This window comes from Leptidea sinapis, chromosome 24, assembly GCF_905404315.1.
Source record: "Leptidea sinapis chromosome 24, ilLepSina1.1, whole genome shotgun sequence".
In the NCBI taxonomy this organism is placed as follows: domain Eukaryota; kingdom Metazoa; phylum Arthropoda; class Insecta; order Lepidoptera; family Pieridae; genus Leptidea; species Leptidea sinapis.
In genome coordinates, this window is record NC_066288.1 from 9998638 (window position 1) to 10575353 (window position 576716).

The 576716-nt window shown below is 35.8% G+C and overlaps 22 protein-coding genes and 1 long non-coding RNA gene across 35 annotated transcripts in view; 12 read left to right on the top strand and 11 right to left on the bottom strand.

The window, feature by feature from the left end:
- The first annotated feature begins 5704 nt into the window (after positions 1-5704).
- Positions 5705-155146, top strand: LOC126971752 (visual system homeobox 2-like). Of its 2 annotated transcripts, XM_050818141.1 has the most exons (9): positions 5705-6192; positions 47834-47887; positions 65821-65841; positions 78165-78255; positions 80552-80678; positions 127810-127984; positions 150647-150777; positions 152209-152388; positions 152822-155146. In XM_050818141.1, the coding sequence occupies exons 1-9, from the start codon at positions 5892-5894 to the stop codon at positions 152912-152914; spliced, it is 1173 nt and encodes a 390-aa protein (XP_050674098.1). In that variant the 5' UTR covers positions 5705-5891; the 3' UTR covers positions 152915-155146. The 2 variants fall into 2 exon arrangements, with proteins under 2 accessions (XP_050674098.1, XP_050674099.1); XM_050818142.1 differs by lacking the exons at positions 152209-152388; positions 152822-155146 and adding an exon at positions 134263-134319 and having other exon boundaries at positions 150647-150778.
- Positions 70999-73132, top strand: LOC126971753 (uncharacterized). Its single transcript, XM_050818143.1, has 2 exons — positions 70999-71325; positions 72406-73132. The coding sequence occupies exons 1-2, from the start codon at positions 70999-71001 to the stop codon at positions 73012-73014; spliced, it is 936 nt and encodes a 311-aa protein (XP_050674100.1). The 3' UTR covers positions 73015-73132.
- Positions 71118-73775, bottom strand: LOC126971750 (putative nuclease HARBI1). Its single transcript, XM_050818140.1, has 2 exons — positions 73148-73775; positions 71118-72157 (listed from the first exon to the last, which is right to left on the bottom strand). Exons 1-2 carry the CDS (start codon positions 73553-73555, stop codon positions 71348-71350), a joined length of 1218 nt encoding a protein of 405 aa, XP_050674097.1. The 5' UTR covers positions 73556-73775; the 3' UTR covers positions 71118-71347.
- Positions 155147-160632: 5486 nt separating the features above from the next.
- Positions 160633-441159, bottom strand: LOC126971740 (uncharacterized). 2 transcript variants are annotated; one of them, XM_050818125.1, is made up of 5 exons: positions 441136-441159; positions 176468-176566; positions 175969-176154; positions 170382-170532; positions 160633-167803 (listed from the first exon to the last, which is right to left on the bottom strand). In XM_050818125.1, the coding sequence occupies exons 2-5, from the start codon at positions 176546-176548 to the stop codon at positions 167709-167711; spliced, it is 513 nt and encodes a 170-aa protein (XP_050674082.1). In that variant the 5' UTR covers positions 176549-176566; positions 441136-441159; the 3' UTR covers positions 160633-167708. The 2 variants fall into 2 exon arrangements, with proteins under 2 accessions (XP_050674082.1, XP_050674081.1); XM_050818124.1 differs by lacking the exon at positions 441136-441159 and adding an exon at positions 197218-197449.
- LOC126971739 (uncharacterized) lies at positions 200394-205992 on the bottom strand. Its single transcript, XM_050818123.1, has 4 exons — positions 205702-205992; positions 201911-202084; positions 201430-201589; positions 200394-200654 (listed from the first exon to the last, which is right to left on the bottom strand). The coding sequence occupies exons 1-4, from the start codon at positions 205780-205782 to the stop codon at positions 200500-200502; spliced, it is 570 nt and encodes a 189-aa protein (XP_050674080.1). The 5' UTR covers positions 205783-205992; the 3' UTR covers positions 200394-200499.
- LOC126971741 (uncharacterized) lies at positions 217512-226772 on the top strand. Its single transcript, XR_007730983.1, has 4 exons — positions 217512-217652; positions 224729-224884; positions 225774-225942; positions 226425-226772. It is a non-coding gene; the product is annotated as an uncharacterized LOC126971741 (long non-coding RNA).
- LOC126971731 (choline transporter-like 2) lies at positions 283715-320292 on the top strand. Of its 3 annotated transcripts, none has more exons than XM_050818111.1 (13): positions 283715-284093; positions 300107-300229; positions 301302-301465; positions 302610-302805; positions 302899-303110; positions 308160-308325; positions 309714-309939; positions 310899-311079; positions 311593-311731; positions 313974-314127; positions 316665-316956; positions 317556-317781; positions 319017-320292. In XM_050818111.1, exons 1-13 carry the CDS (start codon positions 284078-284080, stop codon positions 319115-319117), a joined length of 2196 nt encoding a protein of 731 aa, XP_050674068.1. In that variant the 5' UTR covers positions 283715-284077; the 3' UTR covers positions 319118-320292. The 3 variants fall into 3 exon arrangements, with proteins under 3 accessions (XP_050674068.1, XP_050674067.1, XP_050674069.1); XM_050818110.1 differs by lacking the exon at positions 283715-284093 and adding an exon at positions 296540-296692; XM_050818112.1 differs by lacking the exons at positions 283715-284093; positions 302899-303110 and adding exons at positions 296541-296692; positions 303526-303653.
- Positions 324545-331855, bottom strand: LOC126971733 (exosome complex component RRP4). Its single transcript, XM_050818116.1, has 5 exons — positions 331609-331855; positions 331290-331527; positions 330389-330523; positions 329616-329801; positions 324545-324785 (listed from the first exon to the last, which is right to left on the bottom strand). Exons 1-5 carry the CDS (start codon positions 331728-331730, stop codon positions 324564-324566), a joined length of 903 nt encoding a protein of 300 aa, XP_050674073.1. The 5' UTR covers positions 331731-331855; the 3' UTR covers positions 324545-324563.
- Positions 332705-337839, top strand: LOC126971737 (mediator of RNA polymerase II transcription subunit 18). Its single transcript, XM_050818122.1, has 5 exons — positions 332705-332947; positions 333187-333318; positions 334758-334962; positions 335498-335610; positions 337116-337839. The coding sequence occupies exons 1-5, from the start codon at positions 332852-332854 to the stop codon at positions 337236-337238; spliced, it is 669 nt and encodes a 222-aa protein (XP_050674079.1). The 5' UTR covers positions 332705-332851; the 3' UTR covers positions 337239-337839.
- LOC126971735 (uncharacterized) lies at positions 381428-382729 on the bottom strand. The gene has a single exon (XM_050818120.1). The coding sequence runs from the start codon at positions 382667-382669 to the stop codon at positions 381941-381943; it is 729 nt and encodes a 242-aa protein (XP_050674077.1). The 5' UTR covers positions 382670-382729; the 3' UTR covers positions 381428-381940.
- LOC126971736 (ribosomal RNA small subunit methyltransferase NEP1) lies at positions 406567-408404 on the bottom strand. The gene is made up of 3 exons (XM_050818121.1): positions 408063-408404; positions 407747-407990; positions 406567-407114 (listed from the first exon to the last, which is right to left on the bottom strand). The coding sequence occupies exons 1-3, from the start codon at positions 408204-408206 to the stop codon at positions 406792-406794; spliced, it is 711 nt and encodes a 236-aa protein (XP_050674078.1). The 5' UTR covers positions 408207-408404; the 3' UTR covers positions 406567-406791.
- On the top strand, positions 408607-418672 carry LOC126971734 (autophagy protein 5). 3 transcript variants are annotated; one of them, XM_050818119.1, is made up of 5 exons: positions 408607-408732; positions 409221-409426; positions 409918-410042; positions 411805-412005; positions 413170-418672. In XM_050818119.1, the coding sequence occupies exons 2-5, from the start codon at positions 409221-409223 to the stop codon at positions 413277-413279; spliced, it is 642 nt and encodes a 213-aa protein (XP_050674076.1). In that variant the 5' UTR covers positions 408607-408732; the 3' UTR covers positions 413280-418672. The 3 variants fall into 3 exon arrangements, with proteins under 3 accessions (XP_050674076.1, XP_050674074.1, XP_050674075.1); XM_050818117.1 differs by lacking the exon at positions 408607-408732 and adding an exon at positions 408827-409135; XM_050818118.1 differs by lacking the exon at positions 408607-408732 and adding an exon at positions 409001-409135 and having other exon boundaries at positions 409211-409426.
- Positions 422026-431950, bottom strand: LOC126971732 (torsin-1B). 2 transcript variants are annotated; one of them, XM_050818113.1, is made up of 6 exons: positions 431619-431950; positions 431151-431425; positions 429305-429456; positions 426726-426871; positions 423136-423283; positions 422026-422545 (listed from the first exon to the last, which is right to left on the bottom strand). In XM_050818113.1, exons 1-6 carry the CDS (start codon positions 431833-431835, stop codon positions 422416-422418), a joined length of 1068 nt encoding a protein of 355 aa, XP_050674070.1. In that variant the 5' UTR covers positions 431836-431950; the 3' UTR covers positions 422026-422415. The 2 variants fall into 2 exon arrangements, with proteins under 2 accessions (XP_050674070.1, XP_050674072.1); XM_050818115.1 differs by having other exon boundaries at positions 431758-431907.
- An 11976-nt stretch (positions 441160-453135) lies between the features above and the next one.
- On the top strand, positions 453136-459291 carry LOC126971745 (protein-serine O-palmitoleoyltransferase porcupine). Of its 2 annotated transcripts, XR_007730984.1 has the most exons (3): positions 453136-453272; positions 453347-457629; positions 458405-459291. XR_007730984.1 is itself a non-coding variant. In XM_050818134.1 (2 exons), the coding sequence occupies exon 2, from the start codon at positions 453467-453469 to the stop codon at positions 454793-454795; it is 1329 nt and encodes a 442-aa protein (XP_050674091.1). In that variant the 5' UTR covers positions 453136-453272; positions 453347-453466; the 3' UTR covers positions 454796-459291. The 2 variants fall into 2 exon arrangements, 1 of the variants encoding a protein (XP_050674091.1); XM_050818134.1 differs by having other exon boundaries at positions 453347-459291.
- Positions 459292-460676: 1385 nt separating this feature from the next.
- Positions 460677-468945, top strand: LOC126971743 (protein-associating with the carboxyl-terminal domain of ezrin). 2 transcript variants are annotated; one of them, XM_050818131.1, is made up of 7 exons: positions 460683-461098; positions 461450-461635; positions 462898-463037; positions 464241-464350; positions 464981-465310; positions 466645-466832; positions 468066-468945. In XM_050818131.1, exons 1-7 carry the CDS (start codon positions 460886-460888, stop codon positions 468831-468833), a joined length of 1935 nt encoding a protein of 644 aa, XP_050674088.1. In that variant the 5' UTR covers positions 460683-460885; the 3' UTR covers positions 468834-468945. The 2 variants fall into 2 exon arrangements, with proteins under 2 accessions (XP_050674089.1, XP_050674088.1); XM_050818132.1 differs by lacking the exon at positions 468066-468945 and having other exon boundaries at positions 460677-461098; positions 466649-466826.
- Positions 468946-469033: 88 nt separating this feature from the next.
- Positions 469034-476289, bottom strand: LOC126971748 (1-acyl-sn-glycerol-3-phosphate acyltransferase alpha-like). Its single transcript, XM_050818138.1, has 5 exons — positions 476099-476289; positions 475898-476031; positions 475632-475813; positions 473979-474144; positions 469034-473019 (listed from the first exon to the last, which is right to left on the bottom strand). The coding sequence occupies exons 1-5, from the start codon at positions 476287-476289 to the stop codon at positions 472865-472867; spliced, it is 828 nt and encodes a 275-aa protein (XP_050674095.1). The 3' UTR covers positions 469034-472864.
- An 863-nt stretch (positions 476290-477152) lies between these two features.
- Positions 477153-480053, top strand: LOC126971746 (60S ribosomal protein L5). The gene is made up of 7 exons (XM_050818136.1): positions 477153-477294; positions 477746-477859; positions 477937-478086; positions 478490-478650; positions 478872-479030; positions 479287-479404; positions 479824-480053. The coding sequence occupies exons 1-7, from the start codon at positions 477292-477294 to the stop codon at positions 480016-480018; spliced, it is 900 nt and encodes a 299-aa protein (XP_050674093.1). The 5' UTR covers positions 477153-477291; the 3' UTR covers positions 480019-480053.
- Positions 480054-486902: 6849 nt separating this feature from the next.
- LOC126971747 (zinc finger protein 37 homolog) lies at positions 486903-489803 on the top strand. The gene is made up of 4 exons (XM_050818137.1): positions 486903-486924; positions 487049-487177; positions 487290-487839; positions 489552-489803. The coding sequence occupies exons 2-4, from the start codon at positions 487129-487131 to the stop codon at positions 489784-489786; spliced, it is 834 nt and encodes a 277-aa protein (XP_050674094.1). The 5' UTR covers positions 486903-486924; positions 487049-487128; the 3' UTR covers positions 489787-489803.
- Positions 489790-538095, bottom strand: LOC126971742 (ATP-dependent helicase brm). 4 transcript variants are annotated; one of them, XM_050818127.1, is made up of 29 exons: positions 537418-538095; positions 528333-528838; positions 527742-528021; positions 526517-526609; positions 522652-522669; positions 521646-521746; positions 520383-520524; positions 519888-520077; positions 518592-518730; positions 517746-517920; positions 517174-517281; positions 514732-514849; positions 513913-514051; positions 513098-513179; positions 511889-512046; positions 510270-510447; positions 509402-509644; positions 508596-508762; positions 507011-507199; positions 505605-505763; positions 504318-504489; positions 502410-502519; positions 501599-501719; positions 500032-500217; positions 497964-498157; positions 495973-496101; positions 495459-495591; positions 492197-492377; positions 489790-490847 (listed from the first exon to the last, which is right to left on the bottom strand). In XM_050818127.1, exons 1-29 carry the CDS (start codon positions 537829-537831, stop codon positions 490711-490713), a joined length of 4962 nt encoding a protein of 1653 aa, XP_050674084.1. In that variant the 5' UTR covers positions 537832-538095; the 3' UTR covers positions 489790-490710. The 4 variants fall into 4 exon arrangements, with proteins under 4 accessions (XP_050674084.1, XP_050674085.1, XP_050674087.1 ...); XM_050818128.1 differs by having other exon boundaries at positions 495459-495585; positions 537418-538094; XM_050818130.1 differs by lacking the exon at positions 522652-522669 and having other exon boundaries at positions 495459-495585; positions 537418-538094.
- On the top strand, positions 531443-536971 carry LOC126971744 (zinc carboxypeptidase-like). Its single transcript, XM_050818133.1, has 6 exons — positions 531443-531481; positions 531945-532501; positions 532590-532974; positions 534212-534329; positions 535707-535897; positions 536595-536971. Exons 2-6 carry the CDS (start codon positions 532218-532220, stop codon positions 536637-536639), a joined length of 1023 nt encoding a protein of 340 aa, XP_050674090.1. The 5' UTR covers positions 531443-531481; positions 531945-532217; the 3' UTR covers positions 536640-536971.
- A 16125-nt stretch (positions 538096-554220) lies between the features above and the next one.
- On the top strand, positions 554221-557629 carry LOC126971754 (mediator of RNA polymerase II transcription subunit 22). The gene is made up of 3 exons (XM_050818145.1): positions 554221-554549; positions 556837-556938; positions 557373-557629. Exons 1-3 carry the CDS (start codon positions 554453-554455, stop codon positions 557588-557590), a joined length of 417 nt encoding a protein of 138 aa, XP_050674102.1. The 5' UTR covers positions 554221-554452; the 3' UTR covers positions 557591-557629.
- A 3318-nt stretch (positions 557630-560947) lies between these two features.
- Positions 560948-564219, bottom strand: LOC126971905 (NADH dehydrogenase [ubiquinone] 1 beta subcomplex subunit 8, mitochondrial). Its single transcript, XM_050818418.1, has 3 exons — positions 564051-564219; positions 563745-563962; positions 560948-561234 (listed from the first exon to the last, which is right to left on the bottom strand). Exons 1-3 carry the CDS (start codon positions 564139-564141, stop codon positions 561022-561024), a joined length of 522 nt encoding a protein of 173 aa, XP_050674375.1. The 5' UTR covers positions 564142-564219; the 3' UTR covers positions 560948-561021.
- A 3554-nt stretch (positions 564220-567773) lies between these two features.
- LOC126971757 (argininosuccinate synthase) overlaps positions 567774-576716 on the bottom strand; it is a 15677-nt gene continuing 6734 nt past the window's right edge. Inside the window, exons 7-10 of the mRNA XM_050818148.1 lie at positions 576600-576716; positions 575066-575157; positions 568310-568458; positions 567774-567958 (exon numbers count right to left, since the gene is read on the bottom strand). The exon at positions 576600-576716 is cut by the window's right edge and continues 35 nt beyond it. Of these exons, the coding sequence (XP_050674105.1) occupies positions 567798-567958; positions 568310-568458; positions 575066-575157; positions 576600-576716 (519 nt within the window). The 3' untranslated portion in view covers positions 567774-567797. The remainder of the gene's footprint in view (positions 567959-568309; positions 568459-575065; positions 575158-576599) is intronic.

Genomic DNA, 576716 nt, shown 5'->3' on the forward strand with positions numbered 1-576716 from the left:
GGAGTGTTCCCTGATTCACCTGATTCCTCCACGGTGCGGTTTTCAAGGAACTTTCTTCCACGTACTACAAAGCTGTGGAATGAGCTTCCTTATGCGGTGTTTCCGGGACGATACTTTAAAAAAAGTGCGTAGGTACACTTTCCTTAAATACCGTTAACGCTCCTGTGATCCCTCTGGAAGAGATTGTGGGCGGCGGTGATCACTTAACACCAGGTAACCCGTACGTTCGTTTGTCCTCTTTTTCCATAAAAAAAACATTAATAGCGCTTACTTGCTGTCCGAAAGAATTAGAATTATAGGTTGTGGTAGCTATCTCCCAGAATTGCTAGGATATCAACCGGGCAGAATGGCCATTGCCATATCTTTCACCTCAGAAGTTTTCCCCTGCTGTGTTGTGTTATATGGACTAAAGATACTCAGCTGGAATCGGAGCTCAGCCAGTGCCGTACCAGAGAACTTTTAAACGTTTTATCTCTGAAAGCGTTTACTTGTGAGTGTTGTACGTCAATTTGACACGAAATGTTTTTGCTTAGATTTTATTGAACTGTCAATCGCAGTGTTTTGATCTCGAGTTATTGTCAGTTAGTTGACAAAACAATGGTGTCAGAGACACGAACGTCCTGCTTGTGTTTGGCGCGTCATCAAATATCGACGACAACACGCGGTGTCACCGGCCGCAGCTCGAGTTACTCCGCGACGCACAATGCTCAATACCCGGCGCGTATTGTGTGGACCCCGCGCCGCCCCCGCACCCCTTACCGCACCCCCTCCGGCCCCCGCACGCTGTTCACACGTTCCTGCGCCTTTTGTTTGTCTGTTTGCGCTTTTCGTGGTCCTTATGTGGCACAGTCGTGTATATAGTACTGTTTAGATATTTGGGTCTTGCTTTTTTATGCCTACTAAAGACGATTTCTCATAAAATATTTTTTATAATTCTATCTAGTACCTATCTACATTTAAAATATTCGATCTGGATGATGCTTCAAGTTAAAATTTTAACAAAAACAACCAGGACTTTGAAAGTATATTTTCTAAAATTTAATTTATTTCTTAAGCTATTTGCCAGTGAAATTCCTGCTGCATGTGTAGGTGTAACAATCACACATTTTTGTTAAATTAGTGTACCTACCCTTTTTTTTTCGGTTAAACATTATATTTTATTTAGTAGATAGCTGCTATTTGACATTGAAAACAGACTTCAGTTTTATTTAGGTATGATTATGTACAAGCTTAATCATATATATATATATATATATATATAATATATAATAACACATATATATATAATAATGTTATTTTTATTTATTTATCTTGATTAAAACGGTTACAAGACCAATTACTTTAATCAGTTACATTGCTCAGATACTATTACGGGAGGACTCACAAAGTTGGAGCAGCAACTGCACCAACACCTCAATTCTGTCAGTAAAAAGGTCATAATCAGGGCGGTCTACTACGAGGCGTTGAAGCCCGGAAGTCAAGACCCGGGGCATAGGCGGCGCAGTACTTGCTACCGTGCGACACGCGGGTACCGCCAGAAGACGGTGATTTCTGCTACGTCAGGTGTATACAATCAGCTCATTATGAATATCAAGGGCATCTGTTAAGCCCCGGCTATAAGTTAGATCGCTTGGTCGAGAGCCCTGGTTTCTAGAGTTAAATAGGAAACTCTAAAATGCTTTTCACACTTTCTATAGCCAAAGGGAATAGGTTTAGTAGTAAGGATTCCATACACACGAGCTATGCTACTACTGAATGACTCTTGAGTGACTGTTATTAAATACGTGGAAGGTAAGCTATTGGTCAAATGTCACACACAGATCCGTCATTGATATTCGTCTATTTATGAGCTTACCATTAATACGGTATTCTTAAGTAAATTGCTGTCGCATTCGACAATGAGTTTCTATATAGCATCTTGTAGGATTAAATTCCATTTTATTATGCATACCCATTGATAATCAGCATCTATGTCAGCCTAAATAACATCACATTGTACCTCATTTTGGATTATTTTATTAATTTGAAGTCATCCGCGCAGATGAGAATCTCGTGGATATCATTAACCAATAATAAATAGTGAAGGTCCTAGGATTGAACCTTGTGTCGCTCCAGAGCGGGTAAAGTAAGGGCTCAATTCATAAATTCCAAGTCTATCAAACTGTTGTCGATCACAGAGATAGTCAGACAAGGGATTAAGAAGCTTTGGACAGATGCCTATAGTATAAAGTTTATCAAGCAAGATGTCGTTTTTGCCCTGTAGATGGCCTTACGGAAATCCAAGTAAAGCAGATCTACTTGTAATCGCATATCTAATTGTAATGATAAATTATTTTAATGTTAACAAATTTGAACTTACTAACCTATTTGCACCTAAAACCATGCTGAGCAATTATTAAGAAATTTATCTATTTGTAAAGAAATTAGTCCGTGGAGAACATTTTCAAATATTTTAGCTGTTGATGATAGGATGGCTATGGGTCGATAACTTTCAACGTCGGATTTATCAGAACTCTTTAGGAAAGGCGTTACATGCGTTGTTTTGCATTGGAATAGCAACTTGTTTGCAAAGATAAATTAAATATATGTCATAAAGGGGGAGCAATGCATGTTTTTAAGTCCTTAAAGAATAGGGTACTCTGTCAGGTGTGAACTGGAAGATTTGAATTTATTAATTCCAGATGAAATAATCTGATACATACCTATGTGAATTTAAATTGTGGGATTAATGAAGTAGTTGGATTAATTTTATACTTTAATATTGAAGAAAAGTAGCAAAAATATTAAGAAAATAAAAATCATCGTTGAAAATAGCACATTTTTATTTTAGCAGATACAACAAAATCAAATCAACGACATCACAAAAACATGAAAAACTTACTCCTAGTACTATTAATGTTGTATTTGGCAGTAACAATCAACCACCCACCGAGTAGTCTATTATTTATTTCATTTGAAATAACTGTGAAATGTTTGAAATATAACGTCATTTCAATAGTATTGAATAAAGAATAACTGAGTGAGTACTGACGGATGGGTTCCAAAAAAAATCTAAATCAGTTTAGCTATCGCTAGAAGTATGAGTTACCTCAATAAGAAATGTAATAAAATAACATCAACTTTCATTTTATACCTAAATCTATGCAGATATTATTGAGCTAACAACATGAAGATACCATGCAGAAAGTAGAGTCAATCTCCTATTTCTGTTCAGTAAGTGAGGTAAAGAACTTGTTAAAGTACCTATAGCAGGTATAACTGACCTTCTTAACAGACCTCAAATCTACCTTACACCAAAATAAATGGGGTACTTATTTGTGAAAACTTGTACATAGCATTTAATAAACAAAATATAAATTTTTTAAAAGATTATTATTGTTTGTGACATAATATGACAATCGTTACCTCACCCAACATAACAACTCACTTTTACTTAAGCTTAAAATACTTGAATCGATCTTTGATGATATTAACAACGCTTTGTCCAAATTTGTTCACTGGGAAATAATTTTCTTACAAATAGTAAGAAAGTTTAAGTTCAATTCTTAACACCATATGTCAATATGGTGGAATCCTCGGTAGGTACTCTCTTGTGAATTTCACTTGGATCTTGTAGACACCATACTTTGTTGGGTATTCACCTACTTTACATACGTTTTTAGGTGGATGAAAACGTGGACACTTCCTCACCATCTGGATGTGTGGCGTCACAGTGCGGTTTTCAAGGAGCTTTCTTCCACATAGTACAAAGCTGTGAAATGATCTTGTGTCGTGTTTCCGGGACGATACGACATGGGTACCTTCAAAGCGCGTACACCTTCTTTATAGGCCGGCATCGCTCCTGTGATTGCTCTGGTGTTGCAAGAGAATGTGTGAGGCGGTGATAACTTAACACCAGGTGAGCCGTACGCTCGTTTGTTCTCCTTTTCAATTAAAAAAAGACACAACACATGTCGACACAGCAATAAGGTTTCCATAGTGCTATATCGGTATATTACTGTGGACTTTGGATTTACATCACTGATATAGAAATAGATTTTGTCCTGCAGAAAAGGGTTTTTCTAGTAATAATAATTTATCCTTAATAATTTAAGGAGATCAAAATATGAATTGCGCCTCGTCAATATATGTATTATATTAAATAACCTTATAATATTTGTTAATATAAATACTATACGAAAAAAACAGTGAATTTCAGAATTATTGTAATAGTACAAATAAACGTAGATAATCTAGTACACAAGCTAACGAAAGTAGAAAAATCACTTGGCGACTAGGTGACCATTTCTATAGTAGAATCCCCGAATAAATATTATGTGATTTATAATTAAAAAAGTTAAAATACTTTTAAAACGGAAACTTGTTAAAAAACATATCACAAATTATTTTGCACATAAAATGCATGGTGTTAGACAATAAATTGTGAATCATTTTTTAGTTTCCCGGTTTGTTATTTTTATATAACAACCCGTTTTTATTATATAACAGCAGTAGTTTCTCTTTTGTGGTTTTTCTTTAGATTTTATTTGTTCAATAGAAAAAACTTCCAAAAATTGGCATAAAATTAAGTCTTTAGTAATGCTAATCATACTCATAATTTTTAGTGTTTCTGAATATCACATAATATCAACTTGATGTTAAGGTAGGTAATTTTTAAATAGAAAATTAAAACACGGATATTTCACGTTAGCCATGGCACTTAAATGCGGGTGTAGATGTACGTCTCCTACATTAGTATACTAACTATCAGTACATACTAGCACATATGTAGCGTGTGTCACGCTGTAGGGGCTAGGACCTGAAGGAGGAAGTATGTCTTAAATTCAAAATGGGAATACTTTTCACATTCAGTACCTTTAGTACCTAAAATCCAGAAAATTATGTTCACAAACTAAACATTTTTATTTATTTTTGTTGTAACAAAAATACGTTTAATATAGAGAGGACAGATTATTGAAATAAAGTAGAGTGGGGCAGGTTTCAGACTGACGCGTGAAATAGAATACTCCGCGATGAAAACGAATATGGCCCTAAAAAGTGTGCTTTGTTTGGGTAGAGGACAGGCCTACAGTCTGATGAGTGATGCTGGGTGCCGTGAGCTGGGCTGGCCGGACATCATACACTCGTGTGAACCCCACGTGTAAACTAATACTCCCTCCGCCATTGAGACTGACTAATGAGCTGCGATACACGGCCTCGGAAGTGCGCCTATCCACCTGCCCAGCTGCGGCCCGATCGCAATCCGCTCACGTTCCGTTCTCTTCCCGCTCCCGTCCCGCGATCTATTCATTTCTTACAATTAATCAAATTAAATGACATTGTTCAGCAGCAACCAAATTTAGTCTCTATCAATAACAACATAGAGTACCGTTCATCGCGACCCAAGTTGGAGTGGGCGTAAACATCGCGAACAAATCTGGCCAATACAGTGCGGTAACAAAATATCCGTATTGGCTATTAGTAGACTCCGCCCGGCCGGCGCGGGGAGCCTCGCGCCCTATCTACAACGTCGTAACTCTACGTGGCGCCGCGCAGACTTGAACCTTGCGAGGCGATGCTCCAAGGTTCATATTTGGGGGATAGTCGTCGGCGTGTGGCCGGGGAGGGTGGAGAATAAAGGTTTTTTGTAGGAGAAATATGAGCGCAGGTCGTAGGGAGGGGGCCGTGTTCTGTGCTCGACTCCCGACACACAGAAGCGCTCAGTTGGTCGCGGCGGGCGCTCGTTTCTCTGCTCGGCTGACACTCGCGAGTCCATATTTCGTCTGCCATCACAGCCGACAGCGCGCGAAGTGTTGTCCCAGCCCTTGCAAGTGGTAGTCGTTGAACCCGGCGCCCTGTGTCGTTTCTGCTCGTAGCTGTAGAATGTGAGGTGGTCTGAACGGCCAGGGACCATGCAGGCCATGAGCGCCAACCCCGGTGCGCCGCGGGCCCCGCAACGCTCTCCATTCGCCATCCAGGAGCTGCTGGGGCTATCGGATCGAGACGGACGGGACGCTCGCGAGCGCTACTTCGAGAGCCGAGATGCGGAGCGCGTGCTCAACCTGTCCGAAGGTCGTGACCGCGGCTTCGGGCCTCAGTTCCCCCTGCCAGTGTCGGTGGCCTCCCGGGTGGCCTACGCGGCTGCCTTCAACGCGCAGGCTGCTGTCGCCGCAGCCTTCCTCCCCGGGCCGCCGCTGTTACACCCACCGCACGGTCAGTACCACTCTCCCGGGTCAGCCCGGACACACGCTCTATCTATTGTATCAATCATTAACTTATTCTGAAATACTCAGAGTACTATTCGATTATATTTTGAAATTCAAATTAAAATATTTTTATTCAAAATAGGAATCAAAATCACTTACCTATTGAATGTCAAAAGCTCCAAAAACCCATTCAAATAGACTGCCTCAAACCTGAGAAAAACGGGCGCAACAAACTCAGCGGCCTTTTTTTAAATAAAAATATGGATTGTAATATCGTACAATCAATTTATAATTAAATAGCCTAAGGGTGTCCGCTTAGTTCGCAGTCTGTGGTATCACTAAGAAAATCGTTTATGCTATAGTAACCTTTACCACACAAACGTTTTTTGACAATTATTTTAAAGTTCGTAACACATTTGTTTTGCAAAATTTCTGGGATCATATTGTAGAAGCATATACATCGCCCAATAAAAGACTTACTAACTCGACTTAACCGAGTAGTAAGTATAGCAAGTTTATGTTTGTTCCTCAAATGGAAATCAATGCCTACTAAGATTAGAGTAGACAATTATTTTAAGTAATATCAACAATTTTCGCTCTACCAAAACATGAGAATTGAGAGGGATAGATAACCTTCTTAAAGTAAAAACACGTAAATAGGTATCGTTAGATATAGAGCACCATCGGAGTCCATAGATTGTCCAACTAGCAGATAGACTCACTTCTGTTGTAGAGATAACAGTAGTATTTGTACGGATTGATCACGGTCACTTACGGTAATTTTCATAACATTCTTTCGATATTTCTGTGGGGTCACTAACATTGGCTATGTACCTACAGACACTCTGCAAAAAAAAATTAAAGAAATAAATATAATGACTATAGATATTTATGAAAATAATGTTGGCTATGTACCTACAGAAATTTAAAAAAATACTATGGAAATAAATATGAATTGCTCATATTTATGAAAATCTAATAATATAACCTACATCCACAAAAAATTATCACCTACTAGCATTATATAATGATTTAAATTTTGAATAGGTGTGGCTTTTTATTAATAATTGAAATAAGCTTCATAAGATACAAAATAGCTTCATACTTCAGAAATTATCCCTAAATAAATGTAAAAGTTTCGTTCAAAATGGCTTTGCAGCAAATATAATTTACTCAGCTCCAGACGATCTGATCGATGAGGCAGCCTGGGCTAATTTTTATGAATGTTTTCGCCAATAACTAATGAAATGTAATGGTAAAATATTATTGTAAGAGCACAGAAAAGCGAAGAAAGTTTCTTTTCTCTCAGAAGGCAAGTTTTCAAAGTGGTAGTAATGATTAAATCATGATTCCAAAAAAGCAAAACTTTTAAAGTTCCATTAATGACATTCAAATATTACTCATCTACTTTGATATTTACATTTTTCTCTCCAAGATTAGGAAAGCTATACAAAATTAAGAATATATAATAAAATTACATACTTATTATATCTACTCATGATCTAACAAAAAAGAAAATAAAATTGATTAACTTTAACAAATCAAAGAAACGTAATATTTATTAAAAATTTATATCAGGGCAACCAATTTGTAAGGTTTTTAAAGCAAAATCCTCTGGGTAGTACTATTAGAAGATACCTACTGCAATAGTCGATCGCAAAATTCATTTAAGCGTGTTATTCTTGTAATTGTGTGATAAATGTAAAGATTTTAATACCGTTTGTAACACCAAACACGAACGATGTCGATTACATACGAAACGAGATAGTTCGTACGGCGAGGCATCTATTGAACGAGGCCCGGAACACCGCGATTCTTTTATGACGGTGTTCTCTGTCTGTCTGTGTGTTGTGTGCGAGCTGCGATTAATTAGCGTTTTATTATGTTGTTTTATAATTAGCGGCTTTATGTCGGTCGTCACAATGGACCGTCTCTCCTCTTACATCTCGACCAGACTTCGCATTCAGATCTGTTGGACGAAATACTAATATCGAGAGAAACATTGGTAGCCGTTATTACTTAAAAACGTTCTAGACTGTTATTTCGTTTTCAAGATCAAATTTATTTTCAAATATGATCAATATCTCTCTGCGTTTGTTCTTTTTGATATTTTTGTTAATGTTAACTTTAGCACTTCAAAAAGTGCTTAAAACGGCTTAAACATATGCACTGCAAATGGAAGCCTCGTATACAAATCCGATAACAGCAATTCGGCAAAGAATATTGATTTCATATTCAGTTTTTTAACGAAAAATTTGTTACAATTGGTTAATTTTAGAGCAGGAAATAGCCGGCAAAGAAAATCTGTTTTGGAGTTTTGACTCAGGATTTTTAGTCGGAGCTGAAGTTGTTTTTATCGCACTGATGATTGTCTCGTCTACGTTAGCGCTACGGAATGTTGTTTTAGAATTCTTAAATCTGAATACGTCTTATAAGTCTTAACACTTTCTTGTGTTTTGTTTAGAGTAATGTTAATATTGTAAGCAGAAGCTGCACATCTACATGGTAGCTTTCTAGGCCTCTTTCCAATTGATACCACGGGAAGAGGCTGTGTTTATCTTAGTTATTACCACATCAGTCGAAGCTCGTTAAATAAATAAATATCTAGAACTGATAATAATCATTTATTTTCTGAAGAACATCTTATTTAAAAATATTGAAACTGTTTGAAATAATGAATACCACAAATACAAAATAACATACCCAGGTTAGCTTAATAACTAACCTACTCTATCTTAATTCATTATCTACTGTCTAAGTCAGTATCAACTTTTCAATAACAAAATAATCAAAAAACCTTATGTTTCTTATAAAACTATTGAGATAATTCAAAAAACGACAAAGGAAGGTTTGTTGTTTTTATTAGTTGCTAGCAAATTAAATAAAATACTTAAATTTTTCCGAAGCGGTAGTAGTATGTAGTAAATTAGAAATGACATCAAAAAGAATTCTAATCTAAGGAATCAATTTTGAGAAAGTAAATGACAATTAGGACATACCTAATTCTCAAATGAATCAAGCTAATATCCAAAATTAAATGTTGTTGGACCTAACCACCTTTCATTTTACTAATAGTTGGTGATACAATAAGTATTTGTTGTAGATCCGTCATAGATGTTTGTTCTATAAAGTTGAGATAACATCTATAAACATTTTAATTAACATTTAATAATTATTGAGAGTAACAAATAGAATCGTGACGAGTTCGTGTTTCGGTATTCAGCGGCCGCTGATTTCCGTCGGCTATGTAGGACCGTGTTTCGACAACGTCTGATAGCCTTCCTGTTGCTCATCATAATATAATATTGTGATATTGCTTAGATAAGTCACTGAGGACTCGTTTCAAATAATGTGTGACGTAAAATTTATAAATATTTTATGATATTTTCGTTGCAACACAAAAGTATTACGGAGGACAGAATGCCGCTGCACTTTGGTTACTACGGATACATTGCTGTCACCGTTTAATGACAAGATCTTATCTATCCATAATTATGTCCAATATAGTTATAGTCCAACGCTTTATGTCGATAGGTTATTGAAATGTAAGTAAGCGTAAAAGGATAGATTTGTCTACCTCTACTAAGTTAAACTAAGAATAGATAGGTTATTGAAAACGGCCGTTTGTCGATGGTCGTCACATTAATCAACAGCTGGAAGTTATTATTCTAATCCAGAAGTTAATTTCTTGATCAGAATATTAAATTATCAATTTATTTTATGTTTTTTTTTCTGTGAAATGAAATTGAATGAAATGAAATTAATTCATTTGTATAAATCGTGGTAACACAGTTCTTAACAATTGGTAGATGCACATCACAATTCGCCAGTATGGCGGCATAGAAATATTTCAGTGTCAATTTTGGAATTTTTATATTTATTAATAATTAATACATATTACATAGCTAGAATTCAATGATATAATATAAAACAAACATTAGTTTGTAGGTACCTCTCAAATAATAACTTTTAAATAGTATTAGTATTTTTGGCTAAATAACTTTTTTAAACTAAAACGAAGCATTTATCTTTTAGCCATAATTTTATTTTTTTATTAGTGTTTTAGGCATCTCTCTAATATTTTTCGGTGGTTAAAGACCCTAATACACATAACATTTGCGTTATTTTGATGAAGAGCTGTTCTATTGTAATAATAAAATCACTAATTCTATCTGTTAGTATTAAGTTTTGCAGTTCCAATGGGAATTTTAATCACCAACAAGCGCATCAGCAACGGCGATTTACAATTATTTTTGTTTTCTTTCACTAAAAGGTAATTGATTCATTAAAATGTATTCTGTTCCTGTGATAACTGTCTTATATCGTGCTATTAATGTCACATATCATTTTAATCGAAAATAAAAATAGTAATATAAGAAACTTATGCTATAAAAGATTAAAATCTGTGAGTCTTATAAAATAGTCGAATAGTTTTGATCGTTATAACCTTTATTGTTGGATATGCATTTACCTTCATAAAACGTAGCCTATATTGTTATTGCCGTAAAGGATTTGAGCTTTAAATTACCTACTGTTAATAAAAATATATTATTAATTATTTACGAATTTTTACGAAGTTTCGGTAAACGTAACAAGAAAAGTAAACCTTTTGATATTCATAAATGTTATCTCTATGACTTAAATGAATAAACTGATTTGATTTGATTTAATTAAATTTTATACCATTTTTAAACAATTATTACATATTTTTGGATAGAAAGGACATACTAGAGTTATACTCGAATTAAAATCTGAAAGAAATAGCAATCTCTGCAAAATATTAAATTTTTGAAGCGTAAATTATGAATTAGAGAAATTTACGTTATTTATATACGGTATGTAACCGGTGATAAATATATAATATTTATATATGACAATGCACCACTTAGTTATAAGGTCATTTTGTAAGCCTAATAGAGAAATATGCAGTTAAAGATTCAAGAATCTGCAATTTTCATTAGTTATGATGGTACACTATAAAATAAATTTATTTCAGGTTTGTTAGTATAACATCCACTGATAAGAAAAATACAATAAAACAGATATTTTACTTATGATCAGAATCATTTTTAGACATTTTATTGTTTCATTAGAAACGAAAAGCACACATGAACTAATAGCTCAAAAGTATAATAATGATGTGATACACTTAATTTTTATGATAATAGGGAACGAAACGAGCAGGACGTTCTTTTCCGCGCTGATGGTAATTGATACGCCCTGCCCATTACAATGCAGTGCCACTGAGTATTCTTGAAAAACTAATTAATTCTTGCTCTCGTAACCTTGAAACATAAGTTCTTAAGTCTCATTTGCCCAGTAATTTCACTAGCTACGGCGCCCTTCAGACCATAACACAATAATGCTTACACATTAACTACTGCTACACGACAGAATTAGGCGTCGTTTTGGTACCCATAATCTAGCCGGCATCTCGTCCAAAAGAGCCTCAGATTGGTAAGAATTTAGAACATGCTTATTATTATTATATGTCTGTAAATAATCTATATATATAAAAATTAATTGCTGTTCGTTAGTCTCGCTAAAACTCGAGAACGGCTGTACCGATTTGGCTAATTTTGGTCTTGAATTATTTGTGGAAGTCGAGAAAAGGTTCTAAGTTGAATAAATATGAAAATGTTCAAAATGTAAAAAAAAACAACAATTTTGGTTTTCCTTTGATGTGTCCCCCGTCGTTCAGAAATCAAATTGAAAGAATAGTTTAAATGAATAACTAATTAGAATCTTTGTATCTGTCTAACTTTCTCAGGAGGTATAAAACAAACTTAATTTCAGCTACCTATAGTTGGTAGATTAACTGCAGTTGTTAACTATGATGGCAATACAAAGTTTGCTGGGTCAGCTATTGTTATATAAATATACTACGGACGAGCGGAGTTTCCCAAAACAGGCGCTATAATGCATAAAAGAAGGCTTTGATCATAAATATTGATGTATATACTTTGTAACGAGACTAAACGTTTTGTAGTGGCCATACAGTTACTATCCTATTATAAGAATATTCCGAGACCTGATTATTCCGTTAAAATGCATAATTATTTAAACATTTCTGGCATCAGATATAAGGAATTTTGATAGCATTATTAACTTACACGTCAGATTAAGTTTGACTTTATTGTCTGTTGTTGATTATATGGGAAAATAACGCCAAGATAGAAGAATGTATTTATCACTACTATAAAACAAAGTCATCCGCCACGTCTGTCTGTCTGTTCGCGAAATACTTAAAAACTACAGCGACGATTTTCACTCACTTATACAGAATTCAGAAGAACTTTTTACACAGACATATTACTATACACACACAAACAATACACATAATATAATAGATTCACTCATATACTGACAAATACACACTGACTCACACACACCTCACACCTTACTTATCACTAACACACACCCAAAAAACATAGGTACCTACCTACATCATATTTCTTATTTACTACACATACTTTTAGTATTTTCTTTTATATTTTTTTTTATGACAAATAGGGACGAGACGAGCAGGACGTTCAGCTGATGGTAATTGATACGCCCTGCCCATTAAAGAAAAAGATTATTGAAAAACCCAAAATTCTGAGCAGCACTACAACTGCGCCAAGTTACTAGATTTTTTTTTACATTCATAAAGCTGTTTTGATTAGATAAATATTTTCTTATTTACCATGTTTTTATAGCAGGCGAAAAGCGCCAAAATAGTCCTTTGGTAGTAAAATAAGTTTAAGTTTCAAATCAAAAATCACTTTAATCATGTAGGCCACGGAAATCACACTCATGAATGTCAAGAAAAAAAAAATCTTATAAAATCTACTGCTACTTCGTAACGGGTCAAGCTAATGAGAAGAAGTAGCAAGAAACTCATTGCCACTCTTGTTTTCTCTCATGTGAATTGAAATCTATATTGCTTGCAATACTCTCCATAGATGTATGAGCTTCACAATGAACATCACCTAAGCTCCAAGTAATATTTTGGTGATAGCGGCTAGATATAGTATTTGTTGTAAGGCAACATTATCACTAGGACACCAGGACGTCAGCAGACACACGCGCCCGTCATACAAAACACCTAGGCACTGAAATCATATCCGCGTTCTGTTGTTCGCAAGGAAGATCTATAGATTGTTTAACCAAGCTGTCTATTGTCTGCTTGCTTTTTTCCGAAGATGTTATTTGATAAGGTGGCTTCACCAAAATATTATATCGGCCCCTACTTGTCACGAGCAATAATAATTCAAAAAACATCCCATAGTCGCTGACGAGCAGCGCCACCTCGCCCGCGAAAAACAAAGCGTTCTTTGTAAGGAACCGGTTGGGACGGGAGATAACTGGCTCACACCTCTCCTTTGTGCTTCACAAAACACCTGCATAAAGCCTTAGTTTCGATAATAGGTTAGCTGATACCTCGCCATAGCGGTGCCCGGTCACGGCCAGCTTATATCCGCACAATGGGATCCGCGCAACTTGATTCGGGTTACGAGATCTTTCGTACAATTATTATAGATAAGGACTGTGAGCAAACTACCGACCACTCTCGGTGTCTTCTTCCGAGTCTTCTATAAGTGTTAAGTGGACGCCTTCGATTAGCTCTGGTCTGCATCTGATTGTTTTACTTTAAGATGTTTAATAATATTTAATATTAAGTTTTTTAATAACCTGTAATATGAGAACAGTCTTCAAAACGGATTAAGTTTGTTAATTTATATAAAATAGGATTTGCTTTGAAATTAATGTCAGTGTTCTATATTCCAATGTGGGTCTGTCCTAAATCTCTGATCTAAAGATATTTTGCAGCTTTTTTCATTCGAATACCATCAGATTCTGAATGTCCAGGTATGATTCCACCAGCTGTATCACAACATTGTTTAAATCGTTTTTATAAATCGGTATTTTAAGTGAACGCCGCCAGTGCTCATTTGTGACTCCTCAACTGGATACTGGCTATTTCTAACTACACTCACACTAAGTCTATTAGTTTTGACACAAATAAAAAATTGTGCAAAATATAATCTCCAAAGTGAAAGTAATTGTTTTAAAGTTAAGGTAACTCTCACACACTAACATTACCGAAGTAAGATCTAGATACTGTACTTGGGTCTGACGTTGACCAGAGCACATCAATAGCGCTATGTTAGCAGAACCAGGAGCTGGAGCCAGGCAGCATATCCGTTACTTTATTCAAATCTCACTCTAATCTCAATCAACTCGAATCTAGAATAGTTCGACAATTTCACCTATCTGGGGTCTAGTATCAGCAACAACAGGTCATGCGTGCTGGAAAACCGGCGTTGCATTGAAATGGCCAAAACTGCAATGTCTCAACTCCGAAAAATATGACGTGACCATAACATCTCACGAAAAACGAAAATGAGGCTAGGCAACACTCTAATTTCTTCCATCTTTAGCTATGGGGCTGAGATATGGACACTAAAGAAGGCCCACAGAGATCGGATTGATAACTTGGAAGGAAAATTTTGCTGAAGAAAGATGCTTCAAATCCTTTGGACAGCATTTCGCGCTAACCAATCCATCCCTCACAGTCTAGGTGTAAGAACCAGACTCTTATCCATCTGCCTCCGTAGAATTTAGAGTTATTTGGACATTAAAGATGGCCACAACCTCAAACAACGTCCCAGAGGTCGCAGCCCTATAAGATGGTCTGACTAAATCCGCACATCTCTGGATAGGGGACTTCATGACGCATTGCACGTAGCCAAAGACACACAGAGGGTGAACTATTGTCAAAAAGTTGAATCCCCAGAGAAATCATGAGATGACGACGCGAGGATGAGGAAGAGGAATTAAAGTATGATATGCTGTGTCATCACTCTGTTTATATTATAATTGCAACACAGCTGGTGACGTGGGTACAGTGGGCTGTCAGCCGGGCTGTGGCTCCAGGTGGTCCAGGCTGTCGGCCGGTTGTGAGTGCTCCACCACCCAGAGGAATACACCCTCTTCTAACTCTCTTCGTGTGCACTTATGGACTATTATTCAATCAATTGACGATTATTCAATCTATTGGGAGGATAAAGTGTCCACATATAATTTTATGTACATGAAAGGGTAGTTTTAAATATCAACATTTCGTTTCTTTAATCATTTCCGCATTACATTTTCTCTTAGGTACAAGAAAGTGGGTCTAAATTGTCCTCAATCCATCCGTTACCAAATTGTGTGCATGTCACCTAGATGGTAGTTTCTCGAGTCAAGTACAATGTCCTAACCTATGTCTTGCCCAGTATATTTAGGCGTGATTAAAAATCAAATCAAACACTGATAGGGTTCCTATGTCGAATAACGGCTGTGATAAAACAAGCGATATATCTAGTTCAGTTCATAGAACAGCTTCGAATATGGAGTCAGCAGCAGCAGATTCGATCTGACGTGTCCTCGGTGCTGGACGGGCGCAGCACACACTGACAAATACCCTCGCTTTTAAAACGGGTCTGTTGCCGTGTGCCTGTGTTCTGGAGGTCCCACGCAATAGGAGTTAGCGGGATTTACTTCTTTTTACTGAGATTCAATGGCAAACTTCTTAATAAATTATTTATTAGAATCAATATCTGTGCAACGATTTATGTGATAAATTGTAACATATAAGTAGTTAGTACGAGTAGGTACTTGTATATTGTAGGAAAATTTTAATTTTGCTCACTTATTTGATATAATTTCGTAGTGTCGTACGTTCTGAGTGGCCGTTGAGTTTCTTGTATGTTCTTCTCATGAGCTTAACTGTTTATGAACATAAAACGGTAATTTCAGTAATTTAAATGAAATATTTGTAGTGACGATTCGAAAGCGCTTAGTTTAAGCCTAATTAAATAAAGTTTATTTGACTTTGACATTGACTTTAGTATTAGTAAAATAATAAAATTGTAGCAGCGACGACTCTTGCTTAAATTATCATGGACTGGTGAATGAATCGTTTTATATAGTGTAGGCAGTAACTTTTTGATGAAGGTACAACACTATACTTCAGTTGGTATATTTTCCAACACATCCTACAATCATTTAATTATTTTTATAAGGTAATATTTTATTCTTAAATAAATACTTGCAGTTTTCTTAACGTATCACATTTTTTCCATTTGATAGTAGTATATTAATATATATTTAATTAAATAACATAAATAACTATAGATAAATACATGAGTTTCATTGATCATTTTATACAATTCGAAAATTTCTCAAAAAAAAAAAAATATTTTATATCCGCTTCTGCCCGTAGATTGCGCCGGTTGTATTAGTGAGTAAGATTCGCGAAGGTGTGAAACAAGAGCGGCCTGTATTAGCCTCGTCCCCCGCTCACCGCACCGCGTCCCCCGCAGCCCTCACCCCCGCCACCGTACACAAACGAACGCAGATAATGCAGTGTCTCGACAGGCTCGCTACAAACTCCGGCCCATGCCATGCCATGGACTGACGTGCCGTGTCGATTAACATTACTATCTCTATGTAGATACTAATCTAGTCTACTTCAGATGTTAATAACTAGGTACTAAATTTGATTCAGTTAAACGCCAAGAAAAATATTTGTGCGATCACTGCTGAATAGTATTTATTTACTTTTGCTTATTACATCTATTTGAGTATAACTGTGGGAGGGTCCTTTGCACAGGATTCCGGCTAGAATCCCATAATCTACCACAACGGCGTCTATATATACCGTGAAGCAGTAATGTGTAAATATTTCCTACTGTGATTCGGTCTGAAGGGCGCCGTAGCTAATGAAATTACTGGGCAAATGAGACTTAGCATCTTATGTCTCCAGGTGAAGAGCGCAATTGTAGTGCCGTTCTATATTTTTGGGTTTTTGTAGAATCCTGAGCGGCACTGCATTGTAATGGGCAGGGCGTATCAATTACCTTCAGCTGAATGTCTTGCTCGTCTCGTACCTTATTATCACAAAAAAAACACCACCACAGCCACATATTAAGTTTCGAGCGACGCACAGTTCCGTGGTTGGTTAGTTCACTGGAAGGGCACAAACTTGGTCATCCATGGAGTAGCTATCGGGTTGACACTTTAAATAGATATATGAAGTCTCTCTCTGCACCTTCTTTAACATAATTACATTAAGGGGAGAGTTTGGAGGAATTTTTCGGTTAATTATCCAGTATTCACCTCCACACGATGCCTTAGATACTTCTTGCCTAGCACAGTCTCGTAGTAGTATCAGCTACACCAGCTGCTCAGACTCACCTCAAATTTTAGATAACCATGTGCGGTGCTTCTAACTTTTCAAATCAGGCCCTTGTTGCCTCTTTTTCCCGTACTTAACTACTACTATAACTCCACACTATAACATATATGTAATAAAAACGAGTTTCTTCGTGCCCGATGCCGGCTAGATAATAGGTATCACAACGGTTTTCTGCCGTGAAGCAGTAATGTGTAAGCATTACTATGTTTTGGTCTGAAGGGCACCGTAGCTAGTGAAATTACTGGGCAAATGAGTCTTAACAGCTTATGTTTCAAAGTGACGAGCGCAGTTGTAGTGCCGCTCAGAATTTTTTTTTCAAGAAGTCTTACCGGCACTGAACTGTAATGGACAGGGCGTATCAATAACCATCAGCTAAACGTTCTGCTTGTCTCGTCCCTTATTGTCACATATGAGTTTTGAATCGTGTAATTGCGTTGAACTTAAGTTTTAACAGCAAATATAATGTCTTAAATGATGTCACACCGTGGTCATGGTAAGTTTTCTTTATTTTATGGAAACTGACCATGAGGTCATAGGTTGAGAGTGCATCCACGATAGTTTGTGTCGAGCCTTACGTGCGACTGTGCGAGCCAGTAAGACAAGGGGAGCTGCCGCACCGCACGGTACAACGCAGCTGCGGCCCGCCTTGTGGCGCGCCGCTGTTTGCTCGGGCCCGTGCCGCGTGTGTGATCGATACACAATGACACCACAATATGCTGATCACCGTCTACCACCACGTCTGTATCGCTACCGCTCCCCGCGCCTTTCCCGCCGCCCGTGTTGACGGCCTCCTCTCGTTAAGTACTTGAACAATCAAAGGCTTCAGCGGACAGACAGAGCGAGCCTCATTGCTATCGGTGCGACATACAGACATACATACGTACACTACGTGATACTGGATGCAGACTGTATCAAACCCCACAACCTTGTTGGCTTCTGTGGTATGATGCTGGCACTAGATATTCAGTAGTGACTAGAGAAAATTTGTAAATTCTTTGTAAAACATTCTTTATCAAAATTGGAACACTTGTTAAAAAAAAAGCTCAAGAAAACAACACCAATAAGTAGGTAGGAGTTGCAACGTCAGAAATGAAAACATCCAAATGACAGTGCGGTGCGGCGCGGCGCGGGACATCGCAAACAAATCGCCAATTACTGTGGTGTCGGTGCGGGCCCACCGGGAGGAACGGGGGGGGAGGGGGGGTGTAGGGTGATAAGGGGGCGGGCGGTAGGTGCAGGTGTAAGAGGCGCTCTGTAATAACGGCCAGGTGAGAAGAGCGCGCGCCTCGACACCTCCGCACAAAGCCTTCCGACTCTAACAGCTACTTACACGCGACGCATCATGTCACCCAGCTTGCCTCGTCAACATTTATTCAACCCTATTTTAAAATTTAGTTATTTTGAGGTGAATAAAATGAGTTGCACCAAGAATCACCTTCGTTCCAGGTGGGTAGGAGCTACACACTAAGTTTCACTGCGCGTTCTATGCATTCGAGAACTAATTAATTTAATTTAATTATTATACCAGCAATTTTATTGCTAGATTACTATAAGGGAAAACTAAGTCCAGTGTGTATTGTATTTATTTGTAATATCACTAGTAATTTATATTTCGCGCCTATTTCTGCCGTGAAGCAGTAATGTGTAAACATTACTGTGTTTTGGTCTGAACGGCGCCGTAGCTAGTGAAAGTACTGGGAAATGAGACTTAACAAATTATGTCTCAAGGTGACGAGCACAATTTTAGTACCGCTCAGAATTTTTGGGTTTTTCAAGAATCCTGAGCGGAACTGTTTTGTAATGGGTAGGGCGTATCAATTACCATCAGCTGAACGTCCTGCTCGTCTCGTCCCTTATTTTCATAAAAAAAATATGCTGAAAGTAGCAATTATTTATGGCAAATACATTTTTACAAGTAAAGGAGTTGGTAAATACATAAACTTAACAGAGGTTCTAAAATATCAAATATGAAAGTATCTAATAGTGACCACCAGTACCTACCAATATAAATTGCGATAACAGTTATCGTTGGTATTCTGTACGTATTGATAAGTAAATATTTAAAAGCTGCAACAGACATACAACAACTCCATTTGGATATTAGTTGTAAAACAAACACTTTACAGGGGCACCGAAGCCTGCGATGTTACCGTAAAGGGCGCGCAGTAGAGTTCAAATTCGCGTGTCAGATCTGTGCCTCCCCCTCCCACCCCCCAGCTCCTCGCACTTCTAATTAGCCTCAAAACGAAAGTACTAGTACCGCATTCCAATATATACTCTATCAAGTAAATACTAAGATATATTTTATCGGTACACGCGAGAACAATAATATAAAACACTCGACCTCTCTCAGCGCACACGGTTCCCGGCGTTTCGCTTTTTAGGGTTCCGTTGGAAAGAGAAGCTTTGTGATGCCGCTACAACCCCAGCTACAAGTATCCAAAAAAAATTGTCTCCGAAATATAATTAGTAATTGTGTTAATAGGTATCTAGAACCAATTTGTCGAATACCTCTTCGACAACACTTTCCTTAAAGCCTCGCCTAGTAGAAAACTGGGTCTCGAAATCTCAAGCGATTGCCATTCCGTGGTCTGATATCGAATTCCACCTTTGCACGACACGTCACTAATTGGATATCATTCCCACCAACTGGATGTGTGGCAATCCTCCTGAGCTTCCTTGTGCGGTAATTCCGGGACGATACGACAATTGGTGCCTTCAAAAAAAGCGCGTACACCTTCCTTACCAGCAGGCAAGCCTCCTGTGATTCCTCTGGTGATCACTTAAAACCAGGTGACCCGTGAGCTCGTTTTTCCTCCTTTTCCATAAAACAAATATATTCGAATGATGTGTTTAAACTTACTTCATTTTCTTTTTGTGATAAAATTTAGATTTGATCATTTTTATTACGATCAAGCCTCAGGCTAGTAAACAATTTATTTATAACTTAATTTGCTACAAAAGTGTCCATTACTCCGCTTTTCTAATCGTCTCTATTGAGAAGAAAACAGTTTGTTTTGTTCTTCAGTTAGTACATATTACTGTTTGCTGCACTATATCATTATATGACCATTAAACTAATTAACGGTTTAGTTCTTTTGAGTCTTATATGTAGTCAAATAGTTTAATAATTTTATCTACACTCATGCGTTAAATCCGTTACAAAAGTTTCTAAAACAGTTAGCTTATTGCCAACATTAAAACACTCTTGTCCTAATAACCATTAGATCATCCAAACGAGTGTTGCAACGAAATTCCAGCACTCGTTTGGATGATATTACGGTTACTAGGACTGGTTTATTTAATATTAGCAGTAAGCTAACTGTTTCAGAATCTTTTATCGAGGATTCATATTGTGGGTGTAGATAAAGAATGCAACAGTTGATAATTAGGTATTAAAACACTCATGTGATACCCACATTCATCAAAGTATTGTCTATTCTTAAAATACTTAATATATATAGTCAGACTACGGAACCCCTCTCGGGCGAGTGGCTTCGACCTCCACTTGATCTCGTTTGTTGATGTCGAGATAGGTGTGAACTGGGAACTAACTGAGCTAGGGCTACGTCGTCCCGACAGACTTGCACCACCCTTAGTTCTAAGTAACGCGATGTCGCGACTCTCACGTTTATTATGTTTGGAAGCCATAGACAATAACTGTCGTCCTATACCACCTTTTTACCAGTGGGAGGCTCCATTGCACAGGAAGCCGGCTAGATTATGGCTACCACAACGGCGCCTATTTCTGCCGTGTTTAAATATTACTGTGTTTCGGTCTGAAGGGCGTCGTAGCTAGTGAAATTACTGGGCAAATGAGTCTTAACATCTTATGTCTCAAGGCGCAACTGTAGTGCCGCTTCGAATTTTTGTGTTTTCTAAAAATCCTGAGTATTACTGCATTGTAATGGGCGTATACGTAGGTATTAAATACCATCAGCTGAACGTCCTGCTCGTCTCGTCCCTTATTTTCATAGAAAAAAACCACCTGGACGGACTGTCTGCTCTTCGAGGACCGATTTTTTATGACAGTAAGGGACGAGACGAGCAGGACGTTCAGCTGATGGTAATTGATACGCCCATAACAATGCAATGCCGCTCAGGATTCCTGAAAAACACAAAAATTCTCAACGGCACTACAATTGCGCTTATCACCTTGAGAAATAAGATGATAAGTCTCATTTGCCCAGTAATTTCACTAGTTACGGCGTCCTTCTGACCGAAACAATAATGCTTACACATTACTGCTTCACCGGTTACTTCCTGCTTGCATCCTACACGTCTTGCGTCCATTATTACGGCGAACAATGAATGTACATAGATAAAATTAATCATAATGTCGAATAAATATTAATATTGAATACAAAACAATAGAAATCTTCAAATTAAGTCTTGATAATATGTGACGCGAGGCATTTGTAGTCTTACTACAATACAGTTAGGTTGATAATCCTGCGAAAGTGGTTCGATCTCCCCAAATTTCCATTAATCTGTAGAATACAACCTCATTACATAATAAGAGCTCCAATAAATTTTTATCATCGTCAGCAGTTTAGAGATCACCCATCCTTGTCGCACCCGCGGCAGGTCGCGGCCTGTCGATGCTGCGTCCTGCTCGTTCACAGATTATGATAATGTCACCCGCGCTGAATACAAATTGGGTCCTTATTTGCAACGAGTTATTAACAGCGGCCCGCGCTGTATCATAACGATTATATTAATATTTATATATAGTTGTGTACTTATTGTTGTACATACGATAAGATAAGATAAGATAAGATAAGATAAGATAAGATAAGATAAGATAAACTTTATTTGCATTGAATAGGTTTCATTACAAGATGGTATAGTACAAATGTTTACAGTTTGCTATTCAGCTCTATACAAAGCATGCAAATGTCAGAGATTTACAATTATTTATATAAATAAGAAATTTAAATATCCATGTGACAATTCAAGAATTCACTTACATTATAATATACTGATGTCAATAGAATTTTTTTAAGAGTTAATCTAAATTTATATTCGGGTAAATTTTGTACACATTCGGGTATTTTATTAAATAATTTAACACACATTCCGTATGCGTTACGTTGAAGCAATGAAGTACGTTGTGGTCTATCCAAAACCAGTGTATGACCATTTCTGGTGCAGCGTGTATGAACCTGTCTAACAGTTTTAAACAAATTTTTATGTATTTTAACGAACATGCATGCTTCCAATATATACATGCCAATTAGGGTTAATATATTCAGCTTATGAAATAGTGGCTTACAAGATTCGTACGGGGGGATACCTAATATAGCCCGAACACATTGTTTTTGTGCTACGAAAGCTCTTTGAAAATGAGTTGATGAGCCCCATAATAATAAACCATATTTAAGATTCGAGGCTACGTAACCATGATAATGATGCTAAAAGAGCTACCTCCACAGATGCAGTTTGGTGTAATCTTGAAAGAACGTTATACTCGACGCCTATTTGCATTTAAAATTATTCCAATGAAAAGCCATTATTTCGAAGACACACTTGATATCATAATAATAATAATAAAAAAAAAATGTTTTAGTCCAGAGCACATAGGTAAGAAAGTGATACTTCTTTATCACATATCATTTTTCTACTATTTACAACTTCACAGAAATTGGGTTGATAAGGCTTAAGAATTTTTTACAATTTTCAAATACAAATTTATTATTATAGACATGCAGACAAATAAGTATTTTTATTTTATCATTTTCAAACTAATATAATATTATTCTTTACGTCTCTATTCTGAACTTTGATAAAAAAACAAAATGGTGCGTAACCAAAAATCGTGACGACATTGCTATAGAATTTCTTTCATACGTCGATTAAGAAGTATCACTTCAATAATTAAAAGGTATATTTGGTTCAAAATTTTTACAGAAATCTTATAATTAATGACAATATGGACATTAAGGAACTAAAATTGTGTCTATTCAGCATTATGTTGGGAATTTTACTTCTCGATACCAGTTCTCTAGAGACACAGATTTCGAGAATTAAATATTTTTTAATTAAAATAGATATCTAATCCCCCAAGTCTACTGCTACCATTAACATTGGTAATGAAAATCGGGAAAGTATCAGTAGGGTAGCTCACATCTTTTACTTTCAGCTAAGTTTTTTCATTAATGAACTGAATTATGATAGTTTATAAGAAAAATCTTATCACAAATAAACATAGCCGAAATTAAACATGGATACAATTAAAACACAGTAATTGAGTTACCAGTGGGAGGTTCCATGGCACAGGATGCCGGCTCGATTATGAGTACCACAACGGCGCCTTTTTCTGCCGTGAAGCAGTAATGTGTAAGCATTAGGTACTGGGTTTCGGTCTGAAGCGCGCCGTAGCTAGTAAAATTACTGGGCAAATGAGAGTTAACATCTTATGTCTCAAGGTGACGAGCGCAGTTGTAGTGCTGCTCAGAATTTTTGGTGTTTTTCAAGAATCCTGAGCCGTACTGCAATGTTATGGGCAGGGCGTATCAATTACCATCAGTTGAACGTACTTCATTCGCTCTGATATGCTTTAACACTAATAACTATAACATTTGAGGAACTTCCTCAATTACTTTCAGATTCCCGAGAAAAAACAATGTCAGTTAGGACATTGTTTTTTTACAATTAGAGTATAGATGGTATAATTATATCCTTTTAATTTAAGCGAAGAGATAAACGGTGTTTTAAAAGGCATAAAAGGCATTTATTTTCTCAAAATTGATTCCTTTACAATTCTTTTTGATGTCATTTCTAACGCCACCGCTTCGGAAACAAATGGCGCTCTGAGAGAATCTCCCAGCATTCTTTTTTTTGCGCTCTTTTTAATGAAATATACAATATTGTACTGTCATTTCTATTGCTATAAAATAATCATAATCTTGTGCCAGGCTGTCGGATTACTTAGATATTCAGCTGTGGAGTAGTAGGATTTACGACAAAGCCATTTTTTAATAAAACATTTTTTTTAAAGACAATGCCTGAACAGTGGCTGGGATCTTATTATAAAAGTGTATACATTTATCCTTAAAGCTGTTATATATCTTATGAAGCCTACTAGAATTAGTTACAAGCAATCCCTTATCTCTACTGTTATTCAATATCAGTGTTAATCAATAGCCACACAACAAAGTGCTCCGGAGGCCTTAAGAAGTTTTCAGTAAAAATCTTCTTCAAATAAATTAATAAACAACCGAGATAAAATTATGATGTCGCAGGTATGAAAAGTATATGTTATTTTAAAATATCCTTCTTTTTTGAAGTCGGTTAAAAATTTACCTACGTTGGCCAATGAACGCTGAGTACAAGCGGTACGGGACGGACTTCTTGGGCCAGGATGGTGTCGTGTAGACCTTTTAAAACTCCATTAGCGACGAGAGGGGATTAGCATTTAGGTCGAACAATACGGTGAGAGAGCGGGTGGAGTAAGGAGCGGGAGGGGAGAGGGGACTGTCCACCTCCGCACTTGATCGTTTCTAAAACATAATTACTGCTCCCATTCAATGTCTTACTGGAGGGATTGTAGGACACACAGCTACACACTTTTTTGATGGAAGAGAGGACAAATGAGCGTAAGGTCCACCTGATATTAAGTAATCACCACCGTCCACATTCTCCTGCAATACCAGAGGAATCACAAGAGCGTTGCCGGCCCTCCAAAAACGTTTAAGTATGTGTTTTTTTTAAAGGTACCCATGTCGTATTGTCGAAATGATGGAAGTTTTGAGGGAAGCGCCTTGTGCCATACACGACCAAAGGCCTTCGCTATGTCTAGGCTAACTGCCAGGCCTTACCCCATGCTTTCGATAGTCACCACCCATCTATGTCCAAGATCGCCCGCTGACCGACCATGGCGAAAGCCGTACTGTACGTAGGTCATATAATATGGTCCCGATTTAATATAATATTGTTCTATACATAGCGATGTCTGGTCCACGCATTATGCTCATGACGTTGCGCTACTTGCGGAGGCTGGATGTCCTTGTATCCTCCTTTTTTTTATTTAATGTTTGCATCCACTGTTGCCTGCTCTTGAGCTTCTTTTTTAAACGATTTAATTCCATTAATCAGGAATATTTGAGTATTTTGATGACGTAAATTTGCAAAGATTGTACGTTTTTTTTAAATTATGAAGCTATCAATATCGTTTGATAAAAGAACAACAATCACTTTTTGCTACTTCGTCTCACTAAGCTTATCTTTTTCGAGAGGTGGTAAATGGTAAAATGTATTATTTTGACAATACTTGGTTGTTACACGGGAAACTAGTCAAGGGCCATCACTTCACCTGGTCTTCTGGTGGTAAGTGGTGGCCCCTGCTCTGTCACACCCAGTGAGCTAGCTCTGTCATACTGAACCATAAAGAGTCAAAGCGATTCCTCATTCAGGTGATTTTGATGACAAGGTTAATGGGCAACGTTTAGTCGAACATTAGGTACAATAAAATGAACCTTCATTATCTATTCGGGTCTAGTTCAGTTGGGCCGTTGCAGGGGGGGGGGGGGTCGCATGGGGGAGGAGGAATTGCCGCGAGGCTCGCGACGCCGACTTCATTGTTAATTTACTTTCGTTCCAAACCTCGCAGTGACAATCGTTGTTAAGCTGGTGACACAACGAGTGCAGCCATCCCAACCCATTCTACCAACACGCATGTGGTCTTCTTCACATTTCAACTTCACATGATGTCACTTTCTCTGTACAAATGCCTCATTTGTTGTCGAAAAAACCAAAAACAATGCTGTAATGATATACAAATTATGTATAAAAGTTTAGGAGTTCACTCAATTAGTCGTAGATTTCATTATTTAACTTTTATAACATTAACAAGCCCAAAATAAGTTTAAGTATCAAATAAAATAAAAAAACTTTTCATTTTCAGTAAAATAAATTCTAAGAATTGATACCCTGCCCCTTTTTCAAGTTGATGTTCAAGTTAGTCTGTATATATTACAGTAATAATATAATAAATAGTTAATAATTATTCTCATAAAATATAATAATAATATGTCATAATAGTAAAATAAATAAACTTTAAACTAAATAATAAGCAACGTGTACCTAATAATTATCTTTGTGTTTATCGTTTGTACAATATAAATAAAAATATTATTATTTTTGTTAACAAAACACAGTCCTGGTGTGGCAGCAGCTTTATCGAAATCGCTTAATTCTGTCACCGTATGAATTCGCTATTTTCTTATTAAGCGCTACTGTGAGGCAATCCAGTGTTTAATGAGCGTGCTCGGGGTGCCGCGGGGTGAGGGCTGAGACGTTACTACATCACTAGCAGGCAATAAACGTGTGTTCCGTCCGGATCGTACCTACACGCTATCTATCGCCGAGCTGCGAATACTGATAAGACGCAGGTTCTATCCGGATACTAGACTCGCAGGACCGCAAGCCCAACGGTCACGACATTAAAACATGTACGTTACTAGCTACATGACTTTATAATCACATTTAACTATGAACAAATCGCACATCTCTATAAATATTGATAAGTTTGTCTCAGTAAGCACAATCGTGTATTTAGACTTATATTACCTACATTTTTTTTGTACAAAAAACATATATATTATTGTATTAGAATTGATACCCTCTTATGTACACACCTTTAATTGGCTTGCATATCAGTCAATATTTTTTTTATTATATAGAATATTTACACTGTACTTTTTTGTATGTTAAGCTGCTGGTGGGTCAATAAATAAATAAATAAAAATAAACTATGAAGATACAAAACAACCAAATTTCTAATAGTGTTAAAATAAACATTATCTATATTTTATTTGTATTAGTTAATAGTCATTACATTGAAGATATTGTTTACTTATATACTTAAACTGTAGATCAATTTACACCTCTTCACTTTATTAGATTCTTCTTTTTTGGGATTATCTAGTTTCAATATCAGCTCTATGCCTGAAACACAGGGTTACCTAGCTAGATATTAAGCAAGACTTTTGTATTATTATTTTATTTGCTAATTTAATATCATTTTATAAACGAATTGAATTAAAATTAAAAATTGATTGATTGAACGTTTTGATAACATGAACACCGAGTCATGAACAGCTATTACTTACCACACGGTGAATCCTACTCCCATTTGCCAACGGTGGCACTGCGTTATATGAGTCTTCTACACACATAAAAGTAACACCTACCGTAACTTTAAATTACACTTAACTTACCGAATGATATCTTAATCAATGATATGTATCTACCTAGTATTATTTAATTACTTAGATAATTTGTCTAGATAGAGCCTCTTGCTGTTAGACAACCGATAAAAACAGGCCAGGAATATTAGTTTAGTGTTCGTAACAAGCTACGCTTAAGTACTAAGCTAACTAATTGCTCTAAATAGAGGTTAAATCTAAACATAATATTTTTCGAGGTTTTCACAGCTGTCCATGTAGACGTGTAAATAGTCTGAGGTTAATTGTCAAAATTTGTAATATTACTTACTCTGTAAATCAAGAGCTGGTAAATGTTGCTGCAACAGTCTCTTACCGATGGAGGAGACCACGTTCTTGCATATCACTATCACACAAAATATAACTTTCAAGGAGATTACTTTTTTTATATCTTTTCTACTCCTACACTTTTGTCTGTTTTTTTATCAGCCACGATGTCTTATATAAGTTCATACTTTATTGAGACTTTGCAAGATAACATTGTTTACTATACTTTAATGTCGTCATAAAAACACAGTTTTCTTGGTGCCACAGACAGATGTGTCTTCTACCGTATTTATCACGGGGAGCGTTCCGAAGAGCTGTTTCACCTGATTCCTACCGTCGAATTTCACCTTTGCACGACGCGCCACAAATTAGGATATCACCCCCACCATCTGGATGTGTGGCGGACCTCCACAGTGCGGTTTTCAAGGAGCTTTCTTCCACGTACTATAAAGCTGTGGAATGTGCTTCCTTGTGCGGAGTTTCCGGGACGATACAACATGGGTACCTTCAAAAAAGCGCCTACACCTTCCTTTAAAGATGTCAACGCTCCTGTGATTCCTCTGATGTTGTAAGAGAATTTTGGTGGTGGTGATCACGTGGTGGTACCGGGTGAACCGTACGCTTTTTTTTCCTCCTTTTCCATAGAAAAAAACAACTAAATCTAGGTTAGGTTTGGTAGGTCCATAGAATGTTAGGAAATACGTAGTACATACTGTAATACATAAATATTATTTCCATGTTCAAATCATTCAAGTAAACATTTTAATGTAAACCTTAGAAAAAAACACTTTAAAAATTTATTATTAGAAATGAAATCAAAAAGAATTCTAAATTTAGAATGCCTTATGCCTTTTTATTGCTTTTTAAATATATAATTTGCCAAGATGTTGATATACTCGTATTATACTCTGTAATTTTCACATTTCTCGTGATAGCTGTATGGGTGTACCTTTGTATTTTACCATGCTTGCAGCATTCCTTGAAGTAAAACTATAACCAGAGATAAGTTAGGATATTTCCCGGCAACTTAAGCAGCAACTCAAAAACTTGTGGTTTTTGTTTGATTTAAAATTACCAACTCGTACAAAAATTATTGTCTGCAACACGTTGTATTACTAGTTTTCATAACAAGAACAAGAACCTATCTGGAACAATTTTTTTTTTTATTTTCCACATCAATGTCTGAGAGTCAGATGGAAGTAAGTGCTGCACTAACAATACGTCAGAGTCAAACTATTTTTTTATGAAAATAAGGACCACGACGAGCAGGACGTTCAGCTGATGGTAATTGATACGCCCTGCCCATTACAATGCAGTGCTGGTTAGGATTCTTGAAAAACTCAAAAATTCTGAGCGGCACTACAACTGCGCTCGTCACCTTGAGGCATAAAATGATAAGTCTCATTTGCCCAGTAATTTTACTAGCTACGGCGCCCTTCAGACCGAAACACAGTAATGTTTACACATTACTGCTTTACGGCAGAAATATGCGCCATTGTGGTACCCATAATCTAGCCGGCATTCTGTACAAAGGAGCCTCCCACTGGTAAAACATGATCAGAAAACGTTAAACTCAAACTTAAGCTGCGCTCCTTCTAGTATAATATCTAAATTTCTCAGTAAACCATAAATTATTTTTCCCTTAGAAGTGCCAAATAGCTTCGAGATATTCTTGGTTGCCCGCTATCGCTCCCGCTGCCTCCTCCACTTGAGCCACTCACAGAACTGTTGAGCTATTCTGAACAACGACACTTTATTTCATTCTTCTGTCAAAACATCTTCACCGTGAAACAAAAATAATTGCTCCCGACTCAAATGTTCAAGCAAAATTCGACCTTAAGCGGCCCGAATAGAGCATATTGTGAAGTCTCGAGTTTAATTGTAACCAAATAGCACAGTTCTCATAAAGACATATATAGTGCCAATTGGGTGGCTCTTCTCGCCGGTCCAAAATGCCCCGGGTGTTCTTACCTACTGTTTTTTAATCTTATATTAAATAGATACATAAAAACATATTATATTAAAATTGTAATTCAGTTATGGTTAACAATAGACAATAACATACCTGAGATTCCGACGCGAGATGGTCTGCAGCAGGTCTCCACTCATCCTCTAGGAACTCCTGGTGCTAAAGTGCGTGTTACTTCCTCTCGGCGTGTGTAGGTAAAAGATTTATAATTATTTTAATGCGAGGCGATTAGATCAATTTACTATAATATTATGCGTATATTGCGTACTGCGATTTGCGTGCGATCTGTATTGCTCGGTGACAATTTGGGTTATTAAGCGGCGCAAGAGACAACTTGCCTTAGATTAGCCACTCAGATGACAATGCGTCTGTTGTCTATGGTATCTCTCTATTCTTTTTTCTAAAATTACAAGAAAAGAGAATAGATATTTACGGCACATCAACATCTAATATAAATGTGATAAAATAATATACAATATGTCGATAACTTACTAAATTACTTATCGACCTAATATCTCATTTAAAATCTGATCCCACAGTAATGGTTATAGAAGCACTCTTAGTTATACATAATGGGATGTATCTGTTCTTACAAATATTTTAATTGAATTTAATAACACTTTTAAAGGATTAAAACGCGTGTTATTTTAAATGTGTTTTTACATTACATTTTTGCGTAAAGTTAACATTTTTATTTTTATTATTATTTTATTTAACTCGACATTTGATGATTGTGATGAGTCAAAGATAGTATTTGTCAGAGTTGTCACAATGAAGTTTAGCGCCATTTATTCCCTCGGAGGTGGTATTTGCTGTAGACAGATGGTTTTTGGCAAAATTTACTGACAGTGTCCTCTTCTTTTTTTGGAATGTGTAGTTGTTGGTTTTAATTTAGAGAATATTGGATCCCAGGTGTAAGATATTTTTTTGAATTAATTATTGAAACTTACATAAACTTGCGTTTAATGTGACGAACGGACCCTACTACTACCGGATGCCGTGGCATTGCTTGAGTGTTTCATATCAGACAGCTATACATTCGTTACAGATCCACAACCTTGAGAGATGGTAATCTGCAGTCGGTAGTTGGTATTGAGAGTCCGCTGTTGTCGCGTCACTCGGGCCTCTCATTAGAGGCTTCAGAGTAACAATGCCCGCTTGCGAGTCTCTTGTCGCTCGACACTCGGCCCGAGCTGAACAAATGTCTGTTTGTCTTTCAAACGAGCCTCTTTATCGTAACGTAAAAAGAAAGCTTATTATGTGTGCGAGGTACGTGGCCATTAGGACTGGCTTGACTTATGTCGCCGGAGTGTGAATAATTCAGAACGCCCTCGGCTTTTGTTGACTCGCACTCTCCCGTACCCCAGAAAGTGGCTCAGACCAGAAATATTGAGATATCGTATTTAGTGAGGGAGAGTAGTTACAAACTCAAATTCAAATATTTTTACTTATTGAACGTCAAAAACTACCACCCATTCAAAATAGACTACCTCAGACCTAAAAAGAACGGGCCCAAGAAACTCTGCTGCTGAAAACTTTTTTTATTATACTAATATGGATTACAATGGTATATCGAACAATAAACATTTATATATTATGGAGCCTGAGGGTATTCCCAGTCTATGGTATCATTAATTAAATATTTTATGTCATAGTAACCTTTCCCACACAAATGTTTTTTAACATTTCTTTTAAATTTCGTATCACATTTGTTTTGTACATTTTCTGGGATCATATTGTAGAAGCATAGGTATACATCGCCCAATGAAAGACTTACTAGCTCGACCTAACCGACTAGTAGGCATAACAAATTTATGTTTGTTCCTCGTGATAACATTATCACAGTTTATTAGTCACAGTTTCTAGCAAATTCCTATGTCTATTCCAGTACATGAACTGAGACGTGATTGAGTGACGTCGTTCGTGTAAGAAGGTATACTATTCCTGTCAGTAATCAGCCCGTTTCCAATTACTTTGATTTTATTGTTAGTAGTTTTAGTATTAATTACGATGGGTACTTACAAGAAAAATACATTTGTTATCGTTCATCTCATGGGTGTTTATTCGTAAATATTATACCGAGAAATGGATTAAAACACTGACAATATCAGTGACAAGTAGTCAACATTATATTTGACAATTTAGAAAATCAACTTTGAAATTTTCAATTAAATATTTTTTTCTTTATTTAACAGTTAATTCATAATAATAACATAAAAAGCAAAATAATTTCATTTAATACACCTCTAATGCAAATCTTAATTAATAAAATACTATTAATTCTACGTTCTACCTTTTATTGTTATGCATTAAATAGTATTCTTTGTGTGCCGTGTGCCTTAAACAATATAGATCCCTTATTTCACGTTAGCTATAAACGACAGGTAGCCTAAGACCTAAGATAATAATAATAAATAATCAATCTAAATGAAAACTCCTAAAAAAAGCAGAACACAAACTATAATAACATCATCCACGTAAACAAAAATTTTCATAGAATGAAAACTACTGTGCCAAACTATGTGAATTTTTTATGGGACCAAATGGCAAACATTTCGCATCAAACTAAAGAAGATTCACGAAAATCGGATCATAAATTTCAGAGTAATCATACATAAAAAAATACCGATTGAATGGAGTAGCTCCTCCTTTTCGAAGTCGGATACCTGTAACGAATAATGATATGAGAAAAATGTTTTAAGAAGTACTTACTGATGGTTATGTCAAATCCGTTTCCGAGACTGCTGTACCTATATATAAAGTTAACTTCGTCTACAAGTGTCCTGGTACAACCAGGAATAGTCTGTCGCTAGACTCTCACCTCACAACCTACACAATATAATATAAGGCGCTGATACTACCTTTAAATAAAATAATAATTACTTACAACTACTTAGTTAATAAATCATTGTATTTGATGGATGCAATTACTAATTGTGACAGTAATCACGACCATCATGAGTTCAAGCTCTAAAGGTTGATACATCCAATATACGATAATATAATTTATACAGTTTATTCTTTATTACTTTTTATGAAATTATTTATATTATTTTAACACGACTCATATATTGGATGCAGCACCTTACAAACTAATTTGTTATGTATATTACAGCCATTGTAAAATACCCTATTTCATTGAAAAGAGTGGCCGTTGAGTTTCTTGTATGTTTTTTTCACAACTGTTTACGAACATAATATGGTAAATTCAGTTATTTGAAAGAAAGATTTGTATCGAAATCAAAAGCGCTTAGTTTAAGCCTAATTGAATAAAGTTTATTTTGACTTTGACTAACGTGTTACAAATTGTCTAATAATACCTCATGTTCATTGTGTGCGCTGTAATTCTTAAAAATATTTTGAACATGATATCGTATCAAGTCGCAACTGTACCAATGGGAGGCACCTTTGCACAGGATGCCGGCTAAGATTATGTGTACCACAACGGCGCCTATTTCTGCCGTGAAGCAGTAATGTGTTGTTATTGTGTTATATCGGTATGAAGGGCGCCGCAGCTAGTGAAATTGTTGGGCAAATGAGACTTAACTTATGTCTCAAGGTGACGAGCGCAACTATAGTGCAGTTCAGAATTTTTGGGTTTCTCAAGAATTCTGAGCGGCACTGCATTGTAATGGGCAGGGCCTATCAATTACCATCAGCTGAACGTCCTGCTCGTCTCGTCCCTTACAATCATAAAAAAAGGTGTGAGCTAGTTTGTTTTTGAATAGGAAAAGTTAAGTTAGTACCATCCTAAGCATAAGTTTGTAGAATTTAAAGATGAAATTATTGTTAAAAATAGTGTCAATAGAAAATTGGTGTAGATGGATAGTCCATTTAGCAGAGGTTCCAGGACATTATGTAATCTTTCTTCTAAGATACGACTTGTCCCGCGGCATGAACCGTCTCCAGCCTCCTGCTGCAATGCAAAACCACAAATACAAACTTTCGAATCCGTACATAAAATAATAAAAATGGTTGGCTAGTATTGAACAATGCCTTCATGAGATATGTGATCTCTAGTGAAGAAAATTTGTACACGGTACAAAATTAAAATAAAAAACTTTTTAAAGGATTTAAACTTGTTATTACATTAGATTTTTGCGTAAAAGTTATTTTAGTTAACCCTACGTCTCAAGACATTTCCAGACCTCGTTAAAAAAATTGTATCAATTACATTCTAGCATAATTCATCAATACCTCTAATCAATGCTACTTACTATTGCGAAAATATAAAAAAAAATTGTAACATACAGTGTCTTATTCGCTTGTTTAATGCATAGTTAATCTATATCGATATCGTGTTATCGTATCGTTAAACAAATATGTATGAGAAACTCTTAAATATAACTTAATTTTCATTAAATAAAAGATAATTGAACTATTTGCGTGATTTTTATCCACAAATTGGATTCCCCCATAACATACCAACAAATTGTGCATCGAAACAATTTTGATAGCTGTTAAAATTTGAGACGACTTAGTAATTTGCAATAAAATAATAATATTCCTGTGCTACCGTCATCATCATAATGTAATACCGATACCCATTTGCGTTCATTTCCACATAAACAAACACCCGATAGTAACCGCACTTTCTTGACCCAAAGCTGAGATTTACATAGAGTAGTTATTAAGTAATATTTCTCCAATGGGGCACTCGGATAACACAAAGTTCAAACAGCGCTGCACTCGGCGCTTGGCACTCGACACCCTCCCGGAATCGCCCGCGGAGATTCGAACGCCTCACCTTGAATCACCTATGAAATAACTCTATGCTACGACCAGCAAAAGTATCGTCGTTCGCGCCGAGATCGTTGCCTCACAAATATCGTCTCTGTTGCAAATTAACTCAATATAAATTCGCGTACGTCGCGAAAGCGGTAATAACACGCGCTGAGACACGGCAGGAAACGTGGTAGCTTGTAATAAACACGTTTTATACTTGAACCGGCCGGCGAGGTGTGAGCTCCCGGTCTGTAGGCGTGACGCCGCGTGGTGGGTCACGCCGCGCTGGCCGCGAGTCGGGAGCCGTGTGCCCTAGTGCTCACTTCACACGTAGGACAAAGAGCCCTAACTGCCTGCTATTAACCCTGCCCCGCCGTCCCGCTGCCGCACACACCCGCGACATTCGCGCCCAACTAGTGATGACCTTGCACAAACATTTATTATCGATAGTTCGATTGCTTCGAATCGATCAATTCTGGCAATTGTGTCTGTTTAATAATATTGACACAGTTCGACTATAATATACGTGCTTCCAATGGCGAAAAATTATGGTGGTGGGTTTCGTACCATTTAAATAGTAATTTCCCCTTTTTAAGCACTGCTATGCAAACTGACAATAATAGTTAAAATTACTATATATATTACTTAACAATGTATCTATGCTACCTTTTCTATTATTAAATAAATTTATATTAAATACTTTTATAGAAATACATTTTACATTTTTATCGTAGACGTACCTAGTACCTCGTTCAACATCCTCAAGTAGGAAGCAATCTGACAGCTTTGGGTTTTAAAAATACCTAAAGTGTTAATAAAGTTACAAAATATATATGCAATATAACATTTTGCTATAATCGCCTCACTAGAAAGTACTTTTTGTGGCTGTTCTTTCTAATTGGAACTTTAACTCAACTTTAAAGGGTTGAAATTCTTGTGTAATGCATTCTATATTTGAGCATAAGTATCAATTATAATCTCTATAAATAAGACTCTAAGAGCTATATTGCATTGCATCGTGTCAGACAATGCTTCGGTCAAAAGTATGGCCGCAAGGGCTTAGAGCCACGAAGAAAGCGAGGAAACTGAAACTTCAACAGTTTTCAAAATATTTATTTTCCTTTAGATGAGATTCGCGACAGGCGCAAACTGTTACTCACTCACTCACTTTATACAACTTGACTTAGTTTTTTTTTTTTTCATAAAAATACATTCCATATGTCTTTTCGTTTACATTTCGTTTGGGAGCTTTATTATTTTATTTGTATTGTCTCGTTCTGCCCTCTCACATACTATGTACATATTAATATTTTTGTGCCACTAAGCTTGAGCATCTCAGCTCAGAAATTTCTTACATTTTAATGAAAATAAGGGACGAGACGATTAGGACGTTCAGTTGATGGTAATTGATACGCCCTACCCATTACAACGAAGTGCCGCTCAGGATGATTGAAAAACCCAAAAACTCTGAGCACTACAACTGCGCTCGTCACATTGAGACATAAGATGTTTAGTCTAATTTGCCCAGTAATTTCATTAGCTACGGCGTCCTTCAGACCGAAACACAGCTTTCACATTACTGCTTCACGGCGGATATTGCCGCCGTTGTGGTACCAAATCTAGCCGGCATCCTGCGCAAAGGAGCCAACCACTGGTAAACATCTAGTACCATCAATATTCTACATTGACATTAATATAATAAGTGATTTAATTAAGATTTAAATTTGTTTAAAATTTTCTTACAAGCACAGAAGTTCTGAACAAAAAATAGCTCACAGTTTCCACAGTCATGTTGAGATATTAAATATACCTGGCTTGCGCGTGACTGTTACTCTATTTAGAACTGATAGGGCCATTACCCTTATTAGACTGTTCATTAACAAGCCCATTGGTGTTAGTTGGGTTCGATTTACTTGTTCTGTTGACCCACAAGCAGTTCTACCACAATCCATCTAAAATCATCAAGATGGAGAAGACATTGCTCAGCCGGCAGCCATTATACTTTTTCAGTAACCCCTCCTACAGCTTCAAGTACGACTCAGGTCGTTTGAAGGCTCCTGGATTTTATAGCGTCACTTATGACAAATTTAATTACAATGAGTATCTGGATCGATTGGTGCCATAAAATTAGGTAGTCACGGTTTATTGTGTGTGTCGATTCCATTCCCAGATATGCCGAGCAGTTCAAAAATATCTAAACTTACTTACTCACTAAGCATAATATTATTAATCTGTATTTAGATTGTAAGTATTATGTAATAAGACCTTTTTTTTTGACCTACGTCAACATCAAAGTCGCCAAAATAAAAGATATAAATATAGTAGGTATACATAAAATTAGTGATTTTTTTGAAGGTACCCATGTCGTATCGTCCTGGAAACACCGCACAAGGAAGCTCATTCCACTGCTTGGTGTTGGCACTGTGGAAGGAACGCCACACATCCAGGTATCCAGATGGTGGGGATAATATCCTAATTTGTGACATGTCGTCCGAAGGTGGATTTCGGCGGTAGGAATCAGGTCCAACAGCTTCGGAACACTCCCCGTGATAAATTATAATAAATGTGGTAGATGGACACATAATCAAGACATCTCTACAAAACGACATGTTATCTAACCGTTCACAGAATACTGGATCCCCTACTATTCGAGCAGCTCTCTTGGTGAAAGTGTTCAATCTGAAACTGGGGTGCGCCAGACCAGAGGCACAAAACTCGATATGTGGCCGGACTTGCGCTTTGTAGAGCGCTAGAATGTGGGCCGGCTTAAAGTATTACCGTACTCTATTTATGACTCCCTGCTTCTTCCAGATGACTGCGGAATTGGCAATTGCTCAAGACCCAGTATTCCGATACTGGGCGAGGCTTTAACCGGATTGTTCTATAAGAGCGGTGATACCACAAATGGGATTTTTTTTTGGTACTATTACATATTCTTTGGTGCCTATGTCTGCCGTATTGCTATAGTGCTATTTCATCCCCATGTAGTTAAAAAAAGTAGCCTATGTCCTTTTCCAAGTATAGTCTATCTCTGTACTAAATTACATCAAAATCGGTTCGGTAAGACGTGAAAGCGTAACAAACAAACTGACATTAACATTTCTAATATTAGTAGGGATAAAGCTAACACGAATATATTTTTTTGTGAATTATTTTCAATAAAAAAAATAAAACGATTTCATAAGATTTATTAACAGTGAAGGTCTTGGAAAAGTCGAATAACATAAGGAGGAAAACTAATCAAATTATCAATGCTTTAACTAAACAATACATTGTATAATAGTACACGTCATATACTTATATGCAACAAAAACTCTGCATGCTGGATGCAATATCCATATGTGCTGCAGCTCACAGGCTCCGCTAGAGCCGGTTGCTACATCGTAATTATATCGGGGCTGCGCATTCACAATATTTAGACAGGGCTCCGCCCCCGGGCCGGATTAGGAAGTGTGTCCTGTTGTATGCATTGTACAGCGGCCGTGTTGACACCGTCGATAACTGTAAGCACTACTTAACGTCAATGGGGACAAAAAATGCGTCTTTCGAAGCTTTGTGTGATCCCATTGACGTTCTATTATGTGGGACAAAGTGTTTAGCTGTCTGTGATGGAATTATGTCGCTCAATAGATTTAATCCTATTACGTTTTGTTATATTGAAAGATAATCTGAAGTGGTGCAGTGTTCAAACAGGTGCAGTTTAACCAGTCACATCAGAAGTCACCACTACCGTGTTCCGTGGCTCACGTTCACCATCGAGATTTTCTGGTCCAATCTTTGCTAGAAAACTTATTGATATTATTGTTATATCGTTTGCTTAATTGCCTGGTTACTCTTGTACACTAACTGTATACATCGGCATTGCCACATGGCGAACTCTGTTCATACAACTAACACTAAGTCCCACAGTTAGTTTATCGTCCCGTGTATCACGTACCCAATCCACTAAATACGTGATCATATAAAAGCTTTCGAAATAAGTACTTTTGCCACATGATGAACTCTGTTCATACAATAATTAACATAAAGTCCCACAGTTAGTTTATCGTTCCGTGTGTCACGTACCCAATCCACTAAATACGTGATCATATATAAGTAAATCCTTTTTACATTTAGGTCTTATGATATAAAAGCCTACTATATCTGATTTAGAAACCTTAATATTAATATGATAATATTGACACACTTTTACAAAAATTTTCTTACTAGGCATAGCCTGTACTATGGGTACGACAATGACATATTTAATACAGTATACATACGTACATATAAACATCCATGACTTGGAAACAAACACCTTTATTTTTTTTATGAAAGTAAGTGACGAGATGAGCAGGACGTTCAGTTGATGGTAATTGATACGACCTACCCATTACAAGTGCTGCTCAGGTTTCTTGAAAAACCCAAAAGTTCTGCTAATTTCACTAGCTACAGCGCCCTTCAGACCGAAACACAGTAATGCTTACACATTACTGCTTCATGGCAGAAATAGGCGCCGTTGTGGTACCCATAATCTAGCCGGAATGCTGTGTAAAGGAGCCTCCCACTGGTTTGAAGGAGCATCACTCATTAACTGTATTTCCCCAGTGCAGTGGGACAGATAATAGTAGATAGATATAATGTTAACACCGTGTCATAAAAGTCATTGGGGTGCTTGTTATTTTAATATTTAATGTTTCTTGGAACTCGCAGATAGGCCAAAATATAATTGAGAAATAAATAAACATAAAAATTGTTCGTAATGGCGAAACATTCCACGAAAGTTGTGTAGTGGCGCTCCAATTGTTTTGACAAGTTTTTATGTTCACGGTTGACACAACTACTGTCTGTTGTTTTTGGAGCTACTAAATTGTGTCAAATTAGCGAATGTTTGTTTAGGATTGTGTTAGAACACTCGACACTATTGCTGCTTATAAAGGTGATGTTACCGTGCCAGGTTAAAAAACTGAAATGTTCATGACCATATTAATGTGTTCTACCTTCCAACGTGCACCATTAGGAGGCTCCTTTGCACAGGATGCCGGCTAGATTATGGGGACAAAAACGGTGCCTATTTCTGCGGTGAACCAGTAATGTGTAAGCATTATTGTGTTTCGGTCTGCAGGGCGCCGTAGCTAGTGAATTTACTCGGCAAATGAGACTTAACATCGTATATAGTGTAGTAGTAGTGGTGAGCGCTATTGTATGGCCGCTCAGAATTTTTGTGTTTTCAAGAATCCTCAGCGGCACTGCATTGTAATGGGCAGGGCGTATCAAATACCATCATCTGAACGTTCTGCTCGTCTCGTCCCTTAATTTCATTAAAAGAAACATAATGATTGTGTTATTGATTGATGTAAGATTGCGTTTGTGCCCGGCAATAATGCAAGAAGTAGGAAGATGTGGGTGATTACTCCCCCCCCTCTAAGAATCTTGAAAAGAGATTGATTAACAATATTTATAATAATTAAATTAAGTTGTCCTTAAGTTGGCACCTAAATGTAGGTATTAACTGAATATGTACGTGTAATGACATTATTAGATAAAAGTTACGATTTCTTTGCTAACTTAACATTTCGAAAAATAAGTTTAAATATTATGAAAATTTAATTTAGAATCCATAAGGATTGTTGGTATCTACACATAGTAACAAGATACTACTACTAAAATATCGGAATAAGAGTCCACAAAATTGATTAATTAATTGGACTAATTCCAGAAATTGTTCCCAACTACAATCTTGTCGAAATTGAGTTAAAAACACAAAACTGGTCAACTGATTCATATTAACGGACTGACAAAAAATGGCAGCACTACTGTCACTCTTTAAATGACATCATGACTTAGTAGCCCAACCCACATGTATGGAATACACTAATATTTATTAAACTTTAAACACGAATTCCTTAAGATGTGATGTTTGTGGCTTGGAACGTTTTTCAGGAACTACGTCCAATTATGGTCTTAATAAATCATTTTAACTGTTTTTCAATAGGGGGCGCCTCTAATGGAAATGCGCAAATGCAAATAAACTATAAGAATGATCGCAATAAAATTTGAAACAGATTAAAGCGTCTCAAATTATTTATAAGCAGCTTTTGTGATCAGATTAGCCGAATACGGGGACGCGCGGCGCAACCGCGATAATTGAAATAGCTTCGAGTATTATCTAGCGCTGAGTCCCCAGTGTAACGCGACCTGCCTCCCGCTCACTCGTACAGGGCGCGCTAGGTGGAGCCGAGGGTCACACTACGTCGGTCTTCATGTGAGCGAACGCATTCTTGTTGGATTATTAGTTGACAGAAGTTTCAATTAAGTCGCCCCTGCACTGAGTTCGATATTCACTTATTGCTTTTATATATCACGATGAAACGACCGAGGGACTTCACTTGTGGGCAACAAAATATTAATTATCTCCTTATTTTATAACAATTAAGTGTAATATTACGGGAAGTGAATATTATATAGAGACGGGAAACGAAGGAAAGGTAGACAGATTAGAAGGTGGGAGGACGATTTCAAAAGGATAGCAGGACCGGACTGGATGAGAGTAGCTAGAGACCGAATAAGGTGGAAGTCTTTAGAGGAGGCCTTTGTCGAGAGACAAATTACTAGCTAAGATAATTTAAGTTTTATTAATAAGAAAAATTAAGTCGCTAGTAATAATAAAGGCTATTTTATTTATTTATTTTATTTATAAGTGTAATATTACTAAGTAGGTACCTAAGGCTTACACCAGACGGGAGAAATAAGGACTGTTATATTATATTCTATCAAGACTGGCCTGTTATACCTAAATAATATGTAATATAATAATATTATTTCTTTAACTAAAAATATTTATGTTTTAATTACACAAATAAAATTTTAAAACAAAATTTTATGAACGATGCGGTGCTCAAACCCGCGATCTCTCGCGTTCAGTGCGAGCGCTCTTTCCAACTGTCGCCAGTCGTTCGAGTGACGTATCGTTGATAAAATCTTGTATGCTTTGTTCAACTCTCAGGTTGTGGATTCAAAATTTTGTTTGCAAATTTTATTTGTGTAATTAACTGTAAAGTAGATCCTGTAGATGAAGCCACAACCTGAGAGTTGAACAAAGCATACAAGATTTATAAACGATACGTCACTCGAAAGGTTGGCTCAGTTGGTAAGAACGCTCGCACGGAACGTGAGAAGTCGCGGATTCCCAAATTCAAATTCAAATATTTTTATTCAAAATAGGATGTGACATCACTTATTGAAAGTTAAAAACTACCACCCATTCTAAAATGAATGCCTCAGACCTGAGAAGAACGGGAGCAACAAACTGAGCGGGCCCATTGTTATTAAAGTTTTTTTTCAAATTTTATTTGTGTAATTAATCCCAGAAGTGAGGGTTATCACTTTAAAACATAACAAATTGTTGATAAGTCTTAAGTACATATTTTCGTAAGAAATTTATTTATACAGAAAGGCAAGGCATTTACTATAATAAACCTGTGTGTATATAAATAGATTATTTTCGTTCTTAAGGCACGAACTAATGGTTGTTACAAATTAAAAAAGCTGTTCTTTATAAAAATGCTAAGTAAACAGATTAAAGTATCACTTAGAGAGGAGCGTGTTTGAGTGCGATAATAGGTGGGTGTTGAGGTGACAGGTGATGCGTGACGTCACATTAATAAGTCTCCGACAAGATGGCGGCCACGGCGTGCCTTACGCGAGCTGCCGGGAACAACATTTACCACTGGTAGGCTCCTTTGCACAGGAAGCCGTCTAGATTATGCGTACCAGAACGGCACCGATTTCTGCCGTGAAGCAGTAATTTGTAAACATTACTGTGTTTCGGTCTGATGGGCGCCGTAGCTAGTGAAATTACTGTGCAAATGAGACTTAACATCTTATGTCTCAAAGTGACGAGTGCAATTGTATACTAAATAATTGCTACACGGGAAGCACCAGCTTTCAAATAAAAAAAAAGAATTATTAAAATCAGTTCATCCAGTCGAAAGTTCCGAGGTAACAACCAAAAAAAACAACCTCCACCTTCTTTTAAAAGGTCGGTTAAAAAAAGCATTGTCGTTATCTGATGACTGTAGTCAGTGTGACCTAAGCTCTAGGAATGGCCTAATATTGTTTCATAATACTTAGCTGTTAGGGACACATAATCCTCTATTTGAAAACGAACCAAACATATATATTGATTGAACCGGCCCAAATTCCGTTGTTCATTATTACGCCAATACTCGATAACTAGTAGTTCGGTACTCAACACACAGAGTGCTTCTGAGAGAGGGAGCTTTCTTTTAATGAATGAAGTGCTTTTAAGCGGAAACTTGATACAAATTAACAAAAGAGTGATCGTTAAGACGCGACGGATGCTTTGGGAACAAAAAGATCGATAAAATCTACCTCTAGATGATTAACTGTGTTGAATGATATTGTTGAAGTTAAGTCTTATTAAATTTATCAGATAATGGCGACCACGTACCGGAAGACGCAGTGTTGGTAGGCCTCCACAAGCGGAACCGACGATCTGGTCAAGATCGCCGGAATATGATGTGGGCAGCGTAGGACCGACCGTCGTGGAAATCTTTGGGGGAGGCCTTTGTCCAGCAGTGGACGTCTTCCGGCTGATGATTATGAAGTTGAACCTTGTTATGGAATAAATAAGTAAATCATTGTGTTTGTTGGATCCATGTACTAATTATTACAGTAATCACGACCATCATGCTTACAAAGAATCCTTACACAAACAATAATTCAATCTCTAAAGGTTGATGCATTCAATATAGGATAATTTATATTAATATAATTTGCTCTTTATTAGTTTTTTATGAAATATTAAATATTTAAAACGCGTTAACTTTGAACAAGATTCATATATTGGATGCAGCACCTTACAAACTAATATGTTTCGTATATTATAGAACTTTTCACGTGCTCTACATTTTCCGAACATAATATGATAGATTCAGTTATTTAATACAAATATTTATAGTGGCGATTCAAAAGCGCTTATTTTAAGCCTAATTGAATAAACATTATTTGACTTGACTTGAATAATCCATATCCCTTCGCCTTAGTTAATATAAACTTTTTTATGAACCCATCCAATTAATGCGAACAGTCAGAGCTGGTGTAGAAACCGATATTACCAATTATATTATTCAGTCACACAATATATAAAAAAATTACAATTTAGGCCTTATATGTAGGTATCAAAAAACTTATCAGACTTTATTAGACTTAAAAGCTTTTACAATATTATGGTTTTAGGGGAAAGAGTCCAGGAATACTAGAGAAAACTTGACTATTCGTTGTTAAGTCATATAAAAGATTATTATCAAGTAATTATAAACCAGTTTTTCTGAGATCGTATCTCGAGTCAGAAATAGAATAGTCGAATAGAAAAGATAAACTTGATCTTAAACATGCAGAGAGAGAAATACAAAAACAGGAATTTAAAAACTAATTTGTGGTGTAGTTCAGAAGCAAAATTAAGAACATTGCATGGACAAGAAATTATTTCGTGATTACTTAAAATGCCTCTGTAGATCACTACAAACAAAGAAAATCAAAATTAAAGTAGATTTATTCATTGGGGTTAAGTCGTAGCATACGTAGTACGTCATGTGCTATGAAGTAAAAAAATTAAAATAAACAGTAAGGTTTATTTTAATTGAAATCCACAAAAAAAAATTAAGGATTTACTAGATATGCATCCACCCATGCGAGCATTTTATTCATATGTAATCTACCAACGATTGGTGATACATATAATTAAACTTAAGCACTTTACACAACCTTAATACAGCTTCCCAAGGAGTAACTTTGCTAAAATTCGTATATAATTAAAAAATATTATATTTGTACTCATCAATTTTAGAAATATGTATAAACGCATTTATTTTATATTTTTCCTTATTTCTCTTGAATCGAAACACTTCACTTTTGCTTGGTTTTCAGTTCCTTTCATAAAAAGTGCAAAACTACTTAAATAATAGTATTATTAAGTAATAATATTGTTATTGCTACCCCAAACATGTTTAATATGCAGTAAAACAAAGACAGTAAAGTGGTGTGTCGTGGTAGAGTTAGGTGATGGCCCTTGATGTAGAGAGACATTCGATAAGTCAGGGGCTCTTCACCGAGCAGGGTCAAAGTGTGCAGGTGCTGACGTCACATGCCCCATGCCACGTTCTAGTCGAGATTAAGTCTTCCTTTATTTCTCGTTTTATATCTTAGACACTATTCTATCACTTCTTTGGTCCATTTCTCACTTACTTCTTATCATGTGTCCAGCCTATATCAAAATTCAAATTCAAATATTTTTGTACAAATTAGGATGTGACATCACTTATTGAAAGTCAAAAACTACCACCCATTCAAAACAGACCGCCTCAGACCAGAGAAGAACGGGCGCAAGAAACTCAGTGACATTTTGTTATTTTATAAAAATATGGATTATAATGTAATATCGTACAATAAACATTTATAAATAAGAGCCTGAGGGTGTTCGCTTCATTCCCAGTCTGTGGTATAATTAAGAAAATCGTTTATGCTATAGTAAACCTTTCCCACACAAACGTTTTTTAACATTTGATTTAAATTTCGTAACACATTTGTTTTGTACATTTTCTGGGATTATATTATAGATGCATATACATCGACCAATAAAAGACTTACTAACTCGACTTAACCGAGTAGTAGGCATTATGATAGTTTCTAGCAAATTCCTCAATGTGCTGATGATCACATATACATTATCAAAGAACTTAAGGTAACGGGTAAGTAAAAAGTTAAAACTAACGAAAACCGTCTTCAAGCATTTATTCAAAACAAGCTAATTTGGTAATTACAAAATTATTATGTAAACAAATATAACTTTAATTAATAAAATTCTAAAATTGGTGTTAATTAGATATAAATTCTCGTACAATTTAATTAATTATGCCCATGTTGCTAGAAATCGAGTAACATAACAAATGAAAAAACTCCTCATTTTTAGAAGTCGGTAATTTTACAAAAAATATTTGTTTGTTTCTATAGTTCTACCGTATCTATTGTAATTGAAATGATGTGTAAAAAGATGAAAATGTAAATGTAAGCTTAAAAGTGTGACAGTTTCTTGCAACTTCATCTCATTAGCTCAAGCTCTCCCTTTACGAAGTGGCGGTAAATTCAATAATGAAAAATATTTATTCTTGACATTCATAAGTGTCATTTCCATGACCTACATGAATAAAGTTATTTTTATTTGATTTGATTACATCTATATTTTCTATCGTATTTAATCGTATAACTGACAACAACACATTTGTCGCGTCTACGGAAAAGTAGCCACACAATGAGAGTAGGGGTCACCAGGCAGAAGTGGGTAAACTCGAACAATACTCGACACGAACAATTTATTTTCTACATAATTGAGGAAACGTTTAGCCTCTTTGTGCGCTATCGTGAAATTGTGAAAAAAAAAAAACCGCACAAATACGAGCGTCTTGGCTTTCTATTGTTTCGTTTGTGAATCCAATTACATTTTGTGAGTTTTTGTCTTCACTGAAATCTGAGATCATCTAGCGTTGCCATTGTTTGTGGTTGTTGGCCGCTCCACCACCCCGCAACCCCGCACCCCTACTACCGTATACCATTTTTACCCAATAACCGTTTATAACAATTGTGACACGTATGAGCATAAAACACATTTTATTCTATAGAAGAGTTTTTTGACCACAAAGAGTAAAGGACTTTGACATTGCATTCTAAGTGGATTATTCTAATCTTGACTTTAATCTATATATCATAAAAATATAATGTTGTGTTGATATTAAAATAAATTAATTTATAATATTGTAATAAACTTTTTTGACCAAGACCATGTTTGCATGTTATTGGTAATGGCTTATAGGAGATACTTTAAGCTGTTGTAAGACCAAATTTATATTTAATAGCAAATAAATAAATATGGATGGTTGAGTGTGAGTGTTAAGTTATTCGATTCCAATTTGTTTTCTTCTAATTAATTTCAAATATGTTAGCCATGTTTTGTCTTAAAATAAACACACTTGGAGTTGTTGGTAGAGTAAAAATGCCACCGGTATTTAAAATATAATTCGTATAATAACGAGATGGACTGCTTACTTTAACCATAACATCGTTTATAGAAGGCTGTCTCTCTGTCTGTCTTTATAAATCAGTCGTTAGAGACAAATAGACAGACTCGATACAGCTCTATATTAATACGACATTAAATTACAATCATATGGCAAGCTGCTTTTAATGTTTAATTTTCAAAATATTTTTTATCTAATCGTTATATTATAAAATGTATAAGATAGCTTATCAATAGCTAAATTTATTGTTAAGTCAAGAACTTAATTACTCAGTGTGAGGCTCCTTTACACAGGATGCCAGCTAGATTATAGGTACCACAACGGCGCCTATTTCTGCCGTGAAGCAGTAATGTTGTAAGCATAACTGTGTTTCGGTCTGAAGGGCGCCGTCGCTAGTGAAATTACTGGGCAAGTCAGCCTTAACATCTTATGTCCCAAGCGCAATTGTAGTTCCACTCAGACTTTTAGGGTTTTTCAAGAATCCTGAGCGGCATTGCCTTATGATGGCCAGGCGTATTACTATCAGCTGTACGTCCAGCTCGTCTAGTCCGTTACAAACAAATTCAGGACTGTCAAGTTACACGTTCGATTTAAAACTCATTGATCAAGACTATGTTTGATATAAACGAAATGTGGTTCGAGTCCCGCCGTAGGGTGCTGCTTAAGTCAGTATTCTTCAATAGATAGTTAGCAGATATCAACTATATATACAACATACGTAATTTTATGAAAGGTAATATATTTCCTTAATTTCTTAAGAGTAAATGTCAAATGCAATACGTAGCTGGTAATTGACCACCTTCTGACATTATTCAATTGATTTGAGTTTTCTTTAGTGTTAATTCCGCCAATATTTGTCTTTAAACAATTCGACATGTGTTTCTGGCATGAGTCGGTGTCAGGCAAATATTGGCGGAATTAACATTAAAGAAATCTGAAATCATTTGGATAATTATAGATTTCCGCAAAGTAACGGCTACTTCAACAAATTTTCTTTCACCTTCAAACATTATTATAATTACATTCAGGCCTTTCCAAATTAGTATGTGAGATGGACGGTGCAGGAGCGGCCCGACCCCCGGCTGCTCTCCGGTTCCGTAAATTGGAATTCCTCGCGGAAATGTTAATTGTTTGTCACTTAATTAATGTAATTCTTTCCGCAGGCTTCCCGCAAATCAAGTCGCCCTACAGCCCGACAGCGCAGAATCATCTCTCCGGTGAGTCCCATATAACTTACTATCTCGTAGCTCCCTCCTTCCTCTGCTATATAATTGTGTATTCATTTTTTTTATTTTAATGAGTATAAGGAACGAGACAAGCAAGATGTTCAGTTGATCGTATCTGATACGCCTTTCCCATTACAATGCAGTACCACTCAGGATTCTTGTAAAACCCAAATGTTCTGAGCGGCATTAGAAATGCGCTCGTCACCTTGAGACAAGATTTTAAGTCTCATTTGCTCAGTAATTTCAGACCGTAACACAGTAATGCTTACACATTTCTGCATCACGGCAGAAATAGGCGCCGTTGTGGTAGGTACCCATAATCTAGCCGGTGTCCGGTGCAAAGGAGCCTCCCGCTGGTATTTATTGAAAATAAAACATAGCCTGTGTTCCTCGCTGATACTTAAGTGTTGAATTATTTAAATCGATTTAGTTATAAATATTTGACCCTTACAAACAAAATATATATTATGACAATCAAATGTCTTCAAGTAAACTTAGCGTGGAAAATTTTGCAAATGTTTTGAGTTTTCTCGGCACGAGACTCAACTTGTGTCTCGTGTCAGAGTTTGGCGAGTCAACATCTCCTGAGGATGCCTCGTGTAGAGGCAAAACACTTGCCGAATTATTTGAAGACAAATATTGGCGGAATTAACACTCAAGAATACTCAAAACATTTTGTGGAAATTTTGATTTAGTCACCTCTACTCTCGCTCACTATCTCTCTCTGTTATGTAGCTGTTTGCCTTTTATGAAATGGCAACTATTTGGATATATTTATAATACTATGAATAGGAGGTCGTTGACATTAATTTGATAAAAAAAAAATACCGACGGCGAGTTTGATCGTGATTCACCGTCACAAGTATTACCAACTCATATTGTATATTAATTGAAGAAACTATATATAGTTAGCACTGTTGATAATAACTCATTAAGATCACTTGTATATAAGTGGTAGCACTTTTTTTTTATGAAAATAAGGAACGAGACGAACAGGACGTTCAGCTGATGGTAACTGATACACCCTGCCTATTACAATGCAGTGCCGCTCAAGGATTCTTGAAAAACCCAAAAATTCTGAGCGGCACCACAATTGCGCTCGACACCTTGAGACTTAAGATGTTAAGTCTCATTTGTACAGTAATTTCACAGCTACGGCGCTCTTCAAACCGAAACACACTAATGCTTACACACTACTGCACACTACAACGGCGCCTATTTCTGCTGTGAAAGTAGAAATAGGCGCCGTTGTGGTACCCATAATCTAGCCGGCATCCTGTGCAAAGGACCCTCCCACTGGTTGCAAAGGAGCCTCCCACTGGTAACAATGAGATATTGATTCGAAGTTAAGAGATGATCATCTTATATTAATGAAACGTTACACGTTTTAGATTTTGGCTCTTATTCTACAATTGACGTTAGAATGTAAACTTTGAATTAATTGCTCAATTGGAATCAATGGATTTGTATTACATAATACTTATTTATTAAAAAATAAGTCAAATTGATTCAATATTTAATTATTACATAAATAAATATTGAAACAATTTTACACAAATTATCTTGCCCCAAACTAGGCATAGCCTGTACTTATAGGTGCAGGAAAACGGTATATTTAATACAAAATACTTACTTAAACACATCCATGACTCGGAAACAAACATCCATATTCATCATATAAATGTTTGCACCTCCCGTGATTCGAACCCGGGAACTCTAGCTCAGTAGGCAGGGTCACTAACCACTGGGCTATATAGGTCGTCATATTGCCCAGTGGTTAGTATATATTACTAAGATTCGAACTTCCTGGATTCACTCATGCGTGCGCCGCAGGTCTTTGATATTTGATTTAAGATTACTTTGAAGCCTAATGTTATGTCATCCGTCACTAGATAATAAATCTGCTTTTCAGTACTTTAAATTTGTTATAGAAAATACTTATTTGTCACATTCATACAATACCAGTTAATACTTATATGCATTGGAACAAGAGATCAATATAGTCATAGATCGGGTGTTGAAATGCCAAAGGTAGAAATAGATTCGCCAATTTAGAAATGCGATTGAAGCGTCCACAAGTCATTGGTGACCTTTAACAAGACATAAATGTTTCTCAGCACAGACTCTACTACATACTATCCATATTAGTTTGACAACCGAATATAGCCGAATGGTTAGTGACCCTGAGTTAAGTTATAGAGGTCCCTGGTTCGAATCTCGGTAGGTGCAATCATTTATATGATGAATATGGATGTTTGTTTCCGAATCATGGATGTTTATTTGTATGTATGTATGTTTAAGTAAGTATATTGTATTGAATATATCATTGCCTTGCACCCATAGTACAGGCTATGCCTAGTTTGGGGCAAGATAATTTGTGTAAGAGTGTGTCAATATTATTATTATTATCATTAGTGGTGATATAAGTACCTAATATGTTACGCCCAACTAACGATACTGCTGATTGATATTAATTGTGTTGTTGTGTGTTGTGAGCTTTTTTATAATGTAAATAATATATGTATAATATGATATTAATAATGCGTTGGATTGAATTGCATTTTCAGCTCTGATTTGTGATAATGTTATGTTCATTTGAGTTCTAATAAAAGTTATGTTCTTAACACGAAGTTGTAACTCTATTACTTATCTGTAAAATTATGTATTTATATATTATATCGCACAAGTGTTCAGTGGAATGAAGTGGCAGAGCCATTGGTATTCAGGAACTAATAACGAATAATACACACCGCTGATTTAGGAAAGTGGCTCGAGGTGGCTACAGCCCCGGGCGGGTGGGGAAATACGGGCGACGCGGGGGGGGAGCATGGAAGTGTTCCCTCGTGTGTACGTAACCGACCCCCCCCCCCCCCAGGCCGACCCGTCCCCGCGCCTCGTCTCACCCCCTCACATACCCTAGCCTTTGTCTCAGTAATGAATCCGGCAAACAGCAAACGTCACCGCGCAAACTCCGACCAGCTAATGCCATAAATCATAAACCGATCTCCGCACCAGCCAATATTCAGCCTTGAAATAACAGAGTTAGGGTGCTGTTTCACGTGCCGCCCCCGCTTGTTTATCACATTATTTTGAAGGGGGAGAAAGAATTTGCTTAGGCAGGACGTGAGGTTTTAGAAAATATCCTGTTTGATGCAAATTAGTGAGGTCGAGAGCGGTACGACACCCTGGCAATGCGCGCTCGGGCCCGTGGTGCCAGTTCCGGCACTCGAATTACTTCATTACCGAAGTTTCTCTATTGATTTTATCTTACAACTGCAACTTAGGTGCTTATCGCTCTATAAATACACTTCAATTGCATTACTTCCCCATTCTGATTTGACTGAATGCAACTGGAGGCTATTAATGAGGCACAATAATTAATGACAACTTATTTTTAAACTTGCAAGAAAACTTGCAACAGTTGGTGACATCAAAAGATTACCGTTTCCTGTTTTATTAAATTTTGAAATGAAATTCTTAAATATAATATGAAAATGTAATAAAATGTAAGTGGTGTTATAAAGACGGATAGATTCATTTGTATTACGTACGAACGACCCTAAATTGCACAGCAAGCACTCCGCCGTACCATCTGACTGGAAACCAGAGCCGGCAGCCATTTTTAAAAAATTGCCTTCGCCCCGCCATTTATAAGCGGGAATTTCATATTTGGAACACCGCGGGGTGGAATTCGCGATTTGAATTGACATTTCCAGCATCATGGCCGCATTTTTTATTGTTTATAAAACAATAAGAGCCGATGCTCGCTTCGCTTTTGATTATAAGAAAGCCGCCATTTTTAATTTCAAATTAGGGTCCCACGTGGGGACGTCTTTATTTGCTTATATTATATACTTACATTACATATATTGATTTGACAAAGATTTTTCCAATTGGTGACATAGTATGACATTAGTATCTATTGTAACATTTCATGTATCTATTAATGTAATAAGTACTTTGGTAATATAAGTTAACCACAGTCCTCGTTGTCATGTGAACTAAGATAATTTTATTATTATTACCAATAATATTCAATGAACGCAATCAATTAGTTGTGAAACATGATATTTGGAAGTGATTAACCGCCATGCCGACGTGTTCTATGTTTGTGTAACGTTTGCTTGTGAAGTGTCACAATAAGGTGACATTTTCCACGCGAGTTGCCAGTTAATAAAACATTATTAACCCGCCTCGACACAACGTTATCTATTACGGGCACACTCGACGGAAACGTAGCTTTTTCTGTCGCCAAATATGTAACAACATTGCTAGTGTGCCGAGCGATCTCAGTCACTATGTTACTGTTGATAGAGCGAGTTGTCGCTTGGGACCGATACTCGGTGTTGGGTTTCACAAGCGCCGCGCTAAGTGGAGACTTATAATAACAAATGTAGCATTACTCAGCTCGTCAGTTGTGGCGACTGGCGACTGGCGAATGGCAACCGGCGACCGATCTGTGAAGCGAATTGAATTATCTATTTAACATTTTATTGAATAACAACGATACATACAGGGGAGTGTTATCGGAAACTATAAGCAGAGTTATGTTGATGTAGTATGACGGGACCGTAGAAGATAACCGTACATGAGCATTGCAGCATTGCTCTATCAAAAAGATGCTCTGTTGAGCTGCTTACGAGAAGGCTTTCTAGTAAAGACCTTGAGTAATGTGACTCGTCTTTTGATACGTCACTTTCTTAGAACACCTACTGTTTTCTGTGATTAATGAACTATATGATTGTAAATGAAGCGTGAGTTGTCTCACTAAATTATATTTAAGAACAACTATCTAAGTTTGCTTTGAACGTACTGTGTGTTGCTAATGTGATTGGATAGGGAGGTAGACTGCCTGTTGTCCAAATAAATAATTATATTATACATAAAAATATGTATGTAAAATATGTATTATACTGAGAGGTTAAGACTGAATATTAGCCTACTGGTCGTGTTAAAACTTAAGGCAGAAATAAGTAACAAAATTGTCGCTTACATTGTCACTAAAGGATTAACACACAAATATATATAAAGTTTTTATTTTTAAATGACAATAAGGGATGAGACGAGCAGGACGTTCAGATGATGGTAATTGATACGCCCTGCCCATTACGACGCAGTGCCGCTCAGTATTCTTAAAAAATCCAAAAATTCTGAGTGGCTCTACAACTGCGCTCGTCACCTTGAGACATAAGATGTTATTTCTTATTTGCCCAGTAATTTAAATAGCTACGGCGCCCTTTAGACCCAAACACAGCAACACTTACACATTACTGCTTTGAGGCAGAAATAGGCGCCGTTGTGTTACCCATGATCTAGCCGTCACCCTGTGCAAAGGTGCCTCCCACTGGTAATACTTACATAGTAGTACATATATAAAGTGCACTTAATTATATTATAATTGAAATTATGAGAATAATTAAGCTTGATTGCTAAAATCCAACCCTATATTAGCTGTTCCAGCCTACGAACTGTAGAGTTGTTGGCGACACTTCTAGTCAAACAATAAAGTTTTCGATGACAAAAGAAATTCAGCCTCGACCATCTCTATTTGCCTTTAAATCGAAAACTATAAAATCAAGCAAATTTTCTAATTGTCTGATTTAAATATTCAATATTGATAGATGTGGAAGCATTGTGCCCGCTCTCTGGGATATGTTTGCATCGTGCTCAGGGTAGAGACAAGCATTCATTGGAAAATGATTAATAAGCAGAACAGTGTGTAAACAAAGGTCTCCCTAGCCCTATCTGGAGTGATATACTTAGCGATGCCACGAACAAGTGTCACGCAAATACAGTAAAATGATCACCCGAGATGTATTCCGTTTCAACACCGGCCGCCGGCTGCCGATGCCAACTGGCGGCTCCCAGGCTCAAGCCACTCTCAATGAAGTTATTTATCTTCATAAAAGTAATAATTAATTAAACTACATTGTCTCAAGTTTCCAATGAGTAGTTAAAGCACACACTGAGGTGACCCGCACCTATAGCCTTATCAATCGGAGAGATGAATTATTGTCTCTATTCGTGACCGTCTTCGAAGTGTAGAAAACAGTCAAATTATATATTATTATTACTATTATTATTAATTACGGTCCTTATTATTTAGTATATGAAATGTATTTCGATATTCGTTTGAGTGTTTTTATGACAATAATCTACTACTGTGGGTTTGTATGAATTTCGTAGAGATGGAACTTAATATACCTTCCTTGATAATGCTTTAGTTATCGAATACAGTTGGCACGCCTAAACTATGAATAGTTTTAATTTTTTTAATATTATAAAGCTGATAAGCAAGAAGCTTCTACCACACTTCAATATTGCCAAAGGTACTTCAAAAATGATTGCTATTTAATCAAGATAAAATACAAATTACTTGTTAATTGAGAGGTAAAGTTCATTATAGGTATTATATTCAATATAGAATGAAAAATAATTGAAAAACTCATTCCAGCATAAAATATATTTTGTGATAAGTATTCAGTCGAAATATTTTAGCGTAGTTTGTTCCCGTTACGTAGACTTGCACGATACTTGATAATAATATGATAACATAAGCATTAGGCACAGTACTCTACCTGAATATGTCTTCAGACTTAGTTAATCTTATCTAATGTTTAAATAAAGGAGTAATTACTTACTAAATAGCCTTTACTAATTAATAGTTTGGAAATAATTACAATAAAGTAAAATCTTTTACACCGTAAATCTTTCGTTGAAATGGAATTAATGTATCAAATAAGTATTTTTCATTATATTATTCTCTACACATAATAATAAAAGTGTTTTATGCTGTGCTACGGTGCTACAAGACTACATAGCTACGATGCTACGAAGTTGGTAGTAGCCATAGATCAAAATACTCTGAACCAAAATTATCTAATTTCACGACGTATTTAAAACCTATTAGTGGAAATTTTTGTTTTATGACATTAAGGACACCATTTAGATAATAGCTGAACCCTTACTTTGTATGTCTACATAAATAACGCGTATCCATGCTTATAATAAAGAATCATTAAGATACTTTTTAAGAAATAAACTTATTAAGTGTTGCCTCTCAATATATTCTCGATAATGTTATGTATGTACATAGGCACATATGTGATTTTTCTAGAATCCGTCATAAACATAATGTAAACACTAGGAATAAACATAAACTTAACTCGGCGTCGAGTTAAGTCAAGTTAGCACGTCTTTTGTGGGGCTATGTACTCGTATATGCTTTTACAACAAGATCCCCGAAAATGTTAAAAACAAATGTATTACGAAATTCAAAAGAATTGTTAATAGAAGTTTATGGGGTAATCTTTACTATGAGTTATTTATTTGCGCCCGTTTTTCTTAGGTCTGAGGCATTCATTTCCGTATGGGTAGTAGGTTGTGACTAAAAGTATTACATACATAAATACATACTTTTCTTGTAATTATTGTATAAACTGTTTTTTTGGTAGAGGAGGAACAAGCGTACGGGTCACCTTGTATTAAGTGATCATCGCTACCCACATTCATCTGCAACACCAGAGAAATCACCAGGGGCATTGCCTTTTAGGAAGTTGAAGCGTGCTTCTTCTGAGAGTGCCAGTTGTCATATCTTTACTGGAAACACCACGCTAATCTCATTCCAGATTGACTGCGCCTGACTTGAAGTTCCTTGAAAACACGATCCAGCACAAAATAAAGTGATCGAGCCGTTCACATACCACTGACTTGCCAGCAATTCAAGCAGCTCTAAGCTGCAGCAGGTGGTTCAAGTTAATAGTGGGCTGATGTACCAGAGATGAGTGCAGCACTCCTTATGTGGCTGGACCCATGTTTTGTATACTATCGCTTGAAAGTGGGCCTGCTTGAAATATTTTACCCCAGTTCCTTCGGAGCCAATTTGGCTTCGCATTCCATTTTTATGGCCGAGAAGTTGGCAATAACTCGTGATTTCGAGACTCAGTATTCCTATACTAGGAAATTAACAGTAAGAGAAATGTTCTCAAATAGCGGTGATAGGAACAATGGATTTTTGAGTGTTTGAGTCTTCTAAAATTTATGTTATTACGATGTTCTCAAGAAAAGACTCGATAGAAGATACAAGTTAATTCCAGCACTCTATGACGAAACTCGAGAGAGACATGCCTGGCCAGTGTATACGGCTTCAGCAGCGGATAACACCGCATAACAATGCATGTTAGACGCTTCTAACTTATCATATGCGTGCAGACGAAACAGTGTTGGAAATAGCACACAACAGAAATGAGGATCTAAGCAGCAACCATTGACAAGTTCCCAGATTAGCGCCATACACGAAGATAGAAAGACTTCGCTAAATTCAAACAAACTGGCGAGCCTTCACTCTTACTTTCAACCGCCGCTGCCCATCTATGTGGGTCTATCTCAAGCCCGAGGTATCAGCCAGAGAGGATATATATCTGTGTCTCGGTGTAAAAGAGCAGGGACGGCTTCGCCAGGTGGAAATGGACGGCATTTAAATTTAGACGCAGCCTTCTAATGTTTCAAAATGCACAGCGAATGTGTAGGAGGGTGGTTTTGACCTCTTGCTCTTTTTGCTCCGAGCTTTTTGTTCAACACAGATTTGCCCCATCCAGAATACGCAGGGCAGCCCGGGTATGGATTCCCGGGCTATTAGGTAGATATCCTACTTGTAGAGGCTCAGGGATGGATTCTCCAAGACTACATACACTGCTACCGTCCTGGGGTAGTCTATTTTTATTCGGTGCTGTCATTTGTATCTAGAGCTGGGGAGTTGGTCTGCTATTTCATTTAAGTGCGAGAGTGTTATTTCTCCGGGCGTGACGGCCTAAATTTTGGCATAAAAGTAGGCATTAGCAATAATAACGATTAGTGACCGGAGTATCTATCTTCTGTTGATCCGAGTTACTATGCTGCTTAGATATTGCGATTATCAGAGTTATACATTTTCTACGAAAAGGTTGACCATTGATGAGAAGAAAAATGGCCGCTCATTCATTTAATCAATTCTTACAGATTTATCACTTTACAAATTATTTTTAAATAACCTTTCGTACCTTTGAGGAATAACGTACTACTAACTGGTGTAACTTAACTATCATATTAAATGTATAACTACGAATTATGATTATTTTTTACATTCAACATTCTCATTTACAACATTCGAGTATATTAATTGTATCACTTGATAGAATCCATGCAAAGTAATTAATTAAAATACTCGAATCACATTTGACGTCAACAACAAATTTGTCTGACACGTCAACAAGCTTCTTTGGCATAGATATGGTGACTCTGTCCTTTACTTTAGAGTGCTCAGTGGAGTTGTTGCGTTAAAAATGGTTTATTTTAAATATGAGTGAGGTATCATCAGGACACAATACAACCTCATAGACATCAATAGCAAGATAAGTAAGTCATTAATTTAAATAAAATATTAATAGGTGCCTAAGTCATCTTATTCAATGTTATATTCGTAGCCCCGTATTGGTGCAGTATTCTGAATCAATATATCTTTGCGTACGATGTAATCAAAAGACGATAATCACGTTGAGACTTATTCTAAGCGTGAAATATATTATGAATTAAGCAAACACCAGCGTTGGTAGCAGAACGCAACTGTGTGAAGCCAAACTATTTGGTGTGTTTTAATTATTATTGTAAAAATGCTGACTCAATTCGATTCTATATTCGTTTTTCAAATTTTCTTGTAATATTGGTCTATAGTCCGGTCACTTGTAGAACCCGATTTAAGCAGGAAATCTAGTTTACTGTGAACACAATAAACATTCAAATTCAAATATTTTTATACAAAATAGGATGTGACATCACTTATTGAAAGTCAAAAACTACCACCCATTCCAAAATGAATGCCTCAGACCTGAGAAGAACGGGCGCAACAAACTCAGCGGGCTTTTTTTTTCATCGAAAAAATATGTTTACAAAGTAGGTAATATTTTACAATTAAAATTATGCTTTAATAGCCTGAGGGCGGTCACTCCATTCCCAATCTGTGGTATCATTAAGAAAGTAATTTATGTTATAGAAACCTTTACCACACAAACGTTTTATAACCGACTTCAAAAAAGAAGGTGGTTCTCAATTCGTCGGTATGTTTTTTAAGAATTATTTTGAATAACGTAATACTTTTGTTTTAAACATTTTCTGGGATCTTGTTGTAAAAGCATATACATCGCCCCACAAAAGACTTAATTCGACTCAGCCTGGCATTATAAGTTTATGTCTGTTCCTGGTGTTAACATTATGGTTATGACAGTTTCTAGCAAATTCATTTATGTGCCTATGAACATACATTACATTATCAAGAATATATTGAGAAGCATCAGTCCAGATGTTAATTTCTTTGCTAGGCTATAAATAGCGCGAATATCCTTTTCTGCAGCACAAATATTGTATTAATATCGGCCGCGTTGCCCCATAGCAATATACCATAGGACATAATACTATGGAAATAACTAAAGTATACTAGTCGCGCCGTATCTATGTCAGTTAATTGTCTAATCTTTTTAACCACGTATGCTGCAGAACTAAGTCTGTTCGTCAATCCTTCAATTTAGGGGCCCCATTGTGGCTTATTAAAAATAACGACTTCACAGATTTACACATATATCATTTGATTCCTAATTATTAATAGAATTATATTTACCTGGATAAAATTTAGTAGTCTTATGGGCTACCAGTACTGATTCTACGTCTCTAATTTTTCAAGTAGATTTCAAGTTTTTAGAAAATGATTAAGCTTTCTTTTTGAACTCATCACTTGAGTTATATTTACTCTCCTCAAATAGTGCATATATTTGGTGCATATTTTTAAGTAATTCAGTAATTCACTCAAACTGATAATCAAGGAAGCAGTAATCAATTAATTTTTTTTGTCAATGTAGAAATAGAAGAATAATAACGCTGTTAAGAGTTTTTATCGACTATTATTTACTTAATTAACTTATAACTATTATTTTACTTTATAATATTAAACTGAATTAGCTTATCAGTTAGTCAGTAAACTGAGTGAGCTTATTAGTGGTTCTAATTTACTAATTTTGGTTTTACTAGTAGGCTTTACGTTTACAAATTGTAGGTTTAAACTGCATTAGAATTGTTATTCTCCGAGAACAAATTCACTTTATCTGTTGAACCTGACTTGCTGATTGTTTAAATAATCACTAAAATTAAAACGAGACAATATGTATTTCATGAGTTGTTTTCGTTTTATTATTCCTTTTTATAATTATCCTATCTTTAATTGCTAGAATTATTATGAAGAAATTTAATTAAACAAACCCAATTGTGGCTTCAAATGATAATATCCGTATGCACTCTATCTACACGACAACGGATCTATGGTTACTAATTGTACTTGTGAGGTGCTAGGCGCAGGTACCTCGAGACAGACATGTGTCATGAATTATTAATAGTAAAGTATGCGATGTAGTTATGACAGCAGCGTGTTGTGTAGGGATGTTTTACATTATTGATTTACTGCGCCTGTGTCACCCCGGGGCTCGCGTAACAATTTATAACGAATAGCCTTCAGCTTATCAACGTTTACAAGAATCCGTTTGGCAGAAGTCTTGCTCATTTATTTATTTATCTACACCCATGCCTTAAATCCTCTATTAAAGATTCTAAACCAGTTAGCTTATTGCCAACATTAAAATACCCTATGTCATATTAACCATTACATCATCCAAACGAGTGTTGTAGTGAAATCCAGTACATCATTACATCATCTATTTTCATTACAACACTCGTTTGCACGATGTAATGGTTACTAGGACTGGCTCTTTTAATGTTAGCAGTAAGCTAACTGTTTCAGAATCTTTTGTGAAACATTCATATTATGGTTGTAGATAAAGTCTTGTATGCAACTGTTGATAATAAGGTATTAAAACACTCATGTGATACTATTATCAACCCACATACGTGTTTTAATACCCCTTATTACACAACAGTTGCATAAATAACTATTACTTTATTAGGGCCAATAAACAGTAACACAATAACATTTAACTATAACTAATACATATAAACCTTAATTATTAATTGTGAAACCAACCACATCAGCGACAGATAAATTATATGAGAGAGATAAACACATACATCTATATAAACAAAAAATAATATTTATGTGGCTTAGTAACAATTACAAGAGAAAAGAAAAAAAAAACGGTCAAAGCATAATACAGATTATGACGGCTGTGTTAATAAATATTAATGTTTATTACATAAGCATCAGTTATTCGCTTTCCTTTTTGCTATATATAATTAAAATAAATTATTCTGTAACTTAGGGTTTAATAATTAATTTAAACTTTTAAATCTTACTAATTATCTTTTAATCATACTACCTAATTTATTTTTATAACATCAATAACTTCAACTCTAAAAGAGGAAACATGATTACTGAAAATATCTTTATTTGTAAATTACTCATTCCCTAGCAACGAATGTTTTATTCTGCAAGAATTTCTTCTAGTACATTCCATAGTGCTGCATCAGCTTAGGTATGAGATAGCGGTTCTCTGATGTGTTATAATATCTCCATAGTACCTTTGACGAATAACGTACTACTAACTGCTTTAACCTAACTATCAGACACAATTAGTGTAACAACCAATTATATTTATTTTTTAAATTAAAGATTTTTTGTTTGATTATAAATTCATTCACTTACACATCAATATCATGTAATAAATAATGAGGTCTTATGAGTTTACGATGGTTTTGTTGCCAGTCATTATTAACTGCAAAAAATGATCTGTGACTATCTTATGTAGGCAAATATAGCAACAATCTGCACCGTTGCACTTTTATGAAACGGAGACCAAATCATTCAGCACAGCAGCACTGGACTGGACGGAGAAGGTAATGGGCCTCTGATGTTTCATCATCATCATCATCAGCCGGAAGACGTCCACCGCTGGACAAAGGCCTCCCCCATAGACTTCCACGACGATCAGTTCAGATCGGTCCATCTTGTGGGGGGCCTACAAACACTGCGTCTTCCAGTACGTGGTCGCCATTAGAGGATTTTGCTGCCCCAACGGCCATCTGTTCTTCGAACTATGTGCCCTGCCCACTGCCTCTTAATTTTTGCAATCATTTGGGCTATGTCGATGAAGACTCGCTGTAACGACTGAGTCTCTAGAAAGACCTCTAGTGCCAATTAAGATTTAATATTGAACGCCTTTTGTGCTATGCATAGTATTCGATACGTCACAGTTTCCTTAGAGCCGCCCATACTAACGCCGAGCCCGCCCGACCCCCTACTGCCGGGGGAGTGAGGGGTTGGGGGGAAGTGAATCAGGTTTCTAAGAAAGCTATAATGTTATTACCAGGCCATTATATTTTTCCGTGCGGGCGCGCGCGACCCCGCTCGCGTTAAATTCCCTCTTCTGCCCTCGGCCGGCCGCGGCCTCTTGTTTGTTGTATACTTTTCCGAAATTAGATTTTGTTAAAAGATATTTTCCTTTGTTGTTGAATCGTTCCTGATTATATAATTGGAGTGCAGACGCGGTGTTTTCATCTCAGTTTTTTGCTGCACAAACTGCATGCTAAGTGTTTCTCTTGTCTATTTTTCCTATTATTACCTGTATCTATTTTAAATCCCAGTCACACATTATACAATTATCTTTCTAAAAGAACAAGTAGTAATAATTGTTGCTCAGGACTTCCAATCTGGAAAAAAAGGTAATTTAAACTAAAAACCAGTACGTCTCATGACAATATTTTATAAGAAGCCCAATCACGGTTAGGATACACACACATCCTATTAAGTCCAATTAAGGAGTTCGAATGTATCTTTCGGCTTCGGGAACTCTACTTCATGTTCTTAATATTATAAACTCATATAATGTTTTGTGTGACTTCGCATGTAGTATTTTCTGTGTGGTCTTATGTCGTATTTTGAAGACTATGAAGGCCATGAAGGCGCATGAAGGCCAATTTGCTTTCGTATTGCGAATATACGCTTCTACTATGTAAGTCTTTTTTCCAAATGCAAAACAAGATACTTTACATGATAGGTCTGTTGGATTTCTATGATGTCGAGTGTCACGGGATGGCAAGTTATTCTCATGAACGGGTGCTACTTTGTAGTGTCTGGATTATCCTCTTACCAGAAACTTTGCTTCGTATTTTTAATCGCTAGTAAAATGCTTGCATAATTTATTTACTTATTTACGGTGTGTGTGGTTTATGCGTCTTCTATTCTCAATATATATATTACAATACTCAATATATATATACACTGAGCATGTACCACACACATAACTTCCCGTCATCACTGTCGTTACTTCAGAACCCCTGTATTGCGCAAGGGCGGCCTATATCACCTAACTGTCACCGGAGAAGTCACCCGAGGGTCTCGGCCATATCGTGGAACTAGCAGAGTGCAGGTAATGACTCCCCAGGGACGGCTAAGTGATAGCCCTGCGCCCCATGGCTCGTTATCCATGTATTCATTTATTTAATAGAAACCCGTACTCTAACCTGGGTTGTATTAATTCACCACTCACATATTCTCCGTAATGGTACATAAACATGGTGTCAGAATATTTGTCTTGTATTTTATTTGTGAGACAATAATTAGCGATTAATTAGGTAAATTATTTACAAAAAATACAGACTCAAATATGTATCTTAAAATAAGGTACCTGATAATTAAGAAAAATATTTTTAAGTTGACGCTAAACATAAAAATTCTATCCTTACATGTGACGTAATAAAAATGTGAAAAATATTGGTGTCACAAGCTTCACAAATTTGTCAAGTTGAGCTTCATGAGAAGTTATTAGCTTCATCACTATTTATATTGTAACTCTGAAACAGCTTTCACACACAAAAGCCTTAACAATTAATAATAATTAATAAATCATAAAGACAAAGTAATTAACAATACAAGGGAATTGCGATGTCAAAATCGACAAGTCACCCCCAGCATCGCTTCACGAGGATTACGCAGAGACTAATCGTCACTACCATTGGATGCAAAAGACAGCATGACAAATAATGCTACAAACACTTTTATGCAGAATTAAAAAATACAATTCTCACGAAGTGCCAGAACAGAATAATTTGTTATTATAGTTCTGGAGCCCGCCATATTAGATGTTGATTACATTCATTGTGTATCAGAAATGAAGAGATCCTAGGAGAACCAAAGCTACCGACATAGCCCAAATGATTGCGAAACTGAAGTGGCAGTGGGCAAGGCACATAGTTCGATGGAGAGATGGCCGTTGGGGCATTTCCCTTCCCATGGACTTACCAACCTTTCGGTTATCAAGATCTACATCCCATTTGCGCCAAGCCACTACGACCCCGCCACCAATGGAGGGGCACTGATAACTAGTGAGCACCCCTCCCCCATAGCCCCCGTGTCGGTAAAGCTACCTCCACCACGTTTGACGGGTAACCGCCGAGGAACCTTTCCGAACCATCTACTTCAGGTCAATTGAAGGCCACCGCACCCGTTGCTCGGTGGCCGTTGGGGCAGTAATGTCCTCGAATGTACGTACGTACCGAAAGACACAGTGTTTATAGGCCCTCCACAAGATGGACCGACGATCTGGTCAAGATCGCCGGAATACGTTGGATGAGGGCAGTGCAGTACTAACCGTCGTGCAAATCTTTGGGGGAGGCCTTTGTCCAGCAGTGGACGTCTTCCGGCTGATGATGATGATGATATATCAGCACCAATGGTACCGATCACAGCCACTATCCGTGACCTCGTTCCTCGTATCTCGTCCTCGCTCCAACAAACACGCTTCTCAATATTTAGTCAGACACAACTCTGCTTAATTAACAATTGTCTTTAATTATCATTATAGTCACATTATTATATATCATTTAAATTATTATCAGGAAATTATTACAATTAACAGATTATAATAGTCATTCTTACACGCTTTTTATTAGTTTCACCTGTATGTATGTTTGATTGTAACCGACTCATTTGGGCGTGATTTGAGCCACTTTAAACGGCCAGATTTCGTTCAATCTTAGAAGAGTTATCGAGAACCGATGACAATACATTAATTTGATAAAGTTATTAAATTAAAAAAAAAAAAAAAAACAAAAACAAAATAAGATTTAACTTAATTTATATAATTTTCATCCATCATCAATAATGCAGGAATCGATGTTAATTTTAAATTTCAACCATTATCTTTAAGCGATTTATCTAATATTAGGAAATTTTCGAATACCAAAGAGAATTTTATGTACTTCTTAGCGTGTTTTTTAGTTTTTTTTATAAACTATTATATTATATTATTTAAAATCCATATGAATTTTTCTATAATAATAAGAAGGTGCGTTAAATTATTATTGAAAATTAGCTGCAAGCTCTTTGGAACCGAACCCAGTACTGTCTGGTGAAAATGACATTTTAAAATAAATATGAGTGAGAAAAGCATCCCGAATCCCAAAGAAATTTAAGTCCCTATTAAATATATATAGAGGGATAGTATAGTCATGATTAAATGCTGGCTCTCTATATGGCACAACGAATAATGAACTGCGTAACAAAATTCATAAGAAATCGCGAAGCTTACTATAACATGATTATGCTTCGGCTCATAGATCCGCCGTTGCTATGACTTCAATTCGAGATACTGATTTTGAAGTACTTGAGCATCCTCTATACTTACCCAATGTATAGTATAAAAACTAGATTTAATAAAGGTTTAGCGACAGATTCACTCTTTATTGAACACCCTAAATGTAATATATTTCTTGTCAGGATGAGTATCGTCTGGTAGAGGACAGTTCTCAATTAGTTCATGATAATATTTCAACTCAACGGTTACTTAACAAGAAAAGCATACAACTTCTTAAAAGATTTACTTGTGGCTAAAAATAGAAGCTAATAATTATATTAGCTTAGACTGACATAAACTAAACTAAATAACATAACATTATGTCACATTATATTATAAATTAAAATTAATGTGCCTCTGACGTTATTAATTAAATGATCGACATTAATTTAGTTTCGTTTTGAGGTGAATATCTGTTGTCTATTTGAATTAAAAAAAACATATAACATATTATTGAAGTGCAGGTTATGAATATATTGTCGAATGACAAAATCCGCATCCTAAATAATCTTAAAGTAGATACCGTTTAACTATACAAGAAATCATCCGTTTATCACGGCCCTACATATTTTATATTTACGTTTATAGTAGTTTTTAAGTGAGTGTAACTATTTAAAATGCTGGAGCTGCTAATAATAAACAGGCAGGAGGTTCTCAGTCTCCAGACGGCCGCTCCAGACTTAGCCACCTCGGGGTAATTTGAAAGGTGTGCCCAACAAAGAGGCGAGATCACAATATCACACAAAACCAAGCTCAGCTCTCCGTTTTGCTCTATTTTTGTTAACACCCGCCTGTACAGCGTAATGCGATCCGGCCGACGACAGCGACGACCTCCTCACAAAGGCCTCGCTGTCCGCACTCTGTATAGCTGGCGCGGGACTCCCGGACAACCTTCACCTTGTCAGCTCCCAGTTCTATTTACTAAAGTGCTTTATCTACACCCATGCTTTAAATCCTCTATTAAAGATTCTAAGACAGCTTATTGCCAACATTAAAACGTGTAGTCATTGATACATTGACAGATGACGGCTATAATCTTGTAAAAAAACGGAGATAGCCGAAATCCACTACGTTTGAAGCAACTGTTCGCTTTCAAACATAACCGGATTATACTTCATCGCCAATCGCCATACTGTAATTACTACTATTTCAAACTTATCTCAAACCACTGCACGGTTCATACTAAACTAAATTTCAATTTTTACGTAGGCAGTCCGCCTCTTATTACGAAGTATTAACATCCTCTTTGATAATAACAAAATATCTACCTACCTACCTACACAATTTAATTTGTTTTTTTTGTTTGTTTCATGTACGTAGCGGTCCGACAACTGTACTCAGGTAATTTGATTTTATTTGTTAATTTTATGTACTTAGATTTACACAAAATGTCAATAACATTGCACGTAATAACAGAATTGTTATCAATAAATATGAATTAAAAACACACCATTGAGGTTAAGTAGAGCGCGACATTCAGTTTCACGTAAGTACTTCGTATCTACATATATCTTTGTTTTCATAATAATATGTTCAGGTTAGATTTGTTTTTCCGCTGAATAATTTAAAATAACATCATAAGAAATTTATGCCATGTTACAAGGTTCTAGTTGTTATATTGACTGACTTAGTACCTAACCGGCGTGTGTCATGGATTTTTTTTATGAAAATAAGGAACGAGACGAGCAGGAAGTTCAGCTGATGATAATTGATACCCTACCCATTACAATGCAGTGCTGAGGATTCTTGAAAAACCCAAAAATTCTAAGCGGCACTACAATTGCGCTCGTCACCTTGAGACATAAGATGTTAAGTCTCATTTGCTCAGTAATTTCACTAGCTACGGCGCCCTTCAGACCGAAACACAGTAATGTTAACACATTACCGCTTCACGGCAGAAATAGGCGCCGTTGTGGTACCCATAATCTAGCTGGCTTCCTGTGCAAAGGAGCCTCCCACTGGTGTATCGAAAGTAGATTTATATTATTATGTGTAAAGTGAAGGTTCTCTTATTCGTTGAGTTTCCACTTCTTACTGCCGTATCTGGTGATTAAAAATTATTTGATGAGTTTCTTGGGCCCATTAGTCTCAGGTCCGAAGCTTACATTACATAATTGGGCGGTAGTTTTGTCGTTCAATAAGTGATTTTAAATCTAATTTGAATAAAAATATTTGAATTTGAATTCACAGCAATATTACACACATTTATTATTCAATACATTTATACATATTGAAATAATTATATATATACCGAATGATTACCTAATCAAAGTAAGTTTAGTATTTTGCTAGATAGATAAATTAAATATTAATAAGACAGTCATAACTATAAAGAAGTATGCTATCGGTACCTACTTTATGTCTAACAAGACGTAAGTCTTAATCGCAATGAGGTACAAAATCGTTATTTAAAGTTTTACTGAACGAATTACATAAATGGACTTACCTATCAGCTGTCAGATAATTCGCGAGAAAAGTCTAATTAAAAACATGAGTCCGACGAGGTGGGACTTTGACACAAGTTGAATGCATTGAAGGCGCAAAGAAAAACGAATAAAAAGTTTCCGAAATTTTGCCGAGTTTCCCAGCCGTCTGAATGAATGCTTGAGAGGCTGTTAAGGATTTTGTTAATTAAGAGAGTTTGGGAGATGCCGTGCGTGCGGGGGATCGGGGCCGTAATTAATATCTAATCTGGTCTCCTTGAACTTGCCGCTAATGTTATTGAAGTTATTGCTTTTCATATTAGTCGTGTACTAGTTATTTATGCAATTGTTGTACAATAAGGAGTATTTAAAAAAATATCATAATATGAATCCTCTGCAAAAGATTCTGAAACAGTTAGCTTACTGGTAACATTAAAAAAGCCAGTCCTAGTAACCATTACCTCATCCAAACGAGTGTTGTAATGTTGTTATAGAATCTTTAATAGAAGATTTAAACATGGGTGTGGATAAAAGAAATAATAGCGAGTGTAGAATAACATAATTCGTATTTAATATTTTAGTATGTTTCTAATCTTGCTGAGTGAGTTTTTCTGACTTCCATCAATTTCCCCCTATTTTCAATAGATCCTCGATTCATCGAACACACTTTCTATCAGGTTGTTCTAGCTTTAAGTCTCCGCTCAATCATCCGTGCTAACTAGGGTGTTGTAACACCGAACCATTATTTAATAACAGCCTTCAGTTTTTCATTTCATAAGTATTATAATGTATAAGTAATTAATAACTTTGTTGACTCTCCACTCCTACTTAGTCGTATTTGCTTCAAATGTCCAACAATAGGTCATCGCTACCCAAATCCAATATTTTTTGTGCCATCCTTCCTATTAATGTTATAAATGTGAAAGTTTGTATGTCTGGATGTATAATATAGGTAATGTAATGTAATAACATATAGGCTATAATTTATAAAAATATTGTGTGAATTATCTATACATTGAAATAAAATTGGAGTGTCTGTTTGTAATATTGAAATAACCGTTTTTTACTAAATGTATATTATGAATACATATATACGTACCGTATATGACCTAAAATAACATTTTTTACAATTTTTCTCTGTCTACCTGTCTGTCTGTCTGTTTGTTCCGTCTAATCCGGCGACTTTTATTGGCAGGTAGCTGATGTAATAAGGAGTAACTTAGGCTACGTTTATTTTAGAAAAATAAAGCAATGTCCAATAACGGTCTAACTCTAAAAATAATTTAAATGGCAAAACAACGTTTGCCGGGTCAGCTAGTTCTTTATATTTATTGTAAGAATAGATTTCTGATCAGAGCTTGCAGAACAAACAATGAATGTTGTAACCAAATAGACATATTTCAATGTACTATGTACGATTTTGTCTTTCGTTAAAAAATTTGGTACCTAAAGGTTATTTTTGTATCGGTATGTTAATTTGTTCTTTAAAGTTTTGTTTTTTTTGTAATTTTTTTTTGAATAAGTAAGTCTTAAAACTTCACTATGTAATAAGCATCGTAAGGAACTTTATTTATGAAAATAAGAGACGAGCAGGGCGTTCAGCTGATGGTAATTGGTACGCCCTGCTCATTACAATGCAGTTCCGCTCAAGATTCTTGAAAATCCCCAAACATTCTGGGCGGCACTACAACTGCGCTCGTCACCTTGACACATAAGATGTTAAGTCTCATTTGCCCAGTAATTTCACTAGCTACGGCGCCCTTCAGACCGAAACACACTAATGCTTACACATTACTGCTTCACGGCAGAAATAGGCGCCGTTGTGGTACCCATTATCTAGCCGGCATCCTGTGCAAAGGAGCCTCCCACATTGTTTTGGTTAGTGTAATATTTATTGTTTATCATACCTTTATGTAATATAAATAGCTGTAAGTTTCCTTATAAATATAAATAAATAAAAATTCTAAGTTTACTTACAAGTAGTACCTAGTTTCCAAACTCACACATTGGCCGCCTCCAGCCACCGACCGTTACTACAGCGAGCCTTTATTTATTACTCCGGCTGAGTAAGCCCAACTCGTCATATAAGACGTTCCAGAAATTCATTTTATTTTGGGTTCGTCAATAAAGAATCACATTAAATTTCAATCTGTCGGATGTCGTGTCGTTTCTCAGCGCGTGTTGAACATTACCAATTAGCGTCGCGGTTGGCAGAGATTGGCAATTTGAACGTACTCAGCCAATCTCTGGAACCAACTTCACAGATATTTCATTTTACAACGCAACTCATACACTATATAACTCATACGTTCAGTTGTGTCGCATCGGGGCACAGAGTAACGATATCAGCTATAAGTCACTAATTCTAAACAACTAGTTCCGCAACTTATCGGTAAGGCGAGTAATGTTCCAAACAATTGATATTAAATAAAATAAAATTGTTACTTCAGGGTTCTTATAAATTTAGTGGCCGTTAAGTTTGTTATCGAATTTGTGACACTTCTGATAAGTAACCACCGAGTGGTCCCGCAAGCTCATTCAACTCTTTCTAGTGAATCTTCCGTGATAGTGGTGGTCTTAGAAATAACAGCTTTTTAAAGCTGCAGTTAGTTAATAACGTGAAGTTAACCGAAACTCTAAAGAATGACTAGCCATTCAACTAACCTTCAGCTTAATTTAAGATAATGTTATGTTCCTAGTCACACAGTCAGTAAACACTAAAACAACGCCTCGCACCATCCTTACCCCTTACCATCCCAACTTACAGAAGACCTATGGTTCCGGAGTTAAAGACTGAAATATTTGTACTATGTGATATCAAAAATGTGAATTTGCGAGGAGAACGCCACTCGCAAATAAATGTAATAACATGCTGGTTGGCGAAGATTGCCGACGATTGCCGATGATTGTCGAAGATTGGCCGCTGATTGGCTCGTCACTGAGACGCCGAGCTTCTCACCCGACACCTCGCTCCGGTTTATTCAATTTCAAGTTATCGATGACGACGTTATCTATTCTGTATTCAGTTATATTCTGTTTGAGGAACTGAGTTTCCTATCGTCTCGAATAAGTGCCTCTGGATGATATTGACCGTGGGTACCTACTAAGTAATTTCAATTGGAAACAGTCCTTCAGAACACAAATACACGGGTCCATTTTGAGTCCAATTTTAAGACAAAGTAATCATTATAGGATTCTGTAATCGATCCTTATTATATCACCGAACTGGTCACAATCGCTCCAGCCGCTTCTAAAAAGAGCAAAAATAAAGAAAAATAACAAAAACATAAAATAGTTTTTATGGTAGACTGGAGTGTGTTCATTGATTTTCATTCACTAATCTGTTATTTAAGTTTGAGCTTCTTAATGTTAAATAATAATAATAGCCTTTAATAACAATCTTTTCATAGTTTTCGATTTACATTTAGTTTGCAGTAGACATCGGCACAGATTGTTTTGCTTTCGCATAGGCCTCCCCCAGGCTCTTCCACTGTTCTCGGTCATGACATGATCTGCTCCACGTCACACCAGCGGCATCTTTTAAATCGTCGCTCCATCTACGACTCGGTCTCCCTCTCTGTTTTTTCCTTCTCTAGGATACCATTCTATGTTACTATTTTGGCCCATTTTTCTTGTTTGCCTCTTATTAGGTGTCCTGCCCATTGCCATTTGAGTTTACTAACAGTTTGTGATATGTCTGCAATGTTTGTCCTTTTTCTTATTTCTTTTAAGTTTATTCTATCGCTTTTCTTAATCCTTAGTATACTTCTTTTTATGTTATGGTGCTCCCACATTGCCGTTAGAAAATGTTTAATAACGTTAGTAAACATTTGTTAGCAAACATTTAATCACAAATAAATTTTCATGTTAGAAAATGTTTAGTAATGTTAGTAAAATGTGTTATCTTTTGTTTGTAAACATTTTATAAGGGTGATGGCGGGATAGGCGGTGCGGTGCGGTGGGGGTTAGAGTACGCAGGTCGCTGCGCGTGGTGTCTCGCTTGTCAGTTCCTTTGTGTCAGCGTGCATCGCTGTGCGTGTGTATTAGTGGTTGCGCGTGCGCCAAGCAATAAAATATGTCCGGTAATTGGAATAACGATGATGTTTACAAACTGATTGAAATGTTTCAAGCAAGAGAAGTACTATGGAACACGATGTCAGAGAGCTACAAAGACCGAAATAAAAAACACGATGCTTGGATGGAAATTGCCAGTGAATTTAATATGGATAAAAAAGTAATTGAAAAAAAGATTCGATCACTCGTAGGTCAATTTAACCGAGAATGTAAATCTAATAAATCTGGTGCAGGAGCTAATGAGTCAAGTAAATGGTTTGCATTTAAAAAACTCATGTTCCTTAAAGGCAAAAATATTCCAAGTTTAACTGTCGATGGAGGGTTGCAGGTGAGTTTTATTTTAACGTCTTTTAATAATATTTAGATGCCCAGTCCAAAAACCCTTCATTTGAAAAATATTCTGCGAATTCTTTTCTTATTTCTTTCCCATCATCTGTCAGGGATTCACATGCTTCAAGTGGTGTTAATTGCTGCTGTTCTAATCTCCATTGTCCATCGATACGTGTACCAGTTACTATGTCATCTCCATCATAGTATTGAGATGGAGCGTAAATCATGCTCGATTCAGTTTTTCTTATAAAATTATGCAGTAGCACGCATGTCATAATTAAAGTAGTAGTTTTTTCTGGATCTAATAATATTGTAGTTCGTAAAACTCTAAATCTGGCTGACAAAATCCCAAATGCGTTCTCTACTGTTCTCCTCGCACGACTCAGTCTATAACTGAAGATTCTTTCCTTAGAATTGCTATCCTGTGGTCCTGGAAAAGGTTTTAATAAGTGTTTTTGTAAAGGGAACGCATCATCTGTTACGAACACATAAGGAAGAGGTTTGTTTCTGCCTGGTAGTGAGCTGTCACTGGGTATTTTTAAACTATTGTCGTTAATTTTATTTCGAAATTTTGTGTTTGCGAAAACTCCGCCATCACTTATGCGTCCTTGGCAGCCAATATTCACGTACAGAAAGTTGTATTCTGCGTCCACTATCGCTAAAAGTACAACGCTGTAAAATCCTTTATAGTTGTAATATTCACTGCCGCTATCAATTGGCTTTTGTATGGCTACGTGCTTTCCATCGATACTTCCTAAGCAATTTGGGAAATTCCATTTTTCTTCAAATGAATTTGCCACGTGTAGCCACTCTTGAGGTGTTGTTGGTATCTGGAACAAAAATAGAAGATTAAGAAATAGGCGCGAAAAATAAATTTATAACTCGTTATTCTAACAAATTTTATTGGATATTTTTATTAAGTATGAAATATTAATAGAATACACTATAAAAAAATATGATTTCAGTTAAGGGTTGTTAAGTAATAGAAAAAGAAAATCGCGGTTATAGATTTTTTTACAATTTTAGCTAATTTGACGCGCCTATAACTTGAAATTATCGTTTAGTTCTATTCTTTCAGGGTAACGAAGAAAACAGAATTGCTTCAGAAAACACTCTCAGTTTGAACGAAACAGGAAATACTGTCACTGATGAAACTACGGGCACGCCTTTCGCCACCCCAAAACCATTTCGGAAAAGAAGACGGCCTGAAGTAGAACAAGATCCAACACAACAAGAAGCTGTAAATATTTTACAAAGAATGTACGAATCTAGAAAAAGCAGGGATGAAAATGACGCATTTGGAGAGTATGTCTCGATGAAACTGAAACAAATAAAAAACAGTCATGCTAAGAATACTGCTCAACATCACATTAACAATATTTTGTACAATGCGACAATGGGACAATATGATTTTCCAACAACCTTTACAGACCCAACCGCTAGTAGTTCCTGGGGATACAACTCTGAACCAAATCTATCCACTTTTTCGGAAAATAATGCTGACTGTAGCTCGAGAGGATACTACACCGCACCGAGTCCCTCGGCTTCATTTGAAACCAGTTCTTCGGATAACTCCAGGACACATACTCGTACCAGCGCAAGAACACAGAGTCCGTCTAATTTATCGGAATCAAGCCAAGATTCGACCCAATCATTAAACGATTTGTTGGAATCAATCAAAAATTAAAAAATACATGTTTGGTTTGTTAAGTATTAAAAAAATTATTAGTAAGGTAAGATAGGTACCTACCTAAAGTATGATTAGATTAGATCATATTAAAAGTAAATAAAAAAATAATTAAAAATGTTGTTTGACTTACCTGTATGTATTCCTTTAAAACCTCATTGAGAGCCTCGCACACTTCTGGTACGATAATAGATATCACTTGGTCTGACAACTTGAACACATTTCCAAGACTTTTATAACTGCTACCAGTTGCCAAAAATCTTAACGTTACCGCAAGTCTTTCCGTCACACTTACAGATTTTCTAAATGTAGTGTCTCGTTTGCCTATTTTTGCCCCAATTAAATTTTGTAGATATTCAAATTCGGAACTGTTCATTCTTATAAAATCTTTTAAGCAACCATCAATACCTAAATCCTTGAGATAGTCTGTGGCACTATATTTTCCTCTAGCTTTTAGCGTTTGGCGCATCCAATAAGAGCGCTTTTTCTTCTTTTTTAAACAAAAAATAAAAGCTATTCCAATGAGCAAATCTTCTTCCATTTTCGTGTAGACGTCCTCAGCCCTCAGAAGGCGAAACCAAACTGCGAGCCAATACTAGATGTTATAAAATGTTTAAACATTTTCCATCAATGTAGGAGCACTTATAACATGTAACAGTTTCTAACAAAGTGCAACAATTGTTAACATTTGTTAGTAAATGTTTTGGTGTTATAAAATGTTTACAAACATTTTATAACGGCAATGTGGGAGCACCATTATGTTGACATGTTTTTAGTTTGTTGAGATTATCGTTGGTTAGTGCCCATGTTTGACATCAATACGTCATGGCTGTTGTTAATGTTAAATAATTAATTGTAATATGTATTGAAGGAAGAATAGATATCTAATTATTAGAAAAAACTGAACAACTACGAGATGGAATCGCCGAACAAAGGTTCCGTACATATTATACGTTCCGTACCGATTAGATAAATATATAATAGAAAAGAAAAAAGTTTTTTTTTTTTTCATTATTCGTCATAAATTGAAAACTTTAAATGTAATAATAAATATGTTTAAGGTTTTGCCAATGAAACTTTTTCATACGATATATGACATATGACATGGTTAACTTTTTCATACGATATATGACATATGACATGGTTAACTTTTTCATACGATATATGACATATGACATGGTTAACTTTTTCATACGATATATTACTTTGACATGGTTAACTTTTTCATACGATATATGGTTAATTTTATTCAAAATTTAGACTGCCCTTCCTTGTATAAAGACTTTGCTTTTCTTATAATTTAATTATAAATGTATAGTTTTCTGACTTTTCTCTATGCTTGAAGTATAAGATGATATTACTTGCCAAATTTGATAGTTTTAGGTCAACGGCAAGTATCCTAAATTAATTTGATAAGATTAATTTTGATTTTCTTGAGCGTGTCAAAATAATATAGGTTTTTAGTGGCATAAACTACTATATCATTTTTTAACTGTAACTTAGAAGTTTAATTTTTTGAAATCCTCCACGTGTTCCTGAGATAAAGCTTTTTAAAATACATAGTGTAGTAAAGTAATTTACTCAGTAATTTTATTTTATTTCTTTGGGATAACAAACAGTTCACACAGTACATTTAACAATTTCAAACTACGGTATTAAATTAAATTCTAGTGAGAACCCACACCGTTGTCCACAGGTTGATTTTATAGTTACTAGTATCTAATACATAATGCATAAAAAAGTTTAACAATAATTAAAGTGATGTGTACATACAAAAAGAGGAAAGAAATACAAAACTAGACGTCTTAAAACTAAATTATTTGCAAAATTACATTAGCAAAAGAGTTAATGAGATTTAACATAAAAGAAAAATATTAAACCTGTTCACTTAAGATGTCATTCACTAGCTTTTTAATTTTTTTTTATGGAATAGCAGGACTAACGAGCGTACGGGTCACCTGGTGTTAAGTGATCACCGCCGCCCACATTCTCTTGCAACACCAGAGGAATCACAAGAGCGTTGCCGGCCTTTAAGGAAGGTGTACGAGCTTTTTTTGAAGGTAACCATGTCGTATCGTCCCGGAAACACCGCACAAGGGCTTCCTTGGAATGAGCTTTCATTCCACAACTTTGTAGTACGTGGAAGAAAGCTCCTTGAAAACCGCACTGTGGAGGACCGCCACACATCCAGATGGTGGGGATGATATCTGACTTGTGGCGTGTCGTGCGAAGGTGGAATTCGGCGGCAGGAATCAGGTTAAACAGCTCTTCGGAACACTCCCCGTGATAAATGCGGTAGAAGACACACAATGAAGCGACGTCTCTACGCAACGCCAAGTGATAAATATTGTTTTTGTTGTAAAAAAATAATACGTAATAATAAAATGTAAGTATCCATGCCTACTCTGTGGTAATATTACGGTTTTGAATGTCCAGAAATTGATTTCTGACAGGAGCGCCACGCAGCACTTGCCTGCCCGTTGATTCGCCAATAATTGATGATTTTTATGTTTTTAAACATAGATTTTTACAGTCGTTTCAGGCAATGGGATGAGTTTAAGTAACCATTATGTTGTTTATTGTAAAGTTTTACAATCTAGGTGAAGTGGCCGGAGCTAACTCTCGCCGCGGGGCTAGCGCGACCCACCCCAGTCCACCCTTCACGTTATAAGTCACAGATCACAAAACCAGTCCGTATGTCGTCCGCGTAGAGCCTGTTGTCGTGTACACGGGGCTCCGCGAGCCACACGCGATACGTTCGATCACAATTTGTGTAATCGTCTCTGATCAGCCGACTGATATATGTAATCTGTTTTGATACTTATCGCAATCCTTTCTTAAGATTTTAAGTGGCGAAATTTTTTTTTAATGAAAATTAGGAGCTAGATGCAGAGATGCATCGATTACAATGCAGTACCGCTCAGGATTATTGAACAACCCAAAAATTCTTAGCGGCACTACAATTTCGCTCGTCATCTTGAGACATAAGATGTTAAGTCTCATTTGCCCAGTAATTTCACTAGCTACGGCGCCCTTTAGAGCGAAACACAGTAATGCTTACACATTACTGCTTCACGGCAGAAATAGGCGCCGTTCTGGTACCCATAATCTAGCTGGCATCGGATGCAAAGGAGCCTCTCACTGGTAAAACTGATGTGGGGAGTGAACACAGCGCACTTATAGCGCCAACAATGTGTTAGTCGTGAAAGTGTCTTCCGGTGTCACATCTCCATATACTGTTATAATGTTTCATTACTACTTACATAATACACGTTTCAATTCATTTAAATTAAATATTCCTTCGTGTTATATAACCAGGGTGGAACCTTCGTAGTAACTATCACCGTACTTGTCACACACTTTGTCACCCGCAATTGAATTAGATCGATTTTTTTTTTTCTATCTGAAATATCTTGATGAAACTTGTTTAATATTCAACATCGTTAAGTCAGCACGACCGCTATGATGTTTTCCTCAACTTTCACTAGATGGCGCTCTTTCGACGCCATACAAATCGTTGTTAACTTTTCTCTCGTTGTGAAAAACATCAAATAAGATATCAACAGACTTGTAGTATTGTATAATGGCTGGAGAGACTTCAATATAGTTACTGGCGCGGGAAATTCTACATTCGGACCGTATTAGATTACATCGTTTGTGATACCTAAGATCATTTTATTTTGCGTCACCACTCACTTGTTATGGCCTACTATTAGCAGATAATTTAAATTAAAATAGAAAAGAAAATAAAATTTGTATTAGCCATGTCGTGATATTCTCCATTAGTAACTGTTAACTCAGATGGGCTAGCCCAAGACCCCGAGACTCCACCAATATTACGAACAGCAATTCAACACAGCAGAATGTTTAATAAAACAGTAAAAACACGTGTACTGACCTCACATTCACCCTTCCCGACGTTGCGATTGGTCACACCGCGATACATATCACCACATCCCGGTACACTGACCGCTTCGTACAACACTACACCCTTGCGCAAAGTAAGTGCAGCAATGTACTCGCCAGAGGATTCTCTCTGGACCTAACGGGACCGCTATAAATTTAATAATTCATTGTTGTATTCATTGGCGCCAAATTCAATTACGTAAAGTCTCCGGGGAGCCCCCGAGCGGAGGGTTAGCGATTCTATTAACCCGTGTTCGGCTGTTTACTAATTCATTTGGCAATCACATTCGGTAATTATGTGACACGCTAGGGCACGGGCGGTGCAGCGACTCTCCCAGTTAACGGATTATCATACAAGCTAACACCACAATAGTAGATGTCATTACTGATTCAGATACCTTGGCATAACATATTCTTATTTGCTAAATGAATTCCAAATTAAAAGTACAAAAACAAACGTCGTCAAATCATCTGAGTATCTCGAACATTCCGGTTAGTATCAGCTTCTTAGAGTCAGCCATTACCAGTGAGAGACTCCTTTTACACAGGATGCTGGCTAGATAATCTAGCCAGCATCCTGTGTAACACGGCAGATATAGGGTACCACAACGGCGCCTATATCTGCCGTGAAGCAAATAATGAGCAAGCATTATCGAGTTTCGGTCTGAAGGGCGCCGTAGCTAGTGAAATTACTGGGCAAATGAGACTAAATATCTTGTCTCAAGGCAACGATCGCAATTGTCTTGCCGTTTTTCTAGAATCCTGAGCGGCACTAATTGAAATGGGCATGGCGTATCATTTACCATCAGCTAAACGTCCTGCTCGCCTCGTCCCATATTTTCATAAATAAATAAAAATACCGGTTGTTAATAACTATTCGATTAACAACATTGTACTTCAGTAACACTTGTGATTTGATATGACTCGCATTATGTAGATTTTAGACAAATTGTAGGTACATCACCTATATAACATTAAATATAATTTTCTAAAATATAATACCAAACTGAAGAAATTTAAAAAATTCAAAATATAACCAATCCGTAGGAACATTGTCTTAATATTAATAAACTGCTCCTCGTGATCCTCGAACTAAAAGTTCATCACCTTCCTTAACTTGGCAATTATGATGTAGGAATAATCAAATATACCGGCATTATCATCACCAGCAGGTGTCGTTGGTCGTGTCGGTAACTTAAGGACATAATTTAATTCTCTTATCTGACAGATAATGATGTTCTCAGGTGTATCATCTCTGGAGGCCGCGAAAGACTTCACCGTCGACGGACTCACAGGATTCAATGGGAAGAAGAAGAAGAAAAAAAGGAGACACAGGTACTTAAACTAATTTACTGAGTATTTGTGTAAGCAGCACACAGTAGTAGGATGGTGTGCTAATTTAATTACTCTGTTCATGTGTACCTCGCTTACTTAAGCTACGTGTTCCGTAAGTTCACACTTTTTTTTGGCTAGATATCTTCACCAATGTACTTAGTTTGGTATCTCGAATTTCTAGTGTAATTAGTTTGTTACACTAGTATTGGCCCGTTGCATTCGCAACTAGAGGTTTTATCTCAATAAGATATTTAAATAGGGATAACAGAGGGAGTTGTCATACTGAAACATGCTTGGCAAGCCTGTCAGCCATTAAGTTGGCATAGTGATATCCCATTCTGCACGGACGCACGCCAAGAAAGGAAAGATATTAGTACTATTTACGTTAATGGAAATGCAAAGAAAACAGTTAAATAAAATACTTTTTATAGGATAAAAACGCGTGTAATTGTAAGTTTTTTGTTACATTGGGGTTTAAGTTTATTATTATTTATTTGACGTGACCTTTGCAGGATCACTTTTTCGTCAGTTATGTCTCGGACGTGGTATTTGCTGTAGACGTAGATTAGCTGGGTTTTGGTGAAATTTACTGACAGTGTGCTCTTCTTTTTTGTATGTGTAATTTTGGGTCTTTATTTAGAAACTATTGGATCCCAGGTGCTAGATAATTTATGGTCTTCGTCTCTAGTCACAGTCCAGTTTATAGACACCCGCGTCTTTTTGGGTAAGTGCGACTTGAAAATAGTTTTTATTGAAGCTTCTATTGGGTCCTGCTAATTCTGTCTAAGACCCTGTTAACTCTGATCCCATGCGGACGAGGAAGCTGCAGTTTATTCTTGTGGAGTACTTGCTTGACACGCTCCTCATTGAGATGGACAGCATCGCATAGGCGATGGGCTCTCTAAAACAAATATTTTTCTATCAGTTTAGGTTGCGTTTCTGTAGATAATGTGGCTTCTTGAACCGTCTGCTTGAAGTATAACTATGATGTCTGAAAAGTGTTTTTTGGTGGTCCCATCAGCCGTCTACAGAAAATACCACCTCGGAGACAAAAAATGGCTTTGAAATTCAGTAATAAATATCACAAGTACTTTATTGGCTCCTGTCCACCACAGCCCCCTGAAAACGTGAGCCTACAAAGTTCACGAAACGTAGGGTTAAATAAATAGTAATAAAAATTTAACTTTTACACAAAAAACTAATGTTAAAATACAGTTACAATTACACACATATTAATCTTTTACGCGTATTAATCCTTTAAAAAGTATTTAATTGAAATGAAGCTTAGTGATCTTCGTAGGTCACTTCTTTAAACTCACTTTTATTAGCGTAGTGTGTAAGGGAATAGTTCCTTATTGTCATAAATCTATGTCGCTATGTAAGAGAATATTGGAACGTGATTTTGCACCAAAATAAACATCTGATTGAAGTGAAACTTCACACTTATCAAGACATCAAATCAAGTCATCTATATATATACATATCATGTCTGTCTTAGGTTCCTTACCGCGATCTTCCGACACCCCGTGGTGTCTATGTGCCGAAGACCATGGTGCGAGTGGAAACATCCGCACACCAAAAACTCTATTATTCGTTGCATTGCAGTCGTTAAATTATCATCGTTTTAAGATTTAAAAGTAAATAGTAGTAGTAATAGTAGCAATTTACATCAAACATTTTTAAGATAAAGTACTGTCTTTTTTAATAACACTATTTTAAAAACCGAAAATATCTTCTGATTTTTAGTTTGAGTGTTTTTTAATATGTTTGGCATTGCCAGCCTGTTAAAAACGTATTTATAAGAACCACCAATGATAACCGGATAATGGCTAGATTATCGGTGCCTATTTCTGCCGTGAAGCATTCATGTGTAAGCTGTTATAACTGTTTTTCGGTCTGAAGGGCACCGTAGCTAGTGAAATTACTGGGCAAATGAGACTTGATATCTTATGTCTCAAAGTGACGAGCGCAGTCGTACTACCGCTCAGAATTTTTGAGTTTTTCACGAACCTTGAGCGGCCCTGCATTGTAATGGGCAGGTCGTATCAATTACCATCAGCTGAACGTCCTGCTCGTCTCGTCCCTTATTTTCATAAAAAAAAATCTGTCATGTAGTAGGTACTACGAAACTGTGGTATGAACTTCCAAGTGCGTTGTATCGAGATGTGAGTATGGGACGCGGTGATAACTTATCACTTATAAAGAAGTACAGTAGTCTCACTAGACTGTATTCGTAACACCAACTGTTTCATGCACAGTGGTGCATATTGTATCTCACTGATCCGTGTCTGTGCAGCCGGACGATCTTCACGTCCTACCAGCTGGATGAACTGGAGAAGGCTTTCAAGGACGCGCACTATCCGGACGTGTACGCCCGAGAGATGCTGTCCCTCAAAACAGACCTCCCGGAAGACAGGATACAGGTTAGTAGTTAGGTCTTCGTGTGCTGAGTGATATCTGTGTCTGTGGATCGTACCTATTCATAAGAACATCAATAAATATATATATAATAGCCGTTCCAGCCCGGTCCGCTGGGCGAATTTTAAAAGGAAATAAATTAAATTTTATTCATCCTATTACAAATACAATAAAAAAATAAGTAGCCATTAACCGTAGTTTCATGTCGATACGATCAGTGGTTTAGGCGTGAGAGAGCCACTCAGAATTTTCGGATTTTTCAAAAATCCTGAGCGGCACTGCATTGTTATGGGAAGGACGTATCAATTACCATCAGCTAACGTCCTGCTCGTCTTTTCTCTTATTGTCATAAAAAAAGAAAAACTCAATTCAAATACTAATTGCTACGGTTACGCTGTATTTCATCAAATAATGCCTTTAAACTGAGTCTTAGATTTCTACCTGCATTAAATATTAGCTGAAGTATTGTCTCGCACAAGTCTGGCCACTCAAGGAAAAACAAATTAAAAAACGCAAACAAAACGAAACCCAACTGAATACCGAATTGAGACGATTCAAATTTTAATCATTCAATGATTTAGATTAAAAATTCCATATATGAATATTTTTTTTACTTTATCATTTATGTACCACCACATCGGAAAAGTAGAGTGGCAAGATACACATTGCCTCTTTTACAAAACAATAAATAGTATTTTATAAAATACTAGCCGAGACGACAAACGTCAACACTAACATCAAGAATTCTTTCGTATTTCGAAAAGTATGCTGTTATAATGAAATTGATTTACAGCAGATCCGTCAAACCGTGCGTCAACAAATTCTCATATAGAAAATATTTTGTCCATCCAAAACAAATATTGGAAATAAACAGAATTATGAGTCCCAAATCGAAATAAAAACTATCCATGTCTCAAGTTGGACTAAACTGCACTCCAGGAGGTAATCCCCATTAAAATCCGCTTATTTCTTAGGAGTTTACTGGAAACAAACATGACACTGGATTCGTATAGTAGGTACATAAAGATTTAAACAATCTGTGTAAAGTGTTGGTGGCAATAATATTTCGACATACTTGCGTAAGTAATTTATATAAACCTCAAGATACGAGTAGTAACGAGTACTGTGATGGACCAATCTTCCGCACACCTTGATAGGTGTTGTCAAACTGCTGGTGTTTGGTGAACATTTTATCAGTATGTGAATATTGATAAATAATATTAATATCAACTTAATATCGACGTATAACTTAACTAAACTGAACTAGTTTTGTTCCAACTGGATTATCATTTCCCGTCTAGAGAACAATATAAGAAAACTGATCAACTATCTGCATACATGTCAGTTATACAAATACAATGTATGCATACTAGTTAGGAAAATACTCTTAGAGTCCGTACATACCCAAATGACTTTTAAGACAAAATCACATGAACATGGTACCCGATTCAAACATAAACTAGAATTAATTAAAGCTAGAACAAATAATGGTACGAAAACTATACAGTTTGAGGGATTGCTACTATAAAATGACTTGAAGAAAGATATATTTGAGGGAAAATCTTTTCCAAACTTTAAAGCTAAATTATAAAAGCACTCTCAAACACAATAGTTTGTTTGTTGAATTTATTATTGTATTGTCAAGTTTACTTTAAAATTTATGTTTTCTTTTATAGTTATTTAAAATTATTGTTCTCATGTAAGTGAATTTTTGTTATTTTTGAGAAATAAACTCTTTAAACTGAACGTCAGAACAAGCTTTTTTTGCACAAGTCTGCCGAAGTACTGCAATATCGATTTTAGAAGCAACCACAACCTTTGTGATTTAATGCGTTCACATTGAGCTTCATATAATAATTGAATTAAGGATATCGGATCTCCGGAACTGATTACCATCCCTACGTCTATTGAGCGTGACGTAACCGTGCAACGGTCTACGTGTAACGTGTAACGTGACACTGCGGCGCACCACGTCTCGTGTTACGTAAACGTACAACCCACTTAAGTAAGCAATTACCTTCGCAATACGATGACTATACTTTTCAATATAATCGTCCTGTACTTTTACCTACCTTGGATCAAACAAGTACGCAGTTGTAACCGTTTGTGAAATTATCTTAAACTTTATTAACATTTACCTACTTGAAGTGTTGTCGAGGGACAACACTTCAAGTAGTACAAAATAATCACGTTTCAAAGAAACCAGTTACATCTTGTAACTTCAGTGATAAAATAAATCCACACTTAAACCTATAGTCTGAATAGAAAAAGACCGGAGTTCTAACCAAAAATCATCGAAACTGTTCGGCATTTTGTTTAATTAAGTAAACTTGTTCTTTAATAATGTTTGTTAAATAATTTCTAAGAATATCATTGTTTATAAATAAATTTTAACGAAACATTACAAGTAGTCCTCGTTGTAACGCCTCACTCTAATCACCTTAACGTAGGTAAACTTTATTTCCACTTAATTATTTTCAATTAAGCTGTGTTATACTTCGGTAAAGTATTTTCAATATTTGTTATTGTTTATTCCACAAAATTGGAATATAGTGGTAACACTAGTGCAATAGAAAACGATTTAAGACGAAAGCAATCCGATACTTTGCACTAATAATTCGCGGAAGGAAGCTGCCAGTACACGGAGCATGCATCTCGGAGACGGCCCTGCGGTTCCACATTCAATTGTTCCATTTTTTGCATCATCGGATTTCTGGCCCCGACCGTAGCCTTAACAATCCTAATTGTTGTCAAACGTCAGATTGACGTTAATTAATCTGTGGTTCTTTTTTAATTTGATGTAATTGAATTGATCTGTCAATTAGTATTTGATTGTTTTATTGTTAAATATTTTTAGATGGGCTTTATGAGGGCTTTGTGTTCGAATGTTGTATATTACAAACGATTAGGACCTACGTTATATGTTGCAAAACTGTACAACTTGCGTAGGTAAAATAAAATATTCTTTTATTATCAATTTCTGTAATACACCTATACCTAAAGCTATTTAAGATAGACAAAAACTATTTCTTAAGAACTCTGTGACGATGTGTAACCTTCCTTAAGAAACAAAAGTGACATTGATCAATTAAACTTGTCAAAAGCATTTTATGGAAATAATCTTATTCTAATTTGCCGGACAATCATCACTTTTAAGACAACTTTCAATTCGGTTCTACCTTATCCCATTGATACCAGGTATATTCTTGAATTTTAAAACCTATTCTTATTAAAGAAAATCATGCTATTAAAGGTATATCTATAGGTAGATACTCTTTATTGCACGCGAGAGAACCTATTTCAGAAATAAAGATTGTTATAAGAAATTATATTAATAGCATAAAAAAAATATTATATAATGATCCATAATGTAGGTAGATTTCTTTTTTGGTCTGAGGCTTATTTTAGAATACGAGTTTCGACGTGGAGCTTACGCAGCAGAAACTGCTCTCAATATTAAATCTGCGCTAAGAGAGGAAACGGCTGATTAATGCAACGTGCTATGAAATAATTCTGTAAAGGAAACTTTGACTTGAATAATGAAACCCGAGGAAGAACGGCCACTGAGGCAAATAATGATCAATTAGATGCGATGGCAGAAGCTGATCCGCATCAAAATACCCACGAGTTAGCTCTCGATTAAGTGACCTAAAGAGAGAAAGCAGGCGTTGATGTTTGCTTTACTATTTTTTACGGAACAGGAATGAAGAGACTTTAGGGTGAGTTGTAACGTTTAATGAAATTCTAAACGATAATCGTATGGAAGCGATGCCAGAACACACCCAAAGCGACCCATTGAAAAGTGATGGCAACTGTTTGGTGGTCTCTCTTGGTGTAACTTACGACAGCTTCCTCAGATCTGGTCAAGCAATAATAGCAGATGTTACTAGAACTTCGAACAATGATGGCAGCGAGACAGCCCCGACTCATCAAACGATCTTACCAATATTGCTACATGACTCACACGGCTCGATAAACTATTTCAACCATTGGTATAGGACCTTCATTGAGAAATTCTCAGAAATTCTTCATAATCACCAGAACAAGCCCCAACTCACTAATTAACTCAAGGACATAAATGACCTTCCCGTGAGATAGAAGAAATGGTTATGTAACTAGAGTATATACCTACTTTAATTTAATTCATATTTTTCTCCTTACAAGAAAAGAACTGCTTAATTAGGAAACCGAATAAAAGATAATTTAAGGTGATAGATATTGTAGATATAGAGTAGGTACTTGTCGAGTGAGGAATAACTTAAAGGGCTTCAGATTGGTGACTAGGCGTACCTACTGTGCTGTGTGCTACTCCACATCTGGTTATTAATAATAATATTTCTGTTGACGGGAGTAGCACACAACAGCTCAAGTGCTGCTTTCCCTCGGGAGACGGCTGCCGGAAACACAGGAATAGCCTCCCGTCCGCCCTCGCCCCACAAACCCCCCCTCTTCCCCTCTCCACTCACACATTTATGAAAATTTCATTTCCGCCGAGAAAGCTGCAGCCCAAATCATACTCTATCGAAAACGTGTAGAGTTCATTGCTAGTTAATTTGACGTGTGAGGGAAATCTATGAATGTTACTGGAAAATGTATCGTATTTTATCGTTTTTAAATTGTATTTCACAACGTTGTACGGCAGTGATTGTGGATCGCTCAAATTTGTGTATAATATCTTTCTGGAGATTAGGTTTTCCGAGCGGCGAAGCGGGGCGCAATCAAACCGAACTCTGCAATACATCGTACGTATTCATTAGAAGAAATTCTCGAGTCCCCTTCTGGAATGTTCCACATCAGTGTGAGCGCTTGGAGCGATAATTATACTATTGAGTAAGGCTTAGTTCTTATTTTAATATGTTGAAGCTATAATTAAAAGCTCTTTACGAGTTAGAGCGCCCGAGACGTGATTTACAGATTAGACGATAAGTGAAGTTAAGTTGTTGCTTGAAAAGTAGGACGAGATTGACGCTCGGCCGGGGCGTCTTTTCTGCGCACATCTGTGACTCAGTTCAAATTGTTTTGATGACCTAATGAGATTATATTATGATATCCATAGCCAACCTCAACTTAATAACATTAAAATAATAATATAATATAATGTCATTATTTATTTCTTAAGTGATTACGTAAATTTCAACTTTGAATACATTTACGCTTTAAAATGCATTCTGGACATACTCAAAGGCCTAATTTTTAAATTATCACGTTAGTACCTTTCTTACTACGAATAAAAATGAATGCCTATCCAATAAAATGATTTATCCTAACATCCCTCAAAATTACTACAGTGAGCGGTCTAGATATGTACGTATCTGAGTTCTAAAATTGATTTAGTTCGACTTTAACCTCATATACTGTAATATTACTAACGACATCTAGCGGGCTAGCTGCAAACTAAAGGTATCCATGGAAACCGTACGCTGATTGGCCACTTCTCTATCATAAATCAGTTCCAAAGTGATGTAACGAACGTCAACATCCACTTAAATGTGAATCTTATCGCGTTTGCATAGTTTATATATTAGTGTGGCGTGACATTGAGTTGTGTGCGGTTATGTCGAAGTAGTTGCTATGATTAGCTCCGCCCTTCGTAGTGGTATGGCGGCCGTTTTTGTCTCTACTTGATTTGTCTTTTTGCGTCTGTTCATTCGGCCTACCTCTACTCTACTCCACCTCTACACCGGTATACACACTTCGAACAGGATAATTTGAAAACTTAATTAAGCTTACTTAATTAATGCAAGTCGTTTCTTAATTTAAATTATAATACTATAAAACATTCCCAATTAAATTTCCCTTTTTCGCCTACTAAAGTTGCATAGTACGTAACATACGAAGTTTAATAATTCAGATGAAAATTGTGTTTATAAAGAAAGATTAAAGTGCGAGATATGGCTAAGCACGAATAGCGCCGGTGGTAGTTAACAGTAGATTCTAATATAGGTAACTGAGTGGTACAACATAATGCTACGCTGTCTTTGAATAGGTAACATAACTCTGGAAGTACGTAATTAGAAAACTTGAAATGGTTAATAATAAAGGTCAGACAAAATAGTTACTTAAACAGCGATAGTCAGCAAAGTACCCACAAGTTGAAACGGAATAATTCAGCCGCCACGGACGCTACAGATGACGTCACAGGCCTGGATCCCTATTACCAAAATAGAAAAACGAAATTTCGGTTGACGGATCGTACATTTTCCTATAACGAAAGTGTTTCGGATCCGAAGATCGCAACGAAGTTCGCGATTAGACATTTTGTCTTTCGTTTACCTTATTCCCAAATTCACTTGACATTTACGTATTTGTTATTTGGTCTTAACAGCTTCTCTTTTTATGGTTATGTCTATGGTTCCGAAACGAAATCTGTCCGCACTATTCGGATCCTAAGTACTTTGGATTTAATTTGAAGTTCGTCGTTCTTTCGTTTCGGACCGAAACTTTGGTTGTCGCTTTTGGTACCTAATAGACCCCCAGAGCGGATTTTATTTGACAGTATCAGATACTGCTAGTTGATCTTATAACACACGATGTTAAGATGAACCATTTGATGATTATAGGACCATTTGATATTGACCTGGAGGTACTCCTCTTCATATTCGTAGAGGAGGTTTTATAGTTTTAGGACCACGTCTTTATATTGTTTGCAAAGCAGATGTTACTAACTGCATAAAATATTGCAAATATCAAAAGTATGCCGACGATCGCGAGTTGTACATTTCATTTAAAGTTGGAGATTTGAATTGCTAATATTGATTGATATTAGTAAGTACCCATCAAGAAACAATAAACATCTGAAGCGTTTTAGCATTAGCATGCTATTTGAGCAATCCTTGAGTTGTAAAAACTACTTCTTATCGCCCGTACTACTTTTAATGAGTTGGTTCAAGTAACTTTACCGCATTAGTAATTCGCCAAGCATTTGCTTTATGTGAATGACTGATTTTATCTCAATTTAACTCCGCACATACAGTGATTGGCCCTAAGCTGTTAGGGACATAATATAAGAAATTTTAAAATATTTTTTACCGCAGACATAACACCATTTTAACACACCAACGACACAATCAAAATAGAGTTTCATAGACAATTACATTATTAGGCGTCTATAGGCCGATTAACTATGTTAAAGAGAAATCTTTAACCTAGTTAAATAAAGAATACTATTTTGCCTAGGTACACACCACCAACGAAATTTCTAAAACGCTACTATAAATATTTATTTATATCTTATCAAGTGCCTAAATACAGTTTCATAGTGTCATCTCCGATAATGTCGAACTTCCATCCCCTATTACAATCCCTCATTTTAGGTTTTTTCGCAAAAAAAGTAGCCTATGTCCATTCCCAAACTCTACAGTCTAGTGTATCTATGTACAGTACCTACTGAATTTTATCAAAATTTGTTCTTTGTTGTAGGCGTGAAAGCGTAACAAAGAAACTCACATTCATATTTATAATGTCATTATTATAAGTAGGGATTCATATCAATTACTTCCAATGAGTCCTGAACCTAAGTTATAAAATGAAACTGTAGTTTTTGCAATATAACCAAAGGAATAAAACCGGCTATCCATTTATTATTATAACATATTTTGTTGACATAGACTATGATGTCACATGTTTTGATCAATTAGTGTTTGATAACTTTTACGATGTAAAAAATCAAATTTAAGTACTTTTAAACATCATGCATATACCCAATAGGGTATAATAATAAGGGGTACGTACCCACACAACTAAATGTCACCAATATTTGTTTTTTTATCTAATTATTGCTTGTTATTAAATCTAGTGGACTCCATAATATGATATTTCTACAATAGCTATAAATAAATCTATAAACTTTTATAATTTAGTCAATAAAGTACAGGTATTATTGACAAAAGGCGCTGGTGTATAACTCTTTCTACTCAACTGTACAATTTCTACAGGTTTTTTAAAGCGCACTAAAGAATATTTTAAGAGCTACTTACGCCGTTTCCTCTGTCTCAGAGCGCCAGGTATTTCCGTAATGGAATAAATTTTGTTAAGAACCTAAGTTAAATCCTTTTTAGAATAGAATAGATTTTTTTTTATTAATTAAGAACTATGTTTATAGATTTTTAGACCTATTTACCACAGTATTATTTACTTTATACGTGATTTAAGTTGCGAATTAATTTCTGTGAAATATTTAAATATTGTTAGTACAGGAAATATAGTTCCCATTGATTCCGAATGAAAGTTCACTTATATTTAAAGTTAGTTACTTATTTTGCCCTTAGTTAATGAAATTAATGGGCAAATGAGAATTAGCATATTATGTCTCAAGGTGACGAGCGCAATTGTAGTGCCGCTCAAAGTTTTTGGGTTTTTCAAGAATCCTGAGCGGCACTGTATTGTAATGGGCAGGGCGTATCAATTACCAGCTAAACGTCCTGCTCGTATTGTCCTTTGTTGTCATAAAAAACCGAAAAAAGAAACGAAATAACGTATAACGAAATAAACTAAGTGTACCAAATAATCAACGTTTCTAATCGATTTATTGCCAATATGTATGAATGAATAGATACATAAATAAAGCCTTTATCGAAAACTAACAAAGTATATAGCTTTACAACGAGGAGTCACAGGAGCGTTGGCAGTCTGTCAGGAAGGCAGTACCGTCCTGCAAACCGCACACGAAAATATTAGTTTGGTTATTCATGTTCTTCATGGAAGACAATTCCTTGTAGAGCGCATTGTGGAACAACTTCACACATCCAGATGGTGGGGACTTACTTTGTATCTGACACCCCACCCCATCAATGAGTATTTACTGAGAGTTGCGAAACCTACCATGGAATACAAATAATACCAAAATACTACAAAATAAAAAAATTATTAATTAGTGTCGAATAGATTTGCTTGAATATCAAGCCTAACCTAAACAAGGCTCAGAAAATCGGCAGTCAATTAGTTAGTTTTTAAATTTCTGCTAAGAAAAATGAAAAATGTCAAAAATTCGGGACGTTATTGGTGTTACTCTATTTTCAAAAAATCGGGTTTTCACCAAATCTCAACGTTTTAAGGTTCTAGGAAGCTTCTATTCCCGCAATGGTGTCCGCACATCTGTATGTATGTATGTGTGTGGATGTATATAAATTTCTTATAACTTTTGAACACCCCGACCGATTTTGTCGCGGTTGGTGCCATTGGAAAGGGCTTGACCCAACTTAGATTTTGAATATAATTTCGTCCGATTCGATTTTACCGATCAATTCCAAAAATCAGTCAGCTCTTAACACCAAACCGGTCAAAACCGGATGATTCGTTCGTGAGTCATCGTTGAAGAAAGAAAATCGAAAAAAAGTGTTTTTTTTTACATTTTAAACCGGTTCAAAGACACGACATTGTTAAAGACATTATCTCTATTAAGATTAATGTTATGGAAAACACAAAACAAGTCGCTAAGTAATCGCACGCTTTCGACAAGTGTCTATTATCTGTTAATATAATGGCGCCACGCATTGTGGGCCTTATTGTTATTGCATTAAGGTATGTTTCATGTATTATAAGATATCTGTTAGGGTTGCCACAACCCCATTATTATAATGAAGTGGAATTTGCTATTTTTTATCGTAGTTGTTCTTGTTATTGTCTAATAGGGTGTTTGAGATATAGATCACAAATTATGTAAATGCAGACCGTCTTTCAATGTTAAACTCTTCATCTTCAATATTTCCAGTAGCCGTGGTTACTTGTTTAGTTTTATTACTTATAACTGATGAAGGGAGTCTCCTTCATATATTCTATATATTATATACTACCTGATGTCAATCTGTATATATGTATAATATTGACAATACATTGCGAGTCATTACTCATCAAAGAACATATGTGACGATATATATATATATATAACTAATATTCTCGTACAAATAATGCTAGAAATAATAATAATATAGACATAGTTTTACACAAATTATCTAAACTAGGCATAGCTTGTACTATGAGTACAAAACAACGATATATTTAATACGATATACTTACCTACTTAAAAATACGTATAAACATCCATGACTCGGAAACAAACATTCATATTCATCATGTAAATGATTGCACCTACCGGGACTCGAACCCGGGACGTCTAGCTCAGTCTGAAGGGTCACTAACCACTGGGCTATATGTAGGTAAATCGTTCATGAAGTTATTACAATAACACTCTTTGTGACGTAAATATATTTTATTTAACCTTAATTAAATATAAAAAAGGAAAATTATATTTTAATTTAAAAATAAACTAGGTTGTTATTATATGTTTAATTGTCTAAACACTTTCTTTGCCATAAACTGAGTATAGTAGGTCTTTAGGTACTCTTTAAGCTTACATTTTTGTATAATAATTGATAGGACTATTTTGGTATTTTAAATTTAATTATTTGTATATTATTTTTGTATATGACTGTATGTTCCTTTAAAATTAATAAATAAAAAAATAAAAGTAACGTACTATCATCCGACCGCCAACACACGACAGTGCTCCTGACGTGGAGATAGAATATCTTTTGTATCTGTAACTCTTCTAGAAATGCAGCTCTTAGATAGTGGTTGGATAATTACTTAAGGCTGATAGCTTGGGATATCCCAAGAAATCGCCAAATAAGCGCATAATTGAAACCATTGCCTGACGGTTTATATTAGGCTTATATTTTTACATAAAAATATTATACATCTACAGAATATTTTCATTTTTTCTTTACATTTGTATTTTTTATAGAAAGTGCGAAAGAAAATCACCAAAATACCTCTAACTTTTAGAGTTGGAGCCATGCTAATCATTCAATCTATAGATAAACATAGTACGAATTTTTTTTAAAGGTACACCAATACTATTTAACATAACATTGTTTTGTAAAGAAAACTGTATTATGTTTGTAATAAATTATAAATGCGTCTACTTCTGAATTAAAACTAAGGCAATCTTGTGCGAGAGAGGTAACTTAGCTCCGCTCGATTCCTCAAGGCCATTGGCTCGGTCCCCAGCCTTAAGTCTTCCGAAAGACACATTTAAATGGTATTAGCGTACTAATATCTGGCTCAGAAGACCATCTATCATCTGACAACTACAGTAACTCAATAAGAAATAATTCACAATTTCATTATATAAATAAATCAAAGTCAATAATTTGATTACATGAAACTGGTGTCAGTCACTATTTATCACTTAAAGTTTTAAAAACGTTTAAAAGTTAAAATTCAATTTGTAACACGTTAAAATTCGTAAACAGTCAACACAAAATATATCTTATGAGAATTAAAATACAGTTGATATTGTGTTATCGTTTTTCGGGTAGGGTGCACACACATCTAATAAATATAAATGTAGTGTTTAAAGTGACAAGTGTTAAGGGTGGCGGCGGGGTAGTTGGTAATGTGTTGTGTTGTCTGTGTGTATAGATCAATAACGAAGAGCAACTTACTGTGAGGTCAACGATTCGGGGCACGAATACATTTTGCACAACAATAACTGTCGATTGAAATAATTTTATTCATAATATCAAAAATTATAACTTAATCCCTCTCATGTCGTTCTGAAAATATAAAGGTACCTAAAAACTGTCACCTGGTGCTATGTGATCACCACCGCCACATTCTCTTGCAACACCAGAGGAATCACAGGAGCGTTACCGGAAGCCCTTAAGGAAGGTGCACATGTCGTATCATCCCGGAAACACCGCACAGGGATGGTCATTCCATGGATGAAAGCTCTTTGAAAACCGCATTGTGGAGGACCGTCACACATCTAGATGGTGGGGATGATATCCTAATTTGTGGCGTGTTGTTGTCGAAGGTGGAATTCGGCTGCCGGAATCAGGTGAAACAGCTCTTCGGAACATTCATCGTGATGAATGCGGTAGAAATCACACAATGAAGCCACGTCTCTACGCAACGCCAAGTGATCCAGCCACACAGTTCACAGAGCACTAAGTCCCCGACAATTCGAGTTGCTAAAATGGATCCAGCTGATACTGGAGTGCGCCAGACTAGAGATGACAGCAATAATAAATATGTGGCCGGACCGCCGGGTTTTTTTCTCAGAGTTTTTCATTAGTCAGACCCTCGCAAAAACTTACTGAGATTCACATTCATACATCCGCTTCCTTCCATCTTGCCCACTGTTAACACCAACCCTGGACCAGAGATTTGAAACTCAAGACGTGGTTGAGTAATTTGTGTTTAGTGTTACACTGCAATGTCCCAAGGTCGCTTTGTAGGTTCCTCCTTGTTTGATATGGTTGAGATAGCAACGTATACCTACGAGAAATGTACCTCAGTATAAGCAAATCGTGTTCACTAGTAATTTTTTTTTATGAAAATAAGGGATAAGACGAGCAGGATGTTCATCTGATGGTAATTGATACGCTCTCCCACTACAATGCAGCGCCGTTCAGGATTCTTGAAAAACCTAAAAATTCTGAGCGGCACTACAATTGCGCTCGACACCTTGAGACATAAGATGTTAGTTAAGTCTCATTTGACCAGTAATTTCACTAGCTACGACGCCCCTTAGACCGAAACACAGTAAACACACATTACTGCTTCACGGCAGAAAGAGGCGCCGTTGTGGTACCCATAATCTAGCTTCCTGTGCAAAGGAGCCTTCCACTGGCAATGTCCTCCCACTTGGAACATTAACCGTTGGAAATGTGGAACTGGTTAAATCCGGATTTAGCTGTAGTTGTGGAAACTTCCACTATCAAAGTGCGGTTCGGTCAAAATGTAATGTAAACAAATGACAATGGGAACAGAAAGCTAAATTCACACATGAATTAATAACAAGCATCCCCTAGGAAAAGTAATGTAATTATAACATATTATGGAAACTATAATAAATGATAATAAATTATGAACGGGAGGGTCGTCGCTTCATTTCGTGCACTTAGCGGAGGGGACACTCTCAAATGGGCCGTGTTACTGACTTACTATTGTGTTTATGTTCGATGACTTTTAACCGCCTTTTTGGACACCATATAGATAGCTAGAGCAGTGTCTGTACCTAGTTAGGTACTAACTTAGTAATTCAGTTTGTTAGGTACCGTAGGGTTAATTAGTAAAAATAATTTCCCTGAATCTGCCGATCATAAATGATCTGAAAGTTGTGTCCCAATGATTTTAATTGCTAAGATGTCATTACATGTGGCGGCGTCGTATGGTGGGTTGGTGTTGGGGGGGGGGTGTCGCATTTACGTTACGCAGTTACATTACGCATGTATATGTGTGTCCCCACATACCTATCTTTCTTTCATCTTTGTCTCGTCGATCCTGTAATCGGGAACTCTGTTGTTGTTAGACATAATGTTTAGTTATATATTTCATATTATATATTGTCTTAGAGCATTTAAATGTATGGGCAGACTGTGACAGCTGTGAAAACGTCGAAAAAAATATAGGAAGACATTTAACTTCTATTTTAAGCAATGCACTCACACTGAAACAAAGTAAAATACAAATCATGACTGTGAAACATAGCTTGACACGCACACTAAAGTAATAAACCTGGCGTGTTTTCATCCGCTGTATAGCGGCAAAAGGCTCTTTCTAGACGTATAAATTATCTAAGATTCTTCTCTCGAAAGTCTATTCTTTCCGATTATAGTGACGATTCAAAAGCGCTTAGCTGAAGCCTATTTGAATAAAGTTTATTTCGTAGAATGTTATAAAAAACAAACTATAAATATAAATTATCGTATATACTGGATGTATCAAACCTTTAAAGCTTAAATTAATTGATTGTGTTGGGATGCTAATGATGGTCGTGATTACTATGATTAGACATTGCTTATTATGAATGTGTTTATTAAAATGTACTTAATGATCAAAAATTAAAAATACCGCGATGACGGTTAAATATCAAAAACCAATGAAAAAATTACTTTTGATGAATATTTTTTTCCAAGCGAACGTTTTTTGGCAGCTTCGCACATTAATTGTAGTATTCGGTATTAGTTAGCATCAGCGCTTATCTTCAAAAGAAAACGAACAAAACAAACTCAATTACATGAACAAACAAATCGACTAATCACCATAATCTGCCGCCATTTCACACGCAAACGCACAGAATAAAAACCCAATGGAGAGATAATGAGAGATGACGTCACGTGTCGCAGCCACAGACTAGAATAACAAGTACGTTTCCCGGCCACCCGCGGCGCTGGTGTGCGCCGAGCTTGTGTTATAATCTGTAATCACGTTGTTAAAATATAATGATGGGGTACAGTATCTCCTTGTTATCTTATATATCAATAACCATATCTGCTATTATGAGTAAGTTACACTATCTGTCTTTACGTAGGCATCTTTTTATAGCCAATTATGTACACTTTTAATTTACACTTAATTACCAATAAATATTATATTTGTAATATGACTGCATATAAATAATTGTTTTGTATTGCATTTTAATCTGTATTATTAGTGATGAGTTCTATACTGGACCCTATGGTCCAAACTTATTTTGCTATTTAAAAACTAGTATAAGTATCTATATTTTTATACGATAGTCTACTATATTTTTTGTATTGGTAACGCATTTAAAATATGAGAACCCAGCAATCCAGGCTATTGAAATAAAATCAAATTTCAAATTTCTGTAATAACTATTAAAAATGTGTGGAAAACTACTTCTAATCTAAAATTAGAGCAATTTACAATTAAGCCTTATATGTGTAGGTCTCAGAAACTTATTTCTACTAGTACTATCTTTGTTTTGAGAGATAAACTTTATTATTCTTAAAACTAATACATCTAGTTTGTGGGTAAAACTCCAGAAAACTGGTTATTTGCTATCGATCCAGGCTATTGAATATTTCTACTCTACAATGTCGTATCTAAGTAATATCTAATAAGTGCGTTCTAAGTAAAGGAAGTTAAGTTAAAGTTCTGTTAAGCATAATTCGTGAAAATGTTGTCCTGGAAATAAATGGAAATAATAAAATAAAATGTAAATTTTATCACGTTAGAATACTGTTATAATTACACTCTTTTTAACCCTTAACTATTTTAATTAGTTATTACATAGGTGGCAACATCAGCAACATCTTAATGTTACTCCTGCATTTTAATCACACCTAAAACTGTACTATTTAATTACTAACATTTATTCCACAGAAAATTATATTGTTTAGAAATGAAAATAAAAAAGCATTAAAATAAAATCCAATTAACAATAAAATTTAAACAATGTCAAAAGTAATAAGAAAAATTTAAAATATCTATATACAATAATGTTGAGATAATAGACAAATCATACACGAATCAATGTCGTCTCAACCATTGTCAATCGCTGTCTTAAGAAATTACATAGTAATTGATCAGTTAAATAAAACAATATTGATTCTTAATAATAATAATAATATGATTTGCACGATACATGTTTATTAAGAGGCTTGATTGTATCAAATTATTGGTCTCGATATGATTGACATTATAGGTTCACGATATAATATGATTGCTTTTTGCTTAAACGCTTCAAACATATCTGTTGGCTAGGAATTAGATCAGCTCCTATCCAGTACCGACGTAGTAGCAGAGCCTCCTGGACCCTGGTCTCATGGAAAGTCAGCCCTTGAAGCCAGTTTTTGGTTGTTTTCTTGCATTTTAATAATGTCTGTGGGTATAAGGATATTTAGTCGCGTGTTACCTGAATTATATATTTGGTTACAGTAAACGTATAATTGTCGTCTAGCCAATTTTATATATTTTACTTTGTTTCATATTAGAATAGGTTCATATCGTTAGATATTTATGTTTCTTTAGGAAAGTCGTTTGCAAATAGAGTTGGCGGACCGTAAGTATATCCGATTCTGAATAGACGCAATTAGTGCTATACCTACTATAGAGGTTTTCTGAGTAAGATGTATACGTAAGCGAATGGGTTTTGACCTATTAAAACTCAACCGTTTTGAAGCCGTTTCAAAAAAAGAATACAGTCAAGTAAGATTAACTTTGGGAGCAGCATAAAGATAAATTCTTAGTAAATTAAATAAAAGTAGTTGGGAGTTTGATTGTATTATCGTGTGTCGCTCACTCCCCGACTCGCTTGTGGTAGCCTCCATTTGAACGAAATTATATAGAAACCAATATATTTACGACGTTCAAGACTCGGACTTAATTGTGGTGCAAGTCACAAGCGAGTGCGATATTTTGGAGTATACTTTTTTTTTATTTAAATTGGCGAAACTAGTCCGTACCAACACCGGTGAATCGTGAGTTTAGCTGATTGAAATACATTTTGTAGTATCGTCTCGTTTTATTGATGATCACCAGATTAAGGACTAGATACTTAATAACCATCGCTGTCGTTGATGTGCAACATGAATTATGAGAGCTTTGCTGAACTTTTCAAATACCTTGCAAATTCAGAAAAAAATTATCAAAATTTATTTAGAGAGAACAACTGTCGGGTCCATTTGTGTTATTTATCCATTAGCGTCCATGGATAAGGAACACCGACAAATATATTGATTAAAGCAATATTTAAGTTTTTTTAATGTAACTAAGGGACGAAACGAGCAGGACGTTCAGCGATGGTAATTGATACGCCATTCCCATTACATTGCAGTGCTGCTCAAGATTATTGAAAAACCCAAAATTTTCTGAGCAGCACTACAATTGCGCTCGTCACCTTGAGATATAAGATGTGAGGTCTCATTTGCCCAGGTTAGGTTATAAAAGTTTAACCGTAGTTACTAGTTTTTATCAATAATACGATTTTTATAGAGTAAAATATTTAATATAAGCCCGTCCTACAACTAGGTTTAAATTAAAAATGAAAAAGGTATGAATATCTTTGTTAAATTAAGTATGCAAGATCATCAGTCTATTCTGTATGTTTATTTGTATATAATAATAATAATTCAATGATATGATTGGAAAAATTTGCTTTCGAAAATACAGTATAAATCGCTTTAGGTTCTCACTTAGTACACAACTGGTACGGTCAATTTAAGTGTATCATTGTCCACTAATGTAATAGGGAGGGCCATCAGTTTGTATCGGGTTCGATTCCCGACGTTACCCGTAATTTATTGGATACATTGTTAGTGCTATTACGTACGTACTGCTTAATTTGATTGCTCTACAGTTTTCCTCGTTTCTTAAACTCACACATAGGAATAAAAAGTTTTATGTCGCTGTGGAGATAACTATAATATCATTATACTGGACCTTTGTTAGCGATCGGTGCACTATAGAGCAGCCACGTGACGACATTTTAAGAATTAACTCAAGTAGTTGGCCAATCATACTATTATAAATACCAGTGGGAGGCTCCTTTGCACCGGAAGTATCCGGTGCAGTCAGCAGACTAGATTATGGGTAGCAAAACAGTGCCTATTTCTGCCGTGAAGCAGTATTGTGTAAGCATTTCTGAGTTTCGGTCTGAAGGACTCCGTACCTAGTGAAATTACTGGGCAAATGAGACTTGACATCTTATTTCTCAAGGTGACGAGCGCAGTTGTAGTGCCAATCAGAAATTTTTGAGTTTTTCATTAATCCTGAGAAGCACTGCATTGTAATAGGCAGAGCGTATCACTTATCTTGAGCGACACTGCAATGTAATGGGAAGGGCCTGATTCTAATTGATGATTCAGCTGATGCTGAACGTCCTGCTCGTCTCGTCCCTTATTTTCATAAAAAAAAAACTTCATCACATACGCTGCTAGAATATAGTCCCTACGGACCCTCATCTCATTATACCCTAGCATACCCAGCACGAACAGCGTCGGGTGCATAAATGGCTAAAATGGGTATACTCTATATACCTTGAAATATAGGCGGCTAACGAATTTGTTTTGAAATTGTACTTATCTTGTACTTATCCTAATAAGGGGACCATATCCTCATATAAATATATCTTGGAGATTTATCTATTACATCAGTCAAATCTATCAACATACGATTAATTCTATTTAAATATAAAAATAAATATTACAAGACGACATCAATAATTCGGCAAGTGCTGTGCGTGACAGCTCCACAATGTCACGTGTACGTATCGGCGTGACGGTGGCAGCCAGCGGCGTGACACGGCCATTGTTCGCTCCTGCCTCAATTTGTTAATGTTTCAATTAACGGTATTGAATCGTTAATTAAATTATAATGTATTCATTGTTCACCTGATTAATTATTGCGTGTTTGTTGTCAGTCTCTTTTATCTGATTTTCTTTTAATTAATGACAGAATTTTAAATGCAGATTTGTTTTTAAATAAATGTAACTAACGTTATGCGAATTATATCATAATTTACTATTGCGTGTGACGATTTTCTTGAATAAACTGATATTTCATACATCGTCTTAAAGCTGATGTCCCATTATGTCGCATTAGAGCTGCGTGGGTTCACTTGTTTGAAAAACTAGGTCTACACTATACAGGAATATGAACCCACGACTATGTACAATTATAGCGTTGCTCAACACCGCGACGCACGAAGAGGCTACGCACATGCCACTGCAATCCATGGATACCTGTGTTATGCATGTATTGCAGTTGAAACGATGACCCACGTTGTTAAAGTATAGAATAACTTTAAGAACTGTTATCACAATGACGTCAAAAAACATTTTTTCTTTCTTTCTTTCTTAAACAGCAACGAGACACACAGAGTGCATGATGTTGACAGCGTTGAGCTATGTAACACGCATGTACAATGATGTCAATTGATGGTTAGCGTGTCCGTTGGCTGCAGTGGACACAATCACATACATTTTCTTGTAAAGCGAAGCTGCCGCTCCATGCGCCACGGTGGGCCAGCGCAGCGGCTTAATATAAAGCGACTTCTAGGCGTCGCACTATAGGGATGATAAACTGCACAAATTAATAAATTTGCCTTTTAAACGAATATGTATTAAAGTGCTCCAGGGCCGGACTACCTCACAACGATGAAAGGCACGCATGATTGTATCATGGTGATGATGAACGCGACTTAAAATCCTAAATTTCAACTCCCGCTAAACATGCTAGTATTCATTTAACATGATATTTCAAATGAAATGTCTCAATCATGAGACAACGTTTAAATTACACAGCTTAGGGCGCGCAACGTGTCCGGCTCGATACAGCAATAGTGTCGAATCGGATCCGTTACGCCACCAGTGCGTCACGTCGCCGCGCGCACGAGGGAACTCTCCCCGACTCAATCGTTTGTGTCAAGTTAATGATCCGACTTAGTTGCATTGTTTATTATTAAGTTACAATGATGTGTGGCATTCTGTTGGAGCTAAATCAGCAAGCCATAGGCTCGGTCACTTTATCTTCTATATAACTAGCTGTTCCCGTTACTTTGTCCGCATGGACTTAAATATAATGCATTTTAATGAAGAACGAAACGCAACACGGCGTTTTTAATCTACTAGTATGATAATTATAACACCATTGTTTTGTTATGTCGTAGGTTCTATTCTATAATATATCTAGTTTGAAAAACAAAAATCGTAGAATTCGTGTCGGTTAATCATTTCTAATCACAAAAGATGTAATGTCAGACAGTTTAGTAAGGACACTGGCTACAGAATTGTACAGTAGTATAAATAAATGCATATATTTTGTAAGTTACAATATTTATTTTTAAATTTGATTCCTTCTAAATTATAATAAATAATAATATGGCGTTCTGAGTGAGACAACAAGCAACGCAAGAAACTTTCCCAGTATTTTTTTTTGTTTAATTAATAATACAACCTACCTACCTACAACTGCATTACATAAGAAACCGCTCAAGGACAATCAAAATCTAGTCCCTGTTTCATCGTTTTAATAAACTATAATTTAATAATACGATTATTTATTGCAGCACCGTTTAAATTAATACATTAAATTTATTAAGAGATAGCACCTGGAAATTCATACTATACATAACTTAATGTATAGAAATCCGGTGTCCTGATGTTTGTTTCCAGTGACGTCGATTTTAATGGGGATTGCTTCATAGAGTGCAGTTTAGTACAACTTGAGAGATATGATAGTTTTTATTTCGATTTACGACGTATAATTGTGACAGTTCAGCTGTGAAACAATTAAATTATAACAACAGGGAGCATATTTTACGAACTAATTCTTGATGTTATGAAATATTATTTACAAATTCATAAAACAAACAGTATTTTATTTATTATGTACAGAACAACATCTGTCGGGACAGCTAGTATTTATTATTAAAGTACTTATTCTTTGCACTATTGTGTATTCTATGGAGCCTGTCACAATTGGGAGGCAGCCATTCCCTACCGGAATCATTCCATCTGCCAAGTGTCATCATGAATATTGTCGGTTGTGTCTGCATGAGATATGGTCAGGCCTGAGGAGGCAGCGTCCCATGCTTACGAAGTTAGTGGCACGACGATGCGGATAACATAACAAATATTGTGTTACCGTGAGACAGTGGAGACACAGTTGGCACCTGTGCGACTCAACTGAACTAACATTAGCACAGGCAGCGCCGTGTTTACATCATTTGTTAATTACAACCCTATTGTCTGACAGGCGGGTAACTAGCGAGCTGTGAGCAAACTGGCTCTATTGAATCATTAAACTTAATTCTCAATTGAAGCAGCAAATACCAGTAACTATAGTTTAAAATATATCGCATATTATATTTGTTTCTACACCTCTACTTTTATCTGTCATTTATACAGCCACGATCACGAATATACGTAAAATATACTTTACTGAGTATTTCACAAAGTCTATATAGTCTATGGCCTAACTGTTGTGTAATAAGGGGTATTAGAACACGAATGTGGATTTATCTCACGAGGCGAAGCCGAGTGTGATAATAGTATCACATGAGTGTTACCTAATTATCAACAGTTGCATACGACTTTATCTACTACACACAGAATATGAATCATTTAAAAGATTCTGAAACAGTTAGCTTACTGCTAACATTAAAACAGCCAGTCCTAGTAGTAACTTAATATTATACATTACTGATTTTATACAAATAAACTAAGTGTTAATGAAATACTTAATTATTTATTTTAGTAGTAATTTACATTTTCTATTGTGCAATTATTAAAATTCACTTGAATATTATGATCTTTTGCAGCGTTTAAAATATCCGGCGGTGTGCTGTCAAAACTTCAATCGCTCATTTTTTCAAGAAAAATGGCGGGGTTTCGAATAACCTACTTTTTTTTACGGCGCGCCAGGTTCTGGTAGTGTGGAACGCGCGTAAACGAAAATGTTCTTTTTTTGAAATTCATACAGATACCACGCATCGAGTAATAAGAATGTGGCTGTTTGTTGATACTCTTTGCGCATGAAGGGATCGAAAAAAAAACAAGGAGTGTTGTTATGAAATTCAGTACAACATTACAACACTCTTTTGGATGTTGTAATGGTTATTACGACATTGGGTGTTTTAATGTTGGTAATAAGCTAACTGTTTCAGAATCTTTAATAGAGGATTTAAAGCATGGGTGTAGATAAAGTAAATTTATTACACGTCATGTACTAGCACTATATGTGATATATGTAAGACTGCTGTGCGATATATTTTGAAGTGAATAATGACGCTTGATCCTTTAATTCTAAACAAAATAATACCAAAGTGATTGTTGCGTTAATATTTATAAGAAAATACAAAAAACATTTGAATTATTGATGTCGAAAGTACGTTCCTTAATGATTTATATATCACCAGGAACTTTTTAAAACAAACAATAAAACAATTTTTCTTAGATTAAGGATTGATCTCCGCTGCGCTCCAACTAGATACCGCACTACTTAGGAACAATAGCTAATTTTATTACGATTTTTTTATCTTTAAATTCAAAAAACAAAAACCTCAACCTTTGAAATATTCAAGGATTTACTTTACGTATGATACGATATCAGGTCAAATTTTTTGTGTCTCTTATATTTGCGGAGTGATTGCCTGGTTTAAGATGGCACCTTGTGTACTCTACCATTGGATATCGTATTTACATATATTAGGTAGTGACTATATTACATTAAATGTAAGAGATTTGAGTTTCGAAATAACGTGTCATAAGATTAGAGTCTGTTGAAATTCCAACAAACGATTATTTTCGCTTCTCCAATATTCAACAATACTTTCGTACTAACTTCACTTGTGTGTTTCTATTTAACATAGTAATTCCCATTCCAACATCGATAACAATGTTATATTTTGAACTTCTGTTGGTCGTTACTACTGCTGGAACAGGCCATCCTAACTTCGAGTTTAATAAAACGAACTACCCAAAAACTTTGCAGACAGATAAAATTGTCTTTATAAGGAGCTCGTACTATAGCTAGTCTCAACTAAAACAATCCAAGTCTGTGTGTCGTACAAATAAAGAAAATAATTGCGTTAAATCGTGCGCGAGTTATCCGCTGAGCAGAGCGACGTAATAATCCTCGCGATAAGTAAATAACGTTCCGACGGACGCGAGTATCCTCTCTAATTTTGTTAGTATCGGAACCTCCCGTTGGGAAATTTATGGCGCCTCCCTTCGCGAACGATCTCCAACGTTGAGACAACGCAATAGTGCCCATTGTGGCGTGCATACACTATGAATCATTTTAATGTCTTCGCATGTAAAGATTCCCTTGGCAATGTAAAAATCTTGGCAAAACACCAAAGACATTGCATTTGAAGTTTCCACTCTATTACATTAAATTACAAATATGTTTTCTTCTCTTTTCAAGTTTCGTTATCGACCATAATATATTTTTTGAATTTATAATTATTTAATTATCCGTAGATAGGTATTGTGTGAGACATGTGTCGTCCGTTTTTAATAACGTATCTCTAGTTACCGATACATTGCTGTCACTTTTAATGACAAGATCTTATTTATCTATAGATATGTACAATATAGTTATAGGCCGTTTTCAATAACGTATCTTCAGTTACGGATACATTGCTGTCACCGTTTAATGGCAAGATCTTATCTATCCATAGTTATGTCCAATATAGTTATAGTCCAATGCTTTATGTCGACAGGTTATTGAAATGTAAGTAAGCGTAAAAGGATAGATTTTTCTACCTCTAGTAAGTTAAACTAAGGCTAGATAGGTTATTGAAAACGGCTGATAGTCTAATGCTATCTATCGACAGGTTATTGTTATATGAGTAAGCGGAAAAGGATAGATTTGTCTACCTCTAGTAATTTAAACAACAGATAGATGGGTTGTTGAATTGGATTGGATTTCCCATAATATTAATATATTCATCGACAGATATTTGTTATTAGTTTTCACTTTACAAAACAGCTTTTACTTATCTGTCTGTTATTTTTTAAAATATATAAAGTCATTCAGTGGAATCATCAACACAACATTATATTTCCCATGTTGGCAGACTCTCAATAGTCAATTTCGTTTCGTCAAAAAGGTTTATAACGCTAAGGATCATCGCTGGAGTGGCCGCGGGTGCTGCTCCACAGTATTTTTCATAAAGTTTATTGTGAAAATACAAAAGGCAGTCCAATTTGCCACGTACGGATCGGTACGGAACCAAATTGGACAACCTCGAGTGTCCGTCCACAACTCCAAGTGTCCGTGAGAGCCTTTATTTTCTCAATGTTACGCCACTCTATGAAAACAACTTCCCATTTCTATTTTATTGAGGAATATATTATGTTAACCGACTCAAACAAAGAGGAGGATGATGTTATTAAGTCCTTCGTATTATCTCAGAACTCCGACGCATTTTGTAAACTAATCATTTATTGTAGTTTTTTTATTAGGCACCGACATCATGAGTACTTCAAAGCGAGTACACTTATATTGAGGACTGGTGTCACACCAGTTTATCCTCTTGTGTTAGTTCACATATAGAAGGTAAAGAACGCATTATTGGCAGAGTTTCCATTTAAAAAAAATTATATCTGATGGTAACATCCACGTGTGTAAGATTAGCAAGTGATTGGAATCCAATTTTAAAATTTTGAAATCAAAAGAACAATGAAATTCCATTAATTCTTATTTGAATTGAAGATAACTTGTAATGCTTAGTATTATAATAATATGAAATTTGTGAGCCAAGTTGCCCATTATGCACGAGGCTATGGGTTTGCAGACCGAGAAGCTTGCTTACGTGTTTCATGCGCACTTTTGGAACAAACTTGCGAGTAAAAAACATACATGTATTGCATAAATCGTATAATTAGTAAAACAATTGGTGAATGTGCATTTTTCAAAACGATATTGGATTGTTTTTGGTAGCAATTTCACAGTTTGTGTTCAGTTGTTCATCTTCTGTATTGAAACTTAACATTTTTACAATTATGTACCCTGTATATAGTAACAAATGAGATTCAAACAGTCAGGCAGTCTCGTGTCAGAGTTTGGCGAGTCAATATCTCTTGAGGATGCCTCGTGTAGAGGTGAAACATGTGTCGAATTGTTTGAAGACAAACATTGGCGGAATTAACACTAAAAAAACTCAAAACATTTGGAGGAACAAATAAACTCAGATTCAAACAAAATATGACAATTATCGGAAATGGCGCTCAATTTGTTTTGCACGCGCCAAATGTAAGTTCATTGATTACATAGCCTACTTCAAAATTATAATTTTAGTGATAAAATACAGATATATTTATATCAAATTATTGTGAATTATAAATAATTTGATAATAATAAATGCCGGACATTTATTTATTCCAAACATGTAAATGTTGTTTTCAGCGGCATAAAACCTCTTTGTTGTTCCAAAAAAAAAACTGTATTACCCGATTAAATTGAAAATACTCTGTTTACTCTCATATAATGCAGCATAATTTGCAGTCAGGTACGTTCTAACTTAACTTTGTAGGGATAATTCTGTTATGCATTAGTGTGTAATATTATTATGCACATGTGTGTTATAGTTAGGTTTATGTCCCTTAGAACGATGAAATAAGGCTCACTTTGCAAGCCTTTGTCAAGTTTGCCAATGTCTTGAAAATATATTATCATAACGCTACCAAGTCCTCAGTTCTGTTTTGATGGCTTTTTTCGGGTTCTCTCTATAGACTCTCACTTTTATGAAAACATATCAAGTCTTCCTCTTTACCTGATGGTCGTGAAACTTATATCTATGTTGTGGGTTGTGCCCGTGTACCAACAATACTATAATTTATAAAATTATTATTGATTTGCTCCGGGTTATGCTCCAGCGATAAGACAGTGAAAAATAACCGAATGAAGATGTACAATCTCTTGACTAACAAAGTACCTAGGTATTACGTTATGTATTATTTTTTTATTTATGAAAATAATGGACGAGGCGAGCAGGACGTTCAGCTGGTGGTAATTAATACGCCCTGCCGATTACAATTCAGTCCCACTCTTGAATAACCCAAAATTTCAGAGCGGCACTACGATTACGGTCGTCACGTTGAAACATAAGATGTAAGTCTCATTTGCCCAGTAATTTCATTAGCTACGACGCCCTTCAGACCGAAACACAATAACGCTTACACATTACTGCTTTACGGCAGAAATAGCCGTTGTGGTACACATAAGCTAGCTGGTATCCTGTGCAAAGAAGCCTCCCACTGGTAGTTTGCATTGAATGCAGAACGCTTCTCTGTTAATTCAAAAAAGTCTCGTATCCTAATTAAATATGTAGTTCATTATCCGTGTATCCTTTTTATTGGATATAAAATGGAACCAGAAGTCTGATGACTTTCCAAACACGACCGACAGTACCTGTCCTCAATGATTTAACGCCGTTTAATCCGAGCCTTGTCCGGCCTGAACAAACATCTCTGAGCTATCTTGGCCAATTACGAACAATACTCACAACATGTTGACTCAGCCGGCCGCGTCCCTCTGTCCACACTCCAGGCTTACACGGGTATCATCTCGGCAGGTACACTAATGTTGTATTTATTTTATTCAACCCGAGACTGTGACGAGTTGAACAATGTAAGCCCATATCGTCAGATTTGATTTGGAAACTAAACTAGACATTATATGCCTTATAAATCATAAATCCTTTATTTTGCCAGAAACCATGTAACAATGGGCGTAAATAATTTTAAGGTATCAAAGTAATCGGCCATTTCTGGCACGAAAAATTATTATTACCTAAGTGTTAATGAAATTTTCATTTCATTACAAAATTCTAGTTATTATTATTATTGTTTTAACATTAATAAACTCTATATTTTAAGCACTTAGGTCTATTTTAATTTAAATAAAATATATTAATATAGATGTCATTATTTAAAGACTAGAATTAATATATTTTTTTAAGTCAATTTAATTTAATCTAATCTGTCAACATTTCATTTATGGAATAAAAACATTTATCTATAAGCCACGTAAAAAGATCCTTCTTAAATCTTAGGAAGGGTAATACGCGTAAGCTTGGAGGGAGTTTTATATCAGACAACATTATATTATTTTGAATTCTGGTGTCTCTAAGACTCTTGTTCTTTTTAATTCAATAATATTAACTTTAATCTAAAAGAAACACGTAAAATGTGAAGACTTCTAAAATGTAGATATAGGTAGGTAGCAACAGCTATGCATATAGTAAAGCATATGTAACCCACAGGAACACAAGACGTGTTCTTGGGAACTTTGAACAGATGTTGATCTATAACACAAATACCTAATGCTGTTTTTAGGAATTTAATCCTGTTTCGGTGGAAACTATTTTATCAATATGAATAACTCTTACTTAAATTCAATCCGGGTAAAGTAGTACTTTAATTAAGCAACTCCGATGGGGCAACGATTCTGTGTCCAAAACCCACAGTGGTTGGTCGTAAAGTCCGAACTCAGTTTTTAAAAGTTTGTTGAGCTAGTAGTCGACTCTACGACTGGCATAGCGTGGGGATACCGAGTAGTATGAGTCGGAGTGATCACAAATATTCACCCAAAGATGTTTGGTTAATATTTTAATAGTTCAATTTAGTTCTATCCGCAGACCGGCGTGAAATAGTTCTGCCGCTGTTTTTCGTTCCGGCTGGAGGCCTACTGCATGTCACGGGGAGTGCTCAGAGGAGCTGTTCAGGTTGATTCCAGCGGCTTAATTCCACCACCAGACATAACGTCATCACGTTGACGTCTGGCATTCCAAAACCGCGCGTTTTACAAGTAATGTATTGCCTCACGTAGCCACTTTGTGGAATCAATCACCGTGCTGTTTTCTCGATATGACTTAGGGACCTTCAAGAAAAGAGCATACTCCCACCTTTAAGGCCGGCAACGCATCTCTTGACACACCTGTTGTTGTGGATGTCCATGGGCGGTTGCCTCACCACTCCCCATCCCGTGAGCCTCTTGCCCGTTTGCCCCCTCTCATATAAAAAAAATCTTCATGTGAGGTGCCATTGAATTTTTTTTTTATGAAAATAAGGGGCGAGACAAGCAGGACGTTCAGTTGATGGTAATTGATACACCCTGCCCATTACAATGCAGTGCCGCTCAGGATTCTTGAAAAACCCCAAAAATTCTGAGTGGCACTACAACTGCGGTCGTCACCTTCCGACTGTTGTTCACTCTGATTTGCCCAGTACAGTAATGCTTACACATTACTGCTTCACGACAGAAATAGGTGCCGTTGTGGTACCCATAATCTATTTTATATAGGTTGTTGTTAAATAAATAGTTAGTTAAATATTTTATGTATATGTTCTATGCGTATGAAACACAAAAACCCAAATGATTGGCCGTCAATATAGACATACAAAGTGATCCTCTATAATAAAAACATAATACCAAAGTGACTTTCAAATATCGAAAGTCTCTTAAAGCTAAAAGGGTCTATTGTAAACACGGACGATACAAAGCGACTTATTACCGGTTTATTATTTTAATATTGTTGCAATATTAACAATGGCCGACCTCGTATTTATTATAAGACATTAATGAGCGTGTAGGCACCTCATACAACAACCAATTTTCTTCACTCTCAACAGAAACATCCATTCAATGATGAACTCTATTACAACCATATAAGGTCTCAAATAAGATTGGAAATTGTTATTTAATGTTTGTTGAATACACAAAAGAGTGACACGGGATGCATCTCACACTGTGAAGTGGGGTTTTGAGTTAAATAAATGTGTAATTATCAGTTCTGCCGCCGCGGGCTGAGTTCTCCGAACGTTTATTGGTCATCGGTGACGTGACATCGTAAGTGTTAACTAATTAGACCCCAGCTGATCTTAAAGTTTATGAGATAAAAATTAATCAAATTCAAATATTTTTATTCAAAATAGGATTCAAAATCACTTAGATATATAATGTCAAAAACTACTTCCCATTCAAAATAGACTGCCTCAGACCTGAGAAGAACAGGCGCAAGAAACTCAGCGGGCTTTTTTTATATAAAAATATGGATTACAATGTAATATCGTACAATAAACATTTATATTTAAAGATCCTGAGGGCGTTCGCATCATTCCTAGTCTGTGGCATCATTAAGAAAATCGTTTTTTGCTATAGTAACCTTTCCCAACATTTGATTTGTACATTTTCTGGGATCATATTGTAGAAGCATATACATCGCCCAATAAAAGACATACTAACTCGACTTAACCGAGTAGTAGGCAGAACAAGTGTATGTTTGTTCCTCGTGTTAACATTATGATTGTCACAGTTTTTAGCAAATTTCTCAATGTGCTTATGAACATATAGAACATTATCAAAAATATATTGAGAAGCAATAGTCAAAACTCAAAATGTTTATTTCTTTGAATTTTTCTCTTTATGAATGTTTAATTTAATTAACACAACACACACACACACACACACACACACACACACACACACGCAACACACACACACCTTCACATAACCATCATCTACACTAACACCAATTACTTTCTGTATCTAATTAAATTTTGTTTATCTAATTAGTTTCGTTATAATATATTTATTTTTTGTTTATTCGCTCCATCATTTTAACCATGTGCTTTGGGGGCCCGGTGACTTGTAGCACAGGTATTTTGTTACCTATTTCAAGCGCCGGTCTCTCACAATTATAACAATGTATCAATATAGATTTTAATAAACTGTGTATTGTAAGTTTCTATTGTGAGAGAAAATAAATATATTTTGATTTGATTTGATTTATAGTCTTATGTGAATGAGTGGTATGTCCAATAATGTTGCATGGAAAATGTATAAATAGTAATATTAAATTTAATGTAATATAATCAAGTAAACAGTTCGTTATGATTACAGTATTATTAGAATACAATATTCCCACCAGTCGACCAACACAATACGTACAATAACAAAATGCACGGTCCGTAACTATGAAACAAGTTTCCGCGAGACACTGTAATACGTCACTTCCGCTGCACGCTGCACAATTACAGGTGACAGCTGCAACAAGATGGCGGACACAACATGAAATGGCGTCTAACAATAACAGCGGTAAAATAACAACGATCCGCTGCTTAAACACTAATTATGATGAATATAGGTACTTATCTACAAGGAAGGCTTACTATAGCCAACCTGTAGCAGAAGATAACAGTTAGTGGTTCTTGTCTGGTTCTACGAAGTCCACCAAAAATTGTATAAGTAGGTAGTATAAGTATAGAATATTAAATAGGCTAAAAAATTTTAGATATTATTTTAATAATTTAATGAATTACCCCCTCATTCATAATAGTCTGCTAACTTAAAGCATTGCTAATTCTCAATCTGTCTTCTTCTATTGACCTAAGTCAAATTGAGAAAAATCACTCCTTAGCGGCTGTTAGCGGATTATTATGAATAAGGGGGTTAATCTAAATAAGCTAAATATTAATATTTATTGAAGTATTTTGCGGAAATCCATAACTGTACAAATCCCAACTCAAGTCTTCAAGTCAGACTTCAGTCTCGTGTCAAAGTTTGGCGAGTCAATATCTTGTGGGGATGCCTCGTGTAGAGGCAAAACACGGGTCGAATTGTTTGAAGACATTGGCGGAATTAACTCTCAAGAAAATTCAAAACATTTGGATAACTTAAATGTGAATCAAACATAAAATGAAGTACCTACTTACCTTCTTACAATCTATTATTAATATAACGGTGGTACACAAAAGACGGTTAATTGGTCTCGCCGGGTTACGTCACAGAGATGTGTCCAATGAAGACGTCGCTTGCCGCCTAATTGGTCCGCGTCTTAGTTTTATTTTCCCTTTGTCTTAAATGTCTTCTAATTAGAACATTGTTCATTGTACGCTGTGAAGAACAACAACACGAAAGAAACGCTAAGAGGCTTTCATTTTTAAATTAGTAGATACTAAGATTACTTCCGCTAATTCAAATTAAATATTTCTACTTGTAACTATTACTTTCTTTAAATTTGAAGTATTATAATATATTTGTCGGTGGGACGCAATAACAACACGATCTCTATATATTAATAATAATATATAAAATTCATAAAATGCATTTATTTTCTCAAAATTGATTTCCTTAGAATTCTTTTTCATGTCATTTCCAATATACTAGATATTACTACCGCTTCGGAAACAAATGCCGCTCTGAGAGAGAAGAAGCGGCGCAAGAAACTCCCAGCATTAATTTTTTTGCACGCTTTTTAATAAAAACAAACAATATTTTTCATTCATATAACATTTCTATCGCTATAAAACAATCATAATCTAGTCTCAGGCTGTCCGATCACTTAGATATTCAGCTGTGGAGTAGTAGGATTTACGACAAAGCCATTTTTTGAGAAAACATTAAAATTTATAGATTATGCCTGAACAGTGGCTACGACTTTATTATAAAAGTGTATACATTAATTTACCCTTAAAGCTTTTATGAAGCCTACTAGAATTAGTTACAAGCAATCCCTTATTTCTAGTGTTATAATAATGAAAATCACTATTAAGAGCAAAAAGCTGACGATTTTTGTGAAAGTATATAGTTAATATGTTCATAAATGTACTGACAATAAACAGTCATAATATTTATTTCTTTAAAATTTTCTTTAAGAGACTGTCTATAACCAGACATATAGAATGTCTATATTAAATTATCTAAATTGTAAGAAGGCTCTCCATGAAGCACTTCAAAATATATCTTATGAAGATACAGAACAACCAAATTTCTAATAGTGTTAAAATAAACATTATCTATATTTTATTTGTATTAATTAATATTCATTACATTGAAGACATTGTTTACTTATATATTTAAACTGTAGATTAATTTATACTTTACAAACTTTTTTTAAAAAATTTGACCCTTAATGAGTATTTGGAATAGTTAGAGGAGGATGTTAGAGTCATTAAAACATAAAATTATGCCTACTTAAATAAAAATTGATAAATTATATTTTAAATTATTTAAAAATGAATTTAAATAATAACAAATTGTTATGATTTGAAAGAGCGACATCTCTAGTCAATTTCTGAATATGCAAATATTGGGGTTGAGTAGGTTATAAACTGTAAAGTACTTCTTGTAAATGAAGCCGCAACCTGACAGCTGAACAAGACATAATATCAAGATTTATGAACGTCACTCGAACGGTTGGCTCAGTGGAAGAGCGCTCGCACGGAACGCGTGAGGTCGCGGGTTTGAGTCCCGCATCGTTCATAAGTTTTGTTTTCAAATTAAATTTGTGTAATTAATTCCAGAAGTGACAAGTTAGTAAGTAGGTAATATTTTTAAGTTTTTCATTCAAGGGGTTAATTTATAAGAACCAAAAATAAACTAATACTAATAATAATAGTGAGACACGGTCAATGGAGCCCGGACCAGATCATGTTTTAAATTTAATTTTCATTTATGTTCCCGCCTAGGATATTTTCAACTCCTTTACTTACAAACAACTGAGAGAGAGAGAGAGAATGAGAACAAACAAGTCCGAGCTTAGTCAGGGCTCCGTTGTCAAATGGCAAAAAACCAGAACCCTTATAGATTTGTCAGTCTGTCCGTCCGTCCGTACGTCACAGGCACTTTTTTCCGAAACTATAAGAACTATAATGTGAAAACTTGATAAGTAAATGTATTATATGAGCCGTATTAAGATTTTCACACAAAAATAGAAAAAAAAAACAAAACAGTTTGGGGGCTCCCCTTACTTGAACTGAAACTCAAAAATTTTTTTTTCATCAAACCCCTACGTGTAGGCTTCTAACATAATTTGTTTCTAAACTGAGTAGTTTGCGCGAGAGACACTTCCAAAGTGGTAAAATGTGTGTAAATTATTCTAAAATAGGAGAATGATAAAACTAAAAAAATATATGATGTACATTATCATGCACACTTCCACTGAAAATTGGTTTGAACGAGATGTAGTAAGTAATATTTTCTAAATACAATATTGTTAAAACATCAATCAAAGTTACAACGAACTACAAGAACTTTTATATTATGTTACTTCCTGTACCCTTCATGGGCGAGTCCGACTGCATTTGGCCGCTTTTTTATAAAGCTTGCTTGTCCATTTTACACACTATCTTATATCTTTAAACGAGCAATTCTTATATATATGTATATATATAATCTGAATCTCCGAAACGGCTCCAACGATTTTCATAAAATTTTGTGTACAGGGGATTTCGGGGGCGATCAATCGATCTAGCTAGGTTTCAACTTAAAAAATGTGCTTTTATCTGTGTTTTAATGAGAAACAGCTGCAATAACATTAGAATACAAAGGTAAATTAATAAATAAGGCTCAGATGGGAAATTGGGTGATAAGGAAAGTAGAAGACCCCGGTTCGAATCCAGAAGTCCTATTAGTTTTTTTTTGTTCAAGTTTTGTACATTCTTAAAAATCCGTGCAAGGCTCGGTCGTCCGGATATTGCTATTTACATAAAACACAATATTGTGTGTATTCGGAACAAACATTACATATAAAGTATCAACGGTGTTACACCGCTCTGTATCATGTATGCCTAGGTGTAGTGTGGACATATCATTAACATCGGCATAATTCACCACTAAGTAGGTTCCTGTTTGTGTACATTTCGTTGTTAAACTTAACCACCAACAAACACTTCTATCGATAATAACGCATTAATGTTTAGCAAATGTTCACTCAAGTAAAGCAAAAAGAATATTTCCAACATCAGCTTGATTTTACCTGCCGTTACGGTTATGCTTTTCTTTAAATAAAAATAAGGGACGAGATGGTAATTGATACGCCCTGCAACATTACAATGCAGTGCCGCTAAGGATTCTTGAAATACACAAAAATTCTGAGCGCCACTTCAATTTCGCGTGTTCCTTGAGACATAAGATGTTAATAATCATTTGCAAAGTAATTTACTAGCTACGGCGTCCTTCAGATCGAAACACAATAATGCTTACACATAACTCCTTCACGACAGAAATAGGCGCCGTTGTGGTACCCATAATCTTGCCGGCATCCTGTGCAAAGGAACCTCCCACTGGTGGTATATTAAGTATAAGTTTACTTTACTTCCATATTATTAACTTTAACCCAGGTCTTTTACATTTTTATTTTTTTACTTTACCAATAAATTCCCTATCCTTACAGAATAATCTATTGCGATAGAGACTTGACTAAAATTTTTACTATTTTAATTATCTTTTATAAACTTAAATCTTTTATTACTATGAACAATCTGTACCTACTTTACAAGTTAATTAATACTATACTATAAAACAAACTGCCATAAATTTGAACTCATTCAATGAGCAATCAAATAAGTCAATCCTATATGAAAGTTCGTTTAAATTTCTCAAATCAAATGCAATTTTAAAGATATGGGAGTAGATTTTTAGAAAATGTAGTAAGATTAGGATAGTATGTTATTAGTACCTATGGCAGTAGTAATAATAATAGAATAGCCTTATTTTATCAAGACAAGTAACAAAATAATCAAGGTACATCGCCATCATAATAACCACAAGGTTATTTAAATCTAATTTTTGTCACCCCCTTGAGAAGTTTGATTATTGAGACACTTACGGCCATTCCCAAAATTCAGTCTATCTCCGGTTGTGGCCTACTTGAGATAAAAATCGTAACTATTGTTGACTTTTCTGTCCCAATAAACTTATCGACGGAAACTCACCTAATCCGTACACGCTGTCTGTCAATGGGACGACGTATAGCTTACCAGCGATAGAAGTTTGTATGGAAATTGCAATTTACGCGTCCCAATATAAGGCGATAAGAATGACTTATCGGGTATATTGGGACAGCTTCAGATTATTGACAGCTAATTACTGACGTAGAAGGTAGTAATTTATCTCTATCTGTAGATAGTATATTGGAAACCTCCGTTAGATCAGGTCTATAATGACAGAGATAACTTCGTATCTACCGTCCACAGTTTAGCAAATTTTAGCTTAGTTTATTAATGAGGATACTTTACCTTTTCAACTTTTAATTGCAGGCAAATTTGAACTCATTTAAAGTCGACCGTAAGCCTATCCAATATCACCTTTAAGATATCAAAGAAGTTGCTTAAGTTGATGGCTCTGTGACATGACACTATTCAATCGAAGCATGTTTAATACGACAAGAAATGTATCAACTGAAATATTAATTCCGGCCCGCAGTCGGCAGATGTGTGGAGCGTGGAATATGAACGTGGACTCGTCGAATCAATTTGCAATAACGAAAATCCGATTAAATATCATAATCGTATGAAGCCGCACTGTCCAAAGACTCGTGCTCGTGTGCAATCATTAAAATTTTCAAAGAAGTCGTCGCTGTAATCCGATTGTAAACTCTTATTTGTCGGCCATGAAATACTATTATATAATACAAAATTATTATGTGATAAGTAATGCAACAACATCGCCTAAGCTAAAACTGACAATAGTTATCAAGTAATATGAATTTTAATAATAAAGTTCAAATATTATAGTATCTATCCATTTAATGTTTTTGTTTTGAATTTGCTTCTTACAATAAATGGTTGTTTTTGTAAACCAACGGAAGTAAAAATGGACGAGACGAGCACGACGTTCAGCTGATGGTAATTCATATGCCCTGCCCATTACAATGCAGTGCCACTCAGAATTCTTGTAAAATCCAAAAATTCTGTGTGGCTCTACAATTGCGCTCGTCACCTTGAGACGTAAGATGTTAAGTCTCATTTGCCCATAATTTCACTAACTACGGCGCCCATCAGACCAAAACACAATAATGTTAACAAATTACTGCTTCATGGCAGTCAGATGACTAAGCCGAAGCCGGCTAGATAGCCGGCTTCCTGTGCAGAGGAGCCTCCCACTGGTGATATACCGCCTTTACTAAAAGTTACTCCTACACTTAAAATTCAATAAGTCTTACATATCACGTAGGTACACATGATACAAAACGAAAATCGGTCAAAGCTGAATACATTCATAACTCAATTTGAACCCCGTCTTAAGTCGCTCGGTAAAATCCGAGATGCACAAAACATCCCCTAACGTTATTCCACGAGGGTTAAACGAATTAATTTTAATCGGATTTTAAACATCTTTGTGGCATTTATATTTGTAACGTGGATATAAGCAATATATTATTATGCTGTTTATTTCAATTTGAAATGAGGATTTAGTTAATCATGGGATAATATTTAGATGACAGGCTAGCTTTTTGGTCATCGTTCCGTCCGCGATAATCACCACGCATCTTATATCGAAACTAAACCTCGCTGTTGCAAAAACTCAACCGTGAGCGTGTAAGAAATATAATCTATTTCTCTGTAACAATGCAGGATCTAATTTAGGCTATTTCTCTCCCTTGAATAGAATTACCAGGAAAAATTTAAAAATTATATAAAAACGGTTCATTCAATGGTGGGATGACCACAATCTATTTTTGTGTTAATTTATATTAAGATTATATTCGTAGATATATAATATATTTATAGTTCTTGATTTATTTGAATAGCATGCCATTTTAGCATATAATTGAGGCTTCACTTACCATATGAATGTTATTGTTTTTGTATTATACTGTGCTTATATAAGTGTTTAAGTAAGTTGGTGGAATTTATTATTTAAATAAATAAAATAAAATATCAAATAAATCTAGACTATCTAAGCAAGCCTGTCAGTCTAGTTTGACTTCTAGAGTTCGTCTTCGATGTTCGTTGCGATCAAATCAACAAGTTTGTATTTAATGATATTGCTTGACTAGAGGGGAATCTATGGTCACTTTAAACACCAGGGAATTTTCGACAAAGTTGTCGGACTTAAATATTCATACTTCATTTGCGGTTTGAAAAAAAATCTTTAGCGATTATTGTTGTAATAATATTGGTGATCATCTACGGACAATTCCTCGAACTGTTATTGATAATATTACAATATTAAATTATTTTACTTATTGACAAAGCTTTACTCACGTTTCATCTAGTTTCGGATAATTCGGAGGTCTTTCATCAGGGTGAGTGTGGTAAGTCCGCGATAACGTCCCACCTCTAACTATTATTACAATTTAATAATTATGCCATACGATAGCTATAAAATATAAGCAACAATATACAAGAGACTTGATCCTGCAGACAAACTGTTGAAACAGTTCAAACTTTCTGTAAATGATTAATCGTATAAATAAATAGATAAAGAAAATGAAATAAATAGTCATAATATTGACATAATTATTACTATATTTAAAAGGATACCGTATTATTAAAGAAGAATTAAATATATTATAATTGGCAAATAAATCATCTTTTATATTAAATATGTTTTATACACAATCCATTACCATCTGGTGTCATGGTGTGTTCTCATCATAAAAAGGCATAAAAGTTTTTTTTTCTCAAAATTTATTCCTATAGAATTCTTTTTAATGTCATTTCTAATATACTAGATAATACTACCGCTTCGGAAATAAATGGCGCTCTGAGAGAGAAGCTGCGCCAGAAACTGTCCCACAATTCTTTTTTGCGCTTTTTTTAATAAAAATATACGATATTGTACTGTCATTGATCTGATGATGATTGACTGATGCTATAAAATAATCATAATCCAGTCCCAGGCTGTCCGATCATATACATATTCATCTGTGGAGTAATAGGATTTACGAACATTATTATAAAAGTAAGTTTTAAGGAGGTTTTTTTTTACAAACCCGTCAGATTTTATTGGTTAATCTAATTAACAAAAAAACTTCATTAAGCCGTGTGTTGATGAGGGAGAATGTTCCTTCGCAACCGATGCAGTTGATGGAAACCATGCCTCTTGATGATACTTGACCGTGTGGCAAGATTGCAATTACTGGGATCAAAGAATTTGTAGGTAGAACTCTTTCATAGTGATAATGATAAAATTAATAGTTCACTTAAATAATAATATTACACAGAGCGGAAGATGTAACTGACTCGGGTTTATAACAAAACATGATTTGCAAGATATTGAGGGAATAAATAATAGAGGGTAGAAATAAAAATATAGTAGTGTTGCGTGACGTCACATCCGACAGCGCAACAGTTAAATAAACAAAGTCACAAGCAAATTATATGCTACATAGATATCGTGGGGAATCGCTCATAAGCGGTAGCGATCTGAAATAGGTATAACCTGGTACAAGAAGAGTAGGAGACACATAAGGACAAATCTATTCGGATCTATAGAGTTACGGCGTATTTTTAACTAGAGATTTTTAAAGCTTTTTTATTACATTTATTGAAATGTATCTATGCAAGTATCCAACGGAATATGATTTTCACCCACTTCAAAGTGTCCGATTTACTTGACAAACAAATTTTGGAAAACCCAGAAGTACCTACTGTAATATTGTGGCAAGCTCCACATATTATTTAACGAACTTTATATATACGGAAGTTGTATTTATTCTTTAGAATACAAGAAGCAAGATGGCTTAATATGTTGAAACTCAACATTTCCTAAATATACTTGAAAATTTGATTATTATTTTTGTAATATAATATAATATTATATTTTTACTACCTTGGTAATAATATTGACAAGTTAGTAGTAATATGTTCCATCCTAAGGGACACAACCGAATTGGCTGACATCCTCGACGAAGTTTCACTCTCCCACTTAAAACTGACGTAAATTGGCCGCTTTGCCACATACTATTTGCATACATAATATACCAAATAGAGTGGCAATAATAAAAAAAGATGTGGTGTCGTGGGACACCAGTTAGGAATGAAGTTCCTTCGGCTAATGTAGAATCGACACAATTTGTAAAAAAAAATCGTGTTCAATTTTATGTAGGTTTTCTTGATTTTTCTCTTAAATTTTGCAGATTAGTTTTTATTTAAGTACAGGAAAGTATTTAATTTTTTAATTAATTTCATTTTATTCTTAACTTAAAATGCTAACAAATGTAATAATAAAAAAGAATTAATTATTATTACAAAAAAAAATATTTCAAAACTCAGACCGGTAATAATAATTATCTATTTTCATTCAGTTCTGAATAATCCTTCCAAAAAACTTCCACAATATCCACAAAAACTTTCTCTAGAATTCCTCAAACTGTCTTTCATTTTTCCTTTAGTTTTGTATTGGACACCACACTGTTTTCCATTTTCATTTTATTATGAGAGACTTATATAATATAATTAATCATAAAAATTTTAAAAAGAGCTATTTGAATGTGAAGAATGGCTTTGGTAATGTGTTCTATCAATTGGCAAATCGCGAATCTCTCATAACCGATTCCACAGCACAACAGCTGCGCTAACTAGGCAACTATCGGCAGTGAATAAGCAATTTTGGGCAATCTCTCGACCGGTTTGTCCAATCGAAATAATTGCTATAATATCGCTCCAACAATTTGGCTTCGCGTCCACGTCGCGTCTCCGCTGACAGCACCAATTGAGGTCTAATCAATGCTACGTTTAGATGGAGCCTTATTGTGTTATAAATATCAATATTATATATACAAATTAAAGACGGCTTGCAGCTGTATTAGTTATGTATTTGTAATGGGTATTTATTTAAAGACTAGCCTTTGTTTCTTAGCATCTTCTAGTTAAATGAATTAAAAATAAACAATATACCTACATCTAGATAGGTATGTAGTTCTAGAATCAGCTGAGTCGATTTGTACGCAAGACTAATTTAAATGACACACTTGGAATACAATTTACTTATTTGAAATAAATATTGTGAGCTCGTACAAGTTACTATAGTGTTCTAAGAACAATATAAAATAACAACTGTTCATTTTTGCGCACAGGTTATTAATAGGTACATAATTTATCATTATTGCTAAGGATAAGAATAAAAAAGTTTTGAATTTGCTTTTATCAATAAAATTAAAATCAATGAAAATACATAGAAACTTGACATAGAGGTGATTTGTTAAAAGAAAATTAAACATCCATATTTTATGATTTTTTCTTACAATACGAGTTTTAAAATAGTTTTAAAATGTTTAAAAATTAACAGTTTTACTTAAATTCCTGTCATGTTCAGTAAAATATATTGAGTCGTTTCTCTTATTAACCCCCAAATATAGTCACCAATCATGCTTTCAGTATACTGGCCTCAGTAACGTCTCACAGATTCAATTAAACCTCGATGCAAGCGTTCCTATTGCTCTTCCGAATATGCTTCCCATATTATCTTTAAATTTATCCAACTGAGAATGTAACATTGCATCTTTAGAGACATTCTACATCCGATAATGGAAAAATTCGTTATCGTGTCAGTGATGGGCTACAAATATTTCAGCTATAATTTTCGTTTCTGAAAGCTTTCAAGAAAACTCTTCAGAATCGCAACAGCAAAAGATATATCATTGAGCTCCGACAGCTACCCAGTAGTTACTTCTGCACTTGGCCTCGTTTATATAATCACTTACCCGAGATAGAGATATTAGAAAGAAACGCAGGAGATCCCGATGTTGAAAAAAAGTTAAATATGTTTTTGATAGATAAGATAGAGAAATTGTTTTTTGACATTTATTTAGTTTTTTGACATATAATTATTATAATAATAATAAGAACATTAGACATTTCAGCTGATAGGATTGTGAACATTTTGGAATAGATTAATATGCTATAATAAGGCAGAGTTTGGCTGCTCATATATTTTTGTATATGTTCAACACCTGTAGGTACCTACATTACTCAAATTCGTAAAAAAGAAAATTGAATTGAATCAATATCAGGTAAACAAGATATGGATAATGAACTAGTCAGAAGTGTATTCCACGTCCACCTGCGCATAGAGTTGTTAACATTTCCCCGGATTTGTGACCTCGATCAAGTAAAGTAGGCTTGATCCGTTGCGGAAAACCAAATGTAATGTAATGGTAAAATAACTAACAAAGTGTATGGAACACGCCTCTCAATTACCGCAGAAGTGGAAGCTGTTGTATCGTCACCGCTAGCCGCATATTAACTTATAGATTAATGAAAATGTGTCCAACGCACCCCAATATTGAATAATAACCTGTTAAGGCGCGCCACAGAGGACCGAACGCCGGGCGACGGGCGACGCGACGGCATTGTGCCACAAATTGCCGCCAAATTGGGAACAGACGCAATCGCAACTCTATTTAACGGAGCTGCACCTGATTGGACGACACGCCCCGCCCCGCGACTCCATTCAACTCATGCTGAAGAAATGAAATTATGCACTTTGTAAATAGCGCTTTGCGTGTCAACATCTTGTTTAACCTATCAATGTGTCTGGAACCAGTAATGAAATGAGATTGTTGACTCTGAATTTCGAGATGTAGATCGATACTTCCGGATCCGATTACAGTTTTAAAATTTTTTCTTAATCTTAATTTTACAAAATAATAATTCATGTAAATATTTTACAAATCTAAATTATCACACTTCACAAATATTATACACTCAAATTAAATCTATTCACAAGATCCTCATCAATAAAATTCTTACAAAAAATCAGCAAACATCTGCAACAATTAACCGAAGTGATAGTGTTTAGTGGATTATTTATAAAGCGGTGGCCCCGAGAGAGGGCCCTGAGGGGTCCCGTCCCTCGAGAGTGTACTTAGCACCTTGATTGTACCGAGCTGTTGCGGAGCTTCATCCCTTTTGTGTGATAGATTAGATATTGTCGTGATCCAAGTGGCTGGAGCTCGGCGCTCTGCACACGAGATAAATCAATGTTTGCAAACTTTATGCAATTTTGTCAAAGGGTTCTTAAGGGATGATTTACCGTTTAAAATTACAAATGTTTTTTAGAACAATTATGTGTCTATTGTGATATTTTTGTTTTGAATATCTATGACTATCTTTTTCTGAGTACCAACTGTCTATGCACACAATTCCTTGATACCTAGTATTTTATTCATTATATAAATTAACAAAATCTTATTTTCCAAATTGAAAAATGGAATAATTTTATCAAATTAATGTATTGTCATCGGTCCTCGATAAATCTACGAAGTTTGAACGAAATCTGGCCATTTAAAGTGGGTCAAAAACGCGCCCAAATGAGTCGGTTACAAACAAACATACAAGTAAAGCTAATAACAAGCGTGAAAAAATGCACAACAGTGGAACGTTCAGATACACTGATAAAGTATTTAAGTAATTTAAAATCAAATCTCAATACAATTTTTTTTTACCAAGTATTTGTTTATTCTATGTTGCTCACAAATTTAGTACATTTTTACTTTAGATTAAACTGTGGTTCATCCTAGTTTTGAACACATCTCGGACGTCATAGCTAAGAGATATTAGCAAAGCTTGTTTGCTTATTTTGCAAATCAGCCGCATTTGTAGCTTTAGAATTTCAAATCTAACTCCCAACACATACTCATCCGCGCTCCAAACAAATTGTTTCTCGAGCGTAACAAATTCAACCCTTAAACTAATGCGTCCAGGCACTACTGACCCTTCAAGTACACCTTCGTGTGGAGTGTCTCCAAACAGCCAGAGGTCAACAAAAGCTGGATATTGTGACACACAAGTAATAAATTGTCGGGTGAATGTAATTCGCTCGCACGCGCCACGCATCATTAACACGCCAGAATGTGCTGCCAAATTAACAATTACACGAACCTTTGTGCCTCTATGTTAATTAGTAAATTCGGATATCGCTATCATGTCGCTTACCTCCTCGCACATATGTAGCTCCTGCTCGTATTACTGCGTGCTGCATATTACCAATTAACTCGTGTAAGCTCTACGCAGCGTAATACACATACCAATTAATAAAATTTAATAACGTCTTAAACATTGTCAAATTTCATCATCCATAATTATTAGGATCCCGTAAAGTAGATCAAGTATCCATCTATTCAATATCAACATGATCGAATAAAACTAGAATATTTACTTATATAGATTTTCAACATGTTTGAATAAACTAATTTAGCGTTGAAATATGAAAAACTTTTGTTTTTCAAAATCTTTTCATTTCAATCAATGACGTCTTAGACCATACTGAACTGCATTTTTCAAGTTCTTTCTAGTTACTGACGCCGTCATAACTAATCATGAGCTAATCCAAGTTTTATATATTTTGATTGTGCCAAAACAAACAATAAGTATGGAATATTTAATTATATTGGAAGACGTAGTACTCTTGATGTAAAGTATTTTTCTTGCTTAAATGTATTAAAATCAAAAAATCTTCCATCAAACTATAATCATACAAATCTTCATTGCTGCGGAATTATCCCTACTTATTCAAACCTCCAAGTCTTTGTAAATGGATGGCTTTGCAAAATCTTCGGTAGTACTGGCCCGACAAAAGTACAAGCCGCACCTGATGGTGGACTGCAATTAACTAAACGACGGCCAGTTGGACCTGGAGTAAAATCAAAAGTGATGCTCTAGACCGATTGGAATTTAACTAGTGGTTACAAAAACTTTTTTAATTTCAGAGTGATATGGAAGGAAATCCGATAAACAAATAAGGGACATTACAATTTATTTAATCACGGTTAGGATTATTCCTTCAGCAAAGTAGAAGAGCACAAAGAAGGGCTTGCCTCTTGCAACAATTGAATTTTGCAAATCAATAAGCCTCGGGCTATTTCCGACAAACAATTAGAGTAACCCGGTCTAATCCCGGACAGTTTCAACCTAATCCGGAGTCCACAATTAGACTGTCAACGGGACGAGGCGACCAATCAATAACCGGCGCTGTAGCCTCGGGAGGAGGCGGGCGCTGGGAGGGTAAGGGGGGGTGAGGCGAGCTTACACCGACTTAAACGGCGGTAAGTGCTCATTATGAGGGTGTACAAAGATTCTCGTTATTGAGTTACGCTATTGTTGAAGTCAATTTGTGCTACAATAAGATTAGTTCGAGTGGTTCATGTTGATGAAATTGATGTGTGGAGGGTTGCGCTTGGCTCACTGCTGCTGTTGTATGATTGACATTAACCTGCTGGAAGGTCAAACAAGAGATGGTTATAATTTAAACAATATTTTGTTTACATGAGCGTCTTACGAATTTGTACGTTTTTTTTATCTACACCCATCCATTAAATCCTCTATAAATGATTCTGAAACAGTTAGCTTACTGCTAAAATTAAAAAAAGCCAGTCGTTAACCATTAGGTACATCATCCAAACGAGTGTTGTAATGTTGTACTGAATTTCAATACAACACTCGTTTGGATGATGTAATGGTTATTGGGACAAGTCTTGTATGCAACTGTTGATGATTAGGTATTAAAACACTCATGATACTATTATCACCCACCCCACATTCGTGTTTTAATACCCCTTATAAACAACAGTTGCATAAATAACTATTACAGATTTTGACAAAATACAAAAAGCTGTTACAAACACAACTAAGCACTCACATAAAAAGTCATAATGCCTACTAGGATCGTAAGTAACCCATGGTAAGATCATATTAATTGTCTTTCGTGACTTCTATAATCACTAGATCACCAGCATTTTATAATATGTGTCTTTTTATAACTTTTGTTCTCAAAACGTTGATCAGGAATTATGTGCGTCATGTTATTTTTTCCGTCATCATATTCGCACACATCCTCCTCACACACCTTCCATGCGTCTACCAGACCTGAAACACATATAAATCCCGCAATTACACCATCCAGCTCTATCAGTCAGTATTCTTGGTCGAAAACTAAATGTCGTATCTTCACTGTAATCCTGATGATGTGCATTCTATTAATAATATTTCAACACTGTTCTAAGTACCTACCCTAGTCCAACAATTAACTTTTCCTACTTAATTACTACAGAACTAAGTAAACTATATCTAAGTAAATGGTATTCAAACTAAGACTGTGTAATCACTTATTGAACATCAAAATCTTCCGCCTACTAGAAAAGATATTCCTTAGACCTGAAAAGTGACAACTTCATCAAGGTAAGGTTAATAATACTAAATACACCTGTTATAGTAAAATACAATATATAAAGTTATAATTGTGTATGTTATATTATACTGGTAAATTTTATTTTGACTGAATCGCGCTCCCTTAGTCGAATCTAGCCGACTTTATGCAAACAAGCGTTATATAGCCAAGCGTGGCACCTGAGTCTCATTCAATGAACACAAAACAAAGTGCTCACTTATTAAAAGGTCTGAAATTAATGAAAATGTCTGTTTTTATATCTTCTGTCGATCTTATAGTAACGTTACCCTTAAATACAGCTAGTTATGTATTCAGCACAGTTATATAATAATGTATTGAGTAGATGGGGGATGGGGGATGAGGTCGGTGCTCGTGGGTTCTGCCGGAATATAATACCGACGGAGTATTAATTTGCGCGGAGAGCGCGGATCGAGTTTAATTAACAAATTTAATTAGAAATTAACTGTTTCGTAGAGCCGGCGCTGCACGCTCTATACAGGGCTGTCACTTGCTGTGTTTTCTGTTTCATCTATATAAATAACGTGTGACGCTGTTTGTCCGCGATGGACTCCTAAACTAATGAATGGATTTTAATGGGGACTACTTCAATGAGTGCAGTTTAGTCCAACTTGAGACATAGGATAGTTTTTATTTTGATTTGGGACAAATAATTATTTTTATTTTCAATATTTCTTTTGTATGGACATATTTTCTATGAGAGAATTTAGTGACACGGGGTTTGTCAGTTCTGCTGCGCAAGTATTTCATTATAACAACAGGGAGCATCTTTTACGTAATAATTCTTAATGTTTGGAAATATTATTGGCAAATTGCTACAAAAACAGTATTTTTTTATCATCTGCAGAACAACGTCTGTCGGGTCAGCTAGTGTTATATAAATGTCAAATGTTAAAATAAAGTTTCTAATTTGTAGATTAATGTTATAAAAAGAATTTAACAATAAATCTTATCACAGGTAAGAGATGTGATAAAGAAATCAGACAAAAGCTTATAATGACGTTATATTTGTAAATAATTCCAGCGGTGTGTATAAATCTGTTTGGTAACTGTGTAGTTAGATACCTCGGATGATTTTTGTTCGAAATGTTGACTTTGAGAAGAGCTGACACAAAACTATGAAGTCACTATTCATTTCTATTTGAGGCTACGGCATCAACTCACCATGACAGAATATGTGTTTATGCTACAACATAGACCCTCCCCCAATACACGGCTTCCTGGCTCTGTTTTCACTCTCGATGTTTCTTCACCATCACCTCCACAAATGATAAGCCGATCACTGTACAATAAAGTTAATTGTAGAGTACTTCGAAAGCAATTCGGTGAGCACAGCCCTAGCGCGTAGTGGTTAAGCTGAGAGCTCCGCTCGTTTGGAATTTGAAAATTTAATCTAGTCGCGTTTGTTCCCACTAATTGGTTTGTTTTGTGAGCTTAGTTAATACCGCGGCGACGCCCACTCGCCTGGATCAACACGCGAACCAATCGCTCGCTGGGTGCGAACTAGGAGGGTTTGAGTGCCGGCTCCTCGGCGGTGTCCAAGCTGTTGTTACAAGCTGAAACATAAAAATGTGTTTAACTCTTCCATAATATCTATTCTATCATATAGATACCGACGGTCATGTTGGCAAGGCGGATAAAAGTAAATTGAGCACACGATGTAAGATTAAGATGACTGTGAGACTAGCTGACCGCACGTATCACGATCAGGTCAGGACTTGTGTAGAATAATTGATGTTAGTAAAACCCACAGAAGCACGTAACGCAGATTTTGGCAATCGGTGATTTTGGCATTCTGCATTTCGGGAGGCCAACACTCAGTACTTCCGGTAGACAGTTACATCTAAATATTATGTAATGTAAAGGAAAGACGTAAGACAGCTTGAAGAACGGTTCACGTCTAACTAAGAGGTAGGCAAGATCAGTGGGAGGCTCCTTTGCACAGGATGTGGGCTAGATTATGGGTACCACAACGGTGCCCATTTCTGCCGTGAAGCAAATAATGAGCAAGCATTATCGAGTTTCGGTCTGAAGGGCGCCGTAGCTAGTGAAATTACTGGGCAAATGAGACTTAACATCTCATATCTCAAGGTGACGAGCGCTGTAGTAGTGCCCCTCAGAATTTTTTGGTTTTTTCAACAATCCTGAGCGGCACTGTATTTTAATGGGCAAGGCTTTACAACTAACATCAGCTGAACGTCGAACTCGTCTTGTGCCTTATTGTCATACAAAAAAACCTCCATCTGATATAATATAGTTAACATAAAATAATCTTTTAATATTTTTGTTTTCTTTCAAACCTCTCAACAGACTCTTATTACAAACACCAATAATATTATTAAAGTCGTATTAATAATATACACCATACATATTATATAGTTTTTCCTCGTCCAACCTACACAACATATCATACTAAGTCGTGTGCTCCTGGGTGTCGGTGAGTCTCACCAGCGGTTGTCTGCCACGCAGCAGTAGCACGGCAGCGATATTTGTATTTCGGTTTTAAGGACGTTTTGCTGTTTAAGTTACTTAATGGCCTACTGACACTTTATCTTTTCTCTAACTAGAGTTTTTTTGCCCATGCCAATTACAATGCAATGCCGCTCATGATTCTTTAAAATCCCCAAAAATTCTGAGCGGCACTACATTTGCGCTCGTTATCTAGCGACATAAGATGTTAAGTCTCGTCAGTGCCCTTCAGACCGAAACACAATAATGTTTACACATTCTGCGTCGGGGCAAAAATAGGCGCCGTTGTGGTCCCCATAGTCTAGCCGGCATCCTGTGCAAAGGAGCCTCCCACTGGTGATGTGCGGTGACGTTCAAAATCCTCGCCTTTTATGAATCTTAACGGCACGCCAGGAAGTTGGTATATATTCACCATTAGATAAACGTCTCATTTGTGTCAGCTACAAGCTACAGAGCAACATTGCGCGTGTTATTCACATCAGGGACTATTTCCAGGTGTGGTTCCAGAACCGGCGCGCTAAGTGGCGCAAGACGGAGAAGTGCTGGGGCCGCTCCACCATCATGGCGGAGTACGGCCTGTACGGCGCCATGGTGCGACACTCCCTGCCGCTGCCGGAGACCATCCTCAAGAGCGCCAAAGACAACGACAATGTCGCCCCCTGGCTACTCGGTGAGAGCATGTCATCTTAATTAATGTAGTGCTACACGACCTACTCTGTGTGTCTTCAGCGAATGAAAGGTTCAGAAAACACCTTTTTCACAACATATCGTACCATGAGTTTTATCTTACAGCTGTTGTACGCTAGAAATAATGATTTATCAACTCAACTTTTATTTGGAGACCCAGACCCATATTGTATCAATCCGAAAAAGGTCCATATAGAATTTTATCTTGTATTCTTGAAACATTGTAGATACATTTTTGCAGCATTTGAAATGTTTCTTGAAAAGACAATAAGGGACGAGACGAGCAGGAAGTTCACCTGATAGTAATTGATACGCCCTGTCCATTACAATGCAGTACCGCTCAGGATTTTTGAGAACCCCACAAACTATCAGCGGCACTACAACTGCACTCGTCACCTTGGAGACATGTGATGCTAAGCCTCATTTGCCCAGTAATGGCGCCCTTCTTGTAAGACTGCCCATGGGGCCCAGTTTATATGGATCTACTAGTACGATTTGTGGCGTGTTGGTGGCTTTATATAATTAATAACAACGAATAACTTGGGACAGCTTTGTGTTTACGGGGTTGTGGTCTGACTAAGAACCGGGGGACTTGTCACTTTGCGCGACTTGGAACAGCGCTTCACAGAAAAGACTCAAAGTGTTTGATAATGGCGACGTCTTAGCCATTCTGTCAGTCATGGGTTAACACTAGTCCTCTGGGACCAGAGCTGGCAGTGATAAATTATCACTTATACACTACACGTCTTAATTACATGCTTCATTGTTTTTTGTCTATGTTTTTGTGTTCTTAGTTTATGTTTAAAAAGTATTTACAATATACTTTCACTTACTTTTCACCGAACAATAAACTCTTCATCGAAGAGTGCTATAAAATTATATTTAGCAGATACAGTATATTTATTTATTTATTTTTATTTAATATTTTTAAGAAAGCCAACAGCTGGTTTTACATACATTAAAATAATTAACAAACATAATTCGTTCGAGCTAATAATAGGCTTCCACATGTACATAGGAACAAGTATAATATTATTAAATGTAACATATTAATTACAAACAAACAACACAAGTATAATTAAAAATTATTAAATAAAACTTCATAAAATTATTAAATAAATTCTTCTCGCACTCCTATCGCCAGTTGAGAGCATGATCAAAAAAGAGTAATTTCATTCCTAATGTTAATTTGTTAATCACTGCTAAATTGTTTTACCAAATGGGCTCTAATTGAATTAATACTGGAGTTAAAGACATCAATATTATCCGTGTCACAAAAATGATTGAATGACTGCATAGCTCTTAAAATAAATGTGTTCCTTCTATAATTTGTGCGACAGAATGGTACAGCAAAGATATGCTGTTGTCTTAACATTCTACTAGGGGCTGCCAGACAGACTTTGGTCAGTAATATAGAGCAGTCAATCATACTTCTTAGTATTTTGATTAAAGTGATTATATCAGAAATATCTCTACGAGCTTTGAGTGGTAGAAGGTGGAAGCGCTTGCAGCGTTCTTCATAGCTTACATTAGGTATTTTAAACTTAAAGCCTAGATATCGTGTAAACTTCCGCTGAACCCTTTCAATTGGATTAATGTGTTCACCATACATTGGGTTCCAAATTTGTGAACCATATTCAAGATGGCTGCGAACGAAAGAACAGTAGAGAATTTTTAATGTTTTCATACTTTTGAAAGGTTTGGCTGTACGTATTATGAAACCTAGTGCTTTAGACGCTTTAATGATAGCCTGATCAATATGTGGTACGAAAGTTATTTTGCTATCATGGAAAACACCTAGATCATTTGTTTCGTTTACCACAGATAGAGGTTCCTGTTTTAAAATATACGTATGAGGGAAAGGGGTAGGCTTAGTAGTGTAATGCATGTAGAAACATTTGGATACATTTAGGTCTAATTTGTACACGGTACAATAGTCATCCAGTCTATACAAATCTTCTTGAATGCGTAATGCATCTGTCTTATTATTTGCTATACCAAAAATTTTCATATCATCTGCAAACAAAAGGTAATTCGAATTTTTAATGAATCGTCCGATGTCATTTATGAAAATTATAAAAAGCAGAGGTCCTAGTAATGATCCTTGAGGGACCCCAGAGGGTATATTTTTCCAAGAAGAGCAGTAACCATTGAGAACAACAGCCTGTTTTCTATCAGAGAGATAAGATTTAAACCAATTGTATAAATCGTCACGGATACCAAGTGCTGTAAGCTTTTTGAGAAGAATACAATGGTCAATTCGGTCGAATGCTTTCGTATAGTCCATGTATATAACATCAACTTGATTACCCTGTACCATTTGTTCAGATATGTAGTCATTTAGCACTGCTAAGTTTGTGACGGTAGAGCGTGCTTTTAAAAATCCATGTTGACATTGATCAAAAGCCGAACTAAATGTTTTGTAAACTTGCGTGAACACAAGTCTCTCAAGAACTTTTGCAAATAAGCTAAGTTTGGATATTGGCCTGTAATTTTCTACATTTTCCCTTGAACCTTTTTTATGTATTGGAGAGACATAAGCAGTTTTCCATTTGAGGGGAACCAAACCTTCATTGAAGGATCGCTTAAACAATAATGATATTGGTAATGACAGCTCGAAGGCACATGCCACGATAAATTCAGCTGGTAAATGGTCAGGTCCTGAAGATTTTTTCAGATCTAATGACTTAAGGAGTTCATATACTTGTTTGCAACTGACTTCTAGGTTCCCCAATTCAAAGGCCGGATTTGATGATGGTGGAGGCATTTGAGAGCTAGGCGATGAGTTGGATAAAAAAGTAGTATAAAAATAGTCTGAGAACAGCTCACTAATATCATCTCCTTTAGTACAACTTTTGTCTTCAAATGTCATTATGGATGGAATGGTACCACGCTTACGCCTATCTAGGACGTATGAAAACATTTTTTTGGGATTAGTACATATGGATTGCTCAATGTTGTTCATATAATTATCATAACATTCCCTTTCAGTTGCATCAACACGTTCTCTGAGAACTCTGAAAGAGGCTTCGTCTGATTTGTTTCCATAGACTTTGAACTTTCTAAAGAATTTGAATTTTTCTTTAATCATTCTGATTAGAGATGAAGTATACCACGGGGGATATTTAACATTGCGCGACTTACATTTAGGGACAAACTCATCTCGCAATTTATATATTATTTTGTAAAAAGAGTCAAGTGCTTCATTAATGTCGCCTGAACAGACAATTTCCTCCCAGTCGACCTCTGACAATATTTTACGAATTTTGTCGTAGTTGGCACGCTTGAAACAGTAAAATTCGGTTTTTTGAGGTGATAAGGGCTTAAAATCCAGGGAAGGCACTACACATATAGCTTTGTGAGGCGAGTCCTCAGGTACAAGCGGAGTAGCACACTGGAATACTGATACAGAGTCATTTGAAAGTACGAGATCAAGTATACGGCCGATATTGTTTGTTACGTGATTATATTGTTTCAAACTACACATATTAATATTATCAGCAAAATCGAAGTAAATCTGTTTGGTTAGATTATGCGGAATAAGTCCATCCTCAGAAGATGAAGAAACCCACTGAATTTCACTTAGATTGAAGTCACCTAGTACTAGAAATTTGTCATCTTTGTAGGTGTTAATAAGTGTGAGTAGCTGGTTTTGAAAGTTTGCTAACTGAACATTAAAGGAATTACCTTCCGCCTGATTACAGAGGTAGACTGAACATAAGTGAATGTGGGTGGCTGTGGTTGTTCGAGTACGAGGTATAAATAACGTAACCCACAGATCTTCAGCTGATGAACTCCAGCTCGGGTTGCCCCGGGCATGTATTGTGTTCTTAACAGCAATGAGTACACCTCCTCCCTTTGTTTGACGAGTGAGATCGTAGTTACGGTCGTTTCGCCACACATTATACGTTTCATTAAAAAGTTCACTGTCACAAAACATATCGTTGAGCCAAGATTCAGTTAAGACGATAATATCATAATCGCTCATACAGACGTTGCGATAAAAAACATCCGTCTTTGTCCGCAGTCCTCGAACATTTTGGTAATATATTTTTAAGTTACCCATTTTAATAGTAAATTATAATAGCTGTATGACACAAACTCAAATAAGGTGTTAATATAACAGACTAATGCAATAATAGGAAATACAAATAATTTACTATAATAATAACAAAACTGGTCACTGACAACTAGGTAAATAGCACGATCGTTAGTCTTGAATGGTAAGTTGTTAACAAAATAAAAAGTCATCGTTAAGTGTAATTTAAGTTCACTATCTGATTTATAATCTGACCGAGTGTTTACGACACACGAAAACTCACTCAATGAATATAATAGGTATAAAAGTAAATTCAGATTTAAATTATATTTACGGATAAACATCACATACACAAAGAAGCACCCAGAAAATAAATTAAGAATTGTTTGTATTATTACGAAGTGATTAACAAATAAAGTGTCTATCGTTAGTGATTGAATAAAACTTCGATAGGAATGCGAGTAGTCATGAAGAAAAGAGTTACAATGTTGGTTATTGGTTACTATACACAGAATTAAATATACTAATTGATTTTTGATAAGTCTTTCTCTGATCTTATATGTAAAGGGGGAGAACTGTCGGTGAAACGCACCAGTATTTTGCCATGCTGTACCCAAATATACTTGTAGTTTTTTTCCTTTGCTAGTGCCTTGGTCTGTGAAAGGAGCTGTTTATTCCGAGCTGTAAGATGGTCGTTAATAAAGATGTGCTCCTTTCCTTCGAATCCTACGTCCGATATATTAAGACCCTTATAGGCACGCCCGGCTGCAACGAAGTCTTCTTTAGCATATCGGTTTATGAAAGAAATAATAATTGGTTTGTTTTTGGTGTTGTTTCCCTTGCGTACTGGTACTCTGGTTATAAAGTTAACTTTTTCTTTGGACACTGGATACAATATTTTAGTGCCAATTTTTCCTAATAAATCATAAAGATTTTCGTTCGGCTTTTGTGGGACTCCTTTAATTTCCACATTATTGGTTCTTAGCCATTGCTCTTTAGAATTGAGATCTGTTTCCAATTGGAGAACCTTCTCCTTGAGGTCTTTGATCTCGGAATGAGATTTCTTCATATCGGAGATAGATTTCTCAACGGTCATGATCCTGCACTCAAGCCTATTTACTTTCTCAGTGTTATCATAGACAGTTTTTTTAATATCAGATATGTCCCCTTTGATGCTCTGAACCTCGGACAGAAGGGTAGTGAGTGGAACTAGTTGAAGCGCTAAGCCATCGAGACGTTCCATTATCTTCTCTAGACTTGGAGAACTAGGAGACGAACACATATTGGATTTGCAATCAGGGCAGCGCCAAGTCTGTTTTCTTTCCCCCAACTTCCTATATCCCGTTTCGGTTATTCCTGAGCATTGGAAATGAAAAGTTTTCTGACAAGCGCTGCACTTAGGTCCATCCGAAACATACTCGTCGCATCTTCCACAGTTAACCATTTTTGCGCTCGTTAAGCAAAAGCAAATAAAAAAAAAGAGAAAATATATATTGGACTTTGGGTTTCAAACTACGGATCACTCGGTGATTTCAAGTGTATATTACTCGTACCCAGTTTATAACGTGATCAGCTATAGCCGTAACACGTCACTATGCAATGTTACTAAAGTGAGAGTTACCCTCAATTTTATTTTATAATAATATCAGCTGTTATACACAAGAAACTAATTAGTTGTTCTGAATGTGAGATATTTAGTAATTGTGTGTTCACTTGTTGGAAAGTTATTGATATGTGTTATATTTGGATTTACACTCAAGGTTTGTAAAAAAATTTCATATCACTTACTGCCAGCCTATTGTTCTTTTTTATGAGAGTGGCGATGATAAGACTTTGAGATCACTTTTAGAACACAAATCTAGACTTTTTTATTAGCATAACAATTTCACGAATACTTTTAACACTAATCAACTTGTTTACAATAGTATATCGTAACTTTTCTCAATATAATTTAATTAATCAATAATAGAATAACGATTATGATGTTACTATGAGCAAGTACGAAAAAATATGAAAAAACGTAAATATATATATTGATTATGTCAGAAGATTGATATGAACTAAGCTCTACTGAATCATAATAATTCTTAGATACATTCAGGTTTATCAGATGTGTAATCAGTTAACCATGTAAATATAATAGTGGCAAACAGTTAAACTGCAATTAATTTAAATATTACAATACAATACTGCAAGTGTATGATATGATGATTTTGTTGAAGAATCGAGTGGCGGGGGAAGGCTGTAGCGTCCACACGCGCCTGGGCCACCGACCGTCGGTGAGTCACCCATTATTTCATACTAACAACGCTCTAACAGAGGCCCACATATATTGGCCGATAATTAGCTTTAACAAAATCATCATATTGTATTGTTCAACAGAACAGATAATTAAATGGTTTTCCTCTAATGAACACAATAAGCTAGAGTTTGTTTTATAGCTTTCATTGATTAGCCAGCCATACAGATTTTCATGTATTTTGCCACTCTGATAGTGATTAATTGTTGATATATTTTGACAAAGCACATAGATCACTGGTAATAGCTGTAGCAAGCGTTCGAACGTAAAACGAGTTTCATTTTTTATACGCTTTCTATTAGCTTCACCTGTATGTATATTTGTTTGTAACTGACTCATATGAGCGCGATTATGACCCACTTTAAGCGGCGAGGACCGATCACAATACAATTATTTGATAAAATTATTCCATTTTTCAATTTGCAAAAAAAAAACAAAAAACAAAAAGGTTTTTTTTCTATCGTCTATTTTGATCTATCATCGATAAGGAAAGAATTGATGTTAATTTTAAATTTCATCCATTTTCTATAACCGATTTATCTCTAATACTAGGAAATTTTCGAATACCAATGAAATTTTTGTGCTTTTTTATTAAACTATTATATAATATAATCTAAATTAATAACTGTAGAGGAGACTTGGTTAATTCATTTGAATTTAAGAATACTTTATTGGTTTTTACACTCACATCAAATGAAATGTAAAACTTAAAACAACAGATTGAACAGCAGTTTATTAACTAGGATTTATGTATCAGTAATCGAGTTTTATGTGAATGGTGTTTGAGGAAAATTAAGTTTAGATGCCGGCGCAGTACAAAATTTACAGAAATTATTGTATAGTCAGTAACATTTAGGTTTCAATTCAATATTTTACCAGTGGGAGGCTCCTTTGCACAGGATGCCGGCTAGATTATGAGTACTACAACGGCGCCTATTTCTGCCGTGAAGCAGTAATGTGTAAACATTACTGTGTTTCGGTCTAAAGGGTGCCGTAGCTAGTGAAATTACTGGGCAACTTAGACTTAACATCTTATGTCTCAAGGTGAGGAGCGCAATTGTAGTGACGCTCAGAATTTTTTTGCTTTTCATGAATCCGGAGCGACACTGCATTGTAATTTGAGCTACTGCTCGTCTCGTCCCGTATTTTCATTTAAAAAAAAACTGTCTTGACTGACTTGTCTGACAGAAGTCCTGCTAGAAGGAGACAGCCAGTAGGAAAGTACCATTTTAACAGCACTATGTTTCTACTGAAGCAATAACATTCAAGCGATCAATTCGAAACAAACGTACAATCTCCATTGTTGTCCACAAAATATTCACACAGAACAAAGCATTTTGCTATCTGTACACACGACATGCTCATTTTTCACTTCTGTCTGGCGTCACAATAAAATGTTGACTCCACACATTTGTTCTAAGGCGTATTTTTGCATATCAGGTCGGTAGTGTATGTTCACTGTAAGCCACCTTAGATGACGAGCGGTGTCACGTATAAGATGGAGCCGGGTGCGCGGTATCTAACAATGCCAGCTCGTCGGCCGGAGATTTATTGTACGGAATTGCATACTTTTCTAGTTCTTTCAGTTATTATAGTGTTTGTTTGCTAACCCTCTATCTACCCATACTTATGCACAACATTCAAGTATGTATCTTAGCAGAACGTTCGCCATTGGAGTATTTCTATACAAATAGAATACAATCAGTTTATCAACTTAGATAATCAAAACAAATCTTATAGCTATATTTACAATACTACGACTACATAAAATTAAAACTATCATTACGTGGAAGCGTACCAAGAATACTGGCAGCATTACCGCGTTGGATAGCAAGGCTGATCCGTTGACCGAAATAGCTGCCAGCGCTTGGGTTTCCAGTAGCCTTATTGAGGCGCGAAGATAGTATTTTGAACATTCTCCGCGCCTCTGGGCCCCACGGGCTTAGCGTCTCGACACCAAACGGCACAAAGATGTATGACTCACTGAGACCAACATATTTGCGACGCTTGCTGTCTTATATCAGTTTATTGCAATCATTTATTCAAAATAAAACTAATCTTGTAACTATATTTACAATACTATGAGTACATAAAATAAAATACCCTCCAATGGCGAAGACGTACCGGAAGACGCAATGTTGGTAGGACTCTCACAAGATGGACTGACGATCTTCTCAAGATCGCCGGAATACGTTGGATGAGGGTAGCGCAGGACCGATCGTCGTGGAAATCTTTGGGGTGGGACTTTGTCGAGCAGTGGGCGTCTTCTAGCTAATGATGATAATGATGATAATAAAAAAAAAACTATGATTACGTGGAAGTGTACCAAGAATTCTGGCAGCATTTCCGCGTTGGATAGCTAGGCTGATCCGTTGACCGAAATAGCTGCCAGCGCTTGGGCTTACAGTAGCCTTATTGAGGCGCGAAGATAGTACTTTGTACATTCTCCGCGCCTCTGGCGTCCACGTGCCAAGTGTCTCGACACTAAACGCCACAAAGATGTATGACTCACTGAGTCCGTCATATTTGCGACGCTTGCTGTCTTCGGCAGTCGAAGCAGCAGCCCCAGCACCAACTGACGTAACTTGGACATGAGAAGGAGCCAGAGTATCGACGCAAGTCGCGTCCTACACCAGCACCCTTCCCCGTGAATTATTTTATTTTGGTAAACACACAAGCTGCACTTATTACTGTGAAGTCTTTTCTAATTCTTTTCAATGTGCAAGGTTTGGTGGCTCGTTTTCATAATAGTAGACTGAATCAATGATTGTACATTTATTAAATATCTTTGTTAATCTTCTCCGAGATTCTTAATCATATATTTCTCTTCTAATCTAAAACATGTGTTGATGTGGGGATTTTTTCAGTTTAAGTGCTAACAGTAGAGAGGCTTATTGAAATTAGGCACAAACAATTGGATTCACTTTTCGAGGAAACATTTGCAATTTAAATGAATTGTTTCTTGATAGTGTCGGTATAATTGAAGTACCAATAAAAAAAAGTAAGGCTTTAAATAAACTAAAGGACCCGAAGGACCCGGTGACCCGGTCCGGTCCATTGTTGCTACATACAACCAATCTCGTGTAATCGACTCATAAGCTCCATGTCGTATATATAAAATATTTACAATAGAATATTTATTTACTTTTATATCTTAGATTAAGAATCCTTGATCTAAGGTTTATATTTATGTTTCAAGTCAATGAAAGCTTGATGATAAAAGCTCAATATCTTAAAAACTTATTTAAAACCCTATTATATTTATATATATTATAATTTGAAACGCGTTTATTTTATGGGCTTATATTAAAACACATTGTAATGGGATGATTAATAAAATATAATTTCAATGCCTTGGACAAAGTGGGTATGGAGCCGTCGGTCATATTCAAGACACTTTTAAAGTGTCTTGAATATGACCGACGTATAGACGCAAGGTATAAGTCGTATGTTGGTATGTTGTACTATAAATACAATAAAACCAACACATCCTTTGTCGAAGACTATAAGAGATCAGGGCGGCCGCGTGCTGATAGAACTGAAAAGGCTGATATTTAATATAAAATCCTATAAGAAAAAAAAAGTATAACGATTTATATCATCATTTATATCAAAGTTAAGGAGAGAGGCCTGATCAAACTGCTTGCTTTCCTGTTATGGGGTTGAAAAATACAGAAAAATCCTTGTCACTGACGAAAAATTTTTCAGTTTAAAAGCACTAAAACAATCTCATAAGAAGCAACGTGCAAACGACAAATTGCAACGTCTTCATCATTCTGCGTCCGTCATGGATTGTAGCGAGTTGTCTTATTAAAGGAGTCGTTACACATTACATTACATTTTTGGGGAAAAGGAGTAAAGGACAAAGTGTATCAAGAGAATGAATAACATTTTTTTATGACAATAAGAGTCAAGACGAGCAGGACTTTCAGCTGATGGTAATTGATACGCCTTGCCCATTATAGTGCCGCTCAGGATTCTTGAAAAATTCAAAAATTCTGAGTGGCACTGCAATTGCGCTCTTCTCCTTGAGACGTGAGACGTAAAGTCTCATTTGGTAAAATGAACCTTAAATTGGATTTAACCACCAGAAGACTCAAGTTAACTCAAAAAAAACCGTTTGTATCACTGCTGTTCGACAGCACTTCGCTTAAAGCTTCGCCTAGTATCAGATTTCTAGGTCTCGAAATCTCGAGCGATTGTCATTTACGTGGTAATCTGGAGGGAAATTCAAATTGGCTTTGTAGAAGCCGGGCGTCATATATAGAGCACGGCAATACATCAAGCCAGCTCACATGACGCAAGTCTAGCCAAATATGGAGTATTGCTGTCAGTTCTGGTCTGGCGCACCTTAGTATCAGCTCGAATCATTGGCCACGTACAACGCATAGTTGCTCGAATCGCTGGGGACCCAGTGCTCTGTGAACGGCTCGATAACCTGGCGTTGCGTAGAGACTACGCTTTATTGTGTGTCTCCGATCGCATGTGTCAAGGGGAGTGTTGCGAAGTTCTGTGTCACCTGATTCTTGCCGCCGAATTCCACTCTCGCACGACACTCCATTAATTAGGATAACATCCCCACCATCTGGATAAGTGGAGTTCCTCCACAGTGCGGTTGTTTAGGAACTTTCGTCCACGTACAACAAAGCTATGGCATGAGCTTCCTTGTGCGGTATGATACGGGTACCTTCAAAAAAAGCGCGTAGAATGTGGGCGGCACCACCATTCATTTTTCATCGCCCACATTCTATTCTCACAACATTAGTCGACACGTACGCTCGTTTGTCCTCCTATTCCAGAAAAAAATCAAAATACCCTTATAATTCTCTCCTTTCTACCTATATCCTTGAGGAATAGGCTGTTTAAAAATGTACCTTGGACTTTCCAGCAAGTCTGAACCCAGTCACGAGGCACGAATTACCCAAGTTTGGCTGGAAGTCAACGTTCTTTATAAAGGGCTTTAATAATACATACTTTATAAGAGCTGGAGACCAGCCCTCGTCTAGCTGAGCTCTGAACCCTTTGGACTTGCTGATATAAGTTTCTTAAAAAATCTCTAGAACAAGCACTGACTACATTTTCCACTTAATTAATATTTATATAATATTATAATAAAAGTTAATTAATAATCATTAATCCAAATATTCGTGGCGAAATCGATTTAATTTTCTTAAGATTACATTGCATCTTTATTTGTACTGAACTTATTACCAGAGTTAGTATAACACAAACTTGTTCAAATTAATGTTGTTATATTGAGAATATTTAAGAAATCACAAAATATGATTTACCTAAGTACTTATTGATGAGTATGACTAAGTACTTATAGATCTGGGATTATTTCATTCATAGGAATAACTAGCCATTACCGCCCGCTTCGATGGGCGAATTTTTAAAGGAAGAAACGTTGGAATTCGAAAAACAAGTAGCCATAAAACATCTAGGATAAATTTCGCATCGAATGGTGGTAGTTTCATGGAGATCAGTGGTTCTGGCGTGAAAGAGCCTCAAACAAAGATCATTTTGACTATATACTCGTATATAGAGATTAAAACATCGTAAATCCTGATAGAGTTATTATCTTGACGAAGTGAATTACATTTGTTCACGTAGGTACCTACCTACTTAGTTTAATTTGCAATGGATACATTATAATAACATTATTTATACTCATGATTCGTTTAATCCACTCTACAATAATTAAAGCGATATTGATTGCATGTTTTAACTATATGAAATAGTTACTACGATAATAATATTATGATGAACGCTGTGCAGTGTTTCCTCAAGGTATCAATACCTGACGCACACAGCCGCAACAATGAGACGCGTGCATACAGCCTGGGGCGGGCGACTGGGGGGCGCGGGCCACTGGGGAAGGGGGGGGGGGGGGGGGGGGGGTGCGGTAATCAACATGGCCGCCCTTGTCTAAGGCTTGATTACCGCACATCCAAGGGCCGGCCGCGACCGCGCTCAGCGTTTACATATTAATTATATACTTAGCGTTTCACCTGCTTATGTATGCGCCGCATGCTGCAGGCTTTTATGTTGCTTTTACAAAATGGCGCGGGCGACCGTCGAGTGTTTAATTATCATTATATAGTATGGTCTTTAATGTTATGTCAAGTACTATGTGCCCGGACCCAAGAGCAACTCATCTATATATGTAATGTAATGAAAATGGCCTTTGTTTGAGGCTCTTTCACGCCTAAACCACTGATCGTATCGACATGAAACTACCACCATTCCATGCGAAATTTATCCTAGATGGTTTATTGATGTCTAGGTACTTATTTTTTTTATTGAATTTGTAATAAGACGAGCGGGCGGGAACGGCTAGTTATACATATATCATTATAAGTTGCTTAGAATAATCATTCACCAATGACGATTGTTACAAAATACATTTTCAATTTAAGTTCGTTGCTCTGCTTAAGTTCTACTGAACTATTTAGAAACTGAGTAACAATATTTTACTAACCAGGTAAGTTATAATTATTTGTAAACAATATTTTCAATTTCAAAAAGACCTATTTGGTCATACGTTTACTAAATATTAGAAACGTTTCAATTCTTGCGAACGGAATCAAAATAACGCAAATTTTATGTTAAACACCTTCCAAAAAATCGTAGAGACTTGTCTAAAACAAAAGGCATAAAAATAAATTATGTATAATAGATAAATGTATCTTTAGTTTAAAATAATTCTTTAGTCAAAAATATCAATATTTCAAAGTTATTATTTGAACAAACTAATGTTTATTTTATATTATATTATTTAATTATAACTATGTACTGTGTATTAATGACGTAAAAATATAATAATTATAATATTGACAATCAAATATTTGTATGTCGATTTTTTGGTGAAATGTGCTGTGCATCTACCAATTGTTAAGAACTAAGTTACCACGATTGATACAAATAAATAAATTTCATTTCATTTCAGAAAATAAGCAGTTAGAAAGTTAGATAGTTAACCAATGGGAGGCTCCTTTGCACAGGAAGCCTCCTAGATTATGGGTACCACAACGACGCCTATTTCTGCCGTGAAACAGTAATGTGTAAACATTACTGTATTTCGGCAATTACTGGGCTATACTACAATTACTGAGCAAATGAGACTTCACATCTTATGTCTCAAGGTGACGAGCGCAATTGTGCCGCTCAGAATTTTCGGGTTTTTCAAGAATCCTGAGCGGCACTGCATTGTAATGGGTAGGGCGAATCAATTACCATCAGCTGAACGTCCTGCTCGTCTCGCCCCTTATTTTAATTAAAAAAAAAGTTATATATTATTATGCGTGTCTCAGAATATATTGTCATACCTTCATGTGTCAAAAAAAAAAGAATGCTGGGAGAGTTTCTTGCGCCGCTTCTTCTCTCTCAGAGCACCATTTGTTTCCGAAGCGGTAGTAGTATAAGAAATGACATCAAAAAGAATTCTAAAGGAATCAATTTTGAGAAAATAAATGCATTTTATGCCTTTTAATGCCTTTTCGTATATCATTTTATATTATAGATATTATAATTTCAACAGACTTTAATGTACATATTAATAAGTTCTCGGTGTAACGGATATCTAGCTCTCTATATCAATAATAGCCTTAGGTACTCGGCAATTATTTAAATTCATTCACACACAAGAATCCTCCTATAACAGTTCGCAAATTGGAAAAATAACTTTATGAGTAGACTTTTAAATATAAAAAAGGGCGGCAGGTGATTAATGATCGTATTCATAATATATTCACAAAAACGTCCAAGTATTAATATGATATGAACGTTTGTATTCAGACAAAGTATTAATACTAGCTCAAAAAAGATGCATAAGAGCTGAAGCCGGTATAGGGCACTTCGATAGCTGCCGACAGATAATTTTTAAATATAAACATAAATTCGTTTTTATTTATTCAAAATAGGATTCAAAATCACCTATTGGAAGCAAAGAAACATAGCTGTAAATGTTTCCTGCAAATAAAGAACTTTGACTTTGACAAAATTTAGGTATTTATTCCTTAAATAAATTAAATTGAAAAACCTAGTTTTCCAGTTTCACAATACATTAAGTAACATAAACACATAAAATAAACCGGGCACACAAAACTTTTCTGTACAACTATGGAAATATTAAATAAAAGAGGTTTTATATGCATTTAACTAATTAGACACAGAAATTTCTACCTATTAAAAAGTACTGGCAAGTAAAATAAAATGTTATTTAAATTTCAAAGTTATTTAAAAATATTCTATTCGATTCGTGCGTTTCCTCGCAGTTTGTGTTTAGATGTACCTACAACTTCGTATTCGTAAAGTTTGATTATAAAATGAAGGTCTAAACCTAACGGGGGTTTTTCTTGTAATCGAGTAAATTGAAAAATGATTTAAATATTCTTCTTTAAGGTATTGTATTTTGGTTTGAGCTGATCGTCATGTTACTAATGCTCTAAATAAGGGGTGCTCAAACGGTCGATCGGGATCGACAGGTCGATCGCGAGTGCTTTTTGAGTCGATCTATAGAAAAAATCCGGTATAATAAACTAAAATCGGTAATTACGTACCATCTTATGAAAAGTATGCTCAGGACATGCAGTGTCACGCTTCAACATCCAAAGTCACTATTTAGTTAAGCTTAGAACTTTAGAACGCGTTTGTTTTGTAAGAACCAATAAACTCGCAATTTTGAATAATAATTATGAGTTTTTTCATTGACATTTAAGAGCAGACCTACACTTACCTTGACTAAAAAAATGCATATTTCGCGCAAAACTAATATCTATGTCATCGTGACACTCTACCTAGACGACAATCCTTCATCACACATACTTGAAGCCTCTCAGAGCCGATCGATCGTAGTCTAACAATTTTGAGGTAGATCGCCAGCAGTTCAAGCTTGAGCACGCCTTGAGCCTGCTCTTAATAAATAAAATTAACTAAAAAGATTGTGTTTAGATATTGTGCTTGTGTGTAAATACATAAAAAGGGAAGCCAAGAAGCTTTACGAAATTGGAAGTCTATCTACAATAACATAAACACAATATTAAAGATGTTAGAAATTATATTTCTAAGGTTAATATTTTCTCAAAATTGTGCGACGTGGATATATCTAGAATGGAGTTAGGTTTTATTAGAAGCCAGAATCTCTTTATTTGGTGAGGACCGACATCGTAAATTGCTAAGAAGACCAAGAGAGCGTTATTTAGAGGGATTTTTTGAATAAATTACACCGTATGGTGGAGGCACTGTCATGTTTTTGGCAGGCTTGCTTCTGAAGATCGTACAGAGTTAGTTTTCATATAAAATGGCTCTTTAAACGCAGAGAGGGTGACGTAGATGTTTACTTAAGTGAAGTCGGGATCAGCCGTTTACATTCTTCGCCAGCACGAAGTCCCAACCTCAATCCAATTGATCTATGGAACTTTCGAAAACGACGAGAGCTGTACACCAAATTTTATATTTAATTCTTTAAGTAATAAAAGGAAAAGTCAATTGAAGTTACCATATCTTTATTGTTAAAAAGAGTTATTGCCTGAAAATAAAACAAAACAAAAATATTTCTTTTATTTTGTTGCCTGTTAAATACTAAAAGTACTCGAATAAATCAAAAGTGCCCGTTTTTTTGCAATGAAATTTGAGAGTTTTTATGTTTGATATATATTAAAATTTAGGCTGGATATTAATAATAATAACTACGTGTAATTGATACAACAAAGACCGTTTAAAACGTGTCTGGATCGAGAACCTAGTAGAGCATTAGTTTCGCAACGATAAGTCCGTGTTAAGTGGCGCCATCTCCGGCGATTAGCGAGATAGACTTTAGATATTTAAGTACTTAACAAATACTAGAGACCAATTTCCACTCCAGTCGCTAAAAAGATAAAAGCAATTTCAATGATTATTCAATATGGCTCAGTGCAGCAAAGTGGCTCCTCGTCGTCCGCCTCCTCCAGATCAAAGCGCGCTGCGCTAATGGAGAGTCCGCGATGCAGCTTTACGTGTTTCTCTATTATACTCTTGCTTTGTGGCTCGGCCTCCCGCTTTTATCTTGCTGAATGACACAACACTTGGCTGACGAGCGTCTCCTGCACTCACTACACGTACGATCTAATGCGTTTTACTCTCGCAAATCATTTGCCTAATGCAACAGTTGCCTTTATGGCTTTCGTCAGTATTATGTCGTTACGTCATCTGTCATGTGTGTTACATGAAGGAGTAACGCTGACGTGTCATATATGTGGCTGCATTTTATTCCTGCTTGTTTACCGGAACATGTTATTGATGTTTTGCACGAAAAGATAAGACATCTAAAGTACAAAAAAGTAGATGAGGGTCCTTTGTCTCAAAATAATTATAGTAAATGATAGTTTTCAAAAATATGTCGATTCATTTTAATGAAACTTCTTCTGTTTTCAATAGTTGGCAATATTCAATTTGTAACTATTATTGGTTTTCCAATTCTAGCGAATTTCAAAATATTTTATAGACAACAGTGTAGATACGCCCTTATTACTACTCACAGCCTCTTATACCTTATAAGACTTAAGGGTTGACTGAATTTACTATGAAGTGATAGATATGTATATGTATGTCAGCTACTTGACCACGAAAAAGTCACCCTTTGACAAGCCTTGAAGTGATATTGCGTTTTTGAACGATCCTTTGATCCCGCCAATCATTACGATGGCTGACACTTCACCATAAATAAAGCCTCTGTGTGTTACAAAGTCAGTTGCAGTAATTTTGAACTTCATAGATCTCTGAGAGTGTCAATCAAAACAAAAGGGGTTGAGTGCTTCGAGTCCTAAATGTAATCCTCGTGGTAACTTACGGCTTACAAATGTTTATAATATTAATTAAAGAATTGGTCTTTGCATCATCCAAACTTTTTCGGACTACCTACCTGAACTTTTAGCATGAAATAGAAGTTAAAATTTGGGTCAAATTTGTGTTAACACGAGCCTGATCTCCGTGGATTTAGGAATGTCTCTGTTCCTCGAGGTTTCGCTCTTTTTGTTCATTAAAGTCTTAGTAATAGTCACACTCTTTTTATCTTTAATGCCTGATGCATCATCTTCGATATTAAAGTTTTAAGAAATATTCAAAAATTAACTACTTTGCTACTCACAATGTGATTAACTTTTGAGGAATTATTATTACCGAAGTGCGCATTTTGGTTTCTTGAAAATATCATCTTGGTTTTCTGTGATTGATATTAAACCAGTGGGAGGCTCCTTTGCCTATTTCTGCCATGAAACATTATTGTGTTTCGGTCTGAAGGGCGTTACTGGGCAAATGAGACTTAACATCTTATGTCACAAGACGACGAGCGCAATTTTAGTGCTGCTCAGAATATTTAGGTTTTTCAAGAAACCTGAGCAGCACTGTATTGTAATAGGCAGTGCGTTTCAATTACCATCAGCTGAGCGTCTCGTCCCTTATTGTCATAAAAAAGACCTGAACTCGTTGGTCACTTATGTCATTAAATAAAGAAATTGTTCGTTTAAAATGTCCATGTTTCTTTTAGAAGAATAAATCCAGCTCTAGCTAGATTTATCTTTGTATCGTAATAACAATAAATAGATATTATAGATAGATCATACATAATACTGTACTCGCAGCTTTATGAAACTAACCTAATCATTTAAACAATCGATTAATTTCTCGTGGACCATTACTCGTAGCATAGTAACGTAATGTACCGCTACTCGTAGAAGTGAGTCCAACTACTGACTGTTAGTCGTTTAAATCAACCGGATTTATACGAGGCGGGTAATGGTTAAAGTTTCTAGCAAGTATCGCTAATGTCCGGCCCGTGCCGCGACCGGTCACTGTGCCCTCGCCACAAATATGCACCAACGTTGGCTCCATATTTATGTTGGAACAGCGAGGGAGTCTCGTTGTTGACGAAATGTCGATTCATGCATTAATTTGTCAGTATATTATTTATTATATCTACACCCAGAATAATAACCTTACAGTATAATATAGCTTTCAAATTTATCTAAGACATTTGTAAACATCTACACCAAAATACATGTGGTACCTCATACACAACGGCTTTTTTTTTTGTTAAAATAATGCAGTAATCGCTACCTTTTTTTAAATCGGTTATTACATATTAAATGACAAGAGTTTCTTACAAATTACCAATGTCAATAAGCCAAATGTAGTTAGCGACTTAATAATAATGGAGCGGCCATTTTGTTTGCTACAGACGCGATTGCCACGTTTCACGTTATGGAATGACACAGTTTAGGGCGTAAATGACTATAAGCACCGGAGCTTTGCAGCAAATTCTTAACATAAAATTCATTATTTACAAGCCAAAGAATTATCTGTTATATTGTTGGACTCAGTCCACGGTTCAGAGCCTTAAGAACCGCATTGCCCCCGTGTGTCTGCCCATGCATATGTCTTTTTATTCCATAAATAAAACCACAGACATAGATCCAAGTAGATAACGCAAATCAAACCAAGCGTGCCCTTTTTTTTATACCTACTGTGACGTCGTTAAAAATGGCAGTGCATCGAGCCTAACGTTTAGCCACTCACGTCATCATTATTTGAAGTTTTCAGTACATCAATAGTCGGTATTGCTTATTACTAAAATGCGTAATGTATTATAAATCATAATAAAAAATAAATTAAATGCGTCAAAGGAAGAGCATTGCTCCTTTTTTTGACACGCAAAGTACATACTCGTACACTCGCGGCATCTATTTGGATCTAAGTCTGTGAATAGACAGGAAAATGATGGCCGTGACGCCAGAAGAGACGCTCGCAAGACGCGGCTGTAGCTGGAAGCCCTGATTAGGTATTCAAGGCCTCACTCACGACGGTTGTAAAAATCTCGTAAAATTCTTGAGGCGCTGATATTAAAGCAACGCGGACGACTCCCTGGTACCATTTGTAGGCAGCTCTACAGTCTACACTAAAATATATATTCACAATCCTTAAGTTTTCCTTGAAAGATAATATATTATAACACTTCTTGAGTTTATTTTTATGAATTATACCTATTTGTAAGAGTGATCGACGAGTCATATTTTATTCCCGATGTTCTTAGTTGGTAATGCTTTGTCTTAGATACTCGTACATGTAGATGGCTTGCTTACGCTATTATTAAGTAGATTGTAGGTGCCTACGTTCTCCATTGAATGAATTATGTATAGGATCTAAATTGTATTTATCTTACTAATTTGTTATGTAACTAAATAAAACTGAAAACAAAATTTTATGAACGATGCGAGACTCGAATTTGCGACCTCTCGCGTTCCGTGCGAGCGCTCTTTCCAACTTAGCCAACCATTCGAGTGACGTACCTATCGTTGATAAAATCTTGTATGCTTTGTTCAACTCTCAGGTTGTGGCTTCATTCAGAATTGGGGTTGAGCATGTTATCAACTGTAAAGTAGATCCTGTAGATGTATTGCTACACGTAAAATAATAGGCATTAACAGAACGCTCCGCGAGCACCAAAATCGCGCCGATTTGACAGTGGTGATGAACACATATTGAGTTTGTAATTATGTAAAAGATTTGAAAACATAAAGTAGGTAACATAAGTTAACAGCTGTGTCACGTAGCACGGTGGCACTTGTTCGAATACCACCAGCAGCACGTCTGTAGATTCTAAACGAATTAATCAATCACAAAGAGTTGATGTAAAAAGTATGAAGTGACATCAAAGATCCGCTGAGAGAATCACCGTAATGAAGCGACGCTTACATCACGCTATTAGAGCCGGGGGGGAGTGGGGAGACCGGTGGTGTCCCCCCACCCCTTCATTATCATCAGACAGTGATGGACTCGTTACTAGAATTCATCTCGATATCACGAAGCGAACCCTCGGCTCTATGCACGTATAACCTTGTTGCTCGGACAAACGCGAGGCATGTTTGCACTACAGGCTGGTATAGAAAGAGTACTGCTCAAAAATTATTGGATAAATCACAGTAAATCAAGAATTTAAGAATATTGTAATTTTTTTCAGACACAATACATGCTATATGCTAAATAACAAATAAGGTTATCATTTTTGTCTCTCTTTTTGTTTTTTGTTTATTATTATTATTATTGAACCCATCCCAATTATAAAAAAAAATAAACCGCCACTGTATGTAAAGCTAAAATACTCATAGTCTAGTAAACAAGTTCAAAAACATGTTAATTGTTGATAAAGCTCCTAAAATATGAGCGATGGTTCATTAGACTCAGAATTTTTAGAAAAAAAAAAGGAGCCAAAATATGTATTATTAATAAAAAAATGCAATCATCGTTAACAATTATTAAGATGTAAAAAGCATTAATTTTTCGCTTAAATCACAAAATCTTTTAATATTTCACGAATTTGGAAAAAGATCGTTAGAGAGAAAGAAATTTCCAATAAAAAAAATTTAACACCCAGATCTCTATTTCAAAGACGAAAACAGGCCTCCGCGAGGGCGTTACGTTTTAGGCGCAACCGCTAGAGACTGTGTACGCATTAATTATTGTTTTTACAAATATTAAAAAAAACGGAATATATTATAGTTTCATTCAGACACATGAAGAATTTTTGTAGGAATAACCTTTTTATAGGAAATTTTTCAACAAGGCTTATACATACTATTGGTTATTAAGTATTTTTTTCAATTTTGAGTGTACGGTCCGAAGTATCTCCACCCACATAGCGCTAGATCTATACTCCTAGCGCACAGCATAATGTCTCGTGACAACCTGGCGATGAGCTTCTGATTTACATCGAATCCGGGTTAATGGCGATGCAATCAACAACTCATCGTTGAAGCGAACACGAGAGTAGAAACCTCGGAAATAGGTGTAATGAGATGCATCCCGCGCGTGCCGGAGATACGGGCCGCTTTCAGATGTTTCAACATAGCACTCAATATTACCAAATGGCTTATCGTTTCTGAGGATATGTATCCTTATATCCTGAGGAGATTATGTACTGCGAGCCCATCTACATAGATAATCTATATTTTTTTATGACAATAAGGGACGAAACGAGTAGGACGTTCAGCTGATCGTAATTGATAAGATTTAAGATTCTTGAAAAACCCTAAAATTCTTAGCGGCACTACAATTGCGCTCGTCACCTTGAGACATAAAATATTAAGTCTCATTTGCCCAGTAATTTCACTAGCTACGGCACCTTTCAGACCCAAATACAATAATGCTTACACATTACTGCTTCACGGCAGAAAAAGGCGCCGTTGTGGTACCCATAATCTGGGTATCCTGTGTAAAGAAGCCTCCTACTGGTAAATGCCCTAAATCACTTTTTACGACACTGGCTTGGAACTTCCCTATTCTTTTAATGTCCCGGGGAAGCACATGGTAAAACTTGACTCTAATCACTTTGAGATTTAAAATTAGATACTAATACTAAGACAGTTACCTACTTTATATAATATTATAATATAAGCTATACATAATTAATAATATGCTTCTACGAAAAGTTCCCAGAAAATATACACATGAGTACAAATCTATATAAAATTGATGAACTAACGCAATTAACTTAGTATTGTGTAGGTAAGTACCTAGACATAAACATATCTAATAACTTCCTAGTAGTTTTAGGGAAGCAGACACCTACATCTTCCCATTATTTGACACTGAAGCATCAGGAAAAGCGGCTGTAGAGGTACTTAAGCCTTGTTTGCTGTTGCATATGTATTTATAGAAATATTTTACAATTAAAGAGCACTTCAATAAGTATTTACATATAAGTTTAAAGATTACATTGCGTCATATAATATTGATAATTATAATAATGATATATGATTTCCTCGCTAAACATCCCGAGACAGTTTGGTTTTGGTTTTACTCCAATAAATTTACAACGAGATTCCTTGATACACCGACACGGCTTACTTACTTACTTACTTGACTTAAATTCCTATATTTAACTATTCCTATATTTAACTGGGGCAGAGGGCATCCACAGTGCATCTTCATCGCGATCGGTCCTGAGCATCTCTCTTAATTTTACTCCAGGTCTTTCCGATGTGTTTCGCTTCGTCAATGACAGTCCGCCGCCAGGTCCGCTTAGGAAGGCCACGTTTGCAATTTTACTTAAGGGTTCCACTCTAGGGCTTGGCTCGGTATATGGTTGGGATCCGTCCGGAGTGTGTGTTTTATCTGTTGTATCTGGGACTTCATGACAGCGTTGCCAAAGATGATCGTTGGAAATTTTGTCGGGCCAGTGAGGATATTTCGAAGGCATCGGTTAACCGATACGGCACTATCATTGTAAGTTTTCAGTAACAGCTGAAAATCACCTACCAATTCCTTGTTCCCAGGCATGCACCGCAAGTCTCTGGAAGCCGCCCAGCACCTAAAGGAGTCAGGGTCTGAGCGCGAGGGCTCGGAGGCCGAGCAGGACAGAGCCACATCGGCGTCACCGCACCGGCTCGAGGTGCATGAGACCCAGGTGAGCACTGCACAATATTTATTTACAATGTTAATATATATATATCGTAAAGTATACATACATACCGATGTGCCCTGCCCATTACAATACAGTGCCGCTCAGGATTCTTGAAATACCCAAAAATACTGAGCGGCACTACAACTGCGCTCATCACCTTGAGACATAAGATGTCAAGTCTCATTTGCCCAGAAATTCCACTAGCTACGGCGCCCTTCGGGCCGAAACACAGTAATGCTTACATTACTGCTTCACGGAAGCAATAGGCGTCGTTGTGATACCCATAATCTAGCCGGCATCCTGTGCAAAGGAGTCTAAATCTGGTACTAGTTATTTTCACCTAAAAATAATCTTAAGTAAAGATACTTACAACTTTGTTTATTGTTATCACGGAATAGTAAAAAAGAAGGACTCTGCGCCGTGATATTAGCAAGTGAAGCACCTTTATGCTAGTGTGTGTGCAGTTACGGGGTATACCACATATACACAATTTTTTCTGCCTTAAATAATCGTATATCCACAAATACTTTTAAAGTATTGTTTTTACACTTTTTCACAACGCACGAAGGCATTTTCAAAATATTTTATTGCGACGCAAACTGATCTATCACAGACGATGACAAATCTCATAATGGCGTACGATCGGCTTGTATTAGTGTAAGTGCATGCGTGGGGCTATGTATTTACACGTTTAACGGCTTGTTTTGGTGTCTCACTGTTATGTAAGGTGACACGGAGTCCTTCTTATTTTACTCGTCCTTGATGGCTATAAATAAATTAGAAAATTGTTACTTTTCTATGTACCCACATAATAAATGAACATAAAATTACTTCGGATTTTTTATGTTTTTCTATTCAATCACAATAAGTAATAGTGTAGGCTTTTACAGCTCAAAATAACGCTGTTACATTTCTCTACAAAGGGAATAGCAGTAAAAACGTCATATTATTTTCGATACAACGAACTGTTCCTACTGATTCTCTACACCTATTTCCACAGAGTGCAATGTAATCCTCAGCGTGAAGGTGTTTTGTGTTCATGTTCAATACAGCTGTTGTCAAAGCATGCACAACCTTACTATGGTAAACATCCTTCGATATAAAGTATTGCGGATTGATTATTTAAGAACCTACTGTTATACTAAAGCAGGAGAAAGAAACAGAATTCAGAAGAACATAGGCTAGATGATATAAGTAGATGCATATACAATACAAAGATAATCTTATAAATGGATAACAAAATAAATGAAAACTATAAATGTAAGATGGTACCTTAATTATAGAAACCCATCTTATGTCGTTAACCAGATCACTGACAATTGAACCTGAAATAACACCTAGGGTGTCCTTATCACTTCCGAATAGAGACATTATAATAGGGGCCCGCTCAAGTGACCTGTGCCTACGTACTGAGCAGTAAGGTGAATGTTTCAGGCACAGAGCTCCCCTGGGAGCAGCACGACGGCGTCTTCATCAGCGAAGGGGCGTGCGTCGCCTGAAGGGAGGGAGATGTACGAGGATCCCGAGGCGTTCCGCAACAACAGCATCGCGTGCCTGCGAGCCAAGGCTCAGGAGCACCAGGCACGGCTGCTCTCAAACAACCTACTGCTGCAGGTACGACAGTCACACATACCAAGCGCACTGTACTCTCTCTCATTTTCATTCCACACCAGATATTTCCGATAGCTTTTCTTGCGGTTCCAGTCTAGGATTTGCCTCGATATATGGTTGGAATCCCTTCATCCTATTCACAAATCACACAATTTGCGGCGTTTTATACTCATGCTGAACCATCGCAACTTTATGACAGCGATCCAAAGATGATCATTGAACATATTGTCGGGCCAGTAAGTAAGGAAAATTAAAAAGATTAGAGTATAAAAGTAAATAAGACCTCTTGAGTGAGTGTTATGATGCCACGATCTTGGGTTTGGTGATACTACAACGTTTCTTCTTTTAAAAAGTGATATAATATGCAATAGCGACGTGAAGTTGTAAGTCCTTCTGTATTCCACGCAGCAACAGTTATCTATTGAGTGATCCACAGGTCCGCGGCCTCCAGCGATCGAGCGGCGCCAGCATCGACGAGGACGGGCCCACTGACATCGACGTGGGCACTGAGCAGCCTCCTCTCTACTGACCCCCTACCTATCTCGCCCCCCCACACCCCCACTACAGCGCACAGAATGCGCAGCCGAATGTCACGCTGACGTAATCAGTGGTGCACACGTGACACGACTGACAGTGACGACCAGGGGCGAAGTACCTAAAGTGATCAGACTTAAAAGTGTAATTATGTACATTGTAGATTTAATCGTATTTAAATTTTTTCCAGTTTTACGTGCAATACATTTAGTTAAGTATTTATATGTTAGCATCGTGTTAGCTTTGTATAAAGTTGAGGCACTGGGGCGTTCTTGGCAAATAAATCTGTAACTAACCTAATTTACTTGCCAAGTACTTCTCTATGAGCCAAATAGATGTAATTGTACTTAATATGTTTAAGACGAGAAGACTATGAGTTAGAATAATGAGATTGGCACTAAATATTTTTATTGTAAATGTTAAAAGCTAATTGAAAATTTAAAATTGTAACAATTGTTTGTTTGTAAGGCTTAGCGTTATGAGGGTCGAGTACCAAATGATCAGAATGATATACTTAATATAAAGTAGGTTCTTATGTAGCACAAAGTTAATTAATTATTGATAATTAATTAAAAAATATATAGTATACTTAACAACAACAATCGAAGAACCAACGAATTATATTTTGTTCTTTAGTATGTACTTAATATGTATAAAATTTTCTAGACTTGTGAAATCTAGTTTTGGTTTATAACGAGATGTTGGCTTACAAGTAAGAAGAATCACGGCCTAAATGTACTGTCGTGTTCCCGATCAATTTAGTTTTATGAGAGAACTTTTCCATTGAAACTTAGTAGCAGGTTCGTATCTATAATTAAGTAGGTAGGTACCCACAAATAATCATTGAGTTACGACGGGTTGTCTTAACCATATTGGGCACCGGGGTGCCAAAATCAGACGGTGCGGCGCCTATTTTACCAACAAAAAGAGTAAACTTTGTTCCTAAGTCAAATTTAAATAAACTTTATTCAATTAGGCTTAAGTTAAGCGCTTTTGTGTCGTCACTATACATTTTTCTTTTTAATTACTGAATTTACCATATGTTCGGAAAAAGTAGAGCTCGTGAGAAGAACATACAAGAAACTCAGCGGCCACTATTTTCAATCAATCGAGTATTAATTATTAGTAATATACAAATTACTTTTATTTGTTTCCATTTGTTTATTTAGTAGATATCTACTTACAGCTTTTCAAGGCCACAGTCTAGGCACATTTTGATACATCAAATTTTATAGCTTATAAGTGAGCAAACTTTTAGCTAATAATAATATATATAATAATAAAGTGTTAAATATACCTACATAATAAACAGACATGATAAAAATGGAGTGGCCAGGCATCATAAATCGTAAACCTTATTCATGTAAGTCTTAATCTTATTATCCCGAAAAAGTAGGTATATCTATATATAATAGGTACCTACCTAAGTATTATTTTGCAAGCTTGGCGCATTTTCTGTAAAGAATTTATTTGCATATATATCTTTAATATAATAATAATATTGACACACTTTTTACACAAATTATCTGGCCCAAAATTAGGCATATACACAGCTGTGTTATGGGTTGCAAGACAACGATATATTTAACACAATATACTTACTTAAACATACATAAATACATATAAACATCCATGACTCGCAAACAAACATCCATATTCATCATATAAATGCTTGCACCTACCGGGATTCGAACCCGGGACTAGCTTAGTAGATAGGATCGCTAACCACTCGGCTATAAAGGTCGTCAATGGATGTTTATTATGTAGGCACTTTTTAAAAATGATTTATGACCCTTATCGGCCCGGCATCCCTTGCACCCCCAGGTTAAGGCCGCCCAGTGTTACGAGATCCTGTAAAGTAAACATACATACTTACATTAGATAAAGAGTATCGATAAAAGACCTCCAAGAATTTATATTTCAAATTGATGATTAAATTACATCATAGTTCGGTACTTAATATATTCTGTCACAGTCCCGAATATATTTGAAACCGATTGTATGTTTCGTAATAATTGTTTTCGCCATTTATGTCGCAGATATGATAACTAACAGTTGATAGATTAAAATTTCTGTCGTTTTTGGCGTTGTGATAATTTGTTAAGTCTCATCATTGTACTTCATATTTCTATAGAATGTAATTATTGTAATTCTACCGACGACGCCACCGTGCATTAGCATCGCAATATAAACACAATTTCGATGAATAAATAATGTGTAAACCTTATCTTGTGTCATTGTTAACATTTACTTAAACTTTAATATTCCTAAAATAAAATATTACCTATATAAGTATTTATTCATGAAACGACTCTATCTATATATCTATATATAATAGATTTCCACTATAATATATTGATTCATCACGATATCTCTGGAAAAATGAGGCGTAGAAACTTGAAATTTGGTAGGAATATTCCTTTCGCCGAGTTAAGGTTTTTATGAAATTCCACTCGCAAGAGTTTTTTTTTTATAAAAATCAAGGACGAGACGAGCAGGACGTTCAGCACGAGATGGTAATTAATACGCCCTGACCATTACAATGCAGTGCCGCTCAGGATTATTGAAAAAACCCAAAATTCTGAGCGGCACTACAACTGCGCTCGTACCTTGAGATATAAGATGTCAAGACTCATCCGCAGTAGGTAATTTAATTTTTTATGGAATAGGAGGACAAACGAGCGTACGGGTCACCTGGTGTTAAGTGATCACCGCCGCCCACATTCTCTTACAACAACAGAGGAATCACAAGAGCGTTGCCGGCCTTTAAGGAAGGTGTACGCGCTTTTTTTTAAGGTACCCATGTCGTATCGTCCCGGAAACACCGCACAAGGAAGCTCATTGTACAGCTTCGTAGTACGAGGAAGAAAGCTCCTTGAAAACCGCACTGTGGAGGACCGCCACACATCCAGATGGTGGGGATGATATCCTAACTTGTGGCGTGTCGTGCGATGGTGAAATTCGGCGGCAGGAATCAGGTTAAACAGCTCTTCGGAACACTCCCCGTGATAAATGCGGTAGAAGACACACAATGAAGCGACGTCTCTACGCAACGCCAAGTGATCCAGCCGTTCACAGAGCACTGAGTCCCCGACAATTCGAGCTGCTCTACGTTGCACGCGGTCAAATGGATCGAGCAGATACTGGGGTGCACCAGACCAGAGATGACAGCAATACTCCATGTGTGGCCGGACCTGCGCTTTGTAGAGCGCTAGAATGTGGGCCGGCTTGAAGTATTGCCGTGGTCTATTGATGACGCCCAGCTTCTTTGAAGCCAATTTGGTTTTGCCCTCCAGATGGCCACGGAATTGGCAATCGCTCGAAATTTCGAGACCCAGTATTCTGAATGGGTTTTTTTTAGTGGTAAACGCGCAAACTTGAATCTTCTGGGGGTTCAATTGGACAAGGTTCAACTTACCCCATTCCGCGACCTTCTCGAGAGAGGACTCGATAGAAGACACAAGTTTCTCCCGGCACTGGTCGACGTTTTCCCGAGAGAGACTTACATGGCCCGTTTTTGCGGCATCACCAGTGCTGTCGTCTGCATAGCAATGTATGTTGGCGGTGTCCAACATATCATTGATATGCATAAGAAACAGCGTGAGAGATAGCACACAGCCTTGGGGCACTCCAGCGTTCACGGGCTTGGGATTCGAGCAATAACCGTCGACAACGACCTGTATGCTGCGCCCAGTGAGGAAGCTGGAGGTCCACTTGCATAAGCTCTCGGGAAGCCCAAATGATGGAAGTTTTGCGAGGAGCGCCATGCACGAACAAAGGCCTTCTCTATATCCAGGCTAACTGCCAGGCCTTCCCCCTTGCTTTCAATAGCCGCCGCCCATCTATGTGTTAGGTATACCAGAAGACCGCCAGTCGACCAACCATGGCGAAAGCCGTACTGCCGCTCGTTGATCAACTGGTGACCCTCAAGGTATACCAAGAGCTGGCAGTTAATTATGCTCTCCATGATTTTGGAGAGTAGGGAGGTAATAGCAATAGGCCTGTAGTTTGCTGGATCCGAACTGTCTCCTTTTTTTTGGATAGCATGGGACAAGGGCTGACTTCCATGAGTCAGTACTTGAGGCATGGAGCTCTGACACCGCGGGATGGTCGACGGTGTTTTTCTGTTGTCATCAAGAGCCGAGTTGGAGGCACAGGAAAGAGTGCACAGGAGATCTTTTGCAGTCAGATGCTGCTTTAACTGACGCATCGAACCAGGGCTGTGATCTGCCACCGATCGGTACTACAGAGCTTGGTATAAAAATATCCATGCCCTGCAGTATCACATCGGCTACTGCAACGGCGCAGGTACTAGGATCATCCGAAGGGAAACAAACCCTGCCCCAAGGGTAGGATGCAAAAAAGGAACGCATCCTATCCCAATCTGCTGACTTGTAGTGCCAAACGCGGCGGGTCGCTGGTGGTTGCGACGTTGGCGTCGGATAGGCACTACAATCCTGACCAGGCAATGGTCGGACGTTCTGAGAGAGACGTCGACGGAGACCTGGTAACCATCGGGATGCGTAGTCAGCAGAAGATCTAATAAGGACGGCATGTGGCTATCGACATCCGGGAGCCGCGTTGGCGACTCAAACAATTGGGACAGACCATACGCCAATGCAAAATTATGCACAGATCGCCCTGCGTAGTCTGTAGTACGTGATTCATGCCATTCGGCATTGTGCCCGTTGAAATCACACAAGACTACGTTTTCAGCGGAGGGGATCTGAGCAAGCACGTCATCGAATGCCGCTTGAACGCAGCCCATGAGGTGATCCGTTTCTGCGTTACCACTATGGGACCTGTAGACACACGCGTAGATGCGGACGCGGTCCTCTAAATCTACGCGGAGCTAGAGAGTAGATAGGTACCTTACCCCTTACCCTAAAAAATTGCCGAGACGGCGACAGCAGATATCCTCCCTAACGTACACACATGCCCCGGCATGAGGCATAAAATTATGCTCAATTTTGTACCCGGGGTACGTTAAATATGACGTATCGCTAGGTCGAGATATCTGCGTCTCCGTAAGGAAACACAAGGCCGGCTGCGCCGTCTCAAAGTGGTGGTGGACGACGTTTAAATTGGAGTGAATTCCCCTGATATTACAGAAGTCCACATTAAGCATGGAGCGGGGTGCCGTGGTGTTGCTGCCCTGTTTGTCCTTAGATATGCGCGGTACTGTGCCCTCCCCAGAATACGAGGGGCAGCCCGAGCGAGAATGCTCGAATTTGACAAGCTACGGCGCCCTTCAGACCGAAACACAGTTATGCTTACACACTACTGCTTCTCGGCAGAAATAGGCGCCGTTGTGGTACCCATAATGGGCATCCGGTTGAATTTAGCCTCCCACTGTTATGTACGTAAGTAAGAGTTACGTAAGAGTTTTTATTTATTATGAACAGAACAACGTACGTCGGGTCAGCTAGTAAGCTAGTAATAACATATTATACGTATTAAAATTAGTAAAATCAAAAGAACACATCACAAAGAGAACCAAGCATTCAGGAAATACAAATGGTATGAGCTTTACTGAGTAAAATCCGCTCAGATTTGTCTTTAATCAAAGTGTTTCGTCTCAACACGAGGCATCATCAGGATCTGTTGACTCGCCAAATTCTTGACGACTCAATTGGCACGAGACTCAGTCTAGTCGTGCCAATTGAGTCGTTAAGTCGTATCGAATTGATAAAAGACATATCTTAACGGAATTAACACTCAATAAAGCTCACAACATTTGGATACTAATTATATTAAATATTAAGGAACCCCGCAAAATAACGCCACATTCAACAAATTTTAGTAAGTATATTTAGAAATGACGAATTCAGTGATAGCGAGTAGACCTGTTGGCAACAGCCGCGCACAGCACTATCCCATTTGTATAAGGTACCTATGTAATATGTGTAAGTGACTGTATTGAGCGAAAGAAGTGTAAAATATATTGAAAATTAATTTAACTGTTAATTTTTTTTATTGCATTGAACACATTTGATTAGAAGAAGTAGGTACTTTTTATACCTGTGAACTCTTGTTTTTGAATGAGAAAATACTTATACCCTTTTTTATTAAGTTAAAAAATTTATAGTGGCGGCAAATTCATTCCAGCATTTAGATGCACCTGTATTACAAACTTGTTATTCCATGAGTATTGCTCCGATTCCTTTAGTTTTTATATGTGCAAAATGGTATTCGATATTTATGTTAAATTCAAAAATTGTAAAAATTCATCAGGCGAAATTTAATTATCTACAAAATTCCACTATAATTGTGTTATTGGCGTTTAAAAAGGGTGTGACGTGCATGCATTTAGCTCCTACCCTCCGTATAAGATTTTTTGAAGATACTAAAAACTTAGGGTCAATCACATTGCGTTTTATTCAAGCCATATAAAAATACAAGATCATACTGTAATTTTGTAAGAGCAGTATCCAAATCTCCTACTTCAAAAGAAATATACAACTCTACGTCGTCAGCGTTATCTATGCTATTTGCAATTTTTTAGGCAGTTCGAAACATCTGCTGTGTGAATAAATTATATAGAGGCCCTTAAATAGAACCTTGCGGCACACCTCTACAACCATGAGCACAACACGAAGTATAGGTGCCGAGGCAATTTCATTGCTAATAAAGACAACTCATGAACGATTACAAATAAAGCTTTTAAATCAGCATTTAGTCGCAGGGACAATCCCATAAAAAGAAAGTTCCACTAAGAGTAGGTGGTTGGTGGTTTATTGAGTCGAAAGCCCGGGAAAAGTCTTAATAATATGACTATCTCCTCTTTCCTGAACAAAGAACATTATTGAACACATATTCTAAAAATTCAAAAGAAGTGCACCTCGATTCTGAAGCCAGATTGTAACTGTAGAAATAGTTATTTTTTTCTTTGAACCCTCTTCGCCATACATAGTGAAAAGCTGATTGGCATGATATCTTTAACAGAAGAGACAATTTATTCAAAAATTTTGAAGAAGCACTTCGTACAGAATGAAGTACAATGATATAGGTAAGAGCTTCTCAATACCCGTCAGGAGACTTGGCAGCGCTCTGTATCATATCCGTTGTTGTGTTAAAAGTAGCGAGACTGTTGAGTGCCCGTCCTAGCGAGGGCAGACTGGGCAATTGTTGACACAGATATGGGAGCCCGGGCATTGAGTTCGTTTATCTTTCTATACATACAAACGCGGTGGGACAGACGCCTAAAGTGACGTTTTCAGAAGACTGTAGTGCCATCTGTTAGTTGGCCCGAAAATGAAAGCTTTGTCAGCTGTCACTCGCTTTGAAACCTTTCAACTTTTCTTTATTTGTGTCACTGCCCACTGATCATAAAACGGCGGCTACTTTATGTATGTATACGTTCTATGTTGTGACAAAATTAAATAACTAACTCTACGCGCAATTTCAACATTTATTACAACAAAAATTGCAATTCCTACATTAAAAAGTACAGTTTGTTATTTAATTGCGTCACAACATTAAAAATTAATTTTATAATTTCGAGCTTATATTTAGTTATTTTCGGGGCCAATCTCCAGATGGCGCTAGTTTTCAAATAGACAGCTCATAATGCGTAGAGAGGGCTCTCTTTCCCTATATATTATTATACTCTTTGGCTAGTGTAGAACAGTTATAATTAGATCATAAGTAGCACACAGCTAGGTGTCGTAGTGACAGAACATCAAGATGAGTCGGTGTGAAGTAAAACACAAGTTGAAAGCAGAATTTTATTAAAATCATGACATGGGACACAATCACAAGAATTAACAATAAGAGCGATACAGTATCAGGGTGTGGCCCGAGTGACAGCGATGCCAGCACGCCACCACGTTCATTGCAATCTGCAAATTGCATTGTAGTAGGCATCTATTGATAGTAGGTCATTATTGCCGCTCATTACATTACGTTTCAGAGCGCCATTCATTACCGAAGAAGTGCTTATGATTTAACTGTCAAAGCAATTCTTAAAGAATAATAACATTTGAGATAATTCATGAATTCTATATATTTAACATGAGAGGGCACAGGATTATCTGCAACATGATTTCGTTCACAAAACGGCAGCTTACTTATTTGCTGAAGTAGCGACATGTAGATTATTAATTTATAATCCTCATAGCCGCCTGCGCTACACAAACCACGTGTGACACCTTGGGTCGTGAACTATCCAACCCACACCTTCAAACTGATCTCTTAATAAAGATACCATAAAAATATAAAAAAAAAAACATTAAAATATAAAGATACATCGGAGGTATGAATTATTCGTCACACGGTCTTGTCTTTGGAATAATATGTTATTTAAAACAGACATGTGTGCTATATACAGTGTGTTTCTTTTAAGTGGGACAGTATGGGGAAATCCTAAAGTATAAGAGATACAGGGAAACTGTCTTAGGAAACATTGGGTACTTTTTTGTGGAAAAAAAAATTGGAATAGTCAAAATTTTGGTCAAGTGTGAGTTGTCCCTAAAAATGATTAATTTTGATGAAAATTATTTTTGACGTACATCTACTCAGTTTCATGAGGGGATCATTTAATTGTATGGGAAGTAAAAAATCGGGACAGCAGAAGTTAGGTAAATTTAATAAAATAATTTAACATTAAAGTAAATGTTCAAAGTGGCCTCCCTCTTGTCGAATGCAGGCACGAGCGCGTTTCAGAACACCTCTGGTAGCTTTAGACAAGGCGTTGTGATGTATGTTGTTCAAATGACAATGCAATGCGTCTTTTAACTCTTGTACCGAGTTGTAAGTATCTGCATAAATTCGACCTTTAACCCCCAAATGTAAAAATCCAACGGTGTTAAATCGGGTGAACGTGGTAGCCATTTAATAGGGCCATTTGTGCCCATCCAGCGATCAAGAAAATGTTCATTTAAAAACTGTTTAGTAGCGATACTATTGTGGGCAGGGGCGTCGTCTTGTTGGTAGATGATATTATTCAAATTATTTAATGGAATTGCCATATCTACTAAATCCACAGCCATGTTTAATATTTCCTGATATTTTTGACTATTCAATGTTCCATGGTAAATTTAAATGGCAAAGATTTTATTATCTAATATTGCACACCAACAATTAAAGGAAAAGCGGACCTGGTTATGGGTTGCCGTAGTTCGGAAGGGGTTTGTACGTACCCAAAAATGTTTATTTTTTCTATTGTACATGCCATTGTTTGAAAAATTGCATTCATCTGTCCAAATAATCCGGCTTGGAAAAGACGGGTTTCTAATCGAGCATGCTACAAACCACTGGCAAAATGCTAATCTCCGGTCAGTGTCTCCTGGAAGCAATGCTTGTACAAGATGACCTTCTATGTAACACTTATACTTGTAAGCTTTCAATACCTTTCGTACTGTAGATCTATGCACACCGATATTGTTAGCAGCTTCCCTCAATGAGGCTTTTGGGTAGGCTTCAAAATATCCTAAGATTGCGATACTTGTAAATTCATTTATTACTGTGGCTCGTCTCTTCAGTTTTAGTGTAAAACAGCCTCCCTTTCTTAAATTTTTCACCAGTTTATCAAAAATTTTGCGGTTCGGTTGATCGCGGTCCGGATAACGTTCCCGATACCACTGTAATGCATTCACAGAGCTACGATAATTTACAAAATAAGCTTCAATTAAATTTACTTTATGCGAGTTTGATAATTCCATGACGAAAACTTAATATAATGTTTAAACAATGAAATATCAAGTAAAATACTGTTTGTTTCAAGAAGTTCCAAATTTAAAATTTGTTTTTTTTTAATTAGATTTGTAAGGTAAGGTGCTCGCGTAAGAATACCTTAAAGTATTTTAAGCCTTTTTATTGCAAATAAAGTGTTCCAAATTCAAATGTAAAACTGGAATAGGCAATATTTTTTTTAATAAAAATCTTGCAGTGGGCAGTGGTAGGCAATTTACATGGGTTGTAATAATGAAAACGATTTCCTTAAATTTGACTAACTTCTGCTGTCCCGATTTTTTTTCTTCCGATACAATAAAATGATCCCCTCGTGAAACTGAGTAGATGTGCATCAAAAAAAAATTTCATCAAAATTAATCATTTTTAGGGACAACTCACACTTGACCAAAATTTTGACTATACCAATTTTTTTTCACAAAAAAGTATCTAATGTTTCCTAAGACAGTTTCCCTGTATCTCTTATACTTTAGGATTTCCCCATACTGTCCCACTTAAAAAAAACACACTGTATATTGCATCAAATGTATCGAGTTCGCAATACTTAAAGCTATGTTTTATTGTCCAGTATTGGTCTACTTGGTTTTCTTAGAATGTTTTAGAAGAGTCGGGATAGATAAGGCACACGTCGCTCTAATTCTAACAATTAAAAGATCCCAGTCAGTTAATTTTACGGAATACATCATTTGTAAAAGTTTACTAAAAATTTATTAAGTTTAATAAAAATAAATCTATAATGGTAAGTTATTATGGTAAATAATCAACTATTTGAATAACATACCTACATTTTATTACTTTTGTCTTCAATTGTAAAATTTTGTTCGAAAATAAACTCCAAAATGTCCTTAACCCTATGCTATATAAATGCGTTTCTAAAGCCTCATCTAGTAAAACTATAAATTCATTGCAGACGTAACACGTAACAGTTATTGGTATAAAGTGAGATTTTAATCTCGTGCGAGCTCGACACAGATCTTCCATCAAACAATATAATTGTCACACTATTTACCTTAATATTTAAAATATTGATAATATTAAAAGTAAGATTAAGGATTGGTCTTCGCTGCGCTCCAACTAGATTATGTTTTTTTATTACGGCAACGATTAAATGCTTGTATGCGTCATCTTGACACTCAATGGCTTCTCTTCACACTCAATCTTTCAAATATTTGTAACATACGCTTCGTGTTATTTTACATTGAAATTAATAAAATACAAAATAATTACTGATGTAATGTGATCCCAGTGTCTTTCTTATTTCTTGTAGTATTACTTTTACAAAGTTTTATTACGCAACCCGCCTTTTCTAGTTTACGAGACAGGCTCAAGTACGCCCACAGCGTAGTATTAGTTACCGCAATTTGCTACTACGCCTGCGGTATCTAGTTAGAGCTCAGCGGAGACCAATCCTTAATCTAGGTAATAAAATGAATTTATTTCCATATTCCTATACATGTCACGTATGTTAACATTTTCCAGAAATTGACAGAATTCAATAATATTATAATAAATTTGACTTTTTTAAAATTTTACTTTATATGTTCGTGTATAATTAAAAACTTAATTATTAATAAAATATAATATAAAGCGCATCACACAAGTGAATACAACACTTAACCTAAGTACAATATATAGGACAGCGTGAAGCACCGACGATAATAAAAGCGTTACTAAATATCGTATTACCAATAATTATCATAGATAGCCTGCCTAATTTTATATACTGTATGAGTTCTCCCATGTAGTGCGGCCGCTAAATATAGTTTCTAGTCAATAGAGTCCAAGGGTCGGCAACAGGCGGATAGGTCATAGGTTGAACCACGGACCGCCAAATATGTATGTATTGTATCATCACCATCATCATCACCCGGAAGACGTCCACTGATGGACAAAGGCCTCCCCAAGGATTTCCACGACGATCGGTCCTGCGGTGCCATCATCCAACGTATTGACCAGATCGTCGGTCCATCTTGTGGGGGGCCTACCAACACTGCGTCTTCCGGTACGTGGTCGCCATTCGAGGACTTTACTGCCCCAACGGCCATCTTCCGGTCGAGCTATGTGCCCTGCCCACTGCCACTTCAGTATCACATTCATTTGGGCTATATCAATAGCTTTGGTTATGTACCAGGTACAAATTAATACATAGATAAAACACATTCTATACCTTTATTTATTGGAGTAATATTTTAAAGCATATTTTTTTTAATATTTCAAGACTTATTAAAAAAAGGTATAAAAAATACAAAAAATATGAAAATTGCAAAAAACTAGCTATCAATTTAGCCACTCTGTTTGACTCGACATACGTATGTGAAACATGTTTATAAATATCAAATATCGTTCTCGTATATATTCGAGAGACACTTTGAATTATTTGCCGTTTGCCGTTCTCGAGAACTACACTATAAAAATAATAGTTTAAAAAAAACACGCTTTATATAAAATTCAACTAAAAAATAGAAAATAAATTTAAATTGAAAATAGTGTTAAAAAATATTATATATTTCATTAAAAAAAAGCGTGGGACGTAGAAGAATTATTATTTTAATAATATCTTAAAAAGCACCCCACGTATTTTTAGTTGAATTTTATATAAAACGTGTTCTTTAGTTTTTTTTTTTAAACTATTATTTTTTAAAATTTTTTAGTTAACTCTTTTAAATTGAATGAAGAGATTTTAATATTTGCGAATAAAAATATTTTAGTTATATTGAAAGATCACTTAATTCAGCTAGCCCGAGATAACCGGAACTAACTCTTATAATAATCAGCTCAGTTAAATCACGCATTAACAATTTATAATGGAAATATAAATTCACTGCCATCTATTCGCTTCTAAACGAATTACATACTTTAATTTTGTGGAACTGTCTTGACATACCGCGCGTTTCTTTTGTAGTTTACAATAAATTACTAGATGGCGCTTATTAGTGATTTATTTATTAAAAATTATATAAATTAACAAAAATCATATTTTACAAATTGAAAAATTGAATAATTTTATCAAATTAGAGTAATGTCATCGGTCCTCGATAAATCTACAAAGTTTGAACGAAATCTAGCCGTTTAAAGTGGGTCCAAATCGCGCCCAAAGAAGTCGGCTACAAACATACAAGTGAAGCTAATATAAAGCGTGTAAAAACTGGCTCAAGACTGTCGTTACAGTTTCTCTCATAAATTTTAGGCCTTGTGTTTTATTGAGCGAAGCGAAGCTAATCTGGGCGGGGCTCCCACCGGGTGACTCCAATTGATTTCTGTGTTAAATTGTTTTTCGGTCATTTCAGGACCGATTTTTAAAAAAAATTGAACTCATAGAATGCTTTCGATTTTCTAGGTTATTGTCGAGACAGAACTTTGAATTTCGACTTGATTCAATTATAATAATTAAAATCAAGTTTGATTTACAAATTATTCTAAATTAGCACGCGCTATATATATTTATTTAAAAATTGAGCAGATTGATCAAATATTCTTTTTATTGTTTTTGTTTGGAATAATTTTGTTTTGTTTTTGTACACAGACTTAGTTTACCTCTTTTCTCTCAAATATGGCAGAAGCTGTATGACGAGCGACTGCGGCGCATCCTAGTATTACTGAATTTAAAACCATACAACAAATAGGTAGCACTTAACTATTATCAGTTGGTTTTTTTTTGGACCTCATTAAAATTTTAGCACAGTGTCCAGACCCCACCTAAAACTACTTGCCGACCCCTGCCCTAGACTGTCCCACTATCTCTCTTTCTGTCCTTTTTAAAACACGTGTGAGAACGAGATAGCAACCATTGTCAACCTCTTATAATAATTAACATCCGTAGAATATCCAAAGGCAGAAGTAATATAAATACACCGAATAGCACAATATTTTTTTTTCACTCCAGCAGATCTAATTTCATGAACGCTGTCCAAAGCTTTACCGAATTCACGAGCGCATTATAAATATCATAGGAAATACTTCATTAATCTTAATGACTACGTTTTCATAATATATAATATGAACCATTTAAAGGTCTTACTGAACAAATGTATAATTTGAGAATATAATTCCTACTTAAAATTCAGCAGTAGTATTTGGCTATAAAAATCAAATATTTAATCTTAGTATATGAAGTTATTTATATAAACCCCTTTGCACAAAAAAACGGGCACTTTTGATTTATTCGAGTAGGTACTTTTTGTATAAGTTGTAAAATAGATGTGATGCAACAAAATAAATATATTTTAGGTAATAAAGTAAACACACACACAAGTAAACAAACTACTGGGCAAATCAGACTTAACATCTTATATCTCGAGGTGACGAGCCGTAATTGCCGCTCAGAATTTTTGGGTTTTTCAAGAATCCTGAGCCGCACTGCATTGTATCGGGCAGGGCGTATCAATTCCCAGCAGCTGAACGTCCTAATCATCTCGCCCCTTATTGTCATAATAAATTTATTTTACTTGCCAATACTCTCAGACAATAATTGTTTCTAATTAATTTAAAACATACAAAACCTCTTTTGGTTAAGATTTCCGTACGTACAGAAAAATTTTGGGTGCCTTTCTTTTGCAAATGGGTTTATCAATAATGTATTTTATCATAGGTTTTGTAATTTTACTTATAATTATAGAATGTGATAAAGGAAGTTATTTTTATTCAAATATTTATTATTTTAATATATACGTTAAAGATATTAATGTTATTATCTGCCTTTAACTCAGCAAACTAGAAGTTTGTCAGTTCTGTATTTCTTGTAACATTTTTTTTTATATGGAAAACATACACAAACGGTTTACTCCAAAATATGGCACAGATTAAAATCACAATGGATTTATTAACTCTAGCAATAATTACAAATGTTTTTAATGTAAGCCCAGATCTTGGCACACCGATACCCGAAGCGGTTCGGCTTTAACATCCACAGAATATATTCGGACCGCAAAAGCAGCAGCTAAATAACAAATACAATACTTATATCAAGACATCCCATAACTAACTGAAGATATCCCCACTGTCCAATAAGACTGAATATATGGAAACTTAATCAAAAATATTCCAATAAATGTACAAATTCGCAATGTGTAGAATATTTTGCGGGAAAAATCTAGCGTATTTTAATAGTCTGTCTTGGACGGACCCTCCATATCCTCGGTACTCTTCAGCATGAGGTAGTAGCTGTTGACACACAGGATGCAATACGCCAAAATACCTGGAATTGTATACAGTTTTATGAGGGCATGAATTTGGAATCTGTCACTTTTACATGATTGTTCATTGAATTTTCTCATTTTGGCGCCAATACATTAAACAATATTTTGCGATATTAAAATGGAGTGGAACCGTATCGATGTGATTGCAAAACACAAAGTAGGTATGGAGCCAAATACAATTTTTGTATTTGGAGCCAAATACAAGTAACCAAGTGTGGTCCTTCCAGCAAGACTCGGCGCCGGGTCATAAAGCTCGGTCTACGCAGTCTTGGTTGGAAACGAACGTTCCAGACTTCATCAGAGCTGAAGACTTTAACAATACCTATCACTGAATATTCTCACAATTACACAAATTCAATTTGAAAACAAGATTTATGAACGATGCGGTACTCGAACCCTCGACGTCTCGCGTTCCGTGCGAGCGCTCTGTCCACTGAGGTGAACAAACATACAAGATTTGTTTCGACGATGCGTCACTCGAACGGTTGGCTCGTCAGACATGCAAATTTTTCAGTGGTTTCGTTTTATATAATATTATAACCTAACACAATCAATAATTACTACTACATTTAATTTGACCAACATAAAGCCATACCTAAAAGACCCTACAATATACATTTACAATAATTATTAGAATGTTAAGAGATAATGTAGTAAAAATAATCACATAAAATTATAAATTTGAATATTGGTGCGAGTTCCCGGGGGAGCCTTTAACCCCTATGGGCTGGGGCTCACAGAAGAGATGGCGGCGGACGAACCCTTCGGGGTCAACGGTGGCGCTCACACTCCACAGCGAGTCTTGGCGTCAGGTGGCAACCGGCCATAAAAACAAAGCCAATCAAATACCTCCATATCATGAAAAGTACAAATAAGAAAAGGGCCGTCCGTATAGGGCATCAGTTGTGGATCTACCGTCGCCGGTAGATCCACAACTGATGCCATACATTCAGTCAGAATACTGATGGAAAAGTACAGAGACAACAAACAAGACTTGCACATGATATTCATCGACCTAGAAAAAGCTTTCGACCAGGTACCGAGAGAATTAATTTGGTATGCTCTAAGGGCCCAGAGTGTCCTTATCTTTGACAATCATTATGTTATGCTCGGCATTACATAATGATTGTCAAAGATATGTACCACCAAGTATCAACATGCGAAGTCTAGCCGGAACAAGCGATGAATTTGATGTTAAAGTTGGCGTGCACCAAGGTTCCGCACTCAGTCCTCTGTTATTTAATATTGTAATGAACCATCTCACCTCAAATTTGCAGCGAGCGCCAACATGGGATATCTTATACGCTGACGATGTCGTCATCATCAGTGAAGATGTGAGCAACCTGCAGCAGACTTTAGAAAAGTGGAGAGAAGCTCTGCAAACATCAGGTCTGCGAATAAGCAGAGAGAAGACCAAGTACATGCATTGCAACTTTAGTGGCATCAACATCAAGAACACCATCTGTCTGCAGAACACCCAGCTAAAAGAAGTGGACCATTTCAAGTACCTAGGGTCAGTCATCAGTAAAGATGGGTCAAAAGACACAGATATCACCCATCGCATAAATACCGGGTGGATAAAATGGAGAGAACTATCTGGGGTCCTATGCGATAGCCGAATGCCCGTGCGCATAAAAAGACGAGTATACAGAGCAGCCGTCCGACCGGCTATGATATACGGAGCCGAATGCTGGCCACTCAAAAAGCAGCACGAACATCAATTGCACTGCGCAGAGATGAAGATGCTCAGGTGGGCAGGTGGAGTAACTAGGCTGGATCAGGTCAGAAACATACACATAAGAGGCACCTTTAAAGTAAGACCTATCCCAGATAAACTGCAGGAAAGCCGTCTGCGGACAACCGTACCAACGGACACGTTATGAGGCGACCATACAACCACATGAGAAGAAAAGTGTTAGATATAGTAACTAAACCTCGAGAACGAGGAAGACCCCGGATCACATGGATGTCTATAGTAAATAAGAACCTGAAAGAAGCCCACATAAACAAAGAGACGACCCAGGACCGAGCCACCTGGAGACACATGATACGGAGGGCCGACCCCAAATAAAATGGGAAAAGGCCAGACCAAGAAGAGATTGGTGCCAGTTACCACTTCGTTTGATAATATTCGTTTATTAAGTAAAAACATTATTTTTAAATAGTGTTAATAATTTAAATCTATTTAACACTGTCTCCTCTCTAATCTAATTTTATTAAATATTTTTTGATACAAAGTGGTTGTTATGTCTAAGTCTAGGAGGAAACAAAGAACAGTCGCCTAACCGAGTGGATAAATTTGAAATTTTCTTAACAAATAAATTTAAAAATAGTGGTCTGCAGCTATCGAAGGTTCCTATACCGGCCACAGCTCTTCTACATCTCTTTTGAGCCCGTAATATTTTGTTAATGTTTGTTGAGTTACCCCATAGTAAGATAACATACCTAATTATAGATGCTATATAGCCATGATATGCAATGATTGCAGCTTCTTTTGACTTACTGCTCGTCTCGTCATACTGTCATAAAAAAAATATTTAAGCATATCTGCGTTGAACTATTAGCTATTCCACTCACCAAAGAATAGGACTCCCTCGACGAAGGCGATGAATATATCAGATCCGGTGACCGAGAAGCCGAACGCCATGGAGACCAGCACGTACAACACGGAAGCTACGTACAGCGCTAGCATGGCCCATACGTACCCTCGCAGCAGCCGCGAGTGTCTCTGCAAGACAGGGGTTTTATAGAATTAAAATGTGTGTACACTATATATATGTAACTATATATATATGGTCTTTGTTTTAGGCGCTTTCAAGCCTATACCACTGATCGTATCGACATGAAACTACCTCCGTTCGATGCGAAATTTATCCTAGATGGTTTATGGCTACTTATCTTTCTAATTCCAACGTTCCTTTTCCTTTTAAAATTTCCTTTTAAAACATTTGCCCAGCAAAGCGAGCGGGAACGTCTAGTCTATATATATATATAATGAAAATGGTCTTTGTTTAAGGCTCAATCACGCTTAAACCACTAATCGTATCGACATGAAACTACCACCATTCGATGAAAAATTTATGACTACTTATTTTTTTTATTGTTTGATTTATTTCCTTTTAAAATTCGCCCAGCGAAAAAGCCCAACGGCTAGTCAATCATAATTGTCTGTTAATTATAACTGTTGTTGGGTGACTCTGCGGCTGTGAGCTATAAATTTAACGGGACCAGCTGGAAAAATCTATTGAGCTACCGGCATTAAGGAGATTATCAGTCGGTTGTGGAAGTCGATTTGACATGATATGATGGGCTGTTCCATCACGGCCTGAATGCGAAATGAATTTTATAGTACCTAGTCACCCATATAATATTGACTTTGAACCACAAAATAGTTTCTACAATAGAACATAATATTTCCTGTTTCTGGCATCTTTTATAATAGTGAAGATGTCCTTTTAAAGTCAGATTAGCTTTATTATATATATTAGCTGACCTGACAGACGTAATTATAATAATGTAAAACAGGAAAAAAAAAAATTTTTTTATTCCTGTTTTACAGGAATTTGCCAATAATATTTCAAAACATCAAGAATTATTTCGTAAAAAATTATACCTGTTGTTATAATAAAATTGAATGGCAGCAGAACTGTCAATCCTTGCGTCAATATATTCTCTCATAGAAAATATGTCCATGCAAAACAAATATTGAAAATAAAAATAATTATGGTTCCCAAATCGAAATAAAAACTATCCTATCTCTCAAGTTGGACTAAACTGCACTCCATGAAGTAATCCCCATTATAATCTGTTCATTCGTTTAGGAGTCCATCGCGGACAAACAACGTGTCACGTAATATATATATATATATATATATATATTAAGATATACATTATTGTAAGCTGTTGAATGGCATGTTTGCAATAATTAATATTATAACCAAATTATCTGGTCTCTAACTATCTTTGGTGCCTTTCTGACTCAGTAATTATTCTTATCGATCAACATCCATACATTGGCTTCTTCTCTCATTATATGTTTTTTTAGTTACATAATATATCTAATTACATTTATTTACTCGCCAAACGTTACGTTTATCGGCAAGATGCTCTCATTAATTTTAAACATAACCTACTAATAGCCTAATGATATACAAACATAACACAAAATGGTTCTAAAAGTAAAGTGTACTAATGAAAGATGCAAATAACTATATTATTATGATGCTTGACGTCATGTAGTAATTTCTATACTTATTACCTAATACCTAGGTAACACTGAAAATGTTTAGAAAATAAAAAACGGCTTAATGTAGAAAGTTGCCAATACTTTTATTGTTTTTCGAAGTAATCTCGGTTCCTCTCTACACATCGTCGCATTCGATGGAACCACTGAGAAAAGCAGTGAGCCATTCCTTAGGGGTCTCTTCTATGGCATTTTCGTACGATTTCACCGCATCTTGAGGGCTCGTAAAGCGAGTACCTCGAATTTTATCTTTAGTTCTTGGGAATAACTAAAAGTCGAAACCTGCCATAGTCATATATTCAACAGTCCGTTTTGCCGAGTGCGCTGAAGCATTGTCGCGGTGAAGTGGAGGATCCTACTTCGAGGGCGCTGCTGTCGATTTTTTTTCAAGACAACAGGCAAACAGCGACTGACATACCAGTCTGCAGTAACTGTCCTGCCATCTTCTAGCACATTTGTCGCGAAATGACCTTTCCGACCAAAGAATGAGGCAATCATCTTTTTTCCTTGACTTCTTCCTTTCTTTACCTAAGTTGGCCGATCCTCGAAAGGAAACACCCACTGAGCTGATTGTCTTTTGGTTTCGGGTTCATAGCAATATCGCACTCCCCCTGTAAAAAAGCCGTAACTACACTTGCTTCAAAAATGTTTTATTACCTAAATAAAGCGAGCATCATGGTTTACACCTTCTGTCAAAATATCGTGAAGCTATCGACAAAAATGAAGGAATAAATGCAAAAATACGAAAAATTTTGCGACTTTACAAAACATAAAATTCCAGCATTAAATAGAGGTATGCATATTTACATTTATTCACTTTACAATTATCCCGCTACTAAAGTCATAATTATGTTTTCGTAAATTTTAAAAGAAGATTTACAAGAAAATGTGTAACGCAAATATACTGAAATACTTGTTCCTGTATTTTACAATCTAGGACTATTGTGTAATTCTAATTACTTATTTTTTCTACGAAACTTTTAGCTGATCGTTTATGTGTGATTATTGTTACATACTTTCCACCCAGCAAAACATCACAATGCGTAAAGGGTAGTTGCAGTTACTCCTTTATTACACGAAGCATTTCATACCTGATGTTGGGTAATTTTGAATACATGCTTTAAATAAGATTAAATTACCGTCGTCATCGAATTCCAATGACACTTTAGCACAATCCACACAGATTAACTTCATCGCATCACAGTTCACAGTGTATCTTAATGATGAAAATACGTTTTTTGAAGACAATGAATTAACAAAATTAACAAAAAGTCGGAGCCGTAAAAGAGTTAGAGATGAAAGTTCGTGGCAAGTAAATAAAAATAAGCTATTGAAAAATACTGGAAAAGGTTACCATTCGAAATAGAAAGAAAGATTATGGGTGATCCATGTACATGTAAAAAAAGTGCACCGAAAAGATAGATCACTCAGAAAGACAACTTGCATTCGAAAGCTACTGTCAGTTAGCTAATCACGAGCGTCAGTGAGATAAAATTTTAAAATACGTTAAAGGAAAACCAACACGTGCAATAGTAGGCTCGAACAGACCTCGATCGCAGACAGTGGTCTATATGTTGCCAAAAAGTAATGGACGTGATACAGTTACATACACTAAATATCGGTGAAAAGACTGTATACACAGCTTTTGATAAGCAAGAAATCCAGAAGGTCGAATCGAAGTCGATCTGCGAGGTCAACATACTAATGGACCAATCAAAATAAGTGAAAGTACCTATGTTTGAAACACTGAAAATGTTTAGAAAATGAAAAACGGCTTAATGTAAAAAGTTGCCAACACTTTTATTGGTTTTCGAAGTAATCTTCGTTCCTCTCTACACATCGTCGCGTTCGATTGAACCACTGAGAAAAGCAGTGGGCCAATTCTTCCTTCTCTTCTATGGCATTTTCGTACGCTTTCACCGCATCTTCAGGGCTCGTAAATTTATATCTAGTTCTTGGGAATAAATAAAAGTCGCAGGGTCAGACTGTATGGCGGATGACTCATTATCTCGACACCTGCCATAGTCAAATATACAACAGTCCGTTTTGCGGGGTGCACTGAAGCATTGTCGTGGTGAAGGAGGATCCTGCTTCGAGGGCGCTGCTGTCGAATTTTTTCCTAGACAACAGGCAACAGCGATTGACATACCAGTCTGCAGTAACTGTCCTTCCATCTGTTAGCACAACTGTCGCGAAATGACCTTTACGACCAAGGAAAGAGGCAATCATCTTTTTCCTTGACTTCTTCATTTCTTTACCTTAGTTGGCCGATCCTCGAAAGGAAACACCCACTGAGCTAATTGTCTTTTGGTTTCGGGTTCGTAGCAATATATCCAGCTTTCATCACCTGTGACGATGTCAAATACAGCATTTGAGTCATTGCCGTTGAACTTATCTGACATTTGGCGACACCCGTCCATGCGAAGGTGTTTCTGGTCGTCGGTTAAAGTATGGGGAATCCATCTGGTGCAAAGCTTCCTGACGCCGAAATGTTCGTGTAATATTTTTTGAATTTGACTCATACCAATGCCTAGGCTTTCCCGTATCTGCTGATAGGTCACTCTCTTATCTTCCTCTATCATGCGTCGCACAGCACTGATTTTATCTTCAGTAGTCGCTGTTAAAGGACGTCCCTCACGCGGATCATCATTGAGATTGCTACGTCCACGCTTAAACTCGTTAAACCAATTGTAAATAGTGGCACGAGATGGGGCTTCATTAAGAAATGCTAATCGCAGCCTATCAAAGCTTAGTTGTTGAGTAAGCCCACAACGAAAGTCATAATAAATCATTGACCGAAAATTTTCTCGCGTTAGGTTCATTTTCACGTGTAACAAGACTTTTAGATTTGCCGCCAATTCACAAAAATAAATGACAAAAGAATACAATATACTACATTCGGTTACCAAAGAGTTCTAAAATTGAAATTCAAAAAAAGTTTTCATTACCAATGTTTCTAACTGGCCAGTTCTAAACACTTTCAGTGTTACCCACGTATTATCAAATAATACATTTTTAAGCTTTTTAAGTAAGCCAATCTGTACCTTGGAGTCTATCTTAACATGTCTATATTATTAAATATAATATCCGAACGATCGAGTCTTGCTCGGATTTTTAAGAAGGTACAAAACTTGAATAAAAAAAAACTTATAAGACATCTGGATTCGAACCAGGGTCTTCTGCTTTCCAGATCACCCAATATCCCATCTGAGCTATTATAGTCATGTATACAGTGGCGAAATTTATCTTTGTATTCTAATGTTAATGTAGCAGTTTCTCATTAAAACATGGATAAAACTAGATTTTTTAAAATTGAAACCTAGCTAGATCGATTTCTCGCCCCCGAAACTACATGTATACTAAATTTCATTGAAATCGTTGGGGCCGTTTCCGAGATTCAGATTATATATATATACAAGAATTGCTCGTTTTAAAGATATAAAATAGGGTAGGTACCATATATCTATCTGTCCGTTTACCGTAATAATTTGTTATTTTATTATTAACTAGCTGACCCGACGGACGTTGTTCTGTAGATAATAAAAAGAACTGTTTTATAGGAATTTGCCAATAATATTTCAAAACATCAAGAATTATTTCTTAAAAAATGATCGCTGTTGTTATAATGAAATTATTTCACAGCAGAACTGTCAAACCGTGCGTCAATAAATTCTCTCACAGAAAATATGTCCATACAAAACAAATATTGGAAATAAAAATAATTATGGGTCCCAAATCGAAATAAAAACTATCCTATCTCTCAAGTTGGACAAATCTACACTCCATGAAGTGATCCCCATTCAAATCCGTTCATTAGTTTAGGAGTCCAACGCGGACAAACAACGTGACACGTTCCTAACCTACCCCTTCTAGTATTATATTTATTATGCAATGTTGCCGCTACTGCATCAGATAACTTACATTGAAAACGGCCACCAGGAGCGTGGCCGCCAGAAGCAGGTGAGCCGCGCTGAAGACGGCCACAGCCACGCTGATGATGTACCAGGTGCGGTACAGACGGTCGCCGGCATCCTCCGCAGTACCCACCAGCTCGCCGAAGCGCGCCGCGTACACAGAGCTGAAGACCATCAGCCCGAACGACAGCGCCTAGAATAATAAAAATACTCGCTACTATCATATGTACAGGATGCCGGCTAGATAGTAATTTGTAAACATTACTGTGTTTCGGTCTGAAGGGCGCTGTAGCTAGTGAAATTACTGGAAAAATGAGACATGTTTGAAGGTGACGAGCGCAATTGTATTGCCGCTCAGAATTTTTGGGTTTTTCAAGAATCCTGAGCGGCATTGATCCTGCATTGAAATGGGCGAGCGTATCAATTACCATCAGCTGAACGTCGGAACTCGGACTAGGTGAGACAAGTGTCTACAGTACCTACTTGTGAACAATTCGAGTACATACCAAATGCAAAAATCCAATAAGTTTAGTGCCAGCTTCAAGCCCCATACACCAACAGAACGAAGTGATGTGAGGAACCGCCATTTGTTACGCTTGTCTTTTCTGAAACAGTTTAAAACACTAGATAAGTAACAGCTGAGGAGATATTTTCTGCTAGGTAATTATTTTGGACCTTTACAATACCTATCATTGAGTATTCTCACAATTACACAAATTAAATTTAAAAACAAAATTTGTGAACGATGTCGTGCGTACCGTGCGAGCGCTCTTTCCACTGAGAGATGAATAAGACATACAAGATTTATCAACGATGAAAAGAGCGCTCGCACGGAACGCGAAGGATAATAATTTTAGTATTCAGAGGAGGGTTGTTTAAAAATAACAACAAATTGTTTATTGTAACTATATTTAGTATTTACCTACATACCTACCGTCATTGTCTATATATTAAAGACTAACATTTTTTAAATGCTTAATGCAACGATTAGATTTCAGAGCCACAACATTAAATTATGTTGATCCAGTTTATATGAGAGTAGCCTCCAAAATAAAAATCAATTAATCATCATTTTTTATTTTATTAAAATAAGGACTTTTTATATTGTTGGTTCTTTAAAATCGTCTGGGAACGATGCGCGCCTTATTTTACATGACGTACCGGCCACATCGTGGACGATGACGGGGAAATCCGTGACGTCATACACTCAGACCTCTGACATTATGTTTATTACTGAGAATATGAGATGCATAAACATTACGTTCATCATTATTTTATCAATGGACATTAAAAACAAGAGGAAGTTCTCAATTCGATTGAATTTAGGAGTTCGGGGAACTTCTAAAAATTTATAGGCAAACATAATATAGCATTTGTGGTTTTTCATCACCGAAACAAGCATTTCTATACAGAAAGCATCAATTGGTGAAATGGCACCGACAAATGGTCACTGAAACTTTTAATGGTAAAACTAAGTTTTGAGTAAGTATTTCAAGGATGGTAACAAGATAGTTAAGAAACTAAGTATATCCAGCTCAATTCAAAGTGCACACATTGGAACTGCCTAATCTTAATATATATAAATTACGTGACATGCTGTTTGTCCACGATGGACTCCTAAACTAATGAACGGATTTGAATGGGGATTACTTCATAGAGTGGAGTTTAGTCCAACTTGAGAGATAGGATAGTTTTTATTTCGATTTGGGACCCACAATTAGTTTAATTTCCAATATTTGTTTTGTATCGACATATTTTCTATGAGAGAATTTATTGACACACGGTTTGACAGTTCTGCTGTGAAACAATTTTGATCATAGTTAACAACAGGGAGCAATGACGTTCTATACATAATATAGAATGTCATTGACAGGGAGCATAGTTTACAAAATAATTCTTGGTATTATGAAATATTTATTTATTATATACGGGCGAACCCTTTTTACAATATTAAAACTATGAAAGTGATACAATATTTACTTAACTAACAAATAATAATATTTAACTAACTAATCAACACATCTTACTTTCTAATTATAAACAGACATGGTTTTAGTGTGTCTTGCCACAGATAGTAAACTAGTATTATATAAATCAATCCAGTTTATCTGGTTGTTACTAGCTTCGCTGAGCCTAAAAATAGGAGGGTGATGATACACACCTGTTTTCAACAATTGAGTAGAAGTCTCATTCTTTCTCAAAATTCTACTAGGAACAGAAAAATTTAATAAGGCTAAAAGTTGACTACAATCAACATTACTTGATAAAATTTTAAATGTAAAAATATAATCACATCTCAGCCGAGCCGAATAAAGAGTGGGTATATTCATGACTCGGTGCATAAAACCATAATCATGATTAGAGTATGACATAGGAGATCCAATTCGATAAGCCACATATCTCAAGTAAACATGATTCAGCCTTTCGAGTGTATCAACCTGATATTTTAAGTAAGGATGCCAAATTACTGAACCATACATTAAGTTGGGATATATAAATGAATAATCTTGTATATCTATAATGAATCTTTTAATAAAGTTTATTCTTCTTGTAGTGATGATTTTATATAGACTATGTGATCATTAAATGAAAGTTTGCTGTCAAAAATTACCCCTAAGTCTTTAGTTGTATTAACATTGGGTAAAGCAATGTTATGTATCAAATAGTGACTGGAAGAGTCTTGTTTCCTTCCGAATGAAATACAAAAACATTTCTTGATATTGCACAAAAGCCCATTAAACAGATTGAAAAGAATAAATATCAAGTTGTAAGAGTATTCGGTCATGGTCACTAGCGATCGCTTTAAATATTTTCATATCATCCGCAAATAACAAGAATTCACTAAACTTAATGCAAACATTAATGTCATTTATAAAAATCAAAAACAACAATGGACCTAGATGGGTAACTTGCGCTACACCTGAGATGACATGAATAATTGTTGATAAAAAGTTTTTAATGTGTCACATTGAATGTGATTCAATAAGAATGATTCAAACCATTTAAACAAACTTCCGGTAATACCATATCTCTCTAATTTTCTTACCAAAAGTTGAATATTAACTACATCAAAAGCTCTGCTTAAATCCGTGTAAATGGCATCTACAATCAGATTCTTATTAATATTAGAAACTAAGTACTCAAAGTAGATACATTCAATTTACTAATTGGTCTATAATTATTAACATCTGACCTATCCCCACTTTTATATAAAGGAGTAACATACGAAAGTTTCCAGGCAGTAGGAAACTTGCCAATCTTAAGAGAGCTATTCAATAGCTTAGTCAATAGATCGGCAAAAAAACTTGAGCATTTTCTAACCATTACCGGGTGAATTGAATCTGGACCTGGACTTGTATTTACGTTAAGCTTACAAATTTCCTTCATAATTTCGCCTCTGGTGAGTGTTAAGTTTCCGTAGCAATCATTGAAGTCAAATGGTAATTCAGTATTGCTAAGATTAAAATTCATATAAACACTTCCAAATTTATTGGCAAATAAATCAAATATATCTTGACCATTATCGGCAATAATATCATTAAAGTAAAAATACGAAGGTAACTCTCTCTAGCTATCAATCGAATTAACATATTTATAAAAATTTAAACCATCACTAAGAAGCGAATTTTCAGTTTCTTCAATGAAAGTATTTTCATCTCTTTCATGGAGAGATTTACACAGAGACCTTTGTGATTTAAATAAATTAAAATAACATTGAGACTGATGTTTCTTATACAGAGCATCTAACTCTTTTTTCTTAAATATAGCCATAAAGAGCATGATGAAATGAATCACAATCAAAAATAGGATCATCATAAGTGGAGAATTTAGAATCAAACAAGTTAGTGATCACCAGGTCCAAAATATTACCGCTCGAATTTGCATAGTTATTGCATTGTATAAGTTTATAGTTCATACAAAAACATGAGAATATCTTCGCAGCTGATCTTATATTATGAGCTGTTCCTACTGCCTTTGCTGTATTATTTACATTTTACCATCTATATCCTGGTATATTAAAGTCTCCTAAGAGCATAAATTTATCAATTGAACCAAGATTGGAAAAACTTGATAGTTATGTCTGTAAGCTCTCAATAAAATTTTCAAAGTAGTCTGAATCTAAATTTGGTGGGACATAAGCAAGTGAAATCAATACCTGTGAGAACCCAGTATTAATTTTGACTAATAAATGCTCATAAGAATTATTAACAGCAATTGGTATAATTGTGTATTTGAGACTTTTATTGATAGCAAGTAAGACACCACCTCCGCTTGATTTGTAACTAGTAAAAATAGATCTATCACATCTCACAATGTTATAATTATTAAGTCCAAGATGATTGTCACTGATATCACCTTTCAGACAGGTTTCTGAATGATGTCAAATTCAACCATGAGGGAAACTTTTGACCGAAAATCAGCAATTCATCCTATGATGCTTCTGATATTCTGATAATAGATCCTGAATTCGGTCGTTACATTGACTTTTAGCTATGTAGTATCATTTTTGTGACAATTTCAGGAATACTATTTCTATACTTGATGACTAGGTTCTTCTCACCTTTCTTGATTCTATCATCCATGGAAGCAACAATGGTTTTATACTGAGTTGCATTTCTGTCATATCTCCTCTAATTGCCAACTTACCATTTAAAAGGTATTTTTTATTGTTAAATACCCAGTGTACATCATCAGGTGAATGAAGAATAACCTTAAGAGGGCTAGTTTTAGTGTCAACGAAAGTTTTCCCAATTCTCATCACTTTGATACTTTCAATGGAGAAAGGATTTTGATCAAGTTCAAATCAGTATTTTTTGCATTAGTTGAGGCTTCGAAATTGAAAACAATAAAATTTCTCTCCTTGAATTGACGAGTTTTAATTTCGTTGTATATATTTTCAGTTATATTTTCATGCTTTGCCTCGAGTGTCACAACTCTATCCTCTAAAGAATCTAATCTATTGATGCATCATATCATTTTTTTGTTAATATTAGCTAGTTTGCTATCTACACCTCTATGAATATTATTGACAAATTCATAAAAACAGTATTTTATTTATTACGCACAGAACAACGTCTGTCGAGTCAGCTAGTAGAATATTTATTCACCATGTGTAAACCATGTATCCTTACTGAATTGGTCTTAATAGAATTTTCATGAGAGATACTATTTCTATATATTTGTAAGTACATAAATATACTTTTATTACATTGTAATGGTATTGTCACTCATTACTACTTTATGATGTACATGTGTGGGCAAATGTTTGTATGTGTCGACTTGAATTTCCTTAAAAAAAAAATTCTGACAATAAGGGACAAGACGAGCAGGATGTATAGATGATGGTAATTAATACATCCTGCCCATTACAATGCAGTGCCGCCCAGGATTCTTGAAAAATTCTGGAGAGAGACTTGCCCCCCTGTTAAATTGAATAATAAAATGATACCACAAGAAGACAACACAAAGTATTTAGGAATGCAGTTATACAGGAGACTGACATGGCAAAAACACATTTGGACTAAAAGGAAACAGCTTGATGGAAAACTACACAATCTTAATTGGCTAATTGGGTGTCACTCACAAGTAAATGACAACAATAAATTGCTTGTTTATACAACAATTCTCAAACCGGCAAATAGGCTTAGTTCTGCAGCATATGCGGTTAAGAAAATCAGACGGTTAACTGACATAGATACGGCGAGATTAGTATACTTTAGTTATTTTGATAGTATTATGTCCTATGGTATATTGTTATGGGGCAGTGCGGCCGATATTAATACTATATTTGTGCTGCAGAAGAGGGCTATTCGCGCGATTTATAACCTAGGTCCTAAAGAATCATTAAGAGAAAAATTTAAAGAAATAAACATTTTGACTGTTGCTTCTCAATACATTTGTGATAATGTTCTGTATGTTCATAAGCACATTGAGGAATTTTCTAGAAACTGTGACATTCATAATGTTAACATGAGGAACAAACATAAACTTGTTATGCCTACTACTCGGTTGGGTCGAGTTAGTAAGTCTTTTGTTGGGCGATGTATATGCTTCTACAATATGATCCCATAAAATGTACAAAACAAATGTGTTACGAAATTTAAAAAAATTGTTAAAAAGCATTTGTGTGGGAAAGGTTATTATAGCATAAACGATTTTCTTAATGACACCACGGACTGGGATTAAAGCGAACACCCTCAGGCTCTTTAATTATAAATGTTTATTGTACGATATTACATTGTAATCCATAGTTTATATATAAAAAAAAAGCCCGCTGAGTTTCTTGCGCCCATTCTTCTCAGGTCTGAGGCAGTCTCTTTTGAATGGGTGGTAGATTTTGAGGTTCAATAAGTGATTATAAATCCTATTTTGAATAAAAATATTTGAATTTGAATATGGACATATGGTTTACAGCTGTGGGGGACTGCCAGTAATATTGAAATACTAGAAAGATTTTAGAACAAAACATTGAGAACCATGTTTAGTATCCCACAGTGTATTAATAATAAATACATGTACTTTAAGACATTAATATATTATTATATTTAAGGCATTAAGACTGTCCGGCAAGAAATACCCCAAACTAGCCTGAAAAAGCAGGAGAAACTAACAACCCATGTCAACGAGCTAGCCAAGTCTGAGCAGAAAGGGTGGCATCCAGTTCACCAGGCTTAAGAAACATGATGTCACAAATCTGAGTAAAACATATGAATAATATTTCAAATTCAAATATTTTTATTCAAAATAGGATGTGACATCATTTATTGAAAGTCAAAAACTACCACCCATTCCAAAATGAAGTGACCTGAGAAGAATGGGCGCAACAAACTCAGCGGGCTTTTTTTTTTTCATTGAATACATATGTTTACAAAGTAATATTGTACAATTAAACTTATTATTTAATAGCCTTAGGTCACTCATTAATAGGTCACTCCATTCCCAATCTGTGGTATCATTAAGAAAGTCATTTATGTTATAGTAACCTTTACCACACAAACGTTTTTTAACAATTCTTTTGAATAACGTTATACTTTTGTTTTGAACATTTTCTGGGATCTTGTTGTAAAAGCATATACATAGCCCCACAAAAGACTTACTAACTCGACTTAGCTGAGTAGTAGGCATCATAAGTTTATGTCTGTTCCTGGTGTTAACATTATGGTTATGACAGTTTCTGGCAAATTCACTTATGTGCCTATGAACATACATTACATTATGAAGAATATATTGAGAAGCAACAGTCAAGATGTTAATTTCTTAAAATTTTGCTTTCAATGATTCTTTAGAACCTAGGTTATAAATAGCGCGAATAGTCCTCTTCTGCAGCACAAATATTGTATTAATATCGGCAGAGTTGCCCCATAGCAATATACCATAGGACATAATACTATGGAAAAATGGAGAGTTTGATGCAAAGTAATTTTACATCAATGTCAGGCTCCTGACAATGACTCTTTGAGCAGATTTATGCAGCCAAAGCAGTGGCTTATTGTTTTAAATAACAGATTGCCACTACACAGAAATAAAAAAATGAACAGCAATTATAGTGCTCATCTCCTTGAGACATAAGATGTTAAGTCTTGTTTGCCCAGTAATTGCACTAGATGTAGCACCCTTCAGACCAAAACAAAATATTGCTTAAACAATACTGCAGGAATAATTCAGGATAGAAATAGGCGCAGTTGTGGTACCCATAGTGTAACCGGGACCTGGGCAAAGGAGCTTGCCACTCCTCTCTCCAATTTCCATTAAATGCCAATAACTTATGTAAAAATATATTTACTACAAAAAAAAACACTAAAATTACAAACAATGTAAGTACTTATGAAAGGAAAGTAAAAAATGAATTTCTCAGCATTTTTTTTTTACATTTTCCTTTTCTTTAGAAATAGATACTGATTCATGTTCTGTGATATTATATTAGTTAATTAAATGGATGTACATTATTATAATATCTTATCTACTATATTGTTCTACTTAACACAATTAAAAATATAGGTGACATGTATATAATATGTTAATAATGTACATGTATATTTTTAATGTAATTCAATTTAGTAAAATTCATGACTTCTTACCATGGAGGTTTGATCCATACCCACCATATAGTTACTAATGTATTTTCAGTTTTTTATTTAAATGTATGTTTATAGAATAAATCACAGGAGTATTGCTAAAGTTTAGTGGTGTCTAGTCTTACACCACACACCTCTGTTACATACCATCAAATGAACCATTTTATGTATTTTGTCCTTAACTTCCATAAACATAATCATTATTACAAATATTTATTACTTCTGTTATTAATATGATGAGTATAAATTAAAGAAGATCATTTAAAACTGAATTGAAGCTACCACGCGTGAGTCGAGTTCGGAAATTCAGTGATCATTTTTTATGGGCTTTGTCTACCGTAGCCTATTGTTATTTTGATTACAGGAGTTTACCTTTCTCTCATTGGTGGTGGATTGTTTTTATTTTGGTAAGATTAAGTACTTAGTCATTAACAATTAACATAGTCAACCCTTTTACATTTTACTAACCGTTTAATAATGGAGATTTCTCCCCCGGAACCTCCGGACCCTCCGGATATCCCCACACTCGCCGGGTCAAAACGGCGCAAACATACAAGCAGCTCAGAAGAAAACGCTGCAAAAAAAACTATAACTGATACGGATCTGGCTTCGGCGTCCATTCAGAATGTATTTTGTGACCCAAGTTTAGTTATTGGTTTTAAACAATATACGGATTTTGATAAAGGTCCATTTATTATCCATGTTTCTCGTATCGAGGAGGGCCTCAGGCCAAACTATAAAGCCCATCAAATTCGGTCAACTACTGCATAGGCATAAAATTCCAAATATTTGCCCTGACGGCATAAAAAAAATCGGTAGGAATAAAATAGCTGTCACATTCAAATCGTCTGGCGATGCAAACAAATTTTTAGATAACCCTGTATTATCTGCCAATAAATATACAGCAACAATCCCAAACTTCAACATAACCAAGATGGGTATAGTCCGCCGGGTTCCTGTGGACTTATCTATGAACGAGTTTGTGGAGTCTGTCAGTCTTCCCACTGGTTGTGGTAAGATTTTAAAGGCTCGCAGATTCAACAGAAAGGTCATTGAGGAAGGTAAAGTTACTTGGTTACCTACTCAAACAATTGTAATAACTTTCCATGGTCAAGTGCTTCCTGAAAAAATATTCCTCTTCCATAATTCCCTCCCTGTTGAAACCTACCTTTTCCCTACAATCCAATGCCTTAACTGCTGCCGATTTGGTCACATCAAAACTGTATGCAGATCTAACCCAAGATGTTACAAATGTACTCAAGCTCATGCTGGTAGCTCATGTGATACAACTGAAAAGGATGCTATCTGTATTAACTGTTCAGGACAACACTTTGCCACAAACAAGAAATGCCCTGAACTGGGCAGACAAAAAACAATTAAAATTATTATGTCCCAAGAGAACATTTCCTATGAGGAGGCCTCAAATCGTTGCCCAAAGGTGATGAGGCCATACTCAGAAATTCTCCGTAACCCCTATGTATCCCATAACTACTCCTCAGCACACATGAGCCAGACACCCACTCCTTCTCCCACAGTCAGCTATAAGAAAACTGTATTTTCTTCTCCACGTTCCAAACCCTTATTGAGTAAACCTTATGATCGAGGTGCTCACCAAGCTATCATTGCTGATGTACCTTCAGCCTTCCCAAATGGCTCTGCCCTAAACCACCAAGTTTCTTCTTCTTCATCAACACAGGATGATAACCTCTTGGAGGCCCTCCTGTCAATCTTACTCTCTTTGATTACCAAGAACAATCTTAGCCTACCGTCCAACGTTGCCCATCAACTATCACAAATCTTATCCATTGGTAAAATTCATGGCCCCAGTGTCCATTCTTCAATGGAACACCAGAAGCCTACGTCCTAAAAAACCCAGCCTTATACACCTAATTAATAAATATCTTCCTTCTGCCATCGCCATCTCTGAGACATGGCTGGTCCCTGGAACTCACTTCAGGGTCCCCGGCTATATGTGCCTTAGGGATGATAGAGCAGGAAGTGTTGGTGCGGGTTGCGCCTTATTTATAAGACGCACCCTTCCCTTTTCCCCAATTATCCTTCCTAATCCCCATCCTGGTATAAACATTGTTGCAGCAAAGGTAATGAACTTCTCCTTAGTATCAATCTATGTGCCCCATCCGCAATCAACTATGATTGCAGATATTCTCTTTTTGTTATCGTCTATTCCCCCTCCTATTATTATTATGGGAGACTTTAATGCCCATCATCCCTCATGGGGTTCAAGTCACACTGACTATTTTGCCCTTTCCCTGTTGGATGTATTTGATGAAATCAATCTCTGCATTATCAATGATGGCTCTCCAACCCGAAGGGTTTCTCCTTCTCAAAATCCCAAAAGTGCAGTTGATCTCACCTTATGTTCTCCGTGTCTGGCTCCTCTCCTTTCTTGGAACATCTTACATAATTCCCATGGTAGTGACCATTTTCCTATAATAATTTCTATCCCTGACAAAGTAATTCCACCCCAAAATTTTTCCCCATCTCTTAAATATAGATTAATAGAAGCAAATTGGCCTAAATATTCTTCTTGTCTTGATAAAAAAATTGCTGAGTTTCCAGTCACTAACCATTTTAATGCAGTAGATAATTATAATAAATTAGCTAATGCCATGATTACATGTGCTGACAACAACTTCCCTTTAAAAAAACCTGTTTCAAATAAGATTTCAACTCCTTGGTGGGACTCTGAGTGCACTGCTGCTGCTAAAGAAAGGAAATTAGCTGAATTAAATTACAATAGAAACATGTCCATGTCAAACTTTATTTATTATAAAAAAGTGGCGGCGAAGGCTACCCATTTATTCAGAAAAAAGAAAAAACAAGGTTGGATTAATTTTTGCCAGAATTTAAAACCAAGCACTCCATCCTCAACTGTCTGGAAACAAATTAAAAAATTTAGAGGTTCATTTTGTGATCAAGTGTGTGATTTTAATGTGGATCCTTCTGTATGGCTTGATTCCTTTTCAGATAGGATGTCCCCCCCTTCAGTTCCAAATATGGACTATTTTCCATCCCCCCCAATCCCTCTTGCCTCAACTCACAGTTTAGAGTCCCCCTTCTCATTCTCTGAACTTCTTCTTGCTCTGGACTCTAGTTGACTCTGCTCCTGGGGCAGATGGAATCCCATACTCTTTCATTAAAAATTCATCATCTACAACCAAGGAATATTATCTTAGCATAATCAATAACCTTTTTGATCTTGGTTCCATCCCTCCACCTTGGAAAAATCAGGTAATTATTCCATTACTTAAACCTGGTCAGAATCCATCTGAAGCTACCAGCTATAGGCCAATTGCCCTCTCTTCTGCTCTTGCAAAAGTTTCTGAAATCATGATTAAACAAAGACTTGAGTGGTTTGTTGAAACCAATAATCTCCTTTCCACCTCCCAGTACGGTTTCAGAAAGGGCAAGAGCTCCTTAGATAGCTTAGGTATCCTTACAACTGACATTAGAATAGCACTCCTCAGAAAAGAACACCTTGTGGGAGTTTTTCTTGATATAGAATCTGCATATGATAACGTTTCACTTCCCCTACTCAGGAGTAAACTCAACCAGCTGAGTATCCCCGTGAAGTTATCCCGTTTCATATGTAACATGTTAATGGAGAGATCCATCACTATTAAAGGTCCATCCTCTTACCACCCTCCTAAGTCAGTTTGGAAAGGTTTACCTCAAGGCTCAGTCCTTAGTCCCCTTCTTTATAATCTGTATACCCATGACCTCAACAGTACCGTTACACCTTTCTGTCAGATACTGCAATATGCAGATGACATTGTCCTGTATTCTTCTGACAAGTCTATACAAGATTCATCTAATCATTTAAATAATGCTCTTGATTATCTTTCTGAATATTTAACACAACATGGACTGTCTCTATCAACATCTAAAAGTAAGGTAGTTTTATTTACAAATAAAAGAATTCTTCCACCTATTAAAATTAAAATTTATGATGTTGATCTACCAATTGTTAATAATGTTAAGTTTTTGGGTATTTGGTTGGATCACAAATTATCTGGCGTCAAGCATTTTGATTATGTCTCACAGAAATGTGAGAAAAATATTAATATTCTTCGCTCATTGTCTGGTGTCTGGTGGGGAGCTCACCCCGTCACTCAAAAATTACTATACAATGCCATAATTCGCACTCATTTAGATTATGGCACTATGTTCTTAATCCCAGCAAACAAAGCAGGTCTAAATAAATTGGACAGAATTCAGGCTAAATGTTTACGTTTAGTATTGGGAGCTATGAAATCCAGCCCAATTAATGCAATGCAAGTAGAATGTGTGGATCCTCCCCTCTCACTACGTAGACAATTCCTTGCCAATAAATTTTTCTTTAAACTAGCTGGCTGCCGAGCTCATCCCTTACTCCAAAAATCAGAACAATTAGCTGTTTTATACAATGATAATAATATTGTACCTGAAGACAAAAGACCTTGCGTTATAAATAGTTACCTTTTATTTTCTCAGCTCTCTAACCCTCTCTTTCAATATTCTAAATTGCCTTTATTTTCTATGCCTTTCAATGCTCTTACTTTCCAACCCTCAGTAATTTTAGACTTAGGTGTTGATAAGTTTTCTATAGAAGCAAATAAAACTTTTTCTCATATAATGGACTCAGATTTTCGACATTGGTATAAAATCTACACGGATGCTTCAAAAACAGACATGAGTCCGGTTGGGGCTGCAGTATGGATTCCCTCAACAAGAATTATACTGAGTTATAGCTGCCCACCCACCACTTCTGTGTTTACAGGGGAATCAATCGCCATTCTTGAAGCTATTCTATTTGTTAAGTCTCACAACATGAACAATTCTATTATCCTTTCAGACTCTAAAAGTTGCCTCCAATCAATTCTCTCAAATCCGTTTAAGACAAAAAGTCAGTTTCCCATCATTCTCAAAATAAGAGAAACTTTGAAAGAGTGCTATGAACTCAAAATTAACATAGTTTTAGCTTGGATTCCAGGTCACATGGGCATCTCTGGTAATGAAAATGCAGATGCCTGTGCTAGATCAGCTGCTCATTCAGGTTCCTTTCAGTATTCAGAAATATTCACTCATGACTTGTGCTCTACCCTGAAACCCAAGATGTATGAGAGTTGGTCAAACATTTGGCAAGTTTCCAAAACTTTAAAAGGCAAATTTTATGGAGAACTCCAACCAGAAATTCCTCAAAAACCTTGGTTCTCAAAATGTAGGATTCATAATAAAACAATAATCTCAACTATATGCCGCTTACGTTTAAACCATGCCTGCACTCCAGTCTTTCTAGCAAAACTTAGAATTAGGGATCATTCTCTATGTGATTGTGGCCTTGATGAGGGAAACATGGATCATTTATTCTTTAGTTGTCCCTTAATGCAATCTTCTCTGCACAATTATATACCCGCTGAAGTCCCCCGTCCAACCTCCGTTAAATGTCTCCTCTCCCTAGTTTACACTCCTTTTGTAACTATTTTGTGTAAATATATTAAAATAAATAAGATTAAGTTGTAAATATTATTAAGTACTTATATTAATTAATTATTTAAGTATTTCTATTTGTGTATGTCATTTATAGTCTTACAAGCATGTATATTATTTGTTTCAGATATTATTAGAAAATTAAACTTTATGTAATCTGAACACCGATTATTACCGTTAAACTTAGAAGACACATACTCAAAGCTTGGTAGTCTAATCTAACGTGATTCTGGCAAATCTGTGGTATATCTTCCACAGAAGCCACAGTAGGAAGAATAGAATAGAATAGAACAGGGAGCAATGACGTTCTATACATATTATAGAACATCATTGACAGGGAATAAAAAACATAGTTTACAAAATAATTCTTGGTACTATGAAATATTTATTTATTATATACGGGTGAACCCTTTTTACAATATTAAAACTATGAAAGTGATACAATATTTACTTAACTAACAAATAATAATATTTAACTAACTAATCAACACATCTTACTTTCTAATTATAAACAGACATGGTTTTAGTGTGTCTTGCCACAGATAGTAAACTAGTATTATATAAATCAATCCAGTTTATCTGGTTGTTACTAGCTTCGCTGAGCCTAAAAATAGGAGGGTGATGATACACACCTGTTTTCAACAATTGAGTAGAAGTCTCATTCTTTCTCAAAATTCTACTAGGAACAGAAAAATTTAATAAGGCTAAAAGTTGACTACAATCAACATTACTTGATAAAATTTTAAATGTAAAAATATAATCACATCTCAGCCGAGCCGAATAAAGAGTGGGTATATTCATGACTCTGTGTATAAAACCATAATCATGATTAGAGTATGACATAGGAGATCCAATTCGATAAGCCACATATCTCAAGTAAACATGATTCAGTCTTTCGAGTGTATCAACCTGATATTTTAAGTAAGGATGCCAAATTACTGAACCATACATTAAGTTGGGGTATATAAATGAATGATCTTGTATATCTATAATTAATCTTTTAATAAAGTTTATTCTTCTTGTAGTGATGATTTTTATATAGACTATGTGATCATTAAATGAAAGTTTGCTGTCAAAAATTACCCCTAAGTCTTTAGTTGTATTAACATTGGGTAAAGCAATGTTATGTATCAAATAGTGACTGAAAGAGTCTTGTTTCCTTCCGAATGAAATACAAAAACATTTCTTAATATTGCACAAAAGCCCATTAAACAGATTGAAAAGAATCAATATCATGTTGTAAGAGTATTCGGTCATGGTCACTAGCGATCGCTTTAAATATTTTCATATCATCCGCAAATAACAAGAATTCACTAAACTTAATGCAAACATTAATGTCATTTATAAAAATCAAAAACAACAATGGACCTAGATGGGTAACTTGCGCTACACCTGAGATGACATGAATAATTGTTGATAAAAAGTTTTTAATTTTCACACATTGAATGTGATTCAATAAGAATGATTCAAACCATTTTAACAAACTTCCGGTAATACCATATCTCTCTAATTTTCTTACCAAAAGTTGAATATTAACTACATCAAAAGCTCTGCTTAAATCCGTGTAAATGGCATCTACAATCAGATTCTTATTAATATTAGAAACTAAGTACTCAAAGTAGATACATTCAATTTACTAATTGGTTTATAATTATTAACATCTGACCTATCCCCACTTTTATATAAAGGAGTAACATACGAAAGTTTCCAGGCAGTAGGAAACTTGCCAATCTTAAGGGAGCTATTGAATAGCTTAGTCAATAGATCGGCAAAAAAACTTGAGCATTTTCTAACCATCAGTGGGTGAATTGAATCTGGACCTGGACTTGTATTTACGTTAAGCTTACAAATTTCCTTCATAATTTCACCTCTGGTGAGTGTTAAGTTTCCGTAGCAATCATTGAAATCAAATGGTAATTCAGTATTGCTAAGATTAAAATTCATATAAACATTTCCAAATTTATTGGCAAATAAATCAAATATATCTTGACCATTATCGGCAATAATATCATTAAAGTAAAAATACGAAGGTAACTCTCTCCAGCTATCAATCGAATTAACATATTTATAAAAATTTAAACCATCACTAAGAAGCGAATTTTCAGTTTCTTCAATGAAAGTATTTTCATCTCTTTCATGGAGAGATTTACACAGAGACCTTTGTGATTTAAATAAATTAAAATAACATTGAGACTGATGTTTCTTATACAGAGCATCTAACTCTTTTTTCTTAAATATAGCCATAAAGAGCATGATGAAATGAATCACAATCAAAAATAGGATCATCATAAGTGGAGAATTTAGAATCAAACAAGTTAGTGATCACCAGGTCCAAAATATTACCGCTGGAATTTGCATAGTTATTGCATTGTATAAGTTTATAGTTCATACAAAAACAGGAGAATATCTTCGCAGCAGATCTTATATTATGAGCTGTTCCAACTGCCTTTGCTCTATTATTTACATTTTACCATCTATATCCTGGTATATTAAAGTCTCCTAAGAGCATAAATTTATCAATTGAACCAAGATTGGAAAAACTTGATAGTTATGTCTGTAAGCTCTCAATAAAATTTTCAAAGTAGTCTGAATCTAAATTTGGTGGGACATAAGCAAGTGAAATCAATACCTGTGAGAACCCAGTCTTAATTTTGACTAATAAATGCTCATAAGAATTATTAACAGCAATTGGTATAATTGTGTATTTGAGACTTTTATTGATAGCAAGTAAGACACCACCTCCGCTTGATTTGTAACTAGTAAAAATAGATCTATCACATCTCACAATGTTATAATTATTAAGTCCAAGATGATTGTCACTGATATCACCTTTCAGACAGGTTTCTGAATGATGTCAAATTCAACCATGAGGGAAACTTTTGACCGAAAATCAGCAATTCATCCTATGATGCTTCTGATATTCTGATAATAGATCCTGAATTCGGTCGTTACATTGACTTTTAGCTATGTAGTATCATTTTTTGTGACAATTTCAGGAATACTATTTCTATACTTGATGACTAGGTTCTTCTCACCTTTCTTGATTCTATCATCCATGGAAGCAACAATGGTTTTATACTGAGTTGCATTTCTGTCATATCTCCTCTAATTGCCAACTTACCATTTAAAAGGTATTTTTTATTGTTAAATACCCAGTGTACATCATCAGGTGAATGAAGAATAACCTTAAGAGGGCTAGTTTTAGTGTCAACGAAAGTTTTCCCAATTCTCATCACTTTGATACTTTCAATGGAGAAAGGATTTTGATCAAGTTCAAATCAGTATTTTTTGCATTAGTTGAGGCTTCGAAATTGAAAACAATAAAATTTCTCTCCTTGAATTGACGAGTTTTAATTTCGTTGTATATATTTTCAGTTATCTTTTCATGCTTTGCCTCGAGTGTCACAACTCTATCCTCTAAAGAATCTAATCTATTGATGCATCATATCATTTTTTTGTTAATATTAGCTAGTTTGCTATCTACACCTCTATGAATATTATTGACAAATTCATAAAAACAGTATTTTATTTATTACGCACAGAACAACGTCTGTCGAGTCAGCTAGTAGAATATTTATTCACCATGTGTAAACCATGTATCCTTACTGAATTGGTCTTAATAGAATTTTCATGAGAGATACTATTTCTATATATTTGTAAGTACATAAATATACTTTTATTACATTGTAATGGTATTGTCACTCATTACTACTTTATGATGTACATGTGTGGGCAAATGTTTGTATGTGTCGACTTGAATTTCCTTAAAAAAAAATTCTGACAATAAGGGACAAGACGAGCAGGATGTATAGATGATGGTAATTAATACATCCTGCCCATTACAATGCAGTGCCGCCCAGGATTCTTGAAAAATTCTGGAGAGAGACTTGCCCCCCTGTTAAATTGAATAATAAAATGATACCACAAGAAGACAACACAAAGTATTTAGGAATGCAGTTATACAGGAGACTGACATGGCAAAAACACATTTGGACTAAAAGGAAACAGCTTGATGGAAAACTACACAATCTTAATTGGCTAATTGGGTGTCACTCACAAGTAAATGACAACAATAAATTGCTTGTTTATACAACAATTCTCAAACCGGCAAATAGGCTTAGTTCTGCAGCATATGCGGTTAAGAAAATCAGACGGTTAACTGACATAAATACGGCGAGATTAGTATACTTTAGTTATTTTGATAGTATTATGTCCTATGGTATATTGTTATGGGGCAGTGCGGCCGATATTAATACTATATTTGTGCTGCAGAAGAGGGCTATTCGCGCGATTTATAACCTAGGTCCTAAAGAATCATTAAGAGAAAAATTTAAAGAAATAAACATTTTGACTGTTGCTTCTCAATACATTTGTGATAATGTTCTGTATGTTCATAAGCACATTGAGGAATTTTCTAGAAACTGTGACATTCATAATGTTAACATGAGGAACAAACATAAACTTGTTATGCCTACTACTCGGTTGGGTCGAGTTAGTAAGTCTTTTGTTGGGCGATGTATATGCTTCTACAATATGATCCCATAAAATGTACAAAACAAATGTGTTACGAAATTTAGAAAAATTGTTAAAAAGCATTTGTGTGGGAAAGGTTATTATAGCATAAACGATTTTCTTAATGACACCACGGACTGGGATTAAAGCGAACACCCTCAGGCTCTTTAATTATAAATGTTTATTGTACGATATTACATTCTAATCCATAGTTTATATATAAAAAAAAAGCCCGCTGAGTTTCTTGCGCCCATTCTTCTCAGGTCTGAGGCAGTCTCTTTTGAATGGGTGGTAGATTATGACGTTCAATAAGTGATTATAAATCCTATTTTGAATAAAAATATTTGAATTTGAATATGGACATATGGTTTACAGCTGTGGGGGACTGCCAGTAATATTGAAATACTAGAAAGATTTTAGAACAAAACATTGAGAACCATGTTTAGTATCCCACAGTGTATTAATAATAAATACATGTACTTTAAGACATTAATATATTATTATATTTAAGGCATTAAGACTGTCCGGCAAGAAATACCCCAAACTAGCCTGAAAAAGCAGGAGAAACTAACAACCCATGTCAACGAGCTAGCCAAGTCTGAGCAGAAAGGGTGGCATCCAGTTCACCAGGCTTAAGAAACATGATGTCACAAATCTGAGTAAAACATATGAATAATATTTCAAATTCAAATATTTTTATTCAAAATAGGATGTGACATCATTTATTGAAAGTCAAAAACTACCACCCATTCCAAAATGAAGTGACCTGAGAAGAATGGGCGCAACAAACTCAGCGGGCTTTTTTTTTTTCATTGAATACATATGTTTACAAAGTAATATTGTACAATTAAACTTATTATTTAATAGCCTTAGGTCACTCATTAATAGGTCACTCCATTCCCAATCTGTGGTATCATTAAGAAAGTCATTTATGTTATAGTAACCTTTACCACACAAATGTTTTTTAACAATTCTTTTGAATAACGTTATACTTTTGTTTTGAACATTTTCTGGGATCTTGTTGTAAAAGCATATACATAGCCCCACAAAAGACTTACTAACTCGACTTAGCTGAGTAGTAGGCATCATAAGTTTATGTCTGTTCCTGGTGTTAACATTATGGTTATGACAGTTTCTGGCAAATTCACTTATGTGCCTATGAACATACATTACATTATGAAGAATATATTGAGAAGCAACAGTCAAGATGTTAATTTCTTTAAATTTTGCTCTCAATGATTCTTTAGAACCTAGGTTATATATAGCGCGAATAGTCCTCTTCTGCAGCACAAATATTGTATTAATATCGGCAGCGTTGCCCCATAGCAATATACCATAGGACATAATACTATGGAAAAATGGAGAGTTTGATGCAAAGTAATTTTACATCAATTTCAGGCTCCTGACAATGACTCTTTGAGCAGATTTATGCAGCCAAAGCAGTGGTTTATTGTTTTAAATAACAGATTGCCACTACACAGAAATAAAAAAAAAAAACAGCAATTATAGTGCTGATCTCCTTGAGACATGAGTTGTTTAGTCTTGTTTGCCCAGTAATTGCATTAGATGCAGCACCCTTCAGACCAAAATAAAATATTGCTTAAACAATACTGCTTCAGGATAGAAATAGGCGCAGTTGTGGTACCCATAGTGTAACCGGGACCTGGGCAAAGGAGCTTGCCACTCCTCTCTCCAATTTCCATTAAATGCCAATAATTTATGTAAAAATATATTTTTTACAAAAAAAAAACACTAAAATTACAAACAATGTATGTACTTATGAAAGGAAAGTAAAAAATGAATTTCTCAGCATTTTTTTTTACATTTTCCTTTTCTTTAGAAATAGATACTGATTCATGTTCTGTGATATTATATTAGTTAATTAAATGGATGTACATTATTATAATATCTTATCTACTATATTGTTCTACTTTACACAATTTAAAATATAGGTGACATGTATATAATATGTTAATAATGTACATGTTTATTTTTAATGTAATTCAATTTAGTAAAATTCATGACTTCTTACCATGGAGGTTTGATCCATACCCACCATATAGTTACTAATGTATTTTCAGTTTTTTATTTAAATGTATGTTTATAGAATAAATCACAGGAGTATTGCTAAAGTTTAGTGGTGTCTAGTCTTACAATACAGTATGGTACATACCTCTGTTACATACCATCAAATGAACCATTTTATGTATTTTGTCCTTAACTTCCATAAACATAATCATTATTACAAATATTTATTACTTCTGTTATTAATATGATGAGTATAAATTAAAGAAGATCATTTAAAACTGAATTACAGTTCTAATTAGATAATACTTTTATAATTAAAGTTCATTTACTTAATGTAGAGTCACAGTGACAGTTTTTGTATAGAGAATGTTAAATTATCACCACATTGTCCTGCAACTCTAGAGGATACACAGGAGTGTTGCAGGAACACCAGATATACAGATGGTGGGAATGCTACTGATATCATTCCCAAACTAGGCAGTTTGTGGAATGTCATGTGAGGTGCTATTTGGCTTCAGGAATCAGGTCAAACAAGCTCTTCAAAACACTCTTCATGATAAATGTGGTAGAAGACACAGAATGAAGCAACATCTCTACACAACACCCATTTATCTAGCCACAGTGCTCTGGATCCTCTACATTTCCAGCAGCTTTGCATAGCATATGTTCAAATGGATTGAACAGATACTGGGGTGTACCAGACCAAAGATGAAAACATAACACCATATGTGCGCACTATGAAGCGCTAAAATGTAAGCTGGCTAGAAGTATGGCCGTGCTCTATTTATGAACTGTAGTTTCTTTGAATGCAATTTATTATTGCCTTTCAGATGACCGCGGAATTGGCAATTGGTCGAGATTTCGAGACTCGTTATTCCGATAAACTTACAGGACGAGGCATTAAGTGTGTCGTAGATAATAGTGTACACAGTCACTTACCATTTTATGCGAATCGTTAGTAATGTATCTGTATAAAATGTATTATATTCATCTACTTACACCTTAAAAATATTAATAAATTTACTATAGTTTAGTTTATTTCTTTCACCTTTAATAATATTTTTAGGAAACTTATGTATTTTCTAATCTAGGTATATAATTATAAACCAGTTAGCTATAAAAAACATTTAAAAAGTATACATATTACCTACCTGTAGAAAAATCTCTCTGCAATGTTTACACAATACTGATCTACACTTATAATTACCACTTAACAACGCACAGAGGTCCTTTGATTTAATAATTAATAACAAATACCAACTCTTAACACATTACAGTCCTAAGTCTAACAAGTAACAACTCATTAGTTGATAGTTCTCGAAATTCGAATTCCGATCCGATTCCTATGCACAAAATAATAATTATCTAAAATTACTTTTTCAATTTACTCAAGGGATGGCGATCAGAGAACGATTAATCGAGGAATCGATCTTTCAGGTCGACTTTATCGATATGCAGTATTGAATCGATCCAGTGAATCGATATTTCAACCTTGAAAATTGCCATTCCATAATTTTGTTTTGACAAAAACGAAAAAAAAAATGATTGAGTGGACGACGACGAAAACGACAGCAGCTCACAAGTTTTCGCCATTTATTATGTGCAGAGTTCTCAGAGGTGATATAGATGCGCCGAGTTTGCATGTTGAGCTATGTAGAATCTTTGTACCGGACAATTACTGTTCGAGGCGCAGGCATAGATTGTTCGCGAGTCCGACACATCGTACTGTGGCTCGCACCAACTCATCTATACCAAGGTCTCTCTCTACTCTCAACGCTCTTCTCGAAGCCAACCCTGCTTGTGATTTATTTGCGGATGGATGGCAGACGATTTTAACAGAGTGCTTGCGTTTTTAATTATTTATTATAAATTTATAATTATTATAAAAATAGCAAATGGTAACCCCCTTATTCATAATAGTCTGCTAACTTAAAGCATTGCTAATTCTCACTCTGTCTTCTTCTATTGACCTAAGTCAGAATGAGCAAAAAACACTCCTAAATGGCTGTTTAAAGTTAGCGGACCATTAGCGAATAAGGGGGTAAGTAATTACCGACCCATATCTTAACTATCATCCATTGATAAGTTAGTGGCAAAATACACAAGCGCCTTGATTCATTCATTTTATTCCAACTATAACATAGTATGTGAGAGTCAATATGGTTTTTAGTCGAAAAAGAGCACAACATTCCTTTTATCTGATTTTTCGGATACTGTTAACCGAAACCTGGATAATAGGAAGCATGTGTTAGCACTATTTATAGATATTTCTAGAGCTTTTGGTACCTTGGATCATGATTGTTTAATAAACAAGTTAGAACTCTGTTATAAGAGGTTATATACTTTAATGGTGTCGAAATTACCTCAAAAAATCACGGCTTTCACACAACAACCATGATGTATTTGGGTATCGAGAAATAATCTGTTTCTTGCCTTTTTCAATTGTCGGCAATATTGCAAGTGATGAGTGGAGCTTGGATCCAAAAAGACAGGAGAACCCATTATTTTTAAAAATTTACGATATAAAACATCGGGTTACCTTATTATGAATTAAATACATTTTGATAAATATCTTGTTTCGTATCTGATCTGACTTTGATTACATTATAAAAATAATTATTAATATTATTGAATTCCCTGAACTGAAAAAAACTGATTTTACCAATATGAGATGATTTTATCATGACATTTTCTTTGTTTTTCGTAAAATCGATTTACTTTAAAACTTAAACTTGAAAAATCGATTATTTAGAAATCGATCTTTTTCGATTTACGTCGTAAAAAGATTTAAAAAATCGATTTTTTGATCTTGATTGTTTTGTGTATCGATTCATCAGTTTACGATTCAAATCGATTTAAAAAACGATCATTTTCGAAAAGAATCGCCGTCCCTGACATAATACTGACAATAGCTGTTTGCATAAATAAAAAATAAACTACGTTTAAAAAAACCGACTTCAAGAACTGGGAAGTATCAAATAACTAAAAATTTAATTTAATACACCTCTTATGCAAACCTTTACCTTTAATATTAATAAAATACTATTATTTGTATGTGCTACATATTGATAGATTTTAAGTCAGTGCCATATGGCAGGGACCAAATGGCATCTAAATAATTGTAAATCGGATCATAAATCTCAGAGTAATCGGTGTACATACATAAAAAAATACCGATCGAATTGATAACCTCCTCCTTTTGGAAGTCGGTTAAAATACTAATTACTTTATATCGTCATGTACTTCAAGTAATAATAGAAATTTCAATTTTGTATGAACGTCTCCAACTGTCAATAATTATTAATTATTCACAATGACAATGTAGGTAGGTATAGAACGTCATTAATTATTCAGAATAATTAGGATATGAAGTGTATGTACGTAGGTAACTACAATTACAAATTACATTTTTGTCTCGGAAATCCGGTGACGTCTAAGTAACTGAATTGACGTAGCAATAGCTTTGACGTACATAAAGAAGTACCTATTGGTTTAAACTGAGGGAAATGTCAAATGCTTCAGTCACACATTTGTATATTAATGAATTACTTATATTATATTATGTCATATGATTTAATGGAAAAAAACATAAATTTGCCGATATATCGTCGTCAACTGAGATCGTGTCCTTGTTGCGTAGTGGAAATTAATAGTTAATGGCAGGAACATAATATTAAACGTGTATCTTACCTGATGACAGTACCGGGTTCCAAATAGGTATAATATAACGATTGCAAGGATTTGGTTGTACATGGACATGTTGGTCTAATTTGTTTTAATCTTTGTGCTATTTACCTGAGGAAATGTACCAAGATTTCCACATCTTGTATCCGTGCAAGTGGTATTTATTCAGAGAACCTTCACACACTTAAAAAAATAAGCGGCTAATAAACAATTTAAATTCCAACTACATACATACATATTATCACGTGGTACCAAATACTGCAGTTGATTTCTCCCGTTGACCACATTTTGATATAGGTAACTAATCTATGATCTTCCGTAGATTAGGTATTCGTCGCCGGCATTTATACCTATAACATACTTAGTATTTTGTCGACCATGCCATTGATGTTAAAGCACAATGCTTAAGAATATATCATCCAACATTTAATGGTTTACTGTTTAAAAAATTTACAAGATTAGTACTTTCAACATCTTCGTACCATATTCCTGCTCTAATTAGTCTAAAGCTGTAAGCTGTCAAAGATAAGAATCGCTGCTCCCTCTGTACACAGCGTTAGTCCTATTACTGGGTCGGGTATATTGTCTCACCATCAATCCAACTCAAAACCTCACCAGTAATAAAAACAAAATAAAAATATAATTTATATAACATTGTAATTTAATAGCTCCAATAACTTAATTTATATATCCACTTAAAGTTAACTTAATATTATGTAAAATTAGAAGGATAGAATAATTATCGGTGACTAGGCACGGGTAAGACCAGCAGGTAGTGGAGTGGGCTCGGTCGTTTGGACCGGCCGGTACAGCCTGCCCGAGCGCTGGAACCTCACTTCGTCTTCCTCGAACATGATCTGCTTGTGACGACTATGAACCACTATAATGCAATACACTGATATACCTGTAACAATTTTGATGGAAATTAATCAGTTGCTGAACAGCGTATAGCGTTTTTAAGAAAAATCAAGAAAAAAGTAATATCTATTATTTTGTAATTGTAAGTTTCACACATACACACACACAAGCTGCACCTGTGTACAGAATAAGTGCACTCTGTGTAACAAGGGCGTTCCGAGCTGTCTCCGAAGTCGCAGTGTGTATCATTGCTGGTATGATACCACTAGAATTAGTAGCAGTAGAGCGAAGGTCTAAACTACAACACGGACCATGTATTCTTTACATGTCCTCGATGCTTACCGAAGTAAATGGGAAACGGTGATAGAAACCACCAGCAGGATTCGTCCAGAATATATTATGACCATATTACCGGAATCACAGCCTCGAATTGAAGCTTGGGATACTACAAACGGATATACTACTGAAGTGTTAAAGGAGTTACGCACTCTAGAAAGAGAAAGAACCCAAATGAGGCAAGCACCAAGTAGAAGTAGCCTCTAGCAGCCAAGTCCCTCCCCATGAAAAAATGCATGACGGCAATTCAATTCCGCATAGAACAGCGAGAGAACAGAAGAAAGATTTGGTTTATCATATTAGACGGGATACCTGCCATCCACACATGCACACACACACATAATTACTAGCTTTGACAAATCTAAACTTTTCTAACCTTATGTTTGTTTATGGTCAGTAGGGAATATTTGTGTTGGAAGAACCCATCAGTAAATAAAATCAGCAACAGGCAAAATGTTAGACCTAACTGAACAGCTTTTACTTACAAGCTCGTGCGAGATGTACCGCAATAACGACAGATTCTATCTCCAACATCTCGCCGGAGTCCTGCAGGATGAGGCTGATACCAGTGAGACACATCACGAAGAACAGCGCGGTCATGATGCCGGTCACGATCGTCCACGGGAGCGTCAGGGACGCTAGCTTCTGTAACACAATCGATACTGAGGCTCTGTCCAAAACAGAGAGGTAGTCCCGAGCTAGTCTATTGTTGTCTACTGTGGTTGAGCCCGGGGCATGCTCAATTCTAGGATGATTCTAGGATGCCAAACTTAACGTTTTTCTTCCTTCAGCGATAATATTTTTATACGGTGTGTTGTATTTTTTTTGGCACGAATTTCTCACTTCTTTGTTTATCGCAAGCATCTTTATTTCATTATAGATTTTGTCATGAACCACCTTTTTATCATGGCAGTTATATGAGGGTAGAACATTTTTAATATAACCAAGTGGAATTGTAAATGAAACCTTATATGCAGCGAAGATAAGCACGAGGGAGCACAGCAGATGTAACCCGCTGACGAGCGCGGCGGCGATGTACAGCACGCGGCGGTGGGCTGACACACGCCCGCCCTCCGGCGAGCTGATCGGTGCGAACGTTACCAGAAGGCTGTAGCCCGCCAGCTCCAGGAGCGCCCATACCTTGGAACAAGCATCTTATCAAAAAATGAAATTGGACTGCGTCTCCAACAGATCAATGCGTCACCAGGATGATTCCCGACATAATGGGATGCGTGCACGATGCCAGCTTAGGTGGGTACCATAGTGGAGCCATTTTCTGCCATGAAATAGTAATTTGTAGGCATTGGGGTAACGCTGCCGATATATATATATATACAATATTTGTGTTGCAGAAGAGGGCTATTCGTGCTATTAATAACATAGGTCCTAAAGAATAATTGAGAGCAAAATTCAAAGAAATTAACATCTTGAGTCTTGACTGCTGCTTCTCAATATATTCTTGATATTGTGATGTATTTTCATAGGCACATAAGTTTCTACTAATTTGCTAGAAACTGTCATAACCATAATGTCAACACCAGGAACAGACATAAGCTTATAATGCCTACTACTCGGCTAAGCCAAGTTAGTAAGTCTTTTGTGGGGCGATGTATGTGCATTTACAACAAGATCCCAGAAAATGTTCAAAACCAAAGTATTGCGTTATTCAAAAGAATTGTTAAAAAACGTTTGTGTGGTAAAAGTTACTATAACATAAATGACTTTCTTAATGATACCACAGATTGGTTTCAATAATAAGTTTAATTGTACAATATTACTGTGTAAATATATTTTTTAGATAAAAAAGCGGGCTGCTGAGTTTGTTGCTCCCATTCTTTTCAGGTCTGAGGCATTCGTTCTGGAATGGATGGTAGTTTTTGACTTTCATTAAGTGATGTAACATCCTATTTTGAATGAAAATATTTGAATTTGAATGAACTGCATTGATTGCACTTCATATCCAACAGATCAATGCATCACTAGGATGATTCCCGACATAATGGGATGCGTCTTTGCACACGAAGCCAGCTAGGCGGGTACAACATCGGAGCCATGTTCTGCCATGAAACAGTAATATGTACACATTATTGAACTTTGAAGTGATCCGTAGAAGTAGTGACAAAAGCTGGAGACTGTAACTTATCTCCACACCAAGTAAGTATGTAGTGGGTAAATTCCCCACGGAAAGGATGTGTAAATCCATGAATTCCTGACCACAGAGATTGCCAGAAAACCAAAGGCAATTAATTCGAATATGATTTCTTTTTATTTATTGCTGAGACTTCAATAAATAAATACATGTAGAAGTTATTAATACTACATAACGTCATACAAAATAAATGCATTTTTATTTGTGATAGAACTGATGGCCAGACTAGGTACATGAATAAAACATTAATATGATTAAGTACCAACCTATTTACATAATATACTTACCATTATTTTAAAATAGAAAAACTTTTTCATTTGATGTTCATTGTAGTAGATGTTTTTTATGAATATAAGGGACGAGACGAGCAGTACTATCAGCTGATGGTAATTGATATGACCTGCTCATTACAATGCAGTGCTCTCAGGATTCTTGAAAATCTCAAAAATTATGAGCAGCACCACAATTGCGCTCGTCACATGATGTTAAGTCTCATTTGCCCAGTAATTTCACTAGCTACGGCGCCCTTTAGACCGACACACAGTAATGTTTACACATTACTACTTCACGGCAGAAATAGGCGCCGTTGTTGTACCCATAATCTAGCCGGCATCCTCTGCAAAGAAGCCTCCCACTGGTAGATATACTATCAATTTTTTTTATCGTATTGTCTTATTGCAATTGTAGTAAGTATCTATCATCGAAATTGGACTTGTGATGCTGCGAAGTCAACAAAAGCTAAAAATTATTTTAATTTGCGTACCATATTGCATAAGATGTTTAACTAAGTGACATTACTTATCATATTGTAAACATTTCTCAAGGTTCCCAATGCATACTTTACACCTGTGATCATACCAAACGTATAAACGTTTAAACATTATCTATATATTTAAAAATGAATTGCTGTTCGTTAGTCTCGCTAAAACTCGAGAACGGCTGGATCGATTTAGCTAATTTTTGAAAATGCTCGGAATGAAATAAAAACATTGATTTTGATTTTCCTTTGATGGACCGGTTCAGAAATCAAATTAATACAAAAGTTTAAATTGAATAACTAATTAGAATTTTTATATCATTCTAACTTTATCAGGAGGTAAAAAATAAACTTAATTTAAGGTAACTATAGAAGATTAACTACAGTTGTCTACTATCTATCAGATTATATTTGTGTAGATTGATAAATCTTAAGTTTTGTCACAAATTAAATTTCTGAACGCAAATTATATGACATTTTACAACAAACTATATTGTATGGATTAATAAATCTAGTTTTGTCAAAAAATAACCGCACCACAAAACAAAACAAAAAATATAGTTTATCAAAAACTTTAAATTGATTATCCGCCTGTATCATAACTGTGTGTGTCTGTCAATATCAAATTGAAACCTTATAAAGAGCCAGTATTTTAGGAAAATTCTGTTTTGTAAGTAAGCAATAATAAAATTTCATTCATATTGAGCAGTTTGTTTGTTTTAATTTAAAAAGGATTCCATTTGTTTGTTTTAAGTTTATTTTATACAAAAGTTTAGGTCTTTTATTTATCGATTGAAGAGGTACGAAGTTTGCAGCGTCAGCTAGTTATATATTAGACTAGCTGACCAGACAGACGTTGTTCTGTATATAATAAATAAAATAATGTTTTTATATGAATTTGTCAATAATATATCATAACATCAAAAATTACTTCGTAAAATATGCACCCTGCTGTCGTAATGAAATTGTTTCACAGCAGAACTGTCAAACCGTGCTACAATAAAATCTCTCATAGAAATTATGTATGGACACATCAAAGGAAAAACAAATTTGTTGTTTTTATTTAATTTAGCAGCATTTTCCTATTTATTCACCTTTTGAACCTTCTCTGGACTTCCACAAATAATTCAAGACCAAAATTAGCCAAATCGGTCCAGCCGTTCTCGAGTTTTAGCGAGACTAACGAACAGCAATTCATTCTTATATATATAGATAACAATCTTTTCTTGTTAGCGAATTACATGTATTTTGTATTAGTGTGACTAAGACAGAGTACAGACCTAATGTTTGACACGATATTTTCATATTTTACAAGCTATATTATATTTCACCGGGAAACCATGGCGGCGCAACCAGTCGCCGCTACCAACAGAATGTATACAACTCAACAGAGAGTTACCAATTGGTGCCCGTTTGGTTGCTCAACCAATTTGGTGGCGCGACCAGCTCGGACGCGTCATGACTCTAATGTCTGTATGGTGTCTAGTTTGATAGCTTACGGACACCACGGTGGCACGACTAGTTGCGCCGGTGTCCCGATGATTTTTTTTATTACCAAAATAAGGGATGAGACGAGCAAGACTCAATCACCTATTAATGTATACGTATCTGAAACATTGAAAGAATGGAACTAGAAGTTGCAATACAATCACGTGTTATAGTTATATTTGCGCCAATTGTTTATAGCTCAACTCGCAGAATGATTTCAGTTATTCCACGATTCTATTTATACTGAGAGTCAAGAGTTTCATGACGTCAGAATACAAATATTTACAGCTGAGAGTTCTGGCTTAATACATTAAATATACGAGAAGTGCTAGCAGTAAACGTCAAGGTTATCAAATGGCCTACCGTATACACGTATCCAATAATAAGTGTACCCGTGTGTAAGCTGGCGATACAGCAACAGTTCTTCACCATCGGCACACCCATCTTGAACCAAACTCTTCTTCCGATAAATCAATCATTCGCACTGATGTTCAACGATGTTAATATAAAGTGCGATACAATCACGTCATTATTCGCACACGAACACGGTTTTCGTTCAGTTCATGTACGTCTCCTTTATCGCGTCGGTTCTCTGTCACTGATATAAACAGTTGACTATAATCATAAGTGTAGACGCGATACCATCGTAAGCGTAACCGATTATGTAACTCAATTATTTTCTAGCGGCTTATCTTTTTTTATGGAAGAGGAGCACAACCGAACGTACCGTAAGGTTTTGTTGAGTGATCACCGCCGCCCACATTCTAAACCACACCAGACGAATCCCAGGAGCGTTGTGGGGCGGGACCTTTAGGGGGAGGTTATCTGAATAATTATTTATATTTATATTCGATAAGACTCACTGCAACATATTAATATTGTATCTTTAATGAAAATGTATTTAGTAAAGCTGAAGCCAAACAATGGCTATAAACAATGTTTCAAATGAGGATGTTACTTTTGCAAGTAGATGCATGGAATTTATTGAAGTGAAACTTCTTTGGGCGCATGAGGGTAATTTTTTTACGGATGAAACGCAATAGAGCGTCACGAAAATGTGGGATGATTTTGTTTGGAAAAGGAGGAGGTTTTTGTTCAAGAGAGAGCGATTGACACTGATTGAGGCAGGGTATTTCTTACTCTCGGGCTTCCTGCTAGCCTTGTATCGTGCAGGTTTAGCGCGCGGTCGCTAGTAAGTAGAACATCTTCCCTACTAGCCTTGTATCGTGCAGGTTTTTTTTTAATCCAAGATGGCCGCCGCGTAAAATTATGATTTCAACAATATGGATACCGAATCCGAGCTTCACGAGGATGCAGAGAACGAATTTGGGATCATTTTTGAAATCCAAGATGGCCGCCGTGCTAATTTATGATTTCAACAGTAGGTATGGATATCGAATCCGAGGTTTTCGAGGTGCAGAGAACGAATTTGGGATCATTTTTGAAATCCAAGATGACAGCCGCACAAAATTATGATATCGTATCCGAGGTTCTCGAGGGTGCAGAAAAGAAATTTTGGATCATTTTTTATTCCAGTCTCTATATGTGCTAATAAAGTGTGCTAAAAGACTTTTTTATCCAAGAAAAAGGAGAGGGCGATTGAGTCCGATTGAGATAGAGTGAGAAAGAGCGAACGTAGTATGAAGCAAATGGCACCGCTAGTAAATAGAACAACTTCCCTCCTAGCGTTGTATCGTGCAGGTTTAGCGGGCGGCCGTGAAAACGTAAAACATCTTCCCCACTAGCTTTGTATCGTGCAGGTTTAGCGCGTGGATGCGAAAAAGTTGAATATCTACCCTACTACCGTTGTATCGTGAAGGTTTAGCGCACGGCCACGAGTAAGTAGAACATTTTCCCTACTAGCGTTGTATCGTGTAGGTTCAGCGCTTAGCCGCGAGTAAGTAGAACATCTAATAATAATAATAATAATAATAATTCTTTATTTGCATAATGTGTGTATACAAGTTAACAAAATAATTCTATACGAATCAACACATTAGCCAAAAAGGGCATGCAAATTACATAACCTCCATGTCATTATATAATAATAAAATTCTAAGATAACAGCACATAATATTTCATTGTTACATTATATTAGCATCTACACAATATATACATGTAATATACATATTATGTAGTCAAAGTTAAACACAAGATTATAAAAAAAGAAAACCACAAATTTAAAAGGTCGGATACAGCACAGATATTGTAACTAATTAGCCATTGATATAATTGAGTTTTAAATGGACCGATATTCAACATTTTTATAGCATCGGGAAGTTTATTAAATATTTGAATACACATGGCATTACAATTTTTAGTAAACAAAGTAGTTCTGGGTACTTTTTTGTAAACAAGTCTATTTGGATATCGTTGGTCGCGGTCATACATTTCCTTGGCAGTGGTGAAAAGATATTTATGTCTCTTTACAAAAATGCTTATTTCGTAAATGTATAGGCACGGCAAGGTTAACAATTTTAGTTTAATAAACAGCGGTCTACACGATTCGTACGGACCTACCCCACAAATCGCACGGATATATTTTTTTTGTGCAATAAATGCTTTTTGGATGTTTACGCCATTACCCCAAATTATAAGACCGTATCTCAAGATAGATACAATATAAGCATGGTAAGCTGACCGTGTGGTACCTAAATCTGTAATCTTTCGTAGGCGCCTCAGGGCATAAACAAATTTATTTACTCTACCACAGACCTTATTTATGTGTGATGTCCATTTAAGCTCATTGTCTAAAATGATACCTAAAAATGAAGTTTCCTTTTTTTCATCCATAATGACGTCATTATATTCTATTTTTAAATTATTACGTAGAACATTTGAAAATGTCATGTAGTTCGATTTAGTTAGATTTATTTTAAGATTGTTCACACCAAGCCATTTAATCATTTTGTCCATATCGACGGTGGAAAGGCAAAATTTACTAAGCGACACTTTTTGGGAAATTGAGTTATATACATCAAACGATTCAGAAAAAAAAAACTACATCGTACAGTCTCACTCTCATGCTTCTATGATGACTTTTGATGTCGCTTAGGTATTCGAATCTTAGGTGATTTTTTATAGCTTCCGGCGTATGAAGCAAAGAAATCGGCGATTAACAAAGATCATTGATCTTGCATTAATGGAAGAGGTAAAGGAATTGGAAGGGCTAATTACTAAATCTCTTCGCCATGAGGAGTCATGGCGAATCCATGCTGTTATATTATGCTCGTAAGCTAGCTGTATATAATCTTTGTTTCTACGAAAACGGTACCCGAAAAGTATTTTGTTTTTATTGGGACGAAAGCAACGGAAAAAGGGGTGACAATATCATGAACAGATATATAAAATCTATTGACGAAAGAGGCACACTTACTCTTTACTGCGACTGCTGCCCAGGAAAATCGAAATAGGATGGTTTTGGCGATGATACACTCGACTTTACAGATATAAAATAATCTTGACAGTACATGAGAGTTGACAGTGTTCATGCAGTCAGCGAAAATAGTTTAAAGAAAAATATCAACTATGCACCCTCGCAATAGTACACTTTGTGTTTGCCATTGCTAGGAAAGAGCCCTTTCCATATGAAGTTGAAAAACTCAGCAATGAAGATTTATAAATGGGTATAGATATAACTAATAAATATTTTCTAATAATCTTGTATGAAAAATAAGTAAAATTATAATTGCCACCTTCAAAAAGAATAAGCCTTCAAAGATATCTGTGAAGTACACAAAGAACAAATCTGTAAATTTGAGTTAAATCGAGATTCAGTCCAAAACCGAAGTCCCGCCTATGACATTATGTTATCGTTCTCATCTCCGAATAGCCAAAGTAAAGTATGACGATTTAATTAATCTTTGTAAAGACAATGTTATTCCCACTCATTTTCAACATGAGTATATTATTCTACCAAATTCTCTTCTCTTCTCTCTTTTCCTAAATCTGATATTGAAGATATTTCTGATAACGATAAATGTTAAAGAGAGAAAAATGATTTTTTATTTCTTTCTATTTTTTCATATATTTTTGTTACAAAAATATTTGTAACTAATCATGTCAGAGTATTTAATTAGTAATGGTAAGTTTAGTTTTATTATAATTAAGTGATATCTTTATAATTTTACTTCTTTGTATTAGAAGGCTTTAAAATACAAAGGGTCTAAAAAAGTTCAGAATTCTAATGTTTACTCTGTGTACTTTACTTACTTTACGTACGTTTTTTTTTTTAAATTTATTTCATGTTACACGTACATAGATTTCATTTTAAACCTTATAGTCTTATTGATTTATAAATCTTCTATAAAAATACATCTCAGTATAGGTAATTTTAGGAAAAAGCTGGAAAAATTTGGCTGGTTGTAAAAACGAAACTCAGTTCTGATTTTGGATTTTAGTAGTTAAGGTTTTTTCTTTTTTTAATAATATTAACAGATTGTGATTTTGCCTTATTTCCATTTGTTTCCAAGAATTTAAGAAAGGGATTTTTTATTATTAGTGCTTTGGTAAAACTTAAAACTATTACGAAGTACTTTATTCATGTTACAAAATAAAAGTGAGTCGATTTTTAAATGTTTTCTTTATTTTGTCTTAATTTAAGCTGTATGTACTCATTTTTTTTCGAGCCCCAAATAAAAATATTTTAGTGAGGATGCCTTTGTAGATACATAAAAAACATTATCAAGAATATATTGATAGGAACCGTTAAGATGTTTATTTCTTTAAATTTTGCCCTCAATGATTCTTCGACACTCGCGGGGCACTACAGAATAAATAAACTCACAATCTTAGGCCACAGAGATTGCAGGGCGTGTAGGTATATATTCTATAATAGAGCAGATGAAACCCCGTTGCAAATTATCTCTGAGTGTGGTCCTCTAATGCGTTAACATAGCATCTCTAGGGAAGTCGAATTTTTCAACCATTTGAGATACGTCAGCTATTAACAGACATAAAAGGCATTTATTTTCTCAAAATTGATTCCTTTAGAATTATATACTATACTACCGCAAGTGTGATTTTCTTTTTCTATCAAAATAATAAGCAGGATCTATATTTTATACTGACAAGACGACATTACTTCCAAACAACATAACCAATGATATTTAGACAACTGACAATCGATTTTGAAGTGCTGCATACAAATGGCGGGGTTTTAAATACCAACGGCCGGTGACTTCTCGAAAAATCGTGCATTATTAAGGAAATCGATATGGGGGTGAAACTAGTTCTATGTTTGCTTCACATGTCCTTTGTTTGGTAAAGAAGTGAGCTTTTATTTATAAGATTGTAAAGATATTGTGCGTACAATTAAACAATTTGTAATGTTATATTATGTTATGTATTTTTTTCTTTTGATGCCGGTGTTCATTACTGATTCAGTCATTAACGTTTGTTCAGTAATCGACATATTGTGTCGAAAATTAACTTGTTTGTTGCTGATTTCATATCGTTCTTTTTAATAAGACAAATCGATTTATCATTGAAAATCTGGTTTATTTCAGTAATGACAACACTTAATGTTCATGAGTGGCACTTTTTTCCTGTTTATAATTTCTTACTCTATTATCACATGCCATCGTCCACTGCTGGGCTATCCGAAGGAGTTTTTGCCAAAATTGCCATGCTTGGCATGCGGGTTAGTGAACGTAGGTCGTCTCTTATGTTCGTTCTTTATTTTGAACAAAACTACGTGCTAAGCAAAAAATATCGTTGTTGTGTCGATCATTGGGTGTTCATTACTGAATTTGTGGTGTCAAATTGACGCAAATAAAAGCAATATACCTTTTATTGATTATATATCTGTTCATATTCAACAATCATTAAAAGTCAGACAATGCTTTTTCTGTGCTGTATACTTGGTCAAACTAAGCAACTCCCTTAAAGTGTCGATAACTGCCACAACTACGGTAGATATTAGAAATGACATTAAAAAGAGATGTAATTTCAGAGAGATACTAATACCGCTTCGGAAACAAATGGCGCTTTGAGAGAGAAGAAGCGGCGCAAGAAACTTTCCCAGCATTCTTTTTTTGCGCTCTTGTGGCTATATTCACTGTGGCTGTCACAATCATGTTGGTCACAGTCAAACAGGGCTGCACTGAACAGCTGTACTAACGCCGCTATACAAATCATAACCATACCTTAAGTAGGTACGGTTATGGTTTGAAATATAAGAAAATCATCTTAAATTATTGACAGTTTTCTGTAGCTACGAAGGACGTTCAATAAAAAGGAAGAATATGTATGTTGTAACTTTTATTAAATCTAGTTATATTCTTCGATGCAGTAGTTTTAGCATTAGGTACACTTGGAATATATCTTTTCTAAACTTTAATATCGTATAACGTCTTCGTCCATTTTCAATTCCATTTTATCCATTTTCAACAACACGCTCCGACAAACTGAAAACAAAAGACTTACATTTAAAAAAAAAACAAAAGTATTATATTTTTTTATCTACTCAATTAACAAGTTTTTGAATAGAATAGAAAATACTTTATTAGCATAAAGAAACACACAACCAGTGGGAGACTCCTTTGCACAGGATGCCGGCTAGATTATGGGTACCACAACGGCGTCTATTTCTGCCGTGAAGCAGTAATGTGTGAGCATTACTGTATTTCGGTATGAAGCACGCCGTAGCTAGTGAAATTACTGGGCAAATGAGACTTAACATCTTATGTCTCAAGGTGACGAGCGCAGTTGTAGTGCCCCTTAGAATTTTTCAAGAATCCTGAGCGGCACTGCATTGTAATGGACAGGGCGTTACCATCAGCTGAGTCCTGCTCGTCTTGTCCCTTATTGTCATAAAAAACATAACACCTTTAATTTACAATATTAATTAAAATCTTAAAATACTCAACTAAATAAGGTAACAAATATTACTAAATAATAAAAAAATTACTAAAAAATAAAAATGGCTGTGCGGCGCGTGATTTCCTGCTACAAGGAGCTGACTCGGTACATTGTTGTGATAGTGCAGAAGACACCAACACAACACTGGTTTTGAGTAGACTGTTGCTGTATTGTCTTCTCATCGTAATTAATTTGTGTATCAATGGGAATGTCTGAATATTATATTATGCTGATTTTTTGGGATTTTATGTACACTTTCTGAATTTTTCTCTTTATTTATTATTTTGTGAGGCATAACTTACAAGTCTCAATCGTACTTTTCTTGCAAAACATTTTCAGTAAATGCTTTAACGGCGACTCTTTATATCATGTACATGTTATTTATGGAAATTAATAATACAACAATTCATAATAATGAAATTTATATTCTTGTACACAGGATTGCCACTGAAATAGGTACAGGCGTTATAATACTGACATGGGCCTTATTGTTAGTATCTGGACTGACCATTAAATTCAATAATTTAAGAAACAATAATGACAATATTAAAAAATGGAACACTTCGAGACTAGGTAACATTACGTTTTTACATTAGTTTTAAAAATTGTGTGGCGGCAGTGCATTATTTATTTTCGTTATTGTTTTTATGATTTTCGCTGTAGCGTTTACAAGAAAGTTTCCGGAGACTCCATGTAGATAAAATAATGACATTTCAGCAAATTTGTACTGAAATTACTGACATCCCTGATCTTGCACCTTGTGGTTTTTTTATTGCCATAAATTAACGATAAGCTAAGAGGAGAAAAATCCAATAATTCTGAGCGACACTACAATTGCGCTCGTCACCTTGAGACATAATGTTAATGTTAAATAATGTTAAGTCTCTTTTGATTAGTTTTTTTCACTAGCTACGGCACCCTTCAGACCGAAACACAACAATGCTTACACATTACTGCTGCACTGCAATTATAGGCGCCATTGTGGTAACCGTAATCTAGCCAGCATTCTGTACAAAGAAGCCCACTGGTGAAGTTCCAAGTCTGAAGAGGTGATGAATGCGTTGGAAGAAGTCATTCAAGACGTCTTTACAACGCAAAAGTGTGTAAATAGTGAAGGAATATTTGAAAAATACTAAATAATTTTCATAAAAATAATATTATGTAGTTTTATAAATGAAAATTAAGTAACTTACAGCATAACCTAATACTCAAAATAAAGGTTATGTTTGTAACTAAATATGGAAAATGTGATTGATATGTGATGCCACATAATATACTATGTTTAATGTTTAAAAAGTAACTAACTGAGTTATTTGCTGATCGATTAAAGGCTTATTATCTGACTGATAAGTTAATAAAATACGTATCTACTTATAATTTACCAACTGAAACAAACTAAAATAATTGATAATATGAATACAACTAATAAAATAGCTCTGATGTCATTGTATATATTATCACGAAATATTACACATTTCATTATTGATCTATGTATTAACTATACATTGTATTATGATAGCAGTATCTTTTTATTATATTATATAGCTAAAGGCTCACAGTTTTGCCTCTGACCTATCTTAACTTCTCGTGAGGTTGGCATTACTATCTTGTCATTTATTTTATATGTCAAAATGACTGTTCCCTTATTTGGGTGAATATTTAATTGTAAGTCAAGACATCATCAATTATTCAGAGCAACGTTATCCGAAATTCTTAAGTTTCTTCCACACTTATTAAAATCAACATTTAATTTTTTTTTTCAGCTGCATCTAACAGAAATGTTAGTACAATCTCTAAAATGCGGTGTTGCAGCAACGAAGGGAAACCTTTAAAAATATTTGAATGATGACACTTACTTTAGAGCGGGGAATTCCTTTTTATTTTTTCGTACATCTGTCCGCCTCGATCATTCCTATTAAAAATACCGCCTTCAAAAACTGTTAAGTATAAAATAACTTAATAAAATTATTATTGAATACACATTTTACCAGTGGGAGGCTCCTCTGCACAGGATGCCGCCTAGATTATGGGTACCACAACGGCGTCTATTTCTGCCATGAAGCAGTAATGTGTAAGCATTACTGTGTTTCGGTTTGAAGGGCGCCGTAGCTAGTGAAATTACTGGGTAAATGAGACTTAACATCTTATGTCTCAAGGTGTCGAGGGCAATTGTGGTGCCGCTCAGAATTTTTGGGTTTTTTTAGAATCCTGGGCGGCACTGCTTTGTAATGGGTAGGGCGTATCAGTCACCATCAGCTGGACGTCCTGCTCGCCTCGTTCCTTATTTTTATTAAAAAAAAAACATATATCAATACTAGCTGACCCGGCAGATTTCAATTTAAAAAAAATTTTTTTTTTTTTTTTTAAATTTCAATTTTAAAATACCTAAACTATAAATTCAAAGATCTATAGGGAGAACCGCGGCCTCTGACGCGCTATTGGAACCGCCGCAAACGCTACGTCCCGCAATTTTAAAATCTGTAATATCTTCGAAAATATTAATTTAAATTATATGCTGTATGCGGCCATACAGATCTATATTAAATCAACAATGTATTTAAGGTATCTAATTAGATAAGGATTAATGCTGTATTGGTTAAAATCGCTTCGAAAATTAGCTATTATTTGTCTTAAACAATAAATGACAAAAAAATGTTATTGTGGGATATCCAAAAGAGATATACCATAGCGGAGTTTTCTGTAGACCTTTTCAATGTGTACAATACTTAGTACATTATTTTGATAAATCTCGTAGGGTTCAGCCTGCGTTTGCAATGTAAGCGGAAAAAAAATAATTATTGAGGATATCACATTAGAAACCTCAAAAATAACAGTACTTTTCCACTATTGCATGGATGTATACATATAAACCTTCCTCTTCAATTACTCTATCTATTAAAAAAAACCGCATCAAAATCCGTTGCGTAGTTTTAAAGATTTAAGCATACATAGGGATATAGGGACAGAGAAAGCGACTTTTTTTATATTATGTAGTGATACAGCACATGAAAATAATAGTATTTTATTAATATTAATGGTAAAGGTTTGCATAATTCTTTTTTTTTCCTTTATTAATAATAATATATAATCAACGTGAACGAAACTCCTATAAAAATAGTTTACAAAAAACAATTACATCATCCACCTAGACAAAAATTTTCATAAAAAATGTTCATAAAATGAAAACTACTCGGTCATACTATGTAAGATTGGTAACCAAATGGCATCTTTTCTGCATCGAACTAATTTACGTAATTGTTCATTACGTAAATCGTATCGTATCGTCATAAATCTCAGAGTAATCGGTGTACATACATAAAAAAATCGATTGAATTGAGAACCTCATCCTTTTTGAAGTCGGTAAAAAAATAAGTTTAGATTTTAAACACAAAATTATTGTGGTTTTTTTATTTCAATTTATTAATCCATCAGCTAATAAATCAATGAAATATATCAAATAAAAATGTTCGCCCGCTTTGGGGGAATAACTTCTACCGTATATTCATCTCGCTTGCTTTCTGAGTCAATTCTTTTCAGAGTCAGTCAACTCAATTACTTTCAAGTCAAAAGGTTATAAGTCACTTAAAGAACGTTTCACTTATAATAATTTCATTGTATAATCATTTGTTTCCTTTACTGAAGTAGATTTACCCACAATTCATTAAAAATTTATTTGTTTTGATAAATTATTGACATCAACTTGATTATTCTGTAAATTATCATTAATTAAACGATAAACTCTTGTTATCACGTATTTAAAACGAATATAATATGTTAAACATGTACAACATTAAGGTGCAACTGCCCTGTGACTCACATAATTTACGCCGGAGCTACTGAACCGATTTTGATGAAATTTGGTACAGCGATAGACTAGAGCTTGGGAAAGGGCAAGGCTACATTTTATCCCGGAAATAACAATTGTTTCCGCGAGATTTGTGAAAAACTGAAATTCTCGTCGATGAGCTATAACTATACCAATAGTAGGTTTAGTTTGCCATAGCAATCTACCTCGAAATAAGATTCATATAATATGTTGGGAACGAGAGCGAAAACGGGAACTGGAACTGGAATAGGATATGAGGTAATCTTCAATTCCAAACTTGCGTTTCTAATATACTAGATACTAGTACCGCTTCGGAAACAAATGGCGCTCTGAGAGAGAAGAAGTGGTGCAAGAAACTCTCCCAGCATTCTTATTTTGCGATCTTTTTAATAAAAATGTACAATACTATCTACTGTCATTGTTATTACAATAAAATAATTATAATCAAGTCCCAGGCTGTCGGATCACTTAGATATTCGGCTGTGGAGTAAAATGATTAACGACAGAGCCATTTTTTTTATAAAATATTTAAACTTATTTATAGATAATGCCTGAACAGTGGCTGGAACTTTATTATAAAAGTGTATACATTTACCCTTAAAGCTATTATGTATCTTATGAAGCCTACTAGAATTAGTTACAAGCAATCCCTTATTTCTAGTGTTATAATAATGAAAATCACTATTAAGAGACTCTGATCTGGCTCTAACTTTTTTCGCTAAAGAAACTAAAATATCTTAGACATTAATTAAGGACCGACAGACATTGTCCTGTTCGAATAAAAAATTCTCATTACAATTTTATGAATTTGCCAACGGCAAGAATGGCAAAAGTTCAACAGCGTTATGAATCTTATGGTTTTGCAGAACAGCATCGGAAGCGGTGATTATTTACTATCAGGTGGTCCAAGAAGCCGTGTTAGTGATGACGTCATGTGTCACCTCGAGCTTCCAACATACGTAGCTGGAAAATTTATAAGTCAGCCAGCCATCAACATTATATATTATAGGCAATTATGAATTAAAATCAATGAATTGGTCTTCAACATAACGTTGAATTACATGAAGTTGAATGCACCAAAAATACAGACACAACAGGATGAAAGTGTCTAATGTAACTTGAATCATATCCTACATCCACACAAATCATTATTTACGGGTTATTGTTTTTTAAGTGTTTTTTGAATTTTTCTGTAACTTTTCAATCTGTTCAACCAGTATTGAACTAAAAAAATACTAAATCAAATAGTCAAGAAAAGAAAGCCGTTTCTGAGTTTTAGCGCAACGTTTATTAATTTATATAATATATCTATTGATATAGGTATTGATTGGCATCAGTCTGCAAACCTTTTTGAAGATATATAACTGATAACAGACGCAATAATTATTTCTGGAAGCAAACCTTATCACCCTCTACGATATCTTTGTAACTTTGTATCAACTGATATCAGAGACATTGTTCGCATCATTTTGACCACTCAGTTACGAATGAGTGTCAGATATCAACAGTCGTTCAGATAACACATATAACGGTTACTGTCACTGTTAAAATGTGCCTGCCCGTATCGAACTGTTGTCTATGTATCAGCTTAAGTGTAGGAGCGAAAATTGTAGCTGTTTTAAGTTTGGTAAGTGGTCATTCTAGCTTATAGATAATATGTCAATCATCTACACTATACATCTACTAAATCTGTATGAATCCACATTCCTATTATCTACCTTGAGTGATAGATATTATTTAATCATTTCATAGAATTTATAATATAACTAGCTGCCCGGACAGATTTCTTTTTGTTAAAAGTTCATAGTAAAAATTAAATGAATATTATAATGTAATTTCTGAGTAAACCCGTTATTTAATATTATGAACAATAAATGATAATAATATTTAAAAAAAAGTTTCGTAGATTGCAATACTTTATACACACGATGATACTCATTCTATTTCTTTATAAGAAAATGAGGACACACGAGCGTACGGGTCACCTGGTGTTGAGTGGTCACCGCTGCCCACATTCTCTTGCAACACCAAAGGAATCACAGGAGCGTTGTCGGCATGTCTTATCGTCCTAGAAACACCGCACAAGGAAGATCATTCCACAGCGTTTTAGGACGTGGAAGAAAGCTCCTTGAAAACCTCACTGTGGAGAACATATGCAGATGTTGGGGATGATATCCTAATTTGTGGCGTGTTGTGTGAAGGTGGAATTCGGCGGCAGGAATCAGGTGAAACAGCTCTTCGGAAGACTCCCATGATAAATGCGGTAGAAGACACACAATGAAGCGAGGTCTCTACGCAACGCCAAGTTCCAGCCATTCACAGAGCACTGGGTCTCTGACAATTCGAGCTGCTCTGCGATACAGTCAAAAGGATCGAGTTGATACTGGGGTGCCCCAGACCAGAGATGATAGCAATACTCCATGTGTGGCCGGACCTGCTGCGCTTTGTAGAGCGCTAGAATGTGGGCCGGCTTGAAGTATTGCCGTGCTCTATTAATGACGCCCAGCTTCTTTGAAGTCGATTTGGCTTTACCCTCCAGATGACCGCGGAATCGACAATCAGTCGAGATTTCGAGATACCGATATTCCGATACTAGGCGAAGCTTTAAGGGAAGTGTTATCGAAAAGCGGCGATTCAACAAATGGGGTTTCACGCCGGTATTCTGTGCGAGTGTGGTAATTAACCCAGGCGAGTCAGGCCCGATTTTGATGACGTCATAAGACGGTAGCATGTCTCTCCCACTTCTAAAAAGCCCTTAGTCGCCTCTTACGACACCCTTGGGCCTAGGACTCCCCTATTCTCTTTACGCCCCGGGGAAGCACAGGGCAGCTGTATTATGCTTTGTAATATGCTAAGCTGTAATGCTTTCCCGGCCGGTACCGCTACAAGACGTGAAGCAAGGTGAATTAAGAAGAGCTTGTTCATGAGCATCAGCAGGACTACCCTGTACCTATTTTAAAGTCCGATGTTGAACAATGTTTCATTTGACATCGTGTACTAGTTTAGCGCCAGCAACCTAAATTGTTGAGTCGCAAGAAAACCAAATACTTAAATAAAATTTATACATTTAGATAACGTAATAAAAAAAATACATTTAACCTATTTGGTGTAACCAACATTTGGAAACTGAAACATCGTAGGAAATGGAAATCATACGGTAGGCAGAATGATTATACGTCGCTGGCTGACAGCACGCGCGGTCGGTCAGAGGTTCCGAGACCTCTTGCGAGATGGATACCTTATCTTGTGACAAGTGCCGGTTGGTCGTGAATGAGTGCCTGAGTTTTTGTGTTAACACCCTAGATTCAATTGATAATGTCAGTTTAGCACTTCTTTGTAGGCAATCATTCGACGAAGAGGAAATTTTCAAGGCGAAACGCTTGCTGTTTGAGACGATTCCACAGAGACTCGTCAAAAGAAAGGGTGAGGATCGAAAACAGAAAAATATAGAGGATATCATTAGTGTTTTACGAAGTACAGAGCCCGATGATATTCCAACTTTTGTGGCTAAAGACCTACACAAGCTGCCGCCCGTTACTTTCGATCATATTGATGTGACACGCCTTTTGAAGGATATTGTTACGGGAGCACTAAAGAGTATGAAACATGGAAAGTCACCGGGACACGATGGCCTGAGCATCGAGCACTTAAGGTATGCGGGTTTGCACCTTCCCAGAGTCCTCAAATTGCTCTACAACCTATGTATTAACCACAGTTACCTGCCAGAAGCCATGATGAAGACAGTAGTAGTGCCCATTATCAAAAACAGAACAGGTGATGCGGCGGATGGATCCAACTACAGGCCGATATCGCTGGCGACGATAGTGGCTAAGGTGCTGGACAGTTTGATGGATGCACAGCTAAGTAAATCAATTAAAATACACGACGCTCAGTTCGGCTTTCAGCCTGAACTCTCTACGGAAAGCGCAATCCTGTGCCTCAAGCAAACTGTGCGGTACTATACCGACAGGAAAACTCCTGTTTATGCCTGTTTTTTGGATCTATCCAAAGCTTTTGACCTAGTAGCTTACGACGTCTTGTGGCATAAGCTCGAAAAGGAATCAGCTTTGAGACCCGAACTGATTTCATTGTTTAAATACTGGTATGGTAACCAAACTAATGTGGTTAGGTGGGGTAATGAACTTAGTGACCCATATAAAATGGAGTGTGGAGTGAGACAGGGAGGGCTGACGTCCCCTGGGCTGTTTAATTTGTATGTGAACCAGCTGATTGAGGGGCTCGGTGGAGCTGGTGTCGGGTGTTCAATAGATGGCATACGCATGAATAACCTTAGCTACGCCGACGACATGGTTCTACTGAGCCCCTCAGTTGGGGGTCTTAAAAGGTTGCTGCAACTCTGTGAGGAGTATGCCGGGATGAATGGACTCAGTTACAACGCCAAAAAAAGCGAGTTCCTTATTTTCAGGGGAAAGAACAAACTATCCAGCTTTAAACCAAAGATACAATTATGTGGTAATCCCCTGAAGCAAGTGACTGAGTTCAAGTATCTCGGTCATGTAGTAACCGACAGCCTGAGGGATGATAGTGACATGGAACGAGAGCGCCGGGCTCTGTCGGTCCGAGGCAATATGTTGGCCCGCAGATTTGCGCGCTGTACTGGGCAAGTAAAGCTGACCTTATTCAGGGCTTACTGCCAGTCATTTTACACGTGCAGTCTGTGGATGGACTACAGGCAGCGGACCTATGGTGCCTTGCGTGTTCAATATAACAATGTGCTGAGAGCGGTGTTGAGGAAGCCTCGACACTGCAGTGCGTCGGCAATGTTTGCGGATGCTCGCGTGGATGATTTCTACGCGATCATGCGCAAGCGTGCCGCGTCCATGATGCGCAGGCTAATGAGTAGTACCAACACTCTTCTCAGCGCATTGGCCAGGAAACTAGATAGTCCTCTCTGGAGGTGCTGGGGGGGTGCGCACATAGGCGCCAAGAGGCTCCCTCGGGTTTTTTAGTTATAGTTTTTAGTTATAGAATTAGTTGTTAAGCTAGAAATAAGTACCTACTAACATAGTTTTAAGTTATTTGTCATACTAACACAGTTATGGGTCTAATGGCCTGAAATAAAAGTTTATTATTATTATTATTATAACACTGATTATAACAAATTCTCAATTGCACGGTAGAAAATTATAGAAGATATTATTATGATTCAGTGTTATAATAGTTATATTAGTCATACCGAGGAAAATATTCGTTCAAACACTTAGTATTTCTGGTTATTCTTTAGAACTAATATTATGACTGTTCGTCATCAGTACAAATGCGTTCACAAAAATCGTCGCCTTATTGCTGTAAATAGTGATTTTCATTACAATAACACAAGAAATAAGGGACTGCTTGTAACTAATTCTAGTAGGCCTCATAAGATACATAATAGCTTTAATTAAATATAAAAAAAGGGTAATTTTATACACTTTTATAATAAAGTCCCATGCCTGAACAGTGGCATTATCTCAATGATATTTAAAAGTATAGATAGGTTACCTAGACAACATTCGGTGTTTGTAAATGATACACAAACGCACACATGAATAATTTAACATTGCAATAGCACACAACATTACGATTACACGTCAAAGAAGGATAGTAAATGCAATTATCGCAAGTGAAAAAGAGATAAGTCTAATTTGCTAATTACTTCGTATTTGCATAGCAAAAACACAGAATCATTCATCAGATATGATTTTTTACCTTACACCTTGATTTATCCCTAAAATACGATTAATTCATGAGTTCATGTAATAAAAGTTTTAAAGTGGTAAAACTACATTCAAATTAGGTAAATTAGGTGTTATTGTTTTAAAAAATAATAATTTAATATTGATTATAATATATAGCCATAATGATGATATAAATTATTTGTACAGTAAATAATAAAAAACATACAGACATATGAAAACAAAACCGAAATGTATTAACAATAAGGGTTCCATTTTTACAATTATACTAACGACGGCTCCCAAAAAGTTTTATGTTTACAATTATTATTTCTTGTATATTATATTATTTATGAATGTATTACTGTTGAGAGTTTATTACAATAAGATAATGGGAGAAACAGAAAATTATCCATTGATTCTTCTGCAGTTAGCAAGGGATATACCGAAAGGGCAGTGTTACTGAAAAAACTCCTACGCAAGCAGATAGCACTTACTGTCTACGTCCGCTATCTACCCTAAAACTTGTTTTTGTAGTTTGATAGTTCAGCTATACGCACTTGTTTATTATAATAATAATAAAGCCATTTAATTCCGAACTAAAAACATTTAACATTTGAATTACCAATAATCTTAAGCTAAAAAGTATAAACTATAAAATGTCTCTCAGTTCAGCGTGCCGATTGGCAAAGGCCTCCTCCAACGATTTCCACTCTTTTCTGTTTTGGGCAACTCTTCTCCAGTTAGGTCCTGCTGTCAATTTTATTTCATCTTGTGTGCTGTCTTCCTCGTTTTCTTTTGCCATCTCTTGGGTACCATTCGGAAAGTCTTTTGCTCCATCTCCCCACTTTATCTCGCATCATGTGCCTTGCCCATCTCCACTTTTGTTGGTCGATTCGTTTCAGTACGTCGGTAAGTTTCGTAATTTTTCTTAGGTCAGTGTTTCTTATCTTATCCTGCAGTTTATAACCGGCCATCCTCCTCTCCATTGATCTCTGTGTAACGGCAAGTTTCTCTCTCAATGTTTTGTTTAGGGTCCAAGTTTCGCAGCCATATGTTAGGCAAGGTAATATGCAGGTATTAAAACTTCTCGTTTTTATATACATACTTAAGTCTTTTGACTTCATAATTCCTTTTAACGACCAGTATTTTTTCCAACTTGTTGCACTCCTGAGATTTATTTCTTTCGTCATTTGAGCTTCCATGGAGATAACTTGGCCTAGGCATATGTAATCTTCTACATATTCTAGAAATTCGTCTTTGATTTTTATATTGACTTATTAAAAAATATTAAATTTCGTAATACATTCACTGCAACAATGCCTTTTTTACATCATTTCCTAAATTGTCCTAAAATATACTACCTCGATCATCCCGCAGAAAACAGGGTAGTTGCGGTATATTCGGAGTATTATCGTATCGTTCCAAATGTGTCGTTGTCGATTTTGCGAGGAGACCTCCTGGTACGTTACATACATTCCAAGATCAAGTACTAATAAAATATCAAATAGCCTGCTATTACTAATCTCATTCTATACCACGTAGTATATATAGTAGTCTGTTTAAGAATCTCCCTCAACTGGCGACGTACCCGGAGGTATACGGGATGTAATGATTATGTTATATATTATGTTTATATGTTCTCAACTTTTTTTTATTGTTGGTGTGGGCTGTTGAAAAATATCTAAAGAATCATGACGGAACAAGGGAGCTGGGCCCGTTGGTAATCATCCAATTGTTAATGTAAACAATAAGCACCTTCTCTCGCTTTTATTTTAAATATCTAATAATAATAATATTTTTTTAATAACGGTGTCTTACCCAGAATTTGGAAAAAATCTTTTATTGTCTCCTTTGTAGAGTCCCGTAGACAAATAGCAAAAAACGGAACCCCTATAGATTCATCATGTCTGCCTATCGGTATATCACCGCCACTTTTTTTCGAAACTATGAGAACTATAATGTTTTTCTTTCTATTTTTGTTTAAGTTAACAAAAATAGAAAAAAAGTTAAAATTTTGAGGGTTACCCATGCTTAGAAATGAAACTCAAAAATATGTTTTGCACTTGGCCGGTTTTTTTTAAAAAGTACAAGGGGATAAGCATAACATTACTTAATACGGTATCTCGAAGTGGTCCGTAGAGCCTAAGCTGTTTGAATAAATAGTATAAGACTCATTTTTACCAGCAATGAGATAGCTCATAATATCTAATCTGCCTAGATTTATTAGAGGTCGGTCCGCAGAATCAAAACTCTGTGAGTTTTTAGAATTGATAGAAGAGGTAATGGAGAAAACACTGCATCCACCTGAGTCCCTTACATCAGGTGGATGCGGTGTATAGGTACCCATATAAACATATATATGTATACCATAATTGAATGACCAAGGTCTGAGACTTAGCCCAAAAATAATGTTTTCAGATTTATGAAGCTAAGATGTTTTTACTTCTGACGTGCAATCCTTTCATTTATAAAATACTAGCTGACCCAGCAAACGTTGTATTGCCATGTAAAGTAATTAAAAAAAATTCAATAAAAAAAATGAGGTATAAATAATAGATGCAACCGATTCTCAGACGTACCAAATATATCGTACTACAGTATTGTATTCGTTAGCTACCTTGCAACCCTATGGCGGTTTTGTGAATGGAATAGAATAATGTAAAAATAGGGATACAAAAATAGTAAAAGTATTTTCGATTCGATTTATCGATCGTAGAAGGGCGAAAATTTGAAGTTGTATGTATTTTTCAATGCTGAATCAATTATGATTCAGCATTGTAAAAAACAAAAAATGTTGTCCAATAATAACAAAAAAATGTTAAGGGTGAACAACCCTTATCACTCAGGGGTATGAAAAATAGATAGTAGCCTTTTCTCAGACCTACTGTATATGCATAAAAAATTTGGTAAAAATCAGTAAAACCGTTTCGGAGGAGTAAGGTAACTAACATTGTGACACGAGAATTTTATATATAAGATAAGAGTAATATTTTACAATTTTGATTGAACCCGTTGTTTGGTGCAGATTGTATCCACATGCACAGTGTTGGTGTACGGAGCGGCGGCCTTGCTGCCTCCATCATCAGTGCGGGAGACGCGTCGCATCAGCTACGCGGCCATCGCGCTGGCTGCCGGCATCAAGCTCCTCATGTCTTTCTTCATGGTGTATGGGGCGTTCAAAGTGAGTACAATTTGTTACGCCATTATATTGTGTAAGCGTTATTTTAAATAAGCACCAGCAGTACTTAATTGTTAATTAAACACCAGATATTTAAATCACTCGTAATCTTTTAATATGGAGATACGTCCGCACACTTCGGCCGTCCAACCAATAATGCCTCACCAGCCTAGCGAAACTCTCTAAGTAAAAAGCGTGCAGTGATTCATGAAGCAGCATTGATACCTTGACAGATATACTATAATCTTGTAAAAAACGGAGATAGCCAAAATCCACTAGGTTTTAAGCTTTCAAACTTAGCCGGATTATACTTCGTCGCCAGTCGCCAATCTGTATTTACTACTATTTCAAACTTATCGTTAAACGTGCAGATGACTAGATAGATTCACACTAAAATGAATTTCAATTGTTCCTTAGGCAGTCCCGTCTCTTATTACGTAGTATAAGCTTATGAGAATATTGAGCGAGGCACAACGAGGACGTTGTGCCTCGCTCAATATGGCCGCTGCCCTCGCTCTACCAACTGACAGTCATGACGTTTCCGTTCGAAATTATATTACTGTCAACTTCAAGTTAAATTCTTTATTTTTTATAAATATTCTAAGGTGAAACCTTACAATTATTGTGAATAGTTAATGTAAGGAATGTCATCAGTGAGTTTGTTTGTTCATTCCGCGGACTCTATTTGTTGTGAAGATTCTTAACTCTCAGTTTGCTTCGAAGAAGTTGAATTTATTCAATGTAATATTCTTACCTTCATATTATATATTATGTGAAAAAATCATTTTAGCATGTGAGCCTAACTTAGATATTTTACTTAAATCTTTACACAAACCAGGGTTTTCATATTTTGTTTGCTTTGTATACTCACTTAATTCATATACATTTTCAGAAGCGGCCGAAGCTTCTGTTGCCCTGGCTGCTGACAGCTTGGTTCTATTCCCTCGTACTCATCGGCCTCTCACTCTTCGGCACCGTTCTGATGGCACTGCAGTACGTTAGAGACTTGGACACCTCTGCGGAAGTCAGCACGATGGTAGCTGTTTACTTCGTGTATGCCAGTAAGTAGCAGATGCAAAGTGATAACTTTGCGTGTATTAAGGGTTCCGTAGCCAAATAGCAAAAATCGGAACCCTTATAGAATCGTCATGTCTGTCTGTCTACTGAACTATACTGTTGAACCTTGGTAAGTATATGTATTCTGTGAACGGCATTAACATTCGCACACAAAAATAGAAAAAAAAAAAAACAATAAATTAAGGGGTTCCCTAACTGACACTCAAAATTGTTTTTACATCAAACGTAAAAAATTATACGTGTGGGATATATCTATGTATAGGTCTTCAAAAATGATATTGAGGTTTCTAATATCATTTTTTTCTAAACTGAATAACCTTTATAAGCGAGTCCGACTTGCACTTGGCCCTTGCGTATGCTATGTTAAGATGGAATACCACATGTTTACGACTTGGCCCTCACCGCCTTTATCAAAAAACCAACATGTATATATATATTAAGATAAAGATTGACTAATACTTTTCAGTTGTTCTGTACTACTTCGCGTCAGTGGTGAACAGCAGAAGGAATGAAATGAATCGCGACGTGTTCACCTACACCGGCCATCACTTGGTTGGACACAGAGTGTTGCCCAAGCATTACTACTCATAAATCACCGCAGGGTACATCAAGCCATCGCGCCAGAAACAGAAGCCTCTAATACCTTGTCAACTTAAAATGGCACGTTGAATACTGTTTTGAATGGACGATGGAGTTAGAGAGTTATTACAGGAGGAAATTTTATAAATAAATGGAGTCGTTTTCGTGAAAGAGAACCTATTACGTTAAGAAGTGAATTTATATTATTAATGAATAAAAACATGATTTTAATTAATGTAGTTGGTTTAATTCATTATAAATCTCCGCCACTATTGGAACACAGCAACATGAAGAGCACATCCGCGCCATATCGACCTGGCATTTGGTTGATCATGGAAGCATATTATATGGAAATTTTCTGTTGGATGAAATCTATGCACTAAGAAAACAATTCAATTCAATTTTTGTGATATGGCGTGTGGCTGCACCATTCGGGCGCAAATTATTTCGCCAATGTCGAGTGGAATTGAAGAGACACGTTATGGAAATTTTGTATGAATTTAATTTGGATAATTTATAAATGGCAGGTTTTTTTTAGTATAGTGTTATTTTATATGGTTAGTTTCTAGCCTGGAACAACACAATATTATACAAGATACACTCTACATTTACAGCTTAATATTATTATATTTGACATATTTACATAAAAAAATACAATATGGACTAAACACAGACGTTAACAAACATTCAACGTTTACTGGACGGGGAATTTTCGGTGGAAGAACGTCATAAAGGGGATGAAGAAGTTTAGGACGGGAAAATACTATATGAGATACAGTACCGTCGTCCAAGCCACAATCACACAAGGAGTGATCTCTAACTCTGATCTTGTGCAGGTGGACAGGTGTGCTGGAATGACCAAGACGTAGGCGACATATTGTGGAGGTAACCCATCTGTCTGCATATCTGTGGGAAAAAAACCATGGACGCCTTGGTATATCTGGTTGGACTGAGGCATAGAATTTACCTTTAACCAATTTTGATTAATTCCAGTATGTATTCCAGGACTTGTCGATATAAGTTTTAGAAAGCACTCTGATTTTGGGAACTATTTTTATAATGTTCATAAAAACCCATTTGTATAGCAGATTTAGCACAAGAGTCTGCTGTTTCATTGCCTGCAATGCCAGAATGACCTGGAATCCAGACAAGTGTTAAATTTATTCCATTTTGATGACAGGAAAATAGAGCCTCCCTAACCTGAAGAATAATTGGATGTCTTGACTTACTTCGGAATGGGTTTTCCTTGATGGATGATAAACAACTAAGGGAGTCAGTAAAAATAACAGTTTGATTCAGGTTATGGAAGCGGGTAAACAGGATTGCTTCTAATAAGGCAACGGCCTCTCCTGTAAACACCGAAGACTCAGGAGGACATTTGAATTGTAAAATGACTTTAAAGCTGGGGACCCAGCAGGCTGCGCCAACACAACTTTGCTGAGACATCTTTGAAGCATCAGTGTAGATAAGAAAGTGATTTGACCAATTCTGATGAACTAAGCATTGAAATTTCGAATAAGTGTCGGGGGCTCCTTTGACCAAACCAAGATCAGTAACGACGGTAGAATTGAAAACCAGGGCTTTATATGATTTGGAGAATAGAGGACTCATCGATAAAGATAACAAGGAATGAGGGAGATTGGTAAACTTACGGAAACTATCCAATAGATAAGAAGAGGTATTGCGTGGGCTAAGGACTTGAGATAGCTGGTCCAATTTGGTCCACAATGGGCGGGAGGAAAGCTGTAACATTTTGCTGATAAACCGGTCACATAGGTATTGCCGTCGGAGATGTAAAGGAGGATCAACACATTCGACTTGTAGAGCGTTAGTGGGGGAAGACTTCATTGCACCCAGAATAATTCTAAGGCAACGATATTGAATTTTATTTAGCTTCTCAGACACTGTTTTTTTATAGGGGTCTAAAAGAAACGAACAGTAATCAATATAGCTACGAACTAAAGCATTATATAAGAGTTTGAGGGAGTAGGCATGAGCACCCCACCAGACTCCCGCTTCTGCGCGTAGAACATTGATGCCCTTTTCACATTTATTAATAACATATTCGGTATGAGCCAATCCGTTCAGTCTGTAATCAAGGATAACTCCAAGGAACTTTGCCTTATCTACCAAGTTAATGAGTTGGTCCTCATAGTAAAAGCTTAAGGTAGAGATAGATCTCTTCCTTGTAAACACAACTGCCTGGCATTTAGACACTGACAAACATAGGCCGTGGTCGGAGAGCCATTCCCCTAAATAGTACAAAGCAGAGTTGAGGCATTGGGATATTTCCTCTACAGAGCCTGAGCTATGATAAAGGACAATATCATCAGCATACTGCAAGATGTTACAAAAATTATTAACGGACAGTTCTATCCTGAGTATATATGCTGTATAGCAAAGGACTGAGAACAGAGCCTTGGGGAAGACCTTTCCACACTAATCTAGGTGGGATACTGGAAGACTGGTGTTTTACTATAACTGACCTGCCAGAAAGCAGGTTACATATGAAATGTGTTATACTCGTCGGTACACTCAGCTGGTGCAGTTTTTGCCTGAGCAATGGAAGTAGTACATTATCATATGCAGAGGCTACATCGATAAAAACACCCACAAGGTATTCACCCTTACCAAAGGCAGTTCGAATGTTTGTAGTCAGTATACTGAGGCTGTCTGCAGTACTGAGGCCCTTGCGGAAACCGAACTGCGAAGGGGCCAGCAGTCCTCTGCCTTCCATGATCCACTCTAATCGGTTCTTAAGGAGGATCTCCGTAACTTTTGCTGAGGTGGACGACAGTGCAATAGGTCTGTGTGCATTGGGATCTGATACTTTTTTCCCAGGCTTGAGAAGAGGGATCACTATTTGAGACTTCCAGGAATCTGGAATTATTCCTTTTTCAAAAAAACCATTAATCAAATTTAGAAAGGAATATTTAGATTTGTTATTTAAATTTACCAAAAAAGAGTAGGGTACACCATCTTCTCCAGGGAATGAATCTTTTAGGCCTCCAAGAGCAATCTGAAGCTCTGAAAAAGAAAAGGGAGCATCCATTTCGCACATTAAGGGTGCTGGCGTAGAAATAGGGAAATCGTCCGGATGGGGAACATACGGTGGAGCAAGTTTGTCAGCGAAAGTACTAAGCCACTCAGATGGATTGTTGCAGTTTGGATCGGAGTAGTTAAGGGAGCTGCGAAATCTTCTTATGTTTAGCCAAACAATAGAAGAAGGCGATCTGGGGTTAAGTGATTCACAGAACTTAGTCCAGCCAAGCTTTTTCTTTTTTGATACCATCCTTTTAGTTTTAGCATCAATACGTTTATATTTCATGAAGTTCTCTTCTGTCATTTGGGCTGCGTACTCTTTCTCTGCTACCACTCTCTTATTGAACAAGTTCTTGCATTCCCCATCCCACCAGGGAGGGTAGGCAAATTATATGAGACACAGAGATTTTTACGGGGAATATTGGAATCGGCCGAAGAAATAAGAGATTTGACAAACTGTTCATAGTAAGTCAAGAGGTTACCATCACTCTGAAGATCAGGAAGGGAGTCCAACAAATCATCCACGGTTTGAGCATAGCGAGACCAATCTGCGTACCGCAATTTATATTTTAGTAAAGGGTTAGGATTGGGGAGAGGAATTGTCCTATTATTTAGAGTAAGGATAATAGGTAAGTGGTCGCTACCATAGGTAGTAGGAAGAGTTTGCTAGGATAGCTGAGATGCAAGGGAAGTTGAAGAAAGGGATAGATCTACTGCCGATTTATGGTTCTGATTGGCGTAAACTCTGCGGGTCGGAGAGCCATCTTTCAGGATACAAAGATTCATATCCTCAAAGATGTCAACCATCAATGGAGCAAACCCAACACAGTTGTAACTCCCCAACAAAGTGTGGTGGGCGTTAAAATCACCCATAATTACAGTGGGACTGGGGAGAGAAGTTAGAATAGTTTCAATTTCTGGAATAAGGGAGGGGCTTGGATGTGGAATATACAAAGAGAGGAAGGAAATATTTACAGCTCTCACAGCAACAGCATTAATCTGATTACTGTGAGGGGGGATAGTAATAGAAGAAAACGAAATGTTTTGCCGAATGAAAATTGCACTACCCGCATACCCGTCATCTCTGTCATCCCGCAAACAGAAGAAACCAGGGACCCGAAATCGGGTTCCAGGCCTCAGCCATGTCTCCGAGATGGCAATTATAACAGGGCTATGAAGGTTAATTAATGATATAAGATCTTGTTTCTTAGCACGGATACTTTTGCAGTTCCATTGCAGAAGAACTGTTGGGGCCATTGTTCAAGATCTTAAAAAGACGGGTTTTTTGGGTAACGTTGGACGGTAATGGAAGTTCACTGCATGGAGCAACGATGCTGAGGAGCAATGACGAAAGGTCTTCTAACATTTTTTCCTTGGAATTGAGGGAAGTCGGGTTGGCTTTTGCCAAGAGCACAGCCATTGGGTAGAGAGGAGGGTGGGAGATTGATGATAGCGTCATGGGCCTGCTTGTTGTAACGCTTTGCTAAGGGGGTACGGGGCGAGGTGAACGAACAATTGTCTCCCGATAGGATCTTTTAGGGTTGGAGCTGGGTTGAGATGAGTTGGTAGGTTGGGAAGAGTTAACGGGCAGAGGGCAGAATGTAGGAGAGGAGAAGAACTCACTTATCATCTCCGCATATGACCTGCGGGCTGGGGGGAAACGAGCCGATGCATCTAAATACGATATCTTATCCTGAGACATAATACGCTTTATGTTTTCTTGGCGTAAAAACTCTGGACAGTTCTTATCCGACGCAAAATGACTGCCTGAGCAATGTAAGCAGGAAGTTTTTTCTTTTGGAACATCGCAGGACTCACCTGTGTGGAGCTGGGCACATCTGTAACACCTGGGCTTAGACCTACACTGTGCTTTAACGTGGCCAATACGACAGCAATTCAGGCACTGAATAGTCAGGAATTTACAGATTTCTACGGAAAGGGACGTATAAAATGGAAAAATTTTGAAGGGAAGCATCTGGCCTTTAAAAGTCAAAACAACCGATTGAGTGGGCACCCACTCGACAATACCTTCAATGATGTTCTTGCGGTTTAAGCGGCGAGCTTTCAAAACCTCGCCACAGCCAATCGGTAGTTCTAGGGATTCGACAAAGTCCTCCATAGACCAGTCTACAGGGACACCTCGGACTAGGCCCATCCGAGTAATATTAAAAGTCGGAATTACTGCTTTATATTTAGCTGCTTGAGCGTTTGAAAATTCGACACTTACTTTGTTGCGGCCAACACTTTTAACACCGTCTTTAACAATGTGCGTGAATTTATTTTGGTGTAGGAACAGTCCAAACTTCAATGCAGGGATAGATGTGCCTGCAGATGGGTCCGAGACTTCTCTGGAAACGTGAACTATAAACGGACCTTTGTCATCCCCACTGTAACCTTTAGGGCCTTCAGCGAACGAAGGATGCGTGTACATAGTTTGTATGGATGCTTGGGGGGGATTTAAACCTGATTTTTTCCCGCTTTCTGTAGCGGGCTCATCGGATTCGACATGCCGCTTCCGAGAGGAGGCAGCCTGTCGAGACGAATTTCTAGACCCATCAGGGTCTGGTGGAACCGAAGGGGGTTCCACCTCCATTCCCAACACACTAAATTACACCACCACCAATAAACAATAGGTAAAAGACAAAAACCGGCCACTTTTCAACAAAAAAAAACACTCCGAAAAACACCACACGTGTGTTAACCAAAGCCAACACGACGGTACTCCCTAAGAAAACAAAATTAGATCGAGTTCGTAAAAAACCCTTCATCAGTCAAACTGTCATTTATTTTCAAGATTCATTATTATATCAGATTCGCACCGTCATAAGATTTGTACAGCCGATTAGCTATAATTTATCTTTTTCAGTAAAATGTAAGTGAAATATATTGAGTACAACAAGTTGTACTGTTATAATTTGTACCCATCCTTAATCTTATAAGTAACAGCTCAGTTGTTTTTTTTTATGAAAATAAGGGACGAGACGAGCAGGAAGTTCAGCTGATGGTAATTGATACGCCCCACCCATTACAATGCAGTGCCGCTCAGGATTCTTGAAATACCCAAAAATTCTGAGCGGCACACACTTGCCTTACAATTACGCTCGTCACCTTGAAACATAAGATGTTAAGTCTCATTTACTCAGTAATCTTACTAGCTACGGCGCCCTTCAGACCGAAACACATTAATGCTTACACATTTCTGCTTCATGACAGAAATAGGCGCAAAGGAGCCTCCCACTGATTAACTGAATACCATAATTTTTCCTCGCAATTCTAAAAAGCTCTTGTAAGAACACAAATAAGATGAATGTCCAGCAGCACAGTTTTCCGGTGAGTGTTGAGGATGCTTGAGGTCACAAGGACATTGCGGATGCATGCAGGTGTCATTTTAGTGTAGGACATATTAGTATTTAAGGGCAACGGAACAGCAATTACCGTGTACCGCCTGTATGAAGTACAGTGTACTCTAGTTAAAAATTTTTGTGAGTGGAGCGATCTAACAGCTGGCGAGAATATCGAACAAGAACGCAGGTTAGTGGTAAGGTAGTTGGTGGTAAGGAGCAATATGCTTCCCCACAGATTAGCCCTTAGACTACAGAACAGTATGTTAATAGCTTTATTTAAAGCGTCCTTATATACCGGTGGACTGTGGATGATATATGTGAACACCGGACGTAGAACGCCCTCCATGTTCAGTATTACAATATCTTTAAGATGCTGTAAAGGCTAAACGCTAAATGCTAAACGACTTTGTTGCTGTAATGCTTAAAAAAGAAGTTTTTGAATGTGCAGGAAGTATTGTGAAAATCCATTCGGGCACTTATGATTTGCAAAACTTTAGCTGGGGAAAGCTGGAATAGCCCCCTAAAATACTTCGCGAGATGTACTTATCGTACGTGTCCGTACGTGTACTTCTGGGTCTTCAAACCGTTGACCGCGTAATAAATCTTTCTAACGAATGTAAAGAAATCGTTTGGGCTCAGGTCAGGACTGTATGGAGGATGGCTCATCAGCTCAACGTTTTCCTGCTTCAAAAAATCATTTGTATTCCGAGCCGTATGGGAGCTCGCGTTTTCGTGATGTAAGATGATGCGACGTTTCGGGTTGTTTTTTCGGAGTTCGGCTTTCATTACTGGCAAACAAACCTTGATATACCACTCAGCGGTAACCGTTCTGTAATCCTGTAAAGGAATTGTAGCAACATGCCCCTTTTTCGAGACAAACGTAGACACCATTTTCCTTGACACTCTGCGGGAGCGAACCACTTTCGTTGGTTAGACCTCGTTTTCGAAGACCCAAACTTCTTACTGATGTTTTCTTTCAGGTTCGTATGAATAAATCCATGATTCGTCACTTGAGACGATATTATAAACGGCATTTGACTTCCCTCCGTTGAAGCGTTGCAGAGTATTCCGGCATCAATCTACACGAGCCGCCTTTTGCTCTTCGGACAAATTGTGGGGTACCCATCGGGAAACTAGCTTTCTTACACAAAGTTCATTATGTAATATCGACTGAATTGCACTCATTCTAATACTGATAACAGCCTGAATCTGCTCGTATGTCACATGACGGTTAACTAATACAATAGTTCGCACAGTTGCGATGTTTTCAGGGGTGACTGCTGTTCTTGGTCGACCTGCAGAAGTAACAGTGCTGAGCGACATTCGACCGCGTCGGAACTCGACATACCAGCGGTATATTGTCGTTTGACTAGGTGCTTCAACACCATAAATCGAAACAAGTTCACTGAAACATGTACCTTGAGATAAGCCGCGACGAAAATTGTGATAAATTATGGCACGAAAATGTTCACGCGTGCGCTCCATTTCTGTCAACGACGTGTCAAATTTAAACCAACATAGTTTCTGTTTATGCCCTTTTTATTAATTGTATGAATGTCATTAAGGTTCTAAGAGGCCAGTATTCAAATTCTAAAAAAGGTTTTATTGTAACTCAATCAGAAATATTCTATTCCCGATCATTTCAGTGTGCCCCTCGTATGCTATAGAATTTAGAAAGCTTGATTTGCGTTACATCAATATTAACTATATTTACAAAATCATGTAATTATTAAATAACTGAATCTGTTGGTGATGTTCAGCAAATTAAATTAGAAATGTGAAAGTATTCAAATTAACAAATTTGTGTTAGGTACTGAGAATTAGTAACCGAAGTTAAATAAGATTTTTTTTAATGGAATAGGAGGACAAACGAGCGTACGGGTCACCTGGTGTTAAGTGATCACCGCCACCCACATTCTCTTGCAACACCAGAGGAATCACAAGAGCGTTGCCGGCCTTTAAGGAAGGTGTACGCGCTTTTTTTAAAGGTACCCTCGTCCCGGAAACACCGCACAAGGAAGCTCATTCCACAGCTTTGTAGTACGAGGGAGTAAGCTTCTTGAAAACCGCACTGTGGAGGACCGCCACACATCCAGATGGTGGGGATGATATCCTAACTTGTGGCGTGTCGTGCGAAGGTAGAATTTGGCGGCAGGAATCAGGTTAAACAGCTCTTCAGAACACTCCCCGTGATAAATGCGGTAGAAGACACACAATGAAGCGACGTCTCTACGCAACGCCAAGTGATCCAGCCGTTCACAGAGACTGTCGGGGACACTGAGTCCCCGACAATTCGAACTGCTCTCGAACGTTGCACGCGGTCAAATGGACCGAGCTGATACTGGGGTGCGCCAGACCAGAGATGACAGCAATACTCCATGTGTGGCCGGACCTGCGCTTTGTACAGCGCTAGAATGAAGCTTGATTCCTTATACGAGACAACATAGACTTGCGACTAATACTTCAAACAAGCGGTACAATTTTTATAAAGCCGATTACGATTCCATTAATGAGTACTTGAAGGGAATTGATTGGAATTCGATATTGAACCGAGGTGATATAAATGAAATGGTTAAAGTATTCTACGAGATTTTACAGGTTGCTATCACAGATTATGTTCCCTTAAAAAAAGTTAAAAGCAGTAGGTACCCTTCATGGATGAATCGTAAGGTTGTAAAAAGAATTAAAGAAAAACACAAAATGCTAAAACGATTTAAAAAATATAATAATCCAATGGATGAAATAGAACTAAGAGTGCTTAGTGATCGCTGTGAGAAAATTACGCGTGAGGCCTATAAAATTTTTAATGAAGACCTGGAAAAGAAAATTCAGATAAATCCGAAAGCATTTTGGACGTTCCTAAAGAGTAAACGTAGTAATTTTAACTCATATCCAGCTGCAATGAGTAACGGAATTAAAACCTCAACTAGCGGATTGGAAATTTGCAATATGTTCTCTAGTTATTTTGCTTCGGTATATGATGAATCAAATAGTTCTTGTAATTTAGACTCATTATCTTATTTACGAAAGATTCTCTATCTGGACGTTAGTGAAAATCTTGCAGGCATAGAAATAAATCAGAATGACATCTATAAAAAGCTGAAAAGTCTCGATATTGCAAAAGGTGCGGGACCGGACAATGTACCACCGGCATTCATAAAAAATTGTGCATCAAGCTTAACTTCACCTTTATATCTTATTTTTAAAGCCTCGCTTAACTCGGGTAGTTTTCCAGCTTTATGGAAACAAGCAAAAGTTGTTCCAATATATAAGAGTGAAGACGAGAAAGACATACACAATTACAGGCCTATATCGATTCTTTCGGTTTTTGCAAAGGTCTTTGAATCTTTAGTTTGTCCGACAATTCAAATGCATTTCAAACGTGTCGTGTCTGAGCATCAACATGGATTTTTGCCAGGTAGGTCTACCACAACTAATTTGGTTAGTTTCACATCTTCATTATCAGAAGCTATTGACTCGCAGAAGCAGATGGATACCATATATACCGACTTTAAAAAGGCATTGGATAAAGTTCCACATGGAGTACTCATTGGAAAATTATCGTTATATGGGTTTTCAGGCCCAGTGATGAAGTGGCTTTCATCATACTTACAAGACCGTTCGTTTTATGTAGTCATTAATGGATTTAGCTCTTCAACTAATCTGGTAACATCAGGTATACCACAAGGTTCACATCTTGGCCCAATTTTATTTAATATATTTGTGAACGACATTGTTTCTTGTTTTGAACACTGCACACCATATTTATATGCCGATGACTTAAAAATAACGAGAACAATTTCTTCACCAAGTGATTCGATTCTATTACAGGACGATCTAAATAAACTTACCAATTGGTGTGAATCTAATGGCATGCAACTCAACTGCAGTAAATGTGTGCATATTAAATTTACTCGCAAAAATAATATTATTCCGACAAGGTATGAAGTGTATGGTAATACTCTTAAAGAAGTTGAACTCATAAGGGACTTGGGTGTTATGCTTGATAGGAAATTGACTTATCTCTATCACATAGAAATTGTAATAAACAAAGCTTCAAAATTACTAGGTTTTATTATGAGACAAGGTCGAAATTTTAAAGATGCCAAAACAAAAATCTGTCTTTACAACAGCCTTGTCCGCAGTCATTTAGAGTATTGTAGCGTTGTTTGGCGCCCACATTATTCTACACACTACTTAAGACTGGAGCGTGTGCAGAAAAGGTTCATGTGGCATCTATCATACTCAGCGAATATTTACAAAACGGTGGTGTCTTATAAAAAAAGGTTAGAACACTTTAACATGATAACTCTTGAACAAAGAAGAGAATTTTTGGACTTAAATTTTTTATATAAATTGCTAAGAAACAATTTAGACTGCCCCAGTTTACTATGTAAAATTAATTTCCGAGTACCACGCAGATATCCCCGAACTGCAATTACTCCGGTCGTGCCTCCATGCACTAGAACAGTCTTTGGCGCCAACTGCACTATCCCTCGCTTGTGTAAAGTATATAATACATTCAGTTCATTAATTGATATAAATATTGATTCCCCTAACACTATTCGTAAATTAGTTATCAGCAATCTAGCCAGCCAGTTATGAGTGTGATAGATTACTTTGCTCTGTTAGTTATAACATAGGTTATATATTTTAATTAAAGATTAGTGTATTTTATTTTATTATATAATTTCTTAGCTTAGATTTAGATTTTTGTTATACTTAGTTGTATGTAATTAAAACGCTTATTATTTGTTTCTAACTATCTGTTAAACAATTCGCAATTGATTATTGCAGACTGTCAAATTTTTCATATTTTTTTTTCACCGGTTTTAGTTTTTAACTCACTTTTAGATTTGTAATAATGTATCGATAAGCGAAATTAGCATGTAGTGTTTACCTTTAAATGATTTTGCATACCCTGCACATGTAATTTAAATTGTTAATTGTTTAAGAAATATTTTTATGTAAAATCGCTGGTAGACCAATAAATAAATAAATAAATAAATTAATTAATTAATTATATTTCGAAACTTGCTTGCAGCGCCATCTTCTTACTTCGTAATGTTTGTTCAAATTAAATGAACAAACTATTATATAAATCATTTGAAGTTATATAAATTCACTAATACATTTATTGAGCTGTATTTAGGAATTATTTTACAACACCTAATTGTATTTATGTTTTAAAAGAAGTTTTATCTACTCTGTTTCATCTATTGTACGGAAGCTATGTTTCATCTATTGTACGGAAGCTATAAAAGCGGTTGTTTTATGTAAAGAAGGTTCACATCTATACTAGCAGTTGTGCTTCAATAAACTGAGAAATTATTAGTGTTGTATTCCTTCATGGTGGACCCTGGTCAAGGAAACCCTGGCGTAACGCCGACAGCAGCGGTGGGGTCACAGCCCCATGACTTAAGGCCTCCAGATGGGATGGTTTTTGCCATGGATCAAGTGATGGGTCTCCTAATCTCCATAACGAAAAGTCAACCCTGATGAAAAATCTCATGTATCAGGGACTGGTGTGCTAATTATATTTAGCTCCATGAAGTTCGAATGAAGGGATCTTGTGACGACGTTGAGAGGCAATTGAGAGGACGAGCAAAAACGTGGGCCGACACCTGGTCACGTGGGAACGATTGAAGAAAGAGCTGACATGTTTGGCAACGAATTCTGGTCAGAGGCTTGGGCGCCCTTCAGGAGGGTTCGACTGCACTGGTAACAGGTATTTATTCTGCTTTATTTGTTGGGAAATACTCCTAATTCACTTCACGAAGAAATAAGTCATATATTTTAATTGCAATAAGAAAGACTGCAAAAATCCCTTTAAAAATATCTGTTTGATATTTTATGTTTATTTGATAGTAACAAATCAAATAATAATTCCAATTCCCGTGACAGTTTTAGTAAAGTTTATTGAGTGTGAATACTGACATCGGAAGGGCCACTAAGATAAAAATTGTTACCGCCGTCAAAATGACTAACGTAACGCCCCAAACAAAATACCTATTGTTCATCTATAAAACGGGGCGTAATTATTGGTGAATTATAACCGTCTTTTTAATACACACTGTTGGAGCGAAAATAACTCGCTTCGTTGCCCGAAAACAAACAGTTATGCCTTCAAAAACATAACTTATAAAAAACGAAACCAAGTCTCTCAACTCGAGTTATTCTAACGTAAAAGCTTGTGAGATCCATGTAGTACCAAGGCGGTCTATTGATTCAGTCCAAACTGTCTTTAGTTATTACGTAATTAGCTATCCTAGCATCATCTTATAGTGACCATATCAATTAAAAACGTGCCTTAGAGTTTTATTGATCGTTCGGTTAGTAAGTGACAAAATTAAGAAACTTTTACTAGTTATCTACTGGTTCAAGTTTTAATCATCGGTCAGTCAGTCAGTGACAAAAAAGCTACTGGTTTAAATTGAATGGAATTTGAAAGTGTTGATACAATGCGTGGTTGGTAACTGATAATTCAGGCTTCTTGTTTTACCTACAGCGAAGTTGGGTCGAAATGGCCTGAATTGCTTCGAGAACAGCATAGTACGACCGCGCCACTTTTTATTGCTCGGCTTGGCAGGGGCACTGCCGTGCCCCCAGATTTCAAAACGAGGCATTATAGCTATAGTTGAAATTGATAATGTTCGCTTAGAGCTCGAGTTGATGTAGTAAGTGATAATGAAATCTACTGCTAACCAAGCCGTGTGATATCGTCTCACGACCTTCTTGACAATGAAAATACCTCATTTGTTTTTAATCCGGACCAGATTTAAAAACATGCGCAGCATTCCACACCCTCATATTTCCATGATTTAATTCCTTTAATTATTTTGAAGGTCAGTTTCGTGATATAAAATCATAGTACGCTGTGTACAGCTTTTGATGATGACGAATAAGAGATTAGCTAAATAATGCAAAAATAATTTTCAATGTAATTACCAATATAGATTTAAACGATACTGTGTAGTATGGAATTTGTTCTCTTTCACTGGTTTTCTGTGGGTGGGCGAGTTGCTTTTTAGAAATCGTAAAGAAGAAATCAAAATTATAATATTGGAATAAAGTAATCCGCTAACAATACCGTAATGATAGTTAACTTTTATCTATTTTTGTGACCGTGCTTAAAGGTTTAGTGAAAATATACTGCTCATAAGATTTGTAACGCTCATAAAAATCGTGTTTACATATCAAGTAGTAGTTTGAGGAATTTTAAAATATTAATTTTTATGTTTCAACAGTGAGTTGCATTATTTCTCGCCACCCTCAATTGCTTACAAATTAGTTTGCGTGTAATTTAATTAATTGTTCGTGGTTTGAATTAAAATTTCATGTGTGAAAATAATTTAACAGTACTGTCAATATTAAAAAGAGTTATCCTTTGTAAGTTAATCTGTATGGTATACTTTGCTGCAAGACTATAAGTGTTGAACAATTACTTATAGCATAATGTAGGTGACATTACCACAGTACAACACATGAGAATTAAGTTGTTGTAAATATTTCAGTTTTTACGAATTATTAACGAAACAATATTACGAAATAAGATCTTAACAGCCTAATATTATCTTTTGGTTATTTTTATTTTATGATTTTTGCTTGATAGATTCTATAAGATATTACGACAAGACTATTGTTACGTTAAATCTCAAACGTAATTGTTACAGTAATTATAATAATATTACTTAATAATTGTTAATACTTTTAAATAATTTTATTTTATGCCTAGGACGCCGTGTGATGACCCGTGAAGTATCATTCTCAAGACACACGATGGTAGACTGCCCCTGAGCGGTTACTGTGTGTTAGTGATGTAGTTGATATCTTTCATATCAACCTATTGAAAATTTTATTCAGATGTGATCATTGTCCAGTGGGGTTCCTTATTTCGGTCAGGATTGACCGAACGAGCGATCAAAAGTCTGTTGATGATAAACCCGTAAAATTTGTTAAAAGATAGTGAATTAATGGAATAATCAAGACTCAAACAATTTTTATAAATTATGTTGAATCGCTTGGCGTTAAGAATGTCGTTGCATTTTACGAAATAACTTTAATGTTTTTTTTTTTGTTTTTTTCATGTTCAATGGATCCAACTGCGTGACACTGACTCCCGGTGCTACAAAGTGGCACCCGAATTTGCCGCTTTGCCTGGTGTTATGTGCAACAGATACGGAAAAGGATGGATCCAGCATTGCCATGGGCGCGATGTGTGCTGTTTTATTAAAAAGCACTTTCACCCCCAAGTGGAGGAAGGTTTCATCTTAGACATTCATATTATTGGATGCTGCCTTCGATTGCGCTTAAGCGAATCGACCGTATGGGCAGAGAAATCAGTGGAGACCGAGGGTGCTTCCACTTCCTTTGCGGATTATGTAGATTCCATATGATTGAATATGTGTTGAAAATTTGTGATTTGTGACAAGTTTTTGTAATTATTAATGTGTGTACGTGAAATTTATTCTTCCTATCCAAAGAACCTTCCTAAAACGCTGACTGGCCACCATGCGTATCCTTGAACCTGGTCTTGCGTTGGCGATGTGTTGCCTTTTGTTTTGGCTAGATCCGATGGGTGATGCCTTACCTGGTCTTGCGTTGGCGATGTGTTGCCTTTTGTTTTGGCTAGATCCGATGGGTGATGCCTTACCAGGTCTTGCGTTGGCGATGTGTTGCCTTTTGTTTTGGCTAGATCCGATGGGTGATGCCTTACCAGGTCTTGCGTTGGCGATGTGTTGCCTTTTGTTTTGGCTAGATCCGATGGGTGATGCTTTCTGTGTTGGCTAAAATCCCAATATGGGTGAAGCCTCGTCTGATATTGTTATAAAAACAGCGCAAGGGACGCGCTGGAGTCAGTATGGCCGTATGGGCGCAAATCGCCACCTATCGTCAATTGTTTGCAACTATTGATATTTATGCTTTAGTTTATTGTTAAAATGAATATATTATTATTGATATATCTGAAATATATAAGATTTAAATACAAATAGCTATTTGTTAACATAAAACTGTTATTTATTAAGGTCTAACTAATTTAATAGACACTGTTTTGACTGTTTGAATTGTTTGATTATGATATGTTTTATTTATTGTTTAAATACTTAATTGAATGTGAAAATGTTCAAATTAATTTGAATTAATATCGTTATTCTGTATCAAACTTTATTATTTTATGCAATAAGTCTTTCTTAATTATATTTCGAAAATTGCTTGCAGCGCCATCTTCTTACTTCGTAATGTTTGTTCAAATTAAATGAACAAACTATTATATAAATCATTTGAAGTTATATAAATTCACTAATACATTTATTGAGCTGTATTTAGGAATTATTTTACAACACCTAATTGTATTTGTGTTTTAAAAGAAGTTTTATCTACTCTGTTTCATCTATTGTACGGAAGCTATAAAAGCGGTTGTTTTATGTAAAGACGGTTCATATCTATACCAGCAGTTGTGCTTCAATAAACTGAGAAATTATTAGTGTTGTATTCTTCATGGTGGACCCTGGTCAAGGAAACCCTGGCGTAACGCCGACAAGTATTATACAATGGCTATATGTAATATTATTCATAATAAATTAGTTAGTAAGGTGTTTTATCCAATAATTAATTGATTTCAAAGTTAAAAGCGTTTTAAATTATATCTTTTTTATTTAAATTTTATATTTCATAAAAAGTAACAAAGAAAACTGTATAAATATAAACTATACTAAACTATCGTACATTGGATGCAACAATCTTTAGAACTTGAATCCATTGTTTTTGTGAGGACAACTGTCATAATTTTATTATATTTGATTAGTAATCGCATCGAACAAATACAATGATTTATTAACTGTAACAGGTCCTTTAACTAATTTAAGTTTGGATATGCTGTTATTTGGACAGATTTACAATGAACAATTTGTCATTACGTGGCGTTGTAGGTATTCAAAGCGCGGTCGAAACATCTGAATTAAAACTCTGCATAATTGAGACTTGAGATAAAGTTTTGCATCAGACAATTTTCGAGCGTGGTTGTGACGTTTTTTTTTTTTATTTTGTTTGTTTGTTTGTGTGTTCATCACAGTTATAGCATGTATCAGTTTTAATTACCATTTAATAATTGAAATACCAGGCTTTTACCGCCGGGCAGAAACATTGAGGCGGATTCCTACATAAATACAGCTACAAGTCAAATTTTTGTTAGGATATCCTCCGTTTTATACGTTACAGGGCGACCAGTGGGAGGTGCTGTTTTACAAGGCTCCTTTGCACAGGATGCCGCCTAGATTATGGGTACCACAACGGCGCCTATTTCTGCCGTGAAGGAGTATTGTGTAAGCATTCTTGTTTTGCTCTAAAGGTCCCCGTAGCTAGTGAAATTACTGGGCAAATGAGACTTAACATCTTATGTCTCCAGGTGACGAGCACAATTCGTACCTTGTAAAGAATAAAAGCATAAGTGGTCTTATTTCGATTTGTTGATTTTTACGTAATAGTAAAGAGCAACTCAAATTACATTAGCTCAATTTTTTTCAGAGTGTTCTTACAAGCAGCAAGCGAGTAGTGTATAATTTGTTATTTGTGTATTTTTACGTTTGACAAAATTATATTCACAAAAAAATTAGTTTTATGGATTACACAGAAAAAATTGCTAATATCCACGTAAATAGTTTGACACCTTTTTATACCTAAAGAAATGTTTTGATTAATTTAAGTAAAGTTAAAGTTAAAGCTTTTTTTGTCACAAAATTTTATTAGTTTTAGTTTAAGTAAACATTATAACAACACTTTACCTTGTTCGAAATTATTATTCCCAACAAATTATCGCGATTAATACTCAATGTGCTGTGAACTTAACTACATTATTAAGCTTAATAATATAGATTACGGCCTTGTCTTACTCGAATCGAAAACTCGAGTTACTCGAATAATCGAGTAAGCTTGCATACTTATGAATTCTTTGTAAGGAATCCGAGTTATGTTCGAATACAATTGGAGTGCAGGACCGGTGTCGTTGCAGATTTCATTGCATCTCCTTTAGTTATTTACCCAAAGAAGATCACTAATAATTGATGGTTTAATAGGATTATCAGCTGATGATAGTGATATATGGTATCAAGTATAATATTTTAAGACCATTGTTCCGTTGTCACCGTTGTCACCGTTGTCACTGTTGTCACCGTTGTCACCTTTGTCACCGTTGTCACCCTTGTCACCGTTGTCACCTTTGTCACCGTTGTCACCGATGACATCGTTGTCACCTGCCCTTGCACTTGCACTTAGTTTTTTTTTTTTGCCTAATAGCGTACCCCCCGGGCGAGGTTATCCCCGGGCCGTGGATTTCGAGCTAAAGTGAAACAACTTGTGGGGTTTTTATTGATCATAACAATTTTACTTATTCTAACTTACTTCTAAATACACCTTTGGTTTTAATCATAATAACAATATTTAAGTCTTATTTTGTAAATAATAATACAAACTTACTTCTAACACACGTTTTATTCTTATCATTATAACATTGTTAAAGGGTCTTATTTTATACAATAATTTTAACTAACTTCTTACAGGAAGTTTTAATTCTAATTACTAATTTAATACTCTAATTTTATATAAGTGGAGAACAATTGAATTCGGATTGATTACTTTATACTTATTCTAACTTTTTTCTAATACATATTTTGATTCTCAAAGGAACAATATTTTAATTATTTGAGCCGTAAGGGTGTTAGTGAATTATCGTGTTTTGTTTTTATTAATTACTTTTTTGGCTATTCTTAAACAGAATTCTAGAAATATGGGCCTAGCTTTTTTGTCCGCCATGATATCGGCTATGGTATGTATTTCTAATTGTTTATCTTTTAGTTTTTGTGTTAGCTCATGCCTCTCATAACCATATATCGGACAATTGATTAGTATGTGAGGCACGGACTCTTCATGATGCCCGCATGGGCATGTAGGAGTGCTTTTGCATTTAAACCTATACAAATATTCTGAAAAGCCCAGTGAGGATCTGCGTCAGAACGTAGTTAGGTTTAACGGTGTTTAGGATTCTATATGCTGCAATTGCATCCGGAAGGAATATTTTTGTGATTTTACCTGTAGATGTGTTATTGTATCTGGTGTGCCACTTATGCAGTGTTCCTGCTCTTATGACGCGTTTGAGGTGCGACAGTGGGCAGCGATCATAGACCGGCCTTAACTTAACATTGCTGGCAGCTTTCTTTGCCAACTCGTCCGCTCGCTCATTCCCCTCCCTTCCCGCATGTGCTTTGACCAAGAAAAGCTTAATCTCCTTGTGAGGATTGGACGTCAACATGTCACGGATCTCTGTGGCGAGGGGATTGAGGGAGCGGGTTCCAACTACCGCGTCAAGTGCAGACCTAGAGTCACTCTAAATGTTTAAGCCGGTCCCATTTCGCTTTGTTGCCAACTGCACTGCCTTGTTTAGAGCGACTAGCTCTGCTTGATAAACACTGCAGAAATGGGCAAGTGGTAATTTATGAGCTCCTAACTCGCATTGATTTCTCCAGAGCGTCACCGCCGCCCCCACACCGTCCATTGTCTTACTGCCATCTGTATATATGTGGACAGTTTCGGGAGTTTCGCTGTCTGCTTCCAGCTCTTCGTTGCCCAGGATTCGATATGAAATTTTTGGTGCGTCTGCTGGGTGCGGATCTGCATACCTTCGAATGCAGTCTTGCGTTCAACCTCCGCGCCTTTCAGATCATCCCATTCTATGTGACCCTTCCTCAGCTGGTATATTAGTGCTTCCTCCTGAACGCGCAGATCGAGCGGGAGTAAACCCGCGATAATTCTCAATGAGTTGAGGGAGGTGGTGCGGTACGATCTGCTGATCTTAGCTGCGAAGCCTCTCTAAACAGTATCGAGTCTCTGCTTAATATATGTTTATTCGCAGCTGGAAACCATGAACTTGCAGCGTATAGCATTATTGGCTCAATGACGGCAGTATGAGTGGTTCTAATAATTTTTGAGTCCAGTCCCCAAACTCACCCTGGCTGTTTTTGCAACGCGTTTATAAATTTCAATGGCTTTTTTACTTACTGAGATAGTGTGTTTATTAAACGTTAATTTGTTATCAATTATTAATCCTAATATTTTTATGCTGTCTGTGATATCGATAAGTGAGCCTCCCATCGCTAGTTTATGCGTTTCATATTTTATCCAATTTGTGATTATCGCTTCGATTCGATTATTGCTTTAGTTTTGTTTGGAGCGAAATTTAATTTGTTTTGCATACCCCAGCTTCGTACATGTTCCAGAGCTTTATTAGCTTCCAGTTCCGTTTCCAGTGCGCTATTAGTTGTAAAAACAAGGGCTATATCTTCGGCGAAGGCCTGGGAATAAATGTTCATGGAGTCCAGCTGATTTAGAAGTGAGTCGAGTAGGAGGTCCCAGAGTATAGGTCCTCCGATAGAACCTTGGACGCAGCCCTTACTCGTTGTGCTGGTAATAGCGGCACCTCCATAGAGCAACCTGATTTCTCTCTGGTGCAGATAGCTGTCGATTAGGCGTCTTAAGTTGACGGGACAGCCTTCTTCTGCCAACCTTATCCTGATGGCGGGCCACCAGGCGTTATCAAAAGCGCCTTCTATGTCCAAGGATATAAGGGTGACAATCTTTTTGTTTTTAACACCTTCCCTTGTGTGGTTTGTGAGTTTGTACAGTGCGTCCTCAGTTCCACGTTGTGGTACAAATCCATATTAGTTCACCGAGAGCCTGGGGACGAGGTAAAAGTTAAGACGTCTTACAAGCATTTTTTCTAAGATTTTACCGAAGATAGGCAGTCCGATAGGTCGGAACGATTTTGGCTGTGTATAATTATCCCTACCCGGCTTCCGCAGAATGATTACGGCTGCCTTCTTCCACTGTACGGGGAAGTAACTCAATGCAAGACATTGATTCAGAAGGGCCAAAAAGACGTCGGGGTTGGCAGCGATAGCATTTCCGCAAATGTCGGTAGTGAGCGCGTCTCCTCCCGGAGCTTTCTTTGGGTTAAAGCTTGCTACGCATTCAAATAAGTCAGTATGCGTAAAAGGCGGGTCATGAAGTTCATCTTGGTCCATTAAGTTGACATTTTGGGCTTTTCTTCTGATGTCGGCGTGTACTTCATTTTTACCTGTATGCGTGTCTTCAGGGAAGAGTGTCTCCGCCAGAAATTCGGATTCAGATTCAGCGCTTGTTAACGCTTTACCGTCCCTAATAAGCGGGTCTTCAATCCTCGTTTGGCCGGTTCTCCTAATTACCCTGTAGATGCCATCCCAAAGGCTCTTCCGATCCTGCTTCTCGCAAAAAGCCTTCCAACTATTAAGTCTTGCATTTTCAACTTCCGTTTTGTACTCTTCTTTTACTTGCAGAATCGGAGCAGCGCAGCGAATCCTTCGCTTCATTCTTGCGACGTCGCTCTTGCTTGCTGAGTGTTTCAGTCCACCAGGGTGAAAATCTCTGACCATGCAATTTATTCTTTATTTTAGGGAAAGTATAGAAATCATTAGGGCTTAGTTCGGGGCTGTACGGCGGATGGTCTAATAATTCTATGTTTTCTTGCTCTAAAAACTCTTGTGTTTTGTGCGCGGTGTGAGTACTCGCATTGTCGTGATGGAGGATGATTTACGGAGTTCAGAAACGACCTGTGCCAAACAAATGCTAGCATATCATTCTGCATTAACCGTTCTTTGTCCCTCAAGAGGAATAGTCGCAACATGGCCGTTTTTGGAGACAAACGTGGCCACCATTTTTTTTGCAACACTCCGTGAACGAACAATTTTTGTTGGCTTTAACTCATTTTCGAACACCCAAACTCGTGATTAGTTTTTTGTTTCGGGTTCGTACGTCCACGTTACGATCCAGGATTCGTCACTTCATACGATGTTGTATACAGCATTTGAGGATCTTGCGTTGAATCTTTCGAGAGTTCTGACGCACCAAGTAACGCGAGCCGCTTTTTGCTCTTCACAGAGCAAATGCGGTATCCATTGGGAAAACAACTTTTTTACACCTAATTGTTCATGCAAAATTATTTGTATTTGACTGATGCCAATGTCTAAAGTTGCTTGAATTTCGCGGTATGTCACATGTCGATCTTCCTCAATCAGCTTACGCACAGCGTCAACGTTTTCTTTGGTGACTGTAGTTTTTGGACGACCTTGACGGGGATCATCACTGAGCTTGACACGTCCTCGTTGAAATTCAGCAAACCAGCGATAAATTTTGGTTATGGATGGGGCTTCATCACGAAATGTAGAAATCATCCGGTCAACACACTGTTTTTGTGTTAAACCACTTTGAAAGTCATAATAAATCATAGCTCTAGAATTTTCTCGAGTCAATTCCATTTTCTCAACGACTAAGTTTGGCAAGACCTTGTGACAAGACCGAGAATCTTTTTTTAAATAAATAAATGGTATTCGATTTTTAAAACCAAGGAGTTTTTAATTAAAAAGATTTTAATATGACAGGAACAGTGGAAATATTCCATTCCCGAAACTTTTAGTGCAGCCTATGTATACCGCGGTTTAATAATAAAATTCAAGATTCCGTACTTGTACGGAGCGTACGTCAGCGTTACCATATAATGGTATTATATGTTGTTCCCATTTTGGGCGGTGACTTTTGCTCTTTACTCTCATGGAAGTGTTAAAATAATTTTCTTGGTTTTTTAAGGGAGGGGGGAGGTCGTGGGGGAAATCCGTCGGGGCCAAACTGTTCCTCTCAATGAGAGGGTTTGTTTGAGCCCAAACTTGGGGGGTCTGGGAGCACAAGAGCCAAAGTTATCCCTAGAGGGGGTGAGGTTGAAAATGGTGGGGGGGAGGTTTCGGGGGACGGCCTATGGAAGTGTTAAAATAAATGGGTTTCTTAGAGGGGGGGAAATCAGTCAGGGCCAAACTGTTCGTCCCGCTGAGACAGGCAGTTTGAGCCAAAACTCGGGGGGTCTGGGAGCTCAGGGATCAAAGTTGAGACTTAAGGGGGTGAGGTCAATTTTGGGGGGGAGTGTCTGGGGGGAAATCCGCCTGATCCAAACTGTTCCTCTCGAGGAAAGGATCCGTTGGAACCCAAACTCGAAGGGTCTGAGTCAACCAGGACGGGTGTTATGACTATTTGAAAGTTTTTTGTGTGTTTGTTTGTGGTAATCTATTAACTAAAAATTAATTAAATTTAATTAAATTGAAACTACTTAAGCGTGTCACCCTTAGCCGTATTTCGGAAAATATTTTTAAATGCAATTTCAGCCACTTTTATAAATTAATTTAAAAATACTTCTAATTGTTCGATTTTAATAATTCTACCGTCAGTTAATAGGTCTTAAAAAGGGCTATACATGTACTTTTTTAGTTAATTACAAATTGTTGGGGTTTGGGCACCAGAGTGTACCAAGTTAACCTTTCCGTTTCTTGAAAATTTTGGTGTTTGAACTTAAATATCTAGGAATCTACAATGAATTTTAATATTTTAAAAACTGATTGTATATAAAAAGGCGATTGTCCAGAAGGGACAACTTTTGAAATTTGGAAAAAGGGCTGGTAGGAGAGGTTGAGGGTAATTACCACGTTAATTTTGCTGTTATTTACAAACAAGGTTAACTTGGTAACTTAACTTAACTTTTATTCCTTACTGCTAAAAATCTGGAAAAATTCTGTCTTGTGTGGTGGGCTGGTATCTTGATATTGTATAAGTTTCAGAAGTATAGCTGCTAGGCTTCCTGTATCCTGGACTTTACAAATTTAGGGTTTTGCGATGCCAACCGTAGGGGGTCTCCTGGTTGTCGGAGCTGAATTTGTTATACGTCTCTAGGTTCAACTTGTCGAGCACTATCACATGGGGGCAGTTAAGTTATCTAGCACCTCGGGTCACGCCGTGCTGCACTATCTTGCGGATGGCACCTTTCCCTTTTGCTGGAAATTTCCGAGCGTGGGGTCGCAACCTTTAGCACTAGTAAAAAGGGGGGTTGTAGCTCTTATTTCGGCGGCGCACTCACTTTTCACTTTTTAAGAAGCAGTTTTTTGTCACTTTTAGTCACTTTTTTCAATCAAATCTCCACAAAAACGTATCGTTGGAATCTCCGTCGCGAGGCGAATCCGTGGATATATCACTCTGCTAACTTTAAGATAAAAATACCACCACTAATATTTTCGAACGCGGAGCGATACGATTCTGCTGTTTACTGCGCGGCTATTTGTGCGAGACTACTTGGTTAGGTTAGGTTAGGTTAAGTTAGGTTAGGTTAGGTTCCCTTCCACCTGTGGGTGTCTATTCCCACGGGGTCCAGGCCTTGTCGTGGCGGAAGGGCTCAGTACCTGGGGTGCAATCCAGCACCTTGGGGAAGTTAACTGGACTTAGGGAGGCTGCTCCCAACTAGTTCTTTCTTTAAGAACTATGCGGGATGTGGCCTGACTAGAGTGATGCTCATAGTAGAGCAACGAGGATGGGCTCGGTGTACACTGACACTGCCTCCGTGCAGGTGGGAAAAAAATGGAAATGGACCATTAATGGACCAAGTCTCCAGCCTCTTTGTCCAGACGAACCTGAACCACTGCGCCGGTGCGCAGGACCTCTTCCTGCAAGCCGTGCCGGAGTGGTTTATTGGTGTTGCCGTAGCTGCAGAGCCATACTATGTTCCTCCCTGCCCAAACTGGGTGGGCGATCGGGACGGTTCTGTGGCAATCGTCGGTTCCACGGCAGCTCATTCCCCACCCTTGTCGCTTCTTCGTCGCCCATATCGTGCAGCGCAACAAAAGCTGCGTGCCCAGCCCCCCCCCCCCCCCCCCTTACAGAGACTCTCCAGCCCAGCTTCCTGCAGGAAGTGGTTGAGGGCCTTTTCCCGCAGCGGGTGGAACACGCGCCCCCGTCGATGGCCCCTTTGGCCGGAGATGACGGGGAGGTTACAGGTGCAGAGATAGGGGCGGCTGTTCTACGAATACGTTCGAAGAAGCCCTCATCTTAGCCCTCATCCACATGTCGAACCACCTCAGGGAACTGGTTCCCTAACTACTGGAAGAGCGGGAAGCTGGCCTTACTATCAAAGCCAGCACCGCATGCTGACTCGGTCGCGGCCTACAGGCCCATCGTGCTGCTGGACGAGGCGGGTAAATTGTTTGAGAGGGTGATATTTACCCGCATCGTCCGACATCTGGGTGAGATTGGCCCCGATCTGTCGGACGCCCAATTTGGTGTCCGAGCCGGGCGTTCGACGATCGACGCTCTAATGGGCCTGAGGGCTGTGACCGAAGAGGCAGTGAGCTGCGGAGGCGTGCTGTTGTCATTGGCATTGGACATCGCCAATGCATTTAATAGTCTGCCTTTCAGCTGCATTAGGGAAGCACTCCTCTATCATGGAGTGCCACAGTAATTAAGGCGGCTGGTGGCAGCCTACTTAGTGGAGCGTGCCGTCATGTACGAGGACCGAGATGGATTCCTCCACAGGGGTCTGTTCTTGTACCACTCCTGTGGAACATGGGGTACGACTGGGTTGGCCCGGGGCTGGGGGTCATCTGTTATGCAGATGACACCTTGGTCACGGCTCGGGGGAAAAACTTTCAGGAGGCGGCGTGCCTGGCTACCAGAGGTGTCTCTCTGGTAGTCGGGCGCATCGAGGAGTTGGGCTTACGGGTGGCCTTGGATAAGACTGAGACCCTTTCATTCCACGGTCCTCGTCGTGGTCCGCCACCCGGGCCCTCAATAGGTGAACTCGGTCCTCGAACCGGTTCAGGCCCACATAAAATATCTGGGCCTGATCCTTGACGGTATCTCTTCGACGAGCACTTCCGCCAGCTTTCACCAAGGCTGGTTGATGCTGCGTCCGCCCTTGGGCGACATCTGTCCAATTTGGGCGGACCCAGCGTCCCTACGAGACGGCTTTACACAGGGGTTGTTCGGTCAATGGCACTATACGGTGCACCGGTGTGGGCGGCGGCTCTAACCGCCCAGACTAGGGCGCGCCTCTGGCGCCCTCAGCGGGTAATAGCGGTTAGAGTCATGCACGGTTACCGCACAGTGTCAACGGAGGCAGCGTGCGCGTTGGCCGGAACGCCCTCGTGGGACTTGGAAGCGGAGGTGCTCGCCGAAGTTTATAGGCGGACGGCTGAATTTCGGGCGGGTAGCGGCAGTCGGCCCCCGCCCGAAGAGATACGCGAGTGGCGAAAGGCCGCCCGCCGAGCCATCCTAGCTCGATGATCGTCCCGGCTGGAGGCTCCACGTGCTGGACTTGCTGCCGTGGAGGCGCTCCAGCCAGTCATTGTCGAGTGGGCAGGGCGTCAGCACGGGGCTCTTTCCTTCCGACTGACGCAGGTGCTTTCTGGGCATGGTTGCTTCGGAAAGTACCTGCATTCGGTCGCTAGGAGGGAACCGAGCCCCGCCTGTCACCACTGCGAATGCAGTGAGGACTCGGCTCAGCATACGCTGGCAGCATGCCCAGCTAGGGTAACGCAACGCCGGGCCCTCACTGCAGTCTCAGTAAATCTAGTGCGCCAATTACAGTTGAATATTTGGAAAATCAGAAGGATATTGCAGACCTGTTCTCTAAGCATTTCAAGGTTGAGCCACCCACACTGCTTTGTCTGTGACTGAGGCAGCCACCGACGGGGCTGTTCATATACCTCCGACTTTTTCACCAGACGACTTTGCGACTGTAGTGCCTCAAATGAAGAGGGGAAAGTCACCTGGCTTCGACTGCCTCAGTATCGAACATATACAGTGTGCGGGTGTTGAAATATTTAGAGTTCTTTCCGAACTCTTTAATGCATGCCTAAAATATGGATACCTGCCGTGCAACCTTATGAGAACCGTGGTGGTTCCAGTCCCTAAAAATAAAACAGGTGATTTATCTAAATTAAATAATTATCGCCCTATTTCACTTGGAACTATTATTGGATAGATACTCGAGAGACTACTACAAGCCGCACTGGTAAGGGAGATCGAGATAGATGATGCTCAATTTGGTTTTCGTACTGCTCTCGGGACAGATACCGCAATATTTAGCTTGAAGCATACCGTTAATTATTACGTTGCTCGAGAAACCTCTGTATATGCATGTTTCCTAGATCTTAGCTGCGATTTCGATCTTGTAAACTATGATTTACTTTGGTCGAAACTTGCTAAATCGGATGTTGATTATTGGCAGTATTGTGGATCTGTTGCGGTACTGGTACGAGAACCAAATTAACAATGTTAGATGGGCCGACACGCTCTCTAGTGATTATAGGCTAACTTGCGGTGTGCGGCTGGGGGGGTTGACCTCTCCCGACCTTTTCAATTTGTATATAAATGTCCTGATCTCTGAACTGAAGAAGACCGGAGTCGGATGTCATATCGGGGATTTGTGTGTAAATAACCTGAATTACGCTGACGATATGGTCCTCCTCAGTGCATCGATCAGAGGTCTCCGAAAACATCTTGGTGTATGTGTTAAATATGCTGAATCACATGGTCTTAGATACAACGCCAAGAAGACAGAAATGGTGATATTTAAATGGAAAAGAGGCCCGAAGAGAGTAACGCTCGTAATTTTGCGCGGCGGCCATCTTGGATTTCATAAATGATCCCAAAATCGTTCTCTGCACCCTCAAGAACCTCGGATACGATACCCATATCGTTGAAATCAAAATTTTGCGCGGCGGCCACCTTGGTATTCAAAAATGATCCCAAAATCGTATTCTGCACCCTCGATAACCTCGGATCCGATACCCATTTGTTGAAATTATAATTTTGCGCGGCGGCCATATTGGATTTCAAAAATGATCCCAAAATCTTTCTCTGCGCCCTCGATAACCTCGGATACGATACCCATATTGCTGAATTCATAATTTTGCGCGGCGGCTATCTTGGATTTAAAAAAACTGCGTTTACTGCACACGAGCGACGTTATGCGACAGAATTGCCGTCTAAAGTTCTAATATTTAAATACTAAACGAACACATCAAGCAATTATCAAAAATACATAGGTATTAAAAAAAAACAAAATTCAAACTTGCTAAATTCTCGCAATTAACTTTAAGTACATGTATGTGTTTGAGCGGTGTCAGTGTAGTGGTGCAATTCGATACCTCTCTGTTTTGAGAACGCGTCCTTAAAGAGTGGGCTCGATCAAAATGCTGTACCGATATGCTGGTGAATAGCACAGTAATGTCTTCTTTACATACACAATTATGTCGAAATTGAGTTAAGAACACTAAACTGGTCTCGTGATTCATATTAACGGACTGACAAAAAATGGCAACCATACTGTCACTCTTTAAATGACATCATGATTTAAGTAGTAGCCCAACTCACATTTATGGAATACACTAATATTTATTAAACTTTAAACACGAATTCCTTAAAATGTAATGTTTGTGGCTTGGAACGTTTTTCAGAAACTACGTTAAATTATTGAAGATCACTATTGTACGAGTAATGTGTCGTCTCGCCTCTTGGCGTCATGAATCTGCTTCAAATAAAAATATCAGATCAATGATTGTTTTGTTGGCTTTCGTCCAAAGAGGGTTCTACTCCTTATTATGAAAAGGGAAATTTAATGCATACACTCAAGTTTGTCCTTTATACTGTATACAAAAAATTGTTTGGTTTTTAAATTGATTGTCTGCGGTTATTTCAGAGTAGTGGAAATCTTAGAGTATTCACATAAAAATCCAAAGTACTGAATGATACTTATTACGATACTGATACGTAAAATACCTAGCCTCACTATAAGTTCTCAAATCAAATCAAAATCACTATTTATCAAGAATTCTAGGTCAAGGGAATGACACTTACGAATGTCAATTTTTTTTACTTACTAACAGTTACCAATACTTCGGAAAACATTGATCTTTAATGTGAAGAAGTGGCGAGATATTCATTGTCGCTATTTTCATATTTACAGCTTCATCTTTAAACAATTTATTATTTACAATATATGTATATTTACCAGTGGGAGGCTCATTTGCACCGGACGCCGGCTGGATTATGGGTACCACAATGGAGCCTATTTCTAGCGTGAAGCAGTTATGTGTTAGCATTACTGTGCAAAAATAATGGAATTATGTGTTGTTTTTGCTTTGGTAGTGATTGCTTCGGGACATGGTGCAGACTCTAGATAGAAAGTCCAAGCTGTATTTCACAATAGATACGATTTAAGACACTCTTGATACGCTTAGGTTGTAGTCTTCGACCCTATTTCAAAAAAAAAGAAAGTAATGTGACTTCTTGTTTTGCACTCATAGATATAGGAATAGATACACTCAGATACTTACTGATTTTTCATAATATATATCCGAGTCCGACTTCCGAGTAGTATTTCTGTCCTTACAATAACAATAGATTCGCCTTCCTTTTCTTTATTGTTGTATCTCCGTTAGAGATTTTCTTCTCTGTCGCATGTTTTGTTTATTTGTACGCTAATAAGTTTTAAGTATATGGCATCGAAGTAGACGGAAATTGCAGTGCTATGGGGAGTACTTTCTGTAAGGTTGCATGCGTACAAGTGATATTGAGAAGTTAGCTAGTTAACAAGTAATACATCCTGTATTTATAAATACAGAAAATAGTAGAGGAGATAATACGTCACCCTGAGGTACACCAGCAATAACCGTACAGATTTTATCTTTAACGTTTCACTGCCTGCGCCCATCCAGGTACCTAGCTAGTAATCTAGTCAGTTACAGTTAAATTGTGACCTCTCCCTGCCTCTTGTCACACTTCTTTAACAACTCCCTTCCCTTGAAGTGAGACGTAATTTATGGATGGCCCGTAAACCTACCTATACTAATTCACAATCCACGACATTAAAAGTCTTGCTAAATTACAGCAGCACAATTAATGTGGTTTGCTTCTTATTCATTCCTAGACGGATATGTATTTATTTCACAGAAACTTCTATATCTATACAAATAAATGGAGAGCTACTGAACCAAATAGATAATACTTATACATAACTAAAGGTTTTACCTCAATAAAATGTTAAGGGATAACAGAGAGAGTTGTCATACCTAATGAAACATGCAGGGCAAGCCTGTCAGCCATTAGGTTGGCATAGCGACATTCCATTCTGCACGGATGTACGCCAAGAAAGGGAAGATATTAGTAGGATGTTTGTGATTACTTATCCGGAACCTAAATTTTTGAGTTAGAAATACCTATATAATCGCAATACAAATTATTCTGTCAAACCCTTGATTTGGTGTGTAGAGGCCAGAGAGTTTTTTTTTTATTGGACCAAGTAACTAGTCTTGCTCTGAAACAGCATTTTCAGCAACAGTTCAGTGTTTATTTTCAATTTTTTTCTATGTGCTACAGCCTCTGTTGAAACCGCTTTCATGTATTAGCTTGCTAAAAACGCCTCGAAGTTGTAGAAAAGTTTTCATAAGAAAATTGTTATAATATATGATACATATTGAAACTGTTAATATAAATTAAATAGAGTAGCAATGAATTTCTTGCTACTTCTGCTCATTTAAGCTCAACTTTTCCAAAGTGAGCTCATATTTGACTTAAGTGAATAAATCATTTTTCTTTGTTTCATTCCTTCCATAAAAACATAATATGGTTGGAGGTGCATTCTATACATTATTATATTTTTTTTTTGTTGCGGTTAGTTTGCGGTCAACGTCAAGTACGAACCGTATGCGGTGATCATATTACTCATTATCATGTAAGCACCTGTTTAGTCACTCCGGTCTTATTTCTATCAAGAGGAAATTCAAAGATACTGTCCAGAAAAAATCAAGTAAATTCAAACATATATTACTCTGACTGTGACAGCTGTGAACACATCCAAAAACAACAGTTAGCCTCTGTTCTCTGCAATGCACGCACAATAAAACAAATAGACTGACGTATCGCGAGTGTAAGACGTGGCTGTCATGTACGCTAAAATAATAAACCTGGCCTGTTGTCCAAGCATGTTATATTCTTATTGTATAAAATGTGGTTCAAAGAATTGGCATACTACGCGGGAAAAGTACAATGATATTATAGTATTAAAAGAGGTAGATATGTAGTAGGTAGCGCTCCGAAAATCAATCTCCTAAATTGAGCCAATTGGTTCCTTTGATCGTAGTCGCTCTCTCGATACGAAAACGGTACACACGCGTTTGTTGTTGACAGAATTGCTTACAATTTGATATAGGTACAACATTAAAATGCCGTCTTGTGTTATGGGAAGATGCACTGATGATACGAAAGTAAAAAAAAATCATAGAATTACATATCACAGTTAAGAAATCATGAATTTACGTTACCATCTTGGTTTTTATGTGTACGTTAGCCTCCGTTAAAATTAAAGTTTTAAATTATAAATATGGTGAAATTAATGTTACCTCAGTGTTTAAAACGTTGATTAGTATCCTAATTTAAAGATAAATTGGTGTTGCACCAAAATTTCCAGTGGATCCGGCACAAATCACTGTCAACATTTTACTGTACTATCGCGTCTATTGAATAATAAGCAGAACACAACAACACAAAAACAAGAACAAGAATATTTAAAACAGTGTACAGAGAAACAATTGAATCAACACGCTGCAGTTTATTAAGTGTAACTATCCTTCACTGTGTTCAATCTAATCTAACTGTAACTGTATTGTGTATAATTGTGTTGGGTATTACAAAAATAATTTTTTTCTTTTTATGTGTGAGGGTACTTCTAAAACTACAATTAAACTTTACGTTGAGACACCTAAACTGCTTGAACTTTAAAATTTGCATATTTCAGACCATGCCTCAAAAACCGCGCAGCTCTGTATTAAGACGGTGGACCGATACAGTGACGACCCCAGTTCTAATCCCAAGTGAAATACAGATTTTTTTTTTTATCTCAATTTTTATTTATTATATATTACTTTGGAATTCTTGGTTTGCCGAAGCTAGTGCTCGTGTCCAACCAGACATTATTTGCTGTACAAAGACTTTTCCCAGGGGTTAGCACTATCACACCAGTTCGTTGAACTATGTCTCAAAACGTAACATTACGTAATCCTACTAAGAAAGTGCCTACAGATCGGTGTGAAAAATGTATAACTAGGGAAGAGATGGTGGCACTGATTCGCGACGGGATTAACTCTACCTTTGAGGCTATGTTTAAAGAATTTAAAGATGAGATTAAGGCTGATCTCAATAAATCAATAGCCTCTGAATTAAAGAAACAGATAAAATCGCTGCTAGTTGATATGGAACGAATGAAAGAATCTCAGGATGGGTTACAAAATGATTTGGAAGATGCTAAGCAGCTTATATGCAAACTTAAATCAGAAATTAAAAATAATGTGGAGCAAATTGAGGAAATAAAATCACAGATCGGAAAACAACAGCAATGGGGACGTTTAAACAATTTGGAAATTGTGGGCTTACCTGAAAAATCTAACGAATCTTTACCGGATATTATAAGAAAAATTGCGCTTCATGCGGGCGTAGCTCTTACTAGTGAACAAATTGAATTTATACACAGAGTACAACCGAGACAACATATATCGGGAAGACCTAAACCGATAGTTGTCAAACTAAGCAACCGTGACTTAAAGGATCATATCCTATCAGGGCTACGTAGAAAAAGAGGCATACAGACTTCTGATATAGGAATAAGTGGCAGCTCACAAAAATTCTTCGTTAACGAACATCTTACTCCTGTAAATAAAAATATTTTTAATGAAGCTAAGAAACTAGCCTTGGAAAGGGATATAAATTTATATGGATAAGAAACTGCAACATTTTTTTAAGTAGAAGCGAACAACAGCCTGCTATATCCATCAATTCAATGAAAGATTCAGCGAAGATTGTGTAGTTGTCATTGGTTGTTTTACTTTTTTTTTTTTTTATATTCAGCCTTACACATATTATTAACACACAATTACCTACTAATTAAGTACACATCACACTTAAAAATTTGTCACCTCACTGTACACAATTTTTATTTTATTTTGAAACAAAGGCCCTTTTTTTATAAAATTACTACCAACTTATTTCACAATTGAAGAATACTTAAAAGTCTGTACTTTACTCTGCATTTATACATTTCATAATAATGGGGACTAATATACTTAATATTTTCTATCAAAATGTTCGTGGCCTACGCACAAAATTAGACCAGTTTAAGAAAAATTTAACACTGCAAAATTTTGACACAGTTCTGGTTACAGAAACGTGGCTAAATAGTGAATTTTACAAAGGGGAACAAGGCAATAGCTACTATGATATATTTCGCTGTGACCGTTCCACCAATACATCAAACAAAAGGCATGGAGGCGGTGTTATGGTATGTATATCATCTAAATTGCAAGCGTTTGAGAGACACGACTGGGAAAGCAGCTGAGTAAAATCTTTATGGATTACAGTCCCACACACATCTTTTAGGACCAAAGGTAAGAAAAATCTTCATATAATAATTGCCTATATTCCTCCGGACTTAATGCAACCTAAACGCATTGAAGCGTTTTCAATGTCAGTCACAAAAGCCATTACATCTAACATAGATGACAATTTTTTAACAGGAGATTTCAATCTACCAAACATAGAATGGTCCACCAACTCTGGACCTTCTATATTAAGGAAAGGAAGTACAGAACTACAAAAGGTATCTGAGCTCTTTATAGAACAAATAAATGTTTCAATACTCAAACAATATAACCTTACTTGCAATCATAGTAATAATATATTAGATTTAATATTCAGTAATTTTTTCTTAAGTGTTACTAAATCTAACACATCTTTAGTGAATGTAGATAAATATCATCCATGTTTAGAAATCGACGCATCCGAACTGATGCTACACAATTTTCCGAAAACACATCCTTTTTCCGGGCTAACTATGACGAAATTAACAAAGCCTTAATCGAAATCAATTGGCATCTGGTTCTTAGAGGTGTAAATATTGATGATATTGTTAAAACATTTTATACAACATTCTTTAAAATAATAGAGGAATTTGTGCCAAAAAGTAAAAAAAGATTGCAGAAATATCCTCTTTGGTATCCAAAATCACTCATTCATATAATAAAAGATAAAAAGAAGGCTCATAAAAGATGGAAAACTTATAAAAATCCAAGAGATTATGATGAATTTTCTTTACTGCGAGCTCGTGAAAAATAAGTTATTAGAACATGTTACGATTCTCATATAGAGCACTTACAAAATAATGTCATAAAAAATCCAAAACATTTATGGACGCATATAAAGAATTCAAGACAGAACAATTTGGGATATCCTAATCCAATTAGCCTAGGAAGTCAAGTTTTTTCAGACAGTAACAGAACAGGATGCATTCGAAGGTTTCAGTAAGTCCCGCGACAAGATACAATCTCCCACTCTTACCAGAATCTGATGATATTTGCAATGGTATAAATGTAACTAAAGAAGAAGTTTACAAGATACTAAATAAATTAGACGTAAGTAAAGGCCCAGGGAGTGATGGATTGCCAAATATATTTTTACAAAAGTGTTCAAAAACTCTGACTGAACCTCTGACCTATATTTACAATTTATCTCTTAATACATTTGGAATATTCCCGGCTATTTGGAAGGAGGCCCTTATTGTACCTATCCATAAAAACGGCCCCAGAAATAAAATTGAACAGTATCGTCCTATTTCAATACTGAATTCATTTGGAAAGCTATTTGAATAATTAGTATTTAATAAAATCAGTCCAATTATTATGAAACAAATTCCCTCAGCACAACATGGATTTATACCAAAACGCTCGACAGTAACAAACTTGGCTCTTTTTTCCGATTTCATTTTAAACAGTATGGATGATGGACACCTAGTAGATGTAATTTATACAGATTTCCAAAAAGCATTTGACCGCGTGGATCATATAATACTACTTCACAAACTGCATGCTCTAGGAATTCGGGGAGATCTCTATAGATGGATAAAATCGTACATTACCAAACGAAGGCAAGCAGGTAGTTTCAAGAGTAGTTATACAGAAATTCTGTCGGGTGTACCACAAGGATCTATTTTAGGGCCTCTCTTGTATAACGCTTACCTATTCGATATTGATTAGTGGATAAAAAATTCAAAATATGTACTATTTGCCGATGACAAAAAAAAATTCATAAAAGTTGGTTGCCTTAATGACTGCGTTCGATTACAGGGAGACTTAAATAACTTGTCAGAATATTATAAACTAAATAGAATATCGATAAATGCAGATAAATGCTTGCACGTATCTTTTACACGTAAAAAACAAATATATAAGTATGAGTATAAAATAGATAATCATTTAATAAAATCAGCTACAACAGTAAGAGATTTGGGAATATACTTAGATTATAAAATGACTTTAACTCATCATATGGACATAATTAAAGATAAGGCCCTTAAGCAATTGGGCCTTGTTAAACGTACATGTAAAACTTTTTATAATATCAAATGCATAAAAATTTTATATTTCGCACTTGTTAGAAGTCTACTAGAATATGCATCCAATATCTGGTCTCCACACTATACAACTTACATACAAAAAATTTAAACCGTACAAAAAAAATTCCTAAAATATTTATGTTACAAAGCATATCATCCCTACACGTCATACGATGAAGCATGTAGATTTTTTAATATAGACCCACTGGAACTCCGCCGAAACCAACAAGATGTAATGTTTCTACATTCTTTATTGTCAGGCAATACAAACTGTTCTGAATTATTGAGAGCCCTATCGTTTAATGTACCACAATATAGAACACGTCATACGAAACTCCTGGTTGCACCACGTACCAAAACGAACTATTATAAAAACTCGATTATTTGCAGGATTCAAAATAATTACAATAATAACTATGATATTCTAGATATCTTCATGTTAGAAAAGGATAAATTGAAGCGTGAAATTATTAAATTACACCAGTCTAAAGCAGTGCCTTACTCATTTGTTTAAAATATATACATATTGTTATCTACTAACCACACACATACCCTTTCACACCCACACACAAACATACACACAGTAAATAAGAAACACAAGAGGCAGTTGTTCTGTAATATATCTTGTTGTAAAACTATTGTAAAATAATATTGTCTGAATTATGTTATATATTATTGTTTATTAACGTTTACTGTAACGCTGGTGATTACCAATAAATAAATAAATTATAACATTTTATTTGATTTCATTAATTATCTAACAAAATAAATATGTTGCCATGACAACGCCGATCGCCGCTAAGCCGATCATAGATTAACTTACAGAAATGGCAAAATATTGATGCTGTCTGTTGCGGTATGATCGAGGTAGAATATTTTAGGAAAGTATGTAAAAAATAATTTATTAATTCAGTGAATGTAATAATTTTTAATAAACAAGTGCGTATATAGGTAGCTGAACTATCAAACTATTAAAACAAGTTTTAGGGTAGGTAGCGGATATAGACAGTGAGTGCTATTTGTTTACGTAGGAGTTTTTTCAGTAACACTGTCCCGTTCAGTATATCCCTTGCTAACTGGAGAAGAATCAATGGATCATTTTCTTCTTCTCCCATTATCTTATTGTAATAAACCCTCAACAAAAAGACATTCATAAATAATATAAGATACAAAAAATAATAATTGTAATCTTAAAACTTTTTGGGAGCCGTCGTAAGTAAAATTGTAAAAATGGGACTCTTACTGTAGATACCTTTTGGTTTTGTTTTGGTGTCTGTATGTTTTTCATTATTTTATATATAAATAATTGATATCATCACGGTGTACGGTAAAAAATCATATCTGATTAATTATCTGTATTTTCTGTATACAAATACGAAGCAATTAGCAAATTAGAGATATCTCTTTTTCGCTTGCGATAATTGCATTTACTATCCTTCTTTGACGTGTAATTGTAATGTAGTGTACTATTGCAATGTTAAATTATTCATGTGTGCGTTAGTGTGTTATTTTCAAACACCGAATGTTGTCTACCTATTTTTACTTTTAAATATCATTGGAAAAGTACAAAAGATATCTTTAAGGCTGAACATATACTCTGTTATAATAAAGCCCCAGCCACTGTTCAGGCATTATCTACAAATAAATTTAAATGTTTAATTAAAAAATGGCTCTGTCGTAAATCCTACTACCCACAACTGAATGTCTAAGTAATCCGACAGCCTGGGACTAGATTATGATTATTTTATAGCAATAGCAATGATAGTACAATATTGTATATTTCATGAAAAAGAGCGCAAAAAAAAATAGCTGGGAGAGTTTCTTGCGCCGCTTCTTCACTCTCACAACGCCATTTGTTTCCGAAGCGGTATTAGTATCTAGTATATTAGAAATGACATCAAAACGAATTCTAAAGGAATCTATTTTGAGAGACCTTTAACTAGTATTAATACACAAGGGACATCATATTATAATTTTCTTTTATGGAAAAAGGAGGACAAACGAGCGTCCCGTACGCTCGTTTGACCTCCTTTTCACTTTGTCACCTGGTGTTAAGTGATCACCGCCGCCCACATTCTCTTGCAACACCAGAGGAATCGCGGAGCGTTGCCGGCCTTTAAGGAAGGTGTACGCGCTCTTTTTGAAGGTACCCATGTCGTATCATCGTACGCCATGGGTACCGTTCACCCTAGAAGCAGACTTAAATTTATTACTACTTATTAAATTCCACAACATAATAAACTCCTACTTAATCACACTCAATACACTAACACTTACATTCATAAATTAACACATACACACTTTATTATCTCTTACACAAAATATATTTCTTTTTTAACTCGCACCCAACTTCACAAATCAGACATTAAACAATATTGTTACCACACCCATTCTACTTTTAAAAGAAACATCAAAATTATTCCGTTTCGAACATCAAGCAAATGTTACCTTAAGTATCCGTACAATTTAGCTTATCTTAACTTATTTACATTACTGTCCATATTATACATATATAATTTCTCTATATTTTGGTACTTATTGCACACGCAAGGGCGCTAATACAATAGAAATACTATACCAAAATGTGCGTGGCTTACGCACTAAAACAAATGAATTTAGACAAAACATACTTAACCACGATTATGACATAATTTTAATAACAGAATCATGGCTGACTAACGGTATCTATGATAGTGAGATCTGTGACAATAGATATGACATTTTACGTTGTGACCGAAACCAGGGAACATCTACTAAAAAAATGGGAGGGGGAGTCCTACTATGTGCTTCTAAGAAGATGCATGTCCAACATCAACGCGAGTGGGCCTGTCCTGGCGTCGAATCCTTGTGGGCAACTATACCAGCTGAAACTCTCAAAATTTCGGGGAACCGCAACATCCGTATCGGATTAGTATATGCACCACCTGACTCACAGTTACCTATAAGACTCGAATCAATCTATTCTCGACTCGCAGAAGTTTTGGCAACCCATCCCAATGACTATTTCATTTTATGTGGCGATTTTAACTTACCAAATGTCACGTGGACTAACTCCGGACCTACACTGTAAAAACGTGGCCCAGTGGAATTGCAAAATGCTTTTGTAAATATTTTAGATATTTGTAACCTCTCTGGTTTGAAACAACAAAACACTATCTCGAACAGTAAGCGAAACACCTTAGATCTATTATTTAGCAACATTGACTTTGAAGTTCACCATTGCCTTACTCCCCTCGTTACAGAAGATGTATATCATCCATGTCTAGAATTTAATCTCTCGAACTCACTAATTCGTAATATTCGTCAGAAACCCGTCAATTGGCCCAATTTCTATAATGGGGACTATATCAAAATTAATGAATACTTATCACAAATCAATTGGCACGAATTACTAGTAGCTGATTCAATTAATGAAACAATTAAACTTTTTTATTCCATTCTAAACGAAACAATAAATAAATTTATACCAGTTAAAGTTAAACATAAAACTAATTTCCCTGTGTGGTATTCTAAGTCTCTAATTCATATAGTGCAAGAGAAGCTTCAAAAGCATAGACAATGGAAAAAAGACAAAAATCCTCGTGATTACGACGAGTTTGTTATGCTCAGGGCTCGCCAAAAACTCGTACAGAGCAGGTGTTACAAAAACTACACTGAGCGTATGCAATGCTTCATTCGTAAAGATCCTAAACTTCTCTTCTCTTATACTAAATCCCTTAGAAACAGCGAACAAGGATACCCCACTAAGCTTACACTTGGTAATAGTACTTACACAGGTGAAACTTCAGTTTGTAATGGATTCAGTCAATACTTTGAGAGCATCTTTGTAAAACCAGCAAACTCGTACGATGAACCAAGTTCTCTAAACTTGAATCATAATGAAACCATTTGCAAAATTACTATAAGTGTATATGAGGTTCGTAAATTGCTTAAAGCTTTAAAAACTAATAAGGGAGCTGGCAGTGATGGAATCCCACCGATTTTTTTAAATAAGTGTGCTAACAATTTAGCCTTACCGCTATCCATAATATTTAATCTCTCCATTAACGTCTTCAGTAGTTTCCCTGATGTGTGGAAAGAAGCACTTATAGTACCGTTACATAAAAGCGGATCAAGAGCCCAAATAGAGAATTACCGGCCCATATCGATTCTGAAAGCAATGAGTAAGTTATTCGAAACAGTTGTCTATAGATACATATGCCCCATTATAACTAGATCTATTCCCTACGAGCAGCACGGATTTATGAAGAACCGTTCTACCGTTACAAATTTAGCTGTTTTTACGGATTATGTAGTACAGAGCATGGACGAGAAATATCAAGTGGATGTGATCTACACGGATTTCGAAAAAGCATTTGACCGAGTAGATCACGTAATTCTACTGCAAAAACTAAGCGTGCTAGGCGTAAATGGGAGCTTACTTCGGTGGTTTACTTCATACATTAAGAACCGTATGCAAGCAGTTGTGACGGGTAGTGCTAGAAGTAACTTTGTAATAATACCCTCAGGAGTACCACAGGGGTCCATCCTAGGTCCGCTTTTATATAACGCTTACCTATTTGATATTGGAAGTTGCTTCCACCTTGCACAGTATTTAATGTTCGCTGACGACACAAAAATATTTGTCAAAATACGTTCACTTGACGATTGTCATAAACTACAACATGACCTAAATGCATTGACAGAATACTACGCATGGAACAGAATTATAGTTAATGTTAAAAAGTGCCATCATATTACTCTGACTCGTAAAAAAAATATAATTGAATTTAACTTCAAAATAAATGGCACATGTATACCCAGAGTGACTGCGGCTAGAGACCTGGGTATCCAAATCGATGCTAAGTTTTCAATGAATGAGCACGTTGATGTAGCAAATAGAGCTTTCAAACAACTAGGTTTCATAAAACGAGTGACCCGTTCCTTCAGTAATCTGGAATGTATAAAGGCACTTTACTTTGCGTACGTCCGGAGTATTCTTGAATACGCATGTAATGTCTGGACACCCCAATATATTATACACATCGAAAGGCTTGAAACCATACAGAAACAGTTTATTAAATACTTAACTTTTAAAGATTTTAAAGAATTCAACAGTTATGAGGAAGCGTGTTCTCACTATGGTATCGACACACTGGAACAAAGAAGGAATCAAAGTGACATGTTACTTCTGCAAGCAATTTTGAGTGGCTCCATCGACTGTCCTAGTCTACTGTCAGCCTTTTCATTAAACGCTCAATCTTTAAGATCGCGTCACACGCGCCTTTTACATGTTCCCAAACCTAATACAAATTATGCCCAAAATTCCATAATTCCGCGTCTGTCACGAATTTATAATAAACAGTACGCTGAGTTTGACGTATTTCACTTATAAAAAATTAAGTTAAAAACAGAAATAATAAAACATCATCGTAAAAAATAATAATAATAGGTAACGCAACACACACAAACACACACGCACACACACACACCACACACGCATACACACACCACACACGCACACACACACCACACACGCACACACACACACAGACACGCGCGCGCTATTGTAATCTTTTATTTGTTAGTATATATAGTACATTTTTAAGTCTATTCTGTTAATATATGATTTCTTTTTATAATTTAAAATTTATGTAATCCTTAGTGGCTTTATGTAAAACCTAGGTTAATTTTGTAAAAATAATTGTTGTGTACGCTGTTGATTACTTTAATAAATAAATAAATAAAAATAAATAAATTATTACTTAAAAGTATTTTTATAGCATCCACGCGGCTGACGTCGCGTGCAGTTGCTAGTGGTAGGTATATTATGTTAGCGGTCTTAGAAAATTACCGAGTAGGTTTCTCCTTAATGGCGCACTTAAATTATGTACGTCCTTACCTGTTTCCGATCATTCAGATGATACAATACGTAACCGATAATATCTAACGATATTAGTTTCAAGGGTACCGTTTTCGCGATTGTATCAAATTCAAATCAGCCTTCAAAACTATTAGACTTCAAGAAACTTCTTATAGAAATACCAACACATAATCCAAGACTCGTCTATGTCACTTATTTATGTGTTATCGTTACAAAGTAAAAACTGTCTGTCTACGATTTACGACCATTTTTGTCTATTTATCCCCTTGTCTTGTATGTCCGGGCAAAACTTCAATAGCAAAATTCTTTACGTGAATTATTAACTAGAGGTTTGGACAACATTATAGGCAACACTTATATAATTTATACGTTTAGATAGCGATTCTTGTTGCTAGACAACCGATGAAAACAGGTCAGGTTTATTACTTTAGCGACAAGCTACGTCTTACACGCTCGTTTTGTATCTCAAAATATGTATTTTTTTTCGAAACTTTCACAGCTATCTAGCTATAAATCAGTAGGGGATGGTGAATGAGTACTGGAGATGTTTTTCGGTTATTTGTAATTTTTAACCGACTTCAAAAATGGAGGAGTTTCTCAATTCATCGGTATGTCCTTTATTTTTATGTTTGCTACCTCAAAACTTTCGACTGTAGTAACGAACCTATCTTGGACTCGAAAAATAACAATAATCGCAACTAGAATAAGATCAATTAATTAGTTTGTATAAATATACGCAATTATTTTTATACTTTTTAGTGCACATTATATCTATTGTTTTGGAATGGTGTTTTTGAAGTCGGTTGTTTTTTTTTATGTTAATTTTTTTTTTATATTTTATAGTCTAATGTATTGTGTGTGTTGCATAAAATATTACAAATCATTTTTATCTGTAGTGGCATTATAAAGTCAACCATAATAACAGCATGGCAATTCAGTGGCAAATATCATTGAGCTGGGGCATTTAACTGCGGACATGCCTCATTCGTAAAAAAAAATATCTATCTACATAAAACTATTGCTAATTGACTATTAGGTAATCAAATGTGAAACTGTAGTAAAACAGGAACTACTTACTGAGTACTGATCTTGTTTCATTGCAGGGGATACAGTATCTAGTGTTAATAGGGTGAGTAAATCATGGAATTTGTGTATTATTCATTTATTTATTTAAAAATTAGATATACAATTTAATTTAGTAGATACTTTATAACTTTACATTTCTAATATTTAAGGCGCGGACTGACTAGGATTGTAAACGCTACAATCAACCCTACAATATTTGTGTTGATCATGTGGCTAAGCTGCAAATGGGCATTTATTTTACTGGTTTTCTTTTGTTTATTCAAAATTTACATATTAAATTGAAAAATTGTTCGGTTTAAGTTTTAGAAAAGTACTAATTCTATTCAATTGTTTAAAAAAAGAATATTGTTATCGCTTAAAATTCGGAGATTTTTGACTCCAAAGTTTATTTTTGGGAAGCAACTTCCAAATTTTTTATTGGATATTTCAAATTATATATAAATATTCTATTCGGTTAAAAATTATCATTAAATCCTTCTTTCTGCACTGTATTTTTTGCGTCGGAATATTTTCATTGCGTTATGTTGTAATCGACTCTCTAAGAAACTAAATTTTGTGGATATTGAGGTATGACCGTGCCTTAATACTTATATATTGTATGGTTTTGTATGAGACATGATTGAATAAAAAATATGTATTGAACTATTAAACAAATTCACAACGGTATGACTGATTACGGATCGATACGCAGCGAATAAAATAATGTGCGATAAAAATGGCGACATATCGTGCGGAATTCTGAATTGCAAACGACTGAATTAGTCTGCAAAAGAGAGCTGTTCGTGCTATATATCAGCTTGGTTATAGACAGTCTCTCAAAGAAAAATTTAAAGAAATAAATATTATGACTGTTTATTGTCAGTACATTTATGAAAATTTAATATATGTTCACAAAAATCGTCACCTTTTTGCTCTTAATAGTGATTTTCATTATTATAACACTAGAAATAAGGGATTGCTTGTAACTAATTCTAGTAGGCTTCATAAGATACATAATAGCTTTAAGGGTAAATGTATACACTTCTACAATAAAGTCCCAGCCACTGTTCAGGCATTATCTATAAATAAATTTAAATGTTTTATAAAAAAAATGGCTCTGTCGTAAGTCCTATTTCTCCACTGCTGAATATCTAAATGATCGGACAGCCTGGGACTAGATTGTGATTATTTTATAGCGACTGTACAATATTGTATATTTTTATTGAAAAGAGCGCAAAAAAAAGAATGCTGGGAGAGTTTCTTGCGCCGCTTCTTCTCTCTCAGAGCGCCATTTGTTTCCGAAGCGGTAGTAGTATCTAGTAGTATAAGAAATGACATCAAAAAGAATTCTAAAGGAATCAATTTTGAGAAAATAAATGCCTTTTATGCCTTTTTATGTGAAATATCACATATGACCGTCAATGTCAGCACAAACAATTGATATTTTATGGTTTTCTTCGTACATGCTCTTCCAAGAGAATAAGGGAAGAAAAGAAAAGAGAAAAATATAGTGTAAGTATCTATAGTTTTGGAACGAAGTTCCTTACGGCAGGCTTGGAGGAGATAGGTATTTTGCTGCGGGACCGAACTGAAAAAAATGTGATAGTAAAACCGTAAGAAAAAATCCGTGGAAAAAAGTGCGTGGAAAAGTGCGTGGAATAAAACCGTTAATGAGACGTGGGCAGGCGCGACAGTCGCATACACAAGCGAGTAGTGTATATATTATCAATATTATTATATTAATATATGATAACGATTATAGCAATATTAGAACGATTTTTTTTTGCAATTTGTGTCGATTCTACATTAACCGAAGGAACTTCGTTCCTACCTGGTGTCCCACGACACCACATCATTTTTTTTTTCGAGAGGAGGAAAAGATATTACCATGACAAGTATGTCGAGAAATCTGCACTGGAATTCTTATCAAATCAAGAACTTATCTCAATTAATATTTTAAAACATAATTAGCATAAAGCATCATTTATTTGGATTGGTTAGCGATCCTACATACTAAGCTAGAGGTCCCGGGTTCGAATCCCGGTAGCTGCAAGCATTTATATGATGAATATGGATGTTTGTTTCCGAGTCATGGATGTTTAAATGTATTCATGTATGTTTAAGTAAGTATATTGCATTAAATATATCATTATTATTAGGGCGAGTGTTAAAACCATGATTGATTTCACCCACCGGCACTATGAGCATCAAGTTCAGAACCAGTTACTTAAGGATCCGATGTCGTTCTGGAACTACGTTAAATCAAAAAAAAGTAGTAGGGATCCGCAAACAATTTTGAAGAGTGGGGTGGTATTGACTGGGCAATGCGCTGTAGAGTTTGGCAAGTATTTCCATTCAGTCTACAGTTCACAACGAGCTGAACTGAATGTTAGCGCAGCAGTAGCGGCAGCGGGTGGAGTGAACGGAGCGGCGCGGGTGCACATAGACCACTTGACCTTAGACGAGGTAAGACAGGCACTTAAAAACTTAAGCCGAAGAAGTCTGAGGGGCCGGATGGTATACCACCTTATGTATTTAAAGACTGCGGGTCTGTCCTGGCCGAGCCGTTACTTCATATATACAATCTGTGCCTGAAGGCAGCTGTGTTTCCCGAGAAGTGGAAAGTGACCCGAGTCGTCCCAGTGCCGAAAGGTGGGGGTGGAACACAGGTTGAGGGGTACAGGCCAGTTGCAGTGTTGTCAACTGCAGCGAAAGTATTAGAATCCGCCATTCATAGTAGTATTTATACTCAAGTTAGTGCGCAACTATCAGAGTCTCAGCATGGATTTAGGCCTTCGAGAAGCACTACCAGCAATCTGCTCGGCTATATGTCTCATATAGTTCCAGCAGTGGACGGTGGGGGACAGGCATACTTTGATTTTCGAAAAGCCTTTGATTTAGTCGATAACGATGTATTGCTCAAATAGTTAGCATCAGTCGGGTTCACTCCACATTTACTTAACTTTTTTGCGAGTTATATGAGAGATAGGCAGCAATATGTGGAATATAAAGGCCGAAAGTCCGAACCATATTTCACAAGGTCGGGTGTCAGTCAGGGCAGCAACCTAGGGCCCTTGCAGTTTATTTTAATGATAAACGATCTACCGCAGGTGGTCCAGGATGCTAAATGCTTGTTATTTGCGGACGACCTTAAGCTCTCTTTGACTGTGAATGCCGAAAATGACTGTGTGAAGCTGCAAGAGGATATAGATAGAGTGGTGACATGGAGTCAGGACAACCTATTACAGTTTAATAGCTCAAAATGTTCAGTCATCACTTTCTCTAAATTACGGGCCCCTATTTATTATAATTATAATATAGAGTGGATACCAATGTCGAGAGTTTTAGAAGTCAGAGACTTAGGAGTCAGGTTTAACACTGAGCTTTCGTTTCGTGATCATATTATACATTGTTGTAAGAAAGCTAACAGAAATTTGGGTTTCTTGCTTCGTACCGTTAGTGGTTTCACTAACATAAGTGCTATTACAGCATTATACAACGCGTTGGTAAGGAGTCAACTAGAAAGTAACGCAGTCATTTGGGCTCCACATGACTAAATACAGTCTTATGTTGGAGCGGGTGCAAAACAAATTTGTTAGATTCCTGTACATGAGGCTTTATGGGGTTTACCCATTTTACCCATTAATGTACTCTACACTATTTGTTTTGGGTATGGTTGGATACAATGAGATAAGGTCTAGAAGGCAATTAGCGCTTGTTCTATATATTTTTAAAATTATAAGAGGCAAGTTATTTAATGCGGACGTATTAGGGCAGGTTTATCTTCGAGTGCCGGACCGGTACGTGTGGCGCAGGCGCAGGCCGTCACTGCTGGCGTTGCCACGAGGGCGCACCAACCTGGTCGAGAAGGCGCCGCTGGCGCGCGCACTTGGAACTCTCAACATTGTGTCCGAGCGGATCGACCTGTTTTGTTGTACTCTCAGTGAATTCACAAGGATTGCAATGTGGGCTATATGTTATGATAGTTATGCATAATAATTATTAGATAAGGTTCTTTAGTATTAATTTAATAATATAAGATTAAGTGTATATAATTAGATAAGGTACCGTGTGTTATTTTTTAGTTTATGCTCATTTTAAATGTTAATTTATTTTTATAAGATGAATGTTACACGAGCGCATTAGGAATAATCCTGTAAATCTAGATGTAAGTGTTGAAAACAAATAAATAAAATAAAATAAAAATTATCTTGTAACCCATAACACAGGTTATATATGCTTAACTTGGGCAAGATAATTTGTGTAAAAAGTGTGTCAATCTTCGTTCTATGAGAACTACTTAAAAGTCCACCATTTCTCTTTATTTCATCATTCTTTGGGTTCATCTTTAGGTTTCTTAAACTGTTTAAGGGTACCATTAGAACTGTTGTGGATCTAACTGCAACGTTATAGAAAAAGGGTAACGTGAGACCCGGATGTATGTATAAATACCTTCAGATAAACGGCCAAATAGACAGAAATGCTATCTAAAGTGCTTATTTGGTTTCGGTTTTGTTTATAGAATACAGAGAAAGTATTCTTTAAAATAAATATTAAATGTACAGCTTTTATTATGTGCTTAAAAATTTACTTATTTATTTTAATTTAATCTTTATGTATTTTTTTACAAATTAATGCTATAAACTGTATACATGTATTTCCTTTTACAGAGTTTGACAGATTAAATTAAAATAAAATAATAACGTAACGCTAAAACTAATATTCTATAGTTTGTAACAATTATGGTAATTATATAAAAAAAGAAGAAGTCCTGAATAATGTGTGCTTGTTATACATAATTATTAAATGGATATGCGAATAGCGTGTATATGTGTGTAATATAGGTACATAGAAATCACAATATAACAATATTAACACAATAATAATTGAGTCATATCTGCGTTAAAACTGAGGTACTTTAAAAGAAAAATCGCTTACACCATCCTTAAAGGCCGGCAACGTTCCTGTGATTCTTCTGCTGTTACAAAAGAACAAAAGGCTGGTACATTCGTTAGTCCTCCTTTTCCATTCTAAAAATAATAGCTAGGCTCTATTGATATCTACTGTTGGTTTACATAAAAGGGAAATCCTAAACCAACTTATTTTGATAGGTCGGTAAACGCTCTAAGGACCTTTAATTATTGCGTCTAGACATCGAAATTAAATCCGAGTGTTTATTACTTACCTACCCTAAAAAGGTTTTACAATTACTTAGGTACTTAATTTTAAATGAACTGAAACTTTTGAATATATTGGTGCATTAACTTGTATTACTCATGCGGGAACAGTAGCATCCTGGCGCTCGCTGTTGCGGCTGAAAAAGAGCCGTTTGCCCGTTTTAAAATGTGAGTGCGAAAAGTTTACTTGTCGCACGCAAATTATCCTTGTCGCACGCAAACTTAGATAATCAAAACTGAATTGAATTGAGGTTGACGCGTCTGACAGTTTAATTTAATAATTAAAATTATAATTCAAGTTACAAAAATTTAAAAACAAATATGGAGTCGGAAATAATACATATATAGTCGCATTTGTAATACAAAATACTGATAATTTTCGTGGACTTTCGACAACTGGTCGCACTTGTTGCACAATATACTATGTAGTATGTGGCGGTCAGTTTATAATTTGCTTCTGTGTCATAATTTAAGCTGTCTGATGTATAGACTTACATATAGCCTGACGACCTGTAGAGCCGAGTGGTTAGCGATCTTACCTACTAAGCCAGAGGTCCCGGGTTCGAATCCCGGTAGGTAGTAGGCATTTATATGATGAATATGGGTGTTTGTTTCCGAGTCATGGATGTTTAAATGTATTTATGTATGTTTAAGTAAGTATATTGTATTAAATATATTATTGTCTTGTAACCCATAACACAGGCTATATATGCTTAACTTGGGGCAAGATAATTTGTGTAAAAAGTGTGTCAATATTATTATTATTATATAGACATACCGTGCGAGATAGAAGAACATCTCTAATAGAGACAGAACAAGATAGAAAAGAAGAGCGGAACTCTACGTTAGTGTACAAGTCAAGTTAAGTCGTAAATAGACAGCCCCTCCATACATTCAAGTGATCTTGAGTACTGAATATAACCGGTTTTCGCCAATTCTCTTTGGATAAAGAGAGCGGAGTACGTCCATTGTCTACTGCCACAATTTCTCGATGTATTGCCATACAGCTCACGATTATGCAGGTTTTTGGCACTTAGAAACCTGCGGCCTCCACATTTCCGAGGGATGTAAAATCTCATCAAATATGAGCGTGGATGGTGCATCCGGTATGTCGTCAGTAGTTTACGGACCTTTCTATCTAGGGCGTCAAGCTCGGTCTGAGTCCACTTTAGTATGCCGAAAGTGTATATTAATAGGGGCATTACCCAGCTGTTAAAAACACGTACCTTGTTTCCACCAGACAGGAGACTTTTTAAAACTTTAGTTAGTCGGTTAAAGAAATGTACCGTCACCAGCAGTTTAATGTGCCTATCTAAAAATCCGAGACTTTCTGATATACCAAGGTATTTGTAGGTTTCAGTCGCACTAAGTGATTTGAGAAATAATGACTCTGAGAGTTGTATATGTTCGCTATTTACAACCCTGCCTCTGAGTACATGTATGGTCACACATTTATCCACACCGAATTCCATTCCGATGTCATGACTAAATGTTTGCGTGACATTTAATAATGATATCAAGTCTTGTTTATTCCGTGCATATAACTTTAGATCATCCATATATAAGAGGTGAGAAATTGTTTCTACTCGCTTACGAAACTGAAACCCTAACCTATTATTTCTCAGTAGAACACGTAAGGGATTCAGAGCTAGACAAAACCACAAAGGACTTAGACTATCACCCTGATAGATACCCCGCTCAATCCTTATAGGTTCCAAAATGTTAAGATTCCCCGCCGCATTATGGAGACATAGAGCTGTGGTCCACTGCCTCATACATGAGCCAAGAAAGGTACATAGAGCATTATCAACTTTGTACAGTTCACGTAGTCGTCTCAACCACGTATAAGGCACCGAATCATCGGCTTTCTTATAATCAATCCAAGCGACAGATAGGTTCTTCTTATTTCGACGAACCTGTTGGTTAGCAGCCATGTCAATGAGGAGGAGCTCCTTTGTACCACGGGACCCAACCTTACATCCATTTTGAACAGCGTCTAAAATTTTATTTTCACAAAAATGTTTATTTAATTTTGAAGTCAATATGGATGTAAGGAGCTTATAGATTGTGGGTAGCATGTTATTGGTCGAAAGATTTTAGGTTCCATGGAACTATTACCCGATTTATGGAGCAGAAAGGTAGAAACCTGTAGTCATAAAAGAAGGAAGGGAAGGGATTCCGACTTGATGGCTTCCTGATATTGTTTAGCTAAGCAGCCGAGTCAAGACCACAACCATTTCAACCAAAAATTTTGTGACCCACCTGCCCTGGGCTTTTCCAGTTGTGGGTTAAACTAATTGCGTTTGTGACATCAAGTGGGCTAATATATGTAACAACAGGCGCCATAGGTTGCAACTGTTCACACGAGCGCTTAACGGCATTTATAAATATTATTATTAGTATTGTGAGTACTAAACCATTAGCTAACACATGCATTGACAAAATATCAAAACTGTTGACGCATTGTCGGCCTGTCAGTTTGTCTGTACTCTAGTAGATTCTAGGACTATGATCTCTTGCAATTTATGGTACCTATACAATACACTGGGAGACAGATTGAAGTAATGATGACCTCAAGGAATAATTAACAGATATAATTTAAATATTAAATTATATTTATTATTATCATTATTCATTAAATATATACCTACATCGGTTTATGACTCATTATATTATTTTTAATTAAAGCCGTGTTACCAACTAAATACTCACGTATTGCTGGAGGGCTTGGTGCATTGTTAGTTTTGTTAGTATTTTTTTTTTCGCAAACGCTGACTATAACTAACTAACTAAACAGTTGTGGAATGAGGTTCCTTGTGCGGTCCAGGACGATACGACATGGGTACCTTCAAAAAGAGCGCGTACACCATCCTTAAAGGCCGGCAACGCTCCTGTGATTCCTCTGGTGTTGCAAGAGAATGTGGGCGGCGGTGATCACTTTACACCAGGTGACCCTTACGCTCGTTTGTCCTCCTATTAATACTATAAAAAGAAATTAAATGAGTGCTACTTACGTCTGAAAAAAATCTTAGCTACCCTCAAGTCGCTCCTAAAGAAGTCTTGCTTTAAAATTCAAAAGAACTAAAAATTAATACACAAGAACATTCGCCAACGCCTATGCGAAATAATCCTAAAATTACTAATGCACAGGATGCCGGCTAGATTATGGGTACCATGTGGGCGCCGATTTCTGCCGTGAAGCAGTAATGTGTAAGCATTACTCTGTTTTGCTCTGAAGGGCGTCGTAGCTAGTGAAATTACTGGGCAAATGAGACTTAACATCTTATGTGTCAAAGTGAGGAGCGTAATCTTATAGCCGCTCAGAATTTTTGGGTTATCAAGAATCCTGAACGGCACTGCATTATAATTTGCGTAGGGCAGCAAAGGGGTATCAATAACCATCAGCTCAACGTCCTGCTCGTCTCGTCCCTTTTTATCATAAAAAAAATAACATTTCCATGCAATGTTAATAATTCTAAACATGTTTTAATTCAAAAAGCCCTTTCTATCGCTTATTCATCGGAGTCACTCCTTTTCTCTTTTACTTTCTCAGCAGCTGCAATGATTGCATTGTGTCTGTAGTAAGTATACAAGCCACAGGAAATTAAATAGTCGGAAACCTGAGTAAGTCCTAGGTCAATACCCAGACGAGATGCAGGAACTTCCTTTGTTCAAATCTAGTCAATATTGTCGGGACGTTGCCCTCTATTGCGTATTAACTTCGACTTAAAACAAATCCTGTTTACTGTTCTGTACAAAATTACTGTATTAAGAAGCATAATGTATTATCAATGTACGTAGAAATTCAATTTGATGTTGTTTTAGAGTTTTAGTAGAGATTTTAAGGAAACAAATTTATGATCGTTGAAATCTGTAACAAAGAAGGGCAGTGACCGGCGTCATTCGAGTGAACATTCAATTACCTCAGTCTCCGAAGGTGAACTGCAGTATAATAGCCATTATTTATAATTTCTAGATGAAATGTGAGTGTACAAACTTGTTCATGCTAACTAGAGTGTAAAGTCTTAACGCCAATGAGATCTACATTATATATGACATACACCGCATCCAAAATGGCATGTTACACTACTGTAAATCGTTATTCTGTGGTTACGTCAGAATATATGATTAGTATTACGTTCTTAATGTGTCTGTGTTATTTGTATTGAAACTTTGAAGCTGTTAGACTCATGCTGTGTCATTAATAAACGTGAAGTATAAAGTTAATCCAAATTTAAAATAGTCTTTATCTTACTTACCTTTGTCACAGAATTACACGACAGGGTGAGGTAATTTTAAAGTTGGAGTAACTTTACATCGCGTTTATTAGGGTTCCGTAGCCAAATGGCTAAAAACGGAACCCTTACGGATTCGTCATGTCTGTCTGTCTGTCCGTATGTCACAGCTACTTTTTTCCGAAACTATAAAAACTATACTGTTGAAACTTGGTAAGTAGATGTATTCTGTGAACCGCATTAAGATTTTCATACAAAAAAAGAAAAAAAAACTAATTTATTAGGGGTAACTTACAACTAAAACTCAAATTTTATATTTTTTTTCTAAACTGAATAGTTTGCGCTTTCAAAACGGTAAAATGTGTTATGCCCCCCCCCCCCCCCGCCTCCTCTCCTGTAACTTCTAAAATAAGAGAATGATAAAACTAAATAAATTTTCATAATCATATCATCTGTGGTATTGAAGCTGTAGTTGCGATATCCCCAAATTAATATTATTATTAACAATCGATCCATATTCACATTACAATTCACACAATAGATAGTTGTTTTCTATGTAAAATATTTCCAAAACGTAGAAAAAGAACTCGTTTGGACTTTATACATTTTAACGAGCCATCCTTTACTCTAGCATGAATTTGATGTTTAAGTATAATTAACTGTTTCTACAGCAGACCCCCACTACACTGTTGTGTGCATGCTATACTTACCATGAGACATTATGCCCTGGGAGACAATTTATAACAGATATTTATACACTATTATCTCCGAAAGGTATAGAGTAACATTATTAGACCGTATTCTTGTTCGCAGCGTCGTTATTACGAAAATTTGCGCAGCAACAGAAAATTGGCACTCGGAGTTCGAATGCTGAATAAACCTTTTCTTTATGACAATAAGGGATGAGACGAGCAGGATGTTCAGTTGATGGTAATTGATACACATTACCCAATACAATGCAGTGCCGCCCTGGATGCTTCAGTCTGAAACACAGTAATTCTAACACATTACCGCTTCACGGCTGAAAAAGGCACCGTTGCGGTACCCATAATCTAGCCGGCATCCCGTGAAAAGGAGCCTCCCAATAGTAAATGCCCTTAGTCGACTCTTACGACACATTTGGGCCTGGGACTTCCCTATTCTTTTTATGCCCCGGGAAAGCACAGGGTCAGTATACCAGACACCTACGCAAACTCCTGTTTGTACACCTGCGCATGGCAACTTCAGGAGAGCTAACTAGATGTTTGGCGATGTATGTATACGTGTATACCCAAAATTGTGAGTCAAATGCAAAAAGCAGCTATTTCGTCTTCGAGTTAGCCCGTTGGTCTTGTGGGAGGTATACGTTCGGATAATACGAGCAATGGGTTACTGGTTCGATCTCTGTCTAATTACCACGTCGCAATGATATTCTATTTTATTAAACATGGGTGCATAAAATGACCATGGCAAGTCTTGGACTTCGTCTGAAGCTTATTTACATTCATCTACTTGTTTGGTAATATGAATTTCCGTAAGCACAATTTCGATTTTATTCATTTGCATACGTATTACAAAACAGCCTACAGGATAACATTACCATAAAACAAGACAAGTATAACTACGACACTATGTAGGTTAAAAAGTGAGATAGAAACATTTTCAATTTACATGGCAGCCATTTTGAATCCGCCATCTTGATTTTAATTTGAATAGCAATAGTAGATAAATAATACACATTCTGTCCACATCAACAGGCCACGAAATCCCTTAAAATGTATAAGATGTGTTTTAGTTTTGCACTTTAATCTAATAAGCATTTTACTGGCAAGCCGACGTTATAAACTTATCGCCATATTAATAAATAACTGATAAGCCGGGGAATTACGCGGGTTGGCTAAATTGCTGATATCGAAAGCAATGTAATTGGATTTCCTGATTGATAAGTAGTGTATCAAACAGTGCACCGGCTGATTTTTTCCTGAAACACTATGTGCTGCCCGCGACGTCGTCCGCGTGTACCTATGCTAAAAGCAGCAATATTACTGCCTACATCTAGGGTGATAAAATGCAACCCATAGTCATTGATAATTTATACTTCTACATAGACTGAACAGCTGTGAAAACATCGAAAAAATGGAGGTTAACAGTTAACCTATATTTTGAGCAAAGCACACACACGTACACAAAGTGACATACAAATCGTGAGTGTAAGACGTAGTTTGCCAAGCAAACTAAAGTAATAAACCTGGCTTGTGTAGAAGCTCAATCGAGACGCATAAATTATCTAGACTTTATTTTATGTATGCTACTAGCTGACCCAGCAAACGTTGTATTGCCATATAAAGTAATAAAACAATTTTTGGGGTGTAAAAAGTAGATGCAGATCACGATTCTCAGACCTACCAAATTTATCGTACTACAATTATTGTAAGTATTGATCCATTGCCATCTTGCAAGTCTATAGCGGATTTGTGGATGGAACAGAATAATATAAAAATCGCGATACAATAATAGGGGTTGATCGTAGAGGGTTGAAAATTTAGGGTTGTATGTTTTTTTAATGCTGTATCATAAAAAAATAAAAACAATAAATTACGTCCAAAAATAATAAAAACAATTTTTGGGGTGGACCGCACTTAACATTTAGGGGTATGAAAAATAGATAGTAGGCGATTTTCAGACCTACTGAATATGCATATAAAATTTGGTAAATATCAGTAGAGCCGTTTCGGAGGAGTAAGGTAACTAACATTGTGACACGAGAATTTTATATATAAGACTAGCTGACCCAGCAAACGTTGTATTGCCGATATTAAAATTTGAAGTTGTATGTATTTTTTAATGGTGACACATAATCAAAGAAGTTTAAAAAAAGTGGCAAAAAAATTATAAAAAAAATTTGGCGTGGACCACCCTTAACATTTACGGGGATAAAAAATAGATGTTGTCCGATTTTCAGACCTACCCAATATGCACTCAAAATTTAATGAGAATCGGTCAAGCCGTTTCGAAGGAGTTTAACTACAAATACCGCGACATGATGCCAGGCGCTTGGGTTTCGAGTCCAGTAGACTTATTGAGGCGCGAAGATTAAAATTAAATGCAAAATTTTAATTAAATCGACTCAGTAGTATACCTTCAGACAAACATTCGACAAAGTAGGTACCTACTTTCTTAAATATCCAACGTACAATTTATAGATATAGTATACCTCTTAAGGATAACATACTATATTCATTTTAATACTTTATCTACACCCATGCTTTAAATCCTCTATTAAAGATTCTGAAACAGTTAGCTTATTACCAACATTAAAACACCCAATGTTCTAATAACCATTACATCACCCAAAAGAGTGTTGTAATGTTGTACTGAATTTCATAACAACACTCCTATGTTTTTTTTATCCCTTCACGCGCAAAGAGTTTCAACATACAGCCACATTCTTATTGCTTGATGCGTGGTATCTGTATGAATTTCAAAAAAAGAACATTTTCGTTTACGCGCGCTCCACACTCCCAGAACGTCGCGCGCTTCGATATTTTTATTGTTTTGTTTACAAAAAATGAGCGATTCATTTTAAACGCTGCAAAAGAACATTATATTCGAGTGAATTTTAATTATTGCACTATACAAAATGTAAATTACTACTAAAATAAATAATTGTTTCATTAATACTTATTTTATTTGTATATAATCAGTAACGAATGATATTAGGTTACTACTAGGACTGGTGTTTTAATGTTAGCAGTAAGCTAACTGTTTCAGAATCTTTTAGAGGATTCATATTCTGGGTGTAGATAAAGTCTTGTATGCAACTGTTGATAATTAGGTATTAAAACACTCATGTGATACTATTATCACACTCGGCTTCGCCTCGTGAGCTAAATCCACATTCGTGTTTTAATACCCCTTATTACACAACAGTTGCATAAATAACTATTAAAAAATTTGCAATATTAAAGCGGTAATTTAGAAGCTGTTTACACAAATACATACGATATTAATCCTTGTAAGTAAGCAATGACGATAATTTGGAATAACTTGCGTGAGCGCAGCACGTTCCGTGGAGCGGTGGATTTGACAACTGAACGCGGGGGGTTGGGGGAGGATAGAGGTAAATACATAATATTTAATAGAATAATGGACTGCGTGTATGTATATATATTGATTTATTACTTTATTAATTATTATTATTACGCAACTAAGTAAATGAAATTTAATATGATGTGTTTAGCGGCGTATCCATAGGGTTATAGAGTGAAGTGTCAGATGTTGACAGCTTGTTTATTTTTATTCGTCTTCTAGGCTCTAACAGGTGACATGTGACATCTATGCTCTGACAACTGTTAATCTCAGTTTAAACTTTAACCTTAAATACCAAAATCATCCGTGTAAATATTTGCTCGCGTACTTATAGATAAATTATTATTTTTCGGTTAGTGGTTGGTCAAATGCAAAGATTTATCGACCACTAACCGAATAACTTTAATTTTAGAATGTTAGTAGCTACTCGCGAGTAAAAACTTACTCCAGTTTGGTCGAACCCGTCGTAAGTATTGTAAATATAGTTACTTATATGTTTAGATAATTTATAGGTCTAGTAGATCATAGATAATTAATACGTCTAGATAGTCTCTTGCTGTTAGACAACCGATAAAAATAGGCCAGGAATTATACTTTAGTTTCCGTTAACACTCGCCATTTGTTTGACACTTTGTGCTAGTGTGCCTGAATGGCTCTAACTATGAACACCTCGTAAAGTAACGCACGTACGAGACGCATAAGTGAGTATTGAGTAGTGACAAGAGGCACTATCTTGATTCTAGACGTTATAAATATAACTTTATTGTTAACCGATCCGAATGAAACAAACACTAAATATTACGGGAAGCTTGCCACAATATATCACGGAAAACAGCTGTTATAGATTATAGTCTTCCGGTTTAACAGTATCTGAGATTGGCGTTCACAAACAAAAAGACAAAAAATTTAAATCTTATACAACGCCATGGAAAAAAAGCGCCCAAGAGCGAGTCGGTCTCGCCCATGAAGGGTTCCGTAGCAGCAAGTAACATAATATAAAAGTTATATAGAAAGGAAAATGATATTAAATTATTGAAATGAAAAAGGCAAAAAATGCTCAAAATCATATAGTGCAAATGAGGTCTCATCATTTATACGTATTTAAAAAAAACTACTTGCTAGATCTCATTCAAACCAATTTTCGGTGGAAATTTGCATGGTAATGTACATCATATATTTTTTTTAGATTTATCATTCTCTTGTTTTAGAAGATACAGGGGGAGGAGACACATTTTACCACTTTGGAAGTGTCTCTCGCGCAAACTATTCAGTTTAGAAAAAAATATTAGTTATAGGTTATTAGAAACCTCAATATCATTTTTGAAGACCACCCACACGTATGGGTTTGATGAAAAAAGAATGTTGAGTTTCAGTTCTAAGTTTGGGAAACCCCCAAAATTTACTGTTTTTTTATACTATATTTTATTGTATTATTCTTCGGTTCACAGCTGAATACATCTACTTAACAAGTTTCAACAGTATAGATCTTATAGTTTTGGAAAAAAGTGGCTGTGACATACCTACACTGTGACAGACAGACATGACGAATCAGCAAGGGTTTCGTTTTTTGCCCTTTGGCTACGGAACCCTAACAAAAATTAATAAATAACATTTTTGTTAAAATAAATAAGCAAATGTTATAAATGTTTAAGTAAACAATACTTATCCAAATATTTACTTATGTATGCATATATATTAATATATATTTTGTACAATCCACATACCTACTCCAACATAAGTTCCTTCATGAAACAAAACATTAACTGAGCAGGAAATAGAGACTTATGACTCGACTGTGTCTTTGTCACTTATGAATTCCTACAATGCCGCGTCATGAGGGATTAATTGATCATAATCATACGATGCTCTAGATAAAGAACTCCAAGTATTATTATTAGTGTCCAGTTGTCCACTGTATAGAATAAATAATATTGCTCCTTTTGTATGACTCGACCGTACGCAGTCAGTACACAAACATTAAATACCTACATAAAATAGCTAGGTAGGTATTTTGTTTGATGTTTCTACTTCACTGCTTCAGTTCAATTCAGTCACGGTCGTTCTCCGCTGTGAGATGGACGTAGTCGCGCATTAGCCAACAAAACTTTCTCTTTCCAGTCGCGATCGCTTGTAAACAAAGACAACATTGCGTTGAATGATTCAATTCAATGATTTATGTTTTTACTTGTAATGTAAACGATTGTTACGTTTTTATAAATGTGTTTGGTGTAAGTTTTCCTGACTGTTGAATTGTTTTAATATATCTCTGCTGACTTTTAATGGGTTGAGTCAACATTATCTGATTACAATCGTGTGACAAGTGCATTTCGTTAATTAAAGGAAGTTATTGTGATACGTGATTTATTCACCGAGAAAAACCCACTTATGCAGTGATTTTGAAATAAACACAATGGGAAAAGATTACGGTAAGTTTTTAGTTTTTACACTATTGTTGCGTTACGCGTCACTATTGTATGTCACTATTTTGTATTTCCTATTGTAAAAGTACAATTTTTATTTTGTAATGTTTGATTATTAATTACTTATTATATGTTTAACACATATAAAATAACAATAATGCTAATAACTTAACGTTTTTAGTAATATTTTCCCACTTTTATATAAGTACCTATCTTTCACTGTCTCTGAGTCTGTCTATAGTCTATACAAGGTCTCACGGACAATTAAAAAAGACTACTCTTCTTTTTTTACTCGTCCGTGACAAGGTCTATACTTTGTTTGCCTTCTACAATCTCCGAAACGTAGGGACGGATTTTAAAGAGGCTTTCACTGACGGTTAACTCATGTAATAGAAATGATAGCTACCATTACGAATTAGGATTCCGTGCAATAGCGTTTGTTCTCACTCATAATTATTATTTAAAAACATACCTAGTAGATATGTCACAAATAAAATTACCATTTCTGTCCACTTAATATTTATATATTAGAAGAGAAATAGTGCTTAGATCTGTGTCTGTTTTTCCAAGCTAATCTCACAAACGTTCTAACCGATTTCATACGATATTTCTACGTGTTATGTAGGTAGCTGATGTGGCAAGCTCTCCGTAACAATTAGGTAGTGTTTGTTTCATTCCAGTCGGCTAACAAACACTACTAAGTAAGTTAATTGATGGGATTTATCACTAATGTTAAATGCTTATGTTATAACGAAGAACTTATAAAAATGAAGTTGGGTTCCGTTCAAAATTAAATTCTATAAAATTTCCCATAAAACTATAAACGAATTCAATTTAGGTGTGAAACAAAATTCTACTCTGCTAAAGAAGGTACAATAGTATCAGCTCTTAGCTCTGTATAAATAGTATTATAATGACCCCATAGGTAAATACAGTATTTTGGAATGGTATTTTTAGATACCTACATAGTTGGCAAAAATCAGACTTATTTTAGTTCTGCGTATTGCACGTGCACCTAAACATCGGGTGCATGTTCGTGTTACTTTTACTGAAAATTTCTTTTCTACTTAAAAATTTGATGACACTAAAATGCACTAATGCAGATAAAACCCGGTTACACATCCTCTCTGAATATGGTCAAACGTGCGTTGCTACGTTGCGAGAGATGTTTCTCTTTGGGAAGACCAATTCTTCAACCACGTCAGATACAGATACGTCAGGTCACTGCAAAAGATATAATAAGATACACGAAAAGAATAAATCTCAGCAGTGAGCTATAGCTAACAGTGGCTATCACAATTAGGTTTACCATCCGCCTGAATTAATCCGGACATGCTTTTAGACTAGCCCGGATTTCGCCCAGGTCTCCAACTAGTCCGGATTTTATTTATAATGAGATTGAATATAGTATTTAATCTTTACTAATACGATTAAATTTAACCGCGATCAACTAATAAATCCGGACTATTATATACTTATCAAATTACTAAATGGTAACCCTAATCACAATAGATCTATAGGTCGCAGTGAAATGGGCTACCATGCATACTAAAGCATCTTTATCAACCATAACCATCATAATTACCTACTAACCTACCTGTTATAATATTTAAATTGAATGTTACCCAAAATTCATTACGTTATAGGTAATTATATATGTATATAATTTTATAAAAGCGTTCCCAGTTCAATTTTCGTCTCCCACGCAGATACCAACGTATTTTCGGACATTTACCGGATCACTTATCCTCTTTCGGTTTCGCTGCCTATAAGAAACGTATAACGACTGTAGGCTAGCCTGTTTCTTCTATTAAAAAAAACTTTGGGAATTGGGATATACATGTGTAAATTGTAAATAAGTTGCAGTGTGGACTATCCTTTACATATTATTATGAATGAGTGCGGTAAGTCGTTAACTCGATGACGCTCACGTCGCTTGCTATATTTACATTTAACATTGCGTAAGTAGTTACTGAGGCAACGAGATGACACGCCTACTGGGCCAGCGGTGTTATTGTCAATGCGTAGGAGTAATATTTGATCAGTGCTTTAACAGAGTACCCTCTCAGAACCACCTACTTTCGCTCTTGGTTTTCTGCCACTTCATCTTCCAAAGCAGAAGCCCGCTGAGTTCCATAATTGATTTTTCTGCTACAATTCGGCACCTCATGAAACTGTTTCGGTCGTACGGGAGGTCCTTCTACATCTTTCCTTACTTGTGAGTCTTTTGTTTCATACCTTTTGTCTATTGGCAAGTATCCAAGCGTGAGCAAGACCTATTAAGACGAGGACCCACTGAGCTCAAATTTAAGAAATATACATATTAAACCTTAATCCTTCTTTGACAATGAAGGCTTATTACAGTATAGTTGATTATAATACATAGGATTGTCTGGTCCTGCGCAGGCCACCTAAAATTGTATTCAGTAGGCTAACCGCCACTTGCAGAAAGCATCCTTAAAGTTAATGCTTTATTCAGAATAATACCGTCACTTTCTTTTTCATAGTCAAAGGTAGCATGTGATATAACGAAACCAATAACTTTAAATTTGCTTTCTGCAACTGGCAGAATGTTGTTAGTGATGACTTAAAAGATCGGCTGGAAATTCTTATCAGCTCTTCTCACCTTTACGATCTGATATAGCTTCATGAAGTTTTCCAAGTGTTGTTGCATTATGTTATGTTATTATCACTTCCTATGTTAATTTATTTCTATTTCTATTGGAGTCGCCTGTATAGAACGTATAAAGAGGTCCCGAACTGAATGTAAAAATAAATTTCTTAGAACGGAAGTTGTGATGCTATTTCGAGCATAATAATGGTGGTATATAGAGCAAACGTGTAAACACAATGCTACTGCGTGCTGTTTGCAATTCAATGTTGTCACTGTGATTTGCACCTTCATAGTACAATCTTTAAGTTTTTATTTGAATGCACACTCTTTATAAAATGGGCAGGCAGGACGTTTTGAGTGTGCTACGACATTATTTTATGGAAGATAGGTTATGTTAGTGATGTACCACCAAGTCACCCATTTCATTAGCAGTTCGGCAACTGTCTTATAATCTATAAGTGAGCAAGTCTTATAAAAAGGGCCACTTCTCTATTGATGAAAAAAATTGTGTGTGTCAGCTCCGACGAGTGTCTGGAGTTTACTCCTTAAAAACGATTATCACTACATATCATAAACAAAGTGCTTCGCCGGGTCTGTCTGTTCGCGATAAACTCCAAAACAAATGCCCCGATTTTCATGCTGTTTTCACCAATGGATAGCGTGGTTCTCGGGGAACGCTTTAGTATATATTTAGTTGATTAGTATGTAATCAAATCATTATCGCTTAGTTGTCACAATGTTGACACCGGGAATACAGTTAAACTTGTTACGCCCACTACTCGGCTAAGCCGAGTTAGTATTTTGTGGGGCGATTGTATATGCTTTTACCACACTTAAAACAAATGCGTTACAGATTTTAAAAGAAGTTTATGTGGTAAAGGTAAATGTGATCTGAAACATAAATGACTTTCTTAATGATAGCAGAGATTGGAAATGGAGCGTGCGCTTTTTAAATTAGAAATTTGATTTTATGGAAATTTTATTAAATAATAGGTGAAGCCTGAGTTTCTTGCGCCCGTTCTTCTCAGGTCTGAGGCATTCTTTTTTTTTTAATCAAATCATCTTTATTTGCAAGATAAGGTAATTACAAGATAATGGAACGTAGTTTTTGACGTTGAAATCCTATTTGGAGTAACAATATTGGAATTTTAATTACTTTTAATTAATCTGCGCTACTGACACAGGTGCGCGGCAACTTCAGAGCCTTAGATCACTTAATCCGTCTAGATAGACGAAGAGTAGAAGTTTTACAAAGAGTAAAAGAAATAAAAAAATACACTTTCATGTTCTACCATATTATATATCATACCAGTGGGCTCCTTTGCACAGGATGCCGGCTAGATTATGGGTACCTACCACAACGGCGCCTATTTCTGCCGAGTAGCACGAATGTGTAAGCATTACTGTGTTTCGGTCTGAAGGGCGCTGTAGCTAGTGAAATTACTGAGCAAATGAGACTTAACATCTTATGTCTCAAGGTGATGAGCGTAGTTGTAGTGCCGCTCAGAATATTTGGAGGTTTTCAAGAATCTTGAGCGGCACTGCATTGTAATGGGCAGGCCGTATCAATTACCATCAGCTGAACGTCCTGCTCGTCTCGTCCCTTATTTTCATAAAAAAATGTATTTGCATTGTGTTAGGTTTGTTCTTATGTTAATTAGATTTATTTACTTAATCCAATTTCCGGGTATTAAATAAGTTTTTTTACTTGAAGTAAGTAATTCTATGAACAACGACTAAGTAAGCTTCACTAATCTTGTTAGAATTATCGGTGGATATATGTCACTCGCTTGCTCTAGAAGGAGCTTAAACTATGGTAATATCCTGTAGTAGCTATAGGTTTCTGCCTTGTATACGGCTTTTTGCAGAATACTAGCTGACCCAGCAAACTTTGTATTGCCGATATTAAAATCGCGATACAAAAGTAACTGTTGATCGTAGATGGGTGAAAATTTGAAGTTGTGTGTATTTTCTAATGCTGACTCATAATCAAACAAATTAAAAATAAATGTCAAAAAAATTAAAAAAAAAAATTGTGTGGACCAGCCTTAACATTTAGGGGAATGAAAAATAGATGTTGGCCGATTCTCAGACCTACTCAATATGCTCACAAAATTTCATGAGAATCGGTCTAGCCGTTTCGGAGGAGTACGGGAACGAACATTGTGACACGATAATTTTATATATAAGATATAAACACAACAACTCTCGGAGACTACTAAATGATACTTTATTGAAGTTATACTTCTTTAGGCGCGTAATGAAAAAATTATGAGAGTGAAATAGTAAGATGCGCGCGCATCACTGTTACACAAAAGTAACAGGTTGAAGTTGGTTCCTAAAATTTTCTGACGTTTGCGTCATTCATTTGTTTTTTTTTTTTTGGTTTCTTCGTCCATTATTAGGACAGGCAAAGGGTTCAAGTCCATACAGCCACATTCATTATTTAATAATTAATTATTGCCAAAGCCATCTTTGCAAGATTTTTCGGAAAACGTAGATTAGCACGAGGAATAAATCATTTTAATGATATTTGCTTCGTTAGGCATACATAAGTACGCACACACTTTTTTTATTGTACTTACGTATGTAATATTATAGCCACTATCCAATGTCTCTCGGGACGAAATTATCTTATAACACTAACGACTTCTTGAATTGGCGAAGGTCAGATTTATCATAGTCTTATCATGTACATTGTACACAATTATAATTCTACGTATGCCCATTAGAAGGTGATAGGGGTGACTATTTATGATAATTTTAACCCCTATATGCATTAAGCAAAAGTGAACTATTTTTGAGTTATCAGGTTTAATAGCTTTCTTCAAAATAAGCAATGACGTTCATTCAATTTATAGAACGTACGAGTAAACTTGGAAAATAAGTCAAGAATGCAACATCAAAAATTAATTTAAAATAAAGTATCAAAACTAAATCTCATTTTTTTCTTCTTATTTATGAAAACGATTAAACACTGTCTATTTATCGATAGTATTATAAAGAACAATTTTCATTCCAAATTTAAAAATGCAAGACGAACAACGATATTTAAAATAAATTGAATTTTTTTCCATTAAAACTCCTTAGTAACAAAAAAAAAAGTTATGAAACTTGACTTGCAGATTATTTTTAAAATATGACCGTTTTCTTAGCTCTTCTACAATGCATAACAACTAGGAACTTATTTCAAAGAAATTGAAAAATATGCTAACTGATTTTCACGAAACTTTCTTGCAGAGATTTTTCCTTGGTTCTTCTTGTAAGTCCCGAATGAAAATCCTTCGCTAGACCCAGTATTAACCTTCCAAAATTGGGAAGTGCCCTTTGGCACTATATCTTTCATATACACCAAAATCGAAAATGCCGTACGGCACACTACGCCCTGACCAAGTTCTGATCCTCATTTTGTTTGTAAGATATATTTTGCATGGTCTTATAGCTTGTTAGAAATCTCTCGGAATATCACCACAAATTTAGTTTCTGTCTCTTTAATATTACTCTTCGTACAATATTTAGGGTATTTTCCGTTGAATTATATACCGTTAGTAATTTGGTAAGTAATACCGTCTTATACTACATAGGTAAAACTTAAAAGCTTGAAAAATATACATTTGTAATTAAATCATAAAAAACTGGGTCTTTATTCAAGGATCGGCGGTCCAATTTTTTTTTAATTGAGTTCACCGTGTCATGTGGGGTATCGTATGAAATGATCTTATATTGCCATTTTTGATTGTCAATGTCGATACCTCCAATCTCATGGATTTGCCACTTTTCATTATCTAAGGCAAAATGACATGAAATAATGAGGATTCTAAGAATAATTATTATTGTTATCGTACTTCGTAGAAACTTATCTTCTGCTGATTGGTATAATTTTGTGTTTAAATTTGACTTGTTATTTGATAAGAAAGTAAAACTTAGTAGGTATAGTTACTTGCGCCGAAGGCTGCCAACATATTCTCGTTGAGTGGGTGTAAAGGCGCCAACTTTTGATAGCACTTGCCATGGCACTCTAGTACCTTTTTTGTCAGAAGGTTCTGTTGGATATTTTGAAAATGTTCATTGTTCGGCAGCAAAAAGTGTTATTTCTAAGAAAATTTGTTGCAATTATGTTATTATTTTTTATTGCGATCAAAGATATGTTATTTAAGGTTATAGCGACATATTTCAAATAGACATAAATAACCAACATTAACCACAATCACCAAAAATGGAGGAAATCTGCTTTTTCTTGTCTAATCCCTATAACTTCTAAAGAACATGGGATGGATTTTTTTGATGATGTCTGTCCATCTGTCCTATTGTCCCGTTTCGCCTTAACGTTGAATTTTGGGACAACCTGTATAATATTATTTTAGAGAGAGTAAATAAAGAGTACCTATGTACCTACTTTACTTACTTTTATTAATCTCTAGAGATTAATAAAAAAGGTGTGTATGTTCTTATGTAAGTTATTTATTCATTGACGTAAGAAATTTCAATATTCTTCGTGCTATTTTACGTTTGTTGAAAAAACAATATTGTAATTAAAAAAGGTATTAAATACAACTAATCAAAATATTATTATAACGATTTTTTTTTTTTATAATAACTTGTTTAAATAAATTGAAATCATATAATGAAATTTATTTAATCCACGGTTTAATCCATCTCGTCCATGGGTTCAGTAGAGATTTGAGTTTCAAGACGCTTGTTATCTGAAGTATGATACTAATGGTCTAGTTGACCAGATAACGTCAGGGTGTCGAATTCGGGTGACGGTATGCGCGCGCATCGCCGGAAACGCCGCACAAGGAAGCTCATTCCACAGCTTGGTTGTGGAAGAAAGTTCCTTGAAAACCGCACTGTAGAGGAACGCCACACATCCAAATGGTGGAGATGGTGTTCTATTTTATGGCGTGTGAAGATGAATTCCGTCGGCAGGAATCAGGTGAAATAGCTCTTCGGAACACGGACGGGATAAATGCGACAGAAGACACACAATGAAGCGACGCGGACGTCTCTACGCAACGCCAAGTGATCTAGAAAGTTTGAAAGATAATTGGACGTATTTCCTGAAAATAATAAGTAATTGATACGCCCTGCCCTTATGTCATGTAGATGCCGCCCAGGATTCTTGAAAAGCCCAAAAATTCTGAGTGGCACTACAATTGCGCTCGTAAACTTGAGACATAAGATGTTAAGTCTCATTTGCCCAGTAATTTCACTACCTACGGCGCCCTTCAGACCGAAACACAGTAAAGTTTACACATTACTGCTTCACGGCAGAAATAGGAGTAGGAATTCGTATTTAAAGTTTTATAAATATTAGTGTATTCCATACATGTGGGATGGGCTACTAAGTCATGATAAAGAGTGACAGTAGGGCTGCCATTTTTTGTCAGTCCGTTAATATGAATCACGTGGTCAGTTTTGTGTTCTTAACTCAATTTCGCCATGATTGTGGTTTGGAACGTTTCTCTCGAATTACGTCCAATTATGATAACGAACATTAGAATTTATTAGTAATTATCATTTGCAACTAAATGTAGCTAAATCAATGTTGTTTGTATTATTCTAGCTAAATGATGTTTACATTGTATCGAGTTATGTCTTACACCGGCTGTATAGTCAGTTCCTTCAATTACTTCTCGGCGGAGCGTGATGCAGAGTTTGATTAATTACTGCAACTTGCAGTTAGAGTAGTAAGTTCAGCTTTATACTTTAATAAACTCTAATTACGTCGAGACTTTTCCATTGTTATTTCAATTCTGGCCATTCCAACAATAATAAAATGAATCAGAATCGAAATATCTTTATTCAATAAAATCTCGAGGATCACATTAAATCTTCACATAATAAACTATTCTAATATACAAAAATACAAAGTTGTATCCATATTTATACTATTTTACTATATTTTAAAAAATAGCTCTACACCGGTTTACAAGAACTTAAGGTATTGTGAAGCTGTTATTGCGAGATGGAGCGACATCTAGCCAAGCTATCTTGGCATTTATAAAATCATCTATCATATAATTCCTTATTTTTTTTTTTTATTAAAAAATAAGATTTGAAATGACAAATTGATAGCTCTGTCACTTTTGATGGGAGTTTGTTGTAGAAACATCACAGCACAGCACACAGTTTCCCATGAAATAATCGTTAAGATTTTGTAATCGGTATCTAGGAATCAACAATTTATTCTTGTATCTTGTATTAATGTTATGTATATCATTTCTTTTATTTATTTATTTATTTATTTATCTATTTATTTGGAAACAAATACAGATACATCCTTAAACATAAATTAGATAAATTAAAAATAGAAATATGGACACAAGGATGTCTCCTTAAACAGTTTCACTAAGCAAAAAAAAAAATTAAATTAAACTTTTGAGCAGATTATCTTTATTTCTATGTGTGTACAGTAAATTTTCATAAATATATTGAGAATTTACGCTTAAAATATTTATATCTTTGAAACAGTCACGCAATGAGTCGCGAGGTTTCATTTTATAATTATATGCCATGAATTGCCCTTTTCTGTAAAACAAAGATTGTTTGGATATCTGCCGAGTTACCCCATAGCAGAATGCAATACGTCATAACTCTATGAAAGCAGCTAAAGTACACAAGTCTAGCCGTCGATTCGTTAGTTAGTTGTCTGATTGTTCGAACCGCATACGCTGCTGAGGCAAGTCTATCTGCAAGTGATTCTATTTGGGGGCACCATTTTATGATGGATGATGTGGCGTGCAGGTAGATGCTCCTGGGCGTCACGGGCTATCCTGCCTAAAGTTCCCAAGCAATAATGAGGGATTTTTCGATATTAATATAAAAATGGCCAAATAACCTGTCTTGATGGGAAGCGTCCTGATGGAATCACCCTAGTGGCTTTGGGCGCGGGGATCCTTCCCCGCTAGTGTGGGACGCGACTTGTGTCGACACTCTGGCTCCTTTTCATGTCCAACTACTTCAGTCGCTGGGGCCGATGCTTTAACTGCCGAAGACAGCAAATGTCTGGCAAATGGCAATTTTTTTTCTGCCGTTTGGTGATGACTCTTGGCCCGTGGGGCTCAAAGGCGCGAGAATGTACAAAGTACAATCTAAGCGCCTCAGGGCTACTGGAAACCCAAGCGCTGGCAACTATTTCAGTCAACGGATCAGCCTAGCTATCCATCGCATATGCTGCCAGTATTTTTGGTACACTTCCGTGATTACATTAGTACCACTTTTTTTAACTTCATCTTATCATATTTACTATAATTAATAGTTATAAGTTTTTTTCAACTAAAAAAAAATACTATTATGAACCATTAACCGTAGATTTATATTTTTTTATGAAAATAAGGGACGAGACGAGCAGGACGTTCAGCTGATGCTAATTGATACGCCCTGCCCATTACAATGCAGTGCCGCTCAGGATTCTTGAAAAACCCGAAAATTCTGAGTGGCACTACAATTGCGCTCAACACCTTGAGACGTAAGATTACGATAAGTCTCGTTTGACCAGTAATTTCACTAGCTACAGCGCCCGTCAGACCGCAACACAGTAATGTTTACACATTACTGCTTCACGGCAGAAATAGGCTCCGTTGTGGTACCCATAATCTAGCAGACATCCTGTGCAATGGAGCCTCCCACTGGTAGTATGGCTTCTATAGTTTACCACAACGTAATAGTGATTTCAATACGGTGTCATTGGATTGCCAAAAATACGATGATAACCGACACAAACGACGCACAGTTACGTCAGTACGTAAATATATTTTTTTTCCCACAACTTCCCAAACACAAGGTTATAAATAACACTGTATTACAAGCGACATTAACTGTGTCAGCATGCGTTTTTGTAATATTTAACTAGTTGTGTTTACGTCAAAGATTAAAATTATCATTGAGGTAATATGTACTATGTACTAGAGATCTCGTGTTACCTTGATTGTTTAATGATAAATTGTACGATTATTATTATTATTATTATTATTATCAGTCCGGGAGTGCTGGCAGAAGTGAAAATTTCTTTAGCGGCGTTGAACACTGCTTGGGATGGGTATAAAATGTTAAACTCGCGTCAGGACACGTGACCTGATCGAAAATTCGTAAGACAATCGCTGAACTTATAGATGAAAGATTTATGCTTCTAATTATAGTTCGGCTATTTCGACTCAATCATTCTAATTGTGAAGCCGAAACTAAACCAGGGATCGAATCTCATCCGTGCAGAACTTTTACTGTTAAATACGGTTGAAAGTTGATTTTTCTGAGAGATAAACATTTTGTTGTAAAATAATTGTAATAAGGGTTAATTTTTTTATCTTTCTAGCGAACCGAATATAAGTCGAACTTCGGCCGAATGCCGTGTATGCACGCACACTAGAGTAATAAACCTGGCCCGTTTTTATCGGTTCTCTAGCAGCAGAGGCTCTATCTAGATATAAAATATTATAGTTATAGAAGTATTATAGTTCAAAATAGTTAATTAAGTGTTACATAGTTAGGAAAAGAAGGACAAATGAGGGAACCGGTCACCTGGTATTAAGTGATCACCACCGCCCACATTCTCTTGTAACACCAGAGGAATCACAGGAGCGTTGCCAGCCTTTGAGGAAGGTATTCGCGCTTTTTTTGAAGGTACCCATGTCGTATCGTCCCGGAAACACCGCACAAGGAAGCTCATTCCACAGCTTTGTAGGACGTGGAAGACAGCTCTTTTAAAACCGCACTGTGGAGGACACATCCAGATGGTGGGGATAATATCCTTATTTGTGCCGTGATGTTCCAAGGTGGAATACGGTGGCAAGGTGAAACAGCTCTTTGGAACACTCCCCGTGATAAATGCGGTAGAACAAACAACAACCAAAACGTCCAAGTGATCCAGCCGTTCAAATAGCACTGGATCCCCGACAATTCGAGCTGCTCTGCGTTGCAATTCGTTTCTTGCCGTGTCTTGTAGTTGAATGCATGTGTAAACTCGTATATTGAAATACGGTCGCCACTAAAACCGAATCCTACTAAAATCCGATTCGGTATAGAAACACACGATGCCGTGTTGTTTTTGCTTTTACTGCCATCTAGCGGTAAGCAGACATACTGCTATCCACAAAATATCAATGTCGTCGTTATGTGCTATATTCATAACTTACATCACTATTACAATGAAAGGGCTAACCAAAGAAATTTTAAATTTTGTAATACATACATGTTCATACCGTAATTAATATTTTAAGGGCCTTGCAAATAAATAAACTTGGTATAAAGTTATACCTGCGAAAAAACAAAGAATATGTAAAATGTTGACTATATCGTTGACAACACTGTCAATACAATGATAATTCTGAAGTTTTGCGAATGTCAAGCAGCCTTGCAAATAAATAAACGCGGGAAACGTTTTACGCCCGAATAAACAAAATTTCTATTTGTAGACATTTTGCATATTATTCTTGGTTCAATCCCCGATATAACTTTATACCAAGTAAATTTGTAATGCCGTAAAACTTTAAGAAGTTCTCATTCTGTTTTTAAAATTTTAATATAATATTATCTTAATATTTTAATATTACTAAAGTATTTTATGATACAAACTGGCGGAGTTGGTACTCACAACTGATAGCAATAATTATTTTTGACAATCCTTTGTTTCACAACATCTGTTAAAATGTAGGTTATCTGTTCCAATTTAGTTAAATCACATGGGCTATGCAATGCAATTTGGTTAAACACTTAAAAAACACGAATAGTATCTTAGACAACAATTTACATAGATTCTACTGAAGGTACTGTTATCGTAAAGGAAGGTTGATAAGGCAGTCGGATCGCGTACTGATAGTTGATAATAAATGCATAATCAAGCAACATACCCAACGAGTGAGCTTGTATTATAACTAGAAATAAAACAGCAAAGTTTAATATTCTTGAAAATGTGATCGAAATCTTTAAAGTACTACTTACTTTTACACGAAGATGGGTTGTGGGGATTCCTGTATGTCGCCCAAAGATTCGAGTAAGTTTTTCCTACATCTAGATACGTATTCCAAACCATTTATGAAGCTGATTTTAAAAGTCTATTATATTCCAAACGATTATAATATTGTAAATTGTACAGATGTGTGAGTCATTTAGTTTCTTGTCGATTCCTCTCATTATAGCGTTCATATTCAGGCGTCCTTTTCGTATTTAAATTTAATAAAGAAATATCATATCATATAAGTATATTATATAAAAATTTATCATCCACTTTGCTATACGTATGTATGGCAAAATTTAAGACTTATGGTTTTCTCATGGATTCCATTGTCAGATCTGGGCCAAATTACAATGGGATCACTCGGGAAGCACCAGCTTTCACATAAAAATATAAGAATTATCAAAATCGGTTCACCCAGTCGAAAGTTTTGAGGTAACCAACATAAAAAATACCGACGAATTGAGAACCTCCTCCTTTTTTGAAGTCCATTAAAAATAAATTTGTGCGTCTCGGGACACCCGACAGAAGTGATAACTCAAACCAATCTATTTTTTCTTGTTATGATAATAAGTGATGAAACGAGTAGGACGTTTAGCATATGGTAATTTATACGCCCTGTCCATTACAATGCATTGCCGATCAGGATTCTTGAAAACCCAAAAATTCTGAATGGCACTACAATTGCGCTCGTCACCTTGAGACATAAGATGTTAAGAAGAAGTCTCATTTGCTCAGTAATTTCACTGGTTACGGCGCCGCGCCTTTCAGACCTGAACACAGTACATAATATAATAACGGCAGAAAAATGTGCTGATGTGGTACCCATAATCTAGCCGGCATCCTGTGCAAATAAGCCTCCCACTGGTAAAAGTTATTATCTAAGTTTAAATAATTAAAAATTGAAATAACTTAACTTGAGAAAATCTTAGGTTATTACATAAATTTTATGTAAATTAATATGATAATGAAAGTAAGGTTTTTTTTATTAATAACATCATATAATGATTATAAAATATATTTTATTCTTAGTTACAAACTTGTTACTTTTTAATTGTGCATCTAAAATTATTTATTCAAATTATTTACATATGACTTAATAATTAATAACGCTATTCATATAAATAATATTAAAATAAAACTTAAATAATCTAACAAAATTAATTAATTACAAATTGAAAATATCATTAAGATCGCTGTCGGCAGGTAAGGTGCCCATGAAGCTGGAGACGTTACCTCTTTGTATAGCCAAACTTATCCTTTGACAGAGGTACGTACCAGATCTTGGGTCACCTGTTAAACCGGTTACTTGTTACTTGAATATGTACATTAGAATTTTGTGCATGTACATTATTAGTATTTAATCCTATAAAAGTAACAATGGATTAGAGTGAGAAAGGAAGAGCCTGCCTACCGCTGCCGTATGTTTGAGAGAAAGGGAAGCCTGACAGACTGGCGCTGTAACGTGTTACGTTACGAAGTGGTTTACTGTCCCATAAGAAGTTATCACTTCAATAAAGTGTATTACATATAATATAAATAAAAGATTTATTTCTGATAATGCAATGATTATTTGCTACACGTATAATTACTATATCGACTCAAATAGCATAGGGGTTAGTAAGCCGACTGTAGCTGAGCTAGGTGCCCCGGGTTCGAATCCCGGTAGATGCAAACGTTTGTATTATTCATATTTCAATGTTTGTTCATTTGTTTTTTTTTTTCACCTTGAAAGTTGTTTAAAATATTCCTTTTAAAATTTCCGGCTGATTAGAATTCCTCTTATACCAAGGCCAAATATATTGTATTCGACATTGATGCGGGAAATTGACTCATTAAAAATGAGATTTTTCCTTAAACAGTTTAATAAATGAATCAACTTACATTGAATATAAGGTTACTTACAGCTTTTCTCTATTTAGTTCTATGATTTTCTAAACCTTTCTAAAAAAAAGTTAGATTGAATGAATTATTGAAATTCTCTGAAATCTTTTTATCTACTTTATTTAAAGTCTGTTATTTAACAGAAACGATAAATGTGTTTATTTTGATACAACAATCAAATTGAAACTACCATAGGTGCGTTAAAATAAATTATAAATTTTTATTGTATTATGTATTATGGTTCACTATTTTGGCGATAATCGCTTATATGTTTTTAAACTTTCATCATGGCGGAACTTCAACATATTGCAATATTTTGATGGGTTCTCACGATATATATTTTATGCTAGTTGACCCGACAGACGTTGTTCTGTATATAATAAATAAAATAATGCTTTTTATGAATTTGTCAATAATATAATATCATAACATCAAGAATTACTTCGTAAAATATGCACCCTGGTGTCGTAATGAAATTGTTTCACAGCAGAACTGTCAAACCGTGCGTCAATAAATTCTCTCATAGAAATTATGTATGGAAACAAACATCACACACAAAACGTCGAAGGAAAAACAAATTTGTTGTTTTTATTTAATTCCGAGCATTTTCTTATTTATTCACCTTTAAAACCTTCTCTGGACTTCCACAAATAATTCAAGACCTAAATTTGCCAAATCGGTCCAGCCGTTCTCGAGTTTTAGCGAGACTTACGAACAGCAATTCATTTTTACATATATTTATAGATATTTGATGTCGATATTTCGATCCAATTGCATTAATTGTGGTCACGGCGAAACTACGGAGGCGCGGGCGTCGAGAAACTCTTGACACATTGACACTAATAGTACATCAATCTGTCCACGTGACGTCTAATTCGTTTGTAAGAAATATAATTGTAAAGTTTCATCAAAATTCATTCAGTAGTTTTTGCGTGAAAAGTAACAAACATACATCCATAGTTTAAAATTTTAGATTTTTTTTTACGAATAACTCTACCTGTTAGCCTCTATTTTCAGCAGCGCACGCACGCTAAAACAAAAACATGCGTTGGCTAACAGCTACAAAGCCTATAAGTAACTGCATCAAACCAAACATGCTTTAGATAAATAGAAGGATTGTGCTTGGCTGTACTTCTATAACGATAACAGTATCATCCAATATGTTATCATCAACCAAATAATCATCCAAAACAAAACAAAAAAGAATTGTTCAAAAACGTTTGTGTGGGAAAGGTTACTATAGCATAAACGATTTTCTTAATGACGCCACGGACTGGGAATGAAGCGAACACCGTCAGGCTCTTTAATTATAAATGTTTATTGTACGATATCACATTGTAGTAGGTACATATTTTATATTAAAAAAAAAAGCCCGCTGAGTTTCTTGCGCCCATTCTTCTCAGGTCTGAGGCAGTCTCTTTTGAATGGATGGTAGTTTTTGACGTTCAATAAGTGATTTTAAATCCTATTTTGAATAAAAATATTTGAATTTAAATATTAACATAGTAAAGCCGACTTAGAATAAAAAGAATTAACATCTTAATAAGTATATTATCATTCTATTTGCAGGAGAGCCGATACGATACGACCCAGATTTCAACGGACCAGTCCACAATCGCTCATGTACGGATATACTATGGTTAATAGTGTTTATCCTATTCCTCGGCGCGTGGGGATACGTCGGCTATTACAGTAAGTAATCATCCTCCATCCATCCATTACCAGTAAGAGGCATCTTTGCACAGGATGCCGGCTAGATTGTGGGTACCACAACGGCGTCTATTTCGGCCGTCAAGCAGTAATATATAATCATTATTGTGTTTCGGTCTGAGGAGCGCCGTAGCTAGTGAAATTACTGGGCAAATAGACTTAACATCTTATGTCTCAAGGTGACGAGCCTTATTGTAGGGCCGCTCAGAATTTTTGGATTTTCCAATAATCCTGAGCGGCACTGCATTGTAATGGGCAGGGCGCATCAGTTTCAATAAAATCCTCATGTTCCTTACCATTGTTAATACGAACTTCGATTAAATATTATGTACTAGATTCAGTGTGTAATATCTAAAACAGCAAAAGTCAGTCACTTTTGAAATTTGAATAACAGTTGCCATCGGCTGTTTTATCCTTTTTGCTGATTATAAATAAATCGTGTTAATTTTCTCTCGTGTTTTTATTTCATTATTTTTTATCACTTAGTTCCTACGCTTTACACTATAAAGCTTCACAGATTCCACTCCTTTCAGATACCTTCTTAGATGTAACGTTCCCTGAATATTGGCCAAACGGCGAATAATTGATTTTAAAATGTTTAAAAATTATTTCTAGTTATGCTTATTAATAATTGGAATAGCAGTAATGGTGCGTACATATTGGTGAAACGTAACATGAAATGTATCATGCAATGAAAAAATTCGCCGTACACATCGCTGCAATGTATCATGAAAAACACACAATTTCTCATAGTTTGGACGTCATTTGCGCCCAAAACGAGCATTTCACGCGCACGATACGAGCTTGAATAGCCGCGCGCGGAGCGTTCCATGATTTGTCGGTTTTTCGAACGAACACAAAGGGGCGCGTTCGTGGTTGAATGGCGGAATGAGACGAACGCGGCAGGTACGCGTAGTGAATGAGTGGTATGAGCACGCTATGCGTCCACGGTTGCAGCGAACATGCAAAGAAAGGTAGAATGTTTCGTTTCACCAGTCTGTACGCACCTTAAGGATTGTAATTGTTGATGTACATTTTTATTACATCATTTTAGGCGCAACACGAGGTAGCGTGGAGAAGCTTCTGGCACCGATCGATTCAAGAGGTCGCCGCTGTGGCCTCGACTCAGGTTTGGAGGACAAGAAATATTTGATGTTCTTCAACATAGCGAAATGTCTGTCACCCGGTACTCCTATTACTGGATGTCCCACCACTCAGGTATAATTTAAACTTAGTCGCTTTTAACGGTTCCCAACTCCAAACGATCAAATCTTGTATACTAATCTGTAATTAATAATAATGCAAATGCCTATCAGACACCAAAATAGTACTCAGCTACTTTCAACGTATTTAAATCAATCCACAAGCAATGATATTTAATCGCAGCCTGCCACAAGAACTCAACAAAATCCTAGAAAGGCCACCGAGACGAGATAAAGAATGTAAGCAAAGTTTCAGAGCTTCAAAACATTTTTATTTGAATAGATCTTATATATAAAATTCTCGTGTCACAATTTTAGTTACCTTACTCCTCCGAAACGGCTTTACTGATTTTTACCAAATTTTATATGCATAGTAGGTCTGGGTGGGTCTACCCCTAAATTTTTATTTTATTATTTTGGACGTAATTTTTTGTTTTTATTTTTTTATGATACAGCATTAAAAAATACATACAATCCTAAATTTTCAACCCTCTACGATCAACCCCTATTTTTGTATCGCGATTTTTATATTATTCTGTTCCATCCACAAATCCGCTATAGGGTTTGCAAGATGGCAATGGTTCAATACTTACAATAATTGTAGTACGATAAATTTGGTAGGTCTGAGAATCGGTTACATCTACTTTATACACCCAAAAAATTTTTGTATTACTCTAATGGCAATACAACGTTGGCTGGGTCAGCGAGTTATATAGATTTTGGATTCCCTATTCTAATAGCTGTCGTCTGTATTAGACAAAGATGCTTCGTCGGAAATGTCCGAATCAGCCATATTATTATGACAATGTAACTCAGTATAATGTAACTGAGTAACGGGCCGTTGTATACATTATTTATCTCAACTCGTTGGCCTTAATGTTAATTTTATTCAATGCTTACGAAATCCTTTTGTAACGTCACTTACAACAACTCTTCGGACCACTGAAGCATTAGTCCTCTAGTTCTTCAGTGGTTCGGTAACAAACGGAATGGTCACATTTGTTTATGACTTTTGCTACAAACTGTTTACTTTACTAGTTCCCTATTGCTTTATTGAACAAACAGCTTTAACGGTTCTATTCTTCTAAATAATCGTACTCCTGCCGTGTAAGAACGAGAATTTGATTTGATACTTAATGCAATTCAATTTCAAATTCCAGGTTTGCGTTGAAAACTGTCCAAAAACTACAACTCTGATTGCGAAGGAACTGGCTCAGAATCCGAACAACTTCGAAAGTCTGAGAGCTAGCATGGTGTGCGTTGACGAGGTCAATACCCAATCTATGAGCAGCTCCCAAGCGCTGCAGTACATGCAAGAAGAGAAATGTGCCGGTTTTTTGCTGGCCAGCCAACCAGGTATTTATAATGCCTTTATTTTCGTTGTTGTTGATTTTGTGGCATGGCTGCCGTTTTACCTAACCGGAATTAGCGTTAATAATGCCGCTTCAGTGTTGTTCCGCTGCATCGGGGACCTTTCAACTCTGCAGTGCAAGAGTTCGAACGCGAACACGGTGGCACGAGATGATGAAGCGTGTGTTCGCAATCCGGAAGCGGCGCAGAAGACTTTGCTCAACAGCGCAACAGCTCTCGATTCTTACGTGGGCTGGATAGCTGCGAGCTGGGTGACATTCTTGACGAGGAACGAACGTGATACCCACATTGTATGTAGCATGCGATTCAGAACCGCTCTGCACGACTCGCATGATCTCTCTAAGTCTTCACTTCGCACATAACAGACTAACAATTCTCACGCAATGTAGCTCGTTTGTCATGAACTAACTGATTAGTCCCGTTGTCATTGTGAAATTTTGTTGGTAAAATGATTTAAAACAAATAATGCCGCTTCAAGCCCACGGTTAGAGCAAAACTATTTGATAATGCAATGCTTGTGCAGTTACAAAAGAACAAGTTTTATTGTTTTAACTCAAAATGCCTCAAAGTTCTTTTTTTAAACTAGAATATGATTTGTTGATATTCTGATGCATAATGCTACCAGTGTTCTTGCTGTATACCAGGGCTGGTATAGTTTAATAACAATGATCTATGTAACTAATGCACCATTGGTCTATGGAACAGTGCTGGGTCGGTGCTTTGTAGACGTATCTTCGACCATGGAAGTCCTGAACGATATCATGAACGGTACTCTGCAGCTTGAAGAAGGACAGGTGCTTGAAAAGCTCACGAATTTAATAAAGTTTGATCAGGTAGAGTATTTTATCACATTGTAATAAAAGATGGCTTTAATAATAAAAATATGTTTATACAGTGTGGCGCTACAATGGCGACACTAAATTAATATACGGGTAGAATACTTAACCGCAATCATAAAAAAAAACAACTTAATTAATAAATTTTTCATAATATAATTTCGGAACACCTGTAAGTACTCTAGTAGCCGCGCGCTTGCGTAGGCACTGAAACCTACTTAGGGAGCACACGTAAGGGTGAATAAAATTTTGTTTTTTTAAATATATTCTGATTTGTTTGTTTGAAAATTTTAACTATTTACTTTAAGAGTGCATATAAGATTTTGCGTAGGTACATCGAATGAGTCGTTAACGCTATCGATGCTTACAAGCGAGCAGTGGGAAAAAATAATACGTCCTGTCGTATAGCTGGCCCGGACGAACTGATCGGCAAAAAAAGTTACAAATTTCTTTATTCACTATTAAATGTAAATATTTAAGGTTAAGGGTAAGAGCACTGGTACGGAACGCCAGAGGTCGTGGGTTCGAGTCCCGCATCGTTCATAAAATTTTGTTTTCAAAATTTTATTTGCATATTTATGTTCTCGTGGTGTCTATGTACTAATACATCGCGCATGCGCATGACGTGAGAATATATTAAGGTATACTCGCGTCTTCATAAGACTATGATCGCCTGGTACCATAACACTGTATAATGCGTCCTATTTCATTTTCTCCCACGTTAAATCTTATGAATTTATATGTCTGTCTCAGTCTCTCGCTGGCTGAACCCTGTTTGTGTCTCTATCGTCTCGCTTTTTCGTTTCATCGAGTTTCAATTCATAACGATTCTACAGAAGTCTCACTTCAAAAACTTCTCATTATTATATTAACAGACATCGAATAATCTGCTCGCATCTTTCCAATACAGCTCTGGAAAAACCTCAAAAACAACTGAAAGTTTCGTCGCGGATCGAATAAGAGTTTTGAATTTACTGATATATTTGTTGTGATTGTTGTTTAAATTAGTTCTACCCGTGTATTCAGTATTTTATGTCGCTATTTTAGCACCAAGCAGTATACCAGAAATAGATATATATACGTATTGTATCAAGCAGGTTATTTCGAGTGTGTGTATTAGACAGAGCCATGTAGTAACTGGTAAATATCCGTGTATTGTAATAGCCTAAACACTGAGATAATTTATGCGTCTAGATAGAGTCTCTTGCTGTTAGACAACCGATAAAAACAGTGCAGGAATATTAGGTTAGTGTGCGTGAGATGCTACGTCTTGCACTCGCGATTTGTATGACACTTTGTGTTAGTGTGCGTGAATTGCTCAAAATAGATGTTAGTTCTTAACTTTTTTCGACGTTTTCACAGCTGTCGTAGTCTATCAAGACGTATAAATGATCTATGCCTAAACAAATAGTCGGATTTGGTACGGCCGGACTATCCGAACAAATACAAGCTTCTGTAGAGCCCGAATGTTGTTCAAAGACTTTAATGTAATACTTAACTTACTCAATAGCATACTTAAAAGTGCTTGAACAGGCATGCTGTACATTAGCTGTACAAGATTAAATATAATCCCTTAGGAGGTATAAAGTCATGTCATAGAGTTATTGTATGGTCATTTCATGTAAAGGAGATTTGTAAATACCATTTGTAACAGTGTGTGGTTTTGTAGTGGACTTTTGCAGCTAAAAGTGTTTAAATGGATTAAAAAAGTAATCTATCTAGTTGATTTTCCCAAATATGGCTACTGAAAATTTATACAGAGCCGGAAACTCTAACTTAGAGATGCAGACGCGTCTTAGGCTTATCGCAGACGACAGACTATCCGTGACGCACTTTGTAGTCTGTGATAATAAAACCGATAGAGTTATATCCAGTACCGCAAACGACCAAAAAGTCTGACACACAAAATATCCTCGTAGATCTGACAGACCGCGCCGCACCGCGCCGTACAAAAAATGCGCCAAAAAAATATAACGTTCGCGTCAACACGCGCTAAGTGCTAACGCAGACGACGCTCACTTTAGTCTGTCGTCTGCACTCGCTAGTGATTGACGTGTATCATGGCGCTAGACATCGATGTATCGATGTTGATTCAAGAAATAGAAAACAGACCAGCACTGTATAATACATCTTTGGCAGAGTATCATGACAGAATCTTAAAAAGAAAATTGTGGGATGAAGTGTGCAAATTTATTTGGATATAGTCTTAAAACTGAATGTTAGATATGAAACAGTCCCTTTAATAATCTTTCTGAAAGAATAGGATGGACCCAATATTCTCTATTTGTTCTTCTTCTTTTATATCTCAAGTACGAAATAATACACCGTAATCTCTGTACTTCCATTGCGTGTACATCCCTACATATCTGCCGACAAAATGACCTAAAGTGTACGTCGTGTGCGTTGAGTCTGTGTAGTATCTGCCAAAGACATTTTGCGCGCAATGCAGATTTTTTTGTGCCGCAGACTCGATAGCACAAAAAGTGTGTCATCTGTGATAGGCCTTAATACTACAAGATCTTATTGTGGAATCCATACCCATATAAATCGGATCTTCTTTCTTCTTCTTTCATGGGTATAACAGCGATGTATCCGCTTTTGCAACTACTATAAGACTTGTTTACAGAGCCAATGTCGTTATTATGAACTTTTGTCCGGCGAGTGCGTTTTGTGCTTGTTAGAAAACTTGTGTACTAGTTGGGATCAGACAATGCGACATACCATCGAATATGGCCTGCTACCGGACTGCGTCCGATGGTGTGGAAGTACCAAATCCGATCATTTGTTTAGGCTTTAACTGTTGCATATACTAATTACTGACAGCTCGATCAAACATAGGCATAAAGCATGCATGACATAGTAGATTGCTTGTATCACAATAATCAGCCAGAAGACGTCCACTGCTGGACAATGGCCTCCCCCAAAGATTTCCACGACGATCGGTCCTGCGCTGCCCTCATCCAACGTATTCCGGCGATCTTGACCAGATCGTCGGTCCATCTTGTGGGGGGCCTACCAACACTGCGTCTTCCGGTCCGGTCTTGTATCACATTATTAACTAGCTAATTATAATAAAGAAGAAACAAAGCATTTATTTTTTATCTTGCATGTTTTCTTTGCCTCTTGAAGCTGTAACTCAACTATGTGTAAGACATTTCATATTTTATCTTATCAGTGTACACAGTGTTAGTGGACTTATTAATAAATAAATGAATAGATTGGCTAGGTTGCATCATAATAGCTGTTATAATTAACGTTGAAGTCAAATTTAACGTTGACAGTAACGCTGACTTTAATATAGACTGCGGAATACGTTGGACCATCGTATTCCTCTGTGTGTAGTTAAAGTTAAAAACTGATATATCAAGTCAATGTCGAACATTTATTTGAAACTTTTGACAGGTCGCTATTCAGATATTTAACATTAACAATAGCTTTGACCGGCAAATTCGAACGGTTAGGGTTAACAGTTAAAGTTATGACGTCAGCTAAAAATTTGTCAAATAGTGCAACACATTTTTTGCTTAACAAATATATATAGATAGGAGATGCAACCCAGCCTGAGTATTTTTTTTAATGAAAATAAGGGACGAGACGAGCAGGATGTTCAGCTGATGGTAATTGATACGGCCTGCCCATTACAATGCAGTGCCGCTCAGGATTCTTGAAAAAGTCCAAAAATTCTGAGCGGCACTACAATTGCGCTCGTCACCTTCAGACATAAGATTTTAAGTCTCATTTGCCCGGTAATCTCACTAGTTACGGCGCCCTTCAGACCGAAACACATCACTGTCTACACACTACTGCTTCACGGCAGAATAGGCGCTGTTGTGGTAGTCATAATCTAACCGGCATCCAAAGGAGCCTCCCACTGGTATGCTATATTAGCAGTATCTGTATATTGCACGTATGCTTATAACTAATAATCTTATTAAATAACTAATATCCTTATATGAATTAACCACCTAAATATATAACATTAACAATGAATTACCGGATCGTCTTCTTTCCTCAAAAATGTTCGACGGAAACGATGCCTAGTCGTTGCGTTAAAGAGTGCTGCTTGTGGTGCCTGGTCATAGTTAAAATCATCGTAATTATTAGATGCGATTACTAATTATAACAGTAATCACGACCATCATGTCCACGCAGCATCCTTACACAAACAATGAATTCAAGCTCTAAAAGTTGATGCCTAATATGGAATTTATATTTATACAGTTTATTTTTTATTACTTATCATGAAATATTAAATATTTAAAACGCTTTTTAACTTCGATCATGATTTATATATTGGATGCTGCACAATATTAAAAATATGCAAAATATTTGAATTTGAATATAAATCCGGATCAATTAAATGTATAAAGCTGTTAATCTATGTCTTCCTTTCAATAATGCCTAATTTTTCATTTATTCCATTTCCGTAATGCCCGTCCTACCTTTATCATTTTCTCAATATAAATTATCCAGCGCCTTTCACTTTTAAACCTTGTTTTCTAGCTATCTTCACAAATAGTTCAGGATTTGGTCCAGTCACGCTGGTATATGGCCGGTGCTTTAGTCGCTGTTGTCATTCTCTGCTTCATATACATTCTCCTTCTTCGGTGGGTGGTTGGACCAGTAGTATGGCTCTCCATAGCTGGCTTCTTGGCTCTTCTAGGTTTTGGTAAGTTCATGTTATCGAAATCTAAATTTTTGCTACGTATTTTAAAATATCTGCAAGCACTGTATTTACACCGCAATTACATACCGCGTCGTCAGTAAATGAGCATTTGAGTTCAACGCGGTGACTAATAACGGGGCAACCATAAAATGCATGAGACAATTTTAGCAACAAATTGGAATAATCGAACTTCCCCCAAATCTCTGGCGACTTTTTTTCAAAATGTGTAGGTATTTTTAATGTTAATTTGTTTATATGTGCTGTGGATTATCTGTTTTTAATTAACATAACCCAGATTTCTCATACGCTGTGTCTATGGGTAAAAAGACGTGATATTTGCTAAGATCCCCTCTTCCCACGTGAGATTCGGCTCGACCCCTTCGCCCCTCTAAATACTGTACGTTATTTGTGAACGCCCCCTTAACAAGAACTAAACTTATGTAAATTCGTAGTTAATGATGTATTTTTCTGTGTCTCTGGCAACTGAAAATTTTATAATCAAGTGAAATCTCATATCATGGGTTTTCTTCAAGACAGTCAATGTAATTACTACTTTAACTACTAAACTTTAGGTGTGTGGTGTCTGATGACGTGGTCAAAAAAGCGGCAAATACAATAATTTATGATTTGCCACTTGAATGGTGATTCAAGCATACAAACTTAAAACTACCACAATTACGAAAAAATATATATCTGATTTAGAAACCTACTACAAAAATCGTATTCTTTTTTGTCGTTTTGTTTGTGTGAAAATCGTCTACGTATTAGTACGAGAGCCGGCTGCTAAATTACTAGGTTAATCGAATATTTATTAAAAATCAATAATATTTACTTTTAATTATAAATAAATGGAGGAGAATAATTTTGCTGGGGTTCCTATCAAAATGTCGTCGCTAGCTCGTTTACAGGCGTTAGTTCAAAATGTTCTAATTACGTTCTACTTCAATGTTGGAATCAGCCCTTAACATCTCACGTCACGGAATGTTAGATTATTCAAGAATCGTGAGTGACACTGCATTGTGATAGACAAAAAGTGTCACTTACCTCGTGATCGTCTCATCACTTTTTGTCATAAAACTAATTTTGGGTTTCACACTCAAGAAGTATCGAACTCTGCTTTCCGTTTGTCAATCTGGCAGCGGGCTGTGTCTATATCTGGAAACTGAAATAGGTAGAAGACTAAACCTTTGACAAAGTGTAGCCGCTATCACAACAAATAGTAAAACAAACTATGCAAATAAAAAAAACGTTTCATTTACAAGAGTAATTAAATTTATTAAAGTTTTTTTTTTCGAGATTTCAATTTGATTGCTATACATCAAAGTGGTGCTGTTGAAATTTTGACGACGCGGACGTAGTGAAATTAAATCTCATTTAATTTTTATTTCCAGCCATGTACCTTTGTTACAAGAACTTCGAATACTACAAAGCGAATCCTGTAGGGCTTTACCAGACCACAAATCTGAAAGGATACGCTCAGTCCATATTTGCTAAATATGAAACGTGGCTGGTTTTACTGATCGCATTGGCGATAATATTTGTGATACTTCTGTTGGTGGTGATCTTCCTACGGAGCAGAATTACAATAGCGATAGCTCTTATACGCGAGGGAAGCAAGTAAGTTCCATTAATTAAATTATTACAATATAGTAAGTGTTTGCAATTATTAACGAAATAGGTACCTACTACAAGCGGGCGTTGCTTGAGGTGACTGGTAATCCCGTATTGGATCTGTTTTCGTTTTAAAAACATTGAAGTTATTTACTATACATATAGCTATTAGGTACTTAAATTTTTAATATTTTTAAAAATTTAAACTTCTAGACAGACTGTGACAGCTGTGAAAACGTAAGAAAAAATAATTTAGGTTGACTGTTAACCTCTATTTTGAGCAATACAGCCTAACACAAAGTGACAAACAAACCGCGAGTATTAGACGTAGCCTGTCACGCACTCCAAAGTAATAAACCTAGTCTGTTTTCATCGGTTGTGTAACAGCAAAAGGCTCTATCTAGTATAAATTATCTAATACATAAAAAATATTTCAGATAGTAATAACATGTTTTCATAATATCTTGTCTTAATTGTTTACAGTCTGTGTATATGCTACTCAATACTATTTTGACTGAATTAGTGTGTTTTTTCTTATATGTATGTGTGATTTTTATAAAGTGTATTTAGGCCTCCGATAGAGCAAACCAAATCACCAAAATGTAAGCCATTATTAATATATTAGCCCACATGATTAAATGCTTTATTTCTACAAACTATACCAACCAATTAAAAAAGATGAGAAGCAGGTAGGTAGGTACTAAGTTGATCTAGGTTCTAGACCTTATTTATACTTTACTTCTTATATTACCTATATTATGTAAAATAGAAAAATTTACAAATGTAATTTGGATACTAAAATTCATTTTATGATGCTCAACTCAAGAGTTGAATAAACATACTAAGATTTAGTAAATGCGTCATTCGAACGTTTTGCTAAAAAAAGTATTTGTCAAATAGTCATTTGTCAATAAGTTTTGGTCAAAGTATATGGATCCCGCATGTATGTTAAAAATTACTTTCAGAGCAGTGACGGCAATCAAAACAACAGTACTATTTCCAATATTCCCATGGATACTACAATGCGGTGTCATAGCATATGGAGTGCTTGTCCTCATGTTTCTAATGTCTATTGGGGATTCGGCTTTCCGTGTCGTCAACTTTAAAAATGATACAACTTGTGATTGTGCTGGAATTTACACAGAGGTAAGCAATACTCTAGTTAATAATACGTATACTATTTAAAGCGTACCTCGTTTTAGTTTAGTTAGTAAAAAGAAAGTTTTAAAAAGTTACGCGTGAAAAGTAAGTTACATTTTTATATTTAGTTATTTAACACGAAGTTTCAAAGCCTTTGCAGGTCAACCTTTTAAGGGGGACCTATGTTCGAAGCCTCGTTGGTTCAATAGGTAAAGCCACACCACCATGTGACCCGTATATAGCTATTTTGTCCTTCCTCCATAATAAAAACACGCTTTTTAATAAAACGCCTAATTTAAATATGTTATATTCGCGTTGTCGAATAAATTACTACATACTACCATTCTTCCTCAGGCAAATTAGTGTAAAAATTAAGTAAAGTGTAATTTATAGGATTATTATTTAAAACATTCCGTCAGACGGATCAGCAAACCACTGGTCACAGATGTCTTGTGAGAATTGCGTTTCGTTAAAAATTAAGTTAATATAATGTTATTGTAAGTAATTTTATATTTTCAGGAAGGACAGGAATGTAATCCGGCAAAGTTCGTATCGTCCTGTCGGGATACCGCTTCTGTTGGAGGGGCGCTGCCATGTTCATTGGCGTCTTGCCACTTTACTGGTGTCAATAATCCTAACAATATCATTTACTTACATTGTAAGTATATCAGTAGAAACGTAGTAAACCTTTTTATATACAATGTTTTAATTTCGTTTCTTTTATTTTATTATATAGGTTAGTTTTTTGTTATCATATTTAACTTTTATTATTCGTTTTCCTAAATATCTTTCAAACAATTCTCAATTGCTTAGTCTCAATTGATAAGGTATTGCAAACTTTTTAATTACTTTTGTATATTTTTTGTTTTTATTCGGATTTGGTTCATTCCATAAGCGAAATAAGCATGTAGTGCCATGTTACCAATAAATCATTTGTATGTTATGTAAAATTTTAAACAGTTTAAGAAATATTAATTACCCAAAATCGCTGGTAGACCCAATAAATAAATAAATATGTGAAACCATCGCTGCCTCCTATACTATAAATCACCGGAACGCTAGCGTATCGCTATATCCTAGTAGTTGAAAGTAAATACTATTAACAAAAACCTGTGTAAATTAGATCTTTTTTTTATGGAATTGGAGGACAAACGAGCGTACGGGTCACCTGGTGTTAAGGGATCACCGCCGCCCACACTCTCTTGCAACACCAGAGGAATTACAACAGCGTTGCCGGCCTTTAAGGAAGGTGTACGCGCTTTTCTTGAAGGTACCCATGTCGTATCGTCCCGGAAACACCGCACAAGGAAGCTCATTCCACCTTGAAAGCTCCTTGAAACCGCACTGTGGAGGACCGCCACACATCCAGATGGTGGGGTGGAACAGCTCTTCGGAACACTCCCCGTGATAGATGCGGTAGAAGACACACAGTGAAGCGACGTCTCTACGCAACGCCAAGTGATCCAACCGTTCACAGAGCGCTAGGTCCCCGGCAATTCGAGCTGCTCTGCGTTGCACGCGGTCAAATGGATCGAGCTGATACTGGGGTGCGCCAGACCAGAGATGACAGCAATACTCCATGTGTGGCCGGACCTGCGCTTTATAGAGCGATAGAATGTGGGCCGGCTTGAAGTATTGCTGCTGTATTATGTAGTGCTCTATTTATGACGCCCAGTTTCTTCGAAGCCAATTTGGCTTTGCCCTCCAGATGGCCACGGAATTGGCAATCGCTCGAGATTTCGAGACCCAGTATTCCGATAATAGGCGAGGCTTTAAGGGAAGTGTTCTCGAAGAGCGGTGATACGGCAAATAGGGTTTTTTAAGTGGTAAACGCGCAAACTTGAGTCTTCTGGGGGTTATATTGGACAAGGTTCAACTTACCCCATTCCGCGACCTTCTCGAGAGAGAACTCGATAGAAGACACAAGTTTCTCCCGGCACTGGTCGACGTTTTCCCGAGAGAGACCTGTATGGCCCTTGTATACGGAATCACCAGTGCTGTCGTCTGCATAGCAATGTATGTTAGCGGTGTCCAACATATCATTGATATGCAGAAGAAACAGCGTGGGATATAGCACACAGCCTTGGGGCACTCCAACGTTCACGGGCTTGGGATTCGAGCAATAACCGTCGACAACGACCTGTATGCTGCGCCCAGTGAGGAAGCTGGAGGTCCACTTGCATAAGCTCTCGGGAAGCCCAAATGATGGAAGTTTTGCGAGGAGCGCCTTGTGCCATACACGATCAAAGGCCTTCGCTAGATCCAGGCTAACTGCCAGGCCTTCCCCCTTGCTTTCAATAGCCGCCGCCCATCTATGTGTTAGGTATATCAGACGATCGCCAGTCGACCGACCATGGCGAAAGCCGTACTGCCGGTCGTTGATCAACTGGTGACCCTCAAGGTATACCAAGAGCTGGCGGTTAATTATGCTCTCCATGATTTTGGAGAGTAGGGAGGTAATACCAATAGGCCTGTAGATTGCCGGATCCGAACTGTCTCCTTTTTTTTGGGATCGGATGGACATGGGCTGACTTCCATGAATCAGGTACTACGCCTTTTGAATAAGAGTGCCGGAATAAACGCGTTAGCACCGGCGTCAACTCAGGGGCACAGATTGGAGATATGCCATCCGGCCCGCTCGACGCAAGATCGTAGCAATAAAACAACATAAATGATAATTTGTTTCATAAGGCCCATTACAGGACATTAAACATTTTAATTTAGGTAAATTAGATATAAACATGAGTAGAATATGAAATAATTATGATGAGATTTCTATAGACGAATTTAGCTGAAAAAATAGATATAGTTATAAAATAAAATATTATAGAGTGATTTTTCGAATATATTATTTAGTATGAAATGATTCATCTACTGTGTTCAATTTCATATGGTTACAGTGGTCAACTTGCTGGGTTTCTTTTGGATGATGTCTTTCATCAGCGGAGTCACGGACATGATGTTAGCAAGCACATTCTCCACTTGGTACTGGACGTTCCGCAAGAAAGATTTGCCTTTCTTTACTCTCACGTCAGGGATTTACAGGACTCTTCGGTTAGTATGCTATTGATTCTTAAGTGCCTATAGTTAGGCCAACGAGACGAAGGAAATAAAGAATGTAAACTTTATGTACACTATTGTGTTTCGGTCTGAAGGGTGCCATAGCTAGTGAAATTACTGGGCAAATGAGACTTAACAATTAACATGTTATGTCTAAGGTTGACGAGCGCAATTGTAGTGCCGCTCAGAATTTTTGGGTTTTTCAAGAATACTGAGCCGCACTGGATTGTTATTATGGGCAGAGCGAATCAATTACCATCAGGTGAACGTCGTGCTCGTCTCTTCCCTTATTGTCATAAAAAAATGTTTATTAAGATTACATTACGTAATAAAAACATTGCATTTTTATTTGTAACAGAACTCTGGTTAAACTAGGTATGTACGTATAAGCCGCACGCGTTAGAACACGAATGCAGGTTTTTTATATTATGACTTGTTTGCAAACAATTACTCTTGATTGGTGCTTTTAGTCTGCCTTGATCTGACGTCACAAAAATGGCGGCAGGTGCGATACTCAATGTGCGGGGATTGTACGTCCAGATAATGAAAATAAAGGACCTGTATTAGTAAACTAAATCATATACATTGTTAACTAAGGGTACAAACGTAGTGATTACTACGAATTTGTAGGCACGAGACGATAAATGGGAACCGCACCTTCTCCAAGTGATGCATAGTGCTGCTTTATACTATACAATTAACAACTAGACTCACAATTATGCTCAAAAATTGCCTCTCGTGTCTATTAGGCATAGTTTTCGTTCAGTTGTGTTTCGACCGCGCTTTGAATACAACGCCACGCAATGTCAAAGTATTCAGTTGTACAGATAACAGCATATCCAAACTTCAAAAGGATGGAATGTCGTATTCAATTAAATTATCAAAATTATGTAACTAACTTGACGTTTTTATCATCACACGCTTTATATTAGCTTCACTTGTATGTTTGTAACCGACTTCTTTGGGCGCGATTTTGGCCCACTTTAAACGGCTAGATGTCGTTCAAACTTTGTAGATTTATCGAGGACCGATGACATTACACTAATTTGATAAAATTATTCAATTTTTCAATTTGCAAAACATGATTTTTGTTAATTTATATAATTTTTAAATAAATAAATCACTAATAAGCGCCATCAAGTAATTTATTGGAAACTAAGGAAACGCGCGACATGTCAAGACAGTTCCACAAAATTAAAGTACCTAATTCGTTTAGAAGCGAATAGATGGCGGTGAATTTATATTTCCATTATAAATTATTAATGCGTGATTTAACTGAGCTAATTATTATAAGAGCTAGTTCGGGGATCTCGGGTTAGCTAAATTAAGTGATCTTTCAATATCACTAAAATATTTTTATTCGCAAATATTAAAATCCCTTCATTAAATCTAAAAAAATTAACTAAAAAATGAAAAATAAATAATAGTTTAAAAAAAAAACTAAAGAACACGCTTTATATAAAATTCGACTAAAAAATAGAAAATATATTTAAATTGAAAATAGTGTAAAAAAATATTATAAATTTCATTATAAAAAAAGCGTGGGGTGTGTTTTAAGATATTATTAAAATAATAATTCTTCTACATCCCATGCTTTTTTTATAATGAAATATATAATATTTTTTTACACTATTTTCGATTTAAATTTATTTTCTATTTTTTAGTTGAATTTTATATAAAGCGTGTTCTTTAGTTTTTTTTTAACTATTATTTTTTGCTAAATTATTACATTTGCTAAAACAAAATGTTCTTGCCTCTTCTAATCGTCTTCGCGTGCCTCTCCAACTAGCGAAGTTTGGCAGTCAGCTTTGTAATCTCATCTCCTTGTTCTTCGCGAGGCGAAATAGTTCTGCCGCACTCGCTTTTCTTGTCCACTCTCGGATGTTGCGCAGCCAAGACGTTTATCTGCGACCTACGCTTCTTCCGGCAACTTTCCTCATCTTGATGGTTTCAGAACTTCCAAATTCGTGACCTGGTGATTCCAATTCCAACATACGTCTATATTCCTACATTTCGAAAGCTTCTATACGTTTCCTGAGTTCTTCTTTAATAGGACACGCCTCACATCCGTATAAAAGTATGGGCCAGATTTAACAGCGCAGTAAACGAGTGCGCAAGGAACTCTTTAGAACGCGGTTGCAAAGTACTTGTTTCATTTTACTAAAGGTGCTTCGAGCCACTTTAATTCTGGTCTTGATTTCCTGGTCGCTATTTTAGTTCTCATTTAACCACGTGCCAAAATATTTATATTTGAGCACTCTTTCTTCTAATGCTATACACTCTGAACATTACTGCCTCGAATTAAGGTGTTAATTTGGATTAATGTTTTAATGTTATCTGTATAAGTTATACAACGCTCCTGTGACATTTTTAATAGGTGATAGGGAGTCTAATTGTTTATTGTACCTACGACAAGAAAACAGAAACTTATTGGCTTATTTGTCCGTAATAAACGACGTACTTTCGGCCCAGTAGTCACATCATCACGAATCTTTTTTCCGATAAGTTGTAACATTATTATCTTGTTTCAGGTACCATTTAGGTACAGTGGCTTTTGGCGCTCTGATCATTGCAATAGTTCAAGTAATCCGAGTAATTCTCGAATACATTGATCGGAAAGTAAAGAAGTTCGATAACCCGTTAACACGATGCATAATGTGTTGCTGCAAATGTGCTTTCTGGTGTTTGGAAAGTTTCCTGAAGTTTGTGAACAAGAACGCATACATAATGTGTGCGGTTCACGGAAAGAACTTCTGTAGGAGTGCCAGCGACGCTTTCTCCTTACTCATGAGGAATATCGTGAGGGTTGTTGTGTTAGACAAGGTAAGACCTATTCTATTCTTTGTATATTATATATTAGGCTAGATTTCACCAACTACAATATAATCGTTGATTACGTAATCGATCTGTTAACTACCCGAGCGTTTTTGAATGAATGAGTTACAAACAGAGAAAGATGACACTATATTCAGTTATACTTGCTTTTAACCAAATGACATCCAAAAATGGAAGGGTAACATCATTCTGCAAAATTTAATGCTCATTTCGTCAAAGTTATTTCCATAGCGTTAACGGCTTTTTAATTTAGCAATTTTCCTGCTGTCAATTTAATTGACATTGTTATTGTTGCCAAAGAAACATTATTCGAGTGCGCATTATTATTTAAATATTTTCAAAATAATCTAATACAACGACTTCTTCATAAATCACAAAGCGTCTTGCATTTTTATTTTACAATTTACCACGTCATAGAGGAAAACAATGGTTAACCTACCTGTGCTACTTAGTTTGAGTTAATCAATCGGTTAAAGTATCTAATCAATGATTAGTGCATGATAAACTTTAAAATATTAATAAACGGCCGTTTAAATCTTAAACAATCGTTCATTATTTAAAATTTAAAGTCCTAACATTAAATACAGGTTGCGGACTTCATATTCTTCCTGTCGAAGCTCCTGATTTCGGTAGGGGTTGGGTTTGCCGTGTTCTATCTGCTAGAGTGGAACTATGTGTACGAAGTGACCAAAGGACAGCGTCTGCACTACAACTACGTGCCAGCCATCATCCTCAGTGTTGCCACCTACCTCGTCAGCACTGTATTCTTCAATGTTTACTCCATGGCTGTGGATACTCTCTTCTTATGCTTTCGTAAGTTACATTTTGACGTGAATACATTTTGTTTTTATTTAATGAACAGAATTATCTTAATATAGACATTAATAAATTGATAGTCCAACCTTGTTATCTACACTATTCCGTACCAACATTCTAGAAAAAAGAATCTCCATATTGCACTCATGTGCACAAACTATAGATCACACTCCTTTTTACCACGTACTTCGAATCATTTTAACAAAATAAAATCATCCGAAATAGATCTTTTTGTTCCAGTTTAGGTAGTGTTAAGAAACATATTATACGAGATTATTTGCAGGTCACAGAAAACTAATATAATGTATATACTTTTGTCAATTTAAATTGAAAAAATGCGTAAGATAAGTTTAAGCTATAAATCATTTGTAAAAACATAAAAAAAACTATTTAATACCTAAGTATTTGTGGAGGCTTCTAATTGGCCCATATTTAAACATGTAGATTATTAGTATTTGTATTGACGGCTGTTAGCCACCCTATGAAAATAAAATAAAAATTAAGACACACTCGCAAAACCTCTAATAATTATTTTCATTACTTAAGGCTTCATAACAAATAGTGGTAATATTAAAGATGCTTAATAGGTATTCCTGGTTATTAGCTTCTATATAGTATTTTTTAGCTTTACTTTGAAGTTTTTTCTTTCTAGATATAGTAATATTCAAGGTAATAAATAGTTACAGGTTCTTTTACCATATACGTTGTTATATTCAGGTATACAAAACTTATTAAGGTAGGCTAGTTTCCTCATATTTTGTTTTCTTTCATATTTCTTAAGATTTCAATATGTGTTATTAAATTCTACAACTAAAATAGCGAATGCATGCTTCAATAGTTGAATCATTAAATATTCATATGAGCAAAATCGAGAGATAGTTTGGGGCAATCTATAAATCCTTTATCTGACTGATTGGAGTGCATCAGGTTCCGTTCCAAAAGAAACGAGTTTTTATTCATCACCAAGCACGAAAAGTCGTGAAAAATGTTTTGACATGTGTGTTGAAGAAATACACAACAAAAATTGGGATGTAATTATTAGGTTAAATTGAAGAAAAAATTAATTTTTTTCAAGTTTAAAATTTTATTCTGGGCTTAAATGGTTAACTCGAAGCATTGTTTAAATTTATCGACACAGTCATGATTATGGTCATCAGTTATAATAAGATCCCAACACTATCGCATTCCTGAACTCTGCATTCATACCTAAAGCACCATATTTTTTTTTTCAGTGGAAGATTGTGAAAGAAACGACGGCTCGCCGGAGAAACCGTATTTTATGTCGAAAAATCTTATGAAAATACTCGGTAAGAGGAACAAGAAAATGACGTGAGATTACCAATGCATAAATTGTTATATATATTTAAAACGGCTTCGAGTATAACTGTAAAAACGTGAGTACGTTCAATCGATGTAGGTATCGAGCAGTTTGCACCAATGCTAGAGTGGGCGCGAACGCGACTTATCACACTCGCCCCGTGAAGGGCCGGCGCTTGGACTGAAACTACTTACACTGGTTGAACGAGAGTGAAGCCGTTTAAATATATACATATAGTTGATAATATCTCACGAAATTTTAAGAGTTGTAAAAATTTATAATTGAAATCAGAATATGCAAATTCGTATACAACGGTAGACTTGCATAGTGTAAGTCCACCGTTATATACAAGTGTGGTAATAATTAGTTTATGAAGTAATATAATAATTAAAATAATAATTATTGTAATGCAACCGTATTGGTAAAACAATTTTTCAAAATGTAAAAACAATAATCATTTGGCTCAATCACTGTCCCAATAATCAAGGTGCGAAATCAATTTAAGTATATAATTTAAAACTTTTACCTTCTTTTAGATATATATACCTATTTCAATGTAATTTTCAAGACTGTAGGTATTAAAATGAGAGCCAATATTGTATAGTGTATAGATATTGTACGATTAAAAAATTTCCAAAATGAAAAAAATATATATTTGGCCTACTGTACAATCTATAATTATAGAATTCTAATTATATAATTTTATAAAACTTTTATCTTCTTTAGATATATATACCTATTTCAATGTAATCTTCATAAATAGTAGGTATTAAAATGAAGCCAAATATTACATAGTGTGTAGGTATTGTACGATTTAGAATTAAAAAAAAAATATTTGGACCAATCACTCACTTGTCCCAATAATCTAGTTCAGTAAACTTTTTATATAATTTTTTAATACCATCTTTTAGATATATATACCTATTTCAATGTAATTTTCAAAAACCGTAGGTATTAAAATGAAAGCCAAATAATTTACAGTGTGTATTGTATATAAATACTACTTTTATAAAAGGTGGTTTCCAGAATTTTTTATTGTTGTAATAATAATTATGTTCGGTGATATTTGTACCTTTAATTATTATGAATCCTGTTGTGTGCAAAGATTGAATGATTACATTTATATTGAATTTATTGTAAAATGCAATTTATATTTAATAAATCTTTTACATTTCCTACTGTCTACATAACTGTTTTGTTTATTACACCCAAAAGTAAGTATATATTTCACTAAATAGGTACCTTATGTTCTAGTTAGAAAGGAATTAGTTAAAATTATTAGAATTCACGTGCTTAGTTACCTATATTTTAGGTAAGTTGTAGGTACCTCCTAATCACGTACCTAAATGTTTACCAACATAACATTGAGCGGTCTTTGGGAATATTTTCACACAAATACAGTGGCGCTTCGTGAATAGGAAGCTTACCGCCTTAATAAAGAAATAGTATCTGACAATTTATCTAAATAATTAACAATATTATCACAAAACTGCAACATATTTTTTATGGAAACAAAGGCGTAACTTATCCTTTTTTCCGTGGAAACGTCATTATTTCCATCGAACATCAGGTTAGGGTAGTTACTAACATTCTATCTTCTGTATTTAACGAAAGACCTGAGACTTGGGGCATACTTATACTTAGTCTCTTAAGTTTAAAATTTTTCTTTGGCTGTTAAAAAAATACTGTACTAATCTAATCCTAGTATATTTTTTCCAATTATAATGACTATATGAAACGGGTTATTTACTCGAAGTAAACATAGTTACAATTTGTAGGTAAAAAATTTTTGGATGCCATTGTTGAGTGCTGTGCAGAAGTTGTTGACGGCATCTTAACTACAGGTTATAATTAGCAGTGAAGACCAGTCAGTTGATGATAAAAACACATAACATTAAACATTCATTCAAATTAACACCTTATTTCGCGGCAATAATGTTCAAAGTATATTGTATACACTCAGAAGTTGTAAATAGGTAACACTAAGTCACATGCTAGACGGACGCGAACACGAGACAAGAACATTTCGATTTAGCGATTGAAATGTAGTTATTTAGCAAAATTATTTAAAACTTAAAGTTAGTTTCACAATTTTGTTAATTAAAAAGGGCACTTACCGGAAATACGACACTCCATCATTTTTAAGTTTGAATATGCTGTTAATTGGACAGTTTTTTCTAAACACTTTGTCATTGCGTGGTTTTGTATTCAAAGCGCGGTTGAAACTCAAAACAAAATCTCTGCCTAAAGACGCGTAGCCAGAGTATGGCTTCAGACAATTTTTACTATCGACAAAATTGAATCGTGACCCACCTTAAGGTCATTTTCCTTCGGTCATAATAAATAAGTAGGTCGATATTCCTATATAACTGTTATCACTTTATTAGTCCACTAATTGTCATACAACATTTTTCGTACCAATATAAACCTTTTTCTATGATTTTAAAAGATTTATCAGCAAACTGGGTCATGAATCAATTTTGTCTATGGTACTGTAGTTAGGCTGCGTTTCGTGCTCGACCGACGGTCAGCGCATCTCCTTACGCGCTGACAATGTTGCGTTTAGTGTTCAGCTCACAGCAAACTTGATTTGCACGTCAATCGCACCATATTATCGCGATAGCGCTTCAGCCTAGCGAAATTCTCTAAGAAAAAAGCATTCAATCGATTGTATGAAACGTGCAGTCATTGATAGATGACGGCTATAATCCTGTAAAAAACGATAGCCGAAATACACTACGTTTTATGCAACTCTACGCTTTCGAACTTAGTCGGATTATACTTCGTCGCCAAACGCCATACTCAATACTGTAATTACCTACTACTATTTCAAACTTATGTCAAATGACTGCACGTTTCATACTAAACTAAATTTAAATATTTACTTCTGCAGTCCCGCCTCTACGTAGAATTTATATCCTATTTGAAGCGCTTCAGCGCACCGACGCGGACGTACGCCGGACCGACGCGGACGATTCTGGATAGCGCGACGTAGCTGTACGCGTGAAGCGATTGATAGCGCGCATAGCGCCAGCACTGTACTGAGCGCGTTCATATTATGTTTTCGTTGTACATGGGGCACACTAAAAGTTTTGCACTTCTAGATAATCGGAACTATTTGAATTTCGAATATTATATTTTTTGTAACGTTGCAACCTTCTTAGTAATAAAAAACAATTGGCGGAAAAGCATTTGTCAATTGTTTTTATCATATATCAAAGTTTTACGTACGCAACGAAAATGTAATTAAGCCGAAAAGATTTTAGAGCGATGATTGTTTATGATTTTAAAAGTTCTCTCTCTCCGCAAGACTGTGCCGCTCGTCTTCAAAATGCTTTTTCATTTCTCATACTCGGTAAGTAATGTTGTTTTAATCTGATTATTGGGTGGAAAATGCTGCTTCCCTCGATAGAGAGGCTCATACAAATTACTTCCCACCTAAGGGCCAGAATGAACTTTAAAAATAGAACTGCTGTCAGCTATGAATAGTTTTAAGTAAAGAAAAAACATAATAACTTTCCAAACAGCCAGTGTGAACTTAGCGCAAACTTCTTTGAGCGGAATAAGCCGTAACAATTACGCGGTGAGTTCCATATTTAAAATTTAAAAAGTCGACATTATTTGGCGGGATACTGATTTATGTTCAGTTATGTATCTGTGGCGGAATTAAATTAATTGACGGAGTATCCGCCATGGAACCTATCGTCTGATGATATTTACCAGAGTATTACAGATATCCAGAACAGCCAAATTTGTCATAATATATCAAAGAGCATAAACATTCCGAACAAAAATGTAACTTTTAATTTCACGAATTGTCCTAATTTGACAATTAATTTTAAATAGGTACTACTAATATGGCGATGGTTTGCTGAATTTGAGAGAGGTCTGGTTTCTTTACATGACGAATTTCGTGAAGGGCGGCCTTCAACTGCCGTCAACGAAAATAATTTGGCTACTGTTAAGCGGCTACTTGAAGAAAACCCGCGGATTAGCTATGAGACAATTCAAGGACTATTGGGGATTGGTATGAGCCAAATTCAGAAAATTTTACACGAATAATTAAAAGTTCGGTAACTTTGTTGTCGTTAGATCCCTCATGAACTAATGAATAAGATGCTAATGAAGTACGACCACGGATATTATAATGCTGTTTATGACATTGTTACAGGAGACGAAATGTAGTTTTATTGTTTTGAACCCGAAAAATACAGCAATCAAGTGAATGGGTGTTTGAAAATGAGAACAGGCGAACGAAAGTGAGGCAGGCGAGAAACTTTGGTAAAAAAATGATCGCATTTTTATTCTCAGCTACGGGTCTCATCTGCAAAATTGTGTAGTGGAATTCCACTTGAAGATCAAAAGTGTTAATGCCGAGTGGTATTCTACCATTTGTTTACCCATGGTGTTAAAAAAAGTTCGCGTAAGACGACCAAAAAGCCGCGTTCTCCTACATCATGAAAACGCTTCTTCACACACGGCTAACAAACCTGTCATTTTTAACTTCCAAAAAAAGTACAACTCTTCACCCATCCTGCACATAGCCTCGACCTAGCACCCTGTGATTTCTGTATTTTCCCCAAAATCAAAGATTTGATGAGAGGTTTGACTTTTACCAATTCCCAAGAGGATAGCGTTCAATCAACACGTAGAAATAGATCAGATCTGTGATCCTCCTGTTTTAAAAAATGGTTCGAACGCATGAAAAAATGTTTAAAATGTAAAGGAGAGTATTTCGAAAGTAATAAACATAATAATATTTTGGTTACAACATGTTGTTTTTTTAAGTTACGCAAAACTTTTAGTGTAACCTACATAATAGCCACTGTCGGTAGAGCACTAAAGGCAGCTTTACACTTGCATTTTGTTAGGAGTATCAATATATGTCTGCTATTTATAATCGCGGCATATGTAATAATAACGATCATAACAAACCATAAAGAGATTAGGAAAGATGTAAACTCTTATCTGTAGCCTGTACAAGAGGAAAAAAAATAAGAGGGACATACCATAATTTCGGTCGATGCGTCACACGGACGGTTGGCTCAGTTGGTAAGAGCGCTCGGACGGAACCTGAGAGGCGCGGGTTCGAGTCCCGCATCGTCCATGAATTTTGGTACAAAATTAAATTTGTATATTAAATCCTAGAAGTGAAAAGATATCGCTTAAAAAAAATAGCAAACTGTTTAGATTTGCAAGAGCGACGTCATCTCAAGTCAATTGATAATAAGGGGTTGAGCAGGTTATCAACTGTAAAGTAGATCCAGTAGATGGAGCCACAACCTGAGAGTTGAACAAGACATACCAAGATTTGCGGTCATTGCGTCACTTGGGCGATAGGCTCAGTTGGTAAGAGCACTCGAACGGAACCCGCGCGGATTCGAGTCCTGCATCCTCTATGAATTTTGGTACAATTTAAATTTGTAGAAAGAAAACTTCGTGTTATAAACAAGAGGACACTTTATTCTTCTAAAATAGCATTCAATCTGTGCTGTGTTGATACCGCGACATCCACCATTGCCTCTGGTTCTAAGATATCCTTAATTTTATCATATTTAAAGCTTTCTTCATAGGCAAATATTATACTTGTGTCATCCAGCATCATTTTAGAGGCAGTGAGAGCTGAGATACAGTTCTTTATCCGTGCAATAGATTGTCGGTCTGATTTGCTTATTGACTGAAACTAAAGAAGGTTGGACTTAACATTGTGCATGACATTCACAATAATAATATAAAACGCATTTATTTTCTCAAAATTTATTCCTTTAGAATTCTAATTTATGTCAGTTCCAACACTACCACTGATTCGTAAAGGAATGGCGCTTTGAGAGAAGATTTGGCGCAAAAAAAACTCTCCCAGCATTCCTTTTTGCGCTCTTTTTCATTGTTATTGCTATAAAATAATCATAATCTAGTCCCAGGCTGTCCGATCGCTTAGATATTCAGCTGTGGAGTAGTAGACTTACGACGCAGCCATTTTTTAATAAAACATTAATTTTATTTGTAGATAATGCCTGAACAGCGACTGGGACTTTATTATAAAAGTGTATACATTTACCCTAAAAACTATTATGTATCTTATGAAGTCTACTACTAACTCTATAACTCATGTTTTTAATCTTTTCGATGACTGATCGATCACCTTCAGAGATGCAAAATATATTAAAAATGTATGCGTAAAGTATTCCGTAAGATGTAAAGCGAATTGTAATTGAAGAGATAATTCTCATAGTCTTTAGAGAAAATAAATCAGTGCATTTAGTCAATAAGTTTTCACCGCGGATGAGATGAGATGTTAAGTCTCATTTGCCCAGTAATTTCACTAGGTAGGGCACCCTTCAGACTGAAACACAGTAATGCTTACACATTACTGCATCACGTTGCAAAAAGCGCCGTTGTGGTACCCATAATCTAGCCGGCATCCTGTGCAAAGAAGCCACCCACCGTTGTCTTCTTATAACAATTCTAAAAAAAGCAACTGTGTGGTTTTATGAAACCACGATGTAAGTGAAACATTTTTTTTTCACATAATACTTTACATATTCATAAGATAAAAACAGTTTTGCGGGACTATGTTAGCTTTTAAGATTCTTTCTGTAAATGATTAATAGTATAAATAAATAAAAAATAGTAATAAAATAAACAAAATAGCGTGGAGCACTGGCACAAATGATCTATACACTACACGGTAAGCTGCTGCGAAGTATAGGCGCCGCCCGACCGTCACGCGACATGCAACACACAGACGAAGAAGTTTGAGACGATGTAATTAAAGTTTCACTTTAAAAAGGCTGACATTTGACTTGGGTAACATTACTATATGTACCCTCCAAGGTATTACGAAAGTTGTAAAGGCACCAGTCATTGAGCAATCAGGTTTCCGACCCAATTGAATGCGTTCGGACCATATCAATACTTTATGAATCATACTGGAACAGGCATCAGAATGACAAAGGGAAACGTACCTTCCGTTTATACATTTCGAAATAGCCTTCAATACTTTGAATATAAAATAATAAATATGATTAAAGCTCTAACTAACTAATAAATGAAAACTATTCATGTAAAGTGACACATAACGGGCTCAGGACAATATAACAGTTCATGCTGGTCATAGCTCTTCTTTTGCTTGAAGTTCTTGATGGCATTCTGACAAACGGAACAAGCGTCAAAATTTTGAATAGGGCTTAACAACTACTAATGGGAAATAGTCATACTAATAGGATTTAGATTATGCCAATTTATATGCCTCTTAACCCACACGATATTCAGTTCAAATTAAGCGACTTCGTGAGGAAGCAGCGAAGGCGGAACTTAAAAGGCTTCGATCCGTATCTATCTGTATCACGGAAAATTACATGAAGAGTTAATCTCAAAAAAATCCTTTCCAAGGTAAAGTTTTGCCCTGCACTTTTCCCGGGGCGTAAAAAGAATTTTTAGAAGTGGGAGAGTCACGCTGCCGTCTTTTGACGTCAGCACAATCGGGCCAGACTCGTCCGGATTAATTACCACACTCGCACAGAATACCGGCGTGAAGTAGCGGCCTTGTGCCGCTATGTTTCGCATAGGTTAGTGTCGAGGACAGGTGGAACGTCGCAGACCACCAGCGACCCGCCGCGTTTGGCACTACAAGTCAGCAGATTGGGATAGGATGCGTTCCTTTTGCATCCTAACCTTGGGGCAGGGTTTGTTTCCCTTCGGATGATCCTAGTGCCTGCGCCGTTGCAGTAGCCGATGTGATACTACAGGGTATGGATATTTTTATACCAAACTCTGTAGTACCCATCGGTGGCAGATCACAGCCCTGGTTCGATGCGTCTGTTAAAGAAGCATCTGACTGCAAAAAACAGGCGTATCGAACTTGGGTTGCGGCGCTGGGCACAAAGGATCCGAACTGCACAGTTCTTAAGAGGAAATACAACCGTGCCTCCAGATTTTTTAAGCGGCAAATCGCCCGTGCAAAGTCAAAACACGTCGTCAAAATCGGCGAGCTTCCAGTTACCCGACCGGAACACGCAAGTTCTGGTCATTGTCGAAAGCTGCTCTTGGTAACTTCAGCCAGCCGTCCATGTCGCCGCTGCACATGAGGAATGACACCCTGGCCCATACGGGAATAGAGAAAGCCGATCTCTTGTGCACTCTTTTCGCCTCCAACTCGACTCTTGACGACAACGGAAAAACACCGCCAACCATCCCGAGGTGTCTGAGCTCTATGCCTGAAGTACAGTTCAGACAGAAAACTGTTAGGCGAGCTCTGTTTTCGTTGGACGTCAGAAAGTCGAGCGGGCCGGATGGCATTTCTCCAATCGTGCATAGAACGTGTGCCTCTGAGTTGACGCCGGTGCCTACGCGTTTATTCCGGCACTCTTATTCTAAAGGCGTAGTCCCTGACTCATGGAAGTCAGCCCTTGTCCATCCGATCCAAAAAAAAGGAGACAGTCCGGATCCGGCAAACTACAGGCCTATTGCTATTACCTCCCTGCTCTCCAAAATCATGGAGAGCATAATTAGCCGTCAGCTCTTGGTATATCTAGAGGGTCACCAGTTGATCAACGACCGACAATACGGGTTTCGCCATGGTCGGTCGGCAAGTGATCTTCTGGTATACCTAACACATAGATGGGCAGCGGCTATTGAAAGCAAGGGGGAAGGCCTGGCAGTTAGCCTGGATATAGCGAAGGCCTTTGATCGTGTATGGCACAAGGCGCTCCTCTCCAAACTTCCATCATTTGGGCTTCCCGAGAGCTTGTGCAAGTGGACCTCCAGCTTCCTCACTGGGCGCAGCATACAGGTCGTTGTCGACGGATATTGCTCGAACCCGAAGCCCGTGAATGCTGGAGTGCCCCAAGGCTGTGTGCTTCTGCATATCAATGATATGTTGGACACCTCCAACATTCATTGCTATGCAGACGATAGCACTGGTGATGCCGTATACACTGGCCATGCAGGTCTCTCTCGGGAAATCGTCGACCAGTGCCGGGAGAAACTTGTGTCTTCTATCGAGTCCTCTCTTGAGAAGGTCGCGGAATGGGGTAAATTGAACCTTGTCCAATTTAACCCCCAGAAGACTCAAGTTTGCGCGTTTACCACTAAAAAAACCCCATTTGTCGTATCACCGCTCTTCGAGAACACTTCTCTTAAAGCCGCGCCTAGTATCGGAATACTGGGTGTCGAAATCTCGAGCGATTGCCAATTTCGTGGTCATCTGGAAGGCAAAGCCAAATTGGCTTGAAAGAAACTGGGCGTCATTAATAGAGCACGGCAATACTTCAAGCCGGCCCACATACTAGCGCTCTACAAAGCGCAGGTCCGGCCACACATGGAGTATTGCTGTCATCTCTGGTCTGGCGCACCCCAGTATCAGCTCGATCCATTTGACCGCGTGCAACGCAGAGCAAGTCAAATTGTCGGGGACCCCGTGCTCTGTAAATGGCTGGATCACTTGGCGTTGCGTAGAGACGTCGCTTCATTGTGTGTCTTCTACCGCATTTATCACGGGGAGTGTTCCGAAGAGCTGTTTAACCTGATTACTGCCGCCTTGATTTGATCAAGAGAAATGTTCAGGACCGATTGAGATGGAGGAAGCTAGGGCTACAGGATCATTAGTCAAGTAACTCTTATGAGAATCTAGGGCTAAGATTTATGTACTTAGAAAAAAGTCTAAGAGCAATGGCTCATACTAATCTAAAGAGTTAAGTCAAAGTCACTTTGTGTGCGAGCTAAGCTAAGGCTCAAGTCCACCATAACAGCAACTTAGGAAAAACTTAAACTATAATCCGAACAAAAAGGATATCAACAAATCCTTGGGTCATCACAACAGAGGTTGTTCGAGGTCAACCATAGCTGTCGCGTATATAAAAATGTGTTCCGTTTCTCGTACTAAATAAGTTAACAAGCCCGCATTTCGCATAAATCATTCAACGAACTCCACTTATTTCAATAAAACTTTAAAATTTAGTTTTTTTTTATGAAAATAAGCGACGAAACAAGCAGGACGATTCAGCTGATGGTAATTGATACGCCCTGCCCATTACAATACAGTTCGCTCAGGATTCTTGAAATACCCATAAATTCTGAGTGGCACTACTACTGCACCCTTCAGACCGAAACACAGTAATGTTTACACATTACTGCTTCATGGCAGAAATAAGCGCCGTTGTGGTTCCCATACTCTAGCCGGCATCCTGTGCAAAGAAGCCTCTACTAGTAAAAGTAGTATGGTAGTTAGTATGATTTCTATTGTAATAATAATCTTCAATGCACTGTGTATAATGAAAGGTACTATAGACCTTTCTATTGGGCTGTCTTAGCTTTTAAGCTCAGTTGAAACTCAGCTGTCAAATGACTATACCAAATCAAGGCTTGAATTCAGCCGAGTTTTCCATAAGTGAAGTCTGAACATACTCTATAGATCTCAGTCTAAGTATATGAATTACTTTATTTATCATTTTAAATATAACTTATTCATACTTTGTATAGAAATAGGAACAAAAGAATGAGTTTATAATGTTACCTCCATCTCAGGATTATTATCTTTTTCAACCTCTTTAAAAGCAATAGGCTCTTCTTTTGTGGGGTAAATCCAAATATAACCATTGTTTCCTAGTATGAGTGATACTCCACATGGCAAATTATGGAAATGGTTTTTTCTCCTCCTTATCAATGACGGAAAAACTTTTACTAAAATACCCTGTGATAGCTGTAATAAAATATCAAAATTACTTTAGCATGTTACTCTACTGTTTTACATACATAAATGATAAGATGCATCATTATTATTTTTATGAGTACAATGATGTATTTGGCGATCTTTGAGATGAGATTATGCTCAGAGATGGAAGGTTCTCAAGTCATATTGTTAACAGAAAACTGTGTGACTAGGCATTTCCAATTGATAATTCGGATGTGCAAAATAGCATTCTATTTTGCTTCTCCCGTTTTCCCCACATATATAGATCTGTAAGTTGTGTGTGGTGTGTCGCAAAAACAACTGAATTATCCCTACTTACTACTTAATGATTTTAAAAGAGCAATAATTGTTGATGTTTTTGCCAGTATTGTTTACATAAATCAATTATATCAGTGGTAGCAAAAAAAGTTTGTTTTTATAAATCTATTTGAATAAAAATATTTAAAATGATGAAAGTATGGCATCCATTGTACATTCTACTCTTTAACCAAATATTATAAAAAATGTTAATTGGTACCATAGATAGTATTAACTTGTCAGTCAGTTGATAGAAATATGAATAAAAATATCTATAGGGAACAACAAGAACTTGGTACCTTTCCATATTTTAAACTCCTAGTGTGCAGAGAGAGTGAACCATCAGAGAAAATACTTTGCACTTCTGCACTAATGAGATCACCTTCCTGTAAGAGCTGCCTCATCATTTGTTCATCTTCAGCTGACCTCCTGCGCTACATATAAAATAATTAATAAATTCTTATTGAATGAGATATAATTATGGTTTATATTAATAGGTAAGTAATAAGACCAATATCACAATATGGTCTTATTCATAATGCCTTATCATTGGTTCAGAACATTGTTAATAATCTTGTAATAAATGGTATTCATAATCACATAATATTATCTAGTTTAGCTTCATAGCTCATAATCTCTCTGATAAAGTTGATGTGACTTGTAGATGCCAGGGTCTCATTCATTAACCTCTTTAATCCCTCAATAGCAAAAAAAGGGTAGATGTTGGATTTTGCTTTCAGTTTATAATATTAAGTTGGGTTTCACAAGGGTTAACACCTAACAATTTTTTTTAATTCCTATTAATAAAGGCGAATTATGTGAACCATATGAAAAGAACCACATAACATGTTTGAAGATAATAACCTTATGTAGCCCCAGCATTAAATAATTGAGGATTTCCTAGAAGATAATTGATATTTGAAATTCATTGCTTTATTTTTTTTTGACTATTTATCTGTTTGACTATATTTTGATAATCTATTCTTCCTACTGTGGCTTCTGTGGAATATACACCACAATTTAGTCAATGTCATGTTTAAGAAGACCATCAACTTTATATGTATATATTTCCTAATTTTAAAGGATTGAGACCACCATATACCAGAAAAAGGAATACATCCCCTGATAAATAAGCATGTTGTTTAAATACGGATGTAACACAGACATCTCCACAGAACATACTATATTGAGTTCACTAACCAATTCTCCACCAGGCAAGTTTACAGATGATAATTGAAGAATAGAATCTAATCTCGAATTTGTATCCACTTTCCACCTCTTTTGTTGTACTTCCAAAACTCTGCTGACAACAACATCGCCGATTTCACCAACATATCTGCTTTTTAGCGGTCGTACGCATATCAATTTATTTACTTTTTGCATCACCCCCGCTACTGATGATTTGATACAATCGTCTTCTACATATGTTCCATGACCTCTATAACGCAATAAACTCAATACAATGAAAACATTAACTATCATTAGTTAATTTAATAAGTTAAGGTTCACAGAAATATACCTCATGAAATCCTGTAATCCACATATAACCTCTCCTGGAGTATAAAATCGAGGTGTTTCGCTAGCCGCAACACTATGATTAACTCTCTCAGATGCTAACTTGATAGAAACGTGTCCCGTCATATTATCTTTTTGTATTTACCGTTCTCAAACAATTAGAAATAGGTGAAAATACATGTAAAAATAACAAAACAAACTTGTGAGATTTAAAAGAGCTCGCAAGTCACAACAAAATTTGACACTAACTATTAAATACAATACAATTTTTTTAAATGTATATATGTATGGCTTTGGACACCAACCTAACCTTACCCAACATACAAAATTCAAAGTTCAAATCTAAGATAAAATAACTTAGAAAATGCAGTATCATTTGAACCTGTGCAAACACTCCTTAGTTAGTTAGTTCTGGCTCTCCTACCAAAGTAGGAGAGCCAGAACTAACGAAAAAGAAGAGATCTCTCTTCTCTCTAAAATGGAATCAGTTGCAATATATATTACAGAGATTCCCATACATTTTTATGATAAGTTTGTACTTAGGTGACGAAGTGCGCGCAGATCAAAGATTATAATATTTACTCTACGTGGCTTACTGACTGACGTTCTTACTTGGTATAGAATAAGTGGCAGTAACTTCGCAACCAACTTTGCCACATACACATCATTCCCTTCATTTTCGAACCTGTTAATAATTATTAGTTACAACATATTTTAAGAATACTACGATCTATGGAAATAAATAAATGAAATTTCATCTACTTTATATAAATAAAATGTTGTATTAGCTAATATTACTAAAAGTGTAACCGTATCTTTATTTCCACTTCAACTTAGGCTTGTCTTTTACCAAGTGATGGTATACGCTAAGAAATATATCTTTGACATTCATAAGACGTGTCAAATTTTACCGCAGTGCGTGCTTAGTCCTCGGATTTTAACCCGCAAGAAAAATCTCTTGATCAAGTAGCCGAGCCAAAAAAAATATGTTCTCTCTATCGTATACACAGACTAATATGATGCTTACACATATCGTATAGTGCACTAAATCACAGTAGACATATTTAAACTAATGTCTAAATGATTTGTTTTAGTGTTTAAATTCTCTTTGGTTTGTTTACAAAATGCAAATTCTAGGGAGGGCAGTTGTCAGTTGAGCACCGATTCTACTGTTAATTAATAATAAAATTAGACAGATATCTGGAATTTGCTTGCATTTGTTTTCGATTGTAAATATAAATTACGACATGTCGGCGGCTAATGCGGCGCCCATAACTGCCACAGATAGTTTATCGCAAGCGCTTAAAGCCAACATTATACCGAATCAGGAATACTTACTTCAGGTATGATGATCTTTACACCTTATTTTTAAATAAAAAATGTTATATATCATGTTTTGCCATACATAGAAATATGACCCATTATAGTTTAACAAGCTTTTTGAAAATAATGTTAAGTATTCATAGTAATTAATTTGCTTAATTATTAATACTAATAATTTTCATTTGTATATCATGACTTATAAGTGTCATTGATCTTATATTTTCATGTTCCTCAATTAATATTCTAAGTAAATCTTCAGGGCTCTGTTCTTGATTCAGCAGTTGAAGTTCTGTTGCATCGCCTTAGGGGGCTCTGTGATAATGTTGATGCGGGACCGGAGACATTTGATGATCAAGAAGTATGCTTCAGTTTGCGGGATCCAAACCAACAAGTAGGTGTGATCAATTTAATATTGATTTCTGTGAATATTACCAAAATATTGACCAATGGGATTAGCATATTCACATAAATGTATTTTTTTAATACTAGTGATAGACAATTTGTTATTTTAAGGTGATATCTATCATTTCTTTCTGGGATCTATTAATTATACTAATTAAAATTTATGAATGTTGGGGGCTCTTGGGTTCCATCTGAGAGCTCTTACCTCAACTCGATGGTTAGCTCAGTTGGTAAGACCTCTCAAACTGATTGCGATTGATTGATTGAGGTTGCGGGTTTGGGTCCAGCATCATATATTAATTTTGGCCAATTAATTAATTTTTTTTTCAAGGAAGTTTCTCCCATGTACAATAAAGCTGTGGAATTAGCTTCATTTTGTTGTGTTTCCGATACAATTTTTTTTTTTATGGAATAGGAGGACGAACGAGCATACGGGTCACCTGTTGTTAAGTGATCACCGCCGCCCACAATCTCTTGCAATACCAGAGGAATCACAGGAGCGTTGCCGGCCTTTAAGGAAGGTGTACGCGCTTTTTTGAAGGTACCCATGTCGTATCAATACAATATAACATGGGTACCTTAAAAAAAGCATATATACCTTTCTTAATAGCCTGCACCACTCCTGTGGGTTCTCTGGTGTTACTAGAGAATGTGGTGGGCAGTGATCACTTAACATTAGTTGACCCCAACAATTGTTTGTCCACTATCCTCCTCTTCCATTAAAAAGTAATATTTTTTTGACAGTTTTGGTTATAAATTAAATTCTAAAAGGAGACAAAGCTCATCATTCTTATTATACATGTCTTTGTATTTTTATAACTGGTCTTCACCTTCCTAAAATATGGTTTTGGGAGGCGAGGCACACCCATGTGTCATGCTCAGGAATGGGTGCAACTTGTGGTAGCAGGATGACCTGTTACCCGAAGCTATGCTTTAGATTCTTTAAGGCTATTACATAAAAAAAAATCGCTTAGTAAATGCTCAGAAAATACCTTTATTTATTTAAGGTGCGTGTGAATGAAGCAGCTACTGTACTCAATAACTTTTGTTTTGTGTTAATTTACATTTATTTTTTTGACTAACTTGTGTAAGGCATTAACTATTTGTCATTTGAGTATGTTTTGTTGCATTATTTTACATATTATATTGTAATTGAAATGATTTGTAAAATGATGAAAAAGTAAGTCTTGATTCAAGAGAGTGGCAATGAGTTTCTTGCTACTTCTTCTCATTAGCTCAACCCTGTATGAAGTAGGGGATGATTCAATAAAAAAAAAATCTTTTGACTTCTATATGATTTATATTTGACTTGTGTCATTTCCGTGACCTACATGAATAAAGTGATGTTGATTTGATATAAACAGCATACTTTATTCACTACACAAAACTTATATTTTTCTTCTTAATTAGATAATCATTCTATCTTAGGCAGCACCCCTTATGCTTCGAGTGAGAAAGGCTCTGGATGCTAGAGATATGCCCTACCAGTTAAGATACATAGGTCAGCCAGACTTGGGTGATAAAAATAGACCCACTGTTGTACGCTCCAGCTTAGATATAGCGTGCAGTGGGATGCTGTTGGATTTCCTGAATGAGCTTGGATGTAGAATTGAATTTGAATACAGTGTTAAAGGTATAATTATTAGTATATTAAAGGTTAATCTAATGAAATCACAATATTTTTTTTTTATGAAAATAAGGGACGAGACAATCAAGGCGTTCAGCTGATGGTAACTGAAACACCTTGCCCATTACAATGCAGTGCCGATCTTGATATACTCAAAATTCTGAGCAGTACTACAATTGCGCTCGTCACATAAGATGTTAAATCTCATTTGCCCAGTAATTACACTAGCTACGGTGCCCTTCAGACCGAAACACAGTAAGCTTTACACAATATGACACCCTTGGGCCTGGGCCTTACCTATTCTTTTTATGCCCCGGGGAAGCACTGAGGAAAATTTAACGATTTAATATTTACCCTGAAAAAAATGCTGGGAAATTATCGAACTTTCCAAATTTGATTTAATTTTTTTTATTCAAATTAGAAGTAACAAAATATTTTATGGCCAGATTAGCTATAATTTACGATTTTCGGATAGTGCAATATTAAACTTAGATCTAAAATATAGTTGAAAAATGAATGCGCATATATATTAATTTTACAGGTTATATGTTCAGGAAAGGACGTATGAAGATCACAGTAGCAAAAGTGTTCAAGATCTCACAGAGCTCACTTCCGCCAGAACCAATATCTCAGAGCTATCTTGTTGAATTATCTGTAAGTATATTTTTTTATGGAAGAGGATTTAAATTTGTAACCAAAATTTATGAACGATGCGGGACTCTTTCCCCGCGACGGTTCCGTGCGAGCGCTCTCTCCAACCGTTCAAATTCGGTCGTGGCTTCATCTACAGGATCTACTTTACAGTTGATAACCGTCTCAATCCCAATAATTTCATATTAGGAAATCGACTTGAGATGTCGCTCTTACAAATCTAAACAATTTTCTTGAGTCCCAATTATAAATTTAGGCTTCAAATATAATTTGTATAATTAATCCCAGAAATGATAGATATCTCCTTAAAAATAACAAATTGTTTATGGAAGAGGACGAGAAACGATCGTACGGGCGCCTGATGTTAAATGATCCCCACCGCCTATATTAGCTTGCAACATCAGAGAAATCACAAGTGGCTATACGATTAGGTGGTAGTATGCTATTTTCTTGAAAGTCAGTCGTGTCGGTCCGGGAAAACTGCAGCCGGTAATTGATTCCACAAAGTTACGACACACACACACGCAAGTACGCACACAAACACACCCCCACACCCACACACACACACATACACGAAGCAAGAAATGTGTTGAAACCGCGCGGTTGTGGGATGCCAGAAGTCAAAGTGATGCGGGTGGTATTTAACATTTGACGTAATATCCGTAAGTTATAATAGACTATTTTAAAATTGCGTTCTAGGTGAAATTCTTCTCATGGCTCTGTTTGTAAACTTAGAGGGAGACACATATTGACGTTTTACTTTTCATCGTAATACATACCTGTGTACGACGTTGTGCAAGAACAGTCGCATTGAAGGGTTGCTGGTTATATTAAAGTCGCTTGATGGCTAACATAACAGTTTGGAAAGTGGACTTAAATCAATCCACAGAGTTAAAAAAGAGTGCATCAATCACAATCATACATAACACATATAGAAATATGTTCACTACTGATGAAATATTTATCATGATTGAAGAGCAGTACAATTTTTTTGCCCGACGTAATTAATATGAAATTTTTGACTAATACTTCAACAAAGCTTCGTTGTGTGTCTTCTACCGTATCTATAACTGTTCCGAAGAGCCGTTTGCCCAGATTCCTGCCGCCGAATTCTACTTTCGCACGACACGCCACAACTAAGAATATCATCCCTGCCATCTGGATGTGTGGCGTTCCTAAGCAGTGCGGTTTCAAGGAACGTACAACCACACCGTGGAATGAGCTTCCTTATGTGGTGATTCCGGGACAATTTACCTTCAATAAAAGCGCTCTCACCTTCCTTAAAGGCTGGCAACACTCCTGTGATTACGCTGGTGTTGCAAGAGAATGTGGGCGGCGGTGATCACCTAACACCAGTTGAACCGTACACTCGTTTGCTTTCCTCTTCCATAAAAAAAGCAGTTTTCACTTTCAAAACCCCCAACAATATTTCCCTTCCCACCATTTTGCTTCCAAAAATAGCATTTCAAATTTCAATAATTATAGTTTTTTTTTATTGTCCTATTTAGGTGTTAGCACCCCAAGGTCAGGATGCGATAGGTGAAGATATGCGCGCCTTCGCTGATCAGCTCAGACCTCTCGTTCAACTGGACAAAATTGACTACAAGAGACTTGGACACTTACAGGCGTAGCCAATGCTTCGGCAGGAGAAATATGTACAATATATTTTTTTAATACTCATAACATTCTTGAGTATTAAGTAGATACCGTATAAATAAAGACGGACATTTTAACCGTTATTTCAAAATCTTATAAAACCAAAAAATAATTGGTTTATCGGTTACCATTACTGAACAAATTTTGGAGAGAAAACATATAAAATTATCCCACGACAGTAAAAGCAAATCCATTGACAATTTCAATTTTTAATTTAATTACATCATTTTAATTATACTGGTACCGAGTAGTTTCGGACCAATCGGAGGTCATGAGTTCGCGGTCGCGCCCATTCTTGCACTGTGTGCTTCAGCTCGAAATGCGCGGCCTGACTTATGCGCCGGCGGTGAGTTATACATTGTTGATAATGTCTCACGAAAGTTTTAATAATTTATTTCATATTTGAACTTGAAATAGATCAATGGAATCCAATAAATATCTTATACTTACTTCGGATTTTTTCGATTTTCTTATAAGTGAGATTTTGGCATAAACAAAGATTACGTGAAGTGAAAGCTATGAATGAATAAAGTGTTTTTTAATAATGCATTAAATAAAATAAAAATTTGTAAATCATTCTTTATTTAATTTCTTAGTACCTACGTTCCTTCATACTTTCAACAAAGAGAATGTAACGACTTATTTTGTATGTCAGATTATTGTTGACAGTGTTTTTTAAAATATTTTTTTTTTGGAATTTTATGAAGTGGTAACTAAGCCCTTTACGTCAAAGTATTTTGAAATATCACTTGACGGAAGACATAAATAAAAATTTGTTAATCGTCACATATTTGTTTAATTTCTACGTAATTACGTCCAACAAGGAGAATATAATATATTATTTGATTGTTGGCAAAGTAGTAGTTTGAAATGTTACATGACGGAATTCCTCTGGATTACCATCAGCTGTATTCTTTCATAATTTTAAAAGTATTGATAAATTAATGTTGATGTCATATTTTGTCTCAGCGTTAAAATTATTAAAAAATGCATTAGAATTTAAGGTCAGCGAAGTCGGGATTTTTCTTCGAGTTGATGATTGCATATTCCCGTTCCTCGTAATCCAAATCTTCTCGTTTTATTCCGTACACGTAACCGAAGTTTCCAAAGTGTAGACAGTTTTCATAGTTCAGCGGGATATATTCTGTTTAAATAATAAAAATAAACACATTTTATTGTTGCTTTCCCTCAATAGAATTTTAATTGCTAGACCTTAGATAATTTATACGTCTAGACAGAGCCTTTTGCTAGACAACCGATGAAAGCAGACCAGATTTATTACTTTAGTGTGCGTGACAAGCTACGTCTCGCTACACTCGCGATTCGTATGTCATTTTGTGTTAGCATTCCTCAAAATAGAGGTTAACTGTCAACTTCATTTTTTTGACGTTTTCACAGCTGTCGCAATCTGTCTAGACGTTTAAATGATCTAAGTGCTGGACATTTAAAGCAAGATGTACCGAGAAAAGATGGATCTCTGCGGCAACTAGACCTTACATGGGAAGGAAAAACAGGAAAAAGGTGGATAGAAGATAAGAGCTTGACAGTTCTGCTGTGACATTATTTCACTATAATAACTGGGAAAAACGAAATTATTACTGTAATAATTGAACTTCTACTAATTATGTATTTAAAAAAAAGTGTTTAAATTATGATGTGAAATTTTGTACATATTTTTCATAATATATGATATACGCCTAAGGTGCGATTAATAAGCCTGTCACACGAAATCAGTCATGATGTTTTGGCACCCATCTTTATCACAAGTGGTCTTATGTGTGACTCCTCCTTCCCTAGTGTGACTTTACAATTTCAAATGTGGAATTATAGCAGAAGTTCCGCAGTTGAAGCTTATTTACATACAAATTATTGCTTCAATATTGTGTTGTTTCGACAACGACGTTTCGACTACGACGATCTCACTTGTAATGTAACATTAATATGGATGGCCCCTATTAAAAGAAATTAAATAAAATGTACGATGTACACTTTGCTATCAATTTTATTGCAGGCGGTATAATTGGTATCTCCAACTACTTGTAGTGTGAAAAGTAGGTTTAGTAGGTAGTATCAGTTATATATACCTGAAGGCATCTCAATACCTGAGGGCCTACCATTAACTTTTAATAAGCGATGCGAATCCAATGCAGTTCAGTTTAGGTACCCAAACTGAATCACTAAAATTTGTACCATGAAGTGCCTTTTACTGAATGGCGTTTGGATCGCTTATGAAGAATGAACGAAATAAAATTGCGTTTCAAAACCTTAAATGATATGATTTAAGCGGTTTTTTTGCGTAAAAAATACTAAAATTACATTTTAAAATTGCGCAATTGTGTCAAATTATAAACCATTAAGCCCTTTTTTATACTTATTAAATAATAGTAATATAAATAAATATAGTTCTTTGAATTATAAATTAAATGTTTGCTTATGTGTTTTCGTTATGAGTTATGAACGAGTTATGAACGCACCTCCATTGATGTTTGATTTGACAGGACCACAGAGTACATTTTTTTTATTCGTTCTTGCGAACAGGCTAAAGCCCGGGCCCTTACTGCCTCGTCTTTAGTATTTTCATTTTTGGTATTCATTTTCAGTATTTTGTTTTACAAAAAACTCCAATAAAGTATTCTCATCTCATCTTTAATCAATAAAATTTTTCTTTTCTATGTTTTCACTATTCTTAAAAATTTATTAACAACACGAATCACTTTCCTCTAAGGAATTACCAACTTTTTTCGAATCGGTCACTTTGACAAATAAGCTATCCAGCTTAGGTTAAAATAACACCTCATGGTACGAATGAATGAACGAACTAAATCAGTTTGCGATTCAGTTGATATCATTTTTGACATTCAATTGACATCATTGCGATTTAATCAGTTGATACGAAATTGGTGAAGATGGTCGTGGTACGAAATAGCAAAGCAGTTCATTTTAGGTTGTCAATTTAATCGCAATAAGAGTTCATGGTAGGCCCGCTGATCAGTGTATTTTGTCACTGTTTTATTTATTTTATTATTTTATTTTACAACTTTAGAATAATAAAATATTGATCACGGCTTACATATTATGGGATATAGGATGGGATACAGGCGTAATAATTAAATGGCCTTAACCTTGTATTGGTAAATTTATTTCTACTGATTGAACGAATCCTCACCTAGAACTGCAGGCGTGACAATTTCATGTTAGATTTAGCTTGATACAAGAAAGTGCTGCTGAAACAACTATTTTACAGCCGACTATTTGACACTGTTACAAATGATTCAAGTGACATAATTTGTAATAAAGTTAATATTAATGCACTTGGGCGGAGTCACCTTTAGAATTATTATTTTTGGGAGCGTATTCTTAACAAAATATGAACTCTATCTCTCTCTACTTTAACTTAACCTAAAGATCGTTGGCCGTTTCATTATTATTATAATGACGAAAAATAAATGAAAGAATCTGGGTTAAGTAAAAAAATATTTTATTTTTCTGGTAGAACTATAACTACTTATATATAAATAAGTATCGAACAACAGAAATTGCAGAACTATTAACAATAAAAGTCAAAACGTAACAAAGAAAACTTTAAAAAAACTGCTGTGACAGTACGAATATATCACGACATGTACGGTCTAACGGTAATGAAACGTTCCATCGAGGTCCAGAGATAATGTGGCCATGTAGTAGAAATAATCAATGACGTTCTATACATATGGACATATCATTCGCAGTCTGATAACGGAACGGCAAAAGTGTGCTTAAAGACAATGCAAGCACACTTTTCTTCTTCGTCGTGTGACAACTGTGTGTCAATCAACAAGTCTAAGTGTGCTATAAAAAGTGCTTAAATAATACATTAACGACTCAAAAAAAAGATGGTGTGACTTATCATTGGTAAGGTTATTTTATTTATATAAGATTGATATGCAAAAATCGTAGTAATTTAATAAAAACGAATATTTTTTAATTAAATATGGTGCAATTATTGACAAGACCCGCTTGTCAGAATGGGACAGATGAAAGGACACAGTCAGAAATCAAAACAATAGAGTCTCTCTTTTTAACCAACTTCAAAAAAGGATTAAGCTCTCAATTCGTCGGTACGTTTTTTTATGTTTGTTACCTCAGAACTTTCGACTGGGTGAACCGATTTTGATAACTTTTTTTTATTGGAAAGGATATACTTCAAAGGTAGTTTGGCTAGGTTGTGCTTATGGGATCCGTGACAAAGTAACGGAACTCTTCAATTCTTAGGATCAATGATTCTTAGGACAAAAAATTCGGCCTAGAGGCCGAATTTTTTTTATGCTTTGCGGATATTAGAGTCACCACCGTAACACCATTATGGTGAAGTAATTGTCGTAGTAAAATATGATAATCAATGGAAATCCTTAACGACTTACAGTAAGGGTTCGATCTGTGGCAGAATTTCTAACTATCTGTAATAATATTGAAATGCGCTTACGTTCATTGCTGTATTGAAAAAATTAGTAGATCTACACAAATTGTAGACAAGTTGTTAGCGTAGTTCAAATTCACTAAATATCTAAAAAAATAAATAATTTTAACAAAAAAACTACTGTCTCCAAAAACACTACTCCAAAACAATAGATATAATATGCACTAAAAAGTATAAAAATAATTGCGTATTTTTATATAATCTAATTAATAAATCTAATTCTAGTAACGATAATTGTTATTTTTCACGGAAGTATCGTTACCTAGTGATAATCGATACGTATTTACATCGCAAATTATGTAAAAGCTAATATTTTTCAGCTTTCCCGTACACGAGATAATGAATGAGAATGGCGCCAGTTGGTAGCAAGAGAGATGTAAAGAAATTTACAAACTAAATAAGCATATTTATGTTTCACCACTAAAGCATTTAAGTTTTTTGATTTAGCAACATTTAAAATTTGATTAAACCTGTCATAAAAATATATGTTAATGTCCGCTTACACTATATATACCAAAAAGATACACTGGTATAGATGTCTAAGTCTAAAGAACAAATTTAATTTAATTCAAGGAACCTAACATTTCAATAACCAGTTTAACTTATTATCTTATGTGAAGTAAAATATTACATTTGAGTATTATTTTCTCTCATTAAAGGTTACCTTAACTTATTAAATCCAAATCCCTTTAGAACGTAAAGAAGTAACAAATATAAACACATGCCATTAAATAAACATACAAACTTTCCGTTTCTATAACATGAAAATGATTTTTGATTAAAAACGTAAAAAACCTCCTTCTTAACAGATCTTGATCGGAAAATAGGGACAGAGTGACGAACGTAAAACTTATAGCAACCCTCTTTTTCGTCTGGGATTAAAAAAAATCCACTCATGTCACTGTCCAAATCGGGTTCTAAATACAAAATACGAAACTGAAATTGTTTACATTGCTGCCTATTGACCAATAACATTTTAAACAACTGGAGTAAACGCAGAAATGTATAGACATGGCAATCGAAGATTTTTATGATGTCATTTGTGGCATGTGTCATATTTCGGCTTTGATTTTTTATGAGGTGCATTCTCTTTATGTATGAAATAAAAATGGACGTCATTGGAAATAATAATCTAAAGGTTTTTGGTCCCTAATGAGAATTGACATTTTGTGTCTCGAGAGCGATCGAGGTTCTGTCCCGCGTTGTAATTCAGAAGGCGTATCAAATTTCCAAAAGCTTTTCAGTCCTTTCAGTGTTATATTATACACAAATATAAATATAGACAAGTACGTATTCTCGAAATTGTCTCAAGTTACTTACTTATAAGTAAGAGCGTACAGGTCACCTAATGTTAAATGATCACCGCCACCCACATTCTCCTGCAACCCCAGAGGCATCTTTTGAAGGAACGCATGTGGTATCGTCTTGTAAACACCACAAAAGGAAGCTCATTCTACAGCTTGGTTATACGTGAAAAAAAGTTCCTTAAAAACTGCACTTTGGAGGAAAGCTACGCATCCAGATGGTGGGGATGATAACGGTATAATAAAGTAGGATGCGGCGGCAGGAATCAGGTGAAACAGCTTTTCGGAATTCCCCGTGACAAATGCGGTAGAAGACACACTATGAAGAGATGTCTCAACGTAACGCCAAGTTGTTTAGCCGATCAAATCCAGTTCTTCTACTTCCGTGGCTTCTGGAATACTCCTAACTTTACTTACGTAAAACTTAGCCGAGTGTAAGCTTTGATTTCGTTTTTATAGTCATTTGACAGCTGAAATTATGGTGAATTTAAACTACGACAGCCCAATGCAAAAGTCAATTTCGCGGTTTTATCTCTTAATCAGGAAAGTTTTAAGTAAGTAAAATCTTAGTAAAGCCTAAAGGCATAAAAGGGCATTTATTTTCACAAAATTGATATCGTTAGAATTATTTTTGATACTATCTATCAAATCGATATAAGTACGTTTTATGGATCTTATAGACCAGTGTTGATAATTTTTAAAACAAAAAAAAATAATCTTAGGATGAAACACAAACAAAAATGAAAATATTAGCCTAAAACTCGCACAAATTCATGGTTCTAAAACTACGATTAACTCGAAAGTTTTACCTGTCCCATGGAGGCAATTAAATAGGTCCATCACGCAGTGGTTATCAAAAATATAGGTGGAGTTTGACCCGAAGTTAAAAGCGCAAATCTTTTCGAAGTATGTCGGGCAGATGCCACACCTACAAATCATTAATGCTATTATAATTGGTTAGTTGGAACTGGTTTTGTGTGAAATGTTCCCATGCTTCTAAACTACTAATAGCTTATATTAATCTTAGACTCAGCTTTTGCTAGTTTTACATAGATGCTTGTCGTCTTTGTATCTTTCACCGTTTTGACAAAGAACTAAGATAATTTATACGCCTAGAGGTTCTCAACGTGGGCGAAATACTCTAGAAAAAAACATATTCTCAAAGTGGGCGGTGAGCAAAATAAGGTTGAGAAACTATGGTCTACTTCGTGTATTTTTTTGCCTTTTTAGACTATATTTTTTAATCTACCCACGCCCCATCTGCGCCATCTCAATGCCTTCTAATTTTCTCTGGGTCTTCTATTGCCCTCCCGAAAGTCTCAAACACCCACAAGGGGTCATTATCGCCCACGTTGAGAACCTATGGTCTAGAGTATAGACAGAGGCTCTCGATGCTAGGCGATGTAACACAATAGGACAGGTTTATCACTTTAGTGTGAGCTACTCCTACTATGTCTTACACTCGCGATACGTCAGTCACTTTGTTTAAGTGTGCGTTCGTTGCTGAAAATAGAGGCTTTTAGTTCGCCGCTATTTTTAAGAAAATTGAATATTTTCGAAAATGGGAAAGTTATGGGTTTTCCCCGTTTTAGATATTGGAGTTTTCATCAGATCTCGACGTTTTAAGGGCCTAGGAAGCTTAGCTTACTATTGAACTAACTATATGAGTATGTATGGATGTATGTAAACCTTTTATAACTTTTGAACGGCTCGACTGATTTGATCTTGGTTGGTGCTATTCGGAAGGGCTTGACTAAACTTAGAATTTGAATAGAATTCGGACCGGTAGATTTTAAGAAATCTCAAAAATACTACGAAAATATAATTTTTCATATGTGTTTTCTTTGGAATAACTTTTAAACAGCTTTTCTGATCGATTACAAAACTAATCAGTTCATAACATCAAAAAAACCACGTCGATCGCCACCAAGCGGACCAAAATCGGTTGTTTCGTTCGTGAGTACCTAATCGTAGACGAAAGGAAACCGAAAAACTGTTTTTTCGGAATTACTTCGAAATTTAGAGTTGGTCATTTGAAACTCAAAAATTCTTAATAAGGTTCCTAAACGCGTGCAAAACGGTTCATACATTCAAAAGTTTTTGCTCTATTGAGTTCGAAGAGCTCAAGAACATAGAACAGCTTACCCTTTGAGCTCGAAGGGTTCACAATTACACAAACTATAATATTACGCAAAGTAAAATATTACAAAATTACGCAATTTGAAGCATTTAGGTATGTAATTAGCGGGAAGTTGCAGAGATGTCCTTTAGGGTTAAACGTTTTCCTAATTTTTTTCGACGTGTTCACAGCTGTGACTGATTTTGTACATTAAAAAAACACAATTTGGACAGTGTATCGTGGTCCCATGCGGAATGTGTGGACATAATATGATAAGAATTTCGCGTGCTGTATAAGTCTGAGTAGGAATAACACTAAATAGTCAGATATCAAAAGAAAGATTTGCATAATATATTACTCTATAGATTTGTTTTCTGAACATAAATATTTTTTGGGCATTTTAAATACAGAAGTTTATATGTGTTATTAATACAAATACGTAATTTAGTAGCGGAACATGTTAAATTTTATTCAATACGAACCCCTTTGTCATGATATTTTCGACCCCAAAAGTGTTACTTTAGGCATGCCTACGTCAAACAAATTTAACGTTAACAGTAACGCTGACTTTAACATAGACTATTTACATATCCAATATTTATTTAAAACTTTTGACAGGTCGCTATTTAATATTAACAATAGCTTAAACTGGCGAAGATTGGACGATAACTGTCCACAGTTAAAGTTGGATGGAATGACGTCATCAAAAAATTGTCAAATGGTGCAGCACTATTTTTACTTAACCGGTACTTTAACATGTTTGTTTTTGATAAATGTTGTTGGTGCAACCCAGCCCTAGAGTTCTTTTGCCCATAAACCTGACGGGCATATTCTTGCATATTGAAAAAAATCATTCACGACTCGTGGTCACACCAGCTTGTCACACCAGTATGACTACTAATTTTTTTTCCTCGTCGTCACACCAAGGGTTTTACTACACCTTTTATATCTTAACGTTAGTGGTGTGTAATGTACAATCTGCCAAAATAGGCAAGATGTATAACTTTTGTACATAGGTATATTAATTTATCTACACCCATGCTTTAAATCCTCTATTAAAGATTCTGAAACAGCTTATTACCAACATTAAACCACCCAATGTCGTTATAACCATTACATCATCCAAATGAGTGTTGTAATGTTTTACTGAATTTCATAACAACACTCCTTTGTTTTTTTTTTTCGATCCCTTCATGCGCAAAGAGTTTCAACAAACAGCCATATTCTTATTTCTCGATGCGTGGTATCTGTATGAATTTCAAAAAAAGAACATTTTCGTTTACGCGCATTCCACACTACCAGAACGTGGCGCGCCGTAAAAAAAAAAGTAGGTTATTCGAAACCCCGCCATTTTTCTTGAAACAATGAGTGATTCAAGTTTTGACAGCACACTGCCGGATATTTAAAACGCTGCAAAAGAACCTAATATTCAAGTGAATTTTAATAATTGCACTATATTGCAAATTGCAAAATGTAAATTACTACTAAAATAAATAATTCTTTTAATTAATACTTAGTTTATTTGTATATAATCAGTAATGGATGATATTAGGTTACTATTAGTAAGCTAACTGTTTCAGAGTCTTTAAGAGGATTCATATTCTGGGTGTAGATAAAGTCTTGTATGTAACTGTTGATAATTAGGTATTAAAACACTCATGTGATACTATCACATGAGTGTATACACTCGGCTTCGCCTCGTGTGATAATAGTAACCCACATTCATGTTTTAATGCCCCTTTTTACACAACAGTTGCATAAATAACTATAACATCACTTATATCAATTACCATCAGGGTGTAGTAAAAACCTTGGTGTGACGACGAGTAAAAAAATTACTCGTAGTCACTCTGGTGTGACCACGAGTCGGGAATGAAAAAAATATTGTAGTATTTTGGTTGGAGCTGATGGTGTTGTTAGCAATACTCTAAATAAATAAAATAATACTCTACCTGTGTCCATCCGGTGCGGGATTTCTTTTATAAATTAATTGTGAATATTGATAACTGTCACATCGGTAGCCTAAAACAAAATAAATTCTAGTTAACTTATAGAAATATAGGAATTTATAAAAATCTTAGGAGCAGTTACGAACAAAAGTTTATGAAAAATAATGCCAGTAATAGTTTACTACTCAGAACAATCATTTTACTAAATTGAATTTAACTTTAAAATTTCCTTATCATTTAATTAAAAAGAAACATTACAACTGTGCCTCCGTCAATTTTAAGCGTAAATAAAATAAAATTACTTGAACAAAAAGCCATCTAAAAAGATATGATACTTTTATAGCAATAACAATGAAAGTATAATTTTGTACATTTTATTAAAAAGAGCGTAAAAAAATTTATGCTGGGAGAGTTTCTTGCGCCGCTTCTTCTCTCTCAGAGCGTCATTTGTTTATATGTGTTAGTTCACTAGTGTTTTTATCTTAGATAATTTATATAATGTCTAGAAACTAGATAGACCGTGACAGCTGTGAACATATCGACAAAAATAACGGCGAACTGTTAACCTCTACTTTCAGCAACGCAAGCACACTAAAACAAAGTGCTATACGTATCTCGAGTGTAAGGCGTAGCTTGTCGTGCACACCAAAGTAATAAACCTGGCCTATTGTCATGTGTTGCCTTACGGCAAGAGGCTAAATTATTTAATGCCAAGCGTGGCTGACTGTTTACGAGTTGTCAATCAAAATCGGTTACAGTAACAATAGATTCGCTTCTTCTTCTTCTACCTTCTCTATCTTGCTGCCGGGAGGGCTACTAACTGTCCCAGGGTGGTGTCGGGTCTCTCGTCAGCAACGTAACTGAGGTGGGGAGCGTGTTGACAAGGGTAGCGTACCATTAGGTATACTCAGAATTACTGAACGGTATTCGCTAAAGCTCATTCAGGTTTACGCCCCAACTTCGACACACTCAGGCGGGGAGATGGAGGCCATGTATGAGGACATCTCAACAGACATTCACACTCCTAAGACCCTCTTCAACGTAGTCATGGGAGACTTAAATGCAAAACTGGGCAAACGTAGCGGCGATGAGTCAAGAAAGGGGCAATTTGGTAAAGGAAATCGGAACGCGCGAGGCCAGATGCCGGCTGACTTCATGGAGAAGGAGAATCCCTGTATGATGAACTCCTTCTTCATGAAGCCAGAATAACTCAAATGGACTTGGATCAGCCCCGGTGGTGCCACCAAAAATAAGATTAATTTAATTATGTCGACCAAACGAGATATTCAATGATGTCTCTGTGATCAATTCAGTGAAAACTGGGATCACTCACAGTCCTTTCCTACAAATTCGGTTCCTTGTATTCGGTTTCTATCCTTACTACGAAAATGTAACATTCTTAATTACCTATTTCGCTCACATACTGTAAGAATGAGCCGGGGGGGAACCTGGTTAGGTTGCTAGTTTTATATTATATGTGGGTAACACTGAAAATATTTAGAACTGGCGAGTAAGAGACATTGCTGATGAAAACTTTTTTGAATTTCAATTGTAGCTCTTTGGTAACCTAATGTAGTAAATTGCATTCATTTGTCATTTATTTTTGTGAATTGGCGGCAAATCTAAAACTCTTGTTATACGTGAAAATGAACCTTACGCGAGAAAATTTTTGGTCAATGATTTATTAGGACTTTCGTTGTGGGCTTACTCGACAACAAAGCTATGATAGGCTGCGATTAGCATTTCTTAATGAAGCCCCATCTCGTGCCACTATTTACAATTGGTTTAACGAGTTTAAGCGCGAACGTAGCAATCTCAATGATCCGCGTGAGGGACGTCCTTTAACAGCGACTACTGCAGATAACATCAGTCCTGTGCGACGCATGATAGAGGAAGATAAAAGAGAGGCAAGCCTAGGCATTGGTATGAGTCAAGTTCAAAAAATTTTACACGAACATTTAGGCGTCAGGCAGCTTTGTACCAGATGGATTCCCCATACTTTAACCGACGACCAGAAACACTTTTGCATGGACTGGTTTCGCCAAATGTTAGATAAGTTCAACGGCAGTGACTCAAATGCTGTATTTGACATCGTCATAGGTGATGAAAGCTGGACCCATACCAAAAGACAATCAGCTGAGTGGGTGTTTCCTTTCGAGGATCGGCCAACTAAGGTAAAGAAAGGAAGAAGTCAAGGAAAAAGATGATTGCCTCATTCTTTGGTGGGAAAGGTCATTTTGCGACTTGGAAAATTCGACAGCAGCGCCCTCGAAGCAGGATCCTCCTTCACCACGACAATGCTTCAGCGCATTCCGCAATATTTGACTATGGCAGGTGTAGAGATAATGAGTCATCCGCCATACAGTCCTGACCTGGCGCCCTGCGACTTTTATTTATTCACAAGAACTAAAGATAAAATTCGAGGTATTCGCATTACGAGCCCTGAAGATGCGGTGAAGCGTATGTAAATGCCATAGAAAAGACCCTAAGGAAGAATGGGCCCACTGCTTTCTCAGTGGTTCCATGGAATGCGACGATGTGTAGAGAGGAACGGAGATTACTAAGTGTAATTTCGTAAAATCCTTAGCTAAATCTCTTAACTGACCTCTACTCGGCGAAAGGAATATTACTACTAAATTTCAAGTCTCCACGCCTTATAGTTCCAAAGATATCGTGATGGGTCAATACATAGGAGGAAATCTCTCTATATATATATATATATATATATATATTTAGATATAGAGTTTTCGGTAAGGAAACATATATGTAGACTGGATTGGATTTGGTTTGATGTGGCTTATTATTACAGTAACTATAACAGCGTTCATGCAACAAAATATGTTGTTATTCGCTTCAAACAAAAATTCCATCAAACTCAGCTCCACCGTGTTGGATTCCTAGGTAACGTAGCCAACAGACATCGATAATTAAACATAATAGATTATTAAAAACTTCTTTTATAGATATCGCCATAAGGCCGTATAAAGCACTGGTCAGGTAATTCATAAAAGGAAGACGCGACCGTTTATAAAGCGGATCGTGTACGTGCGAAGCATCACGAATTACTTACACAGGCGCGATGAGCGATGACTAACAACCGCTATAAAATAAATGATATTATTTGATCTTTAATAAAATACGCTATAATGTTCTCGCTTGAATCCTAGTTTTGGAGAAAGTTATATAGACTAAAGTAAAATTGAAACGAAGACATCCGTTTCCATTCTGGGGCCTACTCCTAAAATCGATATTCGATATGTCGTGGCATTAGTCGTGTCGAATCCTACTCTTAGTTAAATCGTATTCAATGTCGAAACGATGATTGAACGAACGAAACATTTTTCAATATTATGGGTCATCCCCTTCTCTTGATTGAAAATGTCAGAGACGAATATTCGAATTTCACAAATAATCAAACGTCACTTTTACAATAATCTCAGCGACGCATTCTAGGCTCTCGCTGCTATTATCGTTTCAAGTTGTATAGATATATTTGCCTTACAATTTACATACTTAATAAATATTATTAAAATAATTATATGTAATTTACTATTCAACAGGATTTTTTACTACTATTTTAGTCATTTTGTTGATCGTTTTATTCGTAGAAAGTAATGCAAATGGCTGCCTGACAAATAGGAAATTGACGAGAAGGGCTGAGTTACCTTTTTTTACATTTAATTATCCGCAAGTTTTGTTTTATTATTCAATTTTAAATAGACATATTATATTCGTTACAAAATTTTTCAATATTTACATTTTGTGTAAATGATGCAAATTGGTGGTGCAGAGTCTGGTATGGTACATAGCGACATAGCACAGATAATAATTTAGTTTTTTAAGGTTTGCGCAAAATTCATTCACTCAAACATCGTAAAAAAATCAAAATATTAATCTATGGCTACGATGTTTTTACGATAAACGATATGGAATACGAACATTTGTTAGAGTAGGGTGCGATATATTCGGGGTATTATCGTATTATTCCGAATATAACGTTGTCGATTATGCGAGTAGACCTCCTGACTTGTACCTTGCACAGATAATCATAGAAAAAAATATCCAAATTTCAACGTGCAATGGAGAGAAGTATGTTATGATTAAAACATTTATAATTACAAACATCTATAGGTTTCTTTTTTTCGAAAAATAAGGGACGAAACGAGCAGGACGTTCAGCTGATCGTAATTGATACGCCCTACCTATTACAATCCGCCCAGGATTCTTGAAAAACCCAAAAAAAGTGAGCGGCGCGACTTAGTCGCCACCATGAAAACAGTACACTTTTTTGGTGATTTTCAAGTGTCCACCTGGATGGACTTCACTGTTACGTTACTAATATGGCATCCTGACCAATTCTCCGCGAGATTACAAAGTAGAAATGTATTTATTTACCATAGGAAGTGACATACCATAACATATTGCAACAACACTTGGTCAACGTCATGAAGCGACATCAGTTCATAAAGGGGCTTTGACATGCGAAAAACTGAAAAGAAACTCCCAGCCCATCTTTTGAATCATAATAATATCGCCATTAAAGAAATGGACATTTTTGATTGTTAGTTTTGTTAGTATTATTTGTTTAATCTAGGTTAGTACAATCGTTATTTTTTTAAGGTTTTTGAAATATGGATGCCGGGTAAAATCCTCCTCCACCTTTATCCACAACTTTCTGTCAAAACCTTTCTTGCTCCATTGTTTTCTAGCTGATTGTGCGGTGACATCAGCCCACTGTTTTATTAGTCTTCCTTTTTGTTTTCCTGATGATGGCCCCTTCCTACGTGTTATTTCTGTAGTCCACCTCCTGTCGGTATACCGTGCAATATGTCCAGCCCATTTGCATTTTAGTGCCAGTGCATGTGTGAACCCTGGTGATAGCCCGCTTGCTCTATTGGCTGAAATAGTACAATATTTTTTTGTTATTCATCTTAACATTATACAAGAGAATAATTTATAAACGCTATTTAATGGGCTGATTGTTTTGTAATTTCCTATGTCCAATGGGTCGCCTTTCTTGAATAGCAGTATGATGTCGGATTTACACCATTGTGCTGGTACAGTCTCTGTTTTTAATATCATATTGAATAATTTTGTGAATAGATGTACTAGAATTGGTGCCCCTAGGTTAATAACTTCATTGCTGAGTCCGTCTGGCCCGATACTTTTTTCATTCTTCCAGAAAAAGTTATCAAACATATCAATTGTTTGATATATTTGAAAACTTCTTCTTTTTCTATTGGTTTAAGCTTTCCGGTTAGTACTAATAGGTACAGGTATTTGGTCATTGTCTCTTTTCTTTCACAAATCTTCACAGAAATTAGTTGCATGATTAATTACATCTTTCCTTGTTTTTGTTACTTCTGATTGTTCTTTAAGTTTAGGTATCCAAGAATTATTAATGCTCATCTCCTTAAAACCTCTCTTTGTACTCCTATATTTATTTAGGTTACTTGTAACTTGTAATTGTTTGTCATTATGAAATCTATTTCGTTCTTAGTTTTCCCGTCGGGCAACATGCCCATATCCGGATATTGAATTATACAATAACAAAATTATTTAGCCTACTAATAATACAATTTAGGTGGCCTGCGCAGGATCAGTCAAGAACCATGCATTATTAATTATTATCTTCAATATAATCTGCTATAGGTACTATAGTAAGCCTTCCTTGTCAAAGAAGCTTTAATACATTTCGTATATTCTTGCTCAGTGGGTCCTAGTATACTGTCTGGTATTTATAACTGAAAATATTATATATCAGTAAAATTGAATAGCAAGACATATAATGAAGGATCTCTTAATCCTGAGTAACATATTACACGGTTGTTATAGTTGCATTAGTATAAGAAGAATCATCAATAAATAATCATTGAGCTACAAAGCAATGATGACTTTGTCCTTCGTAGTTAAGCTTGTGTCAGACTATCTGACTCCGCTCTGAGTTAGTCATATTACTAGATATTAACCTTGACTTCGATTACCGAGTTCCTAACTAAAGCAATCACTGCTTTATAATATTGTACCACATTTTTATCATAATTCGTTGACTTCTTATGATTAAACGTTTCTTAACCTAATGGTATGATGACTATAGATTATCTTTTTTTTATGGAATAGGAGGACAAACGAGCGTTCGGGTCACCTGGTGTTAAGTGATCACCGCCGCCCACATTCACTTGCAACACCAGAGGAATCACAAGAGCGTTGCCGGCCTTTAAGGAAGGTGTACGCGCTTTTTTTAAGGTACCCATGTCGTATCGTCCCGGAAACACCGCACAAGGAAGCTCATTCCACAGCATTGTAGTACGTGAAAGAAAGCTTCTTATCGTTGCAGATTTTAGAAATATTAATTTCACCATCAGCGCACCAATGCTTCTTTCGCAGCTTCGTATTTGAACCCGCCTCTCTACAATCTGTCAGCAGATAATCTTCACGTATTTTGGTCACATGATCGTTGGGAACACTGAAAGCAAACGAGGCCGCAGACGGTCCCCTAGCTGATGGAGCGATCAAGTTAAAGGGTTCACCCTCGACTAAGTTCTACTCGGTTGTAAGAGGCGCAATGGACAGGCACCGATTGAGGCAGATCGTCGGGTGTATCACAACATCAGAATCCTCATTCGACGATGACCACGATCCTTAGTCATGAGGAAACAACCGCAGAGAGATCATTACCACTTTTCGCGTCCTCCAGTATAGTAGTAATATCTCACCAATCATGCTGTTGAACTGTTAATACTTATTAGCTTTGATTTGTCAAAGAGAAGTCTTAAGGTACGGTCTACTAATCTGGGAAAATGGGACAGGGGTATATCAAGCATTTGTTGCTCAAAACAAATGTACGTGCTATATCTGAAGTTGGTCCGACATTTTCATGTAAAGACTTATTTTAAGATTTCCCGATACCTGGAAATAGTAGTTTATGGTCACTGTCCCAGAACAACATTGTACTTAAATAGTAGCCAAGCAATCTACATAAAATTATTCAATCGTCTACCGCTAGAATTAAAACACTTACTACTGAAACGATTTTCTGCTATAAGTGTTAAGGATTTTTTAAATTTCAAGTAAGGAAACTTTATTGCATGCTAATTTAAATGAATCTAATAGAATAGACTACTATTTTAAGTTCTAGAATGTACGCTGCATTCGACGCAACAGATTTCATTTCATTTCAATCAAAACGCAATGAACTTGAAGTTGAAAACAACTAAATATTAACTCACAAGATACCTATTTGAAATAAAACATTATATTATCCTTATTATGAAAAACATCATAATTGGTACTAACTAGGTTTAATAATAAAAAAATACTCACAAGAGACAATGTATTCGCGTTTGTAATGGGTGAAATAATAATAAATAATAATGTCTTGGTACTCATTTAAACCTGCCAAGTGCCAACACAGACTTCGTGGCGCTAGTGGCGCTATACCGCATGCCTATACCTACCTACTTACAATAATGTATTATGTAGTCTCCTACTTGTTTACCTTGTACAGGTAAAGGTACTCTGGCAATCGCCAATTGTACCCATAGAGTTATAGTACTTATACAAGCGTTATTGTACCAATGTGTTTTCGATTTTTCGAATTCATACAATTGTTAAAAAACGTTTGTTTGTTAAGGGTTACTAATTACTATAACCAAAGAAAACCTACACGCTATAACATAAATGACGATACATTTGGAATGAAGCGGCCGCCCTCAGGCTATTTTAAAAATAAATTTTACTGTACGATATTATATTGTAACAAAATTTTATTTAAAAAAATATGAAGCCCGGTGAGTTTCTTGCGCCCGTTGTTCTCAGGTCTGAGGCACACTTTTTCGAATTGGTGCCAGTTTTTGAAGTCCAATAAGTAATTTAAATTCTATTTTGAATAAAAATAATCGAATTTCAATAAATGTACTTTTACTCGACGCTTTATTAGGTCGTCAAAGCTCTTGTGGTTCCTTTGGTGTTAATAGAGGGCCGCAGTGATTACCTACTACCTATCTTTGGTGGTGGTGCTAAAAGCACTCAATTTGACCCTTTTGTGGTGTCCCACGGAGTCTTGTTAAATCAACCCTTGATACATCATGTTCAACTACGAGTGTAATAAACTCTGGAGCAACACGCCAGCCGTTCCCAAGCCCTAATCCAAGCCTTCAAAAAAAGGCATTTCAATTTAAATTCAATAAAGTCACAAAAAGACTGCATTCAATATTTGTAATTAATTTAGTAAAATTACAATACCAATTTGCTTTCCCCTCTTAGGGTACTATGTGTGTCGTGGCTAGCTATCACTCGCCAGAAACTTCTACCCGAGTGATCGAGGCACTTGGCGTTGCCTTATGTCTATAAACAGCGCCCTTGTATAAATAGCTGATGTTCTTCCCTTAGTGAACAATGTATTACGAAACAAAGATAATTCTCGCATGAAATTCCAATTAATCGCGAGGAATTTATCGCATACATAATAATATACATATAGACTACATAGATACATAGGTCTTGCTCCATATAAAGGCGAGGTCACAACTTTACATTGCAGATTACATGTGAACGCAGAATGAGCAAGTATCATTTAACAAAGAAAACATGACGATTAAGATTTTTATATGGCATTGATAGCTTAGAGCACATCTCATCATCATCATCACTTTAGCCTGAATATGTCCACTGCTGAACAAAGGCCTTCCCCAAAGATCTCCACGATTAAGGTCCTTTGCTGCCCTCATCCAACCTTCTCCGGCGATCTTGACCAGATTATCGGTCCATCTTGTTGAGGGCCTACCAGCATTTCGTCTTCCGGTACGTAGTCGCCGACTTTTCGAAGACTTTACTGCCCCACCAGCCATCTGCCCGACGAACTATGTGCCCTGCCCACTGCTACTTTAGTTTCGCAATCATCTGCGCTATGTCGTTGACTTTGATTCTCCTACGGATCTCCTCGTTTGTGATTCGATCTCACAGGGAAATCCAAGTATAACCCTCTCTATTGTTCTCTGAGCGGCCAAGAGCTTCCTCAAAAGGCCCATATCATCAACCACATCGGTGTTCCGTATGTCATCACACACTGGCAACACACGCTGGTGAAAAACCTTCGCCTTCAGACACTTGGTATTTGGGACGAGAAGATTTTAGACTGGATTGGATTATTTGTACTCGTTAACAATTTTGAAAGTACAGCTCCCAACTGTTTCGGGAGAAGGTCTGACTTGGACATTAGACAATCTTCGTCTTGTCCATGTTCATTTTTTGACCTACTCCTTGAGAAGCTGTATTGAGGCCATGGAGCATATGGCTTAAGACTTCCATGATCCCAGCCATGATAACGATATCGTCTGCGAATCGAAGTAGAGTGATGTATTCGCTTTTGATAGTGATGCCCAGCCCGTTCCAGTCCATGAGCTTAACGACATCTCCCAATGCAGCGGTGAACAGCTTGGGTGATATGACTTCGTCTTGTCTGACACCCCGCTGCAGTCGGATAGGCTTCGAAAACTTTGGATCTCTTACAGATCTCCTCATTTCTGATTCGATCTCACAGGGACACTCCAAGCATTGCCCTCTGAGTTACCATGAGCTTTCTAAGTTATCCAAAATGACGAAGAGTATGTAACACTAAGTTATTTAAATGCATTTTTCTAATGCCGGCTCTACACTCCACTGTGAATTGTGTTTTATTCGTTCGCTACAGTGCCAAGTCCTTCGTGGAACAGGGGAGCGTCGCAAAGGACCAAAATGACGCCGTGAAGCCACGCACACTCTAATAATAAGTTTTTACTGAGCTTCCCGAACGCTGCCTTCTTTCGCGAAATTGGACCTGCCTAACTGGATCGTTCGTCTAAGGAAGACGTACTCGACAACAATTTGGAGAGTATAGTTCCAAATTGTTTCGGGAGACATTTTACATGATCTTCGTCTTGTGCATGTTCATTTTAAGACCTTCAAGGCCATCCATAAATTTCGTCACACGAGTCCTTGTCACTTGTCGCATGTTCACAATAGTAATTTACCAGTGGGAGGCTCCTTTGTGTGCAAATCCTGTGGGATGCCGGCTAGAGTATGGGTACAACAATGGTGCCTATTTCTGCCGTGAAGCAGTAATATGTGAGCATTACTGTGTTTCGGTCTGAAGGGCGCCGTAGCTAGTGAAATTACTGGGCAAATGAGACTTAACATCTTATGTCTCAAGATGGCGAGCGCCGTTCTAGTGCTGCTAAGAATTTTTGGGGTTTTTTAAAAATCCTGAGTGGCACTGCATTGTAATGGGCAGGGCGTATCAATTACCATCAACTGAACGTCATGCTCGTCTCGTCCCTTATTTCATTAAATAAAATTTAAGAGGTACCTTCTAGTGTAAAGGTAGCTCTACCTGACATACCAAGCTAATCGAGAACATTCAAGCATACTCCTTACATGGATTAATAGACTCGAATTTGATTGATGTCAGGTCATTCAGTAACTGAACGATAGAGTGAACATTCTGAACAATATCTATCACGAGCAATAGTAGTCGTATGTCATAGGTACTTATAATAATTATCAGTTTGAGTGTGTTACGAGTTACTGGTACATACCTAGTAATGCGTAGGTATATTTCTGACTGCGGCAACGAGTAATCTAAAATAATTAATGTCTTTTGCTGCTAGACAAAACCGATGAAAACAGGCCAGGTTTATTACTTTAGTGTGCGTGACAAGCTACGTCTTACACTTGGGATTTGTATGTTACTATGTGTTAGTGTGAGTGCAATGCTCAAAATAAAGGTTAACTGTCAACCTCAATAAGACACGTATTCGCAGCTGTCGCAGTCTATCTAAAGTCTTAACATATAATTTATGATCTGAGCATGTAATAAATAATTTGCGGTGGTGTTCAAATAGTAATTTTTCCACACTTTTTTTTGCTTCGCCTGTATATATGTTTGTTTGTAACCGACTCATTTGGGCGCGATTTTGACCCACTTTTAACAGATTTCGTTCAATCTTTGTAGATGTATCGAGTACCGATACATTAATTTTATAAAATTTTTCCATTTTTCAATTTTTATAATAAGGTTTTTGTTAATTTATATAATTTTCATCTATTGGCATCTAAAAGGCAGGAATTGATGTTAATTATAAATTTCAAAATAATTTTTTTGTTCTATTTTCTATGAAAAAGCATATTTTTCTTAACTACTATTTATTTTACTATATAATATATACTTGTAATTTAAAAAAAAATGTTGCTATTTACAGAAATTTAGTAAATTTTTGTCTCTGTAATCGGATCACTAACGCGTAGGAAGTCATAAAAACTTATTTCCAAACTATTACACGAATCAAGTTTCCATTTAAATATGATTATGTTGCATAACTAGTTTAATGTAAATGCAGCACACGGTATCGTGCTAAATTCTCTATCATTAGTAATCCGAGAGAAACTAAAGATTAATTATTTATGCAGTAAAATAGACGGGCCTCCATATAAAGTGCGGCCTACCTCGCAGACACCCAGAGTACCTACTCAACACAGGTCGCAACTCGCACCTACCATAGATTCATTTAATTGTAGATAGGGTTTCCAGGTCGCCAAACATAATAGCCGGACAGACCAGCCATTTGGGTAAAAGGCTGGACACCTTACATTATTGAGGATTTTGTCTCTTTTTTATAGAAAAGAAGGACAAACTAGCGTACCTAGTGTTAAATGATCAGCGCCGCCCATATTCTCTTGATTCTTGCACCACCAGAGGAATCATTCAGAGCGTTGTCAGCCTTTAAGGAAGGTGTACGCACTTTTTGAAGGTACCATATATATATCGACCCCGAAACACTGCGCAAGGAAGCTAATAACTAAAGCATGTGGAATGCCACAAGCTTTGTTTTAAGTGAAAGATTATTGTAGCGTATCTCAGTATTAATTGGTACTACAAAAATATGTATCAAAAATCAAGCTTTTCTTATTATTATCATAAATCCTTTTAAATTTTAATGAAATATAAATAAAATCGAATGCCATATCAGTCGAAGTACTTTATTATTAATCAGTTTAATAAAGTCATCAAATTTGAATACTAGGTAATAATTTAAATTTTTCGAAGTGATAACTTCTTATGGGAGGTCAAACCGCTTCGTAACTTAACACACTACGGCGCCAGTCTGTCTGCTCTCCATTCTCTCAGGCATACGGCAGCGGTAGGCAGGCTCCTGACTCTTACTCTAACCATCGGTTACTTTTAAGGGATTAAATAAGGATACATTTTTTTAAAATTTAAGTAAAAACCCTAACATTGGCCGGACACACAATTAAAAAGCCTATGAGCGCTTTCGCACTACGTCCGATCCGAATCCGACCCGTACCCGTGAAAATACGGTCCGGTTTAGTCGGTGTAACTATTTCTATCGGTTGATGGAAAGAAATCGGATGACGGAAGCATATGAAGACATATATACGACTACTTCGGACTGTGTTTTCGCTGATACGGATCTGATTCGGATCGGACGTAGTGCGAAAGTGCTCACGTTTGGCTTTATCCGGATGCCTGGCTGGTATCACCATCTATTTTTTTTATGCATTTTAAGTATAAATGCGATCACACCTCGTTATCCTCCTGCATCCTTCGACATGCCTACCAGTAATATACTGAGACCCACCGCAAATGAATGTCAAATCAAGCCCGCTAATTATTGCGTACACGCATTGTAATCGCTTACTTTAACACTTGATTATTAAGCCAAGTGAACCACCAGTGAGTGATAGTGATTGTGAAAGCTTGTGATTAACACTGTTTCGTCACCACATCGAGCCAGAGCAGCAGGCGGCCATATTATCCTCAACCACGCTTGCACGTCGGTATAGGTAGGCATGTTTTTCTAATTGCCCGAATCCACTATCGCATCTCTCTGTTTAGTTCTTCAGGTAAATTACCAGCCTCCTTCTATATACAGTCCACTTAAGTTCAAATATATCATAACCGCTTTTCGCGTATATCATCCACTGGCAGCAATATTGGCTGACAAACAGGTAGGTACCTAGTCTTTTTAATTTGAGTACACACGAAAACAAGAAAACAAAAAACATAACATATAAAAAAAAGTGAAAATGTTCGTGTTAGTCCATACAATCTTCAATTTTAACATTATTTAAATACAGTATTCTAGAAGACTTATCGGCATATAATGCCTCTAAGTCTATGCTATATCCGAGGTTCTCGGGTGTGCAGAGAACGATTTTGTGATCATTTTTTAAATCCAAGATGGCCGCCGCTCAAAAGTATGATAACTACATTATGGGTATCGTATCCGAGGTTCTCGAGAGTGCACAGAACTATTTTGTGAACATTTTTGAAATCCAAGATAGCTGCCGCTCAGAATTATGATAACTACATTATGGATATCGTATCCGAGGTTCTCGAAGGTGCAGAGAACAAAATTGTGATCATTTTTCAAATCCAAGATGGCCGCCGCTCAAAAGTATGAAAACTACATTATTGGTATCGTATCCGAGGTTCTCCAGGGTGCTGAGAAAATATTATTTACTTTTGTTTCTTTATCTTAATGACACAACACGTCAATAATTTTGTAGCAAGAAACAATTGACAATTTGGTGTGCGCATGTATTAGCACTACCGGGTATCGGACAAAAAAAACGCTAATCCTCTCAAGATCTTGGTTAGCAAGTGGGACAGACAATATAATTAACTGAAATGTCATGGGTCGCTGATAAATTTTTAGAAAAAAATTGATGTTTCCTTTCTTGCTCTAGCAGAAGGACGACCAGTCCAACTGGTTTGCGTGTCGCATCCATGTCCGACATGGATGCTATTACAATAGCTAATCCACATCGTTAGATTTAGGGGGTTTTAGAGGTCCTTAGATTTCCTTTAATAAAAAGGGGAAGCACGTGCTTTGTTTTCCTAACCACCCTGTGCTTTCCCGAGGCATAAAAAGAAGCAGAAGTAGTTAACACAAAAAACCTTGCTTGCCATTGCTTGTCGGCTAGATGAAATTTCGAAAAAGATATTAAAGAAGTCCGGAATTGCGATGTTAACTTAACTAGTCGACAGAAAACTGTTCGGCGAGCTCTGTTTGGCCGGATGACAGTTCTCCTATCGTGCCTAAAACGCGTGCCCCTGAGTTGACGCCGGTTTAGCCATGCTCGGTCGGCAGGCGAACATCTGGTATACCGAATCAAAAGCAAGGGGGAAGGCCTGGTTATATCGAAGGCCTTTGATCGTGTATGGCACAAGTCAATTCTCTCAAAACCTGTCATTTGGGCTTCCCTAGAGCTTATGCAAGTGGACCTCCAGCTTCCTCACTGGGCGCAGCATATAAGTCGTTCTCGATGGTTATTGCTCGAACCCGATGCCCGTGGATGCTGGAGTGCCCCATGCTGTGTGGTATCTCCAACACTATTTCTTCTGCATATCAATTCTATGTTGGACACCTCCGACATACATTGCTATACAGACGAGAGTACTGGTGATGCCTTATACACGGACCAAGCAGGTCTCTCTGGGGAAATCGTCGACCAGTGCCGGGAGAAACTTGTGTCTTCTATCGAGTCCTTTCTCGAGAAGGTCGCGGAATGGAGTTAATTGAACCATGTCCAATTAAACCTTCAGAAGTCTCATGTTTGCGCGTTTACCACTAAAAAAACCATTTGTCGCATCAACGCCCTTCCACACTGCCACACTTCCCTTAAAGCCTCGCCTAGTATCGGAATACTGGGTCTTGTAATCTCGAGCGATTGTCAATTTCGTGGCCATCTGGAGGTAAATGCCAAATTGGCTTCGAAGAAGCTTAATTAGAGCGTTATAATTAGAGCATGGCAATTCATGAATCCCGCCTACATTCTAGCGCTCTTCAAAGCGCAGGTCCGGCCACATATGCCTGCCTGTTTTAGTAAAATTTTTGAAAAACTTTTGCTTCAACAGCTACAAATGCATTTTTGTAAATTAATGAACAAAAATCAGTTTGGTTTCACGAGGGGCTTAACAACAATTAATGCGGGTACTAGACTCATTGAACACATCTTTGACGCCTGGGAAGAGTCACAGGATACATTGGGCATTTTTTGTGATTTGTCAAAAGCATTTGACTGCGTCCACCATGAAACTTTACTCCTAAAACTAAAACATTATGGAGTAAAAATTAGGGCCCTAAATCTGTTAAAATCATATTTAAGCGAAAGAGTTCAGATAGTCGATGTAAATGGCAAACGGTCTTCGGGTAAACCTGTGGGAATAGGTGTTCCACAGGGTTCTATTCTCGGTCCTTTCTTGTTTCTTATATATATTAACGATCTACCGTTTGTGGTAGATGATAGCCATGAGATTGTATTGTTTGCTGATGATACTTCACTTATTTTTAAAGTGAAGCGACGTGCGGATATTGATGACGAGGTAAGCAATGCACTCTCAAAGATAGTGCGTTAGTTTGAGACGAATAATCTGCACTTAAACAGTAAAAAAACAAAGTGTTTACGGTTCATTACACCAAACACAGCGAAGGTACAAACCAACGTACTTATAAATGACCAGAGATTGGAACTTGTGGACACTACGGTCTTCTTGGGTATCACGTTAGATCAAAATCTTCAGTGGGGTCCACATATTGCCCATCTAGCAGATAGACTCAGCTTTGCGGCATATGCAGTTAGAAAGATTAGAGAGTACACGAATGTTGCGACAGCTAGATTAGTGTACTTCGGTTATTTTCACAGCATCATGACGTACGGTATTTTACTATGGGGTCATGCTGCTGACATTGATATAGGATTTTCTCTGCAAAAGAGAGCTGTTCGTGCTATATATCAGCTTGGTTATAGACAGTCTCTCAAAGAAAAATTTAAAGAAATAAATATTATGACTGTTCATTGTCAGTACATTTATGAAAATTTAATATACTTCAGAAAAATCGTCACCTTTTTGCTCTTAATAGTGATTATCATTATTATAACACTAGAAATAAGGGATTGCTTGTAACTAATTCTAGTAGGCTTCATAAGATACATAATAGCTCTAAGGGTAAATGTATACACTTCTACAATAAAGTCCCAGCCACTGTTCAGGCATTATCTATAAATAAATTTAAATGTTTTATAAAAAAAATGGCTCTGTCGTAAATCCTATTATTCCACTGCTGAATATCTAAATGATCGGACAGCCTGGGACTAGATTGTGATTATTTTATAGCGATAGAAATGACTGTACAATATTGTATATTTTTATTGAAAAAAGCGCAAAAAAAAAAGAATGCTGGGAGAGTTTCTTGCGCCGCTTCTTCTCTCTCAGAGCGCCATTTGTTTCCGAAGCGGTAGTAGTATCTAGTAGTATAAGAAATGACATCAAAAAGAATTCTAAAGGAAACAAAAGCGCGTACACCTTCCTCAAAGGCCGGCAGCGCTCCTGTGATTAATCTTGCAACAGCAAGAGAATTTAAGCGGCGGTGATCACTTAACGTTTATCCTCCTTTATTCATAAATAAAAGTCAATTTAACTTTCGGAACAGGTAGGTACTTACCCTGATGTGTTAAAAGCGTCACGCACACTACCACTTTAAAAAAGGAATAAATAAATCAGATATATTTAATAACCGTCCAATAACTCTTATTTCTTAATTGCTAAAGTTTTCAAGAAATGTATGATACTCAAGACTTATAAATCACTGTTTAAAATTGAATACTATTTCATAAAATCAATGTGGATTTCGAAAACGCTATTATTCCGCAAGATAACGCTCGTCCACACACCGCTCGGATAGTGTTTGACTACCTTGAGGAATTATTGAAGAGACTGGCTATCACATGCATGGAGTGGCCAGCATGCAGCCCAGACTTAAACTACATCGATCATTCCTGGCACGAACTTGGAAGGTTCTATGGTTTAGGTAGGTATTATGGCCGCCAACGAAATCCTCCTCGTGAACTGGAAGAAAAAGGGGGAAAATATTCCTCTGCATCGGCTCAGAAAACTGATGAAAAGCATGCCAAACAACTGTATTAGCAAGAAAGCTTCTTGTTTATTTGTTAGATGCTATAAACAACAAATATATTTTGCCTGCATATGCGTAACCATACGTCCCGATTTGGGCGGGACAGTCTGTCTGTCCCGGTGTCCTCAGCGAGGCCAACATAGTCCAGTTTCTGCAAACAGACAACACGGTAATTTAAAATGTTATTTCATGTTCGAAATGCGTGATACGGCGCGGGCGTCACGGGAAGGTAGATTCGCACGGGAAGAAGACCCGATATTTTGAAACAAAATCGTGTTTAAATAATATCAAATATTTCATAAAAAGTAATAAAGAATACACTATAAATATAAATTATCATTTGGATGCATCAACCTTTAGAGCTTGAATTCATTGTTTGTTCTCTGACAGTGTTACAATTCCATTCGCTGTTATTATAGGTTAAGAGCCTAGTATCAGTGTCCAGATTACATCAGTGGACTTAAATAAGTAAGTAAATGTTTTACTTTGAAGTTCTATAAAATGATTATATATTATATAAGTATTTACGAGATATTAGCATATAGATTTAATTTACCTAGACCATACCTAAATAATAACGTTTATTTACAACGATGATGTCATTTACTAATCAATGTTATAGATAGTGCTGTGTGCCGTGCGTCAACAGAGAACTTATCCGGTAGATTTTAATATTGTGTCGGCTTCACTATGTGGTTATGTGGACGCTTCGGTATCATATTCTTGAGAACCGTCGAGAGCACAGGCGATAGCGGGGCGCGGAACGGGGCAAGGGAGGAATGGCGCGGGCGGCGTCAACCTTATAAAATCTTGGTTGTCGAGGATCATTGAGGCCGACGTGCGGGGTGGGACGCGGGGCAGAGGTGACCAGGCGCCGCGGCCGTAGCGTTGCTAGACAACTTGTCGGCTGACTTCGAGTTTGGTTCACAGTCCGTTATAACTTTTGAATTTACAATGACAACATGTCGATCTTTGATACTATGATAATAAATGCGCATTTTAAACTGGATGTTAAGCAATATAGTTTTCATATTGATAATGATGTATTCAAGCAAAATTTAGGTATGTATCTACCTACTTATTATAAACTTATTTGCCTACCTGATAAGTAGATCCGTTTCGTAGCACATGGAAATGATAATTAGCTCTCAAATTAGGTACCTTATTAATGGACTGTTATATTAAATATGTAACTGAGTAACTACATAGGTAGGCACATAGATTTGTATAATAGGTATCTACCAAATACCACATACAAGTCTTTGATACCAGAGTAGGTACAAACTACCTACCTACTTCAGAAAAAATGCATTATAGAGTAAGTACATACATATAGTTGTACATAGTTTATTGATTAAGTCATACCTAGGTACGAAATAGAATATAATACACACTACTTCTGCACGGGCGTTTAATAGTTGTGTCTTACGACGGACCAAAGATTTCTGACCTTGCTTTAAATAACTACATTTCTATAATCTCACAGGGGCGAAAAATGTACGAATACCATTTGTTATCTAGGTATTTACTAAGTATTACTATAATCTATATAAATTAAACCATAATTATTATGAATCATTTGTTCACGCATCATGGAAAAGCTACTGGATAGATTTCAATTAACATTTCTAAGTTTTATTTCTAAGACCTTGGCCCATAACTAAAAAAAATATTGCGATATCTTCATTTAAATTACTTAAATACAAAGTTATTGAAATTTTAACCCCCTTAATCATAATAGTCTGCTAACTTAAAGCATTGCTAATCCTCACTCTGGTCTTCTTCTATTTACCTAAGTCAGAATGAGAATAAACACTCCTTAGCGGCTGTTTAAAGTTAGCGGACCATTATGAATAAGGGGGTAAGAAACAACGATTTTTATAAGCTACTACGTGCTCATTTTGTGTGTACGCGGACGAAGTCGCGGGTATCAGATAGTAAATAGCTATATTGCGGTTTGTTGAAATGGTGATTAGTAAAGTTGATAGATTGCAGTGGTGTTAACGAGCCACAGAGTATATACCTACAGAGTGTCGCGCTTATCAGGCTGAAGTCGCTGCGTGACACGGTTGGATTGTAGATGATCCCAGTTGCGCCACAGATAATTTACGACATCGATTACACGGCTCGGGTGGTCCAATCTCCCGGTATTCGGGTGGCCGGTATTGTGAAAAGCTTATCATGCGCCCGACCGCCAAAACCGCACCGAAACTTGATAGCTGAAATATCGGGTATTATTAGATGTTACAACATCTTTTCATTTATAATATACTTGTGACTTGGCATTTGGCAAGTACAATAATTAGGCAGGTGTCTATATGCTAACGTATTATAACGTCACAACTCACAGGGAACTGGTCGAGACACTTGTCGAGTTGGCAAATGAATCGTTTTGTGACATAACTACATATAGATACTGATTTAGCATTTAGAAATTTTCTATCTATTATTAAATTGGTTCAATGCCTTGTAATATAACATAAGGTAGCGCCGCATATTAGTAAGTTTTAAAAGAATAGCTATAATAAATATTTTAACTACCTAGATATTCTCACCATTAGCTAAACAATTCAGTCTGATCTAAGCAGTAGGTATCTACCTAAGTTACAATCTTTTATAATGAAAATTTTGTGATACAGATACAATAAGTACAGCCAAAGAGATTTTATTACTAGTTTATGGAAACTATACGTAAAAAAACTTTTTCCTATCCTGCGATAGTGTGAGATAATTCATTTTGGCAGGTTTAGAAGTTGGAAGTTTAAAATAGGCGTGACTTGCGGTCGACAAAAATATTTTGAGACACTTTCCGTGAAAATGAATAACGTTAAATGACACAAATGTCTTCCGACGAGCTCCGCGCGTCAGGGTCGGTCGATGTTCGTGAAAAACCAACATATTATCTGTTATGATGTCATACATTGGCGATTTACTTATAGAAAGACAATGTAGAATATAAATACACTATTAAACTTTATTACAATGATTAGAATGAACGAGAAATCATTTATTATTCATTTATGGCTAAATGACACTTATGAATGTCAAAGATTTTACCACCCTTTCGGAATAGTTTGGCTTTTGAGAAGAAAAGGCAAGAAAATAATAATTACAGCTCTTTTAAATCGTTTTTTACAGTTTCAGTATTTAACATTATATTTTATACAATGTAAGTAAAGTAATATGCCAAAATTACTCAAGCGTTTTGTGTAAGTTAAAAAAGAAAAGAAGTGATTAATCATGAACAAACTCAAAAGAGTAAATAGATGTATCAATTCGCATACACTGTAAATAAGTAAAGGTGCTATGAGAGCAGTTATATATTTAAACTCATATAACTTAAAATGTTATATTATATACTAATAAATACTAAATATAATACTAATAAATGTAAAGCAGTTTTTTTTCGGTTTTTACTGCGAAAATTACTGTCGGAATTATACTTATACCATAAGATACAGCGTCTTTCGGAGATGGTTTTATATATAATATCTTGGTGATTACTTATACGGAATCTATTATTTTTGACTAAGAAATAACTGTAGATTCACAATACAAATAGTTCATACAATAAGCGGGCGCGGGTACTTAATTTATTTGGCAAAACAACTTTGCCGGGTCAGCACTTATATTAATATATCAAAAAATAAAAACCTCCAAGGACAGGATCGAGCAGGCTCTACAAACTGTATCTACACATAGACACGTTATATCAGTCAGCTACGGAGGAATTGGGCTTTCGAGTTTCGATGATAGGTAATCCCTGCACGTTAGTTACCAATACTCCATCGAAAGAGTTTAACTTTGACTCTTTTTTGCGTTCAGCTTTAATGTATATATTGGTTTATTTTAAGCTGAAATTCATAACAATTTTAAACCGTATAATATCAAACAATTATAAGTAGCACCTAGATACGAAAGTCATTAATTAAAATAATACAACCATCTTAAAATAACAACCTACTTTTAATTAATAGCAATTGAGTAAGTGCCTACCTACCCTACATCATTAATCACATTATCAAACTTATACAAGACTCTATATTAAAACTTTCAATTTCTGTATTGTGTAACATATTATTAGTTTAATATTGTTCTAGAAAAGTAATTAAATGCGTAGAATATAATATCGCAATACAAAGAAACGTACAATGAACATTGGAGTTCGATATCGCGCGGCCATGTCAGAGCTCAGAGGGCAGGCTGATTGTGTTAGCAGTTAGCGCACTCCTGTTTACAGAACCGCCTAATATAACGGCGCCGCCAGTCTTATGATCTCGCCGAACAAGTTATCAATTAAAAGAATCGAGGAGGTGTTTATTTATGATAACATCATCTCGTCGACTGTGGGAGATAATAGCCGGCCGTTTCTAAGAACGTTTAAAATTCCAACAAGAGTGCTATCGTTTTGTTTGGCCGTTCCCGAGGGCTGATCTGTGCGCGGTCAGTGACGGGCTCGCGGCTAGCTGCATATTAAAATTAGTCGAAGCAAGACGCGTGAGTAATGCCGTCGGAAATAACACGCGTTGACGCTTGGCGCCCCGCGCTTCGTGATCGCTGCCCGGGCTGCGGCCACGCTCACAAGCCGCGCCATCTAGTGCGGAGTGCATCATTATGACAAACACATTGATAAACTAAGGGCAGCACTGCATAAATAATAATACGCGCTGTTCTTCCCGCAGAACTGCAACATGTGGACTTAATACTTATTGTGTACAGCACAGCTACAAAGTTGTGGCGTAACTGAGCTGGGTTCACGGGTTCTATCGATTATTTCCTGCCCAATCGTTTTTCTGCATTGTATTAGCTCTTCAATGAATAAATTTTATTTCGAATATTGAAATTTGTTTATTTTTCCTTCTAATTATAAGACGTGTGTCGAATATAACAAGTCTTGATCGTAATGCAATGAATTACCTACGCTCGTTGACAATTATGAAGTTAGTTGACAGTTGATGCACGACGCACGGCGACTCCACGACCAACTTCACGTCGGTCATGGACAACAGCTAGAGGGCGCTAACACTAATCGTTCGCATTAGAATTCACTTTCACGGCGCGTCTTAATTCGCGAGATTATATTTTATTGGTGGGTAGGATCTGACAAAATGTATGTGTCAGTTTAGATTCTAATCAAAAAGTGCATAATATAGCTAATTGAGAGCAAGAAAAACTGGGCGCTGTGCGATCTCGCAGTGCGCGTTTGCCCTAAACGACCGCCTTTGTGTGCGTTCGCGTTCCGCAGCCACAAAGTCTGTCTTATGACTTGTTTCACTAGAGCTATTTATGATTCTGCCAACTGACATCAGTCTGATTTATTTAGCATTGCCCTCTCGCATTTGTTAAGGCTATTAATACATGGCTTCTGAACTGCACACTTATAACATAATAGATACTGAAGAATGGCTAAATATTTCTGATTATTGACCAAGTTATGGGTACCACAACGGCGCCTATTCTGTCGTGAAGCAGTAATGTGTAAGCATTATTGTGTTTAGAGTCTGAAGGGCGCCATAGCTTGTAAAATTACTGGGCAAATGAGACTTGACATCGTAAGGTGACGAGCGCAATTGTATTGCCGCTCTGAATTTTTGGGGTTTTTAAGAAAGCTGAAAGGCACTGCATTGTAAAATTCAGTGGTAATGTTTCGTTTAAATAAGCTCATTGTTCCCTCTATGTTTTGAACTATTAATTGGAAGTATATACTTTAAATAAAACTATTATTAGAATAAGTGCAACGAGTAATAGATGCTCCTGTTATCGAAGATCCAATACTCTGTTAACAGCTGAATGAAGGTACCTTGGCGTTCCGTACCTTCTAGAGACGAGGCATCTCTGCCAATGATATTAATCTATGTCGCAGGTATATTGTCGAAGCCGTGATATTACAATTTTTAATAGTGATATTATAGTTTAATGGTAGATTGTCAATCGAATTCATTTATTCCATTTTAACGGCCTGGTTTTAGTGATATTGTAATGTCATAGGTACACTTTAGTGATATTACTTATAAGAAATCTAAGACAAGGTATATTACAAATTATGTAGAAGACATTCGAGTGTTCTGATTGGTAATTTATATATATATATAAGGGTGTAGAAGATGAGGGGGTTGAAACAAGTGATTTAAAAAATGTGTTATAATCATTAATCTAAAATGATTTGGATTGATCTATAAAATTGAAAAAATCTAATCAAATGAAAATGTTTTATAAAACTTTCGAATGATCTAGAAATGTTTTATATGAAAAAATTGTGAAGTAATTTGTGATGGATTATTAACATTACCTAACAATTAAAAAAGACCCAGGGAAGCGGGAAAGTATTCACAGCTAGTACATTATATTCCACTCGTATGACATGCTACCATTAGCTAAAGTAATAATTTAATTGACAGTTTTATCAGAGTTGATAGTTTTTTATAAACATTTAAGTATACTTCGTAATTACCTGTTAACGGGTCTAGAATATTCGTTAATGCGATAATTAATAATTGTAAAACTTATTAGCATTGTTGTTGTTTTTTCTCATTAATTACTAAATTAAACTTAATCATTTTTAAATCATGTGCTATAAGCTCGATATTGTTAAGGTTTCGCAACTCTGTTTTACACAAGAAAAGAAAAAAATAAGTTTGTCTGTGGCATGCCTCCTCCGTGTTCAGCTAACATGTAAGGTTTCCTCGTGGGATAAAGCCTCTTTGCTATTACAATGAATGTGTTTATGAAGTTTTATTATTATATTATGGGAAAATTAGCGGTGGTATTCTCCTTTACAGCCAGACAGGTATTATTAGTGTTTTAGATTGAAGGCCGACGTAGCTCGTGAAATAATTTGGCGACTGACAGTTATTTAATTGTGTCCCAAGCATTGATATACAAAAAACCCGTCCCAAGGCTATGGGCGCCTTCGCACATATGGAGTATTGCTGTTATCTCTGATCTGGCGCACCCCAGTATCAGCTCGAACCATTTCACCGCGTGCAACGCAGAGCTGCTCGAATTATCGGGGACCCAGTGCTCAGTGAACGGCTGGATCACCTGGCGTTGCGTGGAGACGTCGCTTCATTGTGAGTCTCATACCGCATTTATCCGGGGAGTGTTCCGAAGAGCTGTTTCACCTGATTCCTGCCGCCGAATTCCACCTTCGCATGACGCGCCACAAAGTACGATATCATCCCCACCATATGGATGTGTGGCGTTCTTTCACAGTGCAGTTTTCAAAGATTTTCTTCAATTGACAACCTAGCTGTGGAATGAGCTTTCATGTGCAGTGTTTCCAAGGAGATACAATATTGGTACCTTCAAAAATAAGCGCGTACACCTTCCTTAAAGGCCGGCAACTCTCCCCTAATTGCTCTGGTGTTGCAATAGAATGTGTGCGGTGGTGATCACTGCGGCACCTCCGAACTGTTGTGACTGTAATTCGGACCATAGATTTAATAATTTGCAGACAGACTATAGGTAGCTTTTTTAATTTGAAAATCCGACGAAAACAAGAAAATATCATAGAATATCAAATTATTTTACCACTACTTACTACACTACTATATAACTATAAAATGACATCCTTGAAGAATCGTAGGCAGAAATCGTACCCATGAACAGATATTTTTCTATAAAATCATTAATGGGATGTTGGATTGAGCAAGATAAATATTCGCAGCTATTGAGCAAGATAAATATTCACCACATGCCAACCTCAACTGGCAAAATATAAACCGTTTGTACCTGATGGAGCAAACTCTAATCTCGGATATAACTCCCCACTGAATAGGCTGTTGCGTCAATACAACAAGATGGAGATACAGTAGCACAAATTAAGAGAAACCTGACACTCTGATTATAAAAATGTAATGACCTAATTTATAATAAAAAACGCATTGACAAAATATATTGTATATTGTATTTTAGTGATTATATTGAAGTGGAATTTATTTATCTTTAATTTAACATGTTAGCGTTATAGGACTTCAATTTACTTTTATATAATTATGAACTAAAGTGTTTGTATGTTTATGTGCATGATTTTTGGACTTTATGTTACAATTTTATGAATTGACATGTGTATTCTGTGTTGGTGGACCTTGAATAAATAAATGAATACTTAAATATAATTTTATCATTGGGAGGCTTCTTTGCATAGAATATGGGATAGATACCATAGCATAGGTGGGATGAGGGTAGCGCAGGACCGATCGACGTGGAGATCTTTGGGGAAAGCCTTTGTCCAGCATTGAATAACTTTCGTCTGAAATGAGTCCAGCATTGAACAACTTTCGTCTGAAATGAGTCCAGCATTGAACAACTTTCGTCTGAAATGAGTCCAGCATTGAACAACTTTCGTCTGAAATGAGTCCAGCATTGAACAACTTTCGTCTGAAATGAGTCCAGCATTGAACAAATTTCGTCTGAAATGAGTCCAGCATTGAACAACTTTCGTCTGAAATGAGTCCAGCATTGAACAACTTTCGTCTGAAATGAGTCCAGCATTGAACAAATTTCGTCTGAAATGAGTCCAGCATTGAACAACTTTCGTCTCAAATGAGTCCAGCATTGAACAACTTTCGTCTGAAATGATGATTTTTTTAAAGATGGCTGAATAAATGGCTATTTTACAATAGTAGATTAACATTATGAAATGTACTTAGTAGGTATGTAGAATAATAGCTAGCGCCTTGCCGTAAGCCGTTTGTAATACACCGAACCACTGCATAAGGTATAATTATTCGAACGAGTGACGTGTCGTTATGTGAGATGTTTCTGCAGTCTTCATTAGTATGCCCCTGCGTGTTGGCACATAACAATACACAAGTAAATAGGTATTGAATAACGTTTCAGTGATTGTATTCAATTAATACGTTATTAGATATACTTATGAGCAGATAATTTCTTTTGCGCAATAAACTGGAGTCAATAGTCGCTAGATAGATATCTAAAAATGGATTATTATTGGGTAGATTAGGTTTAGTTTAAATTAATTCTTTAGCTACATTCTTCATGTACCTACCATACACCGCTTTCTGCCCTGTGCTTCCCGGGGGCTTAAAAACAATAGGGAAGTCCCAGGCCAATGGGTTGCGTAAGGGCGACGTAGGACATTTACCAGTAGAAGGCTTCTTTGTACAGGATGCCAGCTAGATTGTGGGTAGGTACCACAACGGCACCTTTTTCCGCCGTGAAGCAGTGATACGTAAGCATTATTGTGTCTCGGTCTGAAGGGCGCCGTAGCTAAGTAGCCGCCGACGTATCTTATGTCTCAAAATGACGAGCGCAATTGTAGTGCCGCTCAGAATTTTTGGGTTTTTCAATAATCCTGAGCGGTACTGAATTGTAATGGGTAGGGCGTATCAATTACCATCATTTCAACGTCCTGCTCGTCTCGTTCCTTATTTTCATAAAAAAAAGTTTTATCACAATCTGATCAATGGTTTCGGAAAACATAGGGAACAATTAACATACAAACATTGATTTTAATTTATATAGATAGATACCTACGTCTCTAGCAAAGTTTAATCACAATCTGATCAATGGTTTCGGTAGCATAGGGAACAAACATATAAAGATTGATTGATATTTATAAAGATAGACACGACTCTATAAAAGATTCATCACAAACTGATCAAAGTCTATCTAGACGTATAAGTTATCTTTACTTTTTCAATGAACTTTCTGCCACGTACAACTAATTGCGGTACAAATTTTACAATTTTTTTTTAATGGGCAGGGTGTATCAATTGTCATCAGCTGTACGTCCTGCTCATCTCGTCCCTTATTGCCATAAAAAAATACATTCGATCAATATCAATTAGTTACTTATAAGTAACCAGATAATTAACAATAAAATTAATCAGTAAATATACGTAATAAAACGGCGTATTTAACTAAAAATCCTGGGCTAATGACTCATCAAAAGGAAAGAACAAAATTATTACTAGGTCGACGACTGAATAAAACTCTCACCACAGACCCGGCCACAGAGTAGCCACAGACAACATAGATGAGATTCTAGTTTCTACATCCGTGCCAGCCGCGTTCCCCCGTGTCGGCTTAACTCAAACGAAAGGAATTTCGTAGGACACAAACAAAAAGCGCCGCGGTTAATTATTTTCTGTTTGCGCTTAGACAACAATAATTTATTTGAAGCACCCATCTAACTTACCTTTTGTCCTTCAGCTCAGGTAACTCAATGTATGTTAAAGCCATAAAGGAGTTACTTTTCCTGGAGGGCCATTGTTGCAGATGAATGAACACGTTTGTTGTTTTTGTTTACTTCAAAGATAACGGTGACATTTTTTTTTTACATTTAACTTCTCTCTGATGATAGAATTTCCTTTAAATTTTGAATTTTCGATTTAAAATTAAAATCGATAGACGATAGTGTAGTTATATAGAGATCTTTAGCGCGTACTTAGACTTTGCTCAGACTTTACTTATGTAAAACTTAGCTGAGTGTGATAAAACGCGAACTTGACTTTTGCATTCGGCTGTCTCAGCTTAAGCTCACCATAATTTAAGCTGTCGTATGACTATAAAAAACGAAATCAATGATTATGCTAAGCCTACACTCAGCAAAGTCTTACGTAAGTTAACTTTGAGCAAAGTCTAAGTATGCGCTATAGATCTCAGACATAAGTCTCCGCGTAATGAACACAGAATGATGGATACAGGGGGTCAAATCCCTCTAAAAATCTACCAAACATAAATGCTCTCATAAAAATCAACTTCAGAGTCTACCTTTTTAATAAAAAACAACTGATCTATGCTTCACCTGAGTGTTGTTTTTTATTGAGCATTATCTTCTCATTAAATATGGATTTATTGCACGCTCAGTTTTGTTTTCTCGTCTGACTAGCGCTAAATATCGGAATATTTAATTTAATGGCTTGTAACAAACTACGTCGTCCGTGTTTGTGCCAAAAATATATCTGACATCATCGTTAGAATTGTGCTTAAAGTTTAAGTTTTATGGGCCGTCACGTTCATCCGGTAGAAGCTCATAAAATATCATGAACACCATCCACAAGCGCCTTAGAACATATAAACGTCTAGATAGACTATGACAGCTGTGAAAACGTCGAAAAGAATTGAGTTTAGAGTAGCTAACCTCTATTTTGAGCAATTCACGGACACTAACACAAGGTATCATTCAAATCGCGAGTGTAAGACGTAGCTTGTCACGCACACTAAACTAATATTCCTGGCCTTTATTTATCAGTTGCCGAAAAGCAAAAGACTATCTAGCCGTACTTAAGATATACGCATAGATCATAGAGCACTCGGTGTCTCTGCCTCACAATTTATAATAATATCAAATCATCGAAAGACGCACTGCAGAATTCTTATAGCTACAATGCGTCTCAGAGTAGTAAAAATATGAGATGTTTTCCTCATTAGACTTGTAATTATCTCATATCGATATTCCTTAAAAGGGTTGCAACGATTGAAATCATCATGAATTCATGAATGATAAATGTGTCTGTAATCCTTTCAAGGTCTCAGGCGTTTGTGCGGTTTTTTTACTGATGTTCTCGTTAAAAACGTTTTTCCGTTTATAGATGTAACTACCACATTGCTGACATAACATAATAACTGAGTACCTATAGAGTATAGACTATAGAGTTGTTTACGACTTGATGTGCGATCGTGGATCTGCGTGTTTCCCGCCCGTCAGCGATTACTAATACAAATGAGGCCTCGTTTTTCAGTCATATTAGTTTACAAACATCTGCACATTCTGCCTACCTACATTTAGTGTTATAAAAAGAAAAAGAAATAGTTAATTTGACTATAGGTACTACGCAATCTATGTGTGATATTTAAAAACAAAAAAGTTATCTTATCTTATATTTATTACACAATATTGCGCAAAATTTAATTTCGTAGGTTTCAGATCAGATGTTTATAATATACATATACAAAGAAAAAAATTAATGTAGAATAGAGACGCCATTTTGTCATGTTTTAATAAATTAAGACATTCGATCTGAAGGAAATCTACATGATTTTGGCCCACGTTAAAATATAATTTAACATCAAAGTCATTTTAACTTTTTTGATTCCAATATCACACATATTTCAAACCATATAGATTCGTAGATTGGTATACCTGACAACCTATTGAAGTATTGAATAAATTGTACTATTGAACTTAAATATTTTTTTACAAACAAGCGTATATACTCGTCCCCCAATGTTAAGCGATTACTGCCGCCTCTCCTACTATTTGACGTATCTCCTGGTAGTAGTGATTGATCTCTGTCTGTGCTAACAAGAACAAGAGGAAGTCAAACTATTGCTGGTCTTCAAATATTACGTATTTATATAAATATTTATACATGTCATGTAGGTAGTAGGTACAGCTCGTCATAAGAGGCAAATAGGGCTAAGTATGATCTTCCTTTGACATGGTATGAACTTAGATCATTTATGCATCTAGATAGACTATGACAGCTGTGAAAACGTCAAAAAAGTAGATTTTAGAACTAACCTCTATTTCGGGCAATTCACGCACATTTACACAAAATCTCATACAAATTGCGAGTGTAAGACGTAGCTTATCACGCACACTAATACTCTTGGCCTGTTTTTATCGGTTGTCTAACAGCAAGAGTCTATCTAGACGTATAAATTATCTAATGATATGAATAATTTTCTTGAAAAGGCTTGACCCGATTACCCTTGACGAGTCGAATCGAAAAAAGAACTAACTAACTAGGTAGGTATTATTGTGTACGCTTAACTGGTGGAATGGTTTATAAGTTACCTAGCATGAACAGAATAGGCGCTCCTTCTAATAACTCACAATTCAATACACTTTTTAGTAGGTACATAATAAGTTGTACTTAAGTATATTAATTTTTGTTACCTGATACCAGTTTTATTGTGTTAGCTGGTACATAATTGAACATAATTGACCAAAAATAATAATCCTAGCTAAGCTAGTTAGAAATATTTTGGGTGCGATCGTTGATCTATGACAGCATGGAATGTAGATATACCTAATGTAGATAGATAGTAGTTGTAAGTGTTACTACAAAAAAAAATACAGATGACTAAATCGCTACCTACCTACCCTAAAGCCGCTTTTTGACCTTTGCTATTTATTACATGTCTCCATCAATCAAAAAATTTGTGACTATATGTATAAATAGTAATTATAATACCATAATGTGATAGCAGTCGCACATTGTAAGTAGAAACTGTTTGAAGTTGAACTTCGTTGCGACAGCAAATAAAACAACGAAAACGCCAGTACGCTATACAGCCGGCAAGAAGCAACAAGAGACTTCAAGGCGCGGGCGCGTCTCGGTCGCCCGTCGCTGCGCGCTTGGCCTCGCCAGACTGCACGTCGCCGCGCAACATACTCTATAGTCTATACTCACTTATTGCCTTTATTATCTGTGGCTGCAATATGGCCTACATATTTTCTAATCTATCGAATTGCAGTTATCTATAATAACCTGACTGCACTATTCGAAATAGGTAAATATGACTGTGTATAATATGTAGATATTTAATAAATATTGAAACTCTAAATATTATACTAGGGTTAAATAATTTAATATCCCGAACTAGTTGCCAATCATTTTAACAGCATCCGTACATTGAATCTAAATCATTTTATTATGTTGAAACAACTTTGTTTTAACTTTTGACGTTCCCCTTGCATATTTTAAAACGCTAGGTGTATGTGTGGATAGCACAAATGACTTGTATATAATTTATTCAATTAATTAATTAACTATTTAGAGTTACATTAAGGATTGGTCTCCGCTGCGCTCCAATTAAATACCGCAGGCGTAGTGAGAGAACTCGAGCCAGTCTCGAACAATGTGAGACGTTGGCGTGCCCTATGTTCTTTTAAACTTTACTAATAATTGAAACTAAAATGCCGGGTTGCGTAGTAAAATTTTGTAAAAATAATACTACAGGAAATAAGAAAGACACTGGGATCACATATCTGATATCATCAGTATTTTGTATTTTGTTAATTTTAAATGTAAAATAACACGAAGCGTATCTTACATAATTTGAAAGATGACATTCAGTGCCAAATTGCTATTGTTCTTAGGTAGTGCGGTATCTAGTTGTAGCGCAGCGGAGACCAATCCTTAATCTAAGTATTTAAATAAAATTTTCAATAGTCGTTTGTTAGGCATTATGAAGAATATTTCATACTGCAAGTAATTTATTATGTCAGCACATTGAAATCGTGATGATATTAATAATAATTATGTTATTTACACTTGCGAGACTGTAACAGTGTATAAAGAAGTTAATAATATGTAGAAATATGTAGGTAGGTCACCAACGTCATCATCGTACCACCTATGAATCATGACTCGCCAGTCACCAGTCACCACAATCTGACCACTAACTATAGACTTACGGCCGTTTTCAATAACCTATCAATCCGTAGCTTAACTTACTAGAGGTAGACAAATCTATCATTTTACGCTTACTTACATTTCAATAACCTATTGATAGATAGCATTGGACTATAATTATATTGGACATAACTATGGATAGATAAGATCTTGTCATTAAACGGTGACAGCAATGTGTCCGTAAGTTAAAGTAAGTATAGATAGGTTATTGAAAACGGCCGTCAGTAAATATTAGGGTATAGGTCCACCTGACAGCCCGATAATGCGAGAGCAATTTTGTTTTGTCATTATGCGTTAGCTTACTAGCTAAACTACTGTTTAATATTAAAAAAAACTCTGGGTTGCATTTTATTAGCACATAACACATTGAATAACATTGCTGCATTTTATTACATTTTATATTCATACTAGCTGACCCGGCAAACGTTGTTTTGCCATATAAAGTATAATTCACGCGATAGTTTTATAAGTAATAAAATATTGCCTATATTATAGCCTGTACATCATTTTGTTCTATTGTCAATAGTTTTTGCAGCGCACGCAAAAATAGGTTTTCGATTTTACACCTTGTGTTACAAAATAGCAATTTTACTACGGATCCCTAATTTTGAAAAAAAAAGCCTATAGCCTTCCTCGATAAATGGACTACCCAACACTGAAAGAATCATTCAAATCGGACCAGTAGTACCAGAGATTAGCGCGTTCAAACAAACAAACAAACAAACACTGCAGCTTTATAATATTATAGTATAGATTATTTACATTTTCTAATAATGACGTACTTATAAATTATTATTTTGTAATTATTTGAAGTGAAAAAGTGTATTTTGAAATACCTACTTTCAATAAATTGTTTTGATTGATTGATTAGCTGTTGTAGTTAAGGTTTAAGTCAAATTTAACGTAGTAACGCTGACTTTAACATAGACTGCGGAATGTGTTGCACCATCTTGCCTGCATCGTGCCTTGGCACGGTTAAAGTTAAAAAGTGAAATATAAATCAATATCGAATATTTATGTGAAACTTTTGACAGGTCGCTATTTAACATTACCATGAGCTTTAACCGGCGAATATTAGCGGCCGTTTTCAACAACGTGTCCCTAGTTACAGATACATTGCTGTCACCGTGTTTAATGACAAGATCTTATCTATCCATAGTTATGTCCAATATCGTTATAGTATGCTTTATATCGATAGGTTATTGAAATGTGAGTAAGCGTAAAAGGATAGATTTGTAATAAGTTAAACTCTGATCATTCTCAGATCTGTAGTAAGTTAAACTAAGGATAGAAAGGTTATTGAAAACGGCCGTAGATTTTTATGGTTAGTAGTTAAAGTTATGACGTCATGTAAATGGTGCAATTCATGTTTTGCTTAACCGTCACTTTAACATGTTTGTTATTGCTTAAGTTAGTTGGTGCTACCCAGACTAAGTAGCTAATGCTAAGCGTGGCAGATTTCCTACGACTTGTAAATCAAAATCGGTTACAGTAACAAAAGATTCAATAGATGTTCTTCTCTCTCGCACGCTGTGTTTGTCTGTACCCTAGTATACTGTTCGTCTATTACCTGCAGTACTTATGTATAGCAGTTTCAACTTTCACCTCTGTAGAACAATCAACAATAAATTTCCTTGCGCGATGTGTCCAGTCTCGATGTTACCTACTATGACATATTGTGTTTTGAAATTATTTATTTATTAGGTAGCCAACGTGCACATAACTATCTTAATCTATGGACACATTTAAAAATATTTTATAATTTTGTACACTCCACTTATATATCTCAACATGTCTAATGGTTATAATAGTCCTTGGATAGTTTATACGTCTAGACAGAGCCTCTTGCTGCTAGACAACCGATGAAAACTGGCCAGGTTTATGACTTTAGTGTCTTTGCCAAAACACGTCATATACTAGCTGTTTAAATGTTTGTGTTAGTGTGCGATTAAATAGAGGTCAGCTGTCAATTTTTATCGACGTATTCACAGCTGTCACCGTCTATCTAGAAGTATAAATAATCTGAGTAATACACATTCTTTGTTTAAAACTTAAAAAAAGGAAGATAATTTTGAAAAATATAAATAAAATAAGCCACGAGCAAAAGGATAATAAAGAAAATAATTAGATACTTAGATAATAAACAAGGAAACAAAAGAAAAAAAAAAACAATAACTAGGAACAATGACTAACAACATAAGCACGAACATTCATCTAGTGTCTATTCCCGCGGTGCTGGACTGGAAGATAGTGTGGTCGGTATATTCAGAGTGGCCGTGGAAAGAAAACGTTGTGTGAAAAAAAACACAATTTTTTTCGCCAGGAACCGTCACGGGCGTCCCCAGAAAATTATCAAAGTCTCACCACAATCTGATCAATGGTTTCTAAAACATAAGTAACAGATAACACGAAAATTGATTTTTTATTTAGATATATATGACTCTATCAAAGTTTTATCACAATCTGATTAATAAATCCGGAAAGCATATTGAACGGACATACAAATATTTATTTTTATTTATATAGATAGATACGACTCTAGCAAAGTTTTATCCCAAGTTTATCTAGGCGTATAAAATTATTATCTTAACTTTTTCAATGAACTTTCTGCCACGTAACTTACTGCGGTACAAGTTTCCTTGCCCAATGTTTCTAGGAGGATAGGACTAGGTTTACTTCCCCAAAGGCCCTCAAAGCACTCTTGTGATTCCTCTAGGATTGAAAGAAAATATGGCGGAGGTGATCAGGTTAGGGATGTTGCAGTTACTGAGTCAAAACATTGCTAATAATATTACGAGATTTAGCAATATTATGTGAATGAATACTTTATCAATGGACAACAGTTATTGCGAGGACGAGTGGAGTGAGTGCCAACTGTCCCTGCAGCAGGTAGCCCGAGGCGCCGGCGCTACCTGCCCCGTTATCACAATGGGGGAAACCTTAACCTATTTATGAAATAATACCAGCGCATTGTATTAAACAACATCATTTATTATAATATAATAATAATCATAACTCTCAATATTGTAGGTAAGTCATAAATCCCACATATAAAAATACATTTAATATATTCATCTTATATTACAAATCTAAATCTATTCACAAAATATACCATCGTAATGTAATGCACTATGGCGTAATAAGGCACAATGATGGACTTGAGGTAGGCTTGCCAGATGGCCGGGAATTCCGGGATTGTCCCGGAATTTTACGTCTCGTCCCCTGTCTAATTACTAGAGTTTATTGTCCTGCATTCCGAAAACCTACCAGTTTTGTAACAAAATAAACTGACACCAAATGACACGACTGGCTGCCTGTGTGTGTGGGCGGCGGGCGGGAGGTATACTACAAGATAGTTCTTACTATGACCGCGACCCGACACCGTTGTCCTAGAAATGTCCCGGGTTTGATAAGTTTCTATCTGGCAACCCTAACTGGAGGCCGGCGACTAGATCACAGTAGAAGGCGGGCTCCGCGGCCGCTTCACCTGAGCGGCGCGGCGTACGCGGGCAGCGGGCACGGCGGGCACGGCGAGCACGCGGGCATTGAGCACGGCGAGCACGCGGGCAGTGAGCACGGTGAGCACGCGGGCAGCGAGCACGCCGCCGCACTCTGCACGGGCACGAACGCGGATACATGTCCGCCGCGCCCGCACGCCAGCGACGCGCGCTTGTCGTCCTCGTCCTCCATCAGGTATGGTCTGAACAACTTGAACGGCTTCTTGGGTGGCACGGGTGTTGCGGGGGCGTAGGACGGAATCGGCGCGGGCGGCGGAGACAACCGCCGCACGGACAGGTCGATGGGCTCCGCGATGAACGACTGAGCTCGCGGCACCGGCGCCGCGACTCCCGTGAGCACCTGGACCGGAGAGGTCGTGGTGACCACCGGCAGCGGCGGCGGAGGTGACGGCAACCGGGCGCTCTCCGGAGAACCCACCGAGTACGGGGGAGGAGACGGTGCGGGCTGCGGCGCTCGCCTCAGAAGTGCCGCTCGCAGCGCCGGCTCGGCTTGCAGCCATTTCTGGATCTGTCGTCGATGGATTCCGAATTTTCTCGCCGTCGCCCGTTGGTTCCCGCGGCACTGTGCGTCTCGCCTGTACGCATCCAGCACTTGCAATTTGAACTGCGGCGGGAATATACGTCGCGAGCCAGCGCGGCCCTCGGGGCGACGCTCGGCGGGTGCAGGAACCGAAAGTGTGTGGGCAGCGGCCATGTTGAATGTTTACGTGTGCGCGTGATGGCTGTCGGCGCCGGACTGACTGTCGGGTGTCGCGGTTGGTGCCGCGTCGCTGGCGGACGTCAGCGGGGCGGGGCGGCGCGGGGCGAGCGGCCGAGCCTAGAGCCGACTCACCACACGGTGTAGGCCGAGCATACACTGTTGAATTATTTTTATTTATTTTATAAATGATTAAGGTTAATAATGACCGAATTCCTTTACGGACTTTTTGGATAGCTTCATTTTCAAATTCTACTTGAAATTGTGATTATCCTGCTCTTCCTACACAGGATTTAAAATATAAGAAATTAATTGAACGAAAACGAAATAATTTATTGCTGTTTTAAATTTAAATGATATATCGGTACAGTGACTTAGCAATAAACGATTATTACACGGTCCAATAACTGATTATAAACTTCATATTAATTTCGTTTAATTCTTTTAATTTAATTCACTTTATCCTAGTATTTAGATCTGATGACCTCATTTTATATACTGAAGTGATGTTGCAAGTTATTGATTTTTTACCATGTTTATTAATTATATTTCCGCCTGCTTTCTTAATACTCGTTTGCTGTGTTTTGCTGATAATATGAAGTTATTTAATACCACTGAAACACTTAATGATGTTGAGAACCTTCAAGCTGACCTAGCTCGACTTGACAACTAATCATAATAAGCCAAGCCAATAAGCTTGATCTTAATCCTTTCAAATGCTCTTTGGTTACTTTCACTTGTAAATATAAAATTATATCATCAGCTTATAAATTAAATGACTCATGGAAATCAGCCCTTGTCCATCCGATCCATAAAAAAGGAGACAGTTCGGATCCGGCAAACTACAGGCCTATTGCCATTACCTCCCTGCTCTCCAAAATCATGGAGAGCATAATTAGTCGACAGCTTTTATTATACCTAGAGGGTCACCAGTTGATCAACGACCGACAGTACGGCTTTCGCCATGGACGGTCAGCAGGTGATCTTCTGGTATACCTAACACATAGATGGGCGGCGGCTATTGAAAGCAAGGGGAAGGCCTGGCAGTTAGCCTGGATATAGCGAAGGCCTTTGATCGTGAATGGCACAAGGCGCTCCTCTCAAAACTTCGATCATTTGGGCTTCCCGAGAGCTTATGCAAGTAGACCTTCAGCTTCCTCACTGGGCGCAGCATACAAGTTGTTGTCGACGGTTTTTGCTCGAAACCTAAGCCCTTGAACGCTGGAGTGCCCCAAGGCTGTGTTCTATCTCCCACGCTGTTTCTTCTGCATATCAATGATATGTTGGACACCTCCAACAATGACATACATGCGAAATTGGCTTCGAAGAAGCTGGGCGTCATCTATTGATTGGCCGGCTTGAAGTAGCCCGGCAATACTTCAAGCCGGCCCACATTCTAGCGCTCTACAAAGCGCAGGTCCGGCCACACATGGAGTATTGCTGTCATCTCTGGTCTGGCGCACCTCAGTATCAGCTCGATCCATTTGACCACGTGCAACGCAGAGCAGCTCGAATTGTCTCGGACCCAGTGCTCTGTGAACGGCTGAATCACTTGGCGTTGCGTAGAGACGTCGCTTCAGTGTGTGTCTTCTACCTCGTTTATCACGAGAAGTGTTCCGAAGAGCTGTTTAACCTGATTCCTGCCGCCGAATTCCACCTTCGCACGACACACTACAAGTTAGGATTTCATCCCCACCATCTGGATGTGTGGCGGTCCTCCACAGTACGGTTTTCAAGGAGCTTCTTCCACGTACTACAAAGCTGTGGAATGAGCTTCCTTTTGCGGTGTTTCCGGGACGATACGACATGGGTACCTCCAAAAAAGCGCGTACACCTTTCTTAAAGGCCGGCAACGCTCTTGTGATTCCTCTGGTATCCCGTACGCTCGTTTGTCCTCCTATTCCATATAAAAAATACGCCTGTAAGTCTGTTGCGTTTTAATTAATATTATACATACATCGCTAGACAAATCCAAGTACAGGTAAAATTCATACTTGTGGCGAGTGAGCAGAAATATTAATAAAATTGATAAGCAAGTAGGCTTAGACCTATTTTACACAAGCGTAGCATCGGCTCATCTCAGCTTATATCTACTACTGTCGTTCGCAGTAACATAAGTGTTCGTTACTAAACTTAAACTAATAATTTGCAATACGTGAGGACCTTAAATTGGCTTTTTGCTACTATTTTTACTTTTATTGATAATTATTGAACACAAGACCAACAGTCTTTCTATATAAAATAAAGAAATAATTTATGCTCTTCTATATAAATCAGATATTCTATCTTGTATAAATGCAGTATATTAAAATATTACAATTATATAATAATATAATCTAATTTGAAGACAGTACTGAAGTGTATACATAGCTTAAAGCATTAATCTCGCCTCATTCTCGGTGTGAAAAAATGCCGCAAGTGGGAGCCGATAGCATGTAGCGCCACCATCGCTTGCCTTCTCTAACTCACAGAAGTAAACTAGTATGAAAGAGACCGATAAAAACGCCAAGCCCCGCTTCGTTCACCGCCACATCCGTTTACGAAACAAGTTTATATGCGACGTTGCCGAACGGTGTGAGCGCGCGGGCGGTACGTGGATTGTGGGAGGTGAGGCGGGAGGCGCGGGCGGGCAAGAATGCGCTCGGAGCGGCAACGCCGCCGTCCGTGGCAGACAGGGTGTCGCCGGCTCGGCGGCTCAGCGGCTCGGCATCGTAGACAGACCGTCGCTCAGCGGCGCTTACCCCGCGGCGCCCGCGCGCCTCGCCCCTCGGGTTGCTGCAACTCGAATCAACAAGTGACTCCAAGGTGTGCAGTATAAAAAGAGCTTAAGCGCTATACATATTTTTGGCTTATACTGCCTTTAACGTTGCAATAGTTAGTTAGCGCCATCACCATTTCGAGGAAAGTTGTTTTTATGGGCGATACGACCGCTTGCCGTGCGCTCGCGTCCGGCCGCAGCGGTCCAAAGTTTCTACCTACGCAGTTTCTACGTATAATATATCTACTGAGTGTTATAATAATATAATTATTTCGTTGGCCATAGGTAATTAATGCATTTGGTTGATAACAGAGGCTAAATACTTACAAATATGTTATCCTAGGCAGACTTTTCGAAATCTAAATACCTTTGGTACCTACCTACCTCCTTTCCTTTACTTACCCTTATCCACCATAACCATAAGTACCATTAGTATAAAAACGCAAAACGATAGTTTAACAGATAAATTTATACGTAAGTACATAGGAAGGTAGGTACTTATTGTTTCGCTGTAACTAGTACCTACTTACCTAAGTTAAATTAACATTAACACAGTCTGTAACATAGAGAACTTCCTAATAACGTAGGTATTTCATGTAGGTATGTATTTATTAGGAGGTATCTCAAAATACTTGCTCGCTAGAAAGGTCAAAGCAACTACAAACTGTAATTTAATACATCATAAGCATGACATCACAGATCGTTATAAAATATTCCACGAATAGATCGTAGGTATCTCTGCTACAAGGCGTAGATGTATTTTTTACGTTGTTATACCTAATGACATTGTTTTAGATGGACTGCTAGGCGTTTATATGTACTTAGTGTGTAGGTAAGTTTAAAAAAGTGTGTGTACTTAATGTAGGTACCTATGCAAGAAGTTAAAAAAATCCGGACAAGACTCGGACTAGAGTCTTAAAGTCTGGACATATCCAGATTAAGCCGGCGGACGGCGGGTAACCGTATACCTACCCAATGGATGCGTTTAATTAATCTACATATCACAACGAACGAAACGAAAAGGGATTCCTATCGTGTCGCTTTCATTCACTTATCTACCAACTGCAGGTGATCATGAGCTCTTTGTTTCCTGTTCTACATTCAGAAGTGGTGAGCTGTTCACTAGGTTGACAAAACGAAGTTGAAATGGTCAAAGTATACATATTTGTAGTGTTACATTGTGATTTACATTCCAGCATCGCTGACTAACTAAAACCTAACATTGCTTTTCAATTACATTACATATTGTATTAACTTTAATCTAGAACAATGAAACCAACGAATCCAAGATAACATCAAGCAATAACGCAATTATATACCTATTTATTGTTTCTTGAAATACTCAGTCTCTTCAATTCGGAATACCTAATCATTTTTCAAACATAAGAACCATTGCCTAATCACTAGAATAGCACGCCATTAGGCTTAAGGCTATGAAAATCTATCATACCTATTTCTTTTTTTTAATAAATAAAAGCTTTTTTTTTTTAATAATCTCTTGTACAGTCTATTACGGTAACTATTAGATGCTTGTGTGCGTGGCATCTTGACACTCAATGGCATCTTTCAAATTTTGTAACATACACTTCGTGTTATTTTACATTGAAATTAATAAAATACAAAATACAGTTTACTTACTGATGATATGTGATCCCAGTGCCTTTCTTATTTCTTGTAGGTAGTAAGTATTATTTTTACAAAGTTTTACTACGCAACCCGGCATTTTAGTTTCAATTATTAGCAAAGTTCAACAGAAAATGTGGCAAGTCAACGTCACACATTGTTAGAGTACGCCCACTTGGGCGAAGTATTAGTCGCGACTAAGCCTGTGGTATCTAGTTGGAGCGCAGCAGAGAACAATCATTAGTCTAAGATTTCACTTTATTACACTTTCTTATTATTTGTCTGTGTTGTATTTTCAGCTAGAGAACTTATTAATAATGCTATGTATGTACTGTACCTATAAAAATTTAAATGGGATAAAATTTACAATTTGTCGGATTCAAGAAGTTTCAATGTTTTAAACATGACGATCAATTCAAAATGTATTTCAGATGCAACACAACAAATTTACAAAATTATACCGACATACATATTGCATAATGAGAAGAGCTTTGTCCAAATCTATTTAATTAAACATTATTTGAGTTCGACTTTGCATGAGCCATATTAACTATTTATGTCGCATCTGAGATTACTTTATCCAGGGTGATATAATTATTACTTTACAATAATAATGCCCTAATGATATTGTGACAATAACCCCATTAAAATAAAAAGGGCTTATCAAGTTTCATTCAAGTGAAATAGGAACGTCGAATAAACAGTAGACACATCGACACCAATGCTTGATCGTCATACCAATGACTTACGAACGGAGCTAATAATTACAGTGGTGTCAAAGTAAATAATACCTAAATATAATAATGTATTAGAGTTTATTTTACTATGACTCGTACTGCATAGATGTATTTAGTATAGGTATGTCGGCCGCGTGAAGCCATAATTTTATGCCAATATAATGTCGTGGGTGCCTTATTTGAAACTGATTTATGTCTTACGCTTATGTGATACAGAATAAAATCGCTTGACAGGGGCCAATAAAGGCTAGTGTGAACCACACGTGCGTTTCAAACGTCATCCAAATGGGGATCAGTTTGAACTCATTGGTACATTATCTTTACATCGTAGCCACGAAAGGGTCCTTTCCACGTCTAATGAACGTATTTTTGCTTCGCATTCCTTTTATTTAGGGGTCTACCTGGAGTAAACATTTGATGGAATAATAATAATAATTATTTCTCAGATCATTAATAACCTCTATTTTGAGCAATTCACGCTCACTTACACAAAGTGTCATACAAATTGCGAGTGTAAGACGTAGCTTGTCACACACACTGGCCTGTTTTTATCGGTTGTCTTACAGCAAGAGACTATGTAGACGTAAATTTTATCTAAGAAAAAAATTTTTCACAAAAAGTTACATAATATTCTCATAAATATACAAATAAATGCAATGCACAAAGTTTAGTATATTAGTACTTACATAAAAAGTTTTAACAGTTGGAGCAGAACTATCAGGAATCTGTATTACGGCTTACAGAGCCACTCTCCTCGATTCACATTAAATAAAATATTTTATTTATTTATTTAAATTGCCGGGGCACGTTTATGATTTTGCTGTAAAGATATACCCAGATGCTAGCATTTTCAAATAATTAAATATTATTTATACTAATATTGCGTGATAGTGGTCTGTGGACTCTGATTCTCTCTTTTGGTTCTTTTTATGTAAATAAAAATAAGGGATGAGACGAGCAGGACGCTCAGTTGATGGTGCATGAAACGCCCTGCCCATTACAATGCAATGCCGCTCAAGATTCTTGAAAAGCCCCAAAAAGTTCTGAGCGGCACTACAATAATTGCGCTCGTCACCTTGAGACATAAGATATTAAGTCTCAATTGCTCAGTAATTTCACTAGCTACAGCGCCCTGTGGTACCCATACTCTAGCCGGCGACCTGAGCAAAGGACTCCCACTGGTAAATCGGGTGGTGGGAATATTTTGGTCTGACAATAACGAGTTTTGAACTCAGCAATTAAAGAACAAAAATCCATCCAAACGGAGTCAACAGTACAAATACATTATTGTTATCTAATTATAATAATAAATCTGGTTTTTATAGTTTCAAAGAAATTAATGAGGAAAGATTTGCTAATTTATTAAGGACACGTTAATTGATTAAACTATTTTCCTCGAGCACGGCTTCAACTAGAAATGCGTCATCACTCATCAAGGACACAGAAAAAAAAATGAGAAATCGTTGACTTTTGTGTTCAAACTTTTGTTTGTTTTTGAAGTGTACAACAAACATAGAAGAAATTATCAGTATCCAAATGGACGATATCGTCTTACCACGGTTGGTAACTTAGGCTGAGATCTATAATAGCGTACTTAGACTTTAGTCAAAGTCAAAATCAAATAATTCAATGACGATATCGTCTAACTGAGCTGCGGTTGGTAACTTAGACTGAGATCTATAATAGCGTACTTAGACTTTAGTCAAAGTCAAAATCAAATAATTCAATGACGATATCGTCTAACTGAGCTGCGGTTGGTAACTTAGACTGAGATCTATAATAGCGTACTTAGACTTTAGTCAAAGTCAAAATAAAATAATTCAAAGACGATATCGTCTAACTGAGCTGCGGTTGGTAACTTAGGCTGAGATCTATAATAGCGTACTTAGACTTTAGTCAAAGTCAAACTCAAATAATTCAAAGGCGCTATCGTCTAACTGAGCTGCGGTTGGTAACTTAGGCTGAGATCTATAATAGCGTACTTAGACCTTAGTCAAAGTCAAATAATATTCAATGGTAAAGCGGTTTTGAATCTTCACTATAATTGTTTCTCTTAAATTGAATTTACCATATTATGTTCGGAAAAAGTTGAGCTCGTTAGGAGAACATACCACAATACTATAAAGAAACTCAACGGCCACTCTTTTCAATCAAATTTAGTATTTTACAATGGCTCTTATATATATAACAAAATATTAATTAGCTAGGTGCTTCCAATATATGAATCGTGTTTAAATAAATTATTTCATAAAAAGAAATAAAGAATAAACTATATATACATATATAAATGATCGCATAACATCTACACCTTCAGAACTTGAATTCATTGTTTGTGTAGGGATGTTTCGTGAAAATAATAGTCATGATTAGTAATTGCATCCAACAAATACAACGATTTTTTAACTATAACAGGTTGACCTGGCACCGCAAGCAGCACCACGAGTTGACTCATGGACCAGCAATTGTTCCCTTCGCACATATTCGAGAGAAGGAGACGAAGATTTTCATATCCCCGGTTGAAAAGGGAAGGATTTTTAATTGATCTGAGTAGGTACATGGATGCTGTTCTATTCACGCATGATGTTACTCGTAAGTACCTATTTGATGTTGTTTCATTGATGGCATGAGTACTGATCAATCAATAAGGATCATGAAACAAGGAAATATAAGAAACTTTGCGTGATTGATGTCTTCCAAGTACTCCCTCTGTCACTCCAGATATATGACGTGTTAAGCGTACAAAACAACTTCCTAAGCTGTCATAGTTTTGAAAACTATTGACAGTAAAGTGATTGTATACAAACCTATAACTTCTCATGTCACTGTCATGATTATAACCACTATTACCAGTTAAGTGGGTGTAAACTGTAAACGTACCTACTTATCTTCTTAAGCCGTGGGAGAAGAAATGGTGAAGAACATGGAAAAGTCTGCAAAAACCGAACATCTTTTGGAGTCAGTTGCAAATCACTGGCTTAAGCTACACAACCCAGAAGCAATTTCAACTGAGAGGCAATATACCTATAACATCTTAGATTAACTTAAAAGGGGTTCTTATGTGTTAAGTTTTTAAGTTTATCTTAGTTATACCATAACTAGCTGACCCGGCAAACGTTGTTTTGCCATATAAAGTATGATTCACGCGATAGTTTTATAAGTAATAAAATATTGCCTACATTATAGCCTGTACATCATTTTGTTCTATTGTCAATAGTTTTTGCAGCGCACGCAAAAATAGGTTTTCGATTTAACACCTTGTGTTACAAAATAGCAATTTTATTACGGATCCCTTATTTTAAAAAAAAAACCCTATAGCCTTCCTCGATAAATGGACTACCCAACACTGAAAGAATCATTCAAATCGGACCACTAGTACCAGAGATTAGCGCGTTCAAACAAACAAACAAACACTGCAGCTTTATAATATTAGTATAGATAATATAGGAGGCCATTGAGATTATCAAACAGAAATTACTACATTGGGAAGACGATTTTAAACTATCTGAAACTTTGATTGATATTTCTTGTTATAGTGGCAATATGACTACGATTAGAAAATTTAAAAAAAAAATACAGATCCAAAACAAAACATGGTACTAATAAGTACAAAATAAAATGTACTCTCAAAGATTTTGAAGTTTTGGTACCTATACGAAAATACTTTTCGCTGGCGCCATAGAAGCTAGTGAGTTTACTCGGATAAATTCGAGGCCATCTAAATTGCGTCACACTAGTTTCATGATGTTTTGATCCCTCCCAGGCCCTTGTCACAGCTGGTCACATTTATATAACCTGCGTACCTACATTACGAATTTGCAGTGCTGCAGAATAAATAACAAAACATAATTTTTTTTCCTTATATTTGCAAGCAAGTATGTAGTTTTTTTTTTAATTTAGTGTTGTTATTCGATACTTCAATACAAAATACATAAGTATTATATTTTGAAAAAAATATGTCACAGAATTTGTGATCCTTCCCCGGCCCTTGTCACACAATGTCACACTTCGTCAACCTCCTTCCCCCTTACGTGTGAAGTAACTTATGGATGGCCCCTAATGCAATGTCACTCTGAATTTTGGTTTTTTCAAGAATCCTGCCTATAACTTAGATAACATCAGGTGATCTTACACGGCTCGTAATTTTTTCTCATAAAAAAAATGATTGTAAGATAGTTCTGTTAGTATTAGACTCGTTAAAATATTCCATAATACGGCAATTCTAAGCCACACAGCACGTGTTTCGTGAATAGTCCGCGTGAATAAGCACACGTATAAATTGAATAAGTAATGAGCGATGTTATTGCACGCATTCACAGAGTATAACAACAGCCTCGATAAATGCAAAATCGACACAACACTACATCTAGCACGATTGCAAAATGATTCATGATAATATTATATTATAATTTATGTGTGTGAGTGAGGCGCCTACGTGAGCCTTAGCGCGTCAACAATCGTTTCATAAATAATTTGAGATTGGATCTAATGTGTTTTAAATGTATAGGATTTTTAGGGCTTCCAATAGACTTTTTTTAAGCGAAGACAGCGCTTAGGACTTTTGCGAGGATAAAAATAGTCAGTCATGTTAATTTAAATTTTATTAGAGAATTATATGACCTACGTACCTACTCAAATACAGTATAAACCAGAACGAATGTTCAAACACATTTCAATGCAACCCATTGTGTCCAAACTCCAAGTAACTCCCTTCCCCCGCCCTTACCCCCGCTCAGTGCTATAAACGCTCCATACATTACCGCTTTTAAAGCTTATTTAATAAATTCAATATTTTAATAAAGCGAATTGAAAATGTGCTTCTTGCAGATTTAATGTAATCCCATTCGATTTCTTCGCAGTTTTGCATTTTAGTTTTTTTTTTTATATTTTATTTGTAGGCTGTAGCATTTTTGTAAGTGAGTACGACACAACGACGTAATTATATAAAAACTAACAACTGCAACTAGTTGAAAACAATACGCGGGTCGTCCCTTGCTAATTTACAATTTATGAATTTAACATAGTTTACACCGCCTCACTATTGGACGCGTTGACGGTTTCCGGTTTGTTCTGTATTTTGAGATTACCTACATATCATCAACATGATCATTTCAGCCGGAAGAGGTCCACTGCTGGACAAAGGCCTCCCCCAAAGATCGCCATGACGATCGGTCTTTCGCTGCCCTTATCCAACAACGCAATCTTGAACATATCGTCTGTCCATCCTGTTGGGGCCAACGCTACGCCTTCCGGTACGTGGTCGCCATTCGAGGACCTTACTACCCCAACGGCCATCTGTCCGCCGAGCTACGTGCACTGCCCACTGCCACTTCAGTTTCGCAATCATTTGGGCTATGTCAGTGACTTTGGTTCTCATATGGATCTCCTCATTCTGATTCGATGTCGCAGGGAAACTACAAGCATAGCCCTCGCCATTGCCCGCTGAGCAACAGTGAGCTTCCTCATATGGCCCATTGTAAGCGCCCATAGTAAACTACATATAATAATTATTGCGTGACTACAGTTAGTTTGACAGTTCAAGAGATGGTAAGCTAGGACGGTATCAATTCAAACAGGACTAAAACGGAACTACCAGGACCAGATTGGCCAGTGACTGAAAATAATGGAAGGTTACATAGGTTTTATCATGCTTCTTATGTGTGCCTATTTTGTGTAAAAAAGGAAAAGAGAAATATATGGATGAGGCATTTGCCAGGAAACGGCAAACATACGAAGACTTCGCTATCGACTTGCTACATATTTAGTAATGGATATATATTTTTAAATAATTTATGTGTAACATGTAATTTCTCAGAATAAAAGGCTTAAAATTTAAGTAAAGTACAGATAGTCAATAATTTTCAGATTTATTGTTTTGAGTATTTCACGCTTTTCAGACGAATGTCTACTTGTTTTGAGTATTTAACCCGATACAATATACTGCCATCTCCAGTTGCACAGCGTAAGATAAACAGCCACTAAATAAATAATTATTTATAATCTATATATTTTAAGCTATTGCATAGCTTCTATCGCGGGCCTTGAGCGTGGGGACCGAATCCAGAAATTCCGTAACGAAAGTAAGCTAACACTTACTTACTTGATGTATATAGATATTTCGGCACTTTTTTTACAGTTGCCGTGGAACAGCGGTTATAACATATGCAGAAGGTCCCAGGTTCGAGCCTGGGGACATCTTGATTTTTTTTAAGTTCTTTATTTTTTTTATCACGTTTTTTTAATTTTTATTATTATGACAAGCATTTTTATTTAGTTTCACCTGTCCCGTTGCCTGTCTGTAATGAAATCTTGCAAGTTAAATTTTACTCAGTTCCCGTTTGCTTTTATTAAAATTAATTTTATTAAAAAAAATACTGCATAAATAAAATAAATAAATAATAATTATAATTGCATAAGTTGATAAAAAATGCTATGCAATAGCTTCACCGCGGCAGTCCCCGAGTGCTACACGTCTTTTTTATTTTAAATGTGGGTATATTCCTTATGGGCTCCTAAAAAGCTGGACATAGGTCCAGCTACTTTGAAATAGTTCAATGAAACTTGCAGACAATATATCAATTGCGCAATCACAATATTTTATTACTATGCAACAATATAAAATTTTCAATGAGTAATGACAGATTGATTGCTTGTACATAGTTGACACACGTTTAATTCCTTGGAGAAAATAAAAGTAAAAGGTTATCATAAAAGTTATAATAAAAATAAGTACTAAGAATAAAAACTTAATTTAATATAAATAATACATATGTAATTATGACCGTAAATATTTTTAAGACTTTAATGTTATGCTTATTACTAGAATTGTGAACGCGGAACGTGCGTACAAACGATTAAATACTACTTTATATAATTAAAAAATCTACAAGAAACCATACAACGAATAACAAAATACTTATATTTTTTATTGTTGAGCCGAGGTCGTTTGTACAAAACAATAGCAAGACTCAACAATTTTATAGATTATTATTGCTTTCATGGTGAACTAAACAGCCAATTTTGGCCTACAGAGTATTAGATGGGGTAAGTACCTACATCTTATCCTGATAAAATTTAAAAGTCCCCGTGGATGTGCGATAAGAACTATTGGAGACAAAATCGCGGGCAGAATAATTATATAGTTTTTCATTAGACAATCTCGTATTTTTTCTACACACCAATTTTCATAATGCCGAAAAGCGAATATTTAATAATAAGCGTTAAAACAATGGTTTTTAGGTGAATTACGTATTTTTGAATTTATTTTTTTATAATTTTGATTAAGGTTAAGTAGTTTGTGTCCATTTAATGTTGCCATTGTACCGCCACGCTGTATATAGACCATTTCTATCTGAGACAATATTTTATGAAAAAGCTTTCTTCTACTTCGTTACACTCTTGGCAGAGCGGTCGTGATCATCACGAAGTGACATCTTTTGGGGCAGATGTGATTCGCCCTACGAGCTGTCGCCACTTTTCGCTGCTGGCCGACAGTCTGGTAGAGTCATTCAATGGACCACCTTAATTTGGTCGGTCCATCGCATGGGCGAATAAGCTTTGCAATTAAATAAATGCGTATAATAAAATAGAAGTAACAAAGTTTAACTTGCAAATAGCTGTCCTAACGAATACTCGAACTGAATGCAAAATGTAAGAGGTCTGAATTCCAACATTAGAAGATCCTGCAATCTTCCAAGAAGTAGAAAAACAATGTATGAATGCTAAGAACTAACTGGCTTACATTGAACATCCTTTTAAAAATACCAACCTAGAGAAAACGATGCATGACCAATAATTGTGATTTGTCAATGTGTGCATTAGCTAGTTGAATTATATTCAAAATACTCAGGAGCTAATTGAATGCGTGAATAACGTTTTACGACTTGAAAAATGCTTACTTACTTTAACACTCATAAGTTATTGCATATAAAATAATTTGGCTTTATTAGGGGACGTTCAACTGGAGGAATTACAGAATGCACTTGGTATCTGCTGTGATTAATCTAAGGGTTTCGATTGTGTTCAACATACAACGCTGGTCAGGAAGCTATGTCACTGTAGTATAAAAGGAATTGCGCTCGATATTTGATTTCGTATTTAAATAATAGTATTCAGAAGGCGAAGTGAAAGACAGGATATCTCCTGGTACTCCTCTTGGTGTGGGAGTACCCAAGGCTCTATTCTTGGACCATTCCTCTGTCTTATTTACATACGTGATTTACCTATGAATCTGCTAAATTTCTTAGCATTACTCTAGATAGAAGGATTGGCTAATAGACTCAGTCTTGCAGCATGTTCGGTTAGAAAGATTAGACAATTAGCTGACATACTATTTACGGTGCGACTGTTTACTTTCGTTATTTTCATTGTATTTGTGCTACAAAAGATACATATAGCCAATATGCACTTTTGATAACCTAGGACCTAAAGAAACCATAAGAGAAATATTTAAAGAAATAAACATTTTAGGTATTGCATCTCAATAATATATTCTTCATAATGTTATATATGTACATAAGCACATTAGCGAACTTGCTAGAAACTGTAATAATCTCAATCTTAACACTAGGAACGAACATAAGCTTGTTATGCCTACTACTTGGCGAAGTCGAGCTAGTACGTTTTTTGTTGGGTGATGTATATAGTTTTACAACATGATCCTAGAAAATGTACAAAACTATTGTGTTACGAAATTCAAAAGAATTGTTAAAAAACTTTAGTGTTGTAAGGGTTACTATAATATAAATGACTTTCTTAATGATACCGACAGGCAGACTGGGATTGGTGCACCGAGGCAATAATATCAAAATTTATTGTACGATATTACATTGTAACGATATTTTACTAAATAAAAAAAGAAGTTGTTAAAAAGAAGTTTCTTGCACCCTTTCTTCTCAGGACTGAGGCTTACTTTTTCGAAAGGGTGGTAGTTTTTGATTTTCCATAGTGACTTTAAATCCTATTTAAAAAAAAATTGAATTTGTCAATGAAAATCGATAACAGAAACTATAAATTCGTTATGCTTTCCTATTTTACTGTAACTTTGGAAATGTTCTGTTTTGGACGCTGTGTTTATTTATTTATACTATTAATCATTTACAGAAAGAAATCTTAAAAGCTAACATAGTCCCGCAAAACTGTTTGGACAGTTTGTCTGCAGGATCAAGTCTCTTGTAATACATGAATGCTTATTAGAACATTGATTTTATACAAGTGTAATTAACAAATATTAATTTGTTAAATCTATTACTACTAAGGAAGTATTCAGCAAAGTTATATATAATTATACGGCTGTATTTAAAGGCTTACATGTTAGGAGTGTTGATGATGGAGTAACGGGCCAGGGTAACATTCAATAATTGTACTTATACATTATAATATAATATATACCACCAGAGCAAAAACCAACAGATTTGACATTATTAGGTACTGAATTAAAAAAATATATCTAACATCTCTTAACTAGAATGAAATTCAAATTATCCACGGAATACCAAAGTCTTCAAATATTAGTGTTATACATAAGTTGGGTTGCCATTTAGTAATTTGAAAAGTCTTGACAAAAAGCCTGACAGTCCGGACTTTTTAGTTGAACTCGTTTAGATTTCGTTTCTCAAAAAGATTAATTATTTATTTGAAATTAGTTAATATGTCGTTTTATTACTATATAACGAAGAGCAAAAGAACCGAACAAAATCCAGACTAGAGTCTAAAAATCTGGACATGTGCAGTTTACTCCGGACGGATGGTAACCCTTAACACATAGATTTCTGAGTGGTCTGTGCAGTGAATAATATTATCTGTCCTACTAATAAACGTAATAAAAAGTTACTCCAAGCTTAAAATTATTTGTCCCTATCATGTGATTCTGTAGAAGGAGCGTGCATATCATACCTATAGGCAATTGGGCAGTGCCTACCTCGTTATGAACTAAATAAATGTAGCACTAGTGTTAAAGTTAATTTACTACTTACGGTAGGATGTCTAGTGTCTGCAGATTGCATATACGAAGTAAGCAGTGTTTCAAACAAGTTATGTCGTACTGTCGGACTAAAGCGCTATTACTTCTAGTTGGATCTGCAGTGCCTACCTTGCTGGGAAACTTAAGCACGCCCGTTCTGTAGTGACAAAGGTAAGATAAAAACAAAAAGTTTAAAAGGTGGAGTAACTTTTACTTCGCGTTTATTAATAAGTAAGTGAATAATATTATTATCATTATCATATAGTTAGCAGCTGTTGAGAGTTGCACAGTGCCACGCTAGTCGCTGGCGCCAACTGGCAACTATTATTCCACCGACCATGCTCGACCACTCGAACTGGGCCGCGCATTTGCAATTCTATAAACATTGCATCATACACCGCTATCATACTCACAGTGAACATCCGCTCACAATCTTATCTGATTCGTAACTTCGTTCGCAATGCAGCTGTGGCCAAACACTCTGTTTTTATTAAAAGACATTCAGTTTATCTATATTTTTATATAATTAGTTCAATAGTATCAGGAAATATCCATTGTTATGAATATATGACGCCGTCCGCCATCTTGATAATGTCGTAATAAGATATATTATTGTGTTATGAATTATCACTACTACAAACATTGAGCAGTACCATAGTACCTTTAAGTAACAAATGTGAATCGTATTATAGGAATGATTGTATTATATTTTGCAATCTGTCAATTGATTGATAGACAATAGGTAGGAACACAGGAATGCTGGTACAAACAAGATAGAAGTAAAAAAAGAAGCCCGCTGAATTTCTTCCCGTTTTTCTCAGGTTTGTGGCATACTTTTTCGAATGAGTGGTAGTTTTTGATATTCAATTAGTGATATCGTATCCCGTTTTGAAAAAAATATTTAAACTTGAATATCGAAATTTACTACCAACCCAAAAATCCTCTATGCTGGTAGCTAAACAAGTCAGAACGCCGAAAGCGCCACCGCCCATCATGTTTGCGTCATATTTCATATTAGGTTAAAACATTCACAGAAACAATTTGTATATTTGTATCTGATAAAGTTTCACTTAGCTTGAATCTTTTATCTTATTAGTTATTGCATCTTTTTCTATATGTATAATTTGCGGTGAGGGGTGTCCATGCGTCAAACGGATAGCGGATGTAGATTATCATTTATAATATTACGTCGCCTTGACATCACGACTCGAGGCATACGAGCGTAGCCATCGTCGAAATTTGATAAAATGACGCAAGTTAAGACGTGGGAAATACCAATATCTTTATGAACAATAAATATTTCAAGCTTTGATATCAATACAAATACTCTATATAGTTTTGTTAAAAAATTACAATACAACATAAGGTATTACCTTAAGGATCCGGTCCGGATTTTACGGCTCTTTAACTTGTCTGGATTTTATTTTAAATTAGATGGAAAACAGTAATAAAACTATATATTAACTAATATCATTATAAGTATTTACCCCCTTATTCATAATAGTCTACTAACTTAAAGCATTGCTAATTCTCACTCTGTCTTCTTCTATTGACCTAAGTCAGAATGAGAACAAACAATCCTTAGCGACTGTTTTAAGTTAAGTTAAGTTAGCCGACCATTATGAATATAGGTAAATGTTTACGAGAAACGAAATCTAAACGAGAACAATCAAAAAGTCCGGACTTTTATCGAAATGTAACTCTAAAATAATCTATGGTTTTATTGTGATAAGGAAAAACATACGACCAATCTTGTGGTTTACCTGGTGGTATTAAATCACCGCTAATCAAACCCTCATGCAACAATACAGAAATGTAATTGGAGGGTAATTCCTAGAGTATCGGACGGTGGATGAACGCCACACATTTGGATGGTATGAATGTTAGACTTAAAAAGTTTATTGGTTAAACAATTTGTTATTATTTTATTTAGTGATATCCATCATTTCTGGTACTAAGTACAAACATTAAATTTGTATCCAAAACATTTGGACAATGCGGGACTCGAACCCGCTCCTCTCGGATTAGCGCGGGGCAGCGCTCTCCTAACTAAGTCAACCATCGACGCATTATTCGTAAATCTTGGTATGTCTCTTCTTAATTGAATTAGACATTATTTTATGCCTAATCAATCCCTAATCATCCAAATGTTATGAGTTTTTCTTGAATCTTAATTCTGCTAAGATTTTTCTTTCACCAATTCGACGCATGTCTACAATCTACACGAGGCATCTTCAGATAACGTTGACTCGCCGTACTCTGAAATGAGATGGAATTTGCCTGTAAGAATTTGAGTTGATGTTTTAGAAAAAATTACGACCACGATGGATATTTGTTTTTTTGAGTTATAGTTAACCACTTATTAATTCTTCGCTTATTTTTTTTTAATTTCACACTAATAATATTGTATAATTTTATATAAGAATTAGCACGATAACAGTCCGGTGTACCGCACACGGGGAGCGGTTCTGCCGAGTTCGTGTACCTACCCTTTGATTTTCAGGTACAAGAGCCCTGTGTTAGTCTTTGGGCTCTGAGGCAATGGCCTTACCAAAACTAATAGTGTTTTAGTTTTGGACTTGTGGATAAGGATCTAATACTACAGTTATTTATATATTTAAGTACCTACATACTAGTGGTTGGCTATACTAAATCGGTACATACAACATTTAAAAAAATAATACACTGGCCTTCAAAAGTAAGTATCACACTTTTAAAATTGGGATAACGTTTTAAGTTCACAAGATATACTTTCGTAATAAAAAGGTCTCCAAAGAGAATTTAATTTTGTACATAAAAACTTTATAGTCGGTAAACTTCTTTTAAGAATTGGCTGAAAAAAAACTTCAAAAACAAAACCATTCCTTTTCCAAAGTGGACGTTTCCGAATTACAATTTTACCATTCACATTTTTCTTTCTGTTTTAAATTTTTTTCAAGATCGATGGGTCTTGTTTTAAAAATTTATGCTAAAAAGCACATAACATTTACTTATCATGCCTCTTTCAGTTGAAGAATGTGCTAGGATCATGGCTTTTCTGGAACTAGGCATCAGTATGCGACGCACTGCAAGAATGGTGGGTGTGACGGCTCGAACGGTCCAGAAGGTAAAGCGAAGGTACGAAGAGACTGGACATCATCTGAGGAGACCTTGTAATGGCAGACCCAGGTGTACCAGTGCCCGAGAAGATCGTTATATTATTTCCACTGTGTTAAGAAATCGCCACCAAAATGCAGTTGAAGTCCAGCAATAGCTACTTCAGACCCGTAAGGACTACATTAGTGACAGTACAGTGAGAAGAAGACTTGTTGAAGCAAATTTGAAACCCCGAAGACCAGCGAGTGGCCCAAAACTCGAGAGACAGCATCGAGCAGCGAGACTGCGATACGCCCGTGAACACAAGCAGTGGGATGAAGAAGAATGGTCAAGAATTTTGTTTGCAGATGAGTCTCGATTCTCCCTTTAGACTTCTGATGGAAGGCGAAGTGTTTACAGCCGACCTGGTGAGCGATATCTTCAAGCCTGCATCTCAGAAAGAGTCCAATACGGTGGAGGCAGTGTACATGTATGGGCTGGCATATCTTCAGAAGGTCGCACAGAGCTAGTAGCCATAGAAAATGGCACCCTCACTGGGCAAAGATATGCTCAAGAGATTAGCAAATATGGGTGATGGATCGATGCTGATGCATGATAATGCCCGGCCACACACGGCTCATGTCCTACAAGAGTATATTCAGGAGGTCGGTATCAGCATGATGGCTTGGCCATCAAGAAGTCCTGATCTCAACCCGATTGAACACGCCTGGGATGAGCTTGGGAGGCTAGTCAGAAATCGCAGACCACCACCTACTACCCTCAGGGCACTAAAGCAGGCCCTGGTAGAAGAATGGGAGAATATTCCCCAACATCGGCTCCGAAACTTAGTGTTCAGTATGCCAAACCGGCTCGAAGCTGTAATCAGAGCTCAAGGAGGCAATACCAGTTATTAAAAATTAAATAACATGTAATACATTTTAGTTGAATTTTTTTACACTAAACTAAAAATGTCTATTTTCATTGTTTTATCTTTTTTAAGTTAAAAATGTTACTAATGGTTAATTTTAGTTTCTAAGAATTAAAGCCTATAAAATTTGCAACAAAACATTTTTAATCTTAAATCTCTACCTTCTATAGTTAAGAAAAAAAAATTCATTTGAAAAGTGTGATACTTACTTTTGCAGGCCAGTGTAGTTTAAGTAACTTGAATCTTAACTGCACGTTAACAGTCGACATACATGCGTTCCAAAACACGCCATAAGTCCATATCAGTTATCATAATATTTGGCCTTTATTCAATGTCCACATTACAACTGATGGCAAATAAAAATAAAACTACATTAAAAAAAAACCGACTTCAAAAACTGAAAAGTATCAAATAACTAAAAATTTAATTTAATACACCTCTGCAAACCTTTACCTTTAATATTAATAAAATACTATTATGTATATGTGCTACCTATTGATAGGTTTTAAGTCGGTGCCTATTTTTTTTTATTACTTTAGTGACAAGCGTCTTACACACGTAATTTGTATACAATCACTTTGTGTTCGTGTGCATTGCTCAAAATAAAGGTTAAGCGTCAAACTCATTTCGACGTTTTCACAACTGTTACAGTCTATCTAAAATGATCTAAGACTAAAACTTATAAGCTTAATCGACATATCCACCATCAAAACGCTCATAATATTAAAACCAGTTAACAAGTTCATTTTAAAGTCAATAAATGGAAAGCCAAATATTTCGTAAAAGTTTATAGATAGCATCTCGTTTTGAGGTGGTGTTACGCACACTGTCTACGTGTACGGGCGACGGGTCAGACAAGGTCTGTTGGTGGTGGTGTTGGTGACTGTATAGGCTGGTGAGAGGGAACCAGTTCTGTGGGTAACCGGTAACCGGCTCAGAGCCGTGGGCGTTTGCCACACCTAACGCACACGCATTTCACATTTCGATATCTGTTGTTTATTTACCATTCTACATAATAAAATCAATGACTCTTATCAATGACGTTCTATACATCGTCATTGGTTATAATAGTAATACCAGTGGGAGGCTCCTGTGCACAGGATGCCGTCTAGATTTTAAGACAACGGCGCCTATTTCTGCCGTGAAGCAGTAATGTGTAAGCATTACTGTATTTCGGCCTGAAGGGCGCCGTAGCTAGTGAAATTACTGGGCAAATGAGACTTGACATCTTATGTCTCAAGGTGACGAGCGCAGTTAGTAGTGCCGCTCAGAATTTTTGGGACTTTTCAAGAATCCTGAGCGGCACTGCATTGTAATGGGCAGGGCGTATCAATTACCATCAGCTAAACGTCTTGCTCGTCTCGTTTCTTATTTTCATAAAAAACCTATTTAATAAAGTTACAGCTGTCTTGCGCCGTTTATCGCTCAGACGCTATTCCCTTTTCAAAATCAAAAAAGTTAATTATTTAAGTACTAGCTGTTAAAATACGACTTCGTCTGTATTTACCAGTGTAACCATATTAGTTGGTGATCCAATACTGACACATGTATAAATACAAAACAATCATATTTTATCTCTCATCGTTATGGCAGCGTTCGTAAAAAACATTTGCGTTTGACCGTTTTTTCTCCGACTTACTTTGCAAATAAACCCGACTACCACGAAAAAGTCTACTAATTTTTCGGGTTAATATAATATATTTTGCCTTTGACACTCACAAATAATGTGGCTTTCTATTTGGAACAGAAATTTCAAAATCGGTTCTCACAAACTTTTCCTCTAATATTATTCGATTTATGCATTTATTTTGATACGTAAGTATAGGTACATTATTAATTATATAGATGTATACGGTTTCATTTTATTTATAATCAATCCTTACAAAACTGAGCATTTAACTATTAAAAGATTAACTGCATCGTTGGAAAACAGGTTCTTCCTATTATTATAAAAACCTGGGTAAGTCCGTCCACAAAAATATTAAGGTGCTAATAAAGGAACGGAAACCTTTTGTTTGATGTCATTCTGAACTCGAGAAGTAAAAAAATAAGGTCCATTCTGAAGAATACAATGGGCCCTTTGTAATGTTAGGCGCCGAATCGTCTGACAGAGCGGCGCGAAACGGGGCGCGCAAGCGCATTCCCTCGCCGGCCGCCGCCATTATGATAATGTGCCATAGAGTATAGACGCCTGTAGGTCTAGCATTATTGTGTTCGTACTTCGTTGTATTTTATGTTATTATTGCTTTTATAATTATTATTTATTACACATCACATTAAATTTAAGTATCATTGGCTTATTAAACCTACTTACTAAAGTAATAAAACATTTTTTAGTTTTTATGATGGAAAATTAGACTCGAACGACTAATGTGTAAATTAGAGAGCTATATGAGATAATATTATTCAGTACCTACACACAAGGGAGGACAATTATTTTGATTTGGTCAAAGAATATAATATATCTAAGAGTATAGGTCAGGGTATTATAAGTAATTTAATAGTAGGTATGCCCATTTTCATGATTCTAAAATCTAATTAGATTAGAGGATAATTCTTGAATCAATGGGAAATGTTAAAAGAATATAAGAAAAGAAACTCTGCTTTATGTTTTTAAAAATAAAGTTATTTTATATGATAGTTTGATATACACACACATAATATTATAAGCATTAGACTTGTACTTTAACATATTTTTGGGCATTAGGATAGATATGATGAAGACAACAGTAATCTAAATAAATAGTTTCGTAAACTCAAATCATGATGTGACTTAAAACATATCTAAATCTCCAAGACTGTTAATGTTTTACGGTTTACTAAACTAGAAATTTGCCTTATGAATCAATATCTACGACTAACGCCATCTATGAGTCTGTTGAAGTTAACGAAAGTTACTTAGGCATGAGGCTCAACAGGCTTAAGGTAAGAAAACATCATGGGGAAGACAAGCAGGGGAAATAACGATATGGAACACAATATTGGAGGAAGGGATCCATGAAGGATGTAATCCTTATCAGTCAGAACCTTCTCTTACCATGCATGCCGCCAACATGAGTGGGTACCACAGCGGCAACGGGTGCCAGTAGGTAATTGTGATACACTAGTGAATCTCGTCACGAAGCGACAAGTGCATTTGCAGAGCAGTTCAGAATTATGTGTTTTTCGGAATCGCAAGTGGCACTCTACTGCTCCGCTCGCCAACCGCGCTATGCTGCCACTGTGGCGACAAAGTCATGGCCGGTTAGGCAGGGCGTAATGCGAAAAATTATTATAACTAATTTGAGAATTAAAGAAAAACGAAGTATTCAAACGGGTAGGTAATTTGTGCCACACACCGCTGTGTATACACAGTAGGTAGCAACATCATTCCCAGTTCTTAATATTAAGGGTACTTTCATCCTACTACTTAATAATAATATTATAAATGTGAATGTAAGTTTGTTTGTTACGCTTTCACGCCTAAACCACTGAACCGATTTTGATGAAATTTTATACAGAGATAAACTAGAGCGTGGAAAAGGACATAGGCCAACTTTAGTTGCAAAAAATAAATGGAGGGGTTGAAAAAGGGGATGGAAGTATGTATTTTTCGTCATTTTGGAAATAAAACCATAAACTTTGAATTTAGGCACTTGATAAGTAGTAATTTATAAACATTTGTTCGAGCATTTTTGAAACTGATCAATACATCCTACATGGGGATGAAATAGGATCTTCGTAGGGAAATACTATTAAAGAAACTGTCCACAATGAAAAGGGACTTCCGCTGTATCATATAGAGCGCCAATCCTAAGTAAAAGAAACGAAAAATAGTTTTGCGGGACACCCCTAATACCCAGAAAATATAAGAAAAGGATTTTCTCTTTCTGATATGATGGAAATTAATGTTCAATGAACTTAAAAAAAGAAATTTGATGAATTTCCATTTTTTGATAGGTAGGAAACTACTTTGGATGAATTTTTATTTAAGTAGGTACTCCATAGGTAGGTAGCTACATATTTTGGTTTGGTCAACTCTTATTAATGTTGTTTACTTAATAGACCAGATTCAATAATTGTTTAAACCAAAATAAATAACAGTAGGATGAAACCTATTGGAAAATAACAAAAATGAAAGGAAAAATAATTTAGGGGCGATCTGGCATCTTAAATAATTTGTGTTAAATTTTTGCATGCTTTTAATTTAGTTGGATAGAGGACACATTGTAATATTTAAGATCTGGACATACCCTATTTCAAGGCAAAATAAATAATTTCATTTCAAAGGATAAGGCTAAGCCAGTTTTTTGTTTTTGCCTTTCATGATACAAGCAGGTGGCAGAAGTGACTTCAGCATTGCATCAAGCTATAATGATTATCCTCTCCCCTTTTGCAGTGGAAGTAATTCTGGAAACCACCTTACCCTTTGGAGTTGCACGCACACTTGCTCCCACTCGCATTTCAACGATGTTACTAGTGCCATCTAGCTAACCATTCTGGAATTATTTCGACGTGCCATCTACCCAGCATTATTTCATTTTTTTTTAATTTTTTAATTTTCATTACCATTTTATAAACAATTAGCTTATTGATTAAATTCAAGTCGAGTTTTGTGGCAAATAGACGATTTTTTAACAGCTTTACTGATATTTTAACCTGACATGTTAATTTATTTGGAAAAGCTTATTGGGAAAAACAAAACATATAAAAGCAAAAATTCTCCATACATTTATGTGATTTAGCGCCATATAGCATTTCTCTGATGTTTCAGTGAGGTATTGGCAACCACAGTTTACTGTTACTGGGCTCAGAACTTTAAATAAGACACAAACATAAAATGTTTTAGCTTGTATTGTTGATACATTATTTCACAATAAAAAACAAACAGTTTAATTTAACTTGGTCACTTAGTATATCTAATGTGTTAGTAGTTGACTTTCAGTTTCATCAATCTAACAATCATTCATTTATCAGTCAGTCATAAATAATTACAACAGTCCGTGATATCTTGAAATACATTGACATTTCCATTAGGCCAACTATTTATCAATCACTACTTTAAACAACATTCCAGACTTCTTCAAATGCCGAACACAGTTTAGCACAGGTCAATGCGGCAGACAGGGGGTAGTTGCTGATTGATATTGTGTCTTCAGAATAATCTACCTCAATTTTACCATGGGCCATTGCTCCAACTATCATCACAATTGGTTCATCTTTGGGTACAAGTTCACGGCAATTCTGTACAACCTTTGAACTAAATGACATTGTTATTTTCTTAACACCAACTGGTAAGTGTGAAGTCACAGGATTCTTGATAACTTTGAGTAGCTTCATTGGTCCATCTGATGCTCTTATTGAAAATTTGTGTAGGAGTTGAACTAAAATAGAATTAATAACAGTTTAAAAATTGAAATTTTAATGGATGATATTCAAATACTTTTATTCCATGCTCGATACTTGTGGCACCATCTTGTGCAGAATTTGTTTATAGTAATAGGTAAAATGACTCAAAGGAATTGTGTGTTCCTTTAATAAATTTAAAAAAAAGTACATGTTATTATTACTTTCTTTTTAATAGACAGGAATAGTCTAGGGTAGCATTTTATCATCAATAATAGACCATCACTTGATTTATTATACTTCTAAATTCTGTTTCTGCTACCTGTTTGTGTGTATTAGTTTTTTATGATAATTTTATTTATACTAGCAATGTTGCATGTGTTGCATGAACATACAATGACTAATGTAAAAATAAATATTGTGCTTATGATTTAGTTTTACCTCACCATAATTATTATTTAAATAACAACTGAAAGCTATATTATGTAAATTGCAAGTATTATGTGATTCAGTTTTCACTAGTCATTTGTACCACTGCACATGCCCACTGTGTACCATCTTTTGCAATTTCTTATGATAGTTAAAAATTTTGCAAACTAAACTGAACTATTAACTAATTTGGTTCAAATATTCGCCCATACAAAAACTTATTTTTTTTTAAAAACCTTACCCATAAGACCAGCAAATCTTTTAAATGTCCTTGGTATCCTTGTTTGTGGATTAATTTCAATTAAAACATTCTTTTCTGTATGAATATAAACTTGCAATAGTCCTGCTCTGTTTAACGGAGAGTCCATTAACATTAATAATGATTGGTGTGTTATATCTGGCCTACATGATCCAAGGTCTCGGTCGTTCTTCTTAAGAATATGCCCATGATCATCACAGTTTAATAGCTCAAAATTATTTCCATTCTAAAATCAAATACAAGAATCAAAATAATATGGAATCCAAATAAACAACGGCTACAAACTAACCTGTATTACCTTAACAGTTTCTAACTGTGCTTTTTCCAATATAACAACTAAACGTTTCTCTTGTTTTTTAATATGAGATGTAACTAAATGCCGAGGGATAGGATCGTATTCAAAGTCATTCGAACTCTCTCCCAATTTTCTTTTCTTACCCATTTTAAATCTATCTCAAGATCTAAAATATTTCTCTTATCACAATAAATAACAATTTATGAATAACACAATATCCTGTTAAATTAGTGAAGTTTAACATTTAATTTGTAATTATCTAAGCCGTAAACTCCTCTTTCAAAAGGTTAATTTATTGACTCCTAAAATCACCAATACAGTGAAATATTTATTTGATAAGACTCAATACCACATGGCACATAATGTGACATCTGACATGCAGAATGGGGACCAGACAAAGAACATATGATGACTTAAGTTGTCAACTCGACCAAACGCCAATATTTTGCAGAATCTGTATCTCTCTACAATTGACATCCGATCTTGTTATGAGAATTCGCATCATATGATATATCCCTAAATCGGAACGTAACTTATTCTCAATCGGAACTGAACTGTCAATTTGTTATTTGAAATTAACTATAAGGTCACTTTGATTCGATTAACGATTCTGGTTTTGTTACGAGAATAGGACTACAGAGTGTGTGACTCTATGTAGAAAAGAATAGAATCGGTAGGTGTGCGGCCGCAATTATCCTATGCCAGGAGACAGCATTCTTTGTTCTATACCATTTTTTTTAAATTTATATGTCAGGCGGTATGGTCTATAGACATTCTCTTTGCGTTAGAGTAAAAGTATTCTGTGTCTTGTATTTATAAATTTAGTAGCTTTTTGTTATTTATTAAATTATTACACTAAGCGGTTATAATTTATATTTTATAAATCATAAAACACTTTTGTAATAAATATAAGTTAAGTAATGGCTAACGATAGGGAGGTTTTACGCGAAATATGGGATGGGAAACTTCCTGTATGTTTTCAATTGTACCAAGACGAAATTATGGAGATTCAGCAACCAGATCCTTTCTATGTAATGATTCCTCGCCTTAGTTATTTTCCTCTAGTAACCGATAAAGTAAGTTGACTTCTATGGATAGTTTTGGGCACAGAATAATTATGATTTGATAAAATGTCACTGTAACTTTACCAGTGTTTTGCAGATGAAAAGGCATTTCTTGCGATATATCTCACAAGAAAACGCTGATAACGAAATGTGGCTGGATTATAATGGACAACCCCTGAAGTGGCACTTTCCTATAGGTTTTTTATTTGACTTATATTGTGGGAATGATGCTCAACTGCCTTGGAATCTTACTGTTCATTTTAGCAAATTTCCTGAAAATATCCTTCTTCGCTGCCCTAACAAGTAAGCATATAAAAAAAATATAATTATAAATTTTCAGGTTGTATATTTTTAATGTGCTGATCATGACTGTAGCAAATGATAGCTGAATGTAGCAAACACCCTCAGGCTTTTTAGTTGTAAATGTTTATTGTACAATATAACATTGTATTCCATATTTTTATTCAAAAAAAAAAAGCCTGCTGAGTTCTTGCGCCCATTCTTCATTCAGGTCTGAGGCAGTCTCTTGAATGAGTGGTAGTTTTTAACGTTCAATAAGTGATTTTGAATATTTGAATATACCAAGTAATACCAACCTAATACTAAAATTCATATACATCTTAATAAAATTTGATAACCTTCTCAACAAATTTACCTTAAATTAGATTACTTGTTGAGAAGCTATCAGAGTCAAAGGTAAATGAGAGTTTGATAAAATTTACTATTAGACAAAATATAAAGCATGCTATGTAAACATAACGATAGAAATTAAACATTGTAAATATTAATTTCAGAGATGTTGTAGAGGCCCACTATATATCAACTGTTAAAGAAGCAGATGTTCTAAAACATAGAAGTCAGGTGATGTCCACAATGCAAAAGAAAGATCATAATCAACTGTGGCTTGGCCTTCAAAATGGTAAGTTTCCTAATAACTTACCATTCTATCATGTGACCCATACATGTATTCTTCGTTCTTATATTACTCATGCCAGGTCTACAGATAGCAAAGATGGTGCAAGAAATTGAATGAGAAAGAGTGTAATGTATGGTGCATTAAAAGCGAATGAATAACCAAAGAGACCTTTCTTCTGCTTTTGTTGTTCTTTGTATGTGGCCGAGGCTAAAGACACAATAATAAGACTTTATTTTCTCAACAAAATTACAAAATGGTACATTATAATGCAAGTATCACTTGTAATGACTTCATTACAAGATCTTAAGACTCCAGGTTCTCTCAAGTCTTTCAATTTGCCAAGGTTTTTCAAATTTATAAACAAAACTGTAGTTCCCATTAATTGAAAAAAAGTATAAATATTTGTGTGTGCATGTGCATTTAAGATGAGGAATGATGACATGAAATAAATAGTGCTTCTGTATGATTGTAGGTACGTTTTTTTATCCACTCAGTAATAATAGAATTACATTCAAAGAGATAATATATTATACCTATTATTCATTTCACACTATATGTAAAGTTTTGTTGTGGTTTGTGCAAGTTTATTGACTTTGTATTATAGTGGTGCTAATTTTTGCTAAGTTAGAGTCAGGGTATTACATAAAGCAGCAAAATACCAATGAAGGTGACTGGAACACTTTAGTTTCCCAACACAGTAGGGATGGATACTGGATATTAACAGAGAAACAGCTCCCAAACTATGAACGAAACTGTATTTCAAAACATTGAAGAATGTGCTAATAGGAGTTTCATGGGTTTTTGGGTTGAGTTATTACTCGTTTCTATTGTCAAGTGTATATGTATTTATGAAAGCATTGGCTATCTATTACAATTAACTAAAGTTCTAAGACTTAAGTAGTATCTTACTTCTTACATAGTACTATTATACAAATATTGTTTGAATCAATCTTCTGTTTTATTTATCTTTGGAGGTTGCTTAATTATTATAATTTTATGTATTGTTACTATATTTTTCTAGAATGTTACCGAATGTTCTTAGATTTATATTATATTTTAAGGTAAAACAACAAAACAGACTTATGGATCCTTTTATATAGTTAAACGACAAAATTGTATTGTTCTGACAATTAAAAATAATAAGATTTAGGGCCTCGTTCACCAAGTCCAAGTAAAGTGTGATTAGTAACTTCTCAATCTACATTAATTGGAAGCTACATGTTATGAGTATCTTTTGCCAATTTCACAAGCGAAAATTATGTCTTGAGTAACTACTGATTGGTTAACTCAGTGGTTACTTGTGTGAATATCATTATTATGGAAAAAGTTAAAAGAGAGAGAAGTGCATACTTTACATGAGAGGGATATTTTGGTATTATTAAATAGAAATATGGTGATATCTTGTAATTTAAATGTAACACAAACTTGGTATTTGTATTTCAAATCAAATAAATCCATATCTAATAATTTATTGTTATGCTACCTCTGAAAAGATGCACAAAACAACAGCTGATAATAATAGTAGGCATATAATATAATGCAACTGTCAAGTAACCATGCTAAATGGCAGTAGATGTGGCAAGTTAGTTACGGGACAGTTAATCTTAAGATTAGTGTTACTTTAAGGTCGTGAAATTCGCAGCTGTATTACTATTGACATTACTCAGTGATTAGTTTACTTGATAGTTAACTTGAAGGTGGGGAAAGAGGGCCTTATAATTAGAGCTAACCATAAAATTATTTAATTTTCTAAAAAATATTCCAGACAAATTTGACCAATTTTGGGCAATCAACAGAAGGTTAATGGAATCTCACGGAGACAATGAAGGATTCAAACACATTCCAATAAGAATATATTCGGAAGACGGCACATGCAATCAGTGCCTCATAAGCCCCAGAAACTTGGATGGAAGCCGTAAACTTGTTCAGCAAATAATTTCAGAGTTATATCCGGATAAAAATGATGGTAATTATATCTAACTTGGTGTAGCATATATGGTTGCGAAACTGAAGTGGCAGTGGGCAAGGCACATAGCTCGACGGACAGATGGCCTTTGGGGCAGTAAAGTCCTCGAATGGCGACCACGTACCGGAAGACGCAGTGTTGGTACGCTCTTCACAAGATGGACTGACGAACTGGTCTAGATCGCCGAAAGTAGGTTGGATGAGGGCAGCACAGTACCGATCGTCATGGCGATCTTGAATTCATAATTAAATTTACAAATTGTAAACTAAAAAACTGAGGTATTAATATAATATAGTGGTTAACCTTATGTCTGATGGTATTGATCTTCCATTCTCTCTAGTTACACCAGAGAAATCACAAGAACGTTTTAGACTTTAAGGTCTTTAATAACCTTAAAGAGCATTAAATAAACATGCATATTATTTGAATTAGATAAAACACAATATACCAACTTTTATACTTAGTAAGTAATTACTGCCGCGTTCAAAAGGTTTTACCTGCAATATATTTAAATATTTAGTTATGTACCATGTTCTAAAGTATGTTTGTAGTGTGTATTTTTATGTAAATAATTTTATTTTTCAGTCAAATAAACTTTATTCAATTATTCAATAAGGCCTTAACTAAGCGCTTTTGAATCGTTACTATATTTCTTTAAAATTACTGAATCTACCATTTGTTTCGAAAAAGTAGACCTTGTGAGAAGAACATACAAGAAACTGAACGGTCACTCTTTTCAATCAATAGAGTATTTTACAATAACTGTAATATCCATGACAGATTAGTTTGTAAGGTGCAAAAATATTTAAATATCTATGTCATAAATAGTAATAAAGAATAAACTAAACAAAACTAACTAAACAAATTATTTAAGTTTTCTTTAGTGTTAATTCCGCCAAAATTTGTTTTTAAAACAATTCGACACGTGTCAGTCTCGTGCCAGATTTTGGCGAGACAACACGTCCTGAGCATGCCTCGTGTAGAGGCGAAACACGTGTCGAATTGTTTTAAAAACAAATATTGGCGGAATTAACACTAAAGAAAACTTAAATAATTTGTATAATTATGGATTTCCGCAAAGTAACGCCTAATTCAATAAATTTTCTTAAAACTTACTAAATAAAACTATATATAGTTAGATCATATTTAAATTTTGTTTTTCAGTGAAACTGCGTACTCATGGTGTTATAATACCACCGGATACACCACTTCAATGGATGTCTGAACACCTGAGCTATCCAGATAATTTTTTACATGTGTGTGTAGTGTGTTAGAGTACATAATAATATTGTATTGTATCTAGTCTCGCCATATTGTTACACGGAAAATATATTTTTTTCTCTATTGCATAAAACATTCACTACCGTTGTGTCTGTTAGTTTATAAATTAATAAAATAGCATTCAAATATACAGTATTGATTGCATTATGCAATCAATACTGCAATACAATTTCAATGTTATTTTATTAATTATGAAATAAATGAAAATACAAGTCATACTGGTCCACAGAACTAAAGTAAACTTAAGTATTTAATTATTGTATAAGCAAGCTCTTAACAATTACGGAAGAAATGAAAATTGATTTAAATATTTCAATTGAATTTTTAGAAAGTTCAATCACTTGAAACAATTCCGAAAGACATTGACACATATTCCGAAAGCTCGCGTTAAACTGAATCAACGAACACTCAAAATGGCGAACAAAATAAAGTTGTAAATAGGGCATACCCCACAATTATAGTTTATCGATACTTTTTTACACGCCCTTACCAACAACCTTAACAGGGCATTAGAAACTGGTATTTTGGTGTTATTCGAATTTTTTAATATTTTTAACAATTAATAAATTATTGAATGGATAAGCTTCTCTGGGAGTTTTCAATGGGAACAATATATTATTTAATATGTGAGGAGTTCGATAAATTAGATCTCATCGTAACCTGTTGATTTTGTATCTCTTAATGATTTTAGTGCAGCTGCTTCGTGATCGTGAGTGCATGGCGTCAGATAAATAGAATCATTTACTGATTTAACTTTTTTATAGCAAATATCAGTGTGTATTGTTATAATTGGGAGTCAGCAATTTGTTGAGGCTTATTTATTATACTTGTTTGTTTATTCATTTATCGATGTCAGCGGAGGGAAATTTATTGTCACTTTTGTTTTAGATGAGGTCCCAAACAGCCATAAACTTATTTGATGGTTTTCTTATGTGTAATTCACTATCGTGGGGTTTTGCTCGCAATATCCATATTCTAAGAAGTTTACCGTATTTTTTAAGTAACCGTTTTAGGTCAGGCCACTAAATATAATAATTTCGCATTAGCTTCCTTTTTGTTACACACGATACCATTAGATATTTTGTAATCCATTTGGGGTTTTCTTATAATATTAATTTTTATAACACAAAAGGAAAACATAGGTTGAAGAATAATAGGTAGGTTTCATGGATTGAATTGAACACTTCATTGCATTCAGTCTTGGTGAACGCTTCAAGATAATCTTGAAATGCAGTCTATAAATTTATGTATATTTTCTCTGGAAAAGTTATTTCCGTTGTAGACTTATTTATAATTTTCTATCATATTTTCTCCATTGGAAGGCGTGAGATTTGGCATGTAATATGATATGAAAGGTACAAGTGTTCTAACTTTTGACTTAGCTTCTTTAATATTACTCATATTAAAAATGCTTAATTTAAAAATATTAATAATTTAAACAATTTTGTCTGGTCGGTTTATCATAATGGAGTATCAAATTATGGCAGTCCTTAATTTGTTTGTACATCTTAGTGTATTTTGTTGCCTTTATTAAATCAATATTTATATCTCCACAAACAACAGTTTTATTTTTCTTATTGGTGAATTTGTATAATAATTACAATTACATCAAACAATTACAATTTGTCAAAAAATTCATTTATATCCAGAATCAGGGAGTCATCTAAAGGCAAATAATATAACATTTTGCTTTTAAAAGTTCAACTCACAGCATTCAAAAACTTTTTCTGGAGCTAACTCGTTGCAAGCAGGCAGTGGTTTAAATTCAACAATTTTTTTTAATAAGATGGAATCTTCACCTATTTTCTCTTTTTGTCTGGAAAGGGAAGATGCAAGCCTGAAACTTTTTAAAAGTATATTTGTTTCATCTCCTAACTTTACAAAATATTCAGAAAGGCATAGAACATCCATGTGCAGTCCTCGAACTCGTTGAGGGAAATTTCTAATTTATTCAAAAGACCTGCTATATTCTATTGGAATAGAGAGTAGGCTATCGGTGACTTAAGATTCACAGCAGAGGAAAACCCCTGACTCTCAAGGCCTGTTGCTTTAAATTATGAAAAATAATATGGTATTGTTTTAACCTTGTCAATTATATTTTTGTACAGGTGTATGCCGATGTTTTGATATCTTTTTCACAAAATATGGCGATCACTCCTTGATTAGGATATTCAATTTTCCTGATCTATATATATATATATAGCCCTGGAAGAACATCGTCAATGTCGTATAATATCAGCTTTGTAATCTTCATTCTAATTAAGAAGCTTATATAGAGCCTAGATCACAAAACAATCTCGTCTTTAAATAAAAAATTTCTGTAGGTATTATTTTATTTATATTATACTATTTATTTCAATTTAATCATAGTATCCTTGTTATATTATAAATGTGAAAGTTTGTATGTATGTTTGACTTTAACGCAAAATCTACTGAATAGATTTTGATGAAACTTTACAATAATATAGCTTACACATCAGAATAACAAATAGGCTATAATTTATAAAACTATAGTGCGAATTACACAAAATATAAAAGAAGTGTGATTGTTACTAATGAATACAACTAGCGCCATCTCTTATCAACTAGCAAGCAAAAGATCAATACAATTTATATGGCAAAACGTTTGCAGGGTCATCTAGTTGTATATATACACTGGCCTGCAATTAAATTTTTTTCTTAACTATAGAAGGTAGAGATTTAAGATTAAAAACGTTTTGTTGCAAATTGTATAGGCTTTAATTCTTAGAAACTAAAATTATACATTAGTAACATTTTTAACTTAAAAAAGATAAAACAATGAAAATGGACATTTTTAGTTTAGTGTAAAAAAATTCAACTAAAATGTATTACATGTTATTTAATTTTTAATAATTGGTATTGCCTCCTCGAGCTCTGATTACAGCTTCGAGCCGGTTTGACATACTGAACACTAGGTTTCGGAGCCGATGTTAATATTCTTCCATTCTTCTACCAGGGCCTGCTTTAGTGCCCTGAGAGTAGTAGGTGGTGGTCTGCGATTTCTGACTAGCCTCCCAAGCTCATCCCAGGCGTGTTCAATCGGGTTGAGATCAGGACTTTTTGATGGCCAAGCCATCACGCTGATACCGACCTCCTGAATATACCCTTGTACGATATGAGCCGTGTGTGGCCGGGCATTATCATGCATCAGCATCGATCCATCACCCATATTTGCTAAATACGGCCCTGCATACTCATTGAGAATCTCTTTGAGCGTATCTTTGCCCAGTGTGGGTGCCATTTTCTATGGCTACTAGCTCTGTGCGACCTTCTGAAGATATGCCAGCCCATACATATACACTGCCTCCACCGTATTGGACTCTTTCTGAGATGCAGGCTTGAAGGTATCGCTCACCAGGTCGCCTGTAAACACTTCGCCTTCCATCAGAAGTGTAAATGGAGAATCGAGACTCATCTGCAAACAAAATTCTTGACCATTCTTCTTCATCCCACTGCATGTGTTCACGGGCGTATCGCAGCCTCGCTACTCGATGCTGTCTCTCGAGTTTTGGGCCACTCGCTGGTCTTCGGGGTTTCAAATTTGCTTCAGCAAGTCTTCTTCTCACTGTACTGCCACTAATGTAGTCCCTCCGGGTCTGAAGTAGCTGTTGCTGGACTTCAACTGCATTTTGGTGGAGATTTCTTAACACAGTGGAAATAATATAACGATCTTCTCGGGCACTGGTACACCTGGGTCTGCTATTACAAGGTCTCCTCAGATGGTGTCCAGTCTCTTCGTACCTTCGCTTTACCTTCTGGACCGTTCGTACCGTCACACCCACCATTCTTGCAGTGCGACGCATACTGATGCCTAGTTCCAGAAAAGCCATGATCCTAGCACATTCTTCAACTGAAAGAGGAATGATAAATAAATGTTATGTGCTTTTTAGCATAAATTTTTAAAACAAGACCCATCGATCTTGAAAAAAATTTAAAACAGAAAGAAAAATGTGAATGGTAAAATTGTAATTCGGAAACGTCCACTTTGAAAAAGGAATGGTTTTGTTTTTGAAGTTTTATTTCAGCCAATTCCTAAAAGAAGGTTACCGACTATAAAGTTCTTATGTACAAAATTAAATTCTCTCTGGAGTCCTTTTTATTTCGAAAGTATATCTTGTGAACTTAAAACGTTAACCCAATTTTAAGTGTGATACTTACTTTTGAAGGCCAGTGTAGTTATAAGATTTTTTTTGTTTGAATAAATATTTACGGTTTTTCTGTATTCCCCCTTTTCTGAAGCTAGCAGTGAATGTGTTAAGAATTTGTTTTGAATATACCTTACTATTTATTTTTAAATTATCGGCCAAATAATGGCCAGTCTCTATTAAGACCAAATCCTAAGTCATATTTTAAAAAACGTGACATGGTTTTAGAGTGTAGATTTAATATTCATTTCCTCAAAGCATTTGCTTCCTGGCAGGAATTTCGAATTCTTTCCTTCACTGCTTTGATAGGCTGTTTCATAGATTCACTTTAGGTTTTAGTGATAGACGTGCCACTGATGTTTTTATTTTGTAAAATCAGTGTACCCAGGCTAAGAGATGGCGGTGTGTTATTTTTACGCCCGTAGCGTACCGCCGCTAGATGGTGCTCATTATGGTCATACTATTGTTGTAGACCTTATTGATTGCATATTGATTAATATTATAGTTAGTTATTTATTTGTGGATGGAAATTCAAATTCGTGAGTTATTGTTGGAAGGTTACCTTTACAATAAGACTAGGCATACACACATACAAGATAGTCAACTATTGTTTTAATAAGTATCTTAAGTAAGTTTTTTGCTATTACTAGTACTATCAATCCAGCATGTATGTAAAATGATTGCCATCGTGATGAAGTTGCAGCGTACCTAAAAATATAGATGGCAGCATTTTCAATGCAATTTTTTTTCATGTGCCAATGCAGGGAAATTGCAACTCCCTTGGCTGTTTAGTACAAATCCCTAATACGTGGAGAACCAGAGTTTTTTCTGTCAAAAATAAATGCTGTTTCAATGTACCTATGTATCACTAACCCAGAACATAAACATTAGAATAATACCAAACATGTATGTAGTTTCATAGTTGTACAGTTTTTAGTTTTTGCTATCACAAAAATATTTAATGGCGCGCAAATGAAATAACATTTTTTTAAATATTATTTATTTTATTATATTTTCTCCTTTAGTGGGAAAGGCAAAGGCTGAGCCATGCAGCCATCGTCAAAAAATACATAGTGAATATTAATGTTAGAATGAGAGGTTCCAAATCCAAACGTAATATATTTTTTAATTATTAAGCATTTATGGCCAGACTAGTAAGTATACTAATATTTATTCACCATTTTATATTGTAAATTATTAAATACAACATTGATCTCGTTTCTGCATATTTTATTAACACAATTCCCAACGAGATTGAGGTAATCCCTTCTGTACTGAAATACCTTGATTTTGTATAATGAATCGCGTATCAGCTTGACAATGTTACGAGCCATTAAAAACATAAATAATATTATGAACGCTGATATACCTACCAATAAAACTACTAACTTCGGCCGCATCTGCGCCTGTCATCCCGAAGTAATAAACCAATGTAGTAGGCAAAAACAAATTTTTAATCTGTAACTTTCCATAATTTACAAGTGCGATTTTTTTTTGCAAAACAACTAATAGAGTAGGTAGGTACTAACGGTGAGTAAAAAAAATTAACAGATCCGAGTGTCGCTTTAGGCAAAAAGAAGGTATTTGTAAGAGACCTCTAAATCTGTGAAAAGATTCAAATTCTTTGCACCATGTCATTGTATCTAGCTATTCGATAACTGAACATAATATGTTATTATCTGTTTCATCATCTGACAACATGGGTCAAAACCATTGACGTACAATAAACAACGAGACGCACAATCTCGCACAAAAATTGTCTGAAACAAAACTCTGCCTGCGCGTCTATTAGGCAGAGTTTTCGTTCAGTTGTATTTTGACAGGGCTTTGAATACGACGCCACCCAAAGTGTCCAGTGAAAAACTGTACAAATAATGGCTAATAACTAGAGTGTTTATTATGCATATTTCAAGTAAGTGCCTCATAAATTAATAAAATTATGCAACTAACTTGACGTTCGGCTCTTTCGCACCAAAATCAATGAGCTTCTTATAAGCGTATACAATAAGACTTTGAACATTACTGCCATCAAGTAAGGTGTTCATTTGAATGAATGTTATCTGTATAAATTAATGTACACGTAGGAATGTACAACGCCGTGTAGTTGTTTATAGTACGTAAATGGTCAAAACAGATGAAAAATAATATTGAATAGAATAGAAATACACTTTATTAGCAATAAAAAACCCTCACACAAAAAACAATAATTTGCAATATTAATTAAATTAAATAACGTAAGAAATATTATAATAAATTAAAAATAAATAAATAAAAATATTAGTGTGAGCGTGATTCCCTGCTAAAACGAGCTGACTCAGTATATTGTTGTGTCAGTGCAGAAGACACTAACACAACACTGGTTTTCAGCAGCCCCTCGTGACATTTGAAGTAGAAAGTTCTTTTAGTCTTCCCATTGCAAATTAATTTGCGTAGGTATCAAAGTAAGTAGTGTAATAAAATATAAATAAATAATTGTAATAATAGTAAATATTAAATCATAGTATAATCTGTACGTAACTGTTTATAATATAATAAAGGTGGTATTAAGTGCTATAAATGAGATATAAATATATTGGTGAACATTAAATAATGATAAAAATACAGAATTGTGTTAATTTATCAGATACATTGCACGTCAAGAATAATTATTATATAATGATTCTAAAATAGTTTTTTTATATTTCAATTTAAAATTTTAGACATTTTTAAATAGTCTTAATGGTGGCGGTAAATTATTCCAGCAGTTAGTAGCACTGTATCGATAACTACCCCTGAACGCTGTTGAATGATGCCGGGGCACCGCTAATATCTGCGAGGCAGATCTGGTGATTGCTAGCGGAAAAAATATAGAAGTGCTTTATAATCACTGCAATGTATTGAAAAAACGGAAATAAACTTTCAGTTGTTTTATAATAAATTGATCAATAATTTTTATTTACGACTGAAAGTTGAAGTGTCCAACATTAATGTATATGCCTGGACACTTACGCTAAAGGAGGCGACCAATCTAATTGTAGCAGAGCGAAAGATTCTACGTAAGATCCTGGGCCCCATCTGAAAATAGGGAATGGGGAGTCCGCAAGAATGCCGAGATAAAAAACCTCGTGGCTGAGCCCCACATTAATGTGGAAGTTGAACGCTGAGTGTGCGAGATCAAAATCATAAATTGGCGTGATATTGTATATAATAAGTGGTGGGAGTCTCTTGTCGGGGGCCAGGTCCCACTTTGGGTCGCTGCGACGGAGGAGTAAGTATCTGAGTACATTTAAATTCTCATTACTTCATAAATATTATCCTCTACTATATTACTAGCTGTGAATACCCGCTTCATTGCGTCACTTTTGATTGTATAGTTATTTTAATCTATCACAACTTGGTGCTTCACAATTTTTTCATATAAAAAATTTGTAGATCATTCTAAAATACTCTAAAACATTTTCATTTCATTAGAATAAAGGCTTAATTACATTTTAAAACTTTCCAAATAATTCTTGAAATCTAAGAAAAATATTTTTTTAGAACAATGAAAATTATTTCAGATTAATGATAATCACATGTTTCAACCTCCATATCTTCTACACCCTTATAGGTAGCACTAGCTTCGGCAGTACATATACTAAAATTGGAACGATACCCTTATAGGTATCAACTTGCAACTACCATAGTGCACGATGGGAGCCTTATACCTATTGCGACATACAGACACTGCGTCTGTGACGTGCAATATTATAAAAACAACAACATAGTATAGAAACAATATGTCCCAAAACTATCGTTTCGGTACCATATAAGAAAGAAAATTTTTCAGATCAAGAAAAAGACAAAAACCAAACGGTTTTTGTAAACTGTATCAACCATTTGAATTAAATAATATTTAGTAGCTATAATGACTACCATAATTACAGTATAGAGTAGCAAAAAGTACCTATAATTGTCCCGTTGTTTGATCCACCTGTGGAGCTAAGCATTATTCTTTGAAGGAATTGCCCCTCATGTACTCAAAGGACTCCCTAGTGATAACTTAATGGTCATTGTGATGAGGTAGTTGGGTAACGTTTGGATAAATTATTCCCCTGCACAATCGGAGTTCTTACTTGTATCTAAATCACATCCTAAAGGCCTGTGATTTTTAAGAGGCACATTATCCTCTGGATGTACAAATGGGGTAGGTCCTCAATCGAGAGTATGAGGGCTTTGAAGCACCCTGCTCCGACTGTGGCGATGGCCTTATACTCCAGTAGGATGTGTTTAGGATCTCGTAGACTTGGCAGAATCTTCATGGCTGGATTCACTGAGGTAAATTTTTGCTAAGTTTAGTGACTAGAAAGTAAACCTTTAAGGATTCCTAATGGACTCCTGGGAAGTAAGTATACTTAGTCAGCCACCCGCACGTATGTATTAATCAAAAACAATCGGTGAAATGCGTCTTAACTCTGATCACGCAACACGATAGATTCCCGCACTACAACCGCCTTCCACGCGATAACGCACACGAATTACGAATGTTCGTAGTACGGCCCCATCATTAAGTTTACACTATTTTTAGATTAGGAAAATAATAAAAAAAAATAAACAATGTTTAACATTTATTGAGTATGCTCTAGTTACAAAATACGAGTTAAAATTAAAAACATTAATTTAAGTTTGTTTTTAAAACATTCAGGTACTTATGAGCTACACAAAAGACATCACAAACATCATCACTAGAGAAGAGCATTAAAAACACAATTTAAAATACAATAAATAAAACTTTAGTATTATCATGATCCAAGTTTTTTAATACAAACATTAACTTTTATTAAAACAATATAAATACTTTCATTGATGATTTTAATATCTGTACACATTTTTTCTGATGCAACACTTAAGTCACATTACATTTTTCTGTAAGTTTATTTTCTTTCTAAAAGTACCTAATGATTTCCGACATACATTGAAAAATTTATCTTTCTTCATGTTATTGTTAAAGTTCGCTTTTTAATTTATATTTACTTATCACATAGGGCACTTGTTTTGTAAATCGTTTACAACCATTATTTGCAAATATTGGTTGTTCCTCCGTTGGACCATAGGTGATGACTGATAACGCCTCACTGTAATATAAAACTTGTTTTATTATACAACTCTTATATTCAGGACGGAGACTAGGACTCACCGAGCACAAATTCAAGAAATATATTAAAGTCGTAAATATTAAACCACTGACAAATAAAAATTGGTCACAAATTTTCGGGTATGGCGTATAGAAACGCCAGAAAGTGTAGGCTTGGAAATAGCCTTTAGCAAAAAAAATATTGCATGCGTACAAAGTACATGTCAGAAATGAAACCTGCATATGAAGTCCTGGTACATGTTGCTAGGATGACACATGATTTGAACGGCTATGAAAGACATTACTATCACCGCTACCATATTTATGTTTTCCTTGAGTCTATGTAGTGATGCGTCGTGTGCATGACGTCAGAATATAGATATACTCATGTCATACATATGACAATCTCTTCTTCAACTATGATCGCCTGGTACCAAAACACTGTATAATGCTTCCTATCTCATTTTCTCCAACGTTTTATCTCATGAATTTATGTGTCTGTATCTTTTTACTGTCTTGCTTTTTCATTTCATTGACTTTCAAATCACAACGACGCTAAAGAAGTTATCACTTCAAAAAAATAATACTTACGCTATCATTTCCTCACTGGGGTTTAAAACCCCATGGTAGCGGAACTCTGCTTGTGCACACATTTCAACATGATGTTGTTCCAATGGCAAAAATGGGACATAATGGTCTATTAAATGTTGAGCTATTGTAGCTGATCTCTCAAAACCACCTGTCAAAAATATTCATTTTCGTATAGAATAAGTCATTAATAACAACCAAGCATTAACAATACTTAATGAGAAAAAGTGGCAAGACATTCACCTTCTGGTACACTTACCATAAGGTGAATGTTGTCCAGGGCGTATCACTATACGCCCTGCCCATTACAATGCAGTGCCGCTGAGGAACAGCTAAACTCACAATCACGCTCAAAAATTGTCTGAAGAAATAAAATTAGTAACAAGTAATTCCCTTATTTCTATTGTAATAATAATGAAAATCGCTGGTAAGAACAAAAAGGTGACAATTTTTGAGAACGTATATTAAATTATCATTAATGTACTGACAATGAACAGCCCTAATATTTATTTCTCTAAATTTTTCTTTGAGTGAATGTCTGATGTGATAATCTTGTCGATTTACAAAATTGTTGAAGACACGTTGCTTTGCGAAGAGCAAGTACAGTGCTCCCAAATTAATAATGCGCATACAGATCTTCGCTTATGGGCGTATTCGCGGAAACACCCGAATCATTCAATCGTAAGAGCCCTAAACAATGCACTTGCATTTTGCACCTTGTACGAAAGAAATAGGAGTCAAATCATGTGTTCACAATACGAAAACAAATCGGGCGGTCGGTTGTGGTAGCCGGTCAGTCAGTCGTCTTTAAGTATTGGTGCCGACTGCACGTGTTCAGTCCATGTGGAATTATATAGATCTCCAATTACGCACCCCTCTTGTTATTATTATTGTAATATAATTCTACTAAATTATGCTAACGTAATGCATTTTAACACTCTATATAGATATCGTCTCCCGACGGTTGGGAAATACGACCGTTGCCGAAAAGTAGCGAAGATCTGTATCCGCATTATTAGTTTGGGAGCACTGTAGTACCAGATTAAACAGTAGACGCAGAAGAGACACTATGCCTCAACATGCAGGCATAACTATTTTAAAAAATATGATAAAGCAGCAGTGGACATAAAAAATTGGTTATAGTCGAGTGATACATACTACACGGCCACATTATCGCTGGAACGCGAGCTCTTCGAGCTCAAATTGCAATTTATGTGTAGCTTTTCTATGCTTAATTTTCAAATCGCAATTACTTTTGACTGAATTATCAGATTTTCACTCGGTAGGCGGCATTCGACGCAGTTTTTGCCTTATAAAGAATCTTTGAGTTTGAATAGATCAAAGTAAGAATTTCGGAGTAATTCCGAAAAAACACTTTTTTGTCTTTGGTTCACGAGCTCTCTCGAACATAGCTCTCAAAAAGCTGATTAGTTTTTGGAACTGATTGGCAAAGCCGTTTTAAACTTGTACCAAAAAACACCACACTTGAAAAAAAATTTAAGTATTAATTTTAGGTTTCTCAAATTCTACTGTTCCGAATTTGTACAAATTGTATTCCAAATATAAGTTTCGCCAAGCCCTTTCTAATGAAACTGAAAGGTGCCAACCGCGATGAAATCGATCAAACCGTTCAAAGGTTATAGGAGGTCTATACTTTTACACACAGGCAGGAGTAGTAGTATAGTGTGCGCGGAAGCACTAGTCACCGCCTGAGGTATGTGAGCGGCAGGATGGGGCAGATAGACAAACGTCAAGCTAACTCATTCTGCCGTCGACCATATACATCGTGTGCCTCCTGTCAATCGTGCCCTCCCCCGTCTCACCGCCTCACATACCTCAGAAGGTGACTAGCGCTTCCGCGTGCACTATAGTACAGAGAGAGTAGTAGTAAAGCTAGAAAAAAAGCACAACGCGCACGAAAGAAGACTACCGCGTACTTCGACACGATGGTGCAAAAATATAAAGAAGCTCGACGAACGCTTAAGAATGCATCCGAGACAGCAAGAAGAAATGCTGGAATGATCTTCTGGAGGAAATTGAGCAAGTACCCTAAGGAAAACCCTACAAAATTGTCATGTTGATGCGACTAAAGAGGGAACCACCATGTTCGCCAACCGAACCTGAATTGTTGCTTGTTGAATTATTGAATCGTAACAGTGCTGTGCCAGCAGAATGACCTAAACTACTTTATGGAGAGGCAGGAACCCAAAACTATACCATTTATTACACAAGATAAACTAAGACCGCCCACACAGGTGAATAATAATGAATTGAAAGAGATGGTGGAAGCCGATCTGAGCCAAGCTACCCAAGAATTAGCGGCATGGTTTGACGTTACCTTACCAAAAATATTGACTCATTTGGGTCAAATCAATAAAATCATGAAAAATGGGTGCCTCATGATTTGACTGATCTACAGAAAGAAACGCTTGTTGAAACTTGTGTTACCTTGTTGAATCGATACAAAAATAAAAAATTATTGGATCAAATTGTGACATGCGATGAAAAGTGGATTCTTTACGATAACCGTAAGCGAAAAATGCAATGTCTGCCCCCAGGTCAAACGCCGCAAGTGTACTCAAGCCAAGCTTACCAATAAAAAGGTAATGGTAACTGTTTGGTCGTCTCAGCATGGTGTTATTCACTATTGCTTTCTCCGATCTGGTGCTTGACCAGAATAAGGGCAGATGTCTACTGTGCCGAACTCTGAACAATGATAATGAAACAGCCCCGACTCATCAATCGATCTTCAACATTATTGCTCCATGATAAAGCGAGACCTAATACAGCACGAGAAACCAATTTAACTCTACAAGAACTGCAATTAGAAGCCATTCGACACTCTCCATATTCGGCAGATCTTGCTCCAACGGACTAGCAATTTTTCGTGATTTGGACAATTTTCTACGTGATAAAAAGATTTCTTCTGAGGAGGCAGTACAAAATGCTTTCACACAGTTTGTCGAATCTAGATCCCCACAGTTCTATCACAAAGGCATAAATGACCTTTATGGCAGCAATGTATAGATAATAATCGTAATTATTTACATTAAATAACTATTAAGTTAAATTGAAAAAAAAAAACTTAAATTCAATTTTTCACTACAAATCGGCAATTTCATATTTTAACCCCTAATATTATTCTATGTAAAATGTAAAATTAGTGTATTATTTATTATATTATATTGAGTATAGTATACCTTATTAATAAATTTGGCAAAAAATTTTAAACAAAAGTTGAGCGGATGTTGTGCGATTATGGATTGATCATAGACAATTACAGACTAGCGAAACTCTCTAAGAAAAAAGCCATTCATGGATTGTATGAAACATGCAGTGATTAATAGATAGACAGATGACGGCTATAATACGACGGAGATAGCCGAAATCCACTACGTTTTAAGCAACTGTCCGCTTTCAAACTTAGGCAGATTATACGTCGTCGCCATATTGTAATTACTTTTTCAAACTTATGTCAAATCTCATTGCACGTTTCATACTAAACTAAATTTAAATTTTGGCCTCTTATTACGTAGTTTTTACATCGTCTTTGATAGAAAATTGCTGGCAATATGTATTGAAATTAAGTTTACCTGTATTATATGCAGTCCTTCTTATCATAGGTTCAAAATTATGAAATTCGACCTCACTCCTCTTCACACCTTCGCTATACAATTCCAAAAGTTTGTCGCCTATTTCTTTGCCTCCTATATTTGAAATAAATATAAATATGGCATCCCTGAAACATTAATATAAATACATACTTCAGAATTCAGAAGGTATACCTACACATCTATAATTAGGTATGGTATCTTGCTATGGGGTAACTCCACAAACATAAACAAAATAATATTACTGGCTCAAAAGAGATGGATAAGAGTTGTGGTTGGTATAGGGCCCTTCAATAGCTGTACACCACTATTTTTAAATTTAAATATACTGACTGTTATCGAAATTTATGTACTAGAGGCTAGTTTATTTTGGCTGGGGGACTGTTTTTTGTTTCCATCGCGTGATCGTACAAGACTTCGAATACCCCACATTACAACAACTTTGTACCAAAAAAACTGTCGTGCTATGTGTGTAAAAATATTTAATAAATTAACAAAATAAATAAGAGAGGAGACAGTGTTAAATAGATTTAAATTTAAATTATTAACACTATTAAATAAATATTGTTTTTACTCAATAAACGAACATTATCAAACAAAGTGGCACCAATACTATTTTTACCAATAATATTATATTTTTTTGAGATTATTTTTACTAGATCATCTCTTAGCTTTAATTATTGTAATTGTGTATTGTAGGGTCTTTTAGTAGGCTTTACGTTGGTCAAATTAAATGTAGCAGTAATTATTGATTGTGTTAGGTTTATAATACTGTGAAGCGTAACCACAAAAATATTTGCATGTCTGTCAAGACGAAACATGTGCCTGCTCTTAAATTTGTAACAACTTTACTTGTGAATGTTTCTGGCAAATAAAGAACGTTGACATATTACTAGATTTATAATTATTTGCATAAAATACATGAAAGTCAACCAATCCACTTTGTCATTTTAATTGTGTATATGTTTATTTTCACTTCGAGGTATATGGTTTGAAAAATGTATATAATTTCCACTACTTTCATTTACAATAGAATAAAAATTTATTTACTAAACCACCACCACCAATGCAGCACTGTTTTTCAGTAGTCCCAACAATTGACTAATGGAGTGCCTGACAGTAATTTATTTATACATAGATATAAAGAAGCTGAGTAAGAATGTCAGGGATAGTCATTGTTTAGACTGTTATGACTTATGTATATGTTATCTGTGGAGAATGAGAAAGAAAAAACTAGCAATTAAATACCTAGATCCCAATAAGTAACAAATGTGTTTTTATTACACAACAAATATTTATTGCAATCTTTTCCAATTTCATTATCCTAATGGACCACAAATTCAAGTGTATTTTGTCTCTTGCAGTTATATGAAGACATTAAAGAAAGACACACTAAGTGTGTCTTTCTGATCAAGTCTTGATCACAAATTTATACTGGGTGTAACTGTACAACCTCCTAACACCGAAGGGTTCCGTAGGGCTCCCTTTAACTGAATCAAGGCTTTTTTTATGGAAAAAGGAGGGCAAACGAGCGTACGGGTCACCTGTAGGACGTGTTTTGTTTAGCTTTTGGCATTTTAGCAAGAAAATTCTGTAGTTGCACAAAAAAAAAATTTAACAGTAGTACCTACGCAATAAGAGTCATTGACACTTGTACAACATTTCTAAGCTGTTGAGGCGTAAATGTATTTACATTTCTGCTTTTTGGTTTTTATTAATTTTATGGACTATTAATAAAGATAATTAGATTGTTACGATTAAAACTTGATTGTGTTGTACTTTTATTCTAAAAAGAACAAAAGATATTGGATATTTTTTTTTTAATTTTTCAGGGTTATTATATTCAGAATCTTGGTCTAATTGCAACACCCCACTTTTGTGGTGTAGATGTCTATTCTTACAGGATAATAAATATTTTCTGAGGATATCTACAAAAAAAACTTTTGAAACTATCTGCATAGCATAAAGCACTGTAGTTGTAATATAATATGATTCACTATAATGCATGACTTCATTGCCACAATCGATTAGGGTCATATAACAGCAATAACACAAATTTTGCTATGTGGTTTTACAGTCAGCACCAATAAAAATGATAGTGATAGCATAAGCATTTTCATAGGAGCCATAACACGAATTTAGTAATGTGGCTATTTTACAGACATGTTGTAAGCTTTTTTGATAGCTCTACAAAAATGGCTCTGTCGTAAATCCTATTACTCCACTGCTGAATATCTAAATGATCGGACAGCCTGGGACTTGATTGTGATTATTTTATAGTGATAGAAATGTCTGTGCAATATTGTATATTTTTATTGAAAAGAGCGCAAAAAAAGAATGCTGGGAGAGTTTCTTGCGCCACTTCTTCTCTCTCAGAGCGCCATTTGTTGCCGAAGCGGTAGTAGTATCTAGTAGTTATTAGAAATGACATCAAAAAGAATTCTAAAGGAATCAATTTTGAGAAAATAAATGCCTTTTATGCCTTTTCCAAGTTTTCGGTCTTTTAAAATAACATTATATAATAATATATGGATTGCATTTATGAAATTGTTATAACATACCTGAAATCAATTCCATCTACTTTGTGGTGATGATCAAGCATTGGTTTTATCGCATCTAATATCGAATGACACATTTCATGAATTTCATCAAAAATAATTAATGACGTGGGACACTCTTTAACAATTTTCTTCACAGTGTCAATTAGTTCTTTCTGAAATGTGATTACAAATATAAATACAATACCTCTAGTTTAAGCAATACTTCGATTGCAAAGCACATTTTTATGTCATAATATACGTAGTCTTGCCATTAATATAAATACTGAAACAAAGACAAAAAAAAATCTATTGCAAATAACATTTATTACTTCTACAGTTTAATACAAGTGTTTTTATTAAACTAAAAAGTTTAATACATAAATATAAAACAATTTATAATATAAAAAGCTTATTTTTGCAGCTGCAATACAGTCCTTTAAACATCGAGGCCAGTTATCAATAGAAACAAGTACAGATTGTTTTAGGGACTCTAAATTATGATGGCGTTAAGAGTAAACCATACTCTCTAAACCAGACCATAAATCATAACCCAGGGGATTAAGATCGGGACTAGACAATGGACAGTTTTCAGCTCTGATGAAGTCCAAAATGTTCTTTTCCAACCAAGACAGAGTAGACCAAGCTTTATTTACCCAGCGTCTTGCTGGAGGTACCACTCTTGGTTATTGAGGGTGGTGTTGTTAAGGGGCTTCACTACCTTCCCAAGAATGGTATATTTATACACCTGTGTCCATGTTTTGATACCTTTTTCACAAAAGTATGGCTCAGTCACTCCTTCATAGCTAATACACCACTAAACCATCACTGCAGTCAGTGCCCACATTGCACTCTGTTGACTAATTGGGAAGCTTCCTTAGAGGTTTGAGCATAAATACGGTACTTTTTTTGTTAAACTGTTGCTCGATTGTTAAAAATTTCTCATCCGTACACAAACTTTTTCTGTGACCTCCCATTGCCACTTTAACCACTTCAGTAGTTGTTTAGATTTTTACCACCCTGTTCTTATTTAAAATATCAGTTAAGAAATGAACAGTACATCTCTTATAGGCTGCAAGTCCTAAGTCCTCTTTTAAAATATTTGACAAGGTTCTGGTTAGGTATCTTCATCTCCCGTGATAAAATCTTTTGCTTTCAGAAAAGATTTCTTCAAATTATTTCCCTTACTGCTTCAGCCACCTTTTTCGTACGAACACTACATGGAGGGCCAGATCTTTTTCTGTCACAAACAGAGGAGGACTCATTGTTCCTATTAATGGCCCGGTACATAAACATTTTACTAATACCAAATGCGTGGAGAGTTTTAATAGTTGCATTTGGCTCCATACCTACTTGGTGCAATGCAATCACAGCTTTATCACACCAATCCATTTTAATATCTCAAAATATTGGTGCCAAAATGAGAAAACTCAATGAACAAAATATAGGGCATATTCCAAATTCAAATGTAATATTTTGTTTATTTTTAATTCTAACAGTACTTATGACCAGACTAAATAGTATTAAAATTAGAAATATACAGCTATCCCAAAAAGTGTCCTGGAGTTATCCAAAGGAACAAAATCACTGACTAAATCAGCCGCAAGTATGTTCCATTATTTATAAGTTTTGATTTAATATGGTTTATATCATAGTTTAGTCTCAGAAGTGTCAATTATTAAGGTATGTGCTTTAATTTTTATATTTAAGTGAATAGCATGATTCATACACAAACATGTATATATGCACAACAAAATTCATACACTTAAATTTATAGCATCTGATCTTGGCACTTCACACTATTTTTGGGACAACTGTATATTGTAATTATTAATAGATTATTATCAGATTTATTACTATCTGCACATACCTGTGTCTTTTCTATATCTGAACAATCAAAGTCTTTTTTTCCCATAAAAATTTTCACAAACTTGCTTTGCACCCCATTTAGATATATTGCCTCTGCTACTAAATTTGTTACATAATTTTTCCCAACTCCAGACCATCCATGTAAACTTATAACTAAAGCTTTTCTATTTTTCTTATCTTCATCATGTATAGCTCCTTTGTGGGCACTTAAAATACTAAGTAATTCTGTCACCAAAGGTTGACCAAAGATTCGTTGGGAAAGTGAAATTCTAAGTTCTAAAATGAATAGATATTGTTACTATAAACTATTATATTACATATAGATAAATATAAAACTGTTAAATGGTGTTTCACATCAAAAATGTTTAGTAATTAAGTAAATTTAACATTGTTACTTAAGGTTTTCAAACAAAGTAAAAATAAATACATGAGATTTTGTAGTTTGATTAAGTTTATATCAATAACTCACTATTAATATCATAAGGTATGTATTGCTTGTTACAACACTCTTTAAACCGACATACAGTATGAGTTGATATTGTATCAAACCAACTGCCAGTTGCAAATGAAGTCCCTAAAATTGCAGCTGTTGTAAAAACTGTAACAACCTCAGATCCAACATCACGTAAACAACAACAAAGTAGTAGGAATATAATTATCTTGTTGTAATAAAACTTCATGGCCATTTCATTCCTCGCAATTTCTGATTATAATTATTATAAAAAATACACAAAATATCCAAATTTGTGAATCATAACATACAACACCATACTACAGGTACAGGCTGAGGCTACAATACAAACAAAGAGATTTTTTTTTTTTTTGCGCCATTTATTGGCCTGCACGGTTTGTGCGTCAGCCATACAAAAAGGTGAGGAAGTGTGTCATTGGATTGAGAATTGGAACGGAATTTGGAAAAGGATCGGGTAAATTTAGTATATAAGTACATAAATGGTTATAATTTTATATCGTTAAGAAAAATAAAACTAGCTAAAATTCTATATACATCAATATTTATATTAGATAAAAGGACAGAAATTGAAGTAGGAAAAGGAATTTTAATGTACAAAAGCGAGGAAATAAAAGCGGAACGGTCATGTCGAGGACAGGCAAAGAATATATGATTAAAATCCCCAACGTCATTACCACACTCACATATATCACTAGGCAAAAGGTTAAGCCTTGCCAGATGCAAGGGAATGCATGCATGGCCCAGCCTCATACGAATAAGAGTCGAAGTGGTAGCTTTACCAAACGTCAGATTTGAAAACCACGGTTTAGGAGGTATATCCACCTGGATCGTGCTGTAATATCGACCTGTAGTCTGACTTGAAGAAAGCCACATATGTGTCCAAGAGTTGAATAACTGGGATTTAGGAAGGAGGGCCAAATCACAACAAAAGTTTTGGTACGGAACCAGATCTCCGTCATTGACCGCAGCTTTGGCAAGGCTATCAGCCTTGGTATTGCCAAAGATTCCTGAGTGCCCCGGAATCCAAGCAAAGGAAACTGTGTAATTTTTGCTACAACATTGATACAATAAATCACGACATGCAATAATAATAATAATAATAATATATTTATTTGCAAAAAACATAGTATACAATGGTGTTTAAATTTAAATAAATAATAAGAGCTTACATGTTTTGCCAGCACTATTCCTAGCATGCAAATATTTAAACACAATGTATATAATCAGAATTTCATTTCCATAAATTCCTTAATACTATAAAAATTATAATCATTTAGCCAACTATATAGCTTATTCTTGAATAATCTAGAATTTAAATTTTTTATGCTACTCGGTAACTTATTATAAATACGAACACAATTACATACACAACTTTTATTATATTTGGTAATTTTTGGAACATCATGAAGAACGAGTCTTTGTGGATCACGTCGTTTCCGCGGATTTAGATCATTAGCTGATTTAAACAATTCTTTATTTTTTTTTACAAACATACATATCTCGAAGATGTAAAGCGACGGCAAAGGTAACAATCCTAGTTTTTTAAACATGGGTTGACACGATTGCTCAGGATGCATCCCGTACATTGCCCTAATACACTTTTTTTGAGCAATAAATGCTCTTTTGATATCTGTGCTGTGTCCCCATAATATAAGCCCGTAGCGCAGTACCGATTCTACATGTGCGTGATAAGTCATTATAGCAGTTTTTAAGCTTGTTACTCTTTTGACTTGCTTAAGCGCATATACGAACTTATTTATTCTCTTACATATATTATCTACTTGCTCTTTCCAATTGAAGTTCTCATCTATTATTACTCCTAGAAACTTTGTATGTGCTTCTTCTTTAATTGTCGTTATTTTTAGTTGTATATTGTATTTAGGATTATAACATTTATTGAAATTGATATATACGGATTTATTAAGATTTATTTTCAAATTATTTATATCAAGCCATTGTATTAATTTATTTATAGTGTTATTAATTTCAATCTCATGATTATTGATACAGTTATTATTTTTTTCCGACGCTACAACGATTGTGATATCATCAGCAAATAACACACATTGATGTTTGGTTATGTTAATAATATCATTTATATATAATAAGAATAGGATAGGGCCCAGCACACTTCCTTGTGGAACGCCACATTTATTGTGCTTGTATTCGGACAAGAAAGGGACCATATCTCCATTGTCATCTATCTTATCAATAACGACACATTGTTGCCTGTTGCTAAGATATGATGCTATCCACTGAAGTGTAGGACCCCTGATACCGATTAATTCAAGCTTATCTAGTAGCAGATTGTGGGAGACTAAGTCGAAGGCTTTCGAGATATCAAAAAATAGTGCAGTAGTTAGATTGCTATTGTTGATACTTGTAACTATAGACTTTACAAGAGTGAATACCGCTAATGAAGTGGACTTATTTTTTTGAAAGCCAAACTGTTCGTTGCTAATTATATGAAATTTTTCGCAATAGTCGCTTAATCTTCTGTACATGCACTTTTCATATATCTTAGACAATATGGGTATCAAAGTTATTGGACGATAGTTATTAATATTACATTTTTCACCTTTTTTAAATAATGGCTTAACCAATGAATATTTCAGGGCATCAGGAAAAGTGCCCGTCTCAAACGATGTATTTATTAAATGTGTTAAAATGGCAGTTAATTGATTAGCACACTCTTTAATAATTTTGGTGTTGATTTCATCATAACCTACAGAATTGGAGTTAGTTAAAGACATTATTTCTCGTCTAACCTCATTTTCTGTCATGGGTTTTAGGAACATTGAGTTTACATGGGCACTAATATTATATGATTTTTTAATACTTTTTTGTGTTGTTTTATGTGTTAAGTTAATGTAGTGATTGTTGAAGGCAGTAGCAATATCAACGGGTTTTGTTATTGTCGTGTTGTTAACTATAATTTTTTCTATGTTTCCTTTGCAGTTTGTGTCTCGTATTTCATTTTTAATTACTGCCCATGTGGCTCTACATTTATTATCATGTTTGTTTATATACTTAATGTTTTCATTTTTTTTTGAATTCACAATACATTTTTTTAGAATATTAGAATATGTCTTATATCTATTTTTATTACTAGTATTTTTATTTTTATAGTATTTACATCTTAGTTTACGTTTATTCAAACAACTTTTTTTTAAGCCTTGACTTATCCAGTTTTGTTTATTTTTATTTTTGTTATTTATTTTTGCTTTCACTTTTGGGAAGCAAAGATTGTAAAATAGACATAATAGTTCATGAAACTCACTGAATGCATTTGCGTCATTTTGCATATATATATGCGCCCAGGATAAATTGTTTAAGCATTCCCTGAACTTGCGAATATTGTCCAAATTATAATCTCTTTTATAAATAAAATATGTAGTACTTCTTTGCGGCTTTTCATTAACAGAAAAGCTTAACATTTGGCCTGTATCATGGTCAGAGAGATAAAGCGGCATGACTGTTGCGTTAGCATTTGGAATATTGCTAAGAATATGATCTATGCAAGATGACTTGCGAGTAGGTACGTCTATGTGAATTTTCATGTTAAAATTGTAGGTTATGTCTCGTAAATGATTAGTAATATTGCCTTTTTTTAACGTGTTTATATTAAGGTCCCCTGCTATAACTATACACATTTTAAATTTATATTTATTAGTTGAGTAGCTCAAAAGGTCGTTTAATTTACATAAGAATTGGGTGGGATCTGAGTTAGGTGTTCTGTATAGGCAAATAACTAGCAGTTTATAACACTCAATCTCTATGCCACAGGCTTCAAATGTGTTTTGAGTAGCATATTTTTTTATGTATGGTAAATCTTTGAAAGGAATGTCGTTTTTTACTAAGATACAAGTACCTCCTCTTTGCTGTTCTCTGCTGAAGTTGGCAGCAATTTGATAATTATATATTTTGATAAAATGCTCATATCCTTTTTTTATAAAAGTTTCTGACAGGCATATTACATCTGGATCTTTCTGTGACGCTTTTAACTGCTGGACTGTTATTTCTAATAGTTCCCGTTTTGATAAAATACTAGCAATATTTTGGTGCATAATATGAAATGTACGGGTGTTAGGCTCGAAAAAGATTTTTTTTATTTTTTTGTACAGGGAAGTAGTAAGGTATCGTACCTTTGCTTACATTTTCGATAGATGCCGTGGGCTTAACATTTTGTTTATTTTTATCACAGTTTTGTACATCGAAATAGAAAGGAATTGTGCCTTTTTTAGGCTCCTTTCTACACGTATGCACGGTGTATTGCAATTTTAAAGCATTATTTGTACACTTGATGTATTACACTTATCACACTAATTATGTATTTTATTTCGGTATCAGTTTTTTATATCAGTGTTTGTATAGTTAAATGATCCGTGAGTTCAACAATTAGTGCAAATTAAATGTTAAGTAATTATGCCTAAGAGGTATGGAACTTACTGTTTACTGCTTTAACACTTTCACTTTGTTGTTTGATTGCTATACGCCCCTAGTACTTTTTCCACTCTTTCTAGATTTATTTTTGAATCACTAAACACTGCACATTACAAACATTTACACAATTCAAAGAAGCTAAATTAAATTAAATATTTCGAAGCACTTGTCAACCGCTTAGCCTTTTCTAGGTCTTAACAACTTTTTAAATTGTAATCACTTACGTTTTACTTTGAAAATAGTATACTTATTATGAGTCACACACTTCGTCAAACTTATAAAACTACTTAATTTATCTGAGCCAACTTTAATACAATTTTATAACGTTTTTAATTGCGGAGCCGACGTGAACCGTGACACAACCGTGGTGTCTTCCTTCGTGGTGGTGAATAATGACTGGATGATTGTTACTGCTAAAAGGAAATCTGTCCAAGGCTTGTAGGGCACTTTTAGCGTCGGTAAAAATTATTGTGTTTTTTAATTTCATGATTAAAATGTATTCCAGAGACTTCAGCAGACCAAAACATTCTCCAGTAAATACTGAAGTCTCTGGAGGCAATTTTATTTTCTGTACAATGCCAAACTGTTGATGAAAAATGCCAACTCCCACACACTTCTCAGGACCGGGTTTGGAAGAATCACTAAAAACTAAATGGCAATGTTTCCATCGGCTGTCACTGTCAATAATATCCATAAATTTGGCATTGGCAGAAGGATCTTGTTTACAAACACCAAAGGCAAACAAAATAGATGGATTTAAAATTAATGCATCATAGTTAACACAAAATATAGGAAGAAATTGTGATCTATGTGTTGGAGCTTGAAGAGCTAAGTATTTTTGGAGACTAACAATAAGGCATGGCGGCGATTTATGAGCCCAGTACGAATAATCCATACATTCCAACAGAGACCGTAACTTATAGTAAAGAGGATGAGTATAAACTTGAAATGCTCTAAACAGGAACCTGTCACAAAGAAATTGACGTCTGAGGTGCAGGGGGGCTTCAGAACATTCCACCTGCAAAGCGTTAATAGGGCTCGACCGCATAGCTCCCGCAATTATTCTCAGAGCCTTAGACTGGATAATGTCTAACTTATGGAGAGCTACTGCATTACAGGGTTCAAGTATAAATGTTCCATAGTCTAAAATGCTTCTTATTAGAGCATTATATAGAAGCTTTAGAGAGAAAGGATGGGCTCCCCACCAAACTCCAGAGAGACAACGCAGTATGTTTATAATCTTCTCACATTTGGCACTTATATAGTAGCAATGAGGGCTTCCTGTAAGTCTTGAGTCTAAAATTACCCCAAGAAATGTTGCTTCACTTTTAGTGGGAATTCTAATGTTATTATAAAATACAGATACTGCTGGAGGAAGTCTCATACGTGAGAATAAGACTATAATACTTTTAGGAACCGAAAGGCTTAAAGTGTTATTGTCAAGCCAGACTTTTAATAACTTAAGGGAATGTGTCATAGTATCAGACATGTTGTCTACAGAATCACCAGACACATAGAGGAGTAAATCATCTGCATATTGGAGTGTGTTAACTTTACCCTTAAGGGAGGCTTCCAGATCATGAGAATATATATTGTAAAGTAAAGGACTTAAAACTGAGCCCTGAGGTAAACCTTTCCAGGCAATACGGGATTGGTAGGAGTCTCCTGATATTACTTTAAGCATTCTACCAGAGAGAAGATTGATTGTCAAGCTTATAAAAATTTGTGGGATATTCAAATTAGTCATTTTTTGTTTCAGAATTGAAAGGTTGACATTATCATAGGCTGCCGACACATCTAAGAATGCCGCTAACACAGACTTATTGTAAGAAAATGCCAATCTTAAGTCTGTCATAAAAATACTGAGACTATCCTGCCTTACTCCTGCCTTTCCTAAATCCAAACTGGTTTGGTGATAGTAACCCCTTACTCTCAATAAACCATTCTAGTCTAGTTTTAATTAAATGTTCAGAAATTTTGGACATAACTGGAGCTAATGCAATTGGTCTGTATGATGATGGATCATTAATCGGTTTGTTGGGCTTGTGTATTGGGATAACTTCATGGATTTTCCATGATGGAGGAATATTACCTGATGTTAAGATTGAATTAATTAAACTGAGAAAATAAGAAAGGCAGGAATCATTCAGGTTTTGAAAAAAGGAATATGGAATTCCATCACAACCAGGGGCTGAGTCCCTTAGTTTTGAAAGAACCCCTTTGAGTTCTGAAAGGCTAAAGGAAATGAATGAATTGCTACTATCATGCTGGGGGAGGAGAGAAAGCTGTGAGTTAGAAGACATATTATCTATAGATGGGACAAATGGTGGAGCTAATCTGTCAAGAAACAAATCAACTGTACTGCTATCCATAAGAGGAGACCTTGGAGGTTTAAAAGAGGATCTGAATCTACGAATATTTTGCCAAACTTCAGATGGAGAAATGTCTGGTGAAATTGAGGCACAAAAAGATTTCCAGCCATTGAATCTTTTTTGTTTTAATAATTTACGTGTTTTAGTTATAATATTACAAAGAACATTAAAATTTTGTGATGTAGAATTTTCTCTGTAATTTTTTTCAGCTATCTTTCTCTCAGCTATCGCAGCAGAACACTCACTGTCCCACCAAGGAGGTGATGGAATATACCCATTGCCATTATTATTTTTAATAGGAAAAACTTCCTCAGCAGCCTGTAGTAGGGCCTGTGTAAAAGCTTCATTACAAAGATGATTATTGCTATCATTTAGTGGAGGTATGGTTGATAAATTTTGTTGAACTTTATCTCTATATAATGACCAGTTAGCATCCTTAAGTTTATATTTTAACCGGGAAGGAGACTTTGACAACTTTTCGCTAATTTTTTGAGGAAATGATACAATTAGTGGAAAGTGATCACTTCCATATGAAGACGATAGAGGCCACCAGTTTAATGTAGGGGCAAGGGAGGGACTACACAGGGTTAGGTCTGGTACACTAATACCCTCATGGGGCTGTGACCTTCTAGTAGAACAGCCAGAGTTTAGAAGGCATAAATTATTATCATCTAAGATGTCTAAGATTCTAGCCCCATAATGATCAGACTTAGAACTTCCCCACATAGAATGTTGTGCATTGAAATCTCCCATGACTAAAATAGGGCGCGGGAGTGAAGATAGAATGCTACAAATATCATCAAAGACTTCAGTGGAAGGGTGAGGTATATACATATTTACAAAACAAATATTATTTACACTAGCAGCAATAATGGAAAATTTATCACTGTGATTAGGGATGGGTATGTGGACAAAGGGCACACCTCCTCTAAGAATTAGTGCAACTCCACCATACCCATCTGTTCTGTCTTCTCTAAGACAGATATGTCCTGGAATTCTAAAATTGAATCCGGGACGAAGCCAAGTCTCTTGAAGAGAGACTGCAAATGGTTTGTAACTATTCAATAAATAAATTAGGTCACTTTTTTAACTATTAATACTCCGGCAATTCCACTGAATCACTAGAGACTGGTTTTGTGGATGGTCCTGACTGGCCATGATTTAAAAAAATTTTTCAAAGTAGCAGCATCGTTGGACGGTATTTTAATTATATTAGATTGTGAAAGGTACTGAATGATAGAAATGATGAGATCCTTTGTTATTATTTCTGACAAATCATTGTAATTTTTGAGACAACCTGTAGAAAAGGAAGAAATGTTGCTGTAATCTTGGATAAGCTCTGCATGCGCTTTTTGATCATATCCCTTACTAGAATTTCTGGGACGAACTTTGGGTTTCAAGAATACTGTTTTCCTATATGACTGTGTGGGACTCTTAGAAAGGCTTGTTAAATTATTGGGGTTGGAATAAGTAATAGTTGGACCAGTAGGGGCCGATGAAGCAGAAGCAAGAACGTCAGCATAAGATTTCGAAACTGGTGGATGGACTTTACTGGCTTCTGAATAAGATATAGAGTTTCTAGCCATTGTTTCCTTAATAGCTTTTTGTCTAGCATACTCCGGGCACTTTTTGTCGGTTGAGAAATGGGAACCAGAACATAAGATACAGACAGCATCATTCCTTTCAGTCTCACAGCTTATACCTGAGTGGTTGTCACCACATTTGTAACACCTTGGAGTGCCTCTGCATTGCATTTTGGTGTGACCAAAACGGCAACAATTAAAACATTGCAGCGTGGGGAAAATATAAAGCTCTACAGATAAGGAATTGAAACATATAAAGACCCTGGGAGGTAACACCTTCCCGTCAAAGGTTAAAACTACGGTCTCAGTTGGAATGAACTTGGGTGTCTCTCCATCATATACCTTTCGGTTAAATCTCCGAACTTTCAAAATGCTTCCACAGTTCTGCGGAAGCTCAATATTTTCTATAATATCTTTCTCATCCCAGTCACATGGCACACCTCTCACAATTCCCATGCGGGTGATAGTGAAGGCCGGAATAAATGCTTTGTATTTATTAACATCAAGAGATTTGTGATCTAGAAATGTGTTAGCATCCTGAAATGTTTTAAATTGTAAAGACAACCTATTCCTTCCAATCTTTTTGATGCTTCCCTCTACAATGTTTTTTATCAAACTTTTTTTAAGGAAAAATCCAAATTGTACTGGGTGAATAGATCCGGTTTGATTTGGTAGTAAGATTTTTTGAACATGGACAACATAAGGTGCAGGGTCTGACGCGTGGTAAAGTGACCGAGCAGAACGAGGGTTACTTGTGATATTATTAGACTGAACAGCCTCATTATGGTGGATTTCGGTGTTTTTATCATTAGACTCAAGCATGTTAGGAATAACATTATCCTTCAAATCATTGGGAGAGTATTGGGAATCTGATGGACCCTTATATCTGTGATTTTTTCTCTTCCTTTGATTTCTATCTGAGATTCTCTTTCTTTTAATTGATTTCGTGTTTTCCGAACAGTCCGTATCTATAATTGAACTTTCCGTTTCCATTCCCGACGCATCTATTGTGACTACATGAGACACCTGGAGGGATGCCCCTCCAGGGTCTTCGGGCTCCAACATGGACGCCAAGAGAAAAATTCTATTTACATATAATACAATAAAATGACTTACCAGGTGAAGAGAAAAAAACTAAAACTATAAATAATAAACACTAACTACTTATATATACACCTTACAAATTAACTGATCCTATAATATCAAATTAATTTAACTTTCAAAAGTTTTGCCAAAAAAGGACGTCCGCCTACTTCTAAACTTCCCGCCTTTTTTTTCAACAAAGAGAATTTAAAGTTTAAACACTACGTTCAATATACGGGAGTGCCATACAAAATAATGAGAAATGTCGCTTGTAAGTTGCATTGTACCTATAGCACCAAATCTTGATACCAACATAATCAGCTAATGAGTAATGACGTAATATCAGAGCTGCCAATATCATAAATATATAGGGTTGGAATCAATACATAATTTTATCGATAATTAATATATATAAATATATATATATATTTAAAAATTAATATAAATAATGTCTAATTTTAAGGTTCTCTTTTGTTAATTTGAATATTGTCCTAAGCAAAGTCTAACTAGTTACTAAGGGATACGTTTTAGTTATCTCAAAGAAAAAAACAATTAACATAATTAATATTTTATTACTAGATTTGTTTTGCGTTGTAGTTTTAGTTTAGACACCTTTGGTATTCGTTTTTCAGATGTTGCAATAAAGTCGTAGGCGAGGGTCCTGAATCTGAAATTATAACAAAATACATATTAGCAGAAGGGATTTTAAAGGAAATAAACTTATTAATCAAAAATATAGATACCATAAAAATGGAATAAATAAAAATAAATTGAATAATAATTTAAAATAAAATATCGACAGTCGATAAGAAAGTGTCAAACACTACAGATAGATTATAAAATTATCATTTTTATATGAATTAAATCAATACTCTATCACTTTTAATCACTCTAAGCATTCTTTATTAGCTTATTAATTGTTCACAAGTGCTTACCTTTCTTTATCCAAAAAGAATTTAGCCATTAATTAATAAAGATCTTCTTAGTATTATGATGCTTTACAGCTTACCTCAATCTTTTGAAAATTTTAGAATTGCAATAGAATCCAGGGATGATCTACCAGATCCAGACAACTTGAAAATAAAGATAATTGAAGAAGCTGAGGCAAGAAAAAATATAGCTAGTACAAGTGAACAAAACTCTGAACAAGAGGCGCTGTATAGTAGACAACGTGGCAAAAATAAAAACTTTATTGTTAAATGTTTTAAATGCAAAAAGAAAGGACACAAATCTCATGAATGCTGGTCAAAAGTGGACCGAGTTAATAAAAATAATGCAAGTCTATGTTGCTTAGAAGAAACATGCCTAAATACGTCTGATAATAAAGAAAAAATTAAGAAATGGTGTCTTGACAGCGGATGTACGTCACATAATAGTCATGAATTGAAAAGATTCATTAACATGGACAAAGCTGATAACAAAACGTTAAGGTTAGCATCAGAACACTATCTTGCACAAATCGAAGGACGAGGTCCAGCAAAACTTTACACCTATAAAATACCAAATCTGAAACTAACTGAAGCCATGTACGTACCGTCGCTGACTACAAATCTAATGTCAGTTGGAAAAATAACAGACAAAGGTAGAACAGTTTTATTTAAACAAAAAAATGCTATCGTGATGCGAAACAATAAAATTCTGTTAAAAGCAGAGAGACATTCAGACGGTTTGTACTACGTTAAAGAAAACATAGAAGAGAAAGCTAATTACTGAGAAGCAAGCAAAATGCAGCAATGGCATAGAAAGTTAGCACATCTAAATGAAGGACAAATGAGAATAGCACTTGATAAGAAAATTATGGTGGCAGACCTTTTTACAAAGGCATTACCACAACCAAGATTGTTAAAGCTTATAAAGATGGTAGGCGTCACTCAGACCTGAAGGTCATCGTGAGGGGTTTTATCATAGAGGTCTTACTCATAGAAGAAGAAATTAGTGACTTTTGGTTACTATGACTACAAAGCAGTTATTACGTTGTCATGCTTATAAAAGTGGTAATTAATTTATAAAGTTGTTTTCTTATATTAAATAATCATGAATGCACTGATTTGCTCATAGTCTACTGCTGATACTCTGCTCTATCTCATATAACACTCCCTCATACAACTTGTTAAATTTTACGGTAATGCTGATATTTTTTTATATTTGAACGTAAAGTTTGTAATAAGATCTTTTGTTATCGGGACGGACGAACGCATTTAAATTAATCTATATTTGGAAGCATCGGTTGTACATAAATTTGCTTACCATAATTTTTGTTATATTTGATATGTAAAGGTAAATTTTCAATTATAATTACATCAGTGTGATATATTTACTATTAATATATTTTTTTAACAATAATTAAAATATACATTTTGAATAAGCATGATCCATGCGGATTGCCGATGACGAATAATCACAATCAGATGAATCATCGTAACTGTTTTCAGATTCTGTATCAGACTCAGTATTCAATTCTATTATGAATATGTCCATAGCAGTATCCATAAACCCATCTCTTTCACATAACTTGTCTTCAATGTGGCACACATGTTCGCATTGTTTTTGCCAGTCTTCTGCAGTGAGAGACTGAAAATAATTTCCAGTTAATTTAACAATGTTGTTTGTTTCTTGCCCTACATTTTCAATAGCTACTCGCCTTTTAACGAGAATCCACTTTTAAAGAGATTCAATTGCGTTTAGCTCGCAGTGGTATGGCGGTAATCTCGCCACCTTGTGGCCATGAGCTTGAAGCATTTGATCGGCTTCATATGTTGGAGCTTCTTTATGCTCTTTAATAATTTATTATAGTTGAGGTTTTATCATGGTAGGCCGATAAGATAACCCCTCATTTGTTATCCAGTTTTGCATTTCTGCTTTGGTAGAGCTTAATATCGGTGCTTTGTTTAACTTTACCGTGTGATAAGGGGCATATTCTATAACTTCTAAATTATAAGTTGGCAAGTTAGGAATTAGTTTTTCCTGAAGCAATTTTATAAAATTTGTTTTATTTGTGTCATCGTGGTAGTCACCCGATTTCGACTGGGATTTAAATATTAATAAGGCAGATGGTATAAATCCCATTTCACCACCTCCATGAACATCGCACGCCAGTAAAACCGTTTTTAGGACACCTTACTCCTCCATGTACCTCGTACCTCCGCTACAGTGTCAAGCCTTTCCATAAGAAGTTTCCAGTAAAATTGGGAAAATATTTAAAGATGGGTAACCCTAATTTACATATCTTTCACAGCAGCCATTCGTTGACGAATCTTTGCAAATGGAATTAAAGGAGCATTATTTTGTTTTTCTCTATCACAGAAATTACGCACCGATAGTATAATATTTCTTCCGCTACCTTGAATTCTTTTCGGGATGTTAACAGATGAAATTTCACAAATATTAAAGAAAAACGCTAGGAACTTTACAAAACGACTCGACAGGAACACCAACATAAAGAAAACACATTATGACTTCTGTCAGAGGTAAAATAACTGTGAACGGACTGTACGTTGTATTTGGTATTTACATCCTCTTTGTGAAATTTCATGTCGACCAAGATACCTCTCGACTAGTCGACTCTCAGCAATGAATAAGCTACTGCCTTGACCATCAGTCTAGAGTAAAAGTGTTCTGTGGTTCTAAGCTTTCTGCAAAATTATATCTATGGCTCCCATTAGTCTGTGGAATATTTAAATTTATTAGAGTTGAGACGTACTAGGCAAAATGCAATACTAGGTATGACGGTGACTGTGACTCAAAAGTAACAGCGAGAAATACCTGTTACAAAATACTAGCTGTTATTTTTAATACTATCTGTGATAATATACTAGGTACTGTTACTTGTTAGCGCCGTTTATACGTATTACATAGTACTTTCTCTTGTGGTAACTTCGAATTTCAAAAGTTCTGTTTAGGTAAAGCTGTACAGACCTATTAATTATTTTTATAGAACTTTGATGCAATAAAAATAATCATTATACTTTGTATTCATTATCTTTTATCTTTCTGCAAAATTATATCTATGGCTCCCATTAGTCTGTGGAATATTTAAATTTATTAGAGTTGAGACGTACTAGGCAAAATGCAATACTAGGTATGACGGTGACTGTGACTCAAAAGTAACAGCGACAAATACCTGTTACAAAATACTAGCTGTTATTTTAATACTATCTGTGATAATATACTAGCTACTGTTACTTGTTAGCGCCATCTATACGTATTACATAGTACTTTCTCTTGTGGTAACTTCGAATTTCAAAAGTTCTGTTTAGGTAAAGCTGTACAGACCTATTAATTATTTTTATAGAACTTTGATGCAATAAAAATAATCATTATACTTTGTATTCATTATGTTTCAATACTACCTATGCTTAAACAGTGATCCTTACCTAGTACATAATTAAAATGTGCCCTTATCATACGAATAATTCAACAATAAAGTAGAAATAAACATCATAAAAATATATTATTCAGTAGGTACTATCAAATTCCCAATATAGGTTTTTTCTTTCGAAGAGGTGAGCCGTATTTTTCTGCTCGTAGGCACAATATAACTGTGAATAAATACGATTACGAAAAATGATATCAGAGACAGGGTCTTCCATTTGAAATTTACTTCAATATTTTAATTAGGTACCTACCTATCTTAACAATAGTATGTTAAATAAATGTATGAAAGTGATGTATCTATTATTTACAAATGTGTCTAAAAGAAAAATATTCAGTAAACAATAAAAGTAAACAGGGTTTTTCTTATCCCACATATTTTAAAAGAATAGTTGAACCATAACTATTTTATTACCTATTGAATTAAAAATAATATAAGAGACCTACAAATCACACAATTATAGCTGTATCAAAATACTGTTAAAAAATACCTACTAAATACTCATAATTATTTGTTCAATAACAGGTATTACTCAAATATCAGTTGCTACTAAAATACTAGCTGTTATTAAATACTTGTTCAGTAACAGTTGTTACTAAAATACTAGTTGTTATCAAATACGTGTTCAGTAACAGGTGTTACTCAAATAACAGTCGTTACTAAAATACTAGGTGTTATAAAATACTAGGTGTTTATAAAATACTAGTTGTTACAAAATACTCCTAATACTTGTCACTGTTATTTTTGATATCTTGTCACAGTGACAACCGGTGATATTTTAATACCTGTTACAAATACCTGTGGAAAAAAGGCGGGTAGTTTAGAAGTAGGCGGACGTCCTTTTTGGCAAAACTTTTGAAAGTTAAATTAATTTGATATTATAGGATCAGTTAAGTTGTAAGGTGTATATATAAGTAGTTAGTGTTTATTATTTATAGTTTTAGTTTTTTTCTCTTCACCTGGTAAGTCATTTTATTGTATTATATGTAAATAGAATTTTTCTCTTGGCGTCCATGTTGGAGCCCGAAGACCCTGGAGGGGCATCCCTCCAGGTGTCTCATGTAGTCACAATAGATGCGTCGGGAAGGGAAACGGAAAGTTCAATTATAGATACGGACTGTTCGGAAAACACGAAATCAATTAAAAGAAAGAGAATCTCAGATAGAAATCAAAGGAAGAGAAAAAATCACAGATATAAGGGTCCATCAGATTCCCAATACTCTCCCAATGATTTGAAGGATAATGTTATTCCTAACATGCTTGAGTCTAATGATAAAAACACCGAAATCCACCATAATGAGGCTGTTCAGTCTAATAATATCACAAGTAACCCTCGTTCTGCTCGGTCACTTTACCACGCGTCAGACCCTGCGCCTTATGTTGTCCATGTTCAAAAAATCTTACTACCAAATCAAACCGGATCTATTCACCCAGTACAATTTGGATTTTTCCTTAAAAAAAGTTTGATAAAAAACATTGTAGAGGGAAGCATCAAAAAGATTGGAAGGAATAGGTTGTCTTTACAATTTAAAACATTTCAGGATGCTAACACATTTCTAGATCACAAATCTCTTGATGTTAATAAATACAAAGCATTTATTCCGGCCTTCACTATCACCCGCATGGGAATTGTGAGAGGTGTGCCATGTGACTGGGATGAGAAAGATATTATAGAAAATATTGAGCTTCCGCAGAACTGTGGAAGCATTTTGAAAGTTCGGAGATTAAACCGAAAGGTATATGATGGAGAGACACCCAAGTTCATTCCAACTGAGACCGTAGTTTTAACCTTTGACGGGAAGGTGTTACCTCCCAGGGTCTTTATATGTTTCAATTCCTTATCTGTAGAGCTTTATATTTTCCCCACGCTGCAATGTTTTAATTGTTGCCGTTTTGGTCACACCAAAATGCAATGCAGAGGCACTCCAAGGTGTTACAAATGTGGTGACAACCACTCAGGTATAAGCTGTGAGACTGAAAGGAATGATGCTGTCTGTATCTTATGTTCTGGTTCCCATTTCGCAACCGACAAAAAGTGCCCGGAGTATGCTAGACAAAAAGCTATTAAGGAAACAATGGTTAGAAACTCTATATCTTATTCAGAAGCCAGTAAAGTCCATCCACCAGTTTCGAAATCTTATGCTGACGTTCTTGCTTCTGCTTCATCGGCCCCTACTGGTCCAACTATTACGTATTCCAACCCCAATAATTTAACAAGCCTTTCTAAGAGTCCCACACAGTCATATAGGAAAACAGTATTCTTGAAACCCAAAGTTCGTCCCAGAAATTCTAGTAAGGGATATGATCAAAAAGCGCATGCAGAGCTTATCCAAGATTACAGCAACATTTCTTCCTTTTCTACAGGTTGTCTCAAAAATTACAATGATTTGTCAGAAATAATAACAAAGGATCTCATCATTTCTATCATTCAGTACCTTTCACAATCTAATATAATTAAAATACCGTCCAACGATGCTGCTACTTTGAAAAATTTTTTTAAATCATGGCCAGTCAGGACCATCCACAAAACCAGTCTCTAGTGATTCAGTGGAATTGCCGGAGTATTAATAGTTAAAAAAGTGACCTAATTTATTTATTGAATAGTTACAAACCATTTGCAGTCTCTCTTCAAGAGACTTGGCTTCGTCCCGGATTCAATTTTAGAATTCCAGGACATATCTGTCTTAGAGAAGACAGAACAGATGGGTATGGTGGAGTTGCACTCATTCTTAGAGGAGGTGTGCCCTTTGTCCACATACCCATCCCTAATCACAGTGATAAATTTTCCATTATTGCTGCTAGTGTAAATAATATTTGTTTTGTAAATATGTATATACCTCACCCTTCCACTGAAGTCTTTGATGATATTTGTAGCATTCTATCTTCACTCCCGCGCCCTATTTTAGTCATGGGAGATTTCAATGCACAACATTCTATGTGGGGAAGTTCTAAGTCTGATCATTATGGGGCTAGAATCTTAGACATCTTAGATGATAATAATTTATGCCTTCTAAGCTCTGGCTGTTCTACTAGAAGGTCACACCCCCATGAGGGTATTAGTGCACCAGACCTAACCCTGTGTAGTCCCTCCCTTGCCCCTACATTAAACTGGTGGCCTCTATCGTCTTCATATGGAAGTCATCACTTTCCACTAATTGTATCATTTCCTCAAAAAATTAGCGAAAAGTTGTCAAAGTCTCCTTCCCGGTTAAAATATAAACTTAAGGATGCTAACTGGTCATTATATAGAGATAAAGTTCAACAAAATTTATCAACCATACCTCCACTAAATGATAGCAATAATCATCTTTGTAATGAAGCTTTTACACAGGCCCTACTACAGGCTGCTGAGGAAGTTTTTCCTATTAAAAATAATAATGGCAATGGGTATATTCCATCACCTCCTTGGTGGGACAGTGAGTGTTCTGCTGCGATAGCTGAGAGAAAGATAGCTGAAAAAAATTACAGAGAAAATTCTACATCACAAAATTTTAATGTTCTTTGTAATATTATAACTAAAACACGTAAATTATTAAAACAAAAAAGATTCAATGGCTGGAAATCTTTTTGTGCCTCAATTTCACCAGACATTTCTCCATCTGAAGTTTGGCAAAATATTCGTAGATTCAGATCCTCTTTTAAACCTCCAAGGTCTCCTCTTATGGATAGCAGTACAGTTGATTTGTTTCTTGACAGATTAGCTCCACCATTTGTCCCATCTATAGATAATATGTCTTCTAACTCACAGCTTTCTCTCCTCCCCCAGCATGATAGTAGCAATTCATTCATTTCCTTTAGCCTTTCAGAACTCAAAGGGGTTCTTTCAAAACTAAGGGACTCAGCCCCTGGTTGTGATGGAATTCCATATTCCTTTTTTCAAAACCTGAATGATTCCTGCCTTTCTTATTTTCTCAGTTTAATTAATTCAATCTTAACATCAGGTAATATTCCTCCATCATGGAAAATCCATGAAGTTATCCCAATACACAAGCCCAACAAACCGATTAATGATCCATCATCATACAGACCAATTGCATTAGCTCCAGTTATGTCCAAAATTTCTGAACATTTAATTAAAACTAGACTAGAATGGTTTATTGAGAGTAAGGGGTTACTATCACCAAACCAGTTTGGATTTAGGAAAGGCAGGAGTAAGGCAGGATAGTCTCAGTATTTTTATGACAGACTTAAGATTGGCATTTTCTTACAATAAGTCAGTGTTAGCGGCATTCTTAGATGTGTCGGCAGCCTATGATAATGTCAACCTTTCAATTCTGAAACAAAAAATGACTAATTTGAATATCCCACAAATTTTTATAAGCTTGACAATCAATCTTCTCTCTGGTAGAATGCTTAAAGTAATATCAGGAGACTCCTACCAATCCCGTATTGCCTGGAAAGGTTTACCTCAGGGCTCAGTTTTAAGTCCTTTACTTTACAATATATATTCTCATGATCTGGAAGCCTCCCTTAAGGGTAAAGTTAACACACTCCAATATGCAGATGATTTACTCCTCTATGTGTCTGGTGATTCTGTAGACAACATGTCTGATACTATGACACATTCCCTTAAGTTATTAAAAGTCTGGCTTGACAATAACACTTTAAGCCTTTCGGTTCCTAAAAGTATTATAGTCTTATTCTCACGTATGAGACTTCCTCCAGCAGTATCTGTATTTTATAATAACATTAGAATTCCCACTAAAAGTGAAGCAACATTTCTTGGGGTAATTTTAGACTCAAGACTTACAGGAAGCCCTCATTGCTACTATATAAGTGCCAAATGTGAGAAGATTATAAACATACTGCGTTGTCTCTCTGGAGTTTGGTGGGGAGCCCATCCTTTCTCTCTAAAGCTTCTATATAATGCTCTAATAAGAAGCATTTTAGACTATGGAACATTTATACTTGAACCCTGTAATGCAGTAGCTCTCCATAAGTTAGACATTATCCAGTCTAAGGCTCTGAGAATAATTGCGGGAGCTATGCGGTCGAGCCCTATTAACGCTTTGCAGGTGGAATGTTCTGAAGCCCCCCTGCACCTCAGACGTCAATTTCTTTGTGACAGGTTCCTGTTTAGAGCATTTCAAGTTTATACTCATCCTCTTTACTATAAGTTACGGTCTCTGTTGGAATGTATGGATTATTCGTACTGGGCTCATAAATCGCCGCCATGCCTTATTGTTAGTCTCCAAAAATACTTAGCTCTTCAAGCTCCAACACATAGATCACAATTTCTTCCTATATTTTGTGTTAACTATGATGCATTAATTTTAAATCCATCTATTTTGTTTGCCTTTGGTGTTTGTAAACAAGATCCTTCTGCCAATGCCAAATTTATGGATATTATTGACAGTGACAGCCGATGGAAACATTGCCATTTAGTTTTTAGTGATTCTTCCAAACCCGGTCCTGAGAAGTGTGTGGGAGTTGGCATTTTTCATCAACAGTTTGGCATTGTACAGAAAATAAAATTGCCTCCAGAGACTTCAGTATTTACTGGAGAATGTTTTGGTCTGCTGAAGTCTCTGGAATACATTTTAATCATGAAATTAAAAAACACAATAATTTTTACCGACGCTAAAAGTGCCCTACAAGCCTTGGACAGATTTCCTTTTAGCAGTAACAATCATCCAGTCATTATTCACCACCACGAAGGAAGACACCACGGTTGTGTCACGGTTCACGTCGGCTCCGCAATTAAAAACGTTATAAAATTGTATTAAAGTTGGCTCAGATAAATTAAGTAGTTTTATAAGTTTGACGAAGTGTGTGACTCATAATAAGTATACTATTTTCAAAGTAAAACGTAAGTGATTACAATTTAAAAAGTTGTTAAGACCTAGAAAAGGCTAAGCGGTTGACAAGTGCTTCGAAATATTTAATTTAATTTAGCTTCTTTGAATTGTGTAAATGTTTGTAATGTGCAGTGTTTAGTGATTCAAAAATAAATCTAGAAAGAGTGGAAAAAGTACTAGGGGCGTATAGCAATCAAACAACAAAGTGAAAGTGTTAAAGCAGTAAACAGTAAGTTCCATACCTCTTAGGCATAATTACTTAACATTTAATTTGCACTAATTGTTGAACTCACGGATCATTTAACTATACAAACACTGATATAAAAAACTGATACCGAAATAAAATACGCGGAAAGGTTAACCTTTCCGCATCGGCCGTGCCCGCGGGCACTGGTAATTCAAAAAACAATGAGAGCGGCTGTGCCGCGGGGCACTCTTTTACCTCATCCAGTTTTCACCCTTATTAGGTGTACAAGATGGTTTATTTGCCTACGCAGTTATGAACGAGTGAATTCCCAAACACATTTCGATCCGTTACGATTCAAGGCCACCAATATTCGACGTCATAGCTTTACGGACAAAGCACTTATGTGTCCACTTGTTCCTGGCCGGCGCAGCGAGCGGTCGTTATCAAGACTTTACACGAAGATCGTTCTTTGTGGAGATTTAAGCTTTATTTTATAATTAACATATACTATTCATTACAAAAACATAAAAGGAAATAAATAAAACAAGTAATTAACAATAATAACAATATTTATTTTAAAATATACCTATTTTTACACTTTTTTTCGAATGAAAAGTCTGTGTGAAATAAAAAAGAAAGACAATATGAATAATTTATACATGGTCTTATAGCTTGTTTCAATAGCTTTCAGTGACAGTCACTCAAATCACCCTAGTTATAAGCATTTTATAACTACACGTAAAATAATACACACGGGGAAAATGCCGCGAAAATGCCGGAAGCTTGCCGATCTACAGTGTACAGCGAGATCCGGAGCGCGCCGATCCGGAAAGGTTCATGAAATTAAAAAACACAATAATTTTTACCGACGCTAAAAGTGCCCTACAAGCCTTGGACAGATTTCCTTTTAGCAGTAACAATCATCCAGTCATTATTGCATGTCGTGATTTATTGTATCAATGTTGTAGCGAAAATTACACAGTTTCCTTTGCTTGGATTCCGGGGCACTCAGGAATCTTTGGCAATACCAAGGCTGATAGCCTTGCCAAAGCTGCGGTCAATGACGGAGATCTGGTTCCGTACCAAAACTTTTGTTGTGATTTGGCCCTCCTTCCTAAATCCCAGTTATTCAACTCTTGGACACATATGTGGCTTTCTTCAAGTCAGACTAAAGGTCGATATTACAGCACGATCCAGGTGGATATACCTCCTAAACCGTGGTTTTCAAATCTGACGTTTGGTAAAGCTACCACTTCGACTCTTATTCGTATGAGGCTGGGCCATGCATGCATTCCCTTGCATCTGGCAAGGCTTAACCTTTTGCCTAGTGATATATGTGAGTGTGGCAATGACGTTGGGGATTTTAATCATATATTCTTTGCCTGTCCTCGACATGACCGTTCCGCTTTTATTTCCTCGCTTTTGTACATTAAAATTCCTTTTCCTACTTCAATTTCTGTCCTTTTATCTAATATAAATATTGATGTATATAGAATTTTAGCTAGTTTTATTTTTCTTAACGATATAAAATTATAACCATTTATGTACTTATATACTAAATTTACCTGATCCTTTTCCAAATTCTGTTCCAATTCTCAATCCAATGACACACTTCCTCACCTTTTTGTATGGCTGACGCACAAACCGTGCAGGCCAATAAATGGCGCAAAAAAAAAAATACCTGTGACGATAAATACGTCTCACCCCTAAAATTTATTTATTTCTATCCATTTCTGTTACACCAACATGTCAATAATATTATTTAATGTTTATTAAAATATTTAGCATTTGTCTGAAACAAATTATTATAATAGTGGGTAATTTTATTAATAAGTAGTTGATGTTTATGATTGTTATTTGAGAAGTATAGTTTAAATATTGTTGCAGGACACTATATCGAATACATGAATTTCACCGGTGTTACACCGGCGTAGTACTTGGTCAGAAAGAATCTCTTTGTTTACCTTACAGGAGTCTAGCGTCTTTTTATAATCAGTCAATGAAGTGATGGATGATGAAGACGATTACACTGAGGACACATGGTCCTATCTAACTTTATGTATTGAGCCGACAGTTTATGAAGGTTTACGTTTCGCTAAGGATTTGATACTCGCAAATTTTTGTTTTCGTTTTATTTTACAATATAGTTCACTACCACAATTTAGTCGACATAGTATAAGTTTATTAATAGGTAGTTTTCTATTATATTTAAATATTGGATCTGCAATTACATGGGTCATTGGACTAACATTTAGTGCATATACACTCATTTTTACTCTTACAAAACTGCCCAACAAAAAGTATTTAGGTGCCATAACATGTGTTACTATATTAATATTCTTACTAACATGTGAATTGTATTTGATTAACCCAAAAAAATGGCAACAAATTCGAGGAATTCAAATGATTGTTTCTATGAAAATAATTTCTGTCGCAATTGAAATGGATAGAAATCTTTTCAAAACAATGTTGAACCCTATTGAATTTTTTGGATATATTCTTTGTCCTGCCAATTGTATGCTTGGTCCCTGGATCTCTTATCATAATTATGAACAAGCATTAGGTGTAAGATTTTTGTCAAAACGGTGGATTAAAATTATTGCTTTAAACTTATTGATTTCTGTAATATTTCTTGTTTTATCAAACTGTGTTGTTCCTTGGTATATTAGTGATAATGTTTCAAAGTGGTTAATGGCTTATAGGGACGCCCAGGCTTTCAGAATGTCTCATTACTTTATTTCGAGCTTATCTGTAGTATCAATGGTTAGTGCTGGTTTTGGCTTGTCTAACAGCTGTCACCAAGATATTCAAATAACAAATCCATTTAATATTGAAATCCCGAGATCTTTGGTACAAGTTGTAATTTTTTGGAATATACCAATGCACCAGTGGTTAAAGAATTATGTGTTCAGAACATGTCAACCACTGGGACAATTTTTTGCAATATTATTTACATATATTGTGTCATCATTACTTCATGGTTGCAATTTTCAGTTATCTGCGGTTCTGTTAAGCATTGGAACCTTTTCTTATGTAGAATATAACTTAAGATATAAGATTTCAAGTGCTTTAGAAGCTTGTTGTCTAGCAAACCCATGCATAAAACAGTGTGAACATAAACATAATAAGAATAGTTTGCTAGCTATAATTGTAAATTCAATATTTTCTTTTATCACAGTTATGCATCTCGCTTACTTAGGAGTAATGTTTGAAGCATCATTCACAGTACAAGAATCTGGATATTCCTTTTCTCATACAATGGGCAAATGGGAAAATTTAAATTTTTTTAATCACGGATTTACCCTATTTATGTATATAATTTATGTGATGATGTAAAATACTGTACTGATTAGATCATACAGTAGAGACTCTAAATTCCTGATCTCAGTTATATTGATTAACCGCTATCTAGACTACCACCAATGATTAAATAATTTGGTATTTTTAAATGACACTATCTAGATTTTCAGATAAAGTTGGTGATGAATTTGTTGAGAACATTTTGCATTCAACCACAACAAAGTAAGAAAGTTAAGTATACTGGACCATGTCATGCGGAGCATTTTAGGGAGTAAGCTGTTTTGAAATTGTTTGTAAAACAATCAGAGTGTGATACACATATAACAACTAAAACAAATATGTGAACAAAATAATTTGTACCATTGAAAATGATATGGGATAGCAAATATTTTATACTGAAAATAAAAAACAGTGCACTCTAACGGTTATTTTTAAGATAAGTCAATTTATGATAAAGTTTTTCTATATGGTATTACTAATTTAAGGTTTTAAGATATTTGATCGTATGAAAGGCTCATAACAGCAGTTCTCTCCTGTAAAATATTTTAATATAACTAGCTCAATCAATGGCTTTTTTTTCGATCTAAATAGAAATAAATCCAGTCTTCTGATGTTTGTTTCCAGTGAACTCCTAAACTAATGAACAGATTTTAATGGGGATTACTTTATGTAGTGCAGTTTAGTCCAACCTGAGAGATTGGATAGTATTTATTTTGATTTAGGACCAATTATTATTTTTATTTCCAATACTTTGTACAGACATATTTTTTATTTATTTTGAGAATTTATTAACACACAGTTTGACAGTTCTGCTGTGACACAATTTCATTATAAGAACAGGGAGAATATTTTATGAAATAATTCTTGATGTTCTGAAATATTGATAAAGTTATAAAAAACAGTATTTCATTTGTTATGTACAGAACAACATCTGTTGGGTCAGCTTGTGTTTTAATATTTACCACATATTATTATATAGTGTATACCAACACAGTATTTTACAGTCCAAGTAAAGCATTTATACAATATATACAACTATTGTTAACAATGTAGAAGAAAACTTCTTATTTTTTACTCTTTGTCTGTCTGTATGTTTCTGTTAATCCATGAATAGGCTGGACTAGTACTGCCACCTGATTGACATGTATTTATAGAGCTTCTTATATTTCAAAAAATGTTTTCTGTTTAGAAAAGGATTCTGCAAAGGAATTGAAAGATCTGAATTAATGGTTAGATTACCACATTAATGTAAATGTATTATTATTTTATAGCAAGTTTACCACAATATAAATCACATAAGTTGCATGCAGTATTATTTTGGAGTAAGTGTAAATTAGTAACAAATATGTGCTTGTTTTAGCAATTTTATTTATATGGGCATTTAAAAGTTTGTTAGGCACATCATTTAAATAATCAGACTTATACAATGGTTTCCTAATACCTGGAGGAAATCCTACTAAATGATATCATCAGAAATATGTATTGATGTATGAAAATAATATTGTAAACTATTTATTACAAGATAACTATTTCACAGTTACATTTTTACAGTTAAATGTTTTTCTACTTAACACATTCATAAAGTTAATTTACTTCTCATTGCAATTTGATGAAATAATAATTATACTGTCATAGTATTCTCAAAATAAATATAATGTAATCATAAGTCAGTTTAAATGGTTTTTTGCTTAGATAAGTAATAGGTCTAGATAGTCTCTTGCTGTTAGACAAATAACAAAAACAGGCCCGGAATAATACTTTAATGTGTGTGACAAGCTACATCTTATGCTTGCAATTTGTATTACAAGAACACTTTTTGTTCTTGTGTGTGAATTGCTTAAAATAGAGGTTAGTTCTAAACTCAATTGTTTTGGATGTTTTCACAACTGTCATAGTTTAACTAGACATATATAAATGATTAATGTTTTTGTAGTACATTTAATCCCAAATTATAACACCATTGCCGATTCTGAAAGATTTTCTTTTTACCCCATTGATTGATTGAATATTTATGTAATTATTGTTTGAATCACTATAAATAATTTGGATTCGGTAATTGACTTTTTCTTCTGTTTGGATTTCACAGCATGGTTCTAGATTTTCAATTGCGACCTTGTTACTGCAGAAGTATTCTGGTCTTACATACAATATCACAGTTTTATGATCTTTTACAACCTTTTTTATTGTTTTGATAAGATTTTTTAAATAACTGTCCATTTTACTCACTTTAAAATCCTGCTCGCTCCAATAATATGCAGTAAGAGTATTGAATATTATAAATGAAACATGTGGATGTTTTAATAAAATGTTCCCCAAATTCTGGATAGTTACTTCAAACTCTGTGTTGTTGCATGTCTCCAATATGAATAAGTTACTTAAAGAGGATCTAAGCATAACTTCAAGTTTTTCATTAATTTGAACTTCATTTATGTCTTCTAGACATTTTAAGGACTTCAGTAACTTATGCTTAAGTACTTTCGATAAATTTTTAATATCAAAATTTCCATCTGTTATAAACATAATTAGACTGGCCCCAACCCCATTTAATTCTTCAGGTATAAGTGCTTCAGACACTAATTCATAGAGTAAACAATTAGCACTGTTTTCGCTAAATAATTCAATAATACTGCCAGGCTTGAGTCCACAATCAAATATTGCTGGATAATAATTTTCAATACCAGGTTTTTTACAGAGTCTAGCTAGTAACTGTAATCCCGATTCAAGTTTAAATTTGAGCGCCATTTTCAAACAATTTAGTACCAAATAATAATAGTCTACCAATCAAATGTATATAAAAAGTAGGTACTTAGGAGGTAAAGAGAAAAGAATTCAACTCAAGTCAGCCTGGCGCAACTAATAAACTCGAATAGGTATGGTATTGCGCTAAAAATAATGGCGGCAAACGCTGTCTCGCTCTAACATATATTCCACTCTCTTTTGTTTGTTTTGGTTTGAGTGTCATGTGACATCTCATTCATTCAAATTAAAAGTGACTGCTAACAATAATTTTTGTTACGAATTTTCGTTTTCTTTTACTTTATTCGTGTATTATTCAGGGTAATGTGCTTAATTATTTATATACTAAATGCGTAAGACTTTCTAAGCTATACAATGTAATAATAAATGTGTAAAATATGTGGTAAAAAGTACGTTAATAATCAGCGAATATATCCCTCGTGTTTCGAGACCTTACACCAGGTCGAATTGTAGTCTTACTACATCTAGAGCTGTTTCGAACAATGTGTCTTCGTATCTGTATCCATCTCTTAACCTGACGTAATTGTGAAGAACACAACAAGCTTTAATAATGTTTTGCGCAAATTCAATATGTACATTGAGTGGTTCACAAACCACTCAATGTACATATTGAATATATATATATATATATATTCGCCATTTTTCTACCAGAATTCCAAAACAACACTCAATATAACGTCTTGCTCTAGAGAGGCGGTAATTAAATATTCGTTTTTCTTTGGTTAAATTCTTGCCGCAATATGGTCGCATAATATTTTCTGATAAGTTTAATGCCTCATCTCCAACTATAACATGAGGTAAACGTGTTGTACGAATTTCTGATACTGGTTTTGGTCCCGGAATGTTTAAAGATTTTTCGAAAAATTATTGTTAAATTGTTAATTTCAGGTAATACTCTTCAAAAAAATTGGAAAGGCCTTCGCTACACATTAGTTCGTGGAATGAAAAAAACAAAGAATGCACCATCAGGCTCTGGAGCTTCGAAGATTTGATATTTATATTTTCAACGTCTTATGTTCCTCGAAAGGTCAGTACGTAATAAAAAAACAGAAAGCAATATTCAAGACACCTCTGAAAACTCAGAGACAGGTAACGAGTGTAGACTCGGTAGCAGATGCAAGTGAAGACATAATGAGGCCGCCGAATCAAAATATTAAAAGAAAGAAAATGACTGCCGCTGATGCTGAATTCCTGAACATAATTAAAAACAACTGGTTTCCAGCTTAACGGAAGGGGATGATGACAAACTTTTCTGTTTATCTTTACACAAAGAATTACTTAAGGTACCTGAGGCCAATCGTATAGTAGTAAAATTTGAATAAAAGAAAATTTTGCAAGCGGCTCTACAATCTTTGCAATCAACTGTGTATTCAAACAATTCGTATTCGTACTTTTCTAACAGTTCGGCTCCATCTTCAACTTCAATTCAGGTTCGACCTGGATACCATGCACATCCTTCAAGACCAAATGAATTTACTTTTCAAGAATATGACCCAGAAACGCCATCCATAACAGCATGGCAAGGCCGAAATTCTATTTCAGTGCCAAGATCTTCACAGGCAGCATTATATGTAAATTCTCTATCAACATCATCAAGAGATTCTCAGGATAGTGAATGTCTTGACCTCTTCCAAAACCATGACATTGTTTAATTATTATATTTAATCTGATACTACATTTAATTCGTTTTGATTAGTAAACTTGATTTTGTATCCTAAAAGACTGTATTAGTATTATAAGAGATTATGAATAAAACAATACTTACCTTAAAGTTATCACGAGTTTTTGTTCCACTGAAACAACATCCTCGCGCGGAACATACTTTGCACATGGCGATAAATCTTCGTCAATTAATAAAAGTAAATCATCAAATGATTTCAGGGACATACGGAAGTAGTTAAAAAAATTCTTCTCATGTTGTCTTAATTTCGGATACAAAGTTTCAAACATACTATGTGTCATTCTATCATTAAGAATTGGATGTACTAAATACATTATATTTTCCCTCCGTTTCTGTCTCTTCCACCGACGGTAAGCTAACCACAACGATTGCTTCGTTCAACTCCATGTTTTTGACTGGCTCCGTTCCCAAATGCTCGTGCGTTAGTACGCTCCTTCTGGACGCAACGTACGCGTGAGAGATTCGCCCTTTCTGGACAAGCCTTAGCACGCACTGCGATTAAAGGCGAGCGGTTTAGAAATAGCTGATAAACGCAAAACCGCATACAACCTCGCACTGCGGTTGGCGTTTTCCTTAATTTTATTCCAGTGTCACCATGGATTTCTGGCGAGCAGCATGTGTTGCGGCTTTGGTTTTCCAAATAGAAAAAAGAAAACGAGAACATTGCCGCAATACGTACTGGGTACACCCATTAACAGATCAAAGACATTTGAAAGGAAATTTTCGCAAAATGTACAATGACGTACGGCAGCATCCCGACGAGGTTATTTACTACAGAATGTCCATTGGTACTTTTGACAAATTATCACAATCTGTGGGCTAGTATGTACAATATAAAGACACTGCATTTCGTAAGGTAATATCACCTAAAGATCTATCCTCTGCGCTCGCCCAGTAGGGACTGAATAGAAAACCGAATGCGGTAACCGCCGTGCATGCACCAGCATACTAATAACTAACTAATAAAACGCGCTCTTAAAAAACCGCGATCAAAATGAAGCAAGTTGCGTTTTTAAAATCAGTCACTGAAAAAGTCGCTAATGCGTGCGCTTGTATAGAAATTTAGATTGCCCGGAACACGTCGGCTTAAAAGTTATAGGAAATAGTAGATTTTATAACGAGTGCACAAAACGAACCATTTTCATCAGAGACTTAGCAGGAGAATGTTATACTACTGTTTTATTTCCTCGCAATCGAAATGAAAAGCAGAGTTTATAACTCGTCCACAAAACATTTTATCCTCGACATTACTATCAGGCCACGACTTCGGCTCGGGCTGCAAAGTCTCGGATAAAAATGGTTCGTTTTGTGCACTCGTTGTAAAATCTTCTATTTATCTTACGGTACCAAAGAGGATGTAAATACTGTGTACAGTAACCAAGACTGTACCTACCTAACCAAGTAAAATAGGTATCTGTCGACTACTGTCAGTGCCACTCGTTTGTCATTGACAAGCCACATGTTGTCATGCACACATGCTTGATGTTTTATGTACTTTTTGTCTTCGCTTGAATTGAATTGAATTTACGAATTCCGATTCCGAATCACTTGTGTGTTGAATTAGATTGTTGCATCGTATTTGTTGAAGGAAAATGTTTTATTTATTCCAAAGAGTTGTTATTTATAAAAATTATAATAAATAGTTACAAAGTGCAATTATGAAATAGTAATTTTCATATTATCATAATATGGGAAACGAAGCTTCCAATCTCAGTGGTTTAGAGGTTTACGAGAAGGCTTGTGATTGTACTGATTTCTGGTCTCACTATCAAGCCAGTGTTAAAGATAGTTGTAGATATTTTAGTGTAAATGGAAATGGTTTAATTTCTGTCTTTAAAGGAGAAATCGGGTCTCTAGGACCTTTGTGGACTGTGTCAACACCATTAGAAAAATTTTGTAATGTAAGATTGAATTTGACTTTAACTCTTTACTACCTAATAAACATTTAATTTTTATTATAAATTTAATTGGGTCTCAGAATACTTAGATCATCACAATGTGCAGTAGTTTCTTACTTTATATTTGATAGAAATAAATATTAAATTTTCTTATCACTATTCAATTTTCTACTATGTTTAAACATTGTACAATTTGTAAAATAATGTACTTATGCGAAGTATTGTTCTATTATGAACTTCAGTCCTCATCTACTTTATCTTTGCAGTCTGTGTAAGAAATTTGATGTGCACTTTACACTGTAGACTATATTTTTATAAAACTTTCTCATTTATAACTTACTTTGACAATTTCAGAATATATTGAAATATCGGCATCCATTTATTGTTCGGTATATATCATCCTGGCTACAAAGATCTACATTTCATTTGGCAACTGAATATGTTCAGCCTCTGGCACACAAGTTAACATCCCAGACTCCATTGCAAAAGTGTATAGGTCTGAATAACATCTTGCAAGCATTAGTATTTTTACATGAACATGTAAGTTTTTTTTAATTACTCCAAATGTTACTTTGCTTAACTTCTTCCTAACATTCATTATGTCAAGACTTGATATATTGAAGTGATTCAACAGCATATTTTTAACACTAACTGCTAAACCTCAACATATTATGTTTTTTTTAACATACAATTTAATTATAGATATACAGGTGTCCCAAAACTCAATGATAACCTGGTACCGGGCGAGAGGCCAAGGTATACCAGTTATGAAAAAAATCTATGTCACTTAGTCAAGCGATGATAGACATTTTTCGAAAATGTTAAAAATTTGACACCCTTTGTTGCATTTTTAGGTACTGTGATCGCAATTTTCACAATTTTACAGTGATTTTTTTAATAATGTTATCTCAAATAACAGTGCTATTAATGGTAACCACAAATGAAAGTAATAGTCATTGTTAACTAAGTAAAATAAATTAAATTTTGACAAGTTATGGTTTATAAATTTATGTCAGTCAACTTTGACACTCTACGTTGGAAAAAAAATGTACTACACTACCTATGGCAAGTTTTTTTAAAAGATGGCCCATGTAGTCTAACTCAAAAAAACTTGCCATAGGTAGTGTAGTACATTTTTTTTCCAACGTAGAGTGTCAAAGTTGACTGACATAAATTTTATAAACCATAACTTGTCAAAATTTAATTTATTTTACTTAGTTAACAATGATTATTACTTTCATTTGTGGTTACCATTAATAGCACTGTTATTTGAGATAACATTATTAAAAAAATCACTGTAAAATTGTGAAAATTGGGATCACAGTACCTAAAAATGCGACAAAGGTGTCAAAATTTTAACATTTTCGAAAAATGTCTGTCATCGCTTGACTTAGTGACATAGATTTTTTTTCTTATTTTTTTTTTCATAACTGGTATACCGTGGCCTCTCGCCCGGTACCAGGTTATCGTTGAGTTTTGGGACACTCTGTATATAGTCTAGATGTCTATGTGTGATTGAAGCCACACAACTATATTGGACTGTAGGGGTAACAGTAAAAGTTAATGAGCACAAGGGAGTGTTTCAACTTAGCATGGCGTCCTCAAGATAAAGTGACGGTGAAACTAAGTGTACATTCCAAAGGGAAATCTTGAAATGTATTGAAAAAATGTAAGATCAATTGTAATAAGAATTGAATGCCTGTTTTCTTTTATGGTAACGGATAAATGCGTGTTCAGGTCACCATGTGTTAAGTATGTTACATTGTTGATTGTAATTATCTAAATCTGTTTATTTCCCGCAGGGTCAAGTGTCTCATAACAATGTATGTATATCATCAATATATATATGTGGTGATGATCAATGGAAGCTAGGTGGCTTACAATATTTATGCAGCTTCTCAGAATTAACATCTACATATCTTAAGCAAGCAAGATTACACAGGTTAGTTATTAACTTATGTTAGTTTATTGTTATGTTGAACCTAGCTCATGAAAGCATTTTAAATGAGTTTTAATAATGAAGCCAGTGACACAATATTTCATACTTATATTATGCTTAACTTGATTTTTGTTAGGCTGCTTAGGAAATAACTATCTGTGCCAGCATCTTTATCCCTGTGAACTTTATCTGGTAGTATGACATTTTAAACTATTATTTTGGTATTTGTTAATTGGGCATGTTATACTTTTGATATTATTGATAATATACATGTGTGATTGAATCTTCTCTCAATTTTTAAATTTAAATTACTAATATGAGAAAGTGCAATGTTAAAGAACATGAAAAGCAGCCCAAAATCATATTGTCCACTGCTGCCAGTTCTTTCTTGGGGTTGTTAATAGTCATTGTTTTATAAGGTACATTTAAAAGACTTATTTTTTGTATAAATGCATTGTTATAATATTACAAGTCTTCTCAGGAAGAGTCCCAACAACTGTAGTTCATTGTACACTTTGGCAACAATTGAATGGACAAATTAATGTTTCAAGAATGGATAAATCTTAGGAAAACATCAGACAGAAAGTTTTGTACTAAACCAAAACGTTTTTGTTATTTTACATCTGATATTGAGTTATATTACTAAGCTATTTTTTCTAAAATTACTTATTGAAATTCAATTAGAAATTGAAAATCACTTTAAATTGATTGGAAGTGAAATAAAAATTTAAAATAAATAAACCACACTTTTATCCGTTCCATACAATAATCAATAGTTTCTCATCACTTGACATTTTCTATTCATTTCCATGGCATGCCATATTGAGCCCAATACAGGCTCCAAACTATGTATGTAAATTGATGCAGCTTATTTTGTAGTTGGGAAATTAATCCATTGTTTGTTTGAGGAAAAAAAGAATAGAATTTTTTAAGGTATATTAGATATTGCTACACTTAAAAGTAATATGATTTTTGTTTAAATTATGTGATTTGTTGATTTTGCTTGTATAATTGCTAACTCACAATCAGATCTTCTTGCAGTTTTGAAATTCTATTTGAATCTAGTTAACGATTTCTCTAGACAACTTCACAAATAGACAGAAAATATATTTTACCTTCATTTTTATTAGTCCTTATAGTTTCATTACATGTGTATAAAAATACAATTGTGTAAATATATACAAACAAAAATGTGCTTATTTTAAGGTATGATAAAGCAATAGATCCAAATGAAGAGTCAAGTGAATATACCGCAACAATAGACCAGTATGCCTTTGCAGTTTTGGTTGATGAAGTTCTAAATGGATGCAAAGATGGTAAACATGCAAACTATTAAACCAATTAGTAATTTATATATAAGTAAAAAGTAACTTAATATAGGTACTTTAGAATGACTGAGACCCTCAGTGAATCAAACCTGTGCAGATTCTGCTGAGAAGTCGCTGAAAACCCCAAACACATCCTACTGGAATGCAAAGCTATTGTCAGAATTAGGCTGGGGTGTCTTAAAGTTCCTTCACTCAAAGCAGAAGACTTGCCCTGCCTATTCCCTCTGAGGATCCTACACCTCTTAAAAGTCTTGAGGATATAATTTAAACTTCCACACAGTAAAGGCACACATTTTCTATCTAGTAGCCTGGATTTTTCCACATATCATTTTAGGCATAGGAAGTTGGGGGCAGGTGCGCTAGTGCAAGCAGGTGGCACAATAGATCCAAGGATTTAACTGCATTTTAATCAACAAATCATAATAATACTAGATTAAGGGTCAGATGTAGAAGGTAACTCTTTTGAGCGCCACACATCATGCGGAAGTTCCTCAGTCTGTCCTCTAACCACTGGCGGAATTGTAGTGAACCTCTACAGGATGGGCTCTATAGGAAATAAGATATCAGCTGTAATAAAGTGTATAATAATAATAACTTAATGTTTCTTTGATGTTTTAGATGACATTCCTCATTTAAAGGATTTTAAAACATATTGTAGAGAGTGTCTACAAAATTCTGAGAGTACAAAAAGGCCTAAGCTCTCCGCTGTTTTGCAGCATAACTTTTTTAACCATGAGTTTATATTGTTACATAAGTTTTTAAGTTTTCTTGCTCTTAAGACGGAAGATGAAAAAGGAGAGTTCTTTTCTAATATTTTGGACCATCTTAAATGTTATGATGAAGAAACAGTGGCTAAGCAATTCGGAGGATTGTTGTTATCAAGACTAGTTTTGCTGGACCATACTGCCAGGGTTAATGTCATACCATATATTCTTAAGCCTAGAAACGGTAAGTCTAGTGGAATAACCATACAAACTAAATTAAATTTGTAACCAAAATTTTTGAAGGATGCGGGATGCGAACCCTCGAATTTAATTTAATTACCCACTTAAAATTTGCTTAGATATTATGAAAGAGTGACATCTCAAGTCAATTTCCTTACACAATTTTTTGGGTTGAGTAGGTTTTCAACTGTAAAGTAGATCCTGTAGATGGAGCCACAACCTGAGAGTTGAACAACACTTACAAAGATTTACGGACCTTATGTCACTCGAACGGATGGCTCAGTTGGAAAAGCGCTAGGACGGAACCCTCATTGTTCATAAATTTTGATTAAAAATTTAATTTAATTAACCCCAGAAGTAAGGAATATATCTTTAAAAATAACAAATTGTATGGTACAAACTGCAAAATAAAAGGTTGGGGGAAAAGTTGACACCCTGACACTGGTTAGAATTCTTAAGAGATCTAAACATAGATGTCTAGGTCAGGGCTATATGACACATCCCAGGCACTTTTAATTTTAGCTGAGATGTTTCTTTCTACTAGAGATGTTGTCTAGCAGTTAGCACTATCGTGATTGACGACCATACCCTTTCTACTGATCAAAATTTTAAATGTATCCAATTTCTTCATTAGATTCACTCATTTTGACAGAAAGGAAAACCTGTGCGAGGCTCCTTTGCACAGGATGCCGGCTAGATTATGGCTACCACAACGGCGCCTCTTTCTGCCGTGAAGCAGTAATGTGTAAACATTACTGTGTTTCGGTCTGAACGGTGCCAGCTAGTGAAATTACTGGGCAAATGAGACTTAACATCTTATGTCTCGAGGTGACGAGCGCAATTGTAGTGCCGCTCAGAATTTTGCGTTTCTCAAGAATCCTGAGGCACTCCATTGTAATGGGAAGGGCTTCTCAATTACCATCAGCTAAACGTTCTTCTCGTCTCGTCCCGTATTTTCATAATAAAGAAGTTAATAATAGCTGGTATCAACATTTTAATAATTTTCTTTTTTTTTTGTTATGTAACCTATTTAGTGTAATCTAAGCCAGCCAAATACAAATAACACAGCCAAGGAGATTTTATTACAAGATTACACATACTATATTTATGCCAACGAGACAAGATAAATAATGTAAGCAAACAGACCGTTACTTTGAAACATATCAATTCTTTTCAATATTCAAGGATATGGATGAAAATGTTTTGAACCCCTGAAACTGTATTTACATTCTTTATGTCGTCTTGTTGGCTTTACTATATACCTGTGCGAAAAACCGAAAAGACGTTTTTATCGACCTAATTATAAGCACATGACTAATAAATATTTATTTTTTGCAGATAGACAAAAAAATTGTGAGCAAAATGGCTTTTTTAGCCTGAGTATTTTTAAAGATCACCTGAAACCAAGATTACTTCAGTTGTTTTCAGTTAGAGATAGTCAAATTAGAATGATTTTATTGACACACTTTTCAAAGTATGTGAATGTATTTTCTCATGAGGAACTCTCGCAACAAATTTTACCAGAGGTAAATATGTAGTATGAAATTTGCTGTATAGCTTTTACCATTGCATAGACTTTGAATATACTAGCTTATAGACAAGATAACCAACATGTGACCAATTTTGATTTGTCAATGTGTGCTAATGCCAAGGGTGGGTGACTGTTTACGACTTGTCAATCAAAAGCGGTTACAGTAACATTCGATCCGCATTTCTTTTCTTGGAAAAGCTATCTTAAACAAACAAAGAGATTTTTGAACTAAATTGAAGCAATGTTGTGAGAAGATAATATATTAGTATTCTGATTCATACATTAAAGTGTCGTATGAAACTATTTTGAAAATTAGCTCAAACTACACTCATCTGAGCTATATCAGTGGCGAAATGGCAATCATCAATGGTATCAAATGGAATCAGTTTAACTAACAGTGATAGCCCATGCAACTAAGAGATCATAATCATTTTAAAATCCATAATTTTAATTTGTATAAATAATCCCAGAAGTGAGGGACTTCAAAGATAACAAATAGCTTAAGACTATTCTTGCTATGGAAAATGATGTTATGACTTTATCGAGAATTGGTGCATATAAGCATAGGCTAACACCCCATCAAACCATCACTGAACTCCGATGAGGCTCTCGTAATTTGCTGACTAATTAAAAGCTGAGCATAAATTCTGTCATTCTCCTCAAATGTTGCTTGATAGTAAAATAAAGTTTGGTCAGTAGATAGATAGATAGTTATTGTTTTTTCTGTTAAGGAGTTTTTGTTTTAAACCCTCTTAATATTTAAATAATCGGTTAAATTATTACCAGTACTTCTCTTTTAAGCTACAAGTCTTAAGTCATCTTTTAAAATATTCATATCAAGAGATAATATCCTTTGCTATCGGACAGGATTTCTTCTAATTATTTCCTTCTTTGATTTACTTTATAGCACCTATGTACACTATAATCTATTTTCTGATACGAACAAAGATTTAATTTATAAACATTTTTCAATTTACACGATTACAAGAATATGGAAGTAGTTTAATACTCCATTTTACACAGGTTCCAAATTCAAACAAAATACCTTTTTTACTGTTACAAGGGCTGATTTTGGATTTTTTAAAGTAATCAAGGTGCTAAAGTAGATTTAGAGTAGTTTTTGTCTTTTAATGTTAATAAAATAATGAATATATTGTTCTACTTTTACTATTACAAATACTATTCTTGTGTGTTATAAGAAATGTTTATACCAAAAATAACATTTTAGCTCTTACTTGGCATCAAAGATATTGATGACAATCTTGTGTCGTCTACACTGCAGTGTTTGAGTGAACTGGTACCAATATTAGGCGCTGAAACTGTTATTGGTGGTAAGAGATCTAGAATTTTTACTGATGGAAGGCCTAACTCAAATTCAGTTGTTAAAAAGGAAGGTAATCATGTGAATTATAATGGTTGTAATAATTTGAATGAGTTCAGTTGTTCAGAGAATGTATACAAAAATGTTATCAATCAAACAATATATGATGCAGCACTCTCTCTGAATGAAAGACCTTCTCCTGTTGGTGGTGAGTCTATTGATGTTGAGAATATCTCAATACTAGAAAATAGCAAAAAAACAGGGGAAGCAGAAAATTGGGATGAGTGGGACAATGACAGTCGAGAAACTACTTCGGAAGTATTTAATGAATTTAAAATGAATGAAAACTTTATTGATATCCCTTTAACTAATAACGAAAAGGCAATCGACACCTGTAGTTACCAGTATGAAAAATCGAAAACACATTTACTGCAACGGGCAGCAATTGAAGCTAAAAAGAATATTATTGATATCTCGGAGTTGGATATAAAAAATACAAAAGAACAAATGAAAAAAAATGTAGACGACGTTGATTATTTTGCTGACATGACTCCTGTGATTGAGAAACAAAACATTATTGTTTTGAGTGATAACAACATCAGTAGTAAATTTAATTTTGTACCAAGCATTGAAAATGATGACAACGAGGGTTGGGGCGAAACTTGGAATGATTGATAGAAATAATACAAAAGTCACATTGCATGGTTAAGAATTATATTATAATAAGTATAGGATGTAAATAATATTGATATTTATTATGTAATAAATCATAAATTATGTACCCACATGTTTTTGTTTTTAATTTCAACTATATATTTGGATGAAATAAACACTTGCATTACATAATATGATTTCCTTAGACATAAACGAGAATATAAAATCAATTTTAATTAATAATATCTACTTTTATTTCGCCTGTTATTTTGGCCTAAGTATAATTTATTCCTATCGACAATAATTATTCTCTATTATTACAATATTGCATCTTTTCATTTAGTTTGTCTCTACCTTTATGCTGGCCATGTGAGGTGCGAGGTGCCATATATCGATAAATATGCCGGTAGTAAGAAAAAATACATGCAGACTAAATAATTAGATCAGTATATAGTCAGTTGGAATAAGATCTGTATTTATAAACTATATGAGAATTCGACTGCTTATACAAATAAAATTTGTAACCAAAATGTATGGTCGATGCGGGACGTTAGGGTTAGCCCGCGCTTCTCTGGTACCGTCCGAGCGCTCTTACCATCTAAGCTAACCGTCCGAGTAGCGCATCGAACATAAATCTCTGAACAAGACATACCTACAGGAATGTTTTGTAATTGCATATTAGGAAACTAACTTGAGATATCGCTCTTTCAAATCTAAACAATTTGTTATTTTAAAGTGTAACCAAAATTAATAACCAAAGCGCGACTCGACCCCACGCTTCTCGGATTCCGTCCGAGTGACGCATCAAACGTAAATCTTAGTATTTATTATGTTGGTCAAAATAGTCAAGTGGCACTATTATGCCATCTTTAAGTTGCTGCAAGCTACCTACCCTCTCATAAAATTACCCTTATCTAGCCTAATGAAGACACAGCAATGAAATCTTTTTTAACGAATTTGCATGATATTTACATAGTCACAGCCGTATTTACATAACAAATTTCACATAATATATAATATTTTTATATGAATAACAAATATTGATAATATAATAATAAATATATAACTGAGTGCGTGTCGAATTTGAACATGTGCTCTTACACTTGCTTCGTATAGTCGACAATAATAAATACAATCTTTAAGTGTAAATTTACAACAAAATAACAAAAATATCTACCAATTCTTATGAGCTAAGTGTAATAAAAAATTGCTTTGCTAATATAAACTTTTGTAGAAATTAATAAAACAACTGCTTAAAAATAAAATGAGAAACATTTGTAGGTAGTTCAAAATTTTAAATCGCCGCTATTTTGTGGTTTTATCGACGTTTTCACAGCTGTCATAGTCTGTCTAGACGCATAAATGATCTAAGAACTTTCATTATTATTATTACCTACTGTATGTTTTCTTATAATTTACTTGAAATTAGTATAAAACAGTCCTTGTTTATTGCTATATGTACTAATAATTAAACGAAAAGCGTATGCGTATTCTAGTATGGAAATAAGTCAAAATTCACTATATATTTACAACCTTTGCAGCATATATTATAACTGTAAAGTGATTTGATGTAGAAACATTTTTTACAATTTCTGCATTACCTTTTGCATATCAGACTGGTAGCGGTATAATCAGGGACCCAACCCCTACCAGCTTCAATACCTTTTACTTCCAAATTCTGGCAAACGATAGTAGATTTTTATCCGAAATACACACATCAAAGAAGTCTAAGCAACATGCATGATATTACAAATTTACCATTTATATTAATTAATTTCTAAGTCTTTATTCACTCAAAGTGCATAGGTATGTAAACTTTTTTGTTGTTACTGGTTGTAAAAAAATTCGATTGTTTTGTTTTTTTTTTTTTTCATAAAATTAAATGAAATGGAATTTCAGTGCGTTTTTATTGCTACGTTTAGTCTTGATTTTATAATTTTACCAACCATTTAAATACAGTAAGCGACAAAATTGAATTGTTAGATTAAATGCAAAGAGCTGTAGGGATGTTGCAAGCGGGAATTAATCAATTTCAGGTATCTCGGCATTTTGGCATTCATAAAAGTGTTATTTGTCGTCTTTGGCAGCGCTACAATAATACAAGGGAACCCGCTGAACAGCATTCAGGTCGTAAAAGGAGTACAGCCTCTCGGCAGGACCGGTGCATACAAATGACTGCAAGACGCCAGCCGATGTTAACCGCTCGTGAGATAAGTTTGAGGCTACAAAATTCAAGTGGTGTTGATGTAAGTCCCTAAACTGCGAACTCGACTGCATGAGTACGGCCTACGAGCTCGACGCCCAATTAGGTGGCTTCCGATACGTCACGGGAATCGCGCTCGTCGAAATGAATGGTGTAGAGAACGCATAACATGGAATCAGGAACAATGGGATAAAATTTATGTTTTCCGATGAGTTGAGATGAAGCGAACTGAGCTCGTTTTTGTAAATGGAAACATGAACGCTGAAAATTACGTTGAGGATATTCTCAGACCTTATGTCCATCCATTTACACAAACCTTTGGCTCCGATTTTACGTTAATACATGACAATGCGCGTTCACATACAGCTCGGCGAACCAGTCAATACTTGGCAACGGAGAACGTCCGGGTATTGCCCTGGCCTGCACAATCGCCAGACCTCAACCCCATCGAGCACCAATGGGACATGCTCCAGAGACGTGTTTTGAAGGACTTGGACGCAGTGACAACAACCCAACAGCTGAAGGATTTGCTACAATTCCATTGGGAGCGAATACCGCAAGATGACATAAACAGTCTAATTAATTAAATGAATAATCGTTGCCGACAAGTTCTGAATAGCAGAGGAGGCCATACTTTGTTACAAATTATCCTATTCTTTCACAAATTCATTTTCTTTAGAAATTTCATTTCGTTAAAAAAATTGTATATACCTTATGTACCTTAGTTTCTGCAGTATATTCTAATATTGTTAATTTATGTTATTAAAAGAACTTATAAAGACAACAACTATTATTTTTACATCATAGGACCCTTAAAATATTATTTTAAAAATAAAATACAACGTTATAATGTGAAAAACCACTCGACAACACCATCCTAAAATTTAAATTAGTACATGTTGCTTAGACATTTTTGATGTGTGGACAACCAACAAGAATATTTTTAAAAACATTTTTTCAATTTAAGCACTTACAATAACCAACGCCCTTCAGGACTGTGGGAAAAAAATCACGCAATGTTGGTTAGTACTCCATTTTTCTTGATAAACGATAAAGGCCGGACCGCATGAGAGCGGTCTGCATTACAACTGCAATTAAGCGGCAGCTCGCGTCATTTCTATACCAGTTCACGTGCTAGCAGCGTTACAAGATGAGCGAAAGTGGCGAGGAAACAAATTGTGATATTCGCCTTCTCAATAGCGTGACTGTGGTACGTCAGTAATCTATTTTTTCTCGCCCATAATTCGTTCTTCTACACACAAGGTAACGTCGAGCGACGTGAAGCGACGCGCCGCGCAGCGCCGCTCTCTCTCTAATGCGGTCCGGCCTTAAATGTCAAATTATTCATTAGCTGCTGCCCGCAACGTCGTCCATATATGTCGAAAATATGCCTGATAATGACGATATAGCGTTATAATATGGAGCCCATGTGTTGTCCCTACCTCTAGTTAATCAGAATTAAATCTATTCAGTAGGTTTACAGACGAAGGTCTTATAAAGTAAGTACCTACCTAAATATTTCATTCGGTATTGTTTGTACAAACTACAAGTATTTTTTGTTGAATAATGTACTTAGTTTTATTTAGTTGCGATTTTATTACATACATCTTTAGATTTATTTCTATATAAAGGTATATACCATTTTCTATGCATTAAAGCTGCTCATGATTTTATATATCCACAAGAATTAGTTATCATTACAGTGCGGAATTTATTATGTATGATTTCACTAAAAATAAACCTGAAAAGATTGATTGACTAGATCTTATAATATAGAAAACAAACGATTCAATAAAAAATAAAAATTGATATCAATAAATATAAGAAGAAGCAGATATGCATTAAATGGTTAAACTGCTATTTTCTTTTCTCCAACAAGATATTTAGAGCTCTCATTAAAAACTTCAATCATTTGTTGCCTTGCTTTCTCTGAGAGAAATTCAAGGTCGTCTCGAGTTAAGCCTTTCGTAGGTATTGGAGGCAGAGTTGTTATCACTACTTTTCCTGAAAAAAAAAGCAAATAATTGGGTTATTTCACTTAAAATAATACTTAGCTGTCTCTTTTTAATTACCTACCTAAAAAGTCTGGAAATGAATCTAGAATAGGAGAAGGTCGTAAATATGCATGCAGTCAATTTTTTTCGTATGTGGCATCAAAATAAATATAACGTCATGTTAGTTTTTTTTGCATGGAAGAATACGACAAACGAACACACTAATACGGATAATCTGATGGTATGTGATCACCGTGGCCTATACTCTCTTGCAACACCAGAAGATGAGAGGAATAACAAGAGCGTTGCCGATCATATTGGTGCATAGCGGGTGAGGATCCAGTCGGGGGCACTTGGGTTAAAAAACAATAAGCGAAGGTACCTACGTAGGTACCTAACACTATGGTGCGTACAAATTACGCGCGTCAGCCGCGAGCCATGTTCCACCCAAGTTAACCTTCATTTGCCGCGCGAGCCAATGTGTTGATTTCAGCCAATTTAGTACTCCAGCTGAGTAAAAATATTCCTTGATCCAGCTTGAACAACCCGCGCCAACTAAGCAGACCAGTTAATCTTGTAAGACAAAATACTTTACAAATTTCTGGCATCTGGAGACTCATATACTAGCCTGCAATAAATTTTTCGAGTATGAAAACAATCAACTGTCCATTTTTACGTATTCGCAGCGTGAGCCAAAACTACAACCATCCCAACTGAGTGCGAGCGAATGACAGAAGCACTTTTGATGCGATCTCAAAAACCGATAGCGAGCGGATTGCCGTGCGTGACTATATTCGATGGTTTGCCGCGTGTAATTTTTACGCACCTTTATCTACTCAAATACATCGACCACATAAAAATCACGGGGCAGAGGCGCAAAGATCGGCCTTGCCTAGCCATTTTTAAATAAAATTAGTAAATTGTATTAGAGAAAATAGAAAAAATTAAGTATCCATACATATATCATACCTGGTTCAAATGTTTTGGTACCGCTGTCTAAAAAGTAATATTGGCTAAATACAACAGGCATGACCGGTATTTGAGCATCTATAGCTGAATAAAAAGCTCCTTTTTTAAAAGGTTGTATTGAACCCTTATTGTATCTTGCTCCCTCAGGAAACACCCATAATTTAGTCTGAAATGAAGGTATATATTATAACTTACGAAATAATTTTTAGACGAGGTGAAATTTCTAAAACCATTGCGACCACTGAATACTTAAAACAAATGCACTTTGACTTCCTTAGTATGGCATAATTGGCTTTGGATAATTATAAATTCGACTCTTACTACAAAACTCACACATTTGCAATACATAGAGTATAACCCCCTTATTCATAATAGTCTGCTAACTTAAAGAATTGCTAATTCTCACTCTGTCTTCTTCTATTGACCTGAGTCAGAATGAGAAAAAACACTCCTAAGCGGCTGTATAAAGTTAGCGGACCATTATGAATAAGGGGGTAAATCCCTACAAATAAATCTTATGTAGTCGAAACTCTCTTTTTTATTGTTGTTCAAAATTATGTCTTAATACACCACATTGATAGACTATTATTTAAAATTTCAAAAGCAATTCCCTCTAACAATCAAATTCGAGAACTAAGCATCAAGTTTGGTCACTCAGCGTTAGAGAACGCAGTGACCAAATTCCTAAATTGAGTGCTCTAATAGCTTTGAAATAGATGTTACATTCGTGAGCAACTATTATCATTAAAATACTTTTCTGGAAAAATGAACAATTTGGCTATTTAACGTTAGAGGGTGCGCGGGCTACTCTACATATCTATAAGATGTTAAGAGCGGCAATTCTTTCTTTTTCTTGCATACAAATGCTCGTACGTGATTATGTCGTTTTAATGAAGTTTTAGTTAAAAAAATTACTAATACGTATCTTGTGCTTTGTATCTAGGTTTCTATCGAAGCAGAAAATACAAATTAACTTCGTGAAACAAATATAGTATAACCCTCGAAATATCTGCTTTTTTGCACAAACTTTACCTCAACTTTGGTCGTGAATAATGTACTTACTCATAAGTTATAAAAGTAAAGAAAACTTTCTATACGAAAATTACTCAAAAAACGAACTTTCGGGAAGAAGTTTTATGGAATTTCTACACACACTTTTTCGTTCAATGTTATGGCTTTCTCTTGCTTGTCGTCAACACGCGATATGCATTGGAGTAAACAACATGCTTGTCGATCATGTTCGCGTTGCGATGTTTCATAGTCCTATCCAACCTGTTACCTATTTTTCTGACAAAAAGTCCTCTTTTGCAACACCGGAGGTGGCTCAGAAGCTTTGCCGGCTGTTAAGCTCAGTGAAAGGGATTTTTTAAGGGAGGTCTCATCGTTTGTTACTTGGAAACACCGCTGAAGGAAGTTGAAGTAACAGTGCTGGAACACCACAATATTGTTGATTGTGCGTGTGTGTGGTGCATGCTGGATTTCGACGGGAGGAATCGGGTAAAATATCTCCAAATTATAGAGTCTCAAAAATTTTTCTAAATAATGCTTATTACTTAAGTCACGTATCTAGGGAACGCCAAGAGATCGAACCGTTCCCAGATTAGTGGATAGTTTTGGATTCAGTTTGGTAAATACCTTAAAGTACCTACGTACCTTTTCTCTAATTACACGATCTGTAGCTTTTTTCATTAATTTTCGAGCTCTATCAGTCTTTAGTCGGTCAATAAATACTAAACCCGACAACCAGGCTCCGAAACCAAAGGCACCAGCAAACATTAAAGGTCTCTTAGCAACAACGGTACAGCGCTTCATCCTTGGCCACATCTCAAACATACCTAAAAAGAAAATATACGGTCCATATTGCCTTATTGTTCTTCGTTGTCCCTATTATTACTAATATTAATTATGAGTTTATTTACCAAGAATATCAAGCGAGCTTTGATGATTTGATATGACTATGCAGCATTCATCTGTATCCCAATGCTCCAAGCCTCTTAATTCCCACTCTACACCGACTATATGAGAAGCGTAGCGACAAAATCTTGAAGCAACTCTGTTGAACAAATATTTTAAATAGTTGCGAGCAAAATTTGATCAAATCAATAATTATTCCAACTCACATTAAATTCGTTACATCGCGAGGGTATAGTAGCACTACTGGTAATAGAACTGTACAAGTAATCAATACGTATGTGTAATATAATAAGAATTTCAAGTAATATCGAAAAACATTGCTTTTTTCGTAAAGAAAGGGCAAGGTAAATATAAAACCCGCCAAAAATAATTCAGGATATGAATAGGAGGAAGCCATAACGAACCATAGACATTTGTATTATTTTTAATATAAAGGTTTAATATTTTAGGATGGTGTTATTATAATGTTATATGAAAATATTTTTAGAGAAAGTAAAATGTGGAGATAAAAATGCTTCACCATCGAGATAGGTATAGTTTTAATATAAAGTAGATTAACGCTAACATAAGTTTTTGTTACATTTTTTTTTAAATTTATTTAGTGGCATGGTTTAAAAAAAGATAGATATTTTTTGTAAGAGGTACCTTATTTTTTTATTGGTTTTTAGTAATGCACTTGCACATCAACTACATAAATAATTCAGCTGTTGTGTCATAAATTTTATAAAAATATTTAAGGAAATAAAAAAAACGTCAACCATTGTTACCAAGTAATAAAGATGAAGAGCTAGTGAATATCGAATTGTAATATTCACGTACAATGAAGGATTACTCCATTATTAATTAGCTCTTTCAGATATTTTTTATTATATATTATCATATATATATATTTTCTTGATCTATGTGAACTTTTTTCTTGCGTTATTTCTTTCTTATCGAAACAAAAAAATTGTTAAGTGTTATTTTTAAAATTATCATCCATAATTTCATGACACTGTCCCTCTTGATTATTGATGATAAAATGTACTTCCATCTTAGTTTTTTATTCAATTAAAAATAAGTTGGAAAGAAAACCGATGGAGACAGCTCGTTGATCAATTGATTGTGAGTCATAATCCTTAGCAGTGAGGGAATGACTAAGAAGAGAGAAACATATCTGAAACGTTCAAGTTCCAAGTAACTTAACCATATTAAGTTCTGACTACTGGCAACAATGAATTTAAAAAAAACCGAGATATTTGAGTTTTGACAGCAGACAGGAATAGAATGACATATGGTAAATGGCAAATTTGACAACCTGATTCGGCGTCAATAGCAGTCGTAAATTCACAGATCTTTTAATTTTTTGTTTCAGCCGGGAACGTGTCGTTAGTGTTGTATTGCTATAAAATTTAGTGAAATGGTAAGGATTACTAAAATATTTATCTCAGCAGCGGTTGCTTTTTAATTATTTCATTGTTTTTAATATATTTTTACGGAATCATGTGGTGATTACTCAGATAACTTATGATTTAATTATTGAGGTTTCAATCATGGACTTAAAATATTGTGTGAAATAATATTTAATTATCATCAATTTCTTTAGAATATACGAGCCAACCTAATACAGTTTATTTTAACCAGTCAATTATATGTTTTTCTATTCTAAATGATGAACTTCTGACACATGCGCGTCATCTGATATTGTGGACTACACGGTGAGAGAATGTGAGGCATGTTTTATGCTTCTCATTATTTGAACTGTGTTTGAAAGCAATAACTTTGATTATAAAGTGTCTCTGATACTACCTACATTAATATTTTTTTTCGCTTTAAATTATGTTCAGTGGGTTAAATAATTGCTTTATTGACAGGCTTTCGTGAAAGTTGTGAAGAATAAGCAATACTTCAAGAGGTACCAAGTTAAGTTTAAGAGGCGTCGCGAAGGTAAAACCGACTACTATGCACGCAAACGATTAACTGTCCAGGTATAAAATTCTGCAATTTAAAAAAAATAGGAAACTTTTTATCTTTATAAAATTGAATTTATGTTATTGTTTGACAGGATAAGAACAAATACAACACACCCAAGTACCGTCTGATTGTTCGTCTCTCAAATAAGGATGTTACATGCCAAGTGGCATACTCACGTATTGAAGGAGACCATATGGTCTGTGCAGCTTATTCCCATGAGTTACCGAATTATGGTATCAAGGTATGTGTTTTTTTATGCTTGTAAAAAATAGCCTTTACTCTTACATGATTTATGTGTCTTGATAGAGTCTGTTGCTGTTAAGCAACACATGAAAACAGGAAAGGTTTTATTAAGTGTGTGCAAGCTACATCTTTCACTCCTGTTAATTATGTTGCCTTGTTTGTGTGTGTGTGCTTTGCTGGAAATAGAAGTGCAATTATTTCCGACATGATCACAGTCTATCCAGATGTATAAATTATCTAAGCCTTTTCGTATTTAATGATGAATTTGAACGGGCGGTCTGAAGCAATGTACAAATGCAATCAAAACTGTTGTTATATGTTCAATACTGAAACTTTATTAATTTATTTATTTTCACATTTGGTTTCCCCGTAGGCTGGAACTAATATGGTATATGTTTTAGGTTGGTTTGACCAATTATGCTGCTGCTTATTGCACAGGTCTTCTATTAGCCAGACGTCTACTCCAAAAACTGGGATTAGATACACTTTACACTGGTACCACTGATGTTACTGGTGATGAGTACAATGTAGAGCCAGTTGACAATGGACCAGGTGCCTTCAGGTTGGTATTAATTCAAAAAAAATTTTACATTAAGACTCAACTCGTGGCTAATCTATTTCTGTTGAATTTCTTTTCATATTTTTTGTCATATCAATTTGGGTTGCCTGTACATATTTAAAGTTATTGGTCCAAGTGTGTATTTAAAAGATTTCTTTTCAAAATTGTATGAACAAAAATACGAAAAAATCATAGGGGTATTTTATTATCTACTAACCTTGCAGATGTTACTTGGATGTAGGTTTGGCAAGAACAACTACTGGCGCCCGTGTATTTGGAGCCATGAAGGGAGCAGTTGATGGTGGTCTTAATGTTCCCCACTCACTCAAACGATTCCCAGGATATGATGCAGAAGCAAAGAAATTCAATGCTGAAGTCCACAGGTACACCATATGTTATAGTAATATGCCGTTTCCCTTAACATAAGCAGGATTATTAAAAAATTTGCTCTTATCATCCTTTGAGAAGTAGATTATCTATTTATCAAACAGCTGTATAGAGCAATATTATACCCAATGACTTTTGGTTGTCAGAAAATTCATATGAATTTTTCAAACCGGTTATTGGAACATTATCACATTGAATTATATTAGAAGTTTATTTGTTAGTGTCTATTATTAATGTAATTCAATTTTGTAGAGCTCACATATTCGGATTACATGTTGCTGAATACATGCGTAACTTAGAACAAGAAGATGATGATACCTTCAAGAGACAATTTGGCAAATATATCAAAGTTGGTGTCACTGCTGACTCAGTAAGTACCTTATAATATTGTTATTCTTACGTCCAACCAAATTACTGCTTAATTTATTTGTTACTGCAGTGTCGAATTTGGACAAAATAATAAGCACTAAATAATCTCAAGTGCATCTCTTTTTTTTTTTGGGATTGTTAATATTTATGCAACAATGACTTAATTTTATAGAATATAACACATTATAGTATAGATGACTACTGCTAAAAAGTTTGGTTCCTGTATAGTCATGAATTATACAAAAAATTGCCAAAACCACAAAATAAAAAACATTTTTTGTGTATAGATTCACTATAATGAAGAATATAGAAGCAATGCATTTCTAAATTAATTGAAAGATACATCAAATAAATTTCTTATTTGGGGGTTGTCTATTAATAACTTTCTGAGAGGTGATTAAAACAAATACTCCATTGCAGGTTGAAAGTCTTTACAAGAAAGCTCATGAAGCCATCAGAGCGGATCCAGCACACAAAAAGAAGGAGGCCAAGAAGGATCCCGCCAAACAGAAACGCTGGAACAAACGTAAACTTACCCTGGCAGAAACAAAGAACAGAATCAAACAGAAGAAGGCATCCTTCATTAAAAGACTGCAAGCTCAAGCAGAAGCTTAGTGGCTTACTTTACATCAATAAAGCCATTAAAACAGTTCATGTGTATAATTTAAATTAGGTTGATATCCATAATATAATATAGTGTATCAAGAAACAAAAATATGTCTCCAAAAAGTTCATAAACTGCCAAAAGCCGTAGTAAAGGTGTTTGTAAATCAAATTGCCACAACTGCTTAGGAAGGGGTTTCACTATTCAAATGCATGGGGATGACTGCTAGTAGTATCATGGTCATATTATTTTATGTAGGTATATGTCATATTATCACTTGACAGAGCCTTCAGACAATGGGATCATTTGAGTACACCCATACAGTGACTTATGTATGTTGCTTAAATATGTACATACCTGACGACCTGCATAGCCGAGTGGTTAGCGATCCTACCTACAAAGCTAGAGGTCCCGGGTTCGAAACCCGGTAGGTGCAAGCATTTATATGATGAATATGGATGTTTGTTTCCGAGTCATGCATGTTTAAATGTATTTATGTATGTATATTGTATTAAATATATCATTGTCTTGCAACCCATAACACAGGCTATATATGCTCAACTTGGGCAAGATAATTTGTGTAAAAAGTGTGTTAATATTATTATTGTACCTATGTATATGAATTATTCATTCGCCGTAATCTTTGTATATGTAAAACGAAAGGTTCTACTTTGATCTATAAAGAAAAAAAATTGAAGAGGGCAAACACGCGTACGTGTCACCGCCGCCCACATTCTCCTACAACACCAGAGGTTCACATGAGAGTAAAGGTGTTCTGTGCATGAGCGTTTCCGGCCTATCAGGAATGTGTACACGCTTTTTTTGAGGGTACCCATGTCGTATCGTCCCGGAAACACTGCACAAGGAAGCACATTCCACAGCCTTGTTGGGTGTGGAAAAAAGTTCCTCGAAAACCGCACACTGGACGAACGCCACATCCAGATGGTGGGCATGATATCTTAATTTGTGGCGTGTTGTGCGTAAGTGGATTTCGACGGCAGTAATCAAGTGAAACATCTTTCCTAAATACTCCCCGTGATTTTAATTAGAAATTACTAATTAAATGCGTTAGAAGACAATAAATCCACGTCTCTACGCAACGCCAAGTGATCCAGCCATTTACAGAGCACGGGGTCCCCGTCAATTCGACTTGCTCTGCGTTGAGCGAGGTCAAATGGATCGAACTGATACTGGGGTGGGCCAGACCAGAGGTGACAGCAATACTCCATATGTGGCCGGACCTGCGCTTTGTAAAGCGCTTAAATGTGGGCCGGCTTGGAGTATTCCCGTGTTCTATTAATGACGCCCAGCTTCTCGTTAGAGTAAAAGTGTTCTGTGCCCAGCTTCTTCGAAGTCTCGCAGAACTGGCAATCGCTTGAGATTTCGAGACTCAGAATTCCGATACTAGGCGAGGCTTTAAGGGAAGTGTTGTCAAAGAGGGGTGATAAACGACAAATTTTTTTAGTGGTAAACGCGCAAACTTGGGTCTTCTGGAGGTTAAATTGGACAAGGTTAATTTTACCCCATTCCGCGACCCTCTCAAGACATGGACTCTATAGTAGACACAAGTTTCTCCCGGCACTGGTCGACGATTTCAGTGAGTGACCTGCACGGCAAGTCATCCCGCGTCATGGCATCCCCATTACTGTCGGTAGTTGTTCTTTCTGTCAAAGTAAGAAATAAATTTTCTGTACAACAATGTGATGTTGGTGCCAAGTTAGACTACATTGACATTCAACTACCTACCTATGTACCCTTAGAATATTGACACTACAGAAGTAGCGTCGGTTACTTCATTACAATTAGAAATAACAAGCGTTAAACAACTTAGGCTGAGATCTTGCATCTCTACCGCGTAACCCATTTTATTGTTTGCCCCAATGTCAACTTTGAGGCAAACAAACAAGATCTATACTTCCGAATAGTATTTTTGTGATTTTATTGTTTTCAAACGTATTTGCAGAACTTATTAAAGTTAACGCCATGGTTGGGTGTTGTGTGTCTGGCTGCCAGAGCAGTAGTGAATGTAAAAATCCAGGAGTTAGCTTCAATTTTTCACCTATAATTTTCAATATAATTTGTAACAGCTCGTATCAAATAAATATATGAACTATTCTTTCCAAAACTATTCATTTATGATCCATGTAATCAAAATAAACTTAACATAAAACAGTGACAACCAAAATGTTTTACCCAAGTTATAGGGTAATAATTTTATTTTAAAACCACGGACGAGTTATAAAAGAAGGACTCCGCGCCGTGATATTAGCAAGTGAAGCACCGTTGTGCTAGTGTGTGTGCGGTTACGGGGGATACTAGTTACAGAATATTTTATCCCTTAAATAATCATATATGGCCACAAATACTTATAAATCATCGTTTTTACACTTTTTCACAACGCACGACGACATTTTAAAATATTTTATTGAGACGCAAACTAATCTGTCACAGACTATGATAATTCTCATAATGGCCGCCTATCGGCCTGTAGTAGTGTAAGTGTGTGCGTGGGGCTATGTATTTACACGTTAATTGGCATGTTTTGGTGCTACACTGTTATGTAAGCTGACACGAAGTCCTTATTTTATTACTAGTCCGTGCTTAAAACAAATTTTATTAAAATAACACACAGGAGTTATTATTAGTATTAATAATTTACAACTGTATTTTTGTATGGAGTAAGGAAATTAGGACATTTGTTTATACAATATTCTTTTTAATGTTGCATCTAGTAGTGATCCTATCCATTCAGCTGAGTATCGTTAATTTGCCTCTAAGAATTGACGATTTCTGTTACTTTGTGTTGGATCCCATTATTAGAACTTATTCAAACTCTACGTCAAACTACCATTTAAGTATATCTTTTCCAATAAAAAAAATCATCAAAATCGGTTGGCTTGGTATAGAATTATTTGTCAATTTGTCGGGCACATACTGCAAATTAAAGACTTATATGGTTTTCTCGTAGATGCCACTGTCAGAACTGGACCAAATTAAGACCCAGCACCAGCTTACAAATAAAAAGGATCATCAAATTTGATTCACCCAGGTGAACGTTAGGAGGTAACAAATATAAAAAATACCGTTGAATTGAGAACCTCCTCCTTTTTGAAGTCGGTTAAAAATGTAGTTAGTAATAGTAATAATTCGTTCTATAAATACGAACTAGCGCCAGTTCTTGGGAATGGTCTATCATCACGGGCAGGATTAATGTCGCCTATACAGGGTGTCCCGTAATCAGTGGACCAACGGGATACCCGTGATAGGGGTGGTCATCATCTCTCGAAAACACCAAATTTTACTGTTCTAGGGCCAGTAGTTCAAAAGATATGATTTTTTAAGCATTATTTTGAAAATTCTACCCTTATCAACACAAAAGTTGAAAAAAAATATTTTTTATTTTTATTTTGCCCTGTTTCTTAACTTAAGGTGGCTGAGGAAACATGTGTCTTCACAATTAAATCCATTTTTGTGAATAAATATTGCCAAATTAAAAATTAAAAACCAAAACATGCGCAAATATCAAATAACTAAATTTGCAACGTGATGTTTGAAGCAAGCTAGTGCAAAAAAAATGTATGACAGCCTTGCGGACCATTATTTAAAAAACATCTGCAGTTCATACTGATTCCAAAAAGGTATAACAATATTACATTTTACAAAAAAAATAACTTAATAACCAATTTTAGACTCCAATTGCGAGAAACATTTAAGCGCTATCTATTCTGAGAATTATTTTGTTATCGAGAGAGAGATAACACAATATGCTATCTCTTTCTCGCTCAGGTACCTTTTTCGTTTACGGGGTCCTATTGGCCGACGCCTATGATCCCCACACCCTAATTTTTCAAATTATTCTTAGTTTCATCAGAGACTTGCTCATAGCTCGTAGCTGCACACGTGTTTTTTACTTCGCTACCATTACGACTCTTTTTTTTGGTGACTGACGCTTGAATTGGACCTTGTTTGTCTTTGTGATTTGGATACTGTTTGCCCGGATTTTATAAAATGCCTAATACCTATACTCCTCGTGAATATGCTGAGATGTATTTTATTTACGGTCTGTGTAATGCAAACGCTCGGCAAGCAGCCCGTACGTATCGTGAGCGCTATCCTAATCGCGACCGCTATCCGGATCATCGAATTTTTCTCCGTGTAAATAACGCGTATTTAGAAGGCAGAATTCCCGGAGCTGCAAACAACGTGGGAAGACCTAGAAGAGTCGATGAACTTCAAATACTGGCCGAAGTGACAGAAGAACCTTCTACGAGTGTTCGTCGTATTTCAAGACGTACTGGTATAGCAAAAACAACAGTACATCGCATTTTAAAAAGAAACAGTTTATACCCTTATCATATTCAACGAGTGCAGGCACTATTACCTGCTGATTATCAACGGAGGATAGATTTTTGTGCAGAGATGCTTCGCCGATGCCGACAAGATCCACTATTTTTCAATTCAATATTATGGAGCGATGAATCGTGTTTTAAAAGAGTTGGAGTGTTTAACATTCATAATTTACATGAATGGGCTGTTGTGAATCCACGTATTGTACGAGAAGATAGATTCCAGCACCAGTTTGGAGTCAATTTGTGGGCTGGAATCTTAGATGGTAAACTTATTGGTCCATTTGAGCTCCCACCGAGGCTTAATGGTGCTCGGTACTTGCAATTTTTAAGAAATGACTTAAGTAATTTATTAGCAAATGTACCACAGGAGGTATGTGAGAGGATGTGGTTACAGCATGATGGCGCACCCGCTCATTATTGCAGACAAGTGAGGGAATATTTAAACGAGTCTTACCCAAGTAGGTGGATTGGACGAGGAGGTACAATCCCATGGCCAGCTCGATCACCTGATCTTAATCCATTGGATTATTTTTTATGGGGATATTTTAAAGAATCCGTATATGAAACCGTTAACGATAACGAAAGACAGCTAAGACAAAAACTGAATGTGGTGAGTGAAAAAGTCAAAAATAATGAAAGGGCGTTAAAAAGTTTAAAAAGAAATTTTATAAGAAGATGCCGGCTATGCCTTAGAGTAAGAGGAAGACATTTCGAACATTTATTATAAGAAATAAATAAAAAAATTCTAACTATTTACTTTTGTTTTATTGTAAATTCCGCCAAGAAATTGCTATCTAATGTTGATTTAAAATAATTATTGTCTTTTATTGTTTCACAATAATGATTAATTATACCTTTTTGGAATCAGTATGAACTGCAGATGTTTTTTAAATAATGGTCCGCAAGGCTGTCATACATTTTTTTTGCACTAGCTTGCTTCAAACATCACGTTGCAAATTTAGTTATTTGATATTTGCGCATGTTTTGGTTTTTAATTTTTAATTTGGCAATATTTATTCACAAAAATGGATTTAATTGTGAAGACACATGTTTCCTCAGCCACCTTAAGTTAAGAAACAGGGCAAAATAAAAATAAAAAATATTTTTTTTCAACTTTTGTGTTGATAAGGGTAGAATTTTCAAAATAATGCTTAAAAAATCATATCTTTTGAACTACTGGCCCTAGAACAGTAAAATTTGGTGTTTTCGATAGATGATGACCACCCCTATCACGGGTATCCCGTTGGTCCACTGATTACGGGACACCCTGTATAAGCGTGCTATTGTGTTGGTTATCCGATCCCGGTGCCAGGCTGTCCTCGTCGAAATCACTATCCCATATGAAGACTTCCTCATGAAAGCTGAGAAGGACTAGTTCAGCAAGTACTCTGACTTGGCTAATGAGATTACCGACATATGAGACGTTGACATGACCATAATAGCCCGGATGCCTCTGTCTGCGGCCCTGCCACCGATAGCTTAGCCCATGGGCATGGTTCTGCTGCCGGCGGCACTCCAAGGTTGATATTTTGTATTTGTATGTAACTATCTAATAATATAATAACTATTATTATACATATTTAAAAAACTAAGATATATGAAAGTAAATAGATACATGTGAATAGAAATAAAAAATAACACGATATATTTGATAACCTGATCATTATTAGAGGTCTGACTGCAGTATTCACACAAAATTTTAATAGGTAAATTATTTTAGTTATGTTACGGTCCTATAACAAATAAATAATTAATAGTAAATGCTTTTCATTAATATGTATATATATATATATATTAATTCATTTACATTCCCAATCATCTGTTGAGTATCTGAAATTGTGTCGTACGATTTAATTCCGTTAGGGGTAATTTTTGTCATAATAATAATTTGACAACACCTAAGACTACTCCTGTCAGAACTATTGCTACCGTAAAGTGGCACGCGGAGACTACTTCTTTAATTTTCTACCTAATGTCAATGCAATATATAATTGTCTTGGGTATGTAGGTAGTCAGAATTATTACCTATTACCACTTAGAGAAAAAAGAAAGAATATGCGTATAGAATTGTAAAATGATCTATCTGGAGAAATATTTTCTTAACAGCTCATTGATCTTGGTAATAGCAAAATCCATGTTGATGATTCGACTGGCTGCATAACATTTCCTGTCGATTTTTCGATGTTTAGAGCTTCATCATATTATTGCCAGTGTCAAAGCATAGTTTGCACAATATTTTTATATTTTAATTTTCGGATGTACTGCTATATTACAAAGAGAAAAAGAAAAGAAAACTTTGTGCAATATTTGTTTTTATGTATTTATAGAACACTTAATATAATTATACAATGATATTTTAGTATATTTCAACACACACAATGAAAATTGTTTACATTATAAGTTGTTTATCTAAATCTTAGTACTCTGTGATTAATCAATAAAGCGCCACGCGCTTTGCGGCAGCTTAGCCACTGACGGGTCACGGGATAAATATCAATAGGCCTATGGACTTGCATCCCGTGCCACTAAATAAATTAAAAAAAAAAAAAAATCAATAATAGCCGATAGGTAAATACTAAATTGACATATAAGTTGCCGCGGGAGTAGGTACTAATATTCTTTTCAATTATTCATTGTTTTCGCAGATTATTAAATAAATTTTCCGTTATAATTTATGTACGACTTTTTTAAGATTTGGAATTAGAATATATAATATATAAACGTAACATTTTATTTGTGTATAAACGTAACATTTTACAAGATTACTTAAACATGGAGCAACCACATAATATAAACAAACAAGCAATTGAGAGCTTCAGAAGTAGGTAAAAAAAGTAGTTTACTCATTACTGCATTTTTTTTATCTATTTGCAATTGTTTTTATTGCATTCATAAAAGAATAACTTATATAATTTCACATCAATCATTTTCAGGTTCCTACCACCGGGAAGTAAAGACAACACAACACTTGAGCAAAGATCTTGGATGTGGGGGTAGTCGACGTTACCATTGTACTAAATGTAAATACAGCACACCCCACAGCCAGACACTAAAAAACCATATGCGCCGACACAATGGTGAAAGACCATACCAATGTGATTGTGGGAAATCATTTACCCAGTCTTCAAGTCTCTCTGCACATTTTAAGACACACAGCAATGAGACATTCTATACATGTTCAATATGTGGAAAACAATTTAAGCATGCCTTCACTTTAAAAAAACATTCAAATGTTCATGAAAATGCAAAATTTTCATGCAATATTTGTAAAAAATTACTTAAATCTGTGAAAAGTTTACAGGATCATTTGTATAGACATAATAATGTTAGAAATTTTAGTTGTGAAGATTGTGGAGATACCTTTGTAACATCCTCTGAATTAGCAAATCATAGGAAAAAGCATAATTTAATTAAAAAAGTAGAGTGCTATTTTTGTGGCTATAAAACTCACACAAAGAAAAATTTAGTAATTCATTTAAAACGGTAAGTAACATTTTTATATTAAGTACTTGGAAATAACTTTACCACTTTCTTATTATGGTGTCAGTATGTAATCTTTTTTATTTATGAAAATCAGTTTACAATACTGTCTGCCTTTAAGAGAGGTTTAGTGGTGTGTTTCCAACCTGCATAGTTGATGATATCTAAGTAGAAAATTACGAAAAACTAATGAGGTGGCATTAAAATTATCATTAACACCTACCAATAAATAGTTTTTAGTCATGTATTTAGCACAATACCAAACTTATGTTATTTTCATGTTTTCTGCCTTTTTTGTCAGAATTTCTGCATAAAATAGCATTCTTGATTTTACTCAGTTTGTAGCTGATTTGAAGTGACAATTAACTAAGCTATGTGACATCCTTCCAAAGAAATTTAAGTGTTTAAATTAAGAAGAGTAAGATATAACAACCCACAGCACACAATTGCCCTTCATCTCCATAAATATCATCATTGAGCCTGGTGGAAATATGAGATACTGCTTAAACATTTTATAACATTCTTGTGTTTTCATTGTTTTGATGAAAAGTGTGCATAATTATTCCATATACTTTTATATCATAACTATTGCAACGTCCGATTAATGACAGCTGGCAGGTAGCGAAACATCCGATGACACGATTAAGATTATCCGACGGCAAGCGCGAGATTCATCATTATTAAAAGCGATATAATTACATAACGACTCCATCTATGCCTATATAAAAAATACATTCACATAGTTAAAAGTATAGAAAATCAATGTGTAAAATCATAAATTATGTTTTTGAACCCAAGTTATAAATAAATAAAAGGTTAAAGCTCAAGATTATAGGTAGAAATGTGATAACATTTTCATTATATTAAGTTTTTATGTAAAATATTAGCGCGCACATTAATAAAACTTGATTATTATTGAAATAGACTATATAACCTATTTTTTGATATTAATATGTCATTACTTCGACTTACGGGATTGTTGCATTAAACTAAAGTAAAGCACCCATTCTTAGTATATACCTACAATTTATCTGCGGAATGCACAAGTAAAACGTGAAATACTTGGTTGTCTCAATACATCCAGATTGTTGAATATTATAAACATTATATTTATGATATTTTGTCCCTATTACAAGCAATGATTTACTGTTAATTAATTGGATTACAATAAAAATTTGATATTTAAACCAAATCGATAAAGTAGTATTGATCATACTGTTATAACTTGTCGATTTAATGTCGTAAGAAGAATTTTATATGTAATTTGTAGATAAAATCGGAAACTAGATATCATGAGGATTAATTTCATATAAAACAAATATAATACGTAATTAAAATATTACACTTACATGATACACAAAACAATAACAAAACACTTGACACTACAAAAACAAACAAATGACAATTCCCCCCGCAAAGCGATTTTCAATAAATTATTTCTTTTAATTTTTGCTCGGATACTTGATATTTAAAGATAAGCCTATTACAATTACTTACCATAGAGTCTTAAAAAATCGTATTTGACAAGCTAATTCACTCATACTACAGATTATAACACAAAATAAATACGCAAGTCGACTGGGCCACTCTGGTTGCCTGGACGTTTGACTGTCTAAAGAAAAAAGCCGCTCTAGTTGCCCAGACGTTTCACTAGATAAATGAATAATTAAAATGGTTGTAAATGTTGAGGATAATGGAAAATGTTTAATTTTCAGCCACACCGGTGATAAATGTCATAAATGTACTGAATGTGAAGTGACATTCTATTCAAGTGGAGACTTACAAAGACACAAACGTGTTCATACTTGTGAGAAGCCCTACTCATGTATAATCTGTTCTCAAAAGTTTTCATACAGTCCTAGTGTTAACAAACACATGCTGACAGTACATAATATTATTAAGTTCAAATGGAAGGATATAAGGAAAAGTTTAATAACTAAAAGTAAATAAAAGTTGTTTCAAAGATATCTATGGTTTTATTAATATTTCAGAGTCAATTCATAAAATATCATAATGAAAATTTAACTAAGCTTACTCTAAATATATTATGGATAGTTGTAATGGTTCATATTTTCGAATCAGATCAGAAGTTACACATGAAAAATCCAAGTCAATTTATAAAAATATTTAAAAATGAGCTTAAAACATTAATACAAAAGCATTAAATCTAAACCTTATATTATACTGAAATTGAATTACAAGTAAATCTTATTACTTTTCTATTATAATTACTGTTATTAACAGCTATTTTATTCTGTGAACAGTATATGTCTTGATCCATCACTATTGCGGAACAGTTAATACAAGTGGAAGAAATTGGGGGCCATAAATAGAGCATGGTACTTGAAGCCTACATTCTAGAGCTCGACAAAGCGCAGGTCTGGTGTCATATGGAGTATTGTTGTCTCTGATCTGGTGCATCCCAGTATCAGCTCGAACCAATTAATATGAAGGGCTACAAATTATAAATTATGTAACTCAGCTGAAAGCTAGTATAGCTACAGCTGAACAACTAGCCTTACTAAAACTAGTGAATGAAGATATTGTTTTTAATCTCAAAATCATTAAAAATATTTCTGCAATTAGTTTTATGATAGATGTGATATTTACATGCATTAATTTGCGTTGTCATAAATATCTATAGGCCAGAGGATACTAACCAAATCACTTGATATAGATCAAATATTTGCAAGCAACTGATTTCAATTTTTCTAAGATATAAAGGATATTTTTTTTTCCTCTGCATAATTGTGTAACACTCACAATAGCTACCTGGCACTTCCACTTGTATTTTCTACTCCGTTATTATAATTGAATGCAAAACATAGTATTCTTAGCATTATAAATTCTAATATTATATTTAAATACTAATGTTTAATCCTCATCATAATCTTCATCGTCGGAGATGTATTTGCGTTGTTTACGTTTGCGGGGAGTACTTTTACTCTTTCCTTTCAATTTTATTTTCATTTTCATGGAACGGTTGGATTCACCATCCGAATCATCTTCATCTGAAATTACCAATATTATTCGTTATTTTGTTGTTCTATCTCAATGTACACACGGTTAACATTTAGATCCTGCTAGCCTGTAAATATTTGTACCTACTTAATTATATTATATGAATAAGATGATAATCATTTAACTTTAATTATATAAAGTAAAAGGTATGGAAAATTCGGAATTGCAAAATGGGCGGGCGCTCCCCAGTACCAGCTTCTTCCAATGGACCGCATAAAACAGAGGGCGGCCCGAATGCAACTTCAACAAACCTGGTGGGGCAGAATAAAGTTCACTTTTCCTTGGCAAATATATAGCTGTACACATGGTGTGAGCAGGTGCAGAGTCTTACATTATTGTGCTGCATATGTTCAACGTAAATTTCAATTTTAGGATGCAGCAGTGTCTTTCTAGCAGAGCTTTCAGTTATTTAAACAATAGCTGAAGAGGTTCTAAGAAACTGGTTCCACCCTACCAATGAGACGTCAAGGTCGCTCCCGTACTTTATCTATGGAAGGAAATGCGGAACTCTCTTACTATTTCGCGAAGCCATAAAAGGCGAATTTTGAGATTTGATATGACGCTAATATGGTCCAGTTTATTTATACAAGCAAAAACTTTTCCATGATGAACAACAAAACAAAAAACACACAAAAAGGGCGTCATTTTCCATCTTTATGTTAAGAGTCTCAGATGAAGCCTACTTTTACCTGAACGGATTTGTCAACACGCAGAATTTCCGTTTTTGGAGTGCTGATATGCCTTCACAGTATCAAAAGCCACTCTACTGCCAAAAAGTGACGATTTGGTCTGTCATTTCAGGCAAAGGGCTCATGAAAATTCTCAAGGTCACACAGTAACATTGAATACAGGCCGTTACGTTTTTTTTTATATGAGAGGGAGAAATCGCGAAAGAGGCACACGTGATTGGGACTGGTGAGGAAACTGCCCATGGACATCCGCAACAGCAGGAGTTAAGAGATGCGTTGCCGGCCTCTGAGGGGTTGTGATCTTTTATTGAAGGTCCCTAAGTCATATCGGTTCGGGAGAATAGCAGCCGGTAATTGATTCCACAAAGTGGGTAGCGAGGTAAGAAATTTCTTGCAAAACGAGCGACTTGAAATTAAGCATAGTTATAAGTCCAAAATAAAAATTATTTATAGTGAAAGCGTGGCCAACTTTTCAGCCATGCCCGGATGGGCATGTAGCACACTTGAGGTGGATACCTCAAGTGGGCTACATGGTAAAGAGAGATCCAACTTAAATAAATATAAAATAAAATAATAAGTTCTGTACAACTATGATAACCTCTGTACTCTTACTATAAATGCAAAAGGTACATAAGATTTAATATTTATACCTTTTTCATTATCGTCGGACGCGTCAGAGTTCTGCCCGCTCTCATAACGCCGCCGTATCTCTATAAACACGTTCCGCAGTCGCACCGAGTCCGCATATATCAGCGACACCTCTTCGTTGTAGGTCTGGGCATTCGCGCACAGTGTGAAGAAATCGCGCTCCAAATCCGTAATGTCCATATACTAAAACAATATGAAATATTCTTAAGTAACGGTTTGTTTTTTTTTAATTAAAAAGTTTTCCTGACTAGGTAGGTATACAGAGGCGGAAATGCAATAAATTAGTGACCGTGTTGAGTGAGAACGTATGCGCATGAATGTCTCAAAGACGAAATCAATGGTATACAAGGTGTTAAAACGGGTGTATAAATATAAGTATTTGAGCACATAGGTGGAAAAAAAATGGGACAGTGACTTTGAACAAAAAAACCGCATTGAAAACGTATAGAGCTCCTTTGGTAACATGAAAAAGCTTATATGCAGTCGCAGTCCAGTATATATGGCCTATATATAAATTCTATATAGGCCTCTGTTAAAGAGCAACTCCGGAAATCTATAGAAGCATTTGAAATGTGTGCATATAGCCACTTGAAACCCATAAACTTGACACATCGAGTGATCAATGTTAAAGAGCCAACCCTACGTCGAGCTGGGAGTAAATGCGAACTGATATAGACCATCAAAATATTTTTGATGTGTGGCTAATGTAGTTAGTTTCACAATTATTTATATTTCGACAGACGTTGTTCTGTTACCTCTACTCGTCGAAAAGAATATTCCTACCAAATTTCAAGTCTCTACGCCTTATGGTTCCAGAGATATCGTGATGAGTGATATACGTGGAAATCTCTTATATATATATATATATATATATATATATATATATATATATATATATAGATTGACCATGGGAAATGGATTTTCTAGATTCAGACCACAAACTTTCAAGAATAGTTAATGGTCATGGCGAATGCAAGACGGATCGGAAATTAAAGATTTGCGGGCTAACTCGACATGCAAAATGTTCATGAAGTGAACGAAATGAAGCTGCAGATCATGAAGAATTGCTATTATCATTGCTGTATTGATCTCTTCATGTCGTTGTTCCTCCATGGTGCCCATGAAATATAATTGTTAAAATTCTAAATCTTCGAGAGATTGCAATGATCCAATTCGATGGTGAATCTATCCTTGTATCTACAAAAGCAAAGTCGAATTATTGATTTGTAAACACTTATTTTTAGAATTAGCATACATAATACGTAGGAATAAGTATTGCAGGTATGTTATTCTTCTACTGTATTGTGTGTAAGAATATAAATAAATTAATACCCTGAATGTCGGATTAAATCGTCGTTCTTAGATAATGTCTGCCCCAAATGAGGACATTTGGGGCAGACATTGTATTTTTGAATGTTTGCTAGAAAATGTCGTGATTCGGTAGTTTCCCGGCAGCACAATACTGGCGTTTCTCCGGAAAATACTTGCAAACAACGTCCATTGACCCAATGTGAACGCTAGTATGCAAGCGGTAATCAGTACTGCAATAGTATCGAAACGCTGCTCGATTCAAATCAGTACTTCATACATTTCTTCTTGTGCGTCGAAAATTATCTAGTTGTTGATCTCTGAGGTTTACTGGCTGCCTCGCTTTGCTCTTGTGATTCAGAAACACAACGTCGAGCCCTTACTAACGCGTTGCTTTTTATCTGCAATTTCTTGTTCTTCGTCAGTCCAATTCGCAATGTTTTGAATCCTAGTTGCATTACGTCTATGTCGGGAAAGATGGCACAATAAGCTAATAGAAACTTGAAACAAGCACACCCACCCAATGACATTCTATACATAAGAACGTCATTTGCAGCCACCAGTCAACTTGAATAACATGACGTGCACTGTCAGTTGTATTTTATTACTCATGTAGCGTGAAACTAACAAAAAACTTCATTGAAATCTTTCTATTCTCCAGATATCATGAAAATGTCAATCCATACAAAATGTATGAGAAAATAAATGAGTTTATAATTATATTTTTTTGCGATTTTTTAGATATTTTATTACTTATTATCCTATTCCGGACTAAGAGAAACCCAAAAAATCAAACAACAGAAAAAATGGTCTAGCCGTTCTTGAGTTATAAATGGTGTAACTAACACGACTGTTATTATGTTACTGTTTGTTTGTCCTAATAAAGTAAATAAATAAATCAAAAGAAAGGTTGCGTATTAAGGTCACGTGATTAAGTACTCTAGATACGAGCTTCTTTAGTTGATCATGTTGAGCAAGCATTTTGTTTAAAATTATAAATACTGAGGGTGCCTCCGTAAATCATCGTCGTTCGAAGACATTTAGCCCAAAGAAAATATAATCTGATTTAACCAACGACACTGGAGGAGGCAGCTAGTCAAGGTAAATTTTACTCAAATTGTTGGCGATATGTTTCAGTGTCGTGCAATGGAAGAAAACGTTGGTAATTGTTCAGAGAGTTGCAAACAGGACAAACGAGCCGAGTTACCTGAAGCTGGCCACCAAAGAAAGATTGCACCCTTTTGTGTGGTCACGTGCTAACAATAAAAATTGTAAACAGTTCTCAGGAACCGTGTTTCTATTTTAGCCGGTAAGTTAGTATGGCGATCGGACGGAACCCTAGAGGTGCAAGTTCGAGTCCCGCATCCTTCATAAATTTTGGTACAAACCAATTTAGCATAAATTAGTATTTCACATGCCAACACACCGTGTACTCTTTTGGGGCTTGGTAGTTATCCAATATTTATGCTGCTTGCGTTGACAAATTGAAAATTTGAAAAAATAAATACGCGTATGCTGCATAATATAATCGTCGTTCGAATTTGCTAACAATACTTGTGAATAGGCAGTCTTGTCAAATGAAATGTTTCCCATTTTTTTTGGCCATTAGTGATCACTGCTTCTGATGCATTCTCGCAACATAAGATAACTCACGGGAGTAGTACAGTAACGTTGAGTTTTCGTGAATCGTGAAATCGATAGCTACTAATCGGCCGCAGCGTAAAGGCCCCTTTACCACGCGTACATCATTTAAATTCAGTCTTCTAATTTTATCCACAATGAAGTTATAGGCGGTCGAAAATGGCCTAAACTGCTACGAGAAATGGTACGGCCGTGTTTGTTTTAGCAAAAATTATTTACGGAACTATACTGGTGTTTTCCGACCCCCGTATCAGAAACACGTAACCTTATTATCTTCGGTAGATGCCATTATAAATACTCAAAAGACTGACTTACTTTCCCCTCTTCAATTCTATACATAATCTTTTTTATATCGAGAGGTTTCTTTATGATGTCGTAGTAGTCGGGCAGTTCTCGGCGTGAAGGCAGCTTCATGAAGGGCTCCGACAGTTGGCGGCCGTTGCTGTGTCAATAATTGAAAAAATATTATTAAATTTAGTTATTTACATGTTGGTAGACGAGACGCCGTTAATAGAATAACGAGTTAACAGTTTTTTTTCTGCCAGTAAGCAGATATATTTTTAGTAGTTACTAAAGACATATCTGATGATACCACCATTTTAAAAACCTACTAGATTTATACACACAGTATGCAGGTATTATATTTGTCAAGTTTCATATCATTTAAATACAACGGTCAATAGACGACAATAAACTGCATCATAAAACAGTTAATTTTTCTTCTTCTTCTTACTTTCCATTGGTAAGTCAATAATTGTTTTATTTTTTTTAATTTAATAGTTAATTAACACTTAATTCGCGATGCCAACTCGATGAGGTGGATACTTACTCATCAGTGTAGTCAATAACCTTCTTCATAATACTTTTAAGGCGCTTCTTCAATTGATTGACTTCCGTCTTGCTCTTTTTCTTTGAGGAACTGGGGGTTTCTTCTTCTTCAGAGTCTTCTTGGTTGCGCCTGTTATTTGAAAAATAAAATATTATACACTTATATTATTTGACAAAGTTGACATAATATAGTCAATATTTACTGTAAATTATATAATGCGTTTCATCTTAACCCATTTATTGCTCACAGACAGATCCGGACACATGCCTTTGAATAAGTTTAAATTTTTGATGAAAATTACAGAGTCACCTCTATGTGATTCATGTGGAATAATAATTGAGGATGTTGAACACTTATTAAATGAATGTGTCCGATTTCAGTCTAGTAGACACGAAATTGTAGGACTTATGGGTTTGAACAGATTTGATATGGGCATGTTTGTAAATATACTTGCCCGTCCTGCATCTAAGGATGCCATAAGTCTGTTTGAATCCATAAGTCTTATTTGTTGAAGACTGTATAACTTGCTTTGCCTTTTATTAATTTGTTTTTAGTTTGTTAAGCTAAGAATTTTGTTTTTCTTTTGTTTTAGTGTTAATGTACTTAGATTATAATGGGGCTGACGTGTACATACATATAAAAGCCCCTAAATAATAAAGAAAAAAAAAACTTAACACATAACACAATTTCCATGCCAGCATCGCACCCGTGTGCATTTTATGTATGTTTGTCTGTGTGCCTACAAAGTATGGGATGTTTGGTCAATGTTTTACAATAGGATAATTTCTTTACGGTGTGCTCTATTAAATGTTGAGATTTTTTAATATACCTTAATTCAGATAACATAATATTTATTGTTAATATTCTGTACATTAATGCCGGTGTGGCGTGCCAGTAGATAGATGTTATCTCTAACGTATCGTTCGCCATTTTGACATTAATGAAAGTCATCCGCAAGGAAATTTGTCACAATATACCAGCTATTTTAGAGCCATATGATATTACTCGCCGCGAGGCCAAGCGTCCTGACGAAATGAACCTGATTGTTCGAGCAATCGGATCAAAGTTGTATGGAGGGCATAAGGCGGAATAATACACTGACAGAAGAAATATTTACCTACGTACTTTGCCTACTTAATAATTTCTGATAATGTTAAGGTATATGTGTATGTATTTTTTATTTTCTCAAAATTAATTCCTTTACAATAATTTTTGATTGTCACTAGAATACTCAAATACTATCACCGCTTTGGAAACAAATGGCGCTCTGAGAGAAAAGAAACAAGTTATACTATATTAGCAGTGTGGTATTGCGGTGCTACTCACGTAATTTCAAAATCGTTGCTGTTAAGTTTCGATCCTATCAACATTTTGCTATAGATTCGTATTCATATCATTTCCCTACAACCTTAACTGTATTAGAGACGCACGTCAACGACATTTGAACGACAAGCCCACACGAAGTTTAGTAATAGTCTTCAAATAAGAAGTTACCAATATTGTTGTACCAAATCTAAAATATTTCTACGACTATTAAAAGGGTTATCTATTATCTATGCACTATTATAATATAATGTTGTTGTCAACTCAACCAAACCGTCAGTTCTTGTTACGAGAATACGCATCAATATCTAAATAAGGATTGTGTGGTTTTTCTGAAACCACGGTAAAATTGACATTTTTTTTTCACATTATAGACATATAACTAATAACAACATTTACATTAAACACTGACAAAAATAAACAAAATAACGTGGAGCACTGGCACAAATGATTAATAGTCTATACACTACACGGACAGCTGTTGCGAACTATAGGACCGTCACGCGCCATGCAACACACAGACGAAAAAGTTTGAGACGATGTAATAAAAGTTCCACTTTAATAAGAATAAGCAATCGGAACTGAACCGTCAATTTGTATTACAAGAACACGAGATTAAAAATTTTGCCATAAGGTCGCTTCGATCCTATTTTGGTTTTGACACTGACCGTCGTTTCCGGCCCTTCTTCCTCTTCTTGTCGAGCACCTCGTCATCATCGTCTTCCTCCTCTTCCTCGAACTCGTCGTCGATCGCCTTCAGCCACTCCTTCTCCGTCAGCGAGTCCGTGTAGTCCACCTCCTTGCGCTGCCTCGATCCTCGACCCAGCGTTTCATCTTCGTCCAGGTAGTTCCAACCTTGAGCCTGAATCATATTTATGAACTCAGCTTTATAAATGACAACACTCTAAAATAACTCATTAAGCAATTTTTAAAATAAAAGATGGGACTTTTGTCGTATCAGTTATGACACGCTCGAACCTGAATTAGTTATTTATGCAACTGTTGTGTAATAAGGGGTATTAAAACACGAATGTGGATTTATTTTTTGAGTGATAATAGTATCACATGAGTGTTTTTAATACCTAATTATCAACAGTTGCATACAAGACTTTATCTACACCCAGAATATGAATCCTCTAAAAGATTCTGGAACAGTTAGCTTACTGCTAACATTAAAACACCAGTCCTAGTAGTAACCTAATATCATTCATTACTGATTATATACAAATAAAATAAGTATTAATGAAACAATTATTTATTTTAGTAGTAATTTACATTTTGTATAGTGCAATAATTAAAATTCACTCGTATATAATGTTCTTTTGCAGCGTTTAAAATGAATCGCTTATTTTTTGTAAACAATACAATAAAAATATCGAAAAAAATGGCGGGGATTCGAATAACCTACTTTTTTTACGGCGCGCGGCGTTCTGGGAGTGTGGAGCGCGCGTAAACGAAAATGTTCTTTTTTTGAAATTCATACAGATACCACGTATCGAGCAATAAGAATGTGGCTGTATGTTGAAACTCTTTGCGCATGAAGGGATAAAAAAAAACAGAGGAGTGTTGTTATGAAATTCAGTACAACATTACAAAACTCTTTTGGGTGATGTAATGGTTATTAGAACATTGGGTGTTTTAATGTTGGCAATAAACTAACTGTTTCAGAATCTTTAATAGAGGATTTAAAGCATGGATGTAGATAAAAAATTAATATACACAGTGCCTGTCCAAACAGGTAAAGTACTGAGAACCCGCTCGGACATGACTGTAGCATCGAGCGGGCAGCCTAATACCGAGCGGACGTGTCTGTTCGATCCACAAATTTAATATGAATTAAATGCATTATAATCTGATTTGTAAACTATTCATAATTGTTAATTTGTTTGTGCGTGAATAAAAGTGTTGAGAATCAAGTCGCCCACGATGTTCAATTCTGAGGAGGTGGCCAACCCAGTCCTATTATCCAGCCTAAGCTGACAAATAAACCACAAAATTTGATACACGTCAAGCAAAAGTGAACCTAATGAACACAAACACTGCCCAAAAAGTGAAACTATGAAAAGACGTTAATACCTCACTTGCTTAATTTGAATCTTTAAGACAGGATTGAATACACAGCACACAGTGAAGACGTATCCGCTGCCCAGTAAAAGTCCAAGATTAAGATCATTTATACGCCAAGATAGACTGACAATTGAGATTGACACTTAACCTCTAGTTTGAGCAATGTACACACACTAACAGAGTGACATACAAATCGCGACTGTAATACGTAGCTTGTCACGCACACTAAAGTAATAAACGTGGCCCCTATTCATCGGTTGTCTAGCAGCAAGAGGCTCTAACTAGACGTATATATATAAAATATTTTAGTCCAAGACTTGCAAATTTTTTATTTATAACAATGAGTGACGAGAGGAGCAGGATGTTCAGCTGATGCAAATAGATACGCCCTGCCCATTACAACATATTGCCGCTCAGGATTATCGAAAAACCCAAAAACTCTGAGCAACACTACAATTGCGCTCGTCACCTTGAAACATATAAGATGTCAAGTCTCATTTGCCCAGCAATTTCACTAGCTACGGCGCCCTTCAGACCGAAACACAATAATGCTAACAAATAACTGCTTCACTGCAGAAAAAGGCGTCGTTCTGGCACCCATAATCTAGGCGGCATACTGTGCAAAGGAGCCTCCCACAGGAAAATATAGACATGAATTGACCAGCATACCTTATTGCAGACAACTTCGTCATCATGCTTGACCAGCCAGTCGGGTAGCTCCGACTCCTCGATGAGTCTGCTCTGTGTCTCGTTCTTCTTTCGCTCTATGTCAATCTGCTTGAATATTTCCAGCTCTTCCTCGGAGCGAGCTATCATCTCATTGATCAGATCATCGTCTGGCACTTCATTCTCTTCCTGTGGGTGTGATAAATAAATTAGAAAAATCATTATTTTTTAGAAAACTCCATTAAGGCTGGGCTGCATCATATTAGCTGTTATAATTAAGGTTTAAGTCAAGGGAGAATGGCGAGAATGCATGCATGTATTTTGGGACCCACCGAAAGAAATGGCGTACATCATGGGAATTTATTAAAAATTGTAGAACGTAACAAAACTAAGAAAAAAGATGTAGCTAGAAGTGAAATATAACCTAAAATTATTAATCAATATCTATTGTTCAATCAATAATTTGTATCTTTTGTCTATGCCTAATTTTTGTCTGCTAAAAGATAATATAATATTATATACTATAATATATAATACATATGTGCAGAGTTGGCCAGCAGCTCATAATTGGAAATTCACGAGTCATTCTTTTTTCAAGCAGGTATCGAATCTTTTAAAGTGAATGATTTCAGTATCAAAAAATCGATAGTAATCTTATTGAATCATATTTAGAATTACTACTGAATTACTGATTTGAGTAGGTGTCAGAACATAAAAAATGACTGTCATGTATAAACATCATATAAACTTCAGTTTATCTATCTATATATATATAAATGAATTGCTGTTCGTTAGTCTCGCTAAAACTCGAGAACGGCTGGACCGATTAGGCTAATTTTGGTCTTGAATTATTTGTGGAAGTCCAGAGAAGGTTTAAAAGATGAATAAATAGGAAAATGCTGTTAAATTAAATAAAAACAACAAATTTGTTTTTCCTTTGATGTGTCCATACATAATTTCTATGAGAGAATTTATTGACGCACGGTTTGACAGTTCTGCTGTGAAACAATTTCATTGATTGTGAAAATTGGACAGCAGGGTGCATATTTTACGAAGTAATTTTTGATGTTATGATATATTATGGACAAATTCATATAAAAACATTATTTTTTTTATTATATACAGAACAACGTCTGTCGGGTCAGCTAGTAATTAATATAAACTTGTACTTGTACAATGCTTCCTTAATTTTAAAACTATGTGGGTCCATCTCATTCCGATCATTCTCGCCATCCTCCTTTAACGTTAACAGAAACATTGACTTTAACATAGACTGCGGAATGTATTGCACCATCGTCTTCCATGGCATAGTTAAAGTTCAAAAGTGTCATAATAAGATCAAGTCAATATCTACTTAACATTAACAATAGCTTTAACCGGCGAAGATTGGACGGTTACGGTTAACAGTTAAAATTATGACGTCATCTAAAAAATTGTCGAATGGTGCAACTCATTTTTCGTATAAACAGTACTTTAACATGTTTGTTATTGCTAAAGTTAGTTGGTGGGTACAGCGTTAAAATAGTAAAATTTTATGTTACACAAACCCTTTTCACTAAAAAAATTATACCTCTTCATCATCTCCATCTTGGTGGAGGATACTCTGCAAGAACTGCTGCCTCTCGGATCCCGTAGACTTTTGATCGAACATTCCCGCTTGAATTACTTTTTCGTCCATGTTTAATTTGTACCTTGATAAATAGAGGAGAATGGTATTGATTGCGAATTATAAAGAATATCATCATATTTAGATTTTTTATGTACAGTAGGCTCAATTAAAAAAAAAAAAATATGTAAAAAAATTTTTGAGATACAACCTATAGTTTCCGAAATATTAAAGTAGTTAAGCTAGGCGCTACGAAGCGGGGTCGCTGACCGCTATGACGCCACTACACTACACGCACTCATTATCGGGTTCTCTCTGCGGTTCCCGTAGTTCGCGCGAATATTTCATAAAATTGAAATAAAATACTACCGAAACGAAAATTATCGTAACAAAACTATTCGCTTGATCTAATTGAAACAAAAACAAGTGTAATTCTAGATATTTTATTTTTTCATTCTCGATTTTCATACGAGAAATTCATTACATAAAATCGTACTGGATTTTTAAATGCTAGATAATATTATAAACGCGACTATGACCACGATAAGAATTTAACTGTGACAAAATTACCTATAGAAGCTAGTCGAAAATAATATTAACCTCTACTGGTTCTTCTGTGATAATATAACTATTCACTTGTCGTGATATAATAAATGCGTATATGAGCGCAATGTGCTTCCCACTCCTGTGATTATAATTACAAATGATTTCGATAATAATATTGTTTGACATAATACACTATGTCGCTTTATAACTGTGTGAAGATAATATTCACCGCGCCGCAGCCAGTATCCTCTCTTCCACAGAGTTGACGGTCATGAGCCGAAGCACGCGCACTTCGTTGCGTTGTCCGATACGATGGGCGCGGTCTTGAGCTTGCAGATCCTGCAAAGATTATATTTAAGCACAGGTTAATTTATGCTCAATGACCTTCTAGACAGTAAATTTCATTTTCTCAAGCATGCATGGAAATATTGTCATTATTTTCGAAGAAAGAACACGCGAAGTATCGTATTTTCGGACAAAGACAATCCAATCCATTGCAGGAGCGTTTTTTGAATTTGGAATGTATGTATTTGTATCAAACGGCGTTGTGGGGTTATTAAATACTCTTTGATCGGATCTCTTTTGTCATTCTTAGGATAACTTAGTCTCTTTGCGTTCGCCTGTCGGCACAGGTGATAAAAAAATTAGCGGCAAAGCTGAAAATTCCTCCTCCATTCCTTTTCCAGAATTTGTTATTTACAATAAATATAAATTTATAATAATTAAATGAGTTTCAACGGTTTAGAGAGTGAAATGGAGATTGATTGTACCTCACCAGATTTAAGATCAGAAGTCAAATTGGTAATGAAAAACCTGCTTCCAGCGAAGTCAAAAGAAAAATACATGAAAGAATATGAATATTTTATGAGTTGGAAAAACGAGAAATAAGTTAATATTTTCTCCGAAACAATATTTTTGGCGTATTTTAATGCCAGCACGCCAGAGGCATCTCATTCAACGCGGGTGTCAAGTTATCTAACACACAAAAAATTATCTGAAATAATCTTTATTCAAGTAAGCCTAGACTAAGCGCCTTTGAATAATATTTTTATAACAAAAAGTATATCACTGATACGCCCGCCCACCTTGAACAAAATAGTGAATGACAAAGCAATTGCGCTCTTCACTTTGAAACATAAGATTAAGTAATAGTCAATTAAGGGCCATTTCACTAGCCCTTCTAGGTAACCAAATGGAACACGCATCTTCTGGGCATTGTCAAAAGCTGCTTTTGATATCTTCAACCAGACGCCGGTGCACATCGAAATCATGGGAGAAGGCTTGGCAGTTAGCCTGGATATAGCGAACACATTTGATCGTGTATGGCACAACGCGCATCTCTCGAAACCTTCAAAAAAAGCGCGTACACCTACTTAAAGGCTGTAAGCACAAGAGAATGTGGGCGGAGGTGATCACTTAACATCAGGTGACGCTCGTTTGTCCTCCTTTTCCATGAAAAAAATGTACTGCTGATAAATGTGCTGCGATAAGTAAAGTGCCACAATGGCATCCTGTGCAAAAACGCCTCCATGGTAAAAAGTCATTACGCTTTTTAGATTCGGTTCGGTAAAAGTAGAGCCCACATGAAGAGCATAATATGACTAACTCACTGTCCACTGTTTTTAAATCACCAAGATTTCGTAACAGTTTGGGGGCTTTTGCTGTAATATGTTGCAGTATTATTAGATCCTACTAGCCTCGCGGAGCAAAATTGGTGTTACAAATGAAACCGTGAAGTAAGTATAAACATAACTAAAAATGTATGCCCTGTGCTTCCCCGGGGCATAAAAATAAAAGGGGATGTCCTAGGCCCAAAAGTGTCGTAAGAGATGACTAAGTGCATTTATCAGTGGGAGGCTCCTTTGCACAGGATGCCGGCTATGGGAGTTTACATCTTATGTCTCAAGGTGACGACGAGCGCAATTGTAGTGCCGCTGAGAATTTTTGGGTTTTTCAAGAATCCTGAGCGGCACGGCATTGTAATAGGCAGGGCGTATTAATTACCAACAGCTGAACGACCTGCTCGTATCCTCCCTTTATGTCTTAAAGAAATATTATAACATCCGTATCGATGGCGGTACAGGCTCAATGTTCCACCGTTTTAGTCCCGTTCCTTATCGGAACGAGAATAATATACCTGATGCGGGTTCCAGTCCGAGTCGAATATAATAACGGTGTCGGCGCTCTGCAGGTTGAGACCGAGCCCCCCGGCGCGCGTGGACAGAAGGAAGAGGAAGTACTCGGAGCCCACATCGTTGAACTTCTTCAGCAGCTCGCCGCGATCTTCTGCCTTCGTCATACCGTCCAACCTACCCCATTCATATGAATATAACATTTTGTAAACAAAACTTAAGATTCAAAATCGAGTGCAGCCTTAATAACCATGTTGCTTATATATAGATATAGACTGGTATAGACCAGACCTGGAAATTATTTCCACTAATAATTAATTTTATTTGAAGACATTAAAACAAAATCACAATGATTGCACGTGTGAAATTTCACTATAAAAAATAGCAAAGAGTTTTCGCAAAGTTATAACTGAATGAAAAGGTAAATAAAATGTTATCGAGTACTTTTTTTTCCCGAATTTGACATGTACATGTGCAAAATTCCACCCGCATAAGCACCGCGCGTTTTGTGGAGAACTTTTTGTCTTGCACAGCCACTTTATGGAATCAATTACCAGCTGCATTTGTCCCGAACCGATACGATTTAGGGACTTTCAAGGTTAGAGAATATTCCCAAGTTAAAAGCTAGAAACGCATCTTTTGACCATGATGTCCATGGGCGATTTGCTTCCCCACTACTCATCACATGAGAGAGCCCGTTTGCCTCGTCTTATAATATATTTATGGACAGTCAATCAAAGAAAATTTTAAATAAATGAATATTATGAGTTATGACTCTTCACTGTTAGTATCTTTATGAAAACGTTATATACATTTAAAAAAAAATCGTCACCATTTTGCTCTAAATAGTAAAGAATTGCTTGTAACTAATTCTAGTAGGCGTCATAAGATACATAATAGCTTTAAAGGCTTTAATGTATACACTTTTATAATAAAGTCCCAGTCGCGGTTTAGGCATTATCTATAAATAAATTTAAATGTTTTACTAAAAAATTGCTCTGTCGTAAATCCTACCACTCCACAGCTGAAAATATAAGCGATCGGACAGCCTGGGATTAGATTATGATTATTTTATAGAAATAACAATGACAGTACTATATTGATTATTTTATTAAAAAGAGCGCAAAAATGAATCAGATCGCCATTTGTTTCCGAAGCCGTGTTTGAAGTGACATCAAAAAGAATTCTAAAGTAATCAAAATTGAGAAAATAAATGCCTTTTATGTATTTAATTTACTGTAGACAGATGAATGCACATTAGTCAAATTTTAAACTAAAATTAGTCTGTTTACCTGAGATACTGGAAGCCTCTCCATCCAAGATAGTCCTCCATGATAGTCATGCATTGCGTCATCTGACAGAACACTAGCACGCGATGTCCCGTCTGCTTAAGCTTGGGCAATATGCGGTCCAGAAGCTCAAACTTGCCGGAGACACGGTAGAGATCCGGTCTGCAAGTGCATTCATTGAAAATTTATTGAAGTAGGCGTTACTTTGCGGAAATCCATAATTATTCAATGTTTTGAGTTTTCCTTAGTGTTAATACCGCCAATATTAGTCTTAAAACAATTCGACACGTGTTTCGCCTCGACACTAGGCATCCTCAGGACATGTAGACTCGCCAAACCCTGGCACGAGAGAGTTTACACAAATATTGGCGGAATTAAGACTAAGGATAGAAAACATTTTGAGTGCATTCATTGTTTATTTACAATATCAGTTGAAACAGAACTTGAATGACAGAGTGAGATAAAGAAAGCTATGGATTAAGAGATTATACCAGCCACTTAGATAATATACTCTATCTTGCTGCTAGACAACCGATGAAAACAGGCCAGGTTAATTACTCTAGTGTGTGTGCAAAATAAAATTTAAAGTTATATAATAGTACCTTGGCCTTGCATTGAGATGTAGGTGCTATCTGCATCTTCTACCACATGTATCAAGGGGGGAACTGTTCAGGTTAATACCAGTAATTAATAATTAATACCAGCAAGCGAATTTTACCACTGGGTATCACGTCAGTATGCGATTTGCTAGAAACTTCTTCATTGGTGGCATCTTCAACGCTGGTAGCAGTTATCCAGAAGTGATACGGTTAAAGACTTGAAACGTTTAAAGATTCCAGATATAAACAGATACAGGTTTTCTCTTTCCATCAGGTGAGCTGCTATCTTTGCCCCATTTTATATACAAAATATTTTTGTACATGATCATCATCATCATTTCAGCCAGAATACGTCCACTGCTGGACAAAGGCCTCCCCCAAAGATCGCCATGACTATCGGTCCTGCGCTGTCCTCATCCAACCTATGCGATCGGCGATCTAGACCAGATCGTCGGTCCATTCTGTGGGGGGCCTACCAACACTGCGTCTTCTGGTAGGTGGTATATTAGAGGACTTTACTGCCCCAACTTATTATTATCACGCTTAAACATATTAATGTTGACAAATGAGTTCAATGTATAGCAAATTAAGGTTTTCACAGCATGCAAAATTACAAAATCAAGAAAGCAATAACAGTAGAAACATAAATTATTGTTGTTCAAGAAAATAAAATAACAAGTTTTCATGATTTTTTCGCATCCAATTCCGTTAATTTTGTTTCTCCTACTGATCTCCTCTTTTCTGATTCTATCTCTATTTCTTCTATTTTGGTACATCGCAGAGTAATGAACAGAGTAAGCAATCACATACCCAGTCACGATGCTGCCTCCAGAGTCCACATGGTCGCAGAACTTCTCCTCGATGTGGGGGAACATGAAGGGATGATTGCACAGTTTGCGGAGCTGCACGATCGTGTTCATCAATGCCTTGGCGCCGCCCTTGCCCTTTGTGCCTTTCTCCGAACCGTCTGTTAGCAGCACACCTTTTGACTGCATGTGTCTGTGCACGAAAGTTAATAATTATATTAATTTTAGAGAACCTGTTAACCACATCTAATCAACTGCAATTAATTAACGGATAAAGTACATGTGCCGTTTATCTATGAAGTGTGTTTTTTTTAATTTTGCGGTCACTTAACAAAAGCAAACTGCGATGCCCTATGAAACATTAAATTAAGTAATTTAAAATAGCTACTTCAACAATTTTTAACATCTGCGTTTTTGTTAAATTAAATATCAAAGTTTTTTATAACTTTACTACCATTGTATTTAATACAGCAACATTACAAAGCAAAAATGTTTGTTTACGTTTAGCAAAAATTCCAAGAATAGGAAAGCCTGCCCGACTTGGATTATATTAAAAGTATCAATTACTTTTGGTTGGCACGATGTACATGTTGATATTTTTATTATATCACTTCTATATATGTCTCCTGGCTTGCTATATTTGCTTGTCGCGTATCTACAGCAGTGTTATTAAAATAAATTAAAATAACCATAAAAAATTAGATTTTTAGATATTAGTGATATTATATTTTTTTTTGTGAAAACGAAGGTGTAAAACATTATTTTAATCATCAAATAAATAATAAATATAACAATAATAATAATAAAAAAAATCAATTATAAAGTATAAAAAATAAAAATCTTAAAAGACTACTTACAGACAAGACTTTTAATGCAACTCTTTCGGATGATTTTTTTATATTTATAGAGTTTATTCTTTATTAATTTATGAAAAGTTTCATATTATTTAAACACGATTCATATATTGGATGCAGTAGCTTACAAACTAATTTGTTATATATATCACAGCCATTGTAAAATATCTATTTGATTGAAAAATGTGGCCGATGAGTTTCTTGTATGTTATTCTTGCGAGCTACTTTTTCCGAACATATGGTAGATTCAGAATTTCAAGAGAAATATTTATATTGACGTTTCAAAAGCGCTTAGTTAAAGCCTAATTGAATAAAGTTTATTTGAATAACTTTGACATTATTATGAAGACCACTGTCACCTGAGCAATACAGCCGTAGGTCAATGGACTTGTTGAAGAAAGTGGACTGTATGGAATGGAACTAGGAACTGAACTGATGAAGCTTTCGCTGTGGGCGACACTCGATCCAGTTGATTCTGGCGGTTTTCCTCACTACTTCACAATTCGTTTCACGGCGCGTTAATTTGCGAGTTGCGATCGGAGCGGATGGCACGTGCGTGAAGGCTTTATCGAACGACTGCTGATACTGGCTGTCGTCGTGTCGCGCGATGAAAGTAGGAAAAAGAGGCCATAACAGGATTAGGAAGGGACAAGGATAGATATTATGGCGTTAACAATATAACTGCCACCCATTTTGCTTAGATTTAGCTTTCTTATTATCATGAAGGGTACGAACTTGTAGAGCACTCGCTGCAGGCCGCTCATGTCGCACTTGATGATGTACTCCACTTTGTCGGGCAGCTGACTCTCCACCTCCTTCTTGAGCCTCCGCAGCAGGAACGGCCGCAGTACTTTATGCAGACGTCGGATTATAAGTATCGTCTCCTCCTCGTTCAGTTCAACCTGATTTTAATACAGGTTAGTTTAAGGTTTGAGCAGGTTATCAACTGTAAAGCAGATCCTGTAGATGGAGCCACAACCTGGGAGTTGAACAAGATATACCAATATTTATGATCCATGCGTACCCGAACAGTTGGCTCAATAGGTCAGAGCGCTCGGACGGAACGGAGTTATTTGTCAAAGCAATGATTATACAAAATTAATTTGTAACCAGAATTTATGAACGATGCGGGGCTTGCCCGCACCTCTCGGGTTTCATTCCGAGCGCTCTAACCAACTAACACGGCCACAGCCATAGTTGAACAAGAAATTCCAAGATTTACGTTTTATGCGTCACTCGGACTGTTGGCTCAGTTGGTTATCTAATATAAATCATCATTTCAAACACGTTCACTGCCGGACAAAGGCTTCCCCCAAAGATCGCCATGACGATCTGTTCTGCACTGCCCTTATCCAACGTATTCCGGCGATCTTGTCCAGATCGTCGGTCCATCTTGTGGGCCTACCAAAACAACATCTTCCGGGTCCTTTGCGTGGCCATCTGTCCGGAAAGCTATGTGCCCTGCCCACTGCTACTTCAGTTTCGCAACCATCTAGGTTACGTCGGTAAGTCTGGCTCTATCTACTATTATTATATGATACCTTTTCACCGGTAGTGGCGAATGGCGCGTTGAACCACTGCTCGAAGGTGGAGCAGCTCTTGAATATGGAGGGCAGCAGGAAGTTGAGCAGCGCCCACAGCTCGGGCAACTTGTTCTGGAGCGGCGTGCCCGTGAGCAGCAGGCGGTGCGGCGCGATGTAGTGCGTGTTGAGCACCTGCGTCAGCTTGCAGTGGTGGTTCTTCATGCGGTGACCTTCGTCGATTATCATGTACTTCCACGGCACCTGATGATATATTTCATAAAATCTGATTACTTTGCAATGAAAAAATTTTAACAATGATAAGACATTGGATTTTATTTTATGAAAATAAGGGACGACACGAGCAAAACGTTCAGCTAATGGTATTAAAGAACGGGACTAAAACGGTGGAACATTGAGCCTGTACCGGACCGGACCTATACGGATGTTATAATATTTCTTTAAGACATAAAGGGAGGATACGAGCAGGTCGTTCAGCTATTGGTAATTAATACGCCCTGCCTATTACAATGCAGTGCCACTCAGGATTCTTGAAACCCAAAAATTCTGAGCGGCACTACAATTCCTCTTGTCACCTTAAGAGATGAGATGTTAAGTCTCACTAGTAATTTCACTAGCTACGGCGCCCTTCAGAAATAGACCCCGTTGTGGTACCCATAATCTAGCCGGCTTCCTATGCAAAGGAGTCTCCCACTGGTCTACAACTGGCAATATTATACAGTATTCTATCTTCAACAAACGGCTGGAACGCAAGTTACCTCCACCTCCAGACAAACGCAACATTTTCATTACTTAACTAAATAAACCTAATAAATATCGCCATAATGTTTATAATCTAGTTGTAAGGAAGGGATATGGTGCTTGTTACCTTGGCGAGGACCGCCTTATCCTTGATGACGTACTCGTAGGTGGTGAGCAGTACATTGAACTTGGTAGAACGCATCTGGCTCTGCACGAGGCGCCGCGACTGCGGGGAGCCCTTGTACGACACCACCACCACGGTGGGGGCCCACTTCTCAAACTCCAACACCCAGTTCGACAGAGTACTGTAATGTACAATACATTCATTATTTTTAACTAATTCTAGTAGGCTTCATAAGATACATAATAGCTTTAAGAGTAAATGGTTAGATTTTTTATACGTCTAGATAGACTGTGACAGTGCTGAAAACGTAGAAAGAAATTGAGGTTGACAGTTAACCTCTATTTGGAGCAATGCACACACACTTACACAAAGTGACATACAAATCTCGAGTGTAACACGTAGCTAGTCACGCACACTAAAGTAATTAATCTGGTCTGTTTTCATCTGTTGTCTAGCAGCAAGAGGCTCAATCTAGATATATAAATAATCTAAGCATAGAAGAAGCGTCATAAGCTATCGCTCACATAGACATCTATCTTTGAGGTTAGAATTTTCTAGATTAGATAATATTGATTGTAAAAGGGAAATTGTGAATGTTACATAATGTAATCCCGTAAGTAAGTAATAAACAATCCCGAAATAAAAGCTTTAAATATTATATCTCATATTTCCAGGTTAAAATATCTGATAATCAATTGATAATGCTATTTAATTATAATATGTTCTAAGTGTTTAATTTAAATGAACATTGAGCTTTCAGAGAAACGTAATTACGACTTTTCTTCATTATTCAAAGCGAATAATACCATTGCAATAAAAATCACTATTTATTGTCCGTTAAACAGAATTCATAATTAATGTTAAGAAATTCATAATAATATAACATAATATTGACACAATTTTACTCAAATTATCTTGCCCCAAACTGCGGCAAACTATGTCCACAAGACAATTATATATTTAATATAATATATTTACTCAAACATATATAAATACTTGACTCGGAAACAAACATACATACATATTAAACATAAATACATCTTATAAGTATAATATAAAATTCTTGTGTAAAACAAACACCTGGGGTGTTACTAAACTCCTCCGAAACAGCTAAACCAATTTGTTTGAAAATTTGTGTGTTTATCGGGTAGGTCTAAGAATTGGCCATTGGCATCTTTTTCATACCTCTAAATATTTTTTTTTGACAATTTTTTTATTTTTATTTTATTATGATTCAGCATTAAAAACTACATACAACTTCAAATTTTCACCTATCTGCGAGCAACACCTATTGTATCGCGATTTTATAATTATTCTATATCATCCACAGATACGCAATAGAGTTGCAAGATGGCAATCGAATATAACGATTATTGTATTACGATAAATTTTACGTACGATAAATTTGGTAGGTCTGAGAATCGGTTGTCATCTATTTTTTATACCCCAAAAATTTTAAGTATTGATTTTTTTTATTACTTTATATGGCAATACAACGTTTGCTGGGTCAGCTAGTATTGTATAAATGTTAGCTCCTAGCAGGATTTGAACTCTGGACCTCTAGGTCGCAGAAGTAGGCAGGGTTACTAACTACTATATGGGTTGTCGTAATTCCTACTAACCTGAGTGGGACGATAATTAAAAATGGTCCATTAACTTTCTTCTTCTCCATCAGGTATGTGACCAGAGCAATTGTTTGGATAGTCTTCCCCAGTCCCATCTCGTCAGCCAGGATACCATTCAGATTGTTGTTGAACAATGACACCAGCCATTCCAGACCCTATTGCGAACATTTTATTAGAATACAATTAACTCAAAATTTAAATATTCAAATAATTTTACTCATTACCATCAATATGTTCTAACTTCACACAGGGTTTTAGAATTTTACAAAAACTGTCCGACTAATACTAATTAGTAAGTTACTTATTTGTGCCAGAGTTTGGCGAGTCAACATCTCCTGGGGATGCCACGTGTAGAGGCGAAACACGTGTCGAATTGATTAAAGACAAATCTTGGCGGAATTTACAACCAAGAAAACTCACAAAAATTGGATAAGTGACTTATTGTTCTACCCAAATTAAAAATTAATTAATTAGAGCATTAAGCAAGAAAAAATTTGCATTTGATATATTATTAATTTCAATTCCAAAGATGTGTCATAGAAATAGATAAGAACAGTGGCAACATATATGGACCAGAACTGCTGGGGTTAGACATTTATGCAGGACCAAGCAGACACACAATGATTTCAAGAGAATGATAGAATGAATTTTATTTATTTAACCATATTTGAATCCATTTAATTTTATCTGAATAAAGGCTTATATTATTAATGTGCAAACAGTGTCTTAACCCGAAAGTTTCTAATCAGTGTGTGTTGCCAGTGATGACTTATGGAAGACATACTTGGTCGCTAACTATGGGCCTTATGAAGTAGCTCATGGTCACTCAGAGGGTACTGGAGAGGGCTTTGCTTGAAGCTTCCCTGCTAGATCGAATAAAGAATGAGGAGATCCGTAGGAGAACCATAGTTACCCACATAGCCCATACGGTTGTGTAACTGAAGTGGTAGTGGGCAGGGTCGAGCTATGTGCTCGACAGACAGATGGCCGTTAGGGCAATAAAGTCCTCGAATGGCGGTGACGTATTGGACTAGACGTAGTGTTGGAAGGATGGACCACAAGATGGACCGATGATCTGGTCAAGATTTCCGAAATAGTTTGGATGAGGGCAGCGCAGGACCGATCCTCATGGCGATCTTTGGGGGAGGCCTTTTCCAGCAGTGGACGTCTTCCGGATGAAATGATAGGGATGATGAATGTTCGAACCTTAATTTGGTATTCCTTGAGTTTCCCGTTAACCAAGATGCTAGCTTGCTCCGTGACCGACTCATGTACGGTGTGCGCGATGCTGTAAATAACAATCAAAAACAAATATTACTTATATCATTCTGAATTACTACACTGCCTTAAAAAGTTGAAGTGAGAGTAATATAATGTATAAATTTATCTTTCAATTGGACACTCTCTAATAATTGAGTAAACATGATATCTTTTCCGTCTCTTATACCGTAATCGTTTGCGTAAGTAGTACGCACATTTTAAAGTACATGTACACGCTACGCTCGACAATCAAAACATAAATTATCTTAATCTTAAAAAGTAAGTAATTATCATACCTACAAAGTTCACTAGTATCTGATAGGTGAACATTTCCTCAACTACTTTTACAATACAACAGAATATGAGAACAGAGAGAAAATTTAAAGGATTCTTATTAAAATAGTAATAATAATAACATTGACACACTTTTACACAAATTATCTTGCCCCAAACAAGGCAAAGCCTGTACTATGGGCTGCAAGACAATGATATGTTCATACGATATACTTACTTAAACATACATAATGACATAAACATCCATGCATTGCAAACAAACATCCATATTCATCATATAAGCCTTTGCACCTACCGGGATTCGAACCCGGGACTCTCAGCTCAGTAGGCAGGGTCACTAACCAGTGGGCTTTGGTCGTCATATTGATATGGTGATGAAACCGAAAGATGTTGTATTGTTAATTAACTATTGTCAATTCATATTACCAGTATGATATATGAAAAATATGAAGATTAGTGTATCCCACCTGTAGTATGTCTGTTCTTCAGTTTTGTATTCATCATCCTCGACCTTTGCCTTCTTGATCATGTCCCGAGCCCTCTCCTCGTCAGTTTTCTCTTTGTCACTCCTTTCATCTCTGTGCCGATCTCTCCTGTCTCTCCTCTCTGTTAAAAGTATTTACTTAAATTTTACAAAAGCATTTGAGTAAAGTTCGAAAATTCGAAATAAATTAAGAAATAAAAACGAATTTAAATTATAAAAGCTTTGGCCAGTAATTACTTCTTTGTCTTGCTTACGAAAGTTTGCACTGGAATTATTTTGCAAACCTTCTACATGGATTCTAATGCTACATTCTACTACAATTTGGCAATCAAGATAGTGATTGTTTTGGTTCCGATGTGGACTTCTTTGCATTGCTCTGATTTTATTGTCGGGTTTAAGGATCTAAAAATTAATAAATCAAGTCAAAGTGAAGTACATAAGATGTTGTTTTGCATGATTTGCATTCAATCACATCCAAACAACCAAACTCTTGTATTTTTAATAAACTGACTACTGAAAATTTTCAATATTTTTATTTTATTTTTTATGTTAATAAGGGACAAGACGAGTAGGACGTTCAGCTGATGGTAATTGATACGACCTGTCCATTTCAATGGAGTACAGCTCAGTATTCTTGAAAAACCCAAAAATTATGAGCGGCACTACAATTGCGCTCTCGTCACCTTAAGACATCATTTGCCCAGTAATTTCAGTAGCTACGGCCCCCTTGAGATAGAAACACATTAAAAATGTCATAAACGTCTTGTTCGTTATTTCTATCGATAAATCTAAGTGAACTCACCATCATCTTGACTGTCATCACCCGAGTCATCCGAGTCCGACAGCATCTCCCAGCCGGGGTGTGTGTCCAACCAATCCCGTAGTTGTGACAACAGCGGCGCTTCTTCGCCCTTCAATACCTGCAAAAGTTTGTGTGAAAATATGAGAAATGCATAAAAGATACACGATAAAAATTTTGTCAACTAGATTGCAATACCTACAATAGTTTATGTGAAAAAAAAACCTATGTTTAGAAAAACCGGAAAAACACTGGAAACTATAAAATAACTTAATAAAGATTCAATTCAATTAAATTAAATAATTTATCTCATAGTTTTAAGTAATTAATAATAATATATTTAACATTTATATTGTAGAAGAAATTTGTTGTTGATGCTATATCCTTCAATTTTTCTCTTGACTTTCATATCTTTTTCTTATTTATTAATGTTTTAATATTAATTTGCTAAAACGTATGTAATGCTCTATTTATGTCCGTTTTGTTACTTGATCTCGATTTGCACCTATAATTGGGGTGTCACCTAAATAGATACATATGTGTTAGCTATTAAGGAATTGTATTGCTGCTCACCCGGTTGGAGCAATAAATAAAATACTTGTAAAATACACCTTTTATCTATTTATTTTTATTTATTAATATGGAAACCTAATATGGAAAATATTTATATGTGCTATCTATTGATAGGTTTTAAGTTAGTACTTACTTACTTCTAAATTTAAGTTAATAATTATCCCAGTGAGTAGGAATACCAACCCCATGAAAAGGTCCTCTCATTTTTACATCATTGCCATTCTTCTTTACGCAAATAAAAGAAATTATTCTTACCAAAATTAAGACCATGGATAATTATTACAATTGGTTTTGCTAACATCAGGATCCGAAATCGATTCTACGACAAACTAATTATGGAATAGCAGTGATGCTTTAAAATTCAAATTCAAATATTTTTATTCAAAATAGGATTTAGAATTATTGAACGTCAAAAACTACCACCCATTCAAAAGAGACTGCCTCAAACCTGAGATGAATGGGTGCAAGAAACTCAGCGGGCTTTTTTTTTTAAATATAAAATATGGATTACAATGTGATATCGTACAATAAACATTTATAACTAAAGAGCTTGAGGGTGTTCGCTTCATTCCCAGTCCGTGGTGTCATTAAGAAAATCGTTTAAGGTATAGTAACCTTTCCCACACAAACACATGTCGTAACACATTTGTTTTGTACATTTTCTGGGATCATATTGTAGAAGCATATAAATCGCCCAACAAAAGACTTACTCGACTCAACCGAGTAGTAGGTATAACAGTATATGTTTGTTCCTCATGTTAACATGAACATACAGAACATTATCAAAAATGTATTGAGAAGTAACAGTCAAAATGTTTATTTCTTTAAATTTTTCTCTTAATGATTCTTTAGGACCTAGGTTATAAATCGCGCGGATAGCCCTCTTCTGCAGCACAAAGATGGTATTAATTTCGGCCGCACTGCCCCATAACAATATACCATAGGATATAATACTATGAAAATAACTAAAGTATTCTACTAGTCGCGCCGAATCTATGTCAGTTTTTTCACCGTCTAATTTTCTTAACCGTATACGAGTATGCTGCAGAACTAAGCCTATTCGCCAATCCTTCAATATGGGGGCCCCATTGCAATTTGGAATCAAGAGTAATGCCAAGAAATACAACAGATTCCACTGGTTTTACCACCTCTCCATTTAATAAAATATTAGCATCTACATTTTTGACATTTGGCGCGGTAAATTTAATATATTTGGTTTTATGACTATTTAACAATAAGTTATTGGCGCTAAACCAGTCAGATAGAGCATTGTTTACTTCGTCATATAAAACGTGGCTTCTTTTCACTTTGAATATGAGTGACATGTTATCCGCAAACAATACCACCTTGTGTTTTTTTTCTACATGGTTAGGTAGATCATTTATATAAATTAGGAAGAGGAAGGGTCCAAGAATAGACCCTCGTGGTACCGAGAGGAGTCCCAGGAGACCTCCTGCCATTCAGATCGACCCTCAGAATCCTATTATTTCAATATGAGATCAGAAGATCGAGTGCAGATCCTCTTATACCATAGTGACATAGCTTCCTGACGAGCGTTGAATGTTGAACACAATCAAAAGCCTTAGATAAATCACAGAAGGTACCAAGTGCATTCTGTGATTCCTCCCAGGCCTCAAAAATATTCCTGGTGAGTTCAACACCTTTATCTGTAGTTGAGTGTCCCCTAGTAAAGCCAAATTGTTTTATATGAAGTAAATTATAAGTGTTAAAGTGAGTAAGCATTTGGCTAACATCAGGATCCGAAATCAATTTTACGACAAACTAATTATGGAATAGCAGTAGTGTTCATACTTTATAGTTTGCACTACACATATTTATTTGTATGTATTGGCAAATGTAAAACGATATAACCTCTCCAGTCTTAGAATCCATAACAGCAACACGCGAGTCCGAAGTCTGTGAGCTATCATCCATTGCATCAATTTCGCCCCCTTCCAGTGCTTTCCGTTTTCGCGATTTCTGAAAACAAAAAAAAATTGCATGTATTGAAATTATACATAATATTATATTTATTTTGTGTGCGGATTAAGGTTAAAAGTGGAGGGCGTCGCCTACAACGCATGCGCGATGTCTGCCATCGAAATTGTGCAGGTCCGTGCGATTTTTTAGATGTGACGTTTAGAAATTTTATCTTACACAAAATACATTGAAATGTAGTCATAATGATACACTTGTATTGCCATAAACCTAGTTCAAAATGTTCATTGTGACTTGTTAATCAAAATCGGTTACGGTAACTATAGATTCGCTTTCCTTTTCTATCTTGCTGCATCTCCTGTATATTTCTATATATCAATATATAAAGTTCTTATCTCTTGGACGCTCTGTTTATCAACGTCTATAGCGTAGCGTTACAGGCACCTGGTTCATCGTCATGAGTTAGACAGTCACAATATAGTACAGGGTGTTAACTTTACACTCACTCTCTTCCTCCTCTCCTCCTCCTGCTGCTTCTTGCGCTGCTCCTGCTTGTGCTGTTTCACCATCTCTGTGAGGCTGGCGATGTACTCGTCTGTCTGCGACAGCAGGAACGCCAGACGCTTGTCTTTCTTCTGATCGATCAGCTTTCGGTAACCCTCTTCATCTTCGGCCATTAGACTGTAGAACATAATGTACGTTTAGTAAGCAAAATATTTCCTCATGTTTATGTTTCATAACAATAAACATAGTTTTATCGTTCAAGAAGCTGGTTTTTACTAAGCTTAATAAGATTTAAGTGATGAGAAACTCTGAAAATATTTTTATAACAGAGGTTGTTTATTCTTCGTAACCAGGGACTTACAAACATAGCTTTTTAATAGTAAAAGTTTCAATCACCAAAGAGATTAATTACGAAAATTGTATGAACAAGTAACAGGCTGAATGATAAGTACATAATCCGAGCGCGAGATAAATTAGAAGCATGATTCTGAAAAAATAAAAAAACGCACGTAATATCCAAATTCGTCTGCAATTGCTTACTCAAAATTCTAATTTTACATAGTTTTATGAAAAAGAACTGGGTCTTTCTCAAGTAGAAAAAGTGAAAGTATAATACTAACTCCAGACTATATTTTTTTAGGATGCTAAAAGTCTTAGAATCTACATCACATCACATCTACCACATCTTTCTAATCTACATCACCATTACATTTGGCGAGTGTGTCACAACACTGATAAGTAGGAACATATGCAGTTTGCTATGCATGCATAACTCTGCTATGATAAAACAAACGCAGTAGAAATAACATGAACGCGTAAGTTTTCTCAAACAAATGAATAACACATACCGCCTCATACGTTCCTTCTCGATACGCTCCTGCTCCTTCTTCTGTTCCCGCTCGGCGTTGGCGTGGTAGTTCATTATGCCTTTATTGATTCGCGACAGCTTGGCCACATTATTACGGTGATACTCCTTGAAGTCCTTGGCTGAAATTAAATAATTTATAAATATTTTATTTATTTTTATTGAACACACACACACATACTAATGTACTTCACATTGCGGGTAGCAAATGCGTTCCGAACTGTCTCTCACCTGACCCCGACCAAACTGAGGAGTAAAGAAAGAAAGAAAAAGCGCCTGGATCATTGACAAGCACACTGGGACGCCTCAAGTAAATGGAGATGGACTCACCGGCTCATATCAGATAAAGAAGTTGATGGTTGAACTACTACTACCTGACTACCTTACACAAATTCTTTCGCGAATACCTCCACCGATTCAAGCATGACGATTCTCCGGATTGCCCTACATCCACTGAGACCAAAGAAAACGCGGAGAGCCTATTCTAAATATGTCCACGAATCGAATTTCGAAGCTGCCCGAAGTAAATGGGAAAAAGGAATAATAAGCACAGCTAAGCTTAGTCCCTATCCGTGAAAAAATTCTTGACGGACAAGCTTATATGACTATATCGTGATTGTCATTGAATCGCCACACTAGTAAGGCTGGATCAACAGATTCATTAATATTTTAAAAAAATATGTAAGAATCTTTCAGTTTTTGGGGGGAAAAATACTATTACGTATCGTGTGGTCTGGATGCCAGGGACCCCGTATGGGCCCCTATACTGACTAAAAAACCGCATCTTTCGTTGTTCCCTCGTTCCCCGCGGAACTTGGGCGGCGGTGATCACTTAATACCAGGTGACCCGTACGCTCGTTTATCGTGTACCCTCCTTTTCCATAAAAAAAACTTGATAGAAAACGACAGGAATTGATTGACAGTAAACTTTCATATCACACACATTTTTAGGCACTCAGCAAAAGTAAGTCTCGCTGGGAGGTGTAAATGTATCCGCCATAATATAGACCTGATTTTGCACCTTCAGATTCCCACTGTTTTGGTCTCTTCAGAATTCTTTAAGCTGTGTAAGGTTAACATCAAGGGAGTCTTGCCGAACAAAATGGCACACACACACTGTAAGTAAATTTTGAAAGAAAGTATTTCTTGAGTGTTCATATAAAATGCAATGAAACTTTTTCCCAACAGATTATACATTTTCAAGTACAGTCAGTGCAAAAGGCGGCACTTTAGTACTTAAACCCCTTCAATCCCAGAATGATGAATAATTTCAAGTCACCATGCTGTAAAACAGTCTGCAGGAACTCCTGGTGTTTCTGGCGTCGCTTCCTCTCGGCTTCCAGCTTCTGCTGTTTCTCGAGTTTCTCTGTCGCGCGTGCCTCCCGCAGCCCCTGACGCTTGGTGCGCTTGTATGCTTTGATGTTGACCGCCGTCTCTAGAGTTGTATCGCGACGGACTTGACCCAATATCTGCGAATTCAAATTCAAATATTTTCATTCCAAATAGGATATAATATCACTACTTGAAAGTCAAACCCATTCGAAAACTGAGAATAACGAGCGCAAGAAACTCAGCGGGATTCTTTTTTTTATAAAAATATGGTTACAATGTACAATCAATTTGACTATTTAATAGCCTGAAGGCGGTCGTTCTATTCCCAATCTGTTGCAACATTAAGAAAAGACTGTCTAATTACAAAACTTAAAATAAAGTATAACTTCTAAGAAGTGTGTGTTGGTTTAAGGGTTTGATAGATAATGTTGATTTTACTCACCTCGGCTCGTAACTGCTTTTGGAAATTAAGAACTCGCAGAGCCCTGAGTTCAATTTGTGCTTGTAGTCGGAGGTCATCGGGCAGAGAGACCATCGGCAGGTTCGCCAGAACTTCCATACGGTGTGCGATGCGCGCTGCGATCCTAAACATAATATAATATCAAATACTAGCTCACATACGTCGTTCTGTTGATAATAAATAAAAACTCTTGCGGAAGGATTTTTGTAGAAACGACCCTGCTCACCTCTACTCGGCGAAAAGAATATTCCTACCAAATTTGAAGTAGTTACGCCTTATGGTTCCAGAGATATCATGGTGAGTCAATACATAGGCGGAAATCTCTTATATTTTATAGACATTAGATCTAGAATATCATTGACGTACACTAAACTAGTCACGATTCAATTTTGTCGATAATAAAAACCGTTTAAAGGTAAACTCTGCCTACGCGTCTATTAGGCAGAGATTTCTTTCAGTGGTGTTTCGACCGCGCTTTAAATATAATGCCACGCAATTAAAAAGTGTTAAATAAAAACAGTCCAAATAACAACATAATATCCAAACTTAAAATGGATGGAGTGTCGTTTTCACGTAAATTAAGGTTTCCACATTAAACTGAACAAAATTGTGCAACTAAATGTTCTTGCTTCGTGTTCGCGTCCGCCTCGCACGTGACTTTGTGTTACTACTGGTAATGAGCCTATACAATAGATTTGAAGATTAATGCCCCCAAATAAGGTGTTAATTTGAATGAATGTTTTAATGTTATCTGTAACTTTGTATAGGTATATACAACGCTACTCGGACATTTTTTGACGACCTTTTAAGAGGAGATTTTGAGTCTAGATGTTTATTGTACTTCAATGTATAATATACACAGTATTGTAAGTGTAGTTATCAGCATTGCTTTGTTTGAATAAATAAATTCATCTCATGTTTGACTATCTTTTAAAATAGGTCAATAATTAAAAATAGCACTATCAAGTCCGGGCAGACATCCTTTCAGTAGTATACTACGAATATTTCGGGTAGAATGAAAGTTTAATGTAAACTCAAAAGCCACGAATGAAAATAGGCGACAAATCACTTGTTCTTTGAAAAGCTTGTAGCAAAAGGTATTGGTACAAATTTAACAATGAAAATCATTCAACTTTTATTTGTATTGTGGAGTATTATTTTAGGCTTGGTCATGAAAATTGAAGTCTTTATTCTCAGCCTCACCCTGTGAAGGTGTGATTCTACATAAATTAATACTTAGCTTACCTATTCTCTCTTTCATTTAATATCTGCAAAGGGTCTATCCCAACAGGCTTAGGAATACTTGTGACACGATTCTGTTTTGCTCCTGGTGTAGGCGCGCCAGGCTGAAATAAAAACTTTATTAATCCACCTAATTAACGTGAAATATATACTAGAAATTATGTATACTATAGCTAGCTATGAAAGCTAAAGCTAGCGAAAAAAAGAAAGAAAAATCATTTATTTACTTAGGTCAAAATTACACTTATGCATGTCAAAGATTTTCTTTTTTACGACTACGAAATAGCGGGGCTTTAATGAGAAGAAGTAGTTAGAAATTCATTGCTACTCTTTTAAATCTATATTTACAGTTTCAGCATTTGGCTTTATGTTTTATACATTATCTGTAAAGCGATGCACCAAAATAACTCAAATGTTTGAACTTAGTTCTGTTAGTTACAAAAAAAGAAAAAGAAGTGATTCATCTTAAAAAATTACTTAAAAGAGTAACGAAGGCAGTAGACATATCAATTCGCATACACTCTAGATAAATAAAGCTATTATGCGAGCATTTATACCTATTATATTTAAACTAACAACTTAAAATGGTAGGTATATTATCAATATTAAAATATAAGTCTCCGAAGTACCAGGCACGATAAGCACTACCCGTTCACTAGCATGATACATGTACGAGCCATCACTTCCCTCGCACATATCTTAGATAAAGGAACGACCCGCCCCACGACGACGCCACGAGCAGTGCCATTTTAGCGAGCATGACAAGCCCTGCTCCATGAACTCAACTTAAATGAACATATCAGGTGTGATATCGAGAAAAAAATTATATTTAAGTAGTATGTTTTGTTTATAAGAATTTAATGTATAAAAATTTACATTAGAATATAATAATGAAATGATATGCAATAAAATTAATATTTAAATTCTCTAATATTAATATGAATTAAAATTATCTTTATTGAAATTATCTCCTATAACAAATTAACATTAGCTTATTATCTCCATTTACCTGAGTTTTCAGTTCCCACTTTATGAATTATAGGCAAGCATGAAATTTCAAAGAAAGGAATTCATTAGGCGCTGTCTCCACGAGCGAGAGAATCGCGACGGGTCCGCCGCTTCTAAAGTCGGATAATCTCCACCAACGAGCGATGTTTCTGCCAGGGTATCGTCACGAGTCGTGACTGAATCACCGCATTTCCTTGACGATGCGTTGTGCCCGCGACGATACGACGACGTTACGAAATAGTACGTATTTCTATACAGGGTGTCCCGTAATCAGTGGACCAACGGGATACCCGTGATAGGGGTGGTCATCATCTCTCGAAAACACCAAATTTTACTGTTCTAGGGCCAGTAGTTCAAAAGATATGATTTTTTAAGCATTATTTTGAAAATTCTACCCTTATCAACACAAAAGTTGAAAAAAAATATTTTTTATTTTTATTTTGCCCTGTTTCTTAACTTAAGGTGGCTGAGGAAACATGTGTCTTCACAATTAAATCCATTTTTGTGAATAAATATTGCCAAATTAAAAATTAAAAACCAAAACATGCGCAAATATCAAATAACTAAATTTGCAACGTGATGTTTGAAGCAAGCTAGTGCAAAAAAAATGTATGACAGCCTTGCGGACCATTATTTAAAAAACATCTGCAGTTCATACTGATTCCAAAAAGGTATAACAATATTACATTTTACAAAAAAAATAACTTAATAACCAATTTTAGACTCCAATTGCGAGAAACATTTAAGCGCTATCTATTCTGAGAATTATTTTGTTATCGAGAGAGAGATAACACAATATGCTATCTCTTTCTCGCTCAGGTACCTTTTTCGTTTACGGGGTCCTATTGGCCGACGCCTATGATCCCCACACCCTAATTTTTCAAATTATTCTTAGTTTCATCAGAGACTTGCTCATAGCTCGTAGCTGCACACGTGTTTTTTACTTCGCTACCATTACGACTCTTTTTTTTGGTGACTGACGCTTGAATTGGACCTTGTTTGTCTTTGTGATTTGGATACTGTTTGCCCGGATTTTATAAAATGCCTAATACCTATACTCTTCGTGAATATGCTGAGATGTATTTTATTTACGGTCTGTGTAATGCAAACGCTCGGCAAGCAGCCCGTACGTATCGTGAGCGCTATCCTAATCGCGACCGCTATCCGGATCATCGAATTTTTCTCCGTGTAAATAACGCGTATTTAGAAGGCAGAATTCCCGGAGCTGCAAACAACGTGGGAAGACCTAGAAGAGTCGATGAACTTCAAATACTGGCCGAAGTGACAGAAGAACCTTCTACGAGTGTTCGTCGTATTTCAAGACGTACTGGTATAGCAAAAACAACAGTACATCGCATTTTAAAAAGAAACAGTTTATACCCTTATCATATTCAACGAGTGCAGGCACTATTACCTGCTGATTATCAACGGAGGATAGATTTTTGTGCAGAGATGCTTCGCCGATGCCGACAAGATCCACTATTTTTCAATTCAATATTATGGAGCGATGAATCGTGTTTTAAAAGAGTTGGAGTGTTTAACATTCATAATTTACATGAATGGGCTGTTGTGAATCCACGTATTGTACGAGAAGATAGATTCCAGCACCAGTTTGGAGTCAATTTGTGGGCTGGAATCTTAGATGGTAAACTTATTGGTCCATTTGAGCTCCCACCGAGGCTTAATGGTGCTCGGTACTTGCAATTTTTAAGAAATGACTTAAGTAATTTATTAGCAAATGTACCACAGGAGGTATGTGAGAGGATGTGGTTACAGCATGATGGCGCACCCGCTCATTATTGCAGACAAGTGAGGGAATATTTAAACGAGTCTTACCCAAGTAGGTGGATTGGACGAGGAGGTACAATCCCATGGCCAGCTCGATCACTTGATCTTAATCCATTGGATTATTTTTTATGGGGATATTTTAAAGAATCCGTATATGAAACCGTTAACGATAACGAAAGACAGCTAAGACAAAAACTGAATGTGGTGAGTGAAAAAGTCAAAAATAATGAAAGGGCGTTAAAAAGTTTAAAAAGAAATTTTATAAGAAGATGCCGGCTATGCCTTAGAGTAAGAGGAAGACATTTCGAACATTTATTATAAGAAATAAATAAAAAAATTCTAACTATTTACTTTTGTTTTATTGTAAATTCCGCCAAGAAATTGCTATCTAATGTTGATTTAAAATAATTATTGTCTTTTATTGTTTCACAATAATGATTAATTATACCTTTTTGGAATCAGTATGAACTGCAGATGTTTTTTAAATAATGGTCCGCAAGGCTGTCATACATTTTTTTTGCACTAGCTTGCTTCAAACATCACGTTGCAAATTTAGTTATTTGATATTTGCGCATGTTTTGGTTTTTAATTTTTAATTTGGCAATATTTATTCACAAAAATGGATTTAATTGTGAAGACACATGTTTCCTCAGCCACCTTAAGTTAAGAAACAGGGCAAAATAAAAATAAAAAATATTTTTTTTCAACTTTTGTGTTGATAAGGGTAGAATTTTCAAAATAATGCTTAAAAAATCATATCTTTTGAACTACTGGCCCTAGAACAGTAAAATTTGGTGTTTTCGATAGATGATGACCACCCCTATCACGGGTATCCCGTTGGTCCACTGATTACGGGACACCCTGTATAAGTGGCACGACGATAATATCGCCGTTATTCTCTCGCTCGTGGAGATGGCGCCTTAGGTTAGTACTTACAAAAAAACAATAATTTTAAGCCTCATAACAAATCATGGATATACCTTGTAATCTAGAATTAATTACTCTATTTAAAAGTTACTTATACATTATTTTAAGAGTACAATGTAAGAGGCCATTGCTCGAACATTGTACATGTTCCTGAATATTCCGGGTCAGATCAATAGACGAACCACCATAAACAAATACAAGAACGAAAAAGTATGGTTGCAGTACTAGATAATAAAATAAAACTAATATTGTTGGCAAATTATTGACGATGGCTAGATGGACGAGGACGATGGACGAAGGCTATTCGCGCGATTTATAACCTAGGTCCTAAAGAATCATTAAGAGAAAAATTTAAAGAAATAAACATTTTGACTGTTGCTTCTCAATACATTTTTGACAATGTTCTGTATGTTCATAAGCACATTGAGGAATTTTCTAGAAACTGTGACATTCCTAATGTTAACACGAGGAACAAACATAAACTTGTTATGCCTACTACTCAGTTGGGTCGAGTTAGTAAGTCTTTTGTTAGGCGATGTATATGCTTCTACAATATGATCCCAGAAAATGTACAAAACAAATGTGTTACGAAATTTAAAAGAATTGTTAAAAAACGTTTGTGTGGGAAAGGTTATTATAGCATAAACGATTTTCTTAATGACACCACGGACTGGGAATGAAGCGAACACCCTCAGGCTCTTTAATTATAAATGTTTATTGTACGATATCACATTGTAATCCATATTTTATGAATTTGATGCTTATGAGTTGAAGTGATTATTAAAACATGATATTCACTATAATAGATACATCAAGGATATTTATCTTACTCGTAGGAACTTACAAAGTCACACTTGAGTATGTCAAAAACAAAAAAAAACGAAACTTGCATCTAATTAGTTTACCTATGGCAGGCAGTTTATGGCAAAACTATGTCTAATGGGAAAAAAATGCAAAGAAAAACCGTAAAAAGAACTACATGTATCACAATTTTTTTTGGTTGCCTAAGTTGGTCTGAGCAATTTACTTCCATTCTTGTCTGTGAATCAAAAGTCATAAATGGTATAGAAGCTTAATCCTTTTAAAAGTATACCTTTTTCATAGAGTAATTAAGTTATATTATAGAGTTGTTAAGTAATATAAGTGTAAACCTGTTGCTGCATGGGTTGTCCCCCGGGACCACCTGGTCCAGCTGGGCGAAGCGGCGCTGCGCCCCGGAGGGGTGGGGGCCCTCCTCCCAGAGGCTGCAAGATTGCAGTTATTTTTATTGCCTTATCAGTAATGTATTAGAACTTCATAACTATAAGGAGAATCGGAGTTAAGGGGGCGTCCATTAATTAAGTAAGGTGCTCTTGGGGGTAGTCTTGGCAAATATCATGCAATTATTTTTCTTCGAGAAAACCGTGTAATATTTGGTAATATTCACAAATACGAGTATTAATCTTTGCTAGTTTTTAATAAAAGTAATAGAACAAGCACGGACGATTAAAAAATGAAAGGACTCCGTGTCACCTTACATAACAGTGAGGCACCAAAACAAGCCGGTAAACGTGTAAATACATAGCCCCACACATACACTTACACTAATACAAGCCGATCGGCCGCCATTATGAGATTTGCCATCGTCTGTGACGGATCAGTTTGCCTCGCAATAAAATATTTTAAAAATGCCGTCATGCGTTGTGAAAAAGTGTAAAAACAATACTATAAAAGTATTTGTGGATATATGATTATTTAAGGGAGAATAAATTGTGTAACTGGTATACCCCGTAACCGTACACACACTAGCATAATGGTGCTTCACTTGCTAATATCACATATCCTTCCTATTTGTCTTTTCTCCCTATCTGGTTAATGTAATGTTATTCGGTATCACCAAAATGTACGTACATTTTACACGATGGTGAAATATGGATCGCAAGTTTCGATCGAATTATAAAACCCCTCCTAAAATGGGGATTGGACCTCATCGCATCGCAACATCTGTGAGTTGTCAGCGAGTTAGCAGTCGTGACTTTGCAAATGGTACTTTTCATTGGTGATTGTTGATGTGTCATTTTGACACTACTAAGATCAATATTTGTTGATTATCGTATTAAATCAATCTATATATATATATATAAGAGATTTCCACGTATATAGTCACTCATCACGATATCTCTGGAACCATTAGGTGAACGTCTCAAATGAACAGTAATTTCACAAGCTACGGCGCCCTTCAGACCGAAATACAGTAATGTTTACACATTACCTACTGCTTCACGGCAGAAATAGACGCCGTGGTGTAGTTAATGGATTTAGCCTATATTTAATCACTTCCTAAGCTTTGATCATCTATCTACTCATGATCAGTATGGAAATATGTAGTATGCAAACCGGATTAACAAGCGGTGGTGTTGGAACAGTGGGCGGCGCCATCTGTCCGGTCATCGGCAGTGGCGTGGGAGGAGCCCCGCCCGCGCCGCGACCTGGCTCCGGGGCCGTCTTGCCGCCGGGGCCTGCGCCCTGCGGCCCGCCGTACGGAGACGGAGGCTGCGCTGGTGGCGTGGGGCACTCGGGTGGGGAATCACCCGTGCGCTTCCCGGCCGCCATCAGAGCTATATGTTGTGTAATCGGTTGGTTCCTCGCCAAATTACGATATGCACTTATCTGTGCCCTGAAATGAATTGTAAACAAAAATCATCATTAATTCTACAATCATTGCAAAACGTAGCGAAAAGTTAAAGTAACTAAATTGGTGTATTTGTAATATACAACAATAATACAAATTATATTTGTAACCAAAACTTATGAACGATGCGGTACTCGAACCCGCGACCTCTCGGGTTCCGAGCCAACCGTTCGAGTGACGCATGGATCTTAAATCTTCGTATGTCTTGCTCAACTCTCGGGTTGTATAATTAATATCCCAGAAGTGAGGGGTATAACTTAAAAAATAACAAATAGTTAACAATAATGTAGACTTACTTTAATTGGTTTAGTTGAAAGTTGGAAAGCATTGGTTTGTTAGGATCTTGCGAATTCGTTCGTGCTCGTATTGCCAACAGCTGCGAGTATCTCGGATCGTCTTGCAACCCCTTCTCCTCCATGGAGTCGATAGCACGCTGAAGAGCATTCAGATTGTCGGGGCCCGAAGCGGGCAGGGATCCCTGCATCGAAGACGAGGATGGAGGGCCGTTAGCGGCTGATGTGGGAGGTTGAGGGCCGAGCATGTGGGGTGGTGTTTGAGCTGTAGGCGGTTGGGGAGGCGTTCCTGACGGGCCACTTGATGCACCAGGAGGCGTGGAGGATCCGCTGGGAGATTGGGCAGTATGGGCATATCCACCGGGCATCATGTTGTGGTGGGGGGGCATCGGTGGCATTCCTTGCGGGTGTCCGTGCGGCGGTGGACCCGACATCGGTAGCGGCATGCCCGGAGGTCCCTGCCCTCCACTGCCTGGAGGAGGCGGTCCTCCACCCATACTCATCGGCGCCTGTCAGACAATATTTATGTATTCAAATTATAGTTAATATTCACACTCAAATATTTTTATGCAAAGCAGGATATGATATCACTTAATGGAAGTCAAAATCTAGCACCCATTCGAAAAAATTCTATTAAATTAAAAAAATACTATACTATGTCGCAGATCTGAGAACAACGATTGCAAGAAACACATTGTAAACAAGAAATATGGTTACAATGTTGTATCGTACAAATAAAACTTGATATTTAATAGCTTGAGCGCGGTCACTCCATTACCAATTTGTGGTATCATTAAGAAAGTCATTTATGTTATAGTAACCAAGTAATTTCAAATTCATACACCCTCAAATCCTTCTCCTACATTTTTTAATGGCTTATCGGAGTTCTAAAAACGTCGTTAATATAAACTTGTTAAAAAATGGAATGAATATATAAGAGCAACAACACTCATAATATCTGCCAATTTGCCATTTATGTGTTTTCTCTTTGGGTAAATTCAATGTGTCAAACATAATTTCAATAACATGAAGCCCCATTACGTAATTTTCCGCGTAAATTTGAAATTCCTTGTTGTGTTTACAGTTTGGATAATTTATCTATTTGATATTATGTGTTGTCTATTTTCAGAGAAAAACCCCGATAAATAGATAGAAAGTTTAAAAATCATGTTATTTTTGTCCGTAATAGTAACATTGTATAAATAGACTATACTATAGTACCTATAGACAAACAAAGCCTCAGGGATAGAAGAACATATCTTACAGAGATACTGATTTTGATTGAAAAGTCGTAAACAGTCTGCCACGCTTTCCATTAGCTCTTTACTGCCTTATTCATAATAAAACGCTTTTCGAAGGTACAAAGTTACATTAGTTTAAACGTGTTTTAAGCCTATGGACCGTTAGTACGCAATGTTGCCATTTCGTATGGTTTGTCAGTCGTAAAAAGTCGATGTCAAAATAATTTCTAACTTCAAAAATCTAAGTTTTGAAGTCTGTCTGTTGTCAATCTATGACGGATATCCAACAACTTTCAGCGGGAAGCGGGGACTTTATCACATTATTTAACGAACAGCTGTTCGATGTCGGCCATGTTTTTTTGCGTTCGAGTGCTTAATATAGGTTTCTAGTAGGGTCCTAGCTACTATAAGTCACATCAGCTTTATCGAAGAGATAATGAGCGTTTTAGCTCTAATATGTGATTATGAATACCATTTTTTAACAAGTGTATATTAGCGATGTTTTAAATCTCCGCTAAGTCATTAAGAATAAGACAGTATTTTGAATACAAAAACCTACTACTACTAGCTTTTTACAATTTTTACATTTGCTTTCCTTTTCTATCTTGCTGTATTCCGTTAAAGATTTTCTCTTTCCAATGATTTATTTGTCTATACGCTAGTAAATATACTACAATAATTATAATTTCAATAGTAAGTTTACGACATTGCCTAAATTGTAATGGCTCTGCCACACAAGCCACAGGAGCAAATATAGATTATCTTATATCCTTTCCGCATCGGCCGTGCCCGCGGGCACTGGTAATTCAAAAAACAATGAGAGCGGCTGTGCCGCGGGGCACTTTTTTACCTCATCCAGTTTTCACCCTTATTAGGTGTACAAGATGGTTTATTTGCCTACGCAGTTATGAACGAGTGAATTCCCAAACACATTTCGATCCGTTACGATTCAAGGCCACCAATATTCGACGTCATAGCTTTACGGACAAAGCACTTATGTGTCCACTTGTTCCCGGCCGGCGCAGCGAGCGGTCGTTATCAAGACTTTACACGAAGATCGTTCTTTGTGGAGATTTAAGCTTTATTTTATAATTAACATATACTATTCATTACAAAAACATAAAAGGAAATAAATAAAACAAGTAATTAACAATAATAACAATATTTATTTTAAAATATACCTATTTTTACACTTTTTTTCGAATGAAAAGTCTGTGTGAAAAAAAAAAGAAAGACAATATGAATAATTTATACATGGTCTTATAGCATGTTTCAATAGCTTTCAGTGACAGTCACTCATATCACCCTAGTTATAAGCATTTTATAACTACACGTAAAATAATACACACGGGGAAAATGCCGCGAAATTGCCGGAAGCTTGCCGATCAATAGTGTACAGCGAGATCCGGAGCGCGCCGATCCGGAAAGGATATACAGGCATTTTTAGCCTTCTATGCAAGCATATATGTATATCTAGGTCTTTCGCTTTGACCACACCACCACCAGACAAGGGGGCCTACTCCTAAAATCGATATTCGATAAATAGTGGCATTAGTTGTGTCGAAACGATGATTGAACGAACGAAACATTATTCGATATTATCGGTCCTAACCCTACTCTTAGTTGAAAATGTCAGAGACGAATATTAGTATTTCACAAATAATCAAACGTCACTTTTACGATAATCTCAACGACACCTTGTAGGCTGTCGTTGCTAGTATCGTTTCAAGTTGTATAGATATATTTGCCATACAATATACATACTTAATAAATATTATTGAAATAATTATATGTGATTTACTATTCAACAGGATTTTTTTTACTACTAAGTCATTTAAGACATTTTGTTGATCATTTTTGCGTAGAAATAATGCAAATGGCCGCCTGAGAAATAGGAAGTCGACGAGAAGGGTTGAGTTACTACTTTTTTACATTTTATTATCCGCAAGTTTTGTACTATTTATTCAATTTTAAATGGTTATATTATATTCATTACATATTTTTTTAACATTTACATTATGTGTAATGAATGATAGTGGTGCAGAGTCTGGCATGGTCCTTAGCGCCTAAACTATGTTTTGACGTTTCACACTTAACAGCTACATAGCACAGATAATGCTTAGGTTTTGTACATATTTCATTCACACTAACATCGTAAAAAAATCAAAATATTAGTCTTTGGTAACGATAAACGATAAGGAATTCGAACAATTGTTAGAGTAGGATAGTTGCGATATATTCGTAGTATTATCGTATCGTTCCGAATGTATCGTTGTCGATTTTCCGAGTAGACCTCAAGGTTCCGCTTGGTGGTCGAAAAGTTGGTGACGCGTCACGCAGCAGACTTTAACTCTTGTTGTTCGTGTCCTGACAGAACATATATCGACCTTCCTGGGCGTGAAGCTGTGGCCGAAGGGGGTCGTGTTCCGCAAGTATCGCGGACGTCGCCGACAGCCGGAAGTTACAGAACCCGCGCCTCACATCGACGCGAAAATGTGACGTAGATTTAAGTTATATAAATATGTATGTTAGATTATAAGGTATTTATTTTATAGCCTGAAATAAAATGATTTATTATTATTATTATATACTATGTCGATACGTTCATGGCCACACTGTTTTAATTAGATTTGTTAAGTAGAAAACAATGAACATTAAAATTTGCCTTTGCGTTATTATTCTGCTAAAAATATGTCTAATAAGCAAGTGTGCGATTTATTCACTCTTTGAGGTAACTGCTTACAACAATCGTGAAAGAAGAGTCCTCTATGATTTGTATAGAAAACATTATGAGTTCACATTCATGAATGGAATCACAAACGAAGCGGCTCTACCCATCAATATCGCCGTAGAAAACAATTACACTAAAGTTTTCGAAAAAAGACTTAAAGCCTACGACATACAATACCTTTATTTTCCAGGAAAATATCTGTAAGTTTTTTTCGTAATTTTAACTATTTAGTATCAATCAATATTATATTATAAACATTGGCTTTAAATTAATAATATATTTGTAAAGGGATTTAGAAACTAATGAAAGTTCTATTGGTTTATTTGCATCGAAAGTGAAAGATATATCGAATACTTTTTATGACTGGGAGAGCATAGTGAAGTGGATAAATCATCAATGTAGAAGACACGCCATCATAGAGAAAACTGTCATTGCAAAAACTTTTCAGAGAAGAGACATTATAGTTCTAAAAATATCGGAAGGTGACGACAAACCTATTGTATTCATAGTGGGTGGCGAGGATGGAAAAGACTGGACATCCTCAGCAGTTGCTCTCAACTTTGTGAAGTATATATTAGCAAATCATGAAAAGCATGGTTCACTGCTACAATATTTTAATTTTTATATTGTCCCTGTGCTAAATCCTGATGGCTTTGTTTATAGCCGGAATTCGGTAAGTACTATGTTATTAGCATTGACTTACAATAAACAAGTAAACACAATCACGCCCAAAAATTGTCTGGAGCAAAACTTCGCCTACGCGTTTTTTGTTAGTTTTTGTGTTTCGCCCGCGCTTTGAATACAACGCCAAGCAATGACAAAGGGTTCAGTGAAAAGTTGTCCAAATAACAGCATATCCAAATTGTGACACTAACTTAACGTTTTTAATCATTTTGCTAAATAATTACATTTCAATTGCTAAAACAAAATGTTCTTGCCTCGTGTTCGCGTCCTACTCGAGCGTGACGAAGTGTTACTACTTCTAATGAACGTATACAATAGACTTTGAACATTACTGCCACGAAATAAGGTGTAAATATGAATAAATGTTTTAATATTATCTCTATAAATTAATACATACGTACATACAACGCCTCTCGAACATTTTTTGGCTGCCTTTTAATAGGCGATTGGAAGCCTAGTTGTTTATGGTATGTCAATGGTAATTGGACTACACATAAAAGACTACTGAAGGACAAAAAAACAGCAGAGAGCAAAAATCATTTTTTGAAATTTGATATTCAGAGCGTATGCTTAGCGTCTTCGCGAGCCAACTCAAGTATTGGCATTTAAAGATGTATTGTTGAATTCAAGCTATAGTCTTTCGAAAAATCAATTCTGATTAAATTTTATGAATAGGTTTTTTTTTGTTTCAATCAAAATGCTGGTATTAATCTGAATTTTATGAAATAAAATTTCACTTCCATTATGGTAATAAGCAAAAAATTGCTTTAATTCTATTTAAAATCAAAAGTAGAAAATATGTCTAATACTCCATATAGAATTCGCTAATTTTACAAAAAAAAAGATACCTCTATGAGCTTTTATATACTGAATTCCTATGGATGTAACTTAGACCACTTTATGCATCTGCAAGTTCTCTCTGTAATTACAATATTTTCTTTGTTGAAATTTTGTGATATAAACAAACATATTACTATTACTAATTCTAAGATTTTTGACTGTATGCATGTCTTTTTGTGACTTAAGAATGATCTTGAAGAAAATTGGTGTGTGATGAGATCAGGATGTGATTGCCAAATGGATAGGCTATATAATGTGATTATATTCTGCAGACATGCATGTCATCTTTAAACTATTATATTATATATTGTTTAGAGAAGAACACCATCCTTTTTGGTAATTATAAAATGTTTGTAATTTATTTTATAGTTATTGGATATTTACAGGATAGAATGTGGTCTAAGAATCGTCAAGATTTTTTTCCCACTGTGCGATGCAGCAAGTCATTTGTAGCCATTGGTGTCAACATTGCCAGAAATTGGTATTTCCATGATGTAAAAAGAAGTATGTTAACACATTTATAATCCTTTTTTAATTCACCCTAAAGACAATATTTTATAGTATGTGGAAGAATAACCATACACATTATGAATATATAAGATCAGCTAATATTAATGTAGCATAATTTATGAATTTTGAAGTTTCATTTTAAAGACGAAATTCATTAATAATATTTTAAACTGTTTTAACTAAACACAGATTTGCTGAATGGAAATAATCTCTTCTTTATACTAATTAACTTATTTATTTTATGATAGAAAAAAGTCTTAACTCTGTCTATAGTAGAATATTGCTGATTGACCCAAGAAGCAATAAATCAATGACTGGGTTTCTCATTAATCTTAAAAATGAGTTTGCACAATCCTCCTCAAGAATTGATGCAGTAGGTGATAATCAATTGAGCAAGAAATTAATAAATCATTTTTATTATCGGCCACACACTTGGATGAGATGCATGGGAAGTAGTGAGGAATGGAAACAGAGATGTAGTGTGGCAACATAAATCGTCTTGCCAGACATCATATTTCATGTCATGCCCACTGCTCCCTATTTTGTGGGCAATAAGTGGCTGTGTAGCATATTAATTGGGCAAGAAGAGCAGTGTTTGGGCACAGAGGGCAACATCACGATAGAGTGATGTGTATAGCAATGAGCAGCACAAGGAGCATAGTGTGGCAGGCCTTAGATGTAATGTGTGTTTCATGGTTTTAAATATATTTATAAGTTTCTGGGAACTAGTTACGAATATGTGGATTGAGATGAAACATGACTTTATGGCACAGGTTTTAATCACATCTGTTTCAGGCACCAGTATCTCACAATTTTAAGTAATAGTTAATAATAGTTTGCAGTTAACAATTTATTGTTAATATTATTGTGAGAGAACGACAACCTGTATAGCCGAGTGGTTAGCGACCTTACCTACTAAGCTAGAGGTCCCGGGTTGGAATCCCGGTAGGTGCAAGCATTTATATGATGAATATTGATGTTTGTTTCCGAGTCATGAATGTTTATAAGAATTTATGTATGTTTATATGTATTTATGTATGTTTAAGTAAGTATATTGTATTAAATATATTGTTGTCTTGCAACCCATAACACAGGCTATATATGCCCAATTTGGGGCAAGATAATTTGTGTAAAAAGTGTGTCAATATTATATTATAGAATAATAAAATTTCTAATTTAATATTTGGTCATTGATGACTTGTGTCATTATGCTTATAAAAATACATATCAAATATACTTCAAATACACAATTTTAATTTAATGATAGACTTAAGTATTTAACTATTCAATTTTGCTTATTACCAAAGGATACAAATATTACACATTAAAACAAAATACACAGAAAAAACTTGATAAAAGTAATTATTGCAGCACTACATGAAGAATGCCAAGGAGTATATGTAGGACGTAAAAGATTATCTGAAGAAGAAACCTTTGGACTTTCTTATGCATTAAATACTCTTGCAGTAAACACAATGGCTTTTATAAATGTGAAGGGCTTTGGAAAATTTGTTACTATACCATATGCACATTCAACGCCAACTAACAACCATGACATTGTTGTAAGTTAATGGAAAATATATAAATCCATGCTTTAATGCTATAAAAATTTGTGTTTATATACCAGTAGTTTGTTGAAATGTATATAAACATATTTAATTCTTTCAGAGTGATATCCTGACGTCAGCTTGCAACAGAGTGCAGCAAAAGTTTAATGTCACCTATTATGTAGGAACTACCAATAGGTTTTTGTGTAATAATTTATTATTTATTTTATTACAATGAAGATTTTTACTGTTTTATATACAGTATTAGTTTAAGTTAATTGTGTTTAATGCTATAAAATCCTGTGTGATTTTTCCTACAAACATTATACATTCCAAAGATTCTAAATAACCAAAGAATCTCTTTCATGTTTTGTGTTTGGGAAATCTGTTGGTATAGGAATTTGTTGTTGATTCTTTGAGTGGGTGTCAAGTGATTTTTTAATGGTGGGGAGGGCCATTTTTAAGGCTATGAAGAAAAGTAAAAAGTCGCAGGCTCAATTTGAATGAAAACTAAAACTGATTTATTGGATTTTAAGCCAGGAACACAACCTGTAATTGTGAAAAAAAAAAACACACACTGTAGTCTTATTTTGCAAACAGGTTTTTAGATATGTCAGTTTAACTTATATATAACCTAAAAGTTAAGATGAAAAAAACCTCTATTCTGTACTATTATTAAAATATGCACAGTAATATATTTTTATTATTGCAGATAACTACAGTGGTAACATGGCCGATTGGGTTAAGACAAAATTAAATATACCCATAGTATACACCTGTTACTTGGAAAATCAAGATGAATTTCTACCGCAACCACAGCACATTCTACCCCTTAGTAAACATTTCTACACTATGTTAAATGAAACATTGTTAATATCAAAAGATATTTATGGACCTTTGTTCAGTAATCAGCAAACAGTTACGTTTTCAAATCTAATAGGACTATTACTATGTACACATATTATTTTGGTTTATAAAGACAACTTAATTTTTACTGATTTTGTTTGGTAATTATACCATAGAAAAAAGACTAACCAACAGTACCTAGAATAATTATATTTAGTAAAATATACCATGACAGTATTATAATATTTTTTACTTTAAATATTTGTACAGGAAGCAATTTTTATAAATAAATTAACATTGTAAGTAATATACCACCAACAAATATACATGAAGTTTACAGTAATATATTATATATAAGCATACTCGGTGACCCATGTTAGTACTAAAATAATCTAACAAGATATAATAAATGCACATTAAATTTTCTATCTTTGTAAATAAATTAATAATACTATTAATATTAATAATAAAATTTAATTAATAATATAACAAATTAGTTGATTATACCATCCATAGCCTGGACTGTTGATCCGTCATCATATTTTGTAAAATTGATGATTATAAAAATATTTGTCTACCTTTCATCAATTGCAATATTCAATATTTGAGAAATTAAATTTGATGAAATATTACATATTTGGTAGTTGTTTTTAAATTTTATATAATATTAAAACAAAAGCAATACAAACCTGCCCTGGAGGCATGTGAGCAATTTGATGCTGCATGTAGCCATGAGGCGGTCCTTGACCAGGCATGTTAGGGTGTCCATTTGGGCCAGGGTGTGCTGTAGAAGCCCCGATGGGATGACCAGGCGGACCGGTCATATGCTGTCCAACCATGTGATGGCCAGCAGGTGGCATAGGATGTTGCTGTGGTAAACCTGGTGGACCATTTGCGTTAGGGACGTGGGGTGGCCCCGAAGATGGCATATGATTGGACGGTGGCCCAGCAGGAGAGTGAACCGGTGGTGGACCATTTACATGTTGTTGATTATAAGGACTATGCGGAGAATGCGGTGGAGCTGGACTTTGTGTAGGAGGCCCCATAGGGCTTGGTGCCTGCGGCGGGGGCATGGGGCTGCTTTGAGGGGACGGACTTGCCATTTTTAGTTTTCCAAACTATATATATAATTTTATGACACCATATCACTAACACGAACACTCAGCTTAGTTTCCTTAACTAATAAACTGTTACGAATAATTTATAACTGAAGTAAATAGCACTTGCTGTTCCAATATAAAAATTAGTTCATAGAAATTATATGCTTACTTAATTTCACCAAAAAATTACACTTTACACAAAGTTATATCAAGAAATAATAGTCAAAGCCCAAAGGCCGAGGCAATCCAATTCAGAGTTTCGAGTTTCGACAGAGATTATAGAGTTAGACGGAGGTTACACGATCAGTTCAGTATGGCGTCAGTTCATTTCATCAATCATCAGTACGGTATTCACGTCGTTTCTGTGTGGAGCACAAAACACTATTAGTGTAGACATTTTTATGGAGAAGTGAGGAAAATATAGAGAGCAGAGCTCTTTTCATCCACTTATCTCTTTCGTTTGTATTGGTGATTCTGTTTGCAAATATGAGTGGACGCAAAGCTGCGAAAAAAGCGTTGCTTGGTAATAAGGAAAAAACAAGAGCTCTCTGCTAAGATTCATCTTCTATCTACGGCTCTCTGTATTTTTCGCATCTCCTATAGGTAAATATGCGCTTCATACCTACGGTCAAGTGTGTATTTTATTCTATGGTGAACGTAGTGTTTAAATTCTCTTTGTCTCTGGTACACAGAACGAAAAAAAAATGTCTCTGGTACATGGCTGTATGGGCTTTTGACCCCTTTGCCTGTCCAGATGGACGAACAGAACCAAAAAAAAAATGTCTCTGGTACAGACTAGAAAAAAAGCGCGGGATCTCTTGAATGCTTAGGGCGGTCTTTTTAACTATAAAATTAAATATTTCTATTATATTGTATATAATTCTCATATTTTTGAAAAGTATCTAAGTATTTGTATATGTTTATCATGCAATTTGTTTAGTATAAGTAAAAGTCTATATATTTAGTGATTTAGGTTTGTGCTAAGAGATGTCGAAAAGGCAGAAAAAAACCAAGCCGGAACGAGATAAAGGTGAGTCTATTCTAGATTCCACCTCTAAAAGTAGCGAATACTCAGATTCGCGTACAGTATTGGAAGACCACGAGGACTTTTATTTGGCATATAGGGTGGCCGACTATTGTCGCCGATATCCGGAAGACGCAGGTGCCGGTCATGAATTTATAGTCTTCATGGAGAGTGTCACTGAACAGCCACTTGGTAGTCGTGACATGCTAACTCTTAGTAGCTACTTATCGCGCTTCATTAAAGGCATTAAATATCTTAAGAAACTCAACAAATATAAGATAGGAGTAGTGTTTGAACGACCCAATTTGGCTAATACATTCCTAGACAACACGACATTTTTAAGGGAACAAAATATTAAGGCGTCCATCCCAGCTGGTGCCACTGAATTGTCTGGAGTGATGGCCTCCGTCCCTATTGATATGTCCAGCAAAAAAATTTTCAAATCTTTGTCAAGTACAAAAAAAAATATTTCTGTTCGGCGTATAATGAAAAAAACAAATCCAATAGTGGTTTTATATTACAAATTACACAGGCAGTCATTATTACCTATGCGTCATCTACTTCACTCCCAGATTACGTTCACTTAAAGATGTGGCGTCTACCAGTGCAACCTTATGTGCCGCCAGTTAAGCAGTGTTTCCGATGCCTTAGGTTTGACCACTTGGCTAAGAATGCTCTTTTTCGGTAAGAATGCTCAGCGTTGCTCAATCTGCACTGAAAATCATTCATATAAAGAACATTCTTTATATATACCTATTGACAAAGCAGTATGTGTACACTGTAAAGGTAACCATCTTGCAGTATCCGGTCAATGCCCTATAAAACAAAAAAAGATATTGGATAGTAAAAATAAAAGTAAAACACCATTATCAGATTTATTTAAACATCCAACAAACTTTCCATCACTCAATAAGACAGAGAACACACAAGACATCATTAATTTAATTTTATCCAATCCAGCAGCAATGAACCTAATCACAGAATCAATAATCAAAGTCATTACACTAAATAAAACACAGAATCAAAGCATTAGCTCACACGCAATTAGTTCAGCTATTAAAGATACCATACAAATTAAAAATAAAACGTCACATTCAACTGTCACAAACTTAACATAGTGGAATGCTCAAAGTGTGTTGAGTAACAGACTTGAGCTTCAAAACCTACTTTATGAGCAGGACATACACATAGCACTTATATCAGTAACTTGGCTTAAACCAAATATACAGTTTTCTATCAGAGGATTATAGTACATAGTGGAATGCTCAAAGTGTGTTGAGTAACAGACTTGAGCTTCAAAACCTACTTTATGAGCAGGACATACACATAGCACTTATATCAGTAACTTGGCTTAAACCAAATATACAGTTTTCTATCAGAGGTTATACAATAATAAGAAATGATTGCGGTATTGATCACAATGGTGTAGCAATTTTTGTTAGAAATGGCATTTATTTTCAAAAGTTAGAAACATTTTTTGATAACTCCTTGCAAAATGTAGCAATCAAAATTAAATACAAACAAAAGGACATCTCAATTGTTAGCTTTTATAGTCCTGGCAACAGTGTACCTAACTTTGACAAATCTAAATTTAATAGACTGTTGCATAATATTCCAAGACCACTAATAATTGCTGGTGATTTTAATGCTCACCATACCATTTGGGGTTGAAATAGAACCAATTCTAGAGGTAGAGACATCATGGATGTAATGGACGATAATGACTTAATGCTCTTAAATAATGATCAACCAACTACAGTGGGTACTAATTCTTGGAGACCAAATGGACTAGATCTAACAATAGTATCATCTTCATTATTCCTGTGCTGTGAATGGCAAGTTCATCAGGACTCTTTGGGCAGCTATCACTTGCCTACAATCACAAAATTTTCCATGGTAGTGATTCCATCCAACATTCCTCCACACAGTAATCTGATAATAGTAAATTGGGACCAATATGAGAACTTAGTAAATGACTTGTTAAAACAATTTGAAATAAATAATTGTAATCTACAGAAGTCTTACAATAACTTCTGTTCCATAATTCTTAGAGGAGTAGAAAATTCAGTACCTAAAACCAACTACCACTGTAACAATATTACTCATCTACCTAAAAGAAAGCGACAACTTCCCTGGTGGAATGGGCAATGTACTAAAGTGGTAGAAGATTGCAAGCAGGCTTATGTGTTATTCAAATCAAATTGCAATATCCAAAACTACATTCATTTTAAGCAAGCTCAAGCAAAGAAAAAACGTATATTAAGACTTGAACGTCGTAAATCCTGGACAGATTTTTGCTCCACCATAAATAGGTTAACGCCAATGAAACAGATTTGGACAAAAATGAGGAAATTTAAGAACTTATATTTTAATAATAATTGTTTCTCTAGCAATAATTGGATATCCAACTTTTTACACAAATATACTCCAGATACAGTACCAAATTTGACAAATATTCACAATAATCATCCTTTAAATAGTACCAAATCTTTTATGATTGCCCCTTTTTCTATTGAAGAATTAAAAGCTGGTCTATCATCAAGAAAGGACTCTGCATGCGGTTTGGATTGTCTCTCCTAAAAAATGTTTAAACTTCTAAACTCTTCTAACTTAAATAAGTTTCTAAAAATATTAAATCTCCTATGGAACAACTCCACTATTCCAGAAGAATGGAAAACAGACTGTCTAATTCCAATTTTAAAGCATGGGAAAGATTCTAGTTCAGCTGATTCATATCGTCCTATCACACTAAGCTCGTGTGTTGGTAAAATTTTTGAACAATTAATAAAACAGCGATTAAAATTTTATATTGAAAGTAACAACCTCTTACCTAATAATCAATTTGGATTTCGATGCGGTCGTTCTGCTTGTGAGAGTCTACGGCATTTATGTCTTGACATCCATAGTGCCCAGATTGACAATAAGATATTGGCTGGTGTTTTTTGGATGTTGTAGGAGCATTTAATAATGTTGATTTAGAACAATTATCACCCATTCTTCTATCCTTAAATGTCCCTGAAAAAATAGTTAGTTGGATATTCAATTTCTTGCATGGTCGTAAACTTTATGTTAGAGTCAATAACCAATTAATAGGTCCTCGATATTCATATAGAGGCGTATCGCAGGGCGGAATTTTGAGTCCATTGCTCTTTATAATCTACATAAATCAAATAAATATTGTTTTGGGTATAGAGTTTGTAACCTCCAATTTGCTGATGATCTAGTAGTGTATAGTTCAGGACTTAATTTATCAAATGTTGTGTTAGATCTTAATGTAGCACTCAAAAAATTGGAGCTTTATTTTCAATATCTTAGTCTTGAGGTCAGTATTGACAAAAGCAAAATAGTAATATTTTCAAAGCATTCTATAAGAATAAGAGATGCAAAAATATATTATGGTACTCAGGAAATTTCAATAGATAATTCAATAAAGTTTTTAGGAGTTACGTTTTTAAGTATTTTTAGATGGCACAAATATGTCGAAAAATTAGAAAATCGAGCATTAAAGGCGTGCAATATTCTGAAATCATTAGCTGGTACATATTGGGGTGCAGACCCACGCATCTTGCTAAGACTATATAAGCAATGATATTATATACAATAAAGAGGTAGATATCGCACTAGCGCGCGCAAAATGTTGTAGACAAATTTAGACAATTGTCGTAATTTCATTTAGTCGGCTAATAGCAGCGAGCTAAGCGGAACGTTTTCGTGGCGTGACAATAATAATCTAAAATGCCAACCTGTGTGTTAAGAAAATGTAAAAACTATGTTTGCAAGATATATAAGAATGAGGGTATTTCATACCATACGAAATTATATAAAAGAACGTCGTATTTGTATTTTATCACGATTTTATTTCTTATTTACTCGAATTATTAACGTGGTGGTTCGAGCAAGATAGAGAATATGATATCAACTGCAGCGCGACAACGACAAATAGTATGTGTCATAGATTAATCAACCAGAAGTGAAATCGTAGGCAGAATACATAGCGTTCGTAACCGCTTGATTGCGGAACTTGAGTTTTCTTGTTAGTTAGTGAGCGTCTTTCTTAAATAAAATTATGATGATTATAATAAGTTCTGGCTTTCAAAGTCTTATAATAAAGGTGGTATAGAATGAGATTAGTAATAGCAGGCTATTTAATATTTTATTAGTACTTAATCTTGGAATGTATGTAACGTACCAAGAGGTCTACTCGCAAAATCGACAACGACACATTTGGATACGATAATACTCCGAATATACCGCAACTACTCTGTCTGCTGCGGGATGATCGAGGTAGTATATTTTAGGACAATTTAGGAAATGATGTAAAAAAGGCGTTGTTGCAGTGAATGTAATACGAAATTTAATATTGTTTAATAAACAAGTGCATAAAGCTGAACTATCAAACTACAAAAACAAGTTTTAGGGTAAGTAGCGGACGTAGACAGTAAGTGCTATCTGCTTGCGTAGGAGTTTTTTCAGTAACACTGCCCTTTCGGTATATCCCATGCTAACTGCAGAATAATCAATGGATTATTTTCTGTTTCTCCCATTATCTTATTGTAATAAACCCTCAACAATAATACATTCATAAATAATATAATATACAAGAAATAATAATTGTAAACTTAAAACTTTTTGGGAGCCGTCGTAAAATTGTAAAAATGGAACCCTTACTGTTAATACATTTCGGTTTTGTTTTGATATGTCTGTATGTTTTTTATTATTTTATGTACAAATAATTTATATCATTAATATGGCTTTATATTATAATCAACATTATTATTTTTTTAAATCAATAACACCCAATTTACCTAATTTAAACGTAGTTTTACTACTTTATAAATTTTATTACATGAACTCATGAATTAGACATGACTCAGTAAAAAATCATATCTGGTGAATGATTCTGTGTTTTTATTATGCAAATACGGAGCAATTAGCAAATTAGACTTATCTCTTTTTCTCAAGAGATAATTGCATTTACTATCCTTCTTTGACGTGTAATCGTAATGTAGTGTGCTATTGCAATGTTAAATTATTCATGTGTGCGTTTGTGTATCATTTACAAACACCGAATGTTGTCTAGGTAACCTATCTATACTTTTAAATATCATTTATTTATTTATTTATTTATTAAAGCTTACCAACTAGATACATAATTTTACATATACGAAAAGTTAAACATTAATAAGTGTTACTATTTACATATCTAAATTAAAGGTATGCACATCGTTACTAAACTAAAAAACTAATGCTAAAAACAAATTAGAAAAATAACAATAATGAATTTACTACTAATACTAATACTACATAGTTACTAATCTATATTTAAGCCTTTTAATGACAAGGACACCTGTTTTTTATAAAAGTTAATATTTGAAAATACATCGATGTTATTATCTAATTTAAATATTTTATTATAGCTTATACATATGAGTTGAATGGGAGAGTTTAATCCGTAGTTATTTCTATAAAATTTAATAAGTACCTATTCGACAATTAAATGACGGTACACAAATGCCAATATTTTGAAGAATATCTGGGCAGTCTATAGGTTGTTTATGAGTTTGTAAAGAAAAATCAACTGGGCCGCCTTTCTACGCATTTCCAGGGAATCAATTTCAAGATTAATTAGCCTTTTTTGGTAATCATAAATATGATAGCTTTTATCGATATAACTGAGTCTAGACACGAATTTTTTCTGCACTGATTCTATTCGATCTATGTATTTTTTGTAGTATGGACACCAAATTACTGAATTATATTCAAGGATAGGTCTCACTAAATAATTAAACAGTATTTTTAGCGACTCAGTGGATTTAAAGTCTCGAGTATTTCGAAAAATAAAACCAAGCATTTTATGACTTTTTTGTGCAATTTTATCAATGTGGCTGCTAAAACTAAGTTCATTGTCTATAATTACGCCTAGATCTTTAATTTCATCAGTATTTTTAATCAAAACGCCATCTGTAATATACGTGGTTTTAAACTTTATATGCTTCCTTGATATTTTTAAATAATTGCATTTATTTTTATTAAGCTGAATAAGGTTTGTAGCGCACCAAAGTGACACACGATCGATATCATTTTGTAGCTTAGTTTGATCAAGACGGCAATTCACTGTTCGATATATTTTTAGATCATCAGCATGTAATTCATAACTAGAATCAATAATATTTTTTGAAATATCGTTAATAAAAAGTGTGAAAAGTAACGGTCCCAAATGAGAGCCTTGGGTGACACCAAAAAGTTGCTGAAATTCATTGGAATGATATCCACTGAGTTTGACAACCAGTGGTCGATGTGATAAGTAAGATTTTAACCACGCTAGAATTTGTTTCGGAATTGTGTATATATTTTTAAGCTTTTTTAGTAATATGCAGTGATCAACTGCCTTATACACAATCTCAAATGCCTTACTAAAATCAGTATAAATTACGTCAACCTCATTTCCATCGCTTATTTTATCTATAATTGATCCAGTAAAATTTAACAAATTTCTAAGAGTAGATCGATTTTTTACGAACTTGTTGTTTTTCCGTAATTAGATGTTTAGTTTGCCACGAAATGTGTGGATAAATAAGCGATTCAAATATTTTTGCAGGGGTGGACAAGACAGTGATAGGCCTATAATTTTTAATATCACATTTGTTGCCCTGTTTAAAAATTGGTACTACTAGACCTCGCTTCCATTCCGTCGGAAAGAATGAATTGTCTAGAGATGCATTGTAAATGGCTGTTAGTGGCAACGAGAGTTCAGCTGCACAAGTTTTGTAAAATATCGAGGGTATACCATCAATACCAGCTCCTTTATTTTTATCAAGTAAAATTAATTTACGTTTTACCTCTTCAGTTTTAATTTGTAATTTGTTATAATCGTTTTTTAAATTAGTTCTTAATAAGCTATTTGACGTAAATGAAGAATATAGTTTTATATAAACCGAAGAAAAATATTCTGCAAAACATTTTGCAATGCGTTGCCGTCGTTTGCTGATAAATCATTATATTTCATAACTGCAGGAAAGTTGGAATTATTGTCTCGCTTAGATTTTATATAAGACCAGAATGCTTTTGGATTTGTCTTAATATCGTTTTGAATTTTCATTATGTATTTATCATAGGCCTTAGTTAAGATAACTTGAGTTCTGTCTTTTAATAAATTATACTGTATTTTATCCATTTCATTTTTATAATTCTTGTATCGTCTACGAAATTTTTCTTTTTCATTTAGTAACCTAATAAGAGAATTTGTAAACCAAGGAGGGTATTTCGAATTTTGTTTACGCTTTAGGGGAATATGCTTTTTTATAAGTTTGTTTAGCACAGAGTAAAATTCTAAAACCATTTTATCAACGTCCATACCGTTGACAAATATAGATGACCAGTTTGTAGATGACAGTTCTTGTTTTATACTTTCATAATTCCCTTTATGAAAACTAAATGGTTGCTTATAATCAGATTTATTTACATTTAAATATCTGGTAGGCAGCAGATTTAATATGATTAATGGTGGATGGTGACTATCTACTATAGAGATTGGATCTAAAGTTCTATTGACTGCCACAGTCTCAATATCAGAGAGTGCTAAATCTAATATCTTATTGTTGGAATTTGTTACATTATTGTACTGTCTAGTGTTACAAAGAGCTAAAAAGTCAATCAAAGAGCTGCTTGTTGCATTGTCCCTGTAGTCCGGGAGTAGGAACTCATTGTCACTTTCTTTAATCCAACAGATAGAGCTCATATTAAAATCGATACTATAAGATGATTGTCCGCCTCATTGGCAGCGACAGAAGAATGTGTAAAAAATGATTCAAGGACTGTGCTATTGATTGGAGGTGGAATATAGACAGCGCAGAGATTGAATTTTTGTATTAAATGAGTGTTAGATCGAATTTCTAATCTCACCCACAGATCCTCAGCAATACTTTCAAATTGACTCATATATGATTTAATAGATTTATAAACGGCAATCAAAACTCCTCCACTATCCTTGTTACTATAAAATGAATTCGATTGCCTATCTCTTCTGTAATTTCATATCGACTATCAAATATTTCGCTATCAAAGATGTTATTGTTTAGCCAAGTTTCTTTCAAGATTATAATCATATAATTATTTGTTAAAACATTTTTGTGCACTTCTGGAAGCTTCGTTCTCAGACCCCTAATATTTTGGTAGTAAACATCACAGGTATCACTATATTTACGGCTTAAGTTTCGGTTTTTAAACATAAAAAAGTTTTATGAGAAATATAAACGAAAATAATGGAGAAATAACAAACTGCTCAAATTAAAAATAGCTACTTAATGAATTGTTCAAGGTGTTCAATACTCAAAATATTCTTCGCTAGACTAGACTCCTCCCGTCGAATAAAAATTTTGCCGTTTCGCACCCAAATAAAGTTATTCCCGTTACTTTTAGCGCGCTTTCTTGTTTCAGCGTGCAAGATTTTGTTGGCACGAGTCAAGTGTTCATTCACGATTTACGATTTAAGAACTTTATTTCTCAGAAGAATATTACAATATTCACTTATAGAGAAAGTATATTCTAATTACTATATAATATAATATAATATGCGAGCCGTGAGAATATAACAATATCTAAAATATATCGATTATTTTTTTCTTCTTTAACTATAAATATTACCAGAGTAAGTAAAGTGGAAAAAGAAAACAGTAAACACACACTAGATGAAACACTTAAAAAGAAATAACTATACAAATTATAATCTAAAGAACATTCATAAATAAGTTACCTACACTACACTAATGAATATCAACTAAAGACACAATTCTGAATACAATAATACAAGAACTTTAGTGAATTACGCGATCGAGCGGCGCGATGCGCATGCGCAGACCGTCATTCGCAATTTTTAAATATTATAAAGCTTTGACTACACTGCAGCAACAATTATTCATCTACTTATTTTTAAACTGTAACAATTTTTTATTTATATTTTTAAATATTATATTTTTAAATGTTTTCTTTTAATATTTTTTTAAAAGTATTTAAGCTTTTGATTTCTTTAATGTCTTTGGGGAGGCTGTTGTACAGTTTCGGCCCTTCAAACATGATATTCTTTTTTCCGTAATTAGTTCTAGGTGTTTTTATATAAATATTATTTGCTTGTCGAGTTATCCTTTTTTGTATTTGGAATGTTTTTGTAAATGTCACTTGGGAATGTATCTCTTTAGATAGAATTTTCCTAATAAGAACGCACGTTTTATACTTATAGAGTTGAGAAATATTCATGATTTCGATATCTTGGTAAATTTTTGCGGATGGTGTTAAGAAATTATATCGGAACAGTGATTTAATAATTTTATTTTGTGCAATCTGTAGCGGTTGTAAATTAGTCTTTGACGCAGTTCCCCAAACTTCAATTAAATAATCTAAGTGAGACTTGACCATAGAATTATAAATAGTGAAGTGCACTTGCCTTGGGAAGCATCGTGCAATGCTACGTACTGCACCAGTAAGTGATGTTAACTTTTTACGGATATATTCTATATGCGGTTTCCATGTGAGTTTGCTATCAAGTATCAGACCGAGATATTTTTCTTCATTTATTTTGTTTATTATTTCACCATTGATGGTTAAGTTATTATGGCTTCCAATTTTTTTGTTTTTTGCTGTGAATAATATGTAGTTTGTTTTAGATGTATTTAAAGTAAGTAAATTACATTGTAGCCAGGTGTGTAGTAGATCCAAATCATGTTGTGCTTGTTCTATTATTGTTGTTATAGTATTTCCAAAGTAAAATAGACTTGTTGCATCAGCATACAGCGTGATATCTCCATTTAGGCCGATTTTATGTATGTCATTTATATAGACTAGAAATAATAATGGGCCGAGAATAGAGCCCTGAGGAACGCCACATGTGATGAGTTGGGGTAAACTCTCAACTCTATTAATTTTAACTATTTGATATCGGTTTGTCAGATATGATTTGAACATTTTAAATGCAGAACCAGAAACACCAATGTTTTTTAATTTTGTTAGCATGATTTCGTGGCTTACTGTGTCAAATGCTTTTTTTAAGTCAATGAATATTCCTAATGATATTTTCTTTTGATCAATGCCAAGTTTAATTTTTGTTACTAAGTCAATTGTTGCTGCAAGAGTATTAGAATTACAACGAAATCCATATTGTTTTTTGAAAAGAAAATTTGTAGATGTAAGAAATCCATTGAGTCGATTATGTAATATTTTCTCAAATATTTTTGATAAGATAGGAAGCACAGATATTGGACGGTAATTACTGGGATCCATTTTATCACCGGACTTGTAAATAGGAATCACTTTTGCTATTTTAAGGGAATCTGGAAATTTCCCTTCATTTAAGCATCTATTGATGCAGTGAGTTAGTTTTTCAGCTATAACGTCTTTGACACATTTAATCACTTTTGTATTCATGCCATCTATGCCAGTGCTAGTATTTGTATCAAGGTTGTCAATAATTTTGACTACTTCTTCTGTAGTGGCAGGATTCAGATAAGATAGTCTAATTTTATATTCTTGTGCATTGTTTAAGAACATCATAGGTTCTTTACATTGTTTAGAGTTTAGAATTTTATTGGCAAGTTCAATGCCTATATTAGAGAAAAATAAATTAAAGCATTCACATATTTCTTTTGATTCATTGATTTGACCTGAAGATGTGTTTAATTTTAAAGGAATATATTTTTGAATCTTGTTATTAGCCAAACTATTTATCAGTTGCCACATTTTCATGGAGTTTTTCTCACACTTCTTAAAAGCTTTTAAATAATATTGACTTTTAGTTTGTTGAATATTTTTATGGACTAGACTCTTTTGCTGCACAAACTCTCTCTTAAGGTTCTCATCTTGTGGTGCTTGCTTTAGAGAATGCCACAGGAAATTCCTTTTGTTTATTGACTCGATCAGTTTTCTGTTGATCCAATCTTTGCTGAGGGGATTCATGACTTTGGTCTTTATTTGTTTGTTTTCAGTAATAGCTTGCAACAGGATGGTTTCCAATAAAGAATATTCATTACTTAAGTTGGTGGTGATATTGGTCTTAACAGTTTTGTATAAGTTAGTAAAATCAATTGCTTCGTACTTTGTCCGTGAAGGCCGCTCAGGTGTGATTCTTTTTACCTCTAAATATATCTGCTTATGATCTGACATAGAGCTTTCTATGAGAGCCATATGGAAGGTGTTTTCTTTGAGACTTGTACATACGTGATCTAGTATAGTCTTGGAAGTTTTCGTAATTCGGGTACTGTGCTCTTTATCTGTTTTGTTAAGTATCCTCAAGGCATTCTCTTTTAGGACATGCTTATACTCTTTGATCATTTTTTCTTTGCTGAGCAAGTCTAAATTAAAATCTCCGAATAATGATACGTTTTTTTTGGATAAATGGCTTGCGTATGTCTCTAGAAATTTTTGCACGTTTGATGCTGGTTGCTTATAAATAGCTCCTATGTCCATTGATAGTTTTTCTAGATGTATCCATAGGTAATGATTGCCATCTTCACACTGGCTATCCAAAAATTCATGTTTAAGATTTTTGTGGACATATATTGAAACTCCACCACCTCTTGACGATGTCCTGTAATTATAATGATGGGTGTAATTTGGTAGACTTAATCTTACTGCTTCATTCTCATCTTTAATCCATGTTTCTGTCAACACTATGATATGTACATTTGTTTTAAATGTTTCTATAATGCATCTTAACTCATCAAGTTTGCCGGGTTTCGCAATACTTCGAATATTAGCATAAAGAATCGATATTGATTTTGTTGTAGTTGTAATATCTTTATAGTTATTTGTTAGTTCATGTGTTATTTTAGTAGTACTATTTAATGTATTTTCTCTATAATTTAGTTTTTTGCCTTCTGTTCTATTATTTTCGGGGACCCTTTAATATACTTTATAAGCAGGTTTTCTTCCCCTTTTTCTTGTCTATTTTTCAATTCTAATACAAGTTTTTTCATTTCTTTCTGTTGTTGTATAGTCTGGTCAGAGTAAATTCGAACACCATCTATTTTAATATTATTTTTATTTCGCAATATAGCTATTGCTGTTTCTGATGTGGAAAAACATATTTTTAAAGGGCGTGCTTTAGTGGCATTATATTTTCCAAGCCTCTGTACTCTGACAGCTTTTGGGCAACCTGGGTATATTGTTTTTGTGATTTTTCTATCTCCCGCCTATCATTTTCACGTCTTTCTTCAACATTTTCAAAATTTTTCTCAGGAATGCCTACTATAACAACATTTTTTTTCCTTTCAATGCGTTCATTAAGTTCGTACATTAAGTTATCATAAGTAGCTTGCGATGGAAATGTAGACGTTGATGATAAGTTAGTATTCATTTTAAGCTGGGCGAGGTCATTTTGGAGAGATTTAATGCTCCCTTTATTTATTGTTACAGTGTCTGATAACGCTACAATCTGTTCCTTAATATTTTTATTCTCAGCCATTAGTAAGTCCATTGTAGTGTTTACTTCTTGTAGTTTTTCTTTCATGGAAGATATATTCTCACTTATAGTGTTTATGGTTTCAGCCTGGTTTCTGCTGGATTCCAATAGTAGTTCCATGATATCGTTTTTAAATTGATCAAGTTGGTATGTAAAATCACTTTCTGGTGTTTTCCTTTTTCGTGAGGAGACACTGTCCGTGTCTGATTCCAATTCGCTAACGTTCGAGAGATCTGGTTGGGAATTACTGCTCCTTCCAGCTGATATATTTTTTGTCTTAGTTGACTTTTTAGCAGGAGAACGGATGATATTCAATTTTGTTATGTAATCTTAAAAGACAGATTGTAATAATATGTATCGTCGGTATGTACGCACCCTTATACTTCACCAAGAAAACAGGTTTCGACTTCGAGTCACGCGTGCGCAACACACAAAACTGAGTTAACACTTCGAGTAATTAAAAATGCACTGTCTGTGAATAGTAGTTAGGTTTAAAGTTGGAAATAAGTAAAAAATAAATCTATGACTATATCGTTAAACACGTCCGTCCGCTCCGCTTGTTCGGCTCGATTGATATACCCAAAAGAGAAGAAGAAGATTTTTTTCCTTGTGCGTTTTATTATAATTTATAACCGCTGCCAGGAAATTATCTCGAACAAATTTGTTTGGAAATTGACACACTAGATTCCTAGGTTTTTTTGACTCTCGATTGCTCTTAGCGACTCTAGTAGCAAATAGTATTTCTTTTGGGGACGACGGTTAAATCCAATAACGCTGCAAATTTTTTCAATAATTTTATTGGTATTTTCGTTTCTGTGTTCAGGAACTCCTACTGTCTCAACGTTACTTTGTCGAGCAAATTGTTCCACTGTAGTATATAAGTCATTAGTCCGTAGCCATTTTGAGTATGCCTTCTTTTGTTATGGTGGAGTAATTACATTAGTGAATAAATTAGAAAAAATACAAAATAAATGCTTAAAGATCATAACAGGCGCTTTTAGGTCTACTCCTATTATATCATTACAAGTAGAATGTAATATTCCCCCACTAGCTCTTAGATTCAAATATCTACAAACAAAATTCTTTCTCAAATTAACTTCTATTAATAATCATCCACTCCTATTAAAGATACAGGACTATATTAACCGAACTGACAATAATTCCTACTATCAAGTAGAAGGCATCTCTGATTTGTTACATTTTTCTTGTGATCATAATCTATTTTCTAGTATTCTTTGGCCATGTTATTTAAATTCTTATAATTCAAAATATACACCTATTAAAATAATTATTAATGAATCATTAAAATATAAGGAATATGTATATAGTATGCTGTCAGACTGGCAAAATTATAACCAACTTTATACTGATGGATCTAAAAGTAATACTGCTGTCTCTATGGCAGTTTATGACATACAACTGCGGAGTGGGTTTGGTCATAGGTTAAATACCTTGGCTAGTATATACACAGCAGAATGTGCTGCCATATATGCTGCTCTAGAATATATTGGAGAACAGTCATATAATAATTGGATCTTTATAACAGATAGCACGAGTGTTTTAAAAGCTTTACAATATCCTAAATGTAATGTTACAACTAATTTCATCATTTACAATATTAGAGACAAATATCAATGCTTATCCTTAACAAAAGATATTGTTTCATTCTGGACTCCTTCACACATAGGCGTGGTAGGAAATGAACAAGCTGATTATCTTGCTAAATCTATTGTGAATAGTAATCAGATACATACTGCTTTGAACATTCCCATACCACACACAGATGCACTGCCTCATTTAAAAGGTACATTCTTGCAAGACTTTCAGAATTATTGGCAACAAGTTGTTCAAACAAAGGGCAAATGTTTAGCCGACATTAAAAACGAAATCTCTCCTCCCTGGTTTGTTAAAAAGAAAAAATACTTACACAGAAAATTTTACACCACAATTTGTCGGTTACTCCTGGGACATTCTCGTAGTGGTGCTCATTTATTTAGGATAGGTGTTTTAGATTCTCCAACTTGTCAATTCTGAAATTTATCCATCCAAACTCTTGATCACATTTTCTTTGACTGTCCCCAATATAATCTTCAAAAATTTACATTGATAGACTACCTCTTGGATATTTATAAGAATGCTGAAGACATCCCGGGCTCACTTCAGCAGTTATTGAAAACTTATGACTGCTTCGTGCCGCTTTACAAATTTATAGTTTCAACGGTAGGCGAAACTTGAAAATACGGCTTGGCTTTTGACACAATCCCTTACACAGACTTCGAGAAATAGATATAGAAAACATATTCGTCCATAAATTATTATTGGACTTGTGTTTATAATGTAAATTTTAATGTATAAATGTAAATATTATATTTGTAGTTATACCTTAAATTAGTTTCATATTATCTTATAATTATATTCAACTAATATTCATCATTATTACTTATAATTCATGTATAATATATTTCTTATAACGTATATGAGATTTATATTTTAGTATTATATCATAAAAGTTTATTATTAAACCCCGGGCTAAGCTTGATCTTCATTGGAACAAGAATATTATCAATAAAAGACTTGGCTTCGGCCTTTCATGCGAACCTATATGAATATGAAGAAAATGAAACATGAAAAACACGAAATACTACTTTTATGTGAAATTGTACTATTTATGTTTGAAGATGAAGATGATATAAAGCATATATATTATTATTATTATTATCTCTAAATATTATTATACTCTTTGATATAAAGACTTAGCTTGACTTAGCTTGACAAAAATGAAGACTTGGCTGTATGGGCTTTTGAGCCCTTTGCCTGTCCAGATGGACGAACAGAACCAAAAAAAAACTCTGGTACAAGAACATATTTACTCTAGGGAGCTCTAGAACATATTTGCTCTGTAAACTAAAAACATCGAACGAGAGTTTTAGCTCCAAAATAATAATTATAATTTATATTATAAACCTTTTAAATTAAAATTTTGGATTGCAAATAATATTTTTACTCTAACGAATTCCTAATTATTAGCTTGTAGCTACCTATGTTGTATTAATGGTTATAAACAAGAAATCCGCGGGGCTTTGAGTTGTATTATAAAAAGTGAAATAGAATCGTGACCAAAAATATTCAGTTAAATATACAAAGAATATAAAATGCATAGGAATTTGCCGCAAAATAAAGAAGCTTTATTAAAATCGTATACTACAAGGTTAAAAGAAGATGTTAAAAGTATGTTGGAAAACTTCGAGGGTACGTGATGTCTACAGTGTAGCAAATTTCAATTATTATATTAACATCAACAGTAGCAATTGTAGAATTTGTAGTATTAGTGCAGGTAAAAATTTCCTCCAGTAGTAGTTACTAATTCCATCAACAGACCAGTGATGTGGTGGAACAGATTAAACTTTAGTCAAGTTTTGTTAGTCCAACATCCTTAAAGACAAATTATTTGTTTTCTCATTATAGTAAAATATATGTAAGAAGTCACAATTCTCGTAATATATTAATTCAGTGTTAGAGCTTAGTTATGAGCCAGAAGTTTCATTCAGTTTATGTTTAACAGCCATATTGGTTTCTTACTAAAAGTGTAACACTTTCATGTATAAACCAAATCTTGTTGTTCACATCTCATATTATGATAAAACCTGCAACTAGGCGGTTAATGTATGTTGCCCATTGTTACAAAACAAATACTGGCTGCTATTAAAGTAGCCAATGTCATCAACAATAAATATCTTTGGAGTCAAAGACAGAAAAAATATTGGTATGAAATTTGTGTGTTTTGTTCTGGAAACCTGTGCAATAGTAGAATTAAACCAGATTAAAATACCTCAGTCAGATTTCCAATATTTAGGAGTTTATTTAGACAGACATCTATTCTGGAAAAAATGTAATACCACAAAAAAATCTTTTAGCCAAAAACTAAGGGAGATATACTGGCTTATTGGCTGTAAGTCTAAACTCACTCTAGATAATAAATTGTTGTGCAAGTTTAAACTCAAATATAATTACAGGGTGCCCCTGTAATTATATTCAAAGTAGTAGAGTATGTTTGGTACAACTCTAATAGTCACATACATCACATCTACAAAATTGATATGGTAATTGATGAAGTTAAAGACACACTACTGTCATAAACATCCCAACTCCTTGGCAAGAACTTTAATTGAGAAATAAAACAAACATTTAAAAGATGATCCCGTAAGATCTTCTTTGGAATAAATATGATGACCTAACATATTATGGATGTATCATTGGGTAGTACACCATGCACTACTTACCTCTAAGCACATAACTCCAGCTAAAAACTAGACAGTTTGCAGGATAAGAAAGAGTAAAAAATATGAAATTCACATTAACATTCTATTCTGAAGCGACATTTGTGGAATGGTTACCAAAATTTTGCCAATATCATTGAGTTAATTTTATTACATTCCCAATTGGAATGAGAATCGAGTCTTATCAGTCACACTGTGATAAGTATTCTTACTTTACGTAAACTTGAATTTCAAGAACCATGGTTTAAGAATTCATTTATGTTGGAGTTCACTAATAAATAAACTCCTCAAAGTTTTGGATATTTTCCAACTGTTGGACCATTATACATAATGGATTTTATGAGAAAATTAGCTGACCCAGCAAACATTGTATTGCCATATAAAGAAATAATAAAATCAATAATTAAAATTTTTGGGGTATAAAAATAAATGACGACCGATTCTCAGACCTACCAAACATATCGTACATAAAATTTATCATACTGCAATAATTATTTTATTCAATTGCCATCTTGCAACCCTATTGCAATATGTTGATGGAACAGAATAATATTAAAATCAATGAAAAATAAAAAAAATGTCAAAAAAACTAAAAAACATTTTTTGCCGTGGGTCACTGTGGTCATATTTTAGGGGTATGAAAAATAGATGTTGGCCGATTCTCAGACCTTACCGATATGCACACAAAATTTCATCCAAATCAGTTAAGCTGTTTTGGTGGAGTTTGGTAAGAACCACGAGAATTTTATATATAAAACTAGCTGACCCAGCAAACTTTGTATTGCAATATTAAAGAAATAAATAAAAAATAAATAATTAAAATTTTTCAGGAATAAAAAATAGATGACGACAGATGCTCAGATCTATCAAATATATCGTACATAAAATTTATCGTACTACAATAATTATTATATTCGATTGCCATCGTGCAACATATAAATCAAGCAGTAAAAAAATGGTTGTATATTGTAAAAGTGCGAAAATTTAACATATATTTAAATAAAAAATATATTTTGGGGTGGTCTCCTGTATCATTTAGAGTTATGAAAATCAGATGTTGGTCGATTCTCAGACCCACCCGTTATGCACACAAATTTCATACAAATCGGTTCATCCGTTTCGGAGGAGTTTGGGAACAAACACTGGGAAACTAGAATTTTATATATTAGATGTGTATATATATAATATCAGGCCATAACATTGCAGTGAAAAACGCCATAAACTATTTTTCATTATTTTAAATTTTAATTCTATTTCAGAAATAATCAAGCTGGCTAAAGGAGATAATGAATCACAATTGAACCGTATGACTCAAATTGAACAAGACACTTTTGAAATGCAAGTTCGTGCAGCAAATATAGGTATAATGAATTTGTTGCTTTATATTAAAAATGTGTATCATACAAATTCCTTTAGTATATAATATCTGTACAATGTTAATTGGTAACCAAAATTTACGAAGGATGAGCGACTCGAATCCGCATCTCTCTGGTTCCGTCCGAGCGCTCTTACCCAGAGAGCCACACTTGAGTGATGCATGGTTTGTAAATCTTGTTATGTCTTGTTCAACTCTCAGGTTGTGGCTGTGAACAAGACATACCAAGATTTATGATCCATGCGTCACTCTAATGGTTGGCTCAGATGGTAAGAGCGCTCACCGGAACCTGAGAGGGGCGGGTCCCGCATCGTTCATAGATTTTTGTTTCAAATTTAAGTTGTATAATTAATCCCAGAAGTGAGAGATATCAGAAAATAACAAATTGTTTATATATTATATGTTTGTTTTTTTTTTCAGTCAGGGCAGGAGAATCTCTAATGAAATTAGTATCGGACATTAAGCAATACTTAATTTTAAATGACTTTCCATCAGTAAATGAAGCAATAACTCAGAACTCTAAATTATTTAGAACAAAGCAACAAGAATGTGATCAAAAACTAATGTCACTACGGGATGACATTGCAGCAGACTTGTATGATTTAGAAGATGAATATTTTACAAGTATATATAAGTAGATATTTTATTTATATTTAAGTTTAATGTTTAATAGGAAACCATGTTTATTTCACTCAGGGTGTCATGCTAAAAGTGTTTGGAGGCCCTTATAAGTTTTCACGCATGGGTGATTTTTGCTAAAAAAATCAGTTGAATCTAAAGTATAGTCCCTATCCCTATTTTGCGTGAAGATCTCCTAAGTCTTTGTGGGCCCTTTCAAGTTGGTTAATTTTACACACAAATTTTGATTATCTTCGCAGCTGTATTTACCAGATGTTTTCCATTGGGGATCGAAACGAAATATTTAGGAAATACGAAATAAAAAATGACAAAGTACAAGGTCCGGACTGTATGGTGGATTCGTCATTAGTTTCTATATTTGAGGCCTTCGAAAACATTCGTAACTCAGCAGAATGAGGACGTTTTCGCATACCTTTGCAAAAACTGGTCAAGAACATTGTAAATACCACTGTTTAAGTACTATACTAAAATCTTACACCATATAGGTGTTATATCTCGAATTGCCGAGATAAGAAGCAAACATTTCCTTAAGTTTCGTAGTCAAATCTTCAAAAGGCCGATTCCTTTTTTAATTCAGGTTCAAAGCAATATAATATCAAAGTCTCGTCAGCGGTGACAATATTATACTTACTTATAATATAGAGAAAGTACATGATGGGGGGAATATATAGATAATTATTATTTTAAGGCACCACTCTATATTCAGTAGTTTCTGATAATCATGCGGTATCCATCGAGTGCAAAGCTTCCGTACCCTCAGGCATGCACTATTGCACTTTGCTCATACCTAAAACATATGGTGTATGGTGTCAATACTAGTTTTGGTAACAGCAGTCGCTTTTCACGGAAATAGTATTAAAGACACAGCAAAAACCATGAAAATGCAAATAAATCAATTGCACTATATAATAAAAAGTAAAATATGAACTACTTACTCCCGGAGCGTTCAATTTTCAAATACCATAATAAAAATCAATAATTGTATTACAAATGGCCAGTCCAGAAACATTCATTAAGGCCCAGGGTGTACTGATTGATTTCTTTTAAAACCATTATTTAATTATGATATAAATTCTGAATAAAATAATTCAAAATAATTATAACATTTTAACTTAATTCATTATAAGCCTACCTACCTACCTTCCCTATTAAACATTTCATAGTATAGTTCGTTATATTAAATACTAGCTGACCCGACGTTCTGTTTTTGCTGAATGGTCCCGGCTACATTATCTATTTCGATATTAAATTTGTATTTTGTAGTGTCCAACTCGTTTTTCCTTTTATTATAAAGAAATTATGATATATCTGCATTTCTCTTAAAATTTATATTTATTCCAAAACAAGCCTAGGTACACCTTAACAAATTAACCGATCATTTTAAAGCATGTTTCGTTCGTAAGTTTTACAAACAAGTAAGTACGTAAGTTTTGGCAAATAACGTTTGCCAGGTCAGCAGTTGTAGGTAATTAATGACGGCAAAGTTGCGGCGTTCCCTGTCTTTGATAAAAGATAAATCAGGCATAACTGCATAAGGTATAAGGCATACATATTTCTGATTTGTAGTTTGGGTTGTTATCAGAAATTAGTGATTACTCTAAGTACTTTTTGAAATAAAATAATTCAGGGTTACGAATCGAAATAAAAACTGTTCTGTCTTTTGCAAGTTGAATCAAACTCCACTCAGTGTAGAAAATTTCATTAAAATAGACTCAGTAGTTTCGGAAATTTATCCCGAACATGCGTAGCGCGTGTTATTGCGTATGCGTATGTTATTCTATTTATTTATGATATTTTTGTCTGTCTGTATTATACTTTTATAACTCAAGAACAGCTACCAAGAGGATTACGGCAAGTAGGTAACAGTAACATTGTGACACGAGAATTTTATATTTAAATGTAGGTAGATAAGTATCAACTTACGGCTGTTTTAAATAACCTATCTATCCTTAGTTTAACTTACTAGAGGTAGACAAATCTATCCTTTTACGCTTACTTACATTTCAATAACCTATGGACATAAAGCATTGGAGTATAACTATGGATAGTTTAGATCTTGTCATTAAACGGTGATAGCAATGTATCCGTAACTAGAGTCTTATAATCAATCTATTGATTGAGAGAAAACTGTAGTCGTAGTGTAACGGCCGTTTTCAATAACGTATCGCAGTAGTAGGGAATACGCCGGTTCTGGCTCACAGTAGTGGGGATTCCCCGGTTCTGCCTCACTTGTTGGTGATGCCTACTAAAAAAAAAGTTTGGTATCAAACTGGGGGTTTTGATGTAATTCCGAGCGATTGCACTTATAGTTTCAAAGTAAGCTTTTTAAGTTAAACAGATCCATACTCATTAGTAGTTTCTTTCACAAATACGATTGTCAGTACAAGCCTTTATAAAATAATGTAAAAATATGACTTTATTTTTCCTGTTTAATTGTATGCATATTTTGGCCTTTTTTATGGATTATCGTGCATATTTTAGTTATTTTACTTGCATATTTGCATGCTTTTTTTGTAGCATATAATCCGGTCTCTGCTCATTACTAATCAGTGGTAATTAACCTTATGATTGGTGAGCGACTCAATGTTAATTCATGAATGTGATAGATGTAATAATTAGTAAATTACCTCTCACATTCGTTACTACGATTAAAACGACAGTTTTGTGCTGTGTTTATTATTTATGTTAAAAGATGATATAAATAAAGTATATAATAAAACATCGTTGCAGATTGTATCATTTTCAAAATGATGAAATGAATCATTCAAATAATAAGAATGAATAAGAAGTTATTAAACTTAAAGTATAGATTCATTAAACAGTACTCGCAAAATATACTGCGGTAAATAAATTCTTTACTCTTGTAGTACTGTACATATAAATACTGCAATTGCTTTATAAAAAATCAGCTGGAATGCCTAAGCTGGACGATCATATGAATCGAAGTATTGTCCCATATCATGCTCATCAATGTGTATTGTAACCCTGTGCGAGCCTAGCTTATTTTCACTATCTATATCAAGTCAAGTCAAGTCAAAAAAATCTTTATTCACTGTAAAACTTTATAAGACAGTTATTTAGTGCAAGTCAGGATGAAGTACTAAAGTTACAATAGCATACAAATGAGTATAACAATATTCATTAACAAAATTTAGAACATAAATTCCAACTATCTTTATCATTCAAATAATCTTTCATATTATACTATTATAAGGTACCTACATACTTTTGAGAATAATCTGGCTAAACCTAGGTACTTGTTTAAATGTGCCATTTGTTACAAGTTCTTATACTAAATATTATTGAAACCGAAAACAATCCAGTACTATGGATGTCAGGGAAATAATAGAGACAAGCAAGATATATTATGTTTAATTTATTTTAACACTCAACTAAGTTATAATATTTAGCTCATAAATATTATAGAATTTTAATTGCTCGGAAATAAATAATGAGGACCATCCTTGGGGTACTGCTTAGCAATTACTGGTCTACCAAATTTGAAGTTGTTTAAGTAGTAGTATCCTAATGTGAATCCTCCAATTGTTCCGAAAAACCATGTGTATTGCTGCCATACAGGAATCCTTGGTTTGAAGCTTATGTCGTATCGATCTTCTCCAATAATCTCAGATCTTACATTGAGCTAAAAATAAATCAAATAAATTTTAGCTAAATTGCATTGTTAAATACACTCTGTTATATGGATTTGCCAACAAAGGGTTTAAACCAGGCTTGAGGTCTGAATGATCTTGTTGGTTTGCAAAATTGTTAGACACTTCTTACAAGCAGACAGCAGAAAGTAGACACACAAAACATGTGGATATCCACATGACATAGCTATTTAAAAAATTGTGATATAGCAGCAGTAAAAATGAAAAACTGGTTTAGTCTCGTGACATACACTGGCCTTCAAAAGTAAGTATCACACTTTTAAAATTGGGATAACGTTTTAAGTTCACAAGATCTTCTTTCGAAATAAAAAGGACTCCAAAGAAAAAAAAAAAATTTAATTTTGTACATAAAAACTTTATAGTCGGTAACCTACTTTTAAGAATTGGCTGAAAAAAAACTTCAAAAACAAAACCATTTCTTTTTCAAAGTGGACGTTTCCGAATTACAATTTTACCATTCACATTTTTCTTTCTGTTTTAAATTTTTTTCAAGATCGATGGGTCTTGTTTTAAAATTTATGCTGAAAAGCACATAACATTTATTTATTATGCCTCTTTCAGTTGAAGAATGTGCTAGGATCATGGCTTTTCTGGAACTAGGCATCAGTATGCGTCGCACTGCAAGAATGGTGGGTGTGACGGTACGAACGGTTCAGAAGGTAAAGCGAAGGTATGAAGAGACTGGACACCATCTGAGGAGACCTTGTAATGGCAGACCCAGGTGTACCAGTGCCCGAGAAGATTGTTATATTATTTCCACTGTGTTAAGAAATCACCACCAAAATGCAGTTGAAGTCAGCTAATTCAGACCCGGAGGGACTACATTAGTGACAGTACAGTGAGAAGAAGACTTGCTGAAGCAAATTTGAAACCCCGAAGACCAGAGAGTGGCCCAAAACTCGAGAGACAGCATCGAGTAGCGAGACTGCGATACTCCTGTGAATACATGCAGTGGGATGAAGAAGAATGGTCAAGAATTTTGTTTGCAGATGAGTCTCGATTCTCCCTTTACACTTCTGATGGAAGGCGAAGTGTTTACAGGCGACCTGGTGAGTGAGTGGTGTACTTTCAAGCCTGCATCTCAGAAAGAGTCCAATACGGTGGAGGCAGTGTACATGTATGGGCTGGCATATCTTCAGAAGGTCGCACTGAGCTAGTAGCCATAGAAAATGGCACCCTCACTGGGCAAAGATATGCTCAAGAGATTCTCAATGAGTATGCAGGGCCGTATTTAGCAAATATCGATGCTGATGCATGATAATGCCCGGCCACACACGGCTCATATCGTATAAGAGTATATTCAGGAGGTCGGTATCAGCGTGATGGCTTGGCCATCAAGAAGTCCTGATCTCAACCCGATTGAACATGCCCGGGATGAGCTTGGGAGGCTAGTCAGAAATCGCAGACCACCACCTATTACCCTCAGGGCACTAAAGCAGGCCCTGGTAGAAGAATGGGAGAATATTCCCCAACATCGGCTCCGAAACCTAGTGTTCAGTATGCCAAACCGGCTCGAAGCTGTAATCAGAGCTCGAGGAGGCAATACCAGTTATTAAAAATAAAATAACATGTAATATATTTTAGTTGAATTTTGTTACACTAAACTAAAAATGTCTATTTTCATTGTTTTATCTTTTTTAAGTTAAAAATGTTACTAATGTATAATTTTAGTTTCTAAGAATTAAAGCCTATAAAATTTGCAACAAAACGTTTTTAATCTTAAATCTCTACCTTCTATAGTTAAGAAAAAAAAATAATTTGAAAAGTGTGATACTTACTTTTGCAGGCCAGTGTATTATACTTACCACATAATATACATACTATTTTATACCACATTAAAATGCAGTGACAAATCAAATTATTATTTGAAAGATTTCAATTTATGGTAGATAATAGAAATACCTACTATTTTAACAATTAAAGAAAGAAAAAGATCATGTTATACAATATAAATAATAATTAATAACATTTATTTTAATAAAACTTCAATTTGTTTTCATTATGTTGTATAAGAACCTAGTGTTGTGTGCCTATGTGGGCACCACTTGCTTGAGTTAATAAGTACATAAATAACTTTACTTCAAATATTTAAATGTCTAGAATTTGATTATAGAAATAACTCATTACAACAAATAGTCTCCATAATTAAGTCTACACTGTAACTACAAGGAGAAAAACTTGTCTGTGATGTCATTAAGAACTTTATGAGAATGATTTTATATACTTTAAGCTCACCTTGGCAACATAGAAAACATATCAGCTATTGATGATCAAGAACAGAGATGATACATCAACATAATATGTAACAACAGATGTGCCACCACTTTATCATAACTATGGAATCATACCCTTTCTCAATTATCACAGGTTTTAGTATTATGAATAATAGGTATAGTGTAAGTAATTTACATTATATGACTACACCAAGTCACTAAGCATATTAATGATGTATAAGATCATATTGCTGTTATAATTTACTCACAGGCTCATTAAAATTTCTTTTCAATTCAGGCGAATCGTAAGGATAATGCGGATCTTTTGAATCCGCTCCAATGTCGGGCAGCTTAGGATAGTCACCATAGCCCATTTCTTCCGGATAGGGCTGATATTCTTCTATGAGCATACCATATTTTTTTGCTGCAGCAGCCCTTTCTTCCGGTGTTTTTGGGTATGGGCCAGGTTTGTACTGATAATTCCAATCTACAATGTCATGACGTAACAATAAATAACACTCACTAGATATATAAAATGTATTAAATTGATCAAGAACGTAGTTAGGTTGTCTTACGGTTTCTTGTTGCATTCGATATTATAGCAACAGTATTCTTAAATTTATTTGGTTTATTTAATAAAGCTTTTTTTAATAAAAGGGAAGCCATTCCGAATTAAATATAATATTCGAAGTGACAAATTTGAAATTCAACTCAACTAAATTTCACATTGATAGGTATGTTGTAGTCAACTGTCGAAGTCATATGTTACTGTCAAGTGTAAACAGTCATATTTGGTCAAAAGAGAAATAAAATTGTAGAGCCAGTATCATATTCAAGGCGCGTGTAAAAAGTGGGGAATTATTCTACACGACCACTAAAATTATATCTTTTTTTTTTGAGGACCAACGCGTATCAAAATTTTTTCTTGGAGAGGAAGAAACTACATTCACGTATTTAAACCCCGAAACGAAACCCATATACGGGCTCGAAATTCTACGCAACTACAGTCGTGGGGATTTTCTTAAGAAGAGTCTAACCTCGGACCAACTATGTGCTTGATGGTAGGATTCTCAAATCACACCCTATAATATGCTTATTTTACTTAATATACTAGCGTATAGACGAACAAAGCGTGCATAAGAGATGAACATCTCTAATGGAGATGTAGCAAGATAGAAAAGAAAGGTGAGTCTGTTGTTACTGTAACCGATTTTGATTGACAAGTCGTAAACAATCAGGCATGCTTGAAATTAGCTCTTAAGTATTTTGAATATTAAACTAGCTACCGCAGACATTGACAAATCAAAATTGGTCAGGAATTATCGGACTGTCAGGTCGTCTATACGCTAATGTATCCTAAATCTATGATTCCGCCCATGGAACCTTCTCGAACAAACAAGTTACAGCTCATAGGACTAAATTTTTAATTTTTGTCGGAGCAATTACTAGTTGTGTTGGATCATATGCTAAGGCGAGGTTGTAAACAGTGAGCTGAGTTATTCGGCCTGAATGGCGTTGAAATCGTCAAGAGTCACGATCTTTGCGGTGGCAATCTGGTCCAATATGGAATGCCGTCTCTGCTTTACCGCTGTGGGACCTACATGCGTACAGTCGCGGATGGTCTTTGCAGTCTACGCTGCGGCAGAGACCGGATAGATCTTGACCTGTAATTTTACTCAATCTTTGAGAATAGACATCTCCTCTGACTGAGCGCGAACACAAGACCGTCGGTTAAAAGAGTGCCGGTTAAACCAGTTCAACACCGGGTAAGAGAAGTAAGATGTATGTATATGTATCTCGGTCAAAAAGAGCAGGGCTGATTTCGACGACTCAAGATAAAGTGGATGGCATTTAAATTAGAAAGAAGCCCCCTGATAGATAGCACAGAAGCCCAGAACGCGGAAGAATATGGTTTCATCCGCTTGCTCTGTTTGCTCCGAGTCAGCCCAGTTTTGCTCCCTCCAGAGTACGTGGAGCAGCCCAGGCTTCCACCAAATCACCATATGGCACAGGTCTACCATACCATGGTGCCATGTGTCTATTAATGAGAACACATCCTGGTCTTTCAATAGTTTTGTTTGTGCCCCTTTTCTTTTTTCCTTCCTTCTCGATTTGTCGTCGGGGTTTTCGGAACGTGGTTAACATCACACAAGGTGTTTTATCTTCCGACTTTATTAGTTTCACTCCTTTCCTATGAATTTTTCTGGCGGTATACCTTATCTTCCTCCCCAAGGTACCACAATATATCTCCCTTGGCATTGCTAAACTTCTAAATTCATTTCTGTATAATTTGTTCTTGCTCAAATATAAATTATATGTTAAGTTAATATTAGGTACTTCACATAGACCTATTGCTAGTAAAACTGTAATAAAAGTTTTTATTTCCTGAAAATTCATATCAGTCTATTTTTTCATGACATATAATATTTTTTTCACTCACTTGTAAATAATTTTGGGCATAATCGTTTGTCCCGGCGGCACCATTTTATATATCACTAGCTGACCCGGCAAACGTTGTTTTGCCATATAAATTATTTTTAGTGTTCGGCCGTTTTTTCTCAGACTTACTTTTTAAAGCCGACAACCACGATCACGAAAAAGTCTTTTCATATTTCTGGTTAATATAATATAGCAAAATACACTCACAAAAAATGTAGCTTTCTTTCTATTGGCAAGTTAAATTTTAAAATTATTTTAGTTGTTTTGCCCTGTGCTTCCCCGGGGCGTAAAAAGAATAGGGTAGTCCCAGGCCCTAGGGTGTCGTAAGAGGCGACTACGGGCTTATTGAAAGTGGGAGAGTCTCGGTACCGTCTTTTGACGTCAGCACAATCGGGCCAGACTCGTCCGGGTTACTTACCACACTCGCACAGAATACCGCCGTGAAGTAGCGGCCTAGTGCCGCTATGTTTCGCATAGGTTAGTGTCGAGGACCGGAGGTCATTCCCCCCCCCCTTCCCCCCAACATAAATATGAGAGCGGAATCAAAAGATAAATTACCCCAGGAGGGTACCGGCTCCTGTAGAGCCGGAGAATCCCTCCCCGAGCATTCACGCCCGGGCTGCCCCTCGTATTCTGGGGAGGGCACAGTACCACGCATGACCAAGGACAAACGAGGCAGTAACACCACGGCACCCCGCTCCACGCTTAATGTGGACTTTTGTAACATCGGGGGAATTCACTCCAACTTAAACGCCATCCACCACCACCTTGAGACGGCGCAGCCGGCCTTGTGTTTCCTTACGGAGACGCAGATATCTCGACCTAGCGATACGTCATATTTATCGCACCCCGGGTACATAATTGAGCACAATTTTATGCCTCATGCCGGGGTATGTGTGTACGTTGGGGAGGATATCTGCTGTCGCCGTCTCGGCAAATTTGAGGGTAGGGACCTGTCTACTCTCTGGCTCCGCGTAGATTTAGTGGACCGCGTCCGCATCTATGCGTGCGTCTACAGGTCCCATAGTGGTAACGCAGAAACCGATCACCTCATGGGGTGCGTTCAAACGGCAATTGACAACGTGCTTGCACAGATCCCCTCCGCAGAAATCGTAGTCTTGGGTGATTTCAACGGGCACAACGCCGAATGGCTTGGATCACGTACCACAGACTACGCAGGGCGATCTGTGCATAATTTTGCATTGGCGTATGGTCTGTCCCAATTGGTTGAGTCGCCAACGCGGCTCCCGGATATGGATAGCCACATGCCGTCCTTATTAGATCTTTATCGACGCCCCTCTCTGTAAGGATGTTCATAACTGACACTAAATTAAATGTCCAACTTATTTTCTAATGTGGACGAATAAGTTCCCAAAGGTACGTTCCGATATGAAACGATGACTTTCTTTTTTAATTTTTTGTCGGTGATTCTTTTCTTTCTCTTAATTAAGATACACATTACAATCTATTTAATAAAAGCAAGAAGTTTCAAGTCCAAGAAGAGGGAGAGAGCGATTGAGAGATAGAGTGAGAAAGGCCGAACGTAGCATGAAGCATATACCCATAGGAGAGTAGGGACAGAGCGAGCGAGAAAGTGAGTTCGAGAAAAAATACACGCCATTGATTGATGTATTCGTATTCATAGTAGTTAAATATTCGAATTTTAGGTGGCAATTCTGTTACATAACGTCTTGTACTACAGTAAACGGGTTCTGCGGGTACAAGTACTATGGTCACATTTTAATGCAGTGCAAACGTTGCAAAAACTCCGTATTAAGGTAAGTATACCAAAACACTAGGTTAGCGCAGTTAAACTATATATCTAACTAGATTCATGTAATTGAAATAAAATCTCCATGTTATCATATTATATACTTTATTGTTTAATTGTTGTTAGAAACAAAACGAGCATATTCTTTGAGTCTAATAGCGTGAATATTAATAAAACCGGTACTGTCCTCTGGTGAAAATCCTCCAGCGACATCCATAGACACTAGATCTATATTGTACAGGCTGCTAGCGCTCTTTCTTGCCAGGATTGTTACTGTAAATATTTACAAAGTTATTGTTATTTGTGCTGTTGCACGTTGAAAAAAGTTTTCTAAAATCGTTTTGGAATTGATTTTATTGTTTATACTTATATATATATTTTTTTAAATATTATGAAATAATTAAATTTCAACGACAAAACTACTTAGAGATAGGAGGTATATATCATATTTAATATCTTTTTTGGAAATAGTCAATGATATAAATAACAACTTAAGCCACAGATCTGACTTGTCTGAATGCATTGACATTATTTTTAACTGATTTTTTGTATGTTCTGGAACACAGGCCTTTGTAGAGTCTGATCGATCACAGTGAGATGTAAATGCACAAAATGTTTTCATACCATTGCCTTTAAAAACCTGAAGAGTGACGGTGCCTGTAACTAGCTCTTGGGATAGTTCTAAACACGTTCTAGCGTATGAGGCTTCAGGAGAAAACCAAAATCCGTTGTAAACAAAGTCAGCCATTTTTTCTTGAAGATATCTTTTCATCCTGCAACACATGTTTTAGAGTTATTTTCTTTTGGACGTATTTTATACTCGTATACAAGACGAGCAAACTTCAGAAGTAGCGTTTAATCGATTTTTAGAAGTTATTATCGATGTATTTTAATAAGCTCGGTGTAACATTGTATGTTGTATTTCACTGTATTGTAAAATAAAATATTTAAATAATATGATTAATTAAATATTTTTTAGAGTCGCAGGCAAAGTTGCGTACTAAGACGCTAATTAATGTTCATCGCTTTAATATAATGAATTATAGAGTTTTGTTTATGATAATGAACATTCTTTGCTCTAAGTCAATCGGTACACATTACCATATTCTTGACTCTAGTTTCGTACAATACAGTTATACCAGTGGGAGGCTACTTTGCACAGGAAGCCGGCTAGATTATGGGTACCACAACGGCGCCTATTTCTGCCGTGAAGCAGTAATGTGTAAACATTACTGTGTGTCGGTCTGAAGGGCGCCGTAGGTAGTGAAATTACTGGGCAAATGCGACTTAACATCTTATGTCTCAAGGTGACGAGCGTAATTGTAGTGCCGCTCAGAATTTTTGGGTTTTACAAGAATCCTGAGCGACACTGCATTGTTATGGGTAGGGCGTATCAATAACCGTCAGCTGAACGTTCTGCTCGTCTCGTTCCTTATTTTCATAAAAAAAACTGCCTTTCTATACGTCGGTAACACTGAAAATATTTAGAACTGGCCAGTTAGAAACGTTGCTAATGAAAACTTTTTTGAATTTCAATTTTAGAACTCTTTGGTAACCTAATGTAGTATATTGCATTCATTTATCATTTGTTTTTGTGAATTGGCGGAAAATCTAAAACTCTTGTTACACGTGAAAATGAACCTAACGCGAGAAAACTTTCGGTCAATGATTTATTATGACTTTCGTTGTGGGCTTACTCAACAACAAAGCTATGTTAGGCTGCGATTAGCATTTCTTAATGAAGCCCCATCTCGTGCCACTATTTACAATTTGTTTAACGAGTTTAAGTGTGGACGTAGCAACCTCAATGATGATCCGCGTGAGGGACGTCCTTTAACAGCGACTACTGAGGATAACATCAGTGCTGTGCGACGCATGATAGAGGAAGATAAGAGAGTGACCTATCAGCAGATACGGGCAAGGCTAGGCATTGGTATGAGTCAACTTTAAAAAATATTACACTTAGCCGTCAGGAAGCTTTGTACCAGATGGATTCCCCATACTTTAACCGACGACCACAAACACATTCGCATGGACTGGTGTCGCCAAATGTAAGATAAGTTCAAAGGCGGTGACTCAAATGCTGTATTTGACATCATCACAGGTGATGAAAACTGGATATTTTGCTACGAACCCGAAACAAAAAGACAATCAGCTCAGTGGGTGTTTCCTTTCGAGGATCGGCCAACTAACCTTAGTTTTTTCTTGACTTCTTCCTTTCTTTAGGTAAGAAGTCAAGGAAAAAAGATGATTGCCTCATTCTTTGGTCAGAAAGGTCATTTCGCGACAGTTGTGCTAGAAGATGGAAGGACAGTTACTGCAGACTGGTATGTCAATCGTTCTTTGCCTGTTGACTTGGAAAAAATTCGACAGCAGCGCCCTCGAAGCAGGATCCTCCTCCACCACGACAATGCTTTAGCGCACTCCGCAAAACGGACTGTTGAATATTTAACTATAGCAGGTGTCGAGATAATGAGTCATCCGCCATACAGTCCTGACCTGGCCCTGATCCTGCGACTTTTTTTTATTCCCAATAACTAAAGATAAAATTCGAGGTATTCGGTTTACGAGCCCCGAAGAATGAAGATGCGTTGAAAGCGTACGAAAATGCCATAGAAGAGACCATAAGGAAGAATGGGCCCACTGTTTTTCTCAGTGTTTCCATCGAATGCGACGATGTGTAGAGAGGAACGGAGATTACTTCGAAAAACCAATAAAAGTAATGGCAACTTTCTACATTAAGTCGTTTTTCATTTTCTAAACATTTTCAGTGTTACCTAGGTACTAGGTGGCAGAACATGCTTATTTTTTGAGAATTGTACAAAGTATTTTAGATTGTTTAATAAATTGAGTGTTCGTGTGAGTGTGTGCAGTGTTTATTAATTGTGGGATCCGTTAGTCAAACATTGGTGCCAAAATTCAATATCGGAGTAGACTAACACAGTGTAGCATCTCATTCTGGTAGCGTGATTAGATTACCTACATTACCTTAGATACATCTACCTCAGGAGGATACGGAGATTGGCAAGTATTTCATATTTTTTTGCTTTTTTAATAATTTAATAAGAGGGGGCAAACGGGCAAGAGGCTGGACTATAAGGTGGGAGTATGCTCTTTTCTTGAAGGTCTCTAAGTCGTATCGGTTCGGGAAGACAACATCCAGAAATTGGTAACTGATTCCACAAAGTGGCTGTGCGAGGCAAGAAATATCTTGCAAAACGTGCCGTTGTGGAATGCCAGACACGGTCAATGTAGTGCGGGCGGTATTTAGGTATCATTTTGACGTTATGTCCGGTGATGGAATTCGGCCGCTGGAATCAACCCAAACAGCTCCTCTGAGTACTCTCCGTTATAAATGCGGTAGAAGATACAGAGAAAACACACATCTCTACGCAAAGAAGCCGATCGGAGATGACTTGATGGTGGATGATTCGAGCCGCTAATCGTTGTAAGCGGTCAAATGGAAGAAGTTGCTACTGGGGAGCGCCCGCCTCGAGGTGTGAACAGTACTCCACGTGAGGCCGAATTTGCGCCTTATATAGTTGCAGGCGGTGGTTTATAGTGAAGTACTGTCTCGCCTTACTGAGTACACCAAGATTTTTAAGAGGCGAGTTTGGCCTTCCACGGATCTGAACGTCGCTCGATATAGTGACCCTGCTGAGCTAGTCCCGGGTTCGAATCCTTTATATGATGCAATCATTTATATGATGAATATGAATGTTTGTTTCCGAGTCATGGATGTTTTTTTTTATGGAATAGGAGGACAAACGAGCGTACGGGTCACCTGTTAAGTGATCACCGCCGCCCACAATCTCTTGCAACACCAGAGGAATCACAGGAGCGTTGCCGGCCTTTAAGGAAGGTGTACGCGCTTTTTTTGAAGGTACCCATGTCGTATCGTCCCAGAAACAACGCACAAGGAAGCTCATTCCACAGCTTTGTAGTACGTGGAAGAAAGCTCCTTGAAAACCGCACTGTGGAGGACCGCCACACATCCAGATGGTGAGGATGATATCCTAACTTGTGGCGTGTCGTGCGAAGGTGGAATTCGGCGGCAGGAATCAGGTTAAACAGCTCTTCGGAACACTCCCCGTGATAAATGCGGTAGAAGACACACAATGAAGCGACGTCTCTACGCAACGCCAAGCGATCCAGCCGTTCACAGAGCACTGGGTCCCCGACAATTCGAGCTGCTCTGCGTTGCACGCGGTCAAATGGATCGAGCTGATACTGGGGTGCACCAGACCAGAGATGACAGCAATACTCCATGTGTGGCCGGACCTGCGCTTTGTAGAGCGCTAGTATGTGCTCTATTAATGACGCCCAGTTTCTTTGAAGCCAATTTGGCTTTGCCTTCCAGATGACCACGAAATTTGCAATCGCTCGAGATTTCGAGACCCAGTATTCCGATACTAGGCGAGGCTTTGAGGGAAGTGTTGTCGAAGAGCGGTGATACGACAAATTGGGTTTATTTAGTGGTAAACGCGCATACTTGAGTCTTCTGGGGGTAAAATTGGACAAGGTTCAATTTTCCCCATTCCGCGACCTTCGTAAGAGAGGACTCGATAGAAGACACAAGTTTCTCCCGGCACTGGTCGACGATTTCCCGAGAGAGACCTGCATGGCCCGTGTATACGGCATCACCAGTGCTGTCATCTGCATAGCAATTAATCTTGGAGGTGTCCGGCTTCGGGTTCGAGCAATATCCGTCGACAACGACCTGTATGCTGCGCCCAGTGAGGAAGCTGGAGGTCCACTTGCACAAGCTCTCGGGAAGCCCAAATGATGGAAGTTTGGAGAGGAGCGCCTTGTGCCATACACGATCAAAGGCCTTCGCAATATCCAGGCTAACTGCCAGGCCTTCCCCCTTGCTTTCAATAGCCGCAGCCTATCTATGTGTTAGGTATACCAGAAGATCACCTGCCGACCAACCATACCCCGTATTGTCGGTCGTTGATCAACTGGTGACCCTCTAGGTATACCAAGAGCTGACGACTAATTATGCTCTCCATGATTTTGGAGAGCAGGGAGGTAATAGCAATAGTTTGCCGGATCCGAACTGTCTCCTTTTTTTGGATCGGATGGACAAGGGCTGACTTCCATGAGTCAGGGACTACGCCTTTAGAATAAGAGTGCCGGAATAAACGCGTTAGCACCGGCGTCAACTCAGGGGCACACGTTCTAAGCACGATTGGAGAAATGCCATCCGGCCCGCTCGACTTCCTGACGTCCAACGAAAACAGAGCTCGCCTAACAGTTTTCTGTCTGAACTGTACTTCAGGCATAGAGCTTTGACACCGCGGGATGGTCGGCGGTGTTTTCCGTTGTCGTCACGAGTCGAGTTGGAGGCGAAAAGAGTGTACAAGAGATCGGCTTTCTCTTTTGCCGTATGGGACAGGGTGTCATTCCTCATGTGCAACGGCGGCATGGACGGCTGGCTGAAGTTACCAAGAGCAGCTTTCGACAACGACCAGAACTTGCGTGTTCCGGTCGGGTAACTGGAAAGCTGCTCGCCGATTTTGACGACGTGTTTTGACTTTGCACGGGCGATTTGCCGCTTAAAAAATCTGGAGGCACGGTTGTATTTCCTCTTAAGAACTGTGCAGTTCGGATCCTTTGTGCCCAGCGCCGCAACCCAAGCTCGATACGCCTGTTTTTTGCAGTCAGATGCTGCTTTAACTGACGCATCGAACCAGGGCTGTGATCTGCCACCGATGGGTACTACAGAGTTTGGTATAAAAATATCCATACCCTGTAGTATCACATCGGCTACTGCAACGGCGCAGGCACTAGGATCATCCGAAGGGAAACAAACCCTGCCCCAAGGGTAGGATGCAAAAAAGGAACGCATCCTATCCCAATCTGCTGACTTGTAGTGCCAAACGCGGCGGGTCGCTGGTAGTCTGCGACGTTGGCATCGGATAGGCACTCCTGACCAGGCAATGATCGGACGTTCCGAGAGGGGCGTCGACAAAGACATGGTAACCATCGGGATGTGTAGTCAGCAGAAAATCCAATAAGGACGGCATGTGGCTATCCACATCCGGGAGCCGCGTTGGCGACTCAACCAATTGGGACAGACCATATGCCAATGCAAAATTATGCACAGATCGCCCTGCGTAGTCTGTGGTACGTGATCCAAGCCATTCGGCATTGTGCCCGTTGACATCACGCAAGACTTCGATTTCAGCGGAGGGGATCTGTGCAAGCACGTCGTCAATTGCCGCTTGAACGCAGCGCATGAGATGATCGGTTTCTGCGTTATTTTTATGGGAGCTATAGACACACGCATAGATGCGGATGCGGTCCTCTAAATCTACGCGGAGCCAGAGAGTGGTCAGGTCCCAACCCTCAAAATTGCCGAGACGGCGACAGCAGATATCCTCCCTAACGTACACACATACCCCGGCATGAGGCAAAAAATTGTGCTCAATTTTGTACCCGGGGTACGTTAAATATGACGTATCGCTAGGTCGAGATATCTGCGTCTCCGTAAGGAAACACAAGGCCGGCTGCGCCGTCTCAAGGTGGTGGAGGACGGCGTTTAAATTGGAGTGAATTCCCCTGATATTGCAAAAGTCCACGTTGAGTGTGGAGCGGGGTGCCGTGGTGTTACTGCCTCGTTATTCCTTGGTCATGCGCGGTTCTGTGCCCTCCCCAGAATACGAAGGGCAGCCCGAGCTAGAGTGCTCGGTATTCTGTGCGAGTGTGGTAATTAACCCGGACGAGTCTGGCCCGGTTGTGCTGACGTCAAAAGACGGCAGCGTGACTCTCCCACTTCTAAAATCTATTTGTATTTATGTATGTTTAAGTAAGTATATTGTATTAAATATATCGTTGTCTTGCACCCATAGTACAGCCTAGTTTTGGGCAAGATAATTTGTGTAAGAGTGTGTCAGTATTATTATTAATTAATTATTTCAATGTATCGATACTAAGTATGCCGATACATAATAATTCAAACTTAATTTCAGTGCAGAAATTTCATTAGAAAGGTTGCATATTGACAGTTCACCTATATTTTGAGCAATGCACACGCAGTAACACAAAGTGAGATATAAATTGCGAGTGTAAGGCGTAGCATATCATGCACACCAAAGTAATAAACTTGGCCTGTTTTCATCTGTTGTCTAAAAACAAGAGGCTCTATCTAGTCGTATAAATTATCTAAGAACAGAAGGTTTAATGTCAACGAGGTTCCAAAAAAGTTTTTTTCTCCAATGAGCTATCCATGTGGAATCTACAACTACGATAAAACAAATTTTGGACACCGTCGTGAGAATGCGTGCATTCTTCTGTTAATTGTGGACAATATTTTTCATTTCTTTCATTATATTGGGGCAAGGAAAATTTATTTACTTTCTTTTTTATTATACAAACCTTAATACTTCTTTGTCCAGTGCGTATACTTCCAAGTCGAAGTGCGCCACATGAAGAATAGTCCCCGCAGGAGTTTCATAAAGTCCTCTCGACTGTAAAATGTTTAATGGTTTGAAAGGAGGGAGTCCGCCCAAATTCGTCTCATTAAAAAAAAATATCTGCTGGAATCTATGTAAAATAGAAAGAAATTATATTTATAAGCTATGTTTTATGTCTATGTTTTTGGTTGTTTCAAACACAAAACTAGTATTTGTATTCAGTAAGTAGATACCATTTGGTGAAGAGCAGCTGACGATGAAGATAAGAAAAGGCCTTCTGTGGAGACCAGATACAATTAATTAAGCGACTATAACAAATTTTGAGGGGAGTCAAAATAGTAACATCATAATAGTAACGGATCCTGTGATGAAGCTGGAATGGATATCCTAACCGTTTTTGGGTTCATTAGATATTTTTAAGGCTCCCTTGCACAGGAAGCCGGCTTGATTATGGGTACCACAACGGCACCTATTTCTGCCGTGAAGCAGTAATGTGTAAGCATTGTGTTCCGGTCTTAAGAGCGCCGTAGCTAATGAAATTACTGGGCAAATGAGACTTTACATCTTATGTCTCAAGACGAGCGCAATGTGTCGCTCAGAATTTTTGCATTTTTAATCCTGAGCGGCACTGAATTGTAATGGGCAGGGCGTATCAATTTCCATCAGCTGAACGACCTGCTCGTCTCGTACCTTATTGTCATAAAAAAAATACTCTTTCTATACATTAATATTTTTTTGGATATCAGTGGTATCTCGCTCACGATTACTAATAATCTCGTCCCAATTATTATTTTGTCTCGCTTCTTGTACTGCAATTGTTTTTATGTGCCAACTTGATTTTCTTTTTTTTTTATGAAATCAAAAAAATAGTAAAATTGGCTACTGAAATAGTAATATCGATAGCCAATTTTGTTCCAACAACCATTAATAGTTCAGAAGGGCGAGATTCATATCTGTTTATATCCCAATACAGCCAAACTCGTTGAAGCACAATATGAGTATTCTATAAGACTAATTGTATATTATACTAGCTGACCCAGCAAACGTTTTGCCATAATATAAATTATTTTTAGAGTTAAACCGTTTCTTGGACATTGCAACATTACTTTATTTTTCTAAAATAAAAGATTTTTCCAAAATAAACGAAGCCTGAGTTACTCCTTATTACATCAGCTACCTGCCAATAAAAGTCCTGTCCAAATCGGTCCAGCCATTTCAGAGATTAGCCGGAACAAACAGACAGACAGACAAAAATTGTAAAAAAAAATATTTTGGTGTATGTTCATATACATGTATTAAAAAACGGTCATTTCAATATTGCAAACAGACACTCCAATTTTATTTATATGTATAGATTATATTCTGAATGTATTATTGACCTAAATTTTTGAAAATATAGTTTAGTTTTATTGTTATTTTTTTTTTAATAAAGTCTCGTATATTTTGTTTATTCATATCTATGAATTTGATAATTGATAGTGTATCATTGTGGGTACCTTTATTCCAATAAATCTGTTCTCTACAATGTCTATGCGTCCAACACCGTGCTGTCCACCCAGCTTGTTTAATGTTTCAACAATAGTCAAAGGATCTTTAATAATTAAAGCCTTTTC

What these genes read in the sequence shown, in the direction of transcription:
- LOC126971753 (XM_050818143.1), top strand. Translation starts at nt 70,999, where the DNA reads ATGTCCGGTAATTGGAATAACGATGATGTTTACAAACTGATTGAAATG. An exon ending in CTGTCGATGGAGGGTTGCAG is followed by an intron (nt 71,326 to 72,405) that starts GTGAGTTTTATT and finishes CTATTCTTTCAG; the next exon opens with GGTAACGAAGAAAACAGAAT.
- LOC126971734 (XM_050818117.1), top strand. Translation starts at nt 408,980, where the DNA reads ATGGCTAACGATAGGGAGGTTTTACGCGAAATATGGGATGGGAAACTT. An exon ending in TTCCTCTAGTAACCGATAAA is followed by an intron (nt 409,136 to 409,220) that starts GTAAGTTGACTT and finishes AGTGTTTTGCAG; the next exon opens with ATGAAAAGGCATTTCTTGCG. An exon ending in CTTCTTCGCTGCCCTAACAA is followed by an intron (nt 409,427 to 409,917) that starts GTAAGCATATAA and finishes TATTAATTTCAG; the next exon opens with AGATGTTGTAGAGGCCCACT.
- LOC126971747 (XM_050818137.1), top strand. Translation starts at nt 487,129, where the DNA reads ATGGAGCAACCACATAATATAAACAAACAAGCAATTGAGAGCTTCAGA. An exon ending in AGCAATTGAGAGCTTCAGAA is followed by an intron (nt 487,178 to 487,289) that starts GTAGGTAAAAAA and finishes AATCATTTTCAG; the next exon opens with GTTCCTACCACCGGGAAGTA. An exon ending in TTAGTAATTCATTTAAAACG is followed by an intron (nt 487,840 to 489,551) that starts GTAAGTAACATT and finishes TTTAATTTTCAG; the next exon opens with CCACACCGGTGATAAATGTC.
- LOC126971733 (XM_050818116.1), bottom strand. Translation starts at nt 331,730, where the DNA reads ATGACGGGACACGTTTCTATCAAGTTAGCATCTGAGAGAGTTAATCAT. An exon ending in GGATTACAGGATTTCATGAG is followed by an intron (nt 331,528 to 331,608) that starts GTATATTTCTGT and finishes ATTGCGTTATAG; the next exon opens with AGGTCATGGAACATATGTAG. An exon ending in ACTTGCCTGGTGGAGAATTG is followed by an intron (nt 330,524 to 331,289) that starts GTTAGTGAACTC and finishes TTTTATATGTAG; the next exon opens with CGCAGGAGGTCAGCTGAAGA.
- LOC126971754 (XM_050818145.1), top strand. Translation starts at nt 554,453, where the DNA reads ATGCATAGGAATTTGCCGCAAAATAAAGAAGCTTTATTAAAATCGTAT. An exon ending in TATGTTGGAAAACTTCGAGG is followed by an intron (nt 554,550 to 556,836) that starts GTACGTGATGTC and finishes ATTCTATTTCAG; the next exon opens with AAATAATCAAGCTGGCTAAA. An exon ending in AGTTCGTGCAGCAAATATAG is followed by an intron (nt 556,939 to 557,372) that starts GTATAATGAATT and finishes TTTTTTTTTCAG; the next exon opens with TCAGGGCAGGAGAATCTCTA.
- LOC126971748 (XM_050818138.1), bottom strand. Translation starts at nt 476,289, where the DNA reads ATGGCTTCCTCCTATTCATATCCTGAATTATTTTTGGCGGGTTTTATA. An exon ending in CGCGATGTAACGAATTTAAT is followed by an intron (nt 476,032 to 476,098) that starts GTGAGTTGGAAT and finishes TTTGTTCAACAG; the next exon opens with AGTTGCTTCAAGATTTTGTC. An exon ending in AAGCTCGCTTGATATTCTTG is followed by an intron (nt 475,814 to 475,897) that starts GTAAATAAACTC and finishes TTTTCTTTTTAG; the next exon opens with GTATGTTTGAGATGTGGCCA.
- LOC126971745 (XM_050818134.1), top strand. Translation starts at nt 453,467, where the DNA reads ATGGATGATGAAGACGATTACACTGAGGACACATGGTCCTATCTAACT.
- LOC126971739 (XM_050818123.1), bottom strand. Translation starts at nt 205,782, where the DNA reads ATGGGTGTGCCGATGGTGAAGAACTGTTGCTGTATCGCCAGCTTACAC. An exon ending in TTATCTTCGCTGCATATAAG is followed by an intron (nt 201,590 to 201,910) that starts GTTTCATTTACA and finishes ATTGTGTTACAG; the next exon opens with AAGCTAGCGTCCCTGACGCT. An exon ending in GGTACATCTCGCACGAGCTT is followed by an intron (nt 200,655 to 201,429) that starts GTAAGTAAAAGC and finishes AAATTGTTACAG; the next exon opens with GTATATCAGTGTATTGCATT.
- LOC126971732 (XM_050818113.1), bottom strand. Translation starts at nt 431,835, where the DNA reads ATGGCCATGAAGTTTTATTACAACAAGATAATTATATTCCTACTACTT. An exon ending in CAGATATAGAAAAGACACAG is followed by an intron (nt 429,457 to 431,150) that starts GTATGTGCAGAT and finishes ATCACATTTCAG; the next exon opens with AAAGAACTAATTGACACTGT. An exon ending in CCCAGTGAGGAAATGATAGC is followed by an intron (nt 422,546 to 423,135) that starts GTAAGTATTATT and finishes TTTATATTACAG; the next exon opens with TGAGGCGTTATCAGTCATCA.
- LOC126971731 (XM_050818110.1), top strand. Translation starts at nt 296,653, where the DNA reads ATGGGTTGTGGGGATTCCTGTATGTCGCCCAAAGATTCGA. An exon ending in GGGATTTACAGGACTCTTCG is followed by an intron (nt 314,128 to 316,664) that starts GTTAGTATGCTA and finishes ATCTTGTTTCAG; the next exon opens with GTACCATTTAGGTACAGTGG. An exon ending in TACTCTCTTCTTATGCTTTC is followed by an intron (nt 317,782 to 319,016) that starts GTAAGTTACATT and finishes TTTTTTTTTCAG; the next exon opens with TGGAAGATTGTGAAAGAAAC.
- LOC126971752 (XM_050818141.1), top strand. Translation starts at nt 5,892, where the DNA reads ATGCAGGCCATGAGCGCCAACCCCGGTGCGCCGCGGGCCCCGCAACGC. An exon ending in GCTGTTACACCCACCGCACG is followed by an intron (nt 6,193 to 47,833) that starts GTCAGTACCACT and finishes TTCTTTCCGCAG; the next exon opens with GCTTCCCGCAAATCAAGTCG. An exon ending in AAGAAAAAAAGGAGACACAG is followed by an intron (nt 78,256 to 80,551) that starts GTACTTAAACTA and finishes GTGTCTGTGCAG; the next exon opens with CCGGACGATCTTCACGTCCT.
- LOC126971743 (XM_050818131.1), top strand. Translation starts at nt 460,886, where the DNA reads ATGGGAAACGAAGCTTCCAATCTCAGTGGTTTAGAGGTTTACGAGAAG. An exon ending in CATTAGAAAAATTTTGTAAT is followed by an intron (nt 461,099 to 461,449) that starts GTAAGATTGAAT and finishes TGACAATTTCAG; the next exon opens with AATATATTGAAATATCGGCA. An exon ending in TATTCTTAAGCCTAGAAACG is followed by an intron (nt 465,311 to 466,644) that starts GTAAGTCTAGTG and finishes TATTTTTTGCAG; the next exon opens with ATAGACAAAAAAATTGTGAG.
- LOC126971740 (XM_050818125.1), bottom strand. Translation starts at nt 176,548, where the DNA reads ATGGCGGTTCCTCACATCACTTCGTTCTGTTGGTGTATGGGGCTTGAA. An exon ending in TTATTGGATTTTTGCATTTG is followed by an intron (nt 176,155 to 176,467) that starts GTATGTACTCGA and finishes TTATTATTCTAG; the next exon opens with GCGCTGTCGTTCGGGCTGAT. An exon ending in CGAGGGAGTCCTATTCTTTG is followed by an intron (nt 167,804 to 170,381) that starts GTGAGTGGAATA and finishes ATACAATTCCAG; the next exon opens with GTATTTTGGCGTATTGCATC.
- LOC126971750 (XM_050818140.1), bottom strand. Translation starts at nt 73,555, where the DNA reads ATGGAAGAAGATTTGCTCATTGGAATAGCTTTTATTTTTTGTTTAAAA. An exon ending in TTTTAAAGGAATACATACAG is followed by an intron (nt 72,158 to 73,147) that starts GTAAGTCAAACA and finishes TTTTTGTTCCAG; the next exon opens with ATACCAACAACACCTCAAGA.
- LOC126971905 (XM_050818418.1), bottom strand. Translation starts at nt 564,141, where the DNA reads ATGGCTTCCCTTTTATTAAAAAAAGCTTTATTAAATAAACCAAATAAA. An exon ending in ATCGAATGCAACAAGAAACC is followed by an intron (nt 563,963 to 564,050) that starts GTAAGACAACCT and finishes ATGACATTGTAG; the next exon opens with ATTGGAATTATCAGTACAAA. An exon ending in AAAGAAATTTTAATGAGCCT is followed by an intron (nt 561,235 to 563,744) that starts GTGAGTAAATTA and finishes ATTTATTTTTAG; the next exon opens with CTCAATGTAAGATCTGAGAT.
- LOC126971746 (XM_050818136.1), top strand. An exon ending in AATGGACCAGGTGCCTTCAG is followed by an intron (nt 478,651 to 478,871) that starts GTTGGTATTAAT and finishes CTAACCTTGCAG; the next exon opens with ATGTTACTTGGATGTAGGTT. An exon ending in TTGGTGTCACTGCTGACTCA is followed by an intron (nt 479,405 to 479,823) that starts GTAAGTACCTTA and finishes ACTCCATTGCAG; the next exon opens with GTTGAAAGTCTTTACAAGAA.
- LOC126971735 (XM_050818120.1), bottom strand. Translation starts at nt 382,669, where the DNA reads ATGGCCGCTGCCCACACACTTTCGGTTCCTGCACCCGCCGAGCGTCGC.
- LOC126971742 (XM_050818127.1), bottom strand. Translation starts at nt 537,831, where the DNA reads ATGGCAAGTCCGTCCCCTCAAAGCAGCCCCATGCCCCCGCCGCAGGCA. An exon ending in CTCACATGCCTCCAGGGCAG is followed by an intron (nt 528,839 to 537,417) that starts GTTTGTATTGCT and finishes ATTGTCTGACAG; the next exon opens with GCGCCGATGAGTATGGGTGG. An exon ending in GCAGACTGTTTTACAGCATG is followed by an intron (nt 518,731 to 519,887) that starts GTGACTTGAAAT and finishes ATTTAATTTCAG; the next exon opens with CCAAGGACTTCAAGGAGTAT.
- LOC126971737 (XM_050818122.1), top strand. Translation starts at nt 332,852, where the DNA reads ATGTCGGCGGCTAATGCGGCGCCCATAACTGCCACAGATAGTTTATCG. An exon ending in ATCAGGAATACTTACTTCAG is followed by an intron (nt 332,948 to 333,186) that starts GTATGATGATCT and finishes GTAAATCTTCAG; the next exon opens with GGCTCTGTTCTTGATTCAGC. An exon ending in GCTATCTTGTTGAATTATCT is followed by an intron (nt 335,611 to 337,115) that starts GTAAGTATATTT and finishes TGTCCTATTTAG; the next exon opens with GTGTTAGCACCCCAAGGTCA.
- LOC126971736 (XM_050818121.1), bottom strand. Translation starts at nt 408,206, where the DNA reads ATGGGTAAGAAAAGAAAATTGGGAGAGAGTTCGAATGACTTTGAATAC. An exon ending in CACAGTTAGAAACTGTTAAG is followed by an intron (nt 407,991 to 408,062) that starts GTAATACAGGTT and finishes ATTTGATTTTAG; the next exon opens with AATGGAAATAATTTTGAGCT. An exon ending in AAGATTTGCTGGTCTTATGG is followed by an intron (nt 407,115 to 407,746) that starts GTAAGGTTTTTA and finishes ATTCTATTTTAG; the next exon opens with TTCAACTCCTACACAAATTT.
- LOC126971744 (XM_050818133.1), top strand. Translation starts at nt 532,218, where the DNA reads ATGAACATTAAAATTTGCCTTTGCGTTATTATTCTGCTAAAAATATGT. An exon ending in TATTTTCCAGGAAAATATCT is followed by an intron (nt 532,502 to 532,589) that starts GTAAGTTTTTTT and finishes ATATTTGTAAAG; the next exon opens with GGATTTAGAAACTAATGAAA. An exon ending in TTTCCATGATGTAAAAAGAA is followed by an intron (nt 534,330 to 535,706) that starts GTATGTTAACAC and finishes TAATTATTGCAG; the next exon opens with CACTACATGAAGAATGCCAA.